The sequence below is a fragment of the Sebastes fasciatus genome, chromosome 11 (genome assembly GCF_043250625.1).
Source record: "Sebastes fasciatus isolate fSebFas1 chromosome 11, fSebFas1.pri, whole genome shotgun sequence".
Classification (NCBI taxonomy): domain Eukaryota; kingdom Metazoa; phylum Chordata; class Actinopteri; order Perciformes; family Sebastidae; genus Sebastes; species Sebastes fasciatus.
The window spans coordinates 18,791,974-19,260,869 of NC_133805.1; the positions used below are offsets into that span (position 1 = coordinate 18,791,974).

At 40.6% G+C, this 468,896-nt stretch overlaps 10 protein-coding genes and 1 long non-coding RNA gene across 39 annotated transcripts; 6 read left to right on the forward strand and 5 right to left on the reverse strand.

Moving 5' to 3' along the window:
- Nucleotides 1–1,475: 1,475 nt before the first annotated feature.
- Nucleotides 1,476–41,990, forward strand: arhgap21b (Rho GTPase activating protein 21b). 3 transcript variants are annotated; one of them, XM_074651334.1, is made up of 24 exons: nucleotides 1,476–1,709; nucleotides 4,420–4,622; nucleotides 12,630–12,812; nucleotides 12,979–13,000; nucleotides 18,842–18,934; nucleotides 19,799–19,877; nucleotides 19,963–20,017; nucleotides 24,207–25,785; nucleotides 28,683–28,829; nucleotides 29,444–29,546; nucleotides 29,672–29,717; nucleotides 30,502–30,627; nucleotides 30,729–31,028; nucleotides 32,478–32,539; nucleotides 32,671–32,816; nucleotides 33,453–33,592; nucleotides 33,888–34,046; nucleotides 34,177–34,255; nucleotides 34,381–34,454; nucleotides 34,567–34,656; nucleotides 34,784–34,951; nucleotides 36,270–36,375; nucleotides 38,794–38,825; nucleotides 38,926–41,990. In XM_074651334.1, exons 2-24 carry the CDS (start codon nucleotides 4,551–4,553, stop codon nucleotides 40,468–40,470), a joined length of 5,406 nt encoding a protein of 1,801 aa, XP_074507435.1. In that variant the 5' UTR covers nucleotides 1,476–1,709; nucleotides 4,420–4,550; the 3' UTR covers nucleotides 40,471–41,990. The 3 variants fall into 3 exon arrangements, with proteins under 3 accessions (XP_074507435.1, XP_074507436.1, XP_074507437.1); XM_074651335.1 differs by having other exon boundaries at nucleotides 38,929–41,990; XM_074651336.1 differs by lacking the exons at nucleotides 1,476–1,709; nucleotides 4,420–4,622; nucleotides 12,630–12,812; ... (2 more) ...; nucleotides 19,799–19,877; nucleotides 19,963–20,017 and adding an exon at nucleotides 22,403–22,851.
- A 2,967-nt stretch (nucleotides 41,991–44,957) lies between these two features.
- Nucleotides 44,958–150,984, reverse strand: LOC141777254 (A-type potassium channel modulatory protein DPP6-like). 5 transcript variants are annotated; one of them, XM_074651340.1, is made up of 27 exons: nucleotides 150,658–150,984; nucleotides 149,691–149,766; nucleotides 76,479–76,593; nucleotides 73,597–73,695; nucleotides 66,898–66,992; nucleotides 66,709–66,783; nucleotides 66,574–66,626; nucleotides 66,017–66,098; nucleotides 61,701–61,821; nucleotides 56,999–57,153; nucleotides 56,345–56,442; nucleotides 55,701–55,827; nucleotides 53,767–53,805; nucleotides 53,564–53,671; nucleotides 53,389–53,480; nucleotides 53,258–53,305; nucleotides 53,053–53,165; nucleotides 52,235–52,282; nucleotides 52,012–52,110; nucleotides 51,822–51,891; nucleotides 49,927–50,115; nucleotides 49,792–49,846; nucleotides 49,527–49,632; nucleotides 49,353–49,408; nucleotides 49,157–49,229; nucleotides 48,968–49,041; nucleotides 44,958–46,263 (listed from the first exon to the last, which is right to left on the reverse strand). In XM_074651340.1, the coding sequence occupies exons 2-27, from the start codon at nucleotides 149,745–149,747 to the stop codon at nucleotides 46,117–46,119; spliced, it is 2,394 nt and encodes a 797-aa protein (XP_074507441.1). In that variant the 5' UTR covers nucleotides 149,748–149,766; nucleotides 150,658–150,984; the 3' UTR covers nucleotides 44,958–46,116. The 5 variants fall into 5 exon arrangements, with proteins under 5 accessions (XP_074507441.1, XP_074507442.1, XP_074507443.1 ...); XM_074651341.1 differs by lacking the exons at nucleotides 149,691–149,766; nucleotides 150,658–150,984 and adding an exon at nucleotides 139,480–139,592; XM_074651342.1 differs by lacking the exons at nucleotides 149,691–149,766; nucleotides 150,658–150,984 and adding an exon at nucleotides 136,551–136,712.
- A 27,342-nt stretch (nucleotides 150,985–178,326) lies between these two features.
- On the forward strand, nucleotides 178,327–256,864 carry kmt2cb (lysine (K)-specific methyltransferase 2Cb). 9 transcript variants are annotated; one of them, XM_074651348.1, is made up of 62 exons: nucleotides 178,327–179,352; nucleotides 185,509–185,697; nucleotides 194,970–195,058; nucleotides 197,753–197,900; nucleotides 199,411–199,617; nucleotides 200,904–201,013; nucleotides 201,178–201,287; nucleotides 201,853–202,015; nucleotides 202,726–202,897; nucleotides 204,876–204,990; nucleotides 208,328–208,503; nucleotides 208,689–209,062; nucleotides 215,133–215,210; nucleotides 215,644–216,362; nucleotides 217,595–217,717; nucleotides 219,559–219,675; nucleotides 220,046–220,150; nucleotides 221,452–221,556; nucleotides 221,672–221,853; nucleotides 222,313–222,477; nucleotides 222,572–222,678; nucleotides 222,826–222,897; nucleotides 223,034–223,246; nucleotides 224,064–224,183; nucleotides 224,461–224,586; nucleotides 224,687–224,817; nucleotides 226,397–226,586; nucleotides 228,823–228,915; nucleotides 229,201–229,248; nucleotides 230,968–231,108; nucleotides 231,216–231,248; nucleotides 231,452–231,592; nucleotides 231,692–231,833; nucleotides 232,300–232,535; nucleotides 232,705–232,778; nucleotides 234,175–234,372; nucleotides 234,604–236,589; nucleotides 238,549–238,862; nucleotides 238,990–240,617; nucleotides 240,704–240,815; nucleotides 241,315–241,432; nucleotides 241,531–241,591; nucleotides 241,728–241,960; nucleotides 242,861–244,220; nucleotides 244,305–244,483; nucleotides 244,732–244,911; nucleotides 245,883–246,047; nucleotides 246,166–246,295; nucleotides 247,228–247,375; nucleotides 247,510–247,694; nucleotides 247,830–247,966; nucleotides 248,886–249,171; nucleotides 249,411–249,550; nucleotides 250,109–250,219; nucleotides 250,326–251,442; nucleotides 251,541–251,677; nucleotides 252,599–252,741; nucleotides 252,864–253,038; nucleotides 253,156–253,272; nucleotides 253,367–253,440; nucleotides 253,958–254,066; nucleotides 254,994–256,864. In XM_074651348.1, the coding sequence occupies exons 2-62, from the start codon at nucleotides 185,510–185,512 to the stop codon at nucleotides 255,084–255,086; spliced, it is 14,949 nt and encodes a 4,982-aa protein (XP_074507449.1). In that variant the 5' UTR covers nucleotides 178,327–179,352; nucleotide 185,509; the 3' UTR covers nucleotides 255,087–256,864. The 9 variants fall into 9 exon arrangements, with proteins under 9 accessions (XP_074507449.1, XP_074507445.1, XP_074507446.1 ...); XM_074651344.1 differs by having other exon boundaries at nucleotides 242,861–244,483; XM_074651345.1 differs by having other exon boundaries at nucleotides 242,861–244,483; nucleotides 245,886–246,047.
- Nucleotides 256,865–258,603: 1,739 nt separating this feature from the next.
- On the forward strand, nucleotides 258,604–286,700 carry LOC141777257 (5'-AMP-activated protein kinase subunit gamma-2-like). Of its 4 annotated transcripts, none has more exons than XR_012595874.1 (16): nucleotides 258,604–258,894; nucleotides 261,370–261,435; nucleotides 263,197–263,458; nucleotides 273,405–273,631; nucleotides 277,680–277,731; nucleotides 279,294–279,400; nucleotides 280,132–280,213; nucleotides 281,189–281,247; nucleotides 281,340–281,385; nucleotides 281,472–281,526; nucleotides 281,641–281,767; nucleotides 282,034–282,199; nucleotides 282,281–282,318; nucleotides 282,426–282,572; nucleotides 282,660–282,846; nucleotides 285,254–286,700. XR_012595874.1 is itself a non-coding variant. In XM_074651354.1 (16 exons), exons 1-16 carry the CDS (start codon nucleotides 258,811–258,813, stop codon nucleotides 285,283–285,285), a joined length of 1,644 nt encoding a protein of 547 aa, XP_074507455.1. In that variant the 5' UTR covers nucleotides 258,605–258,810; the 3' UTR covers nucleotides 285,286–286,700. The 4 variants fall into 4 exon arrangements, 3 of the variants coding, with proteins under 3 accessions (XP_074507455.1, XP_074507456.1, XP_074507457.1); XM_074651354.1 differs by having other exon boundaries at nucleotides 258,605–258,894; nucleotides 282,660–282,753; XM_074651355.1 differs by lacking the exons at nucleotides 258,604–258,894; nucleotides 261,370–261,435; nucleotides 263,197–263,458 and adding an exon at nucleotides 267,218–267,878 and having other exon boundaries at nucleotides 282,660–282,753.
- A 4,231-nt stretch (nucleotides 286,701–290,931) lies between these two features.
- bcl2b (BCL2 apoptosis regulator b) lies at nucleotides 290,932–321,926 on the reverse strand. 3 transcript variants are annotated; one of them, XR_012595876.1, is made up of 3 exons: nucleotides 320,766–321,926; nucleotides 293,226–294,566; nucleotides 290,932–292,991 (listed from the first exon to the last, which is right to left on the reverse strand). XR_012595876.1 is itself a non-coding variant. In XM_074651360.1 (2 exons), the coding sequence occupies exons 1-2, from the start codon at nucleotides 321,360–321,362 to the stop codon at nucleotides 294,429–294,431; spliced, it is 735 nt and encodes a 244-aa protein (XP_074507461.1). In that variant the 5' UTR covers nucleotides 321,363–321,926; the 3' UTR covers nucleotides 290,932–294,428. The 3 variants fall into 3 exon arrangements, 1 of the variants encoding a protein (XP_074507461.1); XR_012595875.1 differs by having other exon boundaries at nucleotides 290,932–293,043; XM_074651360.1 differs by having other exon boundaries at nucleotides 290,932–294,566.
- Nucleotides 321,927–324,378: 2,452 nt separating this feature from the next.
- kdsr (3-ketodihydrosphingosine reductase) lies at nucleotides 324,379–334,553 on the reverse strand. Its single transcript, XM_074651386.1, has 10 exons — nucleotides 334,097–334,553; nucleotides 332,503–332,592; nucleotides 332,164–332,220; nucleotides 331,960–332,025; nucleotides 331,772–331,867; nucleotides 330,939–331,130; nucleotides 328,195–328,278; nucleotides 328,026–328,109; nucleotides 327,105–327,206; nucleotides 324,379–326,994 (listed from the first exon to the last, which is right to left on the reverse strand). Exons 1-10 carry the CDS (start codon nucleotides 334,286–334,288, stop codon nucleotides 326,875–326,877), a joined length of 1,083 nt encoding a protein of 360 aa, XP_074507487.1. The 5' UTR covers nucleotides 334,289–334,553; the 3' UTR covers nucleotides 324,379–326,874.
- A 1,333-nt stretch (nucleotides 334,554–335,886) lies between these two features.
- vps4b (vacuolar protein sorting 4 homolog B) lies at nucleotides 335,887–346,762 on the reverse strand. Of its 3 annotated transcripts, XM_074651383.1 has the most exons (13): nucleotides 346,256–346,762; nucleotides 344,834–344,945; nucleotides 344,420–344,568; nucleotides 341,369–341,480; nucleotides 340,919–341,069; nucleotides 340,693–340,751; nucleotides 340,392–340,511; nucleotides 340,085–340,241; nucleotides 339,824–339,972; nucleotides 338,067–338,148; nucleotides 337,761–337,980; nucleotides 337,515–337,655; nucleotides 335,887–337,431 (listed from the first exon to the last, which is right to left on the reverse strand). In XM_074651383.1, the coding sequence occupies exons 1-13, from the start codon at nucleotides 346,274–346,276 to the stop codon at nucleotides 337,330–337,332; spliced, it is 1,575 nt and encodes a 524-aa protein (XP_074507484.1). In that variant the 5' UTR covers nucleotides 346,277–346,762; the 3' UTR covers nucleotides 335,887–337,329. The 3 variants fall into 3 exon arrangements, with proteins under 3 accessions (XP_074507484.1, XP_074507486.1, XP_074507485.1); XM_074651385.1 differs by lacking the exon at nucleotides 344,834–344,945 and having other exon boundaries at nucleotides 346,256–346,384; XM_074651384.1 differs by lacking the exons at nucleotides 344,420–344,568; nucleotides 344,834–344,945; nucleotides 346,256–346,762 and adding an exon at nucleotides 342,689–342,930.
- On the forward strand, nucleotides 340,120–347,295 carry LOC141777270 (uncharacterized). The gene is made up of 3 exons (XR_012595880.1): nucleotides 340,120–340,260; nucleotides 346,828–346,913; nucleotides 347,178–347,295. It is a non-coding gene; the product is annotated as an uncharacterized LOC141777270 (long non-coding RNA).
- A 796-nt stretch (nucleotides 347,296–348,091) lies between these two features.
- LOC141777261 (laminin subunit alpha-3-like) lies at nucleotides 348,092–420,156 on the forward strand. Of its 2 annotated transcripts, XM_074651361.1 has the most exons (78): nucleotides 348,092–348,546; nucleotides 349,580–349,732; nucleotides 362,365–362,482; nucleotides 365,932–366,050; nucleotides 366,148–366,318; nucleotides 367,039–367,139; nucleotides 368,534–368,649; nucleotides 369,371–369,489; nucleotides 370,051–370,141; nucleotides 371,449–371,580; nucleotides 373,639–373,689; nucleotides 373,814–373,861; nucleotides 375,678–375,812; nucleotides 376,929–377,063; nucleotides 378,176–378,310; nucleotides 378,755–378,889; nucleotides 379,254–379,306; nucleotides 379,814–379,913; nucleotides 380,760–380,812; nucleotides 381,228–381,333; nucleotides 381,647–381,746; nucleotides 382,158–382,314; nucleotides 382,901–383,039; nucleotides 383,236–383,378; nucleotides 384,328–384,431; nucleotides 384,874–385,030; nucleotides 385,449–385,612; nucleotides 385,741–385,849; nucleotides 385,939–386,036; nucleotides 387,887–388,085; nucleotides 388,224–388,350; nucleotides 388,642–388,790; nucleotides 389,279–389,394; nucleotides 389,636–389,847; nucleotides 389,952–390,156; nucleotides 391,669–391,813; nucleotides 391,929–392,069; nucleotides 392,372–392,533; nucleotides 393,582–393,683; nucleotides 393,784–393,867; nucleotides 395,291–395,521; nucleotides 400,031–400,144; nucleotides 401,059–401,177; nucleotides 401,278–401,358; nucleotides 401,461–401,561; nucleotides 402,155–402,208; nucleotides 402,305–402,456; nucleotides 403,007–403,117; nucleotides 403,234–403,345; nucleotides 403,593–403,760; nucleotides 403,879–404,075; nucleotides 404,360–404,476; nucleotides 404,788–404,942; nucleotides 405,119–405,260; nucleotides 405,370–405,469; nucleotides 405,560–405,676; nucleotides 406,327–406,497; nucleotides 406,663–406,814; nucleotides 406,896–407,090; nucleotides 407,179–407,327; nucleotides 407,478–407,622; nucleotides 407,725–407,852; nucleotides 409,087–409,231; nucleotides 409,345–409,440; nucleotides 409,580–409,734; nucleotides 409,833–409,950; nucleotides 410,063–410,188; nucleotides 410,316–410,449; nucleotides 410,726–410,866; nucleotides 411,168–411,288; nucleotides 413,723–413,856; nucleotides 414,040–414,220; nucleotides 414,351–414,509; nucleotides 414,604–414,769; nucleotides 416,821–416,975; nucleotides 417,220–417,313; nucleotides 417,447–417,566; nucleotides 418,813–420,156. In XM_074651361.1, the coding sequence occupies exons 1-78, from the start codon at nucleotides 348,244–348,246 to the stop codon at nucleotides 418,953–418,955; spliced, it is 10,386 nt and encodes a 3,461-aa protein (XP_074507462.1). In that variant the 5' UTR covers nucleotides 348,092–348,243; the 3' UTR covers nucleotides 418,956–420,156. The 2 variants fall into 2 exon arrangements, with proteins under 2 accessions (XP_074507462.1, XP_074507463.1); XM_074651362.1 differs by lacking the exons at nucleotides 413,723–413,856; nucleotides 414,040–414,220; nucleotides 414,351–414,509; ... (3 more) ...; nucleotides 417,447–417,566; nucleotides 418,813–420,156 and adding an exon at nucleotides 411,633–412,055.
- A 1,949-nt stretch (nucleotides 420,157–422,105) lies between these two features.
- LOC141777264 (tetratricopeptide repeat protein 39C-like) lies at nucleotides 422,106–433,157 on the forward strand. Of its 5 annotated transcripts, XM_074651378.1 has the most exons (14): nucleotides 422,106–422,521; nucleotides 426,094–426,142; nucleotides 428,231–428,359; nucleotides 428,524–428,638; nucleotides 428,849–429,251; nucleotides 429,531–429,699; nucleotides 429,819–429,912; nucleotides 429,995–430,102; nucleotides 430,190–430,299; nucleotides 430,390–430,513; nucleotides 430,629–430,726; nucleotides 430,908–431,012; nucleotides 431,103–431,141; nucleotides 432,393–433,157. In XM_074651378.1, the coding sequence occupies exons 1-14, from the start codon at nucleotides 422,370–422,372 to the stop codon at nucleotides 432,483–432,485; spliced, it is 1,788 nt and encodes a 595-aa protein (XP_074507479.1). In that variant the 5' UTR covers nucleotides 422,106–422,369; the 3' UTR covers nucleotides 432,486–433,157. The 5 variants fall into 5 exon arrangements, with proteins under 5 accessions (XP_074507479.1, XP_074507480.1, XP_074507481.1 ...); XM_074651379.1 differs by lacking the exon at nucleotides 426,094–426,142 and having other exon boundaries at nucleotides 422,386–422,521; XM_074651380.1 differs by lacking the exons at nucleotides 422,106–422,521; nucleotides 426,094–426,142; nucleotides 428,524–428,638 and having other exon boundaries at nucleotides 428,230–428,359.
- Nucleotides 433,158–436,961: 3,804 nt separating this feature from the next.
- On the reverse strand, nucleotides 436,962–462,655 carry LOC141777258 (oxysterol-binding protein-related protein 1-like). Of its 3 annotated transcripts, none has more exons than XM_074651357.1 (29): nucleotides 462,519–462,655; nucleotides 462,201–462,341; nucleotides 462,036–462,121; nucleotides 461,875–461,949; nucleotides 460,571–460,682; nucleotides 460,405–460,490; nucleotides 459,186–459,330; nucleotides 458,948–459,015; nucleotides 457,588–457,632; nucleotides 457,177–457,250; nucleotides 456,789–456,852; nucleotides 456,520–456,621; nucleotides 456,306–456,431; nucleotides 456,120–456,198; nucleotides 455,222–455,328; nucleotides 448,977–449,145; nucleotides 447,096–447,288; nucleotides 444,291–444,366; nucleotides 443,441–443,575; nucleotides 442,616–442,713; nucleotides 441,669–441,851; nucleotides 441,449–441,556; nucleotides 441,095–441,184; nucleotides 440,741–440,867; nucleotides 440,532–440,648; nucleotides 440,259–440,382; nucleotides 440,069–440,159; nucleotides 438,582–438,602; nucleotides 436,962–438,309 (listed from the first exon to the last, which is right to left on the reverse strand). In XM_074651357.1, exons 2-29 carry the CDS (start codon nucleotides 462,322–462,324, stop codon nucleotides 438,207–438,209), a joined length of 2,928 nt encoding a protein of 975 aa, XP_074507458.1. In that variant the 5' UTR covers nucleotides 462,325–462,341; nucleotides 462,519–462,655; the 3' UTR covers nucleotides 436,962–438,206. The 3 variants fall into 3 exon arrangements, with proteins under 3 accessions (XP_074507458.1, XP_074507459.1, XP_074507460.1); XM_074651358.1 differs by having other exon boundaries at nucleotides 462,201–462,337; nucleotides 462,519–462,646; XM_074651359.1 differs by lacking the exon at nucleotides 438,582–438,602.
- Nucleotides 462,656–468,896: the final 6,241 nt, after the last annotated feature.

Genomic DNA, 468,896 nt, shown 5'->3' on the forward strand with positions numbered 1-468,896 from the left:
TGAAATGTTGGAGTAGAGAGTGTGTTTGTGTTACTTCTACTTTTTTTGAAGTATCCAGACAGTGTCTGTTTGCTCCCGACTCCAGTTGAAAGAGTTAAAAAAAACACCACCTTTCAACTAGTGATGTGGTGGTCACGAACGAGCCGGTTCAAAGAGCCGACTCTTATAAGTGAACGATAATGGTACGTGTCCACAGGGGCGTTTTTTATCGTGAGGGGACGCGATGCTTCCCAACATTGGACGCTTGGTGGGCTGTCACTAGACACAGGCTGTCCCCACCTGATTGGACGAAGGTTTTCCCTTGCCGTTGGCTGCTGCTCCCAGCTTTCAAACCGGAAACAGTACGGAGGCTCGTTTGGAAATTTCTTCTCTTATTTCACAAAAATAGTTCACCGAAATGTGTTTCTGAAAACATTTGAGGTGAGAAATAAGCCGTTCAGCTGCTGAATCTGTCTTTATTTTGGATCGACAACGTTTATTTTAAAAGATTCTTGGGAGTTTCGAGAGGCGGCGAGTCGCGTCGGACGCCCGTGATTTGCATAAAGTAGACTAGACCTCAACTTTATGCAAATAAGGAGCGGGCGTTGTGACGCTCCATTTCTCTAATCACGACGCCACGCTACCAGAATGCATTGCGCGGCTGCTTACATAGACAATGAATGGGGAGCGTGGAAAGCACGGAGCCTTTGGACACGTACCATAAGAGCCGGATCCCATCCGAGAGCCCTTTTTCTTTTCTTTTTCTTTACTTAATTCAAGGCAGAATGATAGGACGATCTTCTCCGCGCGGTCTACAGGTACAGAGCAGGAGGGAGAGGAGGAGAGAAAGAGAGAGAGGAGTGAGGTGCGCGCATACCAGAAAAGATGAGTGACAGTCGGAAACGAATCAGCATGTACGTTTATATCATGTTTATTCGTTTATAGCATGCTTATGTTTGTTTATAGCTTATATTGTTTATTGTATATTGGTAGAATTTCAATCTTTTTTTTATTCTAACGTTTTTAACTATTCTTTTGTTATTATACTGCTTATTTGCACCAACAAAACCAAAGCAAATTCCTAGTGTATACCTCTTACACCTGGCAATAAACACGATTCTGATTCTTATTCTGATTCTGATGTAAAATTATGGTATTCTGGAAATTATAAGGTTTAGTATAATTATATTGAATAATTTAAGTGATATATCTGCACACATACTAATCATAGGTCAAAAAAGTGCTAAATTTGGCTGAATTACAAAAAAAGGTAGAAGTGGTAAAACGGAAGAGCCGTTTGGGAGCCGAAAACTCTTCTTTGGTGAGCTGAGCCAAATGATCAGGCTCACTAAAAAGAGCCGGAATTCCCATCACTACTTTTCTATTAGCGCAGTTTACTTTTTGTAAGCTCGCACCTGATTGGTCCGCTCAAATAGAACGCCGCTTGTGATTGGCTGAGAGGTGTCCTGTTGACCGAAGGTGGACTCCAACAGAGAGTCGCTGGAAGCACAAAACATTTCCAGCTAACCAAACTGCACCATGCGCCTCCTCCTCCACTCCTGAGTGGGAATAATCACCGGGAAAGCCGTTTTTTTTGTACTCAAACTATATTAAATTATGACAACGCCCGATCCTGGAGCTCCCACGCTATGATTCATCTGGGTTTTCTTGCTTTTATGGACACAAACGTCGCTGCCCGCCTGTATAATGACGCCTCGACACTAACACAGGTAACTTTGTTTAAACTCCAGCCGTTAGCTTGGATGCTAACCGCTAACTGCCTGTTGTCTCTCTTCAGTTGTTTGTTGCTTTCACACACTTTACACGCTTCACAGTCCGCGTTCACCGCCTATATAACGTAGAAACAGCATCTTATATTGTCATTTTAACTTTGAATGTGCTGCTATTTTATTAAAAGTAGCAAAAGCTACTTTAAGTTGGTCTTTTTGAGAACAACAGCTCGACACGCTCTCTATACGAGCTCCTAGTTGACCAGTTGATCTCCAAACAAGAGACAATTAAACCATCTCTAAATCACATATGTTCTGGTGTTATAATAGAAATACAAACAGTGTAATGAACCTGTGTGACTTATGCTGTGTAATCCAGGTTCTATACGTGTGTTGTAGCTTAATTTCAACTGTGCCTGCCTGACTGGGCTTTTTATTTCGCCCTTTCTTCTGTCTGTCGTCCACTTGTTGCTTGTGGCCATTCATTATGCAGTGTGTCGATGATCTGCGTTGTTGTTGTGCTTCAAGCTGGAGACAGCAAGCCCTAAATTGTTGTGATGATGATGTGGTTTTGTCACATCACTTGTCTTCACCACGTCCACAAAAAAGATGATACTTAATTAAGTGTACATCTTGCTTGGGAGTACTTCTGTAGTAGCTTTGTTAACTAACTTGTGCTCACATTTCATCAGTGTCACCAAAAAGGCAATGAACAGATGAAGAAAATGTAAAAATTCTAGCACTTATTTCCCAGTAAAACAAATCCCTTTCATTTTAAAAGTTTCCTTTGTTACCTAATCACACACTTAAAGCAATCTATACACATTAATACAGGTCATGATTATCAAGTTCTTTACATTGCATACAAGAAGAAGTTAAATTGAGATGACATCTGCGTTGTTGTTGTGCTTCAAGCTGAAGACATCAAGCCCTAAATTGTTGTTGAGTGAATAATGCTGTGATGATGTGGTTTTGTCACATCACTTGTCTTCACCACGTCCACAAAAAAGGTGGTACTTAATTAAGTGTACATCTTGCTTGGAGTACTTTTGTAGCTTTGTTAACTACCTTGTTGTGCTCACATTTCATCATACAGTGTCACCAAAAAGGCAATGAACAGATGAAGAAAATGTACAAATTCTAGCACTTATTTCCCAGTAAAACAAGTCCCTCTCATTTTGAAAGTGTCCTTTGTTATGTGAGAATAAGGCAGTGATGGTTAACACAGGAATGCTAAAAATACTTTACTGGTATGATAAATTATAAAAAAGGAAATATAGAAATGACAAAAGTACAGTATCCCACTACACCTCAAAAACTAAAAGAGGTAGTTAGCGCACTTAGTGTTTACAAAACTACTTTGTTTGCCCCTGAGCATTAAAGGTGACAGAACTAACTAATGAAACACCAAAAAGGCAATGAACAGATGAAGAAAATGTAAAAAAAATGCTAGCACTTATTTCCCAGTAAAACAAGTCCCTTTAATTTTAAAAGTTTCCTTTGTTACCTAATCACACACTTAAAGCAATCTCTCACATTAATACAGGTCATGATTATCAAGTTCTTTACATTTGCATACAAGAAGAAGTTAAATTGAGATGCCATCTTTGTTAGAGTCACACTAACAAAAGGCAAACATTAGCAGTACCCCAGCATTTAACATTTTCCACATGAATAACTTCTGTAAACACAAAGAATGAAGTTGTAACTTTAAACACATGGTAAAGCATGTGCTTGCTTTGCTAAAATTACTAGTTAAATGTCAGTGTCTATTGTTAAAACAGATTAACGTTTCATAGAAGGAATGTTATAACAAAACAGGGGATGCTTGAGATCAAATGTCACGATAACATTATTACTACAAGTCAGCCAGTGTAAAGTCACAAACATCAAGGTAGAAAATAGAGTTAGATTAAGACTTGTTGCGTAATGTTGATTGTCCAAAATTAAGCACGGATGGTCTACTATTATGGGCGTGCAAACAACTGAGGTATTGATTCATGTTGTTTTACAGACGAGCTGAACAATGTGAGATGTCATATCTCATCTATAGCAGTTCATTTGAATATATGCCTGTGAATGTAAATGCAGTAATAACTAGGGCTGTCAATCCATTAAAATATTTAATCGCATGATTGTCTATAGTTAATTAAGCAAATTAATCACATTTTTTATCTAAATATTACATTCAAAATATACGTTAAAGGGAGATTTGTCAGGTATTTAATACTCCTATCAACATGGGAGTGGACAAATATGCTTGCTTTATGCAAATGTATGTATATATTAATTATTGGAAATCAATTAGCAACACAAAACAATTGACAAAAATTGTCCAGGAACCCTCACAGGTACTGCATTTAGCATAAAAAATATGCTCAAATCATAACATGGCAAACTCAAGCCCAACAGGCAACAACAGCTGTCAGTGTGCTGACTTGACTATGACTTGACAAGCTAGTATGACATGGTTGGTACCAATGGATTCCTTAAGTTTTCTAGTTACATATGACTCTAGCTTTAAAACTGAGCCCACTACATCCTTAAAACCGCAAGTTGCGTTGATGCAACTGCAAATGCAATTGTTTTGTTTTCTTCTTTCATTTTATTTTATTGCTATGGACCCTCCTGTGTGAAATAAAGTTGTTATCGCGTTAACCTTGACAGCCCTAGTAATAACACATGTCTCTGCCCCCTCTCTCTACAACAGATGGATTAACAAATCAAGCAAGAATGGAGGTGTAAATTGGACAGAGTGGAACATATTTTTTTTTTGCATCCTGCTGGAGCTACCTTTTCGATATGGGCGTTCACGGATAACAGGATTTTAAGTAAAGTTGAATGATGGCATCACGTTGGGTTCATTCTTGTGAAGATGATGAGAGACAACAAGCAAGATCTTCTTTCTGTGAGGTAAACAACAACACAACTCAAACCTCAGATGTGAGTTATTTGTAAAATGATGAATGACATTTTTCACATGGTGATCATGAAAGTGCTTTTTGGGGGCAACTGACTCTGGTTTCCCTCTCTCAGTTTGGTGTTGGTGGGGGAGTAATGTGTTTGACACTTTGGCCCAGCTGTTTGCGCTTGTAACAACTCTTGCTGAAGTGTTTTGCTCTTTATCTCACCAGTGCTTCATTATTTTGGTTCTTTTTGATCATTATACCCATTAAGTTTGTCCGTGCTTCCTATGTTTTTTCTTGTAACCTGCTGGGGTTGATCATTGTGCATGTAAAGATCAAAACATGGTTACGTTGCAGGACAACAGCATTTGATTGGATTAGAAATGTTTAATCAAACTCATCACTGGTGGAAGTGGGAGGAGACAATGGCATTGAAGCAGTTTATTCAAGACCCGTCGTCTTTCAGATTTTTAAGCTGTGACCCCTGTAATACCAGACAGGACACCATCTGCTCCTCTCAAAGCTTGTCGCCTGAATGAAGACCTTCATGGTAAACTAGATAGCAACCCGGTACTCTTTGAAATGGAAGGGCACCTATTTATAGAATCCGTAGTTTTCTTTCATTCCCTCGATTGCCTTTAATCTAATATTCAGCTCCTCACTTAAGCCTCGCTGCTTCTATGTGAATAGTCTATAAATGAGAGATCTGAAGCTCCTTATGTTGTCACTTGAATTTGATTTTAGATCATTTGATACTTCAGTACTCAACAAGATATTAAATCAATTCAAATAATAGACTCTGTCTCATTAGGTGTGTATTTAGTTTATTTATATGTCTTGAGTTTTTTTTCCAGAGGTCCAGAGATTTTTTTTCGGAAGTCTAAGAACATAATCAAGAACAAGAATCCCTTTTCATAGAGGAAAACAAGCACAATTATATTTTAACACATGGCTCATTCAGAAGTCATACTGCAGAGACGGCTTGTGTTGCATCCCTGTCTTTTTCTCTGTCACAGCTAAGTAAACAAACCTGGGTAATGTGCTTACCTTTGCTATTTCGACCATCTGGATACAACTTCTTAACTTCAAAATGATTTGAAGGAATCAATCTAATAGCACTTAACAATTCAGATGCAGAAAATGTGCTCATATTCCCAGAAAATAACTCAAGGCAATATTTGGTCTTCCCTTGTTGCTTTCTAGAAAAAAATATTTTGTATAATACATAAGAAACATGTTTTTTTTTGACAGTGTTCTACGGTGTGAGGGAAAAACCTCAGTGCAGTCAGTGGGAATCTTCTTTTTGCAGTCCCTCTAATAAGGCTACCACACAAACCAATTCATGTGCTAATTTTGAGCCGGAAACCCCCTGGAGTCTCTGGGTTTTCTGGAAATGACGACACTGTGGATTTAATGACTTCAGAAGTGGATGTTTTTTAATCACCTTTTTAAATGTGTCTTTGCAAAACACAACTTGATGCTCTCAGTTGATGAAGATTGATCAAGAGATGTTAGTGATAAATGGGTGTGCCTTTGTTTTTATTCAGAGAGAGGGTGGGTTACTGTCTCAAATGTTGTGGAGCACAGGGACAGGCCTTCAACAAGGAAACTTTGTTGAAATGAATTGAACTGAGATCCTAAAATTGGACTCATGGTGGATTTAAGACTTTAAAAATGTTTTTAATAGTACAATAGTACCGTGTCATAATAATATTTAGTGATGATTAGATGTGTGTCTATTCTATTTTTATGAAAACATTTGACTTTGCCCCTGTTGCCTCCCCATGGTAGCTACTTTCATGTTCATCAGACAACATTTAGCCATCCTTTAGTCTGCAGTCATTACTCTTCTTGGCCTAGATGGTGCTTGTATATTATATTGTATATGGCAACAACTTGAGTGTCTTTGGCTTTTGCTGGTGTTTTGATTTTTCTTCTATCTACACTGGGGTGTTTGTCCGCTTTATCAGCTGAATAGTGCCTGGTATTCAAACATTGCAACTGAATCTAAACAGCAGACAGAGTTGGCTTAATGTCTCCCTCCTCTACTTGGATTCCTCTGGTCAGATATTGAGTTTGCACCACAGAGATTTCCGATTGGGTGCTTATCACTCCACTGTTGTGTGACATGTCTGTGGTAGGATTTTCTCTATTAGCCTAGGATCTTACTATATTGTAGGGTTTATTTTTGCGTCCTACATGATGAGTAGACTTTAGTTTGCTATGCTCCAGTAGGATGACAGAAATGAGAGTGGAGTGAAATGAATGACTGTTTCTGATGATGAAGCATGATCCATATTTAACACTGTAGGAGGCTATTGACAAACAGACCCCCCTCCCTGTCCCCACAATCTTGGCCTCATTAAAGCCCAGTGTTTATCTCATTTAGGCTGGCTGCCTTTTACAGAACCCTCTGTGCAGGCATCGTATGGCTAACTGATGGCAATCGGAAGGGAAAATTGACCTTCAATTGGATAGAAGAAGTCTGTTACTTCCTGCTGTCTTATGGTTGTGTCTGTGATGTCTCAGGGGAAAACATAAGAGATGGGCTATGTGATTCAGTTTTCCCTCCTTCCACAGTTTCTGTGCAGTAAAAACACCCATGTCATCTTAGATGGAAACGCCTGTGTCGTTTTCTGTGTCTTGTTTCAGCTCATAGCTTGAACACTGAATCATTGGAGATGCATAAACGGAAGGTGATATTTAGCTGTTTTTCCTTTTGTCAGATCAACTGCTCAATCCTGCTAAATCAAAATGTTGAATGTTATTTAACATTTCATACAAGCAAAACATCAGTCAGCAAGTGTTCAATGTACAGCTTGGGCAAAGCTTTGCGAGAGAAAGAACTAAACAGCTGCTTTCTTTTTTAAAAATAAAAAATCACTCCTCAGGAAACTAAATGCATCAGTAATTTCTTCCCACAGATGAGAGTGGGGTGTATAAGCAGTCCACTCTCATGGCTAAATTCTTCTGTAGTCAGTTTACTTGTCACTACAGCACTCATTCTCTCTGAAAAGGCATGGTTTGGTTTTTATTCTGCATTTAGACTTATGCAAGGGAGATGCACAGCCTTCATTCCTTCAGTGTTCAGTGTTTCCAGCAGATACAGTCTGGCATCCATATGTTTCCTTTGGTTGTTTCTGGGTTGAATTTCCCTGGGTTATTACAGGAAGTGTGGAAGCTAGGGCTGCAACTAATGATTATTTTCATTGTCGATTAATCTGTTGATCATTTTCTCGATTAATCGATTAGGTTTGGTCTGTAAAATGTCGATCAGTGTGAGAAAGCCCGTCTGTGCTGCCGACGGCAATGTCCTAATGTCCAGTTTCTCTCTTGCTCTAGTTGCCAAACACACTCCATAGACACACCCAGACTTAATTTCAATCAGTCTTTCCCAAAGCCCAAGATGACGTCCTCAAATGTCTTGTTTTTTCCACAACTCAAAGATATTCAGTTTACTGTCATAGAGGAGTAAAGAAACCAGAAAATATTCACATTTGAGAAGCTGGAATGGGAGAATTTGGACTATTTTTTCATTAAAAAATGGCTCAAACCGTTTGTTGCAGCTCTGGTGGAAACATATTTTTTGTGTGGGTATTCACATTTACGATAATTTTATAAAAAATTATTTACTTTCAGTATTTAAACAAACTCTCAGTATTATGACAAACTGTTTGGGGGCACATCTTTGTCCTATACCATGTCTATAACATCAATAGCATGTACAATACCACAAGAAAGAACAAACATAGAAATTGTCATAGAATTGAGTCGGTGTTACCGGTGATACCACCCAGGTAAGTTTAAAAATCATCATCGCTGTTTTAGACAATGATGCCAGAAGAATTGTAATGAAAAATTGCCACCATAGGACTTTTCTGTGTCCCATCTGTATGACAACTAAAAGTGTGGCTTGCACAAAGCACACACCACGTGTCCACTAACAGGCTGAGTAACGATGCTCCTAACTTTGTCTTGCACTACATGGCTGGAACGCCCAGGTCTCACCAGTGGCCCTCTGTATCATTATCTTAGGCTTTTCACAGTTAAGTGCTTGGTTTGGTTGGGATGTGGTGTAGAATTTAGCAGCCCACAGAGAAGTAGGTTTCTTCACATTTTAAGACTGTGTACTTGTCTGATGTATTCAGGGCTGATGTCATGTGGTGCATGTAATGTGTTATTTGGTGATGTCAGCAAAGGTTTTTAAACATATAGGAGGACATGCAGTGTGGTTTCATAGCATTTGTTAAAATGAACAAGGTGGAAATTCCAGTTCTTTTTCAGTGTGTACCTAGCCTCTAGATAACATTTGTGGTGTGTAAACAGCTGTGCACGTACAGTTTTCCTCCTCAAATTTCTGATGTTAGTGGGTGGTATTGGTTTGCCTGCCCTTTAATCTCTGTGGTAGGGGGAACCACCGATGCAGTCTCCTCACAGTCTCTCAGAAAATGACCACTCTGGCATGCCACTTAATGCGCTTACAAACGGTTTACCCTTTGTCAAACAAGAATGGATTCTGAAGAGCATTACACAATTGTTTTATGCCAATGCAAATAATGTGTAACACTTAAAAGAGCTCTGTGAAGAGCCTCAATCTTAATGGATGAGAATGGTCTGGCTTGCCATAGTTCATTCAACGTTGCTGCACTGTGAAACAAAACATGTCTCACAATGTCACATGTCTCACACATGTCTCTCAAAATTGCCTGTAGCCCTCCATGGCAGTGCAATTGTATGGTAGCCATGCATGAAACCTAATAAAAACACCAGCCTTAGATAGTGTTGTACTGGTGCCATTAGGTGGTCAGTCATTATTTGGGGGATGTGTTTACAGGATAAAAGGTTAACAGATCCCCTAAAAGAGCAAAACTCTTTCCAAACTCCCAGCCTGTCTGCGGCCCTCCTCGAGCACATTCATTCATACTCCAGATGGAAATCCTTAAAAACAGGTTATGCATATATACTTTCACTTTTAAAAAAGTCTTGGTAATTCCCTAAACAACTGGGCATTCTAGTTTTTAGCAAATGTCACTCAAACGGAAGTAAATAGTGCATTTGTTGTGGACTATTTTCAGCTACGTATTAATACACATTTGGTGCTCTAGTGAATATTTATGGCAGCAAGATGGTATAAGTGGATTCCCTCAATAAACAGCAGTGCCTATGTTTATTATAATGAAGGAACATATCAACCAGTGCAATGGTGTAACTTATTATTAGGGATGTCCCCGCTACTCGATAAGTCCACTAATCGGTTGTTTTGGTCTTAGTCAACTAAGATTTCTTTAGACGATTAGTCAATTTTTATGCTTTTTTCATGCTGAATGACTTATTTCCAAGAAGCTTATGAGCACATCTCTGGTAAACACAAGATTTAAAGTGGTTCTTTTGTGTGATTCTTTGTGTAGAAACTCAGATTTACAGATCTGTTGATTAAATCAAGTAGTCAACAAAATTGTTAGAGTTTTAGTCGACTAAGAATTTCTTTGGTCGACGATAGCCCTACTCATTAATGTGTTTTTAATAGTTTTTGGCACAGAGGAATAATCCACAATATATCAGGCTTTTGCTACACAGGCAGTATTTGTTTGAAGGATCAATTCTTTGTTGGTTTTGCTGTTTTTGGACTAAGTGGAATCTGGTGGTTGAAATTAGTGTTCCCAATCAGAGACCCGGGGCACTGCTTGAATCCAAGAGCTATCCAGCAGGAGAACACATGTTGACTGAAAACTCTCTCCCAGCTGCCTCACCCAGTGCAAATATCAGTCTAGCACTGTGGTGATTCATAAATGGGTCAGCGTCATTTGTGGGCAGGAGAGAATAGGTGTGTGTTTTGATGTGGGCTTTTTCTTTCATGTGCTTCTTCTTTGTAGCCCCTTTTTTGCAAGTAATCTCATAATTTTCTCCTTTGTTGATTCCCTTTTTGACCTCTTGTCACAGTTATGTGAAAGCATTATTAATCTGGTCTATCAGGTTTACACCAGAGTCTTGCTTTGTTCTCAGTCCTTGATATTGTTTTTTTAAATTTTTTTTATTAGATAATAGGAAAGAGAAACCATGAGGGAAATGTGGGTCTGGAATTTATTGACCTGGAATGTCACAACACTATTAACTATGCAAGTGGCGATGATAACTATGCCTGGCATGCGTCTGTCAGGAGGCCCACACCCCCGTCTGTCCTCCAGATCCAAAGATCAGAGGGTTGGATATTGCCCAGTGCACTGGCTGCTAAATCAGATCCAGTTGACTGGGAATGGCTTGCCCCGGAGACACGAGGGAAGCAGTGCAGGCATTTCAAACATCCAGTTGATCTCCGGGTACGGATTTTAAAGTTTTCTAGTGGCGTGAAGGCACCCACTGTGTACAGACACAGACTACAGCGTGGATGTGCTGGTATCCCAGAACAGCCAAAGCTTGGTTATGCACAGTAAAACCTGTTTTGCTAGTTTCATCAAAATACATGCGTGTCAGCTGCACCTGCAGCTATGTTTCCCAGCCTGCCACAGTAGTACTATGAGTCCTTGCTCTCACAGTGTGCACGTTTGTACTCTTGCCACTTAAAGTACACTTTGATCCAAGTAGTTTATGTCACTGTCTCTATAGGCCCTGACACACCAAGCCGACGGTCGGCCGTTGATCAGTTTGGGGCCGCTGGTGAGCGTCGTTCGACAGAGTTTTTGAAGTGTGTACTGCACCGTCGGCTCTAGTCTGTCCGTGTTGGAGTTTTTTCAGCCGATTCAGCATGTTGGATCGGCGATGGAGCCCGTCAGTGAGAGAAATTACTCTGATTGGCTGTTCAGCTTAAAATAATCAGTGCACGAGAAGAGAAACAGAAGTGAGGAAAGCAAGCCAATGAGTAAAGTTCTTTTATGTCTGGTTGGTGTGTCTGGGCCTGGTTGCTGAGATTGAGAAGCGGTAAAACACACTGCAAAGAGTACAGTGCAACATGCTTTAACTTGGTACACACCTCCAGGCGCACAATTTATTTCTTACTAACCATTGAGTGTGAGGCTGAATGTTCATCCTGTGACATACTCGGAGCGATCGGATGGAATGATTGTGGTTTTAAGTTGATGTGAACAAACTGTTGCTTTTTTTAATTTTATTTTTATGTGGTTTGGCTCATTCACTCCTCCCTACAACGGCTGGATCAAGTGGGAGAGCTTCTCAGATTTATTTATTTCTTTTTTTAATCAAAATATACAGGTCATATTAGACTGCATTAATCACAAGTAGACATGTAGTCCTGCAAATTCTTTGCTTATCTTAGTTTGGCACTGGCTATATTAACATGCAGGTAAATCACTCTGATTTTCTGACATTTTGCTCAACATATCTGCCCAGGCAGAGATAGCGTGAATGCAAGCTCATCAAATTCCTCACGCTGTGGGGAAAGTCTACGCATCAGGGAGTAGGGGGAGGGTTTGTTTGAGACAGGGTGAGGAAAAATACTTTTTCTGTGTGGAAATACAAGAATGAACAGAGGTGTTCCTGACAGTCGTACTGAAACAGGGAATATGATACGGGGAGACCTGAGTAAAGGAGGGTGTTGCTGCACACACAATTCCACAAAGGTGTGAGGCTATAAATAGCCAGTAAACAACACAGGGGTGTCCAAAGCCCTGAAGCCTGACATGCTCTACTCTCCAGCTGTGAAAATGGGATACCATGACTTTACTGTAAACACTGGACAGCTTGTTATGTTTTTCAAAAGCCCATTCTCTAAACCATGTCCAACTTTAATGAATGACTGACAGTTGATATTAGTTTACCTTAGCTCAACTTAAAAGGTAATTTGTTGATATGTGTAAAGTGGGGATGACTTTAGTTGTGTTGTAGTTTAGTACCATTGTTTTGGGATTTTAGCACTGCGGTATTCCAAAATACACTTCCATTTTCAAGATTTCATAGCTACATTTTTCAGCACAAATCTCATAGATCTCCTCATCAGTGTGAATGTGAAAGTAGGCCTACCCAATTTAAACTCCTTTCCTCCACCTTTGTCTTTGTGTAGAATGAATCTCCAGAGTGGAGAAGCCCAGCTGATTCTCCCGCAGCGCAATACCCAACAGACGAGGAGGCGTTCTCATGGCCGAGACCTAAAACCGTGCGTTTGCGACGCACTTCCCAAGGGTTCGGCTTCACCCTGCGCCACTTCATCGTGTACCCACCGGAGTCGACCACGCACTGCTTCCCGGTAAAAGTCAAGATTGTATTTGCTATTAAACTTGTCAGAAGCTTTCATGAGTTTCATACACCTGAGCATTGTTTGCTTATATAAGATAACACTGAGTCAACAAAAAGCCTGAAATTCTGTGACCGTGAACAACAAAGTCACTTGAGTATTTCTGTGTTTTTTACAGGAGGAAGATCATGGCCGCAGAGGTAAGCAGAAAAATTCTGTTTCTCTTCAGGCCTGCTCTTCAGCACTGCTGAGTCAGAGCAGTGCCTCTGACTTCTAATGACTCTTAATCCATCCACTCTTTGGCTCTTTTTGCTTCCTTATGAAATGAGAACAATGTAGCTCTTGTGTGTCACTGACCTTTGTGGAGGCATGAAAGGTTTGGTCAGCACCACCTGTTTCTGTCCTGCACTGACCCACCTCTTCGTATTGTTTCACTTTGTTGTTGTTCTTGCTGCTTTTCTCCCTCGTCATAAAGAGGCCGTCAGAAAGAGATGGCCTCAATTTTACTGGGTTGTGTGTGTTTGGCCCTCTTTCCCCTTGTTATTCTATTTTCTCTCTTTTCATAAGGGACAACAAACTCCTGGCATTAGGCATTAGTTAATGCTGATTTGTTTGAATAAAAAAGTTATATACTTTAAATGCAGTGTGCAACGTAACTTCCGAGTTATTTACTAAATCCTTATGGCCCACTCACTATGTGGCATGCCCAAAATCACCCTTACATTTTTAAAACAAATGTTTTGGGTTGTCAGTCCTTTGTCATTTTTCATAAAAACACAAGCAAAGGTGATAAACAGCAGCCATGTTCCACACATTTGTGTTTTGTTTTGTTAATCCACACAAGTTTGTGGATTAACATGGTCCTAAATTGTTATTTTATAGAAACAACAACTGCATTTATCACGACTCCTTTACTTTTGCTGAAGACAGAACTCATCAGTTTTGTCTTCCGAGCAATTTACATCCAGAGGAAATATGATGGTGATATGTTTTGATTGGTATGTCAGTGATGTTTAATTTTGACCTGTGTCACATTTTATGCCAAAACATCACAATTTGACTCTTGATTTTATCAAGCAAGACTTTGTAAGTCTTATGAAAGTTAATTGAATTTTCAACCCTGTGTGGTTGCCAAGAAGGCAGCTTTAAACTTTAAAATTTTGCGTGAGATTCCCCATGAAAGAAGCAAAAGATGTACTATACTCATTCAGGCTTCTCCAACTAGAATATATTTCATTTAGATTTTCCTGATAGGAATTACCTTTGATTGAGTTAACTCTAACAGTTACTGCCTGTCCCATCCCAGTGTGATCACTGTGAGCTGATATCCCAGTAGCTTGGTTGTGGGCTTAGCTCTACTTAGTCTGTTTCCATTTGTTGACTGGGAGGAGGCTGCTGTCTCTGGAATCCGTCCATGTAGACGTCAGTAATTAAATTAGACATTTGTATTCATTGGAGAGGAAAATTGTACAGGGAAAGCACCATGGTAATTAATCTTGAACATGTCAAGGAAGTGAAGTATTGTATGCACAAGTCATATCTTTGTTTTCAATAGACTTGAGGAAACCCCATAAATCTGTCTTAACTTTAACTCATACCACAATATGTATTGACGTCATTTGATTGTATTGGTGTTTTTTAGAAGACATTTTCACACAAACATTGATGAAGGAAAAACATCAGTAATGTGATATGGTGACCTAACAGGTAGAGAGGCATTCATAATTGATTTCTCACACACAACACTTACAGTCAGTCAAGCTCAGACATTTATGTCACATGACTGTAAGTCATAAACACTAAGCAGTATTCCAAATCTCCAACAATGATAATGTGGGCTGTTGTGTAGTATGACATGGACGCCGCTCATTAGAAAGCAGAGTGCACGTAGTCACATGGTCATCTGCACATACTCGCCGACATGTGCTTGAATCAGTTTACAGTCCTGCCCTAATGATAATTGTTGCTTTCATCCAATTAAAACCCTGAATGGACTGTATATGATGTATGTACGCAGGAGGTCATGGAGATGCGCACACAAATATCCAGCAAGGCACAGACAGGGTTTTAAATATGATGACATAGCTTTTTATCTTGATACGAGACTGCTCTAAATAGCAGTCCAATTACAGCATCTGCCCTTAACCACATGATACAATTATATTGTGGTGTCTCAGTTCCAACTTTGAACTGATTCTGTGACCCACTTTGTGATTTCTGCAACAACAGGGATATACTGGAGATGGCTCATTGTCCAAATCTATGCTGGAAAGCACACACAGAGTTTGCTCAATGTCCAAATTGAATCTTCATGTAACGGTACGGGAGAGCTAGCTCCCATTAAAGAAGTCATGATTAATATTTCACCCAAAAACTAAAACACTGTAGAAGACCCTTTAGTCTGGAGCTTTGTTGCTTCTGACCGAGTAAGCCGGAGAATATTAAAGAATCCTGGCAGTTGCATAATGCTGGACACAGGGGCCCGTAGGCAGCAAGCCAATTGAAGAAGGAAAAAAAGACAACCCGGGATGATTTTAAGTCCAGACTGGGCTAGCTTGGTCACAATACCACACCAAAGAAACAGCAATAGGCAGAAATCAAAAGGAGGGAGGAGAGATGCACACACATACCTCTGATGCAGTCTTATTTATTCATAAATTGATACCTGTATGATAAATTACGTCTATACTGTAGGACGACTTGGAATTTTCTCCAAAGGATTCAGTGGATATGAGTAGTCCCTCTGCCTAACCGAAGTGAGCATCTAGATCCTTCTTACTATGAAAAAGCACCATTAATATACCTACTGGAAATTGATTGTTTACAAGATTGAAGACTTTTAAAATTTAGAGCAGCATGCATAGAGGTAGCCATATGAAAGTCCGTTAATGTAGCACTTTTTTGCAGATAAAAATAATGTTTGAGCATAATTGCCTAAAGAGAGAAGACAAGAATCAGACTGTAGAATTAGAAGGCCAGGCTTTCAGTCAATAGCGTACACCTATACTAAATCACGCTTAAGAAGCTGCCAAATATTGAAGAACAATTTGTCAAGACATCAACAAAATGGATCTTTAAATCAGGTCTCAGGTCATGCCTTCTCCTACTGTATGTATAGTCAGACCTACTTCTTTTTTGGGCTTGTTAATGGACAAAACATGTTCAACAGCCGACCTTTTTGTGTAGAGAAATTCTCGTATCCACCAAACAACTTTGAAGAGCTCTTTCTGTATTTTACAATATGCAGTCTAAGCCATGGGGACAGAATTTAGACGTCTTTCTTTGACCATTGCTCGCTGGAAAGATTAATGGTATCATTGTGTTGATCGCCCTTTGACACAACTGATCATTCAGATGAAGTGTGGTATTATCTAAAGAAGGCAATATGTGCCAAAACATTGATTTATGTATAAAAACATTGCATCAGAGTTATGAGTGTGCCACTGTTGTCCCTCCACCATCAATTCTCTCATTGTATTACAGTCTCCTGCTTCTCAAGACAAAGCTCTTCTGTCACAACTCTGGGGTCAAGTTTGGGTGCACTTGTGATCTAATGTTCTCTTCTCAACTCTTTCACATCGAGAATGGCTGTCCTTTACCTCAATCACAGCTGTGACTTAGTCTGCCTTTTGCTGTATTGTTGTTCGTGTTCATTCAGAAACAGCAAGCTACTTTTATGAAGGCTGTGTTGAGTGTTTGTTGATTTAAGTTTAGTTGTCACTCACAACTCATTAAAGACTATTTTTTTTAAATACTCTTTAATAGCTTTACCGCAAATGAGCATAAACACGAGCCAACTTTAGGCACTTGAGTCAAATCATGTTTTTACTAAGCCTCTCTCACTCTATTTGCCAACTGATTAAACTAGTGCATATGAAACCTGGCAATGTTTTCATTTGCTTAGACAGGGTTTTGTTCGGTTTTAAAGGAACACTCCCAACATGTTTTTGTGTCTCTACTGAACGCACAGAGAGGAAATATTAATATTATTATTATATTATCTTGCTGAACAAAACATGTGAGCATCATAAATGTTTTCTTATTTTCTGCTATAATCCAAAAGCCATTGGAAAAATGCCTTTTTGTCGAGGGAACCCAGGACGATGTTAACTTCCTGGTTGGCCTACAAAATTACGTCATCCCTGGAGCACTCTATAAAGCTTTTATTCTTTCTGTAATGTTGTCGGATACTTATAATAACAATCTGAGCCTGTGAGTGGCAAAAACAAGTCCTTTTAGTGGTCGTGTAATGACAGTACCAGGTTGCCCTAAATGATTACATTACAGCTTGTTTAGCGGCTGCAGTGTTCTCCCTCGATGCTGGACCAGTTTCAAAAAGTGTTGTCCCTATTAGTCAGTTAGACACAAAAACATATTCTAACTAATATAGTATCTTAATCACTCAAAATATAAGGTGACTAAGTTGCCAGCGAGGCAACCACTTTTAAAAGTTAGTGTTGAGCCCTGATAGCAAACAAAAAGCAGTTCTCAAAATGTTGGGAGTGTCTCTAAAAATGATTAGGTGCCAACAGCACTAGTTAGGTGGTAAGTTTATGTACATTTGTATTGCCCAGAGTAGTCTTATAGAGCAAAGATAAATCTGGTCGGACTGATTTAGAGTACTATAAAAATAAATCTCTATTGTACACATTGTGCAGTTACTACTTGTTAAGTTGATAAGTACAAGTTGAAGAATGCAAAATATGAATGCACAAATGTTAGATTTATCATCTTATGTTCTTTAAGGTGGCAAAAAACAGTGAGTTTCTTCCACTATACATTTAAATATTTACCATGGCTCATGTGTGGATTTATGAACAGCTCCATTGTGGAGTTAGTGATGCAGTTCTATAGCAGACCAGCAGAGGGAGCATGTCTTGCTGCTGTATCTGTATGGTACTCCTGTTGCAGTATTACATAATGTGAGTCCCCAGGATGTGATTCTGCATGAGTAATCTCGTGTGTGGAAGAGAGAAAAATGGAGGCACAAGTGTTTGTGTTAGTGAGGTTTTCAGCGTTTTACCGATTACTGCTGATTATTATTGACTGAGTTATATTAAGCCGCCTGATCTGACCTGTTCGTGTCCGTTTTTCCAATGGGTCATGTTTCTCATAAATGTATGTTTCGATTGACTGTTAGAGTGTTAGCATCTTTTATTTATCATGTCAGTTTTGTTTTTTTTAACAATTTTTAGTACATTTTTATAAACTAGCACGCCTGTTTTCACACTGGTCTTCCCATCCACTGTAGTTTGTGAGCCTTCGTGTGCTGACTCACCACCAGAATGTTAACTACTGGTGAAGGATTTTAGCCAGTCTTTGGCTGTGCACAGAGCTATTTCTCAGTTTATAAGGAAAGAGTGGGAGTTGTGCAGCTGAGCACACTGTCACTCTACCTTCTCTCAGTCTCTCTTCTTCTCACCCCCTCTCTTTCTTTTCTTTCCTTCGTTTTTTTTTCTGCAGCCATGCAGCTGCTAGGAGACAGGAGCAGCATGAGCAAACAGGTTTTCTCTCTTTAGCTGCTTTTATCCACCTCCCTAAAACCACGCCATTTACCGCTATTGAGATTTTTTTTTCTCTCTGAACCAATTAATGATCGTGTCTTTTCAAAAGTGTTGTAATACGGGCAAGCCTTGGCCAAAACACAGCCTGTTCTGCTGTCATAATGTTGATTCACACGTCTCCAGATCTCGTGACAAGCCTCCCAGTTTCTCCCTCATTCTCATACACAACCATTCTCTCCTAAATGTCATGAAACAATTTACCGCTCAGTCTGGCACTCATTGGTAGGTTTTGTAGTTGTTGTTTTCACATTTCAGGTTCAGCCTTCAGTATAGTGCTTTTTTTTACCAGAATATCAAGTTATTTGCTCTTTTAATTTCCTTGCTTCTTCTGTAGTAAAAAAAGGGAAACTTAAAAATTTCATGCTGCTTTTTATGTGCAATCTTCACCTTATTGACATTTTGTTTACTTTACAATTTACATGCTTTTGGATTATATACTTGTTGTGTGATGTATACTCGCCTGTTTCTTTTGATCAGGGAGACAACGGAATAGGCTAGAACCGATGGACACCATTTTCGTGAAGCAAGTCAAGGAAGGCGGCCCTGGTCACGGAGCTGGGCTTTGCACAGGTAACAATAACCAATCATCAAGTAATTAGTCTTCGTTAACCTACTAATACCTACTAGAGATTGATTGGGAGTGTAAGTTCTTTGGAAAGTCATGTCATAACAAGAACCCAGGCCTATTCCTGTAACTGATGTCATACAGAGCAGAAAACTTCCTCTAAGCTACTGCGCTGACGTTTTAGAGTGTTGCAAGCAAAAAAGGAAAAATGCAAGGAGTGCAGTTTTCAGTAGTGGCCTGACAGTATTCATGCTGTGAAGCAAAACATTAGCCAGGCCATGCAGATGTAGGAGAGTGCTCCTTTTTGTGCCTCTTTACTGGTTAGATACCCCGGTGATTTTATGCTTTAGTAGATATAGGGAACCTTCAGCATAGTTACTGTAAACTTCAACGTCATCTGCTTTCTTAAGACAAACTGAAGCCCTTTCCCATTAGACAAACACCCACTAACATCTGGCTTTTGCCTTCAGTGGGAAAGGTTACAATTGGCATTCATTCCCGGGACAAATAACTCTGCAGCAGTCACAGGTATTTATCGGCTCCAGCTCCGATCGGCAGTGATGGAAACATGACACCCCCGTAGACAGGCTAATTTTCATTTTAATTTTCCTTTTCCGGTGCGATGCTATGTGATGCGCATTGAAGTGAATATATAATAAATACTACAAGTGCACTCGGAGAGCGCAGACCTCCGCCAAAGCAGGTTTCAAGTACGTCGCTGCCCCTATCGCCTATTTTTAGCAGGTTTTCCCGTGTTTAGAAAACCTGCATATACTGTAAGTGCAAATTCTGGTGGAAAAGGGTATTACAGTCTATAACTACCCCTCTCTGTTACTGATGTCAATACTGCTGTTTTTAACGCTTATTAGGGGATCGGATAGTGAAGGTGAATGGAGCAAGCATCATCGGGAAAGCCTATTGTGAGGTTATATCCCTGATCCAAGACAGGTGAGGTTTAATATACACTTGTATGGATGATACTGGTCAGTCTGTGTATTTTCCCTGTTTCAAATCTCTTTTTGTTCCCCAACAGTGGTGACTTTCTCGAACTTTGTGTGATGCCAAAAGATGAGGATATACTGCAACTGGTAAGTTTCTCAATCCTGTTTTCTAAGTGAGGTTCACTTCATTCTTTTAAAACAAAAAAAGCACCATTTTGAAAGTGTGTTTTCTTTTCTCAGTTTTTAAAACCGAAATTGCTCACGGTTTGTCCAGACCCACGACCATTTCAGAGCTGCTCTAGTTTAAGGAGTTCATGTTGGGACAGTTATCATGAGATGCAGGCAGCCCCTGTATCCCATCAGAGTTTTCTATCTAGGCCTCCTAATCAGGCCAGAGCGGCATTTCTGTCCTCAAACTGCTGCTGACACTACTGCTGAAATAGCCTAATTGGATTCGTAGAGCAAGCATTATCTAAAATACATAGACAGTCATAGTATCATGGAGTAATATACACAGCTACATCTGTATATGTTTTGTCTTTTTAAAGGCACAAAGGTAAGAGTGTATTTTGTTAAAATGTGTCATCAAACTGAGGTCTACACCGAATAGACCTACATTAAACAGCTGAGTTGTAGAAAAGTTGTACTCATTACTCTGGCTGCATCCTCAAGTCCTCAACATACTTATGCAATATGGATCACTGCCACACATGCTGAACTACATGTAACAGCCTCAGTGGTTTGTTACCGGTGGCAGATTAACTACTATCAATAGAAGCAACAGAATATAAAAAGGTGTTTTTCTGTGGTCATGTACTCACGGTATACATGTGTGATATTTTGGATGGCTTTCAGAGACATACAGTGAGTCAGTAGACCATCAACCACCCTAAATGGACCTCCTTTACCATACCTAATTAAATAGAAACCCAACTAGGAAATTAAGCGAAACCCAGATTTTCTTTTTCTTGCAACTAATGGTTGTGTAATCATCAGGTGGCCGTGTAGCGACATGCTCTTTCCGTTATGACTCTGGTATCTATGACTGCTTTCACGGAAGCAGTTGGCTAATACAGTTCCTGCTTGTAAGACATCAGAGTAGATATTTTAAGAGAAGTGGCAATGACATTTAGCTTCCATGACAGTTTAAAAATAGCTTAACATGTGCATGTAAAATACATAATGTTAAATTATTAAACTAAAGGCTATGGATTATTCATCAGAAAAATACATTTCATAATAAAGAATACAAAGTTAACAGGAAATGACTATTTGATTTTTTTAAATTTATCGGGTGGTGTTTTTTTATTTTTAAAAAATGATATAAAATAGTTGAATATTAACGTTATATTAAGTTTATTGTACTATTGCGAAAGGCAATAATGACCCATTTGTTCTAACCATGCTTTGCCAAAAATGTTTTCATTTCAAATGTGGTTTGCATGTCCCTCAAATATTTCCATTGCAGAGATGAGCCCTCACCTCGTGCACTTTAGATCTCATGATTAACCTTTTATGCATGCTGCAGGCAGCAACACTATGCATTCTGCACATTCAGTGCAACGCGAAGGTGCACTCATCTGTTCCATATCTATAGCAAATAACATTAAGTGCTTTGTCAGGATGCTCAGGAATATTCTCCCAGGAGCCTATTGTTATTAGACAGCCTGCTTATGAATTATATAATGAAAGAGCTTTGCTGTTTGCTTAACCTGAAATCTTCCCTCGTGGATACTTTATGTCCAGATTGAATCCTCATAATTAACTTGATAGGTAATGGTCAATTAATCATTCAGGAGAATGGCATCCACAATTGCAATATATCAATATGTATTGTTGTAACAACCAGTCATCTCTCTTTTAGCACTTCCTCCTCCCAAAAATATGCAAGCAGTCATTTAACTGGAACATTTTAAACGTGGTATCAATACTCTTTATTAATAGATAATAACATTCTATTACGAGTCAATTCAAATTCTTCTTACATTTATTATTAGTCATATTTTTCCTTTCTCATGACCAATTGTTACTCCACCCCTCTTCCCTGTTAGGTCCTCCCTCTCTTTTGCCAATTTTTTCCTCTCTAACCATTTACACAGACCACTGTATCTTACACGTGTGTTGTGAAAACGCTGGCCACAGTATTGCATCATAAATGGCCAGCAGCCGCGCAAAAAATATCTCTCAGTGTAGGCAGGCAAACTGACGAGGGTTGTCCATAAGAACAAGAGGATTATCGGAGATGCCAGCAGGATGACATTACGCTGTAGGAGGCGGCACACACTTACTGCTTGGAGACAGGCAGCAGTTGCTTAGCAAAGAGACGGAGAGAGTGTACATCCAGGGAGCAGAAAAAGGGAGGGAACTGAACACCAGGAAAACAGGGGGAAAAAAGAGGGAACAGCATGAATGATGAGCTGTAACCAGTAGATAAAATCAGCTGACTGCCCTGTGTTTAAAACAGGTTGATGCTAAGGGAAAAGGAGAGAGGAGGAAAGGATGGGAGGGGAGGGGAGCTGTACCATCAGAGCTGAATGTATAATCAGCAACTGCTGCTTCTGTCATGTGAGCAATAGCAGAGGGAGGGAGGGAGAGAGAGAGAGAGACATAGTCTGGAGGCACCTTGTTCAGTTAGCGTAATATTCTGGCTGAAGATGGATTGAGCCATGGAGACTTAACAGCAGCATGGGAGGAAAGCTTTTGCTCCTGCCACCTCACCCAGGACAGACTGGCACAGGCAGGTCGTAACGTGGCAACCCCTGCTCCATCTCTGCTTCTTCATCCTCCTGTACTGCTGCTGCAGCTCTAGTATATTTTTAGCATGTCAAGCCCAGTCATTGCTGTGGCTGTTTTTTTATAATGTGTGCATTTTGCTCTGCTGGCATCTTTTTCTCTTCCACCCTTTTCTCCCTTTGATTTCTTGACCCTCTCGTTTTCACATGCTGTAACGGCAGCCTTTTTCTCTGGATACTACTAATCCGGTAAGCAAACAGCAGACTGGGAACCCATTTGACGTTGACATGTTGTGTTTGCTGTCTCATTTTGCATATGTCATGCATGTCAGCATCGTCATTACAGGAGGATGTGGTCTTCAGGTTTTACATTATTGCTATTTAGTTGCCGTGGTCGGCTCTGTGTTGGTGATTCAGATGTGTGCACTGTAGAAATGGCTGATGCACTGTGTCTGCAGTACCTGTTAGATTGAGCACTCGAGTTGGCATCCAGCTGGCATTCCAGTGAAGCCTCGCCCCTTCTTCATCCTCCATGCCAGATGTCATTAGTGTGATAAAGGCCAGTGACCTCTGAACTCTCCTGCACACTCATGCTTACAAAGGGAGGAACAGAGGGTGGCACTGATTGCTGTGGCACACACACAGCTTTATGTAAGATTGTAATTTGACACCAGGTAGTAGCAAGATCAAAGTCCTCATACCTTTACACGTCTGCTCTGCTTGTTGTGTGTGCAGTATGTTCCGAGTAGCAGATAAATGTTGTGAGGCTAACAAGCCTATAGAAAGCTTTAGCTTTAATTGTGTATTTATTCAAAATGATTTTAGTAGTATCTGCTGTGAAATAGTGTAGGCTTCCAAACCTCGGATGATAATCATGCAGGCTAAATATAGCACTTTCTCTATGAGGGATGGGCAACCTCCTGTCTGTCTGAGGTTACAGTCCGTCAGCCTGAGGTGGGAAAATGAATGACATTTTTTACTGTTCATTTTTATGTTAGCATTTTTGTTCAAACATGTCGAGTGTTAGCTACTTGATCGCCTTATCTAACGTGTATTGATTGTTACACAATCTTTGCTGTCACAGTGCAGGCTAAATATTGAATTCAGTACAAATAAACACCATTCTACATCTATCTTATGCTGTTTGCAGTTAAATTCTTCCATCAACGAATGTTTTTCTTCATACTGAAATTCACAGTTGTTTGGTAGCAACAAGCCATTATTCTCTGAACAACACAGGAAGGAATAAAGGATAAAGACTGCTCTACAATTAAAATCTCATTTGAAGCACCATCTCTCTCTGTTAGAGAAAAAGATTCCCTACTTTGGCTTATATAGTGTACTATCATCTGGAACAGTGAACATTACCATGAGAACTCTAAATAAGGAGCAGATGAAGTCCACTGACACCCCTGAACTGCTAACGCCTCCGCTCACTCATACTGCAACATGCACTGCCCACACACATGCATCCAGTCGCATTTGTAATATCACGCTTGACTTCTCTGTAAGCATCTAGTAGCACACTGTTGAATATTACACTCACTCGCAAATGCAGCTTGTACTGTATCTATTGTAACACTGCTTTGTTGCTCTGTCTCTAGGCCTACTCCCAGGATGCCTACGTCCGTGGCCGCAGCAGCTACAGTGGAAATGCCTGTCACATTCCTGAACCACCCCCAGTATGCTACCCCAGAGTAGACTGTAAGCCTACGGGCATGGCCCAGGCGACAGACTCAGCAGGGCAGGTCTGCCGAGGGCCAACAGCACCTCCTGACCATGGGTACCGCAAGGAGATCACCGTGCCTCCATCACCTCCTCCTCCTCAATCATATCCAAAAAGCCAGATGGCGGTGTGCATGCGCAACGACGGCGTGAGGACTGTGGTGGTTCCTCCTGATGCAGCCCAAATCGGGCGCATGGGTCCAGCACATAGGATAGATTACATGGACCCTGTCTATGCCAGAGGGAGGCCTGGGTCACTGGCCCAGTATCCTCACCCTCGAAAGGCTGATGTCTATCCCGGCGGTCCAGGAATGGTTCCATATGGAGGTCAGGCACCTCACTACCCAGGCAACAATCAAAACATTGATTGGCGCACTTACCAAACGTACAGGGAGTACATTGACAATAAAGGAATCCATTCTCACGCTAGTCGGACTATCCAGGAGAGGCTTGACAATTTGCGAGGGTCCAGTCAGACCAATTTTGCCGCTACTCATCACATTCCCCGGGAAAACTGGGGCCCTAAGGGGATACGACGGAGGAGTACCTCCCATGAACGGTCGTACCAAGGACCTCCACCCCACTTTCAGATTGCCCCACGCAGTGCTTCACAGGATCGCATGAGCAGTGCAGAGAGAATGGGCCATGCCAGGAACTGGCCTCCTCGAAGCGTGTCCCAAGACGGCCTAATGCACAAAGCCCGGTCACACTCTACAGACTATGTTGACCCTGCGGAGCTGGCTCGGCCCAATGAGAGGAGAGGAGGGTACGTAAGGGCAGACCAAGGTACGAGGCCCAGCAGACAGTCTGCCCCCAGACACGCCATGCTCTACAGGCCTTCTGCTGGATACAGTGGTGGCATGAGGGGGCCACCCAACCCTTCTCTCTACGCTAAAGGACCAGATTCTCTTCAGACCCGCTCCTCACCCATGCTCTCGGACAGACACTCACATTTTGGAAAGAGCATAAGTGCTGAACAATCTCTTGTTGACCAAAGAGTTGCAGTCAAAGGAAAACATGCAGCCCACACTACCCAACAAGGCCAGAGCAGGATCCGGGCTGAAAACTCGCAGGCAGTTGAGGCAGGCAGAGACGCAGCATCGGTAGGACACAGGTCTTCTTCATGTTCCACCCAGAAACAGATGCCTCAGAGGCCTAGCATCCTCAAACCACCCCACCCACACTCTCAGAGTCAGGTCAACGGACGAAGCCCAACGGAGACCGGTGGGGTTGTTATGAGGGAGAAACCCACCTCTGGAAAGAACCCCAGCCCTCTGCGGCACCCCTCCTACATCCTGGCGGTAAACGACGACGGACCAGATTCCACAGCAGATGTGGCGGCATGCTGGCTTCCCAACGACGCACGTCGAGAGATACGCATGCGCCGCCTTGGGGAACAATGTCACACCTCCTGCTCCAGCAACCTGGATGAGTCTCTGGACTCCATTCCATTCATCGGTAAGAGAATAATCAGTTGTAAGCCTTTGCCGCCCAAAGTTGTCATGGCAACGACAGCAGGCAGTAGTAACACGAGGCAGACTGGCAGTGCTGATACTGTAGCTAGTTAAAGGGGCTTCCACCCTAGATGCTAATAGAAATCAGTTAAAAATAGATGGATGGAAAACTGACTGTGGTGCCTGCTATAGTTTCATTGTTAATCTGATTCAGTGTATTATTGGTTTGTGTTTATACAGTGCTGGGGACATGTTCACAGATAAATTCATCTTTGTGGGAAGATGTTATTAATCAGGTTTTGTGGCATTCAGAGAGGTTGTGTGGTATATTCAGCTTATCTGGGGCGGAGTGAAGGATGGCTTAAGCCTTTTGGAATATATTGAATTTCTCCTCTTAATATATTGTTTTCTTGGATGGTCTCTCTTCAGAATGGATTGCATTATGGTTCAGCGGTCCCATAATGCATTTCCTGGTGATTAAATAGTTGTCATCATCAGTGCTTTGAAAAGCAGTTTTTGTTTTTAACTCATCCTTTGAGAGATTATCAGAATGTTTTGCTTTTTGCTGCTTTGTAGCAGGTTTCGATAGTGGCATCAAACACATTTTTAAATCTAGTCTGAATTTTACAGCCAAGATATTCCACGTATTCAGTCTTGTTTTAGAGAATCTGTCGTAATCAGCTCAGGAGTGAGAAAAATACATTATTTATAGGAACTCTCGGAATGTTTATTGGTGTGCCTTGATGAGAATATGGCTATAGTGAATTGCCGAAGGCAAGACTGAGCGTGCAGATGGAGAACCTTTTTTGAAATCTTGTGTCAGATTTTCAGATATCTATTGTCTATTCTCTCTGTTCGTCTCTCTCCATCTGTCTCTTCATGTATAATATGTATTATGTATGTTTGGGTGCCTGTCTATCCATCCATCTGTCTGTCTACCAGTGTTTCTGTGATGCCACATAATGTAGTAAACTGGAAAATGAAGGACTCTGTGGGAGTGGATAGGATGTTCACAGTTCATTTTGGCTGTGTTTGTTTTAGGTCTTAGTGTTACTTCTGTATGATTAGGCTGGTCCTTCAGAGAAATGATGACTGAAAGAAGCTTAAATAGAAAGACCCAAGTCGACATATCGTTCATTGGTGGTTTTAACTTAAGTGAACTCTTTGATGGCTGATCTACTTATATTTTGGAAGGACATAAAGGAAACGGTTTGTACTTTGCAGGTATACTGTATAGAGGAACTAGGTCACAGGCAGCAACAGTACTGGAAGTTTTTAGTTTGACCCATGGGAGAAGAGTTAGTTTCTGAGTTGAATTTGGGTCTTTTGAAGCAGTTCAGTGTAAAATAAATCTAACATATGTTGCAAAGTACTTAAAACTTAAAGTAGTTCCTCATTCACAAACCTCAAAGGTAAACCCTTCAAAGGCCTGTTCGCTTCTTTTCATTTGAGACTTTTCACAATCTACACTCAGTTGCCAGTATTGGCTGTATTTTGTGGTGCTGTTGAATTGTACAGCTATATACTTATACTTAGAGTTGTTTTGTAATATTTTGTCCTCCCCATTTATTGAGATAGGGGTGGGCTGGAAGAATACCTTCACTACAGAGTTATCAGTGAGGTCACTACACTTTCGGCTTACCAACAGTGTTTCGGCCGTTCCCTCAGTGTCTGTATAATGTTGGTTGTTAAGGAGGTCTGACAGGCCAGGTGCAGGTGCAGACAAAGCAGGCAGTGACAGTGATGATGCCGCAACACCACCATTCTGGGACTGGTGCCCCGGCCCAGGAGAACAGTGCCGTGATTGTGTAAGCCGCTGGGCCTCCATCAATGGCCTGTTTGAAAGCCCACTGGTCCAGGCCTTAGTCGTGTGAGGTAATTTGGTCCAATAGCCCAATCCATCATTTTATTCAGCTAATCTACAGGCAGGTCATATATCTTTTATCTTCTTTAGATAGCAGTGGCTGGTATTTTTCACTCTATTTTGCAGTATGCCTGGAATTTGGTCTTTCCCTGTTAATTTGAATTCATTTTATAGCTATGCAGTCTAATTTTGGATACACTTTTTGACACCGCTTTTAGTAGCCGTGTGTGAGAGGGCAGAACCCCCCTCTGGTGTTGGTATAGCAAGCTGCCTGCTTGGTGTATGGCTTGTCAGGAGAGTGAGCATTTAACCTGACGAGACCCCAGTTGTTTTGTTCTTTCTGCTGCATTTATACCTCATATGTAAAAGTTCACTGCATGTATTTGAGTTTAGGTCCTTTGGGTTTGTTATGGACTTTGATTTATGCAGATTATAGAAGATGAGAATGGTCATCTTATATTTGGAGATAGTATAAATACATGGGAGACTTTAGAGTTGTTTCTACTAAATAATGCTTATTAATGATGGGCAATACCATAGTAATGTAGCCTAACAGACCTTGTTGGGGAGATGGTGACATCCTTTTTCCTTTGCCCCGTTTCAAAGTTGGGTACAGGCTGGAACTAGGACAGTTGCTTTTAAATTTAGCTCCAAACGCCCCTCGGCTGCAGAGAGCAGCTTTGTACTCTGAGCTGTTTCAGGCTTGAAGTGCCAGGAGTGGGCGGTATTACCCAAGTGTTAAGATCTTCCTTTTCCATCAAGAAACATGCTGGAAGATGATCCGTTCCGACTCTCAGATATGGGGTGGCATGTAAGCCATGGGAGTCACAAAAAGACTAATTAATTTTTCCTAAATCCCGCAGACGATAGTTAATGAAGTTGTCTTTGAAATAAAGATGTCAAAGATAAATATTCAGCAGGTCTGCATTCTTCCAGTCAGAAACATAATGTGGAATTATAGAGCAGAAATATATATCATTAAATATGTGACAAAAGCTGTATTTCATCTCACACTGATTTTTTTATTGTCATTATAGACGAGCCAACCAGCCCCAGTGTTGACCGGGAGGCCGCTCCTATTCCACCCTCCGCTGTGATATCTGTTGCACAATCCATAACTACAGGTCCCTCAAGTCAAGGCTCGCCATGCCCTCCCATTCGTCGGCAGATGTCGCATGACCAAGGTACATAGCATTGGGTTGGTTGGTTAATGGATATGTCAGCAAAGAACGTATATTGCCAAGAAGGGAAAGTCAATTGATAGCAAAGCTACGTTTCCGCCATTTTGGACTGAAGGCGACTACCAGACGCCAGTAAAACGTTCGCCTTAAAAGTGCTGTACAAAAGTAAAACAAAAATTTCTGTATTCTATTGTCATATTCTACCGAAATGGCCCATGTTGAACAATTAAAATATTATACATGTAATAATCGTTTTCAGTCCAAAATGGTGGCAGCAGCTGTTGAAAAAAAACAAAAAAACATCGGAGTTTTGTCTTTTTGTTACTCTTTGATGTCAGACGATGTCAGTTTCAATGAAATGAGCTCAATGAATTCAACCGTATCTAGATTGTAATTAATTGATTTTGTTTAATTTGGCTTATGAACTAATCATTTTAGTTCAACATTTTGTGACCTTAACCCAGCGTGGTGTTATTGTTGAGATATCTTTTTCTCACTGACTTTCTTTAACATTTGTTTAGACTACGGCTAGAGACCCAAGCCACCTCTGACCGCTTAATATGATAGAACTCATAACTTGGGTTATAAAAGACAAATAACCTAATTTCACTGTACAGAGTCCCTGAGAAGTGCTTTGCTGGAGTCCGATACAGCCAGCAAAACAGAGCGGTCCAAATCCTACGATGAGGGTCTGGATACCTACCAGGAGGAGGGAAGAAGGTGAGTGCATACTAGGATCAGGTCATTGCTTCAGTTTTTTTCTCATTCACATTGGGTTAAGGATCTGTCTGACCTGGTCTCTGACTTGAAATCTGCATTTCACCGTTGTTCTTCCACTTCTTCAGGAGATCTTCCAGTAAGAATATGCCCGGTCTCAAGGGCCTGAGGAAGGTGAGGAACTACAGGATCACTCACAACATGCAAGACTTTCTTATGTCATCATACAACATTAGATTTTTTCTTTCTTTTTAATTTTACCCGATATTGAAATGCATCTGGAATGATCAGATAGCAGATGTTAAATACATGTGCAAATAGAAATCCACCTGTAATGGCACCAAAGACGCAGTGTACTGTATTTAAGTAAGGCGGTACTTTTTCCAAAAACTTTCGACCCGAAAGAGAACAGAAAGAACAGAGAGAGAAGTAGCAGCCAGTTTTGTTCTGCACGTAACTGAGGAAGTAAATACTATAACATTATAGATGAAAAACCTACAGCACTGACCGGACAATCAGATTACTATTCGACTGCCAGATCCACATTTCTACAAATGTAAATGTGGATGAATCTTAACTATAAAATGACTCAAAATATGGAACTTGTTGCTTAATGCACTTAGCACTTTGTTTTATAACACAACCTACTGTTCTCAGGAATTTAAAATAGTCCTTTAATCTCATTGATATGGTGTGTGATGTGTTTCTTGACAGTTTTTATTTAGTGGTTGTAGTCAAACAAGCTTTGATGCTCTCTCAATTTGGAAAGTGTTTTGAGACACAAATGTTTTAGATATTGTGATGTTCTAGTGACCACGTATCTGTGACATCCCCAGTTTGATTCGTCTACAGATCTTGTTGAATGTCATGTTCCTCTCTTACTCTCCCCATGTTGCATGTTGCACTCAACAATCCACTAATTAATACCAAAAAAAACGTCATAAATTCACATTTGCAGGCTCTGGACGGACATAAATCTTCTGGTGATTCTGGATCTCGAAGAGATTCTTCTTCTGATGTCTTCGCAAATTCTTCCAAAGAAGGGTTGCTCAATCTTAGGCAACATAATACAGATAAAAATAAGGTATGCCTGTACACTCATGCCTTCATTTAACAGCAATATAAATCACTAATGTTTTGATGTGTGAGTATTTCTCTGTCTCTCTTGTCTCCCCGTCTCTGCAGCGTGTTGGAGGAGGAATGAAATCATGGAAGCCGATGTATGCTGTTTTACAAGGTCACACCCTAATCCTCTACAAAGACAGAAAGGATGCGCTGTCTCATGCTTCGACGCCGTCTGACGAGGAACCTGTGCGAATCAGCATCAAGGCCTGTCTGATTGACATCTCCTATAGCGACACAAGACGCAAGAATGTGCTGCGACTCACCACCTCAGACTGCGAGTATTTGTTCCAGGCAGAAGGGAGGGACGACATGCTGTCTTGGATCAGAGTCATTCAGGAAAACAGTGACCCAGATGAAGAGGTTTGTTCTAGCCACACTCGTGTTGTGTAGCCAAATCAATTATGATCTCCAGTATTCTCGCCTCCAGCTAAAATGATGGAGGTCTGGAGAAATTTAAACACATTTATCAGAAGGCCTAAAGTCCCAAAAGCACAGGGACATCCTGTATGTATCCACCTAGTAAAATGTCATCAGGGCAGAGCACTTGTGGTCAGTTGTTTACAGTTACAGGAAAAACAAGTAGACTTCACTCTAGTTTTGAAAGAAATCACAGGCACACCCATCAGCAACAACAAAAGTGAACCAACGTCTGTCTTTGAATAACATACAATGATGGTGTCAGTGAGACGGACAGGATTACAGCTCTTATTTATAAAACGCCTAACAAAAGCTAAAATAAGGTGTCATTGGAAACTTGTTCTACCTGGGTAGAACAAAAAAACACAGGTGGCTCTTCTCGGGGTGTGAGAGGAAAATTTCAGACTGAGCCAATCAGTGAGCTGCCTTTCAGCAAGACCTTGTTAAATGATATCTCCTGGCAAGAATTCAGTCCGATATCTGAGATGGAGGTCTGTCTGAACATGATTAGGCACGATTGGAAATGTCCTGGAAAAAGTAGGGAGAATTAAGTGTACATATTGCGATACTGGTAGTAAAACTGACCCTATTATTAGCATAGACCATTTTTACCACTGAGCAAAACATTAAATCCAACCAGGCTGTGGAATATTTAAATAAAAGGCTCCTGGTAGGATCTCTCTATCCCAATCATATAATATTTTCTGTAATGCAGAAAATATGCATGTTTTCTAATCATGTCTGTATCAGACTGCAGTCTGAAAGCAAACAGGTGGCACTTATGTCATTTGTACAGTTATTGGCCTATCTGAAGTTTACCTTTTAATTTTTATTTTATCTTTGCGCTGTGTCTAGAGCTGCAATGATTCATTGATTAATCTTTTAGTTGTCAATTATTATTAAATTAATAGCCAAATATTTTGATAATCAGTTTGAGTAATTTTTTAAGAAAAAAAAAGTTCTTAGATTCCAGCTTCTTATATGTGAATATTTTCTGGTTTCTTTACTCCTCTATGACAGTAAACTGAATATCTTTTGAGTTGTGGACAAAACAAGATATTTGAGGACATCATCCTTGGCTTTGGGAAACACTGATCAATGTTTTTCACCATTTTCTGATATTTTATAAATCAAACAACTAATCGATTAATCAAGAAAATAATAGACGGGTTAATCCACAATGAAAATAATCATTAGTTGAAGCCCTAGCTGTGTCCTAGTCAGTTAGTCATCCAGAAGGCCCCCTATAGAAATGGATTTTGTTGGATTTTTGTTACAAGCAATATCAAGTATCTAACAATTGTTCACTCACATTAGAAATAAAAATCTAAATTAACCTGCATTTAATCTAACTTTATTTAATGACTTAATGTTTTTCTGCTGTCATTACAGAATCCTAGTGTAACAAGTCAAGACTTGATCAGTCGGAAGATCAAAGAATACAACATGATGAGGTATGCTGGACTCCACATTGCCCCCTGAGGCTCAACCATAGTACTCAACTACATATCTACCCATTTTAATTGTATGCCAACCTAATGTTAATATTTGTGTTTTGTTTTGTTTTGCTATTTTTCTGGATCAGTTCGCCCAGCAGCAGGTCAGAACCCTCCCCCAAAACCTCCCGCCAGTCCCTCAGTATCAAACAGGCCTTCCTGGGAGGTAAAACAGACGGCAAGACCCACAGCCCTCACTCGCCCAAAACAGGAGAGGATCGGAGGGCGCTGAGAGGTAAAGACACCAACTCCATTTAGTGTGCTTATGTAACAGGTGTGATCTTGTATTTTGTTATATAGACACCACAGGCCAGGATTCCCAGTTGAGTTGGTTTATTCTGATAATAGACAAATGTAGCGGTCACTGGAATGTTGTGGAACATGTCTCTTCAGTAATGATGTTAATAGAAATATAGAAACACTCATGTTACCACACAAATACACAGCTTGGTAGTTAACTTAGCTAGCTACATGGCCTACATGGACACATACCACCTGTTTGTAGAACAGATATAATTAAATTGTAAATCTACAATTGCACAAAAGTTTCTGTCCATGTCTAAACTGCTCTAGGTTCATACAGTATTCACTTATATGATAAAATAATGAACAAAAATGAACAATCTCAAAACATAATCTGCACAATGTTAGTACCGTGACTTACCACAAACATGGTTAAGTTAAACTGGGAAGAACGTAAGGTGCGTCATTCCCTTAAGGGCAACTGCACATATTTTAAAGTGACCGAACACTGGACAAATATACACACAAAATACACAAGTGGAAGCATTGTTAACCATGTTACACTTAGAGGGCATTTCTAATGTCAAATAGCTAATGTGTGTGCATATATTTGTGTTTGCCTTATCAGATGACTCCAGTCCACCACGGGACAGAGGTGCTTGGAAAATTGGCATTGCAGGGATCATGAGGAAGCCCTTTGAAAGAAAGACTCCAGCTGGGGTCTTCGGGGTGCGGCTTGATGACTGTCCAGCTGCACAGAGTAGCAGGGTGAGTCTCAATCTCTCTTTATATGTTTGAGAGAAAATGCTCCTGTAGTTTAGCCTTCAGATGATGTTAATAGCATGTTGCTTCCATACACATAAAATTGCCAAAGTCAGCAAAAGCGGTCACTAATTCTTGGTGGGGTGGCTCACTTTGGCTGCCCGTTGGATACACATACTGTAGATGCATGCACATCACATCTGTGCTCATCCGAACAATTTGTAGGTTTTTGTTCAATGTACATATTCAACATAATCAGTGATTTGTCATATCTAACGTCTTCCTGTTGTGTGTCGTGCAGTTTGTTCCTCTGATCGTGGAGGTGTGCTGTAATGTGGTGGAGGAGAGAGGTCTGGACTACACAGGAATCTACAGAGTGCCCGGAAACAACGCTGCCATCTCCAGCATGCAGGAGGAGCTCAACAGCAAAGGCATGAATGACATCGACATCCAGGAAGACGTGAGTGACTGACAGCCGGGTTGCACAGCACAGTGCAGTGTGCCACTTTACTGACAACATCTTTTAGCAGCGACAGATTTGTACTGTAAGCTTTAACGTAACGCTCTCTCTGTCTTTCACTTCTCTGCAGAAATGGCGGGACCTCAATGTCATCAGTAGCTTACTTAAGTCCTTTTTCCGAAAACTTCCAGATCCTCTGTTTACGAATGGTGAGATCTTGTAAATACACACACAGTCATGACCAAGAAATTGCAAAAACGCGAGTAACGTTGGATTATCTGTGTGATTCTTCCTTGTGCAGTTCTAAGTAAAGTTTTTCCTGCTCTATCCACAGAAAAGTATGCAGATTTTATTGAAGCCAACAGATCAGAAGACTCAGTGGAGCGATTAAAGGAGCTCAAGAAGCTGGTGAGTGAAAAATCTAATATGAGAACGGTTCATTTGAATAGCATTACATTTAGTCAAACCACTAAACCCAAAACTCTGCTCCTTTTTTTTTTTTTTTTTTCAATTCTTGCAGATACAAGAATTACCTGATCACCACTTTGAAACTCTGAAATACCTTTGTGCTCACCTCAAGAAGGTTTCTGAAAACTGTGAAAAGAACAAGGTACGGCAGTTAACAGGATCTGTCAGTGTTAATGTCATTAGCTAACGCCCTCCAATCCCTCGTAAAGCCAGTGTTCCTTTGAGGATTATTTCATTAAACCTGATTTGCCCTACCCTCATCTGTTTAGATGGAGCCTCGTAACCTGGCGATTGTGTTTGGTCCCACGCTGGTCAGAACCTCCGAGGACAACATGACCAACATGGTCAATCACATGCCGGACCAGTGCAAGATAGTTGAGAACCTTATCCAGCAATACGACTGGTTCTTCACTGACGACGGTGATGAGGACCCTGTTGTATGTGGCAACTTTTTCTTCTTCCTCCTTTGTTATTGGTTTATCATAGATAACTCTTTTCTCATGTTATGTTTATTTTATATATATATATATATATATATATATATATATATATATATATATATATATATATATATATATATATATATGTTTATTTTATATATATATATATATATATATATGGGTGTTTAAAGCTGCACCAATCACTATTTTGTATGAGCAATGGCTCTAGTGACTATGTTGGTGGAGACCAGAACAGAGTTAATTAAATTAATTTATCTTTTCAGTCTATCAGTTAAAGGGCAACATTAGTCTTTTTCAACCTGGAAACTATTTTCCCATGTTTCTGTGTCTAACTGATCAACAGGGACAACAAGATGAAATTAGTCCAGTATTGAGGGAAAGCGCTGTAGACAGCAGCTGCTCATAGGCTGCATTATGGTGCTATTGGGGCAAGCTGGCACCATCATTTAGGTCCACTAAAAGTGCTTGTTTCAGCCATGACAGGCTCATATTGTTATCGTAAGTGTTTGACATTATGGAAAGAGTCTCGCTCAAGCAGAAGTTTCGTTCTGAAATCTGGGGAGGTGACGTGTTGCCAGAAGACAACGGTGGAATAGTGGAATACATCCACGGTGGAAACGCGAGTGCCAGTCGGGCAGAGTTTGTTGTGTTGGAGTACAGAAAGCGTAGCTTAGTGTTATCTAAAAGATTTTCAATGTCATGGCTGAATATTTAGATGACTTCGACAATGTGGAGGAGGTCTTTGAATTTGATGGCCGCCCGTATTTATTTGAGCCAGAGTATACGGATATTTAGATTTCATAACAAGGCTTCTCCTTGAGCGAGACTTGGACACAATAACAAACAGACTGGATCAAGCGAAAGGTAAGAAAAAGGTTTTATTTCTCTGTAGGGTCCTTTCCATAATGTTGTCAGACACTTATAATCATAACCTGAGCTGTCAGTGTCAAAAACAAGCACTTTTAGTGGACTTAATGTTACAATGATGCTGCTCACTTGCCCTCGCAGCTTGTTTCGCTGCTGCCGGTTACAATGTTATCCCCCAATACTGGACCAGTTTCAAAAATTGTTGTCCCCATTAGGCACTTGGACACAAAAACATGGGAAAATAGGGTCCAGGTTGAAAAAATACCAAAGTTACCCTTTAATGCAGCTTTAGATAAAATGCAACTCATGCCTTTTCTTGTGGTTATTATCTTTTTTTCTCATTTATGTGTTGTTTTCACTTATCTACTCTCTGCTTTCTCTTCTAATCTTGTTCCAACTGTGTCATTGCCTCCATGTTTGGCTCCAGACCACAGCTGAGCAGGAGCGCACAGTGCAGTCTCAGCCTGTGCCCAATATCGACCACCTGCTCTCCAACATTGGACGGACTTCAGCTTCACCGGGCGAGGTCTCGGGTAAGTCTAAGAGAGTTATCTCTTAGGAGCAGCACTGCAGCATCACCACAGCAAAGATATTATCATTGCAGCAATAATATATTCCATTAATGTTATTACAGTAGATTGAAGTTTAAAATATTTGTGCAATAGATTTATTTTAAGATTAATTGTTAGCAGTGTGTCTATTTTTGATTCTAAGACAATGAACATCATGCCTATTTTTTATAATTTTAAATGCTTTGAGCAAAAATAAATCCACCAAATTTGTGTTTTTGTTAAAGCAAGCTTTTTCCAGTAATTTTTCAATGAGTACATTTTGTGGTTTTACCATTGGAAAATTGTTGAAAAAAATACCTTGCAGTATGTTGATTTTATATTTATTTGTTTTTGGATAAAAGTCTGTTTTGTTTCGCTGTTGACGTTTTTTTTTGCCCAAAGAGATAAAATTGTCCAAGTTTTATTTCCGTTCATTTCTTTGCTTTACTCTTTTATTTTCCTCTTGCTCAAGTCATTTTTTTTCTCCCTGTGCTTTACCTGTGTTGAGACGACGACTCCTTTTCTTTCAGTTCTTTTCTTCCCCTCCTCCTCGTCTCTCACACAATCCTGGCATGTTCTTTCCCAAAGAAAATCTAACAAACAAAAGAAACGATGGAAGTTTTAACCCTTCTGACCTCTGCCCTTCTGTCTGTAGTGTGTTGTTTTTCTCCCTTATTCCTGTCCAGCACTCACACATTACCCAATCTTGACACAGGCCAAGTGGGCGGCGTCTATCACTCGATGATGTCACTGATGGACTCTGTTATGTCAGTGATGGACAGCTGGGACTGTAGGAAGAAGGACGAGTGTTGTGCCCAGTGTAGCTGCCTAGTCTGCAGAAACCCGCAGCTCTTTTAAATTTGGGCGAAAGGAGGAAAAAAGATAAAAAAGAAAGAAAGAGAAGTCGATGTTTGTCATTTTTCCTGTGGTGTGCACGTCTCATATTTAAACCAATACCCTAAATTGAGGGGATACAGAGCGATGCTGCTGTACTTTCTCTGAAAGCCCTTCTGCTGTCTCTTGTTGTCTCTAAAGCTGATCGCAAGGACAAGTAGCATGGTACGGTCATCCTCAGGTTCTCTCCCGGTCATGTGGCATACTCTGTCATGATGTCTTAGGGTTGGGGGTCGCAGTGGTGGGACTGAGCTGGATGTTCCCCAGCACACAAACGTTTACACTCAAACAAACCCACACATACAACCAGTAGTGACTTGTTGATGCAGTCGCACACATGTTGTCATATAGCAGTGGACGGGACTCCATGCATGTAGATGTAGTGGCAGGAAGTTTTTTTTGTTTCAGGTGCCTCCTCTTGTGTCTTTTTGTTCGATTTGTTGTCTGTGATGTCCTTATTTCAAAGTCTTTGTCTTCAATTACAGACACATATTACATACATACTTCCTCATCTCCTACTGTTACATCATAATGTATAACATCAATCACTGACACATCCCTCACACTGTATCCCTACCCACCCAACTTTGCGCTACACACTGACACACACATTTTGAATCTAAATTACATCATTAATAGCCCGTTTCCACCGCAGGAACTCTTTCAGGGGCCCAGGAACCATTCCAGCAGACTTTAACCAGAGGATTCTGTGACTGAATTTAGTTTCTTCAGTTCCTGAGTTTAGTTCTTGTGGCTCCGTGGTTCCTGTAACTAGTTGGTGAAAAGGGGCTATCAGTCTGCTTATCCTTGTTAGTTGCAGTTTTGCGTGTTTTCTCCTTTTTGCAAAGTGAGACAAGAAAGTCTTGTGAACTCTTTGATTTGCTTTTTATGTTGTTGAGAATGACAGGTTACATGTTAAAGGGCCCCACTGGAGTTAATCTAGCTTGGAGTAAGAACAATCTTTCCGTTATACTAAGGCTTGCCTGCGCCATCTGTATCGACCACGACATACACTCACTGATCTGTTCAGCTCAGGCCCCCTTAAAGTCAGCGCAGACTCATCACTCCCTCTCCTCTGTGATGTCTTTGAGTTGGGAAAGAATGCCTTCAGCTGGTCGGTGGCTACATGTGATGCTCTGTGACTGGCGTGTTTGTCCGTGATGTGCCGTCGTTCCATCGATACATGAGCATGAGCTGCTTTCTGTGTCTTGGTTTACTGCTGGGTTTTTCCACTTTGTTTCCTCTCACCCTTCATCTCAGGCCTCTTCTGCCGCTTTATCCACGTATCCATATACTGCTTAGTGTGGTTACTCGTCCTCCTCCTCTCTGAGCCGAAAATGTGCCGTCTGCTTTCATTCAGCCGCTCTCATTATACTCATCATGTCTGTCAGTTTCACTCTGAGCAAACCTTTAATCTGCCTCTTCTCTTTCGTTATCTTGTTCACTGTTTTAGCAAGTCAGAGGGTTGGCAGACTTTTACTAATGACTCTCTTCTCTTTGATATAGATTCAGCATGTAGTGACTCCTCCAAATCAAAGGTAATGTCCTCCTTATTTCATTTTGTTCCACATATTCCTTTTTCATTTTCTGTTTTTATCTTCTCAACTCTTGTTCTGATGAATCTTGGTTCTGTATCAGCAGGGCTTGTGGGGGTCTGGGAAGGATCAGTGTAGCAAAGAGATGCTGCGCTCCTCCTTCTTTGCCAGCCGCAAACGCAAGAAGCCCAAGGACAAAGCTCATCCCAGCAGTTCAGACGACGACCTGGACGCTGTGTTCTCCAAGAAGGAGCTCCCGGTGGAGAGCCTGCAGCAGCCTCTGTGGTCCCCAGACGGCCGGACCGAGGAGGAGGGGGAGACGGATAAAACCAGTGAGAAAGATAAGCACAGGAACAGCTCGGAGGAACAGCTTGACACAACCAACAGGAAAGAAGCTCTCTCTGGCAGCCTGATATCACAGCCCTCCCCCTCCCTGCCTCCAGAACACATTTCCTCCACCCTTCAGAGCGGCTCCCCCTACGCCTCACCCCCCCATTCCCCGAACCTCAGCTACCGCATACCGATGGCTCACCAGTCCTCTCTGTCAGACCCGCCTTCCAACTACGACGACACGGTGTCCGACCTCGGTACGATGAACAGCACCAGCTCCCAGGCGTCGGTACCCAGAGTGAGGCGAGGCAGGACGGCGGCTCTGGGTCCAGAAGCCGGCCCCGGCGGGCTCGGAGCGGAGGTTTGCTCCATCACCTCCGACTACTCCACCACCTCCTCCATGACGTTCCTGACCGGAGCTGAGCTCAGCACCCTCAGTCCCGAAGTGCAGTCTGTGGCGGAAAGCAGGGGCGGAGACGACGCAGACGACGAGAGAAGCGAGCTCATCAGCGAGGGAAGGCCGATGGAGACGGACAGCGAGAGCGACCTGTCGGTGTTTACAGTCGGAAAAGCTGACGAGCGAGAAATGCAGGAAGCTATTCGACCCCTCCCCTCCCACAGACTCATCGAGTGTGACACGCTCTCCAGAAAGAAAGCTGCTCAACAGAAAACCGTCAGCGAGTCTTCGCTGGACGGAGCTTGGAGCGATAAAGATTCCAACAGGCTGTCGTGTGTGTTGGGGTCAGTCAAAGGCTGCTCCACGGGCAGCCTCAGCTCCTCGTCTCGTAGCGAATTAGACAAGGCAGAGCCTGCGTGGAAGCTGAAGATCACTGACAGACTGAAGGTGCGTCTGCGAACGTCTGTGGACGACATGTTTGGCGTGGGCACCCAGAGGAGCCGGTCCCCAGAGGGCCGCAGTAAGAAGAAGAACATCCGACGCAGACACACCATGGGCGGTCAGAGGGACTTTGCAGAGCTGTCCGTTTTGGGAGGCTGGTCCCAGCTGTCAGCTGTGGACCAGCTGAAGCCTAAGTGCAGCTCTCAAGACTTCTCCATTAGGGACTGGATTGCCCGCGAGCGCCACCGCACCAGCAATCCCGAGGTCAGCCTGGACCTCTCTGAACAACAGGGGGGGCTGTGCAGCACAAACTCCCAGAACCTCGGCGCCTCGTCCTCTTCTGAACTCCCACATCGTCCAGCAGAGGTGTTGAACGGAGACGTCCCCCAGAGTAAAAATCTGAGCCTCTCGGCCACCGCTCACCCACATAAACTCACTAATTCCCAGGTGGTACATTCGCGCTTCTATCAGTACCTGTGAGAAGTGTTGGACGTATGTGGCTGTGTGTGTTCTCCGTCTGTGAGATGTGTACGTAATCGGGAGTCTGTCCGTATATCGTCTGTTGTGTGACCAATGTTAGTGAATGAGCATGTTGTACAAAATTGTCTGGAGTGTGTCTGTGTGTGTGTCTGTAACTGGTGTGTGTGCTTGTGAAAAGAGAATTACTGCACACAGGGATCGTTGATCTTGCTCATGTATCAGGCATGAAACAAAATGGTGTTTATACCTTTTTTAAATTTTTTTTTTTTATGACAAATGACTTTGGGATGGCGCATCAGGAGGATATCCTCCCTCCTAATACAAATCCCTGTTATGCTGAAGATCGAGAGGACCTGTCGCTCATGAAACGATGAGCCTATGAAGTTTGTGCAAGGAAGTGTCACTCGAGAAGATTGTTTGTTTAAAGGTTTAGCTACGTGGCTTTAAGGATGACCTGACTTATAGAATGAATAGGAAGTAGTACAAAGTTTTAGTATTGCAGAGGAACTATTTTTGTGTAAAGAAAGTTACGATGTTTAAAGTCAGTGAGTCTCTCAGTAACCAAATGAAGAATGTACAGACATGCTTGCTGTAATACTGACTAAAAGCTTTAGATGCTTGTGTTTCACTCTAAAGGTGTACATATCCCTATTTTTCTGTGTACTTGAATTGTGTTTTTGGTACAGCCTGTGTGTGGACTGCCTACGAGCTCTCTGCTGTCAAAGGGGCCTTTCCAAAGGTACAAGGGGGACGAGGAGACACTGGACTTATGCAAAATGGAAATAGAGTTCTTATTCATCCCAGTTATGTGGTTTAAAGAGCAGTGAACAACATCCCTCTGATGCAGATGTTATGCTGTGTTTCTAGTGTTTGTGGTTCACACATCTGTCAGTGGCTGGCGGCAGTAGATTGCATAGAGGAAGAAAAAAGTTGGAAGAAAAAAGAAAATGGGTATTCAAATCAGAAAATCATGTTTTTTTCACAATAGGAAGTGCCTCACAATGAATTGTTAAGGGTGCCATATTGTCTTTGTTGAGATACACGAAGATGTTACTGTGAATGACATATTTTATTGTCGACTCTGTCATTCTAGAGGTTATGTAACAAAATGCCGAGCTTCCATTCCTTAGGCATTCCACTCTGGTCTTAACATGTTTTATACATTTTTTTCCTCTCCTGTTTTTCATTTCTTTGATTTTAACAGAACTTGAATTTTAAATATTCCTTGTAAAAATAAGTAACTTAAATGTACATATGAATGCCATGTTTTAGCTGCTTTACTTTTCATTTCCATCAGATTGCAGGATTAAAGGACAGTATTGTGATGACGATGATGCTCATGAGGCCTGTGTGTGGGTGTTGTGGGCAGTTTGGTACTTCTCTGAGGAGAGAGGTTCCCTGCATGAGGAGACACTTCATTGAGCTGGACCGTTTGTATCAATGCTGTGTTCCTCTGATTGTTAGAGGGGTATGCACAGACTCCTGAAACACTGGAAATAAATTTTGTCAATGGCAAATGGTTATGTATGTGTATTTTTTATACCACAGTGTAGAAACTTCTTATAGGAGTAAGCAAAGAAAGATTTAATGTGGCTTTTTTGACACTGTATTTTATGTGTAATTTAGATCACTTTGTAAAGATGTTAGTCAGTGTAAAAAATGACTACAGATTAGAATGTCAGTGTTGCTAGGCACCGTAGCGTTCTGTGCATTGTGTGTGCTCTACACATTGTACAGTGGTGTAGTGGTCGTTGACGACATGGTGTATTACTAGGTAGGATGGTAGTAGGTTACCGAGGAGGAAGTGATTATATATTGTTAACACGCCTTGTCTGACTTGGTGGTTGGTGTTTTATTCTGTTGAAGTTTCAAGATGTTTAATTGTAGTCTAATGTTAATCATTTAATGATTTGTTCCACTCGCTAGCGTGTCAGTAGTTCTTTTATTGTATCTTAATCGTCTGTTGACATGTTAATGCACTTTATTTTCTTACCAAAATGTGTAATTTAATTTAGAGGGTCTATATAGTGTAGTCTGCTATATAAAAAACATTAAAAAAAGTCATAGTATGTCATAAAGAAATTCACAAAAAAGTAATTGTATAGTCATAAAAAATGTCAAAAAAGTTGTATAGTATGTCATAAAAAATCATAGTTTTTCATGAAGAAATTTATGAAAAAGTCAAAGCATAGTATGTCATAAAAAAGTCATGGTATGTCATACAAAACGTCATAGTATGTCATAAAAAACATCCCAGTATAGTCATAGAAAATGCTACAAAAAGTCGAAATATGTCATCAGAAATGTCATTTAAAAAGTCCTATAGTATACTATTTAAAATGTCAATATAGTATGTCAAAAAAATTTGTTATTTAATTGAATAGGTCTATCGGATAACATGTACATTTTTTCTTTAAACTTCCCTCACTAATAACTGGCTATTATTTGAGGAAAATTAAATCATCTGCTTTTGAGTTCACAGTTCAGACCAGGCCTATCCATTTACTCACTTTCAGTGTCATGTGGGCTCCCAACATGAACATCCCACCCACAGTAAGGCACAGTGACTAATATGACGTGGGAAAATATGATTTCGAACTATTTCAGGATAGACACTTTGTTTTTTGGAGTACAACACAAGTTAAACATTGTGCCCTTGTTTTGTAAAGCAACTACAGACTGATGCAGCCAGACATTCACTCAAAGACAAAACACTGAACAGAGAAATTCTGAGAAACAAGTAGCAGTAATCATACTCATGAACACAATAATCAGTAAGTTGGTTGGCAAGGTTATCAGAAACTGTCAAAAGTTAAATCTTTACATAATGAACTGAACTGATTATTATTATCTATCATTATCTATTACCTCTATTTGTCCAGCAGAGGGAGTACTAGTTCATATATTCCAATAGCAGTGAGAGAGCTGACTGTTCACAGCTGAGATTTATTTTATCTTTCTGACCAGCAGGTGGTGTGGGGTGACTGGTTTAGAAAGATCTGTTGCATATTGTGCTGTAAAAAGTAAAGTCATGGTAAAGTCTATCAAATAAAGTTGTAGTATAGTATGTCGAAAAATATTAAAAAAAAGTCAGTCAGTCGACATACTATGACTTTTTTTCCCAACATACTATACTATGACTTTTTGTTTTTTCAGCATACTAAACTATGACTTTTTTTTATTTTTTCGCCCTATCAATGATTTTTTTTGACATACTATAGTATAACCTTATTTTTTCAACATACTATATTGACTTTTTTTTATATTTTCCGACATACTATTCTATCACTTTTTTCGACATACTATACTACGACTTTATTTCGACATACTATACAATGACTTTTTTTTATTATTTCAAAATACTAGTTCTTTTGACATTATACTATAACTTTTAAATTTTTTCGACATTCTATTGTTAGTTTTCTTCGACATATTATACTATGACTTCTTTCAACATACTATATTATGACTTTATTTTTTAAAAATACTAAGACTTTTCTTCAACATTCTATAACTTTTTTATTTTTTTGTCATACTATTCTGACTTTTTTCAGACATGCTATACTATGACTTTTTTAATAATTTCGAAATACTACACTATGACTTAAATTTTTTTGACATACTATACTATGATTTTTTTCAACATACTATATGATTTGTTTTATTTTTTCGACATACTATACTATGACTTTTTTTTTTTAAATTGACACAAACTATGAGTTGTTTTCGACATTAAACTATAACTTTTATTTTTACTATAACTTTTTTGTTTTTTTACAACTATACTATGCTTTTTTTAAATAATTTTTTCGAAATACTGTACTACCACTTTTTTCAACATACTACACTATGACTTTTTTTCTTGACATACTATACTGTGAGTTTTTATCGACATTATACTATAACTTTTTTTTCTTTCGACATACTATTGAGTTTTTTTACGACATACTATATTATGACTGTTTTCGACATACTATACTATGATTTTTTTAATTTTTTGACATACTATACGATGACCTTTTTTATTATTTCAAAATACTGTACTACCACTTGTTTCAACATACTATACTATGATTTTGTTTTTTGACATACTATACTGTGAGATTTTATCGACATACGATAACTTTTTTATTTTTTCGACATACTATTGAGTTTTTTTCGACATACTATACTATGACTTTATTATTTTGAAATACTATACTATGACTTTTTTCGACATAGTATAGTATGACTTATTTTTTTGACATACTAAGACTTTTCTTCAACATATAATACAACTTTTTAATTTTTTCGACATACTATACTATGACTTTTTTTATTTTTTACATACTATACTATGACTTTTTGTCAACATACTATGGTATGACTTTTATTCCACATACTACTGTTTGTGGAAAAAAGTCATAGAATAGTATGTTGAAAAAATAAATAAACTCATAGTATAGTATGTCAAAAAAAGATTTTTAAAAAAAACAGCCAATGAAAGATACATTTCAAAATGCTTTATATACAAGTTGCACATTCAACATAAAGACTTAAACAATATAAGATTTATACACTTTGTACATCAGCTGACTAGAAACCACTAACAATACTAACGAAAGTGACATGGGGAGATAGTCAAGCCATTTAACACACAAGTCAAAGTAATTCACAAAATAATGAAAATTCAGCATAGTTGACTCATCAGTATGCCAGTTTTGAAGGTAAATATCAAGAACTTTACATTTTTGTCAGTATAATACCATCTTTCAAGCAGACATACAATTCATTTGTATTCAGCTCTTTCCATGTTTTGAGATAAAATGTGCCATACCTTGGGATTTAAACCTCCCTCACTAATAACTGGCTATTGTTTGAGGGAAATGAAATCATCTGGTTCTGAGTCCACAATTCAGACAAGGCCTATCCATATTTACTCACTTTCAGTGTCATGTGGGCTCCCAACATGAACAAACCACCCACAGTAAGGCACAGTGACTAAAAGAACAAGAGTTCAATTCAGAAATATGACGTGGGAAAATATGATTTCAAACCATTTCAGGATAGACACTTTGTTTTTTGGAGTACAACACAAGTTAAACATTGTGCCCTTGTTTTGTAAAGCAACTACAGACTGATGCAGCCAGACATTCACTCAAAGACAAAACACTGAACAGAGAAATTCTGAGAAACAAGTAGCAGTAATCATACTCATGAACACAATAATCAGTAAGTTGGTTGGCAAGGTTATCAGAAACTGTCAAAAGTTAAATCTTAACATAATGAACCGATCTTCACGGGGGTTATTTTGTGCTGCAAAGCGCCCGATTAATGAACCTGGTGTGGAATGGAGACGCATTGCTCAAAGGACGTTATGTTGATCCTCTATTTGTCCACCAGAGGGAGTACTAGTTCATATATTCCAATAGCAGTGAGAGAGCTGACTGTTCACAGCTGAGATTTATTTTGTCTTTCTGACCAGCAGCCAGCATGAGGTGAGGAGAGGGGTTGCAGGCCGAGGCCGATTTTGCACATGCAGGTGCTGCGCATCAGAGTAGAGCTAAAATCTGATTGGACAGCAGGTGGTGTGGGTTGACTGGTTTAGAAAGATCTGTTGCATATTGTGCTGTAATAGCTGGCCGGGGGCTGCTCGGAGGAGCAGGCTTAATTGTCATCCTCGTCCTCTTCCTGCTGGTCCACCGTCAGTATCTCCGGCGCCCGGAAACACACCTCGAAGAAGTTGACTAGGGATTGGCTCAGGTGCTGCCGTGTCCCGTCACTGTGGAGGAAGTGTCCCTCATCTGGGTATATCTGTAGATACATGTCCAGGAATAGATTTATAGAGCTGCACCTGACATTATAATTTCATCATTTTTTGTTAATTGATTAACCATTTAGTTTATGACATGTGACAAAACTGACCAACAATTCATAAATGCTGAATTTACAATAATATAAAACAGAAAAAAAAGAAAAAGTCATAGTATAGTATGTCGAGAAAAAAGTCATTGTATAGTATGCCAAAAAATAAAGTCATGGTATGTCGAAAGAAAGTCATAGTATAGTATGTAAAAAAAAAAGTCATAGTATAGTATATAGAAATAATAAAAAAAGTCATAGTATAGTATGTAAAAAAAAAGTCATAGTATAGTATGTCGAAAAAAAAGAAAAAAAAGTCATAGTATAGTATGTCAAAAACGTTATAGTGTAGTATGTCAAAAAAAAAGTCATAGTATAGTATTTCGAAATAATTAAAAAAAGTCATAGTATACTATGTCGAAAACATAAAAAAGTCAGTGTAGTATGTCGAAATTAAACTCATAGTATAGTATGTAGAAAAATAGTCATAGTGTAGTATGTCGAAAAAAAAGTCATAGTAAAGTATATCGAAATGAAGTCATAGTATAATATGTTGAAAAAGGGTCATTGTAAAGTATTTCGAAGAAAAAGTCATAGTATAGTATGTCGAAAAAATCCAAATAAGTCATTGTATAGTATGTCGAAAATGTCATAGCATAATATATAAAAAATAGTCATAGTATGTCGAAAAAAAAAGTCATAGTAAAGTATGTCGAAATGAAGTCATAGTGTCGCATGTCAAAAAAAGTCATATGATAGTATGTTGAAAAAAACATCATAGTATAGTATGTAAAAAGAAAAGTCATAGTATAGTATGTCGAAAAAATAAAAAAAGTCATAATATAATATGTCGAAAAAAATTAAAAAGGTCATAGTATAGTATGTCAAATATAATATAAGTCATAGTGTAGTTTGTCGAAAAATTTTGAAAAAGTTATAGCATAGTGAGTCGAAATAAAGTCATAGTATAGTATGCAAAAAAATAAAAAGGCTGTGTATGTCCAAAAAAAGTCATAGTGAAGTATGTCGAAATAAAGTCCTAGTGTAGTATGTCAAAATCATAAAGAAGTCATAGTATAGTATGTAGAAAATAAGTCATAGTATAGTATATCGTAAAAATGAAAAAGTTATAGTATAGTATGTCGAAAAAAAGCCACAGTATGTCGAAAATAAAAGGCATAGTAAAGTATGTCGAAAAAAAGTCATAGTATAGCATGTCAAAAAAAAAAAAAAAAGTTGCATAATATGTTTAAAAAATAGTTATATTATATTTTGTCGAAATAAAACAGTCATACTATATTAAGTCAAAAAAAAGTTTTAGTATAGCATGTCAAAAAAAGTCGTAAAAAAGTCATAGTACATTATGTCGAAAAAATAAAGTCATAGTATTGTATGTTGAAAAATAAAAAAAAATCATAGTACAGTATGTCGAAAAAATAAAAAACTCATAGTACAGTATGTCGAAAAAATTAAAAAGTCATAGTACAGTATGTTGAAAAAATTAAAAAGTCATAGTACATTATGTCGAAAAAATAAAAAATTTCATAGTATAGTCTGTTTCGCAAAATTAAAAGTCATAGTATAGTACGTAAAACATTTTTTTAAAATCATAGTATAGTATGTCGAAAAAATAAAAAGTCATAGTAGTGTCGAAAAAGGCAAAAATGTCATAGTATAATGTGTAAAAAGTATATAATAAAAAAGTCAGTATGTAAAAAAAAAAAAAATCATTCAAAAAATCATATAGTCAAAAAAAGTTATGAAAAAGTCATAGTACATGTAATCACATCATAAAAATGTTGAAAAGAAGTCATATTATAGGGTGTCGAAAAAAATCATAGTACAGTATGTTGCAAAAAGTCTTAGTATAGTATGTTAAAAAAGTCATAGTATAGAATTGTGAAAAAAGTCATAGTATATCTAAAAAAAAGTGATAGAAAAGTCAGTGTGAAAAGAAAAAAAAATCATAGTATAGTATTGCTAAAAAGTCCCACGAGAGTATGTCGAAAAAAAAAAATCAAAGTCATAGTATAGTACTGCTAAAAAAGTGATAAAGAGGTTATAGCACAGTACGTTGAGAAAAATTAACAAGTCATAGGATATAATGCTAAAACGTCATAGAACACATGTCGAAAAAAGTCATAAAAAGTCATAGTATACTATATTAAAAAGTCATGAAAATGTCATAGTATTATGTTGAAAAGAGTCATAAAAAAGCATTAGTATAGTATGTCAAAAAGTTATACAAAGTCATAGAATAGTATTGCAAAAAAATCATAGTTTATATCGAAAAAAATGATAAAGTCATAGCATGTCGAAAAAAGTCAGTCATAGTATAGTATGCCGAACAAAGTCATAAAAACATTCATAGTATAGTACGTCAAAAAGTCACAAAAAGTCCATGTAAAGTATGCTGAAAAAAAATGTATGTTGAATCAAGTGCTAGAAAAATCTTAGTATAGTATGTTAAAAAAAAAAGTCATAAAAAAGTCATACTATAATTTGTAAAACAAGCCATAGTATAATATGAGGAAAAAGTCATAACCCATAGTATAGTATCTCCAAATAGCCATAGTATAGCATGAGTCAGTCCAATCAAATCACCACAGTTATACAGGTACATTTATCAGGTCTATCAGTGATTTCAGAAACTCACCTGTAGCGTGTAATTGGCCTTCTCGTTGATTAAATGATTGATAAATTTGGCCGTGTGCTGGAAGTGAACCTTTTCTGCAGTAATGTAGAATAAGATTGGAGACAACACATTAGGGTGTGAGCACAGTGAAATAGTTAGTTTAATTCGCTGCAGTATTGAGAAATAATATATAAAAGTTGTGTCTTTTACCGTCAGCAGTTGGGTGAATTATCAAGTACTGCTTCTGCAGAAGCTGACCCGCTCTGTGTGCTAAATTTGCCTTCTGAAGGAAAAAGAGAGAGGGAGACCCACCATATATAATGACTCTTAACTCTATCCCTGTACACTTTAGCTAAACATCTTGGTGCTTGATTTGGATAAGGAGACTGAAACGTTCAAACTTTACCGTATATACTGTGGAATCTGTCTTTGAGCCGAGGTATCGTTCTGAAAATGCAGATGCTGCCATTTGGAAAAGAGGAAAAACGGAGTTAGAAAGATTGGGCGACTTCAGACACCGTCTCAAGAGCATGACATCTTTAACACATCCATAGAAGAAAAACAAAAACGAAAGTTATACCATATAGCTCGAAATCTGTGATGGGGGAGACTGCTGTTCCACATTTAAGTGGGTGAATTAACTCCTCAGAGCTCAGAAGCAACGTGGCTAAATATCCTCCGTAGGCCTGAGCAAAGGTAGGGGAAAAACACATTAAGAAATCTAATTAATTCTACTTTGTGGTAATTTCCATGTGTGGCAGTTGCTGTATCTCTATGAATGCAGTTAACTCAAATCAAAATTACAGTACATCTCAGGAGCCTCTTTGAGCATGTGTCCTCCTTACCTTTCCATAAACTCCCATTCGACTCTGATCAATGTAAGGCTCTTTGGATATGAACCTAAAAATGAAAGAAAACTGGTAAAACTTCCAGTGTTTTAGACTACGAAGGCCTCCTCATGCTGGCAGTTAAAGACTGACTTGAGTGCCTCCAGCTGGTCCTCCAGTCTTCCCAGGTTCCTCTTGACTTTGTGGAGAAGGTTGGTGCCCTGGAAGCCGCTGCCGTGGCCGTCAAAGCGGATGACGATGGTGCTGTAGCTGCTGACCAGAACTGTGGCCCAGTCCACCCAGAATTGTTCCGACACCATCTGCCCGCCGGGCGTACCGTCTCTGTAGGAAAACCACAGACATGTTGGTCCTTTTAAGGATTGACAAATTTCTCAGAGCTTATTATTAGATGGGATTCTTGTTAAGGGGAAGACACACATTTTATTTCAGTAGTGTTGGTATCATAACTGGACAAAAAGGGGGTTTAACATCAAAATTAAAAATTGTATAAATTCTATTTTACACAACAGCTACAAGGAAATAAAATGATTACCTTGCAATGTAATGTAATACATCACTACCTTATCAAACTATTTAATAGCACAATTTTCACAAATGTAGCATCTTGTGCAGGATACTCTGGTTTATATTAAATTAAAGTATTATATTGTGGTTCTGAAACAACTCAGAAAATTAATTGACAACTGTTTTAATGAATGATTAGTCATTTATCAAGAAAAAGTGTAAAGCATTTACCATTTGTAGCTGCACAAACATGAATATCTGCAGTTTTTCTGTCTTTTTCAAAATAATTTTAAATGAATAACTTTGACAAATTCTTTGTTATTGAGTATAATGTAGCCTTCTGACACAACGAAATGCAGTTAAGCATCTATCTTTTTTTAAATACTTCAAATTTTTAGATACTTCTTAAATACTTTTATTGTGGCGTTTTCCGTTTTTATTTATAACATACACATTTAATTGTTTTCCAGCTGCCTGTAAAACAGCAGATGACGTGTGTTTCTGGAGGGACATCACAGTCGATGTCTGGGTTGACGGCTATGCATCCCAGACGTCTGCACATTGAACCACGTTTGGACAGAATGACACCAAACACATGCGACTCAGAGGCGGCTTGTGATGCTCCAGGTCTGGCTGTAGGTGAAATATTTTTCCAGACAGTGGCTGGACACTTTGAAAGCTATGGTTGTTGTTTTCACACAGTTGTGTTTGTACATTTGCTATTCCTACTGTATCAATAAAGCTTTTACTTTTAATCACCATGTTCCTCGCAAGTATTTTTTGACATAGGCTTACTAATTATACACATGACTTTAACTTATTAATAATAAATATTATTATTATTGTAAGAGAGGGGTTTATCCAAGCCTGTATAATAATGGCCCAGAGTGACCAGTTGTTACAGAGCTACCAACAAATCACAAGTGTTTTTCCTTTTTAAATGTTGGTTGCATCCAATGCTGGAGCGAGGGAGGTTCTAGCCAGGTAGTTTAGGGGGTGAAAACACAGGCTGTAAACTGCCATTAACTGCCGGGAATCAGTGAAGTTTACGTGCATTCACGGGGTCGAAAAGGTTTTTCATGCAGTGCCTTGAGCCCAGAGGAATTGCAACAGGCATTTTTTAAACTATTTATTAAGATTTCATAGATCAAACAATCAAATAATTGACAGAAAGGCTCCATTACAGATTGGGGACAGTAGCTTAAAATGCATGTGCTGCTACCAGGTAGGTAGGGTCTACAAAAGCCACTTATGAGTTGCATTATGGGAAATGGAGGATCCAATGTTTTTTTTATCCTGACCCATACTAAGGACTGAAAGTCAGGATATCCATACCTTTTTAACCATTCTGTGTTTAATACGACTCCTGTGAGTCCCCCAAATTTAGGGAAGTGCAATACTAAATTGCTGGTAGTTTAGTATCCTTTTTAAATGATAGTGAAAGTAATTGCTTATTGGTGCATTCAAGTGTTGATAATATTCTGTGCAGTTTCATAAAAACAGTCAGACGTATTCATACTTACACTAGCAGCAGTAGGGGGTAATGGGCTGTAAGTATGAATCCAGCTGGCTTCAGAATCTGCATTGTCAGAGCTGCAACAGATACGACAAGGTTAATGGGAATCTCATAACATAACAAGATGACTGGATGTAATTTCATTAGGGTGTACACATAGGTAATTGTGTATTTGTTAATTCAACATGAGCACATACTGTAGTCGTCTATAGTGATGGTCTCGTACTCCACACTGGGCATCTGCATGTTGTTGTACGTGTAGTTTACTCTTTCGTTTGTCTCCACGTCAAACACCTCTGCAGTTAAGCAGATTAAACAGGTTTGTTACAATCTCTCGATGACAAAACATATTCATATCATTCAGTGCAGTTTGTTGAACATAGTGAGGTAGACGGACAACACTACTGAGACAACACTCACTCTGTTTGTACTCGGTGCTATAGATAGCCACACTCGGTATATCTGGACCTGCACAGAACAATTCAGGGACAATCAGTTAACAACAATGCAATAATAGAAGTTTATTTGATGTAACAAGGCATTGACAAAAAGCACAAATCCCTCCACCACACCAGTAATCAAGCCTCTGAAACCCAGCCTTCCTCTGCAACGGAAACATCTTCCCGTCTCATCTTAAACAGACCAGCCAACAACATCCCTCTCAGCGAGCTCTGCAGTTAATAATCTACTTCCGTCCCATGAGGAAGTAGCTTATTATTTCACAATGGAGCTGCTCCCCAAAGATCCAATTAATGAGGAAAGCCACTGGCACTTTTCCTCTCTCAGGAGCCCCCTAAACAAATCAACCTCCATAGAAACCGTGATGTTGTGCCCCTGCGATGAAGCCACAAGGGCGAAAAAAACAATGACAGAGTGTCTCTGAGGAACACGAGGAATATCTAGTAAACAACAACACAATGCATTTTCATATGACAAATAGTAAAAGCAGAGAGCCTGCACACTCTGCCAGCAGCTCAGTAGAGCTCACATGACTCTCGGCATGCAGTCAGACAATACATTTATTGCTGTGGCTAATCAGAGGGATCCAGCAGTGGTTTGAGGTTATCTGCTAATGTCCAGTTCGATATAAGCTCTCAACCTGACATGGAGCACTAATTCAGTTACGCTTTCTGCCTCCCGCAGATGGCTTTCATTCTCAGGAGTGCTGGAATATAAATCGCATCTCAGTCCACTGTTATAAAAACAGCCTTGAGAGATTCAAGTATGAGGATGCTCACCTTTACAGTTGAGTAAGAAGTACTGCATGTTGTGGCTGAATGAAACGTCCACGTAGCCGCACTTGAACTCACAAGACAGGCAGCAGCGGTTGAACGGAGGGATTGTGTCGGCACTGTGGGATGGCACTGAATGAGCATCATTGTATACCTTGAACAGCACTTGCAGAAAACACAGAAGTACTCGTAACTCGGAAGCAAATCCTACCTGTACAAGTGCCGTCGTTTGGGGTCGTCCTCTGTGCTCAGAAAGTATCTGGACAACATCCAAACATTACCATCAAATAACAGAATAACTATGATGTTGCAGCACTAAATAAAAACATCAAAATATCTTACATGAGGTTTCTTTCATGATTGTAGGCCAAGATGCTGGTGACGTCCCAGTCTCCAGAGGTCAGGGACTGAAGTATGTCTGTGCTAGTGTTAGGCTAGAAGAAAGTAAAGGACCATTAAACACGCTGTAGCAAATCTTCAACACAAATATCATGAGGGTAATTCTGCAATTGTTTACCAAGGAGGTGGACATAGAGATGTGGAAAAACTTTCCTCTCCCACCCTGAGGGATTGCTCTGGTGAAGAAGAACTTGTGTCCGTCGTGGGAAAAGAGCGGCGCTTCATTCTGCAGAGAGGAGAGAAAAACATCTGCACGTGTCCCAAAACATGCCTGCCGGGCGTTTGACACAACAACAGGGAAGCAGTGTTTTCATAACGTACCTGTCTGTGCAACCAGCTCTCACTCTCATCCTCATGTTTCTGAAAAAAAAGAGTGAGTTTTTATATAAAACTATATACAAATTTAAGATGAGTCAGGAGATATTCTATATTTATGTCCCCACAAATATCTGTAAAAGACTAAAATGTCCCGGTTTTCCACAGGCACTACCAAATTGTCCCCTTTTTCACCACAATTAAAATAATAATAATGCTATTATACTTGTTGTCAGCGTTACATAGACGTTTATCATGTTCTGTCCTACTCATTATTACCTAACTCAATATAACAGCAAAACAAACAATTAAACACTTCTGAATTCAACACTGATTTGTCTGTATGTGTGTCAATCAATCAATACGTCGTTGTGAAGGCTGTTGCTATGGTGCTTGCGAGTTGACTCTTTCCGTCAGAAACTGTCAGTATACAGTACATGGATAGCCAAGGCGTTCTCATCCCAACTCGTCATTTACTGACGCTTTGTCAGACCCCTCGACGTCACTGTCTTCGGTCGCAGTAAACACATGCTTAATGATGAGAAGTAAACAAAAACGTGCTTAGGTTCAGACAACAAAACCACTATAGTTAGGTTTAGGAAAAAAACAACAGGGTTGGGCTTAAAACTACTACATTTGTACAGTGAAAATGACACTGAACGCTGTGAACACAGGACACAAACTAACAGCTGATTGTAATCTGACGCACTGGATACAGACAGCGGACTCCTGAGCGTTTATATTGACACGGATGGGTTTACATTGTAGTTAATGGAAAGCTCGGTGTGTCTCATACCGACACCAAAGGGTGCCTTAAACGTCGTTATCTAACGCCGACAGCCATGACAAAGAGTCGGTATTTGACACCCTGGGAATGAGAATGGGCTGGGTTAGCCTTCATACCAAAGGGAAAGTGGATCTTTTCTAAAGAGCTCCAGGAGGCTTACTCCTTCCTTCATAATGTACCCAGCAATGAAAATGCATCGTTCTGACCACACTGCAAGAGTACATTTCCGGCTACGAACGGTGGAAATGCCGATATAAAAAAATCATATTAAGACAGCCAGATCGCAGCATATACAGTACAATAGCACTCCAATGGTGCGTGCATAAGCGTATACATGTGTGCGTGCATGAACATGAGGCACACTTAAGGGTCCCGATTTGGGGTTTTGAAAATATGGTCACCCTATTTTAGTGTGTCTCTTAGTACTTTCCGACATCCATAACCTGTCTGCGCCACTCAGCCCTAAGGCCATTGCTGCTTCCTGTAAAGATGTAAATCTTAAAGTAAAAATTCGACATTTTGAGAAATATACTTATTCGCTTTCTGGCGAACAGTTAGATGAGAAGATTGAAAAGTCTCTCAGCCGCCTGCCAGCACCTCTACATCTCACTATTTAACACGGTATATCTTCTTGTTTATTTCTTCTTAGTATTTCTCATAATGTTGAATAATTCCTTTAAAAAAAAACAGGTGATGAAATGAATTAAAGAAAAGCTAAATCAATTCTTAAAAGAGCTGGACACTGTAGTTTTTAGCAAACAGGATTAAATAGTTCATTTGTTGTTAAGGATTATTTTCTGCGGATTCGGTGAGCTAGTGAGTATCTGCAGCAGCAGAACGGTGTACGTGGGAATGACTCAGAATGAACTACAGCGTCTATCTTCATCATAATGAAGGAACATGTCGGCCACTACAATGGCTCATTTAATAGTTTTTTGGACAACAATGGATGTCTGCGGTACAAAGGAATAAGCTATGTTAGGCTTGAGCTACACAGGCAATACTTGTTAGTAGTCTTAAATTCATTGCTGGTTTTGGTCTTTTCATGGGATTTGTTAAGTTTGAAAACCATCACCAGATTTATCCTTAAAGCAAAATACACACTGACAGCAGATTTCACACTTTGTCAAGGAAAATGTGCAGAATGTTTCACCTTAATGCAGACTCCAGTTGTAGCCTCGCACAGTGTCAGGATAGAGTTGTTCTGGCCTCTGTTCAGCCAGTTGATAGCCAGTTTGGTGCTGGTGGCCCATTTCACCATAGTGATGTAATATTCTCTCCTGGAAAACCAAGAAAGTGGGAATGCCTTACCTCCACTGACAACCTCTATCTTAGATATCATGAAAAACTCACTTTTTCAGTGCTTGTGTACATAAAGTTTTTTTTGTGGGCTGCCTAGATCAGAAAACATGTGATTCAACAAGCCATTCAGATTTGTCTCCCGTCCTATGTCACATGCAGGCTCATTAGAATATATCACCCAGAGCTTGAAAACTACCTTTGCAAAGGCAAAAATCAGAGCAGACTGGGCTTTTTCTGGAGGGGGTCTTTAAGAGACAGGCGCTAAAATGGAGCGTTTCAGACAGAGGATGGATACAAGCATATTCAGACAGACGGTATGAGAAAATAATGTGTTCTTTGAACATTAGAGCATCTAAACATGTTTTAGTACAAACCCAAAATATAAGTATGAACCTGGAAATGAGCATGATATGTCCCCTTTAAGAAAATACTCCAGGGCTATTTTTGGTGCTTGGTACTTCATACACTATAAGGCACCGTTAGGCTGTCACTCACCCTATTCGGGGGTCATCAGGTTTCTTCATCACTACAGTGTGCAGGGGACCGTTGAGGCTCACCACTGACAGGTGCACTACAGGGTTTTCCTCCCCGGCCTGCAGGGACCAAGAAGAAACGAGATACTGGATTTTAGTTGAAGACAATGAGGAATCGTTCTGATGTCTTTAGATGCATAACAACATCAACATGATAGAATATTTACATTATAACATGCAATTACTGATTTTTGTGTTTGGCCACTTTGGCGCAGCGGAAACAAGTTGTGAACCTTGACATATCATCAAATTTTAAGTTGATATGGCAAGCTTGTTAGCAAACGGTTGTTTATTTACACATCCAGTAGCCTCAGTTTGTGCTTCTCGTGTGTTATTAGTATACATTGGGGTCACAGAGGTAACCATTGTTTTCTCTAAAATATAATTAACCAGCGATGTTTAAAAAAAAAACAGAAGGTTATTTAAACACACTCGCCATTGTTTTGAAGGAATTTCCAGACTCTTCTAAAAATCTTGATAAAAAATATTCCATCCAATGAATGATAAAAAAGGTTTTACGGATAGAATATTATTTATTGTGCAGCGGACGACGCTTATAGTCACTTTAAATTTGCTCAGCCTAAGAATAGGTGTGAGATTGTGAATGTAGACTTGCCTTTGGGTAGTGATACTCCAAGGTGGCGGGATACGGCGTTCCTGTGAAGAAGGGGACTTCCATCTTTGGCACCAGTGTGTCATTGATGGTCATGTAGGCCAGACGCAGCCCATCTGGAGACCACCAGTGGGCGATGTGTGTCTGCAGGATCTCCTCTGTAAAAAGAAAACAACCAACCAGATAATACACACTGTGAAGTATGCATGAAACTGAAGACCAGAAGACAAGATTTGAAGATGTGGAACAAAATAACCTGATGTTTCCTAAAGGCCAGACCAACTTTGGTAACTGTCCTAAAGTTATTCTAGATAAAAAAAGTCAAATCCATGTAAAAATCCACTAAAAATGGACACTACCATGTCCCTGAAATGCAATGCTTCACATACAAAGCGTGCATTGCTCAATCTGCTGCTTTCTTGTCAGCTGGTGTTTACGTACTCATTGTATTGTGACACCGATAAGGATATTTAAAATATGTCACCATTTGAACAGACACTAGTTTATTATCTACAGCATGTGTGATTTATGGTGCCTTTTCTCTGTTCTGAGGAAAAATAAACCAATTACTCATATTACATTTTGACAGTTTAAAATCCAGAAACTTGGCATTGCAGTAGATGCCTCTGAATCACACAATGATAATTAATATGAATCATTGTAAATATATATTTTACAAGAATTTTATATTCTTCTTAATTTTTGAGCAAAGCAAATTGAGTTGTCCCCGTGTGTATGAAAAATGCTTTATAAATACAGCTTTCTTTGCTTTGACTAGTTCCAATGTAAGTTTTTTTTGCACGTTCCTGATGAGTGATTTCCATCCAGCAGGGGGCAGAAGAGCTCCATGAAAAGCACTTACAGTACGCTCTACTGTACCTACATGTGGAGATCCAAACAACAGCCTTTTCTTGACAAAAATGATCAACTCAACCTTGATGAGAACTTTGTTATCATTGGTGTCATCAGGTTATAATTATGATTTTTTTTTTGCATTGTGAATGCTCAGGGTGACGTTTGTAGTAACAAGGTCAGACGAAGGATAGAAACCCTATTCAGTGTTGAAATCTCAGCATTTGATTGAGTTCTCACTCTAAGGCCGACTAGTTTGTTGCATTGCAGCAGGATTTTCAAGGCCTGTGCTCACAGAGCAAAAGCCAAAACAATTTCCTCTATTTATACCAGGAAGAGCACAACATATAATTCATTTGATCTGTTATTTTATGAAGGTCGGAGCATTTAATACGATTCCCAGCATAATAGCGCCTTTGTTGACATTTAACATCAACACACTATCTTTAATTCATACAAGACAAAAAGATGAATATTTCCTGTCACAGCGCCACAAATAATGGGATGGTTTTGTGTTTCCTGCCCTCACACACTGTGTCACATCAACCTCACAGCCAATCCATAGCAAACAACACTGGCAGTCTTCTGTGTATGACAATAAATGCTGTCAGAGGCAAACACACATCTGTCTTAACCTCCGTCGGCTGGGGAAAGAGCACATGCACAGACTGAAGCCCCCATGGACAGATAAATACACATGCAAACACGTGAACTCACATGTTGCATTCTTGTAAAATCTATTTCTGTCATCTCCTCCATCTCCCAAACCCACTGCTCTATAGGAAACATTAAACGTCCCAACTTCAATCCCATGACTTCACCATAGAGCTCACATGTTTGTTGATGCATTATTATGTCAACTGACGTATAATCATTAATCCTGATCAACATCAAAGCCTTACAGATAATTATTTTTTGGCATTTCTTCAAAACCACAGGATTGTATTTCAAATTTTAGTTAGGATCCCAATGTTTCAGAAAAATGTGAATCATTTGATACACGAGTCTATCCATCATCTAAATTATTCCATTTGATGTAATGGTGCAGCCATTTCAATAATATTTGCTTGATTTACTGTAACTTCAATGAAATGTGCAACAAGCAGATTCTTAATTGGCACTCCCATACATGTGTAAACATTTAAAGCCATTTAAGTGGGAATTTAAAAGGAAATGTTATAACGTTTAAAGGCTCAGAGGACAATGAATGAGAACTTTATTGAGCCTTTCTGTGATGGGAACATTAGCTGTTCACAAAACAGATTCAATTCTCTCACAAGGTTGTTTGACTGCAGAACAGTAAATACCGGAAAGAAACGAGGCAGCCTCACCTTGAACCACATTCAGACAACTTTTTGCCAAGCCTATCTCAACTGGAACAATACAGTGCAAGCTGTTAACACTGTAAGCAGCGTGTGTAAAAGACGACAGCAATGTGATCTCTGTTTTTGTGAGACAGTCTGTTATCCACTGATAAATTCATGAATCATAGCAGGGAAACATAGCAAGACAAATCTTTCCTTAGCATTGAAAATGGATTACTTCTTTCATGTCATGTTCTCTGTCTACAACAAAGAAATAATCCCATTAATGAAAAAACGATTAGAGCCGACCCTGAAGCAGTTCATGCACTGTAACAGAATTTCTCTCATAATAACTGGCATTTTGCAATTACATTATACAATTGCACTGCGATCATTATTCAAAACCCCCCTCTGAGTAAATCCAAAATTAATAATTATAACAATGCCGGAAACAAAAGTCTTCACGTACAAAACAAGACACCTATAAACTTTATTATAAATGAATGCACGGCGGGAAAACTAGTCTCAAACAGCACATCTGTAAACAAAGCTATATTCAAGTGGTATGTAATTGCAATGTCTGTCTCACATATGCAGTAATCAGAAAATGTCTCATATTAAATTACAAGTATGATGGCTTTTGAACATCTGCTGAGTGAGATTGCAGTGCTGCAGACATGAATTAATCAAAACTGCCTGAACACAAAGACGAGCTATGGGAAGTCTAGAGAGGGAGGGGCACTGAAACGTAGCCAGCTGTACTCTTTCAAATGGAATCAAGCACCCAAAGACACAACACAACTCTATGTGGGGGGCAGGTGTCACAACATTGGATCAAAATGGTCAGATTTAGTTTGTGGACAAGGTTTGGTATAGGCACTATAGATTAGGGCTGCTCAGTTATGATAAAAATCCTAATCATGATTATTTTGGTCAATGTTGAGTTCATGATTATTTAACACGATTACTCATTGACTTATTAATATCATGCATTCAGAAAGAAAATGTCAATGTATTAATCTGGTGCACTTTGAGAATTAAATTAAGAGGCTAGATCTATGAAGAACTTTGTGCACTTGTAAACAATTTAATCATAAACAAATTGGTTGTATAATTATTAATGGTGATCACACCAAAAAAGGTCACACCCAGAAAGCATGGTAAATGAGACGGGGTCCATGTTTTAGGGAGAGAGGGCACAGCGAGCACCAAGTGGCAAGGTCAAGGCGAGGGGTGCTGTAAAGCAGCACCTTCGTCCTGGGCCTTTCAAAGCCGACCTAGAGCCGGTCACGGCGCAACACTACGGAGGAAATACGTTCGGCGAGGGCCAGCCAGTGCCGAGCAGAGTTTCCCCGAGGGGAACCTCCCACACCCCACCAAGCAAGGCGAAAGCGCACCACTTAAAGGCTTTAAGGGAAATGGCATTGCATTTGGTGAAGATCAATTTATGACTTGTTTAGAACTCGACTCAGGACTTGAGTGCAAAGACTTGAGACTTACTCGTGACTTGCAAAACATGGACTTGCTCCCACCTCTGGCAGGGACGGCAAGCGATAACGGACTACAAACCCAAGCCAGGCGGTTTTACGAACACCACCGCTTTACTCACAGGATCTATGCCTGATTTGAGAGTGACTCGGGTCCGACAGACAACACACAGAACCTCGTTGAGCACTCACTCAATGACGCAACATATCAAGTGACTAAGGCTGACGTGAGTAAGGTTTTTAAATCTGTCAAAGCACGCAAAGCTGCCGGCCCAGACGGTATCCCATATCATGTCCTTAAGACGTGCTCTAGAAAGCTATCGTATCTTTTTATGGACATTTTTGACTTGTCATTGGCACTCCGTGTGGTTCCTACATGCTTTAAGAAAACGCTTATTGTATCTGTTCCCCAAAAAATACCTGTAAGGTGACTGAACAAGACCACAAACCACTGAGGAGTACAGCTTCAAAAATCATAGGAACATCTCTGACAGAGATTCAGGACATTTACAACTCCCGCTGCAGAGGGAAGTTATGGAGGACACCAGCAACCAACCACATCGACTGTTCTCATTCCTTCCCTCAGGAAAACGCCAATAAAGCATCAGAGCTCGGACCAGCCAACTGTACTTTTTAAATGTATATGACAATAAACGTGAACTTGGATGACCTGGACTGCGAGCTGGGCCTCATCACCCAATTTCAGTGTCCAACCACGCTGTGGCTGAATCTTAGCAAATCATGTCAGAAAGTCTTCCCAGGAGAGTGAAAGGGTGCTACAGTAGAATGTTAATGCCCATGGTTTTTAAATGATATGTGCAATGATCACATGTACAGTATGTGCGATGCTCAGGTGTCCACATATTTTAGCCATGTAATGTATTTTTAGACTTTTAGTTCTGTCAACTCTGAAAGTGACAGAAGTTCCTAGTCTATCTTTCAACTTTAGACAGACAGACAGACTTTGAAGAATGTGCATTACTTGCAACGAGGAAGTGATGGACGTGATATCATAGTGGGCTTTGTTGTGTTTTGCTGTAACTGTGTCTGTAGTCCCCTTACCCTCATACAGCCAGTCAGCAAGGCCGTTAAAGACGACTCCCTCTTTGCCAGTGGAAACCAGGCGGATCGCTCTGCTATCAACTGTTGATCTGTAGTAGATGTTGTTTTCAAATATGAAGATCTGGACAGAGAAAAGTAGAAAGAAGAACCACCATTACTTTCTGTATAACTGTGTGGTGGAGCCCAAACGGAGCGTTTCAGACAGAGGGTGAAAAGAGGTGCTGCAGCACAGCCACAATGAGAAAAAAGAAAGAGTTCTAGTTTATGTTCTAGTAGAAACCCTAGTGCACCTGAAAATGAGCATAATAGGTTCTCTTTAAACCTAAATTACAATTTCCTGTGGTGCAAAGCTGAAAATACTTTTTCTCAGCCTCTGCGTCTCACATCTTTCAATCCACAGTACGAGCCTTTACGCTAAACCCACCTGTGGCTTTTTACAACAGCACGACTTTATCTTAATCCAGATAGAAACACCCACTCAATGACACTTACAAGCTAATACAGACAGACAGTCTCAGACAACACCTGCCTTAAGCAGTGTATTAACGGATATTTGCCTAATTACAGTTCAAGCTGGATTCTTCTCCAAAGCAGTATGAAGCCCTTTCTGTTGCTAATCGAAGCGCTGGAGCTGGCTGAGGCCCCACGGGCACATACACACAGTTTTTCCCCCTGTGTTTATTGAGACATTATGCCGTCTCCTGAGGGTGGCCGACAGCTGAGCTAAACTGCGTGTTAAACTGCTGATTTAAGCAGCAACGACTGCATCGCCTGAAGGAATTAAGACACACCGCTGGCAGATGAGTATGTGACACTTAAAAACCCTCTGTCAATCCACTCCAGTGTTTTCGCTGCTTCGCCTGGTGCCAGTATGAGGGAGATGAATGTGGGATTGATTGGTTTCTGAAGCACAGGCCGTGTTGGTGTGACTGGGCTGTCAGCTGAAGCCTCTTCAGTTAAATCTAAGCCTCAAATCGCCCGGCACAAGAATCCAAAAAAAGAGAAAAGACACAGCTCCTTTCGCTCTGATCTATGGCTGCTGTTGAGAAAATCAAAGTTTTATATTGTGGGATCAACATCTGAGGAAAACAGATCAATGCACGGCTGTGTAAAGCAAAGGAAGCTGGTGGTTGGCGAATGTTGCAAAACCACCACGGGACATAACGGAAATCATAGGCAGTTTTCAAAGAGTTACATAAAAAAAATTAAGTCCCATTATTATGAATTACACCTTAGCCAAAGCTGCCTCAAAACTCAAACTCAAGACCTTGATTGAACTTTGCAATATAAACACCAAATCATTAAAAAGATTGTGTTAAAAGAGAAACATACAAGTCTGCAGGTTCAAGGGACTCGTTGTCAGCAGAGAACCCATTAAAGCATTTAGTCGTAAATGATCCTGCACGACCTCTGAAAGGCAGGTAGCAATGTCCTGACTTATGCTCACTCATTCAATGACTTCAAGGGATTTAGATGAGAGAAAATAGAGAATAAGCAAAAGGCTAGAAAAGAGTCATTTCAAAAGGGTGGAGAGATGAAAGTAGCAATATCAAAGATACCTGTGGAGCTCGAATAGCGGGGTTTCTTTTTTGTGTGCGGTGTATGTACATGTGTGTTCTTAGGTCTGAAATATTGTCCAATATCGCACAATACTTTCGTTTGATTTAATTTTTTCTCTTAAATCAATCCCTTTCTTCTTCTCCTTCTCTTTTGTGTCAATATAATCTCTTGTTCAGGTGTGTGTGTGTGTGTGTGTTGACCCAGCCTCACTGATTGCTCTGTCACGGTAGAGTAATTGCTTGCGGCTTAATGAGGGGAGCGTCGCAGGATTCATCTCCCCGCTCCTCTCACTGTACATCTTGATGCTTCACTGCACACAGCCGTACTGCCACAAACGCGTCTCTATGTGCTGATGAAGCACTTGATTATAAATTGCTCAAATTCTTATAAAACCATTATATTTAGAAATAGCGAGGAGGAAAAAAGGAAACATGTCCAACGTCGTCAGGTCGCACAGAAACAAAAGACTCATCTCGTTTTTCTCGTATGACCTCGGCTGTTCATTAAATCAAACGCGGAGCTACAGTTACAGCATTGCGAAAGGAACAATCAGGTACACTATTACCATATGCAAATTAATCCGCTTTCTTCCCTCGGCAGGCAAAGTCTCATCGCACACTTGAAATGTTAATATTTCCTCACAGCAATGTATCTGTAATTTAAGCAAATGATACGATAAGAGCAATTATGGAGGAAGAGAAAGCTTTGAAGTAATCGCTGATGAAACACAGCGCAGTTTGTTGTCTAAGCACCGCAAACCAAACAGAAACTAATTTAGAGTCAACAAGGTTAAAAAAAAGATGAGTATTGCAGTAGGCAAGAGATTAGCAGGTGCTTGGGTCAATGGTACTTATAAGCTAATGAAAGGATAAGTCTGCCTTTCTTCTATATTTTTCTTATTGCAAGCAAATTGCATGAAAAGACCAAAATTAACAATGTTTTAGTTTAGTTACTGATCTTTGACCCTCAGGCCCATTGGCGTCTACTGAAAATGGGTCATAAATTTATATTTTAAAGGAACAGTGTGTAACATTTTGGGGGGATCTAGTAGCAGAAATGGTATACAATATTCATAACTATGTTTTCATTAGTGTATAATCATCTGAAACTAAGAATCATTAACTTAGAATGAGCCCATCATATCTACATAGGGAGCGGGTCCTCTTCAGAGTCCGCCATGTTGCTCCGCCATGTTTTTACAGAACGGACAAACCAAACACTGACTCTAGAGAGAATCTTTTACGTTTTTACGTTACCTGAAGGCCACTGTAGTTCTTCGACGCGCTTATGAAACTGCAGTAACGTGAGCCGCAAAGTGCAAAACCGTGGTACCCCCAGCCGTCGTCTGACTTCCGTTGCTCCTAAAGTAGTGTTATTATGGTAAGGATGGCCTCTGATTGAGGCAAGCTTTACCACGGTTTTGCACTCTGCTTTGGCTACACAGGATATTTGTAGCTACAGAGATAAATGTATTGGTGGTTTTGGTCTTTTAATGACCAATATGTTCTTATGAACACACATTGAACAGAAAGACACATATACTATCGGCTATGCGTTCTCTGATCTGGCGTCCGTCTGGCCACTGAACGACATAATTTAAAACCGTTACAGATCACTGATGCAAAAAATGCAACTTTTTTTTTTTTTATCTGACAACGCTGTGGTTAAGGCTTAGTTAGGTTTAGGCACAAAACCCAACTTAGTTAGGGTTAGGAAAACATTGTGGTTTGTGTTAAACAAAACACTATGTGAGGGACCTGTTGTCATCATGATTAATAATTGTGGATCACAGCCTACTGCCTTTGCAGACATTGTGTCTCTCTAACAACGTAACACTTTGATTCTGATGGATAAGTGTCATAAGGCCTTTGGCCACTAGAGGTCGTTGTCATATGTCAACATATGTTGTCAACGGGCATATGCTACAGCAACAGATGCAGTCTCTCACCCCCAAATTGGCTGACATGTCCTTTGATACACAGACACTAGACAACAAATCTTATTATATTCACATTCTGTGATGCTGTTTTTGTTGTTTGCATCTAAAAGGTTATAAACAGTGAAACATCTTCATGTTAACTTATAATGAGATGGAAATTTGCTTCTTTTTCATCTCCGAATCACAGCTCATGTGAACATACAGTACTTAAACTAGGGCTATTTTCACTACACGTAGAGATATGTTGAATCCAAGGACTTCACGCAAATAGTTTAGCAGATTTCTTTTTTTTTTACTATTTCAGCATTCTTTAAGCTTTTCAAAGTTACTTTTCAAAGCTTACTCCTCATGTCATAAATTGAAAACACCAACCTTGTTTGCCCAATTGAACAAACGATCTCCAATCAACTGGTGCGTTTTACAAAATCTGTCCCTAAATGTGGCTGGAGACAAACACACATATACACACACAGTGCCATGTGTTTGCGCCCCCCCACCAGCAACCCCAGACTGTCCACGCCACGGGTTGTGCCACCTAGTTGCCATCTGCCACTGTGGATCTCACCAGCTCATGTGTTGTCATGAAGTTGTGAAAGTAATATTTGGCTTCACAGTGACATCGATGGAGGTCAAAGCAAGGAGAGTTTTAAAGTGCTTTAAAGTCCTTAAAGTGGTCATTAAACCTCTTATCGCAACATTTGTCTGTTCTACTATGACAAACCATAAATCATGACTGCGATGCCAGGCTGATTCTGACAGACCTCCACCAGTGTGCCAGTATTCACAGAGTGTAATCTCGAGGGTACGGCCTCCTTACCAGCTGCTCGCCTCGGGGTCCCCATCCAGCAAACTGCAGGACAGCTTCATGCACTTCAGGGGGCTTCAGAGGCCAAGTTTCCCTGTGGAGAAGACACAATAAAAAAACAAAACAGTATTTGTCTCCATGTACACTACATGCACGATGCAGTGTGTATCTGAATACAAAATGCACAGTCAGAGCAAGGAAGTCATGTGTTTTTTTTGGCTTGTTCCCTCACTGTAGGCTTCATCAATCACCCACATCCTCTTTTTTTTTAGCACAAGCTGACTTTGCTTGGCTCACTACAAATACAGAACAGTGGGGGAATAAGGAGACATAGATGGATGAAAGGCTAAAAACAGGCCAAGCTGAACACGGCGCAAAAAAACTAAATTGGACTTAAATACATTCCCACAAAGGCAGCGAAAGAAGGTAAATGTGGCTGACGTCAGAGGACTGCCTACATGAGGTCAGGCTGAGGGCAGATGTCACAGATATATTAGAGGCATACAGACAGAAGATGGACCAAAGGGCGACAGACAATGAAAAGAAGACACAACAGAGGTGGGACTTACTGTGTCACAAGGCTGTAAATGATGTACTTGGCCAGGTAGGAGTGTTGGTAGATCTGCGGAGACAAACAGCATCACAGTTAAAGAGGCACAACTTCTGGAAAAATTTGCATTTGCAAGGTATGCAGGGTTTCTCACCGGTTTCACTTCAAAGGCGAACAGCACATGTTTCATGTCTGGAGACACTTGGTACCTGGCGGCCTTGGATCTGTCCTGGATGGAATCAAAAACACACTCGCAGTGATTAACACACCCACTAGAGAGGCAGCAGAGAGTACTGCTCTTGAAGTAAACTGAAAAAGTAAGATGGACTAAGATGATACTCACAAACAACTGGTTCAGAACAATAACAGTGTTCTCCCTTGTGTCAACATTAAGCTTGACAACGTCCCCTTCCCTTGTACGATACAGCAGCTCATTGTCTGTAAATGACAAATAAAAGTCAACTATCAGAGAGGGAAACTGTACCAGCATAGTTTCAACTATCAGATTATTATATTATTATCCTGATACAGCCTCGTCCATTTATTTATTGTATTTAAAGGGACTGTATGTACGTTTTTACACATTTTTAAATTGTTTTTTATTGCCAATGTGTGAACAGGTTGTAACCTAACCTAAAAAATGAGACCTTCCGCGACTTTCTGGGTTTCCTCTATCAGCCTGTAGACTGCTTTTAATGTGAAGAATGTGGGACATTTTTTCCGGGGAAATCCAACGGATGTGACGTCATGCGTGCTCGTGTGTAACAACAGATAACGTTTAGTTAGAAATGGAGTCCGCTAACGACAACAAACGACCAGCCTCAAACACAAACTCCACAGAAGCATAAAAAGACAAAGTTATACGTAGTGAAGCCCATCTTGAAAAACAGGAATGTGTCCGATATCGGGGGGAAAACTAGGATCAATATTGGCCGGGCCTTCAATTCATGGAGGGACCGTTTGGTTTTAGGTATCAAAACAGACCCCGAGCTGGCAAAATTCCTATTGGACAATAAGCTAACATTAATGAGAAGCATGTGAAATACAGATTGATATTGTGGTTTTAGCTGTCAATCACGTTCAGCCTCTTGTGTGTCGTCTCATTGTTTTGATCGATGCTCGCCTCTACGTAGTTCGAGCACAAGCGCGAGCAACAGGACGCTGACTGTTGTTGACTTAACGGCTACAGGTGTCATTGTTAACAAGCAATTTCTGATTCTTACATAGAGCCCCTTTAAAAGGTGCCATTGATAGCATTCAGCCACTAGATGTCACATTCTCCCTCCTCCATTCCATTGCATTCACTTCACAACAGGTGGTTGCCAGTTCGCTACACAACCTGCATATTTTAAAGTTGAGTGGAGTGACTCAGACAAACAATCATGTCAAGAGATGAATCTTTCGTGGTAGAGTAATGAAGTATTTTTTTCAACATGTAGCTATACATTAGCTATAGATTTAGGTTACTCTGTGTGGTGGTGTTTCAAGATTCATGTAACGTAACCCGTTTTTTCCACGCTATCTGGCAACTGGATCGCTGACGACAGAGATATCACGTGATACCAGCGTCGTTATACTATTGGCTCACAAGCCTTGTTAGAAGTTGGAACCAAACGTCTGATATCTTCCACAGAGATAAAAAAAACATTAATTTTGGACCTGTCAAACATTTTTAAATGATTAATTCACAGTCATAATAATAATTTTTATTTTTTTGGAAAAGCCATAAATTTATTCTGCGCCTTTCTAAAAGCTCTGTGGGTGTATCCTTTTTTTTTTTTTAATTATTCGTCTACTTAAAAATGTTATCAATAAGACCTTTAATTATTACTTTGATATTACTATTGTTGTTTGTATTTCATTATTATTATCTTTTAAATGTCTGACATTTAAGGGAAGGCCTCATTTTAATGTTGGACAACAATCTATGTGCCTTTGATATTCTTCCTCATACTGGATGAGAATAAATTTGATTCTAAGTTATTGGAAGTTATTTGAAAAGATGAATAAAGATATTACTGGGGGAAAAAAATGTTTTTTGCCACTTTGGGGCAGTGGAAACAAGCTGTAAAAACAGCATATGACATCATGACCTTTTAGCATTAAATTTGAGCTGTGTTACTGTCCACCTGATGAATATAAGTCTAATATTCACTCTCTTTTAGCTCTGATTGGTCAATATCTGGCTCTTTAGCTGTTAAATTAACAAAAAAACTTAACTAAAACAGGTAGTGTATAGTTGGTTTTTAGAGCATTTTCACTGAAAATAGTTTCCCAGTGAGTCTGCAATCATTCTTGCTATTGTGTTTAATGCCGGCTAATTTACTAACTGCTAGGTCTATCTGAAGGCTTCACTTCCATTATCAAAACATATCCTGTTGAAAAACAAGGTCTTAAATAAGCCTGTGGGTGTGTGATGTGTCCAGGCTAGCACTCGGCACAGTGTGTCTTCCTCCGCGGACTGTTATGATGCTGTTGTCCTTGTCATTCCTGCTCTGTAGAAAAGTCTCCTCTTTTATGAGAAGATCCCATTAAATGCCAGAATTGCTTTCTCTGGTAACCTTAGCAATAAAAAGCCAGTGTTTTGAAAGATTTAACACTGCTGTGCATGTTTTGCTATCATTTGCAGCTTGTCCTTAGGTGGCTTTAAACTCTCGGGAACACAAAGACTCTTTTTAAGTGTGTTTTCCTCGTAAGATTGAATTTTATAATCCAAAGATTTCCTCACAAATATCTCAAATCTGTTGTCTTGTGATTTCTTTTTTTTAAGAAATGCACAACAAATGTGATTGTTAAAGTGCCTGGCTCAGACCAAATGAATTTGAGGACACCTGTTTGTGACAGTATAAATGTTCATCTTGTAAAGCTGTACAGTCTGTTCTGTTTCACTTTAGCGCCAATAATTAGAGAAGAGGGACACTGACAATTATTGAAAATGTCAATGCAATACTGAGAACTGTAATTACGCCAAATCAATTTCATTTGTCTGAGCTGGGAGTCGTAAAGAGAAATGATCGTGACTCAGTTACCAAAGATGGTGATTTATAGTTTCTTCAATGTAGATTATCACGTGTGGCCACAGATGTTTCTTGTTAATGCCTTGTTTTCATTGTTAGATGATATCATATTGTGTTACATCTCAAAACTATAAAAGCGTCAGACAGACAGCAGCAGCTCTTTGTTTTAGAGATCAGTCTGAAGGTTGATTCCTTTGTCTTTGGATCTGTGTGAGAAACTCAGAGGTGAGTCCAAAGACTACTGAGGCAAGCAGTGATCAAAGAGCAACGGGGATCAATTACACACTGCTGTGAAAGAAGCCTACAAAATATTGATGAGGAGTACTGAAGTGTGAGGTTGTCCCATCTGGTTTCTTATCAGAAGGTCATTAGCACCGAATGGGAGTTGATTGCATTAAGTTAACTGACGAGACGCAATGTCAAACAATTGATTGCCGGGGTTTCGTCAGGTGCTGAGGACGTTTTAATCTCGGTCGTGAACGAAGGACACGGAAACACGGGAACTTAACTAATTATACGTTAATGAGGCCGTAATGTAAGTAATCGGGGGAACAGTCTGCACAGTAGAACAAAAGGACAGATGTAAGGTCGTAATGCGTCTGTCACACAAGCAGGAGATGTGAGTTTGCATGTGCGCAGGTCATAATGTGAATTTATTTACAGATACAGCTGCATTGAAATGTAAACATATAAGTCATCAGGTGTATTCATGCATAAGCCGTCTGTCTGTACGTGGCTGCAGTCCTAACTGTTGTTCCCTCTCTGGTGTTTTGTCTAAAACAAAAACTTTTTATTATGGTACTAACTAACACTGATGATCATAATAACTATAGTTGTTACAACACATATTTAAAAGCTCTTTTATACTGTATGAACTGGGACTATAATGTTTAGTGCTTCCAGGGGAATTGACAATAAAATCTGCACTAAACAACCTTTTAGATTTTTGCGATTCAGACCGGAGGGGAGTGTTGACACATCCTGTATTCAATGTTAGATCTATAGTCTTAAATATATCATCTTTTCTATCTGTTATATCGGATTTCAGATGACCAGCTGTGTATCATGTGCAGAAAAAAACATTAAGAGGGGATAGTATTAAAGAATACTGAGTTCATTTTTGACCATGGAAACAACAAATACTTAACTCAAGGTTCACTTCACTTAATGTTTTTTCAGTCAGTCTGCTCTGAACAAACTCTATTCACCAGAGGAAAACTGTGAGGTTGTTGAAAGCGCTCAAAAAAGCTATTGAGTGGTCCTTGGGCTACGATTTAAAAAATAAATAAAAAAATATGAACACTCATATGACTATCAAATGGCCAAAAGGGATTGGTTAACAACATCTGATGTGAATCGGTAAACTCTGAGAACCCAAAACCAATCTTCAATCTACATCTGCTGCCTACAACATTTGTCCTGCTCAGCATATCCTTTTGAAAGTTCCCAAAACTAATACTGTATTTGGTCTGACGGTTGGCTACAACCAAAAACTGGAACGATCTGCAAAAAACACTAAAACTGGACAATTTTATCAACAAGTCCACTTTCAAAAACTCTGTTATGGACATTCTGGCTGATATATGCAGCCACTTCCCAATCCAATAATATTACCCAAGTTTTGTCTGTCTGCTGCTTACTGTTGTCCCATGCATGTTTCTGTTGTCTGGCTGCTACCTGTTTGTCCTACTGCTTGTATATGCTACTCCTGATCTGTTGTTGTATTTCCTGATGCTGTTTGTCTCCTACTGCCCGATGCTTGTGTACTAGTCTGTATATCTTTTATGTAGTACTTGCCGTTAGATGTAAAGCTTGTTGTGATTTTTTTGTATTTACTACTTGCTACTCTTGTTTTGTTGTTGTATTGACTGATACTGTTTGTCTGGTACGGTCCGTTGATTATGTTCCTGTCTGCATTTTTCTCTTATGTAATGCTTGTTGTCATATGTAATGCTTGTCAAGTATGCCAGTGCTGTCTTTTTAACTTTTCATATTTCTTTCTACCCCCTACCCCGTTCCCTCAAGAGGCTTTGCCTTTTGCCAGGCCGCCATTGTAAATAAGAATTTGTTCTTAATTGACTTGCCTGGTTAAATAAAGGTTAAATATTTATTTTTTTTAAAGTTAAAAGACCTATCTGTACACCTCTCCACACAATAATTATGATAATTCATGTAACTGCTTCAGTGTTCCCTGTTCCTCAACTAGACCTTTAAAATATGTTATTTCAATCATTTAATAAGTAATAAGGATACAAGAACAAATTACTTGGTGATCTTACTTCTATTAATTATTAATTAGCAGTAGTAGTTGTACTTAAACACAGAATGACACTGGTTAAGACTGTAGCACAGTAAAATCCAAGCCTCCATCTATGAATAAAGTATCACTGATTCAGTTCATCATGCAGAAGCTGAAAATATATTCTCCCTGTCGAACACCAGAGGGCACTGAGTCAGCTGATCCAACGTTTCTGAGCACAGGTGGCAGCTACCTTGTCAAGGTCACAGAGGCCACAGCAGACCTGCTCTACTGTACATCTGTTCAATTTAGACCATCTTACTGTACAACTAGTACACCACATGCTGGATTTGTAGTGCATACAAAATGAGCTTGAACACTGGTGCATGTGTTTGCCATGGAAACGGAAGGAGCTGTAATGTGTTTTTTATGTTGATAGCGGAGAAACTCATGTAAACAAGAATTTACTAAAAGTCAAGTTACATGCAGGTACATTACCAGTAACTATAGAAACAGGCAGGTTTAACAGCTGCCCTGCAGAGAAACCATTTCAGTGAGACTGAAGACAAAGTGAATTCTATATTTTATTGCTCATTGTCATCCATAAAGCTCCACTGTAAAAGCTTCCAAACTACCTCACAACTCTTCTCTGTTTTAAAATCTTGTAACTGCAGTACACCATCCAATAAATTCTTCTCCTTAGATATCCCATACTGCACTGTATGTGCATATCAACCGTAGCAGAACTAGTTTCAATGGTTCAGTATGAACTGCAAACTGCCCTCAAGCTACATTATTTCATTCCCCTCTGATGTTCATTATGACTCTTGCAATTCTATTATTTTATGCTTGATTGTTGGTAGACTGACGATGTGTTTCTTATTCTCTTAATAATACCTTATAACAAATAAAGTTATGAAGTTATATGATGATTGGGAATGGGAATCTTTTTTTATAGCAGATTTTATTTCTAGAGTTTCAGAAAGGAGATAAAGTTCTTTGTTTGTAATGTATTGTTATTAGGGCTGTCAATCGATTAGAATATTTAGTCGTGATTAATCGCACTATTTTCCATAGTTAATTGTATTTAATCGCAAATCAATCGCACATCTTTTATCTGTTCAATATGTACCTTAAAGGGAGATTTGTCAAGTATTTAATAATCTTATCAACATGGGAGTGGGCGAATATTCTTGCTTTATGCAAATGTGTATATACTTATTATTGGAAATCAATTAACAACACAAAACAATGACAAATATTGTCCAGAAACCCTCACAGATACTGCATTTAGCATTAAAAGATATGCTCAAATCATAACATGGCAAACTCAAGTTGGCACAAGTTTGGAGCGTTATTTAGTCTCCTTCATGATAAGCTAGTGATGCCTTTATCTTCTCTCTTGCTTCTGAGCCCGCTACAACCTCTGAAAGATCAATTGTGTTAATGCATTAAATAAATGAATGGCGTTAAAATGAATTTGCGTTATTATTGGGTTAACTTTGACAGCCCTACTTGTTTAGTAAGTTTTGTTCTATTCTGACAAATGTTGTTTCACCACTGCATCTTTTGAGGTCTTATAAGCTCATGTGGGCTGGACACTTGTATGTGCATGACACAATAAACAACAGATACCTATACGGACAATTCAAGACAGTGGGTCGGATTTTAATACTGACGGTATTTTCTGAGTCACGGACAACAACGATGCCTGTCACAATGTGTCTGGATGTGTTTTGCGTTTTGAGATGAAAGGCGGATGCTGAATGCCAAACTGTTCACTCACCGCTGAGCCATTTGGCATCTGGGTCATGGATGTGAAGGTCTGGACCGAAAACATCTTCTATAGTCACTTTCTTCTTCAGGGCGAGGCTGTCATCTATACCTGTCAAGAGCATCACCGAAAGACAAAATAAACATGAATGTGACGTACAGTACAGCAGCTCATATGCATATTTGTCTAGATGTGGTGATTCTTGAAGAAAACTTCAAGATGTCCTTCAGTCTTGTGAGATTTATAGTCATTTCAAGAGACTGGGTTTGCTACTTTCAGAGCAAAAATTGAAGAAAATCCTTTGACTTTTTGCTCGGGGGGCTGCAGCCAGACTGTCACCATCTCGCTATATTATACTCTTCTTCTCTCTCTGGAGATAGCACCTCCAACAGCTCTTCTCCATTATAGATGGAGCAATTTAGAACAAGGTACAAACAAGAAAGAGGCCTCTGGTATTGCACTATTGATCTGAGAGGATCAGTTCACATCTGCCTGCTTTGTGTTTCAGCAGCGGGGGGGACGACTCCTTCCATCCCCAAAACTCCAAATGAGATCTGAAGCTGACAGCTGAACTGGAGGTGGAGCAGACAACAGGGGTACACGAGCGAGTTAGTGTGGAGGTGAGAAAAGAGAGTGTGAGTCCTTTAACTGTCTCCTACCACACCTTCACTCAGGAAACAACCGTCAGACACAAGTCGTCGAGATGGTTTGACAGCCCAGTGTTACTGTACAAAACAGTGCACTGACAGATTCCTCGGCAGGTTTCATGGTTGTGACTGAGCGGCAAGATCTGAGTGTGTAAATACCATGTCAGACATCGTGAAGTGTTTATCGACTTGAAAAATCAGAGAAATTCTCTTGTCTGGCAAGAAGCGGCAGAGTTAGGGGGAGAAAGCTAATTTCCAACACGAGGCAAATGGTATCTCTGATGCTGTGCCAATCTGACAAATGGCTGGAGCTATTACTGCATAATCATCTCCATTAAACAGGCCTGAATGGCATTACACATTAAAAGGCCCATTACCTAGTGAGACGATGACCCCGCCTCTATGTAAAACCGGTACACAAACCGGAGAAAGCATATCACCTGTAAAACCTTCCCCCCCGGAAACAAGGTTATCAAATTAAATTAGCAGCCTGTGCCGCGAGAAAAAGCAGAAGAGGAGAAAGAGGTTTCATCTGAGTTGTGTTCGCAATACAGCTTGTGTGTAGAAGCTTGTGTGTAGAAGCTTGTGTGTCTTCACAAATATAATATTTCACAAGTTATTTCTTTGCAAGATTGTGAAATAGGGTGTTTTTCTACATTTCAGCCATTTTCTCACGTATCTAATATGCAAAATCTAACATCTGGCACATTGTATTCAATGATTTTCACACATCCATCCATCCATCAGACGCATGTTTCAAATGTCTAAACATTTTGTATTATTAAAATAATCAGTAGAGAGGATCGTGGCAGATTGTTGGCAGAGGTATGTGGTTTCTGAGTTTCATCTGTGGTGTGTGAATTGTCTTGCTGTTCTCAATTTAAAGTCAAAGATATGTGTAGAATAAATGTATACTGAGTGAGAGTGACAGAATATTGAGTGTGTTGTTTCCTTTGCCAGAGAAATCATGATGTATATATCTCATTTTGTTTGTTTGATATCAAAATGTCTCATAGAACGTAACAGATTTCTGTGAAATTTAGTGGAACGTTGGGTCGTGTCCAAAGAAACAATGATTATTATTCAGGATTTTTTTATGCTAGATTGCAAAACAGGGCATTTTCGAACATGTCAGCTATTTTCCCATGAATCAAAAACACAAACTTTGGCACACTGTATTCTGCAAAACTATAGCCAGACAAGGCCTTCGATGATTTAGCAAAACCCTAGTTTTTATATTATAATATTTAATCGTGGTTAATGACATGATTGTCCATAGTTAATCGCGATTAACTGCAAATGAATTGCACATTTTTTTATCTGTTCAAAATGTACCTTAAAGGGAGATTTGTAAAGTATTTAATACTCTTATCAACATGGCAAATATGTTGCTTTATGCAAATGTATGTATATTATTGGAAGTCAATTAACACAAAACAATGACAAATATTGTCCAGAAACCCTCACAGGTACTGCATTTAGCATAAAAAATATACTGTAATCATAAAATGGCAAACTCAAGCCCAACAAGCAACAACAGCTGTCAGTGTGTCAGTGTGCTGACTTGACTATGACTGGCCCCAAACTGCATGTGATTATCATAAAGTGGGCATGTCTGTAAAGGGGAGACTCGTGCCAATGGATTTCTAAGGTTTTCTAATTTCATATGATGCCATTGTCTTCACTCTAGCTTTAAAACTGAGCCCGCTACAACCTAAAAAGCACAAATTCTATTATCGTTATAATCGTTATTATCGCGTTAACTTTGACAGCCCTATCAATGAGAACATTTTTATGTCAAATGCAAAAGAAATTTAAATACTCGCTTTCCACAATATCTCCACATGTTAACTACAGTATGGTTAAGGTTAGGGAAAGATTGCGGTTGTGGCAAACATACTATGGTAAAAAGCTCCGATCTCTTGCATGAAAGTCAGATGTCAGATGTCCATGCATCATCCAGACCTCAGAAAGGACACACAACTTCCTGCACTGACATGAACCTGCACATTTGATGTAAATCATGGGGTGCAAAATCATCTGAGCTGTTTCACTTATGCAGATCAAGATACAGATTGCAAATTTTCAAAGCATTTTCTACTAATAAAACAGTTAAGAGGATTGTGCATCCTTGGAGGAATGCACTCTAAATGATAGCATATATGTGTGTGTGTGTGTGTGTGTGTGTGTGTGTGTGTGTGTGTGTGTGTGTGTGTGTGTGTGTGCGTGCGTGCGTGTTGTACATACGAGGGGTCAGCAGGATGACGGAGGTGACAATCAGGGAACAGATGATGAGGATGACCAGCAGGGCGATGGCTATTCCTTTCCAGTTCCTCTGCGGCGGTGCACTGCCCACCAGGTCCTGAAAAACAATATTACACATCACATTACACTGATGCACACACACACACACAAAGAGGCAAACAATTTCAACTTTTACGCATTTAGGTATAACAGATAAAATTATTTGTCACCACAGGCTAAATCTACTCTAATAAAACGTCGAGCGATGACCTCCAGGTGATGAGTTTTATTTCCCGATGGACACACAGCGTTTTTAGATATCATCTTATCATACATAAGGCAGATGTATTTTGTACCGTCACAGTTGGAGCCAGAGATTGGCCAGAGGACAACTCATTCTCTGTCAGACAGATGCCGACAACTTAGCCACTTGTGTGCAGTAACGCCGCATCCACCAGCTGCTCCCCGCTGCTCGAGCACGAAGAGTCCCTGCAGCTTTGCCTGACAGCTGTAGAGGAGCTACGACTTCAACGCACACATAACAGGCAAAAATAATGAGCTACTCTCCTCACACCGCCCAGCAGATGGTGGATGGCTAATCAGCGCTATTCGAAACACATACACTGGAAAAAATCCACAGGACATACAAAACATTTTCAGGGCGGGAGGCAACATTCAGGTGGCCTCTGTAGACCGTCCAATACTCCGCCGCACAGATCTCAAACTATTTCGATCTAGAAGCCCATTTTTCGTGAGTTTTACTGTGCGATTTAACAGATGGGCTTTGTGCAAACACACACTATCATCCACTCCTTGACATACCGTGTCCATTACAAAGCAACAGGAGCAGACAGCTTTCTGGAATAACTGTAGATGTAAGTTAACACCACGCTCCAAGACTATGTCTACGCTTAAGGACTTTAGGTCTCAGCCACATGTGTCATATATTGTTATCTACAGGACAGGTTAAGCTACTCTAAAATGCCATAATTTAGCATGTGAGTAGCTCTATATATGTTTGAGGATACATTTTTATGAATGAACAAAATCTCTTTTCAGAGGGGTGAAGGATTAAGGTCAGGAATCAGGGTTTCTGGTCTATATGTATGTACAGGCACACAAATATGCACATTAATCTCTCTGTTCACAGTCAGTGAGGAGAGTGAGCGGATCCAGCCACCCATATCAGTCCAGCTGTTGATATCCTTGTTAGCAATTAGACCCAGTCTCTGTCTGCCCGCAGTGAGTGGTTATACAGTATGCAGCAGCTCAGTGAACCATCCACCAGTTAATGAGGGGTGTGCGTACACGTGAGAGTAAAACAGACGGCTCGACTCCCGGGGCAGAGATGATGCCTTTTTACATCTTTCAAGGCTTTAAATTACTGCATTGCAAAGTTACTTTCCATTTAAATGTTTAAAGCGTACCTGTGTGTGTGTGTGTGTGTGCATTTACACTGCCTGTGCACCTACAGTCTCTGCACAGTTTGTCTCACAGCGAAGCAAATCAATACTGAAGCTAGTGAGTACACATATAAAAACAGCAGGCACGCCAATAAGCTGATTTATTGCTGCAGAGGCAAGGCTTTTCGCAATAAGGTGTATAGTGGATTCATAAGATATTAATGTCCCTGAAAGACAAGTTGTGTTGAAGTTGCCTTTGATATCAACTATCAGACGTCTGACCCGAGAAATAAAACAATAAGAGGCTTTGACATGCACGCAGATAACGGTCTTGTTTCTGCATCTGTTTACTTGTTTTTCCGTATATCTGCACTGAAAAATGGCGAAACGTTCAGTGCAGGAAGGTGATTTGAATGCAGCCCAGTCCGGTATCCAGTTCAGTGCAGCCTGTACCTGACGGAGGGGTACCACATCTATAAATGTGACAGCTGGATCTAGACCACATAACAGAGGAAAAGTATCTCTCAGCAGAATATTTCCAGACACTTTGATGCCAGCCTGGGAGGCATGTGAGTAAATATTTAGTTCCAGTCATTTCTTTCCACCCACAACAAATTCAGCATGCTCATTGTACTGGAGCACGAGAGGCACATGGTAAAATGATTTCAGACAGCCTACTTTCTGAATCTTAAATACATCTCCCACAGGCTCTGTTGGCTAATTCAGGCTGCGGAAATATAGGATGCAGACGACTTGACGAGCAGGAGCAAGCTTGCCTCCAGTGCTTGGCATTTCTGTAAACAGACACCCAATTATTCAATCAGAGGTCAGGGAGCTTTTCCGCAATTCAAATCGATAGACAATCAAATACTGTTGGACGTCTGCCTTTTTCACTGTAAACTCCTCGATAAAACAGCATCCAGTTGAAATGGATACGGCCATTAACCTTCACTGTCAATAGTCCTGGATACATAACATAAACTTGAGAAAGATGTGATCGATGTTTATCGCTCTTCCTGTGACAAGCTACGCGGTGGTCAACAGAGCCGTCAGGACAGCTGTCACTGCCATTTAAACCACCTACTTAATTAAAAAAAGCTACTGCAGAGTACAACATTAAAACAAAAGCATCAGGAGTTTATTCACTGAGTGTTGGGCCTTAAAGCTACGCTCAGCAGGATTGTTTTTAATTCCTTATAATATGCTGCAAGGTATGTTAATTACCCTTGTTTGCCTAAATTCATTTCTGTAACATGGAGATGTTTCCATCCAAAAGAAGTCACACAATGTAGGGGGAAAACTGCCTTGTAGGTAACACTGCTTAAAAGTATAAAAGGTTACGGTGGTCGGTTGCTGTGGTTTGTTAACACACAGCATTCAAAGCTGGCCTCTCCTCCAAGTCTCAACGGAGAGAGAGCAGTGATGGTCAAGTAAACTATAGAGTGAATGAAGAGAGGGAGTGGCGTTAGTGAGAACAAAGCAGTCAATCAGAGAAATAAAATGTTATTTTGTGATTGTTTCACGGTGGTTACGTTTTAAAGCACAAATAAACACACGCACACCTCCGCACAACCCTGCGGGAAGGTGATTCGTTGCCGGATTATGAGTGAATGCAGCTGAATTGCAGGATTCATCCTGTTTTCTCTGCTCGGTACCTCGGTCAAACTGACACCGATAGCAGCACACAGCAGCCACTCTGCACAAAGCAGAGGAGAGAGAGAGGAACAGCGGGAAAACGGAAGCACATAAAAACACACAGCGATGTAACAAATCAAAATGTCAAAACGTCATAACGTCAAATATGGCCGCTTTGTATTTGACAGAGCTAACGGGGGACTTGCGCCTCGGTATCAGACGCTGAGGGGCGTGACAAAGCTCCGGTATTTGACGACATGAATGGGCTGCACACCCTACAATACACACTGTTATTGGCTGGGGGTTACGACCCCACATGGAGCCAAAGTGTTGTTTGCAGATGCCCAGAAACATCCCGAACACAACAAAATAAGAAAAAAAGAGAAAATACAGGCAGAGGGCTGTAGGGTCTCCGTAGATACAGACACCACCTCACACTTCCAGTGGGTCATAAGTGATGATTGAGAGGGATTACGTTTGTATCAGTCTATAGATTGTTTTTTAGGAAATTCTTGTATATTATACCTTTAATTACCCTTGTTTGCCTAAATTCATTTCTGATGTTATATGGAGAAGTTTCCATCCAAAAGAAATCACAGATCAAAATGTATAGGGAAACAACTCTCATGTGTAACACTGCTTAATATCCAAGAAAGTTTTGAGAATAGTTTCCATATACAAACAAAACGGCTGCAGATGGCCTTCTTCATTGACCATTTCACCGCTGAATCAGACCATTTGAAACCCCCGTTAGTGGCAGATGGAGGTGGTTGAACTGTCTGGGGGTCGGTTTGTACGATGTGTTGTTCGACCAGTTCTGAAATCAAAAGCACACATTCTCCGCTCGAAGGCATTCACAGCGCTCGCATTAAAAGTGACAGAAATGGTTGTGTCAAGAATGAAAAAAGAGAGCTGGAGAGAGAAAATCAAACTGTTACTTTATGGTTATGGATTACAACTAAATACTGGCTGTTGTTTCAGTCAGCACAAACCATTCCCCATGGTCTGTCTGGACATTCAGCTGGCTTAGTGTGTCTCTGTGGTTCCACCAGTGTGCAGCTTTCCCAAAATCTCCTTTTGTAGTGACTTAGGGACCACTAGTCACATACCTTCCAGCAGCAGGTTATTGTCACCTGTAAAATCCCCCAGCATGCTGAAGGTAAAGATAACACAGTCCTGTTATGCTAAATTTGTCAGGCCAGCCTCAAATACAGTACTGCTTCACCTGTTTCAGCACCTTTGTCTTGGTGTACATAAAGATTAATTTCCAACTCTGGGTTTTTTGTCACCTGCAGCCCTTTCTGGCGCTCAGAACAGCACATCTGCGGTTGCAATGCCTTTGCCTGGAATGTGTGAGTACCTCATCAGTCTCACTCTCAGTCTTGTCCAAGTTCTTTGCTCCCAGAAGGGATACCATGGTCGATTTCTATGTGAAACATGATGCCAATCAGGAAGTCTGAGATTGCTCACATGCTAAAGCTTCCTTTTTTATTGTAGCATATCTTTTTTCAGTGTTGTTGAAGCATAGGCACCTGGCTTTTATGTGCCATCCTGTTGTTTTTCTAGAGCTCTCAGTCCATACGACGATGCATCAGCTGAGACTATTGTGTGTGCCCGGGGATCGTAAAGTGCCAAACCTGGTGGTTGGCTCAATACTCTTTTGATGCCGTCAAAAGCACTCTGTTCTGAATTTCCTCAGAAAAAAAACATGTTGTTTTTGCACTCTCTCAGCAACTGTCTTCTCCACAAGGTGAGGAGGGTATTTGCCTGAATGATTAACCATCCACAGAAGTCTTCTCACCCCACTCCCATCAGTGGGCTCCTCCGTGTTGGCGACAGCTCTCACCGTGTCGATGATCTGTACCAGAAACTTGACAGAGGTTTTGGAGAATTCACACATTCACTTTTCAGTGTCACACCTGCCTGTTCCAGCTGCTTTAACACTGCCATCCACCTCGGATGAGGACATCATCCATTTGGCTAACTGCTCCGTCTGGGTTTTCCTGCAGTTGAGACATTCTCTTCTAGAAATGTTCTGGTGCAGAGGAGATGCCAAAGCGGAGTCTGTTAACACAATACCTCCCATATATTTAAATTTGCGAAAGGGATTTGCCAAAATGCCAAATTTGATTCCAGTTTTGAGAATATTTTGGCGCCCTCCAGCTATCCAAGAGTGTGCTCCAGCAGCCTGTTCTCATTCCCAGCGCGTCAAATACCGACGCCTTGTCACGGCCGTCAGCATGTGATACCACCGCACTCTGTAGTGTTGGTATGAGACGCACCGGGCGTTGCATTAATTACAATGTAAACCCATTTGCGGCAAAAGTAAAAACAGTAAACGCTCAGAGAAAGTGCGTCGGGAGTGTGGTGACGGGTGGGAGGGGAGGTGGATGGGCCCAACAAACACAAGGCATTCATCTAGGAAACCGCTGTTTCAGTCCTGCGCGTTAAGTTTCAGTTTCACGTTACAATCAGCTGTTCATTCGTGTCCTGTGTTCACAACATTCAGTTTCATTTTCACTTTACAAACGTAGTAGATTTAAGTCCAACCACGTATTTCTTTTTCCTTATCCCAACTAAGTGGTTTTGTTGCCTAAACCTAAAGTGACACCAAGGGGCGTGGCAAAGCGGCAGTATGTGATGAGTTGGGATGAGAGTGTGTTGGCTCCACTGATGTAAGCATGTGTCTCTTTCTTTTGACTGTGTCCTTCAACTTTGTCAGATCTACGCATATACGAACCGCTTTGTCATCACATTTCGGTAATGGACCCATTCCTGCACACTAGTCTATAAGCGGCTCCACTTTGAAAATCACTCCAAGCTCTTCCATGCGGGCTAGTTCTCTCTTGACTTTTGGTAGGACACGTTTGGCGTTGATGGAGGAAATGGCTTGGCTTTAGCTCAATTTCATATTCGCCCTCCAATTTACCTATGCCACTGAATAGTTTTAGAAACTGCTGTTTCACAGACTCTATGGGGTTCAACAACATGCTCACTGTGTCCACTCTCACTACTAATCCACTTGCTGAACGGCTGAGTAGCGCTTTTGTCTGCCACACCGAACACAAATTTCACCACACTTCTGCTGACTGTACTCAGTAAATGTTTCCTCTGACTGTAAGACTGCATCTTCGTAGGCTGCAACTTTGGCTCGATACTGCCTTTCTGGCAGCACAATTAAATCTGCTCCGGTGTCTACTTTGACCTCCCAGTAACTACTAAAATGAATGTGTGAATAATTTCCTCTGCTTTACAACATATGTAATTCAAACAGAAGACCCACTGATTCTCAAAAGGACTGAATGCAAAGTAAGAAGTAAAACAACCATAAAAATGGTGTGTTGTGTGTGTTTCTACATGCATTGGTGGAAGAAGTACTCAGACCTTTTGCTTAAGTAAAAGTACAACAGTTTAGAAGTACTCTGTTACATGTCAAAGTCCTGCATTAAAAATGTTACTTGAGCAGTAGTACAAAAGTATTAGCATTAAAATGTACTAAAGCACCAAGAGTAAAAGTACTCATTATGCAGATTGTCCCATTTCAGAACTGTATATCATATACTTTTATTATATACTGTAATTACAAGGATTATAATTATTGATGCATTCCAGTGTAAGCATCACTTTAATGTCTAATGGTTAATTGTAACTAGTTGATATGCTGCTGGGTAGCTTCATCTATAATAATACCATAACATTTATACACTAAACCTGTCAAATAAATGTAGTGACGTGAAAAGCTACAATATTTCCCTCTGAAACATAGTGGAGTATAAAGTAGCATAAAATTGAAATTCTCAAGTAAAGTACAAGTACCTCAAAATTGTAATTACAAACATCAGCTGAGTAAATGTACTTAGTTAAAGCCCACCACTGTGTTTATGTCTGCATGTATTTTATTGTCTTCACCGAGGAGTTTAATCCTACAAGACCATAAAATTCTACACAATTTCAGGCTGGTTTTGATCATTTCCATGCAGCCCATATAGGCTTCTACTGTCGTAATTAATAATAATAACTATAATCACAGACTGGGTTGGTGAAGTAAAAGTAGTGCAGAGCCATGTGGAGCAACCATCATGCTAAATTATCTGTTGAAGCATTAAGTATTGAGGCTGAAAATGAATCTGGTGTGTCAACACTCTCTGGAAGGTTTTTATGATGAAACACACACTCAATTTCAAGGAAGCTCCACTGGTTAAACCTCCTTATACAACTAGTATCTACCAAGTACGTAGATTTAGCTAGAGGTTTCTTTCTTTTTATTAATTACTTTGTTTATTGTCTTAAGACCCAACAACCTGCTCCCATGCTGAATCTATGCATTCAAGACATAGACTCCAAAGCACGTATAAACAAATCAACGCCAAAATCCAAGCGGCTGCAAAAGTCAACACCCTTTAAATGAAATTTTAAATGTGAATCCTCAGCGAATATTGCAGTGTATATTTAAAAATAGTACTGTTCTCTCATACAATCCACTGTTATTAAAGTGTCTTAGCTGTGATTGCTTTATCCCTGCAGACTGCTTTATCCCTTTGTGCAACGTGGAACATTTCACCCACCTACTCAACCACAAATGAGCAGGGAGCTCCAAACTCAGGCATATAAAATGTCACATAAAAATGTATGAAAATCATCAACACATCCATTGTTTTTGCGCAAATTAAAACCCTAAAGAGACGTATACAGAATCTAACGTCAGATCAGTTGATTTCCCCGATGCTCGACGTGCTAAAGTAAATAACAACCTGAGCAGCTGTAAACTTTTGTATTCCCTGGATGGTGACCTTTCTGTAGAGCTCTTAACGAGGCAAAAGTGCGCCCGTGCGCTAAAAGGAAATCTTGACCTTTGGCAGCATTTTCAGATACGGCGAGATATTACTGGCTGTCTGCATTAAGCCATCTCCTTCTGTTAGTCTGTGTGAAGAGCAGGCATGCATGCCGCACAGATGATAACAATAAAAGCTGCATCAATAAATGAGAACCGGAGCCATTTTCACCCTCTCCTCTACAGACGCCACATCTAAACAAACCCTGTGCATTTCGGCGCTGACGACTCTAAAGGGTAAAAATCCCACGAGGGGAAGCAACACTATTTTTTCCAATCCATTTGTTACTATTTTCATTCTATTTCAAGATAAAGGAGCTATAAGAATGAAGCATCTTTTAAGGTGAAATCTTCTATAACCACCCCCCCACACTCTCTAATCCTCTCTCCCTCCCACTTTCCCTTTGTCTAACCATCTCTTTGTCTCTGCTCGCTGCTGAAGTGTGAAATGGATCTTTCCTGATCTCTGAGCACCTGGTTTCCAAGGGAACCAAGAGAGTCATTTGAGTCAGATTTTGCAGTGAAGATGGTGCTGGCTGTTGTGCAGTACAGCAAGGACTAATATTACCGCTGAGTGTCATGTGGGAAATGTGACCGGGGGCTCGCAAAATCAGCCAACTAACAAACACGACACAGGGGATATACTGTAGACATCTGAAACAAAAAGCAAACTTCAGCTGTCTAAAGACACCGGACACTTGACACACGATATATCAACTCCACTGTAATGTAGTAGCTGTCTGAGTACGAGTCAAACTCGAGAGTGAAGCAGTAGCCTTTGGACATGGGGGTAAACTTTTCCTCTGGAGCAGCATCAATAAATCATGGGCATTCATGAGTGAGATTAAGAATTCATGCCAGCTGGCTTTTGGTTCATGGATAGTGGGGTTTCAGCCTGTCTCTGTCTATTCAGTTGTCTTTGTCCACTTCGGAAAATGTGGAGTGTGAGGTTTACCACTCAACTGAGGCGAGACAAAGATCACAAAATGTTGTTTAGCTGAGATATTGTAACCTGCGGGTGTATTTGCTGATAAGAGATCACCTCTGATAAGTAGAAGGAAGCATGAAATTGTGAATTGAGGACAGACACGAATCAAGCCACCTCTAGACTGCGGAGTGTAAATCACATCGATCAACATGTCTGACTAAAATCACTGTGGAAAAGTACTGTGAGATAGTAAATGTCATATTGAGGCACGGCTGCTCTGTAAAAGCAATGTGCCGAAGTGGAGGAACTGAAGGAAAAAGCACAGAAGAAGAGAGGAGAGTTTAGTTGCTGTTGCTCCCGTAATGTGTAAATTGAGAATAACGTTAGATAACCCATCTTTGACTCCAGTGGTGTTCTGTACAGCTGTCTAACACAAGAGGAATAAAAGAGCTCAGGGACATCATTACCTCCAAGTAAACTTTGGTCTTACAGACCATCACAAGCTAACAAGTAGTGAAGCACTTATAAAAATCCTTCTGCAGAGTTTTATCAGCTCTGCAATACAGAAAGACATTAGCCGTGTTTCCATTATATTGTAAAGCGGATTTTAAGCAAACTTTTGAAATGTCACAAAAATAGAAATGTGATTCAGGTGCAGTGGCGGCCGGCCAATAGAGGGCCACGGGGCCTGGCCCCACCCACCTTGAGCCACCAAAAAAAAAAAAAAAAAAAAAAAAAAAAAATTATAAAATTATTAATTATAAAAATTATAAAAATTGTCAATATGTGTGTTTTTGACCTATGGAATATACCCGTAATATTTGTAAAATAGGATAACTGCGCCAAATATCTGCTTTCCTCCTTGAACTCTCTGCTAGTGCACCTCTCAGCTGCTCTGCTGCACGTGCACTTTCTGGGGCCAAATGGATTTGGCCCAAGGAAGGCGGGTCTAATAAGCAGTACAGCCAATCACTGATTAAAGATATATGATTACAAGCATGAATGACATACAATTCATCCAATCAGCGCCGTAAAAAAGACTTCCGGGAGGGCCAAACTGATTTGGCCCATGGTGTGCGCGCGCACGTTCACGTGTGTCTCTCTCTGTTCTCGTCAGGGCTCATGTCAGTTCTCGCGTGATCTTGTCTTCTCGTCTCTCGCTTCTCTCCACTTCTCTTCTCTCACAGCCCATTTTAACGGCATGACAATGGAACAGCCAAGCACTAGTAGCGCTACTCTTGCAAGACTCAACCCTAACTCGATCAAATCTCTCCTCCAAGACCCGTTTGAGAGAAGGACTTTGGCGGAGAAACTCCTGGTGAAACAACTGGGCCCAGATCAACCTCCTGGACTCAGCATAAAACAACAGACCGGCGTACAAGGCAAGCCACACGTGCGGAGCTTCTGTAAAGACTGGTACACGAGGAAGGCCTGGCTAGCTGGATGCAGTCAAGCTAATGCTGTATTTTGCTTCCCATGCGTGCTTTTTAAGTCGACAGGGTCAGATTCAGCATGGGCAGAGACGGGAGTAAGAGACATGAAACACTTGTCTGAAAAAATAAGAAAACACGAGAACACCAGGATGCACATAGATAACTCCGTGAAGCTAGCTATGCTAGGCAGAGTGAACATTGCAATGCAGCTGGACGAAGGACACATGCTTGCGGTAAGACACAGGCTTGCGGTAAAGAAGCACAATGTGGAGGTGGATAAAAACCGGCACATTTTATCAAAAATAATTGATTGTGTCAAGTTTTGCGGGGCTTTTGAGTTAGCCTTGCGTGGGCATGACGAGACTGACTCCTCGGACAACCCCGGCGTGTTCAAGGGACTTGTGGACTTTGTAGCGTCCCTCGACAGTGTGCTGGAGGAGCACCTCGAGACAGCCAGCGTTTTCAAAGGCACGTCGAAGACGGTACAGAACGAGCTGCTGGACTGCATGCTGTCGGTTGTAAGGGATTACATTCTGGAGGAAGTCAAAAACGCGGATTTTATCGCCATTCAAGCGGACGAGACGACGGACATTTCCACCCACTGCCAGCTGGTGCTCGTGCTACGCTACATAGATGCTAGCGGTAATGTACAAGAGCGGTTCTTCGAGTACATCACCATCCAGAACGCGACCGCTGACACCATCGCTACAGCGCTTATGGAGAGGCTGAGCACCATACTCCCACCCGGACAAACAGACAAACTTATTGCCCAGGCGTACGACGGGGCTGCCGTCATGAGGGGAGATACCGGCGGTGTGCAGCGTAAGATACTGGATGTCTACAACAACGCTCACTACGTCCACTGCTACGCGCATCAGCTGAACCTAATCATGCAAAAGGCAACAGCACGCATCCCCAGGATCCACACTTTCTTTTCTGAGCTTGGTGGATTCTCTGCCTTCTTCTCCAGGTCACCCAAGCGAACCACCGTGCTGGACCAGGTGGTAGCGCATAGACTTCCTCGAGCCTGCGTAACACGGTGGAACTTCCAGAGTCGCGTTGTAAACACTGTGTACGAGCACAAGGATGACCTCCTGAAGTGTTTCCAGACCATCATAGACTCTGCGGAATTTGATCCCACAACTGTCAGAGAGGCCGGGAGCTATGTGAGGCTGCTTGAAGACGAGACTTTCTGTTTTTTCCTGGCATTGTTCCACAAGATCATGCCAAATGTGGACGTGCTGTTCAACCAGCTGCAGAACAGGAACATCGACCCTGTCTTCATCAAAGGACTTGTCCAGAGGTTCACAGACAGCATTCCAAAAATCAGGTAAATAACTATATTTACTACTAGCTGATAAAACTGTTGTTGTTAGAAAGATGAGTTGCTCATGTCCAACAATCTGTAAAACCCTAAATGGGCTTAGTCATCAAAGTGAATGATTATGATAGAAAACATCACAATATTTGTTTAAATATTTTAAAAGGAAAAAGAATGCAGTTAGTTATTAAACACAATTTGCAATAACATGCTTATTCAGGTGTCCACCAAGTCAATTTCTAGAAGAGGCCTAGTTGTTTTTGAAGATGGCAAGTTAGCAACTTAAACTTAATTTTTTGGACCAGGGCCTCCATTTCCTCTCTGTGTGCGGACAGTGGATCTGACCAGCAGCCCAGAAAGCGCAGGATGCTGGGACCAGGAGAGCTACAGAGGCTGGCTACAGAGGTAAGTTGTGATGTAGTTGTCAATATAAATACTTTATACACACATGCATATACTATGTGGGTGTGTATGCACAGCACATGCTAATTACAGGAAGTAGTCAAATATTCAATAACATAGTCGATTGTCTCCTGAAAAGGGGAGGACACGTTGGTAACTGACCATCTGATACAGTTTGATGATGTAGTTATAATTTCCCATCATCTAAAGTTATTTATAAGATTTTACATACATTGTATTTTTGAAATACTTGACTTGGACATAAGCATGTGTTCAATCAGAATCACTTTCATCAAAATAGCTTTATTGCAAATTTAAGTTGATTTTATCTTTTACAGGTATGTGATACTATCCTGATGCAAGCTAAGGAGCGGTTCTCCTTCACCCAGCACCTCGTCAGCGCAACACTGTTGCATGGAGAGTTGTTCCCACAACACAGTGAGACGTTCCCTGAGTCGGTGCTTGAAACAACAGTGCAGGCTTACCCCATGTTGAACCAGGACAAGCTCAAAACAGAACTGTCCCATATCTATGAGAACAGTGAGTTCAAGGCTTGCAGTGGTGCAGTGCCCATGTACCAGCTTTTCATGGAGAACAACCTTCAGAGCACCTTCACAGAGACTGTCAGTCTCCTCAGCATCCTCATCACCACACCCATGACAACAGCTGAATCCGAGAGGTGCTTCTCTACATTGAAGAGGATCAAGACCTTCCTGAGAAACACCATGACACAGGATCGCCTTAATGCTCTGGCTATGCTCTCCATGGAGAAGAAACTTGTCAGGAACATGCCTGACTTCAATAAGAAGGTCATTGAGAGGTTTGCCACTCAGAAGGACAGAAGAGCAAAGTTCCTTTATAAATGATCTGTCGTATGTTATATTAACATACTGAATTGTATGAATAAGATTTTTATCATTTATTCCAACACTGACATAAGGTCAGTGTTGGAATAAATGATAAAAATGTAACTGCAAAGTAGTAATGCGTTTTTGATACCTTTTTTTGCATTGAATCGTACTAGGATGTTTGTTGAAATTGATTGGCCCTACCCAAAAAAAAATCCACCAGCCGCCACTGTTCAGGTGCGTTTCCATCAACTGGTTAGGAGCGAATAAACTCGGCTACAGCGTAGTTTGGTCAGAAGTTGGCGCTATAGGCTACGCATGGCTGTAACCCGCCAGTAAACAGAGTAGAAGAAGTAGAAAACATGTCGACTTGGACATCTATCTAACCCACGTACGAGAGAAAAATGGAGAGTGGTCTTCAGGAATCTGTTTCAATTGTGCAAGTTTAAATTTTTTAATTGTCTTTCTTGTCAGCTAGTATTGGTCGTGTTTCATGCTGTACGGAAACAAGACAAGCATTCGCATGTTATGGGAATATCCAAGAAGACACCGACAGCAGAAACAGCTGATCAGTCATGTGAGTTACAGTAAATGAGTTAGAACTTATTCGGCAAGTCGTTTCCATAACTGTCGCGGGGTTCTACGTCAAAAACTCCGTGCAACATAAAAACACTGGCGTAGTCGGAAAACGTTGTATTCATCCCCTTTTTATTCTGCCGGCCTCCCAAAGTGCAATCATTGTGGCTATTTACAAAAAGTGCAAAATAGAAAATAAGCTTTGTACAAAACAGTAAATAGTACGGAAATCAAATTCCTTACTAACTCCTTGAGTTCTTTCAGAACAGGCAAAAACAATCCAACTACAATCTATATTTTACCTTCCTGAGTGTCTGAGTGTGACCTTCTCTGTCAACACTTCCAGACCAGACTCCCCCAGGTGGCCAAGATGACCCCCTTTTATACCAATAGCCCCTCCCCTGGGCGTATTCTTTACACAGAAATAACAATTAACATCATCTTTCATCATAACTGATCTCCATAGTCCCTTCAACCCAGGCATATCCCACATATAAATGATATATCTCTGTCTAAACATTCCCCCCCCAACCAAAACAAGTTAATTTGCAACATAATCACAATTTCAAAGTTTAAACATATTTAAACTGATCACATGCTCTCAAAACGCGCGAGGGCACCCTTTATAACGGGGGGATTTGTTACGGCCCTGTTTGCTCGTCAATCCCATGAATGGGACATGGCAGGATGGACAGGCAGCGTTTCAGCAACTGGCGAGTGAAAATAATGTTTGTGTAATGTATGCGTATAGGAAACAGCAGAACAACCAAGTGTGCACCTTTGGTCGCACTACTGATAAACAGTTTAGGGGAGAGGGATATGTCGCGATGTGTTTAACTACGGAGTGAATCAGGAAGGGAGCGGAGAAATGTTTGGCGTGTGTGTGTCTGCGGCGCAGCGGAGAAATGTTGGTGTGTGTGGCCTGAGGTGATGTGTGTGCGCTGCCCACAGTCAGTGACGGCTACTCCGTCACAATAACCCACTTAGTGCATCAACTCTTTTTCGACAAAGGCAAAAACCACTTACCTGACCCTGTCAGATGGTATGTTCCACAGAACCATCTGATAAGCCGTGATTAGAAACCCTTTGATGTTGACACACACACATGCATAACCCTGTGGATTGGCAACTCTAAATTTCCATCTGTAATGTTATCCCAACAAAGGAAACCATAGCAAAGTGGTTTAGTGTATTTGCTAAAGAGTTACTATGGTGAGGCTCAGTGTGCTGCCACAATTGAAAGTGTGTTGATTTCCTAGGCGACCTTTCCTGAAGTTAATCATATAAAAGAATCCACAAAACAGATGGGGAGGAAATCCATCCCAATCTGTGTAGAACAGCGGTTTTCAAAGTCTGAGACTGGCCTTTCCATCAGACAAAGCTTGGAAAAAGGCAGCTCCTCACCCCTTTGCTTAAAAAAAAGTTGTAATACGGAAACAAGCCGTGATTAGAAACTGTTTGGAAAAGGGCAGGCACTTTCAAAAAAATACTTGGCAGGTGATTGGATGAACCATCTGTCAATCAAACTAACGAAAGCGAAACTAACTGAAGGCAAAAACATCGATGTAAAAAACATCGCCGTACTTTACACGTTCAATACTTTTCTCTTCTTTCAAATAAGAAAATTCTCTCCCGTTCTAATATAACTGATGCTATTGCAGCATCAACCTCTTTAGGAGCTGCTATTGTTGTTAGAACGAACAGTCGCCTCTCTGTGTCGTTTCACATACACCCAAGCCACGCTGTAACTGCAGCTCCTAAAACAGGACGCTGATTGGTCTGTTCCACACAAACACATTACTTGAAGCATGACAAGGTGGAATTTCATGTCACATTGCGAGAATCCAGCTTCCGTGCAAGGTTAAAAAAACACCAAGTGAGGTTAAAAACTTATTTCGCAATTGAAGTTTTATCGCATTTTGCCTTTTCCATACAGCTTTTCTAATGCGATACTTCAAAATGCACATAAAATACATGAATAGAATTGCAGCTAATCACACAACAATCTTTCCTAATCCAAGTTTAGCAAGTTCTTGGTGTTAGGAAAGTCCAGCTCTATACATGTTATAATTAATTGAAGGGAAATCAAAAGTTTAGTATTAATTGATTCTTTGGTTGAAAACACAACCCTGACATATTATGACTCTATAAAGTTGATAGGATGAACATGTTAGCAAACAGTTACTTATTTACACATCCAGCAGACACAAAGTGACATTAGCATTCAGATGGAGTTGTGTTTGTGAATTTAAGTCAAATATTCACTCTCCCTCTAGCTGTGTTTTGGTTTTCAATAATTCCTGAGGAAAGCATCTGGCTCTTAAGCTGCTAAACGCTCCGCTGTGTTTTCCAGCTAGTCACTAACTTTGTGTGTCTGCTGTTTGATGCTAAAACTCTCCACAGAGCTGAGGGGATTTGGAGAGTTGGATAATAATTATCTGTGGATTTCTTACTACAAGAATCTCCTTCCACCCAACACATAGTTTGACCCATTGTTAATATAAAAATAGTGCAGCTTTAAACATATACTTCCTAAAAATGTATGCACTTTTTTGAATGAATAGTAATAGTAGTGGTGGTGGTGGTAGTGATGGTGGTTGCAGTAGATTTACTGGTTGCACCACTAATATATTGATGAGGTAAGTAAGAAGAAGTGCATTATGTTGTTCTTTCACAACAAGTCAAAAGAATATTAAATGATTTAGACCGCTGCCTTTTATGCCATTATCTGATTTCACCTGGGAATCAATTATTCAATATCTGATGAGATGCTTCTTCTCTTTCATGGCTAAGACACTTAAATTCTTCCAGTCAGCTACAGTATTCTGTACGTTGACAATGTTAAATTAAATTACACCCAGTCAGCGTGTCTCATTCAAAAATTCCAGAAGTGCCGCACTCGTCTTATTGTCAGAATGGATACATTACCAGACTGGAGAGGGAGGCGCTCAGATGGATCTATCGTATACTGTATCTTAAAGTGTGTGTGTATTCGTCTGTATGTGTGTGTACTTATCTACAATTGGACTTGAAACTAGTGGGACCTGGCTATCTCTCATGAGTATCTGGATGTCTTTTAGTAGGACTTAAAACAGGAACATTTTATGCAGTAAAGTGGACACATTAAAGGTCTTATTGATGACATTTTTATGTAGACGAATATTAAAAAAAAAAATAATAATACATCCACAGAGCTTTTAGAAAGGTGCAAAATAAAAGTATGGCTATTCCTAAAAAATTAAAGATTGTGAATTAATCATTTAAAAAAATATATATAATGTTTTGTTTATCTCTGTGGAAGATATCTGACATTTGGTTCCCACTTCTAACAAGGCTTGTGAGCCAATAGTATAACAACGCTGGTATTTCTTTTTTATCTCTGTGTCGTCAGCGATCAAGTTGCCAGTTAGTGTTGGAAAAAAACAAATAAAAGGCTCAGTTTGAGGGTAAGCATCCGGCTTCACTCTGGTACCAACCCAAGTGCTCAGCGTTAAAAGGAGGCTGCCTCTGCCATGACTGACCACACTGACACTGGTGTCTCCATCAGGCTGCAGGATAAATTAATTTACCATGGCAGCAAGTGACAACCGATGTTAGCACATATTACCGGTCTTAACTTAATCATCCAAACAACAGTAACCCATAAAATCACAATTCAGCATATTTAAACAAAACCAACAACAACTACCAACAGCCACAGTCCTTATAACCTTTACTAACGTGTTGTCACCAGTCGACCATAAAATATGCCGGTTGTACAATGAACTGGCAACCACTTGTTGTGAAGTGAATGCAATGGAACGGGCGAGGGAGAATGCGGCATCTAGTGGCTGAATGTTATCAATGTTATCAATAGCACCTTTAACATGTACAAACTGACACAAATCTATAAAAAACTCACAGGACATACAACAACATATAGTACAACACACAGTATTTATAACAGCAAACATAGTAGAGCCAAACCCAAAAAATTAAATTAACATTTTGACCTGATGATGGGGTTTGATTAAAAGTCAGGGGATCACCAAAGTCAGTAGCGTGGCTAAAAACATAAAGAAACACACGCATACTGTATCTACAAGAATTTGCATTCAATTAGACATAAAAATTAAAAAATAGGAGCTAATAGCACATTCAAATGCCGCTAAACGGATCCTCTATTAAAAACATTCATCTTCTCAGAATACACAGGAATAATTAAGCAATTAGAGCAGAGCCAACAAAAACAATTAGTTATGTGATCTCAAAGCACTATGCAATATAATTTAATGATAATACTGTAATTTTCTACTGTGGCATGACAACAAAATGTTTTCCAAAGCCTGTTGCTCATTTTGTGCAGCATAACTGTCCTCCAACATTGAGCCGCAGGTGGGGGTGATGGATGAAGAGTTTCTCTTCCAATAAGAGTCTTTATCTTCCACAACAGAAGCAAGTTTTTGAGTCACTAACAAATTCCAAATTTCTCTAATATTGCCATAACATTTGCAGCATGAGCGTTGACTCACACACACACTTGCATAAGCCTGTGGATTGGCAACTCTAAATTTCCATCTGTAATGTTATCCCAACAAAGGAAACCATAGCAAAGCGGTTTAGTGTATTTGCTAAAGAGTTACTATGGTGAGGCTCAGTGTGTTGCCACAATTGAAAGTGTGTTGATTTCCTGGGCGACCCTTCCTGAAGGTAATCGTATAAAAGAATCCACAAAACAGATGGGGAGGAAATCCATCCCAATCTGTGTAGAACAGCGGTTTTCAAAGTCTGAGACTGTGGCCTTCCATCAGACAAAGCTTGGAAAAAGGCGCTTCCTCACCCCTTTGCTCAATTCCTGGATGCCTGTGGGATCATGATGTTATTTGATCTCATAGACACTCAACAATTGAGCCAAGGTGGTCTAATAATGCTGTCTGACATATCTTCAGACTACAACAAATACATATAAAAAGGTCTGTCCTAAGGCATTCACAAACTGTATTTAAGAAGTGGACGTAGTCACCGTTATGTCACCCATTGGTTTCTGGACCGCCGTTTTGAAGCCTCGAGTTTGGCATTTTGGCCGTCGCTATTAAGACAACCGAACGCAGATTAAGACATTTTTAGGTGACCAAAATATTAATATCAACTTTCATGAACTGAAAACACACTGTGAAAGGGTTAAAGTTGTAAGACGGAAACACGGACAACTCCTAGATCCGACAACGTCGTGGTAGCGACCTGTCAATCATAAACCACGCCCTAAAGCATCCCCTGCTTTATTGTCTATTTGACTCTATATGGGACCATAATTTACTGATTGAACATCAAGCTGTATTGAAGAAGACTTGAAACTAGCGATTGAGACCATAAACTCATGTTTACAATGTTTACTGAGGTAATAAATCAAGTGAGAAGTAGGGTCATTTTCTCATAGACTTCTATACAATCAGACTTCTTTTTGCAACCAGAGGAGTCGCCCCCTGCTGGATATTAGATAGAATGCAAGTCTAAGGAACTCGGCTTCACTTTTCATACCCGGAGGTTGCCCACTGGGCATTCATCAAAAAGAGTAAAATTCCCCAAAACTACTGTATCTCTTAACTATCTCTTTTACCAAATCACACACATTTAGGCTATTCTATGTGACCTCCTTTTGATAACTAATATTTTTTCACTTCCATTCACTGAGCCTCCCCTGAAACTGTTTGGAGCCCCTCTGGGGAGGCCCGCCTCCCACTTTGAAAACCTCTGGTATAGAATAAATAACTATTTGAGTGTTTTCTTCAGAGATTAGAAGTGAGAATCTGCAGGAAGAGATCTAAAAAAGTGGGAAAAGTGCGTCATTGTGACAAAAAATACCAAATGTGGAGTTATCAGTAGATGTTTTCTGGGCTTTGTGTGTCTCTTCATTGGTCATTGTACGAATTAATAACATGTCGTACTGAGCGTGTGAAACTGGGAGAGACAGGAGAAAAGTAAAAACGAGGCAGTGTTAGCGTCTGCCGACTCAACAGGAAAAAGGCATGAAGACTGAGGGAAAGAAGTGTTTTCTCAGAGGATATGAATTACCGCCTGCCTCTGGACAAAACTGGCTCAGTATCTTTTAATCATCAGAAGAACTGAAGCACACAACAACATGACTGAAGTTGAATCACTCAAGAATGGATCAGCTGGATGTAACCCTCGCGGCTGTTTTGTCTCTTTCTTTTTTTTTAAGATTCCCTAAAAATGTCCCTGAAAATTAAATCCATTTTGAGAAAAAGGAAAGATAAGAGACCTATTATCCTTTCAGAATAATTATGTGCACACCAAGTGCATCTAGAATGATGAAAGTTTCAGGGGGACATTCACACTGAATTTAATCACGGCAGAGTCTACCCATCTTATCCATTATACAACAGGTCTTCTTATATTGCATGGGTCACCTTTGATCCCCCCTCAGTCTGGATAGGTGCTTGTGTTTTAAATGACGGTACGTCTGCTGCTGGAGAAATGTGATACCATAAAAGTGAATGTATACCTTGAACAAGACAATGACCTGGAGTTGAAAAGCAGCGAGTATAATAATGGAATCATAAACAGCAAACTGAGTGAGAGCAACAATGTGTTGGCAATTTTCTGTACGCCCTTAAAGCATCACGATCAGCAACAATGTGAGGGTCTGTTTGCAGCGGTGCTCAACAAAAGAGACTGACAGTGATGCCGTATCAGATAAAGAATACGGAGGTGCATTTGCTGAGCCTGTGCTCTAATGAAGACAGCAGAATTTTAAATGGAGAAGAAGATAAGAGAGCTTATATTCTCAGATTCGAGCTGTGGATAAAGAGGAGCCAGGTGCAACACATCGCCCAGCTGCATTAAAACCTCCCCTGTCAGCACCAGTGATGTTGCAGTCCAGAGTTCAATTCTCAGATGTGCTTCTACAGCTGCACGGCACTTCCTGTGCTCTGATATTCTTGTCTCTGCGCCTCCGTCTTCGCATCATTAAAGAGTACACGCACAGGCTGGCATTTGCATTTGAAACTGATATTGCCAACGAGCAAGGTCACTGTTGAAGCTACGGCGGCGTCACTGATGAGGGGGAGGTTGGGTATATTTTCCGAGCTCCCCATCCACCAACAGGAAATAGTGTTGTTTGTACAACGTCTGCACACTGAAAAAGAGAAAAGAAGTCGAGGCCCGAGCGAATAAAGATGCATCTTTCCTTTTCGTTGTCAAAGGTGAAATGATTGCTGCATGTGCATAAGGATAACTGGGTATTATGACATGTACAGACGCTCTGTGAGCTTCCTTTTTCCGAAGTCTGACATCCGATTTCCTCTCAACCTTCAAAAGTTGCTCATGCTTCCCTTTCTTTCTGTTAAAACATGATCTGCTGCGCTGCTGTCGACTGCACTCCCCGCTTTCATAAATGTATGAATAGGACGCCAAAAAAATAAACACTTTACACTTAAAATATTCAAAAGGTGTTGGCTGCATTCTAGACACAAGAAAGAGATCTTCACGCAGCTGAGAAAGTGCACAAGGAAACGAGAAACACTAAAATGCAGGTGAGGTTCTTCAAATCTTTCCCACATTGAGAAAACTTCATTTAATAATATCCTGCTCATGCATCAATTCTGTACCGTGCAGAACCTTCAACTCAACTGATGAAACAGACCTTTTTTTTTTTAATTCAATGCAGAAAATGTACCGTAAAAGAGCCAAATACTTAACAATCAACGCCTGTTATGCAACTAGATTTATTGTCAAGATGTTCTCGCTTCATACGAGCAAACATGGGTTTATTTCTGTGAAGCACCTTTCAACCTAAATTATGGTACCACTGCCAGGAGCTCGGTTATGTAAACCCATGAAGAGGATAGTGCCAATTACATCACTTCACAGTGTTCCCTATGGCCTCACACACACAAACTCAATGAGTTCACAAAACAATGCAGAGCAATTAACACCCACTCTCTTGTCTTTTCTCTCTCACACACACACACACACATAAACATTATTCTTCTGGCTGTGTAAACTTTTATCTTTTGTTTCAGATCCAAAAACGAGATTTTGTCCCCGACACCAAACTAAATCAGAGGACCAGAAGCTGTTCTCTCACAAAGTCAAATTGACACCAACAACAGGCTGTTACCATCATGTTTACCATCTTAGATTAGTGTGTTTGCATACTAACATTTGCTTATTAGCACTAAAGACAGACAGCTGAGGCTGATGGGAATGTCATTTGTTTTGCAGGTATTTGGTCACAAGTACGGGACAAATTAAAATTTTGACCAGATGATGGGGTTTGATTAAAAGTCAGGGGCTCACCAAAGTCAGTAGAGTGGATAAAAACCTTGCAGAAACACACACATACTGTATCTACAAGAATTTACATTAAATTAGACATAAAAACGAAAAAAATAGCAGGAGCTAATAGTACATTCAAATGCCGCTAAACGGATCCTCTATTAAAAACATTCATCTTCTCAGAATAGACAGGAATAATTAAGCAATTAGAGCAGAGCCAACAAAAACAATTAGTTATGTGATCTCAAAGCACTATGCAATATAATTGAATGATAATACTGTAATTTTCTACTGTATAGATGCTATACACCTGTGGACTGAGGTTACAACAGGAGCTAATTAAATATTTAGGCAGAAGTTTAGAAGTTGGTGCATATACATTCAATGAAAGCTGTGTTGAATGTTTTGGTTATCTTGTTAAAATCTGCTGTTTTCTCTGCTGCACACACACACACACATATACACACACACACATAAACATTATTCGTCTGGCTGTGTGAACTTTTATCTTTTGTTTCAGATCCAAAAACGAGATTTTGTCCCTAAAACCAAACTAAAAAAAAAAAAAAAAAGGACCATGCAGAAGCTGTTCTCTCACAAAGTCAAATTGACACCACACATTATGTGTTATGATATAGATGCTATACACCTGTGGGCTGAGGTTACAACAGGAGCTCATTAAATATTCAGGCAGAAGTTTAGAAGTTGGTGCATATACATTCAAACTGCAACCATTTCTATAGCCAAAAAAGTCAAACAGAAACAGAGATAAAAAAAAAAAAAAGAAGCTGTGTTGAATATTTTGGTTATCTTGTTAAAATCAGCTGTTTTCTCCTCTGCTCCAACACACACACACACACACACACACACACACACACAGGCGCGCTCGTTAGGAGAGATAACGTCGCCAAATGCGCACAGAATATTATTATATTATATGAGCGCAAAAGGAAACAACAGCGCGTCTGAAGTCCTGAAGTCTGGTTCCTACCTGCTCCTCCTGCTGCTGCTGTTGAGCTGCTTTCACCGGCCCGCTCGCGTCTTTTCCAGAAGTCATGACGGTAAATAAAAAAAATAAAATAAAGAGGGGAAGAGAGAGGAGGAAGAGGAGGAAGAGGAGCGAGAGCGCGCCGGCGTCCGCTGTTGACAGGTGCAGAATAATGAAGAGGAGAGAGACGCAGAGAGAGAGAGATGGGGAGAGAGAGAGAGAGAGAGAGAGAGGCGTACAACGTGTTCAAGGATATCAAGTGATTTGCTAGAATAATGAAGAGACCGTGTGGGTGCAGACAGAGAGCAGGCAGGGTTCAGCTGATGTGGAGGAAACTGTGGACGGCAGCGATGTGGGAGGTTCAGTTTGCCTTTCAGAGTGGCAGAGTCATAACCCACAGCTAGAACACTCACATCTATACCCACCAATACCCACCAATAGTCCTCAATCTATTGGAGGTATTTAGGACTGAGGCGCGTTTATGCATGCATGGGGGAATCAGAGACGGGAAGGATTAGTCAAAGTCCATTTTATTATATCACAAATCATAAATTTGCCTTAGGTGGGCTTTACAAGCTGTACAGGATGTGACACCCTCTGTTCTTTACAGTATGACCCTTCTCATCGGATGATGAAAAACTCCCCCCCACCAAAAAAAAAATTTTAAACGGAAAAAAAAATGGGAAAATGGATTAGACGTCCTTTAAAGGGACTGTTTGTAAGATTCAGAAATGCTTGTTAATAGCGACACCTGTAGCCGTTAAGTCAACGAAAATCAGCGTCCTGTTACTTGCGCTTGTGCTCACTCTAAATAGACATGAACGAGCATCGCTTAAAACAGTGAGGCGAGACACGTCAGCTAAAACCACAATATCACTCTATATTTCACCTGCTTGGCAGTAATGTTAGCTGACCAGACGGAGGACTCTCCATGAATCAATGCTGATCCTAGTGTTGGCTTTTCTTGCTTCAGCCTCCGGGGCTGAAACAGGAGGAGAAACGTTATCGTCTCCGACCGCAGCAGGAGGGAGACACGGCACCCGGTCAGAGACCATAACGTTTCTCGCTGCGGAGCCCCGTCACTTCACAAGACACGGGAAACCTCTGTTGGTCTGGAGGAGCTGCAGCAGTTATTTCTACACAAACGTCCACTGTACATTCACTAGATATACTAACTGTTCTGCAGTGTGGAGTGAGCGCGCATGAACGTGAGGTGGAGCGAGACAGCGAGAACGCACGCGGTGTGTGAGTGAAGCCAGGCAGGCAGCGGAGCAGAGACTCCAGCCACACGTGAGCGTGCATATGCGAGCGCGCATGGGAAACCGACCCAGTAGATTTATACGTGTAAAAAGTTACAAAAAGGCCGTTTAAGCAGTAAAAACAAATGTCAACATAAATAGTGCTGCTATGAAGTTATGAAGAACTACAATAATTAGACCAAAAAAGAAGCAAAAACTGAAGTGAAATTACTTTGTTAAAAGGTATACAGTGTGGAGGATTTGGCGGCATCTAGTGGTGTGGTTGCACATTGCAATCACCTGAGTACCCCTCCGCTCACTCCTCCCTTTCCAAGACTTTGGTAAACGTGAGCCGCCGATTGCAAAACCGTGGTAACGCCATACGTCTCGCTCAGAGGTCATCCTTACCATAAAAACTATACTTTAGGAGCAACGGAAGTCAGACAGCGGCTGGTGGTATCACAGTTTTGCACTCTGATGGATCGTGTACACAGGGGGTGTCTTTGGACGCACAGGATTGCCTCGATTCCCAGCATTGGCCGCTTGATGGGCTACCACTATACACTATAGGCACCTGATTGGACCCACGTTTTCACGATTCTCAGTTGCAGCCGATTATACACTAATGAAAACATAGTGATGAATATTATATTCCATTTCTGCTAATAAATCTACCAAAATGTTACACGGTGTTCCGGGTAGTGCATAAGTTTTCTCTGCAGTCCGATTCGAAACTGCAACTATTTCCATATCTGCCCCCCTCCATCGTAACACAAAGGAGAGCTCAAGGTTCTGTCCTTCCACCTGGACCTATATTTAGTTGTACCATGCAGGCTCCATTTCCCACCGAGCTCGCAGCAAGTGATAATACGGAGACCTGTCAGTTCGGATCAGATCACTGTGGGTACTCATTACTGGCAAGTCCATTACACAGGAAATGGAAACAGGAATCAATGCAAGAAGAACTAAATACTTTCAGGTATCAGCGGAGTTGTTTTCGGGGTTGTTTTTTTAATCTGGCTTAAGTTAAAAGTGCTACATTCATGACTGATTGTGTTCTGTGCATTGCAGTTTAGGGAGGAGGGGGAAGAAAGATTTGCATATCCATACCCATAAAAATCATATTCACCCCACTATATTGCATGCCAATGCTGTTGTGTTGTCTGCCAATAAAACAAAGGGTTGCTGCTGGCCTGGCTCTTGAGAAGCTGTGTTGCTGCCGTCCTCCCACATAGAGCAGAAATAGTTCCAGTTCCTAACAAAACATTGTTTGCGCTGCAACTCTCTCACCGTGTGTCACATCTCTGTGCACACACAATCCACATTCTTGTTAGCACAGCTTGTCTGCCTATTTGTGTTGCACGCACACACACACACACACACACACACACACACACACACACACACATGCATCCCCTCTTGTTCTGAAGAGAGCTTTTCTTCAGAAGTCATGCGCAGTCTCTGCAGAGCTCCTGGCCTTTTGAACCAGTCATCTGTTGGAGGGAAAGGAACTGAACAATCTGAGATAAGAAAGAGAGAAAGTCCGTGATGTGAGTCAGCGGCAGAGAGGAGAATATGTTTGGCATCGGTACGAGGGAAAGACTCCCCTGTTGCAATGTCTTCGGTGTAATGCAGAGCAGTGCCTTTATTGTCATCTTAAGGCCTAATTGTTGTTTTCTCAGCCTCCGTTGAATGAACAGCCAATAGGAACTCTCTCTCTCTCTCTGAAATGACCTGTGATTGGCCAAAGTCTCCCGTCACGAGCTGCATTTTTTAAAGCCTGAAATCAGAGCCACGAGGAGGTGCAGAAGTCTAGTTTTCTCTCAGAACACTTGAATTACAATATGCTGAAAGGTTATTATGGAATCTTTACCCAATGATGCAAAAAAAATATTCTGCCTACCACCACTTTAATCAACAGATCTGTAAAACTGAGTTTCTCCACAAAGAATCACACAAAAGCACCAGTTTAAATCTGGTGTTTACCAGAGATGTGCTCATGTATGTCAAGTACTGACATACAGAGATGCCTTCACTACAGATGTAAGTACGGATGCACCCATCCTTCCTGCCAGGTTGGTATCTGCACCAATATCAGACCTTATTAAGTGAAATATGGGGTCGGCCGTGATGGGGCCGATCTTGAATACAGTTTCTTCCTCAATGTCATTAAACAAATTCATTGTTACCACTATCAGTCACTGGGGGACGCTTACTCATTTTTTAATTCCCTCACAGTGAGTTATACAGATTTAAATCAGGTAGGTACCGGAATTGGTACTAGAGAGAAAAAGTCAGATGTGTGCATCACTACAAGTAAACATTGGGGCTGCAACTAACGATTATTTTCAGTGTCGATTAATCGAGAAAATAATCAACAGATTAATCAATTAGTTGTTTGGTTTCTAGAATGTCAGAAAATGTTGAAAAATGTCAATCAGTGTTTCCCAAAGCCCAAGATGACATCCTAAACTAAATGATAAGGTGGAGACTTTCACTGGGATAGTGGCTTGTTAGGCACTAAAACCACAGCACAGCTGCATGCAGCACACTAATCTTATCAATTAACGGTTAATAATCGGTTAACGAGGGTTGGTTATCGGTTAGAAAAAAAATTCAAAATTAGCATCCCTAAAAGGAAGAATAGAAAGAAATTATAGAATAGTAAGAAATTACACAAACAGATACAGGACTGAAAATAGAAAGAAAGTAGCTGGATGCAAAGACAGTGTTTCCTAATGTTACAGATGAAACACAGAGTGGCAGGACGATTACCACCGACACTGGACTTTACAGCGTGAAAAAACACAATTGGCCCTGCTGTCACTGCGCAGCTCCACACATGGCCTGAGGGAGCTGCATGACTGAGCCAGGACTCATTTCAGCACCACTGCTGTGGACAGCTCCACTGACAGAGAGCCTGTTTACCTTCCACTGAAATACATTCAAATAATCTTATTTGGACATAAAGCATGCGCAACTGGGTCTGTTTTGCATAGATATCACAATAAATAAGAAAAACTGTTTACAAATTAAATGAATTTCACAATTTAAGATTACAGTTTAATCCCCAAATGTGTGACAGTCTCCTCTCCTCTGTTATCACTCATGCTAAAGTGCTTCCCACGGTCGCTCAGTGACAGATTAAACTCAGCTTGCTGTCAGAGGATGCGAGCGCCTGAGAATTAGCTGCGCAAAAATTTGAACTTAAAAGAGGTGAAAGGCAACAGGACATTTACAAGATAAACACCGCATTAAACAAAAAGCGAACAGCCGAGAGACCAGCCGAGCTCTAATAAACAAGAGAAGAAATCCAAACGCTGTGAGGGGTACAACAATTGATCATCAGAATAACACATTACTCGCAGGTTCCTGGCAACAACAACAAAAAGAACCAACACATAAGCATGCTTAATTGAAGAACTAAAAGAAAAATGCAGCCATGTGGGGTCAGAGCGAGCCAGCAGAGCCTTTGCTGTGCTCCTTTAAACCGCATTTTTATCAGCTAATTGACATCTTTTTCATTTAAATTCAGTGTTTTCATTGAGTGTTTTATGTGCTGCCTGAGACAACATCTCTAAGCGGACCTGTCAAATAAATCCAAAACTCTTAAACGAGCACTTTGCACCAAGCAGTGTCTTTTTTTCTTTTTTTTCCTGTCTAAGGGACCAACAGTCTTTTATTTAACTGTCAATAAACAATGTGGAAGTCTTTAACTGCATGCTAGCTCCCCCCAGTGATCACTAGTTGTCTGACATCTTTATGTTGGTCAAAAATAATGAATACATTCAGCAAATTTCTCACAGGACAATTCCTCTTTAATTGTTTTTACTCCAGGGCTTGTGTTTATTTCATTACGAAAACACAGACGCAAATTAGAGTTTATTATGAGAACGTTAACTTGTAGGTTGGTGGGGGCCGTGTAGTCATTAAAAATGCAAATCATTTCAATTGATTAATGCCAGGAAGTGTTTTGTTTTTTTAATGGAGATTGTGGATAGAGAATATAAAAGTCTGAATCCCAACCAACTCCGTCCGTCAGTTCAGACTGTAGATAAAGAGAAAAAGAGCGAGAGAGAAATGAGGACGCCTAACAAAGGCAGGGACAGTTTTGTTTGATAACCGATCATTATCAGGCAGCCGCGCTCTCCTCAGACCAAACAGCAGAGCAGAAAGCCTCACACAGCCACAGCCACTTAAAACCAACAATGCCAGGCAGCACACCATTATCCACCATGCTTTTGTATAAATGCATCCCTGAGGCTTTTTCCCAGCGTACAGACAGCACATTATCACTACGGTTATGAATATAATATCATCAACACCTGTGCAATCTAATGCACTGCACCTTTGCAAAGTGTATAATTTTCACATTTAGTCTAAACTGTGTGCGTTTTTTTTCTTTTATAGTGGTGTTTCAGCAACACACCTTTTTGGATTGACTTCTAATTGTCAATATTGTGTACTGACAGTCAGCATGTTAAAATTTGACCTTGTCACATAGTATTTAGTGTATTTTATACTTGGTAGGGAACATCACTCAGCAGGGCTACACTTGAGGACGCTGAGGGCATTTCCTCAGCTTTTTGTCTGGGAATTTGATTATTTTAGCAGCCTAGAAAAACTACACACTACAATAAAAAACAGAACAATGTCCATGTCTTTTTTGTGAAATAATTAGTGAACGGTTCGTACAGCTTTTTTGTGAACAACTATAATTAATGAAACATTATCTAGTTTTCTGCTCTTTTGATTTATAGAATATGATTTCACAGGGAAAACACTTCCAGAAGAATTGAATGTTCAAACGAAGGCTGTGATATGCAAATAATGAAATAATCATTTAACTATAGCAAGTTTTTTGCCCGTTATTTATAGTAATAATAACAGTCTAAAATTATGCACAAATGCATAGTTTTAAGTCAAAAACACAATATCTCCTAGTATCTTTTATTCACTGTCGAAATTCAGAATGCGTCTCTTTATCCTGCTGCATAATATGTAGGAGCATCCTGACGGAGACACTGCTCCTAAAACCTGATTAAATAGCTCACATGCCTCAGTTCTGAATGTACTGTATAGGCTACCTGCATGTCTGGTGTTGATTCCAGGCTATAGACATCCTATAATATATTATAGAACGATACTCTAGGCTACAAATAACACAGGAAAGCACTTTAAGTATTAACACTAAGGGTAAATATACAAACGCACCACCTTAACCCTATAATGTTTTAGTTGGAATATTATTGGAGCATTATAGGCCTACTATAGAAGATGAATAGCCCAAGTATAATAATATTACAATAAAATCACAGCTGATTATGACTGACAAAGTATAACATGCTTAAAGAAGGAGCAAGAGAGCAAGAGATTGCTGATACTGGCCAGTAAACACGCCAACATGTGAATAAGGGGAGTACTGGCACTTATTTTTTTCCACTTCAAGCACTAGACTAACCACAATTGTTCATCACAAAAGCATCTTTAAAACTAGACAAAAGTCTTTTTTGCCATTTTTTAGCAAAAATATTGCAGAAAGTAATGGAACAGTGAGGAGCAGCCACATTGAGCTGTTAGATGAAGAGCTGCAGGCGTCAGGCCGAACACCTCCAACTCCTCAGCAAGGTAATCAAATGTAGTGTGCCCCTGCTGCTGTGTGGAAAACTATGTGCAGCATGAAACCAGATCACAGTTGTAGTTATTATTGACTGACCTCTTTAAAATGTGCATTTGTTTGGTCGCACTGCAAACAGATACACCAGTAGCACCTTTTGTTGCATTTCTGACAAAGTCACGGCAATGAGTGTTTGCTGTAGCGTTAAACTACACTTGCTGTTAAACCTTAAGGGTTACAAAAACATAAGTAATGCAAATAATAGACTTTATTTATAGTGTCTGGTCAAATTTTCGGTAGGGGGAAGTACCGTAGTGTATGTGTTGTGGGGACATGGACCTCAGCATTTCAAATATCTTGGCCTCTCATACAGCATTTGGACCATTGAAATGATGCCATTGAAACTCTGCAAAGAAAATAAATGAAAATAAAACTGCATGACTGTCATTTTAAATTCTTCTATGATCCATAGAAGAATTGATGGCTGCTGATTTAGGAACAATCTGTTTCCATTCAGCTATGCTGCCCCCTGTCAGCCCGGCCAACTCAATCATCAGTCACGTCCCTTTCACCCTCTGGTCCTCCGTGACTCCTTCAGCTGTCCGACTAACACCTGCACCGCCGCGTGTAAATACGGCTGTTTGCATCACCCCTCCCCGTCTGCTGAGCTGCGGCTGTAAATCACAGGTTAAGGATGGAGCTGGCGTGTGGCTACTGTATACTTCAACGTCATCGATTACTGTTTACTGATTACTGATGTGAGAAAACACGTCTATGTGTATCAGGAGTGACGAAAGACAGAAGTTTTCAGACTGCAGGCAGAGGTAGTTTTTCACTGAGGGGTAATTAACAAGTCCACACAGTTTTTAATCAGACTCATTATTGGTCTTTTACCAAGAGAGGACTTTCAAGGGGACGCAATTAATCTACCATTGTCTTGTCTGGAACTGTTTAGCCACACGCTATAAAAAATTGAATTAACTTTTTTATCATTCCCTAGCCTCTGAACCTCAGTCCTTGACCCCCATCAAGACAATTTTTCTGGGAAGGCTGCCCGACTGGTCAACTTGATCGTTGGGTAAGAACAACACAACCAGTGGGTTCATGTTACTCAATGAAAAAAAGCCAGTACAGTATACACACATACTGTACATTCTTAAAGTAAAAAATGTATAAACTTGTAATTATCTCAATATGCTGAAATGTTTCTTTTTCTCCAACTGGCTACTGACTTTTCCACTACATCCTCAATCCAGTCGCATGAAAAGGCGTATGAATGACACGATAATGTGTGAGGCATTTACCGCGCAATAAAAATGTCTTTCTTGCTTTTGGCTATCATTTGTACGCCATGTAGTCTGTGCGGACTGCAAAGTAAACATCCACGTAAATATGCTACAATCAGAGCTAGCGAAAAGCGAGAAAGACTGCTTATGACAGGCGGGAGGGGAGGTGGCTGCATCCAACAAACACACGACTTTTAACCAAGCCCCCAGGAAGAGCGCCGGTCGTCGATCCCGACTTTGTAGTGGCCAAAAGGCAGTACTGCAACTTCCGTGTCAGTCACGTGATGCATTGGGCCCAAAAAGACTTTTTCCCATAGACTTGCATTGGGAAAGAGACGTCTGTAACTCAGCGGATAATTTTTTTTGAGGTGAATCAACTAAAGTTGTAAAACACACTAATAGCCAAATCCAGATTTATTTCCCTTCCTCCGTTCATGTGAGTGAGACCCAGACCAAGGCTGGAGCGCAAACCGTGACGACAGTTTGACGTTAGGACCCCATGACCAAGTCATGTGAGCGAGCAGACGCTACTCCGCCAATCATCTCGGACGCTACTTCTCCAAGATCCGGGTACTTTTCCAGACGGAAGTCGAGCCATTTAGGCTTCATGCGCCAATGAGCAACTCTCATAGGAATGACTGGGGCCCCGCCTCCAACGCTGTATCCAGTTCTTTTAATACATCCATGTTTTTAACCAAGAGTCCAGTGTTCGAGACCAGTGTTTTGTCTTGCAAGTAACATTTGTCATGTTTTTTCAGTTTTGTGACGTGATTTCCGTAAGTTATGTTACTGGGCTGTTGGGGTGAAGGAATTTCCCCTGCCGTGACAATGATTTGCTCAACAGCGCGATGTGTGATATTATTGCCATTTTCTTTTTTTTTGCAAATTACTTAATTTTTTCAGATTTGAGTGCTATATAAATAGGTTTTATTTTTAGGCTATTATTATGTATATAGTTGCTTTTTAAAACAAATTAAATAGAACACAGAAGGGCAACGAGGTGCAACATTTTTTGGTTGCCATGATACGGAATATCCACAAAAGTAAAAATATCGGCACAAGGAAGAGTACTTGCTCTGGATGAAGGGGGAGAGGACGGACCTGTTGTTGTTGTTCAGCACTTGTAGCCTCCATTGTGATTGGACGACTGAGTAAAAAGTGACGAGCGAAGCGTTTTACCCAAAGTTGAACATTTTTCAACTCTTGGTGATCAGAAAAAATAACTAAATAATAAATGTGCAGCGCTCAGCGCAGAATAGACGCTCAGCACCTCGTCACACTGCTGGTGTGGCTGACTTGTCAACAGCGTGGTATTGCAATATTGCGGTTATTGTGACAGTCCTAGATGTTACTTTGTTTCCATAAGTATTTTACTCAGTTTACATACTTATTTTAAGGCCAACCATGACGTTTTTCCGTAACCTAATGAAGTGGTTTTGTTGCCTCAACCTAACTGCGGACGTTACCGTAATTTTGCTGCGTGGCGTAAAAATGACACGGGAAAAGTGTAAAATGCGTCCTCATGACGTGGAATGTCTGTGTAATATTGTGCTACACGCCTTCCTGTGAGACTGGGTTTACATCCTATATGATAAACAAAGCATTTATGTACTCCCATCGCCCAACCGATTCCCATCGGATGATTAAAAGTCAAGTTTCAATTCTTGCAAGGAAGTGGGGCATTTCTACAGAGACGGTAGAGGTTTTTGAAAATATTGCTTTTTTTCCAGTTCAACTATAATTCATTGTCAGTTTGCACTTTATTTCCCATCATGATTGATGCATGAAATACTTTCACTCAATCAGTATTTGAGTTGCATTTTAGAAAGACCCTTCGCACAGAGTTTTCTTTATTATTCAAACAGCATGGTATAATGTCTGTGGAAAAATGAAACCACCGAGGATGAAATTGGTTTATTTTATGTTTTGCTTTTTTCCAGTTTCATTATTCACTTTGCATTATGGCATTTTCACATCGTCTCTTCTGACTGACTCAGGCTCATGACTGTAGTTTGTTTATGCTCTATAATCTACAGTGTCGCTGTGCGCCCTATAAAATGTACGTTGCATGTGGTAACCCAAAGTATTCGCTCCTGTGAACCCTAAACAACAACTTCCCACTAGCGCTCCACTACCTGCACCCACAACTCACAAATTCTCTCCTGAGGAAAGAAGATTATCTCGACTGCACGACAACACGCCGCAGAGCAGCGAGGAACAGACGTCTCAGTGAATGCCTCCAAACTCAAACAGAAATAAAAGATCCATACAGATCATTGTCTGACAAAAATGACAGCCTTTGGGAGTGAAATGGGACTCTTCCAAGGGAAAACGGCACCAGTGGAGAAAATAACTGAGGGAAACAGTATTACAGTGCTGATGTTGCCAATAATAGAGGCTCACAATGTGGTCCCTGTTTGGCCTTCACAATCTCAGTAGTCCATTTATAGGACATCCAATCTCACAACCCTTCATTTATTGCTAGTGTTACAATAGTTACCCATGAACATATAACCTCCTCCACCTCAAGGCAGCTGGGACCAAAATCTCCTCACATTTAGGCCTACAAACGAGACACTAAACCAGACACCGCCATAATGTGGAGTGCAATACATCCAGGATAGTACAGTCTGCTCAAAAACATAGAAGATCTGAAAGAGTCTCAATGCTTACATGACAAGAGCTTTATGGGGCGCTATGGAGCTATGAGGGGCTCAGAAGAGAGAGATCTCTACCGAGAAGTCCGGCAGCCATGACAGTAACTGATCCTATAGTTCATTTATACTTGAAATATTTGAATTATTTTCTGCTTTATTTGGGTTGACTGTTTTAGCTTTTTGCCTTTATTTGATAGTGATAGTCTTGAAAGGGTGAGAGAGAGGGGACGACATGCAGCAAATGGCCACAGATCAGATTTGAGCATGCAACATTCACACCTCCTCACATGGTCACTGATTTGCCTATTTTGAATTATCCGTAAAGATCCCATTCAGACATGTTTTAAGACATAGAAAAATATACTTTGCATTTAATAATTTGTACTCCTTCTCCCTCCATGGCCGGAGCCAGACGTTGTAAACTTACGGGGCTCAGCCCAAACCTAGGGGGGTCCGGGAGCATGCTCCCCAGGGAGATCTTTTTCCCCAATTATCCAAAATCCCCTCTGTAAAAACCTTTGACTCTAATATGTCAACAAAATCAAAAAAGAGTTTTGAACCTGCATTAACCAGTGTTCAGATTTCTGTTCTGGACACATGTCCATACATGTTTAATAACGCCTAATAATGCCTAATTTGCATATTTAAACATACATTTTCAGAAAACCTACAAAAATATTTGTCTTAATGCAAGTTATAAATGTGGGACATTTCATGGAGATATCTATTAGTAATTTTTTCCCCTATTCACCTTGGCTGTCTCCCCTTAAGGTGAGCACAGAGAAGCTGAAACTCTGCACAGTGAAGGTCAAACATCCGAGCTAAGTGACAATAAACAAAATACATGTTGGAGTGGAGGGGGACTTTTAATTTTGTTTAATTAGTTGTTACTGTGTTAAATAATAAATGATTATTATTATAAGTTATTAAGGGCTGCACGGTGGTGCAGTGGTTAGCACTGGCGCCTCACAGCTAGAGGGTTGCAGGTTTGAATCCGGCTTGGGACCCTTCTGTGTGGAGTTTGCATGTTCTCCCCGTGTTAGCGTGGGTTTTCTCCGGGTACTCCGGTTTCCTCCCACAGTCCAAAGACATGCAGGTTAGGTTAATTGTGGACTCTAAATTGCCCGTAGGTGTGAGTGTGAGCGTGAATGGTTGTCTGTCTCTATGTGTCAGCCCTGCGATGGACTGGCGACCTGTCCAGGGTGTACCCTGCCTTCGCCCAATGTCGGCTGGGATCGGCTCCAGCCCCCCCGCGACCCCTAACGGGATAAGCGGTTGCAGATGGATGGATGGATGGATGAATATAAGTTATTAAATGATTATCACAGTATTTATTTCCAGGTATCTGGGACAATTGTCATCGTCAGCTGTGTACATCAACCGAACCTAATGGAAACTTAATGGAAAGTTACAGCAACTCCAAAATAACATCTGACTTTCTCTCATGAGTTCATTCCATCAAAGTGTCTTTGGAAGAAAACACCCAAAGGCACCTTTACGCAACCGTGGTCAAAAAGAAATTAAGCAAACAAAAGTTGAGAGCAGCTCTACTGCGTGGATATGACTCCGATAATAAAACACAACAGCGAGAAAATTATGTCAACAAGGAAACAGTAAAGTTGCTCATTAAGTATGGCACACGGGCACATATAGAAAAAGAGACGAGCAGGGTGAGTCAGCATGCATTTACAAAGCATTAACCCATCTGCTGATATAGTTCTCGTAAAACAGACTTACGAGCCTCATGAACTTTATGTGTGCTCATCAATGGCTTGCAAGAGGGTCGTAAAATGAGAAGGAGAACAAAGTCTAGAGTTAACACTGCATTTTGGCAAGTTGTTATGGAAATTTGTTGGAGATGAAGCACAGCTACAAGGGCAATAAACAAGGAATTAGCAGCAGCGTGTGCTGTATATTCAGATCGGGGAGTTACAAATCATAACAGAAACAAAAGTCACAGGTGTAAAATATGTGATTCAGTGGACCAAAAGGAAGCGATAATGAATCACATACAAGGAGAGGATAATTAATATATCAGCGCTGTTCTATTCTTCTTAAGAATGGAGTAGTAGAGATACAGAGGGGAGTGATTAAAAGCAAATTAGCAGCATCTGAATGAATAGTGCTTCATCGTTACCCATTCACTGCGGGTTTGAAAAGGTTTTCATCATCCCGCTACTCCGCGTCTCCAAGGACCCCCCGCCAAATAACAAAAAAATCCAATCCAGTTTATGTTTTATTATTCTCTCTATCAGTGCTTCAGACCCAAATGAGGCATTTTACACACACTCACACACACACACACACACACAAACACACACACACACACACACACACAGAAACCCGTATCTCTCTCTCGCACACACAGAGATAAAGAAATCCAAGACGCTGCCACCCAGAACAAACACAAAGCTATTCTAGTGTTATTATTGTAATTTAAACCTTCATCAACTTTGGTTTAAAGGGCCAGTTCATCCAAATGACATGCTCTTATTTGCCCAGGCTTTGAGATGTCTGTCTCTAAGATTTCTGTCCCCTCTTTAGTTCTATGGGGGTAAAGAAATTTAGTTTGTGGTGCTTACTGATTTGAAATATACAAGATGCTGTTGATTTTCATTGCCTTCGTGCCGGCGACAGCCATGGCGGGAAGCTTTATGTTTTTCAGTTGTCTGTACGTACATACGTCAGTCTGTCCGTCCCATTCTTGTGAACGCGATATCTCAGGAATGCCAGGAGGGAATTTCTTCAAATTTGGCACAAATGGTAATTCTAGTTTTTTTTATGATGTCATTTTTCAATTCAAATTAAAGCAGAATTTCAAAGAAAATTACTTTCACTTCCCTTGCATTGGGGTGAATGTAAACATCCGAGACAAATATCTCAAAACCAGGACAAATAAAACCCAAACTACCTTCATAGCCAGATAGCACTCGTGGTGGGTGAGAAAATATAGTTTCTTTTCTGTGATTTAAGAGAAACAATCCTTTAACTTGATCATTTAAAATGTTGTAACAAGACTAAAGCCTAAATTATAATTTGAGCATCCGTGAGGCTCCGAGGGGTCCGCGACGGTCCCCGAAGGTCCGCTGGGGTCTGCGTAGCGGTGGGCGATATGGCCAAAATCTTCTACCACGGTATATGTAATTTTATATCAAGGTGACGGTACAATGTCACAATACAGTAATTGTTCTGTAAATTAAGAAATGGTTTGAAATAATCATTACATTTGATTACTTTCATTTATTTGGAACTTCCATACAAACAAAGACAACTGCCTCACGAGACAACACTTTTATGTTTTAAGGTTAACAGGTGCTCATAAATACCAGCCTGACTTCAATCAGTGCGATATCAAAAATGTATATTAAAGTATACCAAAAGAAAAAAAGCCTTTTTTTCTGTAGGATTTGCTCATCTTTCATTTAAAAAAGCTGACAAAACAAAATAAGATTTGGTATTGCCAAATCTCTACCTACCGGTGAACACATTTCCACTATTGCATACTATGTACCATCATATTTGCCAGCCCCTAGATCTGTGGGCCGTAAATTTCATTATAAGAGGGTGTACGCATCGCCCTAGCAGACCGTATAAACAGGACTACGTTTGACGAAAAGTTTAGGGATCACCAAAGTCATTACGATTCATTCTGAAAGGGACATAAATGTCCGTACCAAACTTCACGGTAATCCAGGAAAGCTTTACATACATTACACAAAGATTTCAATCTCATGGTAGCACTAAAGGAAAAGTAAGTTGATTTCGAAAGTGATATGATCACCCATCATCTTTTATTAATATTAGCAGTAGTAGTTGTAGTAGTAGTAGTAGTAGCAATAATAGTGATAGTATAATCAGCAGTGTCCTTGAAACACAGAAAATATGAAAATATTGTGACAGCTTGTACACCATCAGCTCTCTGCCAGAGCTCAGCCTCTCAGGGGATTTGGATGCAGGTTTAAAACACTTGTGTCAAACTCGTATCATGTCAAAACGAATACATATTTTAGGCATCAAGGCAGCCACAAGGACAAAACCCCAGGATACCCAGAGCGATCAGTATCAGCTGCTAAGCTGTAGCCTGACTCTATCAAAGCCAGACACTGTCTCATTGTTGCGTCCTGCTCCCTGTGTGACGCTGATAGCATCAAGTGAAACATCTCACCCCGCTGAGCTCCAAAGTGTCTACTAACACCAAGATATATGTATTAATATGTTCCTGATGAGATAGTAGTGCTGAAAGAATCCCAAATGCACAACTGCACTGCAAAAAGACATTTTCATTTGTAAACAAAAGTCAGTTGACATTTGTTTTAAGTTTTACTTTTATTAAAGTCACGGTGAAACAGCGGTGGGTGGGGTTTAGTTACGAGAGGGATTTAAATTAAATCCTTGAAATATGATTGGGCTGCAAAAAAACAGTTGTCTTGGCTTAGCGCATGTAGCTAACGGAGCTGTGAAAATGTATGACTGTTCACCTCCCCACACACCTTACGTTGTTAGCTAAGGAGGATTTAACGGATAAAATAGACCTCAACCAGTGTTGCCAGATGGGAAATGCTAAACTATCGTACCAGAGACTTAAAATGATCGTATTTTGAGGGGGAAAATGATCGTACGTGAGTCATAACCACAAGAACAAATAGGCTTAAATGTGTCATTTTACAAAACAAAGTATTTAAACAACTTTTTGACACACCTAAAAATCTATCCACATGTTTTTTTTTAATCAAGTTGATGTGTATCTGTAAGTCTACCAGTCTGATAATTTTTGTAATAGTTTAGTATCAAAATTAAATTACAAGACAGCAAGACTGGATGCCTTTTCATATCCTGCATGAAAACAGTTAAGGCATTCAAAGCTATCTCTCATGCAAAACGCTCTTCAAATGAGCGTTGAGCAGCCGTGTTCAGGAGTCAAGTTCATCAACATCATATAAATGAGACAGCACAGACTAAAATCAACTACAATGTAAGCAAAACAAAATGGCCAAATTAATGGTAAATTATGGCACTTTAGGGCATTATTGATCGTACATCGTACATTTATACCCTCATTTGAAACCGGAAACTTGGGAAAAAGAGTAGAGGAACAACATGCAGCAAATGGTCCGGCCAGCCGGGAATCCAACTGGGGACTCGCCGCTCAGGGCATTTGCGCCCATGTGATATGCGCCCAAATCACTCGGTTATCGGGTCGCCCGTCTTTAAGTATTTTCTGAGGGTCCCGGTTTCCCCTCATTAGAGAGAAGACAGTATAGAAACGAAAAGAGAGAGAGATGGGCGTTGCTGGCAGGGCTCAAACTGGGAACATTGTGACTGCTTGGTCAGTTTCTTAAATCCCTCGGTAACCAGGACACCCCAAGTTCACTCAAACAAGTATACAAAACTTGACTTTCACAACTGTATTCAGTATGTATATTGAACTAATGCAAAGCTCCACAAGTTTAAATAAAGTGGTGCTTTAAGATTCAACAAAATTTGTGAGAAAAGTTTATCTTCATTAGAAACATCAAAGGTCTAATTACCTCTTCCCAATCGTCAGTTGTTTCATACTAAATGTTTGTGCTGTTGAGGTCCAGTGGGGTGAATATTAAATATGTATCTCAGTATAAAAGCTGATAATGCACGATGGGACTGGGGGAGCACTCTGTGCAACACAGTACAGCCTCTGCTTAACCACAATTAATGCCTAAAATGCATTTAGGTATTTCTATGGTGGATCCTGTGTGTCTGATTTTAGTTTTTACATCTCACTGCAGCAGTCGAGTAAGACATTCAGGAAACACATTTTGCGCTCCATTTAAACGCACAAGTAGGGATGCAGAGGCAGTAAATAGAAGTGACTGATACTGAATCAATCACAAATCAATTTCACTCCATAATACTTAACATAAACTGCAACGTATTACCAGTTAATATATGTTTATAACACCAAGTTGACCTTAAGCGCGTCCCCAGAGAGCCTGGTGTTTAAATTTAAACATTTTTAGATGTAATGACTATGATTTTGCAGCAAACTCCAACAACAACATGCAACACGGGCTGTCAACTCAAGTGCTCATTATATCATCAGACTGTTTGAAAGATAAATAAATAAATAAACAGCTCTGACACTAACTCATGCATAGAAACAGCCTGTAATTACTTTTGAAAATGTCCTTCAAGTGCTCGACGACAGATTGATTAACAACATAATTAGAAAGAAGAAAGACCCTAAAATGATTCGCACGGCAAACGCTGAACAAATGCAAACACGACTTATGCCTGTACCTGAAAAGATTCAACATACTCACCCTCCACAGTCTCTCCAACCGGGACAACTTGCGTGATTTCATTGTGACGGAGGGGCTGCATGTGGAAAGGGCGAAGGAGGAGTGATGTGGATGCAGAGAGCGAAGTGAATAATGACCTGGTCATAAACGGGACACACCTCAGCTCTCTGTGAGAATAACCCCAGAGTCAGCAACTCAGCACTAAGTTCCACTCACATTAAGTTGAAGTGAGTGCCCACGTGGTTGTGTGTGTGTGTTTGTGTGTGTGTGGTATGCGAGTGTGCCGGCGGATGTTGGCATGGACTTTTTCTAACTGAAACACTGCCCTGCTTTCTCAAGTAAAAGACCACGTCATCAAGGAGAGACCCCAGAATGCCAACGAGAACTCGACACCGCCACTGTCACACCAGAGGAGGTCACACCAGAGGAGGTCACGTCAGAGCCCCGAGGGAGAACCAGGCAGAGCGGGGTGTCCGACGGCCCATGACGTCCGCGCTAATCCCTGAAATGCAACCCCAGAGGAAGAGGAGAGCGAGAAGGGATGCAGCCAAAGCTCTTCACAACAATCAGCACTGAACCACTTACCTGAGCCATTAGCTGCATCTTGCCATTCAGCACAGATCAGCATTACACACCACACGCAGAGCTCGACCACTTTATGGCGCTTTTTACCCAGGGTTGTTTATCCTGTCTACTCTCTGCTTTTCTCCCAGGAGCAATTTACCCACAACACCACCTTTCTGGATTGATAAAAGCGTCGGTCATACAGCTACAGGCTGATGCAGGCTAGAATCCATGAACACTTGAGAGGTCAAAGGGACGAGGACTGAAGCTAATACCTGTAAGGCGTCACTAAGTGCACATACAGTACTATCTGTGCCCTCGAGGCTTTCCAGAAATGTTAAATGTGACTGCTGCTGGATTCTCTCCCTTTTGAGCTTATTTTGCTCGTGAACGGTTAAACAACACAGATAGAAAATGCTTGTATCTGAAAACAACAAACAAACTTCTCTAAATGATACAACACCCATGGAAGTCATTCCTATAACTTAAAGCAAAGTTTAACGTGAAAGATGTCGCTTGTAGTGCCGAACCCATAGATAAATTGTCACCTGACTCTGCAGTTCCTCTTAGCTCTGCGGTGCGTTTTAGCATCTTTCAACTCACAACCTAACTGATTTGGTTCACCACTCTCTTCATAGTTGTTTCTAGCCACAGCGAAAAAGCCCTAAAACCCACTTTACTCTACTAGCCCAGCACGATGCTCAAGAACCAGATGTTTCCCTCAGGAGTTGGTACAGCAGAGACCAAAAATAGAGCTAAAAGAGTCAAAACTGGACTTTCATTAGGTGGCCAATAACACGTTGTTCCATGTCTGCTTGATGAGTAAATAGGCGAGTATTTGCGAACATGCCAGCATATCTTATTGTGCTGCCCCCAGGTGGCCAGAAAAGAAAAAACGAAATTGTGCAAATTTAAAACAACAAATAGAAGTGTAACGATCCATCGATCTGGATCGATATATTGATTTAACGATCAACGATCCAATATCATCGATGCAAAGTGAAAACATCGATACATATAGTCATCTTTAAGACACACCCTTATTATAAACTTATAAAAACATTGGCACTTAAACATGAAAGATGTGGTACTACAGTATATAGTGAACAACAGGTCTATTTTTATACTTTTTACTTAAAAATAATAGATAGTTTTTCATTTAAATGTCCAGAAGAGCCCAGTAATAAAATTGTCAAATCATATTTTAGTGTCTTTTCGCGAGTTGATATAAATGCAACTGATTGTGTTACAGAAATGGGCATATCATATGGTCTCATATCGATCGTATAGGTCTCTGGATTGAATCAAAATCGTATCATAGTCCACCTTGTGATATCAGAAAATATCGCATTGTTGTCCAAAGAATCAATAAATCATATTGTGATGAAACTTGAGATTCACACCCCGACCCTTTTCTCTATTGTAAAATATGCCCGCAGAAGCTGGAAAAAAAAGACTAAAGCTAAATTATGTCTCCTCAAAAAGTAAAAGGTAAAAAAAAGGGACTTCCAGATGTATATTATGCCAAAATTGAATCATCTGTTGTTCAGGTCGAGGTCTATCCGAGAATAAAACATCATGGGTTTTTGATATATCCAGTCGACAGTCAGACAATCAGAAGGACAGACATACAGCTTTCCCTGCGGAGCTTATGAGGTGTGTATGTTTGTCTCAACACATGAGCCATAATGTCAGCGCAGCGAGATGCCTTCCTCAACACATTCAGCAATAAAGTCTCTGTATTCCCATGATGCAACAGACAATCTGGTGAGGGGAGGGGAACATCAATCATCGCGGTTCGGCTTTCCTGTCTTTGGTCGGGTACGATTTGACAGGCTGCCAGCTCCGGAATAGCGAATCACTCAATAGCGCTCCCCGTTCTCTCTCCACCTCCGCTACACCAAACAATCATTATCTCCCCCATCTCTGTTCTGCTCCATGTGAGCTCCACACCGAACATCATCACAGAAGTCAACGCTCCACTCCCAGCTCAGGGAAAAGCAATATTTTTCCTCTCGTCCCCAGAGCTCTCGGTCTCATTCAGACTCCTGACTCCTGGCTTAGAGGAGCAGGAGAGAAATATTGACTGGAGATGATGATGTAGGAAAAGCTGCACAATACTGAATGTGTGCCCGGCAGAAAATGCTCCACAATGACAATGACCTACATGTGGCTGTACACAAGAGGTAAGTTAGCAGATATACACACTCACACAACACACAGTACCAATCCAGAGCTACAAGATGCAGCAAACTACTTCTTGCCTGACCGGCCACCTTCATGCTGAGCTTTCTCTCTCTTCTCAGAAGTAACAAGGTACAAACCCACCTTCATGGCTGGAGGGACAAAACTTTTCTCTCCTGTCGCTCCTCGCAAAGACCAGAATGCACAGAAAGGTCTGGCGAGGAGGATTCAACATGAAAACCTATCTCATGTGTTATTCATCAGAAGACTAAACCAGAGCCTGGAGGTAGGAGGAGAGGGCCCGCTTCGTCATGGCTTGAACCAGTACCAACAGGCTTTTCAAACACAGGTCAGGTGACTACATAACAATTAGTTACACCTGCGCATTTCCTGCAGTGACAAGTCACTGATGTGGAAAAACATCTACTACCAATACAATATATCACCGTACAGTATCTACTGTACAAGAGCTGTGACCAGTGCAGTTTGTGATAAATGTAACTTGGCTGCTGTAATATATACGAATAAAACAGATGAGATATAACATGTTAACTGGTGAGCTTTAGAGGACAGGTGCTGGCAGGCTGATTTTGTTACCTTTGGACAGTTTCTCCCCTTTTCCGGTCTAAGTTACGCTAACCTGTTGCTTGCTGTAGCTTCATCCTAAATGGACAGACATGAGAGTGGTATCAATCTCATCTAACGCTCTGCAAGAAAGCAAATAAGCGTATCTCTATCTGAGCGAATGGGGCAAGTGATGTTGCTAAAAAAGCAGGCTGTTCTCATACATCGTTCATAGCTATACCTATGAAAAGTAATGCTCTGTAATTTGTACATTTAAATTTATATGTAATCCACGTAATTCTGAACCAGGATGTATAAAGAGCGACAAACTGCGGATGGGTGGGTCAAAAACACCAGACTTACACCCAGGAGACCAGTGTTTGTATCCCGTGGGAAACCAGAAGTCAACGTTGATTTATTTGTCATGTTACTTCCGTACTTAAGTTAAGCCACTTCCTGTGTTATTAACCTAAGCCACAATCTTTTCCTAAACCTAACTAAGTAATTTTGTTGCCTAAACGGAAGTTTATTTTGAAAAGCCTGGAGCGGAAATTGACTCGTGTGTCACATGTTGCTGGAGATTCGTAGGAAAACGCAAGAAATATGAGGAAAAACTTTTCGTAAGATATCTGTTATTCTTGTTAACTGTTGAATGAGAATAAATTGTAAAATCAATCTCAGCCTCAAGAATGATTTGATATTTACATATCGTGAAAAACTCACTTTTTCAGTGCTTGTGCACATACATTTGGGTATCTGGAGCACCTACCAACCCACAAACTGTGAAATAAGACAACCCAGTCAGTTTCTTGTTTCAACAAGCCATTCAGATGTGGCTCCCTTTCCTATGTAACAAGCAGGCTAATTAGAATATATCACCCACGGCTTGAGAACTATACCTTTGCAAAGGTGCACCATATTTTCCTCACAAGCACAATCAGAGCAGACTGGGCTTTTTCAGGAGGGGGACTTAAAGAGACAGGTGCTAAAACAGAGCGTTTCAGACAGAGGGTGAGTACAGGTATATTCAGACAGACAGTATGAGAAAAATTGTGTTTTTTTTAACATTAAAGCATGTAAACATGTTCTAGTAGAAACCCAAAATACAAGCATGAACCTGAAAAAGAGCATGATATGTCCCCTTTAAGCACAGCTTCTGCATCAGGACAGATATCTAGACACTAACACAAGCTTATCTTTTCCCTCTGCAGTGACACGGTTGCTACAAATGTACTGAAGCTAAAGTTACTTGTTGCTTCCGTTGTTGTTCCCGTTGTTGTTCCCCTCCAGGATTTACTACGCTGTGATACGACCCTGTTGACTTTGCAGCTCAGCCTTTCGTTTGCCATTCTGTATGTGTGCATGTGTACCAGTTCAATTATGTGCTTGCGTGTGTGTCTGTGTGCGTGTCTCCCAGGGGTGTGTCGCTGCTGTATCATGGCGGGGTCGATAAGCGAATCTGCCCGTGTGACACAACGGATTACTGCTGCCTGGTCTCAGCTCGGAGAAACACTGTGAGCGGACTCAGGAGAAATGGCAGCTCCGCTCTGCTGCTCTAATTCTAGCAGACAGAAAATTTCCTTCACTTGCTTTAAAGTTCTGTTTTCATTATTAATGATCTGCTCCAGATTATTTTCTCTTTTGATTAGAAAGAGGAACATTTGTAAACATGAAGCATTCCTGCACAGTAACGGAAGATGAGTAAAAGGAGGATCCGGTGCCTTGCTCAAAGACACCTCAGTAAAACACAATCGCTGCTGCTGCTACGGGATAAATTGGCTGTTGGCAGCTGAAATGCACTCTCTGGTTTCGCTACACACCCTCTGCAACCGATATGATAATTTGATCTTTCCCCCCTCTTGAATTAAATGGAGCAATTAGGCGATGCCACTGATGATTTCTCGTCTGTTTTTGCCAAGAAAAAAAGGCGTTTGTCTGTGTCTGCAGGTCAGAAATCCCTCAATGTGGTGGATGTTGCGAAGTGACCTAATAACCTTTATAATCCTAATGAGAGGTGACATTATGCTCCTCTTCTTGGATTGGGATGAGTCACTTTTAGCTGCAGCAGCTGGCTGGTTCTAGTTACAGACGCTGTGTAGGAAACCATAGCAACTTGGGGTTTTGTTTGTTTGTTTTTTTGGTATAAGTAGGATTTTAGGCTTTATTGGTACTGGCAGCACAGCAAAGGCAAATATACTAAGCCTGAGCTCACCTACTGTACAGTATGTAGATGTGTACAGTACAGTGTAGAGTTGGTGCATTGATTGGATCACAACAGTCTCTAGTGGCAAAACAGAAACAGTGCATGTGCTTTGCATTTTATCCACTGGATAAAATCTCTTGTTATTTCAACAAATGGCAGTCAAAGGAATAAATGCCTGATCTACAATACTTGCTCTTTCCGCCCTCGAAAAGAGCTGCACTGCTGTTCATCAACCACGCAACTAATAAAGCTAATCCTCAAAAGAAAAACACTGAAAATATAGCCTCAAGTTACAAACAAAAAAACAGAGACACGAACACAGGGAGAAAAGGAAATGGTAGCGAGCTGGGTTAAAAGAGAGTTATTTTTAGCGACACAACCACATAAAAAGAAATCTTTAAGATCCACAGTGAAGATACATCTGTGGAGTTATCTCCTGTGAAAAGCAGGAAAGGGGATGTGACTCCCATCAAGAAGTAGGAGATCAAAAAGAGTGATTTTTTTTTACTGCATGAATATTTAACTGGCTAAATTTCAACCACAGAGATTACAGCTACTGTTAAAATGATTTAAAATGTGATGTGAATGAAACTTAAAACATGCATGGAGGCTTACTGACAGCTGATGATTTGTTTGTTACGTCACATGATCCTCCGAGCAGATAATCTACCTAGGGAGACTGAAGCTCAGCATCAACCATCCTGCAGGATCCTCGTCTCATCAGGGAGTAATAAGGCTCCGCTGTATTTAAACACTGACTAATATCCACTGTCAGATTGTGTAATAATGAAGTAAATCATCAAGAGGATGAGGCACAGCCTCCAAGGGGGAAAGCGGCCTGCTGACAGGTCCATGGAGGTGGTAGTGGAGGGTGGTGTGGCGGGGGATGATCGATGGCTTGTCACCAAAGCATTGAGGTGCTGGGGTGGAGGATGGATGACCTGTTGAGATGCCCTCTGGGAACAGAGGAGCAAAAAAACAAAACAGGTCGATAGCAAATAAGTCTGTCACCAGCAACCGAGCCCCCTGAAACAGGAGAGGCTGGTATTCTTTAGGAGCCAAAGGGGCAATGACTGTTTTCAGAATTTAGGAGGAAAAAGAAAACACGTCCTGCTCGTTACAGTGGACGTAGCGTGTTGCATGACACCAGCAGCACAGGACGCTCAGTGTGCAATCTGAGAGCTGCGTCATCTCCAGATGGCAGTCAGAGTCACCAGCGAGCAGCAGCGTGTGTGTTCCCAGAGCTTTATACAGCCTCACCCTCTCCACCTTTGCAACCATGGCAACGGCGAGCAAGGGGTCCTGCTGAGGAAACTGTGCTGTCCTGAGGAGAGGCGCTGCGATGGGTGACAGCACGTTTGCCTTGTGTGCCCTTTCCTACTTGCAGGTTTGAATGTTCAATCTTGTATTGAGTTTCTTTCTGAAATTTTGATTTTGTTTAACGTTATTTTATAAAACTTATTCAGTTTGTCTTTTATTTACGTGTAAATAGCTTTTAGAATTTGGGTTTTAAAGTTTTTGCCTTGTGTGAGGCACTTTGTAAAGTGGTTTTGAAAAATGTGCTCTAAAAACAAACTAGGGCTGTCCTAACACTCATACGATTTTGGCGACTAATCGATTAGTTGATTTAATTGACAGATATGTAAAACTGAGTTTCTCCACAAATAATCACACAAAAGCAGCACTTTAAATCTTGCATTTATCAGAGATGTGCTCACAAGTTTCTTAGGAAAAAAAAGCATACAAAATTACCAATCAACTAAAGACATCTTAGTCGACTAAGACCAAAACGAACACTATTCAATCTTGTATTTAAGCTCGAATATGTTATGAATAAGTGCTAAATGCGAGATTGGGAGCATTTCTATTGCCTCCGCATGGCTCTCAACATGGCGACATACTAACAGCACTAACAGTGAAAACAGAGTCAACAGTGTTAACCTGGGGGGAAACCAGTTGAGGCCATCAGAAAGCAGTCGCCACCTGAACCATATACAGCTAGGCCGGCCACAGAGATAATGAGGACAGCCTCACCACATCTCGCTGCTCTCTTTCTTTTATCTGGCTGCTCTTGTGAGCTCCGTCTGGCTGATTTATCTGAGCTCCCGGACCTCAAAAGGAAGCACAGAGCTAAACTAAGACTTGGGAATTGGGCCAAACTGTCTTACTCTGATCTGGAGTATCTGTAAGTAGAAGGCACAGTTAAGTGCGTATGAGGACAGGCAGGGTGGGTGTGGGTGTGTGTGTGTATGTGTCAGCCCTGGGCGGTGGTATCTGAATTAAATTTTACACTTAAATCACACAGTCAGGGTGATTTTTGATTCACTTCTTTTGAACTCCAATTTCCTGTGATCCTAAACAGAATAACACAATTATGCAGGCGGGGAATTTACCTTTGACAAAGTATAGTTTCACTAATGTGAAACTTAAAGCAAATTAATTTAAAGAAGACAGCCACGCAGGCGTTATGGCGCTTTACAGGATGAACTCTACAATACCCAGCTAAGAATACACCCTGAAATACAATCGGTTACACTATAAAAACACTCCAGTAATCTCTAAAGAGAAATCTCATAGCTCACATCTCTTTGTGCTCATCCCCGGAGACGTAGCCCGAGTAACCTCGATGTTTCAAAAACCACATATTTGCCACCAGCCTCCTCCGAGAGATTATCACACTGTCTCTCAGTCACACGTAAATCTCAAACAGGGGCAGCACATTAAAAGTAATATTAAAATACATTTCCAGTATACTTTTAATCAAAAATCTGTAGCCTAGGAGAAGAAAAAAATGACTAATGCATTATAGAACAGCATGCCAGTCTCAGATTAAGGCAGCCCTGTGGGAAATGAGCTTTTCACTGATGACTAGTGCTTATGGTTAAACATGAATTCACAGTCACACAATCACAATAAGCAAGCAGCAGGGTTTAGGTATTGTGAGTAAAAATGTTGTGTTTGCTTATTCAATTTACATTTCTGTGATAATTACCAGTAAAAAAAAAAAAATGTGATTAAATAAAAACTTATCAATGTAATCATGATACAAGCCATTAGCTGAAGTCGGTGATTAAAGTACAGTAAGTGTTCTGATATCTAGCTTGAGGCAGAAACCTGTGATGTGCCTCAATTATGATCAGTCAAATATTTAGGAAACTGAGAGGTAATAAATCCTAAAACTCTAAAAGCACATAGACGTTTTTTTAGATCACAATATAAAAAACAAAAGGACTCCAAAAATAGCAGCTTCGCAATGAGATGAAGGAAGCTTGACTGAAAAACAAGGAGTCAAACTATTTTTAGTGGCACTTTAACAAATATTGTCTGCTATTATGCGTGTAATGCGTGACATATCCATCTATTTGTTAATGATTACCTCTAAGGTGTCATCTTGTGTTGCATTATGGTCTTTATATGTTGGAAAAATGTATAAAAAAATTACAAAATTAAGCAAAACTATTTCAGTGAGAACTTGGCAAACCTTCTGGAGGAAGAGTTGAGCCTTCATGTATACAGAAAACCTGCATGAATTATTTCTTTTGTCACTCGATATACATTTGTATACCCGGAACCCCTGTAGAGTCACGTGTCCTCTTTCAATGTGAGACACAAGCAGAGAGAAATGTTTGCCTTTTCTCTGCTTTTGTTTGTGCATAAAGAAAAAGTCAATACAGCCCAGGTCGTAAAAGTGTCCCAGGGCTCCAGTGTGAAGGTGAAATGTCAGCGTATTTCACCTTTACATACAACAACAACTAATTAAGGACACTAGTGGGTTTCTATTTGCAGTAAAAGGTACTGATGAGGAGAAAGAACTACTGCTGATGTCTCCCAGGGTGACTTAGACTATCACAAAATGCTGATGCTTACACACAGAGCACAGCAACAATGAATCAATCCCACAACACACACAATAAACACTGTAGTACACAAATTAAACAGTTTTTACAAAAAAAAAAAATCAAATCATTTCACTTATTTACCAGCTTTGGTATTAAAAAAAAGCAGTTAAAACCTGCATCTGGAACTGAAGGATTTTAAAACAGGCTGGACCACCGTGCAGGGAAATATTTGGCTAGATTAAATTAAATTCATGACATTTCCAAATCAATTTGTGCCCTCTCCCTCGGCAAAATAAATGGAAACAACAATAGTGTGTGTTAAAACTTTTACTGAGGGGGTCATGAGGGTTTGAAATAGCATTCCTTGAAATGGTCCCCTCATCTCCTGAGGCTAAAGGCAATTTCATGCTCCAGCACGACTCAGGGGGACATTGGGACTAAAGGTGACCTCAAGGTTAACGGTGCAAACCTAATAAATACGTTGGAAATGCAGCGGCACAATAACAGCTCCTGGTCACACTCCTGAAATCCAATCCCAAGGTTTAATTGCTAGAGAAAATCACGATTTTGAATTTTACAGCAGCATAAAATGAACATAGAGGCTCTTAAAGAAGGAAATATGGCGAGCACTGTGTCCAGCCTGGGTGCTGTTGACAGCCCAAGCAGTGTCAGGGTTCAGCCAGTTGCCGCCAACCTTATCTCTTGATGTGACGGACATCAATAATTCAGAGGAACATCACTGTGTTGGCAGCTATTTAAAGATAAAAGGCCACTTGTGTTTACTGTAGGTTTGAACTGGTGTCATCTGCAAAACAAGCAACACTCATATTACGTAACAAGTCACTTCATCAGACCTTAAAGTCGACATGAAATGAAAAATGCCTTTTTTAACCCTTTAAGATCACCTCCCCGGTTATATTGTGCACCTGTTTAACAATATATGCCAAAAAATTACAAAAAATCTATTTATCCTATTTTTCTATCGAAATCAAATCATCTTTTCTAACTGTAAAACAAAATATGACGTATGCTTATAAAAGCTAGTACCAAACAACTTCAACCAATAATATCATGGCATCTATCCATCAATCAATCCGTAACTTTTAGCGACAACATGCTAGGCCTGCCCACTTTTTAGCGGTCCAATTAAATGTGAAGGCTTTGATTGAAATCCCTCTTTTAACTATACACCGCTCAAATATTCCATTTCACTGGGGAATACTCATAGTACAGAAGCTAAAGACGCCCTAACTTCCATTTCACTGGAACTTTAAAAGGGGAACTACACCCATTTTCTTGGTCTAAGACAGTCCAAAAAAATATTAGTTAGCATGACCAACTCTCTCCCAAATCCAAAAACTAGAGTGCTAAAACTAAAACTTGTTCACTAATATTTTTTGGACTTTCTTAGACAATAGGAAGCAAGATGTAGGAATTTTGAAAATGGGCATAGTTCCCCTTTAAAGGAGGCAGAGAGTATAAACGTTTTCAGGCAAACCAAAGACTGAAGCAGCTGTGTTCTCTTGTTGGTTTCTCCTCTTTGGTTCAAGGAGGGCCAATCAGTGAATATCTGCCTCTGAGCTCTTTGGTTGGAAAAAAAAGACTATTTAAAGAAAACAGGAACAACCAACATGATGAATGCAAGAGAGCCACAAAACATTTGGAGAATAAAGCATTTTCTGTTGGAGAAGAGTTGTGCAATGTGTTTCATTTTGATGAACTTGTAACTATTTGTGTTTGCTGTTCTGCATTTCGCTGTGTGTGCATTCTCAGAGAAAGAAACTGTTGGAAAGACAACCTGGACAACTCCAAGCGGTACAAAGTTCTACAAATACTGCATGTACTGTAGTATCTGCTCGTCTAGTGAACAAAAGCAAAGCCTTACTTTCGTTACACACACCTGAGGCTAAATTTGTAAATTATAGGCCACATACTGTCTCATATGAAGGATCTTCATACATTAATTTTTTTAGTCACTTGAAGACAAATGTTTGAACAATTATAATGGCAATGATGTACAACAACAACAACAACAACAACAACATGACCCAACGTCATGGACCAAACCAAGCAAAAGCCACCATTCTCTGAGAGGTGAAGCAAAGGATTAGAGTCACGATACAGATCTTCTCATTGTTGCTTGATAGATCTATAGGTCCAAACTGGATATCTATCCAAAAAGTGCAACTTATCTCTCAAAATACAAACTGAACAACTAGCAATAGCAGGTCAAAGTCTACTGGAGATAGCGTTTGGTCTCGAAGACAACTTTGCAACTCAACCAATAGGCACAACGTTCCTGTAGACGTTTAGTTCAGTTTATTTGGATCCTCATTAGCTACTGTATTGCAACAGTAGCCACTCTTCCTGTGGTCCTCATTCATATTTTTAACAATACTTCAATAAGAAAATACATCAATACACATCTGTAACATTAATATTCACAATATGACTCAATACATAACACAACCACTGAGACACACAACAACCAAAACCAACGCAAAGCCTATTTAATACATACAGTAGCTCCAAATTTCATCTCTATACATAATTGAGAAAAGAAATCACTCAACTGATCCACTGAATCACAAACAAAGTGGGGTGAATAGCTCTCTATATCCATAATCACATCACAAAAGTCATAATATTCTACATTATTCCTTGTATAAACAAGTATAATCTTAACTTGTTGTTAAAACATGTATTACTTTCTGCAAATCCAAAAGCTCGATGATAAATTCCTTTGGTAATAAACGTCTTCCCCTTTGGCTAAATTTAGATTTTCTGGCTCCATTGCATTAACTTCCAAGATGGAAACCAGCATATAAAACAAAATCAAAGCTTTAAATGCATCAATATGACGGTACATCACAGACTACATCCATGTTTTGCCACACAGTCTAGGACCAAATGATGCTCTTTGCAGTTTTCAGCACCACGGACAGCGCCAGAGGAAAGCACATCAGGCTCTCCCTACAGACACGAAAACTACAGAGAACCACATCATCCTCATCTGTTAGATACATCTCAATGATGTGGATGCTCTAAAAAAAATCCATTTATCACCTTTGTTTTCATATTTGACAAAACACACAGTCAGTGCCAGCTTTCACAGGCCCTCTTAGATGTTTATCCAACAGAATCTGAAGACAGCTTGAATAAAAAAACACATTAAACACAACACAAGCAAGACTTAAGCTGCCATATAGAATAAAAGAACAACCTTTTTAAAACTTTCTTGACCAGCCTGTAAAAGTGAAACCAATAGGAGAGTTTATATCTCAAGAGATATACTCTCAGCCTATAGTGTGTATAGTATATATCCTCCTGGGAACCGAGTTAAAAAAGTGTCTTCAAATTACTTTTTTTTGTGATTTCCTTCCTATTTAGGGTTAAAAGAAAATCTTAACAATTTAGGCTTGTTAAACTTTATTTGTATTATCCACTGTAGTGAACTACAGGACTATTTCAGTGTGAAAAGACTGAAAAAATGAACAGATTATGGCTGTAGAGCGATATTAAACCAAGAATACATTCAAATTGATTAAAAAAACAAAAAACACATGCCATATCACTGGAAAGCCTAGGATGTTCTCTTTACAACACACCAGGGGTTGATAGAGTAGGTCAAAAGCGTAAGAGGATATGCATGTGGACAAAATGTCCACTACAGAGGACACATGTCAATGGGCTGGGTCTCAGGAGGATATGTATATGCATGTTTGTCTGAGTGTGTTGTCTTATCTACACTGTTAAGAATTTCCCAGTAAAATAACAGTAAAGAAGTGGCAGCAGGGTTGCCTTTATGTTACTTTAAAATTAACATTATTATACTGTCGCTGAAATTTACAGCTTTGTACTGTTAATGAAAAATACAGTTTGAACTGGTTTGTTTTTTTATTAATTTCACAGTTAATTTACTGTTTAAAGATACATTATATAGCTGTTTTTCACCTTTCTTTTACATTATCTTACTGATTTGTTTTAATCCACTATTTAGGTTGTATTTTTTTACATACATTTTAATAAACATTATTTTTTTCCTAGATGAATAGACTTAGCAGGTTACAGACATAGGAATAGTCACACTAAATACAATTAAAGGCACTTTGTTAGGAAAAAGGCTATAATAGACTTTGCTGACACTTTTCCCAAAAATGTCTGTCTATAGCTGGCTATAAGCACAGGATGCAAACCATAACAACATGTGAGTGAAGAACAATAAAGCTAATTCACTGATTTTACAATCATGTACAATGTACAAGCCTCACATGTGCAGATCAGGTCCCAGAATTAAAAAAATACTGCATGAAACTGTTACTGATGATACTTTAGACAGTTGATCAGCAGTAAAGTGCTGTTTTTTAAGAATGCATTATAGTTCAGTTAAAAAACAGCCTATGAGCGCAATTTAACAGGTTTTCTTTTGTATTAACAGTAAAGCACTGTTTTTTTTTAGCAATAACAGGTTAATACTGTTGAAATCCTGCTGTAAATTAACAACAATTGTTTACAGTGTATGCATGTTTGTCTGAGTGTGTTGTTTTATATCTAAACTAAACATCTGGAGGTTTTTTCATAGGGAGGGTTTTCATGCTGGCTAATAAAGTAGAAGAAGCTTCTTACATCCTCATCCTCCCTGGAGCATTTCTTGTGGTATGGGATGTGAGGTCTGCCGTCGACGAGCTGCTGAGGAGTCTTGGCTGCGTTTTCCTCGTCTGCGACCTTTTCCTGTCCACCCAGAAGGTGACTGGCTTCAGGTGGGTGTGGGAAGGAATTGGCTGTATTAATCTTCCCGGTGAATCTCTGATACAGCGAAGCCATATTATAAGGTCCAGTCCAGATAATAAAAAAAAAAAAAAAAAAAAAAACTTACAGCATGTCAGAGTCTATTGGTTTTTCTGTGTGAGCTTCCGAGGAGAACCGATGGCCAGTTTTCACCTCCTGGATGGAGCAAAAAGAAGATATCGAGCTAGTAAATAAACATCTGGATGACTCACAAGCTGGAGTGATAGACCGATATATAAAAAGCTGGATCCTTTTGCAGTGATGTCCTTTTAAGCTTTTAGTCCAGACTGGAGAGCTGAAGGTGTCAATAGTTGCTCTCATCTGTATTCACAACACGTTGTCTCCTCCTCTTCAGTTTCCTGATGGCTCCTTTACAGCACACAGATAGCAGAGGAGGATGCGCTGAGTTTCCGATCAGATACTCGATCTCTCCGCAAGACTCCGGGTGATTTTTGTGCGTAAATAAAAAGCGTAAAAAAGGATAATCTTTGGACACTTTGTGGCGGATCGTCTTTACGCATGAGGAGTGTGTGAAGGACGCAGAGAGAGAGAGAGAGAGAGAGAGAGAGAGAGAGAGAGAAGCGGCGGTACTCTCCAGCAGACGCGCTCTGCATGAGAAGTGACCAGCAGCACTGACTGACTGAGAGAAAGAGAGAAAGCAGCTTTACTGTATGTAGCGATGCTGTCACCGCTCCTCTGGGTGCCGTTTTACGCACAGACATGCACAAGCACTGTCACCTGAATTCCCCTTCATTTACAACCTCGGATTGACAAATCTTTTATGATTTCATGAATGGGGGTCATAAAATTGTCTCCCAAATGACTGTATAGGCCTGTTTTGGTCCCAGGACGGAGCTCGAGTGCCTCTCTGTGGCGCGCTGGATTAGGGCAGGCTGACCACACACACACACACCTCTACTTAAAGGTGTAAAGGTGATAAATATTCTTGTTTTTGCACGTTTCTGCTCTCAGCTCTTACAGATTGATCTGGTAAGTCGAGATCAATAAACCTACTTTTTTTTTTTTCCATTTTCCTAAAAATAACCAGGACACAGTCACATGCAGCAAATATTGCAAAAAAAAGAGAATTAGGGCTGTCAAATTTAACGCAAATTTGTTATAACACCACTTATTTCTTTAATGCATTAACGCAACTTTGGATTTTTATGTTGTAGCAGGCTCAGTTTTTAAAGGGACTGTTTGTAACTTCTTACAAGTATAAATCAATGCGGGTCGGTGTCACATGTGCGCTCGCGTGTGGCTACGCTGTTCAGGCAAGACTCCACCACAAACTACACAGAAGCACCAAAACCGCAAAGTTATATCTAGTGAAGTCCGTCTTGCAAAACAGTGTTGGCCGTAGTCGGAGGACGCGGGGGAGACCGTAGCTTTGGTCTCCAGGGCCGAAGTCTCTGCGGTACTCTGCTCTTCTGCTCCGCTGCCTGCTTGCCTTCACTCACACACCGCTCTCCTTCTCGCTATTTCGCTCCACTCTCACATGCATGCGCGCACACTACACACTGCAGGAGAGTTAGTAGCTCTGAGAATATCTAGTGAATGTTCAGTGGACGTTTGTGCAGAAATAAATGCTGCAGCTCCTCCAGACCAACAGAGGTTTCCCTTGTCTTTTGAAGTGACGGGGCTCCGCAGCGAGAAACGCTATCATCTCCGACCAAAACTCCGTTGTCTCCCTTATTCCTTCTGACCGCGGTCGGGAGGCTGAGGCAGGAAAAGCCAACACTAGGATCAGCAGTGATTCATGGAGAGACCTTTGTCTGGTCAGCTAACATTACTGCCAAGCAGGTGAACTATAGAGTGATATTATGGTTTTAGCTGACGTGTGTCGCCTCACTGTTTTGAGCGATGCTCGTTCATGTCTATGTAGAGCGAGCACAAGCGCGAGCCCGACGCTGACTTTCGTTGACTTAACGGCCACAGGTGTCGCTGTTAACAAGCATTTCTGATTCTTACAAACAGTCCCTTTAAGCTACTGGTATCATATAAAACTAGAAAACCTAAGGAATCCATTGGTACCATGTCATACTAGCTTGTCGAGGAAACTAAATAACGCTCCAAACTAGCGCTAAATTTTGGCGAGGAAAAACTGGCGTGGCCATTTTCAAAGGGGTCCCTTGACCTCTGACCTTAAGATATGTGAATGAAAAGGGGTTCTATGGGTACCCACAAGTCTCCTCTTTACAGAAATGCCCACTTTATGCCCACTTAAAAAAACATAAAATGCAAGTCTTATACTTTCCTTAAAATCCCTTATAGTAATAATTCAAACCATGAAACTCTCTCTTCTCTGCAGTTTCCCTTCTTCTATCATACATTTCCAGTCAGCCCACATCCACAAGTGTTATTCAGCTCATACACTACATTTCATGCTCACAGAGGCCGCAGATATGCAGCTCTCTGGTAAATGCAGAATATTGGCTTATGCGTGGTGGAAGGGAGGGAAAAAGCTCTCAAGTCAAAAGTGATCAAATCTCTTCCATCCCTGTCATGAATGCTACAGGCGAACGCCCCTCAGCCTCTCGCTGTGACAGCTCAAACCATTACTCCACCAGGGGCCGAGCCGTATTTCTGGGAAATAGGTCATCTTCACATGGGTACAACTTCAAAGCAGCGGCTCAAAACAGCCCCTGACACACTCTGTTGAATAGCACCGTCTCCCATTAAGTGAAATCAAGTTCATTTTGTAATCTTTTGCAAAGAGCACTCAATGCCGACAGAATACAACAGCAGATAGGAAAATATTCTATATTTGACTTTGAACAAAGGGCGAGTTTCAATTAATTTTTTTTTTTTTGACAAATGGTGAGTCATCTCCAGCTCTGAAAGAACTGCTGGAGGCTCATTGATTCGTGGCTTGCATTATGAATGTGACCACTTTAATAGGATATGTATCTCGAATACAGAATATTGATTTCAAAGGTTTGGACATTCATTCAAAAACAAGTGCCTTTGTCTAATTAAAGTTAGTCCCCATCCCTCCCTTTCTCTTCACTTTGAATCAAATGTCCTTTCACTGATATGATTCATAAATGCCCTGAATTTTTGTTGGATGCTTTTTAATTGCAACAGAGATTTATGTTGTGGGCTGAACATCTGGGCTTCCTGTTACACCCTGGCTCGCCTCGGTCCCTGTCATCATTTGTTTCTCTAGTTCATAAATGCCTTTCCTGGGTGTGCACGCCACTGGGGAAATAGGTCCGAGTCACTTGACATCCATCCCGGCGTCTCTGATAGATGTCTTCCAATCTCCCTCACCTTGTTGGGGAGCCATTGTGAACTGCCTGGCTGCTTTAACGCTCCCCTCAGGACCGCGCCGGGAGCCATGGGCTCAGCTCGACTCCCCATATCGCCTCCTCACAGATACAGCAGCTGACTGGAGCAGCGCCTCGCCTTTCCCGCCGCTCTCACAAACATCACTGCAGTCAAGCATTGCGTTATTAGAGGAAAAAATGTGGAGAGGCATGTAATAACCATAATGATGATGATAGCTGAAGCATGCCTAATACCAAGAGGGAAGCTAATGGTGTTGTTGGAGCCAGTATGAGCTAAAAGTTACTTCAGGTGTGATATGGGACACTGTAATTATATTTCAAGCTCATAACAGATGCATTTTAATCCGCACTTTATGAAGCTGCGAGTGATGGCTTTATGGGGCTCAATAAACTCCCCTGGGTGGGTTTACTTTTGATCCCAGTGAGGGATTTAAGCACAAAAGTTACCACATAATTTAATTCAAAGTGCACAGGTGCTATCTTATTATATAAGGGCCGGAAGGAAGTCATTTGCTTTCTCTTCATTGTTGAAATGAAGCCAAAATACTACTCACATGCTCCACAGGGGGCTGGGACACTGTGAGGTAGCCTGCAGGTAAAATCCCACTGTTGCGTAAAATATACAGTCACTTTAGTTTTGTTAGCAAGAAAGATTGAATTGGAACCAAGAAGTCTGAGAAACAAAAACTGTTGTCCAGCATGGAAAATAAATCGTAAAAGGTGTTATATTGTTTTTGTTTTAGCTTTAAGAGTTACTGTCACACCTTAAGAAAAATGCGCAAAGCATGTTTAAGCCCATATTTTCTTGTTAAAAAATATATGAAACAGAGTTAAGCTGGGTGAAGAGCTTGAGGCTCAGTATTAAACATTATTCATAATATATAATGTAATGCACTTATGATGCACACATTAATGTGTTTGCATTGTCTGAAATGCAACCACAGGCTAACCGGTTTCCATCAGCATGCTACACAGTGCAACAAAATGACTCACAAATTAATTGCTCTTCCATCCAAACAGATCAATCAGTCAATGTCTGGTGGGAGTGCAGTAGCCTAATATCTAATTTCCTCTGAACATCACTCAGCTGAAGAAGGAAATTACTGCGCCTCTCTACATGCATGTAACAGAATGGATTTATTTACATCCCACCATAATCATATAATTCTGCACCAATTTTCCATTTGGTATTAGCGGGACACTAATGATTTCCCTTGATGCTGAGCGGCAACAGACCTTTTTATCATCATCCTGCTGCCTGTGTCGGATTACATGCCCCTGCTTTGCTGTCTAGTGGACACATGTTTTATCTCAAAGCTGTCCAATAGACTGTATATAAGAAGTGGACGTAGTCACCGTGATGTCGCCCATTGGTTTGTGGACTGCCGTTTTGAAGCCTCGAGTTCAGCATTTTGGCAGTCACCCTCTTGTTTTTTGTCTGTCGCCATGTTGTTTTTTTCACAACCAGAAGTGACAGGAGAGGGTGAAGCTAAGTACAACCGAATGCTGAATAAGACATTTTTAGGCGACCAAAAAGGTTATAATTAACTTTCGTGTAATGGAAACACACTGGGAAAGGGTTAAAGTTGTAAGACAAAACCACGGACAACTCCCAGACCGGACAACGCCATGGTAGTGACCTAAATTGTCATGTTATTATTAGGTAGCTGGTTATGGTAAACAATCTTTGAAAGTTATCTTCTTTGCACAAAAGTTATTCAGGAAAACGTTAAAAATGCCAAAAAAAATGCGGAGGCTGCACTGCTGAGAGTTTGATTGTGTGTACACTTGCCAAAGAAACATCAGTTTGTCACGGTCAGCCATGGTTTTTGTTTATGTTTGGTTGCGCACCTGGACGCTTGGAGGTCAGAAGTCGGAAATTTCAACTAAATTCCGACCTTTGAGTTATCTGGAATGCAGCATACAACCGAACGCTGAATAAGACATTTTTCTGCGACCAAAATGTTAAAATTAACTTTCATGAACTGAAAACACACTGTGAAAGGGTTAAAGTTGTAAGACGAAAACACAGACAATTCCCAGACCGGACAACGCCGTGGTATTTGACTCTAAATGCGACCATAATTTACTAAATGAATATTATGCTGTATTGAAGAAGACTTGTAACTAGCAATTGAGACCATAAACTCATGTTTACAATGTTTACTGAGGTAATAAATCAAGTGAGAAGTATGCTCATTTTCTCATAGATTTCTTTTTGCAACCAGACGAGTCGCCCCCTGCTGGATATTAGAAAGAATGCAGGTTTAAGGCACTTCCGCTTTAATTGGCTTCACTTTTGAGTTTCAGAGGTATAGCCCACTGAGCTGTCCTCAAAGCAGTTATTACTTGGCCATAAATAGTTTACTCTCACATTGAGTCCTAAATTCACTTAAACTGATACATCAAATTTGGCCAATTATCAGAACCAGTCTTCAAGCAGGAATTACACATCATAAATCACCATAGATCAGGGGTTTTCAAACTGTGAGAGAGATGTGAGACAAAGACACTGGTGCAAATTTTTGTGTATCTAATGCACATTTTAGTGCTTTTAGTGTTTGTGAATTGTATTTTATTTCTATTTGTGTCTTTGTCTGCAACTTTGTGTTCTTGCTGCTGACCGTCTTGGCCATGCAGGTCTCCCTTGGAGAAGAGGTTCTTAATCTCAATGGGACTAACCTGGTTAAATAAAGGTTAAATAAAAAAAACTAAACAAAAACTGGTGAGGTGAAAGGGACAGGTGCATGCAGGTGTTCTTAATTACTGTAATTTGGCCTGCTTGCTAACACAGCAGCAGTGCAGGTGTGACACACAATTTATGGAGGCAATTGGTTGGACAAAACCTTACTCTTTCTGACTCATAACTCAGTCAAATCTCAACACACAGACACAATACACGCATGTTTTAGATGCATTGTGACTTACCCTTTCCGAGGATATCATTATCTCCGATGTCCATCGCTGAATAAACGTCTTTAAACCCGATTAAAAATTACAAGTAAAAAGACGCTCCTAAAAGACTCCCGAACTCCCCCGCGAATCACAGTGTTTTAAAGTTTGCTTCAGTATTAAAGTTATCCAGTGATGGTTATCTGTACATCCGTGGTTATTAATGCAAACAGAAACTGCTAATAGGTAATTCGGCATACCTTTAATGGTGCAAATTTTCCCGAATATAAACAAATGTAGGCTACAAAAGTAGTTGTAGCCCACAGGTAACTCCAGGCAGCACTTCCTGTTTCCACAGACAGGAAGTTATGGGAATTGTAGTTTGTTAACTTTCTTTATGTTGCACTTCTGGGACTTCGAAAACGCTCTAGATAAAAAGATAGATAGATAGATAGATAGATAGAGAGAGAGAGAGAGAGAGAGAGATATTCCACTATTTAATAAAAAGTGTGTGCACAAACAAGGAATTTGACTCCATTTCTTTGTTACTCTCAAAGTACTTGCACAGAAATAAACATAACAGCTAAAATTTGCATGTTAAAGAAAAGCAGTGGATATATATGTATACATTTTTAGGTTATAGTGGGCTCACTTTTAAAGCTGTATGTGAAGATACTATGAAAACCTAAGGAATCCATTGGTACCAACCATGTCACAGCTTGTCGCGAAGGACAAAGTCAGGGTGAAAATGTGTGTTTGTCACCCGACGCCTTTCCCATCAGGATCAGAATATATTATATTGTACATGTCTAGAAATAATACCCATAGCTGCCAGGGTATAGAAACATCTCCCTCTGTCAGTGTTTATCAAAATTTAATTATGCCTCACTGAAGGCCAAAGTCAATAGGGCTGTGCAGAGGAATACGTTATCACTGAATTACACCCCAACACTACATTACAACTCTTGGCTCATTTTCGGCCATGTAGCGACAGTGAATTCAATTACTGTGTGCTGCAAGGCACAACACTTTATTACAATTGTGGCCCCGCTGCATAAAATCAGAAACCGTTGAATTCAGTTCAGGTCATATTTACTTGATATCCATGCCATGACTATCAGCATAAACACATACTGAGTCTCATATAGATTCCACAAATTCCTGCATAATTTTTATGAAAATCCCACTATAAATTCATATTACTGTAAATACTCTAGTAAGGGCTCATTCCTGAACTCATTTTTCACTGAGCCGTGTGAAAAATTCAACTTTGTTAACTGCTCTCCAGCACTGAAACTGGCTGAGCATGTATACCCCGTTGGAACTTCCATATTATTATCTTCTGCGGAGAATAAGTGCTGAATCTTCCAGTATATTACGGATGAAGGGAAGCTATGTACTGAGCCCAAATTGAAATGGCACCAGATAAGTCACTGAGGAAATGGAGTTTAATGCTGGCTGATGTGGTAGAATAGACTGTGGCTACGTTTGAGGGGAGCAGCAGACACTACAGTCGAGGATTGTGACAGCAGCAGATGATGAGGCGGAGAAGGAGGGAGATAGGGAGCGGAGAAGCCGAACAAGAGCGTGTGTCACTAAGAATTTATTTCCACATGTGTGTTTGTGTGTGGATGGATGGATAGTGTCTGTGTGTGTGTGTGTGTGTGTGTGTGTGTGTGTGTGTGTGCGTGTGTGTGTGTGTGTGTGTGTGTGTGTGTGTGTGTGTGTGTGTTTGTGTGGGTGTGTGTGTGTGTAAAACAAGGGCTGAAAAAGGGGTTGGGATGAATGAAATGAGGGAGCTTATCATCTGAGAAGTGAGAGACATAATCTAAACCACCTTGCTTCTCTCGCTTTTTTCATTCAGATATTGGTTGCATGTTCTTTTTGGTGCTACAAAATATAATTTAATATTCCATATGGCTCTACGTACATTTGTTTGAGTTTATTTGCATTCATGTTCACAGTTAACAACTGAATAGAAACAGAATTTACATTGATAAAAAATAGTAATCTATACATGATTGCACATCATAAAAAATAAAAACTATACATTTATTCATACACATATGCACCCATACATACAGATTTACAAATACAACCATACACTTACATACAATCTTGCATACACACAATCAGAACAAACCCCACAAACCTCAGCTATCCACCTTTTGTTTCCTTTTGTTCCATCTATGCATTCGTAGACATCTGAATCACTGAGATGTCATAGTATTTGTGTTTAGGGTTCATTGTTTCTCTGCTGGAGATGGATTTGGAGCCATAGACACAAACCATTCCTTTATCTAACAGCAAAAACAACAAAACTCTAATAATCACCATCAGATTATGTCTGTTTTTACATTTCCACATCACTTTCACTGCTTGGGGAACCACAAAAGTTATCCTAAACTTCTGCTCTTCATCAATCTCCCTTGCAGCCCATTTGCATGCGAGAAAGGAGAGCAGCATAAAGTCGGCATTTAGTCAAAGCTGAGCAATTAGCTGACCCCGAAGCCATCTGAATGATTTCCACATAAACAAAGAGTAAACAAGATGTTTAAATTCAGAACATGCCAACGAGAAAAGGCAAAACAATCCTTTAAAAAAAATATCTCTGGCAACAACGCATACATACTTTCTATCCAACTGTTTCCCACGATGGCCAGCTCCCACTGAAGTCATTAGATGGCAACACATCACAAAGAATAACAATGAGGCAGGCATTCTCCACAGCAGATGTAACCAAGCATTCATTAGAAGCCCACACTTGAAAGAAAATTAAGCGGGTTTTGTCCATCAAGATCGTCAGAAGGGACGTCGAGACCCCCCTTCCTTCCTTCCTTCCTGCCCGTCCAATGTTGTTATCAAAAACAGCCAGCAGCCTTTTCTGTGAGGAGTATGGAGACTCACCCATAAACACAGACATTCCCCCACAGCGTGCCATGCATGCTAAAAAGGGCCCCCTTACCCTTCTGCAAGGAGCGCTGGTGTCTATCTTCAGCTGGGTGGCTATGAGGACAGACATGGTGAAAGGCGCCACTTGCCTTTCCCCCCTCGCTGTGCTCACACCTTTGCGCCGTGAAGTTGAGGCTGCTGGAGGTGCCTGAGAAGTCCCCCCCCCCCCCCACCCCCCACCCCCCCACTCACCCTCCTCCTTCTCCTCCCCTCCCCTCCAGCTAAGGGAGAGGATGACCCGTGGGTCCAGGAGCCCAACCAAAACGCCTCCCTCTCTCCTCGCAGGGTGAATCAATCACACAGACACTGGCATCGCCTCCACATGGGAGGGGGAAGGATAGGAGGGGGGGTGCACCTCCTCCGCTCAGACTGCTCCAAACACTACTTATCTCTCCCGTCCTTACTCCCTCCCTAGCTCCCTCCCTCCCTCCCTCCCTCCCTCCCTCTCTCACACTCACTTAAACTCTCTTAACAAGACTTTTTCTCTGCGACGGAGTTCAATAGTGTAAGCAAATTAGACACATACTGTAAATATAAACAATAAACACAAATTGCTTCTCAACATATCAGCTCCAATACTGCCTAGCGAAGCATTTTTCCCTTCAAGTGTGAATGTGTGTGTTTCCAATCTGGGTGTGTGCACACGTATTACCAAGAAATGGATCAATTCAGTCCTCTTTGCAGCTGGGTTGTGATTAAGCCCAAGTAATATTTATGCCGCCTGTCTTCCACATCGTAAAATACAACCCCCTCACACTCACTCACTCACACACACCCATCAAGCCATGCTAACAGGACAGAAGCCTGGCACGAGCCACACTGCTGCTTTATTTATGTAGCATTTGTGTCTTGTGTATTGAATCCTGCAGGGCTGAGACTGCGTAGCCAGTTTATCCAACCAAACCCCAGCATGGGAAAAAGAGGGAATGAAATGGCTTTTAATCATATTTCTCAATGAAAATCCCAACCGTCCTCTCCTTTCTTAATCTAATCTGCTCAAGTGAATATGACAAAAGCCGGAGGCGAGAAGCACCGCACCTTGAGAAGACCGGCACAGACAGCAAAAGCATTCATAACTCATTCCATAGCTGTGAATCACAAGGCTGCACACAGTCAATCCCCGTTCAGATATGGACTCAGGGAGTGAATCATGGCTCGTATTGATGCTGCCGTCCAGCATATTGCTTGTGTGTGAAATCAAGATGCTGAGGCGGTGTGAACGTTGGCGAAGGAAGCGGTGCGGGGTCATAAAGGCGTCATCACATTGCCTCAAGTTTTACACTCCACAGCTACGGATGCTGGTATCTAATTTAACATGCATGAGCAAAATGTGCACTATTCTAATATGACCTTGCCAAATATTCATTGGAGCAGTGAATAAAATAAAGTTGTGATGTTTTTTTTTACGGTTAGTGGTGGAAACTGGTTTGAGGTTCATAAATACTAATATTCAAACTCAGCTGAATTTCTTTTCGACCGTGACTCATTGACTCGTTTAAAGCAAGACTCATCCCCCTGCAGCCGCGGCAGTTTATCAGTAGCGACTGCCGGGCTTCATATTTTACATGTTTGATTTGCACACCAAACCCGAGATGACAGCAGCAGCTGATAAAGAGCTGCACTTAGTTAAAGGTAGGCAGCGTAATCACAGAACACGAAACAATAAAAGTTCAAATTAAAATCACCAGAACAAAAGGCTTGCATGCTTAAACTTTTTTTTTCTTCATGTTAATCAGGCCGGCATGTATAGCCATACTCTACAAAGAGGATAAAGATGAGCTAAAGTTCATATTTGCATGCACGCCACAAGAGATAAGGTTTCATCTGAGAGAATAATTGCTGCGGTGGCTGTGCCGGGGAATAATAAAGTCCTTTGAGTTAATACAATACATGGTGGTTATAGTTATAGCCGTAGCTGCTAACAGGCTGACTTTGTGCCATGACATTTCCCCGGGGTCTTTTAAACAAGCGCCTGATTGGTCATCTTCCCTATTCATTTTTGTCACATTTACAGCCGTGACATACACTGCTATGATTATGAACATAGCTGGCTCACAGTAAGTCACTGTAATTGCAATTAGTGTAAAAGGTCAGCGGCGTTATTGCTGTAAAGCACAAAGGTGATGTGGTGTTTTATGCTGACAGAAGATTAACAAGCTCAAATTTGTTTTACTTGTTTACTCGTTTACCAATTTCTTCCGTTTGTCACCTCCTGCTGATTTTGCAAAACGTGGAGTCGCCATTGAAGCGTTTTAAGAGCTGATGTCAAAACAACATCATTAATTAAGTCTGTGCAATCTACCGATAGCACTGACAAATTGAAGGCATATTAGTTTATGTGAGAACTTAAAAATCCCAATGACAGTTTGGTCTTATTAAATCACACATATCAGCATGTTGAAGGGAAACGCCTAAAGCACACATGGCTCTCTAGATCCAGAGAGAAAGCTGGATTTATTGCCAGATACCACAGGGATAATGAAATCATCGGTTTAGGTTTTTTGGCTTATCTAAGAGTGTCTACCTAACCGGTGTCTACAGCTGCTGAATTAAACTGATAAATCATAAACAGATCAATAAATAAGACTGGTAAATACCAAACAGCTCGATGTGGATTGCAAGAAGCAAATCATCTCTAATAGCGTATTCCTCTTGCTGTGAGCAGCAATGTTTTCAACACTGCAACAGAGATTAGGCTTGACAATCTTATAGGACTAAAACCCAAGAGGACATTCAAAGGGTTTATGTGACTGTGCATCCATAGTCTGTATATAAGAAGGGGTTGTGTCTAAAAAATAAAATCCAATTAGCAAAAGCTTGCTAAAACTCTTGCTAGACCCACTGCCCAATCTATCTTAACCTTAAACATTCAAGTTGAATGCCTAACCTTAACCATCACGCGAGAGTTTCGCAATTTTGGTTTCACCTTCTAGACACAACCACAAGAAGGGGACGTAGTCACCATGAGGTCACCCACTGTTTTGTGGACTGCTGTTTTGAAAGCTCGAGTTCTGTATTTTGGTCGACGCCATGTTGTTTTTTTGCAAACAGAAGTGACACGAGAGGGTGGAGTTATGCTGCATTCCAGACAACTCGGGACTCCAGGAATTTCCAACCTCCTACTAGAAAAAGTACAATGGAACTCCACTCAAAGTCGGAGTTCCTACTTGTGAACTCGGTGCAAATCCATCTACCCCGACTTCACGGAGAAGCAGCTGTCTGACGTCACACAACAATGGAATCGCGCACATTGTAAATGGTAATCCATCCTCTAAAAGGCAACGTAAAATATATTGCCTTTTATTTAATTAAAAAATAATATATAATATCATATAGTAAAACCAGTTCTGCATGTAAATTGATGTCAAAATATGTCATCATGGTAAGTTATCTTCTCTGCACAAAAGTTATTCGGGAAAACGTTAAAAATGACAAAAATTTCAATTGTGTGTACACTTGCCAAAGAAACATCAGTTTGTCATGGTCAGTCATGTTTTTTGTTTACATTTGGCAGTATGCACCTGGAACACTTGGAGGTTAGAAGTTAGAAATCTCAACTGTGAAAATTTTGACAGAGTTCTCTGGAACGCAGTATACAACCAAAAACTGATTAAGACATTTTTAGGCGACCGAAATGTTATAATTAACTTTCATGTAATAAAAACACACTGTGAAAGGGTTAAAGTTGTAAGACGAAAAAACACGGACGAAACTCCCAGACCGGACAACGCCGTGGTAGCAACCTGTCAATCACAAGGTAGCCACGCCCTGAAGCATCCCCTGCTTTATGGTCTATTTGCCTCTAAATGGGACCATAATTTACTAAATGAACATCAGGCTGTATTGAAGAAAACTTGAAACTAGTGATTGAGACCATAAACTCATGTTTACAATGTTTACTGAGGTAATAAATCAAGTGAGAAGTAGGCTCATTTTCTCATAGACTTCTATACAATCAGACTTCTTTTTGCAACCAGAGGAGTCTCCCCCTGCTGGCTATTAAACATAATACAAGTTCAAGGCACTTCCACATTGGCTTCACTTTTCAGAACCATGTGTGTAGAAATGTGCATTCGTGTTTCTTTGTGTGTGCCACTGTGCAGCATGAAAAATATAATCTAAACTCACTTCACAACTTTATATCCCATGATGCCGTTGAACCTTTATGTCCTTGGCCCAGCTCTGATCTTGACCTTCAGCCAGATCACAACACCTATCCCTGGCTAATCGACTCAAAGGCCCCAAGCATCCTCCACCAATGCTCCTCCCCTGTGGATCTTTAGATTCACATTGCTGTACTTGGTATGCTTCTCAGACCGGCTCCTCTTTGAGCTCAGGGAAAGGCAGTGGTGCAAAGATATGAATAGAGAATACAACGCTGTTTGTCAGAATAGGAATGAGTCCAGGATAATGTTCATATCGGGGCTATGGCGCGTCTTTATCAGCGAGATGCAAGCGGCTTCTACAGACAGAGCTCTGTCAGATCATCTGTTACAGGTGACAGCTACAGATGAACTCTGCAACCCGTGAAGCAATGCAAGAGCATGATTGTGTCCACGGATGAAGAGCTTTGAGGTGCTCGAGGGTGGCCAGGAGCCACAAAAAAAACCTGGGAAGCTTTCAAAAACATGGTTCTCATCTACAGCAAACCTTCCCCTGGAGAGCCAAACCCACGGCACGGCAGTTAGCGGTGACAAATGACTGCTGTTGAATGGTGTTGTCCCTCGCTGCTGGCCGTCCCTGGTTGTCTCTCCGTCTCCGAATTTAATTTCATTGAACAATGTGCTATTGTTTGCCACCGCATTATCACCCTCAATGCAATAAACAGATGGTATCGAGACGTGCGCGTGGTAGCATGTGTGTGTGCGTGCACATCGGGAAAATGAAAGTCATTTTGTGCCACCTAATAGCGGCTGTGGGCAGCAATACAAACATTTTTAAAGCAGGCAATTCAAAGTACAATGCAGAAATACAGAGAGGCTCACTAGATGAATACAGAATGCTTTTGAAAGGCATTTCATCCGTACATATTCTGGCTGCATACAAATCGTTTGAGTGAAAGTTTGTCTGTTCGATTCTACTCCAGAGAACGTTAACATTCAGCTCAGGGCGCCTGGAAATCCTTGACACGCACCTTCAAACAACTCTGATACAGTTGCACTCAAAACTAACCTGATCAAACAGATTAAAGTTGCGATCGTGTTCCCTGAAAATATACTTGAATGATAACATGACCCTAGATTTATACAAACATTTTGTGCCTGAACATTAGAGAGTAACTGCGACTTTTTTGCAGAGAGTGAAACACAATCAGAAAGCGCTGTCTGCTGACTGCCTCGCTTAGTCTCTCTCAGTAAATGCAAATGATGGAAGTCTAGACTCAGGAGAAAGGCACTGGCCTCGAAAACATCAGTCAAGCAACACCAGAGACAGCCAGCACAACAGATGAGACAGGACACCGTGAGGCAAAAATATGAAGTGTGTTCTCTGCTCCGTGGTGTATAGGAGGCACAAATGGATGCCAATGATTCAATCTGGGCTATGTCTGAATATGATTAAATGATGATCTGATTTAAATGCATTGAAAATTGTGGATCTAAGATGCAAAATGATGAATGGGACTCTGTGGTATTGCAACAGCAACACTACAAGATACTGGAAACAGAAGATACACAGGTCCATGTAACAGCCTGCTTTCTGTTTCTGCAGAGCACATTTTGGATGCTGGGATTTGTGAATCCTCTTGGCTGTCATTTCATTATAAAAGCAGTCATGAACATAATCTCCACAGAAAACATCAAAAACACTTCACCAGAAGCAGCAACAGCAGCTGGCAACAAATGCTGCAAAAAGCTTAATGCAGCACAGTTAAGAACAACCGTAATCAACACCGCATTGTGGTGACACTTTGTTGTGGCTCCAAATAAAATTCTGGAAATGTTTTGCATGTAGAATACTTGCATTTTAGTGCACAGTATGATACATATTAAAGGACCAGTGTGTAACATTTAGGGGATCTGTTGGCAGAAATGGAATATAATATTAATAAGTGTGTTTTCTTTAGTGTATAATCACCTGAAAATAAGAATCGTTGTGTTTTTGTTACCTTAGAATGAGCCGTTTACATCTACATAGGGAGCGAGTGCTCTTCACGGAGTCCGCCATGTTTCTACAGTAGCACAGAACGGACAAACCAAACACTGTGTTAACTTTCCCTGCTTGGGTCGCAGTCCATAACGTTATTCGTTCTGGTACATGGGAAACCTCTGTTGGTCTTGAGGAGCTGCAGCATTTATTTCTGCACAAACTATAACTTCCACTGAACATTCACTTGATATTTTCAAAGCTAAACTAACTCTGTCTTCTGCTCCACTAGCTCACTTGTTCCTCACACACATTCACTGCCGTCCTCTCTCTTGCTTTACCAATCACTTCCCACGTACACACACACTCTACACACTGGCTCTGCTCCAAATGACCTACGCTACACAACAGCTCTAGATAGTCCCATTCACGTTTTCACCACTGTAGTTGTCCTACACGCTTGGCACACGAGAGAGGTTTAAATTGGTTGCAATCTGCAACCTCACCACTAGATGTCACTAAATCCTACATATTGCTCCTTTAATGCAGTATAGTTGCGGACAACTGTAATCAGCACTGTAAAGTGGTGACTTTCTGAACATTCAAAGGGCTCAAAATAAATTCTAGAAATGTTTTGGGTAAAACTTCATTTTACAGGTCCGCAAATTTCATGGTAATTAGGCGATAATTAGCAAGTAACCTATTTGAAATTTCTTTGGAATTACTACCTCAAAATATATTGAAAATTACTTCATTATGAACATTATTTAGTAATTATATTCCGCTATTTCCCAATAGCTGCTAATTTATTTAATACATTTCCAGGAAAAGAAAACAAAGCTGAGAAATAGATAATAATTAGCAAATAATGTCTTTGAAATTTCTTTAAAAAAACTCCCTGAATCATTACATTAGCTACCAGGTTACATTTGTGTAGACAATAAGTCACACAATGGTGAGATTTGTGCCTGATCCGAAGTGTCTGCTATTAGTTTAGGTTTTCCACCTCCGTTGAAGAGCAGCGCACAGCCAGTTCTCAAGCCTATGGACCCTATGTTAACGATTATATGCTATTTTAGCATATAATCATTAAATAATGTTTACAATAAATTTCGATACATTTTGAGGTATATATTGGGGTAAGTTGGTGGTAATTCCAAAGAAATTTGAAATACAGTATAGATTACTTGCTAATTATAACCTAATTACCATGAAATTTGTGGACCTGTAAAATGAAGTGTTACCATGTTTTGCATGTAGAATAAATGCATTTCAGTGCAAAGTATTTCACATGTTAAGTTCTGGTAAGAGCCAATAACCTAAAATAATTGCTTGTGCATTGCATAGTGCATCTCCCAACAAAAAATACATCTTCTTTCTTATTAGAAATTACCTAAACTTCCTATTAATTCCTAAAGAAATACTTGAAATGTCCTTACTGAAAAGGTATGATTACAAGTGATTTGTACATACAGCGAATGTGTGTGAGCGAACAAAAAAGCTTGAAACACCATAACTGCAGTGACTGATAACCTGTGATTTTGATGCTTGTCTGTGAAGAGCAGCGGCTTCTTTATTCCTGGCTGTAACTTACTCATTGTTCTAACAATGTACTGTCAAAATTGCTGCAATTACTAAATACATTTAACAAAGAAAAAAAAACAAGAGGCGAAAAGGGTCAAGAAGAAAAAGAGCAAAAAGAAAATAATGATTGTGAATGTATCCACATAGTCTTTATAAGTCAGAGCTCTCTCATTCTCAGGGCAGGATCATAATAACCAAATCAGGCGTGATGAGTTTTAGTGAAGACTCGTCTGCATTTTCTCCACATTTGCTCCTCTGAGAGTGGTGGGCAGCTCGGATATCCACAGCCAGACTTAATGATTTCTTTTCTATGCAAATTGACAGCAGATTATGGTAAAATTTAATAGGCTGTGCCCGGGAGTCCTTAAAGAGTCAAACTTTGGTCACAGAAACTTTACTCTTCAGGACTTTTGGGCCTTCATCATAGCATCGAGTGATGTCAGCAAAAATGTTGAATGTACAGAGGTAGCGCTTCTCATCGCAAGTGGTGGAATTAGTTTGAAAGAAACTGGCTGGAGGCTTGTATGGCCTAAATAATGAGAGAAACATCTGTCAAGATGGCGACAAATTGGAAAAAGATTGGCAAGGACGCTTGATGTGGAGTCAGTGTGTGACTTTTTGCCTCCAGCAGAGGGCAAACTATCTCCAGCATCAGTTGAACGGGATGATATCAAGAGTCAGTCAAAGTCTTATCTATGTTAAAAGTAAAGAAAATGGAAGGAAAGCCGCCACACATTCACATTTGATGAGACTAAATGAAACACTATTATAGAAAACAAAACATGCAGAACTGTGACATCTAAATGTGATTAAGTGAATTGATGGGCTAAAACACAGCTTTCCACATCCTATTGACTTGTTCTGAAGGTTTCAACTATGTAGAATATACAGTAGACTAGTGACAACTGAGAAATCTTTAATCTAAAACAGTGATATTTTAAAAAAGTGAATTCTACATGTGGCACCAAGTCTCATTCAGCTTACAGAAGCACCTAAAAATAGCCTACTACAGTTCAGCCTGTGATCTGGAAACATTTTTGGGGATGACATGCCCCCTAGAGGCAGACAGATTTGTCACAATTTAAATATTTCACAGCTCCTCCTCAGAGTAATAACACATGCAGGGAAAATGATTCATGCATCAACATATTTTTGTCCCTTATTGAAACCCCAATCGATGCGTCCCCCCCTGTGTAATCCAAGTTAACTCTGGCTCTTTTATGCGAGTGTTGCTCGGAAATGGCATTATGGGTGTGCTATTGCTAGGGCATAACAAAAAGAAAATGTTTCTTCCCCTTCTATGAGTCGTGGTGCTTTGTTGCAATCCATTCAGCTAATCTAGGTAGGTAATACACAATCTGACATCAAGTCAGACCTGTGAGGGAATTGAAAATAACCTTATCAAGACAACCTAATTGGGTTGTCTGCACACGGAGAAGCTGTGGACAGACACTCCATTTAGGCCATGAACTATCTCTTATCAAATGATTTGGTCTATCGAGTCTTAACTTCTAAAAGCAAGTGGGAAACTACTAGTGAGGAGAGTTTTATTTGCCTTGATACCAGCGGAGGGGTTTGTTGCAAAACAGTGGCACTTATTGCTTCCAGAAAATGCCTTCAAGTGACTGAAAATGACACTAAAGAGAGCCACAGAAAGGAATCTGATCTGAAAAGGTTAAAGCTGCACTCGGCAGAATGTTTTTGGCATCATTGGGGAAAAGTTCCATAATAACCTTTCAGCATATTGTAATTAAAGTGTTCTGAGAGATAAATAGACTTCTGCACCTCCTCATGACTGTTTTTAGGCTTTAAAAAATCTAGCCCGTGACGAGAGACTTTGGCCAATCACAGGTCATTCCAGAGAGAGCGATCCTATTGGCTGTGCTCCGGCTGGTGGGCGGTGCTTGGTATTTCCTCAACAAATCTCAACATGGCTGCCGGGTAACAAACTTTTCTCATTTTGCAGCTAAACAGTTCACTAGAAGATGTTTCTGAAAACATTTGAGGCGAGAAGCGGCATTACAGTAACAGAATATTGATTCAAATTTGATCAGCGCTGCCTAGTTTGACCATTTGATCGGAGTTTGAGAGTGATTGACAGCTACTCAGAGACAGCAGGCTCCAGCTCGGCTCTTACTGCTTGTTTTCCTCCATTCTGTGAAATCTTGCTGATGCCATTAGGAGCACCGGAGGACACCGGATCAGATAAGTGTCTTATGCACTACTGTCATGATATAGTGACCGTTTCAACTTTTTTTTAAATCATATTTGCTCCATTTCTACCTATACTGCAGCTTTAAAGTTTTAAACTAAGATAAAAAACAGCAACGCCTCAACATCTCACTACGACTCTCTTCTTCTATACTGCTGATGGTGATGAGTCCACAGCAAAATGACACTAAATGGTCTCCTGGCGCATCAGTGCGCCCTCCAAAGTACTTCAGCAATGCTGTGCCGATTGGCGATGGTGGAGTTTTAAGCCTGATGGTTAGAATAGAAAAGAAATGCCGGCTGTGAATGTGAACAAGAAGTGGAAAGGCTTAAAATATAAATTACCTTCTCCGCCTTGGTGGATCCCCTGCGGTAGTTTCCTGCACCTGCGGATGAGTTCATGGTCCCATAGAGCTGCAGTCTGCAATACAAAAACACATTCACCTGCTGAAGAACAATCAACTTTACTCACTCTCGCTCTCACTCTCTCTCTCTCTCTCTCTCTCTCCCTCTCTCTCTCTCTCTCTCTCTCTATCTATCTCTCTCTCTCTCTCAATTCAATTCAATTCAATTTGCTTTATTGGCATCATGACTGTCAGGTGAACAATATTGCCAAAGCGTCAATTCAATAAAAAATAAAAATAAAAAAATAAAAAAATAAAAACAAAAACATATATATACACATATATACAATTCATTAAGCAAATTACAATATATATAGATATTTAAAAAGAACATGCATGTAAATGTAAGAAAACAATAAAGAAGTAATTCATGTTTGTTGTGTCAATAAAACAAACAAACAAATAAAAAACAATTAATAATAATATATTGCAATATCAAAGGATAAATGTATAAAAAAACAAAACATGAAGTAGAGGAGTAAATAAAAGGCAGAGTGTGAGTTACATATATTATGTGTTGTTGTTGTTGTGGTTGTCTCTTAGGCTGTGACATGCACTGACATATCTTGCAGCTTCTATGCTGATGACACTATTTTCTCCAAGTAGATGTTTTTTATTTTGGTCAGAGAGGGAATCGAAATCTTGCAGTTTACATTTAATTTTTGTAAAGAATTATTTCCTAATTTCTTCATATGTGCTACATTGTAGCAGGAAATGTTGCTCTGTCAGGTGGCGACAGACTGTCTCTCTCTCTCTCCTGTGCACATAAGCCAATAACCACGACAATATCTTTCTTTCTTGCAACCTACAAGTTGAAAAAGCCACATATGGCGCCGTATAATAATAATAATTGCATGCATGAACCCTCCCAGCTATTCCAGCAACGTGCGAGATGAAACACCACCCACCTGTAGTAGTAACGCTATATCAAAGTGTTGTCCAGGGGTAAATCAAAGCCTTATATAGGCGCAGCAGCCTTTATATCTGTACGAGCTTATACAGCCAGTATAGAGACAGATGATCCGCAGAAAGTTTCCTCACGATGGTTTCCAAGTCAGCAATGTGGAGTTTCTTTTGTAGTTTTGTGCAGGAAAATGAGCCGAATTATGATGCATTTATAAAGAAAAGGTAGAGGTGAAGCTCCGCGCTTTATCAGCAAACTGCATATGAATGGATGCGCGTCTCTGTTGGTCCATGCAGGAGCGCAGGACCCGCTGCTGCAGTCCTCAAAGTGTCCACGTTGAACTGAATCCACTTAGTTGAATAGAGGAGTCCGTATTGGCTACCTCTTCTGTACCTTTTTGAAATGTCCACGCCCCCAGTAGGAGGAGTAGTCAACCTATTAAAGGACATCTGACTCTGCTCTCACAACTCCTTTATGATTTTGTTTCTCTGGACAACATAGTGCGTCATTTGCGCACCGCTCCTGTTCCAGAGGCAGACACATAGAGGCACATATGAGGCAGCAATTAGAGGCTTTTAGCGATGGGAGGTGGTGATCAAAGGCGAAACTATGTCTCACCCTCAGCGGAGTGTATTTTTCCATAGGTCTAATGAGGAAAAGGGGATGTAAAAGAGTTCATTACAGAGAGTAAAGTGTGAATTTACTGAAACCACAGGGAGCTAAGTGGCCACTAATGATCCAGGGCTGCATGGGGACTTTTCTCCAACTTCAGCTCAAAGCTAATTAGAGAGAACAGAGGACAGACTTTTCTTTTGTTAACAAGAAAATATGATTGACGTCTGTCTTTTGTTTTTGTTCTGCAGACTTGTGTCAGAAATCAGTGGGCAGTAAAGATAACCTTGATACTGCTCTCTGTGGAGAGGTGAGGAAGTCTGTGCTGTGACCCCCCAACTTTCTTATTTCTCTTATTTTTTTGCAGCATTGCACTGGTGTTGCTATAGACCAGGGCTGCCCAAAGTGGGGCCCGCGGGCCAAAGTTGGCCCGCCATCTGTGACGGCCCCAGGGCCTCTTCCAGGGCTAGAGTGCTGTTTGGTGCTGTGCTGTGCTGTGCCTATGTGTGTTGCAGTGTCCCGGTCCATGGTGGGTTGGAGCTGAGGAGGAGGTGCCGATCAGGCAACTGGAGACAGCTGGCCACTGTCTCCCGGACTATAAGGTCCGCCCCATCCTCATGGTCGATGGACGTCATTCCCCTGGCACCACGGGTGCTAAGCCAGCTTGGTTGTGTTGCGTAGCTTGGGTTAACACATTCTGTAGTAGTCCTTAATTTATCTTGTTAGCCTTCATTTATGTTACCAGTGTTAACATGTTTCGCTTTTTGTAAATAAATCATTGTTTGTAGATACTTCCTGCGTGCTGGCTTCCTCATTTGTTGTGGCCTCAGAGCCGGGTCATTGCACTGGTGTTGCTATAGACCAGGGCTGCCCAGGGCTGCCCAAAGTTTTTTGGTTGGTTTTTTTATTAAAAAAAACAACCGACTTTACTGTCTTTTTGGAGGCCGTACCAGGGTCGGGTTTATGGTTAGAAGATAGTGTCATCATATGAAACTAGAAAACCGAAGGACTCCATTAGTACCAATCATGTCATGTTAGTTTTTCAGGAAGGAGGCTAACACTCTAAAGTTGGGTTAAATATTTTGGCGAGGAAAAACTGTCATGGCCATTTGTCAAGGTGTCCCTTGACCTCTGACCTCAAGATATGTGACTGAAAATGGGTTCTATGGGTACCCACAAGTCTCCCCTTTACAGACATGCCCACTTTATAATAATCCTATGCCGTTTTTTGAATGCAGTATACATGTGTTGTTTTCACCTATTCTAAAAATTGTGTATTTTAATATTTCTGCATACTGGAGTCCCTAAAATTTCTTGGAAATGCATAAATTGCATAAATGAGCCCAATTGTATTCAGCAGGTGGGTTTTAAGTGGCTAACTATGTAAAACATATTCAATTAAGGGAACTTGGGATCCTAGTACCATTTTGCATCTTAACAATACAATGGTGTTTAATTTTGGCCCGTGGCCCTCCATTGAGTTCCAGTTTTGGCCCTCCAAGGGAAAAGATTGGGCACCCTTGCTATAGACCATTAATAATTGAACTGTAGAAATGTAATATTATACCCAAAGAAACGCAGAGTTTAGGTATGACAATTCCCAATTGGGCTGCGTTGGCAAAATAGTAACAAGGCAACCCCAAACATCCCCTTTTAACACAGATAATAAAAAGGAAACAACAAAGCCAGGCACAATGCGTGCTCTTTGTTGGACAAGACAGTAGTGACTTCCAAATTCGAAGTGCAAATTCATTTAAATTTATATTTTATGTGAAAATGATTCAAAATTGATATCAATGTTTGTTTTTTTCTTTTTGTCAGTCTTGTTTGCTGGTGGATCACCTTCAGGCCAAACTTGTTTTCTTCCATTTTCCAGCTTCAAAAAGGACACTTCATGGTGGTTTTGTAACACACCTTTGTGTATTCCAGGAAAGCAATCATGCATGAGACAGGAGAAAGTATAAAGTAGTGTGTGACAGAGTGCTGAGCAGCATGGAGGCATCCTCCATCACAAAGCCATCATTCACAGATCAGCACCATGGACAGCAGCCAGCCAGCTCTGTGGCGGTGTTAATGAAGAACAGGCAAGGGGCTCTAAAGCCACAGGAGACCAATTACAGTTGTTATACTGTTGTGGAAATGCTCAAGTGGAGTAGAGGTTTGTGACCAGGAAACAAGTTACACTGAACCTAAGTGAATTGGAAATGGGCCAGATGAAATAGAGAGGGGGAGGATGAACGAGAGAGATCAGAATAACAAATCTGCTTTATGATGCTCCTCTCTTTTTGTCTTTATGATCCAACTTTGTTTTATCACAACAGATAGACAACCTTAAGTATCAATGAAGCATAAGAAGACAGCTTTCAGTGGACATTCAACAGAGTCTGGTATCACTTTAGTAATCAACAGTTGTGGTAAATATATAAAATGTTCAAATGGCAGACTATTTCCATACTTTTTCTGGAAAAATGTCACAACTGTGGTGGCAATAATAGCAATGATCACTATTTCTAATTACTGTGCCCTCCATTCCCTGTGCCATCATGTCAGCTGAATTATTATCTGTACTGAATTACATCTTTATAGCAAGAGATCAGCTGACCAATAGAAAGTATCAGTGTTCCCAGGATCATGTTATCAATACAGTATTTCCTGTCTGATGGTATGTGAGAACGAATCCTGTGCTGCATTTCCAGATCTCGTTATAGTCCCTGTGGTCTTCTAGCACTTTATTGGGACATGACAAAAAGACAAACAGCATGGCTAGATAATTGGTGAGTCGAAGGACTTTTTTTAAATTTTAAAATCTGCAGCGGCAATCGCTTTTTGTATCTCCTTGAAACAAATTTTTAACAAGATTTTGAGATTCCAGCCTTTGGAGAAAGCATCTTAAATTCCTACAGTTTTGAATACCGACAAGGCAAGAACTCAAAATATCTGCTCAAGCAAGTTTATTTCAAAATGGACTTCCTGGATTTGCATATGATTTATTTATTCCATCACCACCTCTGAAACAGCAATCTCGATGCAGAATAAATCATAGACTTCGTGCTGGAAATCCAATTTTTCTCCCAGTTGGCCTTCCCCTTTCCTCATTAGATTATCAACAAAGTTGACCACATGCGCTGTGGGGCAATAAATAAATCTCTGTTCACCACTGATTTAATGGACCTTGAGGCTCACAGGGGTTGGAAGAGTACGTTTTGCGGACAACTGGTGGCATGTGGAAAGCCAAGCCCTGTAGTGATAATGACCTGAATGACCAGGAGAAGCAGCGCTATCCGCTTAAAAACCTCCTCCACTTAATGATGTGTGGGCTGCTTAAGGGCTGACATGAGGTTGGAGTGACATAAGACTGCATACAGGCAGCAGCAGCAGCAGCAGCAGCAGCAATACCCCTGCCCTTGGCATTCATTTCCACTCCTCCACTTGGCCCGGAATTACTTAACACAGCTGCCTGCAGGAACACGGGTCACATGACGCCTCTATAGTGGAGCCTGACTTCGTGAGGAGCACTTTAACAGAGAAACAGAACAATTACAAAGCCAAAAGAGCTAGCGTACTTTAAAAGTTCAAGTTAGATCCACAATAAGAAACAAGAACATGCATATAATACATTATAAGGCTGGTGATACTTTATATCTTTGTTATTGTCAACAAATCTCATGAGAAGCAACCAACAATGCATCTCATCCTTGTTGGTTTTGGTCATTTTGTGGGATTTAGTGTCAATGAGAAAATTATAGGATATCACCAGATTTATCCTTTAAACAAATGTTTATTAAAGGAATAGTTCCATGTTTTGGGGAATATGCTTATTTGCTTTCTTGCCAATAGTTAGATGAGGAGCTTGATACTACCCTCATGTTTGTCTGTTCAGTATGAAGCACCCAGTAGATGGCTAGCTTAGCTTAGCATAAAGCCAGTAGACCTTACCCCACTTTAGAAACCACTGTTTTAGCCCCTAACCTTAGCCCTAACCATCACAACCAACCCCAACCTTTACCCTAAACCTAATTCTAACCTTAACATTAAAACCAAGTCTTAACGCTCAGTCAGTGCCAGACAAAAAGGCCTCACTTTGCAAAATTGTCCTCACTCCCAAAACTCATATTGGCCCTCACAAAGATAGACATACAAGCGCACACACATTTACAAGGACCTTTAGCACTGCATCAGCTTTCAGCGGCAGGTCTCTGACTTCCAGCTACTTTATCTCAGGTTGTGGTCAAGAAGAGCGACTTCCTGTCGGATTGCCTTTCAGCTATGCAGTTCCATGCAGCTCCTGTTTACCACTCCACTGACATACATGCAGTAATTACACCTGACCCCAACAGGGCAACATTACAATGTACTCTGTGTGTGCAGACTGCACGCAGGTTGTGCAAGAGGAAGTCTGTATATTCTATCTGTATATTCAATTTGAATTGGGCATCTTCATCTTTCTCTGGCGCCTGGCGGATAGTGAAACCTTTTCTCCTCGTCCCTGAGCTATTTGCTGCAGAGTAGATTTGAAGATTGGCTGCTGGGAGATACCAAGTGTGACTGTCTATATTAAAACGGCCACTTCTTGTCTGTATTAGGAGCAGTCTGGAGTAAGAAAAGCTCACAAAAACAACTCGCACGAACGAATGTGTTTTGTAACATGAAAGTGTTTCTGCGCCACTTGGGGGATATTAGCGATGCTCGATTGCATGCGGTACGGCCATTTGTTGTGAGGCACAGTCAAATTTGTTTACGTGATTTCATTGGAGCTTTCATGGGCGCCCCCGCATGGAAAACATTCATCACATGGCGTGTAATCTTACATCGGTGTGAGGAATTCCCAACCCAGAGTCAGTGTTGTGGCTGTTTTAGGGGGATAAATCTCGCCATTAGTGGCTATGCTGTTTCACAACGCCACAAGGAATCTGTTGGCCCAGATTACTCTTCAAAATGAGCCAACAATTCAATAATCTCCACGGTCTATGTGCAAACCGTCATATTTTATTATAGAATTTGTCAGCAGGAGGATGAGAGGAGACAGATAAAGCCTGCAAGAGATTTGATTTGGACAGATTTGTGTGGGCTCACAACATTGTGTTTTGTGCTGAAGAGCTGGGCAAACAACATTACACGCACACAGTCTGAGTAAGTGGCTGTCATGTGAGGTACATGCAGCACGGACAAATCTCTCTATTTTCTCATCTGAGCTGCAATCCCAGTAATTTGCCATGGCTACAATACCTCGAAAAGGGTCTCAACTATCGATGTCAAGAGGTCAAGATGTTGTATCACTCCAGTCTGAATCCACGCAGAAAGGAAACGACCACTCGTGACACTGTTGCTCCGCCACATTATTCTGCAGACCCACCTTCATGCATCACCCTGGCAGCACAGCACTTATATGCTTTATGAAGAGGGATTATAAAGGGGAAAGTGAGCCAAATATTTCACATTGACAGGAATACTCTGCACACACAAAGGTCTACATATTCCCGCTCAAAAACAATTATTCATCATAAAAGCCTTTTGTCCCTGCATGCTTTGTTTTGACAAAGAGAGGGGGTCCATTCATCACTAAGAATGGACGGAGACACTGTGAATTTTCACCGTACTGTAGCTACTTCAGCATATTCAGCCACAGTCAGCGCTGCTGGATCTTTGGCTCTGAGACGGCGGTGATTTGTGGTTTTATGATTTATGATTCTGTGGGCTTGGAAAACAAACCTGTGTCCTGCATGTGTAAATATTTCATCGGGGAAACAAAAAAGTTGGCGCTCTCTAACACTCTTCGCTGAGTTAGTTTAACAGGTCAGCACCCCAACACCACATTTTACTCCTGTTGTAATACATCAGCCACACTAGCACTTACACTGTGGAAGCGAACAACTTTTAAGGGGTTGGGAAATGTTAAGTAGGAGAGAAAAAAAAAAGATATTTCTGCTACACAGAGTTATGCTTATTTTCCCAGTCTTTCCTCTAATCTCTGCTCTCTCTCTTGGGATTATTGTATGATGTTAACTCTTCAGTAACCCACAGTGTTTCAATTTGAGAGCAGCACACATACTGTGAGGTGCAGACCAGTGTGAAGTCTGTCAAAATTAAAACACAACTCATCTCCAGAACGCCATGCTTTATTCGCCAAACATTGATCATTCATGTGACATTTACCTCCCCATACTGTAGATAACAAGTATACAAAACTTCTTCATCCTTTAAAAAATATATGCACTATTTAGGAGTAATTTAGGAGTGTTTTGTAAGTACAAAACATATCACATTACAACCACCTTTTCAGAATATTCAAATACAATCTGTCATCTCAACCCAACAATGCATAGAAAAGATTAAATATAAATTTTCAATATAAAGCAACAAATTCTGTCTTTCAACCTAATTTTTCAAAATTATTTTTCAGAACACAGTACCCTCAAATCTTTCATGTCTTAATATTTATGGATAACCCACACTAATTTCAGCGACAATGGTTGAACATAACACATCCAGCCTTGAACTGAATTTCCAATTATTCTCAAAAAATGTATGCTCTTTGAGACCAAATGTAATTTTGTATATTAAATATGGCTTTAAAGGTCCAGTGTGTAGGATTTGGCGGCATCTAGTGCTGTGGTTGCAGATTGCAACCAACTGAGTACCCTTCCGCTCACTCCTCCCTTTCCAAGACTGCGGTAATGTGAGCCGCTGAGCGCCAAACCGTGGTAACGCCGCTCGCATCGCTCAGAGGCCATCTACACCATAATAACGCTACTTTAGGAGCAACGGAAGTCAGATGGCGGCTGGCGGTAAAACGGTTTAGCACTCTGTGCGATTTCATAAACGTGTTGGAGAACTACGGTGGCCTTCAGGTGACATAAAAATGTGAAAGGCTCTCTAGAGGCAGTGTTTGGTTTGTCCATTCTGTGCTACTGTGGAAACATGGTGGAGCAACATGGCAGACTCCTTGAAGAGGACCCGCTCCCTATGTAGATATGAAGGGCTCATTCTAAGCTAATTATACACTAATGAAAACATAGTTATGAATATTATATTTCATTTCTGCTAATAGAGCCCCTGAAATGTTACACACTGTTCCTTTCTCTAGTCTAATTTCTCATTTAACCCTCTCCAGCTTAGATTGCTCAATTTAGAAATCCAGAAGGCCTCCCTCTAAATCTCCCCGTTGTCAAATGTTCTAATAAAATAATGAAATATGAACTTGTCACAACTGGTAGATGTATGCAACTAGTAGTAAAGGGATTGCTAGTAGATATTTCATTTTAAAGGGGCCATGAGCCAAAAAGACTGAGCACTATACTGTTCTAGTGTATATTATTCAAACATAGAATCCTAGTTGTCTGAACAAAGATGCTTCCCCTGAATCAGTTGTTTTGCATATGCCTCAGCCACAGCCTGTTTACTCCCTTCACTCTTCATGCACTATTTTTGGCCTGATAACCACTCTGTTTGGCTGAGCATTAGAGAAGACCTTTATTGTTTTATGTGTGAGATTATATTTAACATTTCAAAGAGCCAGTGATCTGCCAAACTACAAGGCTGTTTTTTTTCCCGGCTGCTTCCAGACAACATGCAGAATCTTAGCAGGAGAATCTGAGAAGCCCTATGTCTTTTTCTGTCTGTGTGTAACAGCTGCCCACAGAGCAACCAAGCTGTCTTTACAGACACCTTGTTTATTACATCTAACTTTAACTATCTCATGGGGTAAATAAGTCGATGAAAACAGAACAGAAATTTAAAAAAATATTTTTTTTATTCGTGATCTCAGATAACTTTACTTCACCACACCTAGAAAAACCTTTGTCAGGTTTGTGACACGTGCTGTCTCATTGCCTGCCTCATTAAACTTTGAAGTGATCCCTTGATAGCCAACAAAGAGAATTCTGGCAATTCCCTAATGGACTTGGACGGCATGACTTATTCAGCAGCCTCACATTCAGCCCAGCAACTGAATTTGGGAGAGTTTTCACCCATTTCATGTTGGTTCACTACATCTTTCCCATGACTGTCAAAGACCCTGTTCTAAAATACATGATAACATGAAGGGTCTGCGCTGTGTACACCCTCTGGCTGTATTTTTTGGGTCTCATTTAGACAGCTTGTACATTATCCTAATAAGTCTCTTTGATAATCCCAGTCACCTTCAAGCATGTATGTAGACACTGATGTTCAATCAAACAGACAGACATATTTATGATTTATGTTTCGTATCGCCAGCAGGACTGGTAAAGCAGTGGCTATTCCTTTTCATAAGGATTTCTGAGTTGGGCTGCTGGACCTAAGCACCGTCTTGCTGACCAACTTTGAAAAGTAGCCATCAGTAACACAAACAACAAACACTAAAACTGGGAAGTCCACTAAATTGTCTTAACATGCATGAATTTAATGGCATGTGATTTTTTTCAACTAGAGTACAGTAACAGGAAGGATGTGACGTAGAATGGATTTTTCCATGCTTGAGTAACCTAAATACAACCTGCAAACTGCGTTTCCTATGAATACATACACTGGTGGACGACCGCCCCCCTTGGTGGCCCCATGTTAAAAAAAAACACTGCAAAAGTGTCATCTTGGAGGCCCCTATGGCAGATAAAACATGATAAAGTGCCCTCTAGGGTGCACTTCCAATGTGATAAAGTGCCCTCTTGGGTGTCCTTAAATGGAGAAAACAGGATAAAGTGCCATCTAGAGTGCCATTCCAGTGGAGAAAACATGATAATGTACCATCTTGGGTGCCCTTAAATGTAGAAAACATGATAAATTGCCCTCTAGGGTGCCCTTCGAGTGGAGAAAACATGATAATATGCCCTCTTGGGTGCCCTTAAATAGAGGAAATATGATAAAGTGCCCTCTAGGGTGTAGTTAAATGGAGAAAATATGATTAAGTGCCATCTAGGGTGCCCTTTGAGCAGAGAAAACATGATAATATACCCTCTTGGGTGCCCTTCGAGCAGAGAAAACATGAACATGTGTCCCCTTGGGTGCCCTTAAATGGAGTAAATATGATAAAGTGCCATCTAGGGTGCCCTTCCAGTGGAGGAAACATGATAATGTGCCCTCTGGAGTGCTCTTCCAGTAGAGAAAACATGATAAAGTGCCCTCTAGGGTGGCCTTAAAATGGAGAAAACATGATGCAGTGCCATAGGCTACCTTACATGCTAGAAAACGTTCTGTGTGCTGGTCCCCCACTGCATGCAGCTGGTGCCCGTTTTAATATTTTCGTCCCTGCCCCTCAGACAGCCTGAGTCCGCTGCTGAGTACATACTTAATTATTGACAGATGGACTCCTCACTCTCTGCCCAGCTGAGAAATTTAGGACAGGTGCATCGACTGGTTCAAGAAACTGGCCTATTTTGAAAGGTGGCCTTGTTCCCTGAGGATATGATCCGCTTAATAAGACTCTTCAAACCTGACTGTAAAGAAGAGGTATGTTAACAGGCAGAGATTGATGAAAACATAATCTAACGCTCATGACCTTAATGGAACTGTCGACTTATCAGTGAAAGGTTGTGCTAATTATGGAGCTCTGAACCCACAGTCGAAAATGATCAGACAGTTGGGCAGACTGCCTTACCTCATTTTCCTACATCACAAACAAACGTTTCAACAACCTGCGGGAAGGACAGGGACTAATGCCAGGGATGGCGTATGTTCCCAGGGTTCTATGTTGCTTCTTTCAAAGGATTTTATGTTGTTGATAAAAATCTGGAATGAACAAACCTGGATTGTGTCTGCTTTCCATCGCATGTTGTTCCACATCCCTGGCTTCCAATATGATGTTGCATTGTGCACAACAGGATTTGCTTCAGAGTCATATCATCACTAATTCCATTTGTCTGACTTCAATATGAACAGTTTTACAGACTAAATAGTCTACTGTAGCTTGGCTGAGTGTACTTAGTTAATTAGTTGGGGTCTGACATTTCGTTATTGGAACATCCACAGAGTTATTTAAAACCTTAAACCTGCTGTAGGCATGATATTTTTGGCATCATTGGGCAAAAAATCCATAATAACCTTTCAGCATATTGTAATTCAAGTGTTCTTTGAGATAACTAGACTTCTGCACCTCCTCATGACTCTGTTTTCAGACTAGCCCGTGATGGGAGACTTTGGCCAATCACAGGACATTTCAGAGAGAGAGCATTCCTATTGGCTGTTCACTCAAGAGACAGCTGTCAATCACTCGTGAACTCCGATCAAACGGTCAAACTAGGCAGCGCTGATCAAATATGAATCAATGTTCTGATACTGTAATGCCTATTTCTCGCCTAAAATGTTTTCAGAAACATCTTGTAATGTACTGTTTAGCTGTAAAATGAGAAAGTTTGCTCCGGCTGGTGGGCGGTGCTTGGTATTTCCTCAATTTATCTCAACATGGCTGCCCGGTCATAAACTTTCTAATTATACAGCTAAACAGTACACTATAAGATGTTTCTGAAAACATTTAAAGTGAGAAATAAGCAGAATATTGATATATATATTGATTCATATTTGATCAGCGCTGCCTAGTTTGACCATTTGATTGGAGTTTGCGAGTGATTGACAGCTGCTCAGAGACGGCAGGCTCCAGCTCGGCTCTGATTGGTTGTTTTCCTCCGATCTGTGAAATCTTGCAGATGCCATTAGGAGCACCGGAGGACACAGAGGCACATGATTTTTTTCAGATTGCCTGTCTGTTGCACTACTGTCAGGATATAGTGATTTAATAAAAAAAACATTTTAATCATATTTGCTCCAATTCTGCCCACTGCACTCTTCTGAATTTTCTTTTACAGACACAAAATGAAACCACTTCAACAAATAAAATAATGAAACCAAAGCTGTGGGGACAATTGCAGATTATTCAAATGCAAAAGGCCATCTTTAAAACTGTGGTTACAGCTCTCAGTAGAGGTTTGGTGCACCACTGAAACACAGAGAATTTAATTGGCTCAACTGAGGTCTGTGTTAGCCCTGTGGTAGACTGGCAACCTGCCCAGGATGTATCCCCATCTCTCGCCCAATGTGTGCTGGGATAGCTTCCATAAGCAGATGGGTGGATGGATACTGAGATCTTCCTGTTTAACTGCTTGTCCTACCCACAAAATTAATTTCCATATTCTCTACATATTACCTAAATCAGAAAACAGAAAGGGGTAGCCTTACATCAATTTTTATGCCGCACTTCTCAAGGAAATATATTAGATAAAAGTCATGCTAACCTGTCAGTTATATCCAAACAGCATGCATACTGATGATTATTTTTTTCCCTCTCCTCCTAATTTAGTTGTTTGTTAGTAATGTTTTTTATGATTTCTGACACTGTGTCCAGTCTAGAGCAGAAATGAGGAAGAATATGAATGCCTGTAAATCACTTCCAAGGCACCACCCACACTTCATCATAGCTTATTGCGATGTAAACAAACAACATGACAGCTTGATAACACAAAGTATGAGTAGCTGTATTTCCTGTCTAATATTCAGTATCTCACTTGCAGCCAACTGTCATGAATTTCTCCCCTCAGCACAAGCTTATTACCAGGATTCCTATTTCTGGGGAGAGAAACAAATAAATAGACTACAACGGAAATAAATTGAAGGATGGTTTGACATTTTTGGCACACTGACATTGGAGTAAGTGTGATCTGTGCTGTAATATTGTAGCCTTGTTCCAATAGCTTTGACAAGCATCTGTGCAATGAGTAGCCCATAGGCCTACCCAATGCAGTTGGACTGTCATTGTCATGGAAAACAGACACTGTAAACACAAATATGTCCCATTTTCCTCTAAATAATCCCTCAGGTGGCTGTCATAATATGCTAAATTGAGTGAAATGATTAAAAAGTCCTATACAGGCAGGGATGCTTTTACTAAACTTTTAATAAACGTCATAAAATAAACCAGCAGTTTGGAAGCATGGAAGTTCATTCTTGACCTTGGGGAAAGTGTGACTAAATAAAAACAATTCAAAAGTTAAAGGTGCTAAATTCGTTATCCAGAGTATTAATACAGCAGCAAACAACTATTTGCTAAAGATATAGAGGAGTAATGTCTACCTGAGCAGAAAATGAAGTTGCTCTCCCTATGTGAATGTTGTAATCAGAGCTTCTCTGTGCTTTGATGACATAACCTGCTGTGCTTTTAGTGCTTTTAGTGCTTTTAGTGCTTTTAGTGCGTACCCCACTGGCTAGCTCACGGCCGCCGCTCTGCACTGCTCTTATATGGCGGATACCGCTGATAACATCGTTCTGACCGACGGCGTCATCGTGGAAGCGTAGCACCTACCTACCGGTTCCCACTCAGGTAAACACTGTCAGCACTTTTGCTGTTTTTGAACTGTTAGCACCATTACCTGCGAGCCACAGGCTTGCCGTTGTCATGTTGAGAGACATTAAGAGGCAATAGAAATGCTCCCAATCTCTTATTTAGCACCTTTAAAAGAGCAGTGTGTAGGATCTGGTGGTGTCTAGCGATGAGGTTGCATATTGCAACCAACTTTCTGGGCTACTGTAGAAACATGACGGTGCAACATGGTGGACTCCGTGAAGAGGACCTGCTCTGTATGTAGATAAAAACAACTCATTTCAAGGTAACAAAAACATAACAATTCTTATTTTCAAGTGATTATACACAAAAGAAAACATATTTATTAATATTATATTCCATTTCTGCCAATAGATCCCACTAAATGTTACGTACTTTTACGTTTAAAGAAACATAGAAAGAAAAAAATAATAAAAGAAAGTGGGTACCTTCAAGTTATTATTTATTTATTTATTTATTTATGGTTTATTTGGAAGGAACAAAATACATAGTCAAACTGAAAACAGCTCTCCGATGCAATGTGTCACAGTGTTTATAGCAAATGCTAATTTGCAACACTCGTCCCTAGAAGGGCTTTTATGAAACTAGGATTTAAAAGCTAGACATGAGTACAGATTTGTTGCTGAATTAGCAAGGATTTGGTAGCTCTCTTGAAAGTTTTTTGTCACACGAATCTGCCGTGACTCATAAAACAGCAACGCTTCAGCAGTGGACAAGAGAAAACATGCAAACACGGACTGAAATGTATGAAAAGCTGAATTCCACCTTACGAATCCAATGAAGAATGTATTGAGGTTCATCAGTCCTGATCTTTAAACTGTGAAAGATTCATACTCAGTGACTGCGCTGTTATGTTATTTGTGTTGCACCTTGATCCAAGAGAAACTCTCTCATTCTGCCTTGCACGGATGTATGGTAAAATGGTAATAAACTTGATTAGAATAACGGGATATCGTGCCCCAAACGACCTCCACCCTCACCCACACTCACGACCCCTACTCCCCCCTCTGTGGAGTGACTGAGAGCCCTGTATGTCAATAGACGTGGGATCTCCAAAATAAAGCCCACCTCAATCTTCTCTGTCACATTCACTTCACTCCCCAGATATGGCTCCAGGGCAGAGCATCACTTCTGGTGTCTCACGCCCCACTACCCTTTTCTCCCGGGTTTATGTGGGAACTTGAGCCCCATGAATTCATCTCCTCTATTGCTGCAGCAGGCTTGAGAAATTCCATAAGGCATTATCTGAGTCAGACAGCTGATTTATGCAGCAAAGAGCCTGCTTTGTGGTGCCACACGACTGAATGAAATTTTTCTGAGATACTGGCGATAATGCTACGACAACATCATTTCACATGGAAGGTTTCTATTGCGGTTTTTCATGAGTGAGTAAATCACTGCAGGAGAGGTGACAGTGTTCAATGCTCACATGGGAACACTGTTTGACTCCTTCTATCAAAAACTGGGAACTTCTAATAACATATAATGAGATGAAATAGTCTCTGACCCAAACCAGATTTGCTTGAGATAACCTTTTGTTCTCCTTTCCTCGGGGGTATTCGGAGCAAAAACAGAGAAGTGTCTCACCTTGGCTCATTGTAACACTACCATGATTACTGTACCTTCCTTTACAGTGCTCCGGGTGTCTCTGAGGAGCTGGGAGTGCAGCAGAGAATCCAGGATATTAGAGAACTTTTACAGTGGATACTAGTATGAAGTGTAAAACAGAGCGGAGTGGGGTTTAACCTTGGGCTTTAATAAGGCCTCTTGGGTGAGCCTGTAAGGGAGCCCACTGTCTTGCAGCTCTTTGATGCTTTTTGCAAAAGTGGTCGAGTCTCTCCTCCTCAGTGGAATACAACAGGGCAGAAAGGGACAGTTTGATTAAGGGAGAGAGAAGAGAGTGTCACATTATAGATGCTGGACAGATGTTTTCATCCTGTCACATCAATCAATGATTGGTTTTTAGTAAGTGGATCAGAGGCTGTTTCAGTTTGTACTATTTTTGTATCCTTGCCTTTAAATAAACACTGGCTTAGAAAAGGACCAGTGTGCTACTCATCTAAGCTAATGTGACATCAACACCTCATAAACAGCATCATGTATCGACCTGTCTGCTCATGCCCATGTCCTACTTTGTCTCTTTGCATGCGACTGGGTGTTTTAGTGATCTGCAAGTCCAGTCAGACTCTCCATTAATGCCTCCCATGTAAGCCGACAACGCCGACAACGCGGAAGCTGTTGCTGTTCTATTTGCCCAATATCGTGACTCGGTGACTTAATATCGTAATTCACACACACTTGAACTGCTTGCGGCACAGCAAAATGCCGAGGAAACCTGCAACCATCCCCGATGAGGAGATGGAAGAGATTAAAAAATCGCTCGACTTCATGTCAGCCGAGCTCGCAACGGTTGCCGTTCAACAAAAGAGGATAATGGAGCTGATGGGAGAAGTCCAATCACTTAAAAAGCAAAACATGGAAAAAGACATAAAGATTACATTCCTGGAGAATCGAGTGTCTGATCTCGAACAATACTCACGGATGAACGATCTAATCATCAGCGGCCTGAAGACGAGGCATCAGTCCTATGCCAGGGTGGCAGCGGCCTCCGTGGAAACCGCTGCCCGGCGCGGGGTCGATGTTTCCGAGGCCGAAAAAGAGTCACTGGAACAACAAGTAGTGGGCTTCTTGGAGAGTAAAAACATTCTTGTTGACAGCGATGACATCGAAGCCTGTCACACTCTGCCCAGCAAAAACAAAGATGCGCCACCAGCAATATTAATCCGCTTCACCAACAGGAAGAAAAAGTATGCGCTCCTCAGGCAAGGAAGGAAACTAAAGGGGTCTAATGTGTACATCAATGAACACCTCACCAAGAAGAACGCGGACATCGCTAGACGAGCACGCATATTAAGAAAACAAAACAAGATCCAGGCAACTTGGACTATGAATTGCAAAGTATTCATTAAGTTGAATGGATCGACGCCAGAGGCAGCAAAAGTTCTCTATATAAGAGACAGCAATGAACTGGATAAGTTTGGTGAATAAATGACCTGCTGCTGGGACTATCATGGAGGTAGGATTATTCCATGCAGGTTACTATCTCTACTGCATTCTAACATCTTGGAGATAACCACACAGACAATGACTAACAAACGCTCTCATTCCATATTATTTTCTGTGATTCATTTCAAACCACTAAATGCCATCACAGTTTATACAAACCAAAAAAATGTAAGAACATATTTAAAATTATGATTTTCAGCATGTTAACATCTCCTACAAAGGGCCTTATTATGGCTCATTTGAATATCTGCAGTGTCAGAAATAAGGTACATGAACTGAACAATCTCACTCAGAATAACACCATCCACATCTTGGCTGTGTCTGAGACCCACTTGGATGTAACTATCCAGAATGCTGAGGTATCTATTGATGGCTATAACATCTTCAGGAGGGACAGAAATATACATGGAGGTGGAGTAGCGATATATATAAAAAACAATTTTCCTGCAACACTGTGTGCTGAGCTCATGCCAAATAACTTAGAATCCTTATGGGTTAGAGTACATCTTCCTCACTTAAAACCAATCTTGATAGGCTGTTGCTACAGGCCTCCAGGAACTGATACTCATTATCTGAATGACTTATGTGAACTAATTGACAGAGCTGCAGATGTGAATGGTGAAATTTTCATATTAGGGGACATGAATATTGACTGGCTTGCAAGTCAATGCCCGATGAAAAAGAAGATGGTGTCACTAGTCAGTGCTTGTAATCTATCACAGATGATTTCTCAACCGACTAGAGTCTGTACTAACAGTGCTGGTCATACATCTGCCACTTGCATCGACCATATTTACACAAATGCTCCTGAGCGCTGCACTAAACCAGTCTCTCTACCTGTAGGGTTCAGTGACCATAACATTATAGCTATTACCAGGAGAACCAAAATTCCTAAATGTGGTGTCAAAATTATTAATAAGAGAATGTATAAGAAATTCATCTCAGAACGTTTTTTGGAGGATGTCAGGAATGTAAACTGGGCCGATGTGTATGCTACACAGGAGCCTGAGGCTTCTTTACATATTTTTATGAACATCTTTATGAGGATTGTCGACAACCATGCTCCCATGAAGAAGTATACTGCCAAATCCAGACCAGCTCCATGGTTGAATGAGTCTTTAAAAGACCTTATGAAACAGAGAGACAAAGCCAAATCCACATTAGCAAAGTCAGGATCTGTGGAAGACAGACTAAAATATTGTCAATTGAGAAACCAAGTGACAAAACAGAATAAAAGCATGAAAAAGGAATATTATAAAAATAAAATAAATGCAGTGAAACTAGATGGTAAAGAACTCTGGAGAACCTTAAATGAAATAATGGGGAGAAATAAAACTGGGAGCCCTTCTTTTGTTCAGTCGGATGGCAGGTTTTTGACTAAACCATTTGACATAGCCAATTATTTTAATGATTACTTTGTGAATAAGGTCGATGCACTAAGGAAGAATATGAGCAACATGGATTCCAATACTCTCAACCTTATAAGTAAAAATATAATGATTAACAAAAGTTGTTCATTTCAGTTTAACAGTGTGGATGAGAGTGAAGTAAGGAAGTTGTTAAAAGCCCTTCCTGATTATGGCTCCGTAGGCACTGATATGCTGGACAGTAAGGTACTTTGTCTCTCAGCCGATTACATTCTGGTCCCATATGTCACATATTAAATAAATGTCTAATGGAAGGTATATATCCTAGTATTTGGAAAGAAGGTAAAATAATTCCCTTACCTAAAGATGGCAGATTAACATTTACTGGGCAGAACAGCAGACCCATCAGTATTCTCCCTGTACTAAGCAAACTGATGGAGAGAATAGTCCATTCACAAATACAACATTACTTTGACTGTAATGGCCTGTACACTAGATTTCAACATGCTTACAGACATCACTACTCCACTTGTTCTGCACTAACGCAAATGACAGACGACTGGCTAAAAGAGATAGATAATTCTAGGATAACAGGTGCAGTGTTACTGGATTTCAGCGCGGCATTTGATGTCATAGATCATGACCTTTTAATTAATAAACTACAACGTTATGGATTTAGATCAACTGCAATCACATTTATGAAGAATTATCTTTTATGCAGAACACAAAGGGTGTATTACAATGGCAGCATGTCTAACAGTAAAGGGCTTAACTGTGGCCTGCCGCAGGGCAGCTGTCTTGGACCTCTCCTGTACTCCATCTTCACAAATGACTTGCCATCTGTATTGCATAAAGCCAGTATACAAATGTACGCCGATGATTCCACACTGTATTACGCAGCAAATACAAGCGGCGAACTAGACCAAGTTCTATCTTCAGACCTAAACTTGGTCTACGATTGGATAAAACAAAATAAGTTGGTACTAAATATCTCAAAAACCAAATCCATTATTTTTGGATCTAGTCATAAGCTGTCATCTATGCCCACAATGAATCTCTACTTGGACAGTGAACCTATACAGCAGGTGGATAAGGTCACATTACTGGGACTAACCATAGACAATCAACTGTCATGGGTCGAGCACATAGAAACAATTGTCAGGAAAATGGGAAATGGTATCTCCATGGCAAAAAAATGCCTTCCGTATGTTCCAGCACACGTTCTGGGACAAGTAGTTAAATCTTTAAGTTTAAGCCACCTGGACTATTGCTCACCTGTATGGTCTTCTGCACCGAAAAGCATACTGCGGAAACTACAAATTGCACAAAACAGAGCTGCAAGACTTGTGTTACACTGCCCCATGAGAACGAACACAGACAGCATGCATCATAAACTGTCATGGTTACCAGTAGAGAAAAGACTTGCCTTAAGCACAGCGACATTCTTTAGTAACAGCATTTATTCTACTAAACCCGAGTTTTTATACAGTCAAATTAGCAGATGCAGGGACGTTCACAGTCATTTCACTAGAACAGCGGGTGATGGCCAACTCATGTTACCTCACCCAAAATCGAATGCCTTAAAAAAGACGGTCATTTACCGCGCCATCACTCACTGGAATAGCTGCCCTCTTCATATCCGTCAATCCTCTAACAAATCCATATTCAAATACCATCTACGAATACATTACTTAAACAGCTGATCGATAGTCCAGTGTTGGTCATGTATGGTTTTCTTTGTTTTCTTTGTTCCTTTTTCCCTGATGATGGGCCTTGAGGCTAAACAAAAAAAAAAAAAAAAAAAAAAAAAAAAAAATTGTGGAAGATTTGTGTATGAATTTGAAATTTGAAATTTGAAATTTATATATGTTTGAAAATTTGAGTGTTATTAGTGTAACACAAATGTGATGTTGTATATAGTATGTATGTGATAAATTAATGTACATGATTTCGGACCCCAGGAAGACTAGCTGGTGCCATTGGTATCAGCTAATGGGGATCCTTTTTAAATAAATAAATAAATAAGTACATGATGGGTGGTCCACATTGAACTCGCTGGCAGGGGTCATATCGTTGCATAAATATAAGTGGTTGGCTGCCGAGAGCTGACAGCGTGGTCATGTTTGTTGCACAGAGTAGCGAAGCAGAGCCCGCCCTTGGTTGGACTCTTTGATGATGCAACTGCTCAGTGCAAATGAAGGTTATAGCCAGAGAGACGTACCCAACAGAATAACAATCTCTCCTCTTTAATATGCACAAGTATCTTAATGTTATTTTTGAAAATGAGTTTGCAAAGTTTGATCATGGGGCTAACAGATTTTGCTTCTTCACTCTCTCCTCTTGTCTCTCTGAACCGGCCCCTGAGAGCTTTACATAAGACTTGACGACTGAAAGCTGATATGAGACGTTTTTGAAACTTTAAGATCAAGTGATTCTTCTTCAACGCTCCGCTTGTGCCCTTGTGTTACTCAAGAATGTCCCGTAAACTGCTGTTTCACTCCTTTTCCTCTACACCCCAAAGAAAAAAGAGACACTCTGTCTTGTCTCTGCAAAGCTGTTAATTTGGTTTTTGTCAGGCTTCTTGGATGTGAACATCTTGGTTTCAGATATCACAGCATGCAGACTGATTTTATGACACCCAACCCCCCCTTTAGCCCCCTCTCTCTTTCTCTATCCTATACTCACTCTCATAGCTCTTTGGATATATTCCCCTATGATTATAAATAGATTCTAATTAGCTCCTCCAGCCATGGGCAATAGAATTGTTCATCAAGTAGGGACTGCACTCAGAGGCCTTTATACATTAAAGCATGTGCAAAAGTCAGAAGAATAGCAAATCCCATCTGCCTCTATTTAATTTTTTCTTTCTCTGCAAAGCAGGGATTCATTTTCCTGTATTTTATCAGTTCAAAATAATTCTGCGGTACAATCAATTTCCCTCATGGTTCAAAAGAGCCAAGAGAGATCAACCAAACCTTATGACTGAGTCAGACAAAATCAGACACTGTTTTTTTTTTTACAAAATAATGAAGTACAATACTCACAGCTTTAAAGAGGACCTATTATGTTCATTTTCAGGTGCATACTTGTATTTTGGGTCTCTACTATAACATGTCTACGTGCTTTAATGTTCAGAAAATGCTTTATTTTTCTCATACCGGCTGTGCTGCAGCACCTCTTTTCACACACTGTTTGAGCTTCTATCCCCCCACACACACAAAAAACGCAGATTGTGATTGGTCAACCGAACCAAACTTTTCGGACTCCACTCCAGCTTCACTCTAATTAGCTTTGTATGAGGCGTGCCATGGATGTATTAAGAGAACTAGATACAGCGTTGTAGGCGCGCTCCTGTTCATTCCTATGAGAGTTGCTCAGTGGCACAAGAAGCCAAAATGGCTCGACTGCCGAGTGATAAAATACGGCGATCTTCATTTACTTAAAAAACAACTATCCTCTGATTTACAGATGTTTCTTTCACAATGTAAGTCTATGTGAAAAAGTATTTTTGGGCCCAATGGCATCACGTGATGGACATGGAGGTTGTAATTCCATTATTTGGCCACTACAAAAAAAATTCTTTAAAGCCCGGCGCAATTTCCTGGGAGCTTGGGGCGTGCCAAACTAGCCACTAGGCAGGTATTATGCTAATGTGTTACTTGGTGACATCACCACGTTATGGAAGAAAAGGCAGGACTTCAAGCAAGGCGTTTCAGGCAGTTCGGGAGCAGTGTTTCTGTGGAGGAGAGGAACTCCCTTTGGCGTGGACTTTGGGCTTTGTAACTTTGAAGACCTTTTACATGCACAAAAAACTATACAACACACTAAAGGAAAGGGAAAAAGCATAAACGCATAATAGGTCCTATTTAAGAATAAATGCAGTCAATTATATATATTTGGATTTTAGGGCTGCCTCACCCCACTGAAATGAGGGTCAATATTTGACTCTCTGTCCATCCAGCGTCTCTTCATAGATCGGCTGATAATTAATAGATTGAATTTGACTTCCTTTATGTCGCTTTCCAATGTCTGTGCAGTTTAATGATATCCATTCATATCATCTAAGCACTTTTGGTACACTTTCTAATTTCACCGAAAAACTTTCAACTCCCACTTCTTTCCACTTTGTTCAAAGCTTGTCAAGACCAAAGACTTCTTGATTTCTGAGATATGGCCATAAGACGAGACAAGGCTCATTCTTACTTTCTTTCTCTCTCATATCCACTTTTCCAATTTTGTCTGTTTAATGTACCCCAATCAAGCAAAGTCCCTCTAGAAGTTTTGTTCTTAAAAGTTCACATATTTTGTTCTTTAATTAGACTGTGATGATGAAAAGACAGTCTCTATTTAAAGGTAAGTAACAGTCATTCCACACTGAGTTCAAACTCCCAGTTGTCAGAGGAAATTATGATGCAAATTTGTCCCTGAAATATTTAAACATTTTATCTCTTTGAAATTAAAGATTAAAAACAGATTCCCTGTCCTGGAGCCTTTTTGAAGTTTGTGTACTCTCTGTGGTTTTCAGCGCTCACACTGAGGCTAATTCTCACAACATACTATAGTTGTGAAATGTATTCTGCATGTAACTATGGAAAACAATTATCAGGCTGTGCAGTGAATTAATATGAGCTGAATTCTACAATACCTGTTCTTCATGCAGACAAAGAGCCCAGCCGGCATCTGGTTTCATGGTACTTGTCTGCTCTGTTATATTAATATGATCCATCTGCTCACCTGGCAGCTGTCTGTCCTGTTATTCTGCAACTGTCAGTGCAGCTGCCTTTTGCCCTACCTTGAGCAACATCAGTGCTTTGTCCCTCAAAGCCTCCTATAAGAAATGTAAAGGGAAAGGGAATAGTAAGGTGGTTGAAACTCAGATGTTATCAGCAGTTTTATTCTTGTTGCAAGAGCCAAAATAATGATATGACTATATGGTTTGCATCACCTCTCAGTAATAGTGTCTTTTATACATCTTTTATGTAGTCTTGGTGTCCCTTGCTTTGCGAATGCAGCACATAAAAATGTCAATGTCTGCACATAATGATCAGTAAATCGCATGTATGGCGTGAAACAACCAGCAACATAAACAGAAGGCAATTATTTTGTAGGAATAGCAGAGCAGATCTGCTGCATTTCAAGTCGTTACACCCACATGATGGCTCGCATGGCTAGCAAAGTGGAGGTCATTATTAGCCTCGAAAAAGCCTATTTCATCTGCCAGTTGCAGCCTGCCTCTGTATATTTTTCGAAAATTAGTCCTTAATGTTGATAGCCAAAGGGCATCAATTAAGCTCAACAACCAGAAAAGAGCTCTTTGAGCATTTAACCACTCGGCGTGTAATTGTGTTTTATTTTGCTGAAATGACTTATTATATTAAAACACATTTGTCTGCTAATAATTATATAAACCTACATTATAAATTTACATCAGAAAATTTGTGCGTAGATGGGTTTGTCTTCCACTAGATGCCTGAACATCAGTCAAGAAGTTTTTGTTGGTGTAATAGCACATTCCATCAGCTCAGTAAAGACATTTGCATTTTTAACCTTTCACAAGGTTTATTGTTGCTTTACCGGCTCAACGACCACAAGAATATTTTACTCAAGGACTGCACTGTTTATCACTTGAACAACTAGATGAACAATGGCAAAAGAAGTATTTTTTATTTATTTTTTTTGTTTTTATTTTTTTTAAAAAGAGGGATGTTGGACATGCAGAGACAAAGCCAGCCTGCATTTTTCATGTTGAATTGTAATTGGACAATTTGATCTGGTTACTATCCCCAGTGTTGTATAGAATAGAGCCATGCTGCCCTCTGTCTGTAATAGACCAGAACTGTTCTTCTTCAAAACAAAACAAATGAACATTTTTTATATTATTTCAGAAGAAACTTCTGATTTAGTTTTCATTTTCATGCGTTTGTTGAATTAAATTACATGCTGTTAAGTCTTACATTGCAGTTTATAAATATGATGTGGAGGTAAAATAGATCCCTTATTATAAAAATACTGTATATATAATATATAAAGACTGCTCTCTAAATCTACAGCAACCAGCAAATACAAAATGGGAACTTCTTGTAACATATAAATGCCTTTTTGGGGTTTTTCACATTTTATTGTAAGAAAATAATTAATATTTGAAATAGGTCAAAGGTCAGTTGTTTTCTATTTTTATTTTTTTTATTTAACAATTTCTTACAAACATCATGGCTTAAAGAGCTTTACATTAGAAAAATAGGATTCAGGTGCATACAAAGAAAGACAGAAAAATAAATACAATTTCATGAGTTTTTTGTAAATTATATTCTTCAAATTTGCTAAAAAGTTCCATTGCATTCTTATTTTTCATTACTTTAAGGACTTTCAAATAAGAGTGAAACTCATCAAGGGTCAGTTGGTTGTAATTGGCCTTTTTAATTGAAGACATTTTGACATGTCACAGTGTTGAAAGCACTGTAAATAATAAAATGAATGATGGCTGAATTCTATTTAGCTGCTTCGATATAGTGCACGTTGGCTCACTGTCACAGCTTATTGGGACACTTGAATAGAACAGAGCCATCGTTAATGTTAATATTAACACCTGTGCTTTCCTATATGGCAAGACAAGATGCAGTCTATGAAAACAGCCTATGAGGACTTTTAACAGAAGGTGAAAATGTGTCTAATCAAAGCAAATCTATATAATTAGATCTAAACAAAGATCCAGTATAAAACATAAAATGTATTGCATACATATCGCTTGTGCTTGATATTAAGTATAGAGTCACCTTTGAGGGTAATTACAGTCTTGGGTCTAGGTCAGTACGTCTGTATCAGCTTTGCACAGGCAGGAATTAGGCCCGCAGGAGTATCACATCTACAACACTATACAGCAGCTTCTTCATGTGTTTCGGGGTAATTAGGTCAATGGTGGTTAGTGTAGTAAATGAACACCAGCTGAAAGGTCATCATTTAGAAAGTGACACCTGTACATGCGGCGTCTCACACTTCGCTGACACCAGGCAACACTGCTGACCAAAAATAAGACTTTTGACGCATTGCATTGCATGGTAATGCACAATGGTACCCTTATTCATTCATTTGACTACAATGGGTGATTTAGATACATCAGTCTGAGGTGGGAAGTCTGTCTTGAAGACATTATTTCCATATCGTGAAGCAATGCTGATGATGCATGACAAACTAATCCAAACTCCAGTCAAATTTTTTTGTGCATAAACCATTAATTTTTTAAGCAAAATAGCTGAATGTTTTTTAACATTTTCCAACCCTGCATCCAAAGGTCCATCCTGCTCACTCCAAAAGACAGACATATAGCTTAAAATATACTTTGTTTAAGGGTTTTTGTTAATTTCACTGAAATTATTCCTATTAAACTGCATATGAGGATTTCTTTCTTTTCTCAAGGGGAAACGTGTCGGTGGAAACTCCTGCTGACATAAACTACTGTGTAGCCTACTTGAGATGCTTGTTCTCTTTCTCAATGCTTGGAAATGATATTTGATCTGTACTTGAAGATTGTTTATTTTTCAGGACTTGGAATATGATACTTGATGTGTGTATGAATGATTCTGCTGTAAGTAAGGCCTATAGCTATAATTAACTTGTATACGCTTACTAAAATACTTTCATATCTCATCGATCCCTCCTTTCCTCTGTTTTTCTTTCCTATATTTTAGCTTCGTTAGGGTTCTGTTTACTCCCATTTATTCTCAATTAAATGTATTTGTTTTATTGTTATTATCACATTCTAGGATTGTAAATTCCCTAATGTAGCTTCCTGTAACAACACTGTGCATGACATATGTAGTTACAGATGGGTGACAAATTAAAGGAAAATTAAGTGTCTTTGTAAAGTGTTGCCCTATCGTACACACATCACAGACTGCACAAACCTTACTACATTCAAATCCCAAATCAAAACTCACCTTTTTATAGCTGCTCTTAATGTGTGATTAATGTTGTGTGTTTTACATATTATGTTGTTTTATTTATGATAATTTTAACTGTGTAAAGTGTCTTTGAGTTTCATGAAAAGCACTCTATATTATTGTTGTTATAATAATAATAATAATAATAATAATAAGAAGAAGAAGAAGAAGAAGAAAAAGAAGAAGAAGAAGAAGAAGAAGAAGAAGAAGAAGAAGAAGAAGAAGAAGAAGAAGAAGAAGAATTAGGGGTGTGAGAAAATATCGAAAATATCAAATATTGTGATATTATGTTTTGTGATACTGTATCGATTTTTTTATTAATAGTTTACATGCACATATTTACTCAGTCAACACTTTCATTTCATCAGCAAAGAGATGCGCCCTTTCACCGTAGTGCTACGATGTTGGATGTTACAGGAACTTTGAATGCAAATGCAAATGCCCTCTGTTCTGATTGCATAAATCAGAAAATATCACCTTGCTTACAGTATCGTGATATATATCGCAATATATTGAATCGTAACCCCTGTATCACGATACGTATCCTATCGCCAGATTCTTGCCATAGAAGAAGAACAAGAAGAACAAGAACAAGAAGAACAAGAAGAACAAGAAGAAAAATATCTTGTAATTGACACATAGCATCTGAGCATGCTGTTTTACTATAGAGTTCTGACCCTTTTATGCAATCCGTCCCCATTGTACAGAGCTCACCACTGCAAATAAAGCCACAGATGAGTGACAAATAAAAAAACAACTTAAAGTGTCATATTAGTGTTTTATTGGTCCACCACGAGTTGCCAAAACAACTGTAGTGCTTTGTAGATATAAAGGCCATAGCATAAGATTCATATAATGATATACTTATCAAAACAGTGACCTCTCCTCACATTTGTGGAATATGTTTCTGCACTGATTTACTAAATTTTTCCCCTTTAATTTGTCACGAAATATATGCTGCTATATGTTTGAATTGTCTTCCATTGAATTTGAATTTATTGAAAGGATAAGATAGCCCCTTGAGATGTAGCATCTCATTTACAAAGGGGTCCTATAGACACAAATACAAAACACGTACAGACAAAAAAAGATATACAAGAAAAATTGGATACAATGACCATATTTAAATCAATTACATCAGCATAAAGAACAATTGCAAGTTTATATGTAGCACAAATAAACTGAGGATCATAAGTACACACAAATTAAAAACATGAACAGGTTGTTTTAAGATGAGAAAATAAAGATGTCCTGAAGCAACGGAAAGAGGTAATAGATCTCAGAAGAAGAGGAAGATTATTCCAGTCTGATGGAGCTTTGTGTTGGAATAACCTGTGTCCAACTTCTTTGAAAATTCTTGGGACAAAGAAAAAGGGATGCTGCATATGTCTGAGTGAATCTGAAGATCTACATGGAACCAAAAACTGTTTCAAATAGGAAGGAAAATTAAAATAAGTGATTCATACATGGAACAATGGTGAGTTCTATACGGACACCTCGAGACAAATCTACAAAGAGAATTATATACAACATTAAGGGACTTAAGATAAGTGTCAGAGGTGTTTTGATAGACAATGTCAGCATAATCAATAATAGGTAGTATCAACTGAGAAAATTATAATTTTTCTGACTCTCATTGATTAAATATTAATTAAAAACAATAATAAATTGTGTGTCTTGTGTTGTATTAGCCAGCAGAGGGAGCTCATAGTCTAGCAAAGAGGTTGCCAATGTTTACCATTTAAAGGAATAGGGCTGTGTTTATTTCCAGTTAATTTTTCTGGAGGTTTTCACTCGAAGAAACTCAGTGAGTTTGTAAGTAAAAGCGCCCAAAAAAAGCAACCTGCGTGTAAATGCTCAACACCCACTGGCTCTATTACTTATTATTATGTGTATAGCTGCTGGAAGCACGACCCCTGGGGGCTTTTTCCCTGTAATTTAACCCCTGCGTGTACAGTATGTCTGCCTATATGCAGGCTACCAAAACACCCAAGCAAATCCTGCATCAGTGTGCATGGGAAAGAAAGAAAGGAGATGTTGTGGTGTGGGCTATAGCCTGTGGAAATCCTGCATGGTCGTGATCTATGTGAATGGATGCTTAGCTGGACGAGCTCTGCACGTATTAAAGTTAATCCATCTTTGTGTGTGTTTCAGCCTTGCTCTAGAGAAGGCTGCTGACTGTTTGAGTCACTACAGCTGCTGCTGCTGCTGCTGCTGGCGAAGATTTGCATGAGCTGGAGCACCAACACTTTGCAATCCCCCTCCAGCTCCAACTCCAACTCCCAAATCCAATCTCCATCTTTTCCATCCCTCCCTAGCCATTATTTTATTTACTAAATGCCCATATCCCTCCGCAGGGTCAGAGAGTATTTTGAAGAAATTGTCAAACGGGTTTGCGTTATATTTACATAACATCTTCTTATCGATATTATTACACATATACGCGAATATACCCTTTCTCGACGAACCACATCGATTTGGAAAGATTTGCGTGCCGTAGTTGTGGTAAGAGAGGAGGAGGGAGGTGGATCTACTTTTTTTGAAGAGAAGAGCCTAGAGGGGGGGGGGGGGGGTTGTGCTTCGGTGCCCACTTATCATTAGATATGGCCACCGTTATAGAGTACACCGACATCTTCAACTTCATTTTAGTGCTTATTTCTTTGTAATTTCGCACAGTGAAAGGCGAGATGTTGTTTTGGGCAAGCTAATGTTTGTTTTTACATGTCTTTGGAGGCGGTTGTTACTGCGTGGCAGCAGGCAGAAGGCTGGAGAAGTCTCTCCATAAAACTGGCCGTTTGGTCCCGCAGCTTGTCGATGCTGAGGAAGAAAATAGACCCGGTTGCCAACCAACCAAACGGTCGCCAACCAACCCAACGGTTGCTTTTTTTGCGCTGTATATTCGCTGAGGATTCACATTTAAAGTTTACTTTTTGCAGCCGCTTTGGATTTTAATTTGTCTATACGTTAATGGTAAAATGTGTTGGTGCTTGTAGACTTGGGTGGCTAACAACCAACTAGCTATATAACACCCGATAACTCGTGCGACGACAGCTGTCATTGGAGAAAGGAAAGAAAGTGATCCTCCACCACCTCCTCTACATCATCACCACCACACAACCAACACAAATGCGTGTGCTTTCTGCTGGATTTACATCATCTTGCCTTTCCATCAAATGGGCAAAGTTGGGACTAACATTGCAACGTTGGAATATAATGATATGCGTGATGCATTTGTGAGAACTGCGGTGTTGCTTCATTGGAGAGAGGCTAGCTAGCTTCAACATTTAGCTTTAGCTAGCTTAGCTAGCTTGGTGGGTGATAAAAGTGCGACGTTTTTCATCCACCATCCATCTCCACTCCTCAGTATTTTTGGATATGAAGAGGATAATTCGCTATACATAGGTGCTGGAAAGGTAAGTGAGATGTTAAGTTGTTTTCCCCAAGCAAGCTATTGTAATATAAAAGCTGAGCAACATTTATTTATCCACCTCCAGTAGTCTTCATGTTGGGGGTTTGTCGCCGCCTTCATGACTCAGACTATTCAACGGAATAGACACGGTTCAACGGGGTGATATAATCAGAGAATAAGAGGGGGTATAGCGTTATATGTTTACAGTTTAACACAATATATGTGAGCAACATACACACACAAGTAATGCTAGTTTATATACCGAAAAGCAGAAATAGAGGCTTACGTCATTGTATATCATTTTCACTTTTTTTGTGTGTGTGTTAGCATTGTAGTTCAACACAGAACTGTTCCGTTTCAGTGAATAGACTGAGCCTTTGTGTGTGTTTGTGTGTGTGTGTGTGTGTGTGTGTGTGTGTGTGTGTGCAGGGGGCTCAAATGATCATCATTGCATTGTACCCAGTACAGTACAGTGTAGTTAAGTTTACCTTCATCCCCCAGACTATTATGTTTAACATTAGCTGTGGTACAACAAAAGGCTGTTAGTTACAAGCTTAGTACGATGAGTTGGCCAACTCACTGCACAACGATAGGTAACCTGTTTGCTATGTGAACCTCCTTTTCAAAGTTGTCTTACTGGACTTATGTCTCTCTCCAGTCTGCCATTTTCCAGTTAAAATATGAAAGATGGGATTCATTTATTTTATGCATTTTCAGTCTCATTCAATACAGTTTGGTTTCATTGAATAGACTGAGCCTTTGTGTGTGTGTGTGTGTGTGTGTGTGTGTGTGTGTGTGTGTGTGTGTGTGCAGGGGGCACACATGATCATCATTGCATGCATTGTACCCAGTTGGGACAGTGTAGTTACGGTTAAGTTTGCCATCATCCCCCAGACTATTATATTTAACATTTAGCTGTGGTACAACAAAAAGGCTGAAGCATTCATGTTTTGTGTTAGTTACAAGCTTAGTGCGATGAGTTGGCCAACTAACCTGTTTGCTATATGAACCTCCTTTTCAAAGTTGTCTTACTGGACTTATGTCGCTCTCTCTAAAGCCCGAATCCAGTCTGCACATTTTCCCAGTTAAAAAATGAAAGATGGGATTCATTTATTTTATGCATTTTCAGTCTCATTCAGAACAGTTCCGTTTCATTGAATAGACCGAGCCTTTGTGTGTGTGTGTGTGTGTGTGCAGGGGCACAAATGATCATCATTGCATTGTACCCAGTTGTAGTTAAGTTAACCATCATCCCCCAGACTATTATATTTAACATTAGCTGTGTGGTACAACAAAAGGCTGAAGCATTCATGTTTAGTGTTAGTTACAAAGCTAGTACGATGAGTTGGGACAACTAACTGCAACCATAGGTAACCTGTTTGCTATGTGAACCTCCTTTTCAAAGTTGTCGTACTGGACTTATGTCTCTCTAAAGCCGAATCTAGTCTGCACATTTTCCCAGTTGAATATGAAAGATGGGATTCATTTCTTCCTGCATTTTCAGTCTCATTCAGATAAATGTTGCCAAAAGAAAAAGGCGACAGAGTTAAACACAACAGGCTAGCTTATTGCTAGCCTGTATGCTTTGTGCCCATAGCTGGAGTTAACAAAAGCTAACGTTAGCATGCCTCCCAATTGTGCCTGTGGTGATGGTCGTGACTGCCCAGTAGTTACCCTGATCCTAACCTCAGATGCCCTGTAACAATCAACGTTATTCTCATCACTTTCAGTTGAGGCTTAACCTTCTAGTAAATCTGGTTATAAAATGGTCCTTATCCAACTATTTTTTTGTTACATCACCACTTACAGTGTTTCGGGAAACAGTGCAAGCCCCTGTTTATATCTAAGGCTCACATTCATAATTTCTGAATAATTGCTCTGACAGTCTAACCATTGTAATGACTAATATTTCTTGTGGAGTTTGGTGTTATTGGACCACCATCTGTCCACAGAGCCTGGAGGCCAATATAGACATAAGAGAGAGAGAGAATTACCACAGATCGGCAGTGAAAGATGGTGTCAGTTCCACAATATCTAACAGCTCAAACTGAGACCTCTTCTGCCTCTTTAATTTCTGAAATATTTTTTTAGGCCATAAGATGTCTTGTCAAACCACAACACGACCATAGCAGTCATTTTAAATAACTAATGTTCAGGACAAGAAAATGTGCTGAAAGCAAATGTATGTAATATGGGGCCAAACAACATATCATCAGCATTGACACGGCATTGTAAAAATTAAGTTACATTAGAAAGGATGCAGTATAATGTAAAATCAGGCCCGCTATAGTTTATAAACCATTTTACTGCTTTACTGAAAATTAATTTTAGTGCAGTTGACTTACTCATGACTCATCCTAAAGATTAGTCACATGTAGTATGATGTAATTGCATTTTGGTACAGAAAAACAAGCTAGCAAGAAGCGGCTTGTAGGGATTTTTGCATCTAAATTTCTGAAATTACTACTGGTGGGTGAAAACATGCTACGTCTTCTGTTTTGAAACTAGTTTGCTTTTGAAAAGGATGATGTGGTGCAAAAACTGGCACTCTTTCTGGTAAAGGGGTGGATCTTTGTAAAAAAAAAAATAGTAGGAGTGTTGGTGAGGTTGATATTATCAAGGACTTGGATTACCCTAGATGTAAACCAAGGTTTCAGTAAACAAGTGGAAAATATGTTTGATCACAGTCAGTCTAGTTATTTAAGGTTTATTAGAGCATATTTATTACAACCCAGCTAGGCGTTACTGGGTTTAATGATATTTTCACATCCATCATACTGCATCACTGACTGCCTGGTCACAAGACTCAATTAACCATAAAACCTTTGATGTTACTGTACAATCATGCATTAGAAATCACGGGCCAAAAATGGTTAAATTTTTAACCATATTTGATTTAATCTTTATCAGATATTTAAATTTTAAAGCCACATTCAGCAAGGTTTGAGATTTCATAATAAACTCGCTGACACAGCGAATGATACAGTTCTTTGGGCTTATCAAACAGTTAACACTAGGTGTGGGGGGGAAAAATCGATTCACCTATGTATTACGTTTTTTTTTTTATGATTCTGAATTTGATTTTTTTAATGCCAGAATCGATATATTTGCTTCATGAGGCTATGCGGAGGTAGAAGGAAGTTACTGCTTTTATTGTTGTAGTTTGAGTAACGTGACGCCTTATCCGTTCCTTATCTGTCAACCAAAACAAACCACAATGAGCCAAAACAAAAAAGCAGAAAACGACGGAAGGTCTGCGTGGATACGACCTGCACCCTCACAATATAAATCCAAAGTGGTAAACACCACACATACTGTAAAGTATGGAAACACTTGGGGTTTCACACATTGTCAGGAAAAGCAGAGCTAGACATCATGGCTAAAGCTGCATGCTAACTCTGTCACGGACAGGAAACGTTATCGTATTGCGGTAATGTGCGGTCAAGCCAGGTCACTCACATCTCCGTGGTCAAATCGGCCGACGCTACAACTGTAGCGCACCCATATACTGACATTTATGTTAAATACAATCAAACGGAGCTAACCATGGATGTATAAAGAAAACGGAGCTGACGGGAGAGCTAGCGACGGACTTTGCAAATTAGATGTGTTCAGCCACAGTACTGCTGTGAAATCTTTTTTTGTATTGACAGTGCTCTCAGTGCTCTTTACAAACTTTTATCATGCAAGAGTTTAGCTCTCAGTGATGAACAAAACACATCAGTAAAAGCTTATCTGTACTGCCTTGTTCAGATAGGCTTGATGTTCCTGAGGCACTCGTGCAGGCAAACACACTTTTCAAAGCAGCTTGTGCAACACATGAACAGAAAACATACAGACAGGTGACACATTTAAAAGAAAAACCTGAATAAACGAGTGGAGAAACGCAACAAATGCAGAGACTGTCATAAAGGGCACGAGGGGTCACTGAATGGTCTGAGCATGAAAATTATATGAATTACACGCGGTGCCACATCGTACCACATCTCAACCCGGTTGAACGCCGCCATCAAAATGCTAAATGAAGGAATACCTTTTGGAAGAATAGTGTTCACTATGGTATTGGGGCGGCTGTAGCTCAGTGGGTAGAGTGGTCGTGTGGAAGTGTCCATGAGCGAGACACTGAACCCCAAGTTTCTCCCGAGCGCTTCAGCAGCCCACTGCTCCTACAATACTTAGGATGGGTTAAATGCAGTGGTCAAATTTCATGTATGTACCTGTATGTACAGTATATGATGAGTCTATTCAAATTTAGTGAGTAAGATACGTTTGGTAAGTTAAGATTTGTATAAACTGTAAGAAATCCATGGGAAATGGCCAATGGTCAACATTAGGTTTTGATCGTTTAAACCGTCATAACAAGTAGGCGAGTGGGGAAAAATCTTTCACATCAGCCTCTGACTTGTAATTCTGAGTCGGAAATATTGAGAATTTTTTTAAATGACAATATCTCCCACGTGGTGAAAAGAAACGCAGACATGTCAACAAACCGTTGGCAGAATGTCTGCAAAGGCACCATCGCTGGCAGTTGCATCAAACAAAATCCTATATTAACAGAAATGCAATCGATTTGGCTAATTTTATTGGAGCTATACACTGTTTGTATCTGGTTTCATTTAGAAACGAACTGCTACAAATGGGTAACCTAACAAAAGTAGCTAATTTTAGGCTATTAATCTGGTGCGACTACAAGGTAGCACCTTGGAATAATGCATGAACATTCTGAAGTCTGAATAAGGGGTGTTTTCTCCTGTTCTTACTAGTCTGCAGAATATTCTGCAATGTGTGGATGCAGCATTAGTACTAAATATTCAAAAAGCAGGGTGACTTTTGGAGACAAGTTATACCGGTTGAAATCCCTTGTGAAAAGAAAGCGATGTATTTCCCCACCATCTATAGAATTGCTGGCTGAAAATACAAAGCTGTTTCTAGACAATTCGTTTAGTAAAGGGTGTGAATTTGTTGTTTCTTTTGACCAGAAGAACTCACTCATTTGGTCAACAACAACACTCTGTCACAAAAACTTGTGTAAAGCGTAGAGCATCACAATGTTATCAGTATATGGCAATCACACTGACAGAACAGGCTGGGTAGAAAAAACATAAACCTTTCCTCAATTTCCAAAAGGCGCAATAGAAGAAAGGTCGGTTCCTGTTTGAGACATCTGATTGGACCCCAGGGTATGTGAGAGGGGCAGAGTGGCATGACTTTGCCTCAAGCATAAAGTGGGGTTTTCTCTCACTCCAGGGTACAAGTACATCCCATGAGCAAACTGTATAGTCACATACAGCGCAAATAAATTCAATGCAATTTATGCCACCCCACTCAGTCAACTGATTTCAAAGCTTACCAGGAGCTCCAGTAGTTGCTCTTTCTGCTAGGCCCTTTCTTTTTGCCCCTTCTTTTGTCCATTAATGAAGCGGAGTAATACAGTACAAGATAATTATTCATTTTTCACTGAAGTTCAAATTTGCCTCAGTTCACCCTAGGGCTGGGTGATAGGGATAAAATCACAATAGCCCATATGACATTTTTTTATAGCCCTATATTGAAAATATGATATAGTACATTTACTGGAAATTCTATTGCGAAACTGTTTAAAATTTGCAGATGGTAATGTTTATTTTTCACTAATCCAGTGAATCAAAGACCTGGAAATAATTCCCCCCGGAGATATTAAAGGGATAAATACCTCAGTGAAATGCTATAGAACAATCTTTGGCAGTCAACAAACCGTCTCATGGTATATTTGTCATTTCACTCAACCCTGGTGTGCAACATAAAGCGAATCTCAATCTGTTTTTTGTTTTGTCGCCAGTGCACTCATGCCAGCTCTTAATTTCCCTTCACATTGTAAAATGCAACTAAAGGGCAGCATTCACCATATTTACCATTGAGCTGTTTGTAGTGGGGTTTCTTTCAGTGGGTGGGTTGCAGCAAATAGGAAACCTGGAGCTGGTGGATTTGGGGTGATTACAGAAGGCTTCCCATGACATGTCCTCTCCTCCTTCTTATCCACTCCTTGAAAGCCTGTAAACAGTATGAAAATCAGCACCTGTTTTTCCTCTTACTGTTTTGAAAAGTTGAGTTAATTTTCCAAGCACACCTGCCATGTAACACCTATCATGATCTCATCCTTTTTTTTAAATTTTTTTTTCAGAATGTCATCAGAGGATAAGACTGTGGAACCCTCTGACCAGGGACCCTCACCGCCCTCCAGCAGTGTAGGGGCCACGTCCACAGGAAGTCCTGCCCATGCAGACAAGCGACCACGTGGCAGGCCGCGCAAGGATGCTGCTGCCATCCTACCCCAGGCACCACCCTCATGCACGTCTAAGAACAGAAAGAAGTAGGTTTGACACTATGTTGGTAGTAACCTCTAAAGCTGGGCATACACTGTACGATTTTAGCCCATTTCTGGCCCAGAGTTTGAGCTGCACGACTCATTTTAGTGTCAGACTGAATTTCAGCTTCGCCAGGCGTCGTTTGCCTTGCAGTGTACGGGGGGCTGAGGACTGATTAACTCCTACCAATTGTCCAACAACCGGGACATGTCAGAAATTTTGGTCGGCCATCCACAGGCTCTCACACACAGTTGAAGCAGAACCACGAGCCGATTCCCCAACTTCAGTGCCTTTTCTCCTACAATGTAGGCTACAAAATATATAGTAAAATGTAACTAGCTTACCTCCAATTCTCTCTGCAAAATGGACAAACCATACTGTCTGCCATACACGTCTTCCTAGCCACCAGCGAGTCCATATACACCGGCACCTTTTTTTTAGACGTTTCAGCAGACAGGATGGCACAAATGATCAAGGCAGACCATTTCTGCTTGTTAGCATTGTGACCTGTACATATCTCTGCTAGCAAACAAACTTTACCTGCCTCGGAGCTTTCAAACAAATCTTTATTGACAACTGTCAACAGCCAGAACGGCCTGTATCGGCCAACGGGCCTGTTTTTAGTTTTTTCTATTTTACGTGTACATCGTGAGCACTCAGGTTGTGGCTGACGATCGGACCGTACAGTGTAAGCACATAAATGATGAGATTTGGCTTTACATCGCAAACGATTTACTCGTACAGTAGGAGTAGGAATTACACAACATGTCTAAAATCGTATAGTGTATGCCCAGCTTTCTGCTATGTTCTCACAACGAGCGACAAAAGCAACAAAATGGCCAAGCGTAGCCAGCTACATTGTGGGCGAGTTGGCGTTGAAGGGTTGCTCAAGCGCTCGTTGACATACTTATGTCGTTAAATCGCACTGAGAACTTGCTAACGGCATTTTTTTTGACTGAATGGAACAGGGTGAAACAAAAAAAAATTATTTGCTTCGCCACATCAATGGAGCGTTGAAAAAAAAAAAGTTGAGACCATCTGAACTGTGATTTGTAGCGCGTCACGCCCGTCCCACAGCAACAAGTGTGGGGCATCAGTTTGTAGCTTAATTTCACCGGCTTCCGTTGAAAATGATCTGAAGCCGGTTTCTGTTGCTCGTAGTGTGGACGCAGCATTACTGATAAAAACTAGACTAACCATGGGTTAACTGGACTACAGACGAGCTATAAACCCATGATCTTGCTCTGCATTATGGTGTTCCTTACCTCCACAACATCTGCTAGTGCTACAAGGTAGAACACATAGGCGTGTATTATTACTTATTCGGTTGTTTTATTTTTCAAAAAAATCTCCTCCTGTGAGTAAACTAAGTCATATTGCATGGTACATGGTTATGAGGCAGCACCAAAACCATATCATGAAATATGAATAATCTGGGATTGCTTAATTTGAACACAAAACAAATGTCAACCCAATCCTTATTTTGTACAAGAAGTTGTAATCAGGAAGTATCTTTTAAAAATGAGGATAGACAGGAAGGCAATCCAGGCACTCCAAAATACTAAAACAAGTGGCAATGCAGAAGGAAATATATTAAAAAGCCTTGATTGTCGTGGCTAAATCATTAAAAAAGCCAACATGTTTCGACCACTGTAGGTCTTCATCAGGGCTTTCAACAAAACCTTATCTTTAAAAAATATCTAAGTGTTTGTTCCTTTCTTTTTACACATATAAAATGTTTTTAAAAGAAAATATGAAGTAGAATTGCCTAAAAACCTTCCAGGGGCTTGAAAAGTGGCATTCTCCAGCCAGTATATTACAGGAAATAATTAAAGCAAAGTTATTATGTAATACACAATTTGTATGCATCTATCAATGATTTTAGACAGTAAAAAGGGAGACATAGTTTAGCATAGTACTTGACAATAGTAATGCAATGGAAGATATCAAAACAAGACCCTCAGTCATTACGTCTGGCTGTCTTAATTTCTCAGAACTTGTGTAACCAAGTTTATTATATGTAGCAATATTTATTGTGCTCTTGGTAAAATACAGAATATTTGTTGATGTTTTTGGGCATTGCCGTTAGCTGTTCGAAACTGGTCATGTTTTGGTCACTTAGTTGGCATCAGATTTTTGATCAAATATCCTGATTACAATTATGATCATAAGTTATCTAGGGGTGTTTAACTGTTCTACAGCAGCTTCCACAGAAATTACTTCTGAAGCGTTATACAAGGTGCCTGGCCTCTTTGTGACTTCCATAGCAACATATAATGCAGCTTAGAGCGGCTCTGTAATATAATGCCCGCAAGGTTCTTAACTCTCTCCTTAGTCTGTCCTCTCAATCAATCTTAATACCCTGCTCCCAATGGATCGTTTAATCTGTAAGCATCCAGACGATGGTTAATGCCACAGTGGAACGATGACCTGGTGGTGCACCCTTCAATTGCTTCACGTTGATGAACCAGTAAAGAACAAACCATCAGCAGAAATGTGTTTTTCTTTTTGTAGTTATTTATATTGTCGTAATTGTCAGTCAGTGTTGTCATGCTCAGAACTGAGACCTTAGATGCTTGTGTAAAAACAGTTTTTGTTAAGGCTGTAGAGAGCTGTATAGCTCAACAATTGATGCCACAATTATTTATCCCATCTCAGATTTCATTGAATTACATCCATACAACGTCCCACTCCACCAACTCTCTTTGCGGATGGACCTCGGGTTGTACCGCCTTTCAGCCAATTCAATACATCCTAATTTCCTATCTCACTATTGATCATTAAAACAATAAGCTAATGGGTGGTTGGTCCTCCTGGCTTAAAACTACCTGTTTGGCAGTGAACTTCACAGAGCTGTGAATTATCCTCATAGCACAATCTTGTGTTCAGACCAACTGGCTTCCTCTTCTAATGGATATAAACAGTGTGTGTATAAATATTAAAATGACCATTGTTAAGTGTTAAAAGCCAGTTTGCTTGTGACAAAGGAGGATGTGTCAGAAATCGCTCTTGTAGACCTGGTTGTTGGAATTTACTAGATTTGCCCACGCTCCATCTGCTAGTTAGTCCATTTCAGAGCAGTGTGATCCTTTTTCAGGTTTTCCAGGCAGCACGCTGCTAGCTGGAACTACTTACCACAGCATTATTTTCACCTTTTCTTTTTTTTTTCTCTCTCTCTCTCTCTCTCTCTATCTCCCTGTGGTGGGACTGTGGGGGGGATAAGTTGTGCAGGGTATGGGGTTGAATGTTAGTCTTGAGCGTTTGTCAGTGAAATAACTGGCTGTCTTCATGCTGAAATTTGATGCCTTTAGCGTAGTTATGTATAATTACAATTGAATGTTGTGTAGCAGTCTCTGTAAAGACGTCACCACCACCAACTACTCTGTGTGTAATACACCAGATTGTGGTCACGTAGATGAAAATGTCACACACGGCTAATTTTTGCGTTTGGATTTGCCTTCTGGAATCAGTAGCCCACTTAAATGTCATTAGCCATAGATGGTAAAAGTGTTTGCTGTGAACATGAAGAGGAAAAGCCTGTGAGACAGAAGGTGTGGTACTCAAAACATGAGCATGATAGTATATGACCGAAAATATATAAATGGTTTGTTGCTCTGCTGTAAACATGGTTAGCTTGGTCCTGGTGCATAGCCGTGTGCAAGTTTACATGCCTCTGATCTCTGTGTCGTGCTGATCAGGCAAAGTATAGTTTCAAAAATGTATATATTTACAATCTTGTCTGTTTAGACCGATGATTAGCAAATTGATGAATTGCAATCAAATAGGGATGTCAGGATACCAAAAATGTAGTAGTCAATACCAATACTGGTGAAATTCCTTGATTCTTGATCCGATATCACTTGGAGCTAGTGTTAGGAAGTTAAACAGGTCATAAGTCCCTCTCTAATTTTTTGTTGCTGTGAAAACATTTCCTTCAATATTTATTCCAATTTCTCACCAAAAACAACCTTTTTCAAGAATACATTTGAACACATCAGGATAACATTACAATTAACTTTGTCTCATACTCACTTTTACTGAATAGAGCTTGAACGCATCATGAAACTCAATGCAACCTCCTTACTGCGTCCTTTCAGGATTTCAGACTCCGTTAGTCTCGAGCTTTGACGGTACCTACTGTACCTGCAATACTGTAGAAAAACGAGTACCGCCACATTTTCTGAATTTTGGCATTAACTTGGTACCGAAGTCGGTAGTCATGACATCCCTAGCATCAAATATTTATTCTAATGTATTTAACTGCATTAGGCAAAATGCAGAAATCCCCAAATAGCCCACTAAATAAGGAATAATCTCACAACATTATTCATATTCAACATTAATTATTATTAGTTATTCGCAGACAGATATCGCTGTTTGTTATGTGTAGAGGTGCGTGTGTTTACAGTAGTGCGACAGCGGCACTGTCCCGGGCACTGAAACTGGGGAGATGGATACAGACAGAAGAACATGTCAGCCTGCTGCGCTGCGCCGCAAAGCTTCTAATACCTTTGAATATTTTTCACCGAAGCTTCGAAGCCCAAAAAATGGTATTCAGGACAGGCCTAAACTGCATATTGATCAGTTGTCAATTTTGATTCTTTAGTTTGCCAGTGCAGATGACACACATAACTAAGTTGTTGCAGTTGTTTTTCTAGGTTTATTTTTCTAATATCACATAAAGCCATCAATTATTATAAATAATCATTATTCAGATTCTGTCATGCACAAATGTCATTATGATCCATGAGCTCTCTGTTAGTTTCCACCTTATTAAGATATTTATGTTTGACTCGAGCTTACAGGTAATTATGTTTTCAGCCAAGGTTTGCTAGAGGCCTCTTCTGTCATTCTTGGGTTGTTCCTTATCTTGACATGGAAGCCATTTAGAGGGAGGGGTTGATTTGGCATCCAGCCATTTGTGATTTTTCTCTCCAGTGGCACCGAAAATTACCCCCCATCTCTCCATCTCCTCCCTCGCTGCCACCCCCCTGTATCCTCCCAAGTACCCATGAGACACGCTGCTCTCATTTGGCCTGCGTTTTCTCTACCCACTTAGCATGCTAACAATTGATGTTGCTATTTAATTTGTATCCATGCCAATTATTCCCTCCACACGGCGCTTCCAAGATTAGTTTAACAGAGCTCCCATTGGAGGATGCTGACACTGACAGATCTTTCCACACTGTATGCAAAAGGTGTGCGCGTGCGCGTGCGCGTGCGCGTGCGCGTGCGCGTGCGCGTGTGTGTGTGTGCGTGTGCGAGCTCATCTGTATGAGTTGGCACACAGGCATATGGTTGTCTGATTTGCTGACATGGCACATTTAGTAAGATATGGGAAGGGTTGCACTTTCTTTATGGTTATATTTTAATTTTATTGTTTTAAAATTGTGATGACGTCTTTTAAGAGATGACACAGGGAACTGGGGAAAATGCTAAGATTACATTTAACATGGCACTCTAGAGAGAAAATGTTGAACAGGAGCAGTAATGAGAGATTTTTGGGTCACTCAACAGGAGGTAGACACATGAGAAGGGATACCCTGATCAAGTTTTTTTTTTTGCCTTGGATCTCATTCCAAGTCTTTTTATAATAATGAGTATTTGCCAATACACAGTTCTGAACCGATACTTGCGTTTCGACCGGCAAACTATAGCTGCAAACCAATTGACTACAGCACGATGTTTGAACACTGAATTAAGATATGTAATTAGTGCTGTCAAAGTTAACGCTATAATACCGCGTTAACGCAAATTTGTTTTAATTCAACTTGCGATTTTTAGATTGTAGCAGGCTCAGTTTTTAAGCTAGAGTGAAAATACTGTCACCATATGAAACTAACCTAAGGAATTCACTGGTATCAACTAGGGGTGTGACGAAATATCGAGCCACGAAATATCGTGATATAAAAATGTGACGATATGCATCGTCGAGACGAAAAACTGAATCGCGATATCAGGGCTTAATACGTACATACAGGCTCCGGGGTTAGAGCTGCAGCCTCTTCCTGCTGCTCTGCAAGGCCTATGGAAGGAGGCTGAGTACGCATCATATCTTTGGGGTACAACACATGCACAGTAAAATCTGGTCTGCCCTCGCCGAAATTGAACCAATCGCAACGCACGGCCGCAGCTTCAGTTACACTGCGCATGTGTCATACCCAAAGAGCCATGTCCGCCCGTGACCCAAGGCCTATGGAAAGGAGGCTGGGTCACGCATCATCAATGCGTCATATCTCCGGGGGTACAACAGGTGCGCAGTAAAATCTGGTCTGCACTCGCCCAAATTGAGCCAATCACAACACACGACTGCAGCTTCAGTTACACTGTATTGTACCCCATACCCCAAGACCCATGTCCACCCGTGACCCAGCCTCCTTTCCATAGGCCTTGCCGTGACCCAGCCTCCTTTCCATGTCTGTGTCGGAGCTCCACACACATCAACACACACAGCGCAGTCAGTGAACAGTTGATCAGAGAGGCCGCGGTGGAGACGAGTTGATGCTCGTTGCTGTAAGTTAGTGCAATAAAACTTTGCAAGTGTAAAGCCAAGATACGTTATTACACCTGTTCAGCAAGCATAAACACAATGAACCAGTTAAACATATAGGAAAGCAATGTTTCAATCTGCTCTGTCTGCTGTTTCTCATCCATCGCTGCTGTTTACACAAGCTCAGCGCGTTAGCTCGCCGGCTAACAGCTAACTGTAAACACGTGTAAGTTATTTAGTTGAGTTGTGAATGACTTTAGTTCCCTCTAGTAAGCCGTGTTTCAGTGTATGTGTCCGGGGAGCTTATTGTGAAGGGAGGAACGGAAGACGTGAAGCGCTGTTATTGACAAGGTTCCAGACTACGGAGCCTCCGTGTTATTAATTTATTATCTTCATAAAGTATAGGAGCAGCGTAACCCTCGGCTACACAAGACTGAAACTAAAGCTGGCGGTAGGCTGTGTAGTCTAACTGTTTAGGTTGGTTTGTCATGTATCTTACTGGTAAACTTATCAGCTGGCTGAAAAGCCCCCCCCCCCCACCAGCCCTAACGTTACCTGAAGCAGTGAGTGACATCAGCAGAGGACAGGAGGAAGGACTGATACTGACTGACTGATGGAGGACAGAGGACAGGAGGAAGGACTGATACTGACTGATGGAGGAGAAAGGACAGGAGGAAGGACTGATACCATAAAAATAGAACTATAGGGCAAACAACAGCCTTGTTTTGCATTTTGTGTCTTTTGAATAAAAGGCTACTTTTTCAGTCATATATTTTCATTCAAGTTTTGTTAAAATTATTGTTATAATATCGTATTGTATCCCTTGACCTCTGACCTCAAGATATGTGAATGAAAATGGGTTCTATGGGTACCCACGAGTCTCCCCTTTACAGATATATCTTGATTGGTACCAATGGATTCCTTAGGTTTTCTAGTTTCATATGATACCAGTATCTTCACTCTAGCTTGAAATCTCAGCCCACAACAACCTCCGAAATACAGAATAGCGGCCGGATCCCCCAGTTTTAAGGGGTTTTAATTGATTTCCAATAATAAATACAGTATGTACATACATTTGCATAAAGCAAGCATATTTGCCCGTTCCCATGTTGATAATAGTAAATGTGCAATTAATTTGCGATTAACCCACACAAACCCGCAGTCCTGAAAACAACATCACATTATTACTAATGTACATATGTATGTACCCAGCTGTGATGCTTGTGACTTATACTTCAATTTGAAGCAAAACAAGCCTTCTTTTCAGAGGTTCAAAGTGCCCTGTTCTACACACACATGTGGCTACAGTAGCTTTCTGCCAACAGATAGAGAAGCTGTCGATTACATATGAGAATGAGAGGTAGTAGCTTTGTTTTTTTTAATGGGCTGGCATGTCCATGCATTCAGAGATTTATCTAAGTATCTGTAATCCATTGTAATTTTATTCCATTGCGAGTAATCATTAGAACAGTAGGGTTGTTATTGTACCTATCCATAGCCTGACGCTCCACATGGTTTGTTACACAGAACCAGCTGAGAAGCCGTCATTGGAAACTGTTTGGAAAAAGGCAGGCACTTTCAAAAAAATAATTGGCAGGTGATCGGATGAACCATCCGTCAATCAAACTCTTGCCAAAGCCCGTCAGGAGAAGAGCGAAAACATCTTTTCCATCGAGAAAAGCATCCAGTGCTGTTCTTTGCTCTTCCTTTAATAAAAAATACTGTCCAGTTCTGATAAAACTGATGCTATTGCAGCTACGCTAACCTCTTCAGGAGCCGCCGTTGTTGTTTAGAACGAACAGCCTCCTCTCCACGTCACGTCACATACACCTAAGCCACGCCAGTAGCTTCTCACAGGGCGCTGATTGGTCCGGTTAGTGGCTTGCCGGACATTAACGCATTACTTGAAACCTGACGAAATGGATTGTCCATGGAAGGGAAACCTATCCATGGACTTTCCTTGACCACACTGAAAGTAGAATGAAAGTAGATTTTGCATAAATATGTTTTTCATGTACTTTTAATTTTGAAATAATAACAAAAAAGACTAAAACGTGTTGGAAAATGAATGCTCTGTGTTGTGTCTTCTCTGCATCATTGGTAATGTCCAAAGCTTTAATGCCCATTTTATTGGAATGTGATATACATCACAGCCCCTAATGACTACGCAAACAACCCTAAGGATATGTCTATTCAGGGATACCAAATATGACTCATGCACATTCATTAGATATTTGTTTTTGTGCTGTCTGAAATTACAGAGCTATTATCATATAATAAGTAATGTCTGCACTCTTATTTGAATTTCAACGAGCGCATATTCAGTTAGACTCTAATGAGTCGTCATCTCTCCAGGGACTGTAAATGATAAAGGTATCTGTTCAATTGTGTGAGCAACAGTACATTTTGATTCATTAGAACTCTGTTACCCACATGGACATAGTCATTTATGTATGGATGATGTTGTATTAATGCCATAGTGCCTCTTTACTTTCTTTACCTGAATCTTTAGAGCAGAGTTAACCAGATTGGCCTGCCTCCATCTTTAAACTCCGCATACTACCAGTCTGTATTGTACACCCCCCCACCACCACCACTCGTCCGCCATGCCTAGCGCCTTGAGTGCCTCCATTAAAAATCAGTGACAGCTGTGACTATATTTAACTAATTCATGACCGCACTGCCAACCCCCCCCCCCCCTCTCCTGAGGCAAACCCGGGCACTTTTTCTTGTCTTGTTCTTTTTCACTGCCTCTGTTTATTTGTTTGTGTCTCTTCCTCACCCTAGGGGTCGCACCAGAGGGAGGGTTGTTGTGGATGAGGAGGACAGCATGGATGGGACTGAGATAACAGAGTCCATAGGCCCTCAGGACACAGGTGAGACTTTGCAATTTCCCCTTTTTTGATCCATTATGTACACGTTGGTTACGTTGGGGAGTGATGTAAGACTTGGACTTGGGCATCCAGGCAGCTTCATGCAGAGAGTGCTTCAAAAGGGTATTTCAGTAAAGGTAGAAGAGGAGTCTCCCTCTCCTGGAGAAGGATGGATGAGAGCTTTTTCTTGGCACCCCATGCTTCTACTTCAGGGCTATAATTGAAAGGGTTTAGCTTGAGCTGTGAAGCTGCAGTGGGTGTGTATATATTTTTTTTCTCCCCTTACTGCTTCCATCTCTCCTCCCGCTCCGAGATTGGCATTGAGGTGCAGTGGGAAAGAGCCCTAGGCTAATGCCCTCTAAAAGCTTTTTAAAATCCCATCAGTCTCTCCAGACCCATTTATGTGCTTTTTCATGTGTGTACATCACATCACGTGACCATGCCTCCCATTCTCATACATCTCAGTGCTGCCCTGTTGCTGTGCTGGAGATATTGGGGAATGAAATTCTGCCAGTGGCTAGCTTTAATTCTATTAGCTGTGCCAGTAGGCAATTATTAGGAGTTTTTAAAACAGTATGATTTTTATTTTTTTTTCTTCGTAGTTATTTTTGTTTCGAAAAACAGAGCATGCAAGTTTTGCCTTTGCGGTCTAATCCCATGTCTACTAAAACCCAGAGTTTTTCTCTCAGTTGCTCTCTCTGCCTCCAGGCGCCAAAATGAAATCTACAATTTCTATACAGTCTTGTCCCAGAAGTGATGTGTTTGCAGCTGAGGTCAACCAGTATATCTGTATGTCTGTGCTTTGAAGAGGTTAAGATGTTGGTTTAGGGCTGGGTAATATGAAGATATATATCTTCAAAACGATAAAAAATGTCTATTGTATATATTTTTCTTTATCATTTCTATTGTGATATAGGTCATTTCACTTCAAATTGTTATATTCATTTTGCACTCAATTTCTTAAAATGAGAAAATACTCAGTACTTTTTGCTTGTCAAATATTTAATTCACAGAGGAGTATACAAAAATAAGCTTTACCATGAGGTTATTTCATATAAACTATTTATTTATTGAATTACCAGAGAACATAACAAGCTATATTGTGATGTACAGCAGGGTTTCTCAACCAGTGTGCCGCGGTTGAGAACCAATATCCCTCTCTGTCAACACGGAAGGTGTGCCTCGGAAATGTTTTGACAATCACAAGTGTGCCTTCAGTTGCAAAAGGTTGAGAACCCCTGATGTACAGTATATCGCTATTAAGATATGAAATGACCTATGTTGTGATAGAAGATGTTGGCCATATTGCCAATCTTATGTATAACCCTTGCTTTGTGTCATTTGCACAATGTAACTTAAATGTATGTAAACCACTTTTGAAAACATTTTAGATATATTTGAACATACAAACAAACCACATACTTAAACACGTTTATCTTGGAAATTGTAGCATAGTGACATATTAAATGCTTATCAGAATAATGAGGTTATTGTTAAAACAATAGTTTGAGTGATATAACTCACTCATATCCCAAGACTGTAAGAAGTCTTCCACAGATGCGGTTATTATCGGTTATTAGGAGGTAATGAGCTTGAATTTGTCCTTGTGTAATGCCATAGGATGACGCTGAATCATTGCCGTATTAGCCTAATTACATCTCGATGATATGTTAATAAAAAATCTGCGTGGCCCAAAGTCTCAGTGAGGGGTTCTTTTGGGAGTTGTTTTGTATGATTAGCACAGTGAATTGAGCCCTTTTTTGTAATTTAGATCAAAAGCACTCATGATGGTAACACAATTGAGTTTAGTTGTATTTCAGGCATAATGTTCCACATTAAAGCTGAAGTAGGCAAGATAAGAGCAAATATGATTTAAAAAAAGTAATTTTTATAAAACGGTCACTATATCAGGACAGTAGTACATGAAACAGGTAACCTGAAAAAAATCATGTGCCTCTGTGTCCTCCGGTGCTCCTAACGGCATCTGCAAGATTTCAACAAAAAACAAGCAGTAAGAGCTGATCTGAGGTCTGCTGTCCATCTGCTGTCTATGAGAGCTGGCTGTCAATCACTTGCAAACTCCGACCGAACATTTCTCTCAGTGAAATGACCTGTGATTGGTCAAAGTTTCCCGTCACGGGCTAGATTTTTTAAAGCCTGAAAACAGAGCCATGATGAAGTGCAGAAGTCTAGTTATCTCTCAGAACACTCGAATTACAATATGCTGAAAGGTTATTTTTGCCCAATGATGCCAAAAATATACTGCCTACTGCCACTTTAATATAAAACCCCACTTCTTTTGACATTTTGGCATCCGTGATTCTTGTTGTTTTTTTCCCCCCTGCCTCCATGGTTATTGCTATTCTGTACAAGAGCTTGATGTTCCCAGTGGGTTTACAGTAATCAGTGCTTGAGCATATGGTCCCCATATTTTACCATCCATCACGCTAATAAAGGCTGTGTTTTTGACCTGGAGGAAACTGACTAGAATGCAATGAGCCTGCCCTATGACAGCCTGTACCTGTCAGAAGCTGCATGCTGAATTTACAGTCATGATTGGCAATGAATTGAAGAGAAGCTAATCGCATTGAGGTCGGTCTTGAACAGGCTGCAATGCTCATAAATGCTCTGGAGGGATTTAATGCTTTGTCATTTCTTACTGCCTAACTGATCATTTTATTTTTTTGGTACCATCAGAAACATCGATCCAGCCAATGGAAACTGCGGAAGTGGTGGACAGTGAGTTGCCAGAAGAGGACAAGCCCTCCTCCCCTCTGGCCCAGAGCCCTCCAGCCGAGAATTCAGCAGGACCATCTGTCCCAGCGAGTAGAGAAGTCAAAAGCAGGTTAGAAACACTAAACCTCCCCTGAACCATAAACTGTTTGAGAAATCAAGATCCTTGTGTTTTTAGAAATGTGTACATGAACAAGCATTGGCATGCAGTTGTGCATTTGTGTGTAGCAATGTTCATGCTGTTTGCCTCGCTGTGTGTACACATGCATGGATGAATGGAAATGGAGTCATCAGCTGGTAGAGGCAACGCTCTCTTCCCAGGTGCCACTCCGTTAAAGGTTGTAATCAATCTCCTGGCCTGTCTGTGCTATCGATGTTAGTGATGGAGGGCAGACCAGCCGCATCTCCTGGGATCTTATTAACAAGGCCATCTCATCCGCTAAACACGTGATAAATATTTACCGACCGTTTCATTTCTCAACTTTCCAGGTTCCAGCTATTCTCTCTTTTTGTTTCTTTACCCTTCTATCTCTAAAACACCTTTTCTCATTTGCAATCTGCAACAATCTCATGTCTAGTTGTTCTTGTAAGGTGATGGTTTTTGTTTTCAACTTCTTGCCGAAAAGTTCATGTAGAATTAACTGCTTAATGTGGTTAAAATATTGTTAAAAGCAAAGCTGTGTAGTATTTATAAAAAGTGATCTACCTACTATTACACTCAAGGTTACATGTTAAAGGGATAGTTCAGTCGTTTTGATGTGGAGTTGTATGAGGTACTTATCCATAGTAAGTGTATTATCTACAGTAGATGACGGTCAGCACGCCTCCAGTTTGGAGAAGCAGACAGGAGTTACGGCATGGAAGCTAAGCAATGTATAGCTGTGGACGGGGCCGGCAGCAAAACACATTTTAGCCGCCTAAAAGAAAGGCCCACCTAAAAACAAAATCTATATCAGTTTAAGTGTACATTATATTTAGAATATTATCACTGCTTTACCTTGCCATCAGACAGCCATTTCAGACGGGGAACTGAAGCCGTTGTATCCATCTACTGTATGCTTTCGCAAAAGCCACCAAGCACCATTAAAAAAAAACACAGTAATTTTACCTCACAGAACACGGGGGTTGCTGGTCTACCACTGCCTCGATCGGTTAGTTTTGTTTGTGTTATGTGTGACTTTGGTGAATCTGAACTAACCAAAGTCACACAATAACACAAACAAACTAACAGATTGAGGCAGGTGTAGATCAGCAACTCCCGTGTTCTGTGAGGTAAAAATACAGTTTTAATACACTGACTATGGATAATATCTCATACAACCCCACTTCAAAACAGCTGAACTATCCATTTAAGGTGCATGTAAGGTCTGGTCTGCTACTTATATACCATTGTGAATTTCACAAGTGGTTTGTTTTGTGGATCTGTGTGTGGAGACGGTATGTGCGCCCGCCTCACAAATGTAGGCATTATGTGTGTATACCGGTAAGTATGTTGCGGCCCAGACAGTCCCATTGCCAGAGGAGGAAGGCCTTAATTCATGGTGACACGCGTGGCACTGTATTAAGTCACAGTAGGTATATATAATTAAACACCCCCCTACCACCCATTTTCTTTGTTACAGCGAGAGTCTCTGTGCCTTCTGTTACTGCGGTGGCCGTAGCCTGCTGGGTCAGGGGGATCTGCAAGCATTCAGCACCACGCCTCAGCTCGAAGCACTCTTCAGCCACAAGGGTGGAGGAGGCTCGACTAGCGAAAGCAACGATGGCGACAAAACCACTCAGCCAAAAATGGCCGGAGAGACCACCTCAGGACAGAGGGAAAAGACGAAGTAAGTAGGCCTGGCTGACACTGTTGTCAGAAATGGTTCAGTTGTCAGTGTTGGTCAGGTTAGTAAAGTCATCTGTGATGACTCGCTTCTGGTGTTTTGGGAAATTCTTTTGAAAATAGATTATTTTATTTTGGGTGAAATTACCTTTTACCCTTTCCCTGGAGAGAAGTATTGACACTCTCTTGAAAGAAAGCAATTGTGGTGGCTAATAAATGACCACACGTTTTTACGTACACATACACACAAAGGAGTATGCACACAAAACAAACACATAGACCTCATAATCTAAAGGGCATCCCTCAGTTAGCAGGTTGTGTTGTCATTCACTTTGCCTTAGCAGTCAGTGTCCCCAGGCCCGGGGATCCCACATCAGGTAAAGGGTGAACATGATGTGTGCGTGCGTGCGTGCGTGCGTGCGTGCTACATATTTGCACACTGTTCCAACAAAAGACCCTCCTCGGACTCTTTTGGAGAGCTGCCTAATTTGTTTTGGTCCTTTGGAACCAGTTGGGCGTCTCTCTGGGTTCCCAGTGACGTAATGGCCAGTGGGAGCAGTGAGGGTCTGGCCGCATGCCAAGCCAACCAGTAGCTGTTGTGTTGCTGCTGTGTGATTGGTCACTGGGGCCCGTCCTCGGTTATGCCACACAGAGGCAGAGGAGGAGAAATTATATATTGATTTGGTGGACAAAGGGCAGAACTGTGGAAAAGTGAGGAGGTGGGAGAAAATCATTTCATAATTGGCGGTGAAACTTTAGGCTGTAAACAATAAGCTGTCAATGCCGTTTGTCATGAGCGTGCGACCATGCTTCCAGAAACCAGTCTCTTGATTTTGGCCGTCGGTTTGTTTACTGGAACTAAGGTCCTTTTTAAATGCTAATGCTCCCTCCACATTTTCCGCATGCTATGCAGCTCACTAGTTCAAGCCAGGGACTCGGGGAAACGCATCCTTTTCAACAGATTTTATGAGACAGAACAGCCAGCCTCTTGTGCACATGCCAAACAAGATGGCCCTCTTCCTCCTCCTCCTCCTCCTCCTGCTCTCCCTCCTCCCCCACAGCTTTTTATTTGCTCTCTAACATTTTCCCCCCAGCTCATTCTCTCTGTCTTCATCTCTCTGCTTTTGTAAAAACTGCACATCGTCCTCTACCTTAATGTCTCTTCTCTCGATTCATTCTTAAATTGACTCAGGCTGTTCTCCTCCTGCGTAGCATATCTTCTAGCTGTCCTCTTCTTTAAAAAAAACTGTGCTGACCTGCTTTCTCTGCAAACCTCTTCCTTTGTTCCAGTGGGTCTGAAAGCTGCGAGGAAGAACCAGACCCAGCCAGTCGATTTTGGGATGAACTTTCTCATGTCGGCCTTCCACAAGATCTTAACGTCCAGTCTCTCTTTGAGTCAGGTAAGACCAATAGATTAAACAGTTTTAGTCCTTTATTGTTAGCACTTTTAATGGAAAGTTAACATCAATTCATGAATCTGTAGAAGCTCAATACGTTGATGCAGAATCTTCACCAGATGTTAATGAGATTCTAACCTTTCTTTATCGTCATCATCAAATTCCAGGGCAATGCTGGGCACATCAGAGTTGTGCCTTGTGGTCCGAAGGTGTTTGTGAGGGCGAGGGACAATCTCTGCTTAATGTGGACAGAGCCATTGACTCAGGGAGCACAAAGGTGAGTCAGGAGTGAAGATTCGTCGACTAATAGGTGTTAACAGCATCTTAATGTGTTGGGGCAGGAGGCAGGGACTGCTTCAGTGAGGCACAGCAAAGCTGATGGATCAGACTGGCTGGTAAAGGTCGGCCCGGCAGCGTGGATCTCTCAGCTGTGAAATGGAAAAGGTCACGCCACTCAACAGGGCTGAGCTCTCATGGCAGCTTAGCTCCTAGTGTTAGCAGCGGCACAGCTCACAGCTCCCCGATTGCGTTTGCAGCCCATTGGTCGTGTAGCTCATCAGCAAGTCTTGCACTTGATCTCCAGAGTGGCTATTAGTGCACACTCATAGAACTGAGAGGAACAGGGAATGGATGAGGTTCTGTCATGAATATGATCATCAGGAGGCTGAAACAAGGGTCTTCCCTAAGCTGAGAAACCTGATGACTGTTTGTCCAAAGAGACATTAATTGATCAAGTACTGTCTTTACATAAGCTAAGTCAGTCATAAAAATGTCATGGATATGACATGTTTGTTGTTTCCTTGTGTGATATTGTATTTTGTGATCTCTCTCGTTCTCTGCAGCACTGTGCATACTGTAAGCGCCTTGGAGCATCCGTTAAGTGCTGTGCTGAAGGATGTGCTCAACTCTACCATTTCCCCTGTGCGGGGGCAGCTGGGACCTTTCAGGATATCAGGAGTCTCTCGCTCCTCTGCCCAGAACACATTGAACTGGCCATTCACAAATGTAAGTTCTGTATTATTGAATGCATACAGCTATAGTAAAATGATTTACTTGAACTTACTGTGAGGAACTCTTAGCTAATTATGAAACATTCTCAATCTAATACTGATGCCTCGAGACCATCAGTGAGAAGATTGGCTATTACTTTATAGTTATTCTTAATGCTTGTCATCGGTGCCACCGGATTGGATTCCGTGCAAAACTGGATGAAATCATGCAGCGGGGCCTCCAGCAGGGACCAGCCCACCGAGGACAGACCCAGATCTTCGCTGCCACCTTTGACCTGCACTCGGAGCTCCGGTGGGAGGTGGAGAGCTCCGCGCCCAGCAGCAGCAGCAGCAGATCCTCCTCCGGCCAGGAGCAGAGCTTCGCCTCGCTGCTCCGCTGGTCCCCGCTGGGAGCCAACACCGACACTATGCTGCTGGAGGCCCAGGCCATATTGCTGGGCCCGCTGAAGGGAAGGGAGGCATGGGATAACCAGAACCAGGACAAAGCATGGCAGACTCTGCTGAAATAAAATGAGAGGTTTTCTAAAGGGCTTTTGTCCACAGGGACCACCAAAATCCACACAGAATCAAAGTTCCTCGTAGTAGCTTTAAGTGAAAATGAGAAATTTGATGAAATGACATTGTATCAACTGTACTGTCTGATGTAAGATTGTCTCCCTTATTTTCCTGACTTAAATCCTGTTTCTTTAATTTTCCTGCTCACAGTTGTAGATGATGTAAATTGCGCGCTATGTGATAGCCCAGGGGACCTACTGGACCAGCTCTTCTGCACCAGTTGTGGTCAGCATTACCATGGGATGTGCCTGGACATGGCCGTGACCCCTCTAAGGAGGGCAGGTTGGCAGTGCCCGGAGTGCAAAATCTGCCAGACGTGCAAGTGAGTCACCTCCCCATCCGCCTAAATAGCGGATCTCAGACTGCATGTTTTTGTCCTCGCTATCTTTTCTTTCACTTTGCTTTTTACTAATTTTCTCTATAGCTACCAGGCATGGTGCTTACTGCTGGTTTGTTTACCTCTGTGGTTTGTGAGGAGCTAACTAGATGTTGTACCCTGAAGCTCAGTCTTGTAACTTCTGACCTTATTTAAACAGCACAGGAGCTCTGCTTGCAACCAGGCCTGTTTGCCTGAGGTGAACACTGTCCATTGAGCTTTCTGGTCTGTATTTACATAGAAACCCTAGTACCATGTTATTACTACACAGCACGGGGTTTTCCAAGATGAGTTAATTGTCACAAATTGTAATGGATGGGATGGCTCCAAATTTACAGAATTCTTTGAATGAATTTTTAATCCTTTTATTATTGCCTGTGTATATAACATAGCTTTTATTGTGGTTGTTATACCAATCTTAAATCTCACCTGTATTTATAGAACTATAAATAATTGAAATATATCCAGTGTTGGCCAAGAAAAGGCTATTTGTGTGTTTACAGTCAAGCTTTCTTTTTTTTTTAACCAATTCTTCAGTCTTATTCATTGCCAACCCTGCAATTAGAGATGTAGCACCCCCGCACACAGTGACGCACAGCTACACACCCCGAGCTACTTTATATCAGCTGGACTCATATTTTAGCATACTATCATTTCTGCAGGAGCAAGCATTACTTTGTTTGTGTTAAAACCTTGGCAATACAGTATTGCATTTACCATTCTGATGCACAACAGTCAATTATCCCTATATTAATTCTGTAAACAAGCTAAATTCGCAACCTTGAGCGACAATATAAACATTTCACTGCTGGCTATATATATATGTGTTATGTGGCCACCATTACAGGTTAACAAAATACTGACATAAATAAATAAAATCGTTCTAGCTCAATGCATAACGAGGTTGCTTAATGTTCTCCAGAGGTAATTGCTCCGGCATTGGATGCAACATATCTTGGCAACAGTCTTCTAGCTGGTCCGTATTTTTTTTATTGTGAATGACTATTGTATTTTTTGGGTTGTTTGGAATACAATATTTGAGTGTTGACAAGAAATGCACTAAAATAAATAATTTGAACAGAGAGCACATATTAGTTATGGCAGGCTGGTTCTCTCTTCTGATTCATGCATTCATTTGGAATTGATATTTGCCATAAAACGGAGATCCAGTATCTACAGGAACAACAGATCAGTCCAAACAAAGGATGAAAAAGTCACAAAGAATACACCTGATGTGCTTTAACCTGGCTTGGAAAATCTAATAGAAGCAAGTGCTCAACTGAGAACGAAAGGATGATTTAAAAATGAATGCGTCTTTCTAAACTACGGCTGTGCAATAATTCAATATGATAATTTATCGTCTTTCAAAGGAATCGCATGGTGATGAAATCATATATCGAAATATTGTGATACAAAATTACGTTGTCATACTAACTCAAATTTCTCAGTTAAATTGAACTATTGTCTTAATCTGATTACTCTATATTTGTGTGCATACACGTAAACATTGTCAGTGTATAGCTGGAAATATAAAAAATTTTCTCTATAATTTCACTTGAAACAGTTATGTTCATTTTGCATGGAAGTTCTTAAAGTATTTAATTCACACAGGAGCATACACAAGTAGGCTTTACCATGTGGTTATTCCATACATACTATTTATTTATTGTATTACCAGAAAACATGCTATATCGTGATATATGTTATCAAAATATGAAATTACTTATATCAGGACAGAAGATTTTGGCCATATCGCCCAGCCCTACTCTAAAGATGACCATTCCAAAAAGACAAACAAGGCGAATATGATCATCCATGTGACTACTGTACATAAAATCCTGCATAGCTTTTTTCAGTTTATGTGCAGTATATCAAAGTCCTGTGCCCGGTCCCATTTCATATAACCTTCTCTCTCTCTTTGTAGGAATCCAGGAGAGGACACTAAAATGCTGGTGTGTGACATGTGTGACAAAGGCTACCATACCTTCTGTCTGCAACCTGCTATAGACACTCTTCCCACCAACGGATGGAGATGTAAGGTAGGAAAGACCTCATATGAGACTGGATGGCTCATTTAAGACAATAGCAAATAAGGTTTAATTTGGCTGGATATGAATCTCTGCTCTGGCACAGAGTAAAATGTCTACCACCCATGAGAATATGACGTTTTGGTGGTTTGTATTTAAGCTTCCTGTGGTTAAGAAATGACTCACACCGGCTGATCTTTTAAAGGCCTCAGTTCAGCCTGCCGTGAGATCACTTGGCGTGCATGTGTACATGCGTGTGCATGTTAATCACACGCATCCCTTCAGTACAGACCCGCCTGTCGACCTCCAGCAGCGCAAATGTTGTGGTTGTCACTCAGGCGGCTGGTTAACACACCAACCAGTTTTCTGTAGCTGTCGGAAGAGGCTGTGGCAATAGAGCCAGCAGGTGATGAAAGGTCTTCACACTTGACTTGGCTTCTCCATCTGACTCAGCACAGGAGGAACAAAACCCACACACATCTTCGGCACTCGCTTCTCCAGGGCGCCCGCCGCCACCAACCCCTGTCCCCACTCGCATGGTAGTTTTGTTCTGAGTGCAGTCATCTGACTGAAGTAAAGATCAATGAGGAATTAGTCATTGTTCCAGTGTCATGTTCCTCCATCATACATGAGCAGTAGAATGACAGGCTGAGACAAAAGCTTATTCAAGCTGAGTGGCTAGCTAGTCTTACTAAGCTGCGAAGTCACTATATTGCAGAGAAAAAGTAAGTGCTGGTACACTTTTCATGAACAAGCTCCAAGACCATGTCTTGTGGAAAATAAGGAGAACAATTTGAGACAACCATCGCTATGTAGTCACCGTTTTTGGGGGGGGGGGGGTTTTCAACTTAAAAATTATGTTTCTCAGATCCCAAAGAGATTGCTTTCGTATTGAGTATCTAACAAGCCCTGTTCAATATTAGTTTTGTCTAATATTTTATAAACCTATTTAATTTTATTTGAAAATAATTTTAATAACACCAAAGATTTCCTTTAATTTTTTTTCTCCTTTAATATTTTATTTGGGCCATTAATTGATTAAATATTTATTATTATATATATATATATATAATATTTTATTTATTTATATATAATTGTCCATGATTAATCGCGATCAATTATTATTGGAAATCAATTGACAACACAAAACAATGACAAATATTGTGCAGAAACCCTCACAGGTACTGCATTTAGCATAAAACAATATGCTCAAATCATAACATAACAAACACAAGCCCAACAGGCAACAACAGCTGTCAGTGTGTCAGTGTGCTGACTTGATTATGACTTGCCAAAAACTGCATGTGATTATCATAAAGTGGGCATGTCTGTAAAGGGGAGACTCGTGGGTACCCATAGAACCCATGTTCATTCACAAATCAAGAGGTCAGAGGTCAAGGGACCCCTTTGAAAATGGCCAGGCAGTTTTTCCTCACCAAAATCTAGCGTAAGTTTGGAGCGTTATTTAGCCTCCTTCCCGACAAGCTAGTATGACATGGCTTTCTAGTTTCATATGATGTGACATGGCTTTCTAGTTTCATATGATGCCAGTATCTTCACTCTAGCTCTAAAACTGAGCCCGGTACAACCTCCAGAAGATCGATTGCGTTAATGCGTTAAAGAAATTAGTGGCGTTAAAACAAATTTGCGTTAAGGCGTTATTATTGAGTTAACTTGGACAGCCCTATATTTTATACCGTCTTAAGATGTTTTGTGTGTGAAAAGAAGTGTCTGTACAGTTGTGGCATGAAGGTTTTGTCAAACTTTGGGCAGCCTCTCTCCATTCCCAGCATGAGCAAAATACTGAAATCCAAATACTGTTTTAAATGGTGCATATCGTCAGTGTGGATATTTCATCAGAAGTGCTGGCTGCTATATATTTGCTTGTGCCACTCTGTGGTTCTGTCACTCAAAACACGGAGCTCTCTGTCGCAGTAATTTTTGAGAAGCAGTGGGACTTTTGTACCCAGAAAATAAAAGATAGAAAATACGATGGGCTTTATATAGCAGATACTGATCCAGTTAAAAATGTTTAAGACGAAGCAAGAAATAAAAAGTTCATAGATGTGCTCCATATTTTGATTATTGGCAGCTTGCTTTGATTTCAAGTGTAACACTACTTGGCAGTATGTTGCAGCCATGTAGCCAGAACCTGATTAACTTGATGCCAATGTTTTAAAAGTTGTATTCCTTTTGGCATTTATTAAAATCTGGTTAGTCTAAATGATCCGTCTGATTAGAAAACTGCCTTGTAAATTCATTTCATCAGGGCTTAAAAACCTGCAGTAGGCATGATTTTTTTTGCCATCATTGGGCAAAAAATTCCATAACAACCTTTCAGCATATTGTAATTCAAGTGTTCTGAGGGATAACTAGATTTCTCATGACTTCTTACCTCCTCGTGGCTCTGTTTTCAGGCTTTAAAAAACCTAGCCTGTGACAGGAGACTTTGGCTAATCACAAGTCATTTCAGAGAGAGAGCATTTCTATTGGCTGTTAATTCAACGGAGGCAGCTGTCAATCACTTGCGAACTCTGATCAAATGGTCAAACTAGGCAGCGCTGAACAAATATGAATCAATATTCTGTTACTGTAATGCCTATTTCTTGCCTCAAACGTTTTCAGAAACATCTTATAGTGTACTGTTTACCTGTTAAATGAGAAAGTTTGCTACGGCTGGTGGGCTGTGCTGGATATTTCCTCAATTTATCTCAACATGGCTGCCGGGTCACAAACTTTCTAATTTTACAGCTAAACAGTACACTATTATTTGCCTAGTTTGACCGTTTGATCAGAGTTTGTGAGTGATTGACAGCTGCTCAGAGACGGCAGGCTCCAGCTTGGCTCTGATTGGTTGTTTTCCTCCGGTCTGTGAAATCTTGCAGATGCCATTAGGAGCACCGGAGGACACCGGAGGACACAGAGGCGCATGCTTTTTTTCAGATTACCTGTCTCATGCACTTCTGTCAGGATATGGTGACCGTTATATAAAAATAAAATAACTTTTTTTAATCATATATACTCCAATTCTACCCACTATATACTCTTATTCGCTGTGGGCATGGACAGGTTCCATGCTTGTTTCCCATCCCATGACTCAAGTACCAAATCTGTAGACCTTTCTCATTGCCATTCTGTTGCTAGGGCAACAGCTTTGGTACAAGGTTTACTTCCTGTCAGCTACTCCATTAACACACATTGCAACCGGAAATACAAAGGAGCCCATTTAGAATGTTTATGTTGTCAAGTTTGAAAAGGTCTATACAGCAGAAGCACTGTATTCTTACCGTGTTGAGTCTGAAAGGCTTTCAATGTCATATCACTAAGAGGGCCTCCTTTTTTTCCTCAGAGTTGCAGAGTGTGCATCCAATGTGGAACACGAACAAGCGGGCAGTGGCACCACACCAGCCTGCTGTGTGAGAACTGCGTCCAAAACCAGGACCCTGCTCTGTGCTGTTCTATGTGTGCCTGCATCCTGGACCCTGAGCATCACAAAGACTTACTCTTCTGCCAGACTTGTAAGAGGTAAGGAACATTTGTTTATACCTAGTTCAAATGCAACACTCTTTTTTTTTTTTTTTTTATTCCTGTGGCAATTTTATGTTCCCTGGTAACACTGGGAAAACCACAGTAATAAATATGTCACATTTTAGGATTTCACAGAGATCCCTGTCGAACAATCCATTAAAATTCCTTTGCACTCCTTTCAGATGGCTACACCTGGAGTGCGAGCGTCAGAACTCAGGCCAAGCAGAGATCCACCCCAGAGAGGACTATGTTTGTTCCAACTGCAAGCCTCCTGCTGCAGAGCAGGCGCTACAGGCAGAGGATATGGACACCGGCCCAGAGCTCAGCCCTCAGCCAGCCTCCATGCACACAGACTCTGAGACTGGTCTACAGCTGGCTCAAAAGCACACGGACCTAGAACCTGGCACTCAGCGGCCTCCTGAAATGCACAATGACCCCAAACCGGAATTACTTGCTGTTCCATTGCACTCAGATCCAGAGCCTGTTCAGGCTACCGTCCAGGAGGAGAAGCTGGCCACGTCGGCCCAGGAGCCTGGTGGGTCTTTGTTCCAGAAAGGTTAGATTAAACACAGGAAGATAAGCGCTCTGATCTCTTTCCATGTGTTATCTTTAAATCTTGAAGTCTTTATTTTCCTCAATGCCCAAGTGTCCCCACTGAGAATCTAATCTGTTTTATCAGCATGTTAATCATGTCTTGTTATCGCAAGGACAAGCCAAGGAATGTAACTCTTTTGATTATACAAAATCGTACACACAAGCACCAGGTTATACGACTGAAAATGAAAGAGGATCTTTGTAGTTGAGGGTTCATTCACTCAGCCTCTAGCCATGCAGAAGCAGTTGAAAGTTTTTGGCCATGCAACACGAAAGTGGGCTTTAGTGTCAGCACTGATGAAGTTTTGAAAGGCGCAGTTGTTGCAGATGAAAGGATTGAGAGTTGTTTGGACTAAGACCAGAGAGAAGCACTCCCTCTTTTTATGTAGAGGATTTTCTGAGGACTCCCCCAATAACCAGATGGTGTCCTACTAGCGACTGATTAAAGCCACTCCTTTGTCTTTGTAACTCTGTGTTTTGAAAGTTAGAAGTTCTTTGTTTCTCCCTCCTGTCTCCTGGGCCTGTGACTTGTGCTTCCAGTCAATGTAAATGAGAAATTGATACTTGAGAGTGCTTATTTTTTTTAATTTCTCTTTAATGCATAGCTAAGTGAAACTACACAGTGCCACTTGAGGCAGAGATGGGCACTTGAGTTGGCTACTCACAGTCCTACAGATCATCTTTACATTTGACTTGCAGTTCGCGCTATTACCCTCAGACTAGAGAGACTTGTTAATACTACTTAACAGAGGGAGAGGTTGTGGAGGCACTGTGACCATGTCTGATGTCTGTCATACCGCTGTGTGCTCGCTTGCCAGCAACAGGTGTGTGTGACAAAAAATCAAAGCACAACAAGCTGTTGTGCCATCAGTCATTGGATTCGAGGTTGTCAAAGACCTCGGGCTGAACAGAAGAACTCTGTTGTTTAATTGTGGTTTCATACCCTAAGGGGCCGTGTCCACCAAGGCGTTTTTCCTGAGGCCAGCATATTTCTTTTAATGCATTGCAATGGGTGCGCTACATATTTACGCTATGGCGCGACAAGGCACCGAACGTGTATTCTGCGCCGTGTGCTTTAAATGTTCAACTTTGGGTAAAACGCTACGCTCGCCACTGTCCCTTTTGAACCAGCTGTGTAATTACAGTGGAGGAGGGGCGGGACAAATAGCCCACCACAAAGATGTTATCAAATGTGTCTTATAATGGATATGTTGTGGTCATATTGTGTATATTATGTAGGGCTGTCAATCGATTAAAATATTTAATCGTATGATTGTCCATAGCCAATAGCAAATTAATCGCACATTTTTTATCTGTTCAAAATGTACCTTGAAGGGAGATTTGTCAAGTATTTAATACTCTTATCAACATGGAAGTGGGCAAATATGCTTGCTTTATTCAAACAAACATATTATTATTGGAATATTGACAACACAAAACAATGATAAATATTGTCCAGAAACCCTCACAGGTACTGCATTTAGCATAAAAAATAGGCTCAAATCATAAAATGGCAAACTCAAGCCCAACAGGCAACAACAGCTGTCAGTGTGCTGACTTGACTTTGACTTGCCCCAAAACTGCATGTGATTATCATAAAGTGGGCATGTCTGTAAAGAGGAGACTTGTTGGGTACCCATAGGACCCTTTGGAAAATGTCCGACAGTTTTTCCTCGCCAGAATTTAGCGGTTGGTACCAATGGATTCCTTAGGTTTACTTCTAGTTTCATATGATGCCAGTATCTTCACTCTAGCTTTAAAACCGAGCCCGGTACAACCTCTGGAACATTGATTTTTGTTAATGCGTTAAACATATTAGTGGCATTAAAACAAATTTGCGCTGACGTGTTATTATCGTGTTAACTTTGACAGCCCCAGTATTATGCTATTACTTTTATTATTTTTACTATGGACTTTATGTTGTCCTCATGTCTGGAGCACTGGACCAAATTAATTTCCCTATGTAGGATAATAAAGTTGATCTGAATCTGAACCAAACGATCGTACTCGCCGAGATGTTTCCTCGGCCACAAAATCTCATGAACCCACATGACCGGCGGGTCCGTCCTCTCTCCCTAAGTGCTTCAGCCTTCCCTTCATCCAGAGCAAGCCATATCTGTGGAGCAAGCATTCTACCTTGTGCCGTCATGTTTACTTCCACGGATATTCCGTATCATAGCAACCTAAAGCCACCAAAGCGTCTCATCTGAAAAAACGCTGCGCCTCCAAAACACTCTCAAGCGCTTTCAGCTGGGAAACAAACACTTTGCTGGACACGGCCCCCAAGACAGTAACTAAATAGGATATAACATACAGTGAAATGTCTTGAAATAGCCATATTGTTTTAAAGTCAGAACCAATGTGGAGACTTGGGATGTGACTCGAACTTTAACCCAAAGGTTTTTTGGGCATATGAGCTTATCTAGCTACAGTTAGTAGAAGAAGCACTATTAAAACCTTTCCTTTCCAACATCCGTGATTCACTGTGGTGCAAGCTGTCCCTACACTTTGAGTTACCTGATGCTGGTGTCTGTCTGCGTGAAGCTCAGGGCTGCGTCTCCACTCCATGTGAGTTTTGCCAGCAGTGGAGTGGAGTATCAAGCAAATTAACGGTGAGCTGGGGATGCCAGTGGTAGCTAGCTATGCTGCCCACAATGTCTAGACTGGAGACTCCACTGGCAGGAGAGAATGGATAGGAGTAGCATGATGGTGATGATATTAGAGCCCCCTGTCTGCAAACCTGCCTTGGAGCTACGCTGGCTCATTCATGACTGCTCACACAGCTTGCTTACGCTGCTCTGCATACATGTGCTCTCCTTTCACTAGCCTTTTCCTGTGGTCATGAACTGCCTCATCGTTGGATTTAGCTCACAAGGCGATGCTTCCCCCCAACTGTGACAAGAGAAGCTTTAGGAGGTTTATCTTAAGCACCACAAAATAAGACTCAAGTTTCACCTGTTTTTTCAATCCACGTGTCATAATGCTCTCTAACCCCTAGGAGATATATCATTTGGGATTTTGGGTTGAAGACTATTAGACAATAGGGGTGGGAAAAAAAATCGATTCACCTATGTATCGCGATTTTTATTTTACGATTTTTAAATATTTGTTTTTAATACCAGAATCGATACATTTGCTTCATTTGAGTCTATGCAGAGGTAGAAGGAAGTTACAGCTTTTATTGTTGTAGTCTGAGTAACGTAATGTCATATCCGTTCCATATCCGTCAACCAAAACAAACCGCAGCCGAAACGACAAAGCAGAAATGGCGGATTGGTCTGTGTGGAAACGACCTGCACCCTCACATTTTAAATCCAACGTGGTAAACACTACACATACAGTAAAGTATGGAAACACTTTGGGTTTCACACATTAGCCATGATGTCTAGCTCTGCTTTTCCTGGCAAAGCTGCATGCTAACTCTGACACGGACAGGAAACGTATCGTCTTGCGGTAACGTGCGGTCAAGCCAGCCGTCACTCGCATCTCCGTGGTCAAATCAGCCGACGCTACAACTGTAGCGCACCCATATACTGACATTTATGTTAAATGCGTTCCAACGGCCCCGACGGAGGAGACCATGAATGTATAAAGAGAACAGAGCTAATGGGAGAGCTAGCTACGCACTTGGCGAAGTTAGCGGAAGTATATACACGTGTGACTACGTCCAGTTTTCAAAATAAGGTGTTAACAAAATGAACTGTATATACTAAATACATATATAGAAATAAGATTGATTGGATTATATTCACCAGAAGTATAAAACATTACATGTCCCTTATAAATTAAAAGAAACACCCCTAATTTGTGAGGGAAATGTCTTAATAAATAATCCCTGACAATGACTGATATATTTGACTTCAGGACTTCTCTGACTACACGCATGCTGAAAATTAAACCTTTTTACTGTATTAATTAAGATATTTTCCAAAGTAAAAGTCCCTTGAAGTGTATGATTCAACTTTTTCCTATGGTCTAGTGTTAAAAAAGTTTTAATCGTAATTGAATTGGCACCCAAGTATCTTGAGAGTATCTAATCGGGAGATAGGTGAATCGTCCCAGCCCTATTAGACAAATGGTTAAAATGTTATCTTATTTTTTGCAGTGTGCTTGATATTCCTGCCCCAAGTAAGAGGGAATTTTATTTCAATAATGTGCTGAAATTTACTTATATATTTGCAGACTTGTTTTACCTATGGCTTTGTTATGTGAGATCATGACTACGCTGCCAACCGCGCGCACATGTAATGTAATTAAAGTCATTAACCAGAGCTGTTTATCACCTGCCAGGATTCTCCACCACTCAGGGTTTAACAGCAGGCTTACCGTGACTCAACTGACAGATGCTGTTAGATCCATTCTGTGACTGCAAGTTAGACCCGACTTAAGGCCTCTGCTGCATTAATCAAAGCCGCGTATTTATCTTAGCCATTACCTTATTCACTGTAGACGATGTAGGAAGCAGGGCGTTAATATGAATGAGAATGTGTGTTCGGCTTGGTCAATAGTTGAAGGCTGGAGATGGTTGGAGGCCCATCTCCTAATTGACTTTCTGGCATCGGCACCGGATGAGCACCTGCAAGCTGCACAGTCATGAGCCCAGAGCACACAGACCCTGGGATGTTGGTTGTCATGGTTACTCCCTTCCCTGGCAGAGATGCTTAGCAGGTGCATGCGTGTGTCAGGATCAGTGTGACATGGGAACTTGTGGATTGAAATGGTGGGTGCCTCGTTAAGACTGGGCTATCTGTACGGTCAGAGGCTGTCTGGCAGAATATTGGCTCGGTGTGTGGATGCCTGATAGCCAGGAATGACTAGTTCTATTCATGCCAGACTAGTCAAATGCATTGATGTCTTTAATACAAAACCAAATGGAGAGAGGGGATAGGAGATGCTACAAAACCAAATGAAGAGAGAGGATAGGAGACACTAGATTAATACTAAAACACCGTAGGAAGCGTATAAAGGCTTGCCTCATTGTGACTGCTTGTTACTCGAAAGCCACTCCTTTTCAGTAACACTTCTGTCACATCCTTTTCAAGGCTACTGCAACATTAAATCCGAGCAGTGAAATTAATGTTATATCCATATATAATGTATAACCTTTACTGATGCTGATCTCGAGCCGTATAGAATTCTCTTTTCCATTTATTGGCTCAAGAGATAATTGATGATCTGCAGGTTGAGATTTTAGTCCTTCAGTGGTTTTACTATAGGGAGAAGAGTCACATCGGTTTCAATGGAATTGCATTGCTAGGCAACAGCTTGGGTCCACGTTTACTTCCGGTCAGCTTATGTCATTCACATAGGTTGCGTCCGAAATTCCACACTAACATGCTATTTAGCACTCTAAAACAGTATGTGAGAACTGTTTAGGATGTCCGAAACCATAGTATGAAACCAATAGTACATGAATTGCATACTATTTCCGGTGAAATATTACAGTATGCAACACGGGACACTACGGCGGCATAAACATCCCACAATGCAATGCGGTAATTCATAACAGACGTTGACGGACAGCTCGGTAACGTCAATAACACTTCAATTTAAGTGTTTAAGTATAAGATTTCACTTTACTAGGCGTAATATATTTTAAATTAATTCAGACTTTGATTCTCACAAACCGTCATTTTGGTCACATGAATTTGGCACAGGTTACCATGGTTACGCATCTCCAACCGGCAAGGAGGCTCTCAGGAAGTGAAATGTAAATTACTGCTCAGTGCGTCCAAAAAGATACATACTACTGTTTATCCACACAAAAGTATGTTGAACGATAGTACATATATTGGGTAGGTAGTGCATAGTATGCAATTTCGGACTCATGATGCAAGAAGAAATATTTCTTTTCTCTCAACCAGTTTGACTGCCAAGCACAGAATTTCCCCATGGTCCACTATTTTTTTATTCCCTTACCAGTTTATCTTTAATGTGTTCAGTCTCTCCAGCCTTTTAGTTCTCTCTATTGATGAATAAATATCCATTTCATTGTATGTAATCTTTTTGATAATGAACCCTCTTTCTTTTAGAAGTCTCAGTGGGAGAAGACGTTGAGAAGCAGGTTACTGAACCTTCTATCAACAAAATCCTAACAGAATTCAAACTAGGTTTGTACACACACACACACACACACACACACACACACACACACACACACACACACACACACTAATTTGATATTGTCTAATTTGCATTGTGGAACCTTGTATTGATTTGCATTAATGTAACAGTGATTGTTGTTGTAAAGTTTGTGTTGGTAAAGTAGTGTTATTATGGTAAGGATGGCCTTTGAGCGTGGTGAACAGCGTTACCATGGTTTTGCACTCGGCGGCTCACGTTACCGCGGCCTTGGAAAGAGAGGAGTGAGCGGAGGGGTTTTCAGTTGTTTGCAATCTGCAACCACACCAGTAGATGTCGCCAAATCCTACACACTGTACCTTTTAAAATGCTTGGACAATATTAGCATAACACTTGATTGGTTTACACTTCTGTCCTCTACCCAAATATGTTCTTCTGACCACCGTGTGTTTCCTCCTACAGAAACAAAACCAGCAGCAAGAGCCCAGCTTACAGCTACAGAGAGTCCTGCGTCTTCAGCGACTCCCAGCCAGGAGTCTGAGTCTTTTCCAGCCCAGCTCTCTATGGAGACACTACAGACACAGGATACCACGTTACAAATCAAACCAGCAAAGACAGAGGCCAGCCCCGAGCAGGGCATGGCCGACCCCAGCACAAAGGATTTTAAGGCCATCATCTCAACCACCAAAGAACCAAGTACTGCATCAGTACCTTTCACGGACCAACCAATGGAAGTCTCACTACCCCAGCCTTCAAGTATGGATGTAGTCAGGGCTTCATTCCTGGAAACTGCTCCAGAAGAACTTAACAAGGAGAGGATGGAGGGCATTTTTCACAGGAACCTGGCAGAGACTGATACGCCCTCAGCCTCTAGTACACCAGAGGAGATGTACACTACACCGGAGAGCAAGCCCAGTCTGTCATTTCAGCCTTCAGAGGAGAAACCACTCAAGACATCCGTGGAAAGGTTGGCGGAAATGGTTGCCTCTCCTTGCCACTCCTCCCCTCTGGGCCGAGGGGCATCTCCCAGAGAGCTGTCTCAGACACAGATCCTACCTTCACTGGACCACAGCAGTGTAATAACCACCACCACCCTTATACCACTCACCCCGAAGATTGGAATGGGAAAACCAGCCATCACTAAGAGGAAGTTTTCTCCTGGGAGGCCAAGGGTGAAACAGGTAGGAACCTGTTATCATGTCACAGAAGACCACTGTTTTGTTTCCGTGTCATTGACAGGCTCGTTCTGCCTCATTCGCTGTCCCAGCCCAAGTAATACACCCCTGGCTAATATTGATGCTCTTACCTTGTGTACTCCTAAATGATGTGAGTGCAAGTCTCCTCAGTGTTCTACTCTATGAAGGTGGATAAGGTGTTTTGGTGGTACTGGGTTGGTTGAAGCGGCTTATACGGTTATGTTTTTATATTTTTCTTTCTATGGCTAAAACACCTTTTCTTCAGAGTCTTCACCATATTCTTCCTCATTTCACTCTGTTGTGTCCACGTCACAAACATGTGCCACCTTATTGTCCCAGGATGAGCATTCATCAAGTCCCACATTTCAGTGATCATTACCATTTCCATGTCCTAGTTATCTCCTATTATACCATCAACTGCAGTGGGCCACAAGTGACTGTGAAAAAACTTTTAATCCCCTAATATTAGTGTCCCAGTGTCGTTAAAAGAAATGGATTATAATAGAGACGCTGCATGTAGACTCTCTCAGACAAATAATAATGGGAATAGAATCACACCCATGGCTATAATATATTATGAATGATGCTGGTAAGGATAGATTAATTGAGTTAGCAAAATGTGTTTTTTTCCCCCCAGATACATCCCATCTCTTAAATAAACATTATATGGCTCAAACTAATTTGTTACACATGGCCTGGGGGAAATCTATTCCAGAAATTTGAATGTTGCTTCTCTTTAGTCCGATGCGCTCATGTGCTGACGCAATTCCCCTTGTTTTGTCAACATGCCAAACACACGCCGTCGTCATGACGAGAGGATGTAGGGCCTCTTTCTTGCTGTATGGTGCCATGATGCCCTGGCAAATTATGCTGTGTAAAATGCAACTAACACAATTGTGCTCTCCAGTTTTGCCTTTACAAAGACTCTATTAGAAACCTGTATGCATGAAAACTCTAAGGATTGGCTCTAACACAGGCCGTAACCTAATAACCTGTTCATGTTTTGGCACATCCGATGCTTTCTAATACTTAAGCCCTGCATAGATGGATGTGTACCGAGTAGTTCCCAAGCGGCTACATTAGAAGCTCACTACATCTCTCTAACATCTTTGTATGTTTTTGTTTCTTCGCTGGCTTTGTTTTTAAGTTGCTGCATTTTGTCGCCCTCCTCCCTCCCTCTCTCTCACTCTCTCACCCACCCCCTCCCCTTACCTTAGGGTGCATGGAGCCCCCATAGCAGTGTGAGCTCCCCCTTGTCCTGGTCGCCAGACCAGCTAGAGGGGTGGGACATCTCAAAGGCGAGGCATCCCTCTGGCAGCCCCGGCTGGAGCATCAGAGTGGTAAATACTGTGGCTCACCAGAGACGGCGGGGCAGCAGCTGCCCTCTGTTAGCCCTCTGTTTACCCTCGTGACACACACTCCCTGAGTGTTCCTGAACGTCACTGAGATGTATATCATAGCCTAACAATCACCACCACCTTACAGTGAGAAGAGGAGATTCAATGACCAATCGCTAAGCTAATGACTTTATGAAGTAGAACCGAAAGATATGGCTGTATTGAAAATGGGTTTTGCTGGCTTTGCTGTTGAATTGATAGATCAAGGCCTTCCACAGTCTAAATATCTGGCTAATAATTTTTACGAATGAATGTGTCCTGTTTCCTCTTTGTCAGCCGTGCTCTCTCCTTCGTCTTATTCAAACCTGTTAAAGTATTTATTTATATACTTTTTTCTTCTTTGATTTTGACTTTGTGAAAAGTCTGTCGCAGTTGGTTGCCATGGTGACAATCATTACTCTTGGCAAGGCCGGGGTGAGGGTTAATTTGTCTGCTGTGGTAGGGGTTCAGTCTAGGTTAAACACCATTGAACAGTGTGTCTGTATGGAGGCACAGTGGATGGGAGGGTCTTCGGTTTGGGATTGGTGTCTGAGGAGGTGGGGTAACTGAGGAGGGGTTTTAGGGGCAGGAGCTGGAAGATTCAGTTAGACTTAAGTTTGACGGGAGGCCTCCTGTCGGAAATATGCCAAAGGCACAGTGGATCTCACATTGCTAGAACAACAGCTGAGAGGCCTTTTCTCAAGTCTCTCTTCCTGGCTGTCTGGCTGAAATTGTAGTGTACCTCTCAAATAACCGTAATTTCCATCAAAAATCAAGTATCAGGTTGATTGATTTTTTTTTTTCTTGATGTAAAAATATCTAAGAAATTAAAGGGGAACTACGCACATTTTCTGAATTCATACCTGTTATTCCTATGGTCTAAGACAGTCATAAAAATATTGGTAAACATGAACAACTCTCTCCCAAATCCAAAAACTAGAGTGCTAAAACTCAAATTTCTGATGTCATCAAGTAAAAAGTGTGGAGCTGCTCCATAGACAATGAGTTGGGAAAGTTATAGGTGACACTGAGAGCACCCAGTGGAATGTTCTGAGTATATGGGAACATTTTCTGTTTCACAACTGACAACACTACAATAGAATAAAGCTCATTTGGGTCTAAAAAGAAAACAAACCTTCTGTGGGTCACAAAAACAGTCTCCCATTCATTGTCCATGGAGCAGCTCCAGACTTAACACCCTATGACCGCACAAGTTTGAGACTTACTTCTCTGGTTGAGAGAGAGTAGCTCATGTTCACGAGTATTGATTGAACTTTACTAGGTCATGGAAATAACATATTGGAAGTCTTAATTTAGGTGGTGTTTCCCTTTAAGATTTCTGATGTAATCTTTACCCCCTTTTTTTTTTTTAATTTACAGATCTTTTCAAAGACATAACAATGCCAACATAAATACTTGAATGTAAATCACTTATGATCCAAGGTGCACTTGCAGCATCAGCTTGCATCCATACAACCAACACTACAAAATGGCTTTACCTTGCTACAACTGGATGATCAATGCTCTTCCTGTTGTGCAGCCTGTGGATTCAGAATATATACAGACCTAAAAGTGGTGAAAGGTTCCTTTGAAATCTTTGTCTGTCCACTGAGCAAACTATGGCTTGGAACGATTCAGGGTGTGTGAAAGAGAAACAAACTTTTGCAAACACGTGGAGCTTGCGTCTGCCCATTTCAGTTTGTACGATGGAGATCATGTCATTATCCTGTGCTCCCCCTACAATGTGTCTATATCCACTCCTCGTACTGCACATTTTCTGACTTTTCTTTGTCTTTCCTCCACAGGGTCGAGGCTCAGGCTTCCCCGGGAGGAGGAGGCCCAGAGGGGCTGGTCTGTCAGGTAGAGCTGGACGCGGCAGGGCCAGAGGCAAGAATGGAGTGAGTCCCGGCATGAACCCTGGGGTATGTGCTGTCAGCTGGCTGACATCTTGACATCTTCGGCAAATATTGCACAATATGCAAAGCAGTGTTTGTTTTCCCTGCAGCTGAAGACGTGGATGCTGTATTGTAAGCAGCATTGATGTTAATGACAGAGTAAACTGTTTACTGGTTTAATTTTATGGTAAAGACTGCACATTACCTGAGGGCCATGATGACTCAGCATTTGTGAATAATAGATAGTAATAGCTGATAGTAACTATGTGTATCCTTAAATGAATCATATTAACTCTTATGACTATGTGTCGTGAAAATTATGACACTGCTTACATCATCATCATCATCACACTATGTCATGTTTGTTTATTTGTGTATTTTCATCACTGATCTGCAGGTCATCACAATAGAAACACCATACCCAGTCAAGGACGAGGAGGAGAACGCCATGCATAACACAGTGGTCATATTCTCCAGCAATGACAGTTTCACGCTAAAACAGGTTTTTGTTTGTTTATTACTTAAGAGTGTTGCTGATGTATTTCATTTTGAATCCTCATCCATTAATTTCTCTATTCACTTAGATGGCCTGACATTAAATCTGTGCTTAAAGACCCACTGGAGATCATTAATTGAGGAGAGATACTGCCTGCAGGAAATGCAGTCGATTATGTAACACAGGATCATATTAAAATGTTATTGTTTCTTACTTTCTGCCTTCAAAGTTCCTGTACTGAATTTATTTCTGTAAAGAATAACTGACTTATAGCTACTGTCCAATATTCATCAAGGTTTTAGAGACAGCAGTAACTGTGAAGTGAGCAATAGCAGTCGAGCAGAATTAGTAATTCAGAGGTTAAAATCCTGTATTGTTAGAGAATATCTATTCATATACAGCGACTAGACAATTAAACAATACAGCCGAGGTGCTGCCTACCAAGGCACCAACCCCTCAATGGCTCAAGTGAAACCGATCAGTGCTTAAGAGACTGTTCTGTCGAGCTCTCAGCTGTGAATGTGGGTAAAAAGGGTTCACTCAATCAGTAAATAGGTATATTGGAAACCGCTTATAGTGATCACGTCTGTCCGGGTCAAATTGATCACTGTAAGCGGATGATTACTATAACCAAATTTTTGTTGTTGTGCATCATTTGTCATGCAAATTACCATCTAATTGACATTTGTATATTTATTACATGAATACAAAGTAATGAAACAGACTGCTTCGCAATTTACTGGATCGCTGCCAATTCTTCTGCCTTCTCCCTCACCGAGGGAGAGGTATTGCTGTTTTTGGCGGGCTCTGCTACGCGAGCGTGCATGCAGAACGGTGCCCCTTTGCCGGGGATCTTCGCTCGCTCACCTGGCAGCGGCATGGAGGGAGACGGGCGCCGGTCTGCATGTGTGCCGCAGAGCCGATTGAGGATCGGCAAAGTTTCACTTGGGGGGGCATTATGTGACCAGACATTATCAATCCACTTGATGAGGGCGGCTTCAACCACAGGTGCTTTCCCCGTGCGCATTTGTTTTTATTCAGAGAAAATTACTTTCCTTTTCCCGTTATATCAATGTACATGCAGCACAGGTATCCAGCCGGAACGCAGATGCTCCGTGAGGCAAAGCATGACAAACTGAGACTGAAGCGGACTAGTTTCTTTGTTTCGTTTTTCAACACAAAAACTTATATTAACTGAAAAAAATAGGAATAACAAAAATGGTAGTATTCTAGCTTTTGAATTTCAGTGTCTGAACTGAAATGCCTTAGCAAAATGCAGTAACTCCTGATGTCTCATTTCCTTTCAGGACATGTGTGTGGTGTGTGGGAGTTTTGGCCTTGGTGCAGAGGGCCGTCTTTTGGCCTGCGCTCAATGTGGGCAGTGCTACCATCCATTCTGTGTTGGCATAAAGGTACATTTACTATTGACCTTGTACACCACGCACACAGTATACTAGAAGTACACAGCAGAAATACCATTCATTGCACATAGGCCTACACATAAATGTCTCATTGCTACTTTGACAGATCACCAAGGTGGTACTGAGTAAAGGCTGGCGTTGTTTGGAGTGCACGGTTTGCGAGGCCTGTGGCCAGGCCACCGATCCTGGCCGTTTGCTTCTGTGTGATGACTGTGACATCAGCTATCACACCTACTGCCTGGACCCTCCGTTGCAAAACGTGCCCAAGGACAGCTGGAAGTGCAAATGGTGAGTGATGTGTGATCATCTCAGCCAAATTAGCTTCAAACAGACTCTCATTTAAATTAGAATTGAATTTAAGTTTACTAAAAGCATGCAGCAATAGTACATATTGATCACTCTGTTGTTTGTTGTTATAGTAAGCAGTTAATGCAATTCACCACACCTCATCCAGATCAATAAATAGCTCTCTTTTTAATTACCCATCTTAGTTTGAAAATCACCCCAAAAAACCTTCTTCTCCAACTATGCACAGGCATGTAAAGTGAACATGTTTATGGAGAGGGGATCAGCTGACTTCAAGATTCCTTTTGAAAATGACAAATGAACAAGAAATATTCATAATTCATATTTGCAGCATGTGGACAGTAAAGTGAGTCGGCGGGGTTCTTGCAGCACAGTTAATCTGTGTTATCCTCTTAGAAGCAACCTGGGTAGAGTGACCTCTGTCCTCCCTGTCTCCTGCAGGTGTGTGTCCTGTACTCAATGTGGCACCACTACACCGGGCCTAAGGTGTGAGTGGCAGAATAATTACACCCAGTGTGCACCGTGTGCGAGCCTTGCAACATGCCCCATCTGCCTGGTGGACTACAGCGAAGGCACTGTGATTGTGCAGTGCCGCCAATGTGACAGGTGTGTTTCTACAAAACGTGTCGGCTCAGGATAACTGGTCTCTACTAATTCATACGTAATTGGTTCTTATCTAAACCTTCTCTTCTACCCACAGATGGTTCCATGCATCTTGTCAGGGTCTCCATTCAGACGAAGATGTAGAAAAAGCTGCAGACAGTTGCTTTGACTGCACAATGTGCCGAGCTTTTAAGACCACTAAAGGTGAGAGCGCAGTGATTCCTCCACACGTTTTTTGTGTATGTGTGTGTGTGTATAATGTACAGTGAATAGACTCAACTATTGACTTTTGATCTTCCCATCTCTGCTGTTTTGTTTTTAATGGCTTTTGTGTGTCCTGTGCTGCTGCAGTTGTGACCAAGGCCAGAGACGCCATTGAGCCTGTAATGATGACGCAGATTGTCACAAAGGCTAAAGAAATAGGTAGGTTCAGAGCTTCAAAATCAATGGATTATAAATAGCCTAAAAGAAAATGTTTCTCTCTACAATATGGTGATTTGGCTATACGTTTATACAGTATATGCTGATTCTAGCCACGATTGTTTTTTGGTCTTTTTAGATCTGTCTAGGACCTACACCCAGGATGGTGTTTGTTTGACAGAGTCGGGGCTTTGCCAGCTCCAGAGCTTGTCTGCGACGGCGTCACGGCGCAGGAAACCCAAGCCGAAGCTGAAGCTGAAGATCATTAACCAGAACAGTGTGGCAGTGCTTCAGGCTCCTCTAGACCCCCTCTCAGAGCTCTCTCGTGATGAAGACATAGAGGACAACAGAGGTACTTGTTTTCTCGCACAAGCTTCTTCTTTCATATCAGTCTGCTTATCAGTGGCCTTCAGTACAATAGTGACTTGGACTTGGCTTAGAGTATTGGCTTTTTGTGTGTATTTTCTTTCATCCAGTTTGACTTTTAACGTTTTTCACCATTAATACAGCTGCACAGTTCACACTTAAAATTACTAAAACCGATCTAATTCTGATGTGTTTGACAGTTCTGCACTTAAAGGGCCCATAGTGTAGAAAGTGAAATGTCTTTTTTGATTATAAAGCAGGTGTAGGTGCTATATAAAATGTTAAAGTATCAAAACGCTTGCTGACATTTTCTCGAATATCATTAGTTGAAACTGTTGGTCGCTGCTTATTTTGCTGCGCTTTACAAACCCAATCAAATGTTTTTTAAGCTCTACAGTGTGTTTCAATAAATAAATACAAGTATCAGGAATGGGTTTTGCTTCAGATATTCAATACCAATTCATTAAAAAAGAGTACCATGATCAGCCCTGGTACGATCCAGATGATCGGCATGGGATACCCCTAATTTGTAGTAATAAAATTAGTTTATTTATTTAAGTCAATAGGTTGAAAAAAACATGACATTACTGGCCATTAAAAAAAGTGTATGGGAAAAGAAAGTCTCACTGGAAAATAAGGTCCTTAGTAATGGAACTGGTGAACTTAATTTCAATCAGGCTAATGTCCTGCCACTGAGTGCGGTTCAGATAGAATTGACCCTGGTGGTTGCGTTGAGGGGCCTGGCCAGGGTGTTTTCTGCCGCAGGGCTGTCACTCATCATCAACGCTCTCTCCGTCTTGCAGAGGCGGAGCTCCTAGACTGTGAGGCAAAGTCTGACTCGAGCCTGGAGCGAGAGCCAGCAGAAGACGACTCCAAGGGGGCCGACGGCGGCAAGAAGAGGAAGAGGAAACCGTACCGGCCGGGTAGGGCACCTGATTGAAGGAGACAGCTCCTCTGAAGCGTAAAATGGTGCAGTACATGCCCGACGTTGTAGCTGTAGCAAAGCACTGCCATCTCAGGGCCTCTGATGTACACAGGGCTCTATCTAGTGTTTCTGAGCCCTCATGCTGAACGCACTGGACAATTAATAGAACCAAAGAATCAAACTCAAATCATATCACCTCCATGATTGAAATAAAAAGTGCTTTTTTGGGAGTATATTTGTTGATTAATTGCTAATAAAGGAATCTCCTTCTCAAGGCATTGGTGGGTTCATGGTCCGCCAAAGGAGCCGTCCAGGTCAAGGTCCAGGCAAAGCCAAACGAGCCCTCTGCAGAAAGGATTCCACCGGCTCCGTGTCAGAGAATCCCTTTGGAAAAGACGAGGGTCTGTACACCAAGAATATCTACACACATCAACAGTAGATTGTCCCCTCATCTGTCATTTTATGTTTTTATATGTGATGTCATTTTTCTGTTTGTTGTAGGATGGTCAGAGGCGCTGCCTGACACCCCGGTGGATGAGATGCCGCCTGGACCAGAAGTCCCAGAAAAAATAAAGAAACGCTACCGAAAGAAGAAAACAAAACTGGAGGAAGCTTTTCCCGCCTACCTGCAGGTCTGTCACCTTTTATAGCACACTACTGTCTGGCATGAACAGTAAGTTAATACTGTGTATAAACTGCATGGGTATATAATATTACATTTTTATATCCGTTTATAACCACATAGAGTAAACCCCTATATAACCTTTCTGGGGGTATTAGGAGTGGGGGGAAATCCATACAGTATAGTATCGCATTATTTTGCGTGGCAATATTGTATATTGTATTGTAAACCATGTTTTGTTAGCGGGGAAGAATGCTAAATATTGCTTTAAGTTGCGCTAAATTTTGGCGATGAAAAGCTGGCATGGCCATTTTCAAAGGGGTCCCTTGACCTCTGACCTCAAGATATGCGAATGAAAACTCTGAGATGAACAGAGTGAAAACTGTATCTTATTATATGAAACAGATGTTGACAAACTGCATAATTTGCAGTTGAAAAAACATAATAAATTGCAATATATCTATCTTATCGCAATACTCAGCATATCGCAAAATGTTTAAAATCACAGTAATATTGTGGGGCCTCTGGTGATTCCCACTCCTATTTATAACTCTGTGTTCAATGTGTTATTTAATTAGGAACTCTCAATTTTGTACAAAAATATCTACAAATAACTACCTTAAAAAATTCAAATATTAATGTTATTCAACTAATTTTGTCAACCTAGGTACCACATTTTAAAACATTATATATTCTAAAAGGCACCTTTGTGACGAGAACAAATATTGTGTTAGATAAAACGGCTTATTTCATCAGTTGATTGCAAATCTATTTTTGTTTTATTGTTATGCAAGCCTCTTGTTCATATGCAAAGATTGTCTGGTCTTGTCATGCCATATCTTCATAAAATGCCTTTTATCTCACCCTTGGGAAGGTTGGGAATCCAGAGTACATTGCCTGGAAACCACTTACAGAACCCCGGTGCACGGTGCCCCTTCTGTGATCTTTTTTTTTTTTTTTGAAAGAGGAACAGCCTAAAGGAACTCACTGCAGAGGATACTCCTCTCTGATCGTGCTCTTTAAATGGCTCCTGTCTGGGTTGTGAATTGACGTACAAAAGCTTAACCGGAGATGACTTCAAGGCTCCTTGTCTCTAGCCAGTATCTCAGTGTCACCTTTAGTTGGCCAAAACATAGATATATGTGATGTGCATTAAGACACCGGCAGCTGTCAGTGCTGGTCTTTATCCCACCACAGTCGGGGGATGCTCAGTCCAACCTAAAGGTCCAACACAGTGGAGCACATTTCATTAATTATTGAAATAGCAACACGTTGGGCTTTTAATGTCTCGGTGCAGCGGGGAGCTGCAGCTACACGTCTTTGAGGATGGTAGATGACTTGTGGGTCTAAGTGGTTTGGGGGGTGGTAGGTGCTGACAAAAGTGAGGTCAGCAGCATCATGTATTAGTTTCAGAGCTTCTCTGTTTCACTTCGGTCCATTCTCATGGGCCTTCAATGTGTGCTGAATAATCTCTATGTGACATGGTGATGTGTTTCCCATGAGTCATGTCAAGAAAGGTAAGCTGACGGTCCTTGAAGAAAAAGTGTCACCACAGAGGACTGACCGGTGCTTTGTGTTGTCATGTTCAGGAGGCGTTCTTTGGAAAGGACCTACTGGACAAAAGCAAACAGAGCAGGCAGCAGGGGGTTGAATCAGGCTTACTGGAAGAAGGGCACAGCCAAGCGGAGAGGAAGCATCCCGCCACCAGCTTCCTGGACCCGTCATCAGACCCTCTGCTCAGCGCCTCAGCAACGTCCCTTCCCACCAGACCAGCAGCACGTACGTAAACACATTACTTTAGTTCTCCAGGACAAGGGATGTTATGATTCATTGATTCAAAGCATTGGACTGATTATTAGATTTGAACAAATAACTGAGCGCGGTCAGTCAATGCGGGAATTGGAAAAGCCTGACACATCTTTTATTTTTGGCATTTCGCATAACTACTTTATGTCTTTTATTCCATGCATTTCTCCCCCCCTGTCACCCAATGACAGTATTCACCCTTTTTTTCACAGGAGTAAATGGGTATGACAAAGGTCCACTGAACAAACCACATTTCACCCATTCATACAAAACAAAAGTCAAAGTGTCAAAGGTTAATCTCTGGTCATGAGAGTTCACAGTGTACTTGCACTTCCATTCACTTTACTGCTACACTAAAGAATTCCACTTTACAAAAAACAAATAAAGTGAAGTTTCAGTTTCTGTTCTCTCTGCAAGCTCGCCCTGTCTCGCCTGCCCATTCACTTTACGTCTCTTGCTCTCTCGACCTTTCTCTCAATTTTACATGAAATGGCACATGCACCCTTGCGCTGACCTGTATGACAGGCATTGTGCAATGTTGTACAGCCAGAAAAAAAAGCCACGTGCCTGAAACAGAAAAGTGCCAGTGGCTTGTCAAGGCTGATTCCAAATGGAAAATATATCATACTGTTTTTGCCAACACTCTCAAGCTGTCCAAAGATTGAATTAGAAGTTTTCAATGACTGAAAATTTCAAGTGGAGCACAGCGACCGCCATCAAAGTGTTGGTCAACACTAACATCTAAGCACAGTCAAAACCTATTACTGAAACCAATGTGTTAATAAACAGAAGAAAACCATTATACCTAGACTAATTATTGCTTTCCTTGTCGCAACCAGTAGCTAAACTGCAGTAGAAGTAAACTGGGATTGTCTTAATGTTTGAATTACATCCTATTGTAAGGTATTGTGTCACATAGTGTGGTACATCAAATCAGTGTCGGGGGAATAAGGATAAGATCCAAAATCTGGTCCCATTTTTGGTCTGGTTCCAAGTTGCTAGGGCGCTTTCACAAGCCAACATTTAGTCCGTTTTAATCAAACTCTAGCGTGGTTTGTTTGGGCGGTTGTGAACACAGTAACCGTATTGTGGTGTGGACCAAAACAACCAGTCCGAGACCACCTCTCGCAAGCGGTTTCCAAGTGAACCAAAATGCAGGCTGCCTGCGCGGGCATTTGTTGAGATGGACACAGGTAAAGAAGGACAGGTTAATATGAGTGGGAGAGGGCTGACCTGGACTTCTGCAGAAGTCCGATGTTTGCTTGACATCTGGGCCGAAGAGAAACATAATAAAGTCCACAAAAATAGTGACATTTATAAAGTAATTCGAGATAAACTGTAGGAGAAGGGATTCATGCGCGCAGTCGATTAGTGCAGAGTCAAAGTGAAAAAACTTTGACAGCAATATTTCAAAGTCTGCGATTCCCTGCATAGAAGTGGCAGCTCTCGATATGAAAAAGATAAATTTGCTCCTTTGTACCCTTCAGCAAATTATTTTTTTTATTTGCTCTGTATATGGTTTGTGAAAGTGATTTTAAGTAGATCTGATGAGTTTGAGAGATACCGACTCGTATCCAGTATTGTGGTTTAAGAAAATAAAGATAGGTATCATGAGTGGTACTACTAGGCATTAGCACTGATTTTTCATTTCAGAAAATGATATTTTGCTATTTGAAATTGTGAGAAATGGCAAATAAACATCAGTTTGAAGAAATAAAACACTTCAACCTTGACAACTGTGACATTCAGACAATAAGAAGAAAAGAAAATATTCGTAAGTGAAAAGACTGAAGCATAGAAATGACTGCACCGTGTTTGGGGGAGGAGCATTTTGCAACAACTTCATTAAATGTTTAAGATTGAGAAACAGTGTTCTCCATCTTCAGTATGTTATAGTATGTTGATATCCCGGTATTACAGTTCATATCTTTAGCAGCAATTCTTTGACAGAGACTTTAATCGGTTAAATAATACTGTTGGAAGATTTGGTGTAGTACATTTCTAGTCTTTCAGAGGTCAGTCAATTTAACTATTGTTTACATACTGTTTTCGTCTCTTGTTGACTCGAGACCAAATTCTACATGTGGCATCCAAACAAATGGTTCCAGATCACATTCTCATGTCCGCTCAACATCTCCATCAATTATGATTTGTGACGGTTTGGTTTTCTTTCTTTTTTTGTTCCTTCCTTTTCCCCCCCCATCTACAGAGACGTCTGAGGAACCATTAGTTGATCTATCTGATGTTCTGAACAGTGATGCAGACATCTTGGGAATGCTCGGAAAGCCAAGCAGTGACTCTGGTGCGTCTTATATATCTCACAGGCAGTCACAGTGGCAAGAATTCATTAATAGTCACCTGGCCGTGGATTTACAAAAATCTTTTCCTCCCGGTTCAGAAATTTCCTCAGACAGCAAGTTTTATTTTGCTTTCATCACTTAATGATTTTTTTTTAACGTCACATTCTTTAACAATACTTTTTGTTCATCTTTGGTTTTATCTTTTGTTTGCATTGTCTGAAGCGTGTTGTGCTTGTTCTGTCTTCACTATTTTTTCACTCATTTTATCTGGTTTTGGGTCCTTGTAGGTCTTGATTTTTGCCCCTTCCAGGTTGACAGCTCGCCTCCTCCTTTTGGTAAGGGTGCTATGGCCTACTAATCCCTTGCTTTAGTGCATTCTTCCTCTCTTACAGTGTTTGTCTCTATTTGAGTGTGCATGTATTTAAGCTGCTTCATATACTTAGCCTTTTCTCCTCAACCATTTCAGATTGTTTTAACACTCATAAACTGCTTAGTGCTGTTCACTCAAATGCGTATGGTGTGTCAGTCTTTGTTCGTGAGCCTCCTAAACCCTTTTACAGTGGTGACATTTTTTAAATAAATACGAACAAATTCATAGCTGCCTGATCCTCAAGATAGCAAAGGAACAAACTGACAAGGACATTTTGACATTCAAGAACAAGAAATGAGCAGTTTAGAACCAAGAAATTTAGAGGAGGCCTTTGGAGAATATCCAGCTCCTAAAGACTGTGAAGGTTTTATGTTCTCAGTCCTGTGGCTGGATGACAAAAAGCATTGCAGTACATGTCCTCTGTTCTTTGTAACATAAAAAAAACTACTTTGTTCAGCCTAAATGCCTCATGGGCTAATATGATCTTGTTCTAATTCAGATATAGAGTGCTGCAGGAATGAGTCCTACAACCCGGAAATGACCAAGGCTTATTAAAAGAGGCTTGGACACAGTCCTGAGCCATGGGGTATGACACATGTGCAGTGTAATTGGAGCTGCGGTCATGCGTTGCTATTGGCTCAGTTTCAGCGAGTGCAGACCAGATTTTACTGTGCATGTGTTGTAGCCCAAAGATATGATGCGATGATGATGGGTGACATCTCCTCTTTTCACCCTCCTTGGAAATGAGTTAGCATTTTTTGCACTTCCGGTTCCCTCGTCTGGAAGTCAATGGTTTTTTTTAATGGGTTTTGGTTAGATGCCTGAAACAAGGTCTGTGGTTAACACAAGCTTAAGAGATTTTAACGTTTTGTTCCACGACTTAAAAACCTACAGTAAACATCCCACTCGTGAATTTTGAAGCTTTTACATGTCTTAAGAAAGGCGGTTGCTATCAAGTGACAAAACGTATAAGTATCGTAAAAGTTTGTTTGCCACAGAGCTTATTTTTTTGCAATAATCCAAAACCCAACAGAAAAAAAATCCTATTGGCTTTTTGTCGAGGGACCCAGGGCAATGCTAACTTCCTGGTTGGCCTACAAAAATACGTCATCACTGCACCACTCTATTGCCAATTAATGGTTGAATCCATCCTTATGTTGGTAGAAAGTTATGTGTTGAAGAAAGTATGGAAGAAATGGAAAGTATCGACAAGAGTAGGAAAACAGTTTTTGCAGTGATAGATAGAAATTCCAGCATAATTTTGATAGAATCTGAAAGCAGTGTAGTAACTTATAGATTGGATCAATAGGTGTTTAGTACAGAACACCAAGGTATTTGATGGGCCAGAGCAATATTTTCCTACACAAACATTCAAGTGTTTTGTACTCGAACTACGTTTACTGAGAATTAGTGTGTAGTATGACCTATCTGTCTCTTCACAGTTCCCACAACACTGCATTTAAACAACACAGGAACCCCCAAGGAGCTGTAATCCTATACTGTTCAGTTTTGATTGCATTCCTCAGGCTGTTAAGACAATAAACATGTTCTTACTTTACGTCTGTATTTATGATCACGTTTCTTTGTTGGGTATTTTGTTGGTTGCTTTGTGTGTTATGTGTGTGTGTGTGTGTGTGCGTGCGTGTTATGATTTGTTTTTGTATGTCTGTGTGTGTTTCCACAGCTGGTCTGGACATTGGGCCCCTGGCAGACGGTTCCCCAGCGTCGCTCCACTCTCAGGCTGGCCGAAGGACACCTCGAAACCTCCAAGAGGAACACCTGGACGGCATTCTCAGCCCAGAGCTGGACAAGATGGTCACTGATGGTCAGTACGGGACACCAGACATCCAGACACTTCCAGTTGTTTTACACTTTTATTTTTTTTAAACTTCAAACAGGATGAATACTGATCTAATTCTTTCTTTGTTTCAGAATCAATTCTCAGCAAACTTTACAAAATTCCAGGTTTGTAATTTCATCCTTTTATTTTTTTATTTTTTTTTTACAAAACTGTAAGGTTGGAATGAATGTGACTGTGAACTCCTGTCATCATAAATACAGGAAGAATGAATTCTGACATTGCAGTTTATTAATTTTACCCATCTTTACTGCTTCCTTAATGTGTATTATATGCACACTTAACATTGTACTGTTGCACTCTGTTACAGAGCTGGAGGGTAAAGATGTGGAGGATCTCTTCACAGCAGTCCTTAGCCCCAGCACGAGCCAACCACCTCTACCACAGGTGCCTCACCCCCACGGTCCCCTCCCTGCCACACCTGGCACTAGTATGCCTCACCCCAACGCAGGTACATCACTAAGCACATTGTCGTTGTCAGAGGTAGCGTTTGAAGCTGTCGTTTTTGAAAACTCATACATCTAATTCCCGTCTTAAATCCTGTGTGTAGGGAATCCCATGTTTCCAAGGATGCCAATGATCAATGGTATGATGGGACCAAACCAACGCTTCCCTTCAAGTCCAGGAGCAGGACCCTGCATCCCAGAAAACTTCTCCCCCCTTAACCGTATGCCTTTCACTGACAATCCAAGGTAATGTACAGCTTCCTCCCTTTAAACTATTAAAGAGGACCTATTGTGCTAATTTTCAGGTTCATATTTGTAAAAGCTCAGTCTGCTCCGATTGGACAGCTGACCCACTTTGTTGTGATTGTTCAACTGAACCAAACTTTTCAGACTCCACTCCATCTCCGCTCTAACTAGTCGTTAGGCAGGTATTATGCAAATGTGTTACTTGGTGACATCACCATGTTACGGAAAAAAAGACGCTACTTCAAGCAAGGCGTTTCAGGCAGAAGAGTAACTCACTTTGGCGTGGACTCTGGGTTTTGTAACTTTGCAGACATTTTACCTGTACAAAAATATATATATATTACACACTAAAGAAAAGGGGGAAAAGCACAATAGGTCCTCTTTAGATATTCCAAAATGTAGTTATCTTTTTTTCTCTGCAAAACCAGAGTGTTATGATTAAAGCTGTATTTCTTTGTTGTTCCAGGGATAGAAAGTTTAATCAGATGCCTAGAGAGGCGGTTGGTCCATGTGCCTACCCTGCCCATGGCCTCGCCCCTTCAACCCCTGGACCTCTGCCTGAGGGGGAGGCTGAAGCCATGTCAAATGCCCAAAGGAGTACACTCAAGTGGGAGAAGGAGGAGACACTTGGAGAGCTAGCCACTGTAGCCCCCGTTCTATATACCAATGTCAATTTCCCCAACCTCAAAGAAGAATACCCAGGTTTGTAAATATATATTAACATATGTTTCTATTGTCATCATTGCTGTTAATGCTGCTTATTTGTTTGGGTGTGCCCACTGCATTGTCTCAGTCCCACATTACAAAAAAATACCTTGTATGCTCTGTGAGACTGTTGGCATGACAACTCCTCCTCTCATTCTTTCAACAGACTGGTCCACGAGAGTAAAGCAAATTGCAAAACTGTGGAGGAAAGCTAGTTCCCAAGACAGGGCCCCATATGTGGTAAGATCACTCAAACTGTTGAATTTTCAGATTTTCTTCAACTATCTCAAAGTCTTAACATTTTGAACCATGCCAGTCATCAAACTGTCACTACTAGTTGCACTGACATATTAGTATGCAGAAGGCAGACTCCTTTATCGCATCTGGCCTCTTGCCTCTTGCCAATGCAATTTGAAATCCGGCCATTCACAGATGAACGAATTAACACAGGAAGGCCTGCTCGGTGTTAGAGCTCACTATGGTCTGAGTAATGAAGTTCACTAGAAGTCATTTTATCTGGCAGAGGCCAGTTTCTAAGACTTGATTAGAAAAGGTACCTTGAATTTGATATTGTACGGGTATTTTGCCACTCTTACATGGTGGCAGTTCTCTTTCATGGCTTTTTCTTTTGATCTCCCACTGGACATCCCAACTATAGAGACACCTGAATAACAGAAACAGGATGACCTCCATCCTGTGCTGCATTTACAGTTCAAAGACGTCACATTACTAAACTGTGTGGGTAAAACTGGCAGTCCAGTATCACCAGTAGCAAACCACCCTAGCAGCAGGGATGGAGACCGCTTTCTCTCTGTCACCACCAAGTGTCAACTCTTTGCCAATGAGGAGGGAACCTCCATTCATGTTGCTGGATTACAAACAAGATGGATATGGTCAGAGAGAAAGTAGTTTCCTTGTCTTTGTGCATGTTGTAGCTTTCCAACCTTCACTGTTTGTGTATTAGTACGGCAGCTACTAACGATTATTTTCGTTGTCGAATATTTTTTCAAATAATCAATTAGTTGTTTGGTCTATAAAATGTCAGAAAATGGTGAAAAATGTCGATTTTCTCAAAGCCCAAGATGACGTCCTCAAATGTCTTGTTATATCCACAACTCAAAGATATTCAGTTTACTGTCATAGAGGAGTAAAGAAACCAGAAAATATTCACATTTAAGAAGCTGGAATCAGAGAATTTTTACTATTTTCCCTTAAAAATGTACTCAAACCTTTTGATGCTGATGCTGGTCTGTCCTCGACCCATACATGTGGAAGGTTGTAAAATTGAAATGTTATAGCTCTTATCCATCGCGCTGTTTGAGCATGAAGTCCACTGTGAGGTAGTTGGAATCGTGAGAGGGAAGCTGGACGTCATCTTTTGATATGAAATTGCCTGCCAATACCAAAGCTGGCATATATAATTGTGAGATATTGAAGCAAACGCTATGAAAGAATTTAATGTTACATACACACCAGTTTTGTATTCGTAGTATGAGTGACTTTTCTCCAGTATCACACTTGTTTCAGATAATAAGTGTTGCTTAAGGTTAACCCCATTTTTTCTGCAGTCTTTTTGTGTTTATGAAGTATTTGTGTCTGATGTGTTTTTTGCGATTGTGATTGATTTGCTGTTTAGCAAAAGGCAAGAGATAACCGAGCAGCCCTGCGCATCAACAAAGTCCAGATGTCGAATGAGACGGTGAAGAGGCACCATCCACAGCAACAGCCCCCTGAGGTGTTTGATCCCAACATACCACTAGACACAGAACTGCTGTTTAAAGACCCTTTGAAACCAAAAGAGTCAGAGCATGAACAAGAGTGGAAGTTTAGACAGGTAAGAGTGTATGCAATGAAGTCAGGGAATGCAGCGGCAGGTCCACTTTATATTAAGACAGCTAAGAAGTGGTGGTTTAGTAAAGCTCCCTAAACAACTGCACTATCCTCCACATTAACCCTGATGACATTGGTGGTTAGTAGGTCCAGTTCATTTTTGGCATGAGACTGATAATTTTCTGCATCCTTTTTTTGATGTCTAATCCCCCTTTTCGTTGTGCCTTTCCAACAGCAAATGAGGCAGAAGAGCAAACAGCAAGCCAAAATTGAAGCCACTCAGAAATTGGAGCAAGTTAAGAATGAGCAACTCCAGCAACAACAGCAGCAGTCCAACAGCCAGTCAGATGGAGACGGCAACAACAGTGGAAACCAGAGCCCAGCCTCCCAGCCCAGCAATGGCAGCATGTCCCCCATACCGCAGCTTAACTCTAAAGACGGCTTTGCCAGGCCGCAGCTACCAGGGACGCCCACTTCAGGTCCTCCGGAGGACGTGTTCTTGCGACCACCTCCTCCCCCTCCATCTGGCTCTTCCTCCCAACCTCAGTCCCCACAGGTATTCTCACCGGGTTCCTCTGGTTCCAGACCCTCTTCTCCATGGGACCCATATGCCAAGATGGTTGGGACACCAAGACCGCCAACTCTCGGGCCAAATGCATGTCGCAGATTGCAGATAGAATCTGGTAAATCCCCCACAAATATGATGGAGCAGCAGGACAGAGGGAGGCCCTCTCCTGCTCATGAATCTTTTGGCTCTCCAACATCTATGAGCAGTGACCCTTACGCCAAACCTCCTGACACCCCAAGGCCAGCTGGAGAAATGGACCCTTTCCTGAAGCCCATGGGTCCCCCCAGGGCCAGTCAGGCTGCTCAGGGAAGGCCCCCAATGGGTTCTCCAGGCAGAGACCCATACTCAAGGCCCATGATAAGAAATGAGGCCTATCAGCGCATGGCCCAGAACAGGATGATCTTGTCTGACCCTTACTCGAGGCCTTTACTAACACCAATCCCTGGAAGTAATGAGTCTGGTTCGGTTCCTCTGTTCAAAACACCTATGCCCCCTCCTCAGGCTCAGGATCCCTTCAACCGCCCAGGTCTACATCCTATTGACAGGTTCTCCCAGAATCAGCAGAACGACCCCTATGCTCAGCCTCCACATACCCCAAGACCATCTGGGAATGACAACTTCACCAGTCCTCCTAGATTGGGCCAGCAGCATCACCCTCAGGCACACTCATTTGCTCAGCCAGGACCAATGACTCAAATGTCTAGAAATCCTTATGCTCATGCACCTTCCACTCCAAGACCTGACCACTTCACATATGACCCGTTTGCCCAGCCCTCTGGTCCCAACAAGCCAAACGTGGACCCTTTCTCTCAGTCTATAGGCAACCAACGGTCCATCAATGAACCCGGTGCTCAACCTCGCCCATTTTTTGAGACCTATGCCCGACCTCCCGGCACCCCACGTCCACATGACAACTATGGTCAGCCTTCAAACATCCCTAACCCATCCTCAGACCCTTACTCACAGGCTCCTTCTACTCCTCGCCCCAGTGGGATGAACCAGTTCCCTCATCAGTCGCACCCTGGACAGAGGATGTCACCTTCCCACTCAATGGACCCTTATGCTCAGCCACCAGGTACTCCACGGCCCTCTGTGGGAGAGAGGTTTTCTAAGTCACCGGGCAGCCAGAGGGGGCTAATAGAGTCATTTACTAGTACACCTGGGCCATCAAGGTCAGGGGGTATTGACATGTTTTCCCAGCCTGGGACCCCCAGACCAATGCTTAATGACCCTTATGCCCAGCCTCCAGGGACCCCACGGCCTGGTCCTGATGTGCTCAGCAGACAAGGGCCAAGGCCAGGACTAATGGGGAGCCAGGATCCTTTCTCCCCAGCTCAAGGAAGACTTCATGAGCCCTTCCCTCATCCAGGCTCACAAACACCAAAACACCCTGGTGTTTCAGAAGATGGATTTACTCAGTCACCCTCCAGAAGACCCAGTCAGACACCTGGCCATGACCCATATGAGCAAGCCCCCATGACCCCTCGTCCACAGTTAATAGAGAAAATGGAAATGAAAGATCAGTCATGTTTGGGTAACAATGGAACCGTCCCTCAAGACCCAGGCCAACTGTCCAACAACCCACAAATGCCTGGTGCATCCTCTGACGCTCAGGGTGTTGCTCTCGCTGAGAGTGAGGAAAGACTCAGACAGGTACATGAATACCTCATCACATCACTCATACATTACTATTGGAATTTTATTTTTGCCCTGTTGTGTCATTCATTTTAGTTTGTTTACATTTCTTAAATGTACAATTGATAACATTGATAACATTCAGCCACTAGATGTCCCATTCTCCCTCCCCCGTTCCATTGCATTTACTTCACAACAAGTCGTTGCCAGGCACTTACCGTAAATCTCATTTATCCGTTTTTTTCCACACTTACTGATGACACAGAGATATCACGTGATACCAACGTCGTTATACTGAAATATGTTAAAGAAATGGGAACCACACGTCAGATATCTTCAGAGATAAACAAAACATTAATTTTGGACCTGCCAACATTTTTTAAATGATTAATTCACAATCATAATAATTTTTTTCAGGAAAAGCAATACTTTTATTCAGCACCTTTCTAAAAGCACTATAAGATAAGATATTCCTTTATTAGTCCCCCAGTGGGGAAATAACACAGTAAAAAAAGAGCAAAACAAAGTATATACATTATTGATAATAAGCAGACTATTAACAAAATTGCATGTGGAAAAATTATATTGCACAGTGAGAATGAAATTCCACCTGAAAGTATTGCACACTATGGATGTATTATCATTATTTTTTTTATCTTTTTCTACATAAAAATTGTATCAATAAGATCTTTAACAATGTTTATAAGGTACTTTTTGTTCTTTAACAACCTGGGTCATATTTTTAAGTTTGGCCATCATTGCGATCAGTTTTTATAACGTTTTACTTACAAAGTCAGTTATTGAGATCATTAGAGACATTTCTTGTCCAACACGACAAGAACCACGAGCAGTCAGATAACCACCTTTAGCTGCATTATGTAAACCATTTATTTGGAGGCGAAACTTTAAGTGAGCACACCTGAAACCTGAAGTGTTGTAATCCCTCATTCCTTAAAAGAACTGTGAGTGTACAGCTGTCAATGGTAGGTCAAAATTGGACCAGGAACTCAGGACAATAAGAGAGATTTGGTAATAATTTTACATTTGCCTTCATTTTCTTTTCCAAATAAATGTAGTTAAACTGGGTGTTCGTTTACGACCTGTCTGAATATCTGGCCATGACTGTTGCTTGGTTTGAACCTACACACAACACACTTGTCCAAATATTCACCACAAAACAAATAAACAAACAAACAGTAATGAATCAAATGTTTTATATCAAATGGGAATTATGGGCAACTTACAAAATGAGGTTTGTTCTGTCTACGCAGATAATAATAATAATAATAATAGATTAAACTTATATAGCGCTTTTTAGGATCTCAAAGACGCTTTACACATTCGGGGGGAAAAACGGTGTGAGACAAACAGTAGACGAACGACAAAAAAAAAAAAAAAAAGCTCTCCAAAAAAAGATGTAGAGCTTGTTTCCATACAGCCAATCAAATCTTTGCATAAAGCAGTAACGTCACCATTCTGTTATAGGCAGCAGCCTGCTAACAACACAATAGCCACAGACTTTGAACAACAACTACGTTAGCTTTCCTGCTAAAGTCTCCTTCTTATCTAACCTCCAAATATGAACACACGTCTTATCCTCCACAGTAGCTCGTTGAACGAGCCACCAAAAACAATCATTCACCAGGGAAAAAGTGCTCTGCCGACATCAGTTTGCACGCTAGATAGATAATTAGCTGGTCAGTAGCATCATATGCTTATCTTGACTACATTTTATGGTATGTTTTCTTAACTACATCAGAAAATGTGAGGTATAGGAAGTGAAAACGTGTGCATTTGCAATGACAATGGAAAAAAGGGACTTGCATTGAAACACATTAGCTGTGGAGTTTAAGTGGGCCAAAATAACAATCTGTCTTAACAGCTTGAAATACAGTATTATTGTAAGCTATACACGGCCCACTTACCTTGTGTTTAAAAAGGCTTAAATGTCTGTATGCTTGTTGTTGTGTTTTGTAGCGACAACGAATTAGAGAGCTAATCCTCAAGCAGCAGCAACAGAGGAGTGCTATTCGACTGGAGAGGGGCCCTCAGGAGCCTGCTGGCAACATAAACCCAGGAACACCACGAGCCTGGCCCCAGGAGGGCCCTGGGCATCAAGGGGAAATGTTCAACCGGCCCCCACCACCTTATCCTGGACAAGGACCCATGAGAGGGCCAATGCGGTTTCCTGGACCTTTTCCAGGCGATCAGCGTGTCCCTTTCCCTAATGAGGGACAACTTCCCAGGGGCCCACATCCTGGAGATCCTAATTTGAGACACCAGGGTCCAAGGTTTGTGTGATATTATTCTTTTTATTTCACTAGTGTGTTTCAGATATTCTGTAATTGATTACACAGCACCCCATGAATCTAGGACTGTCCTTCCTCTCTATTTATATATGTTTTTATCCTATTTCAGGTTTGCATTTCCACCTGGCGTTCTAGGACCTCATGGGGCCCAAGAGTTCTTTCCCCGGGGGCAACACCCAATGCAGGATGTCCCTCCTCAAATGCGACGGTCCATGTCCGTCGAAATGGCAAAGAGTATGGGAGGCAACCCTATGGGGCTGCCCCAGCACTTCCCACCACGCGGTATGCCAGTGCAACAGCACAACATAATGGGCCAGCCTTTCATCGAGCTACGACACAGAGCCATAGAAAACAGGCCACGTATGCCATTTCCCCCTGGCGCCATGCAAGGAGGTCACATGGATCCCAACTTGCAGGGTCAAAGGTTACCAGGCTTTCCAGGAACACTTAATTCCAGGTTCCCTTTAAATCAGGGGCCCAGGATGGTAGACCCCATGGCCAGCCACACTGGTCACTTACAGCTATCTGCCAGCATGGACAATCTTCATCATCATGCCCAAATGTCAGGAGGCAACGCACTCAAACAATCTCATTTGATGAGATCCATGAGCCAGCCTGCTTCAAATGAGACCCAGAACATGGCAGCATCTATGATGCTGACTGCACCCCCTGCTGGGCACTCAGAGCAGGGGGTGTCCGGCAGTGAAGCCGTGGAGGAGAAACTGGATGCGGAAGAATCAGCAGTCAAAGATCTTGAGGACGTGGAGGTGAAAGATTTGGTGGATGCTGACTTGGAAAACCTAAATTTGGATGCAGATGATGGCAAAGATCTAGATCTAGAGACAAATGACCTACACCTTGATGACTTCCTAACATCTGGGAAATTTGACATCATCGCCTATACAGACCCTGACCTAGATGACATCAAGAAAGACCTGTTTAATGAGGAACTGGATCTGAGCGATCCTATGGATGATAATGCCGACACCACAGACATCAACAAAAACTCGAGCACAGGATCTGAGGCGTCATGCAGTTCATCATCTTTATCGGCAAAATCAGAGGCCTCAGGCGAGCAGTCTTCCGCTGAAGTAAAGCTGGAAGCTCCTGGGACTGGAAGTCAGGACTCTGCTTCTTTGGCACTCGGGAAAGAAATTAAAACAGAGGTCAAGGACTGTCAGAAACCCCCTGATGTGGCAGACCAGCAAGCCACTGGAAACACCTTAACCTCAAACCAGCAGGGAGTGCTCTCTGACTCCACCCCAGTCCTGTCTAGTTTACTCATTAAGCAGCAGCCTGAGGAGCAGTCATTAAATCCAATTGTTGAATCTGTCAGTCAAGGCGGTAAACTCATGCCCCAGCAGGACCAAGTCACTGACGCTCAGCATACATCCGGACTTACAATATCCGTCGCCACCACTGCAGGAGAAGGTGCTATGACTGGCTTTGGGGCAGACCACCAGGTGGGGCTAGCCTCTGGAGTGGACCAGAGCATTCTAGACCAGAGCGGTTTGGACCTGAGCGACTTGGACCAGAGTGGTCTAACCCCAGCCCAGCAGGCAGCGTTGAGCCAGGCGATGAGTCAACACGGCCAGCTCCACCGTCCTCTTCTTCTAGAGGAGCAGCCCCTCCTATTGCAGGACCTCCTGGACCAGGAGAGGCAGGAGCAACAGCAGCAGAGGCAGATGCAAGCCATGATACGACAGCGCTCCAGCGACTCCTTCTTCCCCAACATCGGTAAATCACTTAGGCCACAACTTCTAGTCGTCGGTGCAGGTTAATGTTTGAGAGTCTTTTCTGATTGCATTATTTGTCATTTGCAGATTTTGACGCCATCACTGACCCCATCATGAAAGCTAAAATGGTTGCCCTAAAAGGCATCAACAAAGTCATGGTTCAGAACAACATGGGGATGACCCCAATGGTCATGAACAGGTAAAAAGTTCACTTTGGCATCGCATGAATACATTTTCTTTCTTGATTAGAAAATGTAATAGTGGGAGCGTATGTAAGTTTTGGTTTTAACCTTTTCCACTCCACCTCTCTTTTTCATAGACCTGTTTTTGTCTTTTTTTTAGGGGTGACAGGAGGTATTAGGGGGCAATAGCAGGTCAACAGTAGATGTCACACAGAAGTGGTGTACATGATCTGCCAGTTTTTCTTCACCAATAGTTAGTGCAACTTCGTAGTGTTATCTTCCTGACATGCGGGGGGGGAAAATGGAGCCCGCTACAGCCTCTGAAAAAAGTAAAGTCGGCCAAGATCGCCTGCGGCCTTAAAGAGTGGAAGAGGTTAAAGCAATGCTAATACTAACCTAATAGCCCAGCCACTAGGATATTGTGCTACTATTTGGAGAATTGCTATTGTGATTGATTGATTGATTGATTGACTGACTGACTAAATGGTGCATGGTTGTGGTATTGCTCTATTAAAGATTTCCTCCTGGTCCTGGTCCTGGTCCTGGACCTGGTCCTGGTCCTGGTCCTGGTCCTGGTCCTGCACCACCACCTATTCCTGAAAGCACACCGCTTCCTCCACAAGTTGTTGGACAGGTAGATGAATCATTAAACTGCTTAGATAATATTTCAAACTATATAATGAAAAATATCTAAGATGCAAATGATCAAATATTTGTCAACCTTGCTTTCAGGATGGCAAATTAACACAAGTATCAAGACCAAATCCTCCAAACTTTGGACCGGGATTTGTCAGTAAGTTCTCTTAAATTTCATATGCATTTTAAAACTTTTTGGTTTCAAGGTCTGTCAGGCCTTGAAATGTTAAGATGTTTGTTTTTTTATGCTGTCAAGATTGCTAACAAAAGAGTTTTTTTCCTTCTTCTTTCAGACAATGCTCAGAGGGCTCAGTACGAGGAGTGGCTCCAGGAGACTCAGCAACTACTTCAAATGCAGCAGAAGTTTCTGGAAGAGAAGATTGGGGCTCACAGGAAGTCGAAGAAAGCCCTGTCTGCCAAGCAGAGAACAGCTAAGAAGGCAGGGAGAGAGTTCCCCGAGGAGGACGCTGAGCAACTCAAACATGTCACGGAGCAGCAGGGTGTAGTGCAGAAACAACTGGAGCAGGTAAATGTTCGGCCTGTCAGGCTCCAACACTGAATTCTATCTCAGCACTCCTCTGCACAGTGGCTGCCCTCAGCATTGTCCTTTCATTGGTCCTATGGAGCAGAGTTTAACAGTTAAAGTAGGGGTTGGAACATAACAGCACATTGGCCAAATCTGGTCGTCCACCAGAGGTAGTTGCCCACATGCCTGGCGTGCTTTGCACCATGTTATGGACGGTGTGTGGTGCTGAAATAAGGTCTAACTGAATAACAGATCGAAAAAAGTATTTAATCAGTTTTATTTACCTAGAGAGACTTGAATTATTTTCTAACTGCAAGTTTATTTGCAATGACACACTGACATTGGTGAAAGCGTAAGATAAACACACATTTGATTTTACTTTACCTTCAATTAATTTTTACACTTTTGAGAGACAGTTTCTTTTTATTGGGAGCAGAGATGCTACCTTTGACTGTACCTTTATAGCAGACCTGATTAGTATTAAATATTAACAAGTTATTTCTAATTGATCTAACAGATAATGTAGGTATAGGGTATCCATTTGAAGGTATACATCTAGCTATTTTCTTCCCGAGCAGACATGAAAAAATAATATCCTAACTAACTGAATAATTCCAAACACACAGGCTTGTGTCTGCACTGCACCTGTCAACCTGCTTTGACTCCCTAACAGAGCAGTGCTGAAGAAAAATGCTCTTGGCTGATTGTACTTTCCAACTCCTGCTTTAAAGTTAAATTCTTCTGGTACTGTTTGAAATTAAAATCTCTTCCCTTGGGTGAAACCTGTGTCCTCATAAATTTGTCTTTGTAAATGTGATAAAATGCCTTAAAAAGCGATGCGTAATTTCTTTGTAAATTTCAAAGAGCACCTCAATAATTTGTGAATATGCTTTGTTTCAGATCCGCAAGCAGCAGAAGGAGCACGCTGAACTTATAGAGGAGTACCGAGTGAAACAGCAGCAGAACAATATGACACCCATAATGCCTGGGATGCATCCGATGCCAGGGCCTGCTGGCATGGTCCCCAGCGGACCACCAGTTGTCCAACCTCCCATGAATCCTATAATGCAGATGCCACTTCATCCTGGCCAGCCAAATCCACCGCCGTGTATCCCCAACCCGCCACCTGGCTGGAATCCCAGTGCTCCCATGCCCATTGCGGGACCAGGAATGCCACCTATAATGCCTCCCCAGGTTCCTGTGGGAAACCCAGGCCAACCCCTTCAGATGCCAATGGGTAACATACCTCAACACTCACAGCTGCCTGTGGATCCCCAGGCGCCACCAGCTCCACCAGGTGGTGTAAAACCCATGCAGGCAGGTGGTATGAAGTTCGACGACAACAACCCGTTCAGTGAAGGCTTCCAGGAGCGGGAGAGGAGGGAGAGGCTTAGGGAGCAGCAGGAGAGACAGCGGGTGCAGCTAATGCAGGAAGTCGAACGACAGAGAGCCCTGAAACACCGTATGGAAATGGAGCAGCAAGGGATGATGGGGCCAGATGGGAACATGGCACCGCTTGCTCAGATGCCATTCTTTAACGCAGAGCTGCCACAGGACTTCATGCAGCCTCAGAGGCCTCCTCAGCAGCAACTTGCACCGATGTTCCCCCAGCAGCAGGGCATGCAGCCCGGTATGGGCTCACCACCTGGGATGTTTATGCAAGGTGAAAGGAGGGCGATGATGGGCAATGGAATGATGCCCCGTGACATGGGGCCTGGTTTTGGGCCTGATAATCTCGGCCTGCAAGCACCTAATTTCCCTCAGGGTCAACACAGACCTCGTCAGTTCAGTGGACCAGGAATGATGCTTCAGATGCCTGGCGAGGGTCCACCATATGGAGGTGACTCCACACCTCTACCGTCTAACTTTCCAGGCTCAGGTCAGTCTCTAATCCAACTCTACTCCAACATCATCCCAGACGAGAAGGGAAAAAAGAAGAGGAACCGCAAAAAGAAGAAGGAGGACGACGCAGATTCAGTCAAGACACCTTCAACTCCACACTCAGACCTCACAGCCCCTCTCACACCGTGTGTCTCAGACACCTCCTCAACTCCAACCAGAAACACCCATCTCTTCGGTGACCAGGACTTGTCAAGGTCCCCCTTAATGGGATCCTCCACCCCAAGTCACTCGGAGCTGGAGAGGCAGCTTTCTGGAGGCCACTCTGGACACCCTGGTCTCTTATCAGACACAGCGAGAGCCCAGGCTCAGGAACACGACCGGATCCTTAACAACATAAAGCTGGAGCAGACCGATGCCAGTGAGTGTCACGGGTCCATCGGCTCAGACATGAGCTCTGTGAAGGAGGAGGGTAATAAAGGGAGTGTGTCTCCCTTCCGTGCAGGGCAAAGTCCAAACAAGGGGGAGGCCGGAAATGAACTGCTGAAACACCTTCTGAAGAACAAGAGCACACCTCCACCTGGATTGGCCCAGCAGAGGTCGGAAGAGAGCATGCGCTCAGAGGAGGAGGAGGCCGCAGACTGCAAAGCCCTGCTGAGGCAAAGCTCCATGGACAGCAATGGGGTCAGTGTTTGTGTTAGTCACACAGTTAGAGTGCTGAGGGGGTGATCAGCATAGTGAGTCATAGAAGGGCTAAGTGATTCAGATGGGAGGCGCGTCATAGTCAAATTGCTATGAGTCACAGCTGTCGGTTTTTGAATGAGTCATAGTTCTGTGTTTGAAAACATCTAACTTGAAGCCATAATGCTGCTCAAGTTATTTTAAGTGTATTCGTGCCTTTTTATGCAACATCATGTTTTTCTCATCTCCAGGCGTACTCGGATGGCCCCCCAGACTTCCCTGGACCCGTGGAGAAGAAGAAAGGGAGGAACAAGAGGGCTCCGAAAGGAGGGGAGAAACCTGCGTCTCGCTACAAGAAGAGGAAGAAGGAAGGGGATGAGAGGCAGCTAATGCACTCTGGCCCTGACGCCGTAATGACCCAAATCAAACAGGTAAGATAGATTTTACCACCTTTATTACCTGCTCTCTATAAAATAGGTTGGAGCCGCACCGCTGCACAGCTTTGGGAACAAAGGATGGTAGAAAGATTATAGCTTGAAACCTGAATGCTTTATTCAGAATTTTACAGTATTAATTACTGCCAGAAGAGGGGAAAAAAAGTCTCCACTGAGCGCACAGACACTAATTTCACATATCATAAGCATATTACTATAATTAAGTACTTGTTGGATGACAGTTGCACACACAGGTATTAGAAGCTGTTATTATTCAGGAAAGTGGAAGGAGATTCCTGATTATAAAGCAAGTCCCCTCATTGATTGAGGCTCATTGATTTAAACGTGATGAAGCAGACTCACTCATTAGAAATGTAGTTTCTCACAAGTACAACACAAATTTGTCTAAAAGGGAAATTATGACTATGACTGCATGGCTTCGAGCTGGAAAAGCCTCTATATATGACAGTTAACAGTTTGATTCTGCCCCCATTTACCTGGCTTGTTCTGTGGTCTGCAGCGGGTTTGATAACTGGACCAGAGATTAGACTTTAAGGATACTTATTATTTTTCCAATATTCAATCTTAACTCAAGGCCACATTCTCAGAGATGCCAGTTCATAGCCGAGGTTACTTTTTCTGGGCATTTTACAGGAAGTAAAAGAACTATCTAATGGTGACATAACCTTACATAGCAAACACATGACTAATGCTAATGCTTGAATTGGCTTAAGAATTGCCTTGATGGTGGTGGAAGGATTTCTTGATATAAAAAAAACATCCATCCATCTATCCTTGATTAATGATGCTGGTTGTGCTAGGTCGATCATAAATATAATGTATGTTATGTTAGGTTTGTTTTTAGTATTTTTTTATATGTATACATTGTCTCATTTTGTTTGGTGTTTTGTGCTGCAGTATCCATTGTACTTGTTCTGATTTCACTCCTACCCCTTCCTCTGACACAGCAGCTCTCCCTGCTTCCCCTCATGGAGCCACTGATTGGGGTCAACTTCGCCCATTTCGCTCCCTACGGCAGCGGCCAGCTCAACGGAGAGAACCTCCTGTCTGGCACCTTTGGCAGCGCTTCACTCGATGGAGTCTCTGACTATTACTCCCAACTGGCCTACAAGGTGAGATCTGCTTACCTTACCAAGGTGGCACTGGGTAAACAGTGTGATGTGTGTGTGTGTGTGTGAAGTGTGTCTGCAGCGTTATGTGCTGACACTGCACTGGTTCTGATTCCTACAGCAGAGTAACCTGAGCAATCCGCCAACACCACCGGCGTCTCTTCCTCCCACGCCACCACCTGTGAACCGACAGAAAATGATCAATGGATTTGCCACGACAGAAGAGCTGGCCAGCAAAGCTGCTGCCATGGGTAAGCATTCAGGAGGATGTGCCGTAAAGGTATACAATGCAGGATTTTCCCCAAAAACAATGTATGGACTCATACAAGAGTAATCCCTCTCAATCTTCACTGTCTAATCCTAATCCTATGACCCACTAGAAGTGTGTGGCGATGTCTGTATCTGCAGAGACCCTGCCCTCTGCCTATTACGTCTCCACACCGGCGACAGCCGTGGCCAGAGCCAGTATGTTTTTGGGTTGTCCGTACCATTCTCATGAACGTGATATCTCAGGAACGCCTTGAAGGAATTTCTTCAAATTTGGCACAAACAAGGATGAACTGATTAGATTTTGGTGGTCACAAAACATGTTTTCGGCCATAACTCAAGAATTCATATGCTAATTATGCCAATTTCACACAAATGTCTAACAGGATAAAATGATGAAGTGATGACATTTTGGACAGACATGGATATATATTGCAACTTCACTGGTTGGCGAAGGCATACAGCCGCGAGGCGGGAATTCTAGTTTTCTTCTTATTTTACTGTGTTTTGGGACATTTCTGGGCGTCAGCCTTTGGGCAGTGGGTGTGTAGCTCCCACGCATTCAAGGGGAAGCTACGAAAATGGCGAACACAGGGGCGAAAAAAACACAAATATAGCATGGCGAAACGTCAAGCGGACAAAGCTTGGGGTTGGCTTTCACTTTTGAGGGTTGTATGTGATGCTGCAGGGTGTACACTAGGTTGTGTTCTGGCATCCGCGGTCAGGGGACATGCACTTCTGGTGTTGTTGAGCCGGGGGGTGGGGGGTGTTTACGAACAGTAAGCAACAATTCCTGCATAGAATGTCTTTAATGACACATTTCATCATATCATAATGTTGAAACAAGGGCTATTTCCATCATTACAGGCAACCCTAGTGTGTACATTCGTATTAACATTGTTCTCCTCTTTCACAGTGTCCAAAGGCCTTGTCCCAAAGCCGCTACATGTCCCATTTAGGACTGAGGAAGACCTACTAGCCCGGGCCATTGCGCAGGGGCCCAAAACTGTGGATGTTCCAGCCTCCCTCCCCACACCTCCTCACAACAACCAGGAGGAGCTCAGGTAAACGGATAAACAACGGTTATTCTTTCTGTCTTTTGGAGTACTACTGCAACATTAACGGCTGTCATAACAAATGGTTTGTGTTGATTACTTGTGTAGTTATTTTTTTGTTTCTCCCTGTAAAATGATAACAGCAACAGAGGACAGGAGCCTTGCAAGGACAGGGACACACCTGACAGTTTTGTTCCATCCTCATCACCTGAGAGCGTGGTTGGCATGGAGATCAGCCGCTACCCAGACCTGTCTCTGGTGAAGGAAGAGCCACCGTCCCCCTGTCTGTCTCCTGTCTTCCCCATGCTTCCTGCACCTGATGGGAAAGGTAAACACACACAAAAACATGTATTCCTGTGACTCCAATCATAATTAATTGGATGCAATATAAAACACCCAACTCCAGCATACCTTAACAGTGTGTTGGCCAACTTTATGAATTCCCTCTTTTTTCATTCTCCAGGGTCAGAAATCAAACTGCAGGACATCAAAACGGAGCCTTCTGCGATGTTCTTCGGCCCCCCCTTTGGCTCCATGTCTAATGAATCCAAACAAGGGCTGGTGTCTGTAGCTATCACTCTGAGACCAGCTGCAGCGGAGGTAGGAATACGTAATACTGTGGTTTCACATACTGTGGTTTCACAGATAGATTTGAATTATTTTTAATATGGGCAGTTTGAGTCAGAAATTCTAGCAAACTTAATCATAGTTTGTTCTTCATTAATCAGAATCTAAGTTTACAAAATTACCCATTTGTATTGTAAAAATTTAATTTAAACATGCTTTTTGCATGCAGGTTGGTTTATAGCTATTCATATCTTAATTCTTACATACATGCACCACATTTGGAAAAATCAATTTTGTAATTTTTTTCAATGCCATAATTGATATAATTACTTAATTTGAGTCTCTGCGGCGGTAGAAGGAAGTTACAGCACAGACTTGGCAAAATTAGCGAAGTATACACATGTGACTACGTCCAGCTTTCAGAATAAGGTGTTAACAAAGGGAACTGTATATACAAAATACATATATGGAAACAAGTTGAATTGTATTATATACACCAGAAATATAAAACATGGTACCTGTGTTTCTTATAAATTAAAAAGAAAATACCACTAAATTGTGAGGGAAATGTCTTTGTTGGAAAAAAAATTGTTAATAATTCCTGGAAATGACTGATATTTGACTTCAGGACATCTCTGACTACTTATATGCTGAAAGTCAAACATTTTTACCATATCAATTTAGAGATTTTCCAAAGTATAAGTCCATAGAAGTGTTTGATTCAACTTTTTCTCATGGTCTGGTGTTAATAAAGTAAAACAAAATCTCAATAAATCGTAATATCGAATCGCAAAACTTGTAGAATTGCAATACGTATCAAATCGACAACCTTGTATCGAATCGGGGATAAGCATATCATCCCAGCTGTAATATTCACTTAGGGCTGTCCTACTTGTCAGGCTTTTCAATATGACATTTTTGATGATAATCAACTATACATTTTCTTTCTCAGAACATCACTGGTGTAGTGGCAGCCATTTCAGACCTCCTGTGTGTGAAGATCCCCAGTAGCTACGAGGTCAGCAGCACCCCAGACAGGGGGCCCCTGTCTATACTCGGTGGTCCACGGATGGGCCCCCATCATGGCATGGAACCTCGGCCCCAAATGCTCTTCCACGGACAAGGAGACAACGGAGGGATTCACGGCCGGCCGGGACAGATGATGAGGTCCGGTGGAGCACAGGCCATGATGCAACAACAGCAGGCACATCATTTCCGTTTCCATCCCAACAGCCCAGGTGAGCGAATCAAACTAAAGAAAGTCACGTCTGATTCAAGCGAAACATAATGACTTCCTGTGAAAAAGCACAAAGCAGCAATTATCTAGTCCTATTTTCTTTTAAAAGGCAGTTATATTTTCTGAGCAAATATTTATCTGTTAATCCAAAAGTCAAGCATCGTACCACTGTAGGTTTACTATCAGAGAGTGCATTTTGAAATGGATATCATTTTTAAAAACACGTTTTCTGTTCTTCAGGAGCATCTCTAGCTCGAGGGCCTGACCAGAAGACCCCTGCCAGCCCTGGATGTAAACCTCAGTGGTGCTGCCACTGTAAGGTGGTGGTTCTGGGAAATGGAGTGCAGAAATCCATCAAAGATCTCCCCGCACACATGAAGGTACCAAATGAATTAAGCTTAAATACTCTGAATGGCAACAGGGTGGTGTATTAAATAGGCAAGCCCCCTTTGAGATGAAGTGGGATTTTGAGACTGATAAAGTTACAACATGCTTTAAATACACAGTTCATAAAAAGTCATCTTCAAAACAATTATTGATCAATTTATTATTGATTTCCCAATGAGAATACTCATTGATGACTTATGACTGGATGCCTGGACTATTTGAGAGGATATATTATCTACTTTCAGCCTGAGGGGCCGTACACATCTATACACACACACACACACACACAGCACCATCACAGTACTACTGCATATATCCTCTCATTATGTAAATCCTGCCTGCTGGAATCCATTTCAGATTAATTAGTGGGTTAAACGGCAGACCCCATGACTTCAGTCTGGAGTATTTTGGTTATTTAAATATTGTATGTTTTTGATGTTTATTTCATAACTTCCTTTAACATCAGTTGAGTTTAAGCAGTTCAATTTGGTCAGGCTTTGATTCAACTCATTCCTTATTCAGCCTGTTAAAACTCAAACTTCTCTCATTAGGAATCTGGAGGCCGTTTGAAATCTGAAGACCTGGTCTTCTGTAGTCACAGCTGCTTCCTTCTCTACTGTTCCTCGCCACCGCTGCAATCCAGATCAACCACAGAGACTAAGGTCTGTACCACTGTAACACCAAAGTGGATCTAAATAACATGCAGTTAATATGATTATTGTTGTTGTTTTTGGCTGGACATCATGGCTCTTGTGTCATCTTTTTCAGGAATCGATGTCCCTTCTCCCTGTCTCCGAGCAAACCGAGAGCCTTTCTAAAATCCTGCACCAGTACAGTAACAACATGTCATCGCTGGATGTTCATTGCCTGGCCCAGCTTCAGCCCAAGCAGTCTCCCCCCTCTACTCCTCCCATCCCCTTCCCCATGGCGGGCGAGACGCCCAAGATGGAGATCAAGTCGGATGCCATCAAAGTGACGGTGAAGCTGAAGGCGCGGCCGCGGTCCCATGACGGCTGGCACCAGGGAAAGAGACAGAAAGGACTCCGCTGGAGGAAGTGGACTGTCCAGGTGGTAATGCCGAGAGGGAATTCCCAACTCCCAGATGAAGATAAGATCGATGAGCTCCTGAAGAAACTCGGGGCCTCGCTGCGCCCTCCTGCCTTACTCCGGGACCATCGGCGGTGCTGTTTCTGCCACCAGTTTGGAGATGGGATCACCGACGGCCCTGCTAGGCTTCTTAATCTAGATCTTGACGTATGGGTTCACCTAAACTGCGCCCTGTGGTCGACTGAGGTGTATGAGACGCAGGCCGGCGCCCTCATCAACGTAGAGCTCGCGCTACGTCGTGGCCAAACGGTACGCTGCGCCTACTGCCAGCAGACCGGAGCCACCAGCGGCTGCAACCGCCTACGCTGCACCAACGTCTACCATTTCACCTGCGCTCTGCAAGCTCAGTGCACCTTCTTCAAGGACAAAACCATGCTATGTCATGCCCATAGGCCCCGGGGAACAGCGGGACAAGCACTGGATCACGAGCTGCGTTGCTTCGCGGTCTTCCGACGCGTCTACGTCCAAAGAGACGAAGTGCGTCAGATTGCCACCGCTGTGCGGCAGCCCGAGTTAGGCTACACCTTTCGAGTCGGCAGCCTGGTGTCGCACGCAATGGGCCAGCTAACTCCTCTACAAATGGCAGCCTTCCATTCCCCAACAGCCATCTTTCCAGTCGGCTACGAGGCTTGCCGCATTTACTGGAGCATGCGCCATGGCAACCGCCGTTGCCGTTACGTCTGTTCTGTTGAGGACAGAGAGGAGCTGCCCGAGTTTTCCATCAGAGTCATCGAACAGGGATACAAAGACCTGGTCCTGACTGACTCCTCTGCTAAAGGTTTGTCATTACGTATTCTTTACAGAAATGTTATCGTCTTGCATTTCAGCCTTTTCTAATTATTTAACCATCATGTGTGCTTCTCTCGCTATGATTAGGAGTGTGGGATAAGGTTCTTGGTCCTGTTGCTGAGAAAAGAAATGAAGCCGGCACTCTGAAGCTCTTCCCTGTTTACCTGAAAGGAGAGGACTTGTTTGGACTCACAGTCCCTGCAGTCACCAAGATCTCTGAATCGGTTTGTTGCTGCTTTTTGTGGTTTTACTCAGGTTAAATACTAGGGGTGGGGGAAAAAAACGATTCATCTATGTATCGCGTTTTGTTTTTGTTTTTTTTTTGATTTTGAAATAGATTTTTTTAATGCCTGAATCGCTATAAGTGATTCATTTGAGTCTATGCAGAGGTAGAAGTAAGTTACTGCTTTTATTGTTGTAGTCTGAGTAACGTGGCGTCATATCTGTTTAAAAAAACAAAACAAAGCCGAAGCGAGAAAGCAGAAAACGGCGGAGGGGAATCCGACCTGCGCCCTCACATTTCGCCTGATTGAGCTGATGTATAAAGAGAACAGAGCTGACGGGGAGAGGTAACGACAGACTTGGCAAAGTTAACGGAAGTATACAAAATTAGGTGTTAACAAAGGGTACTGTATTTACAAAATACATATATGAAAAGATTAATTGGATTATATTCACCACAACTATAAAACATGTTACATGTCCCTTATCAATTAAAAATAAAATACCAATAATTTGTGAGGGAAATGTCTTTATTCTTAAAATTTTTGGTTGCTGGAAAAAAATTAAATAATGACAATGGCTGATATATGTGACTTCAGGACATCTCTGACTACATACATGCTGAAAATCAAACATTTTTACAGTATTAATTTCGAGATTTTCCAAAGTAAAAGTCCCTAGAAGTGTATGATTCAACTTTTTCCCATGGTTTAGTGTTAAAAAAGTTGCAATTATTGTAGAATCGCAATACTTTAAAATCACATTATATATTGAATCGACACCCAAGTATCGTGACAGTATCGAATCGAGAGAAAGGCGTACCATCCCAGCCCTATTAAATAATATGGAATTTAAACAAATGCATAGATCATATTCTGCAGAGGCTGCAGGATATAACCCTTTTTTTAACTCATTTATTCCAGCTCCCTGGAGTGGAGGCTTGTGTCAGGTACTCATTCCGTTACGGACGCAACCCTCATGTGGAGTTGCCTCTCATATTCAATCCAGCTGGCAGCGCTCGCGCCCAGCCACGAACCAGCTCTCCCTCCATCTCGCTGGTGATAAGGTAACTTACAGCAAAGCTGACATTCATTTTCTGTATGTTGTCTCCAAGCTCGCGCATTATTTAACGTTGATTGTTTTTACTGTTTTTGTTATCTTCATTTCCTCCTCCTGTCAACATAAAAGGCCACATCCGCAGGCTATATCCAGCAGCAGTGCCAGGTCTAACCAGAATGTGGCCCAAGGAGAAGGTGGCGCCCCCCATAGCAAGCCTCCAGTAGTGCACCCCAGGTCTTCGCAGTACCGCTGGATGAAGAGCGAGTGGAGAGCCAATGTCTATCTGGGCCGCTCCCGCATCCAGGTCAGTGTCAAAATAGATATTTGGTTTGTTTCTCGGCTTTGACAGAGTAAGATCGATGCTGTTGGATTCAGTTTCCTGCGGACAGAATGAATACCGTCTTGTGTGATGCGTTCACAGGGCCTGGGGCTGTTTGCTGCCAGAGACATCGAAAAACAAACTATGGTGATCGAGTACAATGGAACCGTCCTCCGAAACGAGGTCGCCATCAGTAAGCAGAAGATCTATAAGTCTCAGGTATTCATCTGTTTTTATTACTTTTTAAAGCTTTTGTCTAAAGTTGCTTTTGCCAAAACAAAACATTAAGTAAATTCTCCTCTCTCCTCGACAGAACCGAACAGTGTTCATGTTCCGCATCGACAGCGAACATGTCGTAGACGCTTCTCGAACTGGAGGGCTAGCAAGGTACTGTGAGATTCCATTGGTTATTGTGGCATTTTTGTACACATTTTAAGGAGAACTTAAAATAACATCTTTCATGGTCCTGCAGCTCCAAAATGTAGCACAGTGCTGTTCTTGCATATTAAAAAAAAAAAACAATACTGTTTTTGAAGATGGTGCTCCATTCATTCTGCTACGCCAGTATCGCCTCACAGCCCAGCGCCGTTCCTGGAGCCACAAATCGAAAGCGTTTTGCAAGTCATTTTAAAAACGTGGCTTTTGCCGTACTTGAATTTGTATAAACATGTTACAGTCATTTAAACTGCATTTTTAAAAGATCAGGATTTTTGAGTTAATTTTTTTTCTAAATTCAGATCTATATCAAAACACTAGATTTAAGTTAAGAATACAAATTTTTTTGCTATTCACAATAATTTAAAATGTAAAATTGAACATAAACTACTTACTTTATAGTCATGCGTAGTACAGTATGTTGTGTGATATGTAATAAATCTCTTGTCATTTTTGTTTGGTTTTTCAGATATATCAACCACTCTTGCGGGCCGAACTGTGTTGCTGAGGTGGTCACATTTGAAAGGGGTTACAAAATCATCATCAGCTGCAATCGCAGAGTTGACAAAGGAGAGGAGGTGAATAAAAAGACGTTCTTTTCTTTGATTAGACTTCTTTCTAGGGATACACCGATACCGGATCGGATATCGGGCCAATACTGACTCAAATAGCTGGATCAGGTATCAGTGACAATGGGATGATCTATTCAATTCAAATATATGTTTATATACCATATACATTATATACTGGAATTTTAATTCCTGTTTAAGTTTTGACCAATTTGCATTAAAAAGGTTTGTACCTGAATTGTAATTCCTGTTAATTTTGAAGATTTTCTACCAAGTTGCTGGTGCACAATTTATTATTTTAATAATAAATACCAATTCAGTAAATTTGTATTTATATATTTATTTGTTACATTTTGTTTTTATAAAGTTAAGAAAGGAATATTTAAGTCGAGCCTGATGTTGCCTTAAGGCTGGCCCACACTGATGTTGAAAATGTGAGAGACCCCACTCATAACAATATGTTATGATGAATTTAACAGTTTTGTTCCCATAGTGTGTGGAGAGCAACGATTTGGCCAAAACTGCACACCACAGATTCCATTCATGAACAACGAGAGTCCCAACTCTCAAAACCGGAAATCTCGCAAAATATATCGCGATCAAACGTGAAGAAAAACAAAATGGATGAAAGTGGTTGTTGTCCTTCCTTCTGCAGTCCGCTTGGTTCCCAATTAGCTATTGTTCTTTCCCACGTGACTGCGTCATCGGCTGTCCTCGCGGTTCCCCACACACAACACGATATCCGATCGTAAATATTGAACATATTTAATATTTACAATTTGAAATCGTTGCGGCCAGGATGGACTTCCGAGCCGATCAGAGGATGTAAAAAACACTCCTAACATACTTCACTCTACAGGAATATCTGTAAAGTTAATGTTTAGAACCATCAAAGCGCAGATACTGATGTTTCCCTCCCTGTTGTTTTTTTTCCAGCTGTGTTTCGACTACCAGTTTGACGCTGTGGAGGATGCGCGCAAGATTGCTTGCCACTGTGGAGCTCCTGAATGCAGGAAGTGGATTAACTGAGGAAAAACACAAAAAAACATCAAACCTAAATGCATTCCTTGCTATATAGTGTGTGGATGCTGTGATCTCTGCGCAGAGAGAAAAAAAGGCTTCACATTAAAGTCATTTTATGAATGAGCAGAAGGCCTGAACCCTCGGAGAGACGAATGAATTTTTACGCATCGGTCGGTTCATCAAGATCGCGGAAAGAAATGGGTGGAGGAAGGGAAATGTAACACAGTAGCAGGATGTGACTCGTGCCATATGTGAGGGGCTCTGTTGTATGAGATGCCCCCGTCTGTCTGTCTGTATGTATCTGTGCGTTTGTTCGGTGTACATGGGGTGCGGAATCCACCAGCGAATGAGAAAGCACTGTGCAGGGTGCGGCCTTATTGCTTACTAAGGGCAGGCCCTTTTGTTTCATACTGTTAATGTATACCGTATGACTAAATGTAGACATCACTGAATGAGGAATGTACAGCAATGAATACCGCGAAGGGAATATTAACTTGCACTAAAAAAAGAAAATAAACAAAAAAACACACACACACACACACGAAAACTTTTAAAATACTTGATTCCATGAGTCAGTTTTATCATAGGTCTCTGTCATGTGATTTGTGTGGAATTCGAGAGGTTTTGTATTTATTACTGAGTGAATGAATTTTATTCTCAAAATGATGAGATTGAGTTAAAGAAGGCTAGATTGCTATTGTTTTTGAAGATTGAGGAAGACATGCTGTTACTTTTGTATAAATGTACATAAAGAAAACTATAGGAATAACCGACCAAATACTACCTTAACCTTCTTGATGTTTGGGTGTTTTTAAAATTGTTTTTGTTCTGTTTGTCATTGAAATTTATTTAAGATGGACGTTATTTCAGTTTGAGAGTATATATTATGATTATTCTGTACAGAATTTGTAATATAACCACAATAATTCACAAAGTATTTTTGTTGTATTAAAAGTAAGGTATTGTAGCGTAGTGTTTTGTGACTTACACATGCTTTGACCACTCAAAAAAACAGAAATATTTTTGTTGACTAACGTAACGAGTTATCAGTTACAGAATAAAAAAAAAAAAAAAAAGACTCTTCAAATAGTAAGAGATCTGTTTGCTGTTAATCAGGTTTGATTTTAAAGAACTGTGAATTAGGTTTTGAAACCCAAAAATGACTTTTTAACTTTTTAACACGAATAGGTACACCGACATGTATTTACCTGTTTTTGTTTTTACATTGCTTTTAAAATAAGGTTCAAACATCTAATGATGTTGTGAGTTAGACGAAACCAGTGTGTGACAGAAAGAATCGTAACGGGGAACTCTTGTTTGGAATCGTAGGTCGTTCTACCTTTTCATGGACAGAAATGGCATTCTCCTTAATCAGAAATATTTCTTATACTGACACTTCACAAGTCACATGCTTAGAAACGGAAGAGTTTTTGCGTGCACAATTTCAAGTCGACTGTAAAATTTTGGAGACAGTCTTAGAACTTGTAATGTATATGGCATGTATTTTTTTAACTTTCCGAAGACTCAATTGTATATATTTTCTCAATGAATGGTTGTAACAAAATTGTTTCTTGGATATTTTTCTTCTCTTGTATGATATTACATCATCCTGCCAGTGTGTTTGTGCTACATTTTCTTGGTCGTGTAGTCAGAATTTTTTTTTTTTTCTTTTTTTTTCTTCTTTTTTTTTTGAAAATGCCTTTTGAAGTGTACAGAGTATGAGGTTTGGAGTTTGTGGAATTGAATTTAGAAACATTTACAAAAATAAACTATTTTACATGTTAGCAAGTTGTGTATGTGATATCAGTAATTACACATATTAAATTGTTAAATATGAAGAAATGAAGCCATAAGAAAGAGGACCTATTATGCTTTTGTGCTTTTTCCCTTTCCTTTAGTGTGTTGTATAGTTTTTGTGCATGTAAAAGGTCTGCAAAGTTACAAAGCCCAAAGTCCACACCAAAGGGAGTTACTTTCCCCCACAGAAACACTGCTCCTGAACTGCCTGAAACGCCTCGCTTGAAGCCCTGCCTTTTGTTCCTTAATGTGGTGATGTCACCAAGTAACACATTTGCATAATACCTGCCTAGTGGCTAGTTTGGACACGCCCTCAAACAAAGCTAGTTAGAGCGGAGTCCGTAGAGTTTGGTTTGGCTGACCAATCGGGGCAGATTGGGCTTTTCGGGAGGGTGGGCAGGAGCTGGAACAGAGCGTTTCAGACAGAGGGTGAAAAGAGGTGCTGCAGCACAAACAGTATGAGCAAAAGTAAAGCGTTTTGTTTTTTTACATTAAAGCATGTAAACATTTTCTAGTTGGAACTAGTAGGGAAAATATATAAGGGGTGAAATGCAAAAGGAAAATCGTTCAGAATATACAATAAGTAAATACATACATTTAACAATAAATAGAAAATAATTGCAAAAATAAATACATTAAGAAAATTGATAAAAAAATAAATAAATGCATAAAAAATTAAATAGAACAGTAAATAAACAAGGGAATAAATACAAAGGTAAATATATAGATAAAGAAGCGAATTAAAACAGAAATATCAATTCATGTCACATTTTATCAATTAATGAATGGCTACATTTATTTATTTTAATATTGTTGCTACAGTTAATTACATTTATTTATTTATTCATTTATTTGTTATTTTGGCAGGATAAACAAGGCAATTAATACAAAGATAAATAAATAAAGAAGCACATTAAAACAGAAATGTCAATTCATGTCACATTTTATCATTTAATTAATGGCTACACTTATTTATTTTATTATTGTTGCTACAGTTAATTACATGTATTTATTTATTCATTTATTTTTTTGTTTTGACAGGTTCTATCCTTCATACATTTTAGGAGTCCTATTATCATTATTATTATTATTATTATTTTAATTTTTATTATTATTATTATTATTATTATGTTCTTAGCCAATTTGTTTACAGGGTCGACATCGCATTTCATTCTTGTCCCATCAAACCATTTAAAATCTGAGTCGTACTGACATCTGTTGGTGGAGCATCTTGTTACATGTCCACACTGCCTGCCTGGTGTTGCGTCGAAATTAGCTTCCCCTTTCAAAAACGTGTTTTCTTGGCTGTGTGTCCTCCAGTTCTGCCTTTTCTTGTTTTGCAACCTTATAGCCTACAAGGAAATAATTATGGGCGAGGAAGTTAATGCGCTTAAGATAAAAAGGAAAGTAAGCATGTGGAAATTTGCCCATCCCTATTTCCTTATAGAACATAATAAGCGTCCTTGGGTTTCTGAAATGTATTATTATTATTATTATTATTATTATTATATTAGCTTGTGATTAAAATCTCGTTTTAAGGAATCTGTAGGCAGGTTATTGAACTTTGTGATTTAAAAAAAAAAAATTATAATAAGCGTTGTTTTACCAGGTGGAGTGATGCTGTTTTTCATTTCTCTCAAGCGTGCGTGAGACCGAGCCGTAAACACGGCAGGACCCGGAAGGGGACACACATTTGTCTGGGGTGCAGACTGCGACACAACACCTGTAAACAGTACTCATTAAAGACGCGTGCACTGTGCTCTGCCTCGCCTACTTCCTGGTGGATGTGATGAGGCAGCGCCTCTCAGTGTTGTCGTAGTGAGCAGAGAGCAGAGCAGAGCAGAGAGAGGGCAGCTGAAGTGAAGGAGGTTGATGTGTTTGATGGTCTGCAGTTAGTTAGTTAGTTTTCTTTTTTGTCTCCTTTGATGAAACGATGGGCAGCACGGTGATGGAGTCCAGCGAGGACAGCTCCAAGAAGACGCCGAGGAAGAGGAGAAGTCTGCGGATTAACATGCCAGTGAGTCGGTGGAGTAGCAACTAATGTGGCTTCTTGCTGTGACTGTAAAAAAAAAAAAAACATGGCTTGTTGTTGAACTTTTCATGAAAGCAGAGACGGATAGAAAGCTAATAACGGATACAAGTTACAGCCGTTTAATGAGGCATAAACGGCTGACGACTTTTCAACTGCCACAAAATATATGATGTTTATTTTATTTTATTTTTTTTATTTTATTTTTTAAGACCATGGACCTCATGTTAGCTAGAAACAGCTGGCTGTTTGCACCTTAAACATTTTATTTATTTTATTTATTTTATTTATTTTATTTATTTTATTTATTTTATTTATTTTATTTATTTTATTTTCTAATACCGACCTAATAGTAGCTATAAATAGTTAGCTGTGTGTACCTTAAACATTTTTTAATTAATTAATTTATTTTCATAAATAAAAAAATTAATTTAAACAATTAATTTAAATAAATACAATTTTATTTTCTAAGACCATTTTAAGTGGACCTAATGTTAGCTAGAAACAGTTGGCTGTTTGCACCTAAAACATTTTATTTATTTATTTTCATAAATAAAAAAAATAATTTAAATAATACATTTAAATAAATAACATTTTTATTTATTTTATTTTCTAAGACCATGTTAGGTGGACCTAATGTTAGCTAGAAACAGTTGGCTGTTTGCACCTTAAACATTTTTATTTATTTATTCATTTTCATAAATAAAAAAAAATAATTTCAAGAATTAATTTAAATAAATAAAACTTTATTTATTTTTTTATTTTACTTTCTAAGACCATGTTAAGTGGACCTAATGTTAGCTAGAAACAGTTGGCTGTTTGCACCTTAAACATTTTTATTTATTTATTTTCATCAGTATGTCCAACAGTAGCACAACAACGAACGTTAATACAGGGCTGTGACTAACGATACAGAATATTTTCTCTATGCATTTAAGTTATTGTGAGGAAAAACTAGTAGTATGAAGCAAAGGAAACATGTCAGAGGAACTAACATGCTCCAAAACCAGCAAGTCATGTTCCATTATGGTCACTTATACTGAGGGCCTTTGTTTATTTAACTTCATTTCAGTGGGCCGGCCTGATTCACAGTAGCCTCTATTCATCAATCTGGACAGTTTAAAGCTGCAGTGGGGAGAATTAGAGGAAATATGATTTTAAAAAAAATAAGTTATTTTTATAAAACAGTCACTATATCCAGACAGTAGTGCATGAGACAAGTTATCTGAAAAAAAAAGTCATGTGCCTCTGTGTCCTCTGGTGCTCCTAATGGCATCTGCAAGATTTCACAGACCGGAGGAAAACAACCAATCAGAGCCGAGCTGGAGCCTTGCCGTCTCTGAGCAGCTGTCAATCACTCGCAAACTCCGGTCAAACTAGGCAGCACTGATCAAATATGAATCAATATTCTGTTACTGTAATGCCTATTTCTCACCTCAAATGTTTTCAGAAACATCTTGTAGTGTACTGTTTAGCTGTAAAATCAGAAAGTTTGTGACCCGGCAGCCATGTTGAGATCAGTTGAGGAAATACCATATTGAATTACAATATGCTGAATGGTTATTATGGAATAGTTGCCAAAAATATTCTGCCCTATTGCAGGTTTAATGTCTACGGTTTTGTTTTTCTTTGCTTTCACTTCCTGTGAAGTAAATTATATTACTGGAGACTTAATCAAACCTTCTGTTTTTCAAGGTTAAAACATCTCCTGGACACTGTGAGCACACTTTGGTGACAACTATTTTGTTGTGTCTTGTAACATGGATAACAGCCATGTTACTGTAGCTCAAAGGCATGTGTTGTTTGGATGTCATCCATCAGAGCCACCTGCATGCTTTCCCAGCTTAAATGGAAATGGATTGGACACAATCTGTGTCTTCTTTTCGAGATTTTGTTCAATATTTAAGTAGTTTTGCTGGAAAGTGACGTAAATGCAGCTGAATGTTGAGGTTTCATGATGCATTCATGTGCAGCTGCATAGATTGGAAAAAAAAAAAAACACTTCCCCAATAGGAAGTAAGCTTATGAATACAACACTGGTTTTGTAGCCAATGCCCCAGTGCAATGTTGGAGCTTTCCTCCACCACATGAACCTCAAACTGGTGGAAACACTGATACAGCTTCCTAAAATACATCAAAACAGGTTTTCATTGTCACATAATTACTGTAAGTAATTAAACTGCCTTTCTGCGTAAGTGCTCTAGAGTGGAATGTGAAGCTCAGCCCATGGTATGGGGAAGGTTATGTGTCGTATTTGCTTGCAAAGGTATCCGCGCTGACGAAACACGTTTTACTTCTAGTTGAGTGGCATGTTAAACATTTTCACTTTCGCCCAACGATGTCCGTTTTGTAAAACCGGCTAAAGCAGAATGTTGTGGCTGAGAAGGCATTCATGTTATGACTTGTCATTTTGTTGTTTCCTGGAAGTTATCTTTTATCCTTGACACTCTCTTTTATGTGCAGGACTTTGGTGCGTTTACTTCCCCACAAGTGGAGACGAGTGGCTCAACCAAAAGTGGCGCTCAGACGGTACAGAAAAATGTTCCCTGATTTTTTGTGTGTGTTTTCATTTACTTGTTTGTTTTCTCAAGGTTGCTTCTTTTTTTTTTCCAGCACATGATTTATCTTGTCGCTTTGGATCGTGTGTTTGGCTTTGAACACATTTAGACGTGGATTTGGGAAAAGCAAAATATTACTCAAGGCCTTCCCTCCTAATCTGCCAACCCTCACTGGCTTACAGTAACATTACGCCCACTGTGTGTCCAGGCATAGCAGGATCACATACAGGAAATTGATTTTCTCTAAAAGAAAGCAGCCTCTTCCTACTGTCTGCTCTGATTGATTTGAATAGCATTAATCCTTTTATCATTACCTCATATCTACCAGACTACATATTTCAGTTTTACCTCAGTAACATTTGCATAATGCTGATAAAAACCTGCATTGGTTTGTGTTTTGAAACGGCTAATTTATATCCAGATACAACCCTGATATCTGCATACTTGCCTTGACAAGCTCTTGCACAATGACAGTGAGAATTGTTGGCAAACAGAAAAGATGGGTGTGTGCTCTCGCTCTCTCACATCGGCCACAGGATTGGTTTACACAGAAATGTGCACATATAGTAGAGCAAATACCACTCTGAACCCTTGTTAAGTAAACCAGACGAAACAATTCTTCCTGTTTTGATTTTATTATCAATGCAGTGCACTTCGTATCATCATCTGTTTTGTTGAGGCTTGTTATTCTGCAGGCTTTTATCTGCCAACAATGTTACCAAAGCACTCCTGTTACATTTTATTGTTTTCTGTAAATACAACCTCCGAGCTGGAGATTGCTGCACGTTATACTGCTTCGCTGTGGCAGAGCCCGCAAAGGGTTAAAAGATTTGTTGTTGGCACATCCAGAGCAGACAGCAGTCAGTGGTGGTGGTGGGAGGAGGCGCTCTCTGTCTCCAGCTAGATTGGCTGCCGTCTCTCCTGTTTTTCTTTTCGTTTCTGCACGCCGAATAGAGAAGAATTTCTCAGTCTGTTTACATGGTATTGACCTTGCAAAGACAGACTTATAAACACAAAAAGTCTTACTGAAATATATGCACTCTGTTGTTTAACTAAGAGTGCTGATACTGAACCTGATGTTGCTGCTGTTACCGACTTGTATCGACTGTGAGGCCATTAAACATGATGCCCTAGGCAGCATGACATAGCGGGAAATGGAGCAAGATTGGATTTGTGTTTCAGTTGCTAAACATTGTGAATGCAGCATGAATTGTGAATATGGTTTCCTGTTGAGCTCTAATTAAGTCTTTTACAGCCATGTGTGCAGACAAACTTAGATGTTTTTGCTTAGGATTTGGTTGGTTTGAATAAAACTGACTATAAAACAAGTGAAAAATGTTCCGTTGCGTCAAAGAGCTCTCTGGTTAAGAAAGTCTAGGATCAATATTGTTGGTTTCTCAGTAACTTTTATGGATCATGAAAGAACTTTTTTCTTATTGCACTTTCTACACACTCACTTTCTCACACTGCTTTTTAATGAGATGCCATTAAGTGTTACATTGCAGATAACTAAACAAAACAGTGTTGCATATGTGAGAAAAGAAGAAGTAACCAAAAATAGCAAGCTCCTACAAAAAGTGCAATCAGCGGCTTTCATTTCACAACAAATCTCTTGTCTACATTTTTTAGTATGGCTCTGCAACCTTTCACTGTCTCACATAACACACTGAGAATAAACCACGCATATAAAAGTGCAGAAAAATAAAAAAAGTGCCTCCTTATTGTCTCTCAGGGGGAGCGTTGCATCCGTTCAGCCAGCCCCACCAAAGGAGTGTTGATGAGGAGCCCGCCCATCGCCCCTCTGCCCACACACCCTCAGTCTGCTCCGGTGGCATTGAGGACCATCTCAGGTTCCCCCAAATCTATCTTCCCCTATCCCTCCTATCAGGACTCTCCACCCAAGTCCCCCCGCCGCCTGAGCCTGAGTGGTATCTTCCGCTCCTCATCCAGCTCCACACCTGCAGGCATCAAAATCTTCTCCAGGACCAGGAGAGGTGAGTCGAAAAGCTGACATTGCACTGATTCATGATGAACACTGTTGTAATCAGTTGGCATCCTCTGGTTCTGAAATGTGAAGCCAATGCGGAAGTGCCTTAAGCCTGCATTCTTTCTAATAGCCAGCAGGGGGCGACTCCTCTGGTTGCAAAAAGAAGTCTGATTGTATAGAGAGGCGAAGTCCCTCCCCTTCCGGTCGACCTCATGGGACCTTATTTCAGAAACAATATGTATGGTAGTCAATGGCGAGACACAAATCATTTTTTTATAATGTGTTTGAATTGCACCATGAATCACACATATGATGTTTGTCAATTTAAAAGATAATTTTGCAAATTAAGAAAGTCGCAGTTTGTCGTAGTATAATGTAGTTTTGTGTGAAACCGCTCGGTGAACTACATCTCTCGTCTTGCACACTATATGTCAGCAACGCTAGCTACCTAGATAACTTAGCTACGACCACGCACGAATTAAACGTTATCTTACCTGATGTGTTTTATTCAGCGACCCCTGGTCCTTTTATCAGCCGGGAAGAGAAAGAACGAGCAAGACCCGTTGCTGGTGTGAGTACATCCCAGTACGAAACACATAGGCATCGTAGCTTCAGCGAGAGAGACGTCACTTACGCGACTTTTGGGTGTGTAGTCTTACTAATTTTGTATTTTCACAATCTTATACTTCAACAGTTTTACAATAAAAACTGTGACTTTCTTGACTTGCAAAATTATCTTTTATATTGACAAACATATGTGTGATTCATGGTGCAATTCAAACGGGATCAAAAAATTACTTGTCTTCCGTCGTTGACTACCGCTCATGTTTTTTCCAAATAAGGTCCCATGGGGACCGCTGGAAGGGGCAGGACTTCTGGTCTCTATAGAAATCGATAAGAAAATGAGCCTACTTCTCACTTGATTTATTTCCTCAGTAAACATTGTAAACATGAGTTTATGGTCTCAATCGCTAGTTGCAAGTCTTCTACAATACAGCATGATGTTTATTTAGTAAATTATGGTCCCATTTGGAGTAAAATAGACCATAAAGCAGGGTATGTTTTAGGACATGTTTTCAGTTCATGAAAGTTCATTGTAACAATTTTGTCGGCTAAAAATGTCTTAATTAACGTTCGGTTGTACTTAGCGCCCTCTCGTGTCACTTCCGGTTGCAAAAAACCAAGATGGCAAAAGCCAAAATGCAGAATTCCAGGCTTCAAAATGTCAGTCCACAAACCAATTAGTGACATCACGGTGACTACGTCCACTTCTTATATACAGTCTATGGTTGCAACATCAATTTCTGGATTGGCTACAACTGTATTTTGATATAGTATGTCATCTGGTGATAATGCCGATAAATACTGATGTTATTTTGTGCAAGAGGAGGAAGACAGTAGTAAAGGAAGTTAGACACAATAGATGAAAACTCACCGATTATTTTGGTTTCCTGCTGCATGTACGAAGTAAAGCCACAGACAGGAACCTGTATCTATCTGATTGAGTTCATGAGGAGTTGAGGTAGTTTGCAGCTGTCATGCAGCATTTTTCTCAGTTACACACATTGAACATCGTCGTGCCAATAAGGAAGTAGAAGCCTAGATTTCGTCATGGTAAAAAAAGAAAAGAAAAATCCAATGCTTTGTTTTGCAGTTCCCTACAGGCCAACATGATCACAAGCGATGAGCGATCGCTTGAGGAGCAGATAGATGTTCCTTCATTATCAGTCATCCTCTTATTGATGACGTCAACAACTTTCTCAGGAATCAAAGAGGAGTGGCATTGAGGAGTGCATTTCAAAGGCAGTTTATTAGATTAAGTTGCAGGTTTGGCATCCCACAGGTGGGAGTCCAGCCACAGTGCATTCTCCAAAATTAAAACGCACTAATGACATAATGGTAATACTGAGACAGGCTGGGCAGAACAAGGCCTTGTTTGTTGAAGAACAGACAAGGCACATTTTCAGCTCTCATGTCTCCATGTCTTTGGGTGGCTGATTATCATTACATAACAGAAACCAGCCTGTTTCGCATGGAAACAGCCCTGCTGGAAGCTGCATCAAACAGCACAGAGATGACTCATATGTTTTTGGCTCGTCGTACATCTACCCATTCTTCTGTTTCCTCGCAAAGGGTCAGCTTGGCAGAGGCTGGTGGAATAGCTCAGTTAGGGCCAGACCTCAAGAGTCAGCATGCTCCGTTTCCTCTGGAGATCCTTATTGATGGTAACCAGACTAAAACACACCGGCGGCTACAGCCTTCTCGTGCCAGCCGCTCGGCATTTTTAGAGTGTGATGTGGTTCGAGACATTGCATCCTCTCGGTTTTCTTTTTCCGACTAATGATGTGGCTTTAAATGAACGGGGGCCAATCATAATAACCACAGAGTATGCTTGTAAATGAATATCATACAGCGACTGAGTGGGCACACACAGCTTTTTCTATTTTTATTAGTGGGATGTTTTTGTAGGCACCCTACTTTCGCCACAAGGGTGTGCTGAAGGTTTGTCTTGATTTAGTTCTCATACTGTTGTTGATTAAGCTGTCAGTTTTATACATCTACATTAGTTTTATCAGTATTTGTTTTGCCTTTTTAGTAAACATATAGGTTTTTCTTTTTTTCAGAATTGTATGTGTTCCTGAACCTGATTTTGTTTAAGTTGCACTATTTAATAGGTGTTTTCTCAGGTGCTTTTAGATCCATAATTGCCACAAATATGATCAGAATGTCTTCTCATTCCCGTCTGGTCTAAATATGTGTTTTCTAATTGCCTGGACATTGTCAGTCTCTCACTGCTGAAGGCAACTGTGGTGCTTTCATATCCTTATCTGGAAGTGACCAGACTCTCAGGAGCTCATCATACAACCATGCAGAGTTTTCCCCCCCCCTCTCTCTCACTCTCTCTGTTGCTACTGTGTGCTGTATGTTGTCAGTAAATAAAGGAACAGGGCAGTTTTGAAATTCACAAAGTGCATACCTTACAAGGGCAGAATTTAGATTTTTATTTTGAGTGTGGATGCTAAGCTTAAGAAAAATACACCATGGATGGGATTTCAAATCCTCACGGATCTGAAACTTAGCAACCTTCAATACAAACTGAAGTGAATTAGTTTTGTTAGGAAAGCTTTATCACAGCAGGTATCACATGATGTTTGAGGCGATCATTGATATTTCAACCCCTCTTGACCAACTGAGCGGAGTGGAACACTTGCATAACATGTTAATTGAGATCTGTGTTGGACACACTGTGGCTAATGTGAGCAGCAGAAACTGAGTGGGCCATCTGTCACGGGTAGCTGAGGCTAGTGGTATTGAATGGAGGCTTTCTGATCAGCTGACAGAACATGGGATGTCCCCCTGCTGTCATCGGCGGGGGGCTGGCCTCAGCACTCTTAAAGGTCAGGCCCCCAAAAGTTACAGACACAACCGACCTGTACAAATGACAGAGTTGCAGGACTCCCAGCTCAAATACCTTTATGTCTTAATTTGTAGTTTTTTTTTTAACAAAGAAATGCTGAGATCGTCTGATCCTGAGTGTGTCATATGAGACAGATGTGCCTGTGCTTACTTTCCTGTGTTGGGAGAGGGAGGGCAGTGGAAAAGGGGGGGCGGGTAGATGTGCAGTCTGAGCCAATCGCTGGTGTATGCTTCATGGACTAGCCTCCTTTTACAGGCTGCTGACATGGGTGCTATATTAAAGAGACGCCACCCACAGCTGCACCTGACAATTTACAGCACTGACACAGCTGAGAGGGGGGAAAAGGCGCTCCGGTCCCAGTTGTTATTTGCATCACTTGCGAGAGGGACGTTTCTCAGCTGAAGCTGTGTGGAAATTACATCTTTCACGCCTTTTCCCATCAAACAAATGAGCTGACACAGTACACTGCTTCCTTCTGGCTCTGTGCTCCGTGAATTTTTTTTTTTTTTTTTTGCCTGGATATGAAAGCTTAGCTTTTATTGGTGACTTGCTGCGGTTGTCTTTTTTCTTTTTGTAACTAGCACTGTTGGCTCCAAGGAAAAGTGGAATACGCTGCTTCATGGAGTAGCCAGAATTAGTTTTTTTTCTCGTGCAGACGAATCGATTGAAGGTGACCAGTTTTCCTCCTTTTTAATAAGAAGGACCATCTCTCTCCTAAAGATGGAGTAAACAGCTTCATAGACTAATCATTCTCTAGATCTGTTGGATTTACTTTTCAACTTCATTTCTGTACAACTTTCTTCATCTAGCGAATGGAGTGAACTCTCACTTTGGGCAGTTTTGAGCCACCCCTATCGTGATGCGAAAGGTCATGGTCAAATTTAGTTTTGAACCCACAACCCACCACTGCGTTTCATGAAGAGGTTTGGCAGCCTGAGGAGGAGCAAGAAACGGAAGGAGCAAGATGGGCTAGGAGGGCGCCATCAGTCCGAGTCGTCGTGTCTGTCTGGTAACGTGCTGTGATCTTCACCTGCTCCTCTTCAGTAGTCCTGCAGTAGTCCTGCATAAGTATTCTTAGGATTGAGCATTCAAGTTATTCTCCTTTTGGCAAAAGTCATCTATTTTTTGTTTGGTACTTATATATGTCATCTATATATATGCTGTAGGTTGTGGCCTTAGGTTCTCCTTATAGTTTAGGTGCAGGTTACATGGTCTCTGGTTTCACAAATGCATGCAGTACATCAGACCAAAGTGGTAAAGCTATGTGTGAGGGGCTGACCTGGGGCCAGAGGTCAGCTATCACTAAATATTGCACATACTGCATGCTGCTCTATGCATTGTGCCTGATTGATGTGTCTTCTTTAATTTAAATGTTAAAGCAGTGATAGAGATAAGTGAAATGTGTTTTTATTTTGTAGTGGCCCTGTCATCATGGTTAAGTAATTCAGAGCCACTCTATCTGATGCAGTGTCAGTTCATTATTTCTGTCCCATATCCTAGGGGAGTCTGTTCAGAATAGCTGCTCCATTTTGAAAACTTTATTTAAATTGACAGGAAGCATTTAAGGTGAAGTAGGGACAGTCAGAACATGCGAAATCATTGATTTTGGGGGGCTTTTAATTATGAGTGGAGACTCTTATCTCCGTTCATAGTATATCCTTCAGGTTTTCGTGAAAAGGAAGCAGGCCAACATGAGCAGTGACAGAAAATGGATGCCAAACAAAAAGCGCAGACCTCCATGCAGACTTATGGCAGCTTTCGTAAAAAGTGTTAGCTCATAATGCTTGATGTGTGAAGCACTGGGGACACGCTGTGAGGCGTTCAAGTGGCCCTTTATCACAGACTTTACAGCTCCTGATTTAGAGCCAGTCTGACATTGGTGGAGTAGATGAGTAGAGCAGAGTCCTGTCATGATGATGTACGTCCAAATGTGGCCGTATACGATGTAGAGTTCTTTGTAAAGGCAGTATACAACGCGGTGACACCTCAGCCGAAACCATAAGTCCTTTTTATCTAGAGCTTCTACATAATGGATGTGCAACTACGTCGCTGCTGACGTCTACATAAGAAATTTCGGTAGTCTGTGTGCTTCTTCTCAGCAACATATTTGTCAGATTGAACTGTGACTGCTCATGTAAATGTTTTGCCATGATGCAGTTTGCACACATGATATGTCATAGTGAGCCTGCCATTATTGAGGTGTTGAACGGCCACGTCCTTTGTTGCAGAGAGCCTGTATTACGGTGTACCTAGCAAATTCATTTGAAAACCTTGTCACAAATCCGCACACCAGTTCTGACCAGTGTGCCCATACAAACATAGCGATTCACGGTTGTGATTCATTGTGGCCAGAGAATGCTGTAGCACCGCATCATTGGGCCCTGTAGCAGCCTCGCTACTGCTCTGACGTCGACCAATGAGGATCACGTTGCTCCCGGAGTCACCGTAGACCCACTTGACTTAAAAATCCCTGTCGACTCCTCAGGGGGCACCCACTCAGAGAGGATCTGCTTTTATGGGTGTTATGTTAACACGGCTTGCAGTAAATCGCAATATAAAAACCAAGTGTGAGTAGCCTCAGCTAATCGACTACCCTCCGAGCAGCCTCCACACCTCTTGAGTCAAAAATATTCAGTTTACTATTTTGCTTGACAGTTAAAGGAGCTATATATATGAGATTTTGAATATTAATATACTCTTTGCTATGTAAAGATATAGTGGAGTAATGGCATCCTGAGCAGAGAATGAAGTCGCTCTCCCTCTGTGTATGTTGTAATCCGAGCTTCTCTGTTCTTTGTTTTGGTAGCCGGGCTGGCCGTGTGTGCATATGAGTCCCTCCGTTTGAAACTCTTGTCCCTCCCCACATTTATAAAGAGACTAAAGGCCTAGACACAGCAAGCCGACATCAATGAACTAGAGGTGATGAAGACCGACTGTTACGTCGCCTCACTTCGCCTTTGTCTTGGCCGACAAGTTGCATTTGAAATCGCCGCAAAGACTGCAGCCGACGGCCAACTACCACGTTCAGTCTTGCGCCTGTGTGAGAGGAAATAACTCTCCACACCAGCAGGCGGCGGTAGTCTGTATTTGTCATTCAAAAAGGGAAACTGGAAGACCGAGGATGGCGGATACACAAGCCGTTGTTATGATACTTACTGTACATGAAACAAAGCGGCGTTTGCTGACCATTTTCACACCACTCTCACTCACCACTTGGCTTCATTCCAGATAGCCATGTCGTTGTGAAAATATCCGTGTATTGTAATGATCAGATGAGATGAAGATGAAAAGTGAGAAGAGCCTTCTGTTTTTTTTCCTCTTGACTTTACTCGTTTGCTTGCTTTCCTCACTTCGGTTTCTCTTCTCGTGCACTGATTCATTAAAGATGAACCGCCGATCAGAGTGATTTCTCTCACCGACTAGCTCTGCTGCCGATTCAACATGCTGAATCAGCCCAAAAAAAACTCCTATACGAGTAGACTAGAGCCAACAGACGCTCATCGACGGCCCCAAACTGTCGGCTTGGTTTGTCAGGGCCTTTAGTTCATCCTCATCATTATTTCATATCTATATTTCGCATACAGCGCCTGTTAGCAGAAGGAGAAGGCTTGCATTTCTTCTTCTATTACTTCCGGAACAAGCCGCCCGGTGTCAAACTATCGTCACAAATAGCCCGGTTTTCCAGCGGTTCATACCAGGCTTGAAATCGAACCCACCACTGGTTATGTGTGCAGCGTTTCAGTCGATTTTACCGAATAAGAATTCAGAATCTCAACAAAAGACACTGGTGTCTAAAAACCTCATTGACAGGAAAGAGGCAGAAGAGAAAACAGTAAAATCAGCTGGGACAGTGCAAGCGGGGGCTTCATGACCACTGTGGCCTCAGGGCATACGACTTTCAGAAAGCCATCAAGGTCAAACAGAGGGTTGCCGCCGGTGAAATTCCTGCCCTGGTTAGCAGGATAACTAGCAAGCTAATAATTACATTACATGGATTTAGGAAGAAAAGCAAAAGGAGGGGAGGTATGGCTGACACGTCCACTTGTATTTGGTCTGAGATGCTGGTGCTCTAGTGTGACATCTAGTGGTTCTGGGTGTCATATATAGAACCTTTAATCAATTATCAAAGTAGCTACAGAAGAATTTTGTGTGGGTCGACTAATTGATTAATTTGACCAATCGTTTCATCTCTAATTCAAATAGTTGCATAATAATATTGAAATGGCAATTTAGAGAGATTAACCTTGCAAATCAATGCTGCTTTTGTCTCCCTGCGTTGACAGAGCTGTGTCCATTGCATATAGGAGCATCTTATCAGTACTATGTTCATACGTAGCTTCACTCTAAAATATTATATTGAGTACTGCGTATGTTTTTTTTATGTTGTAAAGTTAGATGGACTGACTACTTGCAGCAAGGCATCCATTTCCTGTTACCAGTGTGGTGTCTAGCTGGCCCTGATTAACCAAGCCGAGGAGAGGCCTCCCAGCCCCGCTGTTATCTCCTCCTGAGGAATGTGCCACAACAGCGTGGCTAAAATAAGAAGGCTACACTGCGGAAGCAGGGCACGCCAAAGAGGGCTGGTGCATGCCAACTAAATGTCAAGAGATAGTGTGGAGTGCGCTTGGACAGACCAAGGAAAAATGTTCACTCGACACACGGCGCTTCATTTATGAAAAATGTCTCCTAACTTTTTTATAATTCTCTTTTTGAAGATTATATTAAGATAGCAGGATAAGTCACAGGAAAGTAGGTAAAATCAATGTGCCATACTGATCACAATATGGATACTTCTGGCCTGGTTCATATAGAAGTCTTTGAATGATGATCCTAAATACTTTGTTTTTCAAATTACTTCAAAGGTCAACTTTAAATTCATATGGTCATACACGTCTTTAATAATGATCTCAGTTTGTTTCATAAGACTGAGTCCAAGCGGATGATACTGAAACTGATTCTTGTATCTTCATGTCCTCATGTGACATTAACATACATAAGTCAGCTGGAAGTCTCATGGTGGAGGCCTTGTAATGTGAACCATTTGGTCTTCATCACCCATGTTACTCTTTGTGTGGCCTCAGAAATATGTCTGCGCAGTAGAGGCGGGGCAGCGTGAGTGTCGCATGTCACCCTGCGTAAGATCGTGATGCCTGATGTGAAAGAGCATGTGAGGGCTGTCATGTGACCGACACCTTCAACCTGACACCGCCCGCAGGACTAGCTGCATCACTGACAGCTGACTGCTACACTGGAGCTTAATGCGGCTGCTCATGTTGTCATCAGCCTAGTTATTGTGGAGAGACGCCAGGAACAGGAAAAGGACAATCTGCATGATTCATTGTGTTTCTTTGCGCAATATTGATCCATTATTGATGGCTTTTTAGAGCATCCATTGAGATGAGTTGAGCTTTGAAGAGTGCCATCAAGGGATTTTTCATTAACATGCAGTGTTATTGAGGAGTAAGCCACAGGGATAATTCTAGCCTGGAGTTAGCGGTTAAATGTAATCTATTACTTAAAGTAGCAGTGGGTAGAAATGGAGCAAATATGATTAAAAGAAGTTATTTTTGATAAAATGGACACTATATCCTGACAGTAGTGCATGAGACAGGTAATCTGAAAAAAAAAGCATGTGTCTTTGTCTCCTCCGGTGCTCCTAATGGCATCTGCAAGATTTCACAGACCGGAGGAAAACAACCAATCGGAGCCGAGCTGGAGCCTGCCAATCACTCACAAACGCAGATCAAACGGTCAAACTAGGCAGCACTAATCAAAATATAAAATGAGAGTTTGTGACCCGTCAGCTATGTTGAGATCAGTTGAGGAAATACCAAGCACCGCCCACCAGCCGGAGCACAGCCAATAGGAACGCTCAATAGGAACGCACTCTCTGAAAATAACCTTTGATTGGCCAAAGTCTCCTGTCACGGTTTTTTAAAGCCTGAAAACCTGAAAGGTTATTATGGAATTTTTACCCAATGATGCCAAAAACGTTCTGTCTACTGCAGGTTTAATTAATATATTTTTAAAAAACAATTTAAAAAGTATTTATAAATATAAAGACAAGGTGAATCAGTGATTTTTAAATAGCTTTTTAAATTCAAGTTTTAATAATTGTTATTATGTTTTCTTCTCATATTCTCATATTGTTGAAGACACCTATGAAAGCTATCAATGCTGCTAATAGTTTATATAACTTAGTTTTGAAGCTGTCTTTCTAGTGGGGGTTTACCCAGTGCATCCCTGTCTGTCAGCGACTGGGCTGAGACTTTATCTCTGGCATCTGTGTTGTTTCTCAGTACCCAGGACTCCCTCAGTCCCTGATGGATCAGATATGCATTCCTTCTCTGTTATAGCATGTGACAGCATTGATGGTATCTGCAGCCGTCACGATTGTAGCACCTCAGTCTTGCCAACTCAGCCTATCAGCGACGTGAATCCGCACGCCGTTTCAATGTCACTGAAAACGAAGTATGAACTGACGTTGAAGAGATAAGTGGTGGTATCTATTGTGGATCTTTTTATCTCCCTGCAGCCTCTGGACTCTCCACACCACCCAGCACCCCGACCCAGGCGTCCAGCCAGCCTGTGTTCACCCAGGAGGCCCAACCGAGCGGGCCCAGCCCTGAACGCCTGGAAGCGAGCACCCGATCCCGCTCGATCTCCACACCTCCAGACACAGGACATCGCCTCAGCCTTCCCTCTGCCAAACCCCCGATCCCTTCCTCGAGCCCTGTGCCATCTTACTCTACCTCGCAACAAGTGAGTCACACCGCAAAAATCGTTCTCATTTTAAGACGCTGTGTAAAGTCACAAATTCATGTTTGCCTCGAGGCAGTTCAGTCAGTGAACTCTGAACAATAGATTAACGAGGCAGTCAAATACATTTAGGTGTGACTTCTTTCACCAGTCAGCTATGTTAGAACGTAAACATACATTTGTTTTGTAGAGTTGTTATGGAGCCTCTCCAGTTTCTAGCTTTAGGAGAGGGTGGCATGAGATAAAGGATAACTTTGGTATTGCAGCAAGCCGCCAGCCGTGCACTAAAAGTGCTTGTTGCTTTCACTGACAGGCTCAGATTGTTTTAATAAGTGTCTGACAACATTATAGAAAGAGAAATGAAACGTTTTTTTTATCTTTTGCTTGATACGATCTGTTTGTTATTGTGTTTCTCACTCGAAGAAGCCTCGCCCTTAAACCTTGCGTCTCATCCACATTCATTCACATACATATTCATGGCTGAATATTTAGCTGATTTCGACATTACAGCCATGTCTCTTCCACCAACAAATCACATGACACAATGACCAACAGAAAGCAAAAGGTAAGAAAGAGGTTTCATTTCTCTGTAGGGTCCTTTCCATAATGTTGTCAGACACTTACTGTAAAATAACAATCTGAGCCAGTCAGTGACAAAAACAAGCACTGTTCGTGGACGTAAACTGACAGTACCAGGTTGCCTCAAATGATTACTTTACAGCTCATTTAGCGGCTGGCGGCTGCAGCGCTCTCCCTCAATACTGGACCAATTTCAGAAAGTATTGCCCCCATTAGTCACTTAGACACAAAAACATGGGAAAATAGGGTTCAGGTTGAAAATACCAGAGTTATCCTTTAACAAATAATGATAGAACTGTCCTGGGGCTCAGAAATAGCATATATGTAGGTGAAATATGTATTGCTTTTACTCAAAAATAAGACTGAATATGTGACTAAATTTGCAGGTAAAATGCTGCATCTTTGCTCTGCTTCAGTACAGATAAATAAATACAGCATGGATCACAAGATGTTGAAACTGATAACTATTTTCCCTCTGTGGCAACATAACAGTCTGTCCATGAGTCATGTGCTGCTTTACTCAGTGTCATAAGGGTTCACTGGGACAGTGGTGAATAGAAAGCACGGATGATGCAAATCTCTTTTAATTCAAGCTCTGATACTGGAGCATGCAGTGCGTCAACAGGCCTGTGTTTGCACTATTTGCTCGGAGAATATAAATATTGTCGCTGCATTGAAGCACTACCTCAAATAGTATTTGACTGTTACTGCAAAAACAGCTGAGAGGTAGTTCAGGGTTTTGTCACAAGGATTTTAATTGTGGGTTTCATTTAGGATCCACCACAGTCTGAGTCGGGATGTGATACCAGATTTCCCGCAGCATGCCCATTTAATGAATTATCTGTCTTGACCTGTCTGCTGTGAGTGATTGTGGGTTGTAGCCAGAGAGGGTAAATCAATATTTCATCACCAACATTGTATACTGTTGATATTAACACCCAAGGACTCATGATTGTGGTTGAAGAGCGATGAGACCCCCAGCCCTCCCCCCTTTCCATCATTCATAAGGGAGGTTGACCAAATAATCTTCTGATGCTGTACTTTTTTTTTTTGCCAAATCCAATTTCGAAAGCAATTAATTTAATGGATTTATGTATGTCTGCTTCCCTGGAATTTGCTGTAATACCAAAGTAGGCTGCGTGCCCGCTGTGATGCAGCAGGGCAAGATTTATGAGAGTGCAGCAGGAGTGGGTTTTTGGCGAGAGAAGCGCTGTGTCACCATTGCAGGGCGACGCTGGGGGACCGTCTAGCATCCCAGAGCAGGTATATGCAGGCTTTCTCACATTGCTGCAGTGGCTTATTGTGGATATACTTGCAAATTAGGGACCAAGGGAAATCACATACCAACAAGCACACTGTTAAAACGGCCACTTGTATTATTAAGGATTTAAAGATATCTTAAATTTAGTTTTGACTAGTACAATCAAAGTTGTAGATACTGTATCTTGAAATACAATTTCTGCTAGTAAGAATGTTACTGTGGATATCTTTAATTACCATTCGGACTAGCGAGAGTATGACTTTTGACTAGGAGAAATGCTATTATGGATATATAAAATGTAATTCCACATAGGAGTGTGGTCTGTTTAAAGGTCCCATATTGTAAAAAGTGAGATTTTCATGTCTTTTACATTATAAAGGTTTAAGGTTTAAGTGCTATATAAATACTGTTAAACTATCAAAACGCTCAATATACGGAGAAATACTCACAGCCCGTATTCAGAAATTGTGCGTTTGAAACAAGCCGTTAGGATTTCTGTCCATTTGTGATGTCACAAATATACAATATTTAGACCATTACGCGGTTTTAAATGTAAATATTCTAAATGTGTCCCAGTTTATTTCCTGGTGCAGTGTATGTGAATAACTTCAGCTGACAGGAAGTAAACATGGACCCAAACTGTTGCCTAGCAACGCAATTCCATTGCAATTAGGTTGAAATGCACTAAAACGGAGCGTTTCAGACAGAGGGGTAAATACAGGCATATTCAGGCAGACAGTATGAGGAAAATAAAGTTGTTTTTTTAACATTACAACATGTAAACATGTTCTAATAGAAACACAAAATACAAGTATGAACCTGAAAATTAGCATAATATGGGACCTTTAAATGTTAAGACGGCTTGTTATACACAGGCTTGCAAATCTCTCAGCATGACACAGCATCTTTCCTTATGCTGGGGGGAACTCTCCTTTGTTATGTGCAAGATAAAAATGGCAAAATGCAATCGTGGATATCTAGAATTGAAAGCCCAATACACATGAATGACAAAAGCGACCTCATTTTTCATAGGAAGAATGTCGTCGTGGATATCTGAAATGTTCTTTTTGACTAGGAAGAATTGGAATTACAAATAATTGCATTACATATCCAGTCTAGCTACTAAATGTTAAAACGGCCACTTATATTTTTAAGGATTTAAAGATATCTTAAATTTAGCTTTGACTAGTACAATCAAAATTGTAGATACTGTATCTTGAAATACAATTTCTCCTAGTAAAAATGTTATTGTGGATATCTTTAATCACCATTCTGACTAGTGAGAGTATGATTTTGACTAGGAGAAATGCTATTATGGATATATAAAATGTAATCCCATATAGGAGTGTGGTTTGTTGTTTGCAAATCCCTCAGCATGACACAGCATCTTTTCCTTATGCTGGGGGAAACTCTCCCGTGTTATGTGCAAGATGCAAATGGCACAATTTGCATGCCATTTTCCTCATGTCCCTGCCACTACCCAGGCTCCCAAAGAGTTGTTTTTGTAGAGCCTCAGCCATGTTGCTTGGTTTTGTCAGAAGAAATGAACTGTGAGGATGGTGTCAAGGCATCCCCAGCTTCTTGCTGCTAAGCAACGAAAGGGGATTTCCTAATATGGTGAAGCACCCAGTGTTGCTCTCTGCATCGAGGAGGGGTGTGTCCACAACTAGTGGAGCTTCCTGCTTTCTCCTCCACGCTGCATGTGAAATACTTTCCCCTGTGGTGAGTGCTGTTTGGTGGATTATAACTGTAACAAAGAATTCAGCTGTTTTATTGTGGTGAGGATTAATCGTGTGCCTCTGTTGTGCCTGTGTTGTGGCTGTTGGAGCAGCCTGTATAGATGCTGGTTCCATCTACTGCAGCAAATGGATCAGGACTGTTCCACTCTGAGTTTTATTAAGGGGTGTGTGTAGTCTAATAATAATGTGTTGATTAAGTTGTAGCTCTACAGCACAATGTTTATGTCACGTTAGCTGTGTATATTTAGCCTTGAGGAGCTTTGTGTAGTCGGTGAAACGTCGGTGACGCACCACGTTTGTTGGGGATGTTTTTGCGCACCGAGCTCGGTGTGATCAGTGTGCGCTGGGGGAAAAGTCGCTTCACCCTGCTGCTCACTCCCAATTCACAGCAAAGTTTGGCCGTGTGTTGTTGTGAGGATTTGCCACGATCTTCACCGGACACGTCTGCCTTTTTTTCCTCTCTCTCTCACAGGTCTACGGTTTATTCGAAGGCATGCTGGAGAAACTTGAACTAGATGATGATGGTAAGTAACCCACTGCTCTCGCTCTCTCTTTTAACCCAGTTTAGCAATGGGATGTAAAGGTGACTCCATATAACATCAGGATATCATAGGTATTCCAGATGTTTTTTAAGCTAAAAGATTAGACCAGACCCATGCATACAGATATCAGAGCCACAGAGATTGAGAGTTGTGTCACATATTGGAGGGATTTTCCTTTCGTTTGTTATCATAACAGACCGGTAAAGAGGATTGTAGATATTTGAAATGGGAGTTTTTCCTAGTAAGAATTATATTGTATTTATCATTTTAAATATCAAAAATGCAATTGTGGATATCTGGAATTGAAAGCCCAATACACATGAATGGCAAAAGTGATGTATTTTTCATAAAAGAAATGTCATTGTGGATATCTGAAATGTTATTTTTTACTAGGCTAGGAAGAATTGGAATTACAAATAACTGCATTACATATCCAGTCTAGCTATTAAATGTTAAAACGGCCGCTTATAGATGTTTTTTAAGCTTAAAGATTAGACCAGACCCATACATACAGATATCAGAGCAGACCGTTTTTTTCTAAATTAATATGTTTTTAAAAATGAAGACAGATACCGGTGGAATACTGGAGAAACCATCTGGGAAAAAAGGCCACTTCCAAAATGATAAAAAATAAGTTTTCTTGCTTGTAATAAGTAAAAAAAGAAAATCTGCCAATGGAACAAGTGAAAATCCTCTTGGTAAAATTTCTTGAAATTAGATTTAATATTTAGGTCTTTCAAGATTAAAAGAGATTTTGAATTAGCTGGCGAAACTCATGAAGAGCTATATTTCATCAGTATTAGGAAATGCTGTATATCATAATAAGCCTGTAATGCTCAAAAGTAGTATTTTGTCACTTAAGTCTAAAAACAAGTCCCTATATTTCACTGAAATGTTACTTTTTAGGTGATTGTGTCTTACAGTATATTAAGTGTTAAGAGAAATTTTACGAGTAATTAGACAAATGTACTTATATGGATTTTATCATGATAATTAAAAGTCATTGTATTGCAGCACATGAGACTGAAACTAACGATTACAAATAATTATTTAAAATGTTTTTGATTGAGTAATCATTCAAAGCAAGAAAAGTAATGATGAATAGCCATCGCAAGTACCCAGACAGACCCCAGAGATATGTCTTCAAAATGCTTATTTGTCTGACCAGCAATCAGTTTTTTCAATTTTGATATACACTTTACATTTGAGGAGCCAGAACAAGCAAATGTATTATATTCATTTCATTTTGTCATTAAACTAATAGATGAATCAACTCGTGGGAAAAACATACTGTAATCATAAAACTCAGTGAAGTTCCTACAGCACTTTGCTGTCTGTGTTTTTCCACTGTTTCTGTGCTTGTCGGTGCTTAAAGCAGATCTTAATTATCAGTAAGATGGAGCAGTAAAGTGGCTGTAAGTGGTCCAGACCCGTAATGGTTGTTTAGGCTCTCAGAGCGTGTTTTGTTTCCAGGCTCTCATTATATATTCCCTGTGAGAGTTCTGCTTCCTCTAAAAGTATTTCCCTGCTTTTTGTTCTCACAGCTGCTGAACCTGAGAGTGATATTTACATGCGCTTCATGAAATCCCACAAGTGCTACGACATCGTCCCCACGAGCTCCAAGCTGGTCGTGTTCGACACGGCGCTCCAAGTTAGTACTGTGACAAAATTAAGTTAATTTTGCCTGCGGAGGATCATTTATATGATATCGAGGTTGCTTGTCTTGAGAACCGAAAGAGGCATTCAGCTGAAGTTAATGTTCAGTAAAATGAGCTGCAGTATTTGCCTCAGAGCAGTTTCTATGAGATGAAATTGTCATAAAGCTGTTAAACAGTAATCCTGGGGAGCTCTGGCCTCTTTGATGTGTAGATCTTCAACCACTGAATCCACTGAAGCTCAGAGTTGAGAGGCCCTCTCTAAAAGAAACGGAAATACTAAAACCAACACAAAGCCATCAAGAGTTTTCACAAAATACATCAAAAGTGTCTCTTCTACTCATGAGAAAGTGACGGAAACAAAGAAAAAGTCATCAGAAGATGAGGGCTGCAACCAAAGATTATTTTTAATCAGACATTAATTTGTTGAAATTTTTCATGCTAAATTGTTTAATCTATGAACTGTCAAGAAAATGGTTACGAATTGTCTTGATTTGTCAGACCAAAAGTCACACACCTAAAGATAATGAATTTAAAATCATTTAAAACACACAAAAGTAGCAAATCCTTGATTTAACAACTGAATTGGTTGATCAGAGATGTTGCCGATTAATTTGACGTCAATCAACTACTAGATGAAGTGTTTCAGCTCCGAAAAAGATCATCACATTATTGCTGTGAAGTATTGTGTATAATCTCATTTTTAATTTTGACTGTTGCTTGACAGGTTAAGAAAGCGTTCTTCGCCTTGGTGGCCAACGGTGTGCGAGCTGCTCCACTATGGGACACGGAGAAGCAAAGCTTTGTGGGTAAGAACCCCAAAACCTGTCACAAAATTAACTTCATGACCTTATTTAATGTCTGTACGTATGTTATCACATACTAAAATAACTATTTTATAGTATCTGTAATAGTATTTTAAAGAATCTTGGCTATTAAACTGCCACTTGTTTTCCTAGTTTTCTGCTTTCTAGGTTTGTTTCTGATATTTGTTGCTGTTCAGGTCTAGTCGTTAAATCACAAATACTTAAAAGTAGTTGGACCAAATAAGAGGAAAAAAAGGCTTCCACACACTTTGACCGAAAGCTTAGCAATAAAATCTTCAATGTGCAAATACCAAGAAAAGACAGAGCTTAGCAATTGAATGTGAAATGTGTTGTGTGAGTGAGGAAAGATGTTTAGATGCCTTTATTCTTCTTACTTGCTCTATAGCTTTGACTTTAGCACCTTTAAGACTTTAACGTGCAGTCTACATATTTGTAGTCCACCGTTTAGTTTTAGAGTAATTCCTCTTGCTGTGCTGGTGCGTCATCGCTAAATGAACACAGAGGAAAGACTGTAATAATGCTGCTGGTCGTGTCTCGTGGAGAGCGATGCTATATTGAGCATTAGTCATTACAGCGGTCATAAACCATTAAACACAGCAATGACTCCTCTATTGACCAGTGCTCTGAGAGGTTTGAAATTATAGTTAACATAACAAATCACAGCAGACTCTAAAAAAGAAACCTTCTGTTAGTAAGAGAGTGTCAAAAGACAAACACCAGCGGCCAATCGGCTTTGTTGTGCTGTTTTTTGTTTTTTTCCTGCGTAGCGTTTATTGCGAGTCAGCCTGTGATGAATAATAAATGCCAGGTCAGCGTGAGGATAAAGCGGGGTGGGGGAGGTGTTAGTGATGTGTTGTCTGGACCACTCCCTTGTAAGCGATGTCTCTTCTACCCAATAGCACAATGCCTGCAGGCACAGCGCCGTATGTTGTTTATAGATTCCTGTTTTCATTGCAGGAATGCTGACAATCACAGATTTCATCATCATACTACACAGATACTATAAGTCGCCGATGGTAGGTCCACTTGACAGATAATGTTTGCATGCTTCTTGCTCCATTGAGGATTTATTTTTTCTTAAACCAATGTCTTATTTCTTGTATTTCAGGTGCAAATATATGAATTAGAGGAACATAAGCTTGAGACGTGGAGAGGTTAGCATCATGATCATGTTTTGTAGCATGCATAATGTAAGATTTTATAAGCTGAATATACTTTAATATTTCATTCCTTGCCACAGAGGTTTACCTTCAAGCAACGTTCAAACCTCTGGTCAACATATCACCTGATGCAAGGTACGTTGTCTCACTATGAATAATGAATCTTTCTGTTTTTGCATGTTTTTTGTGTGTGTGGGCATATTGTTATTGTGGTACTTGTAACTGATCATTGTGTTTGTTGTGTTGCAGCCTATTTGACGCTGTGTACACCCTCATCAAAAACAAAATTCACCGCCTGCCTGTCATCGACCCCGTCACAGGGAACGCACTTTATATTCTCACACACAAGAGGATCCTCAAGTTCCTCCAGCTTTTTGTGAGTCCAACACAATCACTGCCAGTCTGTCTATGAATGAGTGTTTAGCTTTTATAGCATTTTATTCTATATGATGGAAAGTTATGATGATACTTATGCTGGGAACATTGTTATCTGGTCCCCACTTTTATTTGTCTGCTGCCCTCTAGTGGACATTAATAAAATATGCCATCACTTTAAATGAAGTGGGTGGAGAGTGATCACACTCAACATGTCCCTGCCTCATTGTGTGTGTGTGTGTGTGTGTGTGTATTTGTGCTCTCCAGATGTGTGAGATGCCGAAGCCAGCCTTCATGAAGCAGACTCTCGGGGAGCTGGGTATTGGCTCGTACCACGACATCGCTTTCATCCACCCGAACACGCCCATCATCAAAGCACTCAACATTTTTGTGGAGAGACGAGTTTCTGCCCTGCCTGTGGTGGATGAGTCGGGTAAGAGCACGAACGTCAACATTGACAAAGTATAATAATAATGATAAATTGACTTACTTACTTCTTTATGTCCTCTTACAGGCAAAGTTGTGGACATTTACTCCAAGTTTGACGTGATTGTAAGTTGACATTTCTACTGTTTTGGAAGACACAAAATACCAGATATTAGAGGCTAAACTGCTCTGTGATTTATCGTCTCACTTTGCATTTTCCTGTTTGTGTGTAGAACTTGGCTGCTGAGAAGACGTACAACAACCTGGACATTACAGTGACGCAGGCTCTCAAACATCGCTCCCAGTACTTCGAAGGGGTCATGAAGTGCCATAAAATGGAAACAATGGAGACCATTGTGGACAGAATAGTCAAAGCTGAAGTGAGATTTATATAAACACATTTAGTTACCCAGAAATAACCTCAGGACTTATGTGAAATCCATCTGTAATTGTGTGTTTTGTGCCAGGTGCATCGGTTGGTGGTGGTGGACGAGCGCTCCAGCATCGAGGGCATCGTCTCCCTGTCAGACATCCTCCAGGCTCTGGTACTCAGCCCTGCAGGTATAGATGCTCAGGATTGGTAGCCCCAACTCCCCCCTTCTTGTCCTGGACCCTCAGCTCTGTCCCCCACCCCGCCCTCTAACCCTGTCCCAGGTAGGAAACGCACCTGTGTGACTCCTGGCTGGTTGTCGCCTGTAGCTGGCTGCAAGGAGGCATGGTGCCTGACGTCCTGGTTGCCTTGCTGGATGCTGCTGTGTGCAGTAGTGCAACCCTGTCTTCCACAAAATTACGTTCCCATACAACTAAACTGCATTCTCAATTACGTTTTGAGGGAAACGTATTTTCTCCCCGATTACGGTCACAGTTTTAACGTGGTTAACATTGATGGCTGGGGCTTGTCTCCATAGAAACCAACAACTTCTCTTTCCACCATTTCCGCCATCAACCATGGAAGAAATAAGCACTGTTGCTGCTTTGTACACGGTGTGGAGTCCAACATATGTCAGAAAACCAAACGCCGTTGTGTCTGGGTTCACAACATCACCCAGCGGTGAGCTGTATTCACATACAGTGCCATTTCACTGACTGTATCTAGCAAGCCACACCTCGCTACCGCGGTATGAACCCAAAATAAACAGATTGTGCTCTGACCTAATTGCAATAAATGGATCAAAATGATGCAGAAAAACTTCATAATAATGCTAATTTGTAAAAAGTCTGAATTCATGCTTTGTCAGGTCGGTCCACAAGACGACAAGCAAACAACTTTTAAAATGCTTGTTTCGTGAATGAAGTTCACTCAAAACTCAACACAACGTCATCTCGGCATAAATACGGCAGCGACGTTGTAGCTTATACAGAAGTGACAACAGCAAACACAACACGACATCAAAGACAAACGTTATCCGTGCCAAAATATGTTTCCTTCCAAACATAATTGAGAATGCAGTTTAGTTGTACAAGAACATCATTTTTAGGAGACAGGGCTGGGTAGTGTTGTGTGGATTCTTGGGGGAGGATAAGGAGGCTGCTGTCCTCTGTCCAGACAAGAGACTTCACTGCTGCTGGTTCAAAAGCAAATCCCACGTCTGCTCTCACCAGTGCATTGAAATATAGGAAGTCATTTATCATTATTCAGCAGCTTTATAGTGTGAATAGAGAATAGCAAACTGGTAAACTGTGTCCGTATTTGATAAGGTCATACAGTAGTTGCATAGATAGACAGAGGGAAGTCAAGTTGGCCAACACCTCTGTTGACTTCACATGAAGTGCAAAGAAGTAAGCATTTTTACCATCTTCCATGTTAGTTAAGAGCATGTTCAGAGTGGATCATTGGAAAATGTAGTTCATTTATCTACACACAAATTATTTTTTTGGACATATTGGAGATAATGCACCAAATACCCTAAATGAGAGAAAAGCAAGAAATGTGGTGCGATTTTATTTATTTATTTTTTTAGGAATGAGAATGAAATTCACAAACACTCCACAGCTTTGCAGTTTCATGGATTTAAAGATGAAAGCAAAGCTCAACAACATGAGTTGTTGAGAACAAAACTGAACCAAACTTGGTGTCAAAATGAGGTAACATGTATTGAATCATATGGAACTATTCCTTCATGTATTTCTGACTTAAATATCAGAGTCCATAAACTACAATAAAGAGCACAATTACAGTAAACAACACGAATACCAGGCTGAGTTTAAGTAACATTTGCTAGAATTTGGTTTGTTGCCACTTTGCCCCCCTAAAGCCGTCAGTCTGGTGGGATGATATGTTACCCAAACTCTGTCCATGACGCAAGATGAGTCCATCGCTGCTATGTTTAAAAACTAGAAACTGAAAATAAGACATAAGTTTGTCCCATGCAGATGCTTTACGTATTATAAATTCTGCTCATCTATGTTTGGCTTTTAGTAGACGTAATTGCATTTTGCCAGTAGTGAGCTCCACTTTGATGTGAACATGATTTGTATTGATACGCTTGAAAGCAAATAACAGATGCCTGCATAATTTTAGTGATTTCAGTGCTGGAAGTTGCCAAGTGTTGTGGAGGAAACATAACACACAAACTCTCCACTTTAAAGGATGGGTTCACTGTTTTTCAACCCAGGCTTTATTGAAATGTTTATATCAATTTATAGAACCTCAATTTTGTGAAACTAACAAGTCTGCTGTAATTTCTCACAGGGTCCAAACAAAGTCCAATGTGGCAGTCGTTCAGGGCTTCAAAAAGAATGATAAATCTTGTTTCTGTATCTTCATTGAAGTGGGGAGTCATTACGACTTACTAGAAATATCGATTTGTGAAAATGTTTTGGTAAAAAATGTAAAAGTGTATCTAACTACAGATTTATTTTATTTTGTTTGAAGGCCTAAATGGTGTTTTTTTTATTCTTGGGAGAGATCCTGCAGTAGAGTGGCAAGTTTGCCAAAAACCAAGCCGCTGCTGAGGCTGTGTTATTCACAATTATTAATGATGAAAGTGGATGAACATTCAAATAATATTTACGTTAAATGACAGTAATCCTGTGTCCTAACTCTTCTTTTTCTCCACAGATATCTGTAAGGAGGAGAACCTGGCTGAGTGAGAGGGAGGACGCATCAGCTGGAGTGGAGACGTGGTGGGAGTAAATGCGTTTGGTGGTTTAGGTGAGGGAGCGCGAGGCTGAGCGGAGCCAGACCGAATATCCCAGAGACGCCTGCAACTGATGCACTATAGAGGCTTGGAAACCAAAGAGCTAGACAGCTGAATGAAGTGGAGTTCCTGCACTGAGGATTGACTTTCTGGGTGTTTTCTTTTTTGTTTAGTTTGTTTGAACACTGATCAGATGCACACACACACAGTATACTGTATTTATACACACACACACACACACACATACACAGACATGCATTATGGTCACCTGCCGGGTGAAAGGTGGGACTGGTTCTGATGAATTAGGGCTTCGTGTTTTGGGTTGTGTAGTTGCGATCATGCTGCTGTCATCAGTTGATTTTTAGTAGCGTTTTGTTGTCGATACTGAACGTCATCACCTCCTGGAGTTTTTGGTGAGAAAGGTGAACATTCACAGTTGCAACTTATTGTTTGGAAGCAAAACAATTCACCTACAATGTGGCCGTTTTATGACTGGTGTCGTTTAAAAAAAATATTTGCCAGTGCCAATATGTAGGGATTGATGCCCAATCTTTATTTGTGTCTTTTGTTGCCCTGACCACACCACTTTAAAACTGACAGTGTCCTTTGACTTTTTACTGTCAAATGAGTGCAATTATTAGGATTTTTTTTAAAGATATGAATGTTTGATCCTTCTACATCTAATTCAAAAAAAAAAAATTTTTCCTTTATTTGGTTGCATTTTCTGTGATTTTAAACCATATCAGAAGTGTCAAGAATTTCTGTTAAATAGATCTAATTCTAAAAGAATATACTCTAAATAAAATCAATCATTTTGGCACAAAAACACGCAGTGGTCAGAGGCAAATACAGCTATACATCAATATGGATTATATCAGCCAAGAGCTTTGAGTGAACACTTCTCACTCATTTTACATCAGTTGTCATTTATTGCGACTTAACGATGCAAGACCGGAAAATGTCTTTTTAGATGTTTAAAAAAACATATTTTTTACATTTACTTTCAGTTGTTTTGTGTCGCTTCAGATCATCTGCAAACATGCAAAACAACTCGGTTATCTCAGCTGTAGCTCAACAGGACTCATCTCCATCTTTGACTGTAAATAGGATCGTTTTTGGGAAACGTGTCACATAAAGCTTTATTTTTATGAATGTGTCAACATGTGTAAAGAGACTGCAGTTTTAATGTTATTTTTGTAAATATATTGTGGCAATATGTCCGGTTCAGAGAGACTTTGTATCAGATCAAAATGTACTGTAAACGTGCAAGCATGAGAAACTACACTTCAGCAGTATGAATGTCCTTTGTTTTACTTTTTCTATTTTTCTGGCTGCAGAAAAATAAATGGACACTGAATGTACTTTAAAGCTGTGTTCTTAAGTTTTTATTTAACTGTTTTTTAACTGGTCCAAGGATGTGTTTATAATAGCCAAGTGGTTTCCAACCTTTTTTGTCTGTCATACCCCCACAGCGCCATCAGAGGGTCTCAAATACCCTTCATCATACATACCCCACATGGAATCTGTCGGCCTGTTATATGGTTACTGGTTATTGTGGCAATAAATATATTAAAGATCAGCCTCAAGGGATTTTTTAATCCAACTTCGCTGTTTATTTTCCTCCCAAACACATGTGGAGATTATTTGATAATATATATTTAAGATCATAAAATATGTGGAGTTTTCACAATTTTCAGACATTGACCAATCGATAACAAATGAAGATAAGCGTTGCAGCCCTATAATTTGTAGATCTTCTGATGGACATGTTAAGTTCAAATAACTTTTTTAATTTATGTACTAGCACAATGTTTTAACCGAGCACACTTACGCACATTTGAGTGCTGACAAGTTTGTTCAAAAATAATGAGTTATTGCGTTGTCTTCAATTACAGTTATATAATAGGATTTAAATTACAATATTTGTTATCATTTATAATATTATATATACATATATTTCTATAGAAATATATTATATTTCTATATAAATATAATATTATATATATATAATATATTTAAAATAAAAATATATATATTTTTATATATATATATATAATTTTTAATTATTTTCATTACAGTGGAAACGGCTTATAGTGATCACGGTTACAGGGATCAGCTGCTTATTTGGATCAAAAAGCTTGAGATGGAAGCATTCCTATATAAATGCTGTTTAAATAATTTGTTTATAGTAATCAAGTAGTCCGCTTACAGTGTTGATTTGGGGTCTTTTCATACATGACAACATATGGAAAAAAACATATGCTCCTTTCATTTATTATTTTTTTTTCAAAGAAATATTTAGCGCCTAATTGGTGGCCTTTTTGAAAAATGGCGGCCATGGCCCTCAGCGACCAAATTTGCAGCGCCCCGATAACTATGTCTTTTCATACTGTATCATATAAACCTACGTCTGTTCCTGTTATGAATATTTCCCCTTAGCTAACCCACTATTATATTGATTTTGCGGCTGCTGGCTACAGCGCTCTCCCTCAATACTGGAACAATTTCAAAATGTTTTGTCCCCATTAGTCACTAAGACCTCAAAACATGAGAAAATAGGGCTCAGGTTGAAAAATACAGAAGTTAACCTTAAACTTAAGTACAAAAATACTCAGAATTTAGACACACAATGACCCAAAACTATCAGTTTTGCAGTAAATTCATAATTTTGCATTTTATGTCATATCAGCCAAAACCCTGAATAAGCAACTCCACAAAACTAATGTGAAAGCAGAGTTATGGCCAGTGGTGGAAGAAGTATTAAGACCCTTTACTTAAGTAAAAGTAGCAATACTATAGTGTAAAAATACTTTTTTTACAAGTAAAAGTCCTGCATTCAAATTCTCACTTAAGTAAAAGTACAAAAGTATTAGCATCAAAATATACTTAAAGTATTCAAATTAAAAGTACTCATTATGCAGAATGGCTTATTTTGGCATAATATATATTATATTATTGAATTATAATGAGTGATGCACCATATGCATCACTCATGCATCACTTTAATGTTGCAGCTGTCAGTACTATCATGTTGTATTTAAACGTTAAAGAGTTTTACTTTACTTCTTAAAGCTTTGAACACATGGTCTGTATGGGTTTGCTGCTGATCACAGACATGATTTGTAGTTGCACCACATGCTTTCCATGTCTTCCTCCCTGCTGATTACCATATTCTGTGAGATTCAGATGCTTGTCTCACACATTTTTTTCACTAACCACAGACGGGCTGAACAGTCATCACCAAAGCCTTAAGCAGTTGAGCCCTCAGCCCTGGAGCCGTTTCTCTTCGTGGCATGCTGCCCTGAGGATATTTTAGAGCAGGGATAGGCAACCATGTGCCAGAGAAAAGGCTGGTTTTTATTTCTGCTGAACGCTGCAGCAGCTGAAGCTTCATCCTCTATATTTGAAGATGATCTGCTCGGTGAAATCAGCTGTCATTTCCTGTAGATGAGGTAGAAATTTGTTGGCACTGATGTTTTAAACCCTGCTGGAGGGTTTTGTGGAGCGGCCACAAGGTGACACTGCAGCACACAGTTCATGCTTAAAAAATCAGCTTTCTAGCTGGTGTAATAAGTAACTCTCTCTCGTTGAATATTTACATTCCAATAAGAGATGAATGATTTCCGAGGGGTGTGTTTTTTTGATCTTATTTTAAGGAAATTGCTAGTTTTCAGCTGGAAGTTTTTAATGCGGTAAAGGTTGCGTCTAACTGAGGCGAAGGTGCCTTGAGTGGATCTGATGGACTTCCAAATGAGGGGTAAAACTGGACCAGACTTACTCCAGACAATCTGCTTTGATCTCCCAATCTCCCCTGTGATATCCAGAGCTGGGGAAGCCTCCTCTACACCTTGTAGCCCTAAAGCAGAAGAGGCAGGAGGGCTCCCCCCTCCTCGTCTCACTGCCCATCTCTTTCTTTATACACACACACACATTCACCATCCACACCCACACTGGACTCTCTTTTGAAAGTCTTGGGCTTGATTTAAAATTCCTCTTCAGAGCGTGTCATGCATTTTATATGCATGGCGAGTGGGGAGAGAGAGAGAGGAGGGATTGCGTGGGGCTCCAGCCCAAATGAACTTCCCTACGCTGTTGGTCTCCTCAGGGATATATCTACACACACACACACCACCACTTTCTTTCACTCCTCTCCCCTCATTTTCTCGCACCCGCACACCCCAACTCTTTCAACATTAGTTTTACTGCATCATGCTTTTCACAAATTCCTACCGAGCAGCAAGAGTGCCGTAGCCTTTGAAGACAAGTGTGATCAGAACAGAGGCAGGGGGTGTAAAAAAAAAAAAAAAAACTGGCCGCAGGGCATTTTGGGTTTTTGCACTCGTGTTTAGCAGGGCATGGAGCAGAAGAGGGAGGCTGACAAGTGCAGTGTTTGGGGACAGCTTTGATGTCTGATGGGGTGCGGCTGCAGCGTCTGCACGGTCCTTCTCAAGGAGACGTTGACACAACCGAGCGTACATGTACAGTTCGCAGCTGTGGATAGATAACGGATAATCAAAAGAGCACTGTTGATATGCTCTCCATCTTATTGTCTTTCTGTCTTGGAGCTGTCAGGCTATTAAACGGCGTTATGGGTCGCTATAAGCACCATAGATGTGGGTCCATAAGGGCCTACTACACTTAATAGTAGGTTTTATCATCTGTTCACATGGTAGATCACCGAAAGAAGGTATAAAGAAATATAGTAACCTCTAGCGACGTATTAATTATGACAGTAGCAGAAGCGGAAGTCAGGCGCTGTAGTATAGACAGCGTGAAACTCCATATGAGGTGGAGGTCGTGGGCGAAGGATGGGACACAAAACACAGGGTTTTCACTAGGGATGCATTGTTCCGACTTTTTCAGTTCCGATAGCGATACCTGGGCTTCGGGTATCGGCCAATACTGAGTACCGATCCGATACCAGTGTTTATATACCAACAACCTGTTAAAACCTTAACAACCCATTTTAATGCAGCAACAAATTGGTCAAAACTTAAAGAGGAATTAAAATGGCAGTATATAATGTCTATAGTATATAAACATATAAGTTAATTGAAAAGATCGGCCCCATTGTCACCGATACCCGATCCAGCTATTTGAGCCAGAATCGGCTCGATATCTGGTCCGGTATCGGTATCGGTGCACTCCTAGTTTTCATCCCGTGTGAAACCAACAATGTGTAGTTGTCTTTGTGTTCGGAAGTGTAAAGTTTCGCTTTCATTTTTGAAACATAGTTATTCTAAACCAAACCCTTTCCCTAAACTTAACTTAAAGTGGTTTTGGTGCCAAAATCTAAAGAAATTTTTGTTGTGTTGCCAAAACCTAAACGTTTTTGTTGCCTAAACTTAAAGAAGTTATAGTTTAGTTGCCGTTTCATATAGTTTTGCAAAGTTTTAGAACATGTAGCTTTTAAGTTTCGCATTCACTTACGTACTTTCACAACGTAGTAAGCCCCTAATGACCCACATCTATACTGCTGATAGTGACCGATAACGCCTATTTAATGGCCTGATAACAGTCGAATCGGGTGCGCTCAGAGACAAAGCTGTGAATCGATAAAAAGAATAAAAAGCAAACGCAACATGAACTTGGACTGCAGTTGCTTGAGAAATCTGGTTTATTAGGAACAATATGATCCCGCTAGCTTATCGTGGATATAGCAGTAAACAACAGAAACACAATTCACTTTTTTTTAAGTGCTACAGGTTTGTGATTATAGACATAAAACAGTACAGCAACCATGGCGCCTACATTCATATATGCACAGAGAATATAAAAATTACAGTATATTGCTGTTTAACTGCTCCTACTCCTGCTCATAAATCACCGTCTCTCTTACACACACATCACTAGGAGGAATATCACACACTGTGAGCTGCTGTAATGAGAATGGGGTGGTTTATAGTGACAACTGAGACAAGGTTTAAGTCTGGCAGGTCAACATTTTTACAGATAAGCACTGAGTTATCATGGGAGCACAAAGCTGACAAAAGTTAAGCTGATGTATTACAGTAACACTAGACAAACCCTCCACAGAGAGATCATATAAAACCTCACTGAATAGACTCAGTGAAGTGAAGCGACGTGTGTTCTCCTTAAGCTACTTTTTGTTTTTTTTAAATTAAACATTAATACAAGTTAACTTTGGTTTCCAGCTCTCTAGAACTATACTGTAAATCTGTGGCAGTTTAAGCTGTAAGTAAAAGTTAAATCGACAGTATAGCAGCCTTAAGCCAATATTAATACGACACAGAAATTCACTTTTTTTTTAAAACATCTTTCTTGTTATAATAGCAGCCAGGAAAAAAAATTTAGTTACAGTGTGATTCCATAGAATAGAAAAAGTGAAAACAATTTCATCAAAGTACTGTTAAAAAAATCTGGTACCTCTCAATAAATAGAAAAATGCAAGTCCTTTGCTGTTATTTGTTTTCTTATATGCTACCCTATTCTGTTATAAATATGGTTACACATATGTATTGTGTTGAAGACAGTGTGCCTGTCTTTCATCCATGCAACAAAGAAGATTTTTAATGACAGAAGAAAGAAAAAAAAAATCACTTTTCCATAACCGACTTGCTAAGTACTGTGTACAACAAAATATTTTAGAGCTTGTGAGCATTTTCCAAATTATCTATCAGACTGTAACACAAGACAAACATCGATAAAACAAATCAATGACTGAATGCATTTTGCAGACCGGAGAGAAGGGACATCTCAGGTTCCAGCACACGGGACACACTGGCTTTAGCCCTAAACTGAAACCCTGCTGCCGCGGTATCCCAGGTTTTACTCAGTCCACGTCAACATACTCTTTGTCAGAGTGGATTCTAGCGGTACCGAGTCGCTGCGTGGCCTCAGCAGCTGGAGGACACATGTTGACCGGGTCAGCTCTGAAGCCTGGGTGAACCCAGACAATCTGACCACAAAAAGACTGAGTTAAGAGTAAGAAAGCGGTAAGAAACAGTGGTAGAAAATAGAAAAGAACTTTTAAGAGTTGTTGGTGCTGAACAGTGACGGTGCCTTTTAAAGGGGAGTAATTTTAGCAGAGGAGTAGTCTCGTTCACATCGCTTTGCTTGAGGAATGCACATTTCAAACATCATTCATACACCGTTAGTAGCTATACCTTTGAAAGGTAAATGCACTGTAAATCGTGTATATATATATTAGTACAGTATAAAGAGCGGCAAACGCCATGTAGGGAGGAGTTCGGGATGGATGGGTGGGTCAAAAAACACTTCGGACTTCACTGGACTTTCGCCCAGGAGACCGGTGTTTCTATCCCGTGTGAGTCACATAACTTCCGCACTTTTTTACGCCACTTCCATGATCTTTTCCTAAATCTAACTCCGTAGTTTTGTTCCCTAAATCTAACCAAGTATTTGAAGCGTAGTTATTTTAACCCAAACGACGATCTTTTCTTAAACCTAACCAAGTCGATCTTTTCCGAACACCAAGTAGTTTTGTTGCCTAAGCCAAACCAAGTTGATCTTTTGCTAAACCTAACCAAGTCAATCTTTTCCTAAACCTTACTAAGTCGATCTCTTCCTAAACCAAACCAAGTCAATCTTTTCCTGAACCTAACCAAGTCAATCTTTTCCTAAACCTTACCAAGTCAATCTTTTCCTAAACCTAACCAAGTCAATCTTTTCCTAAACCTAACCAAGTCGATCTTTTCCTGAATCTAACCAAGTCAATCTTTTCCTAAACCTAACCAAGTCGATCTTTTCCTAAACCTAACCAAGTCGATCTTTTCCTGAATCTAACCAAGTCAATCTTTTCCTAAACCTAACCAAGTCGATCTTTTCCTAAACCTAACCAAGTCGATCTTTTCCTGAATCTAACCAAGTCAATCTTTTCCTAAACCTAACCAAGTCGATCTTTTCCTAAACCTAACTAAGTAGTTTTGTTGCTTAGACCAAACCAAGTTGTTTCCTGTGAAAGCAGAGGTTTATTTTGAAAAGACTATATGCATGTAACGAGCGGATATTGACACATTCGTAGGAAAACGGAAAATGCGGAATAGCTTTTCGTAAGATATCCTACCAACCGTTGTATGAGGATACATTGTGCAGGGGCCATACTCCCTTCTTAAGAAGCTTTGTTTTACTTCTACCTCACTCTTTTGTGCTGTTCTCAACATTTTCTCTCAGTATAGTCATCAACATATGATTTTTTTGCAAAGACAGATTTCTTCTTCGGCATGTTTTTCACTCCTCCATTCGCCTCTTTTTTTCTGCGGTAAAACCACACAATTTGGGGTTTGGCGTGCTGCAAAAATTAAAACCAACATAAAAATCGAGGAGCTTTCAAACTCTGCAAAGGAAAGATCAGCAGATCTCAGTCTTCCACGGGCCCGTCCTCTACATATTAAAGGCCAGGGAGAGTATAATGGTGCAGTGTGTTCAGAGTTCACTGGAGCTGTCTGAGGAGTGAAAGCAGTAGACACAAGCCGCGCTGGTTGTAGCAGGCTGTTTCCATTATACATTCTGAGCAGCTGTTCTGTGGAGGAAGTCCTTTGAAGGACGGCTGCAGAGGGGGGTAACTGGAGTCCACAGTTCAAACGGGGTTCTTCACCCTAACAAGCAGGGGCGGGGCTGCGGCCGCGTCCTCTCCGGCGTGGGGCATCACTTATTGTCCCTGCACCCCCATCGCCAAGGCCTCCAAATAGAGGTCCTGCATGAGCTCTGACACATGCAACGTCTAAACTAACACTCAACATTCATGCTATAACTAGTACAGAAGCAGGCAGAACAAAAAAAAAAGAAAAAAAGATGCATGCCACTGATGCCACCTCCTAGTCTCCTCGGTTGTACTCAGCTTAGTGTGATTACATCTAAGCTGCCTCTTTTCAAGACGTCCTTTTGCTCTGTATGTGCTGGTTGCTTCAGTTGTTTTGATTTGTGTCTGTTTTGACGTGGAGGGGCGAGGAAGAGGGAGTTTTGTGAGAGAAGGCTTTGAAGAGAGCCAGATTTGGAAGAGTCTGAAGGTTGTCTCTGAGGGGTCAGGGGCGTCTATAAAAAAGGAAAAAGAAGAGGCACGAGGAGGAGGTGGAGGCTGAGGAATCAAGTCTAGCTGGTAGAAAGAGGGCTCGTTCACTTCTGCGTAAGGTACGCTCCGATGGTGAGGCTAGCTGCTCCGAGTGCAGCCAGACCGAAGACCGTCTTGATGGAGGGCCAGGAGCAGTTGAAGAGGGAGTCCCTCTGTCTGTCATACAGCTCCACAAAGGCATCCTGTGGGAGAGACAGGAAGACAAAGACAGACAGTTAATTAGGCTGTCAAAGAATGTGTGTTTACCCATGTGTGTGTTCTTGCGTCAGCTGGTTATTTGATGGGAGGAGTCTACTAGATAAATATAATAAAAGGTTCAGTAATTTGCTAAAACAGCTGAGCACTGTAGTTTTTAAATAAACAGAAGTCAATTTGTAGGGGACTATTTTCAGTTGTGGATTAATACACATTTGGTGCTCTATAGTTAGTATTTACAGCAGCGAGTGGGACTGACTCAAAATAAACTACAATGCCCATAATCATTGAAATGAAGGAACACCGAGTGCAATAGTGTGACTCATTGATGTGTTTTTAATAGGGCTGTCAATCGATTAAAATATTTGATCGCGATTAATCGTATGGTTGTCCATAATTAAGTAAGGGATAATGTACAGCGATCCGGTCATTATTGTGAAAGAATCCCCGACAGGGCGATGCTGTTGTCTCTCATCGAAGGGGATTCATTCACAACAATGACCTGCTAGCTGTACATTATCCTGCTTATTACACGGCTACTTACTTAGGAAATCAGTATTTTGACACAAAAAAGGTCCGCCGGAGTCCGACATCAGAGCTGCACCCATAGCAACGATCTGTTATACATAGCAACGGTCTGTTATACAGAACTTATAGACCCCAGAACGCCGTGATTGACCAATCAGGATCGAGTATTCAACACAGCCGTGTAATAATCGTGATTAATCGCAAATGTTGGTACAAAATGTACTTTAAAGGGAGATTTGTCAAGTATTTAATACTCTTGTGGGCAAATATGCCTGCTTTATACAAATGTATGTATATATTTATTATTGAAAATCAATTACCAACACAAAACAATGACAAATAGTGTCCAGAAACCCTCACAGGTACTGCATTTAGCATATGCTCAAATAAGAACATGGCACATTCAAGCCCAACAGGCAACAACAGCTATATCAGTATCTTCACTCTAGCTTTGTTGAGCCCTCTTCAACCTCCGAAATATCAATTGCGTTAATGCGTTAAAGAAATTAGTGGCGTTAAAACGAATTTGCGTTAACGCGTTAATATGGCGTTAACTTTGACAGCCCTAGTTTTAATAGTTTTAATAGTGTTTGGAGCTTTACGACACAGAGGAATACAGTATGCTTTATCAGGCTTTGACTACACAGCCCACACTACGTAGTAGTAATAAGAAAAATATAGCCATATCATTTTAAGGATTGGTTCACCAGACAATATATTTGTTTCACTTTCTGATGGTGGTTTCTAGCCATACAGATAGTTTTGCTTTCACTTCACATATCCGCATTTGAGATTTGACGATGGAGGTGAAAAATGATGTTAAATTAATTTAAAAAATAACATTTCTGTCCAACAACAGCACCCAGGTTACATAATCCACAGAACACTGTGGAACTACTTTTGTGGGAAAAAAAAGTTGCTTCTGAATTTATTAAATGTAATTTTTAAATGCTGTTATCACCTGGCAGCAGAAGTCTTAGGGGTAGATGGCTCAAAATCTGACGAATAAAACTTATCTGCACGACTAGATGTAAGAAATTTGGGTGAACTGAACCTTTTAAGATGTAAATCCCTTGGCCACCACCAAATATGGGTGGAAATAGAGTGTTATTACACCCATGCTGCAAGCAGATCCATTAATGTTCACCGCTCACACACACACACACTCCTACTCAGACGGCGTTCATGCAGAGAGACACAACACGCCCAGAAACACACACTAGACAAACATGGGAATCACCAAAAAAGAGCTCATTCGCAACTGCACGTCAACAGATTTTGGGTGTTTGTTTTTTTCAGCATGTGGATGAACGCTTGCAGCACTCACGCATAAATATATTAATGTTACTCAGAGGGTGCTCTGCTTTCTGCTGCTAACAGGAGTTTTTTTAAAAGAGGTCTGTTATACATTGAGAATGTGTATGTGAGGTCCGTGGAGCAGATACCACGGGTGTGTGTCTTCGATGAGGAAATACAGACATCTGCTCATGTAGTGACAGCAGGAACAGCTGGACAGGAAGTCATGGTGCTAAGCTCCTCGCTCTCCCACACACACACACACACACAAGTAGATTATCTTGAACCCGACCAGAATAGAGTGTGTTTTAGAGCGCTTTAAGAGAGGATACATCAGCAGTTTCCTATTATATATCAACTCTTTTGTTGTGAAGCTAACCACATTGTAGTGAAGCTTTACATTTGAGCCCCTTTGATGCCTGTTTTTAGCTGTAACTTGACCTATCTGTGGACAATGGTGAATTGTTAAGTTTAATTCACTCCAACATCACTGTGTCAGTTCCCATGGGAATCTCTCATCATTCTATTTTAATCAGTCTTGATTTAACTCAATTTACCTACAGTAATTATGTTTTGTGTAACTCTAACTGGAATACACACGTTTTATTCGACCTTGATCTAAAAGCAAAACTGGGTCATTATACTCTTTGTGTCACATTTTAATATTCAGTTTCCTTTTTATCAAACATAAGCCCACACAGGATTTAAAAAGGGAGACATTCATTCTGAAGTGCTGTGGGGAGACAAAAGTATTTCCTGTTTCCCTCTCCTCCCTTCCCGTCCTGTCGCATTCCTGAGGCCGGGGGCCAGTCGATGACACAGAGGAGGAAGGATCAGCAGTTTCTTCCCACTTAAGTCCCTCTGGTGTCAATACACACTGCACTTTTAAATCAGCCGGCAATATCTTTAACCACATGGCATTTCCTTTCTTGCAGAGGAGCGTTTTTAATTATCCAGGGCCAAAAACAAGACTCTGTGAGACTGAACTCATGTGCTTTGAGCTAGATGCTAATGTCGACATGCTAACATGCACACAATGGCAACGCCAACAGGCTAATTCTAGGCAGGTATGATGTTTACCATTACAGTTCAGCATATCAGCATGCTAATATGTGCTAATAGCACTAAACACAAAGTACAGCTGAGGCTGATAGCATTAGTTTTGCAGGGTCTTCAAAGTTATTACCAGACCAGTCGCACTAAATGGCGTATGAACGACACGGTATTTGCAAGTCATTTTGCATGCAATAACGCCATGTAGTCTGTATCGACTACAATGTAAATGTAACATGAGAAAGACAGCTTATGGTGGGTGGGAGGGGAGTTGGATGGGTCCAACAAACACAGGACCTTCACAGAGACTGGTGTTCGAGACCAATGTTCATGCCCCAAAGTGTTGTTGAGTGATTTTTAATTTTTCTGTACTTCTGTTACGTTGTTTCTGTACTTATTTTAAGCCCAACCATGATGCGTTTCCTAAACCTAACTAGGTGGTTTTGTTGCATAAACCTAACTGCAACCATTACCGTAGTTTTGTTGCGTGGCGTACAAATGACATGCAAAAAGGCAAAAATGCATTCGCATGAAACGTGGAATGTCCTTGTAATGTCCTGCTATTTTTATGCCTTCATGACGTATCTTTCAGTTTAATTATAGGCATTCGTTTTTTTAAGGATTCTGTTATCGTCAAATATATGGGTACAGCCCTAAATGTACTGTGTATAGCCTACAGGGTACTGTATGTATATATTACTGTAAGCCCCACAGCTAGAGGGCGTTTGTTTTGTTTGATGAAATGAGTATGGTCAATTATAATTCCCATCGTTGTATGCATTGTGTTTACTCAGCTCCATTGTCATATCAGAAGATCTAACAATATTATCTATCAGTGCCATAGTCTAAGAAGTGGACGCAGTCACCGTGATGTCACTCATTGGTTTGTGGACTGCCATTTTGAAGCCTCAAGTTCAGCATTTTGGCCGTCACCATCTTGGTCTTTTGCAACCAGAAGTGACAAGAGAGGGTGGAGCTAAGTACAACCGAACGCTGAATAAGACATTTTTAGGCGACCAAAATGTTATAATTAACTTTCTTGAACTGAAAACACACTGTGAAAGGGTTAAAGTTGTAAGACGAAAACACGGACAACTCCCAGATAGGACAACACAGTGGTAGCGACCTGTCAATCACTAGGTAGCCACGCCCTAAAGCATCCCCTGCTTTATGGTCTATTTGACTCTAAATGGGATCATAATTTACTAAATGAACATCATGCTGTATTGAAGAAGACTTGAAACTAGCGATTGAGACTATAAAATCATATTTACAATGTTTACTGAGGTAATAAATCAAGTGAGAAGTAGGTTCATTTTTCTATACAATCAGACTTCTTTTTGCAACCAGAGGAGTCGCCCCCTGCTGGCTGTTTAAGGCACTTCCACATTGGTTTCACTTTCCAGACTCGGAGTTGCCCACTGATAAGTGCGCTGCACATAGCGTTGTTTGATGCATTCTGTGACATTTTTCTATCCCAAACCCGCCGGATCAGCAACCTCTCTGTGTTCCCGCATCTCCTGGTTTACAAATTAAGCACTGGGCATGCTTCTAGCATAGCTAAAAATGGAGAGCCAAATGTCAGATGGCTTTATTCTAGAGAACTGTGAACAAGCCCTGTCTTTCAGCAATGATCCCCTCCCTCCCTCCTCCTCTCCAGGATTCAGGTATTAATTAGAGAACAAGCTCTTCAGTCAGACCTCCAGCTGAGGGGAATGTGTTAGCTGGCAAAAACACAGCCTCAGTCTTTTTTTTTTTCCACCTACTCCAGGAAAATAACAGTTCGCTGAGGCAACAACACAAACCAGCCACCAGGTCCAGCAGTAAATGCATGTGACTGACTGACAAAATGGCAAACTCATGATGCGTGTCCTCAGTATGTCCCAGACGCTCGGCATTAGATTTAAGTCGGAAACAAAAGTGGGCCAATTACGGTAAGAGGTTCATAAGAGCGGTGATGGATGTTTAAAAGAATCCCACAAGGACACGGACGGTAATAACTCCAGACTGACCCAAGGGAGAGCTGGTGGGAGGGAGGAAGGGTGTCAGGTGGATATCATGAGACTGAGGCATGCTCCTTGAACTTTTTTCACCCACACCGTAGCAAGCAGTGCTGCCTCAACCATGTGATGAGTGTGAAAAACAAACCTCGGTACAGTACTTTCTATTTTTTCCCTTCCTCTCCCTTCTTTCTTTTTCCTCTGTCATTATGAAAAATCTGAGCCTTTTGAAGAAAATAATAATAAGCAGCTGGCAAAGAGAAACAGAAAGTTTGCAGGGACAGGAAAGGACAAAACATCTGCATTCATCACATCAACAAAAGACTCTATAATCCTCAAAAACTCATCTCACTGCCCTGCAGCAAACCATCTGCCACCGGCAGCAGGTGTGCATCTGGGACATAAAGTCCAGGCTGCAGCTCTCCACAGTATTCATTTTTTGGATCAATGGCTTTATAAAAGGTCACAGCCGCCCTACGGAAGCCAAGAATCCAATGGGAAAATGCCTGGCCAGGTTTACACACTCCCTTCACTTCGTTTTTACTGCACACAATGAATCCCTCGGAGAGACACATACAGAGGAAAGGAGTCAGACTTGAGAGGATCCCGTACTCAGCCATGGGGTGGCAACTCGCTGCCTGAGTGTCATGGTTACCCCGGCTGGAAGCTTCACACATGATTTTCTTTTCCCACCAGCAGGAGAGAGCCTGTCTCGACCTCTGATTTGTTTTTCACATGATTTAGACCTCTGGGTTTTTGCTCAGTCTTTCTCATGAGCACAAAGATATTTTTTTTTACACTGTTGTCATCCTCGGATGGCCTTACGCTATCTTAAGAGCAACAGGAAATGCCAAACATTTGCCAGTTCCTTTGGGTATCCCCCTGCTTTTGGGAATGATCCCTCGACTTGTGTGCAAGATAATGAGTCATCTTGTGGCGCTTGGCTAGCTCCGTTTAAAAAAAAACCAAGCAGCGCTTTGCCAAAACAGAAAAATGATTAGGCAGTCATCTCTGTTTTGGGACGTTTCTGTGGGTAATTGCGGTCAGACGGAGACTGAGAGAAAGGGATGTGGGTTAAAGTTCAACTTGTAATTAAAGTGCCTGTTGTGGCTTCGCTGCTATATTCACCTCTAAACCGAGCATCTCCCCACGCTCTGTTTATTTCCTAAGCATTCACATAGTAACGTGAGTATAATATTGCATACGCTGCAGCTGCTGCCGCCCCTCTTTGATTTTCTAATGAGCTTCATGCAGACTTCTCCACCGCTAATTAAAGTCAAACAAAACTCCCATTTCAGGATCCAAAGGAGAGTAATGGGAGATAGAAGGAGAAAAAATGCAAGGAAGGCATTAATGTCCTTTGTAATTGATGTGTTTTGATCCAAATATACACTAATATCTCTCTCTTTCATGTGTGTATATATTATTTTTTTTATGTATGAATGCATACACGGATGCACAAATAAAAAAATACCCCTCTGCAGACACAATAGGTGACAGGACAGCAGCCTCTCGTCTGGCAGCAAGGTCAGTCAGGTTCGATCAAGTCCCTGGAGTGTCATCCATCGACTGGTCCAGCCAAAATGAGATGACGGAGGAGTTTCTTGCAATACTCATTACCGGGTGAATCCCCCTGTGTCAGCACGGCCAAACAGCTTGGAGCTGAGGACACTGAGCCCTTCAATACACCGTGACAATACTGCAATACTCGGAAACAACAACCTCGCGGCCAAGTGATGATGGCAAACTGGGAGGAAAGCTGTACAAATCTGGGAAATACGCCCAATCACGACACGACAACTAACAAAACAATAATGCTTGTTTAAATCCCTGAGTAGCATCCTTGATTTAAAACACATAGGCCTACACTTAGAGCTGAAACGATTAGTCTATTAATCAATTAGTCGATGGTTCAACATTTTGTGGAAATGCTTATTCACTTTCTGGCAGAAAGTTAGAAGACAAAACTGATACCGCTCTCATGTTTGTCAGTTAAAAACAAAGCTACCACCAGCAGACGGTAAGCTTAGCTTTGCACAAAGCTAGCCTGGCTCTTTCCATCATAGGCGGCGCCAGGGAGGGACTTGAGGACGCTGAAGCTACCCCTAGGATAGCCACAGCACCCCCAAGAAATTCCTGTGGTTTATTAATAATTTTTAATGCCTTAGAATAGATTTTATTGAGTGGGTTTTTTGAGTCAAAATGTGCGCGCACATGAGTTTGACGGCGGATTTCCAGCGAGTAAGGGGGAGAAAAAGTCGCGGAAACGCATCAAAAATCCACAGTGCCTGAAGCACATTGGACAACACTGAGGTGCTAGAGAAACTAAACAAAATTGTCAGCACAAAACAAAAAGCATTATTTGTTAAGGCTACATTTATTGATCAGAGCATTCACAATAATCACTCAAAATCAGCTGGGGGAGGTGCATAGAAACAGCTGTTTATCTCTCTCGTTGAACACCACGGTCGGTCGAGACGCAAACACTACGCTCTGCTCATTCATATAACATTAGCTCTATGTTTTGGAAACTGTCAGTATTTTTAGTTTGTGACCTCAGAATCTGAGGCTGAAAAGCACAAACCTGTGTCTGTGGTGTGCTGCTCGTGTATAAGCCCTGTCCCTGGCATAGCTCTGTGAAATTCTATATCGAGGTGTGTTTACGTGGGCAGGCTTGTGAACCTTAATATCCCTTGAGCTGAATATCTCGCCTTGTGTTTAACACAGAATGACATTGCATCTGTCGCGGAGCTGGTAGCCTGCGTGTGTGCGCGTGTGTGTCAGGGGTGTTGAAATAGAAATTAAACTGTGGCGAACGGCACATTAATGCGAAACCCTATATTTCAGAGCACCCTCACTGAAGAGTCGAGCAACCCACTCTTCTCCACCAGCACCTCTAAATCTCACTATTACTGTGTTATAATCTTGTTTGTTTGTCAGATTAGCCAAGACTCCAGGAAGTTACTGGTCCCAGTCAAGAAACCTCCTGTAAATGGCTAATTGACATTTTTCCACTCGTTTTTTTGTACAGATTAAATGAACAAGATATATGTGTACCAGTATATGTGTTAATTAGTGAGCGTTAGAAGTGCTAGTAGGCGGTTTTGTTACCTTCGGATATAGCCAAGCTAACGGTTTTGTGTTATTTCAAGTCTCTATGCTAAGATATGCAAACAGGCTGCTGGCTGTAGATTTATATTTAGCTAACGTCAGTTTACAGGCAGACAAGATAGTGGCATCGATTTTCTCATCTACCTTTTTGCCAGAAAGCAAATAAGCATACTAGCTAAATTGAAGGTCTTTGGACTGTTTAGGATGTCAACTTGGGCTCTGGGATCTTGTAATGGGCCCTTCCTAGTATTTTCTGACATTGTATAGACCAAACAATCAAGAAAATAGGCTAATCATCGGATTAATCCAAAATAAAAATAATTATTAAATGCAGCCCTAATCCAATGCATGATAATTAATTTCATTATGTATTTTTATGTTGGCACAGGGAGCTATAAAACTGCTTGGGAGACATTAAACCACCTCGTAGAAGAGATGAATAATTCTTCAAACTAAACCATGAAGTACATCTTTACAAAAACCTTGACATTGACACACCACCTCCTTTAACAATATAAAGCCTTTTAAATATAACGCTTTTTTAAATAGTCCTATAAATTCACCCAGTGAATTAACAGCCTTTTAAATGGCTAGACAATGTGGTAACTACGGAGTAACATCAGTCTGTCTGATAAAAAGTAAATCCAGCCGTTAAACAAAAGAAATGGGAAACCTTTTTAATTAGCTTTCGCTTTGAGTGTCATTTGAAGACTCAGGTTTCGCACTTGGCAATGTACTTTCATTGGACTCGACCGTAAAGGAGAAACAGTTTTGACGTTGGATGCTACCCTAAAGGCTCATAAATATTCAAATGTACGTCAATAGCAGCAGCAGCAGTAGCAGCAGCAGCATTTGTGTGTTTACAAAACAGCACGTTCTCTCTCGTGGGAGTGAGCCTGCTCTACTGGAACATGAAACGTGATCGCCAGTAAATCACCCACACTCCTCATGACACCCTGCATTTTTTTATTGTCTCCATTATTCATTGTCTAAACCAGCCAGATAAATGAAGACTGTAACTTTACACATGAGACTTTGGTTTCTTTGGAGATGAATAACGCTTCAGTAAACTTGTTTTCATCCCATCAAGGAGGAGCAGGAAGAGGACCACTGGAGTCAAAGCGTCCAATTTGTGCAGCAGCGTCTCATTTTTTGGAGAGCAGAAGATCAGACAAACATTTCTGATATATTTACTTAACCTCGACTGAGCAGTTATATGATCCTTGCAGGCCCTTTATTCCTGTTGAGCCCATTGATTTTTATTTAGCTGCTTTGATCCAACATGAAATGAAGGGCTGTGTGACCTTGCAGGCTCAGAGAGGTGAGGGCAAGTGGATGGATGCAGACTGTGTTTGCTCTCACTCCTGCACCCCTGGTTTATCTGCACGTCTGAACGCTTTACTGAGGCTCAGAGTGTATCACTTACAATCAGTCACTTGTGCATGCAGAGCAGAGAGACGATCCTTTTTCTCTCACAATATAAAATCGACCTCTTTAAAACAAGACAGCCCTGTGATTTTGACCTTGAAGCCTTTTTTTCCAACATGAACAATCGATCCGAAATCCTTCACAGTTGCCAAAACGTGGCACAATGGCTTCCTCAAATAGATACAATGAAGCTGAAAGGGGATGTCTGCCTTGTCTGAGGATGTCTGCGCTGAGCCCATCCGGCCCCTCAGCGCAGGAGGAAGTGACAAGAGTCAGTCGAAGCTGCAAGACTTCTGTGCTGCTATAAATATCAGGCTTCATGTGAGCTCCTGGTTCAGGGCTGCCCGATCTAATAAAACAACTCCCATCTCCGCTGCTCGGCCCATTTAAAAGGCCACCGATGACGCGCGCGAGAGCAGAGGAGAGAGTGGAAAAGGGCTGCGCTGAGTCATCATCAACACTTGTGGAGGCTAGTGTGTTTGGAGTGCATTAAACCTGGCTTGAGTGGCTTTCCAGTAAAGGCAGGATGTCTGCCACTTGGATGTCTAATGGCTCTGTGTTTTCTCCAAGGAAGCTTTGCACACAGTACATCGGCTGTTCCAGTGACGTGGTAATCCATGTAAGCGAAATGAAAGCCAAAAAAACTGTGGTGCTTTTTCTGAGGTAATTGTGTGAAACTCTCGACCTCCGTGGTTGATGTTTTGTTCCAATTTTGCACACAAGAATGCAAGTATAAAGTATAAAAAGCCACTTGGTAAATTAAAGTAGTATCTGTGGCATTTAAAACATGCGGAAACACTCAGCGGACAAAAAAAAAGCAATGCCATTAACTGCAGTTTGGGTTAATGATTAAACACAGAGGTAAAACTTTCACATTTCAGACTGCTCTATCAGCTTTAAATCAGCTTCGGATTGCTGTGTGCAGGAACCATTTTATTTTTGGCAAAACAAGGGAGCGTGGGAGGCCCCCCCATAGCTGAGCCGCTCTGCCTGATTGGTTCGGATAAAAGCCTCAGATAGCGACCGTGGGAACCAGCAGATTCCCAGGTGGCCTGTTGCTTCTCCTGTGACAAACAGAGCCCATGGGAGAGGCTCATTTCCTGTGACATGGGCGGCACACTGCTTCAAGCCCTTAAAAGTCATATCCACTGACCCCTGAAGACCTCGAGACCACACAACCGCCGTCTCAAATGCAGCGGAGCTGAAAATAGCCCGACTGATGTGAGCCAGAAACGACTACTGTATATGGCGTAATGAATGGGACGTGTGGGAACACCATCTGCAGCACGCTTGGTGTGCAGCGCATGTGGTGGCTGATTGTCTCGAACTTGCCCAAGAAATGAAGTCATTTGGTTTTCTTGTGATGATGCATTCAACTTTTCCGTTGTTGTGGCTTCCTGGAGCCCTGATGTAACAGAATGACATAATCGCAATGTTGGAAAAGGTGCTTTTCAGGCAGCCGTGACTGAGTAAGTCTTTGTAAAAGAGCTTGACAGTTCACTTAGTGTTAAGTCACTTCCTGTGCCAGATGCTGCGGGGATGACATCACCGTCTGGTTTGAGACTATGGCTTCTCTGTGGTAGAGCCAAGTATGGTTAAATCACACACTCTGTGCTGGTAACTAGGGAAAGACTAGAGGCAAGCCAAACATGTAGTCATACTAATACCGTGGAAAAAGGGAGGGGGAGCAGCAGCGGAGAGCTACAGTTGGTTAGACGCTGTAGCTAAGAGATTTGTATTTGTTTTGAACCATTAACCGACTCCTAAATCTTATAGCTCCAAGTCCAAGAAAGAGCAAACTGTAACAAATGGGCACGTTTTATCTTCGCAAAAAGCGAGAAAGTTTTTTTCCTTTGATGAAATCCCAAGTTACCTCTGTAATTAAGGAAGCAGTGCCAAACAAATCGAGGGTAATATCGTCTAATGGAGAATTAAACACGTCGGCGAAGGAGAAAGTATTTGAACATCAAAGCTAGACGCCCGGTGCCTCTCAGTCTCCTCCATACAGGAGACGTCTTGTAAAGTCGGGCAGCTAAATGAAAGCTTGTCAGTTTTGGCAACAAGATATTGGAGCGGTTTACGTGATTGGAGTACACGAGGCTAAGTTTCAGGGTCAGGTAGTGTTCTCCGTGTAAGCCATGTAAATGAGAGAGGCCACAGTCTGGGACGGGGCACGCTGTGAGCGGAGCAGAGCAGATAGAGGAGCTCAGATGTCCGATAATGTCGGAGAAAACAATCGTCTGTTTGAGGTGCAGCTCCCTCAGGAACACCTTTGAAGTGAGGAGCCGAACCACAATGAAAGTTTTCCACAAAGTCAAAGTGAAGACATCTAGTGCCAGTGGTGGAAAGAACATTTACTCAAGTACTGCATTGATGTACTGTTTTAAGGTACTGTACTCCAGTACATTTATGTGACAGCTGTTGTTACTTTTCAGTTTAAGATTTGGACTAAAAAACACCAAAGATAAGAGAAAAGTCCCAAAAATGTATACAAATTTGTGTAACAGAACTTTCTTCTTTCCTCTCCCATCATCTGATGACCCCTCCAGATTTAGCTTGTGACCTTTTGGAGGGGCCCGAGCCCTAGGTTGGGAACCGTTGGACTAAACTACCATGCTGTAAATAAAGTAGTTAAGTCAGTATTAACAATCTAATAATGTAATATATAATATATCAGTTACACAGACCATTTTTTCTGCATGATGACTTCTCTTATTTTTTTAATTTAAGTACAGTTTGCTAATACTTATAATACTTACTGGTACGTACTTCTACTTAAAGCCCCTGAGAGCTTACTGTCAGATCTTCTAAGCTAATGTGCTTCATGAGGACTGTGTGGGTGTGGATTGGTCAGATTTGATTAACAGGCCTGGCAACATGAACAAACAACCTCTTGACTGTTTATTTAGAAAAGGCAGAGTATGCATGTAACAAGCGGAAACTGACACTAGAGGGACTAAATAGAGCATCATAGTTGGAAGCGTGATGCCACTGACCAAGCTGAAGTAGTGTACGAGTTGGTAGTGGGAACGTGTTGGCGGTAGACCAGCAACTTCTGTGTTCTGCGAGGTAAAATAACTGTTTTTGTCAATGGAGTCTGGTGGCTTTGAAGAGAGCATAGATGATGGATTCAGTTCCCCGTCAGTAAGGGCTGTCTACTGCTGTCATATTTGCATCAGGGACGAAGGTATGATGTTAGAAGACAAAACGAAACTCAATATGGGAAGGAAAGCAGCTTCCCCACAGTTTGAGGGCTGAAATTGTGCAATGCGTGACAAGACTTCTCCATCCTGCATGGAGCATGACGTAATCTCTAAACAGGGAAGCAATAATGATTCTTGCACAATTTAACTTCCGACTGAAAAATCTAAGCATACTGTATATCCACAGCCTATGTTATGTTTAACTGCAATCTCGGAATAAACCCTGACGCCCTCCCGGCTGAGAAAACGTTTTCCTCCCCCCTTTCCCTTGTCAGGCTGGGAATACTGGGGAAAAGTTCAACGACCTCTCTGAGGCAACCAGCTGATTTTCATCCAGGGGGAGAGGAATGAGTGGAATGCATTGATGTGTGGAAACAAACAACTGCACTGTGTGTGCCCGGAGAGGCCTGATATGAGAAGGAATGAACCTTGAGATAACCAAGTCGACTGTGAGGACCACGGCTACACCGCACACTTGCATTATGTAATAAAATAACTACATTTAAATCCTTTTTAGAGATAGATGAATGCAATTAAAGCCTATTCAAGCAGCTAAGAGCCGGGACGGACACTACTTCTGTTCCTGGTCTTTTATCCTTTCTTTGGTCGGAGTTCAATGTGACTCACAGGGACCTTGGAGACAGCCATGTTGAGCAGCATGCTTTCAAAACGGCCGATTGTTTGAACTATCTGGAGCGGGTTGGCTCACTCGGAGCGGTATGACCTTCCCTGTCTTGTATGCAGAGACCAAAGGGAAACAAGCGCAGCCTACCTGATGAATGATAACAAGTTGCCTATTGTGACATTGAAGGTCTGGTGTGAAAATGTGTGGAAAGCTAATAAGGCACACATCCGTGTCATAATAGAGGAGGGTTTTTGGTATATTCTCTATGGAATAATCCATGGAAAATGTCATTAGTGGTATTCAGTGACTGCCTGAGTAGCATTGATGCCGCTGTGCAGTGAATATTAGACTGTACTGCCTCAAACTGAGACTTTAAAGGGGACTTATTATGAAAAACTCACTTTTTCAGTGCTTGTGCGCATACATTTGAGTATCTGGAGTGATTCAACATGCCATTCAGATTTGGTTCCCCTTCTTATGTCACCGCCCACAGCTTGAGAACTACTTTGCTCGTGTCCAGAAGGTAACCTGCAGGCATTGATCTTGAATGGTTAGGGTTAGGATAGGTCGTCGGGCAGCGAGTCTTGCGAGATTTTTTGCAAGTTTTCTCAATTTGCAAATTATCTCCTAGACACGACCAACTACTTTTGCAAAGGCACATCATATTTTTCTCCCAAGCCAATCAGAGCAGACTAGGCTTTTTCAGGAGGGGGTCTTAAAGAGACAGGCGCTAAAACAGAGCGTTTCAGACAGAGGGTGAACACAGGTATATTCAGAGACAGACAGTATGAGAAACATAATGTTTTTGAACATTAAAGCCTGTAAATATGTTCTAATAGAAACCCCAAATACAAGTATGAACCTGACAATGCTATGCCCCCTTTAAATCATATAGGAAACATACTGTATATTGAGCTGTGGCTGTTGAAAAGGTTCTGTTTCATTTGTATTTGTGTGCTATGTAATGCCCCTGTGGGTGTTTCACGAGCACACTCCTCTACTTTCTAAGTCAGCAGATGGATCAGCTGAGAATCAGATGATTGTTGAGTCAGATGACTTTAACAGGCAACTTTATCCAAGTTTGCTCTATAAATTTCTATGGAGTGAGCTAATCTACTCCTACTTCTGCAACTCTCTCTTAACAGCCATGAACTCCACTTAAATCAAAGCTGTTCACTCTGCTGGCTCCGTTTTGCTTTGGTCTTTCAACCCTGGTGGCCTGATCGTACTTTCCCAACCATCCACAGCAATTACCTCAGCAGGCTCGACCTGTCTGCAGCACATGTGGCAGTAAGAAGGACCGGACTGTTTATAGAAGCCTCCTCTACTTGCTTGCCCTTCTATCTCTCCTCCTCCTCCTCCTCAACCCGGTTAGCCTCACCTCCTGATCAAAGACACCTTGTGAAGTGCAGTCATTTCATCCAGGAATATTTTTTAACCCGCTGTCCTCGCTGGAGTGCAGGAATGTGGACTAATTCAAATCTGGAAACATTGAAGGTCTACCTGTCATGATAGATCTGGTGCAATCAGAAAACGAGTTTGCAAAGCTAGCTGATAATCAAAGGTCTTTTTACATATATATAGCATAGACAAGAGAAAATGCATACTTATTTTGGGCTCTTCTTTCTTTTTTACAGCTCGTTCACCACAAACTGTGAAAGATAAATGAAGCAATTTATAGGTCAATTTGCAGAGTTGATTAAACGTCTGGTGGTTAGATTTGCTCGTCTAGACATGTCACAGTTAACACTCCTCTACGAAGTGAAATGGCGCCTGACATAACTGAATCCAGGCATCATAAAAAATTTGCTCTGACATAAGTCACAAGAAGACTGCATCCTTAGAACATACAGGCATAAAGCATAACTGTATTGTCAAAGAAAATACCAAAAAATGCTAAACAAAATACCTGAGAAGAAAAGGAATCACTGTCGTTTCTCCTGTTTCCAATCCTCCCTGTTTTTCTTTGAAGTATCTGTCATTATTTGAAGTTGTAATGACAGCCCAACAACCAATTAAAGGCAGCACACCTTCAGAGTAGACCCAGTGAAATTGATGTAATATAACACCGTGGCGATGCTGGGTAAGCCCCTGCCTGCGAGATATCCCTGTCAGAGGGAGCATGCAGTAGTCGTCCTCTGAAAACAGCAGGGGTTATCTGTGACAGTAACAAAATGTCTGTTCACCGCAGCACGCTGACAGGATTTGGTTGTAGGTTTGGGAGGACATCAAGAGTTCGGGATGGCGAGGAGTTTCATGAACGCTGATCGCTGCCCTGAAACACTAGGTAGCAGCAGCGGCGTTCCCTTGGCAAAGCTTTTATCTTCCAAACGTCAGGGACGAATCATTTTTCTGTGCACTTCAAACCTAATCAGTCGCCATCAAAGGTGACTGCCAACAGGGTGGTGCTGTGTGAGCTTTACCAGGAGTCAAACACACACACACCGACTGAAAGCCGTCAGCATAAAAGTGTTAAAACATCTCGCCAAGGTCTTTCCACAGAGACAGTTTTTCCTACAACATGAATTTCAATAAATCACCTTCATACACAACCTGATGTTTACAGCCACTGCGTTAATTGAGTCTTTGCTCAGAGATACCAACACAAACCATCGGAAATGCTCACTCAATACCACGTAGTCAAAGTGATACCTGAGCGACGGCTGACCTCACTCAGCGTCCACTGAAATGGATCAGATTTCCTGAGGGCTATTTGCTCTGCTGCCAAATATCACATTGGGGAAGGGGGTGCAGAGAATTGTTTACCCCAGACCTCCACGGACGAGGCAGAGAAATCTATTTACCATCATCTGGCTGTTGTCATTTTTTTTTTGGAGGGCATGTACGCATTTCAGAGAGGAGCCAATAATGGCATGCTGTTTGTTAATGGCCAGTGCTGTGGCTAGTTGCACTGGGAAATCCCAGCGGAGATGGTAGTGGTCTGTGTGTGTGTGTGTCTGTGTGTCTGTGTGTGTGTGGAGACTGAATGGCACGGCTAACAGGAAGCAAGGCACCCCGGGGCCATCTGCTCCCTGCCATGGCTCACATGTCACTGTGACAACACAGCATTATTGATTCACACTACCACATCCGCTTCTGTGTGTACACGCCAATGTGCCACGGTATATGTGTGTATGCATATGCGTGTGAGTGTGTACTCAGCCATTTTATGGACAGCAAATAATTGATTTGCACCAGCACATCCGCTTCTGTGTTTGCCAGCTTGTGTGCGTATATTAACTCTATAAATGTTAAAGGGCCGATTCACCCAAATCACAAAAAAACACATTTTCCCTTTTACCCCTGTTGGCAGGTGGAGACCTGCAGCCTCGCCGCGAAAGCTCGACCAGAGAGGCCAGACACACAAACCTCTGTGTTTACATTTTAAATTGGGAGGGAAAGTGAAAACTGTCAATGGGGGACACGTTTTTGTGATATGGATGAACTGACCCTTTAACATCTATTTAGGTTATGCTATGCATGCAACAGGCTCTGTCTTTGTGAACAAGGAGGTAATTTATGAGACACTCCCAGCTGCATTTCAATCAGCAGCGGCTTTTGTTGCACTCGAAATTAATTGAGAAGATCAAATCTCTTTTAAAACCCTTTTGGGGGCTTGTCCCAAAAATATCTACAGTAGCTAGACAATGGGAGGAACCATTTAACCTTGCCCTATATTGATATGCTGCGCAGCTTGCAAGGGTGTGCCCAGTGGCAAAGTCAACTAGCGTCTCTGTAGGCCCCTCTTTATCCAGCTCCCACCATGACAGGAAAGGTGGAAAACTCTTTCATCTGCCATCTGAAGTGGTTCATTGGGACCTTTTTTTTTTTCCATGCAGATTGGCGGGCGAGTTTGTGATGTGAACGCAACGATAGAACAGAAGCAAACGGGGCAGGGATTCATGCAGTGGTGGTAACGCTTCTATATTTAGAGGCCTCTCACATGTCCCTGCATTTTTCAGGAATCTGGAGCGTTACCTGACACTGAAAGCCAGGTCTCAGGGTATTAGTGTGTTGTTTATGGAGGGATTTGGCACGCGTGTGTGCGTGTGTGTGTGTGTAAATGAGTATGGTGGTGGGATAAGAGACAGATAGAGGGAGAAAGAGGATGAGAAAAAAGAAGGGAAAAATAAGAGGTAATCTCTCGACTGGAGCACAGACAGCCTTTGGGGTTCTACTTGAGGGACATCCATTTAGTGTCCAAGTTTATCTGCTCCATATATTATTCATCAGTGTGTGTTCTGACTGGGATAGTGGTGCTTTTAAACAGCTCAGGCACGTGTCCCTCATGAAACAGGAAAACAGCAGGTTGAGGTGATTACTGATTTGAGCAAAACGATAAAAAGGAAACACAATCATATGGCTGAATTCACAAATACCAATCTGTAGGCTCGCATGGGCCCAGAGGCCTACATAAAGAGAGTTTGCAAGAGACAAAATAAACACATAAGTAAACCGTACACGTCAGCACACAAACCGCCTACAGTTGTTCCTGAATGAAGCGAGCTCAGCTGACATGATTGTCCAACAACAAAATCGCACACACCCTTCAGCGGCCACTCAGGAAAGAAACACCCAGGTCGTCTCCATTATTTATTCACAGTCGCTGCTCCCCAGCAGACATTCCTCCGCGTCTCCTGAGGAGGCCCAGAAATAAGCACACAGGACAGGGAGGAGGGTCTCTGGGGAGAAGTGAGGTCGTGGCACAGCACTCACAAAAGCACCAGAGTTATATTCCAGAAACGGTAAACTGTATTTCTGTGCTAACCGTCTTGTTAAAGTGATTTCCATTCACAACAAAGGTGCACATTTCTGGCGTGTTCATGAAATGCTCGGCATGTGTGGAATGGTAAAGATGGCGTAAACATAACATAAAAGCAACAAGCGTCATGTCAAGCTGAAAAGAGATCAAACTCGATGTCTGACCTTACGTTCCACTCAGCAGCATCATAAAAATCCTTTGTTTTGGGTGAATTCTAGTTTTTAGAGAGACAGTGTGCCTTCATGATCCCAGCCTTTTCTATAATTAAGACTGACAACGTGTCTGCAGTTTGAAGATCGACTTGATTTTACTGTCAGAAAAATAAAAGATTGCAGTTGAAATTTTGAATAAATAGCTGAATTATTCATTGCACCGTATCCAGCTGCAACAAAACCTTATGTTTGTTATTCTATGTAGTGAAACGCTGTAGGCTGACAAGGCAAAGCAGGCATTGCTGTAATGAAAATATACTAGGTTTTTGGTGAAAATGGCAACAAAAAGGTCTAAAATCTATCATTTTTTTCTTTTGTGAACATGTCATGGAAACATACTCAACGTACTCAAAAAATGTCTGGCAACATCACGTGTTAAAATATAATTTAGCTGCGAGCTGCCGGATCAGCTGTCCCCATGTTGAGAGCTGTGCGAAGGCAGTAGAAATGCTCCCAATCTCACATTTAGCATCTTTTAAGATGGAAAGCAATTTATGTCATTATAGGTACCGAACAGTCAACCACTAGTTTCATTTAGGCAGTGATTCAGATAGAAGTGATCTCAGAGTAAAAACTGACCAAAGTAGTCACTTTATTGTAGGGCTGTCCTCGAACAAAGAAATTCTTAGTCAACTAACACTCAAACAATTTTGTCGCATAACTGATTTGTTGATTTAATTCGACAGATCTGTAAAATTGAGTTTCTCCAAAAAGAATCACACGAAAACACCATTTTAAATCTTGTGTTTACCAGAGATGTGCTCATAAGTTTCTTGGAAATAAGTCATTCCGCATGAAAAAACCCATTAAAAATGACTAATCAACTAAATAAATCGTAATCGACTAAGATCCAGAACGACTGATTACTCGACCAAACGACTAAGAGGGGGCAGCCCTACAATATTGTCATTCTAAACTAAACCTAGACTAGAGAGGGTTATTAAACCTGCTTTCCACACACAGGACTGAATATTTGGAACAAAGGTCTTCGTGCATCTCAGAGACCCAGATAGCAGCGAGACTTGAGATCACTTAAGGCCTGTTCCTGAAAGAAAGTATTCATGTTAGGCTAATTCAGAGAGTTCCCGCCCAGAGCTGCCTGCGTCTGTAGGAAATGTTTCTGAGATTACAGTTGCCGGGCTGATGGGTGTAAACACAGTGGCAGATGGCGAGCGACCGAGGCCTGCGCAGCAAAAGGGGTACAGTATGGGGGAAAATCTTGGCTTGCTTCTTGCCACACTGAGCTCTTTTGTGGTGTGCAGTCTCCAACACAGAGCTGAGAATCCACATCAAGAGATAACAATGTTGTCCAAAACTCTGCCTTAGTTACAGACATTTTTTCTTCTCCAGCAGTGAAATTATGTTACCCCTAAAACCCCTAAATCCTATTTGCATGCGTAATTGTTTATTCCGTTGTCTGATTGCGAGAAACAACAAAGCGGAGTTCGTCTCGCTCCCTAATTTTGTGAGGACATACTGATAAACAACTACAAATTAACAGATGGGAGAGGGAAACAACTGACTGTGACAGCACGCAGAGTGAAAAGAGAAGATTTCTGGCTCAGAACGGATGGATCAATCGTGACATATAGAGCTCATCATGTTATAAAAGCATGTCTCCTCAAACGTAGCTTTCTCTTTGTTGGGAGAACAGCTGAAAGCCATAGGAAAGATAGCCTTGAACACCTCCTGAACGTTGCCACGGTTAGTATTGACTTGTGTTTAACATTGAAGTTGCATCTCAGAGACACAAATTGGATGTAAGTGAGATCTCATTGGGATTTCTTTCTGCTTTCCTGTAAGTGGCTGCATGCGCCTCCTTTGTGAGGGAGTTTGTTTGGGTTTTTTATTCCCCCTCTACTCTGCTGACATGTCACCTATATGGAGATTAATGACTTCCTCGCTGTCCCAGATCCACTCAGCCTCAACAAGAGGGGAGTGGGGTGCAGCCAGATGCCCGCAACACCGTAGCAACATGCAGGTCCCACCCGTCGACTAGCAGATTGTGCTCAGGGAATCCCCCACAGGATGGACCCAACCCAAGCCAACTTACATTGTCTTCTCCTCACACACACACACACACACACACACACACACACACATACAAACACACACACACAGAGAAATGGGCCACCTGGATCGCAGCATTCCTCAGACACCTGATCCATGCTGTTAGAGACTTCCAGCAAAAAAGGGTTTCAGGTGATTTAACTCCTTTGTCTTGTCTACTACATGAAAAGAAGACACATTTACAGTCATGCTAGCTATACAGGGCTAAATGCTAATGTCAGCATGGTAACATGCTCACAAGGACAATGCTAACATGCTGATGTTTAGCAGGCAAGTTTACCATGTTCGCCATCTTAGTGTAGCGTGTTAGCATGCTAACGTTTGCTTAACAGCCAACCACGATCTCAAGGGAAGGCGTATAAAAAGCACGACATTACAAGGGCGTTCCATGTGTCATGACGCATTTTTGGCTTTTTGTGTATCATTTGTACGTCAAGCAAAAAAACAGACCTATTTTAGGTTCAACCATGACGTTTTTCCTAAAGTGGTTTTGTTGCCTAAACCAAACTGTGGACGTCACTGTAGTTTTGATTCAAAATTCAATAATGATTACCATGTAAATGAAACATTGATTGGAATTTGTCCATGCACACACCAAGACAAATTCCAATCAATGCTTCATTGACATGGTAACAAATTATTGAATCCTGAATCAAAACTACAGTAGCGTTCGCAGTTAGGTTTGGGCAACAAAACCACTCACTTAGGTTTAGGCAACAAAACCACTTAGTTAGGTTTAGGAAAAATGTCACGGTTTGACGTCAAATAAGTACGAAACTAAGTAAATTACATACTGAAACAACGAAACATAAGTACAGAAAACATGTCACTAAAACACACGTGACAAACGTCACTTACAAAACACCGGTCTCCTGGTTGAAAGTCCAGTGTTTATTGGACCCATCCACTTCCCCTCCCGCCATAAGCGGTCTTTCTCGCCTTTTATTTGTTTACATTGCAATCAATAGACTACATGGCGTATAAATGATACGCCAAAAGTAAGAAAGGTCTTATTGCACGCTAAATGTCTTGCACATTATCGTGTCATTCATACGCCTTTTGTGCGAACAGACTACAACAGCAGTACACACAGCCTACAACTGACGCTGAGAGGATATCATTAGTTTTACAGGTATTTGGACATAACATTTAGACCTGATGATGGCGCTAGATGAAGTAGGATTAATGTCTGTACATAATTTCATGGCGATCCATCCAATAGTTGTTTAAATATATCAGTCTGGACCAAAAGAAATTGATTTCAACATCATATCTGAAGCTGTTCTCATTTAGCCTTCCAAAGTTGTGAAACTGCTGTTTTTCTCTCGGAGCACATTTTGGCATTTCGCTCTGCACCGCCCCCTCAGTCAAATGACTGAGGTCAAGCATGTAATTTCACAAGTGGAACACAGTCTGTCACTTTGTTCAATCACTCGGTATTTACTGAGAGGACCTGTAAATAAACACAGGTGCACCACGTGTGGGTGAGGCTGCAGCCTGAACGCAATCGTCCCCCGACGAGTGCAATTTCTGCCACCACAAAGGATGGATTTATACAGGAGGAGAAAAAACTGAGTATCGAGGACAATGAAAGGACAGTGTTTTACATCCCGGAGCGTGGGAAGTAATCAGTGCAGAATGGCAGCTATTTCGCCCTCAGCTGGGTTTGTGCAAATACAGTAACTGCTTTGTTATATCTAAAGGGCAGATAGTTTTGTTTAACTAAAGGTGTATTTGACTCACCGATGGTGATGCCTAGACTCAACAACGATTAGTGGGCACTCCTATTTTGGGCTCAAATTGTCTCAAAAACAACAGGAAACAGAGGGTGGCTGATAGAACGCTGTTTCCACACCACTCTCACATGTCAAAATGTCAGTAATAGGTTGATTAGCCCCCACCTTTGTTTTAAGGCTGGTGGAAAACACAAGACTCACCTCTTGCATACAATAACACAATGGACAGTGTAACTGACTATAAAACACGACCTGTCTAAACTCACATATAACTATGTTTATTCTGTCTCCATTGTTAGGTCAAAGATGTGTAAACTCAATTAAGAAAAAGAATACACTTGTTATAGTCTCACATAGCCAGAAGCACCATCCCCGGGCAGATGGTGGATCAAATGAACTAAATATATTTGACCCATATGTAACCTCGAAAATGTGTGACCCAAACATGGATGTAAGCCCTCAGCAAAGTCCGAGATGTAGCACATTTGGGTCATCACAAAAAGCTTTCACACTGAAACAGATTGGTTTCCAGATTACATCCAAACAGTGGCAGCTATTGATGACAATGAGGTCAATGCCCTCGGTTTTTCTGGGAATTTGGTTTAGCAACTGGGAGGTGTTTACGTCCTACAATTAAAGGTTCTCTATATGATACCCAGAGCATTAATATAGCAGCAAACAACTATTTGCAATGTAAAGATATAGAAGAGTAATGTCTACCTGAGCAGAGAATGAAGTCACTCTCTCTCTGTGTGTGTGTGTGTGCTGTAATCGGAGCTTCTATCTGCTTTGTTTTCAAAGTCGGGCTGGCCATGCATGCTTTTAGTGCATGTTTGTGCATGTGAGTGTGCCCCACTGGCTAGCTCAGAGCCGCGGCTCTGCACTGCGCTCATACGGCGGTTACAGCTGATAACGTTGCCCCATCCGACGGCACCGTCGCGGATGCGTAGCACCCACCCTCCAGTTTCCCCTCGGTTAACACTTTTAGCTCGGTCAGCAGTGTTGCCTAGCGCTGCTAGCACCGTTGCGGCCTTGAGACCACTCAGGGGACATGTCTGATAGGAAAATATCAGTTTCTTGGGGGTGTGGATGCATAATTCAGAACGACTTCAGAACAGAATCAACAAACTGTTAGTTGCCAAAGAAACATCCCAGACTCTTCGGTATATAAGATACACACAACCTTTTTGGCACATGCTGAATGGCGCAGTGACTTTACTATATTTCAAACACAAGTCAATAACAAAAGGAGAAGCTGAATTTCATAAACCCAATCTAGAGCACAGACAAAGCTCTGTCTGCAGTGTCAGTTATTAAATGTCAGGTAATAACTGAAACACACGCACCTCAGGAAATCCCCTACCTGACAGGCATTCAAATGATTATATAAACCAACATCAGTGTCTGTTAGACTCCTAACTGTCTATGCTGAAGCTCACAGGCTCCATGCCAGTCTAGTCAAGTATTAAATTGATTTATAGCCTAGTTTGAGCCAACATAATGTGGATATAGTTTCCTCAGTGCTGAGAGCTCAAATCCACTAAAATGACCCAAAGTGGGAACATGCGCTTTCAAATAATCCTGAATAATCCTTTGGATTAAAAGACTGCACTCTCTGTCTCTCGGGTGGATGCAGAGCAGCAGAGACACAGCCATCTCCGCCCAGCTGGAAAACACAGACTATGATGACCTACATTATTGTACTGTGGGCACAGGCTCCAGAGACCTGGAGCAGGCAGCCCAGCCTGCTCCCGCTTCAAGGCACAGGTCTAGAAAAGCAGACAAAAGAGTTCCAACCTAGATGCACAGAGGACTTGTATGTTAAACACAGCGGCTGCCAGATTAACGCTGCGTTCCTGCAGGGCCCTCCCTCTGTTGCCTGCCTTTGATAATGTGGCACAACCTGCCACCTCCAGGGGCAAGGCAGACTCAAGGGGAATGTTAAATGGTCCTTCCCTTTGAGGTGAAATGTTCAATATGAATCATTGATGACACCCAATTCTGATACCTTCCGGCTAAGATAACCAAGCTGCACAAAAGTTATGCTCTCTCATTAAGGGCACCTCTGCTAACTAGAGGCTAATTCATGTGCAGATTTGTTTAATAGCTGGTGAGGAGCACAGAAGAGGCTCTTCACTGGCTGCAGAAAAGGAGAATTGTTGAAAAAAATGTATATTGCAAGGTAAGGGGTGGAGTGTAGATGCCTCTCCTCGTTAGTACCTGAAGTTTATGTGTCATGTAGATGTGCAGAAAATTGTCCTGATAGCTGAGTCCAGCCATGCCCAGAGGCCTAAACACATTAATTCAATAGTTTTCTGTTTGCTGACATGTGTCTGGTGGCCTCTCCTCCTTCCTACTACAACCATGACCTAACACATCACATCACTGGAGCACTAAGCAGCATAGAGCTTTATATAAGATAAGATAAGATAAGATAAAATGAACCTTTATTAATCCCCGGAGGGAAATTCAGTTGTCAAAGCAGCAACATCAGCAAACAGAGTGAAACATAGGAGAGGTAAAGGTATACAACAATTATAAAAACAACAAATAGAGATATAAAAGATACAGAGTGAATGGGTGAACATAGTGTGTGCAGTCCGTCAATAAATAAATGTAGTATGTGCAATAAATAAATGTAATATGTGCAGTCTATAAAGTGGTATATAGGATGTATAGTGTAAAGTAAGTGTAAAGTGCGCCAGTGGTTAGAGTCCAAGACGGTTGCAGATAGTGCATGTTTAAAGGCAGATAATGCATGTTTAAAGGCAGATAATGCATGTTTAAAGTTCCTAAAGTCCTAATAGTTCTCATATGTATATACAGATACATGTTGAAATTGTCTTAAAGTTATATATCTATTGTGATATATTAAATACTGTTTTTTTGTAAGCTTCAATTCCCCTGGAATACACATTGGGTTATCCCTTCTGCTCTCCATGACAGCTGCGTGGCTCTCCTGTGGACAGGGGGCGGGACTTATGTAGAGCGTCGGGAGGTGTGACAGAACACGCGCTGTGATTGGTCGAATCAGTTTAACAGCCACCGTCAACATCCAATCAGAGGCCACTGTCGTGCGTAATAGGCACGTCTTGAGAAATAGATGTGTATTAATCAACTACAGATGTTGGTTTCGATATTGTGTCATATTGAGTCATATCTGAATGCATTTCTTTTTAATCTCAATTAAACATTTATACAGTATAGCTGAATTTATTGATCGATCTTCAAATGATTACATAAATCAACATCAGTGTCTGTTAGACTCCTAACTGTCTATGCTGAAGCTCACAGGCTCCAATGCCAGTCTAGTCTGGTATTAAATTGATTTATAGCCTCAGTTTGAGCCAAAAATAATGTGGATATAGTTTCCTCAGTACTGAGAGCATGTCTGTATATCTTTAAGAGAAGATATATGTCATATATGACCATCTAGCCTCATTCAATGCCAAACACACCCATTATCCACATCACACACACACTCACACACGCACACGCACACGCGCGCACACACACACACACACACACACACACATTCTTCAACCTGCTTTTATCCCCTTGTATTGTCTTAGTTTTGTTTTTTTGTTTTTTTGTACTTTGTTATTTGTCTTTCTCTGCATAATATATCTTGGTCTTTTTATATATATATGTCCCTGTACATGTCTTCACTTGTTTTGTAATCACTTTAAAGAAGAAAAAAAAATCCACCAAAATGACCCAATGTGGGAACATGCGAGGAAGTGTTGTGATAAGGGATGGTTTATATCTACTTTTCAACTCCGAATGGATTTGTGGGTTGTAAATAAACGTGGGATGCTGTTCATATATTTAATTTGGGATGTAAATCAATCTGGGATAGTTTATATATTATATTATATTATCATTCTATCATTCTATGATATATGAGTTATTGGAGGAGAAGTGAGAAAGGAGTATAGGGATATATACATTTTACTTCTACCTACTCCTTTTCGGACACTATTACTCTTGTTTTGTTTGCTATTATTTTGTATCTGTTTTTATTTATTTTATGTTTGAAAAGTCTTTAATTCATTCAAATAATCCTGAATAATCATTTGGATTAAAAGACTGCACTCTTAACCAGAGCAAAAAAAAGAGGACTTTTTGGCACCACAACTAACACACCGGAACGAGAACCTACCCATCCTCCGTTATCTTGTATCCAGCTGTTCAGAGGTCCGTTTAAATACTCCGTCATCCACTCTGCGATGTTGTCCACCTGCGAGCTCATCTCCTCCTTGGAGGCGCACTCCACGCACACGGTGCCACCGAACTCGAAGAAGGCGATAATCCGGCCCCAGTTCACTCCGTCCCGGAACAGCTCGTCTATCACCTCGGAGAACCTCCTCTGCGCCGTGGTGGAGGTGAGGTACAGCTGCCGAGACATCTCCGTGAAGTCCGGCTGGTACAGTCGCTCCAGTTCGTCTCCAGCTTCGCGGAGGACTCTGTGGATGTCGGTGGAGGTTTGGTCGGGCTGAGTGGGGAGATGTTTGCAGAGGTGGTGTTGATGGTGGTGGAGGATGTTGTCGCTGTCAGGCCCGGTGCTCCCGGTGCTGCTGCTGCTGCTGCTGTTTGCTTCACGGCACCGACGCACCAGAGTCGGCGGCGGAGGAACAACTATCGATCCGTTATTAGCATCTTCATCCCGGACATCATCAAAACCAAACGCATAGCCCCGTTTAGAGAGTTTATGGCAGATGTACTTTTCCACAATGTTGCGATTACACTCGTTCGCCATACTTGATTTGGCACTTTTCTATATATATACAGAGGGTTGCACTAAATTAAATGCATTATGAGCGAATTTTTGCACAATAGTACAATGCACATACAAGCTTATCCAAAAACTCGTATTCAAATGCAATGCAACGCCACATAGGAGAGCATGCAACCGCTTCGTGAGTTGGAAGAAATATCCCCTTTAAAATCAAAAACTGTGCAGGAAAACGTTTAAAAAGTAAAAAAGACAGAGTCCATGTCAGCAGCAGTCTTCATTTCCCCTGAATCCTTTGGCGACCTTCTCTTTGCATTGAAATCCAATATGCGGAAGAGAGGTTGTGGAGTAGTAGCTGATCTATTCCTGCACACACACAGACGTGGATGCGTTGCGAATACAAAAAAAACATGAATGAGGGGCTGAAGTTGTAACGCGCTTTAAACGCACGCCAACTATTTTAGCAGCGTTTTACGCACACAACCAGGCGCGGGACCGTGAGCCAGACAAGGTCGGACTGACTCCTCTTCCACGATTGCTCCTCATATCCTCCTCCTCCTCCTCCTCCTCCTCCCACCGCCTGAGCTGCTGCTGGTGAGGTATTCCTGACGTCAGCTACGCAAAGTCATTCCTTTGGCTGCGCTTGGAGACTCCAAGTGCACAGGAAGAACTGCACTAAAAAAAAATCATTAGTAGCCCCAAATTCTTGGGGGCCACGACATATCCAGGACTAAACGAAGAAATAGATTTTAATTCGTTTTTGTAGTGGCTCTTATGCATGTGGTCTGGTACTGTTGCCATAAATGGTTATATATTATTACTTATTTACATGTTTTCTGTCTTGTTATCTGTATATTTATGTTTTATTTTTCATTATTTTCTCTGCTTTCTTGACATCCTGTAGAGCCATCTAGTGACCATTTTTGCATTTGTCACCTGAGAGTTTATTATTGGCCTCTTGCTCAGGTGTTTGCAATCATCAGTTGTCTGTGTACTCACAAAAGGGAAACATGTACCAGCATTGTTTTTAGCATTTCATCATGAAATAGCCAATTAAATAAAGGCTTTTTATATTTTTTGCCAGAAGAGTGCCTTGGACTCCCCCCTTTTTTGAACCTTTGTGTACCCCACCAAAGAGCACCTTCATCACACTGATTTGAACTTCCAAGCACTCTGGACTTTTTTCCCCTCTTGTGATTGCATGTTTAAAACCATGAAATTCTGAAATCCACACAACTTCACCAGGAAAAAAATATAAACAGAGTTATAGCTTTCATATAGTTGCTTACCAAAACACGTGCAAGGAAAAGCTCTTTTAAGAGGATCCTGGTTAATTCATGAGGAGTAGTAGAAGACCATGCCACTGTGCTTTGATGTGGTCCACCCACCCCCTTGTGGATGGAGATCCAAACCTGCAGTACAACATTGATGCACCTGTAAACAGTTTCAGTGTTCTTTTGATTCCCTATCTCATCTATCTGTCCTGCAAGTCTTTTTATTCTCTGATGGGACAAACAAAGCATCTAAAATCCTTTTGTTCTGTAAATCTGAGAGAGTTTCTGCTCTGGAAAGTTTCCTCATGGAAGATTAAAATCTCCTCAAACAGAATACTTACGGGCCAACCCCCAACATTAAACTTCTGAAAGACCCAACTCACTCATACTGAACTGAGACTTCATTCATATATACAGTAGCATATTACAGAAGGAACATGTCCGTGACAAAGCACGACATCAAGAGCAATTTGAAATGAGACACGACAACATCTTAGGCCACAACGCTGAAAAACTAAAGGATGAAGATGAGGAATTAGATTTGTTTTTTCTTCACAGGAGTTTATTTAGTTTATCATGTAAGAAAATAAGACAAAAGAAACGTTCCGCTTTCCACATTTTCTTTCAATGGCACACAAGGTGAAGGTGTTAAAGAGGCAGTAGGCAGTATATTTTTGGCATCATTGGGCAAAATTTCCATAATAACCTTTCAGCATATTGTAATTCAAGTGTTCTGAGAGATAACTAGACTTCTGCACCTCCTCATGGCTCTGTTTTCAGGCTTTAAAAAATCTAGCCCGTGACGGGAGACTTTGACCAATCACAGGTCATTTCAGAGAGAGAGAGTGTTCCTATTGGCTGTGCTCCGGTCATGTGACCGGGACTTGGCGTTCCTTCAACAGATTTTACAACGGTGGACAAACTTTCTCATTTTACAGCTAAACCGTGCACTACAAGATGATTCTGAAAACATTTGAGGTGAGAAATAGGCATTAACGTAACAGAATATTGATTCATATTTGATCAGCGCTGCCTAGTTTGACCGTTTGGTCGGAGTTCGCGAGTGATTGACAGCTGGCTCTCATAGACAGCAGATGGACAGCAGACCTCAGATCAGCTCTGACTGCTTGTTTTCCTCCGGTCTGGGAAATATTGCAGATGCCGTTAGGAGCACCGGAGGACACAGAAGCACATGATTTTTTTTCAGGTTGCTTGTTTATTGTACTACTGTCACGATATAGCGACCGTTTTATAAAAATAACTTTTTTTAATCACATTTGCTTCAATCTCGCCTACTTCAGCTTTAAGTTTTTTGGCAGAAAAACAAAGTAAAAAGCAAAGAAAGAAGCATGAAACAAATATGACTCATTTTCAATACTCATATTAAGTATCTGAAGATTACACCATTAAATAAGATAAACATTACATGTTTAAAACCACGAAAAATTGAAATCCACACAACTTCACCCCGAAAAAATATAAACAGAGATAGCCTTCATTTAGTTGCTTACCAAAATGTGCAAGAAAAGCTCTTCAGAGGATCCTGGTTAATTCATCAGGAGCACAGGACCATGCCACTCTGCTTTGATGTGGTCCAGCCACCTCTTTGTGGATGGAGATCCAACCCTGCAGTACAACATTTACAACTTCCCTGTGTTCTTTTGATTCCCTATCTAGTCTGCATCTGTCCTGCAAGTCTTCTTATTCTCTGGCTCCACAAAAATCCATCAACACCAAAAAACTAAAGGATGAAGACTAGGAAATCATTTGTTTTTTCTTCAGTTATTTATTTAGTTTATCATGTAAGAAAATAAGACAAAGAAACGTTCCACTTCTCACATTTTCTTTCAATGGCACACAAGGTGAAGGTGTTAAGTTTTTTGGCAGAAAAAAATTAAAAAGCAAAGAAAGAATAATAAACCAAAAGAGTGCGTTATGACTTTCATGTTCAATACTCAAAGTATCCGATGATGACACCATTAAAATAAGGGAAACTAGCGTGACGGTTACAGATCTTAAATCTTGACTGTATGTTCAAACATATTGTAAGCATAGGCTTCATTTGCATAGCTTAAAGGTTAAAACAAAACTTGCTTTTATATGGGCTACATGTTCTATCAACTATGTGTTGCTACCTCAAGGGAAAAGATTTGAAAGCAATAAATGTACAATTATGAAAAGCTTTTGAGTGCAGACGGTGTGCCTTTTAAACCAATTTCAAATGAGAACATCATCAAACGTGAGTCAACCATTCTCACTTTCATAACTTGGATTTCTGTAAGGCGTCTTTTTGTCATACAAAGACTGGAAATTGACAAAAAATACACAAAAAACAGTTGGCATTTTACACTGAAAAGTATTAAAGATTAAGTATTAAATGAACTGGTAAACCACATTGTTCTGCGGACAGGTCCATTCTTCTAGCATTAGCTTCATCAGTAGTCACGTCTTAAGGCTTAGAATGGGTCCCCACACTGCTCCACAGCTTTAACAAACTAACTCTATAACATCAACAGAGCAGCAACATTGAAATTAATCTCAAATAAATGCATTGCATCTACAGAAATTGTCTTAACACATTTTGGCATTCAAATATTAGTGTATTTAAAAATAACGTTCTGATTTGTATGCTTTGTATTAAAGTACATTCTCCCTGTTTTGTGATGGACCGAAGGAAGACTTGCAAGAGTCGACGCTGTACTTTTTCTCCCTCTATATGCAAAACATATGGGGAAAAAAAACGTGGTAAATACAAGATTCTTCAAGGAGGGAATCAATATTGTCATTTAGGGAGCTGCAGAGTCCCAACTGTGCATGAGAGGGTGACGGCAGGTCAAAAATCAGAGGAACACTTCCATGCCAGTCCCTCTATTTTGGCCTTTATGTAAAACAAATCTCTAGCGCCCTCACTAGACCTACAGGGACATGACTCGAAACCAGCAAGTCCTGCCCTGCCCTGCCCTGACTTAACACCGCCCCAACAAATGATGGATCCCACTTGGACCTCGACTGGCTGGGGTTGCTGAATATGTGCACCGACACATCAAACTGCATGTAAAAAAACGATACGCTTCCTTTCAGATATTTAATGAAAAAAAGGTGTATTGAACTTGGTCATATTCACAGGTGAAAAATGAAATTACCTGTGCTATCTTCCCCCCCCCCCCACCCTCCATCTTTTGATTTCATGGCTTCAACCCATAGTACCTGCTTTCTTTTCTCAATGAAATAAAATAGGAATGCCAAGAAAATAATTTGGTTTTAACGTTTTAATCCCGAGACGATAAAATCTAATGGCTTTTCTCTCCCCACTGGTTTGGCTCAGTCACAGCAAACACAAAACACACACTTTCAGTCACCCAAAAATATTTTTGCTGCAACATTGCATCTAAAATGTTTGAATATTATTATTTTCTGGAAATTATATTTTTGCATTAGTAAAATTTAAAAAAATAACATCACACCTGCTCTCTCACTGAAGAGTACTGTTGTCTCACATCTAGGCTTGGTTCACACACACACAAACACACATAGCACATAAACAAAACATCCCACAACATAAACAAAACACTGAGGGTTCACAACTGGTTTCAAACACAGATGTTATTCATTCAAAAAAGGGAAGGTGCTTTGCCTGCAAAGACTTGTGGTATGAAAAGGTAGAGAAGAAGGGCCTTATTTAGTGAAAACTGTGAAATTCCTACAAGGTGGACCTAATTTTGCGATACAAGACACAAAATGACAAAAGCTTAGAGTTACCATTCTGGTTTTCACTATAGCCCCTGGTGGGAGGGAACTTTAAGCCATATTTGGCACAACCGGTCAGACAGGCTATCTGTTGCTTTTCCTTCTCTGTGCAGAAAAAAAAACCCTGCACTGTGCAAGTGGAAGCCTGATATCTAGTCAGTGGTCTACAAAGCCTACCTACTTTAAAACCAGGCTGTGGGATGTTTAGTCTTCCCCCATTCCCTTAAAAGTAAGGCTGCTCCCACAAAAAGAAGCAGGTGGACACATTAAACTGAAAAGTCACTGGAATGCTCTGAGAGGATAGAAAAAATCAAAATGACTATGAAAGTCTATGGAGGACAAGCATAGAGTAAACATCTGCCACGTTCTTTCATCCCATCTGTTGATATGCACTCAAAGCTTGGCCTTTCTTCCCACCTATGGTTGTGCACTTGTACAGCTGGAGGAGGGGATGGGGTGGGGGTGTCGTGGAGGAGGAGGAGGGGCATTGGGCTGTGATGAAGGTAAGGCTGCTGTTACTCCCGCTTATCAGCTGCTTTCGACTGCTCCCTCTGAATCATGCAGCGACGCACAATGCTGTCAAAGCTCCCCAGGTAGAAGAGGGCGATGGTCCGAAATAATCCCATGGTAACAATCTGTACAGGTGATAAACTGAGGTTAGAATTTGTAAATTGCACAATATTAACAACGTCCTGGAGCAGCACTACTGTGGCCAATGTGACTATAATCATGTGCATGGCTTCACCTGCTGGAGACCTTCTGTGATGGAGGTCACAGGTGACATTCCACAGGTGAGGGCTGATAGCATGTAACCATCGGGTCCCACAGAGCTGTTGAAGTTGCCCTGCTACAAGAGCAAAGGAAATAACAGGCGGGTGGATTTACAACAGATTATTCATCCACTTTAAGGGTAACTTCAGTGGTATTTTTCAACCTGGACCCTATTTTCCCCAGTGGGCTACCACCGGGTCTGAGAAGTGAAGCCAATGCTGAAGTGCCTTAAACTTGCATTTGTTCTAATAGCCAGCTGGAGGCGACTTCTCTGGTTGCAAAAAGAAGTCTGATTGTATAGAAGAGTATGAGAAAATGAGCCTACTTCTCACTTGATTTATTACCCCAGTAAACATCGTAAACATGAGTTTATGGTCTTAATCACTGGTTTAAAGTCTTCTTCAATACAGCATGATGTTCATTTGGTAAATTATGGTCCCATTTAGAGTCAAATAGACCATAAAGCAGGGTATGCTTTAGGGTGTGGCTACCTTGTGATTGACAGGTCTCTACCACGGCGTTGCACAATCTGGGAGTTGTCCGTGTTACAACTTTAAACCTTTCACAGTGTATTTTGGCTTCATAAAAGTTAATTATAATTTTTTGGTTGCTTGAAAATGTCTTATTCAGCGTTCGGTTGTATTTAGCAAAATTACTTAAAATAACAATCTGAGTCAGTAACAAAAAAAAGCACTTGACTTGACACTGACTTTTGCAGCTGCCTGTTACAGCGTTATCCCTCAATACTAATAAACAATTGTTGTCCTCTTTAGTCACTTATACACAAAACATAGGAAAATAGGGGCCAGGTTGAAAAATACAGAAGTTACCCTTTAATAGTTAAAACTGGACAAGAAACATGGTGGGTCAGTGGTAGGTGAAGTGAATTTCTTACCACTGCATCCCGAACAATGATTTTGGCGACTTGGTCTGGTTGACAGACTCCAGAGGTTTCCGAGATCAACTTGGTCTCTAGAGGCTGTTAGAGAAAAGAAAGGGCTTTACATAGGGGGGAACAGGAAGTGAAATGATCTTATTGTTTATTGTGCTAAAGAGATGTTTACCTTCATCTTGTTTTCCGCAGCCAATCCTGGAGTGTCAGTGTCAGGGGGGTAGGCCACAGTCACATAGATATTGTATGGCTTCATCTGGAGTAGAAGAACAGCAACACTCACTAAATATTATGTCGTACTATTTGGCCTTGATGATGACAATCAACATTTTATACAAAAAAGTCTTAAAGGTCACATATTATACTCCATTTAAACTAGTTATTATAGGTCTCAGACACCTCCAAACCATGTCTCTGAAGTTTTTTTTTCAAAAAAACAATCAGATCATGCATTCCAGCATGTCTCTATAACCTCTGTTTCAGCCCATTTCCAAAAGTGCTGATTTCTGTGTCTGTAGCTCTGTAGGTCTCATATTATGCTCATTTCCAGGTTCATAGATGTATTTTAATGTTGCACTCGAACATGTTTACATGCTGCAATGTTCAAAAAACCCTTTATTCTTCTCATACTGCAGCCTGAGTCTGCCTGCCTCAGAGCCTAATTCAGCCTCTGTCTGAAAACCCCTGATTCACAGCCTGTCTCCTCCCACTCTGCTCTGATTGGTCAGCGTTTTCTGTCAATCAAACGTCCTCAACAACACAGCGTCACTATCTCCCTCCCGGAGAAGCTCTCTATAAACCACTTTAAAGTTTATAAACCAGAAACTTCACCCAGCGCACGTTACCGGAGGAATCTGATCAGAAATCGGCGACACATGATGAACATCTGCGGTCCAGATTCCAGGTTCTCCTGACGGTTTCTCTCAGGTAAATAATACTATTTATATCTCTGTTGGTTAGCTCAGTGTTTACATTATGCATCAACTCTGTAAACCGTAAACATACACTCTGTTTTACGTCTGTCTTTACAGATCCATCTGTGAGAAATGACCGACAGAATCATCCCAGAGGAGACAGCTGAGAGCAGATAGCTGAGAGCAGACAGCTGAGAGCAGACAGCTGAGAGCAGACAGCTGAGAGCAGATGGCTCTGTTTACATGGAGATACAGAGCTAACCCGGTAGCATGTAGCTAACCCGTTAGCATGTAGCTACATGCTAACGGGTTAGCTACATGCTACCGCTATGACACGGTGTGTAAACACAGCGACCATCAGGGTAGAAAATAGAAGATGTGAAACAGTAGTCAGTTCATTATTTCTGCTAAAAGATAAATGTATGGAAGATCAGAGTAATGGTATATTATTTACAGTAGTAGCTGTCTCTGTGTTACCATGACTACAGACCACCGGAGCTTAGCTTACTGTAGTTTACCAGAGCTGAAGACTTTCTCCTGTACCATGTTAACATAACTGCAGGTGAGATGATTACAAATGCTGCGAATAATTAATATTGTCATCTGTCAACTCAAATAAAGTTTGACTGTGAAACAGAAATGTGTTGTGTTGCTTACAAGTCACTATTTACTACCTGTAATCTGCTACATGCATGACATCAAATATATATAATATATAAATATCATCTGTTTAAACAGTGTAATTACATGAAGCCTTTGTGAAAGAACATGTTATATTTAGATGATGGGAGTACATGAAGCCTGTTCTGCTGGTTCTTGCAGACTAACAGTAGGAGCTACTTTGCTCAAGTTCAGTTGAGGAGGAGAGACAGTGACGCGCTGTGGGGCGGGGTCAGCTACTGAAGGTTCTCTCTGGTTCGACCAGGAAACCCTTATATGGCTAATTCTCAAATGACGTCAGAAGAAAAGAAAAGCTGCGCAGCGTTGTTTCGACACCCATTTCCGGACAAACGGAGCAGGAGAAAAAGAGAGAGGATGGTCTTTTATGATACTATGGTGACTTGTAGACACACTGGGGACAGATATTGATGTTTAAAAGACATGGAAAAGTGCATTTTGCATAATAGGTGACCTTTAAGGCAATAAAATTAAGTATGAATGCCCCCTATTAATAGATTGTGAATCCTTGTTATAAAATTGACACCAGCAGCTCAGCCGCAATGTGCCAAATTATTTTAACAAGATGCATTGTGAAGTTGATTTGCAATGCAGTGTGTTTGCTTGTATTCAAGCATTAAAGGGATAGTTTGGGGTTGTATAAGGTACTTACATCCATAGTCAGTGTCTTACCTACATTAGATGACGGTCAGCACTCCCCCAGTTTGGAGAAGTAGACAGGTGTTACCGCGTGGAAGCAAAGCAATGTACTGCTGTGGACGGAGGCAGCAGCAAAACATGTAAAAAACGGGAAACTGAAGTAGTTATCAATGTTTTCGCCAAAGCAACAAGACTCCATTGAAAAAAAATTTGATTTTAGTTTGTTTGTGTGACTTTGATGAGTTTGGATTCACCAAAGTCACATAATTGCACAAACAAACTAACCAGTCGAGGCAGTGGTAGAACAACAACCCCCTTGTTCTGCGAGGTATAATTACAGTTTTTTTCAATGGGAGTCTGGTGGCTTTGGCGAGAGCATAGATGGATACAATGGCTTTAATTCCCCGTCGGAAATGCCTGTCGGACGGCAAGGTAAAGCAGTGAATTTATTAAACTGTAGTTGATTTTTTTTGGTGGGCCTTTTTCTTTTAGGTAGCTAAAATATGTTTTGTTGCCGTCCATAGCAGTACATTACTTTGCTTCTGTGTGGTAACTCCTGTCTGTTTCTCCGAGCTGGGGTTTTGAAAACTGTCTACTGTAGGTAATACACTGACTATGGATAAGTACCTCATAGAACCCCACTTCAAAACAACCAAACTATTCTTTTAAGAGTCCACAAACTCACCTCCATCTGCAGCGACTCTGCTAAGCCACGCAGGGCAAACTTGGATGGGGAGTAGGCAGTGTATCCAAACAGGCCGATCTGGCCTGCTTGGGAGGACACGAACATGATGCGGCCCATTCTTCGCTCCTTCATAGTGGTTATGACGGCCCGTGTCGGGTAAACGCTGCCCAGGTAGTTCACTTCCATCAGTTTCTGTTAGCAACAAGACCAAAGTTCACACATACAAGGTTGTCCACAGTGTAGCGCTGCATGAATGTAGCTACTTATTCCAAAACCTGACTACTCATTGCAATTTGCATAAAGTATTACCTAGGAATTTAACCTCCTCTTAATCTTTTCTGACAGTAACTAAATCTCCTACAGAGCCAGACAGCTATCAAATCTCCCATTTACCTATTTAGTAAAAGTTGAATGCACAAAACACATTTTTAAGATCAATTCTGTGGTCTTAGAGCAAATCCACCATGTTGGTCAACATTAAATAGATTAGCTTTTTGCGAAGCAAGTCATTAAGTCACACTGGTCTGATGGCTAAACAGCAATATTTTATTCTTATATAAATAAATTAAAACTATCAGTATTACTTCTCATATCGAAAATTTCATGAGTGTATGTTAAGTTTCATTCCTATTGGAAACATATGGCCCTATTCAAACTTAAATTCATAAAACTATATCCTTTTTTATTCTGACACTTTTTAATCACAAAGATGTAAATATGAGAAGTGAATACTTCTTATTAAAACTGTTTTAGTACTGTTCAGAGTAGCTTATTGACTTCTGAAAATAAACAAGACCATGACTGTGTCTTGGCTACACTCGCCAGGTACCTACTTTAAAGCGGTCCACTTCCACCTCCTCAAACTTTCCAGAGAAGGATGTTCCAGCACAGTTCACCAACATGTCAACAGGCCCCAGCTTCTCTTGAGCCTGCACGACAGGAAAAAGCCACTTCACTACTTTAGCACTGAATTATTAAAGGAATCTGAGATGTACCACTGTTGCCAAGAGGGTCACATTACCTGTTTTATCACACTTTCCACCTGGCTATAATCACTAGAAACATCCACTGATATGCAGAGCACCACCTGCGTAAGGAAATAGTACATAATCTTATGCAATGTAATGCATAAATGGCATCAGCTCTTATGCACTATATGAACACATGCAGTCATAACAGGTGACAAGTTACATGTAGTACCTTTAAATAAATGCTAAACCCATACCTGTTTGTCATTGATGGCAAATTTCTCCAACTCTTTCTTTGCTAGAAGCAATTTAGCCTAAGGGAAAAGTGTATATTTGATATGTTATAAAAACGAAAAAACAAGAGTCATCAAAATTTCACTAAATGAAAACATGTCAAATCTTCAGAACATCACAGGCGAACTGTTTAACACAAAATATATCTAGCATGTAAGTGGAGCACATCCATCAACTGACATGGAGCAAATTAACCTTTAGAATATATTTTACTGTGTTTGACATCAAACGAGTTGGCTATAACAACAAACAGGTCGTGACTAGGAGAGAGGAATGATTGGTTGAATGTGGTTTGTACTAACCTCATCTCGTGCCACCAAAGTGATGAATGCTCCTTGCCTGTAGCACTCAATTGCAATGCTTTTCCCAATCCCACTTGAGCCTCCTGTCACCTGAAAATTCAAAGAAGATCAATTAATCAAAAGGTAAAATATGGGGTTGCTGATCTGCAACTCAGAGGCTGGGGTGCAGGTAAACGTAATTATGCTTCCATAATACAACTTAGTAAAGTGAATAAATATGTGTAAATCAGTTCTGTTATGGTGTTACCACACCTGCATAATGAAATTAGTCAAATTCCACTCTGTTGACAGTTTATTAGGTACACCTAACTAGGGCTGTCCTGAATACCATTATTTGGGCTTCGAAGCTTCGGTAAGAAATATTTGAAGGTATTCGAAGCTTCGTGGAGCAGGGCAGCGCCGTAGGCTGACATGTTCTTCTGTCTGTCTGTCTCCATCTCCCCCATTTCAGTGTCGCTGCAGCACTACTGTATTTTTTTGTACTTTGAACTTTGCACTACTAACTTTTCTACTTCTCAGGTTTGGGGCTCCTCTGATCTGGCTTTAAGAGGTAATACTATACTTTCATATCACAACATATATAAAAGTATATAAATAAGATATTTTATCAATAAAAATATAGATTACACGTTATTAGAAAACCTTCTTAATCATCTTCCATATTTATCATTATGGCCAGACAATTTCTTTTAATTTCATAATCAAACTCCAGCATTTCTTTTTGGCATTGCACAAGTGGCAGCCAGTTCAAATCGCCTTTGAAACTGCAGAATACTTCTCACTGTGACTAAGCTACTGGAGTTAACCTGCACTATATTCATTTTTAACAGTCTCTTCTGCACTATATTCACTTTTTAAATAGTCCTGTATCACAGCTGTTACCCTGCACTATATTCAGTTTTAACAGTTTTCTTCATCTCCTTGTATTGTTATATCTGGTATATTTTTTTGTACTTTGTACTTCTAACTTTTTTTACTGCCTTTTTACTAACATATTTTTGCACTATGGAACTGTGATGCTGGAAACTTGAATTTCCCTCAGGATCAATAAAGTTACTATCTATCTATTATATTGCAATGGTTTGTATCATAAACAGCATTTGCATCAATATAAAAATAATAGCAAAAATATCCTCTTAAATGCAAAATCTGAATCCTGAATTGAAAAAAAGCAATAGCTTACATAGAAACATGCACACATCTAACAGCAAACCAATAACCTTTAAAATAAAAATGTAAACAGAGATAAGATCTAAAAGTGCATTGAGAATAAACTAAATTTGCTCACTAAATTCAGACCAGAAATGTATATAGCAACACTTTTCCAGTCTATATTATTATATATTAAGTAAATGGGATTATTTTCATTCAGCTAATGTAAAAGGACTGTCTAGCAGTAACAATATTTGCATAAAAAAACAGAATGAAATAAAATATAAAACAGTTTTGGGACTGAATATGGACTGCTATCTATCAATCTATATGACTGGACGTTAGCTACCGTTACTTAGCTACTGTTACCAACCTAACTACTGTTACCTAGCTACCGTTACCAACCTATAAGTACCGTTAGTTAGCACTTCGGTGCACTTACCACGACGTGGGCCCCGTTCAGTTTCAGAGGTTTGGGGCTAATAAGAGGCGATATCATGTACAACAGCAACACGAAGGCGACAATGAACGCAGCGACTACGAGGAGCATGATGAACGGTAGAAGGAGCCACCAGGAGTTGATGAAAAGCCAATCCGTGAACGTTGAGCTCAACCCTTCTTCTTCAGGGGACATGGGTGAAATCTGGCAATCAGTTAGCTTGTTTGCTAACTAAACTAGCAGGCCAGCTTTATGGGGGTCCGATAACAAGAGCTACGGAGGCAAGTCGACGGCCCTGAAAAGGGGAGGTGGCGAACACACAGAGCTCTGGAGGAGGAGGAGTTGTTCGGGGGGTTGGCAGCGGGTCAAAGATCTGTAACGACCAGGTACAAGTACCGAGGTGGACCTTGGCTCCACCAGTGACAAAGCGCAGTCTGCATAAACCAAAACAAATCGAACTGTGCACTGTAAACGGACGATCAACGGTCGTATTTGGGACTTGTAGTTCTCAAGGCGACTATTTCTGTAGAATCTAAACGCAGCCCGAGAGTGCATTTACTACAACTCCCACAATGCAATGCTTTCTTTTCCTCATTCGTCGTATCCGTTTCAGGTTTCAGTCACCCAACTAGTGATGGGAATTCCGGCTCTTTTTAGTGAGCCGGATCATTTGGCTCAGCTCACCAAGAAGAGCCGGCTCTTTCGGCTCCCGAACGGTTCTTTGTTTTACCACGTCTACCTTTTTATAATTCAGACACATTTAGCACTGTTTTGATCTATGATTAGTATGTGTGCACATACATCCGCCTGGGAACCGAGTTAAAAAAAGGGTATTCCAATTACTTTTTTTGTGATTTCCTTCCTATTTAGGGTTAAAACGAAAATCTTAACAATTTGGGCTTGTTCAACTTTATTTTTATTGTCCACTGTAGTGGACTACAGGACTTTTTCAGTGTGAAAAGACTAAAAAATGAACAGATTATGGCTGTAGAGTGATATTAAACCAAGAATACATTCAAATTGATTAAAAAAAACAACACATGCCATATCACTGGAAAGCCTAGGATGTCCTCTTTACAATACACCAGGGGTTGATAGAGTAGGTCCAAAGAGTAAGAGGATATGCATGTGGACAAAATGTCCACTACAGAGGACACATGTCAATGGGCTGGGTCTCAGGAGGATATCACTTAAATTATTCAAAATAATTATGCTAAACCTTATAATTTCCAGAACACCATAATTTTACATGCTGCTTCGTTTCCGAGGTCACTCATCTCGTCTGCTATTCGCGCACCACACTCCTCTCTCTTTCTCTCCTCCTCTCCCTCCTGCTCTGTACCTGTAGACCGTCAGCGCGCTGTGCAACCCCGCCCCCCCCTGCTTGATGGTATGATCCTTGTCTGTCATCACTTGATTGGTCGCACGGATGTCAGTAATACAACATTCAGTCACAGTCAGTGCATGGAAGTCCCCGTGGTGCGGAGAAGATCGTCCTATCATTCTGCCTTGAATTAATTAAAGAAAAAAAAAAAAAACGTCTTTCGGACTGGAGCCGGCTCTTATCATTCACTTAAAAGAGCCGGCTCTTTGAACCAGCTCGTTTGCGACTGACACATCACTACTTCAAACCAACCCAACTAGCCACCAGGTATGTCGACTGAGGAGAGACAGTAAAAAACTAGCTATTTTTAAATTGTGAAACCTTTATTAATGAATCTAACGTTACATCTCTATTGTAATTCCGTATCCATAACAAGTGGTGAATTTGTTGCAAAAAAAAAGTAAACAGCTTTTCTTGACTTAGCTATAACTTTTATTTACATTATGGAAACAAAAACAGAAAATCATATGCATGGGTGACCTCTTCACAAAGAAAAGTGTTGGCTATATGTATAGACATTTACAGAAAAATAAGATGTTCCCCATCAAAAACTCAAAAAGAGATAGTGTGCACACCGTAGGAGAAAAAGAGCACAGTGGAATACAATCTCTAAAGGAGCTTACATGAAATGAAGTATTATACATTTCTTAGTTGTAGTGACAAAGCACTGGATATATAAGCAGTAGGACCAATTTAGAAATAAACCAATAAAAAATAATCTTTCAGCTTTCTGGAAGGCACATGGTGCACACTGCCACTCATGGCTACATATAGTTCATGCTTGGAGTGGAGATGCATTCCTATATTAAGTATACAAAATGATCTCTCCATCTCAGCCATCAGTGTCCAACTCGGTCTTGTTTTTATCAAAATTCATAATGTGACTTTATCGTAACATAAGGCTTCGTTTTTTGCACTTTATATTAAGGATAACCAGCATAGCTTGTGGATAGTAATGAATCATATGTACAGTAGGTTGTGAAAAAAAAAACTATGAGCTGAGTGACAAAGCAATTCAAACTATTGAGTCCTTGAAAAATTGTAGAATAATGCTGGTCTGGCACCATTGGTGATCCACCCTTGTAGCCGTGTTTTAATTCAAATGACAAATGAGTAAACAAATACAATTGTCCTTTGTTAGGAAACTGGATAAACAATCCAAAAATGTCCACAGGGTCTAATGCAGCTCTCATCCTGAGTATCTCTGTCTCAAAAGTCTTAAACTTCCACCACCTTGAGACAACACTGATATATTTCACCGCAACGAATCCTATGAACTCATGCCCCACTTCACTCCCCCAGACCAAGATTTATACATTCCACAAAGAACAGTATACACTATAAAATGCTTGTTTTCTTAATATAAAATATAGAATACATAAGGGGTATTTATTTGCCTAGTGAGATGTATTCTGACCGGAAAGTAGCTAGTCCTAACTGAAAATAAATTATATTGATTTCAATAGCCTTATTTGCAATAATTGTTGTGCATGTCTGCTGTTAGTTTCCCTAAGTTTCTTGGGTATTCTGCTAATCAATAACTTTAGTCTTAAAGTCCAACAATCCTCTAAATTCTTTATGTTGTGTTGATTCTTTTATCGGGTCGGCTGCAGATGGGAAGTCTTTAATGTTCTTTGGACAATGGTTAACATGGAATAAAACAAGGTCCTTCCACCCTTTGCGTGGGTATCAAATTGGCAAAACAACACAGTAATCTTGTCCACTTATGATAAACCATGAAGCCTGGTGACTGGTTATGATGAGACAGAGAGAGACAAAAAAGGGACAAGGACAGTAAAGAGACACAATCACAATTCCTTTGCTTTGGTTTGGCCTGGCTCAATCATCACTCCTAGCCTTCCTGTCCAAAGTCCTCTGTGAATTTTTTCAGTTTATCCAGATCTTGTTCATTGACTGTTGGCTTTGTGCTGACCTGAGACCTACACATGTCAGGCTGAAAAGAGGAAAAGAATATGATATTAAATGAAGGATTCAAATATGCAATTATATTACCATCTAGTATTTTTAGATCCTTACCATGCTTACTACAGGTTCCAATAGCTTCTCCCCAGGCACTTCCATCCATGTCATTTCAACCGCATAGGGATCGCCAGGTGAGCAGGGAGTCAAGAGGTCATCTACAACGACGTTGGCGTCAGTTCTTGATGCACCTCGTACCTTATTTAAATCACAATATGAGAAAGGAAACAAAAGTGACAATTAGTCAACTAAAACATGTTATACTGAAACATAAAACGAAGACAGGTATTTTAAAAGACGTACCCGTTTGAAGTGGGTTGCTGACTGGACCTTTCGAACAGGCTGCATTAGAGCGTCTCTGACAATGACACTGATATCTGCTCCGGAGTATCCACTGGTCATCTTGCCCAGAGTGACAAAGTCGCTGTCGTTGAGACTGTTGGGGGTCGAGCCCAGATGGAGCTTGAACATGAAGGAGCGGGCGTGCTCTTCGGGCAGCGGGATGTAGATCCTCTTCTCAAATCTGAAGAGTATTATTGGTGTCCAGTCAGCAAAGGTGAATGACAACATGGTTACGAACAACTTTCACCACCAAGTAATAACAATTACCTTCTTCTGATGGCAGAGTCTAGGGTCCATGGGATGTTTGTTGCCCCAAGTACCAGCACTCCCTCGTTGTCATTTCCCACACCTGCAAAATGAAAACGTCAGGGTGAGTACACACTTAAATACGTCATCTAAATAATAATACTCTGGTGCTTTCATTGACACATGATGATCCCTCAGATTTCTATAGATCTGTGATCATACGTTATATTTCAGGGCAGCTGCCACAAAATATAGAAAAGGGACGAGCAGATTTCTTGTGTTCAACACTTTTGAAACATACTGCTAGTCACACAGACAAGAAATAGACCATTTAGGTGCAAGTTACAAAATTATGAATCAAAATGAGATTTTTGCAAATCTGCATATTAATGGTGTCCCACAGTGTTTAATTGCGGACGCATGCCACCTCACCTGAATCAAAAACAACCTTCATGAAAATTAATAAATTTTTATGAAATTAAATATTAAGCTCAAGGGAAAAGAGCACAGGTGTACCACATATTTAATGAGTTTGGCTAAAGTTCAGGCCGTCATCTGCACACAAAATCGATGTGTCAAGGTCTGGGTGGCTTACCACCACTACTCAACAAGTTTGTGTGGGAAACCCTGTTACTGCAAACTGAGTATGCATATAGAAGAAGTAAGTCTATGAAATTTGCTGTCAGTGTGTTTTCATCTGAAGACAATGAGTGCATTCTAAATCCCATACTTTTACTTTTTCGTTTTACTTTTAGCACATACTGCAGCTGCCCTTACAAGTTACAAGTTTGTACTGTTGCATGCAGTATGCATACAACTGGGACATACCGGCGCCTTGACCTTTGACCCTCTTGCTCACATATCTGCTGCACAGAGGATTGTGGGTCAGAGTAGCCCGAAAAGCATGCCGACTTGCATACTGTAAAATGCGACAGGATGCAGGAGGACTGGTATTTTTGGCTTACTGCATTTGGCATACTATGTTTTGGGACATACTAATTATTTTTCTGGCATACTAAATAGTATGGTAATATGGATATTGGAACGCACAGTATGTTGCACTTCCGGCCACACCTCAATCAGTGACGTCACAGCAGGTGTTTTCCCCTCACCTGTCAGAGAGCATTATCTGCCTTGACATCTGTTTGGGGGTGTGACCAGATTCAGCATTGTGTAAAGCTTGATTCTGTTTAGCACACTGCAGCAGCAATTTTCTGCTCCATGTGATTCATTTAACATTCAAATTGTTCACACTTCAGTTAGAAATAAGTGAACAGGGAGAAGAAAAGAGAGAGCGAGAGTCTGCCCACTGCCCTACTCTGGAACAAATCCTATGAAAAGCATTAATCTCAAAGTTCTGCCATTGGATTTATGTAGTGAGAATATTGTAAGATTGCACAAAAGGTACCTTCTAGTCACCCAGCAAATGCGGCTATACTTTTCTTCAGTGCACAGCGCGAGTTTCTATGGTGATACATTTGTCTATCCCATGCTATGTAACTACATGATTCCAGTAAAAATGTAGGATGCAGAAAGAAACTGAAAGGTTTGCTTCACTTATACATAAACATCCATTTTCTACATGAACTGTCATTTTAGATCTCAAAGGCTTTTTACTCATTCTACAGAACGTTGCTTCACTTATATCTCAGATTTTTGAAACTATTTAACACTAAAATTGGGGACCGTTTAACATGCAATACTGAGTGACTACATTTCATTTCATTTATCACATAATTCTGTAATTACAAACAATTGTTTCGGCTCATCAGACTTACCCTGCATCTGAACCAGGAACTCTGTCTTGATACGGCGAGCAGCCTCACTCTCGTTCTCACTTCTTGAGCCACACAGGGAGTCAATCTCATCAATGAAAATGATAGAAGGCTTGTGCTCCCTTGCAAGGGTAAAAAGATTCTTCACCAACCTGGGAAGCAACAAGCAAGTTTAAGAAATAAAATGGCAACGTGCTGCTGGCTGCAGTATATTTACATTCATCTTCACTCGTGCTTTTGTTGATTACCGTTAATATGACTTACTTTTCGCTCTCTCCCAGCCATTTGGAGACAAGGTCAGACGAGGAGATGGAGAAGAAGGTTGAGTTGTTTGCCTCTGTGGCAACAGCTTTAGCCAGATAGGACTTTCCTGTACCCGGAGGCCCAAAGAGCAAGATCCCTCTCCATGGAGTTCTCTTTCCTGTCAGTCAAGCAAAAAGGTAATTTAGGCTTTATTATTATCACCAAAAACCATCAAATGCAATCTGATTATTCCATGCAACATATATGTTGGCTTCTGTCTATTAAGAGCAAAGCAATGAGGAAGCATTCCTTAATTAAGATTAATTACCTGTGAAAAGGTGGGGGAATTTGATTGGAAGAATAACAGCTTCTTTCAGTGCCTCCTTGGCTCCCTCTAAACCAGCAACGTCACTCCATAGGATGTTTGGTTTCTCCATAACAATTGCACCTGGGAAAAAAACATTACATTTCTGAGGAGTCTAAAGTGAGTCAGTCTAAGGCCTAAATTATGACAGAATGCATGTAACAAACTCCCAAGAAATCAACAAATATTACGACAACTCGGTTCAGATTGAAAAAATATAAAGCCAGCAGAAGGCCCAATAGTCCACAAAAGGAATATTACAAACCTGAGAGTTGATTTTGGAACTTCTTTTTCTCTGGATCTTCACCTTCATCGCTTTCATTCCTGGAAACACAAACATGTATTTATAAAAATTATATATATACAGTATATACAATTTTGTCTATATCTGAAGTCAAAATAATTCACTATATTTTCATATATATCATAAGGAACACTGATTTTCCATCCAGGTCTGAATGGCATCACATCTGCCCCACCCATAAACACACCCTTTGTCATCAGACTGTGACTCTTTGACAGGCTTAGCGGGAGGAGCACTTTCTTTCTTCTTTAGATACTCCTTCAACTTCTCTGCTCTGTCCAAGTATTCAGCACATTTTGCCCGGATGCTCTGTTTAGCTTTGTCACTCTGGGCTTCATCTGTCAGGAATAACAACAAAACAAAAATGTACACAAAATTATTTCAGGTTTGAGTATTGGTTCCTAAAAAAGACATCACTCTCTTCTTAGCAAGAATAATGAACAGAACGCTAACATGCTATTACCACTGCTGTGACAGTGTACAGAATAGCTTGCATGTCATTTTGAGCGATATATGAAGGCTATGACAAGAAGGATTATCATCAGATTGTGATTCCTGTTGGGGCTAACAGCTGTGAGTATCAGACTGTGTGTGGACACTGTACACTTAATGCACAATGTGCTGTTTTAAGCCTTACATTTCACCACATGGAGGAAGTACTGGACAGCAGCCTGGTAAAGACGCAGAGCCTCCTCGTATTTCTGAGCTTTATCCTCCTGAGCCGCCTTGCTGGCAAGATCAATGGCTTTCTAAAATGACAGAGACACACAACTATGTTATAATAATGTTATACTAACAGGTGTTGGGTTCTACAATTGATGGAGAAAACAAGACAGCTGTGCGAGGTTAATGACAATGTATTTGAATTGTGAAAGCGTTAGGACACCATCAAAACAACCAAAACAAACATGAATGATGAATTTAAAACATTAATGAAAGATCTAGAAGCAGAGTCAATCGGGAGATGTCTGTGTTTCTGAATATTTTGGCTTCAAACACTTGATTTTATGTGGTTTGTATGATATTATGCTATGTATTTATTTTGCATTTGTTTTATGTTGTGGCGTCTGAAACTTTAATGTATGTTTAAATGCATGCTGTCTTGGACTGGTCTCTCTTGCAAAAGAGATTCTTAATCTCAATGAGTACTACCTGGTTAAATAAAGGTTAAATATTTTTTTTTAAATAAATAAAACATCCAAACTAAATAACAAATGCAAGCGGAAAAGTTATTAAATATACTGAATAACAGTGACAAATCCTTAAGTGAATATGCCAGTCGCAGGCAACCTTCATACAGTATACTTACTGTAGTATACTATACTGTAATCTACTAGCTATAAGTGAAGACCAATGTAATGCTACACCTGTCACCTATGTGTTGACACTACGCACATCGAGGTAGGAGTGCCTGAATCTGAATGCACTTCCATTCACTTCCTTTTTGGTATCGTAGCTATAATATGTAACTAATGTGTACTTGGTAAATCAAGTTGTACAGAATAATAACGTCAACAGTTTTGCTTTCCATTTGAAGTGGATGATGTCTTTTCAAAGGCCAAATAACAACCATGTTAGCTCGCTAGCTAACAGGGGTAATCCCATTAGCTAGCTAGCCAGCTGTCTTTTCCGTCAAAACAAACTCACACTAATGTTATAAGTCAGTTGCCACAAGTGCATATAAAGTTACTGTAAACAAGGAAAGCCTTTATAACACATACGGGTCATCTTTTTGGTAGTCTTTGTTGTTCAGTGACGTTAGCTCACCATGCTAATTAGCAGCTAATGTCACGCTATTTTAACACAGTCGGACGCATTTAACCTGAACACCACCCAACAAAACAACAGTTTTCAACAACTACGATTACTTTTTTTCAGTTTTGTCCAAGATGTGAACAACTTTGTGTGCAGTATTTACGTGTTTTTAGCCGTGCTAAAGGTTTGCTGCTCAACTTACCTGTAAATTATTGTTGGTAGTCATAATGGCTTAATCACGTGTCCCAATAATCGAGAGGACTGCAACGCCGCCGTGAGGAAACAACTTATAAACACCCTGCTTTAGGATTCAACCATACAAGTAAGCTGTTTACACGACAATCGAGGTTTTTAGGAAGCTTGTTTTCGTTTCGTAGATCGCTACCGAGGCAGGTCGAGGAGGAAACTTCCGCATTGGACAGTCGATACTCGCGTTCACGGAATGCAATGACGTCAAGACGCAATGACGTCAAGACGCAATGACGTCAAGACGTAGCCTTGGGACAGGTCAGAGTACATTGCTCATACAGTCTAGTGACATTACTGCGTTTTTACTTTCACATTTATAAAACTATACCGTGAGGATATTTGATCAATTTTGTTTGTTTCAGTTCTGTTTCTCTAGTCTTATTTTACTATTTTTCTTTCTTTTCTTATTTGTGTGTCATGTGGCTTGTTATGTGGTGTCTTTGGTTAGTGGTTAATCCATAGTCCTTACTTTATGTACAGTCTATGGGTTTACCAAAATGAAACACTACCAGACTATGAATTAACTATTAACTCTGTCGTTCTAAAATGAATTACTACAGTGGTGGAAAGCAACTAAGTACATTTAGTCAAGTACAGTACTTAAAGGGACTGTTTGTAAGAATCAGAAATTGGTTGTAACAGCGACACCGGTGGCCGTTAAGTCAACGAAAGTCAGCGTCCTGTTGCTCGCGCTCGCCCGTGTGCACGCGCTACTTGAATGTGAGCGAACATCCGTCAAAACAGTGAGGCGACACACGTCAGCTAAAACCACAATATCACTCTATATTTCACCTGCTTGGCAGTAATGTTAGCTGATCAGACAAAGGTCTCTCCATGAATTACTGCTGTCATACAGTCTAAGGCAGGGGTCAGCAACTTTTACTATCAAAAGAGTCATTTTAGGCAAAACAAAAATAAAAAAATCTGTCTGGGGCCGCAAAACATTTAGCATTGTGATGAAGGTAACACAGCTTATAGTCTAAGTATATAGTATATAAGTCTAATGCAGTGAGGGCCAAAGTGCAAGTGGACGACGGAGTATTAGGGCCACATCGAGGGAAAAAACATCTGAGATTTCAAGAATAAAGTCATAATATTACGAGAAAAAAAGCCGTAACATTACGAGAAAAAAGTCATAATATTACGAGAATAATGTCATAACATTACAAGAAAAAAGTCGTAATATTACGAGAATAATGTCATAACATTACAAGAAAAAAGTCGTAATATTACGAGAATAAAGTCATAACTTTACAAGAAAAAAAGTTGTAATATTACGAAAATAAAGTCATTACTTTACGAGAAAAAAAGAAAATAACACGTAAAATTACTACTTCATAATATTACGACTTTTTTTCCCATAAACCTATGACTTTATTCTCGTATTATTACGACTTTATTCTCGTAATTTCTGATTTATTTATTTTTCCTCAATGTGGCCCTAATACTCCATCATACCATAGACCTACAACAATGATAAATGAAAATGCTTAACTTAAATGCTTAAATAACTTACAAATACTTCTTCCACCACTGATGAATTAGTCTTGAATTAAGTTTAAAAAAATTAAAAGTTCACTCTTGCTGCAGCACATCCACACTGTTGTGAACTTTAGACATTAGTCTGATTTTATCATCAAAAATAATATCCATATTTGTAAAACAAATATTATGTAGGGCTGACCTGCATGCTTGGAAGCTGCGAAGCTTCGATTTCATTTTCTTTAACAATCTCTTTATTCACTAGATGCCCCTGTAGTTCTTCCACTCGGTCCAGGTACTGTTTACATTTATCTCTGATCTTCTGGTTGCCATCTTTACCCTGCGGTTCACCTGATGGGAAGGAGAACATTCATTTAATAGCATTCTGTAATGTTGATTTTGTTACAAACATTTTAAAAACTATCTATTGTAACAATTTATGAGGATGGATTTTGGCACAAACACAAACAAAAAACATTAATAGTTGAGTAATTTCACTTGTAGATTTCTAATTGGTCCGTCAGGCAATGACAGTGATTCACACTCTTGTACAGACTCCTGAAATGTCTCATTATGTGACATTAGATGCATTTTGTTTCCAGCTGTAGTAACGCACGTTTTACAATGTGCAGAAAGTACTTGACAGCATGTTGGTAGGAGCGGATGGCCTCCTCATAGTTCCCAGCCTGGTCTTGCTCTGAGGCCTTCTGTGCTACGGCAATAGCTTTCTGAAAGAGCAGGAATATTTCAGATACTATCATATCTTATATTTCTACTGAAATCACCACATGACAGAGACTCTATTGGAACCTCAAACTCTGTCAGTTCACATCATCTCAGTGTCCTGCATAAATCTACTTCAGCCAAAGCAAAAGTAGTATAATACAGTTTTGTTGTTATACAAATGGCGGCTAGTACCATATTATAAACAAATAATAATAATTTATTAAAATGCTCTGGAGCTAATGTTGAAATGATGAATCGACTGACTGAGTAGTTGATCAACAGAAAATTAATTAATTCAGGTAATCCAGTCATTTTAGTCATTTATTGTGTCATAAAAGACCTTGTTCACAGCAGGTGTTTTGACTTGTCATTGCAGGAAAAGCACACATGTAATTAATAACATTAATCATGGCAAAGTGTACCAGTAATTCACGCCACAATAGCAGGGCCCTGGAACTGGTTTACCAAAGTTGAATGAAGTTGTTTGTAGTGTTATTAATTACGCATGTGCTTTTTGTGCCACGAAATGTCAAAACTGTGAAAAAGGTATGTCCCAAATATTTGCTCATGGGAATTATCAGTGTTGACCTTTTCTAGAGTAAATGGTCAATCAATCAAGTAATACATGATTCATTTTATAGTCAGTTAAAATCTGCCAGTGACCAAATAATTGTAGTATCTAAATTGCAACTATCTCATAACTACCTTCAGTTATATGGTGATTTTGTGTTTTAAAACAAAGTAAGAGTAAACTGTCTACTTAGCATCTGCCTTAGCAGATTGAGTGGACAATTAGTTATTTATAGGCTATCACAAGAGGGTCTATGTGAATTCCCATCATCTATTAAGAGTACCTTTAGGGTACCTGCTGTTAGAACACTGCATATCAGCTCTAAACCAATCAGATCACAGATTGAACCTTGTGTTTTGGTCACATTATTCCCTGCTTAAAACATTTAATAAATTGTGAATGAATCATCTGACAGACTGCCATTGAATCTGTGGACTGGATGTGAATCACTGTCTTTGGTCGATGATGTAGTTCAGTCAGAAATACTGACACAAAAGGTCCTGCTTTCAAATGAAGAACTGCTTATTCTGTTAATAGTTTAATAAAAAAGGCTATTTTAATAAAGCACACAATACCTTTAGACATACTTTGACTCCAAATTAAGCTTTGGTCAAAATGAAACCTGTCAGGTGGCATACAGGGAAGAATACACTCGGTGTTTGTTCCTACAGTACATTACACTTGTTACACTTCACTCCATCGACATGCTTCCAGTCAGTTAAATACAGTTATTCACCCTACCTGTAGATTTGTTGGCTCCATGTGGAGTCCTGTGAGAATTAAAAACACAACAGATTCAACCTCGCGATCTCCAGCAGAGTCTTGTTTCGTTTACCCAGCCTTACAGTATGTCACAGCATAACAAGTTCCTGTTTGCTTATCTATCACTCCCTCCGTCAGCGCTGCGTTCAAGAAAGCAGCCTGCCCAGTTAGTTTGAGGAATGGCAACGATGCAGCCTCCTCCTGCCACTGAGTCACGATGCTCAGAGCCTAATTGTTGTCATGCAAGTTTACAAAAGACAAGTTGCTGAGCCTGTATTAATGACCCAAAATAGAAACAGCTGGCTCACAATTACGCTTATTATCTTTCACTGAGAGTCATTTTGGGGACAGTAGAAATAACAACAACAACAACAAGATGAGCATATAAAGTAAGACAGAAAAGAAGTGAGTTGTAACACAATACAGTAGCTCTTCTTTCAAAGAAACCAAGAGACGTAGAAAACCGGAGACATCACTAGTGTGCTTGTGCGTCATAATGAAACCCACTCCACTAGTGACTCTCTCATGTGATGCCTGTTTTTCTCCACTAGAGGTCACCCCAAGATCACTGTAGAAGCATCAACCACTTGGTGGGGTACTTCACAGGTTTGGGGCTCCTCTGATCCGGCTTTAAGAGGTAATACTATACTTTCATATCAAAACATATATAAAGGTATGTAAATAAGAAATTGTTTATCAATAAAAAATATAGATTACACAGCATTAGAAACCTTAATTTTTATGAAGCAGCTGAAAACGTTTTTATTTAGACAGAGTTTTGTTAATTCGTCTGAATAATCATCCCCACTTAATGTATTGCTCTTATTGGCCTTTTCTTGACTGTATTTGTTACCTGTTTATGTGTCTTTGTCCTCATTTGTTTGTTTTGTTGTGTTTTTAGCTTGACAGCCCTGTGCTTGTCATGGCTACTTTTAATATTGACTGATGTATTTTTTATTATTGTAAAGCACTTTGTGATTTTGTATCTGTGAAAGGTGCTATACAAATAAACTTTACTTACTTACTACTTACTTAATCATCTTCCATATTTATCATTATGGCCAGACAATTTCTTTTAATTTCATAATCACACTTTTCTTTTTGTATTTGCACAAGTGGCAGCCAGTTCAAATCGCTCTTTGAAACTGCAGAATACTTCTCACTGTGACTATAATAATACAGTGTCTATTTCACATTACCATATACCTTGAAGGATGATTGTAAAGTATGGGGATACAAAAAAAAAGCTATCTATATAGTTCTTTTAAATCAAAGCTTAAAACGTTCCTGTTTGCTGCTGGCTTTTATTAAATCAAATAATGATCTTATACTACACTATAACTTTTACTCTTGTGTGTTATACTCTATTTTAGCTTCGATCCTAGCTTTTTATTTTTAGCTTGTTTTTATTTTTTAATCTTCAATGTTTTTATAACTGTTTTAATTATGTCTTAATGTTCTTTTGCACTTTTGTCGCAATGTTCTTGAATGTTTATGTAAAGCACTTTGAATTGCCCTCTTCCTGAAATGTGCTCTACAAATAAAGCTGCCTTGCCTATATGCGCGTAAAATACGCATTAGTTCTCTGTATATATTTTTTTTAACTTGAGATTTTTCACGTTACAAGACAAAGAAAAGGGACAAAAGAGGTGCTGCTGGGTAAACTGCAGTGTAAACTGTGATAGGAGACCTTTGGCCCCACTCACTCAGTAGATTAGAGCTCCGACCATCGACAGCCTGACACCCGAGAGCTCCGGTGTGGCGCACACTTTGGTTTTTAGGAAAGACCGGAAAGCTGGCGTTGTTGTTTAGTTTTGGAAACATGTGGCGGAAAGAGATGAGCACACCTTTAACAGCAGAGGAGCATCTCAACGCTTTGTCACTGACACTAGCGGACGTATACTGAAAGAGCATCGCGCGTAACTCGCTGCAGCCCCTTTTGGGCGCATTTTCATGGAGACCTATAGATGACAAGAAGACCTGCACGCTGCGGAGAGGGGATCTCTCTAATGTGGAACATGGCGAGAGGGATGAGAGGAGCTCATCTCCTCCTCGCTCTACTTTCTACCTTTTTAACAACACTTTTCAGGGACGCAGATGGACAAGGAACAGGTTTTAATTTGAGTCCTCCGTATTTCAACCTCGCTGATGTGTCTAGGATCTCTGCCACAGCAACCTGCGGACAGGATAAGGCTGGCACACCGGAATATGAGTTGTACTGTAAGCTTGTCGGAGGACCGAACATCGAACCTCCTATTTCAAACATACAGGTAAGAAACAGCTTGATGCCATCTCACTAAAGCTTTCAGTCCATGCGTAATAACTGAATAACAACTACACTGCATTAGGAAATTACATTGTGGCTGGGTACATAAAGTGAACAGTAAATTACATTCCATATATAGCCTAACTATTGAAAGAAAGTGTGCCTATATTTAGTTGTTTTTATGAATATAGTCCCTTGCAAATGTTTTCAGTGTCTTTTTAAGAGCTCAATAGCCAAGTTGTACAACTGCTAGAAATAGGCATACACCATTGTAGTTGATTTTTCTAAAGGAAATGGCCTTTCAAAAGTGGTATTGTCCCCTCAGGAGTTCTTCTGAAGGGCTTTACATTACAGCAGTTTGACATGGACATGCAAAAACTTGTGTCTAAACTTAAAGGTCCCATATTATAAAAAAGTGAGATTTTCATTTTTTTGTTATCATAAAGCAGGCTTAAGTACTATATAAATAATGTGAAAGTATCAAAACACTCAATCCACAGGGAAATACACACAGCCCGTATTCAGAAACTCTGCATTTGAAACAAGCCGTCAGGATTTCTGCCCATTTGTGATGTCACGAATATACAATATTTAGACCCTTGACACAATTTTAAAAGTAAACATTCTAAATGTGTCCCAGTTTATTCCTGGTTGCAGTGAATGTCATCAGCTGACAGGAAGTACACATGGACCCAAGCTGTTGCCTAACAACGCAATTCTGTTACAATTCCGTCAAAATGCGCTAAAACGGAGCGTTTCAGACAGAGGGTAAATAGAGGCATATTCAGGCTGACAGTATGAGGAAAATAAAGTTGTTTTTTTAACATTACAGCATGTAAACATGTTCTAGTAGAAACACAAAATACAAGTGTGAACCTGAAAATGAGCATGATATGGGACCTTTAAGATTTGCTTGTGGTTGCAGTATTTAGTTAGTTATTTCACAGTGCCTGCCTCTATTATAAATCCTGCATGTGACTTTCTGCAACTATTTGGGTGTGTTTGTATCTGAATACCAACAATTTGACACCATTCAGGGTCAGTTCTGTGACTACTGCAACTCCGTCGACCCAAGCAAAGCCCACCCGGTGACCAACGCTGTCGATGGGACAGAACGCTGGTGGCAGAGCCCTCCTCTCTCCAGGGGACTGGGCTACAATGAGGTGAACGTCACCCTTGACCTTGGGCAGGTGAGATTATCATACCTTACTCTTACTATGAACAGCTGTGCCTGTTGCTACCTGCAGTTTGAATGATGATTGCTGTGTGGTGACAGTAAAATATATAGCACCTGGATGTTACAGAGGGAAGAGATGGAACATTTTCTGCCTTGGTTGTTGCTCTGCTGCTGTGAGATGAGTGATGTCATTTGCACCATATTCTTCTTGGTTTTGCTGCTGCTTATTTGTTTTGGATATGCTTGGAAGAAAGTTGTGTGACTCAAGGTGTTTCATTCACAAATACTCCAAAGTATGTTTTCAGTTTGAGCTTCATCACCTCAGCCAGCAGTGGTCATGTGAATAATGTCCTGCAGTTGGATGCTTGCCAGTAATCAGATTCACGCCCCTTTGGCTCCAGCGAATACGCTTCCATCATGACCCATGTCTGTAAAAAGTGAGTTTGGCTCGCGGCCCATAAAATTGCACCTCACGCTCAATTATCTACTGACAGGAAAAGAGAGGAATTCCTTCTCTGGATTAAGGATCAGAAGGATGTAAAATCAGATTGGAAGAGTGCAGGTGGAGGCTCTTGTGTAAGGAGGGTTTTGCAGTTCTGGAGTAGACTTCAAAAAGAGAGCCACAAAAGAGCTCCTCTCCACACGTGTTACATCTTTGGCTCCCAGTGGGCATCGTGTCAGACAATGGCTGTGGGCTTTTCTATCTCTATTTTTAGGCAGACCGAGCTGAGCAAAGACCCTACACGGCTAAATATAGTCCACACTTACAAGAGGATGGACACATGCAGGGCCTGTAGGGATGTCTGACGCTAATACGTGGTAATGCTCAGTTTATTTGGGAGCCGGGAAAGTAGCATTATTGTATTACGGTGGGCTAAAAAAAGCGTGGTTAGATCTCTGATGGGGACTACCAACCGCACAACACCCTGCCCTCCCTCACTACAACACCATCTCAACCACACACACACACACACACACCTGTCACCCACATTTTTCTCTTCATTGCATCTGATGCAACCACCAAGAGTGTAAACAGTGCTCACCTGCCACCACTGCATGTCATACGTTTGTTTTAGCACTCAAATCTTCTGTGTACGCCTCAGAAAAAATGACATGTGGGAGCCAGATTTGTGATTTAGTAATGATTAACTATGATTCACTAATAAAGTTATCAGTTGGCAGCTTTGCAACCTCCGGTGTATTGAATCAACAAACTCAGCATTCCAGCACTCCTCTATAAATGGAAGAAAAAAGCCTAAATATAGAGGGAAGAATAACATAATATGAATACAACATCACTTAGTGATGAAGACTGCTTATATCTGAAATAGGTTATGATTTGGGTTTGAGTTTTCCTGAGTTTAAACAAGTGTTTTATTCCACCCTACAAATGTAATCTCATGAATTAGAGCTGTCAAGTTGTTGTTTGATTTTTCCATGCTAAGCTTTGATAGCTTTGTAGATTTCTTTTTCAAATCCACAGGATGAATGATGTGTTCAATGAACTATGTGGGCTATACCCAGCTGAATGGGTTCTGTGGTTTCTTTCAAGGCCAACACAGGTGGCTGTTCCGCTGTTGTCTGTATAGCTCTCAGTAGATATATTAGATAACGGCACAGTTGATGTTTATGTTAAGATGGTGAGGTTCAATGAGAGAGGCCTTTTTGACAGAACAGAGCTGTTTCCGGTTTTTCTGTGTAGAGGATTGTTTGAAGCAAGGCCTAACAAGTTTAAAGCTAGACTATACTGTGTCAGTGAACTGAAGAGAGATGTTCCGGTACCATTTTTTCCTTTCCAATTCCGATACCTGAACCAATGCGTAAAAACAAATATATATTTTAACTGCTGTGTACTACTATCTCTGTATGTGATTGCTATCATTGTTGTATGGCCTGACTCAGGTTCTCCACAGAGAATGAATGCCACAGAACTTTCTTTTATTATATACTGTAGTTTGCCAGTCAGCCATGACTGAAAAGGAACAAAGAAAAAAAAGAGGAAGAATAAATAAATCTGCTAGCACCTGCCTGATCGGTACTGCGCATCGATTTCGGACGCAGTGATTGTTTTTTACAGAGCTGATGATGGAAGTATCTAACAAGTGAGCCATCTCACTACTTTTTCATCTCTGTCGAGAATTACACATGCGCAGTAGCCTACAGATCGGGCAGGATGTACAGATGGGGTAGCGAGTAACGCGTGTTGTTTTTCCTGTAGCGTAAATGAGCTAATAAATGATATGATATCATTAGACACATACTTGCAGATACCCGATCCAGCATTGTAGGCTGTATCGGAGGCATTTGCAAAACTGGTATCGTATCGGACCAACTCTACTAGGGATGGCAATGTCGGTCTGGTCTTGGTCTACCACTTTGGTCCAGACTGAAGTATCTCAAAAACTGTTGGATGAATTGCCATGAAATTTTGTGCAAATATGCATGGTCCCCAGAGGATGAATCCCACTGACTCTGGTGATCCCCTGACTTTACCTCTAGTACCACCATGAGGTTGACATTTTTGAGTTTTAGACAAATGTCTCGCCAGTTATTGGAGGGATTTTTGGTACAGACATTCATGTCCCCCACAGAATGAATTGTAATGACTTTGGTTATCCCCTCACTTTTTATTTAGCGCCATCATCAGATCAAAGGTTAGATTTGTCCAATACTTTGGTTCGTGACTAAAAACTAATGACATTCCCATCAGCCACCTCTCTGTGTTTAGTGCTATTAGCAAATATTAGCATGCTAACATGCTGAACTAAGATGGTGAACATGGTAAATATCATACATGCTAAACATCAGCACCTTTGTATTGTCATTGTGAGCATGTTGGCATGCTGATATTAGCATGTAGCTCAAAGCTCCACTGTGCTTAAGTACAGCCTCACAGAGCCGCTAGCAGGTCTGTAGACTCTTAGTCTTGTTTTCCTCCAAGCAACTTATCTTCAAACCTTGGTGCGACTTTCATTAACCAGCCCAAAGAGTGCTTCTAGTGACATGATCGCCTCCAGCTCAGAAATCTCCTCTCAGTAAGCCCTGTTTCTCACACAGGCCAATGCAAGCAGGTTAACTGCTCCCTGTTTTTGTGACCTCTTGGCTTTTGACCCGTGACCCATGACAAATCCACCTTGGGTCAGGAAATTACCTCAATAATCCTCAGTTGGCTTCTGCAAAGATAAAGACGGTGTTTGGCATGAATGGCTTGTTTACTTCTAGAGTAATTGGCCCAAAATGGGTGTTTTTGAGCCCAGAAGATATTTGTGGGAGCACAGATCATATCTTAATTGATTTTCACTAAACCAGCTTTTGCCTTGTATGTGTTGATCTCTTCACCATTAGCCATATGTCAAGAACAAGTAAAAGACTTCTTGTTCATCCCATTATAGATTTATTCCACATCAATGCCCACCAAAATACTGGCTACTTTTCCAGGAACTTTTACCCTTGTTAAACTATTTACAGAACACAGTAGGCAAGCCATTGTTCTGGTAAACATTTACAGCACATATCAGACAGCCGGCCAGTCACTCCTTTTTTCTGGGGAATGTATTTTAGGAGCCCTGACCACATGTGCTTATCTGCCTGAGTGAGCCCAGAGTAGACCATGTGAGTCAAACATACCACGGCTTACCGCTGTCTGTCTCCCATCTGATGAGACTGACCTGCTTTTGATTGGTCAGCGTCAGTCACTGAATGAACATCGGACGTTATTGGCTTAAATGGAGTTCTTATTAGTTTCTGGATTGATGTTCAAGGGCTTTAACATGCATTTTTATATGAAGGTTAAGGCTTTGGATTATTTCTGTAGGTGACAGGTGTTTATTGTGGTGTTGATGATGAGGTGGTTTTGTGACTTTAAATGTAGCGATTGCAGAATATCTTATTGTTTATCTGTGATTTATAGGTTATTTGCTATGATATTGGATAAAATTTTCACTTTGTAGGGGACATGTGAGTAAGTGCAAGAACATTGACATGATCTGGTTCAGGTTAGTGCAATGTTTTCGGCAGTAGTCATCAAGAGACAAAGCTTCCAAGAACTCAATTTTAGAGACATTCCCCTGGAACCCAATCCCCTCTCCCAGGGGTCCACCTCCCATCGAAGTTGGTTTGAATGTTTTATTTGCAGCCGTCGCCCCCTTTTGTATTAGAATCCTTCCAGGCGGTATTGTGTGACATCCTTTCTGTGCGCTCACACTCTCACAAAGGTTTGGTTCTCTTAAAGCCTCTCTGAAAGTGACCTGGCGCTCTCTTTTCACTCAATAGATGGATGGAAAAGGAGAGGTGGTGTAATTTGGTGCTGAGAAAGTACTTAAACAGAAAACACACAAGTCTCAGACTGAAAACATTCCACTTTCCCTTGTTTTTTGCACTCTTACTGAGTAGACATTCAGATACAACCATGCATGATGCTTGCATGCATGTGCTGTATGATCTCGATGAGCTGCTAGAGATGCACCAATACCGATGTCGGATTTCAGGCCAATACTGACTCAGATAGTCTTATCTATTCAATTCAATTCTATGTTTATATACTTTATACTTTACATTATATACCGGAATTTTATTCCCTGTTTAAATTTTGACTAATTTGTTGCTGCATTAAAAAGTTTATACTTGATATGTAATTCCTGTGAATTTTGCTAGTGCATGATTTATTATTTTAATAATAAATAACAATTCAGTACATTTATATCTATATATTTATTTGATACATTTTGTTTTACAAAGCCTGATGTTGCCTTACATATCTAAGAATGATCCCAGTCACTTCCACACAGTGAGGCATACGGCTTATAAAGTAAACACTGGTATCTGATCGGTACTCGGTATCGGCCGATACCCAAAGCCCATGTATCGTATCGGGACTGAAAAACTCGGATTAGTGCATCCCTTGTTGCTGAAGCCCTCCAAAACAGGTGGTTAGCAAATATGTAGAGGCTATAAACCTAATTGAGGTGTTTGAATCTGAGACAAAGAAGAGATCAAATTGCTGTTTAGATCTATTTGATCTTGTTGTTTATGCTTAATGATAAAGATTGCTCATCCAGCGCAGCTGGCTCAGTCCGACCCTAGAGACAAGAATGTCTGTCAGATATGTCCCTATTGCTGCAGTGACGATGGAGGTGATGTAAGTACCTGTCTTTAGCCGGGCTGCCTGAGGCGCCAGGCCAACCCAGCAGCTATTTACTACTCCGCTAACAGCCACATCGTGCTAGTTAGCAGTAGAGCAGTCTGGCAGCAAGGCTCACTGTTGGACTGCAGCTCCTCCTAAATCTGGAGCGCACATGTGGAAAAGCTTGTGGGGGTTAACATGGGATCTATTCACCATTTCAAGGCCTTAGTCATCAGTTCATACGTGGAAATGCGAATCAGTGGCCTGAGGTGACGCAGGCATTGATGCAATGGGATGTGTTAGAGGGCAGGAGATTTTCTTAGACCCATTTGATAGGGCCGTTTCATGAATAGTCATGCGCCCATATGCAAGAGGTGGAAGGAAATACTGCATATAATGCAATAGTTTCCAACATATTGTACTGAAACATTGCAGTCTTTAATCCTATAATATTATGTGCTTAACTTTTCACTGTTTTTGAGTAAAAAATAGTTTTTTGGTCTTGAACCAATTGTAACAAAGATTCATAATTTAATTGAGAGAGAGTATTGCTAACAATTGATGCTGAATACTTCATGTTATAGCCCATTTTGAACTCTGCATTGCTTCTTAAGGTTCATAATGACATTTCATAAGTTAGCAAATAGTGTTCGATGCAGAAAGACAATTCTTGAGCAGCTGCACCTCAGGCTTTTACAATGTGAAGATTGCTAACAAGTAGAATCTTGCATATACTGTATGTTTTTTGTTACACCTACAGTTGGCCAACTTGTCTTTGTCACCATATAACTAATTCTGTCATGGAGACAGAGAAAAATACACCAGACTACCCTTCTCCCCCTCCACCGCCGCCCACCTGTTGGACACAGACAAACAGTTGTACATTGCATTGTTACAAGCTGGAGGCCAACTGCTCCACCCCACTGGGCTGCAGTATGCTCTGTCTGGCAGGGCTGATCCACTCCAACAGAAGGTGATGCCTCCTCTCCTGTGAATTGCATTCCTCTGATCTCACATCAGACTCTCAGGAGCTCGCTCAGATGGCCTCGTTCTGTCAAAGGTTCTGATCTCACTATAGATTTAGTCCTCTTGGATCTGCAGTGCCCTTTGGTTGGAATTTGGGATTATTGACTGCACTTGCTAAAAATGTACTTATTGATGTAAGATTTCTATCTTACATTTCCTGCCTGTTTAACATCAGATGAAATTGGATATACGTTTTAAATATTTTGAACTGTGTCTACACATCTCATCTTCACATGGTAGCATACCGCACCTACTTTTAGAGCAATGCAATAAAATTTGAATTTGAGTTGTTCTGATACAGCCTAAAATACGGGATCGGGTATCGGCAAGTAGTGTTGTCAAAAATATTGAAGTATCAATACTAGGGCTGTCAATCGATTCACACATTTTCTGTTCAAAATGTTCCTTAAAGGGCGATTTGTCAAGTATTTATTACTCTTATCGACATGGGAGAGGGCAAATATGCTTGCTTTATGCAAATGTATGTATATATTTATTACTGGAAATCAATTAACAACACAAAACAATGACAAATATTGTCCAGAAACCCTCACAGGTACTGCATTTAGCATAGAAAATATGCTCAAATCATAACATGGCAAACTGCAGCCCAACAGGCAACAACAGCTGTCAATGTGTCAGTGTGCTGTCTTTACTATGACTTGCCCCAAACTGCATGTGATTATCATAAAGTGGGCATGTCTGTAAAGGGGAGACTCGTGGGTACCCATAGAACACATTTTCACCCCTTTGAAAATAGCCATGCCAGTTTTTCCTCGCCAAAATTTAGCGGAGGTTTTGGGCGTTATTTAGCCTCCTTCGCAACAAGCTAATATGTCATGGTTGTTACCAATGGATTCCTTATTTTTTCTATGATGCCAGTATCTTTTTTCTTGCTTTAAAATCCGATACAAACTCCGAAAGATCAATTGCGTTAATGCGTTAAAGAAATTAGTAGCGTTAAAATGATTTTGCGTTAACACGTTATTATCTTGTTAACTTTGACAGTCCTAAATAAAATATATATATTTTTTAACGCACTGGTATTGGATCGGTACTCTGTATCGGCCGATATGCAAGTTCAGGTATCGGAATCGGTAGCGAGATGGAAAAATGGTATCGGACATCTCTAATTAGAATATCAAATACATGGATTATGAAATAAAGGAGCAAAACTTGTTGCAGGCATTATAGTTTCTGATTGAGAAGGCTGTGAGAAATTCATAACCAGTCCATTTAAAGTACACTTCATTTGATTAAGACAAACAGATTATGATCGAAGAGATCCACGTGGCCAGCACGTCAGCATGAGCAACTTGGGTCACGCAATCTGGCTTTATCTTTTTTAGATCTTCGATTTTTTTCTGTGAGTTTGAAACTCTGCTCCGCAGCTGTATTACCTGAAGCGTAGGCATGTATGAACTGAAGCAGTGCTGCTGTGGTTCACACTTAAGGGTGCACATTTATCACACATAACCGTGCCAACCGTGAGACCTCAAAAATAGGGAGGATTTCACAACCAAAGCAGAGAGTCTGGGGGTCCTCCCCCAGAAAAATTTGAGTTTCAGAGACTTTGTTTCCTGCATTCTGGTGACTTTTGAAGAATGAAAATGGCAAAATAATAAGTGCACCACAACAGCATTTTTTGTTAAATAGGCCTACTTTTAATTTTATTTTTAATTCTCACAAAAGAAAACAGAATAATTCGCCCCTCTGGCAATATGTTGCGTGAATCTCTGGCATAAACTAATATTCATCAGTTTTTTGCCCCTGCTTAAGTATTTCTATCTCTTATGAGTCTCTGTTTTTATTCCATCTCACACCTACTGAAGATCCTTTCAGACACAACGAGACAAAGAGACAACGAGACCACTGCGCTCTGAAACACATTATTTCCAATGGCTTGCACCGCGCCATGATGGTCTTAATGCTGCATCGAGTAAAGCCTGTATTGTTGTCCGGGTGGAAACAATAGAGCTTATACACGTCGTACAGTGCCAGACACAGGTTGTGATAATGAAAAGGAAATAAAAGGTGAGAAATATTTATCGTGAATCGGGATAAATACAGGAGAATTGTGACCCCAAGAGGAAACCGAGAGAAGGCAATGTAAAACGGGAGTCTCCTGGGAAAATTGGGAGGATTGGCAACTAGGGAAGGGAATCACCAGAGGCCCCACGATACGATATTATCACGGTACTTAAGTCACGATACAATCTTATTGCGATTTTAAAATTTTTTCGATATGCATGCTGAGTTTTCATTCACATATCTTGAGGTCAGAGGTCAAGGGACCCCTTTGAAAATGGCCATGCTAGTTTTTCCTCCCCAAAATGTACCAATCGATTCCAGTTGATATAATCTTACTCTTCTATGACAATAAACTGGATGTCTTTTTGTTTTGGACTGTTGGCTGGACAAAACAAGACATTTGAAGATTTCAGCTTTAACGATTAATCGAGAGAATACCTGATAGATTAATTGATAATGAAAATATTTGTTAGTTGCAGCCCTACGTTAAATTTAAATGTTTATTTTAGGTCAATATCAGAGCATAAAAAGTGTTCCTCTATGTTACGTCTCTGAACACAAAGCTTATTAATGTCTCATGTTTGTTGGTTTTAAACACGCAACAAATTTATAATAATGAAAATAATAATAATGTCTGTGTGAAACAGGTTGTTTCCTCTTTTGTCCTGATTTGTTAGATTTTTTTGTGTCCCAGTAAAATGTGTTCAACAAGCCAGTACTCGACGTCCCTGTATCGATACAATATTGCCGCACAAGATATCGTGATACTATGCTGTATTGTTTTTTTCCCCCCACCCCTATTGGCAAGTGTGGTCACACACACAAACAAGGCATTAACTATCAGGGGTCAATAATCCAGAAATGATAACAGACACACACAAACACCCAGTGGACATGAAAAGTCAGGGATTTAGGATTGTGATTGTGTGCGTTTTGTCAAAATGCATTTACACGCTGCAACACGTGTATTGAGAAATGGAAAATGTTAATATGCTGTTGTTAAAATGGTGTTTGGTCATGAGGGACTTGGTTGGCTGTGTTGCCCTGTTGTGTTAATTGGAAGGTTAGAGGAGGTCTGGATACTTTATACCTTGTATACTGTATGTGACACTATTATAGGGGGTCAGGGTCAGGAATTTGAGATGGGGTGAGGAGGCACAGGGGGTAGGTGTCAAACAGTCTGTACCTGTCACAGCTCAACCTCTGACCTTTTTGACACCCACCCACAGCCTCCTACACTAAACCTCCTGGCATGACACTCTTGTCTGAGGCTACAGATGCAGGGAGGGGCAGAGGATGGCTCCGCTCAAGTGTTGTTCCATGTGTTTCTGCCACAAGCTTGTCAATCTGTTTCGTGTCTTTGTACGCCACTGCAATCCTGCTCTGGTCTGCTTAGCATGCCATCACGATATTTCATGCTCCTTGCAAACAATACGTAGGTGCTGGACATATTTCAAGAGTGTGTGTTTAGACTGGCAGGACACAGTTGGAGAGACAGGCCTGAAATTAAGCAAAGCCGTGCCAGGACAGGCCCTGCTGTCTTCCAAGATCACGCTGTCTATTTCTCACTGGGTTTGTTTCCGGAGGATTCTTCTCACCATCACTCAGTTACTGGCATGAAGTCAGTGCTAGATACCACGGTGAATTGCATCGCCACAGCCAGGCTGGATGAGAACTAAGTAAAATTGGATGCATGAGGTTTACGTTACTCTATGGATCACAGAATTTACAGTTTTCACAGGAATGAGAGAAAATGAGAAGAGGTAGTTGGATTGCCTATTTCGGTCTTTTATGATAAAATGAAGTTAAAGTAGGGCTGTCAATCGATTAAAATATTTAATTGTGATTAATCGCATGATTGTCCATAGTTAATCGCGATTAATCACAAATTAATCTCACATTTTTTATCTGTTCAAAATGTACCTTAAAGGGAAATTTTTCAAGTATTTAATACTCTTATCAACATGGGAGTGGACAAATATGCTGCTTAATGCAAATGTCCTTAGGTTTTATAGTTTCATATGATAACAGTATCTTCACTCTAGCTTTAAAACGCATGCTACAACCTAAAAATCACAAGTTCAGTTAATGCGTTAAAGAAATTAGTGGTGTTAAAATCAATTTGCATTAACACATTAACTTTGACAGCCCTAGTTTAAAGTTCTTTTAAAAAGACTCTTTTAGTATTACAATTTTTATTTATGTACTGTGGACAAAACACTGAACAATATCACTGTCGGTTCCTCGTCAGTTGGTCTTAGTACCAAACATCAGTATGTTTTTAGTGCTGACTGAAATGTCCATTAGGGTACCGAAGGCTGGCCCGAAATGCTTTTGTCTGATTTGTAGTTATCATGTTGGCATCAGTATTTCTAATGATACCCAGCTCTATTCACTATCCACGAGGTAAAACTTCACCCATTCTGAAAAGAATGTGTATAGAATACACACATAACTGTAAATAACTGCAGCAGAACTGGAACAGAATTTTTTGAGTAATAAAAGACATCGTTATTCTTCTTGGGAAACAGGAGAATCTCTTGTAGTTGTCTGTACCCATGATGACAAGTAGTGGAGAAGATTTTCACTGCTGTGCATTGCTCTCTCGGACAGGTTCCTGAAAGCAGTGGCATGCTCTGCTTTGGGGGCATTAGGAGGGAAGGGGAATGTGGCGCTATGTTTGGAATCTGAGATGGGTCCGCATGCCAGCCAGCACGTCTCTAGCCACCCCTACCCTCGCTACCCTCCCCCCATCTCACTCTCCTGCCTCCCTTTCCCCGGCCCTCCCTTGATGTCATCACAGCCCGTGTGAACTAAACATCCTCCTGTTCCTAAGCAGAACCAGCATATTGATAGAAGGCAGATCCTTTTGGAAAAGCAATGCTTCTGTTTTTAGCTGGATGACGGCCCGCGTCTTGTTTGTGGGCGTGCATCCTAACCCTTTTTTGCACATCCTGTTGCATGTGGGTGGAAGTGCTTTCTGATTAATTTCAAGACACACCCCATCCAAAGTTGAAGTCAGAAAGATGCTTTCTAAACTATTTTATTTACTTACAGATTGGCTGTTTTGCTCAATGACAATAGTGATTAAATGGCAGTCAAAAGGGCTATTTGCAACCTGATGATTTAGGTTTTTGTTATTAGGGGCAGTTTTGACAGTTTTCAGAGAAAAAGACCAGACCGTTTCCCAGCTGACCTCTGAATTATCTCACAATCCATCAACCTAAGAGCTACTTGAACTTCAGGCCTTTACGTTTCAGGGTTGGCAGGAGAAATCCATCAATATAATTGTGTATCCTTCTTGACACAGTCCATGGCTCTTTGCTTTGCTTTGATATGAGTGTTAGCATAGCTTCCTGCCTCACGCAAGGAGAGCAACTTGAGTGTTTCAAATGCCCGCTGGGGTTTCCATCAAGGCACTTGAGTGGGATGCTAGACAAGTGTGGGCCTGCCTTCATCCCTCTCAAAGAGAAGACAGTCTGTAGAAATGTCTTTTATTTCAATAACACACACTATTTTAGTTTTCATTCATCACTTCAATCCCTAGGGCAGGTGCCATAGGTTTAGCAAATATGCCTACAGTACCCTGCTTTTGAAACATGTTAAATGTTGCTTTGGGATCCATGCCAGCACTGAAATTGCACAGAGATAAACTGTGTTCCAGGCTTATAGAAACAAGAGAGGGGTGTGGTGGTCAGGTGTGGGTGAGGCTTTTTGTTGACAACTGCAGCTGTCACGTACAGGTTGGTGTCACAGGGTTTAAATTCCAAGCCACGCCAAGTCCACGCCAGCCCATAACAAAGAGAGCTTTGACTATCACAAATTACCTTTCCATTGTACAATGTTCAATCAAGCTGAAGTCACCCGCTTTGAGGGCTTGATGAGGATGTTGATGAACTGCAAAGGAAACGTACTGCTCTCTGAGCCTGACAGAAAGCTCAGTGTTGGCAGAAACAATCATTGGCGTCATTTTCCGCCCTTGTATGGACTGTATACTCTGATGAAAGGTGGAGATAGAGAGTTCAGAGAACAGATGTGGATCATGTGGGCTTAGCTGATGTCTTTTCACTAACCCGGCTGCACCTGCACCACTTTTATTGACTCCATGCTGACAAAATGTTGGTGAATTGTTTGTACTTTGCTGTATGGCCACACAGATACGGATGAAGTCAAGCTGCGAAAAAATAAAAAAGCTGAGAGCAGGAGGCTCTTGGCCTTGATTCAGTGTGATGGCTAAATCCTCATTAAATTAGTTCCGTGGCGATCGTTTGCAGAGATACAACAACCATGCTTACGCTGTGCCCCGGCTTTCACAGGAAAGGAAATAAGAGTCAGAGCTGCCGGCCAAGACTGGGGCCTGACTGGATAGAGCAAGTAGAGCACAGGAAACTACAACATAATGCCAAAATCCGTTCAGAGCAGTGACTGCTTTTTGTTTAGCTTGCTCTTTGTGTTCTTGTTTTTAGCTCTTCCATGTGGCATACATCCTCCTCAAGTTTGCTAATTCACCTCGACCTGACCTCTGGGTGCTGGAGCGCTCTGTGGACAACGGGAGGACCTTCATCCCCTGGCAATATTTTGCACGTAAGTTCCCATGTTATTGTCTTTTTGCAACGTTTTATTGTATTTATTGTGTGCTTCCTGCCTGCTGCCTCATTAATAGTGCTATGAATCACATGTTGAAACAATAAGATTACATTTCCCAATGGAGTTGTTGGTCAGATTATGGACTGGAAATCAATTATTTACACATATAACCTGCCAGTCCCGTAAATATAGTAAATCTGGAATTAGAGCTTCACCGGGCCGCCGATTTCGATGTTTCTAAGAACTATGATTGACAGCAAGGCTCCAGACTAACTGTTTTCACCACCGTTCCTGAACCGTCTTGAAAAATAATTAATTTTTTTACATTATGTGACCGGCAAACAATCTGAAATATGAGACTGATCGGCCGGTCACCGGTCATGGCCGATCAGCTGAAAACCAGACGGTTTCTATCGGCTGCTCGTCGATCGGTGCATCTATATCTGGAATGCATGTTTGTATTTCTTTTTAAGTAAATAATATGGTAAATGGACTTGCATTTATAAAGCGCTTTTCTAGTCTTCAACCACTTAAAGCGCTTTACACTACATGTCAGCATTCACCCATTCACACACCCATTCATACACTGATGGCAGAGTCTGCCATGCAAGGTGCCAACTTTGCCCATCAGCATCTAATCTCAATACTCATTCACACACCGATGGCTATGCCTTCGGGAGCAATTTGGGGTTAATTGTCTTGCTCAAGGACACATCGACATGTGACCGGAGCCGTCGGGGATCGAACCACCGACCTTCGAATATTTTTTTATTACACGGCTTTGTTGAATACTCGATTCTGATTGGTCAATCACAGCATTCTACGGTCTGTTATTTATTTATAGCAAACAGTTGCTATGTATAACAGACCGTTGCTATGGACGCAGTTTTGATGTCAGACTCTGGCGGGCCGTTTTTGTGTGAAATTATTGATTTGTTAAGTAAGTAGCCGTGTAATAAGCGGGATAATGTACAGCTAGCGGATCATTATTCTGAAAGAAACCCCTTCAGGGCGATGCAAGACCCCTCTGTGTCGGGGTGCAGCATCGTCCTGTCAGGGTTTACCTCACAACAATGACCGGCTCGCTGTACATTATCGGTTACGTAAATAAATGTCTGCTATTTGTCGACTGTAAAATTCCATATTGATCCCCGCTTGACGAAAGCTTTTACATTTTTTGTTCATTGCACCTGGTAGCAGGTTTACTCTTCAGATGGTGTGTTTTGGAATACACAGGAAGAGATTGGAAAGTGATTCATAAGAAGTACAGCGCAAAAACACAACAGCAGCAACCATTCATTAACAAAATCCTGTCAAAATCACAGATATGGAGGATTATCTTGTCTTCATAATAAACAGTTGTTAAATCATAATTAGCAGAGTTTGTTTGAAAATGGGCCTTTTTCATGGCAGACATTTTGACTCTGTATAAGGAAATGAACAGGTGTAACTAACAATGGCCCACTAAGCCATGCCAGAGATCCATCATGTGGAGTACCAGGGCCCCGGAACTGGCACCGCTGAGAGGAATGCAGCCATTATTATCATTATTAATTACGCCTGTGTCATTCCTGCCATGACAAGTCAAAATGTCTACTCTGAAAAAGACCCATTGTGTAGATGGATTAAAATTTGTTTGCTAGCGCACATTTAGTCCGGGCACACTGATCAGCCTGCTTAAGAATTTAAGACAGGAAGTGTTTGTGTGTTTTTTGTTGTGTGGAAAAAAGAGGAAATCAAAAACAAACAAAAAAAAAACATTTAATAACTTTGAATGAATTCCAGGATGAACGTCAGGCTTAAAACTTTTATGCTTCAGGGTAGACTTTGTGTAGATTGTAGCAAGTGGTGGCATGCAGTACATTTCTAACTTGATCACTAGGCCTGTAATGTCATACCATTACCAAAGTGCCTGAACTTCATACCTAAATACATATTATTGATTTGCTGAGTAGGCATATCTGAATTATGATATCTAATAATATCCGGGAGGCACCTTTGCACACAGATTGCCAGGAGACACAGCTGTGACTCATCAGATTTACAATATCTGAGTTTCTCTTTGTCCTCATTTCCAAAGTTCATGCCCAGACTCCACTTCTTAAACAACTCTCAGGATTCATTCACTTAGCTGTAATGCTTTTGAAGGCTTTGTTTCTTTTGTCACAAATACTGTAATTGGATGTTACTCTTCCTGTAATTCTCCGGTTAACAATAGTACAAAAACCCACGTATTAAAGGACCAGTATGTAACAATTATGTTGATCTATTGGCAGAAATGGAATATAATATAAATAAGTAGGTTTTCTTTAGTGTATAATCACCTGAAAATAGCAATTGTGTTTTCGTTACCTTCGAATGAGCCGTTTATATGTACATAGGGAGCGGGTCCCCTCTCCACGGAGTCCGTCATGTTGCACCGCCATGTTTCAACAGCAGCCCAGAATGGACAAACCAAACTCTGTTAACTTGTTCTGCTTGGGCCGGAGTCGATAACGTTTCTCGCTCTCGCCGCCGCCGCTCTCTCTCTCTCTTGCTTCACCACCCACTCCCCACATACACACACACACACACACACACATTACGCATTGGCTCTGCTCCAAATGGCTCTAGAGAGGGCCAATCACGTTTTCTCGTCAACTACAGTAGCTCTTCAACACGCTTGGTACACCGGAGAGGCTTCAGTTGGTTGCAATCTCCTCACTTCACCGCTAGATACCGCCAGATCCAACACACTGCACCTTTTAATGCAAGAAATTTCACATATTAAATTTTTTACTTATTCTCATATAAATGAATCAATTTATCATAGGTCTGCAACGATTAGTCGACTAATCGATTAGTCGATCGATAGAAAAATAATCACCAACTATTTTGATAAGCGATTAATCATTAAAGTAATCTTTCATGCAAAATGTCAGCCTTCAAATATGGAGATTTCCTGCTTTTCTCTGTTTTATATCCTATTAAACTGAATATCTTTGGGTTTTGCACTGACAAAACAAGACATTTAAAGACATCACCTTCAGAAACTGGGATGGACATTTTTCCCTATTTTCTGATATTTTATAGACCAAACGATTGATCGATTAATCTAGAAAATAATCGTCAGATTAATTGATAATGAAAATATTCGTTAGTTGCATCCCTAATTTAACATGCTGCCTCTTCGCTGCCTTCTGGATTTGATTTGATCTGTAAATACAAGGTATTTTGGCAGCTGACTCTTAAATATCAGATGTCAGAGCTTCATGCAAGCACCTGAACACAACAATTTCCAATGTTTCATTATCTAGGTATTGGTGTGTTATATTCATTGTCGATAGAATATAGCTTTAAAAAAAGTCATCCATGGGATAATACTATTGTCTTAACATCAAAATGAAAAATGAATGAAATATTGGGTGAGAGGTTAAAAGGCTTATAATTTTTTTTTTTTTTGGCAGATTCAAAGCGTGAGTGTATTGAAAAGTTTGGAAAGCAGCCCAATGGTCGTATAGTGCATGATGATGACCAGCTCTGCACTACAGAATACTCACGGATCGTCCCTCTGGAGAACGGAGAGGTAAAATATCATATTATGTTCTTGGAAAACCAAAATTACTAGATTTTAAGAGGTATCAAAAACAATCTTGTGAAATAAATACATTTGTGTTGTCCAGATCGTGGTGTCTCTGGTCAACGGTCGGCCGGGGTCCAAAAACTTCACCTACTCGCCAGTGCTGCAAGACTTCACAAAGGCCACCAACATCCGCCTGCGCTTCCTCCGCACCAGCACCCTGCTGGGCCACCTGATCTCCAAGGCCCAGAGAGATCCCACAGTCACACGCAGGGTGAGGCTCATACTGTACGAGCTCACACAAAGGTGTCATGCTGGCAGATGCTTGTTTCCCATTTGGGCAAGCCACATTTACAACTCTGCACCACCTACCCTCCAGCTTCCTTTTTGCTGACACAAACCTGCTCCCTCCTGCTCACACATTCATCATTGTCAGGGCCTCACGCCAGATCTGTCTGTCTAGTCATCAGTGTAATTCCTTTGGTAGAGACAGTTAGGACTGGCTGGGACAGCTCCACCAGGCTGCAGGTGCATAATATGGCACTTCTCCTTACAGCAGGAGAATATATATTAATAAACAACAGTAGCTTCAGCGTAATGAGGCTAAAGCTTTCTTGTTTTATGTTTGAGTAGTGACTTCAGATATCCTGTAACAAAGCTTTAGTGAAATTGTATAAAGTAAGTCTCTTGAATTCCAGAAATGTCTCCTCGGGGTTTATGGGTTTATTATCTTTATTTGACATACTGAAAAACAAATTAGCAATGTCAGCTGTTGATTCTTATCTTATCTCTTTTTTATAATGCTCTGATTCAGCCCATAAAACTAGCCTGGTTTAAGTTTGTACTAGTCAACATGTGTGAATCACTTCTGCTGCTAAGCAAAGCCAGACATTTGTTCTGGTGTGGGTGATGTTGCTGATAACTCTACTTTATTTTACTTTGAAAATTAATTTGAAATGTAGCTGGTGATAAAATTTTTCCTATTTGTTGACAGTATTACTATAGTATCAAAGACATCAGCATCGGTGGACGCTGCGTTTGTCATGGGCATGCACAGGTGTGCGGTGGGGGGCGTAACCAGGACAACCCAAACAAGTAAGTAATGCCCTTCACCTTAAGCAATGCGATAAATATTTGACATTTTTGTGTGGAAAGCTCAGGTTGAAGCGAGTCATTCAGTCATTAATTATAACCTGAACCGCTTCCTATACACATTTCAAAAGTTAACTTTGAAGTATAACTTCAACCAGTAAATCCATTTCAGTTGTTCATTCATTAACAGAGCTGAACAGTCTCTTTGTGGGCTCCTGTGTATAAACAGTGTTCTGAGATGACTTAATGCTGAAAACATAGAGACAAAGACTACAGAGATGCTGACTGATTCAGTGATTTCAGTGATAGTGAATTGTTTCTGAGGAGGTACAATTACCTCATATGTTTGTAGCCTACATTGACATCAAGGGAAGCAGATTATTGTAGTTACTCTGTTTGCTGGCTGTGACGTTTTATAGTTGGTAAAAGGGCAAGATGTGTGATAAAGTGCTGCTTTAAACCGCCATTGTCCTCTGTATTCTGAACAGCTAAACAACAGAAGGATTCTTCATTGTGTTTTATTGTTTGCTAGCAACTTGGGCATTTTAAATTAATGGTAACATTGGCTTAAAGGGATAATTTGGGTGTTTTGAAGTGGGGTTGTATGAGGTACTTATCCATTAGTCAGTGTATTACCTACAGTAGATGATGGTCGGCACGCCCCCAGCTTGGAGAAGCAGACAGGAGTTACCTCACTGAAGCAAAGCAATGTAACTCCTGTCTGCTTCTCCAAGCTGGGGGCTTACCTCATACAACCCCACTTCAAGACACCCAAACTATCCAATAAAACTGCAATGTTTTATATTAACAGTGGATCAAATGACTATGTATAATGTGAAAGGTGTTGCTCGGAGTGACAAACACACAGAGAATTATCACCCGACCCCGCAGTCGAGCTGAGTTCTACGGATGCGTTTTAGCATCTTTCAGCTCATTGGGTTGGTTTTAGGGCCCCCATCTCTACGGTTTTGGTTCTGTCTCACTGTTTTCAGGAAAAACCTCTGATAAATGATTCTCCCAGTACCAAACAACAGACAGACAAAGTTAGCACTAGCTACCTAGCAGCTAAAGATCTGGATATTTCCCTCAGGAGTTGGTGGAGACCAAAACAGAGCTAAAAGTAGATGGAATGTTGGATTTACATTCATCAGGTTGTCTGAAACACACCTTCAAATGAATGCTAATGTTGCTCTGTATCTGCTGTATGAATAGGCAGCTGTGTGCTGACATGTTTGCCATAACAACTTAATAAGGTAATAATATCAGTACTGTGTTTACAGGTTATTCTGCTGCCCCCAAGTGGGGAAAAAATCAATTAAAGAAAGTTCTGGGGTTTTGTGCTTGCAAATGAAAATCTGTGCATCATTAAATTCAGGTGTCTCATCTCCTGTCTGCAGACTCCAATGTGAGTGCCAACACAACACCTGTGGTGAGTCATGTGACCGCTGCTGCCCGGGCTTTAACCAGAAGCCATGGCGTGTTGCAACTGCTGACAGCCCCAACGAGTGTCTCCGTAAGTGTACATGTACAATGGTTCGTTCGGTGTGTAAACAAAGCTGCTGGCTTCTTGAATTACGGCCCCCCGAGTGGACTGAAGTGTCCTCTTGCCTCTGATATTTAAGCCCCGTTGTGGATGCCCTGTTATGGTATTGTAGAGAGCCTCGGTGAAGAGTTGAGAGGACATTCCTCATATGGTATGTATGATGAACAGCACAGTGCACAACTAGCTCCAGAATAACGGCTTTTGTTTGTCAGCTTAGCCAGCTAGTCAGTCGGCTAGCCAGGCCCGCGCCAGCCTACCAGATAGTCCCCCATGCCAGCTTATCGGCGAGCCATCCAGTCAGCCAGCAGAGCCGCTGTCAGCTGGAATCTAATTGCTTGGACTGTTGACAAATTTCCCCCTCATGAAAAATGACCTTGTGGCAGCCACAAAAGAAAGAGGAAGATGAAGAAGACTCTAATCAGTGCACTCATGCAGTGGAAATGCACCCTAACCATAACCATAAACATTAATGAGACACACAGGGGTGGTATACAGGAAGAGGATGTGCCTTCTTGTTTAATGTGGATTTTATAGTTTCTCCTCAACCAGACTTAAAACTCCTTTTTTGGAGAATGAGTAGCTTAAGGTTCTTAAATACAGACAGGGGAGCGAGAGGTGGTTTGCTGAGGCATATAGAATAATTGTGTGTGTGTGTGTGTGTGTGTGTGTGTGTCGGGGGTTTCCTCCTCAGCCTGCCAGTGTTTCTCCCATGCCTTTGACTGTTATTACGACCCAGAGGTGGAAAAGAGGGGAGCAAGTTTAGACACCTTCAGAAGGTACGACGGAGGAGGAGTGTGCATCAACTGCCAGGTATGAAATGCATGTCAAGTCTAAACTGATTCCTGTGTGTGGTTGTAGGGAGGAGGGTATAAAAAAAATGAAGAAAAATTCCATGTTGTCTGTGTGTACCTTTATGGAGTTTATTTGAGGCCGAAACAACCTTTTTCCATTTACACACTTTGCTATTACTGCTCCAAGAAATTGATTTTGTGTCATTTTCTTTCGTTAAAATAAAGTTTATTGAGTGTTATGTTAATATGACCCCTCCGCTCACTCCTCCCTCTCCAAGACTGCGGTAACGTGAGCCGGTGATTGCAAAACCACGCTCCCTATGTAGATATAAAGGGCTCATTCTAAGCTAACAAAAACACAAAGGTTCTTAGTTTCAGGTGATTATACACTAATGAAAAGATAGTTATGAATATTATATTACATTTCTGCTAATAGATCCCTAGAAATGCTACACATTGTTCCTTTAAACGAGAAATTCTACTTTACCGATAAAAGAGGACTCTTATGCTTGTCATGCTGTTCTCCCTGATATATTATGTAGGAGTTTTGACTCACACATTATTTTGTGTTCTTCTTTAGCACAACACTGATGGAGTGAACTGTGAGCGATGCCTTGAAGGTTTCTACAGGCCTTATGGAGTACCTCCCGAATCTCCTACAGGATGCATATGTGAGTAGCATTTTTCCTTGATTTAAAGGGATAGTTCGGGTGTTTTTAAGTGGGGTTGTATGAGTTGCTTAGTGTATTACCTACAGTAGATGACGGTCGGCATGCCCCCAGTTTCGAGAAGCAGACAGGAGTTACCGCACGGAACCAAAGCAATGCACCAGTAGCAAAACATATTTTTGCCACCTAAAAGAAAGGCTCACCTAAAAAAAATCTATCATTTTAAGTGCACAGCTATATTTCGAATATTTTCACTGCTTTACCTTGCCGTCAGACAGCCCTTTCTGACGGGGAACTGAAACCGTTGTATCCATCTATGCTCTTGCCAAAGCCACCAGACTCCATTGGGAACATTTTTAATTTTACCTCGAAGAAAGGGGGGTTGCTGATCTACCGTTGCTTTGATCGGTTAGTTTGTTTGTGTTATTATGTGACTTTGGTTAGTTCGGAGTCACCAAATTACACAATAACACAAACAAACTGACCGAGGCAGCGGTAGACCAGCAACCCCCGTGTTCTGCAAATTTAAGTTACTGTTTTTTCTCAATGGAGTCTGGTTGCTTTGGCGAGAGCATCGATTAAGGCTTCAGTTCCTGAATGTGGACTTCATAGCTGTCTCTTTAATTAATGCAATGAAAGCATATTACGAAAAGGTAACTTGTTAGGGTTGAACATTGCCATCTGTCTAATTTCCAGGCTACAGCAGTAGATACGTTTAACATCTCACCCTGTAGGTATTTGACCTGCAGTATGTACAGTATGACGAACAAGCAAAGCCATAACAGTGTTGTATTCAAAGAGAGGCATCAGTGTCTTGTTTGAGACAGCACCGTTGCACAAGCACCACTGGCACCACCGCTTGAATTATTGCTATACTGGGCTCCGCTCTTGTTTACATTACTTTAATGGTCCATGGCTGTTCCTTGCCATATAAATAGCTGCCAGTTGTGTTTGGACATAAGAGAGTACTGGAATTAAACTGGTTGCCCTGAGCGCTTTGAAAAGTAAACCATAAAATCCTCAAACTTAATTAAAGTCAGCTTAGAAGAGGAAGGTGTTCGTTTTGGCAAAAGCCGAGTCAGTAAAGGTCCAGTAATCATTATATGCTTCTCATTTTGAGATGATGGATGGTTGAAAGTGTTCTGAACTTGTTACTGATATTTTATGTTACAGTAAATGTCTTTTTGCCTTATAACCAATAATTCTGTGCTGTGTTTATGTGTATGGATGTCCATGTTAGTCTACATCGATGCATCTGTGCACATTTGTGTGTAAATGTTAATTGAAAGAAAAACATGCGACCCCACTAGCCTGCAGGTGTGATGAAAGGACTACAGCCGGCTGTGAAATGGGGTCTGGAAGGTGTCTCTGCAAGCCACAGTTTGCTGGAGAAAACTGTGATCGCTGTGCTGACGGATACTATTACTACCCGCAGTGCATTCGTAAGTTTTCCTTTCTCTTATCGCAAACTGGATACCCACCTTTACCCTTGTCCCTTTGAATCATGGAGAAAACGTTGATAAATGATGTGTCTTTGTTTGTCAAGGTACAGTGAGGTGAAACTGAACCCACTCTTTGACGTCTGGAATCAGTTTCCTGTTCACCATTTTTTAGCCTTTTGTATTTCGGTCTGTCGGTTTTCCCCCTTAAGGGAAGAATACAACTCTTTTGGACTTACCTATTATTATATACTCAAAGAAATATCCCTTTAATGCTGCAGGGCTACATGCAGGAGGATGTATGCACATGCTACAGTATTGACTTCACATACCAAACCTCTGTCAAAACAAATAGACTCAGATATCAGACACACAAAGGAGAGTTTCCCCGTCTTATCTCATTCTGATCTGGCTACAGACTCAGGAGTCTGCCCAGGCGTAGAGATAAGCCACCCAGTGTTTCATCTCTCCTGTTTTTGAGCAGTTATTATGTTTTCTTCCGGTCTTTGACTGACATAAGTCCTTTTTAAGGTTTCTGGGTGAACTTACTACAGCTGGAATTTGAATAAATATATAACTGAGAGTCACTTGTTTTCTCTGAGGTGGCATTTATGTTTTAAACTTGAATTTAACTGGAATTAGTTCAACTAGTCCATATAATGGGTCATAGAGAGGCTTCCTATCCATGTAATAGTAATAATAAACTGTAATAGTAAACTAGAACTGAAACCACAACGAAAATAATCAGTGAAAAATATTGTTAGTAAACTGAAACTAAATAAAAACGATATCCTTTAAGAAAAACTAAAACTAAACTGAAACGATATTAAAAACTTATATAAAAATAAAAATGTAAATTCATTTCAGTTTCAGTATTTTAGCTCTAATATATCTCTACCGAAAAAAGGAGACTGTACGAATTTCCGTCATTTCTCGTGACATTGAACAACAGAAATCTTTTACTAAAGTAGTGTGAAGATTATGATAATTTACAGTTCTCCAACCATGTTTTCTTTATGTATATGTAACTATGTATATACTAACTAACAAACTAAAAATAAATATATAAAACCAAAACTAAACCTTTCTGAAAAAATTAAACTAAACTAAAACTTGCAAACGCACTCTGACAACTAACTAAAACTACACTAAAATGAAATTGAAAAGTTAAACTAAAATAAAATAAAAACTACTTGAAAATTAAAATTTATTATAACCTTGCTGTAAACCACTTTGATTGATCTGTGGTATCATTTAAAACGTCCGTGCTTGTTTTATACAGTCATAATACACGAAAAATGAACAAATCTGTAATCTGCCCCCGGCTCGTTGTTTTTTTTTAATGTCATATAACCATGAAATTAATTTTAAACTCATAAATTCAGACACATTACGAGCAATAGACAGATTTATTACTAGAAGTTATTAATAAAACTGTGTCTCTCATCTCCAGATTGTTAGCACTGACAAACTAGTCTGAACATGCTGGCAGTCATTAGGAGGCTGTCTGGGTTTCCAGTGAATCGTCTCTGCTGTTTTGAGTTACTGTATAAAATTTCTACATTTTATATGTGTCATGCAGTAGATAAAAGTTGATTTAGTTTATTTCTGGTAGAAGGCTACGATTCTTTACACATCACGGTGTTACAGGAATAGTTTGACACTTTGGGGAAAACACCTATTTGCTGTCTTGCCAAAAGTTAGATGAGAGGATTGATACTATTCTTCTGTCTCTATGTTAATACTGGATATGTAGCAGTTAGCTTAGCTTTGTATAAACACAGGAAACAGGGGAACAGCTAGCCTGGCTCTGTTCAAAGTTACCGAAACCACCAAGAAAATGAATGAGCATATTTCCCAAAATGTCGAACTATTACTTTAATAACGTTTACCTCTAACTCCATTGTGTTCTCTTGTTTATGGTTTTTTAAATGTAGATTTAAAATCTTACAGCAAAAGCAATGCTCCACTAAGATAAATAAAGTTGACACTTGGGGTTTTACTTGATCACAGTTTCCCGTCAGTGGAGGTCTTAATTCCATGTCTTTCATTTGCAATCAGGATATCCCGTATACCAGACTACCACCAAATCCCCCGTGGGACCTATTGTGGGTAAGTTCAATCATTCAGTGTCTCATTCCACAATTTAGCTTGACAGATGTCTTTAAACAATCATTTAAAATGCTGTTACTGATCCTCTTTATTTCTCCATCCTTTTTCCTTTCTCTCTGTGTAGGGCCCACCGCTTGCCCTCTGGGTTATTTTGGCCCACCCAGCTGTCAGCGTGAGTGTTATTACACCTGATATGTTGTGCTACTATAAAGGTGTTTACACGGCTATGCTATGTTAACTGCTTTTATTGCTTCTTCTGATTTGCATTTACTGTATCTAAAACAAAACAAAAAAAACCGACTGAAACTGTATCCTCTTGAAGAGCTCTTTTACAGGGCAGTCTTTGACTTTTTTGTTACCTGAGTCACATTTACTTACAGGCAGCCAAGGTTATTAAAAAGGGCTTTAGAGGGCTATGTAAGGCACCTTCGAGTCTGACTTGGTTTTCTAATGAGTTAAATGTTAAAAACATGTGGCAGGTGTCAATCAATAAAGACATAAAGATGTATACAGGCGCGACTAAAGGTCAGATAATGTTTGTAGGCCTTATGAAAACAGAAATGGTAGTATATTATGATTGTATTATATAATGACAATGTCAGAATCAGTGGGCAACCTCCGGGTCTAAAAAGTGAAGCCGATGCTGAAGTGACTTAAACTTGGCATTCTTTCTAATATCCAGCAGGGGGCGACTCCTCTGGTTGCAAAAAGAAGTCTGATTGTATAGAAGTCTATGAGAAAATGAGCCTACTTCTCACTTGATTTATTACCTCAGTAAACATTGTAAACATGAGTTTATGGTCTCAATCTCTAGTTTCAAGTCTTATTCAATACAGCATGATGTTCATTTAGTAAATTATGGTCCCATTTAGAGTCATATAGATCATAAAGCAAGGTATGCTTTAGGGCGTGGCTACCTTATGATTGATAAGTTGCTACAACGGCGTTCTCCGGTCTGGGTGTTGTCCATGTTTTCGTCTTTCACAGTAACTTTCAGTTCATGAAAGTTAATTGTAACATTTTGGTCATTTATAAAATGCCTTATTCAGTGTTCGGCTGTACGTATGGTGCAAGTCATGTTTACCGTGTTCTCGGGAAGAGTCCGTATGAACGCCCCGCTAATGTGGTATTCACAACCTCGTAAGTGGAAAGTTTCTGAAAGCTTCGAGTTAACGAGTTGTAACATTTTTGTTGACGTTGTAAGAAATGGCGGAGGCCATGGAAGTTAGTTTTGATGCATAATAAGTTAATATATTGTAATTTTAGTCGTATGTTGTTTTTCTTTGTAATTTTTTAATATGTCTGAGGAAAATGTTGATATTCCCACCTGCCTCATCTTTATCCTCTGTCATTATGCCTCTGCATTTACTGCATTATGTTACCCACTTGCTAGCTTGCTAAATTGTTACCCTCTGTGGCTTCTAGACGTCGACAGTAATGTTAATATTGCCGTTGCTTAGCAGCGGTGTTCTCCACGACTTAACCACTTAAACACTAATCATATTGTGTTCACGAGTTTCATTTGAAGTCACCATTAGCTCTACCCTCTCATGTCACTTCTGGTTGCAAAAAATGTATGAAAAAAAAGATGTCGACGGCCAAAATGCCAAAATCAAAGTTTTAAAACAGCAGTCCACAAACTACGTCCACTTCTGATATACAGTCTATGATCAGAATGAGTAAATCTGCTGCTCAATGACAGCAGATCTCTTGCAATTGTGGAGCAAAACACTCTGATGGTTTTAAATTATCATGTCCGTCAGCTGGGATTTAAGTTCAAGTGGTCTCTGTCCTCTCCGGATAGCATTAGTGGGACTGTGAGAACTAACTAACTGTTATTCAGCTGCTGCACCAGAGAAAGAGCTCAGGCTCATTTATAAGCAGGCTTCAGGGTTCAACAGGGTTACTCATTTGAATTTCTATTAGTTAGGATTTAATTTGTTTACTTTTATTGTTCAAATAAACATTTCTAATGTGTTTGTGCACAGAGTGTATATGTGACTACAGAGGGACGGCTCACGGGGTGTGCGATGCTTCAGGCCGCTGCCTGTGCCGTCAGGGTGTGGAGGGGGAGCAATGCGACCGCTGTCCACCAGGATACCGCTCCTTCCCAAACTGCCAGGGTGAGAAAGAATCACCATGCTAATGAGCACTCAGTCTAACTGAATGATTATGAAACATGACCTTTATTTGGAAATAGATTGTTATAATGTAGATGTAAACAAAGACGGCATGCCAGAAAAGGAAATGGGGACTTGTTTCCACATGGCAGCGTAGCCAGTAGTGATGTTTTGGACTAATTGCAGTCAGTTACACAGTGAGGCTTGGTGTGCCAAGAATTTTTACAGTTTGTCCAGCAAGCTTGTGCTTTATTGTTACAGAAAAGTGTCACTTCTGGTTGCAAAAATGGATGAAAAAAAAGATGCCGACGGCCAAAATGCCAAAATCAAAGTTTTAAAACAGCAGTCCACAAACTACGTCCACTTCTGATATACAGTCTATGATCAGAATGAGTAAATCTGCTGCTCAGTGACAGCAGATCTGTTGCAATTGTTGAGCAAAACACTCTGGTGGTTTTAAATTATCATGTCCGTCAGCTGGGATTTAAGTTCAAGTGATCTCTGTCCTCTCCGGATAGCATTAGTGGGACTGTGAGAACTAACCAGTCTATTATTAGTTATTGCCCCTCTTCTAAATTCCCTTTTCTGGTTTCCTCCAAGCTGGGAAACCCATTATTATAGCATTTCTATTAAAACAAAGACCTTTAACCCTCTGTCATCATTTGTCAGAGAATATAAACAATAACGTTCCTTTAACTTGACTGAAGAAAGTATCTTTAATCTTGTGTGCTGACTGAGAAGGAATTTTATCAGCAGCCTTTGAAAAGTCGATTTTAGTATTTGGAGCTACTTAGGGGCAAAGTAAACTGTGGCAGCAGTCTCTCTGGTGGCTGTCCTGTCTTAGTGCCAAGTCTATTCACATACCAATACCAGGGGAGGCTTGGCAAGACGTGGGCACCAGTGTAGCCGTACCACTGTGTGCCACAATATGAGAATACAACTGACGGAAGTATTTGTCATTCCCTGTTATTCAGCTGCTGCACCAGAGAAGGGGCTCAGGCTCATTTATAAGCAGGCTTCAGGGTTCAACAGGGTTACTCATTTGAATTTCTATTAGTTAGGATTTAATTTGTTTACTTTTATTGTTCAAATAAACATTTCTAATGTGTTTGTGCACAGAGTGTATATGTGACTACAGAGGGACGGCTCACGGGGTGTGCGATGCTTCAGGCCGCTGCCTGTGCCGTCAGGGTGTGGAGGGGGAGCAATGCGACCGCTGTCGACCAGGATACCACTCCTTCCCAAACTGCCAGGGTGAGAAAGAATCACCATGCTAATGAGCACTCAGTCTAACTGAATGATTATGAAACATGACCTTTATTTGGAAATAGATTGTTATAATGTAGATGTAAACAAAGACGGCATGCCAGAAAAGGAAATGGGGACTTGTTTCCACATGGCAGCGTAGCCAGTAGTGATGTTTTGGACTAAATGCAATCAGTTACACAGTGAGGCTTGGGGTGCCAAGAATTTTAACAGTTTGTCCTGCAAACTTGTGCTTTATTGTTACAGAAAAGTGTCTCTTTGTTTGCATGAACCTACTTGCACTAGTTTCTGGAGCAAGTACACTTCAAGCAGCGCTATGTATTTGGCCATTGTAAAATCTAAGCGTAAGACTTTTGACACTTGAACCCTGAAGCTCTAACATGGTCTTCCTGAGAAGCCCAGACCAAGAGAGTCTATTTTATTTTATCATCAGCTTATGTAATTTTAACAATTACACGCTGTTTGTATAAATGAATACAGGTGTTTTTTAGATGCTAATTTTAAAGAATCTTGCTGTCCTATACAGATAAAATGAATGATGATTGATTATTTTGATTCTAATAAAGAATGAGGCACTGATCACACAGAGTGCGTTTTGCAGGTGGAAAACACAAGGCGCACTGCACTGCCTTTTTGTTGCCCAATTAGACAGAGCTTTTATTGCAATTTGCTGCGTCTTTACATTTTATATTGTTGCTACGTAACCACCAAATGAGTGCTAACATTACCTTAATACAGACCATGAACCGTACGTGGCTCAAATAGTTAATAGTACAGTTTAAATAAATGAAAACAATTTACCCAAAATCTCAATTACCTCACTGATTTGCCTCCAAGCCTGCTGTTTGGTATTCAAATCATGGTAACTATGGTTGGTAAAGTCATACAGCTCTTCAAGGTGCTCCTGTAAAAATATGAGACGCACAGAGTGGAAAAACACGAGGCGCTTAGCAACCCAAAAGCAGCACGCAAAACGCTTCACTGTCATTGAAAACGCCCCAGGTTGCTAAAACGCACTCTGTCTGATCGGTGCCTAAGGATGGTCTAAGTGTGCAAATTTGCAAAAGCAGCAGCTCACGAGCCTCTTTCTCTTCCTCCAGCGTGTGCCTGTGACGGGGCCGGTGTGGCCGACAGTGTGTGCAGTCCAAGTGGTCAGTGTATTTGCTTTCCCAACTACGCGGGGCAGGAGTGTGACGAATGTGCACCAGGCTACTATGGATACCCAGACTGTGCTGGTGAGTGGCTTTAATCCCTCTATGTCCACCAGTGTAACTACGACAGATAAACCAATTGGGTGCATGGGATCTGAGTGCTGGTGGAAAAAAATTTTTGCTGCTGGTTTCACAGGGCTTACTGTGGCGTCTTCTCTCAAACATGCTCATTCTCCCACAGTATCCTGTAAAAAACCCTATGTTGCTATCCACTTTTATTTATGTTTATGTATTCTGCATGACACAGCGTTTCACACACAGTTGGAGCATGAGAAATATATGGACATCTTCCTTCTAGGGAATCACATTCCCAAGAATAGACAACTGGGAATCACTGAAGGAAATCAGATTCTGGGAAAAAAAACAGGAGTCATTTTAAACCCTTTTTTTCATACCAGATTCACCTAACCATAATGATGATAACAGTTATATTTGAAGTTCATACTTAAGTTTGTTTCCTGTCCCCAGTTTGTCGATGTTCACCGGACGGCTCATATGGCAGCATATGCAACCCACTGTCGGGTCAGTGTCTGTGTCTCCCAGGGGTGGTGGGCCAGCAGTGTGACCGCTGTGCCTCTGGACTCAGGTTCCCCCAGTGCTCAGGTAACCACATCATCATAAATGAAAGCAGCAGTTAGCAGCTGAGAAGTGCTACGCTAGAGTGCTGTGCCGTTACGCACAGCCGTTCACTGTGTTTACCTTCATTAAATTGCCTGAAAACGACACCAGGCTACTACAGTATAACCACACAGACCCGACAGAGACTGCCCTACACTGCTAATGTCCAATTGTTGAAGGATATAATTTGTTTAATGTGTTGATAGTCCTCTCTCAGTCCCCCTTAATATAAACGATTTGACTTTGGGCCATGTTTACTTCCATGCACTTCAGAAAGTAAAAATACAATTAGCTGATTTACTAAAGTTTTTTTTTTTTACTTTGTTGTGGATTTATTTTGTGCTTCCAGCCCCCATCAGTGTGTGTAACCCAAAAGGAACTGAGCTCACTGATCCTCAAACGGTACGTCACCCTGAATTAACTGTAATTTTCTTGTCTAGCAAAAACCCAACCTTGATAATGTTTTTATTAGCCTTGATAACAAAAGTGGTCACAGTCTAAATCCAGCACTGGGCCTTTTGGGTGTGGATTTACATTACCTCAAAGCTGTATAACTGATAACACAGCTGTGCTGCTAAAACTTCTTCCAGCAGATTTTTTACAAGGAAGTGTTTTTTCCCCCTGAAATGTAAATGCAATTAAAATAAAGGAAAGGAGACTTCCTTCCTTTTTGCAGAGGATGAAAAACAAGTTTCTGGAAGGTTGTTTCCCGCTCTGTTTTGGAACATATGCTATGTTTGAAAGGAGGAAAAACTGCAAATGTCCAGTCATTCAGAAAACTGGCACTGCAGCACAATATGCAGGCACTTGCAACTGATTTCAATCAATCAGATTTTAAGCAAATAAAACTTGACTTTCTATAGTAGCTACCAGTTTCACAACACTTAGATTCCGTATCTGTGGTTTCAGGGCTCCTGCCGCTGCCTAGCAAGCGTAGAGGGAACCCTGTGTGACAGGTGTAAACCTCTCTACTGGAGTCTGGCTACAGACAACTCTCGTGGCTGTATAGGTAAGTGAGTGGAAAACTATTATTGACTTAATTTTGTAAACGGTGAAAGAAAATAAGAAAAAAGAAAGTACTTAGTTGATCTCCTGTCAGTCAGATTTGCCCCAGTTTCATTTTTCTGTCCAGGAGTATTAATTCTGATCACTGCCCTCGTTTTTTCCCACTGTATTAAAACACCAGTAGCAATCTGACAAGGAACTGATAAGGGTCTTGGCCTCTCTTACCCAGAGGATATGTCAACATTACTCCTGTCAACAAGACCGGATCTGCCTTCCTGTCCCTCAGAGGGGAGCTGTCAGAGGAATAACACATAAATAAAGGAGCTGCAAGTGAACCTGTGAGCTTTCATGCTGTGACTTTGCAGTAATGAGTACCCATTAAAAACAATACCTCTGGACTTCACCTCTACAGAAAAATAACTCTGTCCTAATCCTCTGAAAATGCTTAGTTTTGGGAAGGTGGCTCCCATTATCCAGCTGGTGAAGGGAACAGCTTCAGGCTTTGTCCAGATACCTGTCTAATGTTACAGAACAAGAATGTTGTCACTACCGCGCTGCTTGAAGACACAAGACAGGGGAAAAAAGAGCTTTTAATATCCTAAGAATGCCTCTGGTTGACTGTGGCCGGACATTAAGGGGAAGTTTTTTTCACTTTGTTGAAAGCAAGCCATGGCAGTAGAGCTCCCCTGGACCTTTGATGTGCAGATCTCTGAAGATTGTGGGGTTTTGTGCCGTCGTGTTTCACCCATGAAAGTGACAAAGTCCTGTAATCAGAGTCTATTCACTGTAGATCCCCCTTTATCCTTTCATAACCTCTCCCCTCTCTCTCTGTCTCTCTGTCTCATACCAGAGTGCCGGTGTGATGTGAAGGGGACTCTGAGTGGTGTTGGAGAGTGTGAACAGGTGAGTATTTCATTATTACCTGCAGTGACTGATGCACATTTATTAACCCTAAGAGACCCGCCATAGACCTGTTTTTGTCTTTTTTTACGGGGGACAGCGGGCATTTAGGGGGAGATAGCAGGTCAACAGTAGATGTACGAGTTTTCCCCCTCGCCAATATTTAGTCTAACTTTGCAGCATTATTTAGCTTCCTTCCCTTAGGTTTTCTAGTTTCATATGATACCAGTAGCTTCACTCCAGCTCTAACACTGAGCCTGCTACGGCTTCTTAAAGACAGTAAATTCGGTCGGGATCTGGCCAAATTGTGATTCAGATTAAACAGTTATCGTACAGTGTCTTGACTGAATATCTCAGCCATGATTTTGTAACATGTATTTTGTTTATCTTATATTCTCCTGATTGTCTGTTTGTTTAGAAAAGTGGACAGTGTTACTGTAAGCCTTATGCATGTGGACATGCATGTGAAACCTGTAAGGATGGATACTTCCTGCTGCAGAAAAAGAAGTATTTTGGCTGTGAAGGTAAGACATCCTTCTTAACCAAACTACTAACACCACAACTCACTTACATAGTATGTACTGTTAACTGTGATACTATAGCACATGATAATATGAGGAATAGTGAATAAACATGCAGGCTATTACCTTCAAGACTGCATTGACATTCAGTATAAGTGTACTCAAGGTGGTCAGTACACCGTGACATCATCGTTGGGGGTGGTTACAGTTCAACACACTCCTTACTTTCAACCAGAGAGGGCAAAGACACACTGCCTTTGGTCTGGTATTAAGTTACTCTTTAATCAAATATAATGACTTTTACTCTCCCTGATAGGTTGTCAGTGTGATGTAGGTGGTGCCATTGACACTGCGTGCGATGAGACGTCGGGACAGTGTCGGTGTCGGAAGAATATAGTTGGCCGTGAATGCTCTGAGTAAGATTTGGCTGTCTTGAATGTCATGATGCATTATGGTACGTGCCCACAGAATCTGTCATTTCCACGCTTCCCATTCATTGTCTATGCAAGCAACCGTGCAATGCACTCTGGTTGCATTTCGAGAGACGGGGCGTCACGTTGGCCGCTCACCATTTACATAAAGTTGAGGGCAAGGCTACTTTATGCAAATCAGGGACATCCAGCACGACTCACAACCTCTGGAAACTCACGAAAAACGTTTTAACCGTTGTCAATCTAAAATGAAGACAGATTCAGTAACTGCATGGCTTATTTCTCGCCAAAAATCGCCACTGTGGACACGTACCATTAGGATTCAGGCAACATTTAGCATGAAATAGTTTCTCTTTGCAAATAGAACATCATTTAACCTTTCATGCACCTCGTTAGGCCGGCACCGAGCTACTATATCCCCACTCTCCACCAACTGAAGTTTGAGGTTGAGGATGGCACCACGCCAAACGCCAGACCAGTGCGTTTTGGCTATGACCCCCAAGAGTTCCCAGATTTCAGCTGGAGAGGTTATGCTGTAATGTCTCCTGCACAGGTTAGTACATATTCACAACAGTACCTTGATATTTTTGATACACTGATGTGATTATTCTTATAAATTACAGTCTTTTTTGGGGACTATCTGCCACTATAATGACCTTATAGCTTCCTTTTTGGGTCTATTCTGATGCAACTATGATTGTTTTTCTTTTACCTCTGCACTGGTATTCCTGCTTCAAGCACACAACCTTCTATTATATCAGGGCTGATGTGGGATTGTGGAGCTCTCTTAGAACTAACACTATCTCTCTTCAGCCGAAGGTGATCCTAACGCTTACCCTTGGCTTTCCTGGCCTTTTCCATATTGTAATGCGCTACTCCACCCCTCAAAGAAAGGGGAGAGCTCGAGTGAGAGCAAGGATCTTGGTGGTGGACGAAGCTGGTTCTCAGTCTTGCTGTGACTGTAAGTGAAGGGCCTGCCTTTCTATTTTCCTTTCTTGCTTGCTGTCTGTTGATTAACCCGCTCTGTTTGCTTACATTCTCTGCCCACCTGACGTGATTTTGCTCTTAACATTATACCCTCATCGTCTACTCAAACCCGTGCCATTGCAGTCAGCTGTGTGTCACTCTCATCCCTGCAGAGTGAAGTCAGAGTAACAGTGCATGTTGACCCAAAAGATGAGAGGCAGCACTTATTCCGTGTGGTTCTGCGGTTCACTAACCCGAGCGGCACCAGTGTGACCGGTAGCATCAAGGCTACCGATAACAGAGGCACTGCAGGTGAGGCTGCCTCTGACATTGAATCAGCTCTTACATTTCACTCCATCATATCTAACCCATCATTGAATAAATACAATAAATTACCCATTTCCTGTGTGTCATTAAGCTCGTGCGTGATGTGTCCCTTGCTGATAATGTCCCGCCCGTCATCTGTGAGTGTGTGACATTACAGACATTTATGCTTGCTGTTCCTTAGGGTCAGATCAGAGTAAGGAAGTAATATTCCCTAAGAGTCCCTCCCCATCCTTCCTCACCGTCCCAGGAGAGGGCTTCGCTGAGCCCTTTGCATTGACCCCGGGGAAATGGATCATTCACATCAGGGCAGAGGGAGTTCTGCTGGTGAGTATATGAGGAAGACATGAATTGAGTCTTCTTGTGTAATATTACACTTTGTTCATTTGTTCATTGGAGAAAAATATCAAATGTAACAGTGTTCATTTTGTTAACAAAAACTACATTATGACGAAATAGGTTTGTCAATGAGACGAGTCGGAACCGACGTCATTAAACACTAACAGTGAAGATATCAAATATGCAATATTGTTGATAACAAAAGACAAGACTAAAATGTAGTTTAAAAAAATAAAAACTTTACCAAAATCTCTCTTTATTTCCGTCACCTCCCACCATGTCTTCCCTTCTCTCTGTCACTCTCTTTCTGTCTCAAACACACACACCGTGCCGGCGGCGGCGCTCAGTCAGTCTCTGTCCTTATCTCAGTCCTGACAGTTGTGCTACTATGATGCATAAAGTTTGCGGTTTGCAGGTCGGGTTCGGGTGGTTGATCAATGCATATTTTTGCATGTGGGGCGGTGCAGATTGGCTCTCACAGCTAATGAGCGCAGTCAGGAGGACTCGGAGTAGCAAAGCTGCCTTCTTAATCATTCAATCTGTGTTTTTCATCAGATAATGATAAAATCTTATGTGAAATAAGTTAACTACTAAAATGACAAAATTATTTGTTTTGGTTCAACTAGGTTGACTAAAATGATCAATATAATCTGATGACTAAAAAAGGAAATTTTAGTCAATTAAAAAATAGGTGAGAAAATGAAAAGAGAAAACATTTTGACTAAAAGTTGACTAAAATGTAATGACTTTTCGTCGACTAAAATTGGACTAAAACGTTTGAGTTGACGTCAACTAAAACTATTAAGGATAAAAATTACTAAAACTAATAAGCATTTTTGTCTAAAGACTAATACTAAATCTATAATAGCTGCCAAAATGAACAATGATGTGCAATAGACTGAATACTAAAGTACACGCTGTCACTCTCACTCTCCAGGACTATTTAGTGCTGCTGCCCCGTGATTACTATGAGGCACCTTTGCTGCAGGAGAAGATCACCCAGCCCTGCACATACTTACCTGCTGCAAACAGAGATACAAAGTAAGTCTTTAAAATGTCTCTTCAGTATTTTTAAGGTCTGTCTGTATTTCATACTCATCACTCATGCATGACACAGGTAGGTTTTGTTTTCATAGCCATCCATTCTTTTCTTCATACTGCACTCCACTGCTCAAGTTTTCCATATACAAATATTGGCTTGATTCAACTTAAACTAACATGAACCTACAGAAGTCTATCATGTTGCTACATGCCAAAGGGTAAGGAGAGAAATCAGCTATTTTTTCAATACTATGCACTACATTAGCAGAGAGTTTACAAAACAGATAGCAATCAACAATTCAAAAAATATTCCTTGCATTAACACTAAGAAATGTTTTATGAATCTGTCAGACTTGGCTTCATCAACTAAAACAGAATGATCATGTAATTATCTCTAATCATTCTTGCTGACTCTGACTATGCCCGTGTCTCTCTTTCTCAGCTGTCTGTTGTATAAGCATGTGGGCATGGACGGCTTCAGCTCTGCTCTGGGCTCACAAGGAAAACTGTCCAGCCGCAGCGGGCGCAGGAGGAGGCAGGCTCGTGTGCGCCGTCCCACCCCAGATCACCCTGAGATGGCCGCTCTCAATGGCAGACAGGTAGAAGGCCTGGATTTACGTACACACCTACATACATTATAGAGATTTAACCAATTACTGCTGTATTTGATTCAGAGTTTGGTTTCGGTATTGTACATTTAAAGCATGACTAGGTTAAACACAAAGCTATAAAATAATCGTTAGCTTAGAATGAGCCCTTCATATCTACTTGTACTCGGCGGCTCACGTTACCGCGGTCTTGGAAAGGGAGGAGTGATCCGAGGGGTACTCAGTTGTTTGCAATCTGCGACCACACCACTAGATGCCGCCAAATCCTACACACTGTACCTTTAAGTCATTACTTAAACACATTTTTATAATCGTTTACTGATTGCTTTTTTTTTAATCTCCCGTAAGTAGTTTGTCCTTTTATTAGAGTTCATTAAAATAAACTGATAAAATGATCTGTGTCCTGTAGTCGCAGCTCCAGCTCAGTCTACGTGTGCCTCGTCCTGGCCCTTACGTTCTTGTCCTGGAGTACGCCAGCGAGGTGGACGCTGTCCAAAATGTTAACATACTCATCAGTGGCCAGTCAGGTGGCCAGATCCCAGCCAGGGCCAACATTTACAGTTGTGCCTTCAGGTGAGTCTATATGTGTTGCTTCAGCTTCCAAAACATTTTTACAACTTGGAAAAATAATAGTGTTTTAAAGCTAGAAAGTTGTAGAATATGTATGTTTTTCAGCTGTTGCGTGTCTTTAACCCTTTCAGCTTTTTGTGCCGGAGTGTGGCGGTGGACAGCAGTAATCAGGTGACAGTGTTGCAGCTTGATCACAAGACGGAGATTCTTCTGCAAACGTCCACTACATCATTCCTGCTGGTGAGGGAAATGTTTCCACAAAAGATTCATAATAGCTCATAAACTAGACAGCAGCATGCAATTTAATATGCATTTGTTTCTCTCTGTAGTATAAAGTGTACGCAATCCCTGCAGAAGAGTTCTCCATTGAGTATGTGGACCCAAAGGTGCTGTGTGTCTCCACTCATGGCCGCTTCACCCAAGACAGGTAGGTCACCTTGAATAAACCCCATTGCATGCTTTTAATAACATTAATCATGAAGAAACCCTTTCAACACCCATAAATGTAAGCTGTAATTTAGGAGATGATGCTGACTACACCTCTGTATTATGTTGTTGCTTTAGAGTGTGTTTTCCACATTCCTCCAGCTGTTCAAGGTCATTTACCTGAGGCTGAACTTTGGGTCAAACTCTCTCTTTCTCTCTATGTCACACATAAATCTACCTTCACTCTGAACCTAAGACCAGGTTAGATGTTACAGTTAAACATATGTTTATAGCTGTCAGTGTGCAGTCCTGTCATTTACTGTGTAATTCACCCTGAACAGTGTCGAAAAAGAAAATATGTCACAAAAAGAACTTGTACCACGGCGTATTATTGCCAGGTAAAAATAAATAAATAACAGAGCACGGGGAGGGGGGTAATATTCAGAGTAAAAACTCAGAATTTGAGAGATTAAAGTTGTAAATTTACAAGAAAATAACTTGGATATTCTCTGACAGTTAAGTAGCAAATTTACGAGAAAAAAAATCAATAATTGGCGAGATTTAAAGTAATACATTTACGAGTGAAAAATACGTGGTGACGCCAACCACCGTCTGAATTTTGTTGCTCCTAAAGTTGTGTTGGTATTTATTACTATTTTTCATTACCACGGTTAAGCACTCTACTATTTTTCAGAGTTGTTTCTTGTAAATTTGCTACTTTAGTTTCAGAGAATATCCACGTTTTTTTCTGGTAAATTTACGACTTCTGAGTTTTTTCTCGTATTATTACCTCCGTCCCACGGATCCGTAATTCTTATTTTTTTTACCTACAATGGTCCTAATATGCTGTCATAGAATTACTTGAAAGCAAAAGTAAATTGTTTAATTAAGCTTAAGATAACATACAAGTATGCATGCTTGAAAGAAAAACTGAATGTGTTGATGGCTTAATATGCAATTGACACACGCTTTATGTTCATGCCTTTAAACTGATTGTGTACTATTTAGCATCTAAAATGTTTGCTGTTGCATTTAAGTGGTTCTACTGTATGTTAATTTACCGCCTATTCAAATACTTGGTGACGCATTCTCCATTTTACAAAACACTGCTTCCATATTTACAGAATATTAAAGATCTTCTGGAAAGTAGGGCTGGGCGATAATTCAATATGATAAATTAGCGTCTTTCAATGAAATCATGTCGTGATGAAATCATATATCGAGATATCGTGATACACAATTATGTCGCCTAAATTGATAATAACAAGCACATACTAACTCAAATTTGTCAGAAAATCTGATCAAACTATTGTCTTAATCTGATTACTCTGTATTTGTGTGCATGCATGTAAACATAGTCAGTGTATAGCTCTTCATTTGTCAAGTATTTAATTCATACTGACAGGAGTATACAAAAATAGGCTTTACCAGTTCATATAGACTATTGATTTATTGAACCACCAGAAAACATGCTATATCATGATATACTGTATATCGTCATCGAGATATGATATAACCTACAGTATATCGAGATAGAAGATTTTGGCCATATCTCCCAGCCCAAAAAGTAGGAAACATTTTGACATGTTTGTGTACTAAAGCTTTCCTTACACATGTGCGTATATTTAGAATGTGATGTCAGGATTGCTGCACATTGATGAGAGCGAGAGTGGGATAACCAGTGGATTTAAAAAAGGATTATTGGAGATTTATGTTGTTTTATTGGTCTCAACCTCTGACTCGCCACTGACCCCTCTCCTAACGAGTGACATTGTTCTGCTACAATAGCGCTTGGCAAACACTATGAACAGGCTTTAATAACAACGTCCTGTTGCTGTTTACCGTTTCCAGTCGGCACTGCGTTCCGAGGCAATTCGACAAGCCAACCTCAGCCTGGATTTTGTATGCTGCCCGTGATGGACAGCTTTCTCCGGCACCAGCTGTTTCTCCCCAACAAGGAGAGAATGAGGATTGGAGACGGAGACGACAGACCGGGGTGTTCCCTGTCCGTGAACCTCAGAGTGACGGGATACTGCTTAAATTTCCTCAGGTAAAAACTTTGTTGAATCATTTTCTGGACTTTACCCTGCTGCTGGGAGTTCCTTCAATGAGCAACCTCTGCCCTGGCATTCATTTTCAATTTCACTTCGACTGTTTGAGGCTTAAGTTTCCTCCTTTATTTTTCCAGACGGAGATCAGTTTCACTCCCAAGGTGCCCCTCCCGGGCAGGTATGTGGTTGTGGTCCATTATCACCAGCCTGAACATACCTCCTTCCCCGTAGAGGTCCGAGTAGAAGCAGGGCGTCAGTGGAAGGGTGAGTGCGTTGGAGGAAGTGGTAGTCTGACTACCTGACTGAAATTAAATAAGAGTTTATTGACTCCCATTGGATATAAGCGTGGTGCCTCGGGCAGTGACTGGGAAAGCCTTCTCAGTGAGGGGGGGATCCCTCCTCAAGAGCAGATTAAGTCCCTGGGCTCATGACTAGATGATCAAAGGCCTTGGACACACTTCCCTACAGCTTTAGCGTTGGGACGGATTATTATGCAGCCTGCTAGCGATTCTTCCTTTTTCTCCAGTCAACTTAAACTCTGCTCTTCTCTTACAGGTTCAATAAATGCATCCTTCTGCCCTGCGGTCTCAGGCTGCAGAGAGGTTGTGATCGCTGATGGACGCATTGCCCTCGACTTTGACCAGAATTCTTGGCAGCTGCCATCCATCTCTGTGATCGTGCCACCCAAGAAGACACTTGTACTGGTCGGTGGTCAAGTCAAACTTTGTCCAAATAATGTTTACCCACGAACAGAAATGTGAAAAAAATACACATACTTCCGTGTAAAGTCTGCAGGTTTGAGGAGTGAGTCTGTGTTTTGTGCTGGAGTTGTTGAGGTTGAGGACTTGGCATGTTGAGGTCCTCTCTCCTCAGTGTTGCACCGTATCCCAAACAACAACAATGAAGGGACTGTATTCCACCTGGCAGCCCCACACAGCTTTCTAAAAGCTAAAAGCTAAGCTTCCAACCTCTGTTGGGCACAGGCAAGCTGGGCTTTGCTTGCCTGTTGTTCACTTGCTTTACTTTCCCTTCTTCAGATAAAATCAAGCAGAAAAATCCCCAGTTTATCTGTTTATCACTCTCTGCATCATACTGATATGAATACATTAAGCACAAAATAAAACAAACTGGAAATTTCTGGTAAGACTGTGTGTGTTTTTATCTTTTGTTATGCTTTGTGTCTTTTGTGTAGGATTATATCTTGTTGGTTCCCGATAGCAGTTACACCCCTGATCTCCTGAAAGCAAAGCCACTGGATAAATCTGCAGATTTCATACAGCAGTGTAGAGGAGAAGGCTTCTATATTGAGTAAGTATCCAAACTGGACAAAATCCATTTGAAATGGTACTTTAACGATTTGATCAGTTGTTTATTTATTTTGTTATAAGCTCTTCTCTCTATGATATATTGATGCCTTGTTTGATTTTTTTGTGCAATAATCCATTTATACAGTGGAAGGTTTTGGAAATGGTGCCCTCTAGCTGTGATAACAGAGTATAAAATCACATCTTTATTTGAAAGATCTCCTTTTATTTTTCTGTTCCCTCAGCCCGAGAACTTCTCCCCAGTTCTGCAGAGACTCTGCCCGCTCTCTTGTAGCAGCCTATAATAATGGAGCGCTGCCTTGCGACTGTGACAAGTCCGGCTCTACAGGGACCACATGTGAGCCAGTTGGAGGACAGTGTCCCTGCAGGCAGTTTGTCATCGGTCGACAGTGCACAAAGTGTGCCACGGGATACTACGGCTTCCCCTACTGCAGACGTGAGTGGACGGTTACTTCCGACTTGTGCTGGTTAGAATGTGAGGGTTATCTAACCTCTAGTTAGTTTGAAATTCATTTGAAATCCCCTCTCTCCCTTCTGCAGCGTGTGAATGTGGCCGCCGACTGTGTGACGATGTGACAGGACGCTGTATCTGCCCCCCTCAGACGGTCAAACCCACCTGCGAGGTGTGTCAGAGTCAGACTTTCAGCTATCACCCGTTGCTGGGCTGCGAGGGCTGTGAATGCTCTCCAAATGGCATCAAAGCCAACGCAGGACCGGACTGTAACCGCATCACCGGACAGTGCAGGTTAGTGGAAACCTGCTTACCTACAAGGAGGTTGGCGTTTATTATTGAGAATAGTAGGGCTGTCCTAAAGAAATTCTTAGTCGACTAACGCTCATACGATTTTGTCAATTAAATGATAAGTTGATTTAATCGACAGATCTGTAAAACTGAGTTTTCTCCACAAAGAATCACACAAAAGCACCACTTTAAATCTTGTGTTTACGAGAGATGTGCTCATAAGTTTCTGGGAAATAAGTCTATCAGCATGAAAAAGGCATACAAAATGATGTCAATTAATCGACTAAGAGGGGGCAGCCCTAGAGAATAGTAAATTAAACTGTGTTCTACACAGTATGTCTTTTTTGTTTGTTTCCTGTGTATACAAAAATAAGGGATGTAAAAACATGCATTTCCATGTTACAGAATTTTAGGGGACTGAAATCAAAAAAATTCTTGACATAAAAGTTACAATTAATTTCAATTAAAACATAAAATCCAGATTAGACAAGAGAGGATATTATTTTAAAAACTTCAATTTGTAATGACAAAAGGGTGAAAAGACCCACCAATAAGAATATTTTTGTTGCCAACTCTTTTCCAATGAATGTGGCTAACAGCATTAGCTGCTAACTAGCTTCAAATGTCCCTAAATCTAGAGAGAAAGCAACACTGACAGTCCGTCACTTCAGGCCTCCCCCCAAAGCCACTCCCCCAAAATTATCAATAGTGCACGTGCATGCAGGCAGGAAGGCAGGCAGCCACAGATAACACCGATTTTTCTTTTTATTGTCCGAGCATTCAATTTATTTATTACTGTCGGGATGTAATGAGAATTTCAACTAATATAACAAAAATATATATTTGAACAACACTACCAGTCCTACATTTAATCACTATAAAACACAATAATGACCTGCAATGTTTCTGTTTCCACTTTATGTTTATTTGATATTAACTATAGATTTGCTGTACGGTCTACTACTTGACAGTGGAGTTGTCACATTAAGATAAAAGTTGCTCAAATGTATCATCGTATAGAATTTCTTAATTCCCCTTAATTGCATGATTGAGTCGTTTCTCGATAATTCACAGATCTTATTAAACAACTGCACACATAATGGTTTTCCCTTGCCAATAAATTTTTTCTTTCATGCACTCATTTTTGAGTGATGAAAACAGATGTAATGTGAGGCGTGCAGCCTCTAACAGAGTAAAACACGACACCAAACTGCTTAAAGTGATTAATGAGGGGATTAGTTCACATCAGTCCTGTCATGTCTTTTCTGTCATGTACGTATGTTTTCAGTCAGTTGATGTCTCTTTTAATAAAGACAAGCATGAACAAAGCAGCCTAAAGCAACATACTGTACCATAATGCATAAAATGTGATTATGCTGTATTTTCCTATTTCAGTTGTATTTGTAAATGTAGATTGTTCTTTATTTTTCGCCAATATTTGACTTTATAAATGCCACATATGAAATCACATCCAGAATTTGACTAAACATAATGTGCCTGTGTATTTTTCTGTAGTTGCAAGCCCAGAATTGGAGGCCGGCAGTGTGATCGCTGTGCTGCAGGTTATTATCGCTTCCCTGACTGTGTACCTTGTAACTGTAACAAAGGTGGCGTCACAACTGACATCTGCCACCCAGACACAGGGAGGTGTCTCTGCAGGGTGAGTTCATTCCATCTATTTGCTGATTTTAAAAAAACTCCCTCTCGCTCATTCTTGGTTTATTTGTCTTCCTTTGCTCTGACTTTTCTCTCCATCATTGCTGCCATGTCTGTAGAGAAATGTTGCTGGTGTCAAGTGCGATACCTGTCGGGAAGGTTCCTTCTATTTTGACCCCTCCAACCCTCTCGGCTGTACCGGCTGCTTCTGCTTCGGAGCCACTGACCAGTGTCAGAGCTCCAGCAAGCGCAGGGGGAAGGTGTGTTTGCTTTGTCGTGCCCCTGCATGTCTGTGAATGCTTTTGGAAATGTTATGCCTGCAGAGCTTTTTGGCTGAAAGATGTGGTTGGTTAATGAAAGCTGCAAATACAGGTGTTGCTTAGTGGTGATTTCATAGGAATCTGGGTACGTTCTGTGACTCATAGTCATCTCTGTTTGTAATAATATGTGTATATGTATAAGTTACACGCCCGTGGAGTCTGTTATCACTTTTAAATTGTGAATACATTACAGTTTTAGGATGGATTTGCCACTTTAACCCCCAAACACTCCCTGTTATAAGTTTGTTGAGATGAGGTTCTGGCGTCTGGAAAGCCCCGACCAGGCGGAGGTTACCTCTGTGCTGAACACAGCCAGTAACACCGTGGTGGCAGACATCCAGGAGCTTCCTCCCACAGTTCAGACTCTACACTGGGTGGCACCATCGTCCTACCTGGGAGACAGGGTGAGTCATCGAAGGGGATAACACCATGGCAAACGAGAATGTCAATAAATGTTTAATAATGTTTAGATGTTGAAACAGATACAGTATTTCCAGAGAAATCGCCAAAATAAAAGACAATATTAAAAGAAAATTCACATTTTCAAAGCTTTGACCGTGTTCCCCATTTTACTCACCAACATTGAAATATGACGATGCAGCAATCTAGCTAGTTCCCATTTTAAACAGATTATTTAAATGTCTCATTAAATTAAGTGAAAATGAATATTAAAGTAACATTTCCGTACTACCTCACTTACCATTGTTGCATGTGGACCAAGTTTTTCAATGCAGTAGAGCATTGTAATGGACATTTCAGTTCACCCTCACCTTCCTGTCACGCCTTTCAGAGATGACGTCCTCAAATGTCTTGTTTTGTCCAAAACTCAAAGATATTCAGTTTACTGTCATAGAGGAGTAAAGAAACCAGAAAATATTCAGAAGCTGGAATCAGAGAATTTTGACTTTTTTTTTCCTTAAAAAAATACTCAAACCATATACTCACCCATTAATCGATTATCAATATAGTTGGCGATTAATTTAATAGTTGACAACTAATCGATTAATCGTTGCAACTCTAATTCAGATAATTCAGCATAACTTTTTTTTGGCCTCGTTTTCTTGTCCTTTTATGGACTCATTTTAGAAATGTTATAATGTCATTCTATTTTATTGTGTGAATAAGTGCTGACTATCTATCTTTTTAATATATATTTAATCTTAGCAACTATTTTTTTCTTTTTTATCCCTCATGTGACTCAGGGAGATGCTTCACCGTTTCCATTGTTTTATACAATAAACATACTTGAATGTCTGAATACTTGAATGTCCATAAAATTGTAGTAATTAGATTAATAGATACTATCATAACTGATAGAAATGTTGGCCTTGACTGTTACTTGACCCAGGTTGCATAGTTACAGAATTTTCCTTTAAGCTAATATCTGTATTTGAGTGGTCTCTGCAGTCCTCTCAGATAAGCTGACAGATATTTGGGCTTCTCTCTCTTTAGGTTTCATCTTATGGTGGTTTCCTCACCTACCAGTCCAAATCCTTTGGGATTCCCAGTGAGGGGATGACTCTCATGGACAGAAGACCTGATGTCGTGCTGACTGTGCGTAGTGCTATTTGTTTTTATACTCTTAGACCTCCCTTTTTTTTTTATCAGTGGCAGAAACACATCTTATTCATCCATCTCGTTATTTCCCCCCTAGGGTCACAATATGACCCTGATCCACATGGCTCCACAAGTCCCACTTCCAGACAAGCTGTATCAGGGCAGAGTCCAGCTCTTAGAGGTAAAGTACTCTATTTCACTTACAATCTAAATGCTGTGATTTTAAATCAACCACATTATATGAAAGTGTTGGTAGGGGATGAACCACACACTGCTAATTTTTTTATTCTTAGAGCCAGTTATGTCTATCTATCTATCTATCTATCTATCTATCTATCTATCTATCTATCTATCTATCTATCTATCTATCTATCTATCTATCTATCTATATGTGTATGTATGTTTATATATATATATATATATATATATATATATATATAAACAAATAAAATAAAAAATACATATATATATATATATGTATATATATATGTATTTTTTATTTTATTTGTATACATATTTATTAATTTATTATTGTTATCATTATTATTTATTTATTTTTACATTTATTAAAGTATTATTAAAGGGACTGTTTGTAACTTTTTAAGCGTATAAATGTAGCGGGTCGGCACACATGCGCGCTCGCGTGTGGCCGCTGTACTCTCCTCCTCTGCCTGCTCGCCTTCATTCAGACAGAGCGCGCGTTCTCGCATACTCGCTCCACCTCTAGACGCGAACGCGCACTCACTCCACACTGCAGAAGAGTTAGTAGCTCTGAGAATATCTAGTGAATGTACAGTGGACATTTGTGCAGAAATAAATGCTGCAGCTCCTCCAGACCAACAGAGGTTTCCCGTGTCTTGTGAAGTGACGGGGCTCCTCAACGAGTTACGTTATCGTCTCGTTACCGACCGGGTGCCGGTGTCTTCGGCTGCCGGCTGCGGTCGGGAGGCAATAACGTAACTTGTTGAGGAGTCCCGCCAACACTAGGATCAGCATTGATTCACGGAGAGACCTTTGTCTGGTCAGCTAACATTACTGCCAAGCAGGTGAAATACAGAGTGATATTGTGGTTTTAGCTGATGTGTGTCGCTTCACTGTTTTGAGCGATGCTCGTTCATGTCTATGTAGAGCGAGCAAGCGCGAGCCCGACGCTGACTTTCATTGATTTCAAGGCCACAGGTGTCGCTGTTAACAAGCATTTCTGAAAGTTACAAATAGTCCCTTTAATTAGTACCTGGTCAAAGATTGCAGATTTATTTGTGTTATGTTAAAATTCAATAAAAAATATTGAAATAGTTCACAGCAATCTGCTGTTAGATTTTGTGAATAAGGGAAATTTAATCCTGATAATGGATCTAGAGAAAAGGCCAGGGAGTATTCATCCTCAGAGGACCAGGAATAATCATACCAAGTTTAAAGATAATCTGGCCGGTCGTTATTGAAAGATCTTGCCCTGTTAAACAGTTAGACAGATATGCTGTATAATATTATGTACTTCTCTTGTTTTATGTCATATGAAATCTAATGAAATATGATTTTTGAATGTAGTTTCCCTCTACAGATTTCTCAGCATTAATCATAAATAACTGATCTGTTGTCTGCAGGGAAACTGGCGCCATGCTGTCACCAACCGGCCCGTCTCCAGAGAGGAACTGATGATGGTCCTAGCCGGTCTGGTTGGCCTGAGGATCCGAGCGTTGTACTTTACTCAGACCCAACGACTCAGCTTAGGGCAGGTGGGCCTGGAGGGGGCGACTGACACGGGTACCGGTGGTCCTGGAAACACTGTGGAAGATTGTTCCTGCCCCCCTCAGTACACCGGAGACTCCTGTGAGGTGAGTTTAAAGACCATTAAATATATTTCTTTGTCTTTGTTCTTTGAATGAAAAAGAAGGTGTAAAGGTGTGTAGATCAGAGTTATTATAGTCAACTAAAACTGAAAGTAAAGCAAAAATAAGCATTGAAAAATATTGGTAGTAAACTGAAACTAAATAAATATAATAAAAACGATATCCTCAAGAAAAACTAAAACTAAACTAGAACTATTTCCAGGTTAAAAACTAATAAAAAATTAAATACAAATTTACGTAAATTCATTTCAGTTTTAGTTTTTTTAGCTATGATATATCACTACCAAAAAAAAGGAGGCCGCATGAATTTCCGTCAACTCTTGTGACATTGAACTAAAGAAATTGAACGGACTTGACACTCCAGGAGATGGTGCTATGTCGCAATTCCTTCACAGCCAACACTAGAGTAGCGCAAAGAACATTAAACATTATGGCCATTCCTACTCAGTTCTCCAACCATGTATTTTGTATGTACGTATACAGCTACAACTTCTGCGACATTATACCTGGCCCTAACAAGACAAACTAAAACTACTTTAAAACTAAAACTAAATATGTAAAAACTAAAACGAAACCTTTCTGAAAAACTGAAATTAAACTAAAACTAGCAAACACACTCCAAAAACTGACTAAAACTAAACTAAAATGAAATCAAAGAGTCAAAACTTAAAATAAGATAAAAGCTAATTGAAAATTCAAAGCTATTATAACCTTGGTGTAGATAAATCTTAGAAGACTTTTTGATTATTCGCTTACAACCTGTGTTTTTTTTTCAAATCAAATAATAGACTGTACTGAACTTGAGGTTACAAACACAACAGATACAGAAAAAAGAAGCTCATATTTTAAGCAACAAACAAGTGTGGCATTGTTAAAATCTTGGCATGTTAGTGAATCCTGTCCTGGGTGTCGACCAGTCATTCCTAAAGACTGAGTCGGGAACCACAGGTGGGCTGCAGGAGATTTTTTTGGGGTCGCCAAATAATTTGCAGAATTTCTTCCATTGTATTTTATTCAACATTTATATCTGCAGTTCACTTTTGAGCCACATGAGGGAGCCTGAATGTTCGTATTGTTCTGATAATTGTAGTCTACTTAGAACATTGAATCTTTTTGTTTTACTGATGAGAGTAAAAAAAAACAGAGCCTGTTAACTCAGCCTAAATGCATTTATTTGGTCTCAAGTATAGAGTGCTCCAGGGATGACGTATTTTTGTAGGCCAACCAGGAAGTTACCATCGCCCTGGTTCCCTTGACAAAAAGCCAATGGGATTTTTCCATTGGCTTTTTGGATTATTGCAGAAAATAAGCTCTGTGGTAAACACACGTTTATGATACTTAAAAGTTTTGTTCAGTAAGATAATCTCTACAAATGAATACTACTTTTATGATTTTTTAAGTGTGAATGCAATCGCCAGAAGTATAAAGCTAACGGTCGCATGAACATGAATATACACAACGAGGCTGTAAAGGCGGACGAGACAGTGTGATGACGTTTAGGAGTCTCATTTAGCCACTTGTTAACAACCGCCTTTTTAAGCCACGTAAAAGCTTAAAAATTCACAAGTGCGATATTTATTGACATATTTTATGTCGTAGAACAAAACGTTAAAAATGTTCTCTTTAGCTTGTGTTTACCACTGACCTTATTTTGGGCATCTTACCAAAAACCCATTGACTTCCAGACCAGGGAACCGGAAGTGCTAAAATGCTGACTCATTTCCGGGTTTTAGGACTCATTCCTGCAGCACTCTATTTAACACGAGTACATGTTTTCAGTAACACGTGCTTAAAATTAAGTTGTGATTTATCAAACGTATATCTCAAAACGGCTGGTTTACCTATTCAAGATAATATGAGGGGAGGTGGAAACGGCAGTAAAAGTGGTCAGGAACGTACTCTCATAATTTATAGATAAGGCCTATTGCAAACTGGGTCACGGTGGTTTGTCAATTTTAAAAAGCTGGTCCCTAGAAAAAAAGTTTGTGAAACAACGGTGTAGACAAACCTTGGAAGGAATCCGGCTTCATTGTCTCTTCCATACTAAAAAATGACTTCCATACTCCAAAAAGTATTTTCTACACCTGAAATACATACTGTAGGTGTGCAGTTGAACTAGACAGGTTAGGGTCTGAGAAGCAGTGGAGATAACAAGCAGGGTGGAGCAAGGTGTTGATTGAAATGGCATTTTGTTGTCTTTGAGGAGCTGGACCTCCTCCTCATATTTTCATGGTGTCCTGACACGCCTGAACAAAATACCACACCCTTTTTTACAAGAGGAAAAATTCATCAGCAGAGGAGCTTTGGATGTAATGTGCTGGAAAAAAACAGCCAGAGAGATCACAGCCAAAATGTGTAGCCCCGGGCAGCGGACTGTGATACGATGCACAATCACGCAGACATTATATTAGTGATTATACAGCTATAATCACTGGCATGTCTACAGCTCACAGAAACATAGTGTAAACGACCGTGATGTAGGGGAAAAAAGCTTTACTTGACTTCTTTTCATCCTGGGAATGATGCTGACATGGCTGTTTGTTCTTCTCAGGTCTTTACCCACAGAGCGCTGATTAAAAATGAGAAGCAACCACTAATTAAAAGGGAGGTTTTTCATGTTACAAAGAGCATTTGTTAGTGGAGAGAAACATTAATATTAAGAAGTGTTTTTTTTATTTGTTGGAGTGCAGTTGCCATAGATGTGGTTACCTTCCTGTGTTTATTTGAGCAACAGTCTGACTGGGAATGTTTAAAGGAAGTGATTATATGTGCCCTGAGGTGGTATGACAAGGCGCCTCACCTTGACACGTGGGGTGTGGCAGTTGGCAACACATTGTTACTCATAAACCTGAGTGCACCAACAGTATGTACGTGTGTGTGTGTCAGAACACCCGACACACCTAATTGTGTCTGTCGTGTGTTTGAGGAGCGTGATTCAGGTGTGAGTTTGTTGTCTGAGGATGTCTGACTTTCCTCTCAGTCACATATGCTTGCACAAACACCGTTATAAACCACACACACACACTTACACATAAACAGAATTTTACAGAATATTAATCCATGTTTTACTTGCTTTTTCAAGAAGGGGCTTTAACACCACACCCTTGTTGCTTTAAGTGAACACAGCAGCATTTATAATATTGTGATTTTCCTTTTCTCTATTCAGAAATAGTGGATTTCCTGTGTGTGCATGCTCGTGCGTGCACCCACATTTGACTGTTTGAATGTGTCTCAAGCTATTTTATGTGTGTGTGTGTGTGAGAGAGAGAAAAGGAGATATAGAACTCTTGCATGTGTGTACTTGTGCGCCTGCATACACTCATGCTGATCGGCAAGGCTGACTCAGGTAGGGGATGGGGCGTGTCCTCTTCATGCAGTGAGTGCGTTTGTTTAAGAGGCTGAGGCAGGGGAGAGTGGAGCATTATTTCACACGGACTAAACGTTAGGAATGTCAGATACGTGTATGGATAGGCGACAGCGTACGGGGGTTTTGTTACAGACCCTGCTGCTATGTTGGGCTTTGATTGGACTTTGCTGCGCTGCCCACCGACCCCGAGAGAGAGTGGAGCGACGCCGCTACACCAGGCATCACGACAGAGGGACTCAGAGGATACAGTACCCGTCACTTAATGACCAGGGAACTCAGCGGATAGAGTATCCATCACTGAACGATGAAGGCACCCAGGTGGTACGCTACCCCTCGGTGCATGGCAGAGGACAGACAGTTCACTATCCTTCTGTTAATGACGGCAGCGCCTCCAGTTCTCAGATTCAGGTACACATATAGTTGAAGATGTATCTTGTTGTTGAAGGGATTTTTTTTTTTTTTTTTACCTTAGCTCCAGGTAACACTTCTCAGCGCCTCAGGTGTGGATTATCGGTGACTTGAAGACTGTTATCTCTGAAAGCAAAGGGCATGCTTTGGCTCTACAGTGTCTTCTTGTTAATGACACTAAACTCGGGTCAAGTTCATTGCTGTGTGCTCTGAAAGTTCTCACACAAGTTATTCTCTCTGCTAAACAGCGGTGATAATTGTGTTATATATATGGTTTTTTTAAAAATCATTTTTATTTAACCTTTATTTAACCAAGAAATCATAGATAGAATCTATTTTACATAGGAGACCTGGGCCAGGACAGCACACCAGTTACAGTTTAAATAGATATAAAACACAACAGACAGGAAATACCATCATCAAACACACAAAGAAGAGACTAAAACCAGCTCACATAAAGCAGCTGCATTTCTCAGTTACATGGACTTTTAACATGGCTTTACATTTTACTAAGTGGACTAGATTATTAAAATGTAGTAAATGTAGTAATGATTTACATGATATCATTCAAGGTTGGGCAATATGATAGTATATAACCTAAGAAGATAGAAATGTGTTTAAAAATTGTAGTTAAAGGCAATGTTACAAATTAGTTCTGAGTTATAACTATATAATTTCAAGTTGGGTAATCATGTCTTTATATTTGTGTTTTCTTTCAGAGATGTGCTCCTGGTTTCTACCGAGATAGCAGTGGGCTGTTCCTGGGCCGCTGTGTACCCTGTGAGTGCGGCGGTCTGGCTAATGAGTGTGAAGACAGGACAGGAAGGTGCCTGGTAAGAAACGCACTCAACCCTCAACTCTTATTAGTGACTTCATGACCACACAGGTATACAGTAGACTTCCACACATACCTCCAGTGTGAGCCACAGTTTTAGTCAGAGTCTAGACCTCAGGGTACATCTGTCGGCCACATTAGAAGCACTTTTTGATATGGCTTCCTGATCTCCTGTTACGAGGCCCCTCTCGCTCATTATTCCCCATGATGGGAGGGCGAGCCTTCACGCATTTCAAAATCTCAGCCGTCTCTGTTGTGTTATTGTTATGCAAGACACTCAAGACCGGGCCTGTGTGTGCAATGTGAATCCACACCCTAGCAGCTCAAAGATAAATGGACACTAGCGGCCGAACACACTCTCTCTACCGTGTCTCTTTGATTGATTGGCAGCAATATGTCTCTTCTCTTTGCCCCTAGACGCTTGCATTCCCCAGTGTGATAAAAGACTTGATTGAGTTGGTACAGCATGTGTGTAGCTGCAATGCACTTACAGTACTTGAGTTTAGTTTTTCATACAATTCTATCCGGTATTTTGCTTCTTTACACCCTTTGTTCTTCACATTAAGGCTGCAACTAACGATTATTTTCACTGTTTGATTAATCTGTTGATTATTTTCTTGATTAATCGATTAGTTGTTTGGTCTATAAAATGTCAGAAAATGGTGAAAAATGACAATCAGTGTTTCCCAAAGCCCAAGATGACGTCCTCAAATGTCTTGTTTTTTCCACAACGCAAAGTTTACTATCATAGAGGAGTAAAGAAACCAGAAAATATTCCTATTTAGGAAGCTGGAATCAGATTTTTTTTTTTCTAAAGAATTACTCAAACAGATTAATCGATTAATTGTTGCAGCTCTACTTCACATACATGTATTTACAAGTAGTTTAATGAATACCTGATGTCATTTTCAGAACTGTCAGTACAACACGGCTGGGGACCGATGTGAGCGCTGCAAAGAAGGTTACTATGGAAACGCGGCTCAGAGGACATGCAGAGTTTGCCCGTGCCCATTCAGCGTGCCCACAAACAGGTGGGGGAAAAAAACAAACACCTCCAAACAGCTGTGCTATAATTAAATGGAAATGTATGTTTCAAGGATTAAACCATGATCTCTCCCTCTCAATCTGCAGTTTTGCAATCGGTTGTAAAGACGTGTTTGGAGACTTTGAGTGTATATGCAGAGCAGGCTACGCTGGAGACAAGTGTGAGAGGTGAGTGTCTGTATGGACAGATCAGTTTAATGATGTTGAAATCCTGTGCAGATACTGTGTATGTTGGAATGCTTTACGCTTACTTATTTCTATTTCCCATAGTTGTGCTCCCGGTTACTATGGTGATCCGATGACGCCAGGAGGAAGTTGTCAGCCCTGTAATTGCTATGGCAATGGCAACAACTGTGATGCCAGGACTGGAGGTTAGATTGTGGACTCCCATTTTGAAATAATGCTTTAATTCACAAGTTAATTCTGCTACTGTTTAGTTCCCCTTATGCTGTTTTCAAATTGTTATACATAAAGTTAAAGTCCGAGTGAAATGGAAGTTAGAGCGCCATTAGATTCTGTACTGTGTGAATTTCACTGTGAAGCGGAATATTTGAGCGATGTGCAGTGACAAGAAGGATTTAAATCAAATCCTTTGCATTTGATTGGACGGCTAAATAGTGGGCGGGCTAAGAATGAAGCATGATACGGAGCCTCCGCACACACCTCCCTTCGTCGCTAAAAGTTACAGATTGATTGATGAATGGATGCCATGATATTATTATTGGTTGAAATTGGTTGGTACTAGCTTACGTAAGCACACGTCATATTTTGTTTTACAGGAAAGAAAGGTGATTGGATTTTGATATAAAAAATCCGAATTTTTTTTTTTTACGTTTTTTGCATATATTGTTAAATAGGTGCACAATATTACCGGGGAGTTGCTCTAAAAGGGTTAAAAATGCATTTTTCATTTCATCTCGACTAATTTAATTAAAATGTTCTTTTTCTATTACTTGTTCTCCAGTTTGCAAGAACACACTGGAGCCGGGAGACACAAACACCGTTGAGCACTGCCAAGGTGAATTAACGAAAAGAACTGAGGTCTGACGCTGTGACGATACAGTGTACAATAAATTGAGTATGATCCCTTGCTAACTCATCTTTTGTATTCCAGAGTGTGATAATTGTGCCCAGACTTTACTACATGATCTGGAGAAGCTGGATGATGAGTTCGGAAGGATCAAGACTCTACTGGACAACGCCACCGCCAGTGCCTCCTCTCAGGATCTGCTGAAGAAGCTGGAAAAGGCTGTGTCAGACACCAAGGTAACATGTCAGTGTAGTGTAACTCTGAAGGCTACAGATAGGGCTGAAGATGAGGTGAAGAGCACTTAAATATGTTTAAAAGAGTCATAGATTTGGAGTACACAAAGGCCACGAAAGTATGCAAAATCCTGCATGGTCACAAGCACAATGAGATCCACTGTTTTTTTTGTTTTTTTTATAATTTGCACTTTCTCACAAATATACACATGCACACAAACAGTATGGCACAGGATGGGTGTGCTTGTTCAAACATTCGAGATTCCTGCTGATAAGCAATCTCAGTGAATTTTGTCCCACAGCCTGTGTGTCGCCACGAGTTAGAGACCACACCACTGGATGTCGCGCCGACTTGTCGTGCCTCATTCCCTCATATTCTCAGTGTTCCATCCACTTGGTTTGAGTGTACATCCTTTTGTGCATTCATGAGACACAAGTGAATAAGCAACAGCACAATTTGAAAACAGCCTCAAGCTTCAGCCCACCACCTACAACATCTGAATTTCCCTTTTATGCAGCTTCATTTACATTTCTGCTGCTGTGCTCTCTGCAGATTCTTGTCAACAAATTCAGCTCCGCCATCAACAAACAAAAGTCCCGAATCAACCAGCTGGAAGATGACGCTAGCAATCTCACAGATGACATCGGCACACTCAGAGACAAGGTAGAGCGATGGAGACGAGATCTACTGCACTGTAGCATTTTATTAAAATATCAGCGCGCAATACTACGACTGAAAATGTGTATAAATGTGTATTGTCGGTATGTGTTTTTATTTAGGTAGATGAGAGGGCGGCTGATGCTGACAAGGCTGTGGAAGAAACTGGAAAAACCCACAAGAGGGCTAAAGATCTGGACTCAGAGATTCAAAACATGCTCAAGAAAATCCAAGGTAAAGGGAACTTAAATTCAGCAGCACAACGCTGACTATGTTCTGCTTTTTATTGTCTTAATGTCTTGTTTTTTAACTTTCTTTTGACATCCTACTTTCTTCTGTTTTGTGCAGTTATATTTGGTTCATCTGCACATATAGTTTATCTCTACAAGCAGTATAAAAGTATCAAATAAAATGTAATGACGCTGTCTATCAGAGCCTAAATATTTTCTTGACTGAGTGTGTTTTTTGTGTGTGTTTGAAGCTCTGCTGGACCAACTGAAGGATGCTGGCGCCAGTGGTGACACGGTGCCCAATGAAAGCCTGGCTAAAATGCTAGAAGACGCTAAGCGCATGATAAAGGAGATGCAGGACAGGAACTTCAGCCCTCAGAAGACAGCTGCTGAGAAAGAAAGAGACGAGGCCAAGAAACGTACGATACTTAGTTTATACTTCCGTAAATTCTTCCAAACCCCTCTAGAATTGTTTCATCAAAGAATTGTAGACTGGTCAAAAATATTTCCATTAACCTATCCTATTCTATTGTCTAGTGCTGGACTACGTCAAGGATGATGTAAGTAAGCAGTCTGATGAGAATCAGGCCGCAGCAGAGAAGCTTCGGGGCCTTCTGAAGGGTTACGAGGACAAGCTGAAGGACCTGGACAAGGCTCTGAAGGAGGCGGTGGACTTCCTGAAAAAAGCCAACGCCCAGAACGGGCTCAATGCTCAGGCACTGGGAGATCTGCAGGTAATAACTCACACAGTCAATCAGTTAATCAGTTATTAGAAACACGTGGGCTTGTTGGTTAATGGTTTATGAGGAAATAAATCGTAATGAGGATCATATGTATACATAAGATGTGTCTCATAAAAAATGATGATTGGGGATGTACTGTATAGTGGTTCATAACATAAAAGTGCTGTTATACATTAAGGTTATAGTAAGGTATTATGTGAACAAAGGGAGTTTATTATTGCTTTTTATGGTCATTTCACTGTTGTACTCTAAACTGACCCATGTGCTCCCTACAGAAACGTATCGCAGACTTAAATAAGGAGCGGAAGACTGTTGTGGACCAAATGGCTTTGGCGAAAAAAGAGCTACAAAAAACAGAGGATTTGGTGAAAATGCTATCTGACAGCAAAACGGTAGGTTTGGCAAACTGTAACCTGCATGTTCTTTGCCTGAAATATTCTCTACACTCAGAATTATACAATTACATATCTCATATTGTATTGCTTTTCAACATGAGACAAAACATTTTGACACACTGTAGCTATGTTATATAATAAGAAAGCTTCATTTCTGATCTCACACGAGCGAGCCGTCAGGTCCCAACATGCCGTCCACTCAGATAAAGATCTGTGTTTTTTCTTGCTGTGCTCTGAAGCGAGCTAAATGGCATTTCCTGCTTGTTATGAATAACTCGCAGCCATTCACCTGTCCTTCTCCTCCGCAGGAATACGAAAGGCTGGCAGCACAGATGGATGGTGCCAAGACTGACTTGACCAAGAAGGTGAATGACATCACCAAGGCCGCAGCCAAGGAGGACCTTGTGGTGGCTGCAGAGAAACATGCTAAGGAGCTTATGAAGCTGGCGAAGAAACTTGAGGAGTAGGTCTTTAATGTTTATAATAAAGACACAATTTCATTATAACCTGAGGTGTAATGAATTTAAGCAAAACATTGTCTGTTGTTTATGCTGTGGAAGATGTCCTTTCAAGAATAGTGTGTCAATTGCATCTGTGTATCTTGGGTTTATTTTCCTCCCTTGTGTTCCTGTATAACAGTGATGTGAAGGCCATAAGTGAACGTACTGAGGTGCATAACGCCAAAGACGCTATTGGCGCCTATAAGAACATCACAGATGCAATTAATGCTGCTGAGGCTGCAGCCAATGAGGCCAAACGTGCAGCAGACAACGCCCTGAATGTAAGCCACAGACTTGATACCTCAAAGATGAAGTACACGCTTCTTGTGTCAGAGAGAATATTTTAAAATATTGTTTCACTTTAACAAATTGTTTCTTTTCTTCCTTCAGAATGTAAAAAGTCAGAAGCTCACAGAAAGAGCAAAAGACCTGAAAGACAATAGTAATGCCCTACTGAAGCGTGCACAGGAGGCAGAGACAGACCTTAAAGGTATTCAGCCCTACTATTAAACTGTTGTTTTTAAAATAACCTAAAAGCTCAGTCTCTAACTCTTTCTTTCTTTCTTTCTTTCTTTAATAGAAGCCACAGACGACGTCACTGACCTGAAAGAGCGCCTAAAGAGCGCTGACACGAAGAAGAAAGCTCTTCAGAAAGACCTGCTTGACTCACAGAACCAATTAAACGGCATCAAGAGAGGTAGCACAAGTCAAGGCAGTATAGCTTTAGCATGACTATTTAAAGAGGATCTATTGTGCTTATTTTCAGGTTCATACTTGTATTTTGGGTTTCTACTAGAACATGTTTACGTTCTTTAATGTTCAAGAAACACTTTATTTTTCTAGTTTTTCTCATACTGGCTCTGTCTGAAATGCTCTGTTTGACCTCCTGCCCCCTCCTCCCGAAAAGCCCAGTCTGTCCTGATTGGTCAGCTGGCCCACTCTATTGTGATTGATCAACCGAACCAAACTCTTCAGACTCCGCTCCAGTTCCGCTCTAACTAGCTTTGTTTGAGGGCGTGCCAAACTAACCGCTAGACAGGTATTATGCAAATGTGTTACTTGGTGGCATCACCACGTTACAGAAGAAATGGCGGAACTTCAAGCAAGGCGTTTCAGGCAGTTCAGGAGCAGTGTTTCTGTGGAGGAGAGGAACTCCCTTTGGCTTTGGACTTTGGGCTTTGCAACTTTGCAGACCTTTTACATGCACAAAAAAACTATATAACACACTAAAGGAAAGGGAAAAAGCACAAAAGCATTAAAGGTCCCCTTTAACTGATTGTGTCTGAGTCTATTGCCAGGTTCATATTTCCTCTTCATGTTCCCTAATCACTCATTTATTCAAATCAGATGACATCGGTGATATGATTGATGAAGCCAAGAGGAAGGCAGCTACGGCCAACGACACGGCCACTAACACCATGGACAAACTGAATGACATCAGAAAGGACCTTAACAAGATCAAGGTCAACCCCGTGGACTCCAACCTGGACAATGTGTTGGATGATGTGGACAAGTCAGGTGAGATTTTGAAACAGTGTCTTTACATTAGGCAATATTTTTCTTTTTTTTATACTTTATGGCACAGAATAACCACTTTTTGTATTATAAATATTAAGGATTTAAAAGTAAAGATGCTGCATTTTTTACATATTACAATTTGTTTTCTCCCTCTTCTACTTCCAGTAAAGAAATTGCTGGACACCATCCCATCTCTGGATGATAAGATCTCAGAGGTGGAGAACCTGACCTCGCAGTTCTCACCCATTAGCAATATATCTGAGAACATCAAGAAGATCAAAGATCTCATTGAACAAGCCCGGAACGCAGCCAACAGGGTGAGGTCCCACTCTGTAAACATCCATAATCAACTTGTCCCCTCTTTTTCCCTGATAGGTCTAATTTATCTTTTTCTTCAGATTGTGATCCCGATGATGTTCACAGGCGATGGCCACGTGGAGATGCGTGCGCCAAAGAATCTGGAGGATCTCAAGGCCTACACGGCGTTGTCTCTGGCGCTGCAGAGACCTGAAAGCAGGGGTGATGGAAGACGCAGACGCAGACAGACCCCAAGCAAAGGCGACATGTTTGTGTTGTACCTCGGCAATAGAGATGTAAGTGACTCCAAATGCATATGAATAGTTTAATATAAAGATCTAGTTTGTGATTGTACACAAGGCATTAACAAACCGTGTCTTGTAGTCTTCTAAGGACTACATCGGTATGGTTTTGAAGAACAACGTGCTGATGGGGGTGTACCGGCTCAACGGAAAGGAGTACACTATTAAAACGGGCACCATCACCAATTCCAGTCCTGAGCTGGCCAAGTTCGATAAAGTGGACCTACGCAGGTAAACTGGCATACACATTTATGTCATTTTTCATTTCCACTCGTATCCACTGTGACTTAATACACAGCATTTAAAGTGAAAAAGACCAAGGACATTTGTGAAGAATGTGAACGTTGTAAATGTGATATTTTTTTCCCTCTTCCGATTTAGGATTTACCAAGATGCCAAGATTACCTTAAACACTCCCGGTGAGCCAATTGTGGGAAAGAGTGAAGGATCAGAGGGCAAGAACTTGCTGGACCTCAATCCCAGTGATGTTGTTTTTTACGTTGGCGGCTACCCTGACACCTTCACTGTAAGCAAGCAAGGAAATAAGAACAGCAATACTAATCATTTCTTTATGTCTAACTAGCATGAGTTTTTATTAATATCTTTCTCTGTTTTGCTTCTCCCTCAGCCGCCCGCTCCTCTCAGATTCCCCAAGTACAAGGGCTGTATTGAGTTCTCCTATTTAAACGACAAAGTCATCAGTCTCTACAATTTCAAAAAGGCAGAGAGGATCAATGTGGAGACTCCATGCAAGAGGTAGGTCCTAGTATGGTTAGTGCTGAGACTAAAGTCTGGATTTTTTTAAACTATAAACATGCTTCTATGCCTTTTCTGTAATCATATTTTAAAGGGATAGTTGTTGGTGTTTTGAATTGGGGTTTTATGAAGTACTTGTCCATAGTCAGTGTATTACTTAAAGTAGACTGGTCAGTGCGTCCCCAGTTTGGAGAAGCAGACAGGAGTACCGAAACGGGAGCAAAGCAATGTACTGCTGTGAACGGGACTGGCAGCAAAACGTATTTTAGCCACCTAAAAGAAAGGCTCACCTAAAAAAATCAATATCTGTTTAAGTTTATGCTATATTTATTTATATATTATTTTCACCGCTTTATCTCGCCGGCAGACAGCCCGGAAACTTATCTATGCTCTCGTCAAAGTCACTCAGTTGACAAAAACATTGTAGATAAGATTCACTTTAAATTCAGTTCCCCGTTGGAAATATTCTAAATATAGCGTACACTTAAACTGATACTGATTTTTTTAGGTGGGTCTTTCTTTTAAGTGGATAAAATACGTTTTGCTGTCGGCCCCGTCCACAGCAGTACATTACTTTGCTTCCGTGCTGTCACTGGTCTGTTTCTCCAAACTGGGGGCGTGCGGACCTTCATCTACTGTAGGTAATACACTGACTATGGATAAGTACCTCATACAGCCCCACTTCAAAACAACTGAACTATCCCTTTAACCTGCGACAATATTTTAATATCCAAAAACAACAGGTTGTCTTTTCATTGTCTTGCCATCTAGTGTTTGACATTTTCAGTCTCACCCCACCCCAGTTTTTGATGTCATCCCTGTGGCATGAATGGATACAAATTTCCATCCCACCTCCTCTTTGGTAGCTGCCCGAACAAGGGTTTTAACTTGGCCCTTTCTATGTGGCGCTTATATGATCTCCCTGTTTTATTATTGTTTTTGTGGATTTCCTGTAGTGATCTGGGTTTTCCCTCATAAAAACATGTATGTTCTTTTTGGTTGTAGCCTTTTACTTGTGTTTTTTCAGTGTGTTAGACTTGAAGCTAGAGCTCTTTTTCCCAATGGATGCCTGCGGAGGCTCCAGCCCCACTGTGATCCTGAATACGTTGATATAGAAAAAGGGAAAATTCTTTGAAGATTGTTGAAGTCAGTAACTTCTGTCTGTAACTTAAGACATTAACTTCAGAATGAGATTTTGAATATTATTTTGTCACTTTTTCTCCCATCTATCCAGATATGTACCTCCGATGGACTCTGACTACTATGAAGGCATTGGATATGCCAAAATGCTAATCGATAGACCATCTGCCAGCCTCCAAATCAGTTTTATCGTCACTTCTCGTTCAGAAAACGGTCTGCTCTTATACATAGGAAGTGAGGTAAATTATTGTCCTCATGGTTACTTTATAAATCTTCTGTTTTGATGTAATTTGAACAGAATTATATGTATTATTTGCAAGAATGTGATTACTCTGTTTCCCCCGCAACACAGGACAATTACTTCACCGTGACGATGGAGAAGGGCGAAGTTTTCCTACGTAGTAATTTGCTCGATGCACCAGCTACAAAGGGCGGCAAATCATTCCCGGTAAGAAGCTTTTTTTGTTGTTTTCTGCAATCACTCAATTAACCTTTACTCAACTGGATAACTTTTACTCAATAATGGATTCTTGTAAATCAAGAATCATTAATTCAACCGCATATTGCTCCTTTATCTTTTTCTTCAGACAGCTGACTGGACAGAAATCCTCATCTTTAGTCGGGGGGGTAAAGTGATAGTCCTTGTCGACAAGAAAGAAGTGGCCAAAGCCGAAGCTGTGTACGACAACAAGGCATTTAAAGAATTCTATATTGGTGGTGCCCCGCATGACCTGAGGGAAAGGTACGTGGTTATCAATTTTCATCTTAATTATTGTGTGTTGAGAGTTAGGTGATCAACCTTTTTCCACTTTATTGAGAGTTTTCTGCTCCTTTTCACAGACATAACATCACCATACAGCCATTCAAAGGATGCTTGAAGAAAATGCTGCTGGATAAAGACTTTAAATCTTTTGAAGAGAAAGTGGGCATCAGCAAAGGTTGTCCCATTGATTCCTTGGTAGGACGTCAACCTCTGCATTCCAAACCAGCATTCCTATCACTGCCCAAACCACACTTAGGCTTTTTGGTCAACTAATTAACTGATGTATAATGTCCATGTTGTTGTCTAGATTTCTCGTAAAGCAGAGTTCAGCTTGGGGAGCTCCCTGTCAGCTGGCTTTAACTTTGGTCTGGAGAAAGACTTAACTGTCTCCCTCGGATTCAAGAGCACAGAGAATCAGGGTCTCATCCTGCAGGTCAGTCCTTAACATTTATTTTGAAATTTCATGTTTTAATTGTGACTTTATGAGATTGAAGTTGTGTGAGACAACAGGTAGAGCTTGGTCAGATTTTAAAATCTTTTATTTTGTTTCTGTTTTCCAGGCTAATGGGATAAATCTTGCAATGAAAAATGGACACGTGATTCTCAATTTCAACAACAAGATGTGGAAATCAAACGAGAGAGAATATCATGATGGCCAGTGGCATTATTTGACTATAAACAGAAAAGGTGGAAGGTATGAAAGAGGCAATGATTTTACATTCAGACATATAATAATAATGTTGACATCCATACATATTTAACAATGTTTTTACAACTATACACATTAGTCTGTGGTTTGGTGTGATTTCAGCAGGTATATGGGCTCAGTTTCAGAGTCTCAGATTAATGAGCATCGACAGTGACACCAGCTGCCCAGCAGTTGAACTCAAATACAATGCAAAAGAAAATAAACAAACTCAATCTAAAGCTAGTGTACAAAAAAATACTGTGATGATTTTTTTCCAAACAGTATCGATCTGCTGATTGATGATGAAGACGAGGGTCAGGTGCAGAGTGGCGGCGGCGGCACTGCCATATCTAACACAGATGACCTCTTGAAACTGGGAGAAAACCGGTTCAAAGGCTGCATTTCCAACGTCTACACAAGACGGTAAGGCTGCAACTAACGATTATTTTCATTGTTTATTAATCCGTCGTTTATTTTCTTGATTAGTTGTTTTGTCTATAAAATGTCAGAAAATGGTGAGAAATGATGATCAGTGTTTCCCAAAGCCCAAGATGACGTCTTCTAATGTCAAGTTTGGTCAACAACTCAATGATATTCAGTTCACTTTGCATTGCATAGCTGCATCATTTTGAAACACCTCAAGATTTATGTACAGCTGTTATTATTGAAGTTACACAGTGATTGATTGTGCACCAAATATCAATGCCATTTGTTGTATTTACAGGCCAACCATTACGTACATGGTCGAGGACTTGAGCAAGTTCAAGGCGAATGGAAACGTCTTGGTGGATGTGTGTACCGCTGACAGTCCCCCTCAACTGATGCTGGACCGCGCCTCTAAGAAAGTGAGTGTTTGTGTATTGTTTTTGTAAACAAGTGGAAAAACCTGACATTTGGATGAAATAATTGAAACTTCTTTCCAAAGCAAATCAATTTGGTTCACTTTCCTTTGAATTAAGTGACATTATTGTTTAACGACTAGAGCAATCCATCTTATTTAAAGGTATAACTGTCAAAGCTATTATGTACATTATGAACAAGGTGACTTGATGGGTAAGTCATACCCATCTTTATCTTTCCCTTTTGTAACTGAATGTACATTTGTACAGTGAAACTGCTGTATAATGCTATTGTTGAGGGTGTCTTATGTTGACATTATTTACATTGTATTTTGCTGCCTCATTTCCAGTAGGAAGAAGAAGGAGCCCTAAGACCTGCTGACGCTGACAAGAATCTAATATTGATATGAAAAAACTGGAAGCTTGCACCGCAATGTTGTTTATGCACACGCTCCTTCATCTGCAGTGTACTTAAATAAAGCAAAGTTGCATGAACATTCCCATTAATCACACAAATTATTAAATGTATTGTATCTCTGTCTATTCTATTTAAACATCCAGTAATTACAAACAAAGACTTGTGAATAACAATCTTGAAATCAGCTCATGTCTCTCTTCTTTCTTTCATGTAACTCAGTAATGAACCACTTTCTAACAGTCATTCACAAGCACGTTTAACTCTAACTCACTATTGTCTGACCTAATGGAAACACTCAATCATGCCTGATTATGGTAACTTATCAAATAAAATTAATAATCATACAATCACAAAAGGATCTGCATCTGAGTTTCTCGACATTCTCTATCTCATTACGCTGTTTTACTTCTACTTCTGCTTTTATGGACATAGAGGGACACAAATTATACTTCAAACTTGTTAAATTATTTAAAATTAAAATGCATTAAATGGAAACCCTTGCTGTTGTGGGCCAGTAAAGCCCTGTTGGATTTTGTTACATAAATAAACTTGACTTAACCAAACCATCTCTTTAAACTCTGAATGGGACCCCAGCATTAAGGCTTAGAAATACTGATTTACATTATAATAAATTACCAGTGGGAAGTTTGGAAGCATTTCCTGAGATGAAATGTTGGTATTTCACAGCTAAGCCAGGCCTCCGGGTGAAATTTGTGAGGGCCTAGCAGAGCTTACTGTGTTCAGACACATTATCAAAGCATGATTACATCATTTCTTCAAATCACGGTGGATCTTGCATGCCCATCATACTTTACTAAGCTCAATGTATTTGATTAACGGAGGTCTTATCACCGCCATAATCTATTCTCCAACAACCACTGACCTGCAGTAGATGAATGCCTGAATAATAAATTCTCAGCTGCTGCATGAGTTCATACAAGTGCAATAATCAGTCCGGATTTAGAGGAAAAATTTAACCAAAGATGTAACAGAAATCCAAAATACAGAAGAGACGGTTCTGTGAAATTCAGATTCATATCATGATATCACGCAGATATTACACCATGTGTAATATGATTTTTTTGGTGGGTCTTTCATTCATTATTGGTGTTTTCTATAATACCAGGACTACCTGAGCCATTTCAAAAAGGTCCTTGAGTCTCTTTACTGTTTAATAATCTCTGCAACTCTATAACAAGTTCATTCCTGTTGAATCACTCAAATGATATAAGCCACTACTTTCCTGCATGCTGTACTGAGCAAGCACAATTCAAAATTCCTAACTATGTTGAAACCAAACACACCTCTGAGTAAACAGAAGGTTTGTGCCGCTACAAGAAACTCTACATGACAGTAAAAACCTCAATGTAACCAAAATAAAGCATCTGATCCAAGATCCACACTGACCCACCATTTATCATCAATAATAACTACATGAGTGATGAAATCATTACCACCAGGTTATATTTGGCAATTTTTCAAAACTATTAAATGCTGGTTGTTAACTCTCTTTAAGAGACATCTGGTCTACAGAACAATTAGAGTGATAGATCAACAGAAATTTTATCTGCAATATTTTAGATTTTTTAAATAATTTTAAAAGCAAAAATAATAATAAAAAAAACACTCTAGCTTCACAATTAGGAATGTTTGCTGTTTCTCTCAGGCTTCTATGATAGTAAACTGAATATATTTGGGTTTCTGACACTTTATTTTAGTCAATTAATCAACAGATGAATCAATAATGAAAATAACTGTTAGATGCATTCATTTAGTTAGTGTACAACATGTCCTCATTGTTCTGACATGCGTAGAAGATCTTTTGTTTCACTGTCTGTTTGCGGAGCCCCAATTTAATACAATATATATAGTATTTTATATATGTTATAGTCATTCTTACCACTATATATTGTTGTATGCTAACTTTTTTCCTATTGACAAGTGGAACCCCTTTGGAGACTTCCCAAAAGATGAGTTGCCAACTTTGTACCTTGTGCTGAGTGTCTTTTTTTATTTGTTTAGGATGCTGTGATGCAGGCGATAAATGAGAGTCTATCAGCGTGTGCATTACCAGCCCTGGTTCAAAATGCATATCGCATGGGAGGCCCTGTTAGCAGCCTGAGCTACAGCCTTCCACTACAGGTCCTGCAGCCCAGGTGAGTCACCTGTCTTACCTCACTTCACCATTTCACAATACACACACATTAAACTTTCAGTGGAAGATTTTCTAAATTAAAAGCATGCTTGGCTGAGTCTGTCATCTCAAGAACAATGCTACAGTTATTTCAGAGCCAACACACACAATCACTAAAGATGGTGTCTTTCTTTATCCTCTCCAGGCCCCACTTTTCTCTGGATGTCAGGACTCGAGCTTCTGAAGGCCTGCTTTTCTTCGCTGCTACCAGAGGAGGGCGTTCTCATCTCGCGTTATACATCTCCAAAGGCAGGATCAGACTGTCTGTGGGCAAACAGAAGGAGATCTTCAACAGGGAGAAGTACAATGATGGAAAGTGGCACACGGTCAGTGGACTCATATCATGCCAAATCACATGCATTTTGCTGCTACCATTGAATCACTCAATCCACATTATAGAGCAAAGCTAAACACCTTATCATTCCTTGTGTGTATGTGTGAACATGTTGCCTGCAGGTCATATTCAGTTTGGAGAAGAAGAAGTTTCGATTGGTTGTAGATGGGATCAAAGCCCAGGATGGTCAGCTGACAAATGCTGAGTTGACATCCATGCAGCAGTTTGTGTCACCTGCGTACCTGGGCAGTGCCCCAGAGTCGATGCACAAAGAGCTGAAGGTAAAACTGAAAAATACTCACTGGCCAATTCGCACGCTCAAACAATTCATTCACAAATTGTAATGTCTTTCTCTCTATTTTTTTTAACTTTTAGTTGAAGTCCCTTCCAAAGCAAAGTGTGTCCGGCTGCATCCGCAATTTTAAAATGAATGGAGCACCAATGTCGAAACCAACCACGAACCACGGTGCTGGGCCCTGCTTTGAGGGACAGACACAAAGAGGGGCTTATTTCTCAGGGAATGGAGCACACGTCCTCATCAGTGAGTACATCTCTCTAATAACAATCTGAAAATACTACAGAAGCATATCTAACCACCATAAATTCCCTCTTTCAACTTCTGTCAGCAATCAGTAGGAATTGCAACCGTATCCACACAATTTGCCTCCTCCTGAACAAGTCAATGACACAAAATGCTAATAAATAAAAGTATAGAGTATATATATATATATATAAGAGTATAGACCTATCCGAAAAGGTCCTAAGATAGACATGTCAATAGACACGAGTGGGGTATTTCCAAGACGAGTGATCGTATGTACATTTTAAAAGTTATTCCCATTTAGCAAAATAAATATTAATTTCTCACAGAAATATTATCAATCAATCAATCAAACTTTATTTTTGTAGCACCTTTCATACAGGTCAGTGCAGTTCAAAGTGCTTCACAGATGATGAAAATACCGAAAATAAGGCAACAGAAAAGACAAGAAAAATTTTACAATTTGATAATTTGAGACAATGCAGGCAAGACAATAAAATGATAAAAATGTAATCAAATGTAATAAAAGCTTTAATAGCAGTAATAGTAGTAAAACAGTGTGAATTTAAAACTAGATTAATAAAATAACAGTAAAATAGAATAAAATTATACAAATGAAATACAATAAAATAAGTGATTAATAAAATAACAAAAAATAGAATAACATTTTAGAATTTAAATAATATTAAATAAGTGAATAAAATAACATCTATTCTTAAGCAATAAGAATAAATAGGTTTTAAAGCTCAAGTAGGCGAGATTGGAGCAAATATTATTAAAAAAAGTTATTTTGATAAAACGTCGCTATATCGTGATAGTAGTGCATGAAACAGGTAACCTGAAAAAAAAATCATGTGCCTCTGTGTCCTCCGGTGCTCCTAACAGCATCTGCAAGATTTCACAGACCGGAGGAAAACAAGCAGTAAGAGCTGATCTGAGGTCTGCTGTCTATGGGAGCTGGCTGTCAATCACTCGCAAACTCCGACCAAACGGTCAAACTAGGCAGCGCTGATCAAATATGAATCAATATCATGTTACGTTAATGCCTATTTCTCGCCTCAAATGTTTTCAGAATTATCTTGTAGTGTGCGGATTAGCTGTAAAATGAGAAAGTTTGTGACGCCGCCGCCATTGTGAAATCTGGTGAAGGAACGCCAAGTTCCGGTCACATGACCGGAGCACAGCCAATAGGAACGCTCTCTCAATGAAATGACCTGTGATTGGTCAAAGTCTCCCGTCACGGGCTAGATTTTTTCAAAATCTGAAAAAAGAGCTATGAGGAAGTGCAGAAGTCTAGTTTTCTCTCAGAACACTTGAATTATAATATGCTGAAAGGTTATTATGGAATTTTTGCCCAATGATGCCAACAAATATACTGCCTACTGCCTCTTTAAGTTTGCATTTAAAAATGTATACAGATTACATAAAGTATGCAAAAATATATTATTTTACAGGTCTCGTGATTTCTTGATAATGTAATAATTAGACACAGACTATGTCTTTAGGTAAAATTAAATGTGATACTAATAGTATTTATTTGTGTGAAAAGAAACCTGGAAATCAGCGTTACATTAAAAAAATGGGGGCAGTTATAAGTAGTGAATATCCAGATATGTCCTTGAAAAAACTACTAAAACCTTAATAAGTTGAAAGCTAACAGAGATCCATTTAACCCCAAAAACGTTTATTATACATATTTGGTAATTTTCCCATATGCTAGTAATGTACAACCAAACAGGAAGCCTAATTTACATTTTTGCAAGTTCAACTTACTTGCTGTGCACTGAGTAAAATACTTACACTCTAGATATTAATTGAAATTGATTAATTAAGGAACTCCGTCTCCATTTTCTCTATAATTAGTACCAAATTAGATAACACTTTCAAAGACATTTATAGGAAATTAGTTACATGTCAGTTCCTTCCAGTTTCCATGATATGTTAATTTCATGCCTGCCTCCTCATTATTTTGATACTTACAGTCTAAATTATGATTTCTATAACAATGCCAATGATGACAACCATGATGATATCTGTTTTCTGTATTTCAGATGACTCCTTTGTTATAGGCTCCAGCTTTGAGCTGCTGTTTAATATTCGTCCGCGGAGTCCAACTGGACTCCTGCTACATATTGGTGATTCCAGCTGGAACCAGTACGGACCTGCAATGGGCCACTATCTCACTGTCTACATGCTCAGAGGAGAGGTGAGGCCGGCCTGACAGTCAGTTTAATGATGTCACATCAGCTGGGTTTTTTCTGGCCAGATACTTCTAACCCAAAATAGTAGTTTTCAGTTATCCCTTCAGTGTCTTTGTCTTTGTTTTGAGGACTTTAACATTACATAACAGATCCTACATTTAACCTTGACTGACAAGGTGTCTTTACTTTAAGTGTGTACCCTGTCCACGTGATTAAAACCACTGTGTTTGGACATGCTCCTATTTACAGGTGGTGGCACAAGCGAACAATGGCAAAGGGGAATTCATGGTGTCGGTGAAGCCAAAAGCTTCTTTATGTGATGGAATGTTTCATAAGATTTCAGGTAATATGCACACAGTCACTTCATGAAACGACATCATCCAAGACAAACTAAAATTGCTGTTAGAACCTATTAGGACGCTGATATAAATCGTCTTTTGCATTAAGTCATTGTCTTCTGTCCATGTGTCTTCTAGTAATCAAGAGGAGAAATGTTGTGCAACTGCACGTGGACACAATGGACAGTTACAAGATTGGACCACAATCTTCCACTATAACTTTGACCAAAGACTCCTTGTATGTGGGCGGCATTCCTGGTGAGTATTAAAAATGAAATTTGGCCCAATAACTGGAAATGATGTGCAAGTGCTTCCCAAGAAATATGAGTCCAATCGGCCACATAGTGGTACTGCAATTAACGCCACAAAACGTGATTTTGGAAAGGCCACACCCCTCACACCGCAAGTCTGATTGACTTGAAATTTGACACACATGTTCAGCTCAATGTGCTCTACGAAAAATCCTCAAGAACTAAAGTCCGCCTGACTAGATTTTCAGTCATTTTGATTTTTTTGAAAAGCACATTTTTAATATCTCCATAGGTCCGTCCGATTGCTACCACATTTTCTGTGGATCATTATTGGACCAAACTTATGAAAAATTGCATAAAGATTGATGATATCTTATTGAGTTTTTACAGTGGCAACCGCTTATAGTGATCACAGTTACAGCGATCAACCGCTTATAGTGGTCACAGTTACAGCGGTCAACTGCTTAAATGGATCAAAAAGCTTGGGACAGAATCATTCCTATACAAATGCTGTTTAAATATTTCACTTAGAGTAATCAAGTAGTCCGCTTACAGTCTTCATTTCGGGCCTTGTTTTGTTTTTTACTTTACTCCCAGCACATCAACAGACATAACTCCACAACCGTTGGGCCAATCATCACATGATATGTCCTCAAAAGTACTTGGAACATACCCTGAAAATGTCATTCAAAACAACTACTAAGGGACACTGCAGATGCAAAAATGGCCATGGCATAACACAAATCAGACTATAAATCAGAAATTGTTTGTCCAATCATTACAAAACTTGTCAGATAAGTTTTATTATATATACGTTATATGTTTAGTCAAAGGTCCAGTGTGTAGGATTTGGCAGCATCTAGTGGTGTGGTTGCAAATTGTAACCAACTGAGTACCCCTTCGCTCACTACTCCCATTCCAAGACTGCGGTAACGTGAGCCGCCGAGTGCAAAACCACAGTTTGCCTCGCTCAGAGGCCATACTGAATAATAATAATAACCATAAGAGCCAGTGGCCGAGCAACATGGCAAAATCTGTGAAGAGGACCCGCCCCCTATGTAGATATGAAGGGCTCATTCTAAGCTAACGTAAACACAACGATTCTTAGGTTCAGGTGATTATACACTAATGAAAACATAGAATATTATATTCCATTTCTGCTAATAGATCCCCCAAAATGTTACACACTGTTCCTTTAAGTTTATTCACACATACAATCTCACATATTGACCACATGTACCTTTCTGCTGCAGAGATGCCAATGCAACAGACGCTCCCTGTCACATCGTCATTTGTGGGATGCATCCAGGACATGAGGATCAACAGCGACTCGGTCTCTTTTGACAGGCTGTCCGGTGCGTTCGGTCCGGTCAACCTCAAAGAGTGTCCAGGCTGAACGTCTCACTGCGTCATCATGAAACAAACCTTGGGACCACGTCCACCGCCAACCATGTGCAATCTGTTACCAAGACAGAGAATGTGTTTGTGTGTGAGAATGTATATTTTATGAGCAGTGTGTTTCAGCGTGAGTGTGTGTGTGAGTCTGTATGTAAAATAGAGATTTGAGCAGCAGCTTACAGGTTCATAATATTTGCTGCTCTGTTAAACAGTTCTGTATTTATTTTATGATAAAATCATGTATCAGGGCACCAATTCACATATTCTAACAGTTGTTTTACAGTCTGATGTGTTGGTCCATTAATTTTCTGTCGACAATCAAACGCTACTGAATAAGCTTGTGATTGGTCAGGGCTGCCGTAGGAGCAGCCCAGCACTTTAAGAAAACAAATAATGCCTTTTGTGATGGTGCTTTTAATGGAGATCAACATTATCAGTTGATTTGTTTTTGTTTGTTCATTGGAAAGTTTATACTAGAATAATTACGCTTACACCCACGGTGCTCAACTCAATGACATTTCAGGGGCTGCCTAGCTGTTTTATATTCATATCCACATGCCAGCATGTAGAGCTCTGCATTTTAACACACAGGCCATGAAATCACATGGTTTTTCCCCATACTGTATTACTGTTGTTCTGAATTAATTTTTCATTTTGCATTCCTTTTTCATGCCTGAGGATGTTCTGTGTGGCTGTTAATGTCAGTTACACTAGAGAACAGCATGTACTGAAGTTTGTGGAGCATTGTCTATGAGTTGAAAACCAATATAGATTCTAATAATAAGTCTCACAAGTCATGTTTGGGACCATTTAGCCTATATTACTATAACGTTGAAATTAATGTAACAAAAAACAACAACATGTATTTGATGTATTTAAACTCCCCAGCAAGTGTTTACTTGCCTGCTTTGTACATTTGTGGAAAATTTTGTGACATAAGAAAAAATATGCATGACGATTGGACATGATGATTTTTACATGCATTCCTGTCTTGTGACCACTGATTTGTAAGCCATTTTGTAATTAATGTACTTTATAAATACTTCTCAGTGCCATAAGTAGGTCTTGAAAATGATCCTTTGACTTCAAGGTGACAACTCAAATTAGTATATGTACTGAAACATGCATTTTTTCCAGACATGGGATTCATTGTTGAATTACCAAGGATGTTTGATTTTGTTAAATGCCTGTTGCCTTGACTCCTCTCTCTTGTCTCTTCCTTGGCTCCTCCACTCACATGGTGGGAGGGGAGAGGAGGCAAGGAAAGGTATCGAAGATGTACAAACAGAGAAATGAGAAGAGCCCACAATCTGATCACCTTTTCAAACTTGACAACATAAACATTGTAAATGCGCCCCTTTGTATTTCCTGTTGCAACGTTTGTTAAAGCAGCAGTCACTATATCCTGACAGTAGTGCACGAGACAGGTAAACTTAAAAAAATCATGTGCCTCTGTGTCCTCCGGTGCTCCTAATGGCATCTGCAAGATTTCACAAATCGGAAGAAAACAACCAATCAGAGCTGAGCTGGAGCCTGCAGTCTCTGAGCAGCTGTCAATCATTCGCAAACTCCGATCAAACGGTCAAACTAGGCAGCGCTGATCAGATATGAATCAATATTCTGTTACTGTAACGCCTATTTCTCACGTCAAATGTTTTCAGAAACATCTTGTAGTGTACTGTTTAGCTGTAAAATGAGTAGGTTTGTGACCCGGCAGCCATGTTGAGATCAGTTGAGGAAATACCAAGCACCGCTCACCAGCCCGGAGCACAGCCAATAGAAACGCTCAATAGAAACGCTCAATTGGCCAAAGTCTGTCGTCACTGGCTAGATTTTTTAAAGCCTGAAAACAGCCATGTTTTGAGCCATGAGGAGGTGCAGAAGTCTAGTTATCTCTCAGAGATCTTGAATTACAATATGCTGAAAGGTTATTATGGAATTTTTGCCCAATGATGCCAAAAATATACTGCCTACCCGCACTTTAAGTGTCCCAGTAAGCTATTCCAGTGAGCCAGCATGCACAATACCAGGACCTCTCCTAAGTGGAATGCAGCCATCATTCATGCAATTAAATATACCTGTGTTTTTTCCTACTGTGAATGTCTGCTGTGAAAACAGCCTATTGGTGACCCATGAAGGCAACACAACAGGTGTGACAGAAAGGTGGAAATGTGGGTGAAAATTTCTAATCAGGTGAGTCACACAGACTTTGGTGTAAACCTGTATGACTCCTCATCCTGTGGAATAGATAGATAGATAGATAGATAGATAGATAGTAACTTTATTGATCCCGAGGGAAATTCAAGTTTCCAGCATCACAGTTCCATAGTTAAAAAACATATTAGTAAAAAGGCAGTAAAAAAGTTAGTTAGTAGTGCAAAGTACAAAGTACAAAAAAATATACCAGATATAAAAAATACAAGGAGATGAAGAAAACTGCTAAAACTGAATATAGTGCAGGGTAACAGCTGTGATACACGACTATTAAAAAAATTAATATAGTGCAGAAGAGACTGTTATAAAAGAGTATAGTGCAGAAGAGACTGTTAAAAATGAGAATAGTGCAGAAGAGACTTATAAATGAGTATAGTGCAGAAGAGACTGTTATAAATGAGTATAGTGCAGAAGAGACTGTTATAAATAAGTATAGTGCAGAAGAGACTGTTGTAAATAAGTATAGTGCAGAAGAGACTGTTATAAATGAGTATAGTGCAGAAGAGACTGTTATAAATGAGTATAGTGCAGAAGAGACTGTTATAAATAAGTATAGTGCAGAAGAGACTGTTATAAATAAGTATAGTGCAGAAGAGACTTATAAATGAGTAAAGTGCAGAAGAGACTGTTATAAATGAGTATAGTGCAGAAGAGACTGTTATAAATGAGTAAAGTGCAGAAGAGACTGTTATAAATGAGTATAGTGCAGGGTAACTCCAGTAGCTTTGTCTATGAAAGTGCACTGTGTCACATTTTAACACATTAGTAAAATGATGACACGACACAGAGAGAGACATTACGGCTCTATTCTCCTTTTTAAATGCTCCCCATCTCGGTTTATTATTGCGCTTAAGTTGCACCTCGTGTGTGATGATCGAGGGCTGATATTTCCGACAGCACTCAAACGCAGCACATTTCCTGTCTGCACAGGAACACACGACGAGCGCCGGTCAGTCAGTCAGGCGGCAGAATACGGAACAACCAGAGACAACACAGGTAGATAGCTGTTATCCACCTGCTTGAACCTGTTATATCAGTCTGTTCTTGCAAGAATATGACTACTCTAAACTGCGCCACTGGCTGAGACTATTCAGCCTGAATTAAACTAACGAGACACACCGCACGGTTCCTCCTTCCTTCCTTCCTTCCTCCTCCACGGCCGCGTTCAGCTCCTCTCCTCCTGGTTTCGGGTGTCTCAATGGCGGACCCGACAGGACCAGCTCCGGGCAGCCTGGTGGAGGATGAGAAGACAACAGACGGTATCAACGACGCAGAGCTGGCTCTCAAAGGGATCAACATGCTGCTCAACAATGGATTCAAGGAGAGCGACGAGCTCTTCAGGTTATACAGGTGAGCAGTCTTTCTGTCTAGTAAACATTTCACTGATTAAATGGTATAAATGTTACTAGTGTTCACACTACTAGTAGAAAGTCATCCTTCTGTCTTTTGCATAATTTGCAAGGCAAAACCCCAACATCCTTGTGACCATATGATCAGATCACGAGCTTGTTTTAAATACCCTAGGCAAATATATTTCCACTCCCAAGATGTGACCTTTTATTTTTTATTTTTTTTATTTATTTGCATATATATATATATATATATATATATATCTTATACTGTATATTTTCTTAAAGTATATGTTCTTAATATGCCTGTATATGTTCTTAATATGTCCTTGTACAAAGTATTTCCTTTTATAATTGTAATGTAAATGAAATTGTAATGTAAATGTAATATAACTTTATTATTTTAATGGAGCTTCCCAGCAAAAAGTATTTCACACGTTTGTACCTGTACAACCGGCGTGACAATAAACATCTTGAATCTTGAATATAAACAAAACAATAACAACATAGGAAGAAAGATCTAAACTAACGTAATTTTTAAAATACAACAAAAGTTAAACAACAACAACAAGAAGTACACAAAATGTGCAGTAAAACCTAACCAAACAGTGGAAAACAATCCAATAAAAACAATGAAATACATGCAAAAAAACAGTACAAAAGAAAATATATCTAAACATATCAAAAGATAATTAGACCTTGTGAAGCTCACACAGTCTAATGATTTTAATTATAATGATATTGCTATTATTATTATTATTATTATTATTATGTGGTGGCAGGCTGCTGTAAGTGTGTCAGTCAGTGTAATAATGAAACTATTTTCAAAGAAGTAATCCTCATGTCAGTATAGCTGGCTCTCAGTTCCTTTTGAACAGGTTTGTGTTAAATGTCTTGACCCAGCTAGTTTGTTCACACTACACATCACTTGTCAATTAGATGGTTGTACACACTGGCATAGTAATTTAGTATCCAAATGTAAAGGTTTGTTTGTTTATTTGTTTTGCACAATTTAAGACTATACAACATAACACAAAAATAAATGAATAATATACAGTGCAGGAAGAGGCAAAAAAACCCACTGGGCTTATCTGAAGCCTCCACCTAGAGACAAGATTAATATAAATAAATAATACGACTACATAATAGTGATAACAAACAATTAGGACAAGATATATATATAATAACAACAATAACAATACAGTGAATATATATTAAAAAAAAGACGTGTGTGTTGCGTGGAAGTGTATGGTCAGTGTTTGTGAGGAGGATATTGATTTAAATATCTATAAAGACTTCTGGGCAATCGTAACCAAACAACATTGTGAGTGGGAAAAAATAAAAAACATAAAAACAGATACATGGACAACATGGGGAAAAGCAATTACAAAACAGCAATTAAATGACCCTTTAAGCGACTTTTGAAACATTTCACAGATGAACAGTTTATTGATAGATGTGAAAAGCTACTCCATAATTTGGTTCCCCTAAATCGAAAATTGACCTCTATACTAGTGAGGAAGTTAGGAGGATGAAGATCTAGAGATTGACGGGTTGAGTAAGAATGGACCTGAGAATTTGTTTTAAAATAGGTCTTGCTAACTGCTCAGGGAATATTCCCACCAGAAAGTATCTTATAAATAAAAAACACATATTTGAGAAATATTGATATCATAAATAGTAAGGTTGTAAATTATTTGTCTTAATTATCTTTTTCTGTTTATCTTTCTTGCCTTATGAACACTCTATGCCATATCACATGAGCGTTAGGGATGTACGAAAATATTGAAAAAATTGAATGTCGCTATATGTTTTGTGATACTATCTATTCTCAAAAACACTGGATACATTTTTGTAATTAATAGTCTACATGCAAAGATTAACTCAGTCTATACTTTATTTAATTTGCAAAGAGATGTGCCCTCTCAGGGACTGTGATAAATGCAAATGAAGATCCCACTATTATGATAGCATTAAAAAATAAAACTTCTTGTTACTCAGGTTTTATGCATATGGTGGTGTGTTCTTTATACTATGACAGTTTTCAATTTTTTTTATTAAAAAATCATAATATATCGTCTTACTTACAGTATCGCAATATATTGAAGCGTAAACCCTTGTATCATGATACGTATCAGATTCTTGCCAATACAGACCTAATGAGTGCATGCTTTTAGTTTAAGTTAATCTTTGACAGTGGGTTATGAATGACTCTTCTTGATATTTGCATAACTGATGGGTGTTTATGGGAGGCATTGTTGTCAAGTACTTTGTCTCTGTTTTTTACTGTGTTACTACGTCTAAAATTATTGATAGATACATACAAATTGTGTAGTTTACATTACTGTAATTATTTCATGTAATATGCTGCCAGGAGAATGCCACTTTTCTAGCAAATGATCCTTTAATCAAGTGGTTCCCGTCCTGTGAGGTCATCCAGAGGTTATAAGAGACATTTTACAGGATAGGAGAGCTGAAATAAACATTTATGTAGAGCTTCATCTAACTATTATTTTCATTGTTGATTAATCTGTCGATTATTTTCTCGATTAATCGATTCGCTGTTTGGTCTATAAAATGGTGAAAACTGTCGATCAGTGTTTCCTAAAGCCCAAGATGACGTCCTCAAATGTCTTGTTTTGTCCACAACTCAAACATATTCAGTTTACTGTCATAGAGGAGTAAAGAAACCAGAAAATATCCACATTTAAGAAGCTGCAATCAGAAAATTATTATTTTTTTTGTCTTAAAAAAATTTAAAAGTTGACAACTAATCGATTAATTGTTGCAGCTGTACATTTATGCTATACTAATAATAATATTTTATCCTCTTTTTCGTGTGAACTTCCTTTGTTTGACCTTTTTTTTAAGGCCTATTTAAATAAAACGCGTACAAAAAAAACCCCACTGGATTGGTTGACCTCATTATAATCAACCTGTGATGGGTCACAAGTACCACATTGATGTTTTAAAGAGGTCACCACACACTCAGACCATAGTACACTTGCTGATTGTAGGATTTTGTATACATTCAATCATGCTCTCCTGTTATTATGAGGGCTGATTATCTCTAGGAAAGGTTTGCTTTCAACTTGAATGTTGTGATGCCAGAGAAGGGCAAACCCTATGTGTGTCCTGACCCCTGGTGAAAGCTTAAATGTCACCTCCACTAATTGCGTTTAGCACTAGGTGTCATCCTGTTTTGATTACACATTAGTAAAAAAAGATGGAGGGAAGTGAAATATGCATAATCTAGCAACTGAGGGTGAACTTGTGACTTTCTGTATTAACCAGTTCCCCAATAAGGTTCCTCTGGCTCATTTAAGGTTATGTTGTGTGTCGCATTATAGGTGTAGGAGATGAGTTGAGGACGCTTTCCGCATTCCTATTTAATCATGTTGCTTTTGTCTGACTGTCATCTTGATCTTCGCAGGGAATCAATCCAGTGCTTGATGCATGATACCGGCTTAACACATTTTAGTTACTCCACCCATGAACTTGTGTTTTGTCCTCTAGATCTGTTGTTAACACAGCACAACTCTCACTGACACACCACATTCACTTCTGTTTCAGGAACCACAGTCCTTTGATGAGTTTCGGGGCCAGTTTTGTGAGTTTTCTGGTGAGTTAAGAAGCAACATCCTTTTTGCAGCACTCTGCTATTTTACTTTATGGTCCAAATGCTGACCAAAATGATTGTAAATTCAACTGAAAAAGCAGTTATGTTTCATAATAAGGTTCAAGGAATTTCCCTTGTGTTCCTGCCTGGTACAAAGCCAGACTATCTTTTCTGGCACAAAAATAGAGGTGTGGCTGACTAAGTTGATCTTTTCAGTGGACTGAAACTCAATAGGAACAAAAGGTCATTAAAATGAATTGCAAGTGTAACCGTCCCAAATAAACAACTGAAAGAACATTCAGAGAATACGTTGCAAGTTGAAAATAAAATAAACTAGGGCTCGCATTAATCACGACTAATCGCATGATTGTCCATGGTTAAAGCTGCGGTCGGTAGAATTGGAGCAAATATTATTAAAAGAAGTTATTTTTTATAAAATGGTCACTACATCCTGACAATAGTGCATGAGACAGGTAATCTGAAAAAAATCATGTGCCTCGGTGTCCTCCGGTGTCCTCCGGTGTCCTCCGGTGTCCTCCGGTGTCCTCCGGTGTCCTCCGGTGCACCTAATGGCATCTGCAGGATTTCACAGACCGGAGGAAAACAATCAATCCGAGCCAAGTTGGAGCCTGCCGTCTCTGAGCAGCTGTCAATCACTTGCAAACAGAGCCATGAGGAGGTGCAGAAGTCTAGTTATCTCTCAGAATACTTGAATTACAATATGCTGAAAGGTTATTATGGAATTTTTGCCCAATGATGTCATAAATGTTCTGCCTACTGCAGGTTTAATCGCACATTTTTTCAATATGTACCTTAAAGGGAGATTTGTCAAGTATTTAATACTCTTATCAACATGTGAGTGGGCAGATATGCTTGCTTTATACAAATGTATATATATTAATTGAAATCAATTAACAACACAACAATGACAAATATTGTCCAGAAACCCTCACAGGTACTGCATTTAGCATAAAAAATATGCTCAATGACTTGACTATGACTTGCCCCAAACTGCATGTGATTATCATAAAGTGGGCATGTCTGTAAAGGGGAGACTCGTGGGTACCCATAGAAACCCTTTTTCATTCACATATCTTGAGGTCAGAGGTCAAGGGACCCCTTTGAAAATGGCCATGCCAATTTTTCCTTGCCAAAATGTAGCGCAAGTTTGGAGCCTTATTTAACCTCGAAAATTAAAAATGATGTTCACACAAAGGGCAATCTTTCATATTTTTCCTCTCCATTTATTTGAATAGTGCAAAACACAACACAAGACAACTTGTTTGAGTTAGCAAGGTTTACCAGATACCTCAGCACAGAAAAGAGAAACTCCCAAGAAAACTGTGATGATTAAAACATAAAACAAATGTTAGTGCAGGCAAAGTAACAGGGGGATCCATCACCTTGAGGGATAATTGTTTCCCTCTGTCAAGTATCACGTAATGAAACAAAAGAGCCTGGAGTGTGCCACCAGAATAACTTACTAATTAACCCTAAGAGACCCGCCATAGAAACATTTAGTCTTTTTTAGGGGGCCTTTAGGGGGCGATAGCAGGTCAACAGTACATGTCACATAGAAGTGGTGTACATCATCTGAAAGCTGGGAACCTGAAGATTAATTTGAGATGCAGCTCTGCACTGTGTGTCAAGTTGTTCTAGTCATGAATTAGAAATAAACATGACTGAATTAATTAAAATAAATTTTGAAAGCGTATAAGGGCTTAGAACATTATGATGGAAGTATGTGATGGCTATTCCCATGATCACTTATGTCTCATAAGTTGTTGCAGCAAAATGGTTGATACCATTTGTTGCTAAATTTGACCATTTATCACTGGCGAATTTTATAAAAATGATCAATAATCCAATAATTATTCTGTTTTTAAGTGATGAATCTTCTTTATGAAATCTGAAAAGTAAGAGAAAGATTCATTTGTACAGTTTTGTTTTAATGCTTTCTGGACTCCAGGGTTCAATCCAGGATTAGATGTCTTGCTTCACTTGTAAGACTTGTGGATCTAGAGCATTCATTTTGGAATAGTTGTACTGTATGTAAATAACAGGGTTATTTATCTGTCTACCTTTTTGTAGAATGCCATGATGACGTTTGAGGAGGAGAAAATGCAGATGGCCTTTGAGGACCTCAAAGCTACAGAGAAACTGTGTGAGAGTGAAAACACTAGTGTCATTGAGACCATTAAAAACAAGATCAAGAGGAGTGTGAGTAACCTCTTCAACACTAATGAGATATAGATATATATATATAGAACAAATGTGATTTGCCTGAAAAGGAGCATTTTAAGTTGGACCATAACGTCCAGGTTTGCTGTTTGTTAGCTTGCCTGTCACATCAGTCTATAAGAGTGAGGGATTTGTGTGGGTAGATGGACTCTCAGAGGTCGGGGGTGGCTGCAGTGGACCGACTCCAGAGGCAGATCATCATTGCAGACTGCCAGGTTTACCTTGCAGTGTTGTCTTTCATCAAACAAGAGCTGTCATGTAAGGGAACCTTTTGTACTTGGTGGTTAACTGTGAACGCTGCACATTTATCGGTGTGAAATGAAAATAATAATAATGAACTTCGCAGTACTGTAATCTGAGTTTTAATATCACAAGATGCATATATAGATATATATATTTTTTAAATAACCAGCAGGCCATTGTAAAGCATAGCATGTTTCGCTGACCTCAGCTTCAATCTCCTGGCAGCATACATCAAAGGAGGCTGGATCCTCCGTAAAGCCTGGAAGATGTACAACAAATGTTACAGCGACATCACTCACCTGCAGGAGGGCAGAAGAAGAAGAGCCTCTGAACAACAAGCAATGGCGCAACCATCTCCGTCCTCCCCTGACACATCCAACCACGGCCGCTTCTCTTCACCTGGGCCGAGCCCATCCCTGAGAATGGACGGTATCAGCCCAGAGGCTCTGGATCGGCTAAAAGGTTCGGTCAGCTTCGGTTACGGCCTCTTCCACCTCTGTATCTCGATGGTGCCGCCGCACCTCCTGAAGATCGTCAACCTCCTGGGCTTCCCTGGCGACCGCCTTCAAGGCCTGTCAGCGCTCACGTACGCCAGTGAAAGTAAGGACATGAAGGCCCCCTTAGCTACGTGAGTATGTGAGTGAGTACGTTTGTGTATCTGTATTCTGGCTATAACTGAATGCAGTTGTAAACAATCTGACAAAGTCATGGAAGCATCAGATGACATCTCTGTGAGATGAAGTACTGTCTTGTGTTTGTGGCTACCATAAATCATGCCATAAATACAAATGACTGATCCTAAATTACCGGGACATTCATCACTAACTCATTGTATAATGATAATGATAATTTCATACCACATGATGTCATCTTTACACTCATTCCATTCTCTGTGCTTCCCCCACAGCCTGGCCCTCCTGTGGTACCACACAGTAGTGCAGCCCTTCTTTGCTCTGGATGGCACAGATACTCAGACGGGTCTGATGGAAGCCAAATCCATTCTTCAACAAAGGGAGGCTACCTATCCAAACTCCTCCCTCTTCATGTTTTTCAAAGGCAGAGTCCAACGCCTCGAGGTGAATATATGTTAAGAATACACCTTACTATCTCCTACTCTTGTTGCCTATTCTCCTGCCTTAAGAAAGCTCAATATTGCCTCAGACTGTAACTCACACCACAGAGTTCCTCCTTCTAGTGCCAGATCAGTAGTGCCTTGACATCCTTCCGCGATGCCTTAGAGCTGGCCTCTGACCAGAGGGAGATTCAGCATGTGTGTCTATATGAAATAGGTACTATTTTCCCCTCTCACATTTCAAACCACCTAGCTCAGCGCTAGCCTGCATCATAATTTCTGATTGTTTAACATTTTAGGTTGGTGCAGCATGATCGAGCTGAACTACAGAGAAGCCTACAGGGCCTTTGAGCGACTGAAGACCGAGTCTCGCTGGTCCCAGTGCTACTACGCCTATTTAACTGGAGGTGGTAACAGTACAAACGCTTTACGGTCATTTCTTGTGAGTTTGGTATTGGCTCCTAATCCATGTAATATTTTGTCGGGTTGTGTAGTGTGCCAAGGAGCCACAGGTGATCTGGAGGGAGCTGTCACAGTTTTCAAGGATGTTGAAAGACTTTTCAAACGCAAGAATAATCAGATAGAGTTGTTCTCCATGAAGAGGGTGAGTATGCATCCAGCTGATTTTCTACTGCAAATTCTTGGTGCAAGATACAGCGAAAATAAGTATGTATGTATGCACACATTTTATCAGGCTGAGAAGCTAAGGACCCCCAGTTTATCGAAGGAACTCTGCATCCTGTCTGTGATTGAGATTCTTTATCTGTGGAAAGCTCTGCCCAACTGCTCCACCGCCAAGCTTCAGGCAATGACACAAGGTACACAATTTATAAAATGGTTTAATCACCAAACTAGTTTTTGTGTGTCGTCTTGCAGCCTCGTTTGTTGTTGCGTCATTGGGCGTTGCTCAATTGTATTTTTTATTTGTTTTAGTCCTTCAGGGGATTGAAGATGCCTCATGTGCAGGCCTGAAAAACCTGCTTCTTGGTGCCATAAGCGGATGTCTTCAGAACACCAAAGATGCCATTCAGGTACTCTTATGTCGAATTTATAATACAATGTATAGGGTGTGTAAATATGAGGCAATGCAGGATACACTACACGCATCATTGTAGTTGTAGGTACTCATGACACATAAGTCAGTACTGTGTTGATGATAGCCATAACTCATCTAGTGTGTCATAAAGGATTTTTCCCTATCTTTATTTGCAGTTTTTCCATCTGGCTGCAAGGGATGAGGTTGGTCGTCTGAGCAACTCTTATGTGCAGCCCTACTCCTGCTATGAACTGGGCTGTGTGCTGCTGAACACTCCAGAGGTAAGTTTGTGTGTGTAGTAGAAAGAGACTCTTTTCCTTATCTGAGATGGTGAAAAAGTCACATAAATATTTTATTGTCTTTTTTTCCAGTCTGCAGGGAATGGCCGAATGCTGATGCTTCAGGCTAAGGTGCAGTAGGTTTCTTTACCTTTTTTTTTTGCTTTATGTTTTCTAAAGATTTGGTTCTCATTTGCTTATTGATTGTTCATAAACTTTAAGTTGTTGGCATCAATTATCTTTGACTAGTCCTCCTCTAACAGGCTTCATTATTGTTTACCCTAGGGCTGCACAATTAATCGCGATCATGATTTTGGCTTCCCACAATTAAGTTAACATGATCACCTGCGATATTGACGCGTAAAATGCATGCTGCACTCATAGAAAACTCTGCTGCATATCAAACCAAGCACTTCCTAAACTAACAGCCAGCCACCAGCTGGCGATTGAGATGTTTGGGCTTCACTTTTGGAGCCGTCATGCCGCTGCGTGCGGACCGTACAGCGGCAGCCTGTGAGAAACTTACCTGAATGTTGCGGTTGCAGTCCAGACTAGAAGAGAGTAGAATATGCTGTATATTAATCGTTTTGCCCGTCGGACTGCCCTCAGTGCGGGTGGTCTGCGGCGATGTCGGCAACCCACCTGACCCGTCTTGAAACATGGTGCTCGTCCTGTTAACCTCTCTTTGTTGGTGTGACTTTTTTGCCGTTGTCACCATTCATATTTATACAACCACTGTGTTCATGATTAAATTGTTTACAAGAGCACAAAGTTCTTCATAGATCTAGCCTCTCAATTTTGCTCTCAAGCACCAGATTGATGCATTTAACATTAAAATTTAGGTTGAATATTCCTGTATTTCTTTTACATATCGCAATGCGATATTTGCCACAGAAAAAAAAAATATTGCAATGTCAGAGGTGTCTGAACATCTTTTGCAATAATGAACAATTGTGACGAAACAGATGTGGTGAAGGCAGTTCCAAAGGGTTACGTCAGTTTGTGTCTACACAAGTACAGTAAATGGCATCCGCATTGCTTATGGTGCACTGGCTGCAGCCTCACCCACCTGAATTGCATTGGAAATGTTTGGTGCAACTGCATTGACTTTGTAAGTGGGATCGGAAGCTGAGACTGACAGAGCACAGATCCCACTCTCTCTCTGCTGTTGCTGTAACTGCCAACTCTGCATGCCTGAGCAGATGCAGCAGTGTCTGACAGGATATGAGCAGGGGGCCTCTCTGCTTCTTTAATGGCTATGCTGCTACATGATTGGCAACAAGAGCATTGATCAGTCTGAGTGTGCTGACTGCAAAGCTTGTTTGAGGGCAGAGCATGTACAAACTAACATTTTTATTTTCATCACTATTTTGTCTTATGCAGGAGGACTATGCCGGCTATGACTTTGAGAACAGGCTCCATGTTCGTATTCATTCAGCTCTCGCCTCCATGAGGGCTGCTGCAGCCCAGCCTTGACATTTTATCTGCACTTCAGAAATAACTGGAAGAAATGTCTTTTAAAAAAAAAAAAGCCACAATACCATTCAAGTCACTAATGTTACACTGCTTTATTTGTTTTAATTTATTGTTATTTCCAGATTCTGAGCCAATGCATCGTTTTAAAATATGTGCAATATACACAGGTGTTTTATGGGAGAACAGTTACAGGAGTGATTTTATTTATCTGTTACTGTATTTTATAATAAATTAACACATTGGGTTTTTGTTGTTTACATGGTTAATTTCAAATCAGATGAAAATCTTTAAATTAATTTCGAAAAGCATGTTGCTTCCATAGATGGAACATTTTTCCTCTGATTTGATCTGGAGAAAAGTCAGGTCAAGTAGAGTAATGGCACAAAGCAGTTACAATGAATGACATCTCAGTGTTGGTTGCTGACTTTGACATTTGTGATGTAAAGGCTTTGCAAATCAATAGGCTAAACCAAACAGTGATTTTTTTTAATATGGCCCCTTTTTAAACAGAATTGTTTTTTTATCAGTGTAAATATGTCTTGCACACAGGTTTTGATAGATGTGCCAACATCATGTGAGTGGCCTAGATGCACAGTGCTACTCCTGGCTGTAAACTGATTCTCATTTATATTGTTTGTTTTAAGATAATAAAATGAATATTGTAAAATGGAATATGGTTGTATCCGCTACACTTAATTAGGTGTACATGATAAATGCACATACTGGAACAACAAAGTGTTAAAAGTGCTAAATTTCATATCCAGAGCATTAATGTAGCAGCAAACAACTATTTGATATGTAAAGATATGGAGGAGTAATGTCTACCTGAGCAGAGAATGAAGTCGCTCTCCCTCCTGTGTGTGTGTTGTAATCCGAGCTTCTCCGTGCTTTGTTGACATAACCGGGCCGTCCGCGTGTGCTTTTAGTGCATGTTTGTGCATTTGAGCGTGCCTCATTGTCTACAATGTCTTGGACTTCTCTCCATGTCTGTTCACTGGTGTCAAGCTTTTCCTCAGGAGTTTCAGTTCTGCCTACCTTCGGGTGTTCACTTAAAGTCTGTCACTGTGGCTCTCTTTGAGGAACTCCTCCACAACTCCCTTAGGGCTGATTAGTCTCCCAGATCTTGCTTCTCCCAACATAGTTTGGTGAACCTGTATGGGTCCTTAATGAACTGAGCTCGCTTGGCCTCCTCCTTCCTCTGTCTTCCAAGACCTTTCTGCCTTTTGCAGTCTGCACAGTTGCCCTCGAAGTCCACTGTTATACCGTCCTTTTCTTCAGCACTAGCTCTTTTGATCTGCTTATTGAGGGTCTTGATTTCCCTTCTCTCCCTCCTGTTGGGGCATTTTCTGGGGTGTTCTGCTGGTGTCCTTCCTCCGTACCAAAGTGTTCTCTGGCCATATTGAAGACAATTGTTGTCATGCTGTCTATTTCCCTTGGCTGCTCCTCCTAGTATGGCCTCTAGAACTCTGTCAAGGTCCTGATCTAATTGGTTCTATCCTGTCATTAGAACTGTCATTCGCTGGGGGCCACTTCACTTTCTCTCTCGCAGGTTGGGTGCCTGGGGTGCTATTCCGAGAGTCCCTCCTGTGGCTTTGGGGTGGAACAGCTGCTGAGAGGTCTCCTGTGCTGTGGGGTGCTTCCTGCCTCCTGCGTCTCACTAAGTGTCTCCACTGTCCGCTGCATGCATTTCTCCCCTCTTCTAAATTTGGTCCAGGATTTATGTATCTTAAGTCCCTTTGCGTTCTTGCAAACCTTCCCGCAATGGCACTTGACTTCTAACACTTCTCCTGTGAGTATGCTAATTGTTCAGTTCTGTAGCTTTTGCTGGTGCCCTCTTGCAAGTTGCTAGCCTCACTCACCCATGCCAGATTTTCCTGGAGTTCATCTGTCTCTCCAATCACAAACTTTCATTGGACGTTTTGACCCTGAACCACAGCGTCCTCCACTTGGCAAGTCGGCAGTGGTGGCCAGTCACTGTCCATCTTCTCCTGCCTTCCAGCTCAACTCCTCCCGCCTATTCCAGAGCCAGCAACAGGCTCTTTCCGTAGCCTCCCCTAACCTGCGAGCAGCTGTCTTCCTCTCCTTGCCTGCTATTCCACGTGCTCTGAGCGCCTTCCACACAGACTGCGCTGGGAAACCTTTGCAGCCAACCTCAACTGGAAATAGCCACACCTGCCACCTTTTTTAATTGTTTGACATACTATACTATTTCAACACTATATGCTATTCTATGACTTTTTATGATTTCGACAAATTATACTATGATTTTTTTTTTATTTTCCAACTACTATACTATGACTTTTTTTTCAAACATTTTTTCGACATGCTGTACTATGAAGTTTTTTCATGAAATCTTTCGGCTTGCTATACTAGGACTACTTTTCATGACATTTTTTGGCATGTTATGCAATGACTCAACGATTTTTTTCGACATACTATACTGTTACTTTTTCATGACATTTTTCAACATACTATAAAGTTTTTTCATGAAATTTTCGACATGTGGTACTGACTTCATGAAATTTTTTGGCATTTTATGCTATGACTTTCATGAATTTATTTCGACATACTATACTGTGACTTTTTTTCAGGACATTTTTCAACATACTTTACTATGACTTTTTCATGAAATTTTTCGGCATGCTATACTTTGACTTTTTCATGAAATGTTTCAACATACTGTAGTATAAAGTTTTTTCATGAAATTTTTCGACATGCTAAACTGACTTTTTCATGACATTTTTCAACATACTGTACTATGACTTATCATGAAATGTTTCAACATACTGTACTATAACGTTTTTTCATGAAATGTTTCGGCATGCTATGCAATGACTTTCAGGACATTTTTCAACATACTTTACTATGACTTTTTCATGAAATTTTTCGGCATGCTATAATATGACTATCATGAAATGTTTCAACATACTGTACTATAAAGTTTTTCATGAAATTTTTCGACATACTGTACTATGACTTTTATTCATTACATTTTTCAACATACTATAATATGACTTTTTCATGAAATTTTTCGACATGCTAAACTGACTTTTTATAATGAAATTTTTCGACATTAAATTATGAAGTTTTCGACATGCTATGACTTTTTTTCATGAAATTTTTCCACATGCTATACTATAAAGTTTTTTTCATAATTTTTCAACATACTATACTGACTTTTTCTTATGCAATTTTTCGACATGCCATACTATGACTTTTTTACATAAAATGTTTTCAACATACTATACTATGACTTTTATTCATTACATTTTTCGACATACTATAATATGACTTTTCATGAAATCTTTCGGCATGTTATGCAATGACTTTCATAAATTTTTTTCGACATACTATAATGTGACTTTTTTTCATGACATTTTTCAACATACTATACTAAAGTTTTTTCATGAAATTTTTCAACAAGCTATAGTATGACTTCATTCATGAAATTTTTCGACACGCTATATTATGACTTTTTATAATGACATTTTTCGACATACTAAATTATGAAGTTTTCGACATGCTATGACTTTTTATAATGACATTTTTCGACATACTATTCTATGAAGATTTTTCATTTAATTTTTCGGCATACTATACTATCTTTTTATAATGAAAGTCTTCGGCATGCTATACTATGACTTATTTTTATGAAAATTTTCAACATACTCTACTATAAAGTTTTTTCATGAAATTTTTCGACATGCTATACAGACTTTTCACGAAATGTTTCGGCATGTTATGCAATGACTTTTTTTTTATTACATTTTTTGACATACTATACTGTGAAATTTTACTTTACACCTGAGTACACCTGACTATACACCTGTATAGTGTGTCTAAAAAATAAAAAAAAAAGTCATAGCAAAGTATGTCCAAAAAAAGTCATAGTACAGTATGTTGAAAAAACAAAAAAAGTCATTCTACAGTATGTAAAAAAAAAAGCCATAATATAGTATGTTGAAAAAATAAAAAGTCATAGTATGGCAGAAAAAACAAATTTAAACACTGGCTCTAGATAGGGCCATTCCCACTTTCGTACTGGCCACTGTAGTTCTCCTACACGCTTGGAATACGGGAGAAGTTTCAGTTGGTTCTGCAACCTCACCGCTTGATGCCGCCAAATCCTACACACAAGATCTTTTAAGACATAATTAATTAAGACAGGAACGTCTAATTACTACAGGAATTTTCAAACTGGATTTTTCTGATCCCCTAGAGAGCCATGGATTAATTAGAACAGTCTGCATAATTTGGTGAGTAGATTACTAAAATAGGAAGGTTAAGACAAATTTCATGATCATTCGCTAAATAGGACATGGCCCACGGTAGACCAGACCGTAGGGTTGACGGTATATAGTAAAATACCTCAACACTTTGAATCTCATCTAGTAACACCGTAATCCAAAAGACACCCATCTAATTAAGACGTGTTTTTAAAATTACAGCAAATCGCACAAAACCAAGAAAGGCCAATCAACATTAAGCTTTTATTTAGCAACAATAGAAATTCTGTTTTTATACCCAAAGGAGTGATAACAGAAAAAACTAAAACCTATAACAGCTATCCACAACATGAGAAAAGGAATATTCAGTGCTCGATTGTGAAGGGGGTAAGGCTTGCATAGTTATAGTGATGCACATGCATTTATTGTGATAGTTGGATTTCAAATAGATAAGTATAATTAGCTATATTCTTAAACTATGACAAGACTTTTAAACACACGCACACACACACACACACACACAAACAAATCTATAAGTGCAGAGCCATTGTCCCTGGTTCAGTATAGTTACAAAAAAAATGCTACTGTGTCCACAGAGTCAGGTAGACTTATGTGCAATGCTGTTATCTATACACATCTATACAGTACATAGTTTAGGGCATAATTATATTATATTTGAAACATTTATTTTATTATAAAAGCTTTATTGTTGGGTTACTGGCCACAATTCTTGCCGAATGTAGTAACATTTTACTTGCCATCATCTTTGCAGAGAAACAGGGATGAAGAAACGGCTAGACAAATTTACAATCAATTGCAGCAATCAATTGTGTAAACAAGCAGTGAAAATAAAGGGAAATGCTCCCAAATGGTCTATTTGGATACTTTGTACTGCATTAATGCAGCATGCACAAGTAGAATCAGTGTCAGAGTTAAATAAATGTCTAATCGATGTGCTCAGGATGCATCATACACTCCAATGTAGCCGTTCGTAGTGGTGTTGCCTCGTATGTCTCTGCAATGAAGCTGATGAGCAAAACGTTTCCACGCTCAGCAGCAATTATGGAAAACTACCAACAACAAAGCCAAGGTTGCTGTTTAAACACTCCACTTATATAACATATATATATATATAAATATAAATATTTCTAAAATACATTCTAGTTTTTCCAATACATGCCTATACCATACTTAAGTGGTCAAGAACCACAATTATTAAGCAAACAAGTTTTTGTGCGTCATTGTTCACACACAACTATTGAAGAATATATGCCTCTGGTGTTCACACTTTAGTTTAAGGTAGTTTACTGCCTTTTGACTGCTTAAAGACATTTTAAGCATATTTTCTCAACCCCTATCTGCTGTACTTTACCAACTCCATGACATTGTTGCAGTTGCTAGGGAGCCCTTGCACAAACCCCAGTAGAGCAGATAAAGTACAAAGGTGGTAAAAGTAGATATCAATGTGTATGGTATTTGTGTGTATTTCTACTTGTTAGTAGATGTCAGGCAGGTGAGTGTAGTTCCTCTCCCAGTAGCCTTTCAAGTAGAGCCAGTCCTGAGCTTTGTTGTGAGGGTTGGGTCCTTGCTGAAACCACCTGCAGAGTTTTAACAATGAGAAGAGACATTTAATGAGTACAGCATTCTGGGATAACAGAGACTTATAAAATGAATCACAGACTAATCAAAACACACAAAAAAAGCACAACACTACAGAAATGTTGCTAGTTTTCCTTGTTCAAACTATATATCCAGTATTAAACACACAACAACACACAGTTGTAATTGTGCATTTTGTCCTGAGGAGGGTGATATAGTGCAGCACTTCACACCAGACAAAACAACAAGAAGGCAAAGCTTTGAACCGAACCTTGGGCCAAGTGCAGCGTTCCTTCTCAATTATAATAAAGTGGACGGCATGGTTGATGACACAAGAGAATAGGGAGGCAATTAGTAAAACAAATTAGCAATGGGGAAATGACAGTACATCATATTACTCACTAACCAGGGCTCGGCAGTAACGGTTGCCAGGTTGTCATTGGCAACCATTTGGAGAAATTGGCAACCAATTCACTTTTTAACATATCAAAAATTGGGACACCAAACATGTCTCTTCAGCTGTATGTGAGAGGACCCACAATCCAAGACTCTAATGCTGAAGTGGGGGCAATCTCTGAGTGTTAACGTAACATTTCATGACATGGATAAGTCCCAACCAGTTGACTATAACCATATAACCATAACCTTGCAAGTGTCAGGGCTGATTTAAAACAGTAGATGGCATGTTGAGCCATTTTCAACCCATGAAATGCCGATTTTGATAAATTTGGTAAGAAATCTCTATATTAACACCAGCATTGATGTGTCTCATTACAGTACAGTCATATCATTTAGTTTAAAAAAACATGTTTAAGTGTGCAGTACCTCTTTAAGATTAAAATTTTGTAAAGTATCTGATAAAACAAACTACAAAGAATTTTGTTTTGTTACTGTAATAACACTTTTATTCTTTTATGCTACAGTTTCATTATTAAGCTGACATATAACTGCATAGTATATTAATTACTTAAAGGGACTGTTTGTAACTTTTTAAGCGTATAAATGTAGCGGGTCGTCACACATGCGCGTTCCCATATGCGCGCTCGCGTGTGGCCGGAGCCTCGTCTCCGCTGCCTGCTCTCCTTCACTCAGACAGCGCGCGCGTCCTCGCGGTCTCGCTCCACCTCTAGATGTGAACGCGCGCTCACTACACACTGCAGAAGAGTTAGTTTAGCTCTGAGAATATCTAGTGAATGTACAGGGGACGTTTGTGCAGAAATAAATGCTGCAGCTCCTCCAGACCAACAGAGGTTTTCCTGACGGGGCTCTTCAACGAGTTACGTTATCGTCTCGTTACCGACCGGGTGCCGGTGTCTTCGGCTGCGGTCGGGAGGCGATAACGTAACTCGTTGAGGAGCCCCGCTGCTGAAGCCTGCGCTGAGCAGGAAAAACCAACACTAGGATCAGCATTGATTCATGGAGAGACCTTCGTCTGGTCAGCTAACATTACTGCCAAGCAGGTGAAATATAGAGTGATATTGTGGTTTTAGCTGACGTCTGTCGCCTCACTGTTTTGAGCGATGCTCGTTCATGTCTATGTAGAGCGAGCAAGTGCGAGCTCGACGCTGACTTTCGTTGATTTCAAGGCCACAGGTGTCGCTGTTAAGCAGCATTTCTGAATCGTACAAATAGTCCCTTTAAAATATAAAGTTATTAAAAATGGCAAACATTTATAATATTTTCAGTTCCAGCAACCAAATGCTGGTTGCCGCTCTGGCAACCACTTGTAAAAGTTAGTGTTGAGCCCTGCTAACTCACCTCGTTTTCCATTCGTCTGTTGATTTGGTGCGATTTTTCCGGGACATTCTCTGTTTTTCTTCAAGTCTCTTCTTCTCTCCACTTGCCAAATCTATAAAAAGGCATAGATATAGAAACTTGAATACTGCCGGAGATGGTATTTAAGCTTGTGTGGCGTAATAGGTACTCAAATCAAGGTTTTATACTTTACCTATATCTCCATTCTCCATGGCGCGAATGTCAGGTCTGAGGCGACTGTCTGTTGGGGCACTAACTCCCTCCATGCTCTTCTCCTGCTCATTTAGGTGCATTGCGAAAGTGGAGAATGCATAGAACTGCCAGAGAGAGAATTAAATTACCACAGATTTTCAGAGGACAAGAAGCAAGAAAATAATACAATCCCTTATCTTAAACTGTTCTGCTTGATTTTTCTTTTTTTTAATTTACAAATTGTTCTCCTTCAACCCCTCCTGTCTTCTCGTACCTTGGCTGAGTTGTCTGGTCGTGGCGTTATCTTCCAGATGAGCTCACTGCCTGGGATAACCTGGACCGTCTCAGCATCAGGTGGAGGCATCTCTTCGGGCTCCTCATCCACATTGCTCTGGGTCCACAGAGATACACACACCCATAAGTTGAACTTGAACCAAATGGAGGCAGAACACAGGTGACTTTGAAAGCAGTAATACTGAATACCTGTTTATTGCCCTTCTTTTCTTCTGAATTCTTTTTGTCAGTCTTTTTGTGGGCATCGAACGTAGCAGGGTCTACTGTGTATAGACATTCAGTCCATTTGCCATATATTGCACAGAGCTTCTTTTTGCTGCAAGCATACAAAGAACAAATGTTAATAAAACACAGCTTTGGATGCCTTTGATATTTGATACATCATCACTGAGCTTTAGTATTCTATCAATACTGATCAATAAAACCTATGATATAAACTGGTTACATCACATAAGACGCAGTAAATAGCAATGTCGTAATTGATGACACATTAAAACATCACATGAATAATGAAATCATTGGTAATTGAATGAAAAAAGATACCTTTTATCTAGGATGTATCCCTCTACTTTATGAAGCTCTTTCCCAAAGAGGCCACAGGGTTTGAACATCATGCTGCATCTCTCTCCAGTCCTGCCACAGAATGACAAGACTGTTTACCAATTCTCTTTCACTATTCTCCTTCTGCGAGCTGAAGCTTTCAAACATTAATTATCCTGCCTCTTCTATTTTAATGGCAACTGTCCCAGTTCTGCTCCCATGATCAATAAGCTGCATCTGAAAGTAGATCAACACTGCAGAAGCGCAGAAAGAAAGATATTCATGCACCCAAGTCTCATGCACTAGGCGAGAATGCAGACAAACAGAACAGCCCAAAGAGAAGGAAATTTCCATTACTTGTGATTGATCACTTCCACGCTGCCGTACTGCTCGATCCAAAGCTGACCAACAATGATGTTGTGGACACAACAGGTGGGGTTTGTCCAGGTGTAGGCTTCATTATATCTGCAGAGAGAAAGAAGCAAGAAGGCAAAGACGGTAAAAGGAACATAAGATGCTGCTGCCTCAAAAGGAATCAAAATCAGACTTGCAAAGCAGTCTTAGACTGTGCACTCACTTGGGCAGCTCCAGTGTGATGAGTCCCTTGGGCTCAGCTTCTATGCTCTTTCCCCAAAACTTGAGCTTGGGGTAGATGGAGCCATGGAAGACGAAATCCTCATTGAGGCCCTCAGCATGAAAGGCACTGACTGGAGGGTGATGGCTTACTTGCTCTGACACCCACCTAAAGCCAGAATCGTCTCTGATGGAGAACAGGGACATGTTTGGGATTACAGGAAAACCCACTAAACTAGAATTACCGCCTTCACGGTTGTATCTGTATGTCGCCGCCAACAAGTCAAGTTGCAGTTTACATCCATGTCTGTCCAAAATGTCATCACCTGATCATTTTATCCTATTAGACATTTGTGTGGAATTGTCATAATTAAGATATGAATTCTTGAGTTATCGCCAAAATCATGTTTTGTGAGGTCACAGTGACTTTAACCTTTGACCACCAAAATCGAATCAAGTCATCTTTGAGACCAAATGGATTTTTGTGCCAAATTTGAATAAATTCCCTCAAGGCGATATCACGTTCATGAGAATGGGATGGACGTGAAGTAACAGTGAACTTGACCTTTGCCCACCAAAAATCGGTCGTGTCTAGAAGGTCTCTCTGCCCGACGACCTATCCTAACCTTAATCATTCAAGGTCAATGCTTAAGTTGAACCATCTTGTGAGAGTTTTGCAACTTCTGGGTTACCTTCTAGACATGACCACCAAAATTGAATCAATTCATCCTAGAGACCAAGTGGACGTTTGTGCCAAATTTGAAGAAATTCCCTCCATCCGTTCACGAGAATGGTACGGACGGACTTTCAACCCAAAATCCTTGCCTCCACGGCTGTCACCGGCGCGGAGGCATAAAAAAATAAATCTTCACTAAAGGCAAAATGTTCTGTGTATAGGTGATCATGAAACATATTTGTGAATTTAAAGTACTGATAAATCCACTGTCTTACCTGATGAGCTCATAGGTCTCCCCCAGTAGTGGGTTGAAGGGTTTCCCAGTCCTCTCCCACTGCGATGCTACAGCTGACACAGCAAATGCTGCAACACACTACAAAGCATTGACTTATTATAACCAAATTTCAGGTAACTAATTCAATATTTGATAATGATGGGAAATGTGCTCCAGGGATGATGTATTTTTGTAGGACAACCAGGAAGTTAGCATTGCTCTGGTTCCCTCGACAAAAAGTCAATGGCATTTTTCCATTGGGTTTTGGATTATAGATTATAAACAAACTACACCACGGTCGCATGAACACGAGTATACACAACAAGACTGTAAAGGCGGACGAGTAGGCGAGATGAGATTTAATAGTCGCATTTAGCCACTTGTTAGCAACTGCCTTTTATAAGACACATTAAGGCTTCCAAATTCACAAGTGGGATAATTATTGATGTATTTTATATCAAAACAAAACGTTAAAATCTCTTAATCTCGTTTTAACCACAGACCTTATTTCAGGCATCTAACTAAAAACCCATTGACTTCCAGACGAGGGAACCAGAAGTGCTAAAATGCTAACTCATTTCTGGGTTTAGGACTCATTCCTGCAGCGCTCTATTCATAATAACATGCCACTGTCTTATTCAAAAAGACACTGATAGTAAAAAATGAAACAATGATACAGTACTTTATGAAAGGCTAGAAAGTAAATCTACAGTACTATTTGACTTGATTCAAACAAATAATGTGACCTTGCATGAGAAGCAACAATTGACATCATCACTATTATATTTGTTTTTATGTAATAAAATAAACGCGGGCATTGTGGTACCTTCATCCTCTCGACAGAGTCTGTTGTGGCATTGGCCTGGTGGATGAGGTAGGTGTGCTCCATGTATTCTGTTAACCGCTGGAGGAAACTCAGAGGCTCATTAAATATCACAGGCATGGCAATCTTTGACAGCTCCTGAAAAAGACATTGGAGAAGATGGAGAAAACAAAGTATTGCATGAGCTGTGGATTGTGTGTATTTCTACTGGTTACCAGTTTATTAGTTACAGCACTAAAAAGGTAATATAATTCAACACAACCATTTATATATAGTGAAATATAATAATAACAGAACTGCCAAATTAAAGTTTTTCTTATGCGTTGGTGTTCTCGATGGGTTCAATGTTTTGGTGATTTTGCACTATTCTTTATATTCTATCATCCAACTGTAATATCTGCAACAGTGATTGTTTGCCTATGTTTACAATATAAGAAAAAAAGACATTAAGATAATTAACATATCTTAATTCAATAACGACATGACTGCACTCTTCAACGCACTTTATGCATACCTCATATCTGTCTGTATATCTATCTGTCTGCCCACTGAATTGCGTATGCATGAATCATTAGCCACACTTAATTGGGGTATAAAACATTAATAGACATTATTAAATGTAATTAAACCCAGACAAGGGCTGGGTGAGGACTGAGTTCCCTTAGGACTCCAAGACACTGATACTAATGACTATATTCCTGAAAACCATCAGTTAAGGAGGAAGTACAAAAAACTAATTTATCACAATTACCTAACTTTTAGTCTACTTAAAAACAATACCTCAAGCTAGTAATTAATTTCTCCAAACAGTAAATTGAAACACATCTCTCTGAGGAGAATACTCTGGTCTCACCATGCCAATGCATTTTTTCAGGATACTCCAGATGCTGACGTCGTTCCTGGAGAACATGGGAGCCGGTAGAGATGTTCTGTAGGACAGCAGTATAAAGAGAGAGGGAGAAGCACCGTCAACTATGACAGAGAATTACATTAATGAAGAGGATTAACCTTTATCAATGGGAAATTATCAGATTGTTTATTTTATGTCAGGTGGGCAATTCATAGCAGGCAAACACTGACGCCTGAGGGCGTGTCATCTGGTCTCCTCCACACTCAAAAAAGGATTTACTTTTCTTATATGGCACGGAGCACAAATCCAATATCTACAAGTATTGGAATAACCACACATTAAAACCATTAGTACGTTGCTTATAACTATTTAAAAGCAGCAGAGCAGACATAGCTTGAACCACCATTTGCATACAAAGTCATTTGACACCTGTAAGCTAATGAGCTTTCAGCTGGTCTGTTCAAGCCTCATGCAATACCCATGAATGGATGTACAACTGCACTCCTTAAATAGGTCTTTTTCCATATGAGGTTTAGCTCAAAATACTTCTCACTTTAAGATAATCACATTTGTACACTGTGATTGAACTTTCTCTGTCTTAACTTATACACATGCAGCTGCTTTCCTACTCCCTCTCAAGCTTAGCCTTTGCTGCTTGACTAAATCTGGTTTGTGTTGTGACCGAGTTTATCTTCCAGCCTTGCTAACAACTGTGGAGAGGAGTGTTTTACAGGTATGCTTGCTGGAGGCAGATGGTGGCCTTGTTTAAAACTGAGTGCTGAAGCAACTACACAAATAAAAGCCATTACTTCAGCTAAATAAACAGAGGGGTAGGCGGTGGGGGGGTTTGCTCCATCTGTAGGATGAGCAGCGCAGTGATGCATGGCAGACTATACTTCTGGCCTAGTTTGTGTTCCACCAGCCTCGCTCCCAAAATGTATTTCTTTCATTGTACGTTTTCAAAAACTGAAACCTGATAATGGGGTTTCTGTAAAGTAAATGGTAAATACTACAGTATTGTACACGTTTGAACATGGAGAAATCCTCGTTTTCATGTGTCAGTTTTGCAGAAATACAGATAAGATAAACCTTTTAAGCGAAATTGCATTGTTTAGCAGAGGCTACTGAAACACAAGCCAACCTGAAAGTGAGGCTGGACTTGTGAACATACTAAATCAATACTTCAAAGCAGGTAGGTCTTACAGCCAACACTGTCTATGGTTGAGCTATATCAGTCTTCAAATAATTATTATTACATGCATGAAAATAATACATCTGCACTACTGTTTACTTGTGGTAAAAAAAAGTCAAAAGACAAATTATTTGGAGATTTATTTTGTAGATAATTTATAGACCATTTCACAGATAGGTAAACATTTCAAATGTGTCCCAGTTTATTTCCTGTTACTATGGTTGCGTCCAAAATTACATACTAACATGCTATTTAGTATGCTAAAACGGTATGTGAGATATTTTACTATGCCCGAAACCTTAGTATGAAACCAACAGTACGCAAATTGCATCCTATTTCCGGTGAAATATTACAGTATGCACCGCTGGACACTAAGACGGCATAAATATACATATTCATAAAAGACGTTGACGGACAGCTCTGTAATATCAATAACGCTTAAATTTAACTGTAGGTATAAGATTTCACTTTGCGAGGCCTAATATATATTGTAAATTAATTCAGACTTTAATTCTCACAAACTGTTGTTTTGGTCACATGAGGTTGGCATGGGTTGGCATGGGTTACCATGGTTACACGTCTCCAACCGGCAAGGAGGCTCTCAGGAAGTGACGACATAAATTACTGCTCAGTGCGTCCGAAAAGATACATACTATTGTTTATTCACACAAAAGTATGTTGAATGATGGTACACACATTTAGTATGTAGTGCATAGTATGCAATTTTGGACAAAGCCAGTCTATGTGAATGGCATAAGCTGACAGGAAGTAAACATGGACACAAGCTGTTGCCTAGCAATGCAATTCCGTTGAAACAGTCCATAGTAAGGTGGCCCTTATAGAAATGTAAAGAGTGAGAGGAATGTTAAACAACTAGACTTAGGCCCATCTACAGGCAACAAGGGACAAACGTATCTTTGAATGACAAGAGTAATTCCAAATAAATAGACACCTCATAAATATTAAATGCACAACACACATACCCTCACACAGTCTACACATACGCACACAGAGCTGGCCAGCAAGCCAACCAGTCCCCTTTCCTCCAACTCCTACTCTGAGCCAGCACATGCTGAATTATTCATGGATCACTTGTTGGATTAAGGAAGAGAGGCCAAGCCAGAATCAGCATCCACGGAAATGAAAGAGATTGTCAAATCTTCACGAAAAAAACAAACAAACACCAAGCGCTGCGCTGATTATTCGCTTGGAGACTTGGATCTGTCAGGAAAAACAAAACAGGCTATTCTCTGTGGATTGGGTGCTCAAACAAAAACACCTGACTGCAAAAACAGACCGGAGTGGAAAGGTGGTATCCCATTACACCAACTCTGCCTTTACTGGCCTATCCTCTTGCTGACTGAAGTCTACAACCTGTCATCAGGCATGCATATTAAAAAAATCACATGTGCGATATTTATTTTAGTTGCACAGCAATGTAAAGTTATATACTACTGAATCCTGCTACCAGCTGTGGTAATTATCTTAAACAAAGCCTTGCACAAAATAAACAGTGAATAGGTTGTCTGAAGAGCACTCATTGCATTTCCACTCGTCCGTTTGCCATCATTTAAGCCAGTAAACAAGCATGACATCATAACTGGAGCATGTCCCACCTGTGCTTCTTGACTCCATTGTGCTGGGCGGGTTGGTTGCCATGGTTACCCTCCCCTGACATTCCGGTAGGCCCCCTGAGTGCGCTCGGATGGCGGAGGCTGCTGCGAAGGGGGGTGTCTCTCCCCTCGTCCTCTTCACAGGAGTAACTGGCCAAAGACAGGAAGCCGCTCACCGAGAGCTCCGACTCCGACTCTGTGGGATGATGACAGGGGGCAGATGCCAGGTCATACCAAACACTCGCGCGCACGCACACGTATGTACATACAGGTTCGAGTGGCCGGCTCAGAAAGCTGCAGCCTGAACAGTACACTGTCCGCGAATAAGCACTTGTGCTCGAGTTCCTCTCTAACTTCCCCCTCCCTACTGCCAGCCTAACCCCACCTGAGGATTGTGTTCCAATGAGAGGCCACGCAGAGGCTTCATTTCCTCCAACATTGTTTGCTCTGTGCTTGCTGGATGCTACTCCTCCCCTGTCAGTGACAGTACAGGTACTGTCAAATACACAAAGGAAGGGGAGAATAGTGTTTATACACTATGATGGAGGACTGTATATGCTAGTCTGAGTTATTAGTGCTTATTGTAAGTACATGTACTTGCATACAGAATAATGCATTGACAGAAATTTCAGTTTCAGACAACAGCTGCATGGCTGTGCCATATGTACAGTGTTTAAGGTTTTACACACTCACCTCAGCAATGTGAAAATTCTCATGTATGTATATGCTGAGCACAGTTTAGAGTCTATGTGTGTTTAGTGTCTCTGGCTAGTAGACAACTCAGGGCTATCTATGAATAATGCAATGATTCCTCAGAAAGATTGGTCCATGGTGCACAAACATGTTGTAGAAGGAAGTCTGGTGTGAATAATCACCATGGCAGGGCTTCTGGGTATACAAAGAAGTATACAGTGCAGTAAATACTGTCAAATAATCTTATGAATTGTACTTGTAAAAACTAAAAGCAGTAAGAGTGTTAAGCTAATCACTATCTCATTACCCTTGAGTATAAGAGAAGAGGACATTGGCAGCGTTGTCTCAGCAATCTCAGAGACAGACAGAGTGCCAAAGGAGTGTCAATGGGTACAACTATACACACAGACAAAGTAAAGCTGTACTTCTTACCTATGCTTATTATTCTGTAAGTGAAGTGAGAACTGATAACTACAAAGCAGTTCAATACTAGAACAACTTGCGCCGCTGGAGGCGTTTATTCTGACACAAGTATGTCAATACTGGTTAAAATTCTTGAAGTTGCCCTGTAGAGCTTTCTTGTAATCAATTGTGGTTTACATTCAGTGTTACTCAAAATGAATTGTCTTTATCTTTGAGGCCTGGATAAACTGATTAAACGCCTTCCTCATAAAACATTTGGAAAGCAGATTTTTTTAAGGTTTAAAATTGTGCATTTTTTTACATCTATGTTTGCAAGTTTCTTCTTTGTGCTTTACTGACAAACTGCAGACACTTGTCAAACAGCAGGATACTGTGAAACAAACAGCAGGAATGTGTATCGCGTTGCCTGCCTGTTCGTGCACATTCAAACAAAACGGGGACCCACTTGTAAAGGCATTGCTCCATAGCGCTTCTAGAGGACAAAAACTCCACACGATACCTTGAAGGGAAGTTCTACAATGGGAGAAATGAGCGCAGCTCAATGCATTTAACTCAATATTAGTTTAAGTGCATGATTAGTAAAAATAGAAAATTACCAGGGAAGAATTATTCAGATAATGCTTGAGACTTAATTTGTATAATTTACGACCTGGCCAAGACTCTGTATGAAGAACAAGATGTACTGTACTGATGTACTGATCTTGTTGACCCCAATAAGATATTAACTTCTTGATTACTTCACTAACTGTCCACCTAGAGGCTACGGACCTGACACAGCATCATAGAAGTCATCTTCAGTGAGGGTACTGAGGGTAGACGACCTCCTGCTCTTACACAGCGACTGCTTGAGTTCGTGGTGCTCAGTTGCCAAAGTCTGCAGGGCCTCTGTCAGAGCTTTGTTCTTCTCCACCTCCTGCTCTAGCTTCAAGCTCCACACCTGCAAACACAGAAGCACCAGAGAGATAAAACACACAGACACACACACCAGAGACAAGGTAAAGTAAATGAAGAGAATATGCTCATATATATTTTGTAAAGTATATAGACAGTTGTGATTAACTGGTGGTTTGATTGATATGAAGGTATTGATCTGCTTCTGTAGCTGCCACAATGTGTTGGTCTCTGTGGTTCTGATGGCAAGTCATTGTTCTAACCCTGCCCACATATCTGGTTTCCTCCAGTCGGAACCAAACACCCCAGTCTCTGAGAGCTCTGTAGCCCAGGATTGAGTGTCCCTTCAGGGCAACCTGAGCCAGGCCACTGTGGAACACACCAGATCAGTGTTTCCTATTGTCTAACGCTGCAGTTGTGCGTACTTTACTACCTGAACAGAAGACGGGCAACTTAACAAATATCCACAGATGCTACCAAAAATGACATACAATAATATAATGGCTATAACAACACATCTTTCTTAAAAAATGAAAATGAAATTTACAATTTCAATGCATTTCTGTATGATAAACAGACAAAAAACAATTTACAATGCAAGGAAAGTGCACTGAAAATAATAATAATGCTCATAAAAATGGAGCACAGCCTCCATGGTTTAAAAACAATCCCCGAGTCACCTTGGGGAAGGCAGCGGAGAGAAACAGGAGCTTGTAAATCACACTGTAAATCTGAGACTGCAGAGCAGGGCCAATGTCTTCTATTGAAGATGAAAAGTTCACCCTCATCTCTTCTGCTGCCTGAAGTATTATCACTTGTGTGCACAGCCATGCACAAAGAAACACCTGTCAACGCATCTGCTGATGTGCTAAAGGTGGATTATAATTCATGCCAGTAACAAAGTGAATTCTTTTTCAGAAATGTGGCTATAACCCTTACGGGGACAGTGTTTCAGTGATCACCATGGAGATTGTATGTGATCAACAAGGTCAAAAAGATAATTTCGGTGAAATTCCACTCCGAGAGGTTCATGATCTGTGATATTCCCAATAAAGTAACAAATGTGAAATAGACCCTAGTGTCCACGATTGTTTAAATAGCGCTCATTTTGACTTTTGAAAATCATAAGACAAATATAAATAAATATACAGTATATAGATAATGTCCCTGAGTGACCGTCAGCAGCTCCAACTTTATTCTGGGACCATATACTGCCTCAGACTCTTGTGTGATGGAGATCAGCCACACATGATTGATGAGGCAGTGAAAACACTGAGGGACAAATTCACCAATTTGCTGATTGTTGTTTATTTTTTTCAAGGCTGCTGATCCGGCCATTAAGTAATGAATATTGATCGATTCCAATCCATGAATAGTTGATGGGAACACCCCAATACCTACTAAGGGTTTGTTAAATACATTACTGAATTACATAATGTAAACCAGCTTTCTTTTGAGCCCCTAGATTTGACTCAGCAAAACTTCATTACACATACAGTACAGAAAGGTGAGAATGACTCATGTGCAACAATATGCAGATCCTAACTCTGCTACATAAAGCAATAAAAACACCTCTGGCCAGAACATTTCAAGCTACATTTACGTTTATCTGAACTGAAGCATTCATGACCTTGCAACATATCACCCTATTTCTACAAATACACACATTTGATGGAAACAAAAACCCACAAACACTAAAGTTATGCATGAACAATTTATATAGACCTGTATTCTTGTATGCTAGAACGTACACATGGAGTTTGTTGTCAGATTTTTGGCGCAAATGTAAGAGAAGCTCATTAGCGGCTTCTTTCACACAAGGTTCAACTGTTACAGTCAAGGACACACTTCACACCATCACTCTTGGTGTCATCACACTTGCTATGTGTGCTGTATGTTCAGCCCCCGGAGGTCATGTTTTGTACGGAAAGAGAAATACAGTATCAGTGTAGATGTTTGGATTCTGTTCAATTCTTATTTGAGAAACCCACAAACACCTCTGTAAGATTTGTCCTTCCAAACAGATATAGAAAAAAAGTCTGAGAAAAATTAATTGGCAAGTTAATGCTTCCCGTCAACAACAGCACTGTGACACTGGCTAATGAGCCCCATTTCACATATCAAATGTGTGCCAAAAGGGATGTTCTTGCAAGTCCCAAATTAATTCAAGCCTCTTTCTAAACGTATGGTGTGAAGTTAAATGAGCACGCTGTTTAGGAGCCGGTGTTAACACTCCCTGTCCCAGGCACTTGGTTTAAGAGCCCAGCCAGGAACAGAACACTTTGTTGTGTAACTATCCCAGCCAGCTCTTTCGCTCTCACAGCATCCTCTCGCCTGAGCACAAACAGCGCTATTTTAAGCCCTGCTGAGGCTGTGTGCAGTAGCTGTTGCTGGAGCCTGGGAGGGAAGCTTCTCCTTGGCCAACACCCCAAAGGGTAGAGCTTTCACTTTGTTCTAAAATGTCTGTTCTCTGCTGAGGGGGAAACAAATCTCAGAGGCATCTAGCATAGCTATACACAGTACTCTGCAATAACTGTAACTGTATATGAAACTGTACATGGGCTTGGAGCTAAGCAACTAAAAAAATATTTTAATTGAGCTTGACGTACCGGTGCAGCAGAGAGATGCGGTACCAATTACACAGAAATACCCCAAAGTATCTCTCTGTACATACTTGGCAATAAAGGTCAGAAACGATAAGAATAAGGTTGAATATACACTTCCTCGACTTATCCAGATCTCGTATGACCCGAAAAAGAAGGAAGTCAGAGCAGGGACCAACATGAACATTTAGCTGTGCCCAGTGAAGCCTCTCCTGGGTGAGAGATGACAGCCGGCAGGTCAGTTACCCATGTGACGATGGTTGATGTAAAAGGTCAAACGGTACTTTGTGCTCTTTCCAATCCCCAAGGGTTTGAAGGGCAATCTGCTTTCTTACAGACTGTAGACAGAAAGTTATGAATGACCGCAGAGGAAAAAAAGAAACTATGCTGCCACTCTCCTGCCTTCAGAGCAATACAAACTGACAGATATGCTTATCTGCGTGTCACCACTAAGTGGTTTCATGCTGTAAGCCTCCATTTGTTTTCTTGACAGGTGTGGAAGCCTGCTGCTGCCTGAGCAACGCAGAGAAAAGGTTGGGCTTATAAATCTGTGTTGTGTATATGAGAGTTGGCAGCACAGATCTCTCCACTTTAAATGCCATGTAGCCACCAACCAGTCATACTGTGCCCTGCATGCACTGTATAAATGTGGCACTCTCACTGGCATACTTTATTTCTGCAGCTGCTGCTGAAATGGGTCACATCACATATACTCTGCTGAAGGGTAACAGTGCAATTGCTATGAATCATGTTTCTATATTTCACATCTGCCCAGACATCAAAGTACTAGGGCTTTCAATCGGTTAAAATATTTAATGGAGATTAATCGCATGATTGTCCATGATTAATCGCAAATTAATGTCACATTTTTGTATCTGTTGACCATGTACCTTGAAAGGAGATTTGTCAAGTATTTCATACTCTAATCAACATGGGAGTGGATAAATATGCTTGCGTTATGCAAATGTGTGTATATATTTATTATTGCAAATCCATTAGCACAAAACAATGACAAATATAGTCCAGAAACCCTCACAGGTACTGCATTTAGAATAAAACATATGCTCAAATCATAACATGGCACAACTCAAGCCCAAAAGGCAACAACAGCTGTCAGTGTGCTGACTTGACTATGACTTGCCCCAAACTGCAGGTGATTATCATAAAGTTCGCATGTCTGTAAAAGGGAGACTCGTGGGTACCTCACATATCTTGAGGTCGGAAGTCAAGGGACCTAGTATGATATGGTTGGTACCAATGGATTCCTTAGGTTTTCTGGCTTCATATGATGCCAGTATCTTCACTTTAGCTTCAAAACTGAGTCCTCAGAGATCGACTGCGTTAATGCGTTAAAGAAATTAGTGGCATTAAAACGAATTTGCATTAACACGGTATTATCCGGTTAACTCTGACAGCACAATAGCATGTGACTACTGTAAATGATGTACTGTAGACAACAAATATGTAAGTGACAGCAACAGAGGCATCTTTTGAAGGACAATGGGAATGTGGGATTAGAGTTAATACGGCCTAATACAGCCAATCTCAGCAGTGTAGAAAATATAATCCCGTTAGTACATGTGGTAGAACCAGTTTAACATGAGACCAGTGGATATAACATGCTTGTTAAGACATTTCCTTCTTATTATACTGTCTGGTTATCAGAAATGAATTCAGTGTCCATTGTTATGACACTTGCAATGCTTCTTGGTTGATGAGGCTGCAAGAAATGTTCTCAGCCTCGCTGTGATAACAGTGCCGGGTTATTCCTTGTGACAGGACAACAGCTGTTGCCAATTCATACCAAGATAATGTGGTTTGGCAATGCACACATCACTGTGTAAACATGGAGCATTTGGGCATTGTTGTGTTATTATAACCAGCTGACTTACAAAGCAGCATTTTACTGTATCTGATGGGAAATTAATTCAGTTATGAATGAGTCCTTAATCTCCATATAATTATAATCCTAATTCCTGTTTTGCAAGACAAGAGTTGTAGGACACACCATATTACAGTATAAGCAGCAATCAGCAGACACAGTCTCAGCATTTTAGAGTGGTATTTTGACAAAAGTGTCAATTTCAAATTAATTAGTAATGAGAGAAAAATGTGTGAGACCAATTCATGATCTCTCAGTTATTAATCTAGGAGCTAAATTATAGTGCAACACAAAACAACAACTGCCTTAAAATGATTAAACCCACAATTTGTATCTTAAAAGCTTAACTTTGAATATCACCATATCAAATGTATTATCATTATTTAAATTGAAAAAGTCTTTAATGTAATTTAAATCGATCCCACTCCATGCTTTTCCTTTTTTCAGAATTCATTACTGTATGAGATGATCTCAGTAAAAAGATGCAATGAGCAGCGTAGCGCTCAGCACCACTTCAAACATGCTCAATTTCACACTCTGAATTCAGATCATTAAAATCCATAATAATGACTTCCACATATTGATGAATAGCTTTCTCTTATGCAAACGCTTCAGACTGGCCATCAAATCAACAACACACTAAAAACATCTGAATAAATCAAATCTATGCCAAACTTCAAACACTTCACACTACAGTCATCAGGGACCAGCCCAACTCCAAACACAGCCGGTTTGTTTAGCTGACAATAAAAAAAAACGCTGAGATACAAGAAGAACAACTGTTTGGTTTGTACCTGTGTTGATACTGGATGAGAGTCCCGTCACTGTCTCCTCTTTCTCCTGTGCTCGGATGCTCTGGCATGTGGAAGTGTGCCTGCGAGCGTGTATTTTCACTGTACGAGGGTGAATGCATGTATTTCCAGCGGAGCCTGTGAATATGCACACGCTTCAGTTCCCTTGCTCAATGCACAGCCTTTCCCCAGAGCGGGAGTGTGTGGATCCTAGTACAAGGGTGTCTGTGTGTGTGTGTGTCTACACTGATCTGCAAGCTGAATGCAGACCTAAGCATAAAAGCGGATCTTGTCGGTGTCCTTTCCCACAGCCAGTGATTACCCAAGCCCCACCCCACAAGGGGACAGCACGGCCATTGGGACAGGTGGACAGGGACACAAACTTCAAACCTGATTGGTATGAAGGAGCCAATGTAAAGGGGAGGAGCTTGAGGATTTTGTAATCATGCAATATAATTTAATCAGCCAATAGGAGCACAGCACGTGGGTGACAGTATGGGAATGAATGAGATGTAGATTCATACATGCTAAGTGAGCTGCAGCTAAGATAAAAAGAAAACTTGCTTCCAAAACTATTACTAAATTAGATTTAATTTAAATGTCAAAGTTCTGCATCACAAGGACAACACTGTTTCACATTCATAACAAACATTACATCAGTACATTAGATAAACCTTTGCAAAGTTTGTATGGTTCTGGCTGCATTGAATTTTATGTCAGTAATAGTGGGATGGTGGACAATAAAGCCCAAAACCCCAAAGGCAACTGTAATGTATGACGTTTGTTAGTTTGCCCGACCGTGTACATGCTGAGACAGGCTTGATTAAGATGAAGATGTTTCCCTACCTCCTCCTGTTTTGACAGCAGTTCACGGCACAGATGGAGAGCAGCGCAGGTTTCACTGGAGAGCTCACTGGTCTCTTTGGCTTTCAGTAGAAGAGGGGCAGCCAATGCTGTCGAAAAATATAAAAATATACATGTTCAGTGCATATATGTTGGGCTGCATGGGTTATGTTTAATATTGATTAATTTGTTGACAAGTTTTTAATGATTCATCAACCTATTTCCCCCATTTGCCCCAGTTTCCCAGAACCCATGCCACGGTCTTGAATCCCAAAGATTTGCATTGAAATACAGAGAAAAACTGCAAATTCTCACATATGAGAAGCTGGAAACAGAAGATTTTTTTTATGTTTTAATGCTAAATGGACAATTAAAAGGTTAGGGGTTAGGCCACTGTCAACTATTTTGGCATGTGACACTTTATGTCCAAGCAATACCTACTTTTGACTCCTCATTACAGGCTGTGCATGTCTATAAACTGTAAGCAGTTAAACCAAAGAGGGATATTCCCATCTCAGATTACTACATTTTTCAATTAAATAGTTTTTAGAGGTCTAGAGGGTTAAAACTCTTCAGTATTTCACAACAAAAAAAAGCAATGATTTGATAAGTCAGAAAAAAATTTGTGTAGCTGAAATATTTTCCCCTTCCTTCTATTCCTCTTTATTGTCCAGTCGACCCCTAACTTTTATCTTGCGACCACTTGAGGGGTCCCGAACCCCAGGTTGGGAACCACAGGGTTAGGTTTATCAGAAAAGTTTGCAATTCATTCTCTGTCCATTGACAAAACAATTGAATTTACTCATCTTCTCAGCACTAGTATAAAATTAGGGAAATTAAAAAAAAAAAAATTAACACTGAATTAACAACATCGATATGTGACCAACTCCAAGACTCTTACCACAATTCTCCTCATTCTTCACCATCGATAGAAATATTGATAATTCACTCTCCAATTTCTGCTGGGAAGCGTTGGCTGCCTGCAAGAGCACAGGACAAGAGATGCACTTATCGGAATTCTCCTCCCTAAATAGCATTTTGTCGCCTAATAATATACCTTATTAAAAGGGTCTCAACTTGATCTTACCTGAAGGGCTTGTGACAGATTGCTCACTGTCTCGCCACCATCACCATCTGCCTCGTTAATGATCTCTTCCTGGGTGCAGTGGCAAGTGCTGTAAGATGAATGGGCCTCAAAAGCATCCAACCATCTCTAAGTGGACAAATATCAGAAGCATTTACAATGTTGTCCACCCTTGCAGAAACACTAGCAACAGCACAGAAGGTAAATCTCGTCTCACTTTTCTTGTTGCCATTGAATCGGTCTTTGACGAGACCTTAAAATTATGTACAGTGTCATCAAAGCACCTGAGTGTGAAGAAGCAATGATCCCATGGTTTGACCTAGAATGACAAAATGAAATTAGTTGCCGTCACGCTTGTCGCAATAGATGTCAAAACATCACCATGTCGTAAGTAGAACGTAATCACAACTGAAACATCTAAAGGACATCCTTGTATAGTCATGAAGGTTAACCAATTACAATGAGCCTCTGACCTCTACTACCTACCATGCAGTAAGCTTGTGTTAGAGACGTACAGCCCTGTTTTCTGACCCCAGCCAGCGCATCTGCCCTAGAAAAAGAAACATGAGAGAGCACATAGATAAAAAGTCATTTTAACATAGCCACAAGCTGTATAAAATGAAACAGCAGTAACTTACTACTTAAAGTTCACTGAATGCTTGGGGAACTACTACTAATGTCTCCATCTCCAACAAGAATTATTTGAAGAAAGGCACTGTCTGGTTAAATGTGGCTTTTTACACACACAGCGAATGTTGAACGATGGAGTGGCAAGAGAGAATCTTCTACCGTAGCAAACAGCGTATGCACATAATATAGGTACGTACTACATTTTTCAGCTTAAGAAAACTGCATACATATAAAGTTATCTCACTGTCTGGGATACCAGGAGAGAGTTCCATCCTCAATTATCACCCAGTGGGATCGCCATCCAAGAAAGCGTGAACTCTGTCAGAAAGACATGAAATCAACAACAGATAAACTATGGAACAAAAGTAAATCATATAAATGTATAAATAGATCATATGTAGAGAGTTAAAACAAAGTATTCCTGATCTTTTTTCATAATATTCAATGATCTAATAAATTCTCTGATAACACTTTATATAAAATACAAATAATAATAAGTAATAAAGGCACTAAAGGGACTTTTTGTACACAATACTGATGATACTGTCATGTGTAACAGGAAAAAAGTCTATACCATCAAATGTGGAGGAGTCTGAACAAAAACATTGCCTGACATATTAAGAGTTGAAAAGAACACACTTCAACATCTGGGTACCTTCCAAAGAGGGCCTTCAATCTTCTGCACCCCGTTGCTCACATCCTTTGTGGGGGAAAAAATAACAATTTTCAGACTTGTGTTCAGACACAACCTGATTGACAGCATTTGAAGATCTTTGAGACCAGACACATTCAACTCAGTTGTTTTCTATTACAGTAGTATTACAGCATAGTTTCAGAGGTAAATAATCTTTTCATTTACTTAATAGTTTAGTGCTTAGCCTTTTTTTTTAGTCTCACCATGACTATGCAATGCTCTGTATTGAAGCTGTGCCAGGCTTATCAGACATCCAAGCACAAGCAAGGAATGCTGACTTGCAAGACTTTTTCTCCACAGTCACCAGACCTTAAATGTATAGAGATGTGCAGAAATACAGTTGTGTACAGCTATATTTTGGCCAGGTGCAGAACAGTACTTTTTATTATAAGGCAAAATGCATGAAGCATTGAATCTGTGATTACGGTGCTAGATATACTGAGTGGTGACGTTCAGGACGAAAAAAAATTAGTTATTAGCTCATAGAGAGCCCAAAATTAGAATGTTTAATCTTCTGGGAAACATTAATGAACATTACGGAAAACTGTTTATTAGATTTCGATTTTCCCTAGCTAGATTTTGGCCCAATGGTGGTGATAGTGGAGAGTCCAAGAATCATCTTTTGTGGACCTTTACTGTACCGCAGCTGGATTCTTGCGATGTCAAGACTCACGCGAGAATCGCGGGATCACATATCACGCGAAAATCCATCTTGTCAGGCTTCAAGAAATGCTTTTTGTGGCCGGCAAGCCAGAACATGGACCAATCAGCGTCTTGTCAGGAGCTACGGGCAGCTACGGGCGTGGCTTACGTGCGTGTGAGACAACACGAAGAGGCTACTGTTTGTTCAAAACAATGGCAGCTGGCTCCTGAAGAGATTGGCGTATGCTACAATAGCATCAGTTATATCAGAACTGGAGAGTATTTCTTCAAAGAAGAGCAAAGTACAGCACTGAAGGCTTTTCTCGATGGAAAATATGTTTTCGCTCTTCTCCCGAATGGCTTTGAGTTTGATTGACAGATAATTCATTTAATCGCCTGCCAAGTTTGTTTTTTTAAATGCCTGCCCTTTTCCAAACAGTTTCCAAAGACTGCTTCTCAGATGGTTCTGTGTAACAAACCATCTGGCGCGTCAGGTGATTGTGGACCATGACTAAAATACCAAATCTAACAGCAATGTGGTGTACAGTAGAGTTGATAGCTAAAGTTGGACAGTGCATGCAAAGAGGTGGAAAAAACGTGCTACTGTACCTTAATTCATTTACCTGTGCCTTCCTCATATAATTAAAAGGGTGATTAAAAACTATTTATGTGCGCTTACCTTGTCTTGATAGGCTGCTAGAATCAGTCTCAGTTCATCACTGGGGACCAGGTCTAATGCTGTCTGGTCTGCAACACAGTAAGGCATACAATAAATCATCATATAACACCCAGGAACAAAACCTAGGAGAACATACTGTAGTATTTACAAAAATGTGTAAAACAAATTGTAAAGTTGTTGCACTAATAATACCCTAATCAGAATAATAAGAGGTGGTGTGCAAAGTTAAGTGATATACCATTGTTGTTTTTAGTGCAGGGGCTGGCTCCAGACTTGAGCAGCTTTATAATGCACTGCTTCTGCCCCCTGTAGGCTGCACAGTGTAAGGGCGTATTCCCCACCGAGTCCCTGCACTGAATATCCGGAGCTTCTTTTCCACTGAGCTGAAGAACAGAAGACAGTTGAACAACAGAAAACAACCTAACAAAAGCAGATGACACTGACATTTAGCTGTTTTACACATCTAACTCTAATGGGAACTCATCTATATCTAAACGTAACAGGATCATTATGTACCTCTACATCTTGTTCTCTGGTTGTTATAATTACGCAAAATTGATTTGGTTACATTTTATTTTGACTGGGAGAACCTCCAAACTTCAGAATATGTGAAGAAGTTCAGAGCCCCTCCTCCATCTTTTCATCTTCTGTGGTCCTTACTATAAATCCCTTTTGCCCCTTTTGTACAATTATCCTGTGGGAGAGGTGGGGGTCATTTCTTTTGGCTCATTTATTATCCTAATCCATCCCACTTCCGTTTTGTATACTGTGTTTGTGTAGGAGCTGGAGCAGGCAGTAGATTTAACATGGAGGTTCTGTTTCCCTATGTGTTTTTCAGGTATGTTTTACTGTATATTTGACTTTATTCCATTGTTAATATTTTGCCATGGCGCTCGCCCTTTTTGTACAATTATCATGTGGGAAAGGAGCTGAAGCGGGCAGTAGATTTAACTGTTTCCCCTATGTGTTCATCAGAATAAACAGAGACCAACTATAAAGCGATCCCTGCGTTACAGCGTCTTTGCTATCTGACCAACACAACGCAGAAGTCCACAGGTTACATAAATATCTTACGTATCCACCTTAAACCAGTAACAGTATACACAGAAAAAAAAGGGAAATTATAACCCCGATTTGTTTTTTTTGGAGAATCTGCTTTTGTCTGCTAAAATAAGGCAGGTCAATAGAAAAGTTGGCACAAGTTATCTTATTTTTGGCTGTCTAGGATTCAAACTTGTCACCTCCTGTCTAAATATATCAAGCATTTTGGACTTCTGCAACTAGAATCTGGACAAATATGAATGTAATCCCGTAGTTTTGCATTTAAACAATCTCAGAGACCGCAAAACTGGTGAAAGGACCTGGTTTTATGTGTAAATTATTAAGAAATTAAGTAAGAAAGATGCCGTCAAAGTGTTATATATTCTGCAAAATTCTTAGAAAGGTCAGCTGCTAACCAGTTTAGACAAAGTGGAGATGTCCCCCTCTCTGGCTGCTTCCAGAAGCTTCTCCTCCCGCCGCCTTGTCTCTCTTCTCTCTGCAGCTGCACGATTCAAACACAATTTGAGAACAAGGGACGCTGATCTACAGTAATGAGAAAAAAATACTCTCATCATTTCATACCTTCAAGCATTGTAATGATTTCATCATCCTCCGAGACATCTTTAGGGATTTGAGCTGTTCCATTGATTATGTTGGCACAGGCATCATACCGCAGCAGCAACAGAACAATCTCCTAAAACAAAGAAAAAACAGAAACCTGACCATCATTTGTTATCACTCAAAAGCTTCAATGGGAAATATTTTGTGTCGGTGACAGTGATATTTTGGAAACATTGCAACATTGCAAACAGCCCCTTTTACAGTTTTTCTCAATCGCTTTGGCTAATTTTGGAAACGGTCTTAACTTTCTCTAAACTGTAAGTGCAATTGTCACAACTGTTTCATGGGTCATCACAAATCTATTGCATGTTTGCAAAAGGTAGTAACTCAAACAAAACATTTCATTCATGCTTCAAAACCTCGTTATTGTGTCAGTAAACTGGCCAATGCCACTAAAATGAGATGTTGTTTTGTCATCGTGTGAGCCGTACTGGTCAAAATGTTTAGATGTTTTTTCACCCTAGAAGCGTTTCCTATTTACAACTTTGTTTTGTTCTAAATTTGATATTGACACTGACTCCTTACTGTACTATACCAGAATGTCCGTTTTGTATAGCTGATTGTTATTGTGCATCACACTGAGCTTTTTAGATTCACATATCAACAGTAGGTCAAAGTTTACTGGGAAAAGTCAGTTCTACAATACTGTAGTACACAGTAAAAGGATATACACATGTGTATAAAGTAAATGTATTTGTGTAGCAATGTGTTACATGTATTATTAATTGACCTTTGAGCTTTTTTTATGTAAAGTCATATACAGTGAACAGAATATTTGCCACAAAATGACATCAATGCCAAAAAACAAACCCTGCAACAATGAAAAAAACTGCACATTGTACCTCCTCACAGTACGTAAAACCATGTCATAGATATTGGAAATATACGTGTATGTCTGACAGATTTTGATAATTAAATGAATCAATTTGCATGTGATGGCTCAAACAATTAAATAATGTTTAGAAGTTGTGGGACAGTTTCACTTCGAATCAACTTGTCAGTTTTGATCAGCACGCCATGTGCAAGTGGTTATTGTGCAAATTGCAGACTATTGTACTTTCTCTTTTGCACACGTGCAAAAACACGTGCAATTTGTTTGATTGAATGAGAAATTCTAATCTGTTGTGAACAACAATCTAATTGTTCAGAGCTTATTGTTTTGAAAAAAATTAAAATTCTCATTCGATAACTGAGTCAAAGCGAATGATAAAAACTGTGATATAGTAAATGGACAGTGAAGGAATTCTATGTTTTGAGCTGTTTACCTTTCGTCCAGTATAGGCTGCTTTGTGTAGAGGTGTGTCGCCCATGTTATTCTGCAAATTTGCATCAGCACCTGCCTGCAAAATATGTTTCATATAGTAAATGTCACTGTCTCCACATTTCAATGGACATCATTTACAGAGTATTTATGAACAACTCTCACCTTGAGTAACTCCTCCACAGCATCCCTGTGTCCAAAGTAACAGGCCAGGTGGAGGGCTGTCCATCCTGAGCTGGCTTTGGACCTACCTACAGAGATATATAGAAAGGAACATGAACACTCTTCTAGCACACCTGGAGGAGTCATGCAAGTCTTCTCTTCACTTACATGTGCAGTTGATGTTGAGAGAGCTGCTTTGGTTGATTCTCAGCTGAAGGAGCTTCTGAATATCAGCACAACTGCCCTCTTTAGAGTAGAGGAGAAGCTTTTCCTCAAGTGTGTCTGCCTCCATCACCACTTCACTTCTTCCTTTGACCCAATAACAATAAAGCGTTAAATCCTTGTCCAAGATATTGAGGAAAACTACAAGGGAAACTACAGACCAATTTACCTGAACACTAGCTAACAAACAAATTAACTCTAGCTAATTAACTTAGCTTGTTAATAACTAACTTAACTAGAATGAGATAACAACTTCAGACTTACAGGTAATGTTAAAGCCTTTTTGTTTCAACTCTGAATTCACACAACTTTCGCAGACTTTGCTCTCCAGCTTCGAGGGACCCTGACCCACAACTTCACTACTTCACAGCCGAAATCTGATCACCTCAATCAGCTGACAGCCATCATGTGACCAGGCAGCAGCTAAACAGGTTTGTGTGTGTGTGTGTGTGTGTGTGTGGCCATAGCAACAGTATCTAGGATTATTGTCCAGCTCCTCAAATACTGTAGTTAAGTGTCCTCCAGCCCCAAACAAACAAACAAACAAACAAACAAATAATATCCAACAATAAACAGATAATTATACAAGCTATTTCCCTTCTTTTTTTTTTTTGGCCCCTTTTCAACTTTGACTTTTAAAGGTGCAGTAGGCAGTATATTTTTTGGCATCATTGGGCAAAAAATCCATAATAACCTTTCATCTTGCTGGGACACTGGAAGATCACGTTGATTCTTAACCCTCATCCTACAAACTGGGTTCTCCGCAGACCCCAGAGGTATACTTTTTGTCAAATCTCACAGGTGCTTTATTCTATCATTCCAATTTTTCATGATTTTGTCAATCAATTTGTTCCTAATGACTTCATATCTTTGTTTTCAATTTCTGTTTTAAATAGAGTACTTTTTTTTTAAACACATTTGCTCCAATCTCACCTACTTCAGCTTTAACCCTCATCCTACCAACCTATTTAACAAGGAACTACCAACTCAGAATAAACTACTGTAAGTAACAACTATTATGTTATTTTAGGAAAGTTACAGTTTAAAGCTGCAGTGGGTAGAAAATGGAGCAAATATGATTAAAAAAAAGTTATTTTTATCAAACTGTCACTATATCCTGACAGTAGTGCATGAGACAGGTAGTCTGAAAAAAATCATGTGCCTCTGTGTCCTCCGGTGCTCCTAATGGCATCTGCAAATATGAATCAATATTCTGTTACCGTAATGCCTATTTCTCTCCTCACATGTTTTCAGAAACATCTTGTAGTGTACTGTTTAGCTGTAAAATGAGAACGTTTGTGACCCAGCAGCCATGTTGAGATCAGTTGAGGAAATACCAAGCACCGCCCACCAGCCGGTCAAGATTTAGGCTACACTGGTGAGAATAGTACTGTATCATAACCATATAACCATAAAAAAATATTATTCCTATTCTGTGCTTAATTGTAGCTAGATTAGAAATAAAAAAATCCTCTCACATGTCATTACATAAAGCATACAATATTTCCAAATGCGGGTTCTTATGGATTTTGTTGGTCTTGCCTTAATGAACCCCTCACCAGAGCCCAATTCTTCTTTTGTACACTAGATGGAAGTATTTGCTGCACCTCCGCACAGGTTAGAGCTGTGTTTATTTCTTAAGCATCTGTCAGAGTGGCAGTAACAACGTTTGGGCAAAAAACTCTCAGAAACCCACACGTCACAGCCACGTTTTAACCCTCTACCCTTACTTGCACCTTACTTCTGTTTTAAAGGTCATTCATCCTAGACATTTTTGGGCTTTATTTAACGTAGAAAACTGAAGCTTCAGACAGCTTTTTTAGGTAATGAAGGTCAATTCTGAGTGTGTGTCTTTGAAAGGCCCTGTTTACTTCAAACAATTAGGTTCCCTTGAGGTAGATGCATCTGGCAGAGAGGGTGATGGGAGGTCATGCTGTAATAAAGGTACAGGGAGGACTTCAAAGATGAGTTACTTAGTCACCTGTGAGAAGAGAGATGTCTTTTGGCGGGGCTGTGTTGACCAGGAAACCTCGATCACAGGCTAGGCTAATACTCAGGAGAGCTGCAAGGGATAGACAAAATAAGGTAAACACCCAATGGGATAGGACTTAAATGGTAAAGCAACAAAATCACTTGTACAAACAATGCCACAGAGGATTGAGTTTGGATAGCAACAGCAGCATTTGTCAGCTGTAAAACAAGTCTGTAAATCAGTCATATGTTATGTACCATGAGGCCAACTCAGTGGTGCCTAAATTGCAGATGCGTCCATCAGAACACACAGGGAATTAAGGGTAACTGGTGTAGGAAATCATTATGCCAAACAAAGACAAACTGCTCTGACAAAGAAGAAAACAAACAAGATATGTCAGACAAATGTTTTCTGTATATTATTTGGTGGTTTGACATTTGCATGCAACCTATCTTTGTAGCAAATATATGTTTGCAAATATAATTTAGTTACCTCAGTGTTAAAGTCCTTATTCATATAGTGTTTTTCACAAATTTGTCAACCAGGCCCCACATTCACTACTAAAAATGAGGATTTTACGGTTTTGCAAAAAGAAATCATTGACGAAAACAGCAATGTTTGGCCTTGTCGGTTCTAAGCATCATTATCTTTTTTTTAAATATCATTAGTCTGTTAGACTATTAGGGACAAAATGTGCTCAATCTTAGCTCTCTCACCTGTTTACACAGACAAGGTCATGTGGACTGCACCATGCTGGGAGGAGAAAAAGCCACTTCACAGCTTCCTTTTAATTTTAAGTGTACATTAGTGCCATGATGTACATACAGCTCTAATGCTGCTGATAGAAAGGACTATCCGCTTCCATCAATGGAGAAATGCATCACGGGTTAAAGGTGGTCTTTTCAAGTCATTATGGTTGAGCTGATCATAATTTGCTTCACACTCCAGGGATGTTTGTATTTTCATTATTATTCGTATTTGCACACACATAAAATGAAGATAATGAAAATAAAAAAAAACAAAAAAACAAGTGTCACAGCAGAGCTCAAGAAGCGACCGGCTGATACAACGGACTTCCCCTAAACTTAAGGAGAAAAACTAACAACAACAAAAGAAATAAAGAAAAAAAAGAAAAGAAAACTAAGCCAACATAATTTAGAAAGAGACAACAAAAAATAATGACAATAAAAAGCACACAAAATGAGCACAAACACTAACCAATCAGTAGACAATGATCCATTAAAATCAAAGCATGAATAAACAATACGGGGGGAAAAAAGATGAAGAGAAAAAAAATGTATTTTACAAATAGTTTTGGCAACAAATAAAGATTATGAAGATGGAGGGTATGTCATGGATGGGATCATCATCATGGATTAATATAAAGTTAATAAACAAGATGAAGCCTAGTATCCCCAGTGACTTCACAGTTTTGTTACGAATAAAATGAATGTGTTTTTTCCAATTTAATTTAAAACGCCTAAGAAATGATTGATCTTATTGCAATTACTGCTCCCTAGTGGTCCAACACCTAAATGATACTTTCTCAGTGGCAAGACTGAATGCAGTTTTTCTCTTTGTTCTCCAGAAACAATAGCCTTTACATTTTATATGTTAAAATGTATTAGTCAGTCCTTATTATTGGCCATAACTATAATGGTTGTAAAGTTATGGAAACACCGCTGTAGACATTAATCACAGCATATTCATCAAATCAGGTCTGGCGAGGGAAAGAAGCGCACTGGGCTAGTTCTTGCTAATTAGCATGGCAATTATTGTAAGCTGTCACAGTTCTTAAGCAACGGGGTGGACTGTGTGTGCTCCAGAGCGTAATCCCCCACAAATTACAAGATAATGGAGGCAAAGAGAGGCCACTGCTTCAAAAGGAACCAGGAGATAGAATCCCCAGCAGGGACATTTTAGGGACAGGCAGCGAGAGAGACGGCGAGTGAGGGAAAGGTAGAGGAAAGAAGAAGTACAGCATGTATTCCCTTCACATAGCTGCCTGAATAAGATAGGCTTATTTGACTGCTTAAAGTGATTGGCTTCAAAGGAATCGCCACCAATGAAATTACTTTTGATTCTACCATATTTCATTGCACAGCATGAGCTCAGTGGTTGGTTCGGCTACTAACCACAGATCAATAGTCCATCTCTTTCCTTGAGTCCAACATGTGGCGTGCTTACCTGTGGTGCAAAAAACACAATTAAAAGCTTACTATATAGGAATCACCAGTCCTAATGCTTTATTTTATTTTAGTGTCGTGGGAGTTCTTGTAAGCTGAATTCCTGTCAAGAAACAAGAGAAGATAATTGCAGAGAAGGCAGACAGCACTTTGTAGGATAACAAGCAGATATACAGTATGTAATTGTGCTGCCATTATACATTCAGCATGATAGGATATACAGTTTAACTAAGTGGTTAGTTTAGTTGTGTACTATCTTTAAACACTCTGCACACCCACACAGGAATTTCCTCTTCTGGCTAATTAGACTCAAGTTGGGTGGAACGTTGCTGTTACATGAGGTCGCCAACCTTCATGAACCAATAAGATTGATCAAGGTGTGGCCTCTCCCAACCTAACAGGTGTAACAAAACTATAGGTTAGACAGATGTCAATCAAGCACATGGGTACATGCCTACACAGTCCTTAGACGATCCTTTAAAGGTGCAATGTGTAAGATCTGGCCACATGCTCCAAACAATTAGGTGGCAGCATTTCACCTCTACTACTATCTACTACCTCTACTACAATCTAAATTTACAGGCATCAGTTATCCACCTCATTCTCAGGGGTGTTACTGTAGAAATGATTATGTCCGTAACTTCCGGTGAGGTAACGGAAGTAGCAGTATGCTAGTTAGTCCCATAGACTAACCATAGTGGCTAACCACCAATGGTGCTTCTTTTGAAAAGTAATTCACCTTCATTTTCTAAAATCCTGCTTTATTTTTAACAGATATTTAACTAACCTTAAATTGGCATTTTCTAAAATGTCATTGCGGAACTGTGGTACAGTGTTCCGTACACTTTACGCCCGTCAGCGCCACACCAGGCAGCACTCCTCTGTTGTTGAGAGCCAGAGAAGCTTGTTTGTGTGCTCATTCTCCAGGGGAATATCCATTAGACAGTCTACACTTTGACTGATGTCTTTTGGACTAAGAGTTTTTGAGAAAAGTGGTGAAAAGTAACGCCTCCGGCTGTGTAGGAAGATCATTAAGCTTAACGGTGTTCTGTACGTCGATTGATGAAAATTTTAAATGTCAAAATATTCAATAGATGTAATAAACGTTAACTTTATTTACATTTTATTAAATAACACTGCTGCAACATCAATATTGGGCGCAGGATTACGTGCAAACAGTGTCTGTGTTGACAGAGTTGCCGCTGCAGTGCCAAGCAGTCAGTGCGCACCATTGATGTTAAAAATGCCCATTTTAAAGCATTTATTCAACAAAGGGTAATATATTCAACAACGTGTGACAGCACAATAATCATTTCATACAGACTACAGTACTGTGAGAAGCATAAATTAAGTTGAAATGTACATTTTTGCTGCTCTAGTTATCTCCCCTCTCAAGCCGTATTGGGACTGGAGCTTCCCCTCCGGGCGCTGTGGGCGTACGGTGCGCACCTCACAAACCTAATGAAATCTCACAGGAACAAATGGTGAAGGTCTCTTGCTTGGTCGGGAAAGAAAGAGGGAGAACTGAGGATGACACGCATATAAATGTTATGCACGATCTGGAAGTATTTATTCAGCGATTGGCGGAAAGATGCCATCTGTACGGAAAATCGTTAGTGTACGGAATATAGTTAGTGTACGTTAGTTGGGCTACGAAAGAGCAGCGGAGAAGAGACGTCGGGTCCTTGGAAGGACTGACAGCAGAGCCAGAAGAACATCAGCTATGATTTCACGTGTAGGGAGGACAAAGCAGTGTAGCATTGGTTTAATGACAGCCAGTTACTTTTACTATTTTCTGTACAGTTTAAAATGTGAGGCAGTTTATGGCATGGAGTGCAGGGAGCATTAGACTACAAATAGTTTAAGTACGGTTATCTATGTAGAAAAAAACAAAACCTTGTTTCTGTGGAAGTACTGATCTGCCTCAGAGCTTTTCAGATTGTTCATCGCTTCACCCTCTGTAGCAACGGAGTCAATAACGTAGCTAAATATGCTTGTGTAGGTTATCTGAGGCCACTTCTTCAGGTCGTCCTCCCATCCCTCCATAGTAGAAGGCAGAGCTATGATGAAATTATCCCGTTTGAGCTGTAATAGGTGGTGTTCACACATGTTTTACTAGATTTTTTAATATAATTGCTCTAGGAGAGACGATTAGCATAGTGTTACCATGGAAAACGACTCAGTGACACGACGCGCCAGAAGTTACAGGCATAATTCAGGCAAGGCATCATGGGGGCTAGGAATAAGGTGTATAAAAAAAAAGAAGCAAACTACTAGTAGCAGGACAAGAATACGCAAACTTCGACCAAACTGTTGGAACTCTGAGAACCAGTCAAAATAACACTGCTATCTTATAATCTTCACGTGTGGCGTTGTCTTATATTGTATTTACTGTGCAGCTAACCGGGGGCTGTACGGTCCATGTACGTTTTGATCATTTGTTTATGCCCAGCTCATTCTCATTCCCAGGGCATCAAATACGGA

Bases quoted from the DNA above. Each gene is read 5' to 3' on its own strand.
- LOC141777254 (XM_074651339.1), bottom strand. From the start codon at position 130,368: ATGGCTTCGCTGTATCAGAGATTCACCGGGAAGATTAATACAGCCAAT. The intron at 66,099-66,573 runs GTAAGTCCCACC...TCTTCTCCACAG, and splicing joins ATTTACAGCCTTGTGACACA to GGAAACTTGGCCTCTGAAGC. The intron at 55,828-56,344 runs GTGAGTGACAGC...TTGGTTTTCCAG, and splicing joins CCTGATGACCCCCGAATAGG to GAGAGAATATTACATCACTA.
- vps4b (XM_074651383.1), bottom strand. From the start codon at position 346,276: ATGGAGCCAACAAATCTACAG. The intron at 341,481-344,419 runs GTCAGCCCTACA...CTGTCATTTTAG, and splicing joins CGCAGCTTCCAAGCATGCAG to AAAGCCATTGATCTTGCCAG. The intron at 340,752-340,918 runs GTGTGTTTATGG...TTGTGTTTCCAG, and splicing joins TCACAGTCTGATGACAAAGG to GAATGAAAGCGATGAAGGTG.
- LOC141777261 (XM_074651361.1), top strand. From the start codon at position 348,244: ATGACAAGAAGACCTGCACGCTGCGGAGAGGGGATCTCTCTAATGTGG. The intron at 393,868-395,290 runs GTAAAGTACTCT...TGTTGTCTGCAG, and splicing joins GCAGAGTCCAGCTCTTAGAG to GGAAACTGGCGCCATGCTGT. The intron at 403,346-403,592 runs GTAAAGGGAACT...GTGTGTTTGAAG, and splicing joins CATGCTCAAGAAAATCCAAG to CTCTGCTGGACCAACTGAAG.
- bcl2b (XM_074651360.1), bottom strand. From the start codon at position 321,362: ATGGCGAACGAGTGTAATCGCAACATTGTGGAAAAGTACATCTGCCAT. The intron at 294,567-320,765 runs GTAGGTTCTCGT...TCTCTCCCACAG, and splicing joins TACAAGATAACGGAGGATGG to GATGCCTTTGTGGAGCTGTA.
- LOC141777264 (XM_074651378.1), top strand. From the start codon at position 422,370: ATGGCGGACCCGACAGGACCAGCTCCGGGCAGCCTGGTGGAGGATGAG. The intron at 430,727-430,907 runs GTACTCTTATGT...CTTTATTTGCAG, and splicing joins ACACCAAAGATGCCATTCAG to TTTTTCCATCTGGCTGCAAG. The intron at 431,142-432,392 runs GTGCAGTAGGTT...TGTCTTATGCAG, and splicing joins TGCTGATGCTTCAGGCTAAG to GAGGACTATGCCGGCTATGA.
- LOC141777257 (XM_074651354.1), top strand. From the start codon at position 258,811: ATGGGCAGCACGGTGATGGAGTCCAGCGAGGACAGCTCCAAGAAGACG. The intron at 273,632-277,679 runs GTGAGTCACACC...TCTCTCTCACAG, and splicing joins CTTACTCTACCTCGCAACAA to GTCTACGGTTTATTCGAAGG. The intron at 277,732-279,293 runs GTAAGTAACCCA...TTGTTCTCACAG, and splicing joins ACTTGAACTAGATGATGATG to CTGCTGAACCTGAGAGTGAT.
- kmt2cb (XM_074651344.1), top strand. From the start codon at position 185,510: ATGTCATCAGAGGATAAGACTGTGGAACCCTCTGACCAGGGACCCTCA. The intron at 202,016-202,725 runs GTAAGTTCTGTA...TCCTGCTCACAG, and splicing joins TGAACTGGCCATTCACAAAT to TTGTAGATGATGTAAATTGC. The intron at 241,961-242,860 runs GTAAATGTTCGG...GCTTTGTTTCAG, and splicing joins TGCAGAAACAACTGGAGCAG to ATCCGCAAGCAGCAGAAGGA.
- kdsr (XM_074651386.1), bottom strand. From the start codon at position 334,288: ATGTCCCCTGAAGAAGAAGGGTTGAGCTCAACGTTCACGGATTGGCTT. The intron at 332,593-334,096 runs GTAAGTGCACCG...TTGAATTTTCAG, and splicing joins TGAACGGGGCCCACGTCGTG to GTGACAGGAGGCTCAAGTGG. The intron at 328,110-328,194 runs GTAAACATCTCT...TTTCTCTAACAG, and splicing joins CTGCGGAAAACAAGATGAAG to CCTCTAGAGACCAAGTTGAT.
- arhgap21b (XM_074651334.1), top strand. From the start codon at position 4,551: ATGATGGCATCACGTTGGGTTCATTCTTGTGAAGATGATGAGAGACAA. The intron at 13,001-18,841 runs GTAAGCAGAAAA...TCTTTTGATCAG, and splicing joins GGAAGATCATGGCCGCAGAG to GGAGACAACGGAATAGGCTA. The intron at 32,540-32,670 runs GTATGCTGGACT...TTTCTGGATCAG, and splicing joins AAAGAATACAACATGATGAG to TTCGCCCAGCAGCAGGTCAG.
- LOC141777258 (XM_074651357.1), bottom strand. From the start codon at position 462,324: ATGGAGGCAGACACACTTGAGGAAAAGCTTCTCCTCTACTCTAAAGAG. The intron at 457,633-458,947 runs GTAAGCGCACAT...TCCCCCACAAAG, and splicing joins TAGCAGCCTATCAAGACAAG to GATGTGAGCAACGGGGTGCA. The intron at 441,852-442,615 runs GTAAGACAGTGG...GTTCTCCATCAG, and splicing joins GAGACCTATGAGCTCATCAG to AGACGATTCTGGCTTTAGGT.